The sequence below is a fragment of the Ostrinia nubilalis genome, chromosome 15 (assembly GCF_963855985.1).
Source record: "Ostrinia nubilalis chromosome 15, ilOstNubi1.1, whole genome shotgun sequence".
In the NCBI taxonomy this organism is placed as follows: domain Eukaryota; kingdom Metazoa; phylum Arthropoda; class Insecta; order Lepidoptera; family Crambidae; genus Ostrinia; species Ostrinia nubilalis.
The window spans coordinates 6,135,112-6,652,819 of NC_087102.1; the positions used below are offsets into that span (position 1 = coordinate 6,135,112).

The 517,708-nt window shown below is 36.4% G+C and overlaps 5 protein-coding genes and 1 long non-coding RNA gene across 7 annotated transcripts; 3 read left to right on the plus strand and 3 right to left on the minus strand.

Moving 5' to 3' along the window:
- The first annotated feature begins 133,233 nt into the window (after positions 1-133,233).
- On the plus strand, positions 133,234-379,943 carry LOC135078847 (dual 3',5'-cyclic-AMP and -GMP phosphodiesterase 11-like). The gene is made up of 19 exons (XM_063973411.1): positions 133,234-133,603; positions 153,438-153,733; positions 216,583-216,724; positions 231,993-232,109; positions 241,607-241,781; positions 277,364-277,506; positions 303,798-303,948; positions 333,041-333,148; positions 334,898-335,146; positions 358,511-358,669; positions 361,893-362,027; positions 368,374-368,523; positions 370,038-370,088; positions 371,472-371,726; positions 372,457-372,566; positions 373,271-373,459; positions 374,128-374,356; positions 376,585-376,668; positions 376,756-379,943. The coding sequence occupies exons 2-19, from the start codon at positions 153,604-153,606 to the stop codon at positions 377,104-377,106; spliced, it is 2,928 nt and encodes a 975-aa protein (XP_063829481.1). The 5' UTR covers positions 133,234-133,603; positions 153,438-153,603; the 3' UTR covers positions 377,107-379,943.
- Positions 360,421-361,197, minus strand: LOC135078460 (uncharacterized). The gene is made up of 2 exons (XR_010258619.1): positions 360,926-361,197; positions 360,421-360,637 (listed from the first exon to the last, which is right to left on the minus strand). It is a non-coding gene; the product is annotated as an uncharacterized LOC135078460 (long non-coding RNA).
- A 31,186-nt stretch (positions 379,944-411,129) lies between the features above and the next one.
- On the plus strand, positions 411,130-456,696 carry LOC135078848 (long-chain-fatty-acid--CoA ligase 1). 2 transcript variants are annotated; one of them, XM_063973412.1, is made up of 15 exons: positions 411,130-411,314; positions 429,174-429,448; positions 431,957-432,111; positions 440,712-440,835; positions 441,347-441,490; positions 441,687-441,812; positions 442,084-442,283; positions 443,480-443,680; positions 446,962-447,179; positions 447,775-447,925; positions 449,675-449,785; positions 450,553-450,720; positions 452,106-452,249; positions 453,309-453,482; positions 454,167-456,696. In XM_063973412.1, the coding sequence occupies exons 2-15, from the start codon at positions 429,247-429,249 to the stop codon at positions 454,302-454,304; spliced, it is 2,256 nt and encodes a 751-aa protein (XP_063829482.1). In that variant the 5' UTR covers positions 411,130-411,314; positions 429,174-429,246; the 3' UTR covers positions 454,305-456,696. The 2 variants fall into 2 exon arrangements, with proteins under 2 accessions (XP_063829482.1, XP_063829483.1); XM_063973413.1 differs by lacking the exons at positions 411,130-411,314; positions 429,174-429,448; positions 431,957-432,111 and adding an exon at positions 433,947-434,253.
- Positions 456,697-462,774: 6,078 nt separating this feature from the next.
- Positions 462,775-464,457, minus strand: LOC135078461 (putative nuclease HARBI1). Its single transcript, XM_063973010.1, has 5 exons — positions 463,986-464,457; positions 463,634-463,915; positions 463,092-463,479; positions 462,878-463,011; positions 462,775-462,788 (listed from the first exon to the last, which is right to left on the minus strand). The coding sequence occupies exons 1-4, from the start codon at positions 464,238-464,240 to the stop codon at positions 462,881-462,883; spliced, it is 1,056 nt and encodes a 351-aa protein (XP_063829080.1). The 5' UTR covers positions 464,241-464,457; the 3' UTR covers positions 462,775-462,788; positions 462,878-462,880.
- A 4,299-nt stretch (positions 464,458-468,756) lies between these two features.
- On the plus strand, positions 468,757-470,481 carry LOC135078462 (putative nuclease HARBI1). Its single transcript, XM_063973011.1, has 5 exons — positions 468,757-469,270; positions 469,341-469,622; positions 469,777-470,164; positions 470,245-470,378; positions 470,468-470,481. Exons 1-4 carry the CDS (start codon positions 469,016-469,018, stop codon positions 470,373-470,375), a joined length of 1,056 nt encoding a protein of 351 aa, XP_063829081.1. The 5' UTR covers positions 468,757-469,015; the 3' UTR covers positions 470,376-470,378; positions 470,468-470,481.
- Positions 470,482-470,924: 443 nt separating this feature from the next.
- Positions 470,925-472,490, minus strand: LOC135078463 (uncharacterized). Its single transcript, XM_063973012.1, has 3 exons — positions 472,171-472,490; positions 471,973-472,082; positions 470,925-471,890 (listed from the first exon to the last, which is right to left on the minus strand). Exons 1-3 carry the CDS (start codon positions 472,237-472,239, stop codon positions 471,230-471,232), a joined length of 840 nt encoding a protein of 279 aa, XP_063829082.1. The 5' UTR covers positions 472,240-472,490; the 3' UTR covers positions 470,925-471,229.
- Between the last annotated feature and the right edge of the window lie 45,218 nt (positions 472,491-517,708).

Below are 517,708 nucleotides of genomic sequence, written 5' to 3' on the forward strand. Positions count from 1 at the left end.
GAAATCGTGTAAGCGTCATCTGAAATCTGCCGCCCCTAGGACGCTGACGCCCCTAGGCCGCGGCCTATTGACAGATCCAGGACTGCTTGCGCCCCGTTCCGCTCACCAGTCACCAGTTGGCGCTACTGACGCGAGTAAGGTAAGGTATTTAAAATAGGTGAAATTAAAGTAGGTACCAAAATATTTAAACCAAAACTATTTTATTATAAAATATTTATTATCAATAACATTAGGTTTTCTTAGTCGGGCACTCTTGTCAGAGTGGTCGTGGTTGCGCTGACGAGGTACATGGTGGGGTAATTTCATCTGCGAGGGTAGCTCTCCTGGCGATGTGTTTCCATTTCTGACGGTTAGAGGCGTCACGAGTACACTGGACCATGGTAGACTCAGTGGCCACTCAGTGACATTAGGTAGGTACCTACCTAATTTATCTAAATTTCTTTCATTCAGCTCACGTTTTCGCTCGTGGTCTCCTTTCCGCAAAGCTAGAGGAACTGACTCTCTTTCTTGACCTAAACCTAGAGTCTTCTTAGGTTTTACTTTATTTTTATCTAAATGTAGTAAATTATAGTAGGGTTCCCCATCACATCGTTTTAAATAAGTTTCGGTTTCCAGCTCCACCAAGGCTTAGCGGACGGACACTTTTTTTTTCTCTTTATCTACATATAGGTAATACCTATAGATAAAGAGATTTAGTAGGTATATACCTACTATAATATCTATACTAATACTATAAATGCGAAAGTAACTCTGTCTGTCTGTTTTGCTTTCACGCCTAAACCACTGAACCGATTTTGATGAAAGGACATTGTCAGAAACCGCCTTAGATTCCTGGGCACAGCAGTCAGTGGCGGGGCAACAATTAAATTTGATGTGGGCAAGACAGATTTCGCGAGGCCCTGTTCTATAGCGACCTGAAGACGGATTTTATAAAATAATAAAAACAAACAAAACAATTAACACTGCCAAGTTTTTATTCATAAAAATACAAATTAGATTAATAAGTATTAAATGAAAAATTACAAATCGTTAATATAAAGGTGGAGATATACGAGTACATTTCTTACTTACTGACGAATTACGAGAAAATCAAACATTTTCAATGTACATGCATATACAGGGTGGAAACGTTAAGTGATCTCACTCGATTATTTCTAAACTATACAAGATATCGAAAAACTGATTACTGATTCTGAAAGTGCTTTACGAGCTCTTTCAAACGATATTAGTAATAGGTTACAAAATTAACTGGATCTATCCGAAAATTCAATGTTTCCAGCCTTCATACATTTGGTAAAGTCACATTATTTTAAAAACTACACATGATATCATAAAACTGATTACTGATTCTAAATGTGCTTCACAAGATCTATCCAATGGTATCAATAATAGGTTACAGAATAAACTGGATCTATCCAAAAATTCAATGTTTCTTTCTTCCATACATTTAATACTACCACAGTCATGACACTCATCTCTTGACAATATTATAGCAAGTAAAGCCTAAAACCAATGTTTTCCATGAATAATTTTAAATAAGAATACAATTTACGAGTTTATTTTAAGAGTTTATTATTAAATAAAATAAATTACACTTCTAATATTGTGTGGCTGGCATACATTTAGTATGGAAGCTGGAAACATTGAATTTTTAGATAGATCCAGTTTATTCTGTACCCTATTATTGGTACCATTTGAAAGAGCTCATGAATCACTTTCAGGATCAGTTACCAGTTTTTAAATATCTTGTATAGTTTAGAAATAATCGAGTGAGATCACTTAACGTTTCCACCCTGTATGTAAGTACGAAGGACTCCCTATAATATTAATCGTATCGATACGCGCAGGTCATTTGCACACGCAGATATGTCGAAAACGGTAAGTGATACGGCAAAAATAATGGAATTTTGGGGACATTCTAGAGGAGAATGAATTCCGGCAGTACAAACGTTATGTATCAAAGAATTTGCGATATTCTGGAAAATCAACTGTAAACATCGTTTAGTCCCGATTAATCGGGAAGTTTTTGCGATTTGCCATTAGGCAAGATGCCACTAAACCAGAATCACATCCATAACAAATAATATACTTTGCAGAGTCACACCCATCCAGTCGCACCCATTACGGCTTATTTTTGTTTTATTCTCGCTTTAAACATTTTTGAGTCGCGAGGCCCCTTGTACCGCGAGGCCGTAGGCGGTGGCCCACATCGCCCACGCTTAACGCCGCCTCTGACAGCAGTAAAGTATCAAAATTAATCTCTTACTTTTTGAATACTTAAATATTAATTAGATTGTAACGGACACTTGAGGATTAAAAAATGAAATAATAAAAGTATTTTATATGTATTCCATAATACTATGACGACATCCGGACATTTTAGGGCGTGGCCTGCTCCATATCCTATGAAGTTCCATAATTTGTGTCGATAAAATCTATGTAAAATCGACACAAGGCAATGCCGTACTTCATTGTTAGGAATCCATGTAATAGTGATGTTGACTGCGGTCATCATAGACAATAAGATACCGATCTTGTAAATAAAATAAATCGTCCAAATTGCTACAGTATGACTAGATTTTAATTAAAAGTTAAAAATATATTGCACGATACTACAAGAAGCTATCTAATGTGTCCAACTGGTCGAAGGTCATGAATAAAATAAAAAGAATTGTGATCATAACACTGATATAGACAATGACAACAATATGGGATCATCTTTAATATATCTGTTACAGTTTCAAAATTCGATGAAAAATCCAATGCCGCTTAAAGTGAGAGAAATGTCTAAAGTTCTAATAGAATTGAAAGTTTTATTCGCTCAAAATGCTTATAACAATAATTGGTAATACATTTCAAATATTAAGTACCTTTATAATGTATCGATAGAACCAAAATGATATCCTCTCAGCTTGGAAAGGGAAAACCCAGGATTGGGGGAGCGCTCCAGGCAATTTTTAGAACATTTCATAGGTGGTAGTAAATAATATTTATTTTATTATTAAAATTGAATATTTTGATATTGATAAAATTGAATATATCTTTCGATTCAAATACCGAATATTTTTCAATCGATAATAATTATCGAGAATTGTTAATAATATTCAATTAAAAGTTGTTCAATCCCTAGTCATGCATAGACTAAGACGGTAACCATGGAGATAGTTAGTTTGGTAAGTCACGTGTTAAATGTCAAGAGTGGAAAGTAAACATAGAATTCATGTTATTTATTTACGTGCAAAATGTAAGTAAGTAAATCATAAAAGTGGAACGCCGAGCTATTTCCAAAACCCGTCCAATATTATAATACAATTTGGCTGCGACAACTACAATACAGAACATCTCCCAAATCGATGTGCATAAAATAATATAATACAATACTAGTAAGTAGAGGTTATGATAACAATATTGCTATCAATAAGTATAGAATTGGTCCGCCAGGAATAATTGTTCTTACATAAAGATTTGTGTCATTTAGAACCTAGAAAGTATTATTTCGGCACTGTTGATCTAACGGCGAACAATGTATGGAGAACGAACATTGTCCTTTGGCATAGAGATAGTTTGAGTCCCGGGAAAGGACAAAGGATAGGTTTTAATCCGGTTTTGAAACGGACGCGCGCGATAGTCTTTCTGTGACACTCAGACAAAATTCCACGCGGGCGTAACCGCGGGCGGAAAGCTAGAAAAGGTGTAAAAGAAACAGATAATAATATACTTACCTACTTAGGCTGAGTTGCACCAACTTTACCGTAACTTTACTGTAACGATAACAATAACCGGTGCATTTTGTATGGAGTTTGACACATTTCTGACGTTTACACATATTTAAGTAGGTAAGATGGTGCAACCCAGCCTAAAACTATCATGGATAATACTGCCACGGCCATGGTGACAAAAAAGTTACGCGCCTGTTTTTGTCACGAAACAAAACAACATAGGTACGTACCTACCATTATGTTATTATGTACCTACCTACTACGTACTACAGTAACATTACTTCAATAATACCTACTCGTAGGCATCGTAGTAGTGTAAGTAGGCATCCTACCAAACTTTTTAGGATTCGGCTTATTCCACTATTCCCCGTTGACAATCCGCCCCGATTGCTTTACACAATTCCACCTCTTGTTTGGTGTGCCAGAAGTGTGATGATTTTACTACATTCACATACTACCAATTTTTAAAGCAACTGTTGTCCCATACCTATAGCCTCGTAAGACCGAAGAGTAAATTTTGTCGACTTCTAAGTATCGCCGAATGTGCTTACAGAAGAACGAATAATTTGTAGATAGTAGTAAACGCCGAGCATTTCGAGTAAAGAAAAATCTATGTTAGAGATTTTCTTTTGCATTCATATTTTCAGGGGCCCTAGATAATAGTTAGAGCTTATTTTAGGTGAAAAATAATAAAAAAATGTTTTCTCTTAAAAGAACATTCGGTATTACAGACTTTAAAAAGAAAAAGTAAATAAATTGTATTTTATACTTTAAAGTAAAACATAAATGTAAACTTTTTAAAAATTAATACTACATAAAGATACAATAATGATATAAATAAATGTAACTGAAAAGGTACAAGTGTTTTAATTTTATTTAATGTTTCATAATTAGTACTTTTAAAAGTACTATCGGTTTTATAACATACAATAATGATAGGTTCGAATGTATAAGAAGTAAAGTGAATATTCATGTTAATTATAATATTTATTAAACTAAAAATCAGAACGTTCTCATGGTAAATTTTCTCAATCATATAATAATTTTAAAAGTCCAATACTCAATCCATCTCAATAGAAAAAAATGTACAAAAATAAAACTTTCACCATCAAGACCGAATGTTCCTTGCAAAGATCTATTATTTTCAAACGAAAAAAAATCTTACAAAACTTCTTCGAATTGGTAAAAATATTTTTTTGCTTGTTTAGCAGTATTTAAACTTAAATTATACTGGTTAGTTTTTCAATTAAACAACGCTTTCGTGAAGAAAAAAAATTAATCGTACATCACGTCCTCTCGGAAGAACCACCTTGTCAAAGAAAAATGATAATTTGACAGTGACATTTTGTTTTTTTTACATTAATAAGTTCGGATACCTGATTTTAAATACATTAAGCCAAAGACTATCACTCTTTTTGTTCGATAGGCGCGAATTTTTGAACTTAAAATTATCGCTAAAGTTTTAGTTCCTCTGAAGGCACATCCGGCGATACTTACAATTCACCTCCGAAAATGTCTCGGCGTTACTGACTACAAAGTTTTAGTTCCTTCTGAGGCACATCCGGGCTTACGAGGATAGGGCACTTGAAAATTAGTGATATTATCTGGTAGGTACCTAATCCTATCAAGCGAGTTAAAAAATGAACATGTCGAGGATAGGTAAGTACCTATTTATTTTACTCAGTATGGTAGTTTTTCTGAACCTACGAAGGCCGGAACAGAAATATCAATTTTATACACCTAGCAAGGCCAAGATTTGTCGGATGTAAGTAGGTAAGTACTTACACTTTATTTACTTGTGTAGGTAAAAAATACGAGTACCTACAGCACCTACCTAGGTAAGGTGTCCTAGTGACCCTAGGTAGAAAGAGGTTCTTCTTTCTATGTTCTGTGCTAGGTAGGTAGGTATACCACAGTAGGTATTTTATTTACTGTGTATCTACTATCTACCTACTTACCTACCTACAATGCGCTATGCAAAACTACAAAAAAAAGGGATCCTCAACTCACTATTCAACTACTTACTATCGTCACATGAGTTTCTTTACTCATGTGCTATCGTATCGCAGTTTTGTTATCATTCACAACAATAACAAGATCGCGTCGCACATTCTGATTTGACCGTTTCGCGGGCGCTACGCGTTTCAATTCATTTAGTAGCGGCGCTGATCTCGAGGCGAAGGGACGTACTCGCTGCTATCCGAACAAAAACATAACCTAACCCGTTATCGCGAAAACTTTTTTGCTTTTTAAAAACCATTTCGGGATTTTTGTGCCGATTTCAGTTCAATGTCGAGTTGTGCTCCGATTTTTTAATCGTGGTGTGCGTGTGTGAAAGTGTTGCAAAGTTGGTGGCATTGTTTGAATTTTGTGGATCGTGGTCGGTCTAACGTACGCTCGACGTGCTGACCGTGAACTTGTAGCTTGAACTGTTCTGTGCCTGCGGTAAGTTAAGATGCATTTCTGTTATTTTTATGACAGTAAAAAGTATGGTTTATAGATATAATGTGGGTAAAAGCTTGTTTTTTTCGCACTAACAGGTGAAGCTGAAGAGATAGATGGTTCCGCCATGTGAGCACAAAACGAAACGTGCGCGTGGTAAACAAACACGGAACTCTATCTATAAATTTCATTCAATATGTAGGTAGATACCTACTTACCTACTTGTTAACTACCTGTTAGAATTTTGTCTTGTGAAATAAATTTTACTTTATTATGTAGGTAGGTAGGACCTAGTGTAGACCCACTGGCAAACACTGTTCAGAACGGTGGGACAACGGGTAAAAAAAATTACCCGTGGACCCACCAGGGGGACATGTTGGGGGGACCACGCAGCGTTGCCAGACGTCCTGATTTTGGCGGGACGCACAGTGGTCCCGATTTAATAAAACATGGACATTGATGCTAGAGGCACGAATTTTTTTTTGTTGGTTACTGCTATGATAACTAATAAGGCAAAAAAATATTACAATCCTACGACGTCTATTTCGTAGTAAAAAAAAATATATACATATTTTTTGTATGGAAGAAATTACGTTTCTGTCAATTTTTCGAAATTCTTTAACGATGTCAAGATGCCGATCACACATGTTATAAAACAAGTGATTCTGAGTATTTCATGCGAAGATACTTGTCACTTATCTCTGCGTACTTTTGAGTTATCGAGGGTTGAAAAATCGATTTTTTTATATTAAATATTTCCACGAAAAATTGCCAGAATTACAATATGGTGTATAAGGGACACTTTTGATGACATATAACAACGACTCGCACTCGCGCGCGCTCGTATGCATCAACTTTTACTAAAATAAAAAAAAATTAAGGGAAATACTTAATACAACGTTGTATGTATAGGTCCACTGGCCGTCAAAAAGTAGCTTATACGAGAGGTTGCCCAATTTACAATATGTCCATCATTGATAACTCACACAAATATCGTCTCTGTCTGAAGGATAACAAGTTTTTTTGTTTCCAGAAGCTCTTGATAGGATGGAAGCCCATAAATACTCTCTGAAGCGAGAATGAATCTCAAATTGCGATATTGCCATTTTGACAAATTACATGTAACTAGCGCTAACGTTTATCTTCAGGTAGACACAGTTTTAAGTTAAAAGATTGTCTACTATTTGACACTGTTCTTCGTTTTGGAACAGTTCTTTGATTATGTAGTCGCTAATTTCGTTTTGTTAGACTCTTTCAGTTTAGCACATAAAGCGTAAACTAATTCCTTGTCAGAATGATCTAAAAGTGTTAGAGAACGCCTCTTCTTCTGCAGAAGAAGAATTTTGCATAAATCTTCAAAAGGTTTTTTATTTATACTAAAAGTCGATGGTTGCACATCTACTTCCGCAGTCTCATCAACTGGAGCGTCTTCCTCAGTATTAACGTTGTCTATGCGTTGTGTTAACTCGGTAAAAAACATTGTCTAAATCTTATTTTTACAATTCGGCCAGACAATTTCAGAGTCTAGCCAATGCGAATTCTGGTGCAAAAATGTCTTTTGGGCTCTGCTGGAAGCAGACCATAATTATCTTCTTTGATATATTTCTTGTAAAATTACGACTTAATGATTTGATAATTACTCAAATCTTCGGAAGACAATTCAATGCCAATACGTTCGTCATTTTAGTCTGAAATGGTCTGGCCGAAATGTAAAAATATAGATTTAAAAAATGTTTTTTACCGAGTTAACACAACGCATAGACAACGTTAACACCGAGGCAGATGCTTCAGTTGATGAGACTGCGGAAGTAGATGTGCAACCATCGACTTCTGGTATAAATAAAAAACCTTTTGAAGATTTATGCAAAATGCTTTTTCTGCAGAAGAAGAGGCGCTCTCTAACACTTTTAGATCATTCTGAGGAGGAATTAGTTTAATACGCTTTATGTGCTAAACTGAAAGAGTCTAACAAAACGAAATTAGCGACTACCTATAATCAAAGAACTGTTCCAAAACGAAAAACAGTGTGAAATAGTAGACAATCTTTTAACTTAAAACTGTGTCTACCTGAAGATAAACGTTAGCGCTAGTTACATCATGTAATTTGTCAAAATGGCAATATCGCAATTTGAGATTCATTCTCACTTCAGAGAGTATTTATGAGCTTCTATCCTATCAAAAGCTTCTGGAAACAAAAACTTGTTATCCTTCAGAGAGAGATGATATTTGTGTGAGTTATCAATGATGGACATATTGTAAATTGGGCAACCTCTCGTATAAGCTACTTTTTGACGGCCAGCGGACCTATACATACAACGTTGTATTAAGTATTTCCCTTAATTTTTTATTTTATTTTATTAAAAGCTGATGCATACGAGCGCGCGCGAGTGCGAGTCGTTGTTATGTGTCATCAAAGGTGTTCCTTATGCACCATATTGTAATTTTGGCAATTTTTCGTGGAAATATTTAATATAAAAAAATCGATTTTTCAACCCTCGATAACTCAAAAGTACGCAGAGATAAGTGACAAGTATCTTCGCATGAAATACTCAGAATCACTTGTTTTATAACATGTGTGATCGGCATCTTGACATCGTTAAAGAATTTCGAAAAATTGACAGAAACGTAATTTCTTCCATACAAAAAATATGTATATATTTTTTTTTACTACGAAATAGACGTCGTAGGATTGTAATATTTTTTTGCCTTATTAGTTATCATAGCAGTAACCATCAAAAAAAATTTCGTGCTTCTAGCATCAATGTCCATGTTTTATTAAATCGGGACCACCGTGGGACGTCCCGATTTTTAAATCAAATTTAAATGTCCCGCGCGGGACTGGCTCTGTCCCGCTTTTCGGAGAAAGACACTCACTTCACCAGACTATTGTTTGAAACGCCATATTATTCTAAAGAATAAAACTTTTTAAATTTTTTATTCTAAAGACGAATTAAACGATAGAGTAAATCTGATTTAAAATACTATTTTTTTGTTAAAATACATTTTCTATGGCTACTTTTGCTATCTATTGTCACGTAAACGTAATTTTAAGTCAAATAAAAAGATACATATTTGATTATATACGTTTTTTTTACTATGTCCCGCTTTTGACGGAAGAATCCCGCTATTTTCACTCAAAAAGTACCAAAGTCCCGACTTGGCGAAAAAAAAAACTGGCAACGCTGCACGGGTAAAAGCCGTCGGCTCGTTTACGAATCACAATCATTATTTTTTACAAATTCTCAACTGTTTCCAGGTCCAGTAAGGTTCTCTTGGCGATTGTTTTTTTTTGTGGGAAATTACCAAATTACACATTTTGAGTGCAAAAAAATTCATTTTAAATATTCATGAGAAACGGTGTTTTGTCTGTGACCTACCTATGAACTACTTATGTACCTGAGCATAAAATGCGAGATTCCAGGTCCCAGGTAGGTAGGTTATGTAACACGTAGGTATATGTATAAGTAAGTAGGTAGGTACCTAGCACATTATACATAAACGTTAAACAGGTGTATCACTGGTTGCCTTCAATCAGTTCGTTGCCATAGGAAGTCATCTAGGTAGGTAGGTACCCACCTACTTATAGTTACCAATCCAGCTACTTAATAGGTAGGTAGGTACCTACTTTGGTAAGTGCCTATATCGATGTTTCGCTAAATCACAAATCGATCGATTAAATGTGTTGAAATTTTTTCCGATAAAATGAATTAGAATACACATAGATTTAGATTTTATAACGATAACAGATAAGAGTAGGTTTATGTAAGTTGTTTGAATCCTTTGATAGGTACCTACAGCTAATTTGTAACTGTCACATGGTTAAAGAAGTGATGGAATAGGTAGGTATGTGAGCTCTTTTTTTTTTATCACAACGAGGAAGCTCTTGGCCTGTATCTCACCTGATGGTAAGTGACGATCAGGCCGAAGGTGGAATCGAGCTTCACCCGGAATCCTCAACCACGGAGGAACTGGCTATCTTACCTCTAACTGCCGGAACACAATAATGCTGTTAATCTATCGACTATTGATATGAAATAATTTCACCTATGAAACCAGTTACTTCGACCTATTTCTAGAAAACAATAGGCAGTTTCCGTTAGCATTTCATTTTACTTAAAAACTTCTAAGGAAGTTATTCTTATCTGAAAATAGATAAACGAACTGACGACCCACCAGAAAGAAGTGACAAGCGGCTTACTAATCGCTAATGTTTATTTGCAAATTACCTACACGCAGTCCTTCAGAAACTTCTCTTGAAGAACATCTTGTTTTATCATTCGACTGTTACATAACGTTCCTGAAAAAGAAGCTTTATTTATGACAGGAGTAATAAAATACTAGTACAGTCCGCGTCAATAGTTAGTGACACCCAAAGTAGCCAAAAAGTTTACATCACGTCTTCGTTATAATTGGAATAAGGTTGTGTTGTCATTTTTTTGGCTTTTGGTCGACACGAACTAATTGACGCTGACTATACAACGCTTTTCCGCACCCAATGTGTAATAAAATGGATGTGCGAGGGCAATTAATCATCGATGGTTTTAGCCAAGCCTTTATTTGTGGCGCTCGCGTCACATTCACGACCTATATCCGAACGTGTAAAGCATATTTTTGGATTGTCAACAAAACATTGGTGTTCTACTCTTATTTCGACATTGTTTCGAGAGCAAAAGCTCGTAAAGCTGTGAGTACAAACCTACACTTACTTTATTCTTCCGCCCAGTTAAGATTTATTATTTGAACCATTTGCTTTCACCGCAGGGCAAAATTCTCTTTCACTCCTATAAATCTATCTATAGAAAGGCATCCTGCGACTATAATCGTAGTGCACTCGGTATAGACAGTTAGCCTAGTTCCACTTTTACTGAGCTACTTTAATTTAGGAAGACCTCGCTAATAAGTGAAGATTTTCAGTTAAAAAGTTGATGTAGCACAGCATGTTAAAATTTAACCTTAAGGTGATAATATGACGTTAGTAATTGACATAAAAATTACTACAGCTTCGCTCTCTGACTACCAAAAATCGTGATACAAAATGTCAAGTTCATAATCACACTCGTCACAGTGTTACAAAAAATATTTGGTAGACTACGGTTTTAGTTTTTTATGCATGTCTACTCGCACATTAACCTTTAAACGTAATACAATCGGCTGAACCATTTAAGAACCTAGTAAGGGACACTTTTTCAGATTTTCGTTTTTTGTCATAAATCACCTTAGAATTAAGGTCTCCACAGGATGTGAAGACAGAAATCGCTCTATTACACTTAACACCGGAGAAACGCGTTGCTAAAAACCTAGTAAGTCCAATTCAAATCTGCAAAAACCATTATCAAAACCTAGCAAGTTACAATGACCATTTAAAACCTAGTAAGTGCATGGACTTACTAGGTTTCAAAATGGTCAATGTGACTTACTAGAGGTAAAATGCTACTGTAATTTAACCTTTAACTACCGACCTATACGTCTCTCAGACGTAATAAATTTTAATTATGAAATATTTCTAAAATCACGTCACCTTTGGCGTCGCCTCTCCCGCTACCTTCCTCCCTCCGCGTCGCAAGCCACCAGTCGACTTCGCGTCCGTGGCAAGTTCATATGTCTCTGTATCGAAGCGATCGACGTCTCACAGACGTAAGTACGGTGTTTATGTAACGAAATTTCGTACGCATAAACAAGGGCGAGATCAGTCGTAGCCGATTTTTATCCGCGCTAGTACGTGAATTAGTCATCCCAGAAATGAAACTACGCGTTTACAATGATATAATCCTATCGAGCGAGTTTTAGGACCCGCCGATATGCCCGAGCCTCTACCACCAAAAATTATCTAAATCCAGATCCAGGTGTTAGAAAGACGTGTGCAATCTGTCCCGTACGGTTGAAAAGGCGAACGAGTACTGTTGCTGCAAATTTAAGAAACTAATGTACCTTACTTGCTGCCTACAAATATGCAGTGACTGCAAACGTACGTAGTGAATGTACCAATTATTCAAGTGCTGTCATTTTTTTTAATATTATAACTAAGAAGTAAGATTTGTGTTTTATTTTGATAATTGTTTATAGAAGATAACATATTTTAAGTTCATTCTCTGTTTAATATTGAATTTTAGAGAAAAACAAGACTAAAGTAAGTCCTTAAAATTAGGTGCCAAATAATTGTGACCTCTCGAATAACTGTTGATTTTGCCTAAGAATTAACGTGTATTTTTTTGAAATCCTGTAGTTTACTTACCTCAAATAACAATCTTTTTAATGCATAAAATAGAAAAATGTAGCAGGCAAATACACTTGTAATTTCATTACTTAAATTTTTACGTCTCTCAGTCGTCACATCGGCGTAAGTGCTGCGTTTAGACCAGTACCTCTAGTAGGAAAAACTTTCGAGTTCGTTTCGTTGCGTATTCAAAGTGTCATCGAAAAATTTTGTATGAAAAATTAAACAGCGCCCCCTATATTATAGCCGCCCTAGGGGGCGCTGTTTAATTTTTCATACAAAATTTTTCGATGACACTTTGAATACGCAACGAAACGAACTCGAAAGTTTTTCCTACTAGAGGTACAGGTCGGCAGCTAAAGGTTAAATATTATTTCGAGTTCTGTTGGCTGACACTAGATAACCATATCAAAATCTGGGGACTACATGAGTACTGATTCATATTCGATTTTGATTTTGATTTTTACGAGGCACTTTTGTCAAAAAAATAATTTTTAGTGTTAGTAAAGAGCATAAAACTTGCAATTTTTAACTAAATATATTCTTTTATTCCATAAAGTATACTTTAGTAACTAATCTTTAATATAAACATCGGAAGTTATCCAAATCTTTAAGCATCTTAGCAGGGCAAATGAAAATGCGTTTTTTCGCTCTCCTGTAAAATTTGCTCCGCTGCACTTACTAGGTTCTTAAATGGTTCAGCCGCAATGTTTCTCTTGTTCAAAATTAACTAACATTCAGCTGAAGGCATATGAAATGTGAAGTAGCACCGTGTGTTCACAGAATAAATAATAGTGCCTTACCCGATCTAGATACATAACTTAGAGCAGTCGCTTAGTAATTGTATGGAATACATTAGAATAATCTTCGCGTAAAGATAGGGTTTTCTTTTTCTGATGGATCAGAGGATCAGAGCTTCTCAAACTTGTAGCCTGACAAATTACCCAATTTATATTAGATTTGCTTCATAAATTTTAGGTTTTATACGCGCATTTGGTTGGTAATGCCTAACCAAATGCGTGTCAAAAGCAGACAGTAAAATTAAACGTCTCCTGCTGAGCAGTAATGCGGATCGACAAGCGGCAATAAAAGATAATGGTTGAGAATGTTGAGATATTTGCGAACGTCGCATCTACTTGTGTACCTATTCGTTCGTCCGTTCGTTCGTTTCAGCCGAAAGACGTCCACTGCTGGACAAATGCCTACCTATTCTAGTGGATCACAGTTTTATTTTTAATACACTACCTGGTATAACCTACTTGAGGAAGTAATTTAGGGTTCATAGGATGTTATGGCCGTGTTTTAAAGCAGATTAAAAATTTGGTATATGATCAGAGGTAGGTATAAACAAAGTCTTTGGGTCATTTTTATCAATAATTCAAACACGCTATGGAAGACGGCACATCATGCTAAACGTGGCTAAACATTGTCATTTTATGTAGTTTTGTAACACTTACTTACTACTTAATTGTGCAACAAAAATACTCAGGTTTCTTTTGTTGTAAAACATGCGAGTAGGTATCGAATGAAAATGTAAATTGTGTATGAGTTGTAACGAAATATTCGGTTATTGTTTACGTCTGACGTTGAATAAACATCGAGATATTGGAGAAAAAATGCAGAAACGTATTTTTAGTTGCATGTGGATTTATTTATCTTTTTCATGGAAATTAATGTAAATATCGTTTTCAAGAACGCAAAGATCAATATTTAAGTGTTTTGTCTTTTAGTTTAAGAGCTGTTAACATTTACGTGTATAAAAACTTTTGAAAAGTTATTCCGTGTAGTTCACTAATAAAATATATGACTAAACAAATAGCTATTCTAATATCCGTCAACAAAGTGTACGTTGCTTAGGGTTGATAAGCGTCTGCGCATGATAGCGAACATTTCATAATGGCGATAACACGGAACTCTATGAACACATGAACTGGTATGATTTCATGGTTATGGTTATGGCCAGTTCGTGGGCTGGACTTCTTGGTAAGTTTTTACGTGCTACAATGAATCTTAAAAACAATGATGCATTCGTTTTATAGGTTTTTTACGACAGTTTTACTTTTGTGTTAGTCATGCTATTCACGAACACATTGTTACTTAGCATCACTATTCGGTGACTTAACGGAAACTAGATGCACCGACTAAAGTGCAAATGGCATTCATGAAAATTTATGAATGAAAGTAGAAGGTATTCAACTGATAATCATTTTACAATAGTGGTTGCTATTTGGCTGTTTATAGCTCGACGATAAACATTATTATTTATGTTATTAAAGTTAATAAATAACAGATATTTTGAAACACATTTGATTCTGGCACGAAATAATTTTAACATCGATAAAAAAAAATAGTAGCGTATCAATTGAATTTGCGCCGACCCGAGAAGGAAGGCTGATGACGTGACCTGCGTGCACGCAGCACCTTTAGTTTGCCAAAAGTAAACAATAAAATACAAATTCCTGCACAAATTCATGTTGGGTCAAGGACCTGGATAAAGGTCTTTGCACTACAAGTAGAGCCGCCTTATCAGTTGGTTTTGACACACTTTTGAATATCGACTTATCCGTTAACGAACAGTTACTGTACTTATAAGAAAACTAGAGTTACATTATTACGAGGAGTCCATAATGTGTTGTGGTTGTGTCTGCCTGTGTGCGTACTTATCAAAAAATCAGATCAAAGTAGGTAATCAAACACCTAGATAATATTAAAATTATTATAATTCACCGAAAATTGACTCTTTAATGAATATTTATTCGTTTGCCTCCTGTCACATAAAAAAAAATCATAAATCCATTCATTCATAATGTATTTTTTTACAAATAATAATGCGTGCTTGTCTCGACTCACTTTTGCCCCTAGTGGAATTTGAACCCGAAACTGCCGTTATAGCTCATTGAGATTATGATTATATTGATAATCATCAGTCAGTAATAGTCATCGGTCATCAATCGCAGTGATAAACTAAAGTATCTTGAACGATTCGATGTTTCTCTATTTTGTAATGTAATTAAATAACATAAAGAATCCTTTATCTTTGTGTGAATGAGATATTATATCAGCAAAACAAACCCATAGCAAGGTTATCACGTGCTCGTAAGTACTGCGTATGTAATAAAATCATTTTATCTGTCAATATTTTACATTTTTGCCTTGTCACAAGTTAATTGGTGTTTTCTTTCTAAACGTGTAAAAAAATCATGTCTTTTACACGACTTCCTATGCGAAAAGCGAATAAGTTTAGGTGGTTTAAAAATACTCGATTACTACGACACAACACAAAATTATGAGTAAAACTTTATGACTATAAAACAAACCGGCCAAGTGCGAGTCGGGCTCGCACACCGAGGGTTCCGCCGTACGTAAACGTAGCGGTTTACAATTTATGACGTATTAAATCAAATTACTTACTTGATTCCGTTGCGAGTAGTGGCGAATTTCAAAATATGCGGTATGATTATTTTTTATTTATTTATTTTTCCTATATAAATGCATTATAGGTAGGTACCTACCTCAGCGTTTTGAATTTTTGCGTTGATTTAGAATTTCTCACAGTTTAGAGGCAATTAATATGAATTTCAACTTTAATATCTCTACGCGTTCATGTGAAAAAGGGTAGGTAGTAAGTTTATAATTATTAAAAAAATATTTTATGTCATGTAAGCAAAAATAATATTTTAAATTTTATATAACTTCAAATTTATCATTTTCGCAATTTTTCCTTTATCTGTACTATATAACGTTGCTTCGTGCTGAATTTCAAGATTCTGAGTTCACAGGAAGTACCTTGTAGGTTTTGATTCCCTAGCGTGTGACGGAAATTCGTCTAAGGTGTCGGTATAAACTGCTGTATCTTTTGATCGCGTTAACTTAGAAGTTTGATTTTTTTACTTCTTAAAGGGACAATAGATCTAGGTATTTGGTATAAATTTCAATTTGATACCTTTATTCGTTCGTGAGAAATAAGGTAGTAAGTTTCATTTTATTAAAATATTTTTATTATATTATATAACTAAAAAAATTTAATTTTCGCAATTTTTCCTATATTTGCATTATATGACAATGCTTTATGCCAAATTTCAAGATTCTGAGTTTACGGGAAGTATCCTGTAGGTTTTGATTCCTTTGCGAGTGTCGAAAATTTGTTGAAAATATCGACATAATCGGCTGTATCTTTTGATTGGCTGGCTTAGAAGTTTCATATTTTCACAGCTTAAAGGGACAATAGACCTGAGTATTTCATGTGAATTTCAGCTTGATACGTTCACGCGTTCTTGAGATAAAGGGTCTTGACAGACGGACGGACAGACGGACAACAAAGTGATCCTATAAGGGTTCCGTTTTTTCCTTTTGAGGTACGGAACCCTAAAAATAGTTTTCTAAACACATTGTTGCGATTTCACACAATCTTATCTAATCTTGAAACTGTTTATGAAAAATGTGAAACGTGACACAAAGCTATAATACAATTCAGTCATTAATATGTGTTCCTAATTGTTATTTTCGTTCCCTCTCCCTCCTCGAGTTAATAGTATTGTTCCATTAAGGCACGAGTAAAAGTTTTATTGTCGTTTCAGGCGATGCCATTCTATCCAGCCAGTTTTAGGGATCCCATTCTCGTGGAGTAACTGGCCATCATCTCCAGACGTTAATGAGGTCATAAACAAGTGAATGTTATGCCTCGGATACCCCTCTTATGGACAATGTGGGGCTATATCAGCGAATATTACACATTTGGGTAACAGCCGTCGATGGAAATGATAATGAAAGAAAGCCTATAAGGAATAAAGTATTTTCTTATCCAATATCAGATGGTTAGATTAAGTTTTGAAGTTTGAACCTTCAAAAGGTTTCGAGCATTATGTTGATTTTCTGTCATTATTTAGACAGCAATTCAATTTATTGGGTCTCCACAAATCATTATTAATAAGGGTCGATTGATATACAATTTACTGCCGTTTAGCATTATACATGGTGCTATAGAATTAATGAACCGATAATGTGTAATTTACAAACTGGTTCTGACCAGTTGAAATGCTAATAAGTGATCCCTGCTTCTGCTATAACATCTCAACTTGTCTTGCTTCTTTAAGTCTTATGGAAAATAAGTAAAATGGTCGGTAAGTATAAATATGTAACGATTCTCGAAATCAATGGTCTAATTGAATTTAAATTACATGGAATAACAGAATTGTGACTTCCTATTGTCAACAAAATCATGTTTGAAGGTCAGCAAGGCCGAGTGAGCGTAAAAAGCGTGTTTACTTACCATCCAACAAGTGTAGGGTTGCCAGGCGGAAATAAATAAACCTTTTTCAGCGTATTTCTAGCCGACTACGGCGAAGTAAAAAAGAGCTGTTATTTGTACGCTTTACGAGTTTGTAGAATATAACTCTAGATTTCGTAATGCCGCTCTTGGAAGGCCCTTGAGCATAGTCATTTCAACTGTTCGGTTACCTTGAAGCAACTCAGACGATTTGGAGAATCTTTGCGATTAAACCCAGAAATCGCACTAATAATGTAGCACCGGAGTAACTATTATAGGTAATCTGTGCTAGTACTAAGATCACCAAGCGTTGCTGTTTGCTGTCCTGCCAGGTTTAAGGAGTTTTTTTATTTATTTTTTATTTATTTATTTGGTTTACCTACCAATAATTGTTAAAATCGAAGGCTTTTTTAAAACCGCTAATTTCAGTTCGTTAAAAAAATATTAAATCGGACAACTGAACACGGACGTGCATGCATATTTTCTGGTGTTTTTGGATGCATGTGTCAACCCTAAACAGTCGAAACACTTGTGCTGCGTTCGATGAGGTCACCCGAGCCACTGTAGTTGTCAAATGTATAGCAAATGTGGGTTCACGTTATTGTCATGAGTGCACTGTTTTCAAATTAAATACCATTCAGTTTATTCATTAGTTTTATTGTTAAGTGTTGACACGTATTGTTTATTGTATTTTACGCAATCAAGTGTTACAGATGTAATTGTAAAAGTCGGATTTTTTAATTTTAAGTGTTAATAAAGGCGGTCTAACCAAAGGTCCTCTTTAAAAACGGTATCATCTCAGATCTAGGTATCATACATGCTTGACTTGATGATTTTCGATGTTCAAAGTACCTATTGCAGCCTGCGAGCGCGATGAAGATCAATAAATATCAATAGAATCGCCGTCAGTAGAATCGTATGCAGGTTGCACGCGTTGGTTTGGTCGAACCTTTAGGGCGTTGAGTGAGAAATATTTAAACTTTATAGCAAAATGTGGCATTATCGTAGAATAGGTATCCTGTATATTTTAAAAAATGTTTGAAGTGAGCAACCCTGTAACGGTGAGAACTATTTAAGCAATGAAGTATTTAATTGTCGCGGTCGCCTCGTGTACGTTGTTTACAAATTAACACACATTAACGTTATTATGTTCAATAAGGTTCTCACTTAACGCTATGAAGCAAGCATACAACTATGTACAATAAGCAAGAAATTAACAAATGTTCGTGGTACTAATTAGGAACTAAAATAATTATTTTGAAGCATAAATAATAATTACTTACCTACGCAAGACTTGGAACGATAGCAAAAATGTGACTTAACTGTAGTAACTAAGTAACTAGGTAATATTAGCAGCATAAAATTAGCATTATTTTATCGATCTTTCGTGACTATAATATAATCAGTGCACTTAGCTTTTAATTAATCTTGTCGTTTTGACGTTGTTTTCATAAAAGCCTCCGATGCAAAACAGATAAGTAATATTAACATTGATAATCCTCAGTATCCACACCATAAGTGGCATGTGTCGGTCAAACTGATTGTAGGTTTAATGAGCTGATATGCAAGTACTGTGCTTAATTGAACTGTATAGTTTCTGTTCACTCAAAGGATTAACCGCTTGAGTCCCAGACGGCATTCATTAATATCATAACAATTGATTATCTATTGTGTCTAGATTCGGGGGCCTTGAAGGATTAAGTAAAAATTAACTTCATGCCTTCAGAGTAATTTTGGAATAGAATTGACAAAATTGTTATTTCAGGAGGGATAAAAAACTTTTTACTAATTAAGGCTGGGTTGCACTATCTTACTTTAAATTTAACAATTGTCAAAAATCTGTCAAATTACAAAAAAGCACCGGTTATCATCGTTAAAGTTAGGTGATGCAACTCAGCCTTAAAATCTGAACTGCTATCTACCTAATTGGTACATGCAAAATACTGCAAATACAGAAATTTCGTGCTAGCTTCTGATTTCGTGATAAGTTTGTATAAATAATTTTATTAAGTTTCTATAAAGAAAACAATTAGGACTTAAGCCACTTTCATGCGTGGAACTTTCACTTTTGCCTGTCATGTAATACAAAATTAAATACTCGTACTGTGGGTGTGACAAAGATAAAAAGCGACAAGACAAGTACTACTTTGAATATAATGTAAAAAATGGGTAAATACTGTAGGCGTGACAAAGAAAAAAAGTGACAAGTACTCTGAACAAAATGGGTATGTTAAAAAACAAAGCAACTCCCGAATCTCCAGACAGCCTTGAAGCCCCCGTGTTCTGGAAAATGTCTTGAAATTTCGTTGTGTCATAAAGGGTTTGGAAAAATGTCCTCACAGAAAGTAGCAATAAAAAATTCCTTCCAAAACGTCGCTGTTTGGAGAATTTTTCGGAGTGGGTTCTTATGTAGATGTCCTATTTTGCAACAAAAATATACATTTAGTCTATGAGCCGTTCACTACCCGTATTATACATAATATTATATTCAAAAACACAATACTCCCGCATGCGGTCGGGTCGCAGGAAAACTGACAAGGAGTCGACGAGCCTGTTATTAAACAAGTTGTGTCGGAGTCGCAGGCTGTATTGTTTTGTGACCTTTAATGATATGGGCTAACTAAATAGTACACGCTGGTACACATCGTTTTGGCTATTAAATATCGTGCTGAATGTACAATTATTGAATTGAGAATGTTACTAGGTATGCAAAATCACTTGAAACCTATGTTACAGTTAAGCTTTTACATTTACAAATACATTAGTTTTTATTTCATTCAAAAATACCCAGTAGTTATAATTTTATAGGCATTCAAAGTTCGCTTAAATATTGAGTCCCGCCGACGGTCACGTGACCCCGTGTGACGTACATTCACAGCGTCCGCTCACTAGAAAACGGATATAAACATACTTAATTTTTTTTTTTTTTGTAAATACAAACTTATTATACATATTAACACCCAGACCCATCACAGAAATTAAAATTGAACCAAACCCAAACTTGATGCGATTGTGTCGTTTTATTGCGAATTACCTTCCAGCTCCATCATTAGACCCCGATTACTATATAGAATTAAAATACTCATCAATACAAAACGAACGAGCCCAAACTCGATGCATTTAAGTCGTTTTATTATAGAGTTCCTATGGCCACCTTCCAGCTCCATCATCAGATCAGCTCCATGTCATCATAATATTGCATGGTCATCCAAATCACATGTGTTTGCGAAATTTCAGCTTAATCGGTTGCCTGGAAGTGGGTCTTAATTTAGTTTGCAAGATTCCACCCATACAAATATGAGCCAGTCGTTGTAATATGACGTCACGCGCATACAATGGCGGGCCGGCCGCCGCCCGCACTTTTAAAATTCAATATCTTGGAAACTAATTGACGTATCGAAATAATTCTTTCACGCGTATTTTTTATTTTTAACAGAGAATACAGAAAGCTAAAAAACAAAATTAGTGAACATTCTTCATTGGATCTTGGATCTTAGTAACTGAGCTAATAAATTGAATTACACTTTTGGAAAAAATCAATTAAAGCCACTTGAACCGTAGACAAGCACACAATCATTACGCCTAGGCGCAGACCACCGACTTTTAGTTGGCCGATAGTTGGGTCGGGCTGTTAATCAGTATGGAGATGTATGAATGTGCGCACATTACGCGTTTAGCGTCTCCGACGTAAACGAAGGATTTCAATGTTAACAGCATTGTTGTGTTCCGGCAGTTAGAGGTAAGATAGCCAGTTCCTCCGTGGTTGAGGATTCCGGGTGAAGCTCGCTTCCACCTTCGGCCTGATCGTCACTTACCACCAGGTGAGATACAGGACAAGAGCTTGCTCGTTGTGGATAAAAAAAAGCTCTCAACCTTGTACCGTACCATTTTAGATGGGAGGTATAAAAATTATAGAAATGAAAAAGTAATTTTAAATTTAACAAAAGGGTTTAATTACAACTCTTCAGGGAGTGGGTACATAATTGCAACGCGAGGAATCACCGGCCTTAAATTCAATCAAAACCACTGCCCTTTTATCTGTGGTGTAGCGTTGACACGAAGTAGGAGCCACGAAGTTGTGATATCGTAGGGTAGTCCGACGACAAAAAAATGCGGCAATCACCTCCGCCGTAAACCTGGCTGTGGAGAGTGAGCCGGAAGCAGCAATTGAAATCCAGTACTGGAACCCTGGAATTCCGGAAATCGGACACTTCTTAAAAAGTCTGATTTCATTTGTGTGACTGCCACATCAACCGGAAGCGAAGACAAGCGGATCAGATGGTAATGATTACGGCAATAAATAGTGGTTAATGATGTGGCAGTTATACACAATCATCCTTAAACTAGAACAATCTGATGTTTGTACTAAATAAAGAACATGACGTTATTAAATAGTCGCAAACATCTTATAAAAATACCACTAATGAAATACAATTCTAAGTGCATTACTATAGTAATATTACTATAATAAGCGTTAATCAAATCAAATATAACTATCGAAACATAATAGTTAACAACGACCATTGAAGGTCATGTAAGGTCATGTATGCATGACATTTACTTTTATATTTATCATATTAAAATAAAAACGACTATTATTTTATCATTAAACATTCTGCTTTCTAAAAACACTTAAGATATTTTTATGTACTTTTCAAATATTTAAATGTAGTGCATACATAGCAAGTACATTTAATAATTTTTTTGGCAGGTAGGTGATCGATAAATTTACTAAGCACTAAGTACTATTACCATGTATTAATGGCAATGCCAGATTTTGTATGGAAAGTGGCGTCTTTTTTTTTTCGCGCGGCCATTGACCAAACTTTGTTTTTTTATTACAAAATAGTGTAATAAACCAAACTAACTATGGCATGTATACCTCTAAACTCAGTCTGAACTGAGTTACGAGCATTAGAAGTTTGATGATTTTCATACAAGATTTGCTTTTTGTGCGCAAGTTTTGTAAGAAATTGCAACAAAATATTGCGCTATTTTTTTATTGCGCTGATTCTGCTCCATACTGATGTCTGGAGCTTTTAATGGATGGTATTGTTTGTTTACACATACAATCTCACTATTTTGTTGCAATTTCTTACAAAACTTTGCGTGCAAAAAGCAAATCTAGTATGAAAATCATCAAACTTCTAATGCTCGTAACTCAGTTCAGACTGAGTTTAGAGGTATACATGCCATAGTAAGTTTGGTTTATTACACTATTTTGTAATCAAAAAACAAAGTTTGGTCGATGGCCGCGCGAAAAAAAAAAGACGCCAATTTCCGGCATTGTCTTTTGCAACACTTACCCGTTATCGGGGTGACGCACACAGGCTTAATTAGATTTTGAGGTGTAAAAACTTCACGAGTTCGTAAACCTTATATTTAAAAAATCTGCAGCTAAAGTGGTACGTGTCTGCGTACGGATGTTTCGCGAGACACAGTGATGGATTCGCGATCGCTGCGAGCATTCGCCGCGCCTTGAATCATTCGGCGTTCGTTCGTTCGCTCCAAAGATTTAATAACATTGGTATCGCGCAGTTTGCTTACAAAAACAATTCTTTCAATTAATATTAAAATTTATTAAATGTTAGTTATTTTATTGATTTAATTGTATATTATTTCTTCTTTTTTTTTACTTATAAAATAGTTGTTTTTAATTATTTCGATTTTAGTTTTTAAGAATAGTGTAACGAAGCGTTACATACCCCCCTTTTTAGGTTAGGATTTTTCTTAGAAAATCCTGCTAACTACTAGGTCAACTTAAAATCTTTAACGTGCCAAGTCCCTATATTGTGACCTGTCATATCTTGAAGATCGTAGACTAATTTAGATTTTTTTGCTATTATACGACATTTAATAAATTTAGGAGCTAGTTTTTTTGAAAATTTATTGTCTTTATCGCTTTGATAAAACGTCCTTTTCCAAACAATGTCACCAACATTAAATTCTACATTTTTGCGGCGAAGATCGTAAGTAGTGCTATTTCGAGAATGTGCCTTAATTAGTGAGAGCTGCACTTTATCGAATAGTTTTTGCAGCACCCCTATGTTTTCCGCATAGCTATCACGGGGCGTGAAAACTATATGGTTCTCCAGGTCTGCGTCAACATAGTGGGAACCACAACTCACAAGTTCACGACCAAAAACTAAAAACGATGGTGTGAATCCAGTCACTTCGTTAACAGCCGAATTAAGAGCAAATTGAATTTTTGGAATGTTAGTGTCCCAAACCCTATGATCTGCATCAATAAAAGTAGATATTGCTGTTATGATGGTTTTATTGTAGCGTTCTACGGTATTTATTTGTGGAGTATAGAGGAGTATAAAAAACATTTGGTATGTTGTAGGTTTCAAATAGTTTTTTCATTGTAACGCTCACAAACTGTCGCCCGTTGTCCATCAGAATGGTACTAGGTATTCCGTGAATAAGGAAAACGTTTTCCTCGATTATTTTTGCGATAATTTCGGATGTCGCACGACGGATGGGGAATAACAGGCAATATTTAGAGAAGCAACAGTTAATCACTAACAAAAATGTGTTTTGCTTCCTAGACACCGGTAAGGGACCTACCAAGTCTATGCTCAACATTTGAAAAGGTCGATTACAGTCCTTAGGTCTACCCATTGTACCCAGTGTGGAGTGATTAGGGTGTTTGTGAGCGAGACAAGTATCACAATTAGACACGAAACTTACAACATCTTGATGCATATTAGGCCAAAAATATCTTAAGCTTAGTCGTTTGTGTGTTTTATAAATGCCAAAATGGCCAGAGGTAGGTTCAGAATGGTTTTTAGCTATTATGGTATTTCTATCCTCTAACGGAACAACTTCTTTCCACTCGAACTCTCGAGTGAGTGGATTAAGCGACTTAAAATATCGGAATAATTTTCCATTTTTAACTTGATAGTTTAAAAATGATGTTGGTGATGTCTTACAACCATTCAATATATTCAAAAACCAGGGATCACTTGTTTTATTGGTGTCACATACTGTGTCAATAGTTGTAATCGGAACTGCGCGTGACAGACTATCTAGAACTAGATTCTCTGTCCCTTTCCGGTGTTTTATATCGAAATTATAGGCTGATAGTCGTACTCCCCATCGAGCTAATCTTCCAGTTGGGTTATTAAGGTTGAGGAACCACTTAAGGGAAGAATGGTCTGTATAAACTGTGAATTTAAGACCATTTTCCAAATAGCAACGCCAATGTTCGATTGCAGTGAGTACGGCTAATGCTTCGCGTTCTGTTGCACTATAATTTCGTTCGGGTTGTGAAAGAGACTTACTCATGTAAGCAATTACCCTTTCCTTCCCATCCAGAGTTTGAGTGAGAACTGCTCCAATTCCGTAATCACTCGCATCAGTATGCACTTCAAAAGATTTTGTATAGTCTGGGCAAGAAAGAATTGGTGTAGTTGACAAACATTGTTTTAACTTGTTAAAAGCCAGGTCGGCTTCTGTAGACCAAATAAAAGGAGGGGCGTTTTTGCCTTGTGTCGTGAGTTTATTCAACGGGCTTGCCAAGGTACTGAAATTCGGAATAAACCTTCTGTACCAGGAGGCAGTACCTAAGAAACGCCTAACTTCTTTGCGGTTTGTGGGAGTAGGATAGTTAACTATCGACTCGACTTTATCAGGATCCGCCTGCAAGCCATTAGAGTCAACAATGTAGCCCAAGTATTTAAGTTGATTTCTAAAAAAATGGCTTTTTCGAAGGTTTATTGTGAGGTTAGCCATTTTAAGCTTTTCAAAAACACGAGTTAAGAGAGATATGTGTTGTTCAAAATTATTAGATACAACAATGACGTCATCGATAAATACGAATACCCTATGCTCAAATTCTGGCCCGTAGAATAGTTTGTCTACTAACCTTTGTTGGGTGGCTGGAGCGTTAGTGAGACCAAAAGCCATAGATTTGAATTGATAGGTACCGCGTGAAGGAATATAAAAAGCCGTCTTTTGTCTGTCTTCCTCTCGAATCAGAATCTGCCAAAAAGATTTTGAGAGGTCTAAGCTAGATAAATATTTTGCGTCGCGTAGGTTGTCAAGAATTTCTGCAATATAGGGTAGGCTATATGCATCTTTTTTAGTAATAGTATTTAATTTCCTACTGTCGAGGCAAAACCGCATTTCTCCATTTTTCTTCGGAGTCAATAGAACTGGGGATGACCACGGACTCTCACATGGTTCTACGACGTCATCTTTAAGCATTTCATCAAGTTGTTCGACCAAAATGCGTTGTTTTTCTGGTGACATCCTGTAATAGCGCTGGCGAATGGGGGCTGCATCCCCAGTGTCAATTGGATGTGTTATTAAAGTAGTACGGCCTAAGCCACGCTCTTCATATGATATCTCGCGGAAAAGTGATGTCATATAGTCTGCTGTAGATTTTTGTTCCGGTGTGAGGTGAACGTACGAACATAGGTTTTCAGGTTCAGACTGAAGTTCAGTAGTGAAGATACCGTCTGAGTCCTTGTAGTATACTATACTGTCGAGGTGTTTAGGAAAAAGACCAAACGTCCTCCAAAAGTCCATACCTAATATAAGTTGGTGTTTTAAGTTCGGAACTACATATATTTTCAGTATGTGTGTTTGCTCATAAAAGGTAATTGGGAGGTATAGAGTTCCTATTGAGTTCAATTTTTCGCCACCAGCTGCAATAAACTGAAAAGTATCAGATTCGTGTAGCTTAAAACCTGATTTTAAAAAGAATACATGGGCACCATTACCCAATATAGTGGTAGAGGACCCAGTGTCAAGTAGACCAATAACAGAATTGTTACCCATTGCAACAGAAACATAGGGTCGGGACATATTTTTTGCATTATTTACGTGGATTGACGAGACCGCGTTGTAAGTTGAAAACGAAGATACAAAATTCAACCATCGATTCCAGTCCCCTAGGTTGAAATTTTTGTTAGAGTAAGTGTGTCTAGAAACGCTGTCCATGCAATCCACGTCGTTTAGTTTTTTTGATTATCGACGGGATTACATTTAGGGCATTCGGGGGTACGATAGTCCTTCTCTCCACACTTAAAACAAAAGATTTTTCGCTCTTCTTTACAATTCTTTAGAGAGTGATCATTAGATTTACATCTGGGACAGAATATGTATTCAGAGGAAGATCTATCAACAGCGTTAACAAATTCTCCTTTATTTTGTTTGAACTCTTTTTGATTTATGTTTTGTTTACTGTTCTCTGTTTTATTTTTAAATTCACCCTTAAATTCACTTTTGTAATTATTATTTACATATAATTTATTCTTGTAAACAAAATCGGGAGCCAATGTGGTAGTAGATACTCTAGGTGGCTCGTGAAAGTGAGAGAATCTAGCTAAGACATGTTCATAGTTACGGCATGCTGACACCAGGGAGTCTATGCTCCTAATATTTGGTGTAGCAGCCAACGTACTAGCATAGCAGGGACGAATATTATGGAGAAGAATTTCTAACTTTTCCTCTTCCGAAAAAGGTTTGCTGAGTCTAGAAAATAGTCCATGCATGATTGAAATGTATATCGTGATATTTTCTTGTTCACCTTGAGTACGGGATCTTATTTCTGCAGCGAGTCTGTAATCATAATCACTTGCGCTAAAATCCTGTTTGAGTAGAATACAAAGATCTTGCCATGAATTTACTTTATCTTTATTGTAACGATACCAGTGTAGAGCGTCACCTGTAAAAATTTCATAAGCCAACGAGAGTATCTTTTCAAACGATATACCACGAGACTGGACAAATTCCTCAACCTTTAGTATGAACGAATGAACGCAACTGTTGCCTGAATATTTAAGTTTTCCGATATCGGCCGATAAGCTACGTTCACCGCAAGAAACAGAAATTGTAGTTTGTTCTGCAACAGTGTCAGAGCACGATGTGGTGGTAGCTTTAGTTTGTGAACTGGAAGCAGGTCTCAAATTATTTAGTTCTTTGTAATAAGAATTAAAATTAGTTACGCAAACTTTATAAATATCAGCTACTTCGGTTGTATTGTTTATCCTGTTTATACGATGATAAAGATGATTTAGTAAGGCTTCAGTTCTAGTAAACAAATTTTTTTCAAATTTAGATTTTAAGTTAAGCAAGAGGTTATGTGCTTTTAGCAGCGATTCCTTAACTTGTTTCAGATCATCACTTGGTTCTAAATATGATTCAGATATGTCCTCCGATGAATTTAATTGGGAAAACTTTACAATTTGTTTGCGTAACTCTTGAACTGAGCCAGATGAACCACCTCGAAGTTCCACCTCATACTCTAATTCAGTCTTTTGTAAAGAAAGGAATTTAATTGGGTACGACATCTTCCTTAAATAAGAAGGGTATGTGTTGCAAAATTATAAAAAGTAAATAATATCTAACTACTCTAAATAGTAATGATTTTTAAGCAAGGTACTAATTCGGTGAAAGTACCTGTCATACAATGTGTGGTTTTAATAATTAATTATAGAGGTTCTGAACCACTTACAATATACATTACTGTTTTTTTTTTTTTTTTTTTTTTTTTTTTTTAATTAATTTGACGTTTCATACAGAAAACCACACATAGATAACACATATTAATAGCATAATCAGTCTTATACTAGGTTTAAGCCAACACCAGAAAAAACCATTAATTGCTCAAAAAAAACAAGTGACACTTCGGTTGCAATTATACTCGTTATTGGGCGCCAATGTACCGTACCATTTTAGATGGGAGGTATAAAAATTATAGAAATGAAAAAGTAATTTTAAATTTAACAAAAGGGTTTAATTACAACTCTTCAGGGAGTGGGTACATAATTGCAACGCGAGGAATCACCGGCCTTAAATTCAATCAAAACCACTGCCCTTTTATCTGTGGTGTAGCGTTGACACGAAGTAGGAGCCACGAAGTTGTGATATCGTAGGGTAGTCCGACGACAAAAAAATGCGGCAATCACCTCCGCCGTAAACCTGGCTGTGGAGAGTGAGCCGGAAGCAGCAATTGAAATCCAGTACTGGAACCCTGGAATTCCGGAAATCGGACACTTCTTAAAAAGTCTGATTTCATTTGTGTGACTGCCACATCAACCGGAAGCGAAGACAAGCGGATCAGATGGTAATGATTACGGCAATAAATAGTGGTTAATGATGTGGCAGTTATACACAATCATCCTTAAACTAGAACAATCTGATGTTTGTACTAAATAAAGAACATGACGTTATTAAATAGTCGCAAACATCTTATAAAAATACCACTAATGAAATACAATTCTAAGTGCATTACTATAGTAATATTACTATAATAAGCGTTAATCAAATCAAATATAACTATCGAAACATAATAGTTAACAACGACCATTGAAGGTCATGTAAGGTCATGTATGCATGACATTTACTTTTATATTTATCATATTAAAATAAAAACGACTATTATTTTATCATTAAACATTCTGCTTTCTAAAAACACTTAAGATATTTTTATGTACTTTTCAAATATTTAAATGTAGTGCATACATAGCAAGTACATTTAATAATTTTTTTGGCAGGTAGGTGATCGATAAATTTACTAAGCACTAAGTACTATTACCATGTATTAATTTGCAACACTTACCCGTTATCGGGGTGACGCACACAGGCTTAATTAGATTTTGAGGTGTAAAAACTTCACGAGTTCGTAAACCTTATATTTAAAAAATCTGCAGCTAAAGTGGTACGTGTCTGCGTACGGATGTTTCGCGAGACACAGTGATGGATTCGCGATCGCTGCGAGCATTCGCCGCGCCTTGAATCATTCGGCGTTCGTTCGTTCGCTCCAAAGATTTAATAACATTGGTATCGCGCAGTTTGCTTACAAAAACAATTCTTTCAATTAATATTAAAATTTATTAAATGTTAGTTATTTTATTGATTTAATTGTATATTATTTCTTCTTTTTTTTTGTGGTTAAAGATATTTATTTTCTCAAAAAGATTACAATGCAATCACTTACAGAGAAACATTAATTTGTCTTAATAATAATAAACAATACAAAAACGATTTAGCGTAGCAGTTCTATTAACAGTGATTTTTTATTTTTATAAAGCAGGTAGGTGCAAATAAAATACAAGCCATCCAGTAAGTCACTGCGCGGCGCGGCGGCGGGCATGAATAGGTACAATGAGGATCAGTACTGTTGTAGAAAATTCAATAAAACTAGTATCTACGTTAATCTTTGAGACATAAGAAAGATATATCTTTTTGAATTATCCAAATCGGACCATTACTTACGAAGATATTAAGTAATAAACATAGGCCGTTTTTGCCGCTAAAAGTCAACGTACGCAAGGCCGCGTGACGTCATTATATCCGAATCGAGCGCAGCCGGCGTACTATTGGGATGGAAAATATTTTTTTCCAGCTAAACTATCAGTTTTAGAAAAAAACTTTTGATAACATTTATTCATCAAAATAAAGTAACCTATCAACCAGTAATTTTTAAAAATAAAAATTGTGAAAAATAAGTATCGCTATGTCCAAAAACCACATTTTCATAGGATTCGATGCAATGCGGAGACGCGGTTGGGGTGAGTGTAACTTAATGATTGTTTGTATTGAACATAATAATACATAATATGATGCTAATACAGTAAATCATACCCAACTTCTGGCCGAGGGGGAAGTCAGGCCCAGCTTATGACCTGGGGAGAGGAGGGGGGCGGGGGAGTCATACCCAGCTTCTAGGCTAAGATTAAATAGATTTCCAGGAGCTGTCCTTTCCTGCACAGCTGGCCCGCCCATGGGAACGGCGAATAGATAGGTAGGTACGTAGGTTTAACTCAGAAAAACTAAATAACAGGTAGGTATTGCGTGTACATCGAAATGATCTTCATAGCAATGTCTTGTACCCTAGGCAGAGTGTATCTGCCTCAGCTATACCTTATTGTTAGAAGTAAATAAATTAATACTTAAACATTTTTATATTTTACTTGGAAGAAGATATGACTCTAACAACACTTATGAACACTTTATTTGAATAAATCGCCAAATATACCACCGCGGAGACCCCAATCGCGTCTCTGCGTTCCATTGAATCGTATGAGCGTATGGATTTTTTGCGTTATTTTTCACAATTTCTATTTTTAAAAATTACCTATCGATAGCTTACTTTATTCTGATGAATAAATGTCATTACAAGTTTTTCTCTAAAACTGATAGTTTGGCTAGAAAAAAATATTTTCTATCCACGCAGTACGCCGGCAGCGTTCGGATCGGATATAATGACGTCATCGTCCCCGCGCCGGGCGGTCAGTGAACTTTTTTAGTAATTTGGCCATAACTTCGTCAATTTTTGTCGTAGAACAAAAATTTTTGGACTGTGTATTAAGGATTTCTTAGACCTATAAATCTGCATTCACAGCTAAAAATCGAAATGATCCTCATTTGAAAACATGTTTTGTACGGGATAGGACACATTTAACATTTGAGCGAGTGGCTTATAGGCTGTTTTCATAATAATTTGACAAATTTGATAAATGATAGTTAGTTTTTGACGTTATTTTTACTTATAAAATAGTTGTTTTTAATTATTTCGATTTTAGTTTTTAAGAATAGTGTAACGAAGCGTTACAACCTTTAGACTACGAAGATAAAAAATATAAACGTGCCATTAGTAGAAGGTAAGCAAATCACTCTTCATTCATCGAAACCGTGACAAATCGAAGCCTTGTCAATACAATGAACGGGACTGTGACGCAAATGTGAACAAAAGCCAAGCGTCTTGAATCTTAGGCCCGGTTTCCACCAAGGGCAAGGCCGACGGTGCGCGGAGACGAGAGATGTGCGACGAAGCTGGCAGGCTATTTCCAACAAAGCGGAGCGGAGAAGAGCGGATTGGTGCGGAGACGAGAGGAGATGTATGTGAGCTCTGCGCAGCTGTCAGCTGTCAGGCTATTGCTATCTATGAAACTCCGTACATCTCCGCAAAGAAAGACAAGTGCGCCCGACACTTCTCCGGTCTTCTCCGTTCGATCCATTTCCACCGAAGGCATCATCATCGGTTGCCTAACATCCTGATGCGTGCGCTTAATATTATTCTGTAGCTCGACTTTCTTCTGGCGCGGCAGCCACAGAAATAGCCTAACAAATCCGGACAGGCCGGACAAGACAATATTTGGCTGGACAAGACCGTGAAAACTGAAACCTGGCAACCCTAGCTCTGCACCGCTCCGCTTTGGTGGAAACCGGGCCTTAGAGGATTGTGGACGCCGTCCATGTCCGTCTGTGGAGCGATCCGACACGCGGTCATTATTGCGCGCGGCTCGTGTATGGAGAATTCAGTTTGTCAATGTCATCGAACTTGCAATTTTAGTGCAATGTTTATTTTGGAATGTAGCATAATTTTTCAATTAAAATATTTGAGAAAAAATCCTCAGAGAATATTTTATTGTCATTATGGAATTTCAAACTCCATAAACTCCATTGAAGTTTGAAGTAAATATAAGATAATAGCGACTGCGAGCCACTAGGTGGGCCGACAATCTGGTGAAGGTCGCGGGAAGTAACCTGGATACGGGCAGGACCGGTCGTTGTGAAAATCCTTGAGGGAGGCCTTTGCCTAGCAGTGGACATCATTTGGCTGAAACGAACGAACACTGGAATGAATAAATCTTTGCAATAACAAAACAAAAGTATGCTAATTCCGCCAATTAGATACCAATAAATGCCTGCAATTAGAAGTAAATGTATGGTATGAAATTCAAGAACTAGCAGTACTACCAGAAGTCGTCTCCTACCTATGATAAGCAGGAACTAACACAAATATGTGAATTACTTTTTACTTCGTTGCATAGTAGGAAAAAACTTAAAGCCTTGACCCACGGTGTGCGCAAACCGGTTGAAATGTCAGGTGAAAAAACATCGTCTGCATAGATTTCGTTAAAGAAGCCTTTTATAACCTACATATTTTATTAAGCGTAGCTTCATAATTTGGACTTTTGTTGCACGGTGGCATAATAATTTAAAGGCTCTTAGGCTGGGTTGCACCATCGTACTTTTTCTTTGACAAACGTCAATAGTCTGTCAAATTCAATACAAAAAACACTGGTTATCGTCAAAGTTACGGTCAAAGTTAGGTGGTGCAACTCAGCCTTAAAATTGTAAAATAGGTGCTTAATTGCAACAAAGTAACAATAGGGAAAATTTTGGTGGGTCATAGAGGATTTTTTTTAAATTCAAGTACATAGTCGCCTCACTGTCTCGGCATCGCACTTTGAATTACAATCAGCTTCCCGAATAGTCACAAGCCGGGTGCAGTGAATAAAAATTACAGCGGAAAGAATTAAAGATGCGGTTTCCTTCTTGGAACGTTTTAAGGCTTGGTATTTCTGCTAAAGTAGGTATTTCGCGCTGTCAAAATCTGCGCGCGCAATTCTTCGCCGAAGACAGCGCGCCAAAGAGCTCTCGCGGCTACACAGTATAGAAATACGCAGTTGGTTAGGTTAGGTTGACTTCCTTCCGTTCAAGCGTCACACTCACAGCACTTTCTAATACAAATCATATCCAAGTGATACAAATTAAAACAACTTTCAAAATTTTTGGGAATATATTTTAGAATCGAATAAATATAGAATATAACTGCCAAAGTAAACACGGTTCAAAGAGGCGTGGCGTCACCCGACCTTCCGGAAGTTCCGCGCCGGCTAAGAGAATTTCAAGATTACGTCACCCGACCTATCGGTAGATCCTCGGGAGCTTGAGCGATTGGAAAAACATTTTATGATCAGTTACTCGTAGTAGCGATTATTTAGAGCTTGGATAATAAATTATAGTTGTTGCAATTCACAAAGCTTTGCATGTGGTTAATTACATTATTCAGTACACGCATCAATTTTGTTCAGTCTTTTTGTTTATTAATAAATAAAAATATCATACTAAAATTGCATACATATTTGTTTGTATTGGTCTAGGTGTTTTCTTTCCATAATTTATGTATAACGTATGTACGGGGCTCTGTATCGAAAATCACTATGAGCAATAAGCATCACACACGGTTACCTGGAGTGCATTACCGCAGCAAAATTTTTATAAATGTTGTGCTTTAGAGAGTCGAGAGTATAGCAGATAATTAGTCCATCGTGAGCAGAAATTTGTCCACTAATATTACGACTTATGAAAGTTATCGAACTGCAAAAAAATATCAGGAATTCTTCTATAAGCCGACCAAATTATAAAGGTTACAAAAAAGCGACCGTTCCATACATAAGGCTTGCCATCTTAAATGAACGGTATAATATCGAGGTTTCGTCAGTACAGTTGCGAACAAAGGTGTTTGTGTAGTGTAGTTGAGTTGAGAGGTCAGATTATTGAAATAATAAAACGAACATTTTATTTTTTAAATAAATTTTAAAAATAATTTACATTACAGATAACAATGAGAGGATGACATTGCAAGGTGGTGCCAGTCCAGTCTTAAATCCGTTGATATCTGCTGCATCTGCCATGTTTTTGGCTATAAGATTCTTCTATCTTACGGCTTAGACCTTTAGCTACAGACCTTAGACAGTATTTTTGTGAAAATTCTTACGCATGGTGGAGGAAGGGACGCTCTAGACACTCAAGTCTACAAGGAGTCACATCAACTCCAGTTTTAAATCCGTTGACATCTGCTGCATCTGCCATCTTTTTGGTTAGAAGATTCTTCCATCTTGTAGCGTAGACCTTTAGCTACAGACCTTAGACAGTATTTTTGTGAAATTTCTTACGCATGGTGGAGGAAGGGACGCTCTAGACACTCAAGTCTACAGGGAGTCACATGAACTCCAGTTTTAAATCCGTTGACATCTGCTGCATCTGCCATCTTTTTGGCTAGAAAATTCTTCTATCTTGCAGCTTAGACCTTTAGCTACAGACCTTAGACAGTATTTTTGAAACATTCTTACGCATGGTGGAGGAAGGGACGCTCTAGAGACTCAAGTCTACAAGGAGTCATATGAACTCCAGTTTTAAATCCGTTGACATCTGCTGCATCTGCCATCTTTTTGGCTAGAAGATTCTTCTATCTTACAGCTTAGACCTTTAGCTACAGACCTTAGACAGTATTTTTTATTATTTATTTGTGTCAGTGTGCTCTTCTAAAGAGTGTAAGACGATTGTATGTATAGTCTGGTCCGTGAGCACGTAGAATTTTGTCCAATGACCCCAAGCTACCCATCCTTATCGCTCGCGCGTAATTATGTTGCTATCGCGCTCGCACACTCACTGCGGGTGCCAGTCGCACAGTCGCGACAGCAATATAATTACGCGCGAGCGATAAGGATGGGTAGCTAGGGGTCATTGGACAAAATTCTACGTGCTCACGCTGGTCCGTGAGCACGTAGAATTTTGTCCAATGACCCCTTTAGGTACTATTAAAATGTAATTTTAACTCATTGGTTTTGTCTCATATTTGAGGAATGTACTATGTATCATGAGTAGAGTGTTAAAAGGATGCGAACGATTTAAATTTCAATAGGTATACAAAATTGATAATTTTTAATTATCAAAAATTTAAGTTTTCTCCAGTAACACTGATATTATTATACTGTGACTCATCAAAGTCATCATTGTCAAAAATATTGACAAATCGCGAACTGTCACGGCCAAAAAACTGACACGCGTCCGTCCTCCGTAAGCGCCACCGCGCGACTGATTGAGATTGTCCAAGCCGTCATGGACGATTTTTTCCACATTTTTTAACATAGTAACTAAATAAGACGCAATATAAAAATTTCATCCGTTAAAAGCCCTCAAGTTATTTCTGAACTTTAGTTTAGTAAAAGATTTAGAATCTCAAATCGCTTATTTTAAAAATAAAACCATAAATAGAAAACGAATAGAGGTGACTTTGGGAATTTATTCTATCGAGTCAACTTCATCAAATCGTGTTTCCATCCGTTAATAGCCCTAGAAAATATCCTCAACTATGCCCAATAAAAATCTTAGCCTTTAATTTTACTGTTTAGTACCTCAAAAATGAAAAATGAAAACCTCATTTTCGCCATTTTCTCTGCTACCCGGCCTTAAGCAGTTTATGGCCTTGCTTATAAATAAAAATCGAAAGATTGTAATCTAAGGCCTGAACAAACGTCAGCACACAAAGCTAAACGCATTTGTATCTTATGCAGTTGTAGCAAGTGCTATATTGCAACAGAAATTGTACAGTCGGATCGGATGTGCTGTTGTCTGTATTAAATAAAATCGTAAGGTTCCAGTTGTAACCTTCTAAACTGTTAAATGATGTTAAACTAATGTCGATACTAAAATTCAATGCTATTATTCTCTTTCGGCGGAAAGATTATCTTATTCATGAATGGCATAATCAAAGACGACCCGTTAAGTCCAAAGTTTTTGAACTATTGAGGATTCAAAAACATTCGTATGTAATATTAATTACACACGTTAAGTAGTATGTGTCACAGAATAAATTATAGTAAGTACTCAACAATGTTGTCGTAAATATGGTGCACTTAAAATTCCAAATACGTTACTTGCATAAGAATGAAAAATAAAATATCTGTGAATAGTTATTTGAGTAAGCTATGTACAATGAAGACAAAGCAGTGAAGATGCGTGATACGAGTATTTTAGCGGTGCAGTGCAGTGGTGAGAGGCTCGTCCTAAAAATAACGTACAAAACTCAATTCAGTCCTGTGACTGATTGACTAAAATATAATTTATAATTAAATTCTTAAATCTAGTCTTCAAATTTTATCAAAATTTGAGCTTCGTTCTGCTATCACTGAGTATTTTCAATCCAAATTCGACGTAGGTAGAAGGCACCCCTGGAATAAAACAAAACAGAGTCGTAGGACCGCAAGGCTTGAGTCGTAACACACAAGGATACCCATTTGGTGCCTTGATGGCACTATTACTGGGTCAACTGGGCCGCCCTATCCCTGTACTTACTTATAGGCCTGCCTTGATTTGCTAAAACAAAATCTTTTCGTATTTGACGGAAAGCTTATTTTGCAGAAATGTTTGCGCTAGAAAAACGAGCTTACATGTTTTCTAAATTCACGTTTTTATCGCAGATAAGGCACTTCTGTGGCTTGCAACTTTAATAAAATGTGTTGTGCCAAATAAACATTTTTTTCTTTCTGTACATAAATAAAGTAAAGACAAGCTTACCTACTACGTCTCTTAATTTGATTTTATTCTGGCTACTATTTGAGTATCTAATCATCATTAATCTTGCCAGATCTTAATCAGCGTTGATTTTTATGTCACACGTTAAAGTAATTACTTAAAAAAATTTAATTTATTAGCGTCGTCGCGTCGTTTCTCAACCAATGTGCTGTGCCGAGAATGAGCTCCGAAAAATTTAATTGACCAATTTTTATGAACGAGTCTGTAAATGTGAAGAAGACTCAAGAGTAACTTTCTTTTTTCACTTACAGAATGTATTCGTATAGAGTATCTACTTATTTAGTAGTATATTTCAATTTCATATAGCGTTAGATCAGAATAAGGTACCAAAAATATGATTTCGGTCAAATCACACACACTATGGTTACCATCCGTCCGCAATAATCCGGACTTTTCTAATCCCGACTTTATAATAAAACCGATATGATAATAAAACTACTTTAAATATCAATCAGTCAAAGAAGTCAATCTACCATGCCTAATTAGTTGCCTATCGTACTACTCGCTCACTTTAAGAGTCACTAAGCGAGTACTTTTTCCATTTGTTTTGATAAGTTATTTGTATTTTTTTTTATTCTTGATGCGTACTGTAACCGAATTATACACACAACCCTGCGTTGCGTGCCCCTTGGAGAGACATCGAACTTTCACTAATTATAATTTACGGTTACATTATTTTAGACGGTGTCTTCTCCAAGGGTTGCGCAATAAGCAAGGGCGTCCGCGGAAGACCAGCTTCGTGACTTGCCCTTTTGAGCATGTCACGATAAATGCTGAGCCTGGGTGCCTATTATCACAGTTTTTTCTCACCACTTGTTTTTGATAGCCTACATATTTTGTGTTTTTGTTGTTTTTTTTGTATTGTGTCTTTTTTACTGTGTCAATAAACCTTTTCTATTCTATTCTATTCTATTCTATTTTGTGACTAAAAAATAAGTCCGGACTTTTAACGAAATGTCAGGGTTTTTGTCAGGACATTTCAAAAATCCTAAATGGTAACCCTACCATACAAAACACGCGTATCCCTTATCCTTAGCGGATTATACTTTGTTTGTACTGCACACATTCCGTGGGCGCCATTTCCCCGACTATGGGGAAAAGTTTCCGTTTCCGAGACCTTTCTCAAAATGGGTATTTATGTCGAATCTTTCTTTCAGTTACGTCGTTTAATAATGGAAATCCACAAGAATCACAATCCTATTTTCTATAGAGTATTTAGTTTTCTTGAGATATAAAACACCTCAAGTAGACTCCATCCATACGATATGGATATCTAAGATTAACCAAGGGACCATTTAGCTTAAGGACGAAGACTTACTCGTCCAATCGCCAATGTTGACGTCACTGCGATGACACTGTAATAGTGACGCCCACTCGTTTCAGCTGGAATATGATATTGTTATTACTTACTATCCATCCATAAAGACATGTGAAGCGATAAAATTGACTTAGCTTGTCGTAAAGCCGAGATTTCGCAGAAGACGAGCGTGGGTGTCCATGATACGGCTGTTGAAAAACAAACAGAAGGATTTTTAATTGTTTCCTTTTATAGGTGTGTGGGTGGACCAGGTTGATCCACTCAACCGTTTTACGTGTCCCATTGTTCCAAATCGCTGTCCCATAATCATTTGCTCTTGGTTACAAGGGTGAATGGGTGGTGAAGAGATCTCTAATAGGTTCCAATTTTAGATGTGTAGGCGTGTATCTAAGGCATAGAAAGACACGGTACCCTTTGTGTGTTTTAAGTGACACGCTGGCTGAGATGTATGAACTATATCGGTCACCTATGGCCAGTTTATAGTATCACGGCGCACGGGTTCTTACATTATTGCATTACACAAGTCACTCGAGTAGAAGATAAATCTCTGTAGCTATCATTTTATGATTTTGAAAATTATTTCATCACTATTTATTTCTAAATAAATTCAATATTCTTGAGTGACATGAGCTGGGCATAATATCTTTTTGTGTAGGCTGAAATTCATGCGGGCATAGCCGCGGCCGCGGGCAATGGCTAGTGCTCAATGATAGGACAATGTTTATCAGTTTGACTGATAGCTCTGATAGTATTGTAATCAAGATTTGATACAGATATTAACCTAAATCAGTTTAGACCCAATTTCTCAACAATTTAATTAAATCGACTCTCAACTAAATTGTTTGGTCAACCCAGATTGTTCCAGATACATAAGTTTAGATAAACAGTGTACAATATACTATACATATTATTATTAATCTATCACACCGATCAGTCAGCTGGATTTGGGTTAAGACCGACCGCAAGTATCAAACTGTATCAAACGTACTATAATTTACGCTTACATTAATGACACATGTAAGTATTGAATTTCACGTTGCAGTTGTGGTCAATGCTTATTGGTGTAGGGTTGCCGTATTTACGCGTAAATAAATACCTAGTGTTATTAAAATTGTATAGATTTCGAGATAGTAGAGCACATGGTATACGAAAAAGTCTTATTGTATTTAAATAAGTGTTATTTTGCAGCAAAAATATAGCGATAGATGTATTGTATGTACCTACCTACATTCGCACGTGTAGAAATACAATTAATTTTGAGGTGAAAATAGGTAAAGTAGTACAACTGAATATTAGAGGGTTACCGACCCTCGAATATCCAGTTGTGCTACCTTTTTTGTACTCATCATCTGCTGCTATTGTGGTGAACCTACTCAATACAAGTATAATTATATTATTATTTAGTTTAACTGAAGCAGTTAACCGGAATATTTACCTAATATTATTATGTGCAATACAAGAAAAAAATACAGTTAATCTAAAATAGACTCCAGATTTATATTCGGTCGTCAATAAATTACTATACATAATTTGATTACATTCGATTTATTACTACATTTTGGGTACTACGAAGACCATCAAGCTGGTTATAATAACGCGTAACGGTATATTTGGTTTAAAAAATGTGTCGTCTCTGTATTTTTATTACCCTATGTACAGCTGATGTCGACATATGAGCCACATTACCACACATAAATGCGTCTTATTGTTGCTTTAATAGGTGCGATTTTGCAAAATTATGTCTCATATTTTGGAGACTGTACTTTCTACTTGGGTAAGTTGCTGTTATTAATTTTGCTCATATTTGTTTTAGGTATGAATATTTACGTAGTAGGTAAATCATCTAAATGTTAGCTTTATGTTATGAATATTCAAAAGATGGTGCTCTATTGATGCCTTGTTTTAAAAACAAGTTGCTTTGTTTGTGCTAGGAGTACACATAAACATAACATTATTTAATATGCCTACCTACCTATACTTAATAATTTCTAAGCTCATCCTTTTGAGAATGCTAATCTGATTTTGCTATTCTGTTTCAAAAGTTTTTTATTGAGATGGTTAGGTTTATGTAGGTTACACAACGTCTAACACTAGAATAATGTAAAACGTATTTCATGAATTTTAGAGTGAAGATAGTTTTACACTGAGGGTAAATTGTCAATTTTCGCTTTTCCGACATTCTAACTAAGTGTGAAAAGATGTTGCGGGCACTATCACTAAACTCATTTGCCCAAGCGGAACGCCATTATAGAATTTCACTTACATTGCGCAATGGGGTGACCAGGCTTTTGTACAGTCGACAGGACAAAAAACTAAAAAGTACATTTTTATAGCAAAATAGCGCTTATAACTACACAGATGCCACGGTGTTTAGCTTAATGTGCTGCCGTCTGTACATGCAAATAGTCCTCGTGACTATCCCTGATATGCATGGAAAGTTGTTTTTTCTGTTCTGTACGAAGACACATCCAGATCAAGGTAATTGAAATTGCTTTTACCAAGTAAGTATTTGAGATACGCTGACGCAACAGCTGATGAATTTCGGCGCCAATCCAATACTTACATAGTTGCAGTCCTTAAATTTATGATTTATTAGATTTATTAAACCTTTTTTTCCTGTTACTGTATAGGTTTAGATCTGGATCTTGTACAAAGATCAAATGCTTAAAACTCAGTGAAATAGTATTCTGTCAGCACTTCAGCTGATCCTTACATAGTAGAATTGGCGTGTCCCTAAAATAAATGGTGAAATATTTAACGCGAATTCGTCTACCACACAAAGGAATGTAGAGATAATAGAAGATTTGATCACCTCTTATCGCTCAGTTAATTTACTTTTGTGAAGTTCAATGATTTAAGTAAAACTAGCATACATTTTCAGAATATCATCGGCATATAAACGTGTATTTAGTTCAATATCTGATTCATATATTTGCTAAATGTGGCGATTACCGCTTGATAACATTTGTAAGCGCAGCGTCATGGTTTCTATAAATATTGCCACATGACAAAATACTAATTTTGCAGTTCCATTATGCACTAGGTAAATGCTTCGACTATAAAGCAACAAAGTTGTTCTATTTCTCATAATCATTATACGTAAATACATCTACGTATTTCTTTAAACAACATTTCTAACATTGTGCGGTTGACATTACATGAAGCTAAACGCTATACACTACCTATAAGGGTGGATTCGACCAAACAAGAGTAAATATTAATCTCGGAATAAATCGTCAGTTATTTGACATTTCCATACTGAAACTGTCAATGTGCCAGTTCTACCAGGATTTATTCTCGGATAAAAGTTTGATCGAATCGGGCCTAAGTAATATACCGTGCTTTGTTATTCCATAAAATGATGTGCAAGCGACTCTGACCTGCATTTGTTGGGTGGTTTTAATGAGGCTTCCGGCGACTGGGACCGCAATTAACTGGGACCGCGGTCCCAGTCGCCGGATGCGTAAAAATTAAATAATTTTCTTCCGGCGACTGGGACCACTCATAGATAACTTTAAAGAAAATATTATTCAATCCAAAATCGGTACAGTACTAAAATCCATGAGTGGTCCCAGTCGCCGGAAGAAAATTATTTAATTTTTACGCATCCGGCGACTGGGACCGCGGTCCCAGTTAATTGCGGTCCCAGTTGACGGAATCCTCGTTTTAAGAGGCTTCCGGCGACTGGGACCGCAATTAACTGGGACCGCGGTCCCAGTCGCCGGATGCGTAAAAATTAAATAATTTTCTTCCGGCGACTGGGACCACTCATAGATAACTTTAAAGAAAATATTATTCAATCCAAAATCGGTACAGTACTAAAATCCATGAGTGGTCCCAGTCGCCGGAAGAAAATTATTTAATTTTTACGCATCCGGCGACTGGGACCGCGGTCCCAGTTAATTGCGGTCCCAGTTGACGGAATCCTCGTTTTAATTACCTACCTACGAGTATACTCTATCTTTAATTTCACGATAGTAATATCGTAATATCAGAGTAATCTGAGGACCTAATCGAAATACATGAAAGTCAAGGGAAACACATAAATATTGTTGTCTTCTGTTTTGGTTCACTCCAGAAAATGGGATAGCTTTGTAAAAATACGATAAACGTCTGTTTGCGTTGAACGTAATGAAGCGCGCTCAAGATGAATGGGTGCGTTGCCTTCGAATTCGCACATCGATCAATCAATTGACCATTCATTGGTTTTCTCGAATTCGCGTTGTTTTTCATCGGGCCCAACGAAATTTGCCGACGAATTAAGCAAATAAATTAACGTCAGAATAATTAACGCACCAAGGCGTACGTGCCTAACTTGTTTAACGAACCGAAATACATAGTTCGAAGATCAGACACATCAGTATTTACCGAAAATATTTTACACACCAAAAAGATAATTTTGCCTCTACTCACCTTTTATAGTCATACAAATTAACAAAACAAACGTAAACGTTTGTACAACAGACAGACAGTGTTTGCGTCTAATTCGAAGTACAAGCTCAGTTTCATTGCACCTGCAACCAATTTGCATGGCAAACGATTGCAGATTGGACTTGCTTTGATTAGGTTCACAGTTGTAGGTACTCCTTTGTGCCTCTTCAAACTAACCACAGGTAACGATGGGTCCTCTACAGAGAATAGATACGGCTATTAATGGTAAAGGCACAAAGGATTGTCCCGGGCAGATCCCGATCCCGAATTAATCAATTTCTATGGTTTCGATTTGATTTTCCAGAAAGGAAAAATCTTTGTGGACATTGCGTTGTGTGCGTATGACTATGTTGATATAAAGTATTATCTAAATTGTACCGAAAACATCGAATAAAAATTGTTTAATCTAATTAACGATTTTATAGGCACAATTTTGACAGATAATAGGTTTTTGTGCATAAGCATCTTATTGGTTTATACTATATTCTACTAACAATATTCTTCAAATGTATGGGCGGTACTGTGGACGATAGATGTTACGCACCGCCATTCTTCAGCATCAAATACTTCAGAAGAAAGTATTAGAAACCACAATTTATCCCATCAAAAACAATACTTGTCAAAAAAACCAAGTCTCGCAACTCAGTTGTTCTAAGTTAACTAACTCTTTACCGTAGAACAACTGAGTTGCGAGACTTGGTTTTTTTGACAAGTATTGTTTTTGATGGGATCTCATTTCTTTTTGTATTTTGTAGACAGCAGTTATGTATCTAGAAAACTGGACCGAAATTGAAAAATTTTACTCGACTTGGCGGTTGCACTACCGTGCCCCCAAATATTTTAGTTTTTCCTTGATTCATACACCAAACACTACTTATATTCCAAATTTGAAGCTTCTAGGTCTGCTAGAAGTGCCTTAGAATTTTGATGATCGGTGAGTCAGTCAGTCAGTGAGTGACAAAATTAAGTAACTTTGACCCGTTATAATTCTTAAACTACTGGTTCAAATTGTATGAAATTTGAAATATACCGTGTCTTTACAATGTCTGCATAGCTAATGAAAATTCAGCCTTCTAGTTTTATCCACAACGAAGTTACAGGCGGTCGAAAATGGCCTGAATTGCTTCGAGAAAAGGATGGTACGGCCGCACAGTGGTCCCGATTTAATAAAACATGGACATTGATGCTAGAGGCACGAAATTTTTTTTGATGGTTACTGCTATGATAACTAATAAGGCAAAAAAATATTACAATCCTACGACGTCTATTTCGTAGTAAAAAAAATATATACATATTTTTTGTATGGAAGAAATTACGTTTCTGTCAATTTTTCGAAATTCTTTAACGATGTCAAGATGCCGATCACACATGTTATAAAACAAGTGATTCTGAGTATTTCATGCGAAGATACTTGTCACTTATCTCTGCGTACTTTTGAGTTATCGAGGGTTGAAAAATCGATTTTTTTATATTAAATATTTCCACGAAAAATTGCCAGAATTACAATCCTAACTAATATTATAAATGCGAAAGTAACTCTGTCTGTCTGTCTGTCTGTCTGTCTGTCTGTCTGTCTGTCTGTCTGTCTGTCTGTCTGTCTGTTACGCTTTCCCGCTTAAACCTCGCAACCGATTTTGATGAAATTTGGCATAGAGATAGTTTGAGTCCCGAGAAAGAACATAGGATAGTTTTTATCCCGGTTTTTGAAACAGGGACGCGCGCGATAAAGTTTTTCTGTGACAGACAAAATTCCACGCGGGCGAAGCCGCGGGCGGAAAGCTAGTATGGTGTATAAGGGACACTTTTGATGACACATAACAACGACTCGAACTCGCGCGCGCTCGTATGCATCAACTTTTACTAAAATAAAAAACTATTAAGGGAAATACTAAATACAAAGTTGTATGTATAGGTCCGCTGGTCGTCAAAAAGTAGCTTATACGAGAGGTTGCTCAATTTACAATATGTCCATCATTGATAACTCACACAAATATCGTCTTTCTCTGAAGGATAACAAGTTTTTTTTGTTTCCAGAAGCTCTTGATAGGATGGAAGCCCATAAATACTCTCTGAAGCGAGAATGAATCTCAAATTGCGATATTGCCATTTTGACAAATTACATGATGTAACTAGCGCTAACGTTTATCTTCAGGTAGACACAGTTTTAAGTTAAAAGATTGTCTACTATTTCACACTGTTCTTCGTTTTGGAGCAGTTCTTTGATTATAGGTAGTCGCTAATTTCGTTTTGTTAGACTCTTTCAGTTTAGCACATAAAGCGTAAACTAATTCCTCCTCAGAATGATCTAAAAGTGTTAGAGAGCGCCTCTTCTTCTGCAGAAGAAGAATTTTGCATAAATCTTCAAAAGGTCTATGCAAAATTCTTCTTCTGCAAGGTCTTCAAGGGACCAAAAGTCGATGGTTGCACATCTACTTCCGCAGTCTCATCAACTGGAGCGTCTTCCTCAGTATTAACGTTGTCTATGCGTTGTGTTAACTCGGTAAAAAACATATTTTTACAATTCGGCCAGACAATTTCAGAGTCTAGCCAATGCGAATTCTGGTGCAAAAATGTCTTTTGGGCTCTGCTGGAAGCAGACCATATCTTCTTTGATATATTTCTTGTAAAATTACGACTTAATGATTTGATAATTACTCAAATCTTCGGAAGACAATTCAATGCCAATACGTTCCTCATTTTAGTCTGAAATGGTCTGGCCGAAATGTAAAAATTAGATTTAAAAAATGTTCTTTTACCGAGTTAACACAACGCATAGACAACGTTAACACCGAGGAAGACGCTCCAGTTGATGAGACTGCGGAAGTAGATGTGCAACCATCGACTTGTTATAAATAAAAAACCTTTTGAAGATTTATGCAAAATTCTTCTTCTGCAGAAGAAGAGGCGCTCTCTAACACTTTTAGATCATTCTGAGGAGGAATTAGTTTACGCTTTATTTGCTTAACCGAAAGAGTCTAACAAAACGAAATTAGCGACTACCTATAATCAAAGAACTGTTCCAAAACGAAAAACAGTGTGAAATAGTAGACAATCTTTTAACTTAAAACTGTGTCTACCTGAAGATAAACGTTAGCGCTAGTTACATCATGTAATTTGTCAAAATGGCAATATCGCAAATTGAGATTCATTCTCACTTCAGAGAGTATTTATGAGCTTCCATCCTATCAAAAGCTTCTGGAAACAAAAAAAACTTGTTATCCTTCAGAGAGAGATGATATTTGTGTGAGTTATCAATGATGGACATATTGTAAATTGGGCAACCTCTCGTATAAGCTACTTTTTGACGGCCAGCGGACCTATACATACAATGTTGTATTAAGTATTTCCCTTAATTTTTTATTTTATTTTATTAAAAGCTGATGCATACGAGCGCGCGCGAGTGTGAGTCGATGTTATGTGTCATCAAAGGTGTCCCTTATACACCATATTGTAATTTTGGCAATTTTTCGTGGAAATATTTAATATAAAAAAATCGATTTTTCAACCCTCGATAACTCAAAAGTACGCAGAGATAAGTGACAAGTATCTTCGCATGAAATACTCAGAATCACTTGTTTTATAACATGTGTGATCGGCATCTTGACATCGTTTAAGAATTTCGAAAAATTTACAGAAACGTAATTTCTTCCATACAAAAAATATCTACATATTTTTTTTTACTACGAAATAGACGTCGTAGGATTGTAATATTTTTTTGCCTTATTATTTATCATAGCAGTAACCATCAAAAAAAATTTCGTGCTTCTAGCATCAATGTCCATGTTTTATTAAATCGGGACCACCGTGGGCCGTGCCGCTTTTTTGCTCGACTTGGTGGGGGCACTGCCGTGCCCCCAGATTCGTAGTGCTAACTGTAACTATATAGAACTGTAAGTAGGTATTAATGACATTTACTTCAACTTCAACATAATGCAAGGGAAACTGAACTAAACCCAATAAAGCTAATTGCCAATCTGTGTAACTTCGGCCTCAATAGAAGTTGTTTTGACAAACGGCATCCGAATCAAAATTGCTAACGAGCTACGACTATCTGCGATTCCCGCTAGTACTAGTGTAGGTATATGAATGCTAAGTCAAACCACCGCAAACTGTGTTCGCAAATTGTGTCTAGGGTTGACACACCTAAGTATTCCCGTTCCCGTTTTTTAACACTTCATTTTCATCACCAGAGCTCGAGTTTATGTCCGAGGTTGACCCTTTTTTATTGTTTTTAAAACTACTGCCAGGAGCTTTTCTATATGGTCGTTTCATGTTGAATCTCGAAATGAAAAACATTTTGCTCATCCAACTCGAAAAACCCATAAATAGTAAAAAAAACTATCTCACTATGTTTGCTCAATTTATTATTGAATTGATACGATATCGTACGAAAGTGTTATTTTCGCACAAAGGTATTGCGTATTACTTACATCACACACAACAAAATAAATAATGAATTAATAAAACAACTCTGTCTATTCACATACACGCTGCATAAGACATACCTACTCATAATATTAATTAATATTGAAACTTCATGTGTTATGAACCTTTAATTTACCGATGTGCGATTTATCATATTTCAAAGGATATCTAGTAATGCTAGCTGTCTATTTATCAATCCATGATTAATGACTACTCAGATAAGATCAATCCTCAAGGTCTTGGTCATCTGGCAACCCTATTACGCTTGCATTCAATTTAAATGGCAAACGCCTCGCGAATTGGACTGCTTCCTCTACCTGGAATAAAGTTTTTTATCAAATAATTATAAAATAAAATGAAACAGAATGGAACATTGAAATTTTGAATAGTACAGACGACCACATCAGACTAAACTCTGTGACATCTTATTTCAATGCAATAGGTGTTATTTTGCAACAAAAATCTATAGTCTGATATTCTGTTGCTGTACATTTATTCACATGTATTTTGTATACCTTTTAATAATACTACTGTATCTCCTGTGTATTTCTGGACTGTGATTTTCAAAAGATTTATATTCCTTTTTCTTTCGTTGTATAACAGGATATCATGATACATAATCCTATTATTTTCTGTGAAATACGGAGAGGCAAGTATTAGTTTCGGCATATTCCTGTTTTGCCTTGAAACGGGATCCGTAGACTGTAATAATCAGGAGATATACAATTTCCAGAGCCATTTTACTGGTATTTATAGCTGGTCCTTCAATATTTGGGAACGAGATAAGGTAAAGATAATAAATACGGGCCTCGTGGACTGTAATTAGGACGGTAAACACCGAATTATTTGTTCTGGGATGCTTTAATTTAAAACAAGGCAATATTGGACTTGATTGTCTTGGGATTTCGTTTTATATTTATCAAATAAAATAATAATAATAGCTATGTTACCTAAGTCTGTCACCATAACAATATTGTTAACAGCATTGCTGTGTTCCGGCAGTTAGAGGTAAGATAGGCAGTTCCTATGTGATTGAGGATTTCAGGTGAATCTCGCTTCCATCTTCGGCCTGATCATCACTTTCCATCAGGTGAGATGCAGGCCAAAAGCTTCCTGGTTGTGGATAAAAAATATACTTAACTCTAGTTTTTAATAGATGCGTGGACAATACTGTTATTTTAATAAGTGTAGACAATTTCATAATAGAGTAGTCACAGTCACAGACCCACCGGAAAAGGTCAAGTTATCAAACTGACACTATCTATTTTATATGTATGTCATTGTCACTTTAATATTTGTGCCTCAAACGAAGACAAAACACACGTGCTTATATCAAAACTTCGTTATGACCCATTTCAGTTTAATATATTCATACTCGCGTCTTTTCCGACAACAACTCTTTGTTGCATTAGGAATTCTAGGATCGAGGATAGTGTTGTTATCGATACTATCGTTTAGTTAAGGCAAACATCGATAATACTGAGATTTGAGCATGAGAACACGAGGGGCACATCTGTGCCCCCGCCAAATCGAGCAAAAAGTGGCACGGCCGTAGCATCCTCATCTCGAGACAGTTTGCCATTTTCGACCCCCTATAGCTTCGTTGTGGATTAAACATAGAAGCCTGAATTTGAGTAACCAAGCATAATAGTTTCGGCCAATAGTAGTAAAAAAAACCTTAAATATACCTGTAATAGGTACGTCTTTGGAAAAAATGTGTAGTCTGATTTGACTATCCATACCTAGATCAAAACAACCAATAATATCGAATGTAATTAACATACAGCAATGCTACGATGCACTAATCGCTGTAGAAATAAAGTATCGATAACCAAACTATCGAAAAACACCACAACACTATGAAGGAGTGTGTCTTACAGTTCTCTGCGTCATTGTACGTACATGTACACACAATTCGCGATTACTCACACAGTCATGGGTTCCATTCACGTGATATTGACACCCTGCAGTCATTAACGTGTATGTACGAACTAGGCCGTTTCATACGAATGATTAAGATAAACTAATCCCAGTTTAGGCGTTGAACTGAATTCGTGAGGTTAACTTTTGAAGCGGTAAAATGAGAATAGAGCTACTCGTATTGAGGTTAGGAACTACTTTTTACTTGCTTTCATTTCTTGAACAAAATTGGCATCTTTATAACAGAGAAGAGTCATAATAAGAAAATGGTTGAGTACGTTTCGGTGCTTCCTAGTTGTATCAGATATACGGTGTAGTGAATAAAAAGTGTGAAATATCTTTTAGCATCATTAGATAAACTCATAAAACTCATTTATTTATGCAAGTAGGCTTTTAAAAAGCACTTTCTCACGTCCCAGTATTAACCCTGCCACTGCTTCAGGACAATAAATGGGCCAGTGCTGAGAAGAAGCAGCGCAAGAAACTCAGTCACTATTCGACTTCGAAGTTATTAGTGTCTCTATTAAAAGGGACTTGGTAAAAGTGTTTTATAAATCGCTTTCAAAGCTCGTTCTGTATTACGAATTATTAAAAACATTTACGTAATGTAACTCAAGTGTATTTCTATTTACGATAGACAAACCAAACCATTTATTGCGTACTTACCTATGCATAGATATGTTAGTTCTAGTTATTCGCGTGTATAAGATTTGGCTTGCAACAGTTAGCGCCGTGCCAAGAAAGCACTTGACGACAGCTTTGAAGAAAGTCTCAGTAGATTACATTTGCAATGGTTCAAAGTGCTGAATACGACATTTGTTAGTGTTTCTCAATTGATTTTCTATTGTTTATTGTTATTATTAATTTGGCACTTTCCTTTGACCTATGATGCGCAAAGAGGAAATGAGTCTGTTTTTTAACTGGCGATCTTCAAAATAGCCCAAATCAAGTGGCAATATAGCTCGCAGAGCTGATGATGGCCGCTGGGGGCCTGGGGCAGAAAAAATATCGAGTGACCACGGGCCGAAGCCGTTGTGTGGGCAGGCCCCCCACCAGTAGGACCGACGATCTGGTGAATGTCGCGGGAAGTACTTGGATGCGGGAAGCGCAGGACCGGTCGTTATGGAATTATTTTTTTAAAGGGACTCTTTAAAGGGAGTCCTTTGCCCAGGAATCTTCAAAATCATAATATTGGCTTCAAAATACTACTCTTTCTTTTTTCTTAATTTTAGGGTCCAATAGTGGACAACAAGTCAATTTTTACATCTGTCATGACTATCGCATACTTAGATATACGAGTATTATAACCATACGTGAACAGAACAAACACTATTCCGTGTCTCCTGAGTACTTCTGACACTTTACAGGCACAAAGCAAAGAGCTGCCTTTATTGGTCGTTCCAGAATTTCCTATTCAAATGAGACTATGTTTGTATTCAAGAAATGAACCAAGTCTTCGGGAGATTAAGGTTTCGGAAAATTTATTCGTAAGTGGAAACCATTTTGTCATAAAATTAAAGGATTTAATGTTTCGATTGGAATTCTGTGAAATTTTTGTACGTTTGTAACTTACCAATTTTTCCAATTAAAACCCGTTACTGGGCCATCGAAAGTACTAACTAAGATATTTCGGAACCGTAAGAAATATTCTGTTTTTTTTTTAGAACGACACTGCCTTTTCCAATTAATAAAGGCAGAGTAATTTGTTTGTTTTCAGTTTTTTCCCGTCTTTAATTAACTTTTGAAACAAGCGGTGCTATCACTTAATTAATGTTGCGGATTAGTGTGGCTTTCATTTGTTTCTTTGGGGAAAATTTTTGGTAATAAATGTGTTTGTGTAATCTTTATAAATTAATCAAATGTAATCAGAATGAGTTCCCATCTCCGCGAAGCAGCCGTGTTCAGCTGTATGAAATGCCCTTGTTCAAAGGAAGGGTTCAATTTATGTGTGTGGTTATGCCCAAATACGTATAGGTAACTCTTGCTTGCTCGACCGCGGTTTTAATCTTGGCTGATTTAGGGTTGTTTTCCTCCAAAGCGGAGAGGAGGTGTGATGTGCGTAGAGTCACCGGCCAAGTTCCATCAGCGGAGCGGACGGAGCTCCGCTCAACCGTGTCCACTGAAACTGAGTTGAGACTGAAAATTCGTTTGGTTGCTTTATAATACATGTCTGTGTCCAGCTGTGGACGTAATTTGGCTGAAACCAACTAATTAATAGGTACATGTCATGGTGTAAAATTAGTAAGTTCCTTAAGGTTTCACAATCACATTCTACGAGTTGTGGTATAGGGTGTGCGTGTGTGCCATTTGTATGAAAAATAGGTGGGGGCGTGAAAGAGCACTGTCCTTCTAGCAACGATAACATCTGATCCGTATCTTATCCCAATGTGAATATATTTTTAAGCACACTTCACGAGAGAGCTATACAGCAATGTGTGCATAGGAATAATGCAAGCACTACACTAAAGGTATTAAAACAAAACCTAAACTACATGTTATTACAAAGACTCACGAGCTCTAAACAAAGACTTAACGACCTCTACAGTCTAGTCTAGATATAAAGCGGGCGCTAATTTGCATGTACGTGACTTAAAGGGGGTAGAATGGGGGGTATAAGAATTTATGGTCTGCTCGGGCCGAAATGGTGTCTGAATCTGTGTTCTTTAGGTGTTTGTGCGTCAGTTACTTTTAAAGCCTTAGAATCTTACTTGGTGCGCGCTAGAACGCTAGCCTGATGGCGTGCTATAGCGTCGATTGTATTGGTAGAATGTAGAACCCGGCTTCAAAACGTTCTAACGCCGCGTGACAAGAGCGATGCGAACTGCTTGCGACGGCGTTGTGTTTGGCATGAAACAATTTACCAACACAATTCGGCGCTAGCTAGCTATTGCTTGACGTCGGGCTACAATTTAGCGCGCTCTAATCCGCGCTATGTTACGACGCGTTTTATTTGGCGAAAAGTCTTTATTGTAAAATATGTATGTAGGTACGCGTGGGATGGATGTTGCGCGTAAGTTATCTAGATATGGATTTACTAATAAACAGACTGATAATTTATATCGTAAATATTACGTTAATGAGGCACTAAATAGCGCTTGCTTGGTAGTCAACTCCACCACGGCATGACTAAAGCGTAATTTACGTATTTATTAACATATTCATTATCTGTGTAGGCTGTGGTGTAGCGTAAGTTCCTTGGTTGGTACGGCTTGATAACACTATCAACCACCCTAGACAAAGTTGTGATTCCGACTGGTGAGTCCTGAGGACTTTTTAAACCTTATTTTCTTTTGACTTCAGTCTGATTTTCAGCTCTTAACTTTCTGTCCATGTTTTCCTGTATTTTCAAAACTTGAGTACGCCGCACACGCGTATGAAGTTACTGCAGACTTGTTTCAGGAATTCAAAAGTTTTTAGCACAGTTCTCTCTCAAGTCTCTCGGCTTGAAAACTTTGGCTCTCTTTTATGGAGAGTCATAAACAATATGATTTTCGTTGAGATAAAGTTTCCTGAAGTAAGTCAAAAGTTGTGTATGACTTCGCATACGGTTATCATGTCTGCGTGGGTGGTGGGTACTTTATTTTATGAAAAGTAGTTGGTATTTACTTAGCAACTGAGTAAGTCTACCTTATTTTGTAACTTTTTGATCTCTGTCTAGTCTATACATAATATGTTACCTTTTGAAATTATTAATATGACCCAGTTTAAAATACATAATAGAATAGTTTTTCCCGGGTTTTGGAAAAATTTGGGGTTTGAGGTCAAGAGCACGAGTCTTTCTTTCTATGGCGGACTCCAAATTCACGCGGGCGAAGCCGGCGGGCAAAAGGTAGTGGTACTTTTATCACCCTGACAATACGTCTGCTTTGAGTAAAGAATTCAAAATACATTTGAAACGAATGTTCGTACTTTCAATATTCCCCGAAGGTACGAGTATCTGTCGTATTTGTTTGCATAATGTGATTTCCTCCTACGCAAGTTGGGAAGATATGAAATACCTCGACTACCCACAAGTAGCTGGTAGCCTCAGGGTATGCGTATTGGAGGACGCAACCTGAATATGAAGTGCCTGGTGACATAATTTTACATAGATTTCACTTCATCCCAAATAGGTACTTATAAGATTTCTTTGAACCGTTACTCGAAAAATAAGGGTGATAGTAGGTAAAATATTGTAACGTAAAATCATTTTTATCTTCTGTGTAATGATTTGAACCTCCAGCCATTTAACTGCTGAATAAGACATTAATCCGTTGAAGTAGTCTTTTCACTTCTTTTTTTTTAGTTTGCTGCAGTTTTATTGACGAGAGAAACTTGTTTAACTTGAATTTTGACTTTTTCACACATCACACTATTCTTTTTTCTTGCTAGACAACAATGGCCGCGGACTAGCCAGGGGCGAGTAACCTCATAATCCTATTAAAACAACATAAGCCGAAAATTTTTGATACAGGCCACTTAAAATATGAACGTTGAGTAACCCGATAATCGCCGGTTTTTGGAGGTAAGCCAATTTACATGCCATTTAAGAGTAAAAAGGTTTGCAATGCTGTCCGTCTCCCTGTTCCTTGCAAGTAGTTCAATGTCAACCAGTTTTTTAAATTCGATAAGTCGAGCCGATCGATCGGATTGTCGATGTAGGTATATACGAGTAATAGCGTTCCCCGAAACTTATCTTAAGTAATTAAACCGCGGCCACTAATTTCGCTTTCAATTAACGAATCAAAGCGTCTAAAACTCTAGATTCTAAGCTCAATCAACAGTAATTTCTTAACCTTTAAGTTATCTCGAAGGCTCTTAATCAGGTCGGCTGTCAAGTTGATGTTATCTTAATAACTTGGTGCCAGTGTAATTAACACCCCTCAGTAAATTAACATTTTGACGTGATAGGTTTCCTGTCATTAAAACCGAATTGATTTCGCCGGCAAATTAAAGGGGATCCTGGTAGCAACATCGGTAATGGGGTTCTTATTACTGCCCTTATACTGATAATAGACTTGTATTTTATGATACGACCTCACAAAGGTAGAAGGAAGGCACTGGATGCAGGCCGCTACCAACCGATCATTATGGAAATGGCCTATGTTCTGCAGTGTATGTCCTATAATGGCTGATGATGATGATGATTTGGATAGAGAATGAGATAGATGAAAGATTCAAAAAAGTTAATTCCAAGCTTACAATTAGCGCTAAATAGTACTAGCAAAGAAAACCGAATGTATTTCAATTGTCTCATCCAGAGAAATCAGAATTTTATTATGTTATCGAACATTAATTTTATATCGCCATAATTTCTTTATGAAAGATTGATTTGACTATATTAAGTTTAAAAAGTAAAGATGATTTTCGTGCCGCCATTGGCATTACAGTCAGGAATTATATTAAGTATCTTAGGCCCTCGTCAAAGAATAAAGTGACGGGCCATCAAAGTCTCAAGATAAATTGTACGACGGACGGACGACGGATATTGGTGTAGGCTTAACGATTAGACCCTCGGGGATCTGCGGGGGTATTCCGAAAATCTTTATCCGAAGTTTCAAATGTTGCCATCCCTCTCATGCGAAGCGAGATTTCAGCATGAGCGACGGTGACAGATTTATACCCGAAACTACGCGAACAGCGTTTCGGAGTAGCCCTCCTGTTACAGGCACGCCTCCTCAAACACTTCTAAATTAATTTGTCAATTCCCTGAATTATTTTTTCCATTTCCTGAATTTTGTTTACTGTTATAATCTGAAGTCTGAAACCCTCCATTATAAAAATTTCTTTACCGTACTTACAAACGTTTTAATTTCAGTGTGGCAATTTAAGGCGAGGCGTCACAATCTCGTTTCACACAAAAAATTCAGGGATGAAAAAGGATGAAAATTAAAGCTTAAAGCTACTGCATAGCTTGCCGCAGGATTTGGTAACTACGTGTAGCTGTGTAGTGTAGGTATTAATTGTGAAAAATTATGTTTACAACAAGTAATTATGTAAAATATTCAACATTTATTCAAACTGTTCGACCCGAAACTCGACAAAAACGTTCCCTAGAGGTATGTTAATTTGCCAATGTCCCGAAAATCCTGATGAAGATTTAGAGACGAATCCTAATTGAGCAAAAAGCCAGATTTCTCGCAGGCCGTTCAATATAAAAGGCATTCTGTGGTATTGTAATAAAGTCGTAAGTTGAGGTCTGCATGTTATTGCCCTAAAAGTACCCGAGAGTAGCCGGTTTAAATCAGCCCGGGTTTAGGACTTGCGGCTTTGTCTGAGAGCTTAGCTGAAGCCTCATACATAATACGTAACCCACAGGCTGCATGAGTTAAAATAAGCTTGTTGAGGATAAAAAGTTGATATTAGTTCGTAAAAAATACATAAGGCTTGAAGAAAATCCTCACAAGACATTTCTAAACAAATAGCAATATGACGTTATGTAACTGTGATTTAACAGTTAGAAAACAAATGACGTATGTCAAACAGCGAGCACAATCGTTGAAGGTTGTTCAAGTAAACACGCCTACTTTTGACGTATACCTAAACAAATGAATGCCGTTATATTTAGCTACATCGCCGTTTAGACATCAAAACAGTAATATCTCATCAGATTGCTGTATATTCATGCAAATCCTTTGAATGTGCGAGGGCTGTGCAAGAGTAAATTTGTTAGTACTCTAATTACGACTGTCAACAAGACAGAATTAATTATTATGAATGGAGAGAAACGAGGGCGGTTGAGTACTTTGAACGAGCCAACGTTTCTGGGAGATTTATCCGAGTAGAAATACTTTTAAGATTGATTTATGGCCTTTGATGTTTTTACTTTGAAAACACGAAAAAGCCTGGGATTGACAACATTTCTCGCACTTCACATAAAAGGTTCTAACTGAAAATGTAATATCCATGAAGCAAACCAGGCAATCAAAATCAGGCCGCTCGACTATTGTGGTGAGCCCACTCGTAACACAAGCTTATTTAGCTTAACACGAGGAGCTAATGGGACTATTAGTAATTTGGGCAATACAAATTGCTATTAATAATCTTTTTTTAACAGACAAAAAAAATCAATTTCTAGCAAACTGTGTTTTATGAATTGTTATAGCATAGTACCTCGAAATAAAATTAATGCCCGCCACTGAGTGGAAAAGAAGCCCGTTGAAAAGAGGCACGTTGTTCATTCATAATGTTTAAAAAATCGAAACTGTGCATGCAAAACAGATTCGTTTGACTTCTAATTTATTAACGTAATATTATTATTTATCAGACGCAAAATTTGCTATTTTTATGTAAAACGAGACTTTTATTAAAGCTGTTCCAAATATACCAGACGCTTTCAAACAAAAAATACCGTACTCTTTAGTCTTTGTATTCCTTGCGTGGCCTTTCGTTAAAATATTACAGCGCATAAATCTTTACTTCTTGACACAATAATTAGCCTTAAGTTCATAGGTTGACACAATAAAAGGTAAATGAAAAAAAGGTACGACAAATTGAAATTCAGATGAAAATAAATTTTAAGGCCCGGTTTCTAAATTAATAGCGTGCTCATCTTGTAATCAATGATGAACTTTTCATTTTAAATTCATCCTTAAGTAGAAATCTCTATTCAGAAATCGGGCCCTTTATAGGCTTAAGGATCTTCTACTCGAAAACTACAATATTGGAAAAAAATATGTTCTGTCGATTAGTAATGTAACTACGAAGATAGCATGACTAAACTACGACACGTGCTCCGATATAAATAAGGCCTCGTTTAACTGGAAAACAGTTTTCACGTTGTGTTCGCAGATAATACTTGTAAGTAAGTATATTATTCCATAACTGGAGGTTTGGATTGTAATAAAAAAACGCTAATTCTCCGGCTAAAGATGTTAATCAGTTTGATTAAATTATCTTGTGTTAGAAGAATTTAATTATTTATCTTCCTTAATACTTCTATCTTAATTACAACATACTTTTATCGCACTATAAACCCGACTTATTTATGATTGTTATCATTTAACGCATTAACATGGAAAGTTTAGTTCCTTGTATTTTGTACAAAAGATAATAGTTTTTTAAATCCATTACTTTAAAGTAAACAAACAACATTAACGGTAATTGGACCACAATTATTCTTGAATTTTGTGCCCTGCTATGTAAACTGAGTGTAAATAGTTTAAACTACTACAAGAAGCAGTTAAAGCAATCTGCATGTAATTATAAACCAGTTTAGAGTCTCCTATATCCTCGTCGTTTGTTCTTTAAATAGTGGCATTACTACTACATTGTTATTACTAACATGCATTTTAACTAGTTTTCGATAAATTGTAGCATGTATGCTACTTATTCCGATAGCATTGTATTCTACTTAACTAAGTAACTACATTTACCCTGGGTTCCACTATCTTACTTTAACTATAACAAACGTCAAGTCTGTCAAACTCCATACAAAACCACCGGTTACGTTAAGATGGTGCAACTCAGCCTTTAATATTTTCACAGTTTTTATTTTGGGGAAACAGCCAATAATATCGAGTTCATAACAGTAAACCTAGGTCGAGTTGCACCACCTTATTTTAACCGTAACAATAACCGGTGCTTTTTGTATGGAGTTTGACAGATTTTTGACGTTTGTCAAAGTTAAAGTAAGATCGTGCAACTCAGCTTAAATTGATCCAAAGTTAAAAATACTGTGAATGACACACCTCTATTGCATTAGGTTTGGTTATTTCAACATTGTTAATCCTATTGGCGCGTAACTATAGTTTCTAAGTGCAACCCAATTTCCTTAATCACCTTGACATTTTCACGGCCAAAATAATGTACAGAACAGCATGTCAGGCTAATTTACTTTTGTTGCAAATTCGCCACTATTACTATTCCATAAGATGCCACAATGTTAAGCTTGATGTGGCTTTATCTGTATACTCGAATGTAGGTTCTAATGGCGCAGTTGCACTATGCGGGATATTGATCGAGACATAGTGTAAGCATTCACTTCAGTTAGTTTCGCCGTGCGTCGCCTATACTTCGGTGTGCGTGCTCGCACTTCGTCTCGTTCAATTTCCCGTATAGTGTAACTGTGCCATAAGCTATTGATAAAGATATGAATGAATGGGTCTCTGGGCAATCTCGATTCATCACTATGACTGGCATTTGTACAGTTAGAATTTGATTGAGGTCAAGACCTGGCCCTTGTTCCAAACTAGACGCCCAAGATTTTCATATTCCCTTTCACTTGAAAAATAATCGTGATATCTGACGACTAGCTAGAGGCTTCAAAAGTCTGTCAAACTCCATACAACAACACCGGTTACTGTTAAAGTAAATAAGGTAGTGCAAGTCAGCCTAAGGCTAGATTTGATCTATGACAGACTGGACTGACTGGACAGAAGTGCCTGTTCGAGCATCTAATTTCCTTAATTTATTACCCGACTACGGCAAAGCAAAAGGAGGGTTATGATTTTGACAGGCTATGTATGTATGTATGTATGTATGTATGTATGTATGTATGTATGTTCATCTGTTCCCTCGTAACTTCTAAACTACTTATCAGAATTCGACAAATGACATATCATTAGAAGCGTCTTAATTGTCCGCTGGTTATAGGCTATATTTGGTTTCACAAAATCTAATGTGACGCCCTCTAGCGGACAAAACATACAGAGTAAAAAAATAAAGTTAAGATAAATATGCCGTGTTTGGTATCATTTGAAAGCGCTTTACTTGTACATTTTGAATATATATATATTACTAGCATTTGCTTGTGACTTTACCTGTATTCATAGGCTGATTGCATATAATTCACATTTTTTCGTTCATAGCTTCATTACTACTTACTTATTAGTTCATCAATTTAACTTTAGTTAATATTATGCGCCACAAATACACTTTAACACCAAAACAGTACAAATAAAAATAAAAAGTAAAAGAACTAAAACCCAACTACGACAAAAAAACGACGCTGAAAAAGTATAAAACAAGATTTTCAGCATACTGAACTGAACAAAGTTGCTAATGTAGTTGCATAGTAATTTTCATGTTTGGAAAGGCGTAGTCACACGTTACATCCTACCTACCTACCGTAGCACTTTGACAACGTGTGACTGCGGTTTTCCAAACATGAAAATTACTATGCAACTACATTAGCAACTTTGTTCAGTTCAGTATGCTGAAAATCTTGTTTTATACTTTTTCAGCGTCGTTTTTTTTACACCGTTCAGTTTTATTTTTAGTGGTCTTTATTTGCATTTTTATGCTGATTGCAATATTACACAGGCGAGACACGTTCTTGTCGGAACGTTTCTGAGAACTAAACAGATTAGTTAAAAAGAAGTCCATTACAAATTACAATCAACCACGTTTTTTAGATAAAAGAGAAATTTTTTTGACATTAAATTGAATGAACATAGTATTGTACAGACGACAGCACATCAGATTGTACATTTCAGTCGCAAAATAGATCTTATTACTCCTAAATAAGAGGCCACAAAAGTGGCCTGCTGTCGTCTGTCTGTAGGACTTAGGTGACATTTCATTCGAGAAAATCTGATCCGCGGATGAGTTGTCTCCCTTTGTTAGGTGTCGAATCATCCGCAAAATCCTAAATATTTATCTTCGGATGAAACGTTACTGTTTCTAACTTGGAAGATAGATCTAATTTAATTTAATTACATAATATACGTATTTCGGATGAGACGACACTTCTAAGTTAGAAACGGTGACGTTTCATGCGAAGATTTTGCTCATTTTGCGGATGATTCGACACCTAACTTTGAAAGGGAGACAACTCATCCGCGGATGAGATTTTTTCGGATGAAATGTCACCTAAGTATTCTGTAGTACGACTGTATGATAGTTTATTAACAAGGCTCTAGCGGCTGGAACGAGGCGTTTAAAACACGTGGAAAAAAAGATAAAAATTACGAGTTTATCGATTTTAATCGAACGTCATCGCTCGATTATACAATACGATAATGCCGGCACTATTTGGGTCATATTGTTCCGTGCTCTCTGTAAATCGACGAGCTGTCGGGCAGTTTTCAATTTGTAAAACTCGATTGTATTGGAATACAATACATAAATTGCTGTAATCTGCGAACAAAACTCTTTCATCTTTATTACCAGAGCATTATGGAATCAAAGGTCAATCGCAGGGTTTCCCAAACTTTCTTTACTCTGACGCCCTTGGGACTTTACTATTAACTTTGCGATGTACCTACTGTTCTGAAAGCCTGTTCTATCAAATGTTTTTTTAGCCATGCTTCCTTACACTTAAGTATGCAAATATGTGGTAGGGACGGCAATACATCTTAAATTTTGAAGAGTCATGATGATTTCATTAATCTCGCAGATGTTATGACGTTACACATTTACGAGACTAAAATGTTAATTAAAAATTCGATACGTCTAACGATACGGTAGTGGCAATTTACGTCGCCGTCGTAAAGGAAATGTGCTTCCCTCAAATACAGCATTCTCCAGAAATGTAGGTTGAAAGAATGCAGGATTCGAATTTGAGGTTTACGACAAAGCAATAACCCAAAATGGGATCTTGCACTGAGGCACCTGAATACAAAACAAAAGCACAGATTTAGCTTTTGTTTAGCTTCAGTCTTCTGAGTCCTGCATTGAGTGTGTTCAGTCGTCAGAATTTCACACGGTAAAGCCGGATTTATATTTGTCTGGCGTGATGTATCGTGACGCATGAACGGAATCATATTAAAAATTTCATACATTTAATCAAACTCAAAAAGAATTTTCCCGAGTGTTTTTGGGAAAACTACGTCTACATTTGGGACGTGTATGCGTGTTTTGAAAAGGGCTCATATATACTCGTAATCATTATTCAGCCGATGGCAGTTCACTGCTGGACGTTAATCTCGCACACACGCCACAAAGCACGATCTCCCGCTTTTTTATCCAACCGCTGCCAATCCTCTTGCTGAGGACCTGCATATTAATAAAGGTTTTGTTTTCAAATACTAATTCATAAATTCAAATTAAGTCGTCGTCCTTTGAAAACAGCCCGGGATATTGAACATTTTCTTACCAAATCTTACAAAAATAATCCGTTTATGCCCGTTTTCACCATCAATCCCTAATTTTTAAGTGATCCCTATGAAAGCAAAATTCTTGTTATATGTTACCATATGGGTCACTTAAAAATTGGGATTGATGGTGAAAATGGGCATTTAGAGTCTCATTTTATTGACCACAGTCCATAACCGTCATCCGATCGCTTTAGAACCGTGCTGACGTACGACATTACGATGTCGCAGACGACGTCATTACGTCACTAAGAAAAGCGCCTTACCATCCCCCGGGAGCTCTCGTGCAAAAGACGCGATCCATTCTCGATTTGCACGTGGGAGAACAAACACACTTAAAAGTCCGTTCTATTAGCTAGGACTGCTTTTATTCTTTCTTTATCATTTCAATTGAAGTTAGAATTAAAAGAACTTCAAATTAAGTCACTTCAAAAGCCTTCTTTACAATTTTTAGATTATTTTTTAGCATGACAATAAGCAATATTCCATTTTTATCATGCCCCACCATTGCGCTTGTTTTGAAGTTACTTTTATAGGTCAATTCAGTGTTTAGCATTCCTTGGCAGGTAAATGATAAGTGAATTTGATAAGATGACATGATTTTGTGTGTTTTAATTTTTACGTAAAGTAGACACGGCAAGGGAATCGTAGAAACGTTTGTTACATTTGAAGTTGATGTTTTAAAGAGTTTTGAAACCACTGATTGCCCTCAGTAATACTTCGTTTGGCAGGTAGATCTGGGTCTCTGTTTCTATCTATCTATACTAGTGATAATAACTGCAATTGCAACAAAAATCAAGTTGTGCTATGACCTTAATGGAAATCTCTTACGTCAAAAGAACCCTTTGCTTTTGACTTACAAAGCTTTTATCTTACGCTTTGGCTTGGAATGGGTTTCTTTGTTTGCCGCTAAAAGAAAAAATCCAAACGTAAGTTTCGTATCAAAGAAACAATGCGTTACGAGAAATGTTAGGATATTTTTATTTTATACCTAGATAAAATCAGTTCGGCCATTTTTATTGGCTGTCATAATATTTTATCTCCGTTTTGGGAAATATGCCAGCAATAAAAATGCCAATGATACAATAGGCGTTCTTAAGGCATACAAATCTTCTAGGTAGTCTATCCATATGAAAGTTTGAAGACCTAAATAGACTGCTGAAGATGCTGGCTGAAAAAATATTTCCTTTATTTTCTTTTCCAAGAAATACGCTAATTTGTTTTACTCAGTGGCGCGAAAAAGTGATGTTCCAGTAATAGCGTAGTATGTACTTATTATTATTCTGTGGTTATTATAAGTAATTGAGTTGACGCATCCATCTTCGATGCATGTGATCTGATACTAATTTAATTATGGCCAGAGACAAAAGGTGTTAATTTTATTATTGTTTACATTTTCTTTTCACTTGTTTTATTTAGTTAATATCTATTTACTTTTTAAAAATCGGTAAAAAACTAGCGGGGTAGCTGGACCTGCACGCCTAAATAAAATTGAGACCTGGTACATACCTGGACAGACTGCATATACATACTTTTGTATGTATATGCAGTCCTGTATGTAAGCTTTGACCTCCTTATTGTGATAATTAGAATGTCACCCTAAATCTTACAACATTATTGGTATGTTTGTTTAATTAAACAGTCATCTATCGCTTTATTCAACAGTTAGGTAAAAAAGCTAGATATTAGATTCCTTTGTTGACAATAAACCCTCCCTTGCTCTCCTTAGCTTATATCGCAAGTTCATTCGATGATCCGCGGGTGTCGTAAGAGGCGACATAGGGACTACACATCAAACAGAGAATGGGCAGCAGCGCTCTCTGAAAAACATCAATCTTTTAAACTGCGATCTCCAACCCGCCTGCCTAGCGTGGAGATTATGGCAAAACCCTCCACTATAGTGGAGGAGGCTCATAGTCCAGCAGTGGACTGTAAAGGGCTGTTGATGATGATGATGATGATTCGATGAACTCATAGCTTTGTATAGTGAATCTTACTGCGTTGATATAAGACAGAGTTTACAAAACTAGTTGCGAAAGTTTTAAGAGTTTCAACCCCGTACGAAGGGATTGAATTACGTGCATGGTGCCTTACTTATTACGTCATAGGGGCTTCGCTATATTAGCTATTAACTAACACACGTTTAAGGCCTGAAATTACGTGACGTAGCTGTAGGAATTGAAATTCAGGGTGTATTTCTTTGTATTTTCTCCAGGATAAACCCACAAAAAATAGGAAAGTCTTAACCGTCTTAATACAAATCGTCTTGTCTTTGAAATCACGTCTTTCTTACTTCCTCACTCATTCGTTCCCTCTCACTCACGATGTTGTTTTGGGTACGATAAAAAATGTAGTCACATTGTAAAGATATAGATAATATTGGATATAGAACAATTTATGAGCATCGTGCTCAACATTGCCAGATGGTGCGAAACGTGACGTAACACAACATGTTGATCCTTGCAAATGCGCAGTAGACTGTAAGGTATCATCGTAAAAACTTGTGTTCCATTCAATGTTTAGCCTAGGCGCAGACCACCGATTTTTTATCGGCCGATAGCTATCGGCCAACTCAAAATCGGTGGTCTGCGCCTAGGCTAAATGTCAATTTGTCTGTTCTTTCCAACTTGTATAGGTACAAATTGATTTACCAAATTCATCATCTTCATACAATATACACCTTTTGGCGCCCAAAACTAAAAGGACTGCCAAATACGATGCATAAAGCAGTTTCAACCGTTTATTGCTTTCTAAAAGTAGACAAATGGTACCTGAACGTTTTACAGTTCACGTGGTGCTCTCAATGCGCCCAGTTTCACGGCTGGCTCGGCATATTGTGCCTCCATCTGCCCCATCCACCCGTGGCTCTAGCTTTACTCTGTCAATAGCACTGCAGTGGTTCTCAAACTGTTTTATTCAAGAGTCCAACCACTTATTCTTGAATTTTTAATCACTTATTTAGAAATGACGGCCGATGGGGCACTAAGGTCCTGGAGTGGAGGCCGCGTTCCGGAAAATGCAGCGTGGGACGTGCACCCACAGGGTGGACCGACGACATCATAAAGGTAGCAGGAAACCAACCGGGCAACATGGAAAGCATTGAGGGAGGCCCAAGTTCAGCAGTGGACGTCCTATGGCTGATGATAATGATGTGGAATTTATATTAATTTACTTTTTACTTTTTGGTTCTGTTGACAATCGAGTTGCTATCTACGTGTCGGATAATTACTAGGACTCGGATGAAAAGACTATGGGTCAGTCAAAGAAATCTGTGCGCAGAGTTGCTTTCATACAATACATGGAGCTGGTTTCTACGTCACGTCCAAACATGAGAGCTCATATGGACTTTTTTCTCCTTTATTGGAGTCATAGACCATAGGTTGTGTGGTCTATGATTGGAGTCCTTCTTATACTTTTTGGCAACAATTTTTCATTACGTTCCCAACTATTTTGACAAAATCAGAGATTGACTCAGTTCCCCATAGCGTAAAAGAGTAAGGCTATGATGACCACACTATGACAACAAAATTAAGATGTTGGGAACCACTGTCGATAACCAAACCGTTCAGGCGCCCCGCATTCAATGTTCTGCAATGGAAGCTTATCAATAAACGTGTCAACCTCAGATAGGTATTGTTGATGAATGTTTGGTTACAAGTATAACTTACCTTATGGGCTTTTATCCTATAATGAACGCCTACAAGTCTACTGTAAATAGTTAATTTAGCTGAGAAACATTTTCACGGACAAGACAAAAGATTTAATTAAAACGGTTAATCTAGATTGGGTTACACTGCTTCAGTATTTATAGACAAGAGGGCTATTGACTATTTTAGGTAACATTTAAAACATTGTTTTCGTAGTTTATGCTTAATTAATACCGCAATTAAGGCAATATTGGTTCGATGAGCAGAAGTACGAGTATAAGTATATCTGGCTCGTGTGTATTTAATTAAGTAAGTACTCATTATATTAATTATCTATTCTCACATGCCAAACTTTGTTGTTTGAAGCTACTAAATTGGGGTTGGAAATAGTAATTTACGTGAAGCAGAATGTAACAACAACAAAATAAGCGCCCGTATTGAGCTCGTTCTACCATTCTGAACTTTGAACATACAATATGCAGTTAGCCGACTGTTGATACAGAGAGGTACGAAACAAACAATTTGCTAAAGCTGAAATTTACAAGCGGTTGTTTTGTTAAGTATTCAGGTTTACAAACTTTTCGATGTTTATGATTTGTGAGTAGGTGGTACATAATAAGGTTTTCTGTTCGTTGAACACATTGCTGTTAACATTATGGTTGGTTAGGTGCCCTGCACTGCCCGCATCTAGGAACTTCCCGCGACTTTCACCAGATCGTCGGTCCACCTAGTGGGGGCCTGCCCACACTACGTCTTACTTTTATTTTTTATTTTTTACTGGAACTATATTCAATGTGATGGGTTATATAACGTTAGTTCCTTATTAATTTGTTGTAGGTCGCGAAGGAATGTAGATTGTTATTGTTCTCGTGCAGTCATGCAAACATCAGTTCAGTCTTCGTTAATTCCGCGACGCCTATCCTTGTTAACTGAACCATAAGCCAATTTGTGGTAAGTGCCTTGGTTAATGGTGAAGACGTTCTCATGTATTATCAACATACGAGTAATAAGCTTAACTATGAATGACGTGTACCTACCGCTGGTCGAAATCGTCCCTCAATAAGCGTCAAAGAACTCAAAGAACACCCCCGCATTTTTTGCCACTGTCTGCTCTATCTTCTTGGGGTTTCACAGCATATTGTCTGATCAAGTGCCCGTTTGGTTTTGTCATACCATTTTTTTATTTGTTAAAGGGAATGAATTATACAACCTAGTAGGTACATACCTGCGCCCTGCGGCAATGGGGACTTAAAAAGGTAAAAAGTACGACTCTTTTAAAAAGAGTCTAATGCCCGTTTTCACCATCAATCCCCAATTTTTAAGTGACCCCTATGAAAACAAAATTCCTGTTAAGTGTTATCATAGGGGTCACTTAAAAATTAGGTATCGATGGTGAAAACGGGCATTAGTCTCGTATAGAGGTAGACGTAACGCGTTGACCGCTAAATATACCCTAACTTTTCTTAAGCTAAAGTAAAGACATCTTGGCCGTTCAGCTCAGCACCAACTTAGACTAACTTAGCCTTCACCGGTGAAGGACAAGTTAGTCCGGAGAAAACGTGGTTAAACTAACTTTAAATTGATTCTTGACATCGAGCGCGTTAACGACTGTAGTTAACTCTATTTTAAAACTAAGGAATTTTACCTGGCCAAGGCAACTTAGAGTGATGTCCTATACCGTTAATTTAGTTTGGTAGGTCATGAGTTTGTTACAACAAACTTAACAAAAGGTCACATCTATCTAAGGGAATGTCGTGAAGTACTCCATACTACATTACTCTGTTTACATTTTAAGTAATCGCATCGTGGATGCAATGGTCTAGCATTCAACCCATATCACGTATCGTACGTGTGAGGACTAGCCAGGTTTCTCTAGTTTCAGATTCAAGTTTTGATCCTAAAGTGCATTCTAGAAAAGTCTTAGCCTTACATAGCTGCAAGATGGTCACTGTTCAATTAGCTAAATGCATCTTACGCTGCAGTTTGCCGTAGCCCTTCAATTTAACATTGTTTCTAGCAGATTACTTAATTGCTACTACAATTACAACTAAGAAACAAATGGGGGCTATAATGTACACTGATCTCAGCTCAGATAAATTAACCATACAATACTGTAATGACGACTGTTAATGCAGAAAAACGTTCTTTACAATACAAAGTGGTTTTTAATGGTTTTCCGAACAAAACCAAACCAATACTGAATGAACTGTCCACATTGAATTGAATTTTCCCGTTGTTCCTTTGATACACAAGTGATTTATGAACAATAGTACACACAGCCACAGTTTATTATTTTATTGTGTCTTTGAAATCGTTGCCGGTTTCGTTCTAATCGATTCGAAGTGTTTCTAAGTATTCGTTTGTATTCCGCCGGCCGCGACGCAATAAGCATTTTATGGTCCACACTTTATTGTCTTCCGACATTAAAACATCGGCACTAAAGTCTTCGCTTCAGTAACTCGCACGAATGTAAAATACATTTCTTGTAGAAAATGTGTTTTTGTAAGTACATTTTGGCAGCAGGTTGATAAAATGTAGGAAACGCAGACATATGTAGAAGACACTATCTTTATTTATTCTCCTAATATTTTCACCCACTTTATTTATGTCCATATTAATTCATACCCCAGGCACAACCCCAGGCATGTACTTCAATAATATTAGGTGGTATACTTTTGTCTTTTCTTCAATGAAATACTGGTTTCCAGGCCGTCACTGCTGGAAAGCAAGCCATTACACAGATCTAAGACAATTTCGCTCAACTTCTGAAGGGATTTCTGAATAACATCGGGCTTTTCTTAGGATCACACACATCAGAATATACATTTTTCGTTGCAAAACAGAACCTTGTTACAACTAAATATTATTAATGGTGCAGCAGATTTATTTATACCATGTATTAAAATCTGTCAAAGCCCAGAAACCAAATTTACCCCTAAAGCTTTTTGGAACGCAGAATTATCGAAATCAGTTGCTGTACGTAGACGCGCCCTTGCAATGTTTAGACGCAACCCGACACCTGATAATCACACATTGTTATTAGAGAAAGTCCATGAATCTCAACGGCTCATACGAATAGCTGAAAGAAAAAATTGGCATCAATTTTGTAACTCAATTAGTGAACAATCTTCTTCAAGTGAAACTTGGGCTAAAATGAAATGGTTTAAGGGTAGATATTCAGCACAAGTTCAAGTAGATGATGACAAGGCTTGTAAACTTCTAAGAAAGTTATGTCCCGATTATGTAACACCTCCTACTCAAACTTTTGATTCCAATAATATGATAATTGAGACGCCTATAGCTTTACATGAGCTAGAAGGATGTGTAAAATCAAAGGATACTGCCCCTGGTCACGATAACATTTCTTTCTCAATGATTAAAAATATGCCTCGAAATGGAAAACTGCATTTATTAAATTTGTATAATTTGTTTTTAAACACAGGTTTTGTTCCATCACAGTGGCGAGACATAAAGATAGTTCCAATTCCAAAACCAGGTCGGAACCCTAACTCCATTTCATCGCTGCGCCCAATTTCTCTTATATCTTGTGTATGTAAAATCTTTCACTCTATAATCAATAAAAGAATAGAATGGTATCTGGAAAAAAAATTTGCATTCTCAGAATTCACTTATGGGTTTAGGAAAACAAAATCATCTTTAGACAATCTCACTCAATTAATAACTGACATACAAATAGGGTTTGCAAACAACCAAGCCACACTAGGATGTTTTATAGATATTGACAACGCTTACAATAACGTTGATCTCACAGCATTAATGAATATATTAAATAGTCTCAATGTAGGATCCAAAATATGCAAATATATCTGGAATTTTTTGCAGGAAAGACATATAAATATCCAAATAGATAATACAAATGTAACTAGATATTGTGGTAGTGGCCTAGCTCAGGGTGACCCGCTATCCCCGTTACTTTTTAACATAGCTACTATAGATATTTGCAAACAAATCAAAAACGTAAGAATTACACAATATGCAGACGACTTCGTTTTATATGTATCAAGTAAAATGATAAGTCAGGGTTTAGTTGAACTGCAATCTGCATTAAATTTATTTTCAAGTTTAGTATTAAAGTTAGGCCTAGAGGTTTCATCAGCGAAAAGTAAACTCTGCATTTTTAAAAAAGGACCTTTTAGAGGATGCGTGGATCTTAAAATTAATAATACTTCAATAGAAATAGTTCAACAGGTTAAATACTTGGGCCTCTGGTTAGATCGTGCCCTTAGATGGGGCAAACATTTAAATGAATTAAAAGAGAAATGTTTAAAATTCCTGAATATTTTTAAAGTTTTAGCAGGATCTGGGTGGGGTATACATCAGAAACATTTAAGAAATATCTATATAGCTACTGTCCGCAGCCGAATGGACTATGGCTGTTTCTTGTATGATGATTCCTCCAAAGCTCACTTAAATAAATTGATTTCAGTGCAAAACACAGCAATGAGAATCGTAGGTGGTTTTATTAAAAGTACGCCAATCCATGTTATGGAGAGCGAATTATCACTACAACCATTGCACGTTCGTAGAAGATATCTCGGCTATAAATATTACTTAAAAAATAGATCTCTGACTGCTAATCCAATTATTCACTCCATTGAGAGACTTGCCAACCTCTGTCGAAGTAACAAATGGAAAAGAACTAAAACTCCTCTTTTGGTGACAGTCAGTGATTCTTTCCAAGAGTTAGCAGTACATAATACCTCACTTTTAGATATGTTTACATTGGATGTATGGGTTAGTTATATTAATATGGCGCACATTGTAAGACCTTATATTGCTAATGTTGATAAACCAAAACGACTTTGCAACTCAGAGCAACTAAAATCAACTGTTTATGATTTATTTAATACAGAATATAATGACTACTACTATGTATTTACAGATGGCTCCAAAGACTTAGGTGATTCAGGTGCTGCTATATACGACCCTCAGTTAAATATTAATGCTAAATTCAAAATTACTTCAAAATTATCTATTATGCACATTGAACTAATTGCCATTGCCGAAGCACTGTCTTACATCTTATCTATTAACGACAGAGTTCAGTTTGTACTGTTTACTGATTCAAGAAGCGCTTTGCAACATTTGGCTCGGTGCACCTCGACTTTTCGAGGCATCCCGATTGCCTATGTTATCCTGAAACTCATTGTAGAAATACAAAACCAGTCAAAGAAAATACTTCTTCAGTGGATTCCATCCCATTGTGGTATCTCCCACAATGAAACAGTAGACAGATTGGCAAGGGAAGCTTCTACAGATGGATGTCTTATACCGACACTTCCATTCTTCACTGAATGTTTACATTTGGCTAAGAGACAGTGTTACGAATTGTGGAAGGAACATTTTGATAAGAGATCGAGAGATGCTGGTATTTGGTATAGAACAATACAACCAGAACCATTAAGTATTCCTTGGATTGACAACTGCTTAAGTAGAGAAGAATTAGTAATAGCATTAAGAATTCGTTCCGGACACATTCCGCTAAATAAATTCGCTTATATGATGAGAAAGTCCGAGACGCCTAATTGTAGTGAGTGTAATGTAATTGAAGATGTTTATCATATCTTGATGGAATGTGTCCGCAACGAGCAATTTAGAATTAATTTACAGTTCTCTTGTGAAATTTTGTGGAATGTCGGGGGATGTAATAGTGTTATGGCTTTTCCTCTATCAAAGGAAGCCAGAGCACTATACAAATTAGTCAGAGTGGGTTTGAAACGGAGGTAACTCTGCTCAAACTCATTCATGTAACTAAAATGTGGCTGTACGGAGCGACATGGTCGCCTAATGTTGATCAAGCTCCTTAAATAAAGATTGAAAAAAAAAAAAAAAAAACTAAATAGATTCCCCGGTGTTAACCTCGACATGCCATCTTCTGTACTTAAACAAATGCGGGTGCGGTCCAGAAGCACCCGATAATTAAGAATCAAACGAACTTACCTGTGATGTTTGATATCTAATTATACGAGTGTCTTGACCGAAGATGATTATGTTTTACATGCAGCAGTACCTGGGATGATGCCATCCTTATCACACTTTTAGAGAATATTTATTTAAAAATATAAGTTTTAAATATAATAAAGTACGTGTTTTGACTCCTCAGCACCGTAGTACATTCCGCGGTCCGCCATATTTCTTGTCATTATTTTAGAGCAAATTTTTTCGATCGGTTAAGGGTAATTATTCTCGGGTGAGGTGGGACTGTAATCATCTTCGGTCAAGACACTCGTATAATTAGATATCAAACATCACAGGTAAGTTCGTTTGATTCTTAATTATACTTCGTATCTCTCCCGAAGATGATTATGTTTTACATGCAGATGTTTAGAGCATCGAAAAAATTACAACCGTAGAAACTATTAACTTGTTCAAGGTATTTTAGTAAATAAACAAAACATTGTTTACTTTCGTAATAATTAATGATGGTTTTGAAACGAACAGTTAACAAAATCACAATCACACAAAAAGTTAAATTAAGTAAGTTTCTAGTCTAATATTTAAGAAATGCCTACTTGACAAGATTCGGTCCACCAGCTTGCAAGCCTTACGAATGACTTACAAATGTTAAATTATTATTAATAAATTAACGCCAGCCCGATGGACGCAGACGTAGCCCGTATGGCGGGTATTATGAGCGCTATTAAAATCGATATTATCAAATTTGAAGTTCCACTGAGTTACCACTTTTTAAGTGGTTTTTCGTAACTGACAAAAAGATTATCATCTGTGCGTATACCAATAGTCCTGTCAATGTAAGATTTAAGTGTTGAGGCTGGGCATAGTACAAGGTTGTCCATAATGTACGGTAATATATAGGTACAATAATAAATGGTTGATAAAATTAATCGAGTCCGGTTTTAATGTTTTCATCAATTTCATCTACCTACTTTAATTTATATTTAGTCTGGATACAATAAAATATTATTAGTAACATTATTAGATAAACTCGGAGTATTTATTATCTGTGCAGAAACCAGAACTAGAAGAGGTAACTGTAAATTTTTTCAGGGAAATGATAATTTAATACCAAGTAGTGTCATATTTAGGCGGTCTGAGGCGAAACACGCTTTTGAGAAAACGTTTAATACAGTCATTAGTAGTAATATCCTGATATAACAGTATAGATAAAGTCAAACGGTAACCATTGAGAGTACTGTACTGTAACTAACACGAATAATTTAATTTGTCCGTTGAGTATTCCAATAAATGAGCTGAATTGGAATTACAACCATGATTTTAGACCTGAAATATATTGTATAATATTAGTATGTACTATGTGAGAAAGATGTCATTAACATATCCAGAGAATTAGTAGGTGCGCCTCGCCTCAACTGCGATTGCCTGATAAGTTGCCGACCATCAGGGTTAAATCCGCATGGAGAGGATGATCAACTCTGAAGGGCGAACACAACAGATTTTTGTTAGGTTCGAAACGTATGACTTTTGAAACCGAGGAGCTTTGACCACAATAGGTACCACGGTAGTAGGTCAGAATGGTACTACTACTATGCCCTTAGCGCCATTCTTTTTTTTTTTTTTTTTTTTTGTATAAAACTTTAGAAAGTTACATTAAATGTGAAAGTATCAATAACTTCGGAAATATGGTCTAACTCCCAAGATGCATTCGTAGAACATTGGTGATTTTGAATAGTAAATGTACTTGCAAATAAGACGAATTCTGGAATACCAAAAGGTAATGTAATTTCCGTAAATGCGTAGTCTGCTAAATTCATAGTACGTGTCTATATTTGATTGACGAGATTCGAAATCTGTGACCGCGTTTTCACACCCAACCACACCAATTCCATAACTCTCGAACATTATTTAAAGTGTGCTGTATACTAACTACCCCTTTTTTATTAGGCAATAACCGTTGTATTGTCTATTCTTAATAAGTAGGTGAGATGCAAATGTTTCAAGATCATAGAGTGCAGCGAGCAATTCCAGGGTATTTAAATGTAAAAGTAACTGTAACTGGGACCAATTTCCGATGGCTGTTACACGATGCGCGATTGCGGTTGAGGTTGACCAGTGGTTGAGGCATCGAAACAAATCATTTGATTGCAGGGTACATGATGTGCTGTGTCAATGTAATCTCTCCAGTCTCCACTATGCTAAATTATGTTTTAAATACTTGGCAGATGCATTATAATATTTATTGTAGAGTTGCCGCGAATAGTGGTTATAGCGAATAGTCGAATACCGATTATTCGCCATTCACTTTGGCGAATAGTCGAATAACTCGACATTACTATTCGACATAAAAAAATTAAAATTATTTCTAATTTCTTCTAAGGTTGTGAGAAAAGAAAACAATAAAGTTAAAGAAATCTGTTTACTTATGAAATTGTTACGCTCCCTTTTTTGCATTGAGCATACTCATTTTCTTTCATCAGAATATTGTGGTAAATTGAAAACCGATGATTAAAATAAATGTAATTCCAGTTTTTAATTTCATCATCATCATCATCATTTCAGCCATAGGACGTCCACTGCTGAACATAGGCCTTCCCCAATGCTTTCCATGTTGATAGATTGGTAGCGGCCTGCGTCCAGCGCTTCCCTGCTACCTTTACGATGTCGTCGTTTCTAATTTACTTTTAAATTATAAGTACATTAATATCTTGTACTTATTTAAATAAAAACGGTTGTCATAATTAGAGGCACTAATTATAAATTATACATAAGAAACTGATTCCTAAATTACAAGAACAACGGAAATTGTGTCTTTTTGTTTTTTTATGATAAAAATGTTAAAATACATATTTTCAGCTCAGATATTTTCTTAAACCTAATAATCATACGTAAATAATCAATATTAAATTCCACCTAAAACAAAATTCTATGAAATTTTTTTCACTTTGTTTATTAGGGTATGTCATACCCCCACCTGGTACGGGACGTAACTTTTAGTCACCTGGTACACGGAGGGTTAATTTCATGAATATGATAGGCACAGGTACATAACTATGACAAATAATGATTGATATTGTGTATTGTTTTATTAGGGAAAATAATAAAAATTTGATTATTTTTTAACTCATTACTTTTTTTGTTCACTAAAAGTTTATTTTAAACGACTATTCGCCGAATGCCGAATAATACTAGCTATTATTCGGTATTCGACGAATATCAAAAAAATGTCGAGTAATGCCGAATACCGAATAATAGCGAGTATTCGCGGCAACTGTAATTTATTGTAGTTATTTGAGTAATTGAGTGCCAAGATGTTTTTCCCGGTAACTTCGTGTACATCCAGCCGTAATTTTAACGGCGGGGCACGCTGAGGTCAATAGCCCCAAGAATGAAGCAAATTACTGGAATGATATTTTTCGTAGTTTTTAGCATTACCAGTGTCTTGCACTTTTGTTAAGTTAAATTAATTTCTATCGTATTAAATGTAAATTTTAGAAATGTAGGTAACATTATTATTTTGATTAGATAAAAAATCTTTTGTCCTCCTACCCTAGTTGCTCTTATAAATCTCCCGTTGTTTGAATATTATTCCAGCATTCTGACCGTTCCAATACATAAAAATTGGTACAGGTATTGGTACAGATAGATGGCCGAGTGATTGCAAAAAGTGTAAAACTGCTTTTAATAATTTTGTAAAGACAAAAGGCACCGTGCGGATGTAAGACAAAAACGATCGATCACGAAGAAATTCAAACAACTGAATATTAAAGTGCTTGGAGTTCCATGACAAACGAAGCCAAATTCATCCATTTTCAGCAATTGGTAATAAAAGATAGGAGTCTTTCAAATCTAAGGTTTTCACATAATAAAATGTATTGTTATATATTATGTAAAGTCAGTGGTAGTATTGCATTTTAAAATAGTTCATATTAATGAATTTATTTAATTCCTTTAAATTTAGAATAAATCTATGTCTACAATTTGGCTTTTGTACAGTTGTCGAATATACCTACTACTCCCCTCAGGTGTAGTATGTGACCTACATTGGGGTACTCCAACTTGGCATGGTTAAGTTTAAAATGGAATTTTATAACCCTGATCCAGGACAAAATAGTAGTATCATTTAATTTTGTTATGTAAGGTAAGCCATTTATTTTAGTAGTATTTAAGTCTACCAGTTACTAGCACCTTGGTGCCTATCTGCTGAATAAAATTATCATCTCCGATTCGGTTGATGATAGTTGGGTCTCGGGTTAACCGGAGACGGCCCCGCGGCGCAGGCGGCGGCGTCGGAGCCGGCGGCTGCTGGGCTGGCCGGGGTTCACTCACTGCTCAGCGGCTGCCGCTCACAATGCCACAATGCCCCCCTTGCGTTTAAAGTCTGATGAGGTGTAGACGTGCTGGGCTGGTATTACTGAATTATATTAGTCATAGATGATTTCGAGTGGTCTGATAAATCTGAACCAAACAAGAGATTCGTTTTGATAAATCTTTTATATCTCTTTTTTTTTTTTTTTTTTTTTTTTTTTTTTTTTTTTTTTTTTTTTTTTTTTTGCTTGCTAATGGAATTTGTGATAGCGTATCTTCTTGACAGTGATTCTCTAATGAGTGTCACAAAGTAACCGCCAGCATCGCTCAAGGTTTTCATAATTCCTTACGGAATATTATTCCATTTGTGACATAGCTAGGTCATCAAATCATATTGAAGGCTCGGTGAAATCAGTTGCAATAAGGATGCGTACAGCAAACAGAAGCAGAATCAGATGTTCAGTTGTGTTGCTGCCTTTGTTGAAGTAATTATTATGCGCAATTTTTAGCAAGTAAATAATGTTTCATCAAGTCTTTTTTATTTGTAGGTAGGTAATCCATTAATCAATATTTTCCAACCTGTTGCTAGATCCTTGTGAAAGTCTTTGAAAGGCTTTGTCTTGAAAAATACCCGGTATTTTCGTCTGATGTAGGTAATTATTGTATGCTATTTTAGTAATACTTCACAATAAAGATTTTTGTATTTGATAGGGTAACAAATTATAAATACCCCATGTATATTGTATATTATTATATTTATAATTATGTTATACTATTTTACGACGTGTTGATACGTCTACCCACGTTATATGATAATACGTTAGGAAAATAATCAAAGCAAAATGCAATCAGTTTAAAAATATCTTATCCACACACGATATATGCCGGGATAATTAATACGCTCAAAGGCAATAAAGCATCCACACACGATATACGTCGGGATGTTTATGTATTTTGTATAACACGATTTTTGTACGTGTAGTTTAGTATCCACACACGATATACGCCGGGATAAGCAATAAATCATCCACACACGATTTACGTCGGGATGTTTATGTATTTTGTATAACACGATTTTTGTACGTGTAGTTTAGTATCCACACACGATATACGCCGGGATAAGCAATAAATCATCCACACACGATTTACGTCGGGATGTTTATGTATTTTTTTATAACACGATTTTTGTACGTGTAGTTTAGTATCCACACACGATATACGCCGGGATAAGCAATAAATCATCCACACACGATTTACGTCGGGATGTTTATGTATTTTGTATAACACGATTTTTGTACGTGTAGTTTAGTATCCACACACGATTAAGTCGGGACACAAAGTATTACCACGGAGGGTAGTTGAAAATATTCATTTTTAATACAAAAAATAGAAATTATTCACATTATTTCATAACAATTTCAAAATACACGATTCACAACTTACCAGAATGTTTTAAATATGTATGTTTGTATGTATGTCTGCAAATCTGCAGTGACTGCACGATGGAGACAACGATGTTTTTTCTGGTTCATCATCATCAGATAAAACTATAATTTGTCGTTGTCTATGTACATACGAGGTTTCTTAACAAACTTTTCACCATATCACTATTATCACCATTACTTGATCGTTTCCTTTTACCCATTTTTACGCTAAGTTATTTTTATTGAAAAAGTACGTGTGAGTCGGACGAACACCAACACAAGTAATGACAAGAAATATGGCGGACCGCGGAATGTACTACGGTGCTGAGGAGTCAAAACACGTACTTTATTATATTTAAAACTTATATTTTTAAATAAATATTCTCTAAAAGTGTGATAAGGATGGCATCATCCCAGGTACTGCTGCATGTAAAACATAATCATCTTCGGGAGAGATACGAAGTATAACTACTTTATAAAGATTGAATCCATTCCATTCCATCCGCCCGGGATATCGTATCTTATTACAGTATCAAAACACATCCAACCCTACTACCTATTTCGTTATACGGAAAGTTTTCCGAAGGGGGTAGGTATGTATGTATGTCCCTTACTCCGCAAAACTATTGCAATGTATCACGGAAAAATGTTAGTGTGTTTATTCGTTATCTAGTAGCCAAAGTGCAGACGATAGCATATTAGGCAGTGTACCTACTCACCTGCCATGTAGCACGTAACGTAGCATGTAACGTAACCGTAACCTTCAAGTGAGTAGGTACGGCTCGTCCACGGTCATCGCGTATCTGGCTGCGAGCTCCTGGATCCTACCTGTGAGCCGCCTTTGTGCTCGCAGTGATACCGCCACTCGGCGCGGGTCGCTACGATCTCCCTGCGAGCAGCGAGCAGCGGGCTCGTGTCTATGTACACACTCGATACAGTTATATCTGATACATTACATGCTACACGGCTAGATGAATACCCTGCTTTAGGCTAAATACTAGCATCTTAATGTAGGTTTACAACAACACATTTAGTGTTCTATTTTGGAAAGAACATTTTTTTATTTGTTGTAGACTGAAAATCTCTGCTTAGTTTCCTTCTTTTGGTAGGCAGATTGGTATGGTAAAAGACTTATTATTAGAATTATCTATTTTCATTCCATCTCTTTACCCTAGTAAATATTAAAACGGGACAAAGACGGAGCAAAATTGCTTTGTGGAAGTAAGTAGTTTTATCCGGGGTAGGAGAAAGTATATTGGACGTGAAGCCAGTCCCAGCGTACCTACTTAGCAACCATTGAAATCCGAGTTTCGTTTGCGAACAATAAGAATGAAATTTTTCGATTCTAAACAAATTCCTGTTTCGAAATTAGCAACTTACCAAGTTTTATTAACAAATAAGGCTAGACCAATGCAGATTTATAGGTAGGTACAATGAGCGCTAAGTTTGTGTGCGTTTCAGTTAGACTGCCGAACGTAGGAACTTATCATATTTTACCTGCACCTGTGGTTTCAAATAGTGATTTTAAATCTTTTCTTTATTTAAAACATTGCATGCAATGCAATGCAACTGCATCCAGTAACTGCTGCGGAAACCTGTAAAAGTTTCAAGTTACTCTACGTGTGTTTGTTGCCTTACTTACGATCGCATCACGTCATCACGTGCATTCGACACGCGAGTGGTTCAACAAATTGCAGCAGTGTTGTTTACCTATCAGCTCGTGGATCGAAGATCGTAAGTGACTGTATCCGGACTGCAATAGATCTTTATTTATTTATTTATTTTATTAATTAGGACAACCAACAAGACAAACACGCATACATGGAATTACTATAACTAAAAGTGCTGCTTAAAAATTAAGAGTGTAAACATGTTGAAGGTTCAATCTTTTCCAAATTTTTGTTTTAATTTACCCAGTTTAGACACTCTGTATCTACGAGTAAATAAAATAAGTTTTCAATGACGCGTAAACATGTTTAGATTTTCTGAGAAATTAATCAAAAAAATACACTAGCAATTATTTGGCTAACTTTGAAGACCCCATAAATGAATTCAGATCTCATACACAGTAATTCTTCATTTCAGACTGTAACATTTACTCTGCTGTAATGTAACCCTAGTTGTTACAACTAGCGTTGCCAGAAACATTTCTTAGAAATCAGGATATTAAATGTGATTAAGAAAATAATCCTCTAACTCCTCTAGGTATTATTATTGTTATGACTGGAAGAGAGTGACAAAGATATGACATTGATAAACATGCAGATGCAGACCTTGTGGTATCTATCTCAGATGTCAGCAGAACGCATCCTGGTAGATAAAAAACGGGTCTTCCCTCAAAAGCAGGACATGTGGGAACATTACTACACCCACGCGATAGAATTCGCACTATCTCATATTTTATTTCGCACGTCACAAATGTAGTTTCGCAAGTCCGAACTCCGAACATTACTGGGGATCGATGACGCGTTCGGCCATTCACCCGCGAACTTTGCTCGAATGTAGCCCGAATATTTTTACTTCCAAAAACTTACGATACGGTCAGCTTCCACCTGATAGTTGATGTGTACGAACAAAATCGGTCTTTGATCAAAAGTAATAAGGTTATATTTAGAGCAAACTTGTTTGAGCCGCTTAATCGCCACTTAATATCTTCAGCTTATTTAAGCGTATCGCCCTTTGGGTTGCCCCGGAAAAGTTAAAAGTAAGTGGGTTACTACTCTAGCGATGTAGTATGGTTTAAGTGCAAAGTTCTTTATTGGATTTTCTTGTATTAACCGCAGTACATGAAGGCATTAAAAATTCCTACTTGTCTTTTTTATGGATATTTGATTTTAAGGCGAATGTCTCTTTTGTAGACTAGTTTTGGCTTTGAATAGATACGTATGAGCCAAGACTATTCTGCCACTGGTCATAGCAAGGTATTCATCAACCACACACAACACAACTTCGTCATTTGCATCGGTACCGTCACTAGTGCCCATTTCCACCCGATTTAGGACTCGACATGACGTCATGATAGTTTGTGATAGACGGAGAAATTTTAAAAGTAGGTACGAAATTCGCCGCACACTTAAAATATTCATTTAGAAAAGCTCTAGATAAATCTGATACCACGCTTGAAATATCATTACTTATTTTTATGTAACTACATCAAGCGAATCTACTTGCTTTTTGTTTCGAACGAACAATGAAAGATACTAAAGTACAACTTCTATCACGATTTTCGATGTCCTACTTTGTACTAGAACCACTTCTAATTACCTCATATACCTACCTACCTTTAAACCCAGACCTGCGACTAACAAAAGCGGCAGATTTATTTCTTTCATCAGAAACAGCCTACGCGTAACTTGAAAGAGAGCTTTATTAGGTAGGTAAGTTTTTTCACAGGTCCTCAGACAATTTCAATTAGGTCGACATTGTCTAGACTAGGGATGTCCAAACTTTTGGCACACAATTTATTGAAATTCAAAGTTTTAGAGAAGTTTCGCAAAGCTGTAAACCTTTTAGTATACGAGTACAGCACATGTGAAAGTAGTTTTATGGTTACCAACCGTTCAAAATCTGATAATATTTATCAAGTTTTTGGGAATTCTTAATTAACAATTGGCTTTCCAATTAATACCCAATTACAAAGATAAGACAACAATCTTACAAGACTAATTGAATTATTATTATATGTATATTAATTACTTCCAGTTATAATTTCTAAGAAAATTACATTATTATGTCATTACTTACTTGTTTTTTACGGTTTTCTTAGTTGCTTACCTACACCTTTAAATCTATTATTTTTATGCATATCAAGGCAGGTATTTGACCGCAATCGCACCTGATCTAATCGTCTAATATTTGATTCGACTATCTTGAAAGTGTTTACTATTTTGTATTGACTCAAATACTTTTCCAAATCAGAAATGAAAAAAGAATCTCTAATCCGGGCCTTGAAGAGTAAAGGTGAGTGTGAATAGGTATGATGTACCATCCTAAACTGTATTTCAGATGATAGGTACTTCAGGTGTGATTGCGGTCAAATACCTGCATCCTGCATAAAAAATTGTGTCAATCTTTTGGACAACCCTGGTCCAGACTGAGTTAGTATCGAATTACCGACGGATATTCAATATTCGGGCTACGTGCGCGTATTGTTTAGGAGGCCATATTGAGATTCTGATAACGAATGGCAGCCCGTCTGCGTCCCAAGATGACAGACTCGTTATACCTGAAGGTGTAAGAATTGAGTCAAAGACAAAGGTTTTTGCGAAGTTAAAAGTACATATTACGAATTTCTGTATGTTAGTGTCTCAAGGCTGATTTATTGGAGTGAATGAGAAAATATGAGGCTTTGACTGCAACTGAACGTTTGCAATTTGTTCTAAACAAATTACTAATGTCCCTTTAACCATTTACGCCTTTCCCTTCAAGTAATCTATATTGTGTTTGTGTTAGGGATTGATTTAACGTAATAGTCCAACGCTCCAGATGTCGACGATTCCTAAGTATATTTTGGTAGCACAAAATGGGACACCTGATGCCTTTGTATTTTGTATTATCTCGTTTTAATGCTGATGTCGATCGTAAACCGATGCATGGGCTTTATTTACCGGCGGCGCGTCTTTCCATTCTATACATAGCCAGAACGCAAGGGTGTGAAACTAATCGAGTATAGTTTGGATATGACTTTTTTTACTAAGCTCCTCCAAACTATACACGACCAGTACGCATACGCTGCGTACTGCTCGCGTATACTTTGTAGTGACTTAGGTCAATTATCTTCCTCCAAAATATACATCGCCAGTACGCATACGGACTAATCATGTATGTATTGTAATAAGTGCGTGATTACAATTTATACGCGAGTAGTTGCATGCTAGTCATTTTGACTTATTGACCTCTCTTTCTATTACATACTAGCTTTCCGCCCACGGCTTCGCTCGCGTGGAATTTTGTCTGTTACAGAAAAACAATATCGCGCGCGATTTGTTCACCGTTTAGACTAGAGATGAAACGGATAGTTGTTTGGCCGGATACCGGATACCGGATATCCGGCCAGCTGCTAGGCCGGATAGCCGGATATCCGGCGGCCGGATAGTTGGCCCATTGTCTCGTTGCATGTCGTGACGAGTTTAGCGCCGCACAGGTGCTTCGAACGCGATCAGTGGGTCTATTAGTAGACTAGTCACACTTTTCGAAAATCGAATCAGTCCGAATAGAATGTCAGATTTTGCAACTTGTCTAGGGGGCAGATCAATTCGGGCGATTTCGGTTGCCATCGTGAGTGTGTGATTGAATAGCAAAAATTAAATTAGATTACTTGCTGCGTAATCTGACTGAACTGCATCATGACATCAGACTATCAGTGAAAAAAAGATTGCCTATTTTATTTGGCAATATTTGGACTTAACAGATATTTACTACTATCCGTTCGCTTTAACTTTGCCGCTGGCGATATGACGTCACTCGAATCGTCCGGGAATCGTCTATAACTGTATCAAACTAGGTTGCGTTTTTTTTAAATATTTTTTATTTATTATTATTGATAAAAATTGTGTTTTTGCGTAAAATAATACACATCAATTGCGTTACTCACCAACTAATTGCGATTAATCGCGGTTAGGGGAGGGGACGCGCATTCCACGGACCGGCAAACTTAGCGCGAACGGGTAGTATTTATGTATTCGTCATTAGAGTGAACAGCCCAGAAAAAGAAATTAGATTTTTTAAAGGCCTTAATATGGCTTTTTGTAACTTTTGGACTTTAAATAAAAGCCGTATAAGCCATTATATTGATGTTTACCTCAAAGATTAATGTATTTCATTTTATTAATAGGAAATTATTGTAGTTTTTTAATATCCGGCCGGATAGTGAGTTACTATCCGGTATCCGGCCGGATAGTAAATTTAGGCCGGATATCCGGCCTACCGGATAATTACCGGATATCCGTTTCATCTCTAGTTTAGACCTACCCTGGACTACGACAAACATTTTAAAACCAAAATCAGCTCAATCGGCCCAGCCGTTCTCGAGTTTTAATCAGACTAACGAACATCAATTCATTTTTATTTATATAGATAGATTAATTCATATCTGCGTGTCTACTTTAAACATTGAATCATCTTACGACACGTGTCATTGTTTTGATAAAGGATTTTTTGGTGTTTCTTATTCTGCTATAGAAAAGATATTTGTTTTGGGGCTGATATTTCACCAATTGTAGGTATGGAAATATGTCAAAATGATTTTGTTCTTGAGATAAAAGTTAATAAATAAAATAAATAATAAATAAATATCCTTAGACATTTTACACTGCGCTTCTAGTCCCAAACTAAGCAAAGCTTGTACTATGGGTACTAGACAACGGATATAAACATAATTAAATACTTTTTTTTTTGTAAATACATACTGATTATACATAGAAAACACCCAGTCCAATACAAACAAATATGTTCATGCACACAAATGTTTGTACTGTGCGGGAATCGAACCCGCTACCACTTCGAACCACTAGGGTCAGGGAGGCAACAGTGACTCACTTTTTTTTCGAAGCTTAATAAAAATAGATATCGCTTTAATATTGGCCTAAAAAGACAATGCCGGAAATTGGCGTCTTTTTTTTTTCGCGCGGCCATCGACCAAACCTTGTTTTTTGATTACAAAATAGTGTAATAAACCAAACTTACTATGACATGTATACCTCTAAACTCAGTCTGAACTGAGTTACGAGCATTAGAAGTTTGATGATTTTCATACTAGATTTGCTTTTTGCGCGCAAGTTTTGTAAGAAATTGCAACAAAATAGTGACATTGTATGTGTAAACAAACAATACCATCCATTAAAGGCTCCAGACATCAGTATGCAGCAGAATTAGCGCAATAAAAAAATAGCGCAATAATTTGTTGCAATTTCTTACAAAACTTGCGCGCAAAAAGCAAATCTAGTATGAAAATCATCAAACTTCTAATGCTCGTAACTCAGTTCAGACTGAGTTTAGAGGTATACATGCCATAATAAGTTTGGTTTATTACACTATTTTGTAATCAAAAAATAAAGTTTGGTCGATGGCCGCGCGAAAAAAAAAAGACGCCACCTTCCATACAAAATCTGGCATTGCCATTTGCTCACATTTTAGATACACTATTGAACTGTAACTGAGCACTCATGATTCTACATTATTTACTACTTATGTCAAAGTAGGAACCTAAAACAAAAAAATGATAATTGAGCCACTGTGGACTACTAGGTGTACACACTGACTCACTACCGTGGTACACAGTATTAACGTGGTACGGCAGTATTTATATGAAAAAAAAATGCCCATTCCGCGTAGTTTTTTATTAGAAATAATAATAAAACTGCACAAGCTATTCTTATTATAATCAACAATTCAACACGACTCTTAGTACTTTTATTGCTACCTATAAGATCTTAAGTCATCTCAATCTCTTCGTTATTTATTTCTTCCCTATTTTCCTGTCGGTTTTTTTCCGTGGCATTCTGTAAATAAAAAACAAAATTCGATTTAAAGTTATAAAAATATTGAATTCATATAAAGTATTAAAATTGAGTCACTGTGTACTTCTACGCCATTTTGTAAATATTTGATCAAAAAAACCAAGATGTAAAACAAATTAGTCAAAATTCGGATTAAAGACAATTGATACAAGACCTACTATCCGATAAATATAACGGCTATTACCTATAGCAACAAACAAAGATATGAAAACAATCGAAACTCACCTTAGAATGTAATTTAGTGGGCGCGAAAACAAAAAACATTCCCTCACCCTTCCGCACGGCACTTGACCGGCGAGCAAACTGGTTTAAACGTGTTCGGGTACCAAGACCTTTGAATCGGTAAAAGAGACAAATATATATTCCTATGCCTTCAGGTCGAAACATGACTGAGCCACTGTAGCCGACCGAGTCACTGTTGCCTCCTTGACCCTACACCAAACGGCCGACAATACAAACCTAGCATTTAAAGTCTCGCATAATATTGTATTTAATGCGCGTTGAACTTTCTTCTCTCACTCTCTCTCATATTAATTAAATTGTTATTTAATTTGAAATCTACCTAATCAATTTAATTTCAAAAACCACTTACAATAGTTTTAAAAATCTAGATTTATTATAGATTCAGTAAAATAATAATATTTTATGTAATAATATCAAATAAATGTAATTTTAAATATAGTTCCATATTTTACTGAATTTTACTAAATCAATATCAACTAAACACACTCTAGTCAAGTGTAAGTGGTGTAGTAGAAACTAATCGAGTATAGTTTGGAGATGACTTTTTTTACTAAGCTCCTCCAAACTATACACGATCAGTACGCAAAATTCGTGTATAGTTTGGAGTCACAGATTTACAAACAGGCACTCCGAAATATACACGAGCAGTTTCCTATGGGTGCGTTCTGGCCATGTATAGAACGGAAAGACGCACCGGCGGCCACGTAACGGCTTTGTGGTTTGTGCACATAAATCAATCAAGCGGTCGATGCGTCTTGGGTCTTGATCTTGACCATGCGGTAATTGAGGCGTGTATCCATAGCAGATAGGTAGCAGTGTGTACTCCAGTGATTCTCAACCTTTTTCGCTGCGCTTCCCTATAACGTCATGTTATATTCCATTAAAAAAACAACATTACAAGGCTACTTGGCTACTCGTTTGGGTGTTGTGACTCGTTGGCAACAAGCCGGTTTAAGCAATTCTACGAAACAATAAATTTGTTGTTTACTTACACAGAATAAGAAGCTTAGAAGCTTTGTCAATATACTTTAGCCAAAAAGTAATACTATTTGAACAATGGACGGTGTGCCCAAAGCCCGAAACTGCGTGGGCCTTCAAATCGGTCAATAGAGGATCACAATTCACAACTTCACAAGTTTTGCTTCTCTTAGGCGTGGGAGAAATTGTTCACAAAAGTCGTCCAAAGACAGGTGTGCACAAAATCTTACTAAAGATTTATACATTTCCTGTCGGATTCATCTTTTAAAAGACTTCAAAAAGAAGGATGTCTTTATTTTTTGGTGTAACACATACATAAAGAATCGATTTCAATTATTTTTTACTTTGCTCAGTAAATAGGAGTGTTATACAATGAGTAACACCGAAACTTTACAGACATAAAGTTTCTAGACTTCACATTTAATTTTATAATCGAACCTTGGCTGGGTATAATTTTAATTATGAAAACTGTTTTACAAATTGCCTTTTGTTAAATTCTAACCCTAACTTAATGAATTTTCAACAACTGCCTATTAGTTGAAAATGAAATATTTCTATTTAGTACATTCTGTAATTCGTAAATTTTATCAAAGGCAACAAAAATGAATGCGAAATTCAAACTCGTAATGAAAACAGAACATTTTAACATAGAAATAGTAACAAAGAAAATAGACTGAAGAATCTTTTAGAAGAAATAAAAGCATTAAGCAAATGACTAAAATAACCCAGACTTCCATCTTGTGTTGCCTCTTGCCTCTAAATTGAAATAAGACGATAACAAAGTTTGTAAGAATTGTTCCATTACAACAGAATAAAGATTTGATGGACCTGGAGAACGTTATTTAGTTTGCTATCTAAATTTACTTTTCTCTGACAAAGGTATCAAAACAACGGATATTAAACTTTACATAGTTATAATTACTTCTAGCTCGTGGAGCCCTAAGCGGCTGCATGAGACCACGGTAACACAATTGATCTCTTTTGAGTCCTCGATTTGCTGGTACTTGAAGGGCTTGGCACTATCACTCTTTACTATGCCTGGCTCATACGCCAAGCTAAACTAGGTAAAAGCACAACTTTCTGATCTTGGCTTCATGAAACTATTGAGTTTAAACTACAGTTAGACGAATCAGGATGCGATGCGATCAATAAAACGAACCCCCGATTTCTTACAAAACTAATAAAGTACCTGACATTATCTCATTGGTTAGCCGATTGACGAAGGCAAAGTACTGTAGACTGTAGTACAGCAGCTTATAACATACTGTTGTCACGTCACATTTTTTAAAAGCTAAGCTAGTCCTCTTTGATCAGTGGTTCTTAACCGGTGGTCCGCGGACCACTGGTGGTCCCTGGAGCATTCCAAGTGGTCCACGAAGACATCGTAATAAACAAGTGACGTGACGTGATGAGTCGAGTCAACACAACGCAAACGGCGCACAGTGGACGAGAAATCGACCTCCCCTTTCATAGGACTTTGAAAAAAATATGTGGTCCCTGACAAGACAGAAATTTGGTAAATTGGTCCCTCGTGACTTAAAGGTTATGAAACACTGTCTTTGATAATGCGACAAATCTCAACATTGAACGATTTACAATTCCATCAATTCAAACTACACAAACGTTGAAATATCGCTTTTTACGCAACGATAATCGATAAATTCAAACATTCCCGAACGATTAGTAGTGTAATGAACCAGTTATAAATAACCATTGATATTAAAACAGTTCTCAGAACGTTCCGCGGGAGGAATACGTGTGCAATGCATATTGTGTTGTGTTTCCATATTTGTATAATGGCATGTGCCTACCAGTATAATTTTCCGTAATAAACAACCATTAACGTATGTAATTAGTAATGCGTAGAAAGAATTAATGCCATTCTTGCTAATTTTATTCAAGTCTTGCCTACTACTTTTTTTTTCAATAATTGATTAACATGTAATTTCGTCACAACAGCGTGTCTATTTTATCTCTGACTAATTTGATGACCGTTTAGAATATTCTAAACTAGCTTGGGTTTTTCCACAATACCAAAAATCAAATTGCCTTGTGTTGCGTAAATGACTGATAGTATTGTGTAATTTTGATGTATTATGTGGAATAAAAAATCTTTATCTGTGTATGTAATAACAACCTGTCACTAATTGTTCAATAAACGACCTACCTACAGTCATTTTTTGCAAAATAACACGTATTTACAACTGCATAAGGTTCGAAAGTGTTTATCTGTTATTGCTTATATCTCTATCTATCAGATTCCCTGAAATCCTCAGGTGGGTACCTGAAAACAAAAAAACAACGAAGCGGGACTCTTTCTAATTGATTGATCGGTGGAAATTTTTTGTTTTAATGAAATATTTGATCGAATCGGGCAAAAGTTTCAACGAGCTTATCAAAATTCCGTTTCTTCCATCACCGGGCCTTTTCACGCAGATGGCCGAAGTAAAACTAATTTCATCAAGTGTACACCTTGCTGAGTGATATCTGGGATTCTATTTTAGCTGTGTACAGTCACGTGCAAAAATACGTAACATTTTCATTGGAATTTAAACCTCACTATAGCTAGGTCTAGCGCATTGGTTCCCAAACTTATTTGAGGCGCGCCCCCTTTTGACCATACAAAAAATGGCGCCCCCCCTCCTCCAGTCAAGATTATTTATTGGTCGTATCGAGCAGTCTGGAATGCATTCTCAAAGCGGCCGCTGGTTTTTATACAAAAGTACACAGATGGCCTATTTTACTTTACCTACTTTAACGGACGACTATTTTAATTGAAATGGAACGCGAATTTAAAAACGCCATATTATATCAATGTCACCCTTCCCGTGCCACTCCCATACCTCAGGCAGACTGAGTTAAGCGCTAGACCAAATGATCGGAATAAATAGTGTAGCGTATACATTTTATTGCCTTGACTGTACAGATAGCGACTGTAGTCCAGTCATTTAAGCTTAAATTAGGTAAGAATCTCGGAATTAGAGATACCCAGCTGTAAGTCTGTAAATACTTGTATATTGACACCCTAAAAGTTGTCTCAAAACCTACATATGGTAGGGTGTAAGCAACTATTAAATTTTAAGGTCAAAGGTCACAAAAATCGTTTTTTTGCGCTTTTTTTGGAAATATCTCATTTCCTATGGGTTTTTTGCTATTTGTATTTATTATCAATATTGTAGAATACTAAATTCTCTACAAATTTTGTTTAAAAAATTTTTTTATACGGTGAACCGTTTTCGAGATAGAGGGCGGAGAGCGCGCGGTCACTGCATCACTTCAGGTCTACTTAAGCGGTTTAGATTTTTCATACAAAAGGATTTTCCCGCTAATTCCCGTGGGAATTTCGGTAATTACTTGTTGTAAATAAGCTTTAAGTTTACTAAGGTACCTACATGCCAAATTTCAAGCGTCTAACTTCCGTTAAGCGTTTAGATTTTTCATACAAAAGGATTTTCCCGCTAATTCCTGTTCCCGTGGGAATTCCTAAGTAAACTATAACCTGCCCAGGTGTATGAAGAATAATTGTACCAAGTTTCGTTAAAATCCGTCGAGTAGTTTTTGTTTCTATAAGGAACATACTCGAATTCCGAGGTGAACTTACTATAATGACTGGACTACTGGTTTAAATCAGTCCCTGGGCCGACTGTTTAATTAAAGCTACACAGGGTATTGGTGAACGTATTCGTGGAAAACTGAAATTGTAGTTCAGAGCTTCTATTGATGCCTTCAAACTAATCAAAGTCTATTATTATAACGAACTTCGGTTTTCGGGTAAATATTATTAACTTAATTAATACTTACATCACTTTTGCTGACAATTTTCAACAACTTAGGATGGATGGTCATGAGAAGCTGCTTTCCAGCTTAGAATACAGATCTTTAAAATTTTACGATACATTATATTCACGCCTTCTAGCCAATATGGAAAGAAGATTTAGATTAATAATGTATAAAAAACTGAATGCAAAAAGCGGCTTAGTAAAAAAATATTTCAGGACTGCCATGCCAATCCCTAGAACAAAACAATGTCTACCTACGAGTCTATTTAAAGCAATCAGACCCTCTGTAGATGGAAACCACAGATCTGGTTGCACGATCCTGCGGTCTATTGTAATTAGAGAACATCACCTCTAGGCAATTTGCGGCTAACTTTATTACGCAATTCGCTTTCAGTTCAAAAAGCTAAGATACTCCTAACTACGCAGTTTACCTTTCCAGAGAACTTGATACTTATTAGATCAACTGAGTCTAGGCGCAGACCACCGACTTTTAGTTGGGCCCGATTTCAATTTGTATGAAGAATCGGCCGATACCAAATCGCACTAAGCCTAGGCGTAGACCACCAACTTTTTGTCGGCCGATAGTTTAGTCGGGAATGGGCATGTATGGAAGTGCTCACATTACACCGATTTGATTTTCATACAAATTAAAATCGGGCCCAACTATCGGCCGATTAAAAGTCTTTGGTCTGCGCCTAGGCTAAAGTTTCATACATCTCCATACTGATTAACAGCCCGACCCAACTATCGGCCAACTAAAAATCGGTGATCTGCGCCTAGGCTAAGGATTAGGTAACCGTGACAAAAACTGACATTTAATATGTCAGTTTTTGTTAAGAGATCTCGGGTCACGTAATCTAATGAAAAAAGTTAAAGGTCATGTCATCAGATGCGTTACGATGAAGAAACTTGGGAGTTTGGGACAGAGGGTGATTGCGACGCAATATGGGCGAGGCCTGACGTTTTTAATTCCAAGGGTCCAAGACAAAGTTAATTTCGTGACAATTTTAATTTCGAGTTAGGTCTACGGATCAAAGTAAAACATACAAAAGGCGAGTAAGATTCATTTTTCTGTTCAATTAGATTTTTAGTCACTTTGAAATCAATAAATTCGTCGATTGAGTTTCAAGCGTTCTGGTGCCGTTATAATATCCTCTTCTATATTCGTTATAATCTATGTTACAGTTCCATTTTGACAGCTCCTATTGTGTTTTTTAAAGCGTAAGTATGCGTAAGTAACATAAAGTTACAATAACTTTTGGCACATTCTGTGTGTCCGAGTTTTTATTCTCCTTCTTTGAAAGTTTTGAATCTGATAGCAGGAAATGTTTTAAGACTTCGTTCGTCCGAACAAAATGAAGCTCTTTCAGTTTTGATATTAAAACGAAATTGCTTGTTTCCATCTAAATGAGAAAACTGTAGTTTTTAAAGTCTTGTGCAACAGTTTCATTTTCTTTGACATAATATCTTTGAAGTTTATCCACTATCGTGGGTTTATTTCGTACTTTAGTTCAGAAGTTAGCTCTCTTTATGACGAGCGGAAGTCTGAGCTTAAAGCTTACCGTAATGGCTGAGTTTAAGACATTTTGGGGTCAAGCTTTCAGGCATTATATCATTTTTATTGCCTCATCTGTTAAGACGAGACAAACAACCTTTGTTCTGAAAGATTTATTTTAGCAGAAATTCTTATGGAAATAAAGTATTTTGAAAATGCTCCTGCTGAAGCATTTGTCTTAACAACACCTATTCTTTTATTATTTTCTTTAGTCTGAATACATTGTTTTACTACAAAAATATGATACTTGTATGTGAGACTGTAAATGCAAATGTCCATAATACCTACCTTAAAATATTTTTCGTGATCTTCCTTATCCTTTAACAGTGAAAATAAATATTTTCATGACGCCTTTTCCGGGCCGTTGTGTCGCATTCGAAATATATCGCCCCATTAAGTACACAATTTACGAGTGCTGTATTCTATTGGCAGTGAAATTGTTAATTAAGAACGTTTAGGTGGATTATTTTCAACATCCGTCTGACCTCGTGAAGCGAAGGAAGTTAAGTCCGTTTTCTTGCCAATTTGAACCATACTTCAATAAAAATACAGTAGACTCACCTCCCTCAATTTGGTCAAGCGCTTTTCTGTTTTCTCTCTTCTTTCTTCTCGCTACATGTAATCTAAGGCAAGCGGAAGACACATCATGACTAAGTAGTTATTTGTGTTTAGTTGTCTTCGATATTGTAACAAGATGTAGGTACCTAAATATTTGCCTGATCCGTCCATTCAACCCACAAGTAGCTCGCGGCTATTTACCTACTCCATACAAGAAAGGACATTCTATTAAGACAGGAAGGAGCTGTATGCAGGCTGACGCCAACCTGAGAAGGCGGCCTTATGTTCGTCAGTGGACGTCCTTAGCTTTGGCCTCATGTGCCTAAATCCCCACGTGTAGTGTTGCAAACGCACCTTCTGTATACACCCGAACTGTGTACGTCGTATTTGTACGTGTTCCGTGTAATTTCCCGCCGAGTGCCGCTCCCGGAGGATTGCTAGGAGCTAAATAAGCTACGTCGGCGACCGTAAAGAGACGCCTGCACTGGTGACCACTTTTGCTAACTTATTTGCTGCTGCCTTCCCGCCAGCAAGAGGATTTGTCCAATCCCCAAGTATTACAAGTTATATGGACAGTGGACACGCTGTAATCTTCTTAAAGTTTCTGAAGCTTTTCCAGCGATGTCTTTTCAGACACGTGTTTGTTTCAATTATGGCATATTATTATCGTCTACCTAAATAATTAATTACCCTTCAAGAATATTTGATTGTTGTCATAATTGCTCTTCAAAAAGGTTTTAAGATGTGGAATGCTCGTAAAGGTAGCAGGGAAGCGCTGGATGCAGGCCGCTACCAATCGATCAACGTGGAAAGCATTAGGGGAGGCCTATGTTCAGCAGTGGACGCCCTATGGCTGAAATGATGATGATGTGGAATGCTAACATTAGTGACAGAGTGAGTCTTTTTTAAAGTTAAATGGCCGTTATATCACAGCTTTAGTTGCTATGGCTACCAAATGCTGTTTAATTAACGACATCTCGAACCTCATAATTCAATGAGTATAGCAAACGTTACTGTTGTTTCTTAGGTCATTATTTAACTTACTTATCTCCCAATTACTTAAGTTTGAGCAACCCTCCACGGTCAGACCTAAGTAAACAAAGTTGCTCAGTCATTTGTAGGTGTTCACTTCTAAGTAATGCTGTAATTAAGTTTGTTGTTTGAGCTATTGTTTTAGACGTGACAGGAATTGCTTTGATAGTAAGCTCTTAAGCATTTACTTGTCTGAACTTGACGTCTTATCTTGCTTGATAGAAGAATTATTAGAACAAGAAAATAAAAACAATGGTTTTGATGATAACTGAAGTCACATTTTAATGTCAGACTCAGACTTAACGAGCCTTCTTACCTGGCTCAATCAGGCCTAAGGTTAACAAAGAAATTGTGAGCTTAATTCTATTTAGGTCATAAATTAATTTAACGCACAAAATAAATCAGTAAGAAAAATTTTGAGCCACGTCCATTAGAATAATTGATTTCAGTTCGAAGTTCATAACGAGAAATCCATAATAACAACTGTACTTTTCGGGGAAGCGAAAACCTAATTGAAGTGCCATGAAAAGCGAGGGCAATTATGTCATCGCTCGCAATATTAAAATGGTCAATTTTCATTCGTAACGATTTAATGCTATTATGGCTTTCTAGCTGATTACAGAGCTTAATTGCCAAGAGATGATTGGCCCGCATTGGCAATAATTGCAGGAGCTTCTGGTATTAATTGTTTGTGTCAAGCCTTTCACTTAAATTAATTGAATAATATTGTAATAACAACCGTATTAAGTGGTACGGTATCCGTATCGGTAATAACATCGAAATTAAAGTATGGGAGACGACAAATTAACGTAGACTAAGAATAAAAACATTAATGCCCGTTTTCACCATCAATTTCTGTTAAGTGTTACCATAGGGGTCACTTCAAAATTAGGGATTGATGGTGAAAGCGGGCATAAGTCCCTTTATATTATAGTAAAGGTGTGCCACAGGCACTTTACCTATCTTAGACCCATCTTAAGCTTCAACCACACCAATCCATCCAAAAATGACAGGTCGCGTGACCCATGACAGTCCACGCGACCTGTCATTGGAATATGATCGCGCCGGTGCAGTGGCGATCTGCACGCGTTGGAGTGGTTGAAGCATTATACCATAAATAGAATAACCGCCCTTGTAAAACTTTCAGTTGGTGAAATCTACAAATAAGTAAAAGTACCTACTACTTACTTAATGTTTGGCATTTACAAAATGTAACTAGTAACTTTAGACTTCGAGTAAGTAGGTAACTTTACACGAAGATTCCATAACTGTTGAAAAGTTAGGCAATTTATCACGAGGGCTTAAAATCGGTGAATACCAGTGTACAAAACATAAAGAACAGTCTCCTTACCCTGCTAGAAAATGCTTGCCACTAGAAACTGACAACTTTGAAAATTATGATAAAGATCTACTAAATCAGAGATTTAACTGTATCCACGTTAAATCACTTTTTGTCTTTATGTTATCAAGAGTTCATTGTCTATTTTGTTCAGCAATTTTTGTTAGTTCTATGATTTCCAGTTTCTACTTTTTATTAATTTAAGAATTATACTGGCGACTACAGAATTGTTTGAACAAAGTTCCCGCACGTGGATCAGAATAAGCTGTCTTTTTAATTTAAGTCTGTATTTGCCCAAGCTGAAGTTATGCTAACAAAATCCAAATTTTACAACTTACCTACTTTGGCGGTGTACAAAAACAATAAGGAGTATTCAGGATGATCTTGCTGAAACTTCTAAATGTTTAACTTGCCCGTGAATGGAGGGCGAAGGCTGTGGTGGAGGAGGTGCTTGTTATTGCAAAACTTCTGAAATAAGTCTTATAAATTAAATATGCTCAGAGCTAACTTATAAATAGTATTGATGATACTTAATGAATAAAGCGATAGATGATTTCCTAGTTAGGGATGAATGAGCGTACAGGTAACAGCACCTAAATGAGAATACGAGTATACGATATGGAAATAAGTTTAAAAGTACAAAAAGTTACAATAATAAAACCAATTTTCGCGCCATTTACGATCTAGCTGAACTTTTTCCGCCAGCATAACTTCAGTCAAACTCAAAGTCTTGTGATTCTATTTTTGAAACTCATTTCGAAGTTTAATTTATTCAAGTTTTTTTGTATTCCAAATGGTTTTGTATGGCCAGTTTCTCGTAAAACTTTTTTTTTTCATATTTTGAAAACGTGACGCAAGAGAAAATGTTTTGTTTTATATTTCAAATGTTCTAGGTTAGGTCAGGAACTCGGAAAAGGGAAAAATACTTACTGGAAAAAAAAAGGCTTATAGCATTTTAGGTGTATAGCATTAGAATTCTAATTGGTATAGGAATGCCTTCACGATTTTGTATTCAAAAATTCGCCTCCAGTCCAGGTCACTACAATTGATTAAAAAAACGTGATAATCGGAACGACATTTCTGTTGTCCAATGTCCTTGCTTAAAAATTAAGAATTAAAATTGCTCATGAGTCGTATTGTGTGACATTTCTTGTTCCTACTGTTAATCACGTGACACGGACTTGATTTCAGATTCTGAAATGTTAGGGTTCAAGTATGAGTAAAAGCACATAAAACCTATGCATAGTGTGAAAAACTAACTTGCCTACTTAAATAATTACATACAACACACTAACATAAAAGTACTACATTTCTTAACATCTGCCTTCGTTGTGTAGCTTCATTGAATGTTGGGTGGATGGATAACCATTACCATTTTACCATGCAATATCAGAATTTGGGTGTTATTTGAAATTCAAATTGTCCCCCTTGTTTACTGTTTATGAAGTTATTAAAAGCGTTTCAGTGTATGGCAACATTATGTCCCCATATTGTTTTGTGGCCTTTTATGTCCCAAACATTAAAACATTCATAACATGTTATAATTTTGAGGGTTGAAATGGAATGGAAATCTGTAACTTTCCTTTTCATTAAGGAGGCAAAAGTAGGTAGGTACTTTAACCTAATTTTATAAAAGCAAGGAAAAGTGTGTACAGTTGCTAACTAATAAAATAATCATTTGTACAGTAATAAATTACGATTTTTGAGCCGTCCAGTCATATAAATAAACACAATACCACTCCTTTGCGTCGCGCAGTCGGGTAAAAAGGTGAATTGGGAAAAATACTTGGTTGTGACTAGTCGCGCCATCTAGCGTAACCCGCGTATTACTAAAACGCGAACGCTGGCAAGCCTTGCTGGATATTTTCCTGGTTCTAGCTCTGATTTTCCTGCGTGATTCGCAAGCGTGATCGTTTTTCGTGTCGCCGCTAGATGTCGCTACGATTATTTTTAGAGGAAAAACTGAGGAAATTCTACAAGTTGATAATTATAATTTTTGCTACGAGCTAAAATCACAAAGTCTAATAACATTTCATATTTTTAATGGTAAAAAAAATAAATTGTTTTAGTACAGTATCTCTATGCCAAGCATTAATAAAAGGTGACTTATGGTGCTAATAGTAGTTTTTCTTTAGTTTCAGGAGACGGCCTCAAGCTGGCTTCGTCGGGCCCGGGAAGCCCGGCGCCGCCGCCGGTGCAGTGGCGGATGCGCAGGAAACCAGGTAGGTACTTAGTGGATTTGGTTATGGTTAATGATAATGTGTGCGTGTGTACTTAAAATAATTTAGAGACTTTCTTCTGTTCCGAAGTGGGAGGCAGATAATTGAAATAGTATTGAACCTTATAAGAATGAGATAAACTTACACCACACAAACAAATGTGATTATGTATTACAGGCTCAAACTTCCTTCTTACGAATCTTTATCGAAACTGGATGCTTTGGTATTTTGCTTTTAAGGCAACAAAGGCACGAAAGCGTAATTTAAGTTTATTTTGCCTGTTAATTGCATGAGACAGAAGCTAAACTTATACAAGTACATACTCGTATAACACTTAGATTACCATATTGCATTGATTTTCCCATTATAACAGGTTTCCAAATCCATAACAGGTTTCAGCACTTTCAGCCTGAACTCTTACAATGTGTTATTTTTTATTTTCGTCATCAAAGATATTGGTGTTAAACGTTTTTTCCTTTCCACCCTGTATCGATTGTCCTCCTGTCTCTCCGACCACCTCCGACAACGCGACGTGTAATCCTCCCGAGACGAAAATGTTGCTTCGTTCCTTTGCCACTTATAAGATAAGTGAGAGATGAAAAAACCTTTTTGTTTTGCACCAGTAGCAGCTTATTCTTTTTATTTTTCATAATACTCACTCCTTGTGTTCACCTCTTTTGGGAAAAGTAAGTGCTTGCTACAAGATTCGGCTGATATGAGTTTATATTTTAGGGATAATTTTTCACAATGTGAAAGCCTGCTTCTACGAAGATAACGATAAACGAATTTATACAATAAGTAATAGTGACAATAGGTAGGTATATCAAGTTATACGATAGGAGTACCTATATTTTCTAAAATTGACACGATAGGTACCTTTATCTATTCTTTTGATCCTATTTGACTCTCCTCATAAAATACGTCTAAAATGTAGGTATTCTACGAATATTTTAATTTCAACGGACATTAAACGATAAATACTTATAGCCGTAAATAGCTTTCGAGAGAAATATGTTTTCATGAGTCATAAAATCCTTATATTATCTTCAAGATTATGCGATTCCAGGTTAGCAGAGATGCATTTCCTCTGAAGATCATAAACTTTACGATGCTGTTCAAAAATGATTTACTCCACATTCGCTTGGACGCTATGAATAGAATCGTTATGTTCAAGCCGTTTGGGACCAGTTGAGACTTGGAAAGTGCGTTTCTGCAAATATGCTATTAATTTTCTGTTTGAAATAGACGAGATATTTCCTTCATATTTACGGATTTTACTGATTAATCATCATCATTCTATTCTAGTAGCAAAAACTAGAAAGCTAACTAAACTTGATGAGCTAGGTACCTACTTTTGTGTGATCAATCAAATACATACTTGTCTATTGCCATAAAAAATATAAACAAGCCATAGTAACTATTCACTGTGCCTGGGAAAAAAATTAAACACTTGAATAACTAGCTCATTCAATTCATGAATTAAAACGTTTAAGATAAATTGCCAGACAAATTGGAAGTGACGCCTTCCCATCGTGAAATTATTTCAACAAACTCCTTCATTTGTTTGCCAAGAACTGCTGACCTATCGCTCTTCCCATCTCACTCGAAAATCATGTCGATTGTCACGTTAGCAAACATTTATGTAGATTGAGCAATTTCCAACTCGTTAAATTAATTTCCGAATTAAAACGTCATAAGTAAACTGTCGGGCAAATTGGACGACTAAACGAAGGCATTGTGGAACACGTTATATTAAATTAGTGACGTTATTACCCCACCGCTCTAATTCCCGAGTAGTGTTCCATTTGATAGATAACATCTTGGTGATTATTCTTGCAGGAATCTCCCCAGGGCTATTACGTGTTTGTGGCAATCGCCATCGCGTGTTGGCAATTCTCTTTTTACGTCACCAGTTTTCCTTGAAATTGTTTTCGATATTCCTAATTTGCGCGACACTTCCCGCGATGTTGATGGTGCTTTTAACAAAATTTGTTTGTGAGCAACTTAATGGAGCAAGGCGATGGCTTTGCAGCCATTGAAATGTCCTCGTGTTAATTGTATTTCATGTTACGTGGTGGTTTATTGTTTTTACTGTGAATAGGCTGTTTGCGTTGATGGTTGTGAAGTGAACTTTATGGGTTTGAGTGGAGTACAATAACGTTGGTGTGTGTATTGTCAACTGAAATTAGACGCCTACAAGCCACAATTTAATGGGCTTCTTGCTAAGCTTGTTTTGTAAACAAACATCTAGTATATTATCAAATGTATACGAGTAATTGAAATACGTATTTTATAGGAACTAGTTCAATTTGTTAATTTGAGAAGGTGACTTGTTAGCTGTGTCCCTTGTTATGTTATTGTGTTAGCTACATTATGTGATAGTTCAGATAATATAAATTCTTCATGAAAATTAAATCCAATTTTGTAAATGCTCATATTATCTAAGATCATTCATGTTTAATTACGCCTTATAAAATTTATGCATATTAAGTTCCACTGGTACGACCAATATAAAACATGGTCAATCTTTCGAGTAATCACATGTCAGTTTTATATTACGAAGTCAATTTAACGATAAGGAAATTCCATGTCACAGCTTCCAGCTAAAATATTATTTAGACAATCGTTTCCAGGATTAATTGTGATTGAACTGTTTTCTTGGGGTTTTTATGATGATTGTATGTTTTAAGAATTGTGTTCCCTTGTCTGTCAAATGAATTCCAGTAAAAATTATGGTGCCTAACTTTGGTTAACTTTGGTAGTTTTGATAGTGCTGCAAAAAGTTCTTTAATGTCTCTTGTTTTCTAGAAGAGTAATAAAATTCGTTCTTTACATAGAACAAAATGCGGGAAATTAGCAAAATTACCTCTTATCTTTAGTCAATTACAACTTTGGTAATTAGGCTCAACATGTAAAGGGCTTCTTCGAATACTTGCTGAAATTCGGTCTACTTTTAATTTAAGGCACCTAATTCAAGGAGACAGTAGAGGGTTCCTTAATTCTCTCAGACTGTACAGTCACTCTCAATAAAAATGCACACTTTTCAACAGAAGTTTAAAAAAGTATGCCACAGACAGATACATAGAAGAATGTAAGTATATTCTGTGTAATAGGTATCCCCGTTTAAAAAAGCCTAATAAGCCATACCTACCCAAAAAGATTGAAGAATGGTCTGGTGCCCCCTTCAGGATGTTGAGCTTACTGATTTGAAAATGATTGTTGATAGTACTACTAACTCACGAGCATGCATTTACTTACCAGGTGGGTAGGTACGTCCACTGATTTGTCCTGTGCATTACTAGACCTACATTATTGTTCTAATTCTGTAGTGATAGAGTTAATACTGTTATTGTTAAGCTCTTTAAAACCCTAATTTTTAAAATAGAACCGGCTTACTTATACTGTTTGAATACCAGATATTTTTGTACATCTGCAGAGTCCCTTCGAAGGCGAGCTCTGAGTTTAATTTGGAAAGGCATCCTCTTTAATTGTTTCTGTGCTGAGTTACAGTCCTCCTAAATCCTCGGAGGTCGCCAGGCGTCCTGAGCGTGTGTTACGGACTAAGGTATTAAACGTTCATAATTTATAGTACAAGGCCGCAGACTAAATTGTCCTACCCTCGGATTGCTGCGACTCAACCTAAAGGTTCTTTGTGTAGTACATGGCTATTCGTTTGGTTGCAAAATAGCTCCTATTGCAACTAGATAGATGCCATATTATTGAGCTGGATATGCCGTTTTCTGCACGGCAAGTATCATGAGCAATTGGGTTTTGTAGGTTGTAGGGGAGGTACTAATGTACTATCCCTAAAAAATTGTGCGCTTTATTTTTTTAAATATTTTTTAGGGATAGTACATTAGTAGAGCTACCTCCCCTAGCAGTTTGATTCACCCATTCTGGGACACCTTGTATATCGTTTAATGGTGTTTTGATAACTAATGTGTTAGGTATTAATAATAGCGTGACCCAAGTAACTTGCATTTACCCATACTTTTGGATGGCTACTGTAATTAATTTCTGCGGTTATGATGAATGACTGTCTAATTTCTCTGAAGGCTCTTCGATAAATTACTCGAATCTCACGCAATGAAATGTTTTGTTTTCCGACGAATCCTCGCTGGTGCACAATATAAAGTAATAAAGAAGGTAAACTTTTCAAGTTTCTGAATTTCTGCCAATTAATTCTGTGATTGAGATGGAAGCGTTTACTTTAGTATGACATCATATCGGTAGGACTATCTTAAATTTTTCTCATATTTTTTATATTGTAAAGAACAACTTTCTTGTAGTAATAATAAGTCAGGGTAAAGTTTTTTAATATCTTAACTGCTCTTAAATCGAACCTAGGACTCCTGGGCAGACATCTTGCTTCTACGCCTTCGAGTCTTCAATTCTCCCACAATCTTACGGTCGATTGCCGTCATTACGTACCGAGAAACAGGCCATGTGTCTGATGTGTCACTGCAAAGAGGCTCTTATTTGTTCTACCTTTAGGACAGTCCCAACGCTGCCACAGTTACGCCTGACGAGCTTAACCAAAGGGATTTCTGAGCCATCCCCTCTTGTGCCGGCTGGTAATCCCCGTTAATTCATCATCCTAGACTTCCCCGACTTTCTTTCGGCTCAAGGTTTTTGCGGGAAGATACCCTGTTGTTATTAATGGTGGGCATTAAGACAAAGCACCTTCGTGCCGCTAACGTGATTAACGAATTTTAAATCGTGTTTTTTAACGTTTTGAGGTATTTCGGTGGTGTAAGATTATTCTGTTAATTAGGTACAAAGATTAGAGCTAAGAATCTCTCTCTACGGCAGTAGAATATAATTAAAACGGTTAGTCACTAAATTAAATCAAAATTTGTTGTGTTAACTAGAGACCTGGAGAGACTAATCATGTAGTAAACGAAATTTATACTCGCATATGCTAACTGGGAGAGGCCTATAGGAGTCTGATGATGGTGATCACTAACGTGTGTCTTTTTGTTCCCATGATAGCATATTATGAAGAGTCATGCGATGCGATTGACAGCACGCGTCGAAACCAAATGTAACGCGTGCGTTTACTTCAAAGTATGATTACACACAGTTCAAAGTGTCTACTACGTGTGATACTGCCCTTACATAATCAGAAGGCATCGGTTGAACACAGCCAAAAACCGCATTTACTTCGCCTGTATTGTATTTATTACTCGTACCAGCAAAATTTGAATTAAACTTCAATAGTTTCTCTTTCCACTCGCCTGAATCTCAAAGTGCCATATCTAAGGTAGGTCAGAAACTCAGATCATAGAAAGAGAATAGATATGAAGTCGCGCGTAACTACAACGAGAACCAGTGTCCCCACATTTCCCCCACCACAGCTCCCACACACACATTCAACTGTGTAAAAACAAAGCGACTGAGAGTCTACGACAACATGTGCAACCGGCTTAAAAGTGCTGTGATTGGCCAGAAGGCATGTCTTATGGCCAATCAATGGCCGCGTGACGTGACGCACACTTTGAAAACGCTAGTGAGAGAACAAAGATAAAATGGAGTCGACAAGATATCGATACTTTAAATCGCTAGGGGCAAGGCTCGAAACTGATTTCACAAAATGCTTATGTATGAAAACCTTTTTATTATTATACGTTATTATTAACTACTATCACGCATTTACTTTTTAATTATGGCGATCTGCGTACCGCATATTATGTTTATCAAAAATAATGCCTATATTAGGCTTTCAACTAGCTCTTATAATAATTACATAGTTGACAGTTACTAATTACTAGTAAAATCTTATAATCGCAAGTAACACATCATTTTTTTATTTAAAATTACAAAATAGAAAATTATAATTTACTTCTATTTATCGATAATAGGAAACCGCATTAGAACACGAGCACGGCACTATGTTACGACCGGCACATGCGGCCGTACTGTGTATTTTCACACGACAGTGGATATCGGAAGAAATTAAATACATTGCGCAGTAGTTGAGCATGACATAAAGTGGTTGCTAACTAAATTGTCAATGTACAAGTGTGTTAGAATTTTTATCACCACTGATTTCGATATCGCAGTAACTGTTACGGCACTGAATTCGTTCGTAAAAATGTTTAGTTCTTTTTATTTATAAGCAAAATACCAATGGATTTGCAATACTTACATGTAGTAAATGACTCCATTGTTCCTGTAGTTCTGCGTTTCACTTGTTTTATTGCACGTAACGACGCATTATCCAAAATATCGGAGAACATTTCCTTAGTACGACTGAATCGCGACTAACCTAGCTACGCGGCCGATGTTCGTTTCTGGGCATATCGCGGAGACACGCGCCACGCCCCCGTTTCACATCTATTCCCTTCTATGATCTGAGGTCAGAAATGTTCACTGACTGCGAACATAGGACGGTAACAGCCCAGAGCCAATTTACACCCTGTCTAGTGCCCAGATGCGATTCCAGCCCGCTGGTTTCTTGAAATGAATGCAAAATTAATATGACGGGTAATAGAGCTGGTATAACCTGCAAAAACTTTTGTCTGCTATTTCGTGTTTAAATTTAGTCCAGATTTTTTGCTTCCACAGCAGCTTCAGTTGGAGGACGTCGTGTGAAATACCTACCTATTAGACTAGACTATTATTTTTATCTTTATTTAAGGAGATTGATCAACATTACGGCGACCAATGACCATGTCGCTCCGTACTTCCGTACAGTCACATTTTAGCTAAATGAATGATTTTGAGCCGAGTTATCTACGCAGACTATATTATGGTTTATGATCATAGCCTTGTTAAACGAAAAAAAAAACCTACATTTGTATTTTTAAAATCATGTGTGAATTAGTATCTTTATCTCCTTATACGCAGGGTTGTCTTACATGCATTTTACTTGCATTCACTTTACTGCATCTTGTTCCATTTTACAGCAGAACAAATCAGTGTTGGCAAAGGTTGCACGTGCTGCAGATATGAAGTTACAGTGGTTACAGCTAGGCAGAAAGCCGGTGATATGCTACAAATATTCGGGGAAACGGAATGTAGCGCCAGCTGGATGACCGCGTTCATTTGGTGAGAAATAGCTTTTAGTAACATTTAGGCCCAGAATGCAGTTTCGTTGCAGTTGCGTTTCACCATCTGTTCTGGGCCTTAGAAACGACACATAGCAAATCTGTGAGATCTTTTAGTAGTTAGATGAACTATAAATGTGAAAATTAAATAATATTTGGTAAAGTTTATCTTTCTTTCAACGTGTGAGCATAGACGAAATTGCTCTATGATTGATCTCAGCACCCTACCTGCTAAATGGATATCACAGGTAGTTACGTTATCAGAAAATTAACTGCGTTAATAACTGCTTTATTTAATTATATGCAAAAATGCAGTAAGACAGTGGTTCTAACATGTATATGTAAAATGAATAAAATGTTCAACTTTAAACGATTACGTTACAGTAAATAAACATGTCCTTCGAGTCAAGGTCAATGTAAATCCAAAGTTTCTTCCAGAACTTCCCCCGTTTGTCCCAAACCCGATCAAATCAAAACTTAATTATCTTAATAATAAATTGCAAGTTCATAAATTACTTGCCAATTACAGGAGACCCAGTAACATTCCCATTAACAAGGGTTCTTCCGGCACAGGTCGGACTGCTATCCATAAATGATTTATTTGTTTGTGATACGGGACTTTAATGGCTTGTTTAATTATTGAGGAGATAATGGAGTGGATACGAAATAATGAGATGTAGCTATGGCGTATTAGAAGTTAGAACGCGCCCACATTAAATGATTCTTACACCCGTATTCACAAACATTACTATGAGGTCTCACAGTGCGCGTGGGCGCACAGGGTGACACACGAACCAATCACAGAGCTCTATTCAACGCTGTGCGATCGATTTGCTGCTTCACTTAAGCAAGCATCGTTTGTGAATACGGGCGTAAGTCTTACACCTGTATTCATAAACATTACTATGAGGTCTCACAGTGAGCGCGGACGCACAGGGTCCCAAAATCTATTCTTAGACACTTGAGTGGCGGAGTGACACACACGAACCAATCACAGAGCTCTATTTAGCGCTGTGCGTTCAACTTCGCATAACGTTGTGCTTCACTTAAGCAAGTATCGTTTGTGAATACGGGTGTAACATTAAAGTTTTGCAACAAAGCTAATTGAGGTGATAAGTATCTTGCGTAAAATTTAATGTGTCTGATTAAGTACGAGTAAATCTTACGCGTGGGTTGTGTAAGTAACTATTTGTAGGGCAAAGGTCTGAATATTACAATTTAAATCATAACAAGCTTGATTCCATGTCTTGTACAATTGCCCAAAATATCAAAAATTTGCTTAACTGTCACAAACATTTTCATTTTATAGGCAGTTACTTTAAAAATATAGCTTGCAAATTATACATTTAATTTTCGTACTCCCCCCTGGTAACTTTCTGAGCTAAGTTATGGACAATTGGACATAGAAAAACCAAAAGGGTTCCCTTAATGGAACCCCAAAACGATAGTTCGGCATCTTAACACTGGCTAGTACGTTTAGCTTTTAACATAGACAGAACTTTTCCATTCTTGTTTGGTCGAATCCACCCTTAGGTCTATTTTGATGCCTCGAACAATAGACTTTAAGTCTAAATTGAGTTTCTCGTATAATAGTTCCCACTATAATAGCCGTAACTTTTCAAGTTAATTGAGGCGGTTAGGCTAACATATTTTATAGAAACCATTTGTTCCCTAATTAATGTATAGTATACGCATACATAGTTTCTGACTAGTACTGCGTTAACTTGATTAGGTATAAATCATGAAACTTGTACGTTGTCTGTATATTATATCAGACATGAATTAAGTGGCGGTTAAAGTTTACAGCTCAATTTAACTGTTTTAGCGATATTATGTGAATATGTTCAAGAATCCTGCTAATATTAAGGAGTAAGGATAGCTGAAATTTGGCATAGAGATAGTTGGAGACCCAGGAAAAAATAGGATTGTTTTTATCTCAGTTTTTGGAGAATTGACATTGACAGACCGAATATCACGCGGGTGAAGCCGCGGGCTAATATTTTCTTAGACCATTAAAAATCCCTTCTACATAAGACAAATTTTTGGTGTCTGCCAATATTGTACCTCCAAAGTGACACTGATTTGACAGCGGTTAGCCCCATTTCAATATCGTGACACTGTTTATATTGTAAGCTAGTATTTTTATATGAGAAAGTGTAACCTACCTAGTTACATAGATCTCAAAAAATCTAATAAAACTTTGCTGACTACAGAGGAGCTTATAATACTCAAAACGGAGAGGTACACTTTACTAGATCAAAACGTCATTACAATGATAATAATGAAACTAAAGAAACCTAAAGCTTTCAAATTAACAGTTTGCTTTGGACCCGATGGTATTTTGTAACTTGCTTGCTTATTAGAGGAACCCATAAAGTAACAATAGAACTAAAACCTATTGTAGAAATATCAATTTTTTACTAGACTTTGGCAGAAAGAAACCCCTTTAAGAGGTTTTTGATTGACACTAAACAAAAAAAAAGTCTAAAGCCTCACAAGAAATTTCTATCGCTTTTGCACTGAGACGTGTTTGAAGGTTGCCGTTTTATTATGAGCCTGAATTCAATGGGAAATGCTTATGATTTTCTCATAACATAGTAAAAGTAAAGTAAAAAAGTAAAAAAGTATTTATTACTAAAAGATGTCACATTGTACAAATTATTCTGGCGGTCTCTGCACTAAGCAGGAAAGCTTGTATCGCAGCGGCCAATACGAACAATTACCTTAAAAATAATGACATCGGTCTTAATAGGACGGACATGTTTATACTAGTTAATTAGGCTTAACATTTATAATGTGTTAAAATATATAAAACTGTTCTAAACAAATATTAATGACATGACATAGCTTTGGTTTGGAAAAACTAATAACAATAACATAAAAATTGTATTATTTAAAATTATATAATCCAACATGGTAGTGAGAACTAACGATTATGTGTGTGTGTGTGTGTGTGTGTGTGTGTGTGTGTGTGTGTGTGTGTGTGTGTGTGTGTGTGTGTGTGTGTGTGTGTGTGTGTGTGTGTGTTTGTGTGTGGTGTGTGGTGTGTGTGTGTGTGTTTTAGAATAGTTAGCTAGTATGACGCGTTTATGATTTCTTCTGTTTGGTCGTAGTCAAGTTCTAAAAGCCAGGATTCTATTAACCGTTTGGCTTTGCTAGTAATTGTGTTTCTGATATCTACTTGGTGGCAAATGGTGTTATAGATGTGGGGATAGAGGAACAATGGTTGGCGTCTTACAAAAGAAGTGTGAATGATTGGGGTTGGAACTTTGAATACGCGTTGTTTGTTTAAGAGTTCATATTTGTCAGAGTTCAAAGTGGTGCTGTGCATGGATATTGCGGTGCGCAGAATATAAAGTTGACGGATTCGAAGAACTTTACACTCTTTGTACAGCTGGTCTGTTCGGTATCTAAAAGGCTTGCGCAGCATCACTCTTAATACCGCACGTTGGGCTCTTTCGAGTTCAATTATGACAGTTTTAGATGCTCCTCCCCAGGCTCTAATACAATAAATCATCAGCGATTGGCATAGTGATTTGTAGACAAGAAATATAATCCTTTTTGGCGCTGAGTGACGGAGAATTTTCATTATGTGTATGCACTTTCGTATTCGGGTTGACAGGTTTGCAATATGTTTTTTGTATGATAAGTTTTCATCAAGTATGACACCAAGATATTTCATGCTATCGGACCTTTTTATTAATTGACATTTACAAACTGTTGATTCTACTTGTGAAGCTATGTTACAGGTGTGCAATTTTAGTACTATGGATTGTGGAGGTTGCGATGCTATTGTCTTAAAAAATGCTATATAATTAGTTTTGGTAACGTTAAGAGTCAGTAAATTTTTACAAAGCCAGTCGGCAACCACCGTCATACCTTCCTCTGCTGTTTTGTATACTTCTGTCCAGGACGAACCCTGGAAGAGGATGACTGTGTCGTCAGCGTAACATATAATGTCAGCTCTGTCTAAAGGAAGGTCCAAGAGGTCGCTCATGTAAATTATAAATAACGTCGGACCTAAGATGCTTCCTTGAGGAACTCCGAATTCTACCGGGAGGTAATCACTGAAGTCCATGCCAACCCGAATGCACTGCGAACGCTCCGAAAGATAACTACAAAACCAGTCATAAGGTATTCCCCTGATGCCTAAGCAGTTCAGCTTTTGTAAAAGAATTGGTATGGACACGGTGTCGAAGGCCTTGGCGAGGTCCAGGAACACACCAAGGCATGACCTGTTCTCATCCAAAGCCGCAGACACCGTGTTGCTTAATAACAGTACAGCGTCTTCTGTAGATTTTCCTCGTCTAAAACCGAACTGTCTTTCAGGAATGAAATTATTGTCTTCTAAGTAATTGACAATTCGTTTGTTTACTAGCTTTTCCAATAATTTGGAGAATATAGACAGAAGAGAAATTGGCCTATAGTTACATGGCTCGGTCTTATCACCAGCTTTGTGTATGGGAGTGATCAGGGCTACTTTCCATTTCCTAGGAAATGAACCTGTTGAGAGACTTAGGTTGTATATATGAGTCAGTGGTTTTAAAATACTTTGTTTTATCACCTTTATGAGCGGTGGAGAACATTTATCTATGCCAGGGGAGCTATCTAACTTAAGGTCCAATATAAGATTATTTACTTCATCTTCATCGGTTGGGTTCATAAAAAAGGATTCGGGTGTTTGCTTATTTAATCTTGTTTTAGCTGCTAAAGATTCTTGTGTTTCCGAGAGATTGTATAATGTTTTACTAGCAAGGTTTTTCCCAATGTTTGCAAAATAGTTATTAGCGTGATTTAAAGATTCAGTAGGGCTGGATTTGCTGTTAGTTAAGGCATTGGCATGGTTGTAAGACTTGTTAAGATGACATATGTCTTTAATCGACTTCCAAAGTAGTTTGTGATTGCCCACATTAGCCGAGAGCAATTGGCTTTCATAGTTGGTTTTCAGTTTGTATAGAATTTTGTTTAGGTAGTTTCTGTATCTTTTATATGTAATTTGAGCTATTGTATTTAGTGGATTAAGACGAGCTTGCAGGTGAAGTCGATCTCTCTGTCTTTGACATTTAATTAGTCCCGGCGTAATCCAAGGTTTAAGGATGTGTCTAGAACGGCTAGTTTTTACTTCTTTGGTATTGTTTTGGATTGCCATGTCAATAATTTGGCTAAATTCTGTGACAGCATCGTCGACAGAGTCAGTGTTCATAATGGTGGACCAGTCTACTAGAGATAGCTCTTTTGCAGTTCCATCAAAGTCTACTTTGATATTGGGTCGCTTCGGTATGGTCTTGCTCTTGCCTATATCCGTGCCTAGAAGACATATACAGTGATCCGTTAAATCTGCCGAGCAGACTATACCGAGAGCCCCTGTCGGATTTTTGATGTAAAAATGATCAAGGCATGCTTTTTCTCTAGTAGGTATCGTTATTGCTGGCAATAACTGATGTTCAGTTAACAAAGTAATATACTCTATGCATTGTTCATTCAGAGGAACTGAACAGATGTCAAGATTTATGTCTCCAGTTAAAATTATGTTCATTTTATTACTAAAGGATTTTAGGATGGCGTTTAGTGAATTAAGAAACGGGTTGATATTCAGAAATGAAGGAGACCGGTATATACCTAAGATTAGCATGTTCATATCCAATTTAATTTCCAGGCAATTACAGTCCTCACATACCGACTCTTCTACACTGACATTCAATGTGTCTTTAATATAAGCAGTTACACCACCACATTTATTTATGTATTTAACTGTGCGAAATGAATTGTAACCTGGTAGCTTTGGGATTAAGGAAGTCTCATTTAGCCAGCATTCCGTTAAAATGATTATATCTAAGTCTACATTTAATCGCTTCAGCGTCACAAGAAACGCATCGAAATTTTGTTGTAAGCTTCTGATATTTAGAGTCAGTACTTTAAGATTTTTTTGCGACATTAAACTAGCACAGTCTTCTACGCTGTTGATTGAGTAGCAGTCCACGGAAAGGGTTTTATCGAAATCATTACATAAATTAGCCATTATCAAACTTGATTTTATTGAAAATTATATGCAAAATATTCAGAGGCGACATTATTCGACTACTACTACGTGTCTCAACAGCGAAGTGACAACTAGAGTATAAGATTTGTGTGTATTTTGTGTATGAGTGTGATTTTGTGTGTGTAAGTGTGTGAAATGTTTGATATGTCCTTAGTATATTAGAAATTAATGCAATCGTAACAAAAATAAAAATAATTAAATTTAGTAACCAGGGGAAGATAGGGAAAATTATTGGTTTATCGATGAGAGTTCGGTACCTTTGTGGTATTTTCGTCGGCAGTTTTTGGTATACCAACTTTTTCGTCCAGCTCGGAGATTGTGGTGATGCGAATAGCAGGTTTGCCGTCTCCTTTCCTGACGTAGATGTTTCCGTTTCGCACCCAGCAATAGCGAAATCCATGCTCATTGGATCGTAATCTTGCTTCTCGAAATAGATGCCTGTTTTCTTTAGTGAGCCTTTCATTGAAGTATACTTTCGCTGGCTGACCGGCTACTATATTTTCGGAAGTGATGTTGCGCCTGGCCTTCGCTGCTTTGAGTATTTCGTCACGTTTATGTTTCCTCAGTAGTTTTACGACGATTGGGCGCGATGTTTTGTTTTCAGTGGTGGTGGTCTTTGCTGCAGGTCCTGCAGGCTTCTTCGATCCGACTCGCTGGATATCCTCAATGTCGGACTCGCCTAGATCAATCCCAATCTTCTGTGAAGCAACCTTGATAACGTGGTACAAGTTTTCGTTGTTGTGTTCCACAATTCCAGTAATTTCGATGTGATTTTTCATGTGGTCTTGCTCGCGCGTTGCCAGCTGTAGCTGCAGGTCTCCCACTGTGGACTTAAGGTTTGCAATCTCGAGCTCTGCACTTTGTAGTTTTCTGGAGTGATCGTTTACAGTCTCTTTCAGCGTGTCTGATAAAAAAGACATCTGATTTTTTATTTCAGAGTTTTGCTTTTTAACCTCTGTTATTTCTAGTCTGAGTTGTTGTAGTTCTTCAATGACAGAAGAAAAATCCGTACATTGCGATACATTTCTTTCAGCGACTTTAGCTTTCGCTCCTTGCAATCTCGTTCCGTGCGATGACATTGTGTATAGTTTGAATACGGAACAACCCGGTGTGACTGACTGAATATGGAACAACCCGCGGGGGATGAAGGCGGGGGGTGGTGAAGCGTGCGAGCGAGCGACGCGACGCGACGAACGGGCAGTTTCAATGGCCGCTAAAAATGTTTTTGCTTGTAGTTTCCTTTAATTGTAGTTTTGTAACAAGATAATCACGTCACTGGTTAGATTAGTTCTTCTGCTTTGTATTAATGTCACTTGATTTAGGATTCACACACTTTTTCCTACAGATATGAATTTTTATACCGGGAGCTGTCAAAAACGCGTCCGTCCCGGCCGATGACTTCGAGATTTTGAACATGAAACCGTAGTTATGCTAGTGAAACGTTTTTGTAGGGCTGCCACACCTTTGCCTAATTTTTAAGTACCCCTTTTTTATTTGTTATTTAACTGCGTTTTAGTTCTTGTACTTGTAAGCTTGTAATTGAAATCAGCCTTTTTATGCTGAATCAAAAATTATGATAAACGTTCAGTTTTAGGCTTTAAATTATGAAACTGAAAGTAGGAGAACAATAAATAAAGCTGATTCACCCATTCATTATTTTTTAACATATTAGGTAATTTATTCACTGCAAGCATAAATATTAAAATAATGCTGCCTGTCTGAAAATGGCAGAATCATCTCGCAAAATCTCTGTTGTTCCATCCAAATTGTATACAGGAAAAAAGCTTCATGAAATGGTTTCTTCGTTCCATTAATATCGCGTAAATAAAATATCAGGCTGTAGACAACCCTATCAGAGCTTGTGATTGCAGGGCACGTGTATCAGAGGTGTGGCGAATTTTCGCAAATGGCGATTTGGATATTAACTTTACATGATATTACTATTCGCATTGAAAACGCATCTATATTATGCTGACACGTTACAAAATGGACGGCAGTAACGCCCGTATTCACAAACGAGTGAAGCAGCAAATCGAACGCACAGCGTTGAATACAGCTCTGTGATTGGTTACTGTGTCATCCTGTGCGTCCACGTGCACTGTGAGACCTCATAGTAATGTTTGTGAACACGGAGCATGCAAAATTGTGATTATGATAGCGATAAGAATTGTTTAAATTATAAATGCAATGAGGATCAGTACTGTTGTAGAAAATTCAATAAAACTAGTATCTACGTTAATCTTTAAGACATAAGAAAGATATATCTTTTTGAATTATCCAAATCGGACCATTACTTACGAAGATATTAAGTAATAAACATAGGCCGTTTTTGCCGCTAAAAGTCAACGTACGCAGGGCCGCGTGACGTCACTATATCCGAATCGAGCGCAGCCGGCGTACTATTGGGATGGAAAATATTTTTTTCCAGCTAAACTATCACTTTTAGAAAAAAACTTTTAATAACATTTATTCATCAAAATAAAGTAACATATCGACCAGTAATTTTTAAAAATAAAAATTGTGAAAAATAAGTATCGCTATGTCCAAAAACCACATTTTCATAGGATTCGATGCAATGCGGAGACGCGGTTGGGGTGAGTGTAACTTAACGATTGTTTGTATTGAACATAATAATACATAATATATGATGCTAATACCCAGTTTCTGGCCTTGGTGGGAGGGGGGGAGAGGCAAGTCATACCCAGTTTCTGGCATTTCTGGCATGGGGGGGGGGGGGGTCATACCCAGCTTATGCTTATGGGCTGGGGGGAGGGGCTAGCCTCGCCCAGCTTCTGGCCTGGGGGGAGGGGAGGGGGGTCAAGTCATACCCAGTTTCTGGCATTTCTGGCATGGGGGGGGGGGGGTTAAACCCAGCTTCTGGCCGAAGGGGAGTCATATCCAGCTTATGCTTATGGCCTGGGGGGAGGGGCAAGCCTTACCCAGCTTCTGGCCTGAGGGGAGGGGTAGGGGTCAAGTCATACCCAGTTTCGGGCCTGGGGGGGGGGGGGGGGGGGGGTAAATCATACCCAACTTCTGGCCGAGGGGGAAGTCATGCCCAGCTTATGACCTGGGGAGAAGAGGGGGGCGGGGGAGTCATACCCAGCTTCGCTTCCAGAGCAGCCAATTAATACTTATACATTTTTATATTTTACTTGGAAGAAGATATGACTCTAACAACACTTATGAACACTTTATTTGAATAAATCGCCAAATATACCACCGCGGAGATCCCAATCGCGTCTCTGCGTTCCATTGAATCGTATGAGCGTATGGATTTTTTGCGTTATTTTTCATAATTTCTATTTTTAAAAATTACCAATCGATAGCTTACTTTATTCTGATTAATAAATGTCATTACAAGTTTTTCTCTAAAACTGATAGTTTGGCTAGAAAAAAATATTTTCTATCCACGCAGTACGCCGGCAGCGTTCGGATCGGATATAGTGACGTCATCGTCCTCGCGCCGGGCGGTCAGTGAACTTTTTTAGTAATTTGGCCATAACTTCGTCAATTTTTGTCGTAGAACAAAAATTTTTGGACTGTGTATTAAGGATTTCTTAGCCCTATAAATCTGCATTCACAGCTAAAAATCGAAATGATCCTCATTTGATAATCTTGTTTGTTTTATGTGCTCACTCCTACTCCGCCTATTTCAGTGTATGACGTTTACGACATGACGTGTGGTGTGACGAAAAAAAATGGCTTCGATTTTCTAAAATGCACAAAACAACTTTATATAAAGTTCAAAACCTTTATAAAAAGTAGATATAGCTGGTTCCTATGACCGTTAAATTGTGTAATGAAATCTGCCTAATTTTAGCCACTAAGTATATTTCGATATCATGAGACAATGCATTTTAGTCGATTTTTACCATATAAAAAAAAATCTTTACCAAAAACTACCTACTATTAGGTTTTTTAATCATGGAATATCTGAAGAAAGCAAAATCCTACCCCAATGTTTATTATTGGATCAAAATAGAAAGCCCTTTCTCGAGAACTAGAGTAGTGTTTCACCCCTTTCATAGAATTTCGTGCGTTCGCGGAATTATCCCATGTGTACACTACCCTGAACGGCCGACGTACGGGATACGTTATTGCAAAATAGGACTTATTATAAACACATAAAATCCACATTGAGGTAAGTCCCAAGTTACCTCAATGTGCCGTCCGTACTGTGGTACAAGGTCAATGTTTACCTCGTAGCTTTACCCAAAAGTCGGAAGGAGTCACCTTTTTATTTTTGCTAATAACAAAATTGTTCTTAGAAATCATTTTCGATATTTTACTCGAATGCGGAAAAGCGAGTTATTTCTCCGAAAATACCCTGACCAATACAAATATTTTGCATTGTGCGGGGATCGAACCCAAGCGCCCGTATTCACAAACATTGCTATGAGGTCTCACAGTGCGCGTGGTCTCTAGCATTTTATTTCGGTTCGCGAACCACAAGTCTAGGCGGCCGTTTATGTAAATCAAAAATTAAATATTTCCAAAGTAAACAAACTTGTGGTTTACGGTCAAAGGAGTACCAACTAGCCTTTGATTGCCGCAACTATGACCGATATAAGATTGTTTTTGTTTGTTTGGAAAATTCCATGGGACGTCATCCCGGTGGCCATTCCAAGGCAATCTGGCAAAGTTCTAGAAACATTGACGGGGGACTAACGTGTTTCGATTATAAGTGTGCGGGGAAAAATATATCATTAATAGTAAACTGATTTTTATTTCTTTGGGAAATTGTGACGGAGTAATATCTAAGTGGCTATGGTGTGGTGTTGTTACGAATAACTTTGTGAATATTTTTTGTGAAGTGATGTTGATTTACATTATGCAGATGCGTAAGTATCTTTTTGATGTTATTTTATTATCAAAGTTCGCATATTGTTTGAATTTCGCTTTAAATTTAATGTAAACTCATTCGGACTGTGTCAGGTATGAAATGATGTAATTTGGCTTTGGGTTTCGCTTTAAAGGACAATGTTCGTTCTCCATACATTGTTCGCCGTTAGATCAACAGTGCCGAAATAATACTTTCTAGGTTCTAAATGACACAAATCTTTATGTAAGAACAATTATTCCTGGCGGACCAATTCTATAAACTTATTGATAGCAATATTGTTATCATAACCTCTTACTTACTAGTATTGTATTATATTATTTTATGCACATCGATTTGGGAGATGTTCTGTATTGTAGTTGTCGCAGCCAAATTGTATTATAATATTGGACGGGTTTTGGAAATAGCTCGGCGTTCCACTTTTATGATTTACTTACTTACATTTTGCACGTAAATAAATAACATGAATCCTATGTTTACTTTCCACTCTTGACATTTAACACGTGACTTACCAAACTAACTATCTCCATGGTTACCGTCTTAGTCTATGCATGACTAGGGATTGAACAACTTTTAATTGAATATTAATATCAATTCTCGATAATTATTATCAATTGAAAAATATTCGGTATTTGAATCGAAAGATATATTCAATTTTATCAATATCAAAATATTCAATTTTAATAATAAAATAAATATTATTTACTACCACCTATGAAATGTTCTAAAAATTGCCTGGAGCGCTCCCCCAATCCTGGGTTTTCCCTTTCCAAGCTGAGAGGATATCATTTTGGTTCTATCGATACATTATAAAGGTACTTAATATTTGAAATGTATTACCAATTATTGTTATAAGCATTTTGAGCGAATAAAACTTTCAATTCTATTAGAACTTTAGACATTTCTCTCACTTTAAGCGGCATTGGATTTTTCATCGAATTTTGAAACTGTAACAGATATATTAAAGATGATCCCATATTGTTGTCATTGTCTATATCAGTGTTATGATCACAATTCTTTTTATTTTATTCATGACCTTCGACCAGTTGGACACATAAGATAGCTTCTTGTAGTATCGTGCAATATATTTTTAACTTTTAATTAAAATCTAGTCATACTGTAGCAATTTGGACGATTTATTTTATTTACAAGATCGGTATCTTATTGTCTATGATGACCGCAGTCAACATCACTATTACATGGATTCCTAACAATGAAGTACGGCATTGCCTTGTGCCGATTTTACATAGATTTTATCGACACAAATTATGGAACTTCATAGGATATGGAGCAGGCCACGCCCTAAAATGTCCGGATGTCGTCATAGTATTATGGAATACATATAAAATACTTTTAGTATTTCATTTTTTAATCCTCAAGTGTCCGTTACAATCTAATTAATATTTAAGTATTCAAAAAGTATGAGATTAATTTTGATACTTTACTGCTGTGCCCAGGAATCTAAGGCGGTTTCTGACAATGTCCTTTAATGTAAACTCATTCGGACTGTGTCAGGTATGAAATGATGTAATTTGGCTTTGGGTTTTTCCGAGAACATCTAAAACCTATTTCAAAATTGTAAATGAAACTATGAAATTACTTTAGGTGATAAAGATCCGATCTATTTTGGACGGGCCTCTATTCTAGGCACTATTCCCTAGTTTACAATGGACTTGTTGAGCTAATATTACCTCCTACACTAGGAACTTTATCGTATCGCGTTCACACATTAGTTCTATCTGAAGCAAGATATTGTTTTGGAGGTAATACAAGTCTACAATATAAGTCTTAGGCTGAGTTGCACCACCTAACTTTGACTGTAACTAGGTATAACGATAACCAGTGTATTTTGTATGGAGTTTGACAGATTTTTGACGTTTGTCAAAGTTAAAATAAAATGGTGCAACTCAGCCTTAAACTTGATTGGTCGTACTTTCGGCCAAGCTTAGACCTCACAAATTAAATATCCTTGGACATTAATTTTACACTGCGTCTCTAGTCCCAAACTAAGAAAAGCTTTTGTAGGTACTATGGGTACTAGACAACAGATATAAACATACAATTTTTTTTTGTTAATAGAATTACTTATGTGTGGACGCAGCATTAGTTTAAACTTCAAATTGAGTAGACTGCTGGTTGGGGGTTTCTATTTGGATCTATAAGGGGGAGCGGCTCCGAAAGCAATTTGTGTTGATTTAGTTATTAATTGAGCGTTCAGGAAAGACATTGGCAAAATAAAATGATGATTAAAATTCCGCATATACATAAAACTTCTCAACTTTATATCTCATCTACTTTAAATCAAGCAAACGTATTCTTTCGCTGATATTCTGTTTGTCTACTCTACCCCGCCCGTTATAACGAATATTTTCAGGACACGGACTGTGAAATGTCATGAGGTATTAATGCTAGCATAATAATGCGACGAAGACTCGAGTCAAGTTGTTAAAACTGGATTAAAATCGGGGTATAATGAGATTTATTTTTCTCCGGTGACTAAAGCTGTTTGTAATGTATGAATTCATGCGCTTTTGATTTGTCGACCGACCGTGTTATGCATACTCTGTCGTACATTCAAATGGAAAATTGTATGATTATTATTAAGTGCACATTATCATTTTAGTGACGTAAGAGTATCAACGATTTATCAAAGATTTTGAAATGAAAATCTGAGCTTCACTCTATTTTATTTTGAGTGTTTATATGAGAACCTATCGTTTTCAAATACAAGATTTAAGCCCGGTCTCAGAATTACGACTTTCAACTTGAACGTGCTCATTTTCGAATGAAGTATGTTTTCATATTAAATTCATCCTTAAGCACGCTCAAGTAAAAAATCTCAACCAAGACACCCTTACAAAACCACGCTGATAAGTACATTCAATCTCAGTAGATTCTGTGTATTTTCTTAATATTCAAATTCAACCAATCAAAACCTCTACTCTAGAAATTGAACCTATTTTTCAGCTTCGCTTAGCAATAGGTACGGTTCTCAGTATCCATTTGGATTTAGTGATTGATCCGTACAGAACCGGGCACGGAAACTAGAGTCGGAAAACTTTCTTTAAAGTTCATCCGAAAGGCTGAGCAATAGTGCAGAAGCTTTGAAAACTTTTGTAAGTATTTAATGAAACATTACAGATGGGGGTAGTATGTAGTTCGTCTCGCTTAGCAACCTTATAGTTGGCTTAATGCAGTCTACATACCAAACCCGCAAACCGAAAATTTTGGACTTGTCCGTTATAGGCTTAAAATATACTTTGTATGAAACCTGAAAATGGTAAATTAGGAATACCGGCGTATTTGCTTCTGAAGTTAAAAACCTGATAAAGTAGGTATTTGTTATTCGTAGATCTAAAGACTCATTTATAAAGACTTTCATCATTTACTTTCTTTCAAAACAAAATACCTATTACATAAGCTGTTATTTCACGTACTTAATTACCACTTAAACAACAATGTAACTAATATAGTTTGAGGTTATGGTTGCTTCCAGCGAAATACATTTAGAAATAAATGTAATCCTTGTGTAACGAGTTTGTATGAATTTAAACAGAGCTGTCTGCGAAGAAAATGGAACTGAAATTGTAATATTAAAGTTTTACATTTCGATTAAGGCTTATGAACTAAAGACTTTCACGTTAAGGTAATTTTAGGTAAATTTTACTACATTAACGTTTGAAAGTCAAGTTTTAATGCCATTGTTTCAACATAGACCGGGTACATTATAATATCATAGGTATAAGGATTATTGAGTCCTTTGAAAATGAAAATGAGAATTGATGCCGTTAATTCAAGCAAATATTGTATTGTAGGTATTTCGTTAAATTAACAATGTAATTTTATAAAAGGAATTAAGTTCTGATAAGTCGTTAAGTGTGAAGATTATCTAAATTATCTTACTTTGAAAGTGTTATTAATTCCGAAGCAAAAGTTTATAACGATAATATACATTAAAAGATCTATTTAAAGCCTAGATTAAGTAAAATAAATTACTACTCGTAATCTAAGCGTGAAACGTGAAATATTTGGTCTGTGCCAGAGGGTATACAGTCAACAGAAAATAACACATGTTGTTGCAATATCACCCCTATCTTAACTACATAAGATAACCCAGTTTAGCTAAATGTGCTGATAATTGTACTAAACTGGCGCCCAACGTGGTGCGTGGTTTTCGGAACACGCGGCACACCAGTATTAGTCGAGGCTTGTTCCACAATTAAAGAACAACCCTCTACAATACTAGCTGTGCCCACGACTTCGAACGCGGGAAAATATTCCCCGTTTCTGCAACATTTTGCTCTGCTGCCGTAGGGTGATGTTATAACCTAAAGCCTTCCTCGATAAATGGGTTATCTAACACAAATTATTTTTTTAAATTGGACCAGTAGTTCCTGAGAATAGCGCGTTCCACCAAACAAACAAACTCTTCCGCTTTAATAATGATATCCACCCTATTATTACTGACAAATTAATAATATTTAAACAGCAGGAACTTCATCTATTCGTTTTATATGGCAACGGAATAGAAATCTATCATAATTCGAGAGGTTTTTTAATGCTCCGATAACCAAATGATACTCTCAATTTGTGCCAGAGCTTGTATATGCATGCACGTTACCATTTCTAGACTACAGATCTACCCCAATATATTTACTTTTTTTAAATAACTTACACGCTGCGTTATTGCAGGATTTCAATCATTCAATGTATTACAGCAAAATACAAAACAAAATACTTGAAAGCTTGCAAGAAAGTACAGTTTGTAAACAACTCATTTAATATAGCGAGTGAGGGGAAACCTAGTTTTCTATATTATCGTCTTTTGTTTAGCTTTCGCTTCGTTCCGCTGTCTGGCTGGTCTTTTTGTACTCTGTTGCCACATAACAGAAACAAAAACCCAGTAAGTTTAATCGCCTCTTTATCTTATGACTAATCGGGACTTTTCCTATCCCTCGGTCCCACCACTGCAGCTCTTGTGTAGCCATCTGCAGCTTGACCGCCAATAAAAACCCAACCAGTGAAGGTCAAGTTTGTCCCGGAGGAAAGTTAAACTGTCATTGGACCGGCAACGAAATTAATCAAAGGAACGTAGGAGGACAAGGAGTAAATGAAAATGCTATACGAGTAGTCGTTTTGCTATTTTAATTGAATTAAGTTCGTCTCTTTGATGTACCTACTGATATTAACGACTCACAACTTTTACAAGCCATTTTATCACGAAATAGAAAATACTATAAGCTTTTGTTAATTTTTTTATTTATTAAAAAAAAAGATTATTAGCAATTTGTATTGCCCTTACTAATACTCCCGTTAGCCCCTTGTACTAAGCTAAATATGCCTGTGTCACAAGTGAGCTCACCACAATAGTCGAGCGGCGGCAGGGACCGAATCCGCGTTCCCCGGATTACGAGTTCGCCAGTCCGACCCCTTCACAGAGCTGAGGGAACCTACTGCATCAGATATCATTATGTACGGTCGTTAATAAGTAAGCAAATGTGCAATGCAGCATTACTTCACTGTATTAGTTGCCATAGTGGCAAACAGTCTGAAATGCAATTTGCTGGCGCTGGCTAGACAAATTGGATGTGTATTGACTAATGAGTCGTACAGACACCATGAGTTATGGCGAGCACTATAAAGATGAGTATAGACTAGCTAGCAGGGGTTCCCAAAGTGGGGGGTGCGCCCCCCAGGGGAGACGCTAAGACTTTTAAGGGGGAGCGCGGGCCATCTGTGAAGTTAAGTATTAAAAAACCTGCGACCGCTTAAAGAATGCCTGCTCAATACGATCAATAACCTCTGGACTGGAGGATGGGGGGCGCGGGTTTTTTTATGGTCGAAAGGGGGCGCATCTCAAATAAGTTAGGGAACCCCTGAGCTAGAGCATTTGCTTATAACAGAACGTGCCGATCTATTAAATGTTCTAGTGTTCACCCTTTCACGAAAACGTCGTACATTTTACTTACATGTATTATAGGCTATTGTCAAGAACGTTACCTACATTACATAGAAATGCTCTAGTCTAGGGTTTCTTAACCTTTTTGGCCCTAACCCTTTAGGAAATCAATCAAGCACAAAAAGACCCCCTTGAAAAAAAATCTGCAATATATACGAGACTTTTGGTGGCATTTCTATACGTAAGGTTGCGGACCCCCAAACATATGCTCGCGGACTCCCAGGAGTTCGTGGGCCACTGCTTTAGTCTATTCTCACCTTAAGGTGAGAATGCACGAGCACGTACGTTTTAGCTAAATTAGATTGTCACTCGATGGGAATACGTGTTGAATTTTTAATTCTTCACAGGTTAAGTATTAAGTATAGGTATTGTTTACATTTTTAGTGCGCATTATGCTAAATAAATAACTGTAGGTTACCTGAACGTTCCGAGAAATAAATGTAGGTTACTCATTATTAACACAACTGCTCTATGACTTTTGATGTTTACTGTCTGGATTTCAAAAATTTTCCTTGTATGTCTACCGATTACAAGTGATTAAAGATAGACTAAAAAACCAAGGATAAAGAATGAATTTTTCACTGTTATTATAAGTAAAAAAACTAGGTTTTCGATTGTTGTTTATAATCGCCATCTTAAACAAAATAATGTTCGCTCAGTATGTTTTGATGTACCGTTTATTGTAATCATTATCATAAATAAGTTACGTAGAGCTACTTACGTATTTAGCTAACGTATTAGAATAATATTGTGTTGTAATATTCATAACATTCAATGTGTGCAATGCGGTATTGTTACCGCGTTACGTAACGATTTTATTGGCCATTATGTACGAGTACGCATGCACGCGCTATAACTTCAAGTATAAAATGCTTCAGTGCTTGTGTCGGTTATTTCAGGAAAACACATCTTTCTGTGATTCGACAATATATCATACAAGTTTTACGACACGAACACTGCAACAACAGGCGTCGTGTCAACGATCTGCCGCCATAAAACTACTGGCACTGCCACCACCAACCGTTGCATATGAAACTGAACTTTAAGCGAACTACAATAAGAATCCCGCGAGCGTAAACGATTGCGGTTCGATTTCATCACAGTAGCGATATCGATCAGCTGTTTGTTTGTATTGCCACACGGGGGTCGGTAACCCAGTCTTACAAGTTGATGGCACCATTACAGAACGGTGTGGGCCAAAAATACGTGAATGAAATGTACCCGCCGCAACGGGTAATCCTGGAGAGGCCGTGGAAAATTTCACATCCGGCATACTATCGGAAAACTTGCGCTTACGTCATACCAAAGTAATCTCTGAAATCATACAGCAAGAATCTAAAGTCGTGTGCAGACGTCTGGCCATGATTTTTGTGAACACACGTGAGATTGGATATGCGACATGGTGTGGAAATTGAACAACGAGGCACTACAGAGAAATACTGTTCAAGTCCTGGGCTGAATGGAATTTATTCATGTTTTTTCATCTAAGAATTTATTGAGAGGATTCTAGGTAAAACGTCTCTAGGTGCAAATTACATTACAGAGCCTGAAGCTGAAAGATAGACATCCGAAAAAAGGTTGTACTAGTTTAAAAAGAGCGCTTGAATATTTCGTTTAACGCTTATTTACATTTCTACTAACGTGCCTACTTTTGATGATGGTTTCAGCAAATACCATTAAGTAAATAAATATAGACACATTTACTAACTACTCGATTTATTTGTAATTGCTGTACAAACTTATTTAACTGTATCGTATAAAGTGTAAATTGTAATTTGTGAGGTGATAATGAAGTTTTCGGTAACATTTCATTTCACTTAACGCACAAATGACGTATGTTGTTGCCCTCACCCTGAATTTCAGTCCATGCAACATTTCAGTTTAATAACTGCCACTCGCTCTAAGCTTTGTTTTCGTATTATTAAACTAACTCGTTTTACCAAACGCAATGTGCGACCCGTATTACGAAACGACATTCAACATTAAATACAAAGCCTCTCATTGGTTGAGTTTCAATAGTTACTCCAATGACAGGATTTAATATATTCGTAGTATACCTACGTACGTACCTACAGTCAGTGTAAAATAGTTAGTGACACCCAAAGTGGCCAAAAAGTTGACAAAATACAACCCTATTACAATTTTAACAAAGACTATTGGCTACTTTGTTCGTTCGTTCGTTTCAGCCAGAAGACGTCCACTGCTGGACAAAGGCCTCTCCCAAGGATTTCCACAAAGTCCGGTCCTGTGCCGCTCGCATCCAGGCACCTCCCGCGACCTTCACCAGATCGTCGGTCCACCTACTTTGGGTGTCACGAACTATTTCACGCTGACTGTACAAGTTTACATACAGTTAACAGTACCTAAACTATACACGCACATTTCTGTTGAAAAATAGCACTTATTACGACTATTTCAGAACCAGTGTTCAGCCTAATGTGCCGTTGTCGTACATTCGTTCCTAAGCTCAATTTCATAATACAGGCCGTAGAGTCATGACACGCAACGAAGATAGGGGAACGGTTTTGCAAATGTCTGTCACTTAGTCGCAGTTGCCACCCAAATTGCCCAGATACAGCCGGTGCTAGAACCACAATTAGAAGACCGCAGTAGGTTCATTCCTTTCCAAAATTCCAATTGAGATGTTTTTTTACACTGCTTTTTTGAAATGTTAACAGGTCAGCTATCATGTTCGTGTTGAAAATGTTATTCGCACGTTTTCTCTATGGTCTTTTAGAATTTGTATTTTTATGGTTAATTTTCATGCAGTCACATTGCAATTGGTAATAAATCATCAATAGGACGTCCACTGCTGAACATTAGAGGCCTCCCCCAATGATTTCCTTAATGATCGGCTGGTAGCGGCCTGGATCTAGCGCTTTCCTGCTACCTTTATTTTATGAGATCGTTGGTCTATTGTGGTAAAAAAAAATTCATTCATATACAATAATATACATACAACCTGTATTACCACAAAAAAAATCACTTTCAAAAGTAACTAATAAAAATGTAGAGCAGGTAATATTTACTCTATTTCTACTCCAATTTAAAGGTAGATTGCAGATTGCCAGTCTGCTGTATTGACTTCCATTATACTGTACTCACTTGTAACATCTTGCTGACACCTCGCCTCGTGGGAACGGAAAATGGTGCATATGAATATTGGTGCTTCACTAGCTTTACGATGGCGATATGAAGATACTTTACAGATATACATCATTGCTTAGGCTGAGTTGCACCATCTGATTTTGACTTTAACAAACGTCAAAAATCTGTCTAACTCCATACTAAAAGCACCGGTAATTGTTAAAGTTACGGTCAAAGTAAGTTGGTGCAACTCAGCCTTATTGTTGTTTGTTCGACAGTGAAATAATATCGAGCTATTGCAATGTAGATTTCGGTAATTATTACATTGCCCTGTAATAAACTGATTTAGCATAGTAACTTAGGCCTGACTCGACCAAACTTTTATCCGAGAATAACTTCTGGTATAACTGGCACATTGACAGATTCAGTATGGAAAATATGTCAAAATGACGATTTATTCCGAGATTAATATTAAGGGTGGGTTGCACCATCTTACTAAAAGCTTTGACAAACGTCAAAAATCTGTCAAACTCCATACAAAATGCACCGGTTATCGTCATAGTTACCGTTAAAGTTAGGTGGTGCAACTCAGCCTTACTCTTGGATGGTCAAATCCACCGTTAAAAGATTAGACTAGAATAACCTACATAATTCCAATGAGTGATTGATCCGAGTTAAAGTAAACTTATATCAATACAAGTGATATTAACGATTGTAATTTATAAAAAAAAATTAATACAAATATGGATTCTAGTCTATCTATACTTATAATAAATCTGTAGAGAGGTCAATTCTGTACATGAAATATATTTTCAAAATAACTATCAGGGGGTGATTAGTGATCGATACTGATGCCAAAAATGCAATCAGTAAAATTTTTGTCTGTCTGTCTGTCTGTCTGTCTGTCTGTCTGTCTGTCTGTATGTTCCTTATAGAAACAAAAACTACTCGACGGATTTTAACTAAACTTGGTACAATTATTCTTCATACTCCTGGGCAGGTTATAGGATACTTAGGAATTCCCACGGGAACGGGCATTAGCGGGAAAATCCTTTTGTATGAAAAATCTAAACCGCGTAAGTTAGACGCTTAAAATTTGGCAGGCAGGTACCTTAGTAAACTTAAAGCATAGTTGCAACAGGATATTGCAAAATTCCCACGGGAACTGGAATTAGCGGGAAATTCCTTTTGTATGACTGACTCACTGACATACCCACGCACAGCCTAAACGGCTAAACGTAGGCACTTGAAATTTATAAGGGACGTAGCTTAGGTACCGTAGAGGTGCACTAAGAAAGGAATTCCCGAAATTCCCACAGGAACAGGAATTACCGGGAAAATCCTTTTGTATGAAAAATCTAAACCGCTTAAGTTAGACGCTTGAAATTTGGCATGCAGGTCCCTTAGTAAACTTAAAGCTTAGTTACAACAGGATATTGCAAAATTCCAACGGGAACGGGAGTTAGCGGGAAAAAACATTTGTATGAAAAAATCTAAACCGCGTAAGATAGATGAAGGGGGTAAAACGGGATCAACGCGTACGAAGTCGCGGGCGGCCGCTAGTCTAAAATAAAGTATTTTTAGGCAGTTCACTGCTGGTAGTAAACCTGGTACAATAAAAACGCTTAAAATTAAAAAGATTTCAGTCCTTATAAAGCTTATCCCACTTGTTATACTTAAAAGCATTGAGCAAAAACGGTGTTGAAAAGTTAAATCAGAATTTATATGCAATCGCATGGTAGAATTCACACCGCTGCACCGCAGTGACGCGAGCTGCATTAGGATTAGTAGCTCTTCAACATTTTAAGTGGAATTAACTTAAAATTATGAAGCTGCACACGAAACACGTAGCTTTATATCTGCAACGTTACTGACCTATCTCAAGCAAGAATGTTAGGTATATGTATTTTATTAAGCACTCACAGTACGGATACAAGTGATAATCAGTAGGATTAAGTTATATTAATGTAAAAGTTTTTGAGAATAGATGGATAGATTGTTCACTCTTTCACGCAAAATCTACTGAAAGAATTTTGATGAAACTTTACAATATTATTGTTTATACATCAGAATAACAATATAGGCTATAATTTATAACGGCATTAAGTTAATTGCTATTACAACGCTAAGTGTTAACTAAGTTGATTTTTCTGTGACAAACTGATTTTCACGTGGGTGAAGATGCGGGTAGAAGCTTTAAATATATCCAGCGTTACTGACCTATCTCAAGCAAAAACGATTTTACTCACAACACAACTAGAAAACTCATATTATTATACGATCGAGCAGAAAAATGTTAATTCTGTGCCACAACTTAAATAAATAAAATACATAGGTAGTTGAAGCACTTTAGTGTTTGGCTCACTGCCACTAAGATCGTTTCCTTCAATTTTGAATGTAGAGTGTAGATTATTCCATTTCTAGTAGGTGAGATCAGTGACAACGTGCAAAATATTGTTTCATTTTTCAGTAAATATAGCAACAAAATAGGTACAGTTAACTTCGCTAAACTTAAAAGTTCAAGGATTCGGAATTATTTCAATGTTTTTGAAACTGACGAAAACAAAAACAGGTGGGTTAGAAAGCTAAGAAAAAGTTACCAAGCCTGTGTTTACTGAGATAGATCTGACGTAAAGCACTTAAAATATGTATTAAGGCCCGATTCGACCAAACTTTTATCCGAGAATAACTCCTGGTATAACTGGCACATTGACAGTTTCAGTATGGGAATTATGTCAAAACTGACGATTTTTCTGAGATATATTTACTCTGTTTTGGTCAAATCTACCCTAAGCTAGTTTCCTAACCCAAAGATTAATCCAACTTCATATCGTGTAACGCTAATTGACATTCAATGCCCTAATAAATTCCGAGTGCCAGTAGAAAGATTTAACAAGGGTCCGAAATGAGTAATGGTCGGTCGTCTTACAAGAGGCTGAAAAAGACGCCTTGCAAATAATATCGCCTAAACAAATTAGGCTTATTTATCTCCCGGCGCGGCGGTCCCCGTTGTGATATAGATTAGGGTTTTCTTTGGAAATGAACCGCATTTTGAGAATCAATGAAAGCATGGATATTTATGTATGGCTGACAAAGATGACTGAGTTTCTTCCGCCACTTCTTTTCAGGCGATATGCTGTCCCGGATTGGTGATGTGATCCCGGACGTGTATAAGTGCCCTGAACACCGAGAAAGGCCTACATAGTAATCATTGGATTCTTTTAACTAGATATGTAACAAAAATGGGCGCATACTTTGAAGAAGGTTGGCGCCTTCGTAGTCAAGTGCAAAGAGAGCGAGGATCTCCACTTGGAAGTTTTTGGTTCGATTTCCAGGAACAACACTTAATGTAAAATCTCATTTTTTACTTAGGACTTGTTCCCAGTTTGCTAACATTGCAAGAATGTTAGTCTGAAAAAGAAATAATATTCCATGCTTCCTTCGGAGGGCATATGAAGGTCCGATTGAGTAATGTCGGACATATGGCGGTTTATTAGCTAGACACCAGAGCTGGGACTTTAGTTTATTGTTACAAGCCACGCGATAGAAGAAAAAGATTAGACAGAACTACTCGTTACTTAAAATATTTTTTTGAAACGAAACAATGTGTGTAGTTGTTAATAAGAGAGTTTATTTTCAGCCTCTGCGGAAAGGCTTCTTTTCTCTTCTACTTCTGTTAAAACTTAAAAATCATAGCATTCGAAGATGTAGCGCAATCCGTCTGTAAGCACTTAGCTTTAGCGAACTGAGAGACATTATTCATAATAATATCTTCCACAGATTTCAAAAGCACAGACACTACCGTTGTTCCCGAAGAGTTCTCTATGAATAAATTTCCTTTCCACCTTTATTTTTATTCAAGTCCGAATGTATCTCATACACTTTAGATACAGATCGGTACCGAGCGCTCTGACTCTGGGGGCGCATGATAAATGATGCTAACCAATGCCAACAATGAAACTGGAGGGTCTAGACAAAGTTTCAATCGATAAACGAATTGTTAGTAGAAAACTTCTTTGGGTGAGTGAAATAAGCCACTCGATCAAGTTTGGAGATGTATAGTAGTAGTACATAATATAATATTTCGGGTCTAACAAAATGTTATTCAAATCCCCGTCCTTTGTCGAAAGCTGTCTGATTGTTCTAAAATGAAAAAGGACTATTATGAAGTAATTAGATAAATTGTTTAAAATGAATATTGAAATTTCTCATTTACCAGTCCATATGATAATGTTGTGAAAAGAGGTGGTGGACCATAGTGACTAGGTTTTTTTGTGCTGCTTCTTCTCAGCACTGGCTCACATTATTGTCCCGAAGTAGTGGCAGGGTTAATGCAAAGAAGAATATACAATTGGAAAATGTAAAAGTGCTTTAAAAGCCTACTTACAGAAAAGAGAAGTTTGGCTGAGCGTTACAGTCGCTGCTAAAGTCTGTAGAAATGGAATCGCTTCAGACAAGCGATAATGCATTGTCTACAGGCCGTTTGTTTCTCATGCAGCTTTCTTGGCAGATCGGCACTGCAGTTGAACTGTAAAAACACTATGACCTACATTCCTAACTCGATAAAGCCTGATTGTGGAGTCGGTTTCTTGCCAGGAGTTAAACCTATGCCACTTAGCTTGTAGCACGTTGTTTTCTTCCCCGGCTTAGCCTTTTCACTTGACCTTATTAGATCAATAGGGGAGACCGAGGAGAGTTGTGACTTTGTCGATTTTTTGGAACTTATTAACTACTAGCGAGCTCGTAACAGAGTACATTTTTTAGTTCAAGTCTCGAGGTAACAAATGCGCGCTGTTGCGAGCTGATAGTTCTTCTTCTTCTTATGTTGATGGCGATGGACTTGTGCTTTTTCGCCACTGAGAGCACACTTCGCTGATGGTTAATAGATCGCCAATAATCGACAATGTCACAACTCTCCTCAGTCTCCCCTACCATTAGAATCTTTTACTTTTTGGTACGAGTAAATTGAGAATTGGCATAGGTTGCTATGCGGCTGTGGATTTGGAATTGGAAGTTACACTAAAGTTTAATGCAGCAAGCTGGTATGGACTCTGCTCGTAATACATAGGTACAGTAGGAAAAAGACTTTGTCCACTCCACAATCATACCACTCGTGGCTAATAGAAGGAGATTTAGACCATACAATATAGCTCTTACTATAAAGAAAATATTAGGAGTGAACTTCATATCCAAGGTGAATTGAACAAGAACATATTATTATTGTTTTGACTCAACTATGAACGAAATATTCAAGGAATAACTGCATAAGTTTGCTCAACTAATAACTGTTAGGAGCTCCATTTTGGCCACTTATTAAAACATATTTTTTGTATTTAATCATATTCCTGTAGTCTTATGAAAATCTTTTGCATTGTGCTTTAGTTCAATGACTTTGTTCGCTCGTTTTAATGGAAATATTTGTTGAAAAAATCACTGTGAACTAAAATAAAGGCTTTGGTCTCAACCATTCGCGCCTTTGAATGCTTTGTCTTGGGACACGCTTTTGTTACGTACAATCTGATGAGAATCATTTAAAAATTTTCCGCTGTAGATTATTTCTTTGATACTAAAATGTGTGTTTATTTAAAATCGTGTTCAAAAATCAGTTTAAGAGACGAACTATATTATCCGGTGGGAAATAAAAGACCAGTAGAGTTTCAATTTAAAATATCTCTTTTATTTATGTAATAAGTATAGATTGGAATTGATGTGGTTAAGGACAATGACCAAAAATGTATGGAGTGTGGTCCAAATGTCCACCACTAACGAGACCTATGTAGTAAAATAGTCTACTAAATACTGATTCATTATAACCAAACCGCAGTCAAAAATATGCTGTCAGTAAAAAGTTATGACTGAATGAAAAGTCTGTTTTTTACCTTTTCATCCGAAAAATGTTCTTGATATCATTCTATCCATTGCACATTTTGGACTAATCTACGCATGTTATGTCATGTCGCATGTGGCGCGGGGTTATAGATGAATTTTATTAAATATTATACTAGCTGTGCCTACGACTTTGTATGCGTGAAAATAGTTTGAATAATATTTCCCATTTTTACAACATTTGTCTTTACTTTGTAAGTTGTAGGGTGATGTTATTAAAACCATCCTTGATAAAATATGGGCTATCCATAACAAAAATAATTTTTCAAATCGGACCAGTAGTAGTTCCTGAGATTAGCGCGTAAACTACTACAATTTTTCAAACAGTCATAACTTTTTACTGACAGCTTATTTTTTTTTCGTCCCATACTGAAATTGAATCTCTATTTAATGGACTATAAGCCAATATAGGTCTCATTAGTGGTGAACATTTGGACCACTTTTGGTCATTGTCCTTTATGTATGCGCCTGATTTCGAAAAATATTCGATGTTTTTTCTGCAAAATTAAACTTTTCGTGTATTGGAAAAAAACTAGTAAAGAAATGGTTAGCAAAGTTTTTATTAGAAGTTATTCACAGTTCAAAGCAAAATAAAATAGTTAACCAATCCTATTTCTTTCAATTCCAGAAGTCTAGGTTCCCTAGTCGTAAATTCGTTAGGATTCTCCTAACCCTATTGTATTGAATAGGTATTCGTACCTAGCTGCTACTGAGGTAAAGAAAGAAAAAAGTTTCAACAAAAACATCGGTTTTGTTGTTCCATAGTAGACGTTTACGTTTACGTAGAACTATCTATCACATTAGCCAACATATTTTTTTAAGACATTTACTAGTCTTTATTATAGTAAACAGCAAGCATAGAACGATATTCGGATCTGTATCTTATGTAATTCTAATAGATGCTATTTTGTAACAAATGTGTAGAGTCTGATCATAGTGCAGTAATGAATGAGTAGCTGCTTCGACTGTTATTTCGAAAAGATATTTGACCACTTTGCTGATAAGTTTACATGCAAGGTGGTACATGATAATAATATGAAATATGTAAGTATTTATTAATCTTGCTTCAAGAAACGTCGGGTCACATCGTTTTGGAAAGACTTCAGGTTAATTTAAACATGTCAACTCCAAACAGGTGTTGCTCCATGATTTGATCAATGTGTTAGTTTTCCGACCGCGTACATTTGGCTGCTCCAAATGTTTCGCGTTAAAATTACACTTCGTGAATGTCAAATAGTCGTCAATATAAGACTTAAAGCACAATGAAGAATGATGAAGTGGGACCGTATCTTTTGTTATGCGGGAGACATAATCTGGAGTAAATGACAGGGGTTCAACAGTGGTTTTTCCATTGACCACCACTGATCGCAAGCTTAGCAAACAAGCACCACTGATGAAAAATCTGGAATGAGAGAAAGAAAAATTGTTTATTAAGTCCAAAATAATCAGAAAAACAGATGTTTACTTATGCTTGTTTTTAATTTTGAACCAGAAGGGCAATCACCCAGCATGTGTCATGCGCTAGGTTAGAATCTATAACTAGAACGCTGGTATTCTGTAGAAAGGTTAAATGAATGAATACATAATTTGATACCTAACCAAATCTAATTCCTGACATGGTTGGCCTAAATATTGAAGGTCAACCAATCAAAAGCCTCAATCAGTGCTGGAGCTTGAATCCGATCGAGTTTTCAGCTTCGTTCTGTAATGTGTAACATTGATTATTTGGAAGCAAACACAATAAAATGTATCAAATTACACCCTTTTTGTACAATGGTAGAGCGATCCTACCGTTTACATTTTTATATTGTCCTTATTCCTAATGTAGTCGTAGCTAGAATCATTATGAATCGATAATGGTTCTAGCTACCGTGCTCTACAGAGAATCGAGGCGGAAGCGATCCTGAATGAATACATTTGCTTTGACATCTGGCCCAACTTGATATGTAGCAGGTACAAAGAATTTGGAACCCACTTCTTTCAAATACACCCTTTTTGTGTATAATCAGATTTGAGATGTCTGGAAGAGCAAGAATACATTTTATAATGACATTCTCCAGCTATGATAGACCTCTACGAAATTGCCCAATCACGGATTGAAAACAGTTTGTTCACTGTCCGTAGAAAGAGGCATAATTTTGTGTTTAAGTATCGGTAGTTCTTTCTAAGTGATGAAAGCAATAGTTATCAAGATAATGCAGCTCAGCAGTGCGATACGTCCCAAATTCCCAATGATGGTATTGTTAAATTTACGTACCTACTTTATATCAGCCACTAAGTTGTTTTTACCGTTGGTGACTACCATCAGACAGGTCAAATTATATGCCTGAAACTTGGCCACCATCATCGCCAGGGAATAGCGGGTACATATAAATTTTCTACACTTCCAAGTTCATCTTTGCTGAGCCATACCTGCCAGCTAATGAAAAAACGCCCACGTTATCGCCATGCAATGCGAATTTTCTCTCTGTTGACTAGCCTTAAAAGCAAGAGCTATTTTGCTTGAGGCTCTATACACCACTTATAAATAGCATAAGTATTTGAAACATTAATTTTAATGTAAGGTTAATTGCATGTCAATGAGAAAGCTAGTCAAATATTAGGCTTAAAATTTTTCGAGGCAGAATAGTTGGTCAGCATTAACATTACTTGGAGTAAATAATGATGGAAGTAAGTAAATGAACACTCAAAGTTTAGAAGTTGGTTCAAAAGGTTTTTGGTTTGGTTCTCAGGAGGGACAGGCGATGCAGTAAAAGTTACAAACTTTGGTGGTTTTCACTCTGGATAGGGCGTTGCAGACTTGACTCAACTTGACTGTCTGAAGTTGACACGCCAGCCATGTCAACTGGCTCGTAAAGTCTGACACCAGCAATGTAACGCCCACATCCTACACGATTAGTGTTCGTTTTGAGAGTTCTATGAAAAGGGCCATGTGAGTTTCGCGGATTCTAAAAATAGGGGCCCGCCAAATGCCTTTTTCTTTTTGTTGGAACGTGTGTAGGAGTATAAGTTTGATCGAAGGTTATTGTATCCTCCTGCTTGGGACACGGTAAATGGATGTCCAGACAAATCTTTTCATAGCTGGAATGGATGTAAATATTTGAATGTTGATGACAATAGTCTATTTCAATATAGTATGCTGTATAAAATATTATCGTTTATTTTACTAAAATATCGTTTATACTGCACGTGTTGAAATAAGTGTCAGATAACTTTACGTTTTTGAATGTGCACTCTTTGAACCCTGTCATTTAAAAATAATTTGAAGACAGTATACATGGGGTTTTAGAAAATGAAAATTTTGGTTATTTCGCACAAACAATAGAAACGTTTGTAGCACACAGACGTACGTTTGTATTGTTCTGCATGTTTCTATGTGGTATGATATCGGATTACCCGATAGTTATAGTACAAGCTTAGCTTAGACACTGGATGGCGCTTCCGAAGATTTTCAAGGATCACGTTTTGACTATTTACAACACTCTTGAATTTATTAAAACTTTATTGCACAATGAAAATTTAGTACTTACCATTGGCGGAGTTAATGCTTTACCTAATAGATCAGTAGGCAGGTTTCCAAAGTATGATAGGAATATAAATTTACTGTTTTACATATCTTTGAAAATCAGAATAGACCAACATAAACAAAACAAATATTAAGTAAGTCAAAGGATAGTGACTCGTATTTAATAGAGAAAGAATAAAAGCGAAATAAAATTACAAAAACACAAAAGTCTGTTTGTTAGTATCCTAGCAGGAGTCGTCAGAATTCCCAAGGGCTCAATAAACCTTTCTTCAACATTTTATTTGAAAGCTGTGGAAAGTTTCACGAATAAACTGGACGAATGCATGTCAGGGATCAGTGACGTCACTACAAACAAATGACTATCCAAGATCTAAGGAATTCTCCCAAAACTTTGAAGTGTACTGTGATTCTGTTATTGTTTATGAAACAATAAAAACTGCGAGTGAAAAATGAACGCTAAATTATCATGTTTGGTTTCAGGTAATTTCCACACGACTCGAAAAAATAAACGGTTTCACATATGTGAGTATTTTAAGATTAGACGGTAAATATTCATCCTGGTGTCTACACGAAAAGTAATCAGAAGACAAAGCAACAGTTGTTGATACTTTAGTTTCTATGGTCAAAGTTCGACCGTCACATGGACTTTTATTCATTACGAAATATCAACATCACTCTACCTAGTTATAATGATCGAATCACAACTATATTATCACACGTAGGCAATCACAATTGTGTAACTGCGAAATCAGTTCCTTATCATTTCATTAGGGCTTTTGTAATAAAACCAACTGCTCTTAATCATTATCGAACAACGTTGCTCTTGTGTGAGTGACTTCTATTTGTGCGCTGTTGTTTTGTTGGCTTCTGTAAGTTCATTCATTACTTGTGTCCGTCTCCTATCGCGTCTGCTGTTGATAAAATTATTGTATTCCTGTCTGTGTCATAATATGGTTTCACACTACGTGGGTGTGTAGCGTCTGCGTTTTCTAACTCTACAAACGCTACCATTCCATTTCTCGCATGTATTCTAGATGTTTATGTTCGCTCTTGCTCATGACTGGAAGTGTTTTGATAAGACGCGTTTGAAACTGCGAACTAAAGGATCGCCCGAAGCGCGAAACAGATTAAAAGGCAATTTGCAACTGCTCGCCCATTATCTAGATTCCTGCAGTATGTGTCAAGTCGAGTTCTTCTGAATCGTGTGCGAGTTCCGTAATCACCCGTTTCTGCTTCTGTATCTAATGCAACAGGAAAACGATGTGTGCAGTCGCGGGGTGTTGTGTTTTTATGCTGTTTATCAGTTAGCGAGGGTGTTGGTGTGCGTGGTGGGCTCGCGAGCGCGAGTTCGCGGCGCGCGTGTGTGGGTGTTCCTGTCGCGAGGCGCGGCGCGCGGCGCGGCGCCACGGGCCGCCAGCCGCCAGTCGTGTTCCGAGCGCTGCGAGGCTGCCGCGTCCCTGTCGCGCCGAGCCCCGACTCGCGATCCCAACTTTGTGCACTGGAAACTTTTCAACTCAATTTCGGGCGGATTCGATTGTCGCGCGTCACTCTCGCTTCGAATTTCGAGCCGTATCGTGGAGTACACCGTGCCATCGTTTGTACGTGCACTGTCGCGCGTTTATACGACTCTGTCGGTCTATTTTTGAATATTCTCTAAACGCTTCACCGCGAAGTTTTCGAAACGCAGCCCGCCGGAGCCGGGTTAACGGCCTCAGTGTATGCACGCCTGCATCACGTCTCTTGTGTTTTTGTTGACGGATAACATTTTGTGCAGTTAACTTCGACCGTTGAATCCGAGAAACGTTATCTGTAAGTATGACCCCGGTTGATTTACGATACTCGCTGTCCGTTTTTCCACTTGTTCTGTCATTTCTTTGATGTAAACTTTAAAAGGCGTGTTGATTGTCCAGTAGAGGATACCACGAGAGGTATCACGCTGTGTTTGAGACGTAAAACTTGAAGAATTGTAAAAATACAAACAAACTTTGACGTGGTCTTATTGACGGCCGCGCGTGTGTGTATTGCGCATACGTCGTATGTGCGCGATACACATACAAGCAGTGTACATAGCTACCGACGATCTGTGTTCTGTTGTGTGTATGTTAAAGCATTTATAACGCGAACCTTTATGCCTATTGTATGGTCTGAGTTTACTCTTCTCCCTAGCTAGGTACGTGTCGCATAACGTAATATTTAGATTCTTGGCATGTGCAGCAACCCATCTCATACTAATATTATTAAATTTCCATCTCGACAGATTAACGTGTAATATATTTTTTGTCATAAAAATGTAATCTTTTCGCGTAATAACCGAAAAGGTTGGCAACCCGAGCATTGAGTAAAGCAATCTCATAACAAGATAATAACATAATGTCATTAACATTGTATGCTTTAAAAGCGTATTATCGATCATTTGAAGTCGATCAGTAATGTAAACAGTCAATATTGTTCAGTAGAAAGAAATACCTACTCGTTCAATGTAGTGTACTTGACAACAAACGTGGTAACATAAACATTCCTCACGTTACCTAACCATTGTATTTTAGTGCATATGCACTGACCAAAGCATTATGAGAAAAAAGGTATCATCACACTCGTAAAATCGCATCAAAAATCAGGCAATTTGAAATCCAGACTTCTTAAAAAACGGTCAATTACACTAATTGTAGCTTAATTATCATTATCGCCTCGCAGTAGTGCACAGCTGAACACTTTGAAGGTCTCTAGAACGCTCTTCGGACTGATAAAATTACAATTATCAAGACGTTTTACACGTTTTGCTATTGTTGAAATTCCAAAATTTTGTATTTTTTTATGATAGCAAAATTTTTTGTGTCTCTTTCTAATTGAATGTCTCATTTCGTATGAATTTGTATAAATTTTTTTTTTTTTTTTTATAACTATAATATTTAAATCGGCTGTTTGCTTATTAAAATCTATGAACGAGAGGTGAAAATAAATCAGATTTTTCAATCCATTATTTATTATTGTTGAGGTAGAGCGTTGATATCAATTTAAAGATGAAAAACTAATTTGAATATTGTTTGTGTCTAATACAAAACAAAGGTTTGTACCTCAATGGGGAAAAATTTGGATCAATAAAAGTACTGGGTTTAGGTTTTCCACCATCCCTACCATTAGCAATATTTAAATCGGCCGTTTGCTTATTAAAATCTAATTCTTTTGTTTTAAGAGTGATAGGTGAAAATAAAACAGATTTGTCAATCTATTATTTATTATTGTTGAGGTAGAGCGTTGATTTGAATTTAAATATGAAAAACTTCGCTTTTTCAAGTGTTTTGAAGACTACTATGCATTGCATAATCACTAATTTAAATATTGTTTGTTTCTAATCCAAAACCAACATTTGGATCTATTTCTAAAAATTTGGTCCCAAAAGTCCTGATTGGAATGTAAAATTTTTAAATACAAACAATAAAAATCCCAATGTGATTCCCCCCAGTTTGAATTGGAGTAATTTATTTACATAGAGTTCACTAATGAGCTAAATTATCGATTATACAATTGTTTATATTATAAAATTGTTAATGCAATCGTATCACAAGCAAAATGGGTTTTTCCAAACCTAGATAAATGTTTCAAAACGACGCATTTACCTTAACTCCATAGTCCTTATTAATCCTACAAAATCAATCAGTCGATTATCATACGACATTATAAATATTATAATTCCGTTATAAACATTGATACAGTGGTAGTTAATGAGTTGAACAAGTATCATGTCTAGTCGCTTTGAAGATGTTTAATAGAGCGGAAAAATAACTAGCCAGATACAGGTAAAAGTGAATACCCAAGTGAAATCTCATTTCTTATACAGTTTTGAATACTTGTTACGTGTTTTGCTCTTTTAAGTTTGCAACTAAGGCTGAGTTGCACCATCTTACTTTGACTTTAACAAACGTCAAAAATCTGTCAAACTCCATACAAAATACATCGGTTATAGTTACGGTCAAAGTTAGGTGGTGCAACTCAGCCTAAATAAATTTGCTGTCAGGGAAAAGGGTTTTTGCTATTTGCTCATGTTTTATTCAAAATATGTATTCCCTTAATAGTTTTAGTAATTAGCTGACCCGGGGAAGTCTGTGACGCCTATATTCGTCAGATATACTGTAGGAAGGATTTTAATGGTGAAAGACTTTTTGAAATCAGTCCAGCACCAGCAGTTTCCTATTTTAATAAAAAATCTTTCCTCTTTATTATAATATTAGTGTATGTACTTAGATAAAATAATTATTTACTAACTAATAATAATAACTAATTAGAAGTTAAATTTTTCAACTTTAACACTCTTTACCCGACTGCACCAGAAGAAAGGTTATGCTTTTGTTGATGATGTATGAGACGATTGATTTGGCGTTTTAGTGTATTACAAAGGTATTCTTTTTTAAATCCAACAACTAGAACTGTTCACGTGTTAAATAATAAAATTTTAACTATTAACCTTAAAATTGATGCTTTAGCTATAAGAAGATGAATGAGTAGTATACCCTCAAAACTTATGGAAACTTCCCGGCAGCTGGTATATTGCTAAATTAGAGTCTGCGGGTTCGAATTCCGCAAGGGTCAAGGCAATTCGATGAACACCAAGTTACAGATGCTTTGAAATGTAATTAATTGTGTTTATTCATTATCTAGCGTTGAGTACGGTCTTTGTTAGTACGGAATAGGAATAGTAAATAATTATTTAGTTAGATAGTGAAGCAAAATTATACCGTCATCTAGAATAAATGCAACAAACAGAAAGATTATTACATATTATTTTTATTGCATTTGTTGTATTATTCTTCAAAATAACGTAGTGGTCGCAAAAATGCGGCAAATAATGTCGTCATTTTACAGAAATTCACGCATCAAAATTGTTTAGTCGAATTAAAGTTTAAGTATTCGATGAGTACAGTATTTGTAAACATCCTGTACATCGTGAAACAAATAAAACACAATGCAAACATATACTGCGCAGTTCTACAAGGAATCACAACAGTAGGAGCATAACATCATTAAGGTCTAAACAGTATAAGTAGGTGGTATAAGAAAACAGAATGATTATCGTAATAGATATTCGTTTCTTCGTATCAGATCATAACAATTAGATTGCAAGAACAAAGACTGTGCGTGCTAAAAAGACAAACAATACATCAATAGATGGAATAATACAAAGATTATCAAGGGTAACCCCCTTTGTAACCACTACTATTTTTGGCCACTTAAAGTTGATTTACTTACCATTAAAATTACTGTAAAATTAAAATTATTTCATAAATAGTTGCAACAGGAGATTAATATAAAGATACACTATGAAAATACAAAAGTTTTGTAATTTCATAATGCTTTAAAGTTAGTTAAAAATTTTAAATGACCAAAAACGGTGCAAAGAATATAAACCGGTACGTCTGCTCAATATCAAGAGATTTAAGTCTAAAGAATTATAATAAAGGCTGATGAAACCCCTGATTGAATAAATGCAAAAGAGCAGCCGGATATTAAATAAAGATAGCAAGCTAACTCAGTATTAATCACTATCACTTTCAATTGATGAAATGAATGCCTCATTAGTTATCTTGTATTCAATGAAGACAAATCACTGGTCACGTTGAATAATTCATGGGAATAGGGTAAGGAAAGTAGAGGTAACCATTTTCATATCAATACCAACTGATCAGGGGACCAGGGATACCCGTGATTAGTATTTCATAGGACCATGACGGAAATTCATGGAAATAAGTTTTGTATCCATACGAAAATATACTAAAATGATAGGGCAATTTCACAGGTTGATATTATGGGAGAACGATTCTGTATCCATGCCGATAATAAGTAAACGAGCTGTATTTGTATTCGTAAATAAAATGAAATGTTCTATGATAAGTAGCGATGTAAAAAGAACAGTAAAAGAAAGAACTGTCTTAGCTTGTGCTACTAAAACCTACTAAGTATATTTTTTGTTACGTTTTTATTCCTCTTGAGTTACTACATATTTGTTACTCTTATATTGGACGTAACAGTTGAGAATTATTTAGTATTTTCTTTTTTAACTGTCGCGTATTCTTGTTTCTTCACTTTGATGGCTCTCTTTCCCTCCAGATCAACTTTTCACCTCAACTTTTAATAGCTTTACACAAACTTCAGCTCTTTGTTAACATCGGTATTGTATTACAGGTTGACAAAGGGCCGGGGAAACTTAGCTGACGAGCGATATTTACTCCGGTTTTAAATCAACTTTGATGTAAAATGTGAATTAATATTGCTAAAGAGAAAAGTTTAAGCTAGACTTAGCTAAATGAGCCTAGTACCAAACTTGCACTTAATCCAATGTCTGGAATATGGGTTGCCACTGTTATTCTCTAGAGTCAATTGTTTTCCAACGTCTATCTGCTTTTTACAACATGTTATGTTACTTTCAGTTCATTACAATCACAATATTTATAATCTTATTTTATTAATCACTATTCGTTTAGGAAAAAAAATTACTTTCCAAATTAGCGATTTTCCTACTCGTATGTCTATGTACGAGTACGTTAGTAGTTTTACGGACGGTCTTTTAGAAGTTTATTTAAGTATTTGTAACACTGAGAAACAATATTTAAAACGTAATAAAGAATATCTAAGACAGTAAATATTCTTGTCCAGTTTTGATATAAGAAGGTGTCCAATTTGGCTTGAGTCTAAAGAGCAATTACTGAGAGTGATGGGACGTAGGCAAACGGCATACACTTCACGTTCAAGGCAATGTTATTAATTATAATTGTCAATTTGGTCCCCATCTCCTAATTGACGGAGCGATTAAGTTTCATTACTACAATTTTCACTGCAAATATTGATACGCATAGCTGCTCGAATGATTCCATTAGCTACTGTTGATGATGATTCTATAAGTTAAGCGGTTTTTGATGGCACCCATAATGCAAGTTTAAACGTTCTGAGGCGGTTATGTTTTGCTTAATTGTAGTTTGTTTCTACATTAATACCGGCATAAAGAGAGCATTATCTTCCACTGTTGTTTTTGGTAACATGCTTAATAAGTATTAAGTGGAATGCGGACTTTTTCAGCATTTTACCATTGTGCGCTTTAGAGAAAAATATCCTTGAAATTTTTCAGAAAAGAAATTTGAATCACTACAAAAAGTCTGTTGTACTTTATACACTTACGTAATCACCGATTTTCTAATGAATACACGGTCTACCGGCAATTGTTACTTGTTACATAGACAATGAAGAGTGTATTGCGCATAGACAATCGGCAGTGAGTGGCCTAACCGGCGAACAATGAAGCAATGGCTTCGTGACCATAACGAATCGGGATTCGTTATAAAACAGTAGCGTTATCTTATCATTATTTACGCTTTAGTTTGTAAACTTTCCCGTGTTTACATGAGCATGCGCCGACATTTTCTATTTAATAACATAGAAAAACGTTTTGATGATATGGCAGTGTGTTGTAATAAATGTGTGGCGGCACGCAACGCTTGTAGACCGGGCGACGGAGCCGTGTTTTCAAATGATTCTAAACGAGATCCCTATGAGATGCGCAATGACACGAACAAGATTGCATTTAATAGTTAAATTTAAAAACTTTATATGATAACCAGTTCTTGCGGTGTGTGCTATTATATACTTATAACTTGAGATATTTTACGATTATTTATTAGACAAAAAGTTAACATACTTTATCTATCTAGGTATCTTTCTGAGTATTTCAGGTTAACCTACTCGGTCAGGTTTTATTCGATCGATAAATTATTATTCAAGTTAATAATCGTTTACAATCAGGACAATCATGATTGGCTTTATCTTGATGTGTCATTGTTCAAGTGTTCCTTGTTTTATAGTCTCCGCCGCCTGGTCTAACAGTACAACAATACTCGTAGTAAATTTTCCACTAGAAAATTGTTTGCTTGCTCGTGAAACGGCAGTTATCTCAGAAGAGCACTCTGGCTAATGAATTTACTTGAAGTGCCGCTCTTCATTTGATTTGTATTTTTTCAAATTATACTTTGAGAGCGCCGTTTAATTTGAAATATGATTAAATTATTTCTGTATATTAAAAGTGAGAATGCTTTTTATTTTCCCGCTTTTTGAATATATATTTGATTATGATTATCTGTATCATTAATACCTAAAACAATTTTTCCTCGTAGTTTTAATTGCAATGGCTTCGCTTTTCACATCAAATAATCCAATATCAAACCTCTGCATTGTGACAGTTGCTTTCGCAGAAAGTGTTACACCGTCTGCTCGTTTGCCTCCTATCACATAAAAAAAAAAAAAAAACCGGGATCCCATCGGAACTGTGTCGAGGTGTGTCTGGCGGCCTCTATACCCTCTCAAGTCTGCCGCTATCTCATCCATGGCGTATATCTGGCGCCTCTTAATTGCTACAGACTAATAATTATTATCAGTTCTCGTGCCTCCCCGCCCTCCTCGCAACGCAACACAAACACAACTGTACGCACACATTCTCGCGCAGCACGTGCTATGCAAGACCCTCGGCGTCGGTCACGCGGTGAATATTATCAACTTGACATGGGATTAGGGGATTCGAAACACATTTACCCTTCCCAACGTTGATTGACACGCAAATTGCACTAATTGAGAGCGAATTGAAATGCTCAATATGATAAATCTGAAGGTGCTTTGGATCAATGACTTGATAGCGCGATGTGTTTTTGCTTATAATCTTCAGAGGTCAATTGCGGTGACACTAGGAAATGTACTTGTGTAATGTCGTTGGAATTTAAAACCATTTTCCATCTAGAAAGTCTTGAATAAGCACCATTATTTCTACGACGACGCTTTGTCGGGTTGAAGAAAATATTTTAATATTGTTTACGTCGTATCGGAGAAGCAAGATTAAGTGCTAGGGCATTAGTGAGTTCTGCCATTAATTCTTCGATGGGTGAACAACCTCCATTTCTCGAACTTGTCTGGAATAGCAATTATTGTTGGGTTCGAAACTTCGCCATGTTACCTTAACGTTAACGTCCACAAATGTACCTACCGCAAACTGCGGAAGGCTGGGAAATGAATGTGATTATATTCGCTCTTTAACACATTCCCGTCGAGTTGGCGAAGCAACAGAAAATTTCATTCAAAGTTATGGTAATTGCCCGTATCCTGTTTTCTTATAATAATTAATATAATATTTCAATGTGAAATACGATGATCATCATCCTTTTGTTCATTCATGCGTTCTCGAATAAATATTACTTGCATGACTGAGATTGAACAAATTCGTGTCGAGAAATTTCGGTGTGGAATATTTAACGGAATGAATGTAAAACATAACATTGGAACAGAATGATGATGGCATGTCGAGTTGAACAATGTGGCATCGTATGTAGGTGGAATAGGGGCGAATTTGCAACGAAAGTGTATGATCTGATGTGCTGTGGATTGTACAATCAAACACGTCATTGTGCTCAGATAAGAGATGGCTTGTCGGCGAAGCGATGACGGCGGGGGCTTGCCACGATAACGGGGTCAAACATCAGCAAACACAATAACTACTGTATTCATTAATATGATTTCCCTACTTTAATTTCAAGATATGGCTTAATCATCTTCACGATCAACCTTGGAGGCTGAATGGCGCTTTATGCCTTAGCTCTTGCTGTGTTTTAAAATATTGTTATTAGGATAACAGTTACGTTATACCTACTATCTTATTAGTACTACTGTGTCTCTCATAAAAACATTTACTTATAGTTTTCTTCGTCATTTTACAGACGATGTAGAAACAGCTAAAGGCCTTTTTTTAGTTTTTAAACATTGAAACTGTTGATTTAAACGATGAATTGTGTTTATAATCTTGCCAAACCTATCATCGTCCTTCAAAAGGATCTCTATAAAAATCTCCATTGACCTCGCCTCAAATATTTCCTGACTCCCAATTCAGGGCACAAAGTAATCATAACGGGTTTATGATGTACAAAAAACAAAGGCAGCGAAACGACGTGGCCATATAATCTTTGGGACATAAAACTGAATGGCCCACGCGTTGCTCAGCCCTATTTACCTGGGCCACTAAATCTCCTAGGATTACTTGGGACGCCCGGCCTATCAACGTTTTGTCAGGCCAAATCCGACTCGTTCTGCCGGTAATATGTTTGCCTGCTTTGATTGTTTACTCAAAAATGTTCAAAAACTTTTCGCTTAATCCGGTAGGCTTGGAAATGTATGCGTTATTCATTTTGCAAACTTTGTTCGGGTTTTGAATATGTGGTTTAAAAAAGTTAACGTATTTTGACACATTAACGCGCCTATCTCTGTTAAAGCCGTGCGAGTGTCGATGAAGTTGGATAAAAAGAGTACCTATAATTTAAAACTTTTATGAACTGACTATTTAATTGAGGAATGTAGATTGGAAACTATAAAAAAGACTATTTTTAACCCATTGCGCGATTCTATTGTCAACCATTTGTGCACTCATGTGTTCGGCAATCGTTCAACGGGTTAATGAAATGATAGAAGATATTTTTTCTTGTCATGTTTAGTGAAATTAATTTCAGTTTTGAAACAAAACGGTCTTTTTATTTGTTTAAGACGCAGATAATTTGCAATGGTAAATACATTCTTATACAATAGATATTTATTGTGTTGACAAATTACACCGGTCAACAAAAAAAATTTTTTTTTTTGCGCATGGATTTTACTTATTATATTCTGATTATATAAGCAAATTTATATAAAAAAGTGCGATTACAAATCGAAAATATTTGCTTTTTAAAGAGTTATAGCGATTTGATTTTTCCGTCTTCATAGTAGAATGTCTCTAAAGATGCACGTCACATTCTCATTGGGATATATTTATAGATAATTATGGGGGCTTATTCGCAAGAACAAGAGGCACGCTTTCATCAAAATATAGTGGGATTTAAGAGACGACGTTACCAAGGCCAGTAAACTGTAAGCATGATAGGGTTAGATTTTTATGAGAAAAATCTTCTATGGAACATGACAGGAAATTAGAACTTTTCATTTTTAATAAATATTTGGACTCTATTTTAAATTTTCTCTTGTGAGAATGAATCTTAAATGGATGTTTGGTATGTTTTAATAATTAGAAAGAATGAAAGAAAGAAAGAAAAAAAAATATTTGGCAACAAATTAAATCATCTCTATGTTCATGTTTCATACATTCATTGATATGAATTTTTCTATATTTTACACATAAAAGCAAATTCAGAATTTTTTTTTGTTGTTATTCTTATTTCTAGGTATTAAAGCAATAAAAATAAGCTATGCATATCCCGTGCGCAAAAATGCTGTAGACAGTTGTTATCGAAGAAACATTTTCGCCCAAGGCCTCGCGCTCGTGACACATCACATCCGAAAATCGCTCCATAAACTGTAACAAAAGGCGCTGCTATTGTTCTTAAATCATAAAATAGGCCATAAAACGTCCTTAAACCGATAACCGGTCGATTTGCAGTCGTACCTACGATCCGGACCACACGTGAGCCCACATCTCATTAATTCAGCCAACAGCCCACTAAAGCGTTATGTTGCTAACTCCACTACTTTATTGCTGGAGGACTGCTTGAATGCAGATGGTTCATTTCCAGTCAACAGTACATCAGACTATACATTTTTGATGTAAAATCACCTCTATTACTAAGGACATAGGATACCACCGTGTAAAGCTGGAGGTATCGCGGCTGTACATACATGTGCCAAACGAAATGCTTTTTGATTGATGCAGGCGCCTATGTTTTGTTGCAAACAGCCTACGTAATTGACCTAACTAACAAGTTAACAACGCCCTGCCTTACTGCGCGATCTGATAATGATTAAATCGATACAATAAGATAAACTCGATAAGATTATATCGTGCTGTTCATGCTAGCCTGGATGAAATGTTTTTCTCTTCAAATTATGGGCGTAGTTACTAGAGCACCAAAACTTAACTTTGAACTGAGCTGTAATTTGATTGAAGACTGAAAGTTTGTTTTTATACCTGGCTGGATTTGTATCTAGTTACTACCTCGATGGAAAACGAATGTCTACAAGTTACGAGTACAACTAATTCGAATGGTGCAAGTGCAACTCTAGGAAATTATTAGATCTATTTGTATTGTCTTGCTCTAATTTGTGATTAGTTGTTGAGCTATGCATCCCGTTTACAAACCGATTCGATTGATTCTTTGTAATTAAGTTCTTTATTTAATTACTAGCTTTTCGCCCGCGGCTTCGCTCGCGTGGAATTTTGTCTGTCACAGAAACACTTTATCGCGCGCGTCCCTGTTTCAAAAACCGGGATAAAAACTCAAACTATCTCTATGCCAAATTTTATCAAAATCGGTTCAGTGGTTTAGGCGTGAAAGTGAGACAGACAGACAGACAGACAGTTACTTTCGCATTTATAATATTAGTATAGATTATAGATTTTTTAGATATTTTTTGAAGTTTCCAAAGCGAGCTCTAGGACTCACAAAACTTTTTTCACTGTCGCTTTCATGTTTTGTTTGCATTTTTGCTGTTAACGTTGAAAGTTTTCCGATTGGTACAGACAGTAGCATATCAAGCTAAACTGTGGGGTCTTATGTAGTTGTAATAGGATCTATTTTGCAATGAAAATAGTCTGATTTGCTGTTGTGTAGGTTGAATAGAGAGCATTCTTTGTCAGCGATCCGTCGCATTCCACTCCAGTAGCATTCGTTTGCTTTCCATATTTAGAAACGTATTTTTGAACGGTTCCCGCAGAATGTAGAGGTTTTCATACGATTTGTGCTATTTCAGGCAGTTTTGTATGGGAATCAGAATTCTAGTAGTTTGTAAATATCGATTCTAAAAAGTTGTATATTGTAAATGTATAGAATCTAACATCTTTTATGCTGGCAAAAAAGGAATTTAAATAATGTTTGTCATTGTTTTAAAAGTACGGATGACGCTACATCAAGTCTAACTCTCTGGCTATAGAAATATGCTGTTGTGACATACCATTTTATAACAAAAACTAGTAAAAAAATAAGGGCAACAAGTAGTTATTTTACTTATTTTAATTATTCTTTTTTTGTTATGTATGTTAGTCAGCATCTTTCAGAAACAGTTAAGTGCACATACTACGAAGCATAGTTCCTACATCAATCAAAATAAATAATAAATAGTTATGTGTTATGTATAAACGTTAGTGTTGAACAACTTCTTGCGTTCTTTCCATTAATATTTGAAGAAAGATCTTGACTCAAAATACATTTCAACAATATATTTTTTTAAATTCACAAAGAATTCTTCGTGACTTTTATAAGTGCGTACATTTAAAAACGGTTGACCTTCGAAGGGTGTAAAAAATGGCGAAAATTACTTTCGCCAAAGTCGACGCAAGATGTAGAATTGCAGAATTGTCCAGCTGTTCACTCAGTCGTGGCATTTGAAAACTTACTCTCTTAGTTTAATGGTGGCCATACACGTTAGGGTTTGCATGATGGTTTTGACCGTACATGCTTAACCGACATGCAAATCCTAGCGTGTATGTTATAAAACTGTACAGTTATTGGTGCGTGTACATGCAACCTAACGAATATCAAAAAAGATATTTTTGCCGCTCGGTTATGTTTGCGCACATGCATAACCGAGCGTGTGTGCGCCCGCTCATGCTTGCATGCACAGTTTTCTCTCAGTCTCCTATAGTCTGTGGCAGTGAATGGTGGTGAATATTTAAGACACATGTGTTCTCCCTGTTGCAAGAAATCTTAATGTTACTGCTAGGTTTGGACTGTGCGTATATAGATCACTGTCAGTCAGTCAGTCACTTTTGAGTTAAATAAATTTATATTGTACATGCAAACCCTAACGTGTATGCGTTGTAGATAACTCGGTTATACCTGTCGGTTAAGCATGTACGGTCGTAACCATCATGCAAACCCTAACGTGTATGGCCACCATTGCATATTACAGTGCAGTATTGGGACAGGTGTAGCGAATGGACGCTTAGCCGTGTTGTGTGTGCAAATATTTTATTTTAAAACGAAATGTAATTTGGCCACGGTGCAGCTGACTCGGGGTGGCTGGCAGAATGTTTTTCTAATATTGGAATATAATATTAAATGAAACCGATAGTTTTGCTGGCCATCTGCTTAAGTAATTGTCTGAGTAGACATTAACTTGGCCACTCGGCCAGACACAGAAGAAGATGAGAGTTGCAAGTTGTTTATATTTTTCGGTAAAAGTTCTTGCTTAATCAATCAAAATGAATTGTAAATAAATACTCGATTTAATGAGTTGTCTTGCTTAATCAATCAAACTGATTTGTGATTTGTGAAGACTCGATTTAATGAGTTATAAAAGAAAAAGAAAATTATTAGACTTTAGACCAATCACCTATTCTTATACTTAATGTATGAGAAGAGCTTGTTATAAGACGGTTATAAGAAGACTAGATAAACAGTTCAAATACATTAATTTTTACACTGACATTGGTACATTGGACATCGGTACTGATCGCTGGATTTGAATACGAAGCTGCTAAGGCTATAGATCGGTTGCATGTAGAACTCAGCATTAACAAAACTTTTGAATTAACGTTTCGCTTGTGGTTTCGCTATCTAAAATGTTACGTCATCCAAGAAATTATCATATTTCGCTTCGAAACTTGACGGTAGTCGTAAAGTCGGCGTTGAGTAGATTAAAACATTAAAAAGGCGTGATACCTACTACGTCCAGTGTTCTGCCGTTCGCGAGGGCACGACCCCGCGTGACGTCACGCCTCGGATGAATGAACATCCCCCCTTGGTAGGGATGAGGGTAGTGCATATCGATTTACGTGATTAAAATTCGATACGTGTGACTAATCTATGAAAGAAACAAATTAAGCCAGTAGCGATCGCCTATTCCATAAGACTACTTGAAAGTATTCAGCAATTAGGTGCTCATTAAAAATATATTTAAAAACATATTAGAATTATTTATTTATAGTAATAAAAGAGCTACTTTAAATGTTAATTAGGTATTACTTTATTATTATACAACGTTTCTGTCTATTAATAATAACGATTTTACGAAGTAATTAAAATATTTGGAACACTAATAAAATTTCTCTTGTTTAATTAATATTACAATAAAATTGACTATTTTAAAATACTCAATAGTACTAAAAGTATAATATTTAAAAAAATGTAAGTAATGTACTTAATATTTAAATCGTTTTGAATTCGATATCTATATGATATAATGTTTTAAACTTTCATGGTCACTTACATAATTAATTATCATTACTGACGGCATTGCTGCCATTTACCTTAATTTTGAGTTTCTGTTGTTGATGACTCCGTGACCATGGCCCTTGCAACAGTGCCGTGCAGTAGCAATCCCGTCAGTAATAATAATTATATTCGTGATTCTTTTCAACACCTGCTTAACTGATCAGATAATCTGTCAAATCGATCAAACCTCGATGTTTCTCGGTATCGATTGTCCCTGCCCTACCTAACCCCCGCCGCCCACTGGTCAGTCTCACGAGCGATGATCTCCAATATCAGACCACAACATCTGCTGTCCCAGTCGAATCAACTTTTGCCGTCGCCCCGAGCATCACAATGTTTTCTTACCCCAGCAAATATTGCGAAGAAAACGAAATGATACCTATCGTGTTTCATAAAAGACGTCTATTTATCATTCCCTTGGATTGTTAGTTATTCTTTTATGTATGAACGCTGGCATGCTATATTGGGCTTTTATAATGGCGGATTACAGGGTTTTGTATCCGCTTTTTGTATGACAATGACGGTCCTTTATTAAGAGACATGTGTGAATCAATAGTAAATCTATTCAGAAACGTTTTTTCATTTCTTTTATACGGTTCTTTAATTCAATCGGTGAAAGAAAAAGGGTGTCTCTATTTTCTAAGTTTGCTTTATGTCTACAATGTTAGATTATATTAGAATAATCCCATCCGCTTGAATCAACAATCCCACTGAATACTTAATTTTCAGATAATGCTCAATTACAAATACAAAAATTATATTTTAAAAAATCCAGCCTGCTCGTAGCAGTACAAATCCTCTCCCTGCAGCAATTTTATAGTATGTACGGGTATTCCCGTAAACGAATCGAGTTTCTAAATCTAAATGTAAATCCCCATTGCTATGTTAATCTCACTGTATCAATTAACACAGTAAAATTACAGTGTCCACAGAACATAAATCTGAATATTCTCTAAAATTTTCATTTGAATATTAATTTTCTGCTCTTTGATTTAGTTGGTAAATCAATTTGGCAAGTTCGTGAGAAAATAAGGATTAAATATTCGATTGCTAAATATTTGTCAAAAGTTTTGTGAACATTAATTGATATTAGGTACTAGGCGGGTTTGGTATTATGTCTCAGGCATTTGAGCATTACAAAGGTTGATCATTCGATAGCAACTCTTTATTATAATTAAGCTTTGGTCTAGTTACAACGTAACACATTTCAAAAAGTTGCGTTCGAACTCTCCCGACCCTCTCTGATATCCATTGCAAGGTGTCGTGTTGAACGCAATTAATTTCTTATGCCCCTATTACCTGTTCCCGGTGGCTTATCTAAATAATTATTGGAATTAATTATTACGGTCACTCCAAGTCCGGCTTCGTTTCTCGGTGGAGCTGAAGAGGTCTTGGGACTGGTCCTTATTTAGTCTCGACAAGTTGTGAGTCATCGAGCGTAGGGTATAGCCACGGCAGGGTATAGACGCCCTAGTAAGTTCTTTATATGGTGTTGGTGTAATGCTCGAACTCCATTGAAAGCTTGTTAAGAGCGATATCTTTAAATGTAGAGTCCTTGAGGAAACAGTATAAACTTTAGCTTTCATTGAATATAGTTGACGATATTGGTCACTTTAAAGTAAGGACTATACGGATGTTCAAATCAAAAAAACAAATCTAAATATTGAAACTCTGGCTGAACGAATATGGTAATAGTCCTGATCAACAATGAACACCTGATACGTATTCTATTTGGTCAACACATCAACATTTTTTTAAATGTTTTCACACGTGGTTGCGATTTGCTATTACATACATTATTTGTGACATCGATCGTATTCAACGTGAAATGTCACTAAAACCGATAGTGATCGTGATCGATTGGTGCTAATTACATATTATAATGAACTTGATATGCGTATATCGAAGGTAGGGTCAGGTATATTGTTCCGATATTGCGCAATTGTAATTAACGTCAATACATTATATCACCCACAAAAGCAAATAAGCCTGATAACGATTAAGAAGAGTATTGAACGATCTTGCTCTATATTGTCTGAGTTAAGACCAATATTGTGGACGTAATATTGTGTGTTGGATCTAGACTGTTTAGATTTATATTCACTTGGGTAACAGGTCTTTAGGCAATTGATCATTAAATTTTAATAAATATTTAAATTATTATTAGTTTTATTTAGATAATTAGCAAATTTATATTTTTCGCTATATTTTTAATTAATATCAATAAATTATTAGTTTTTGTTAATTTGGAATACTGCTATAAATATAATATGCCAGTAAAAGTTATTTTATACGGGCATTTGTTTTTTTTTCCTTTTGTCAATATTGTTTTAGTGAAGCACCAGCACGATATATCTTTGCTGTACTGGAAATAGGGCTTAGTTGTTGCCATATAGGGTTAGTTTAAGGAGAAACAATCGATATGGCTGACAAGGGGGAAAATACAGTTTGATAGATGAATGTGCGTGTACCCCCAGTATTGTTTTAGAAATATTTTTACCGTACCGTGTATTGTTGTGCAAACAATAATATTTGAGTATAGTGTACAAGCACTGTGACGCTTGCAAGATAAATGAACTTTAGAATGCGCGTCATTTGTTTTTATAAAATAAATCATTCATAGCAAGAAAAAAATCACACGTAATTATAATATGGAATGTTAGAAACTATGAACTCTGTTTAATAATTTTGAATAAAATAGTCGCACACCTAGTTAAAGAGTGGTACAACTCATAATATTATTTTTTACTGGAACAGCAAGCAGTTTGTGACGCAGATTGCGATAGTCAAAATAACTAGAATTTGGATTATTTTGAGTTGTGCCACTCTTTATCTAGTTATGTGTAGGTAAATATAGTGTTTTAATTAAAGAAAACCGTTCATGAATGTTTTTCTTATTTTTAAATCGTGAAAAAATTAAGAGTGACTGTAAAAACTATACTATATATTACTTTTAATTTTGCTCGTATGTCTACTTCATCTTAACACGCTTACTAATTATGACTAACTACACCATTATCGAGCCAAAGTAGGAAGATGATCTTGATTGCAAAACCACACAGGTTTTTGCTGAAGAATCTTCAATAGATTTACATTAAAAGTGCTTCGCTTTTTGCTACTTTAGAAAAATAAAAATTGAAACTCAACCAAACTCTAGACTTACATCCTCATGCAGTGTTATTATAACTAGGACTAAGATACTATGAAAAAACCTGTCACAATTTCTACACTATTTGTTTTTTCAAATAAATCAACGAGTCCAAATAAAGCATCAATTTCGATTGCAAGTCAGCGTCTTATCAAGAACCGGTAGTAAGATAGGAGGTACTCTACATTTATAAAAAACTAGCTTTCCGCCCGCGGCTTCGCCCGCATGGAATTTTGTCTGTCACAGAAAAACTTTATCGCGCGCGTCCCTGTTTCAAAAACCGGGATAAAAACTATCCTATGTTCTTTCCCGGGACTCAAACTATCTCTATGCCAAATTTCATCAAAATCGGTTGCGAGGTTTAAGCGGGAAAGCGTAACAGACAGACAGACAGACAGAGTTACTTTCGCATTTATAATATTAGTTGGGATTAGTTGGGATAGATTAACAACTAAAAAGAATTACTTACACAGTCAAAAAACGTTATTTAGCATTGTTTATCAGCGTAAAAAACTAAGTTGAGTGCAATGACGTGTATAAAAACTATCTATCGGGTTTAATTAAACGAGCAATAACCATGAATAAAACTTCCGAGATGGAATTTTCCAAAGCTTTAGTTGGAAGGTGACTTTGGTTGGAATGTCTTGTGTCAATTCGAACACCACATAGTTTTATGTTATAATGGTGTATATCTTACTAAATAAATGTGAAAGTGATGGTATGTTTTAACTTTTAAAACTTTGAACCAAGTTTGCTGCATTTGGAAAGTATAGAGATTTTTTGGAATTGGGAAAAAGGCAAACGCTTTTTTTTTACAAGAGTTAGGACCTAGTCTTAACCATGGACTCATGTTATGGGTAGTAGAACAATAAAGGCAGATCTTAAACGACGCGATTGAAGTCGCATTCAGTTATTTTTACTAATTCATTTTTAATTAATCCTTAGGAAGTATTTAAAATAAAGAATCGGATAGTGCTACTAAATAATTAAGCCCGATTTTAACCTCCAGATTATCTCTAACTCTACAAAAATTCTTCAAAAATGGTTCAGTGGTTTAGTGAAAAGTTATCAATCAGACAGAGTTACTTTTCCATTATAATATCAGTATAAAGTTTGAAGAAGTCAGTTCATTAAACTTTAAATTACATTCTACTTAATCTGCTTGTTTTACCTTAACTTTATCTATCTAAAAGTACATTATAAACACCCAAACTATAAGTGAAAAGTTCTAATAATAACCCTTATTTTGAGCGGAGCTATTATTGAGCGGTAACGTAATCCTCGGAGAAATAACGTGGTAATCCTATCACTGTGATTTAGCCTCCGAACTGTGACGTATTAAGTGACAGTATAGTGACCCTAATTTCAGGATAATAGTTTTACGCGCAAGTGATTTTAGGCGGGAAACGTCGAGTAAAAATCCTACCATGTTATGATGAAATAAGTAACAACCGAATGTTACTCTGAAACAGTTGAATAACATACCTATTTGTATTTTAATAATTTATGTGCAGCAATGAAGTCAGCCACTTTTAAAGTTTGCACTGTTCATGTTGTTAGCCATGGCCAATACAAAAGAATGTAAAAAGAAGACGTATTTTTAAATATCTACGTAATAAATTTTAAATCACATTATGAAATTAGACAAATTACATATGATTTGTGTAAATTGCAATACAAATCAAATGCATTAACGGTTTTTAAGTTTCATCGTATTTAATCACTTATACTTTTCAAAGGCATTTACAAATAAAAACAGTCGCTACGTAACAAGTATTGCAAGACGTACGAGTTAAAAAACTGATCATCAATTTATATGAATGTTTTTAGCAACTGCTTGTCGAACCTAAATTAGAAATGTTAACGCACAAATTAATTAATTATACAAATCTAAACTATACTAATAGATATTGCATTATTTGCATTATCTAAGTGCTTATTTAACAAGCTGAGAAAAACTATAACTGGACTTGTGACGTCATTCGATTGTCTCATTAAACTTCTAGAGCAGCAAAACTTGATATTTGAGTCTGCATTATTTAACTGCTCATTAATTGTTTGCAAACAGGAAAGTAGCTTGCAGGCTTTGCTTTCAGAAATATTTACTTAATTATAAAGTTAAGATCATCATAAATTAGGGACATATTTAAACAATACACCAGTAAAGCCAAAACAAAACAAAACAGTAAAAGTAGTGTCACATGTAATTGAAAAAGATTCTGGCCATACACAAAACTTAAAAAAAAAAGAAAAAAGTAGTGTCACTGTTTTTTTAATAAAGATTCAGGCCGTAAAATTTATTAGAGTGGGTGAAAAAAGAAAAAAAAAGTAAGCCTAAAAAACAAAAAAAGCAAGGATTAGATTGATCAAATTCCTGGGAATGGAACGGAATGAACAGCAGCGTATTTGTTGTTTACACAAGTGTCGTATCTTGACCTTCCGCAGGCGGTCTGTGACCGCACGCTATACAACACGGTGGCACACATTAATTGGTCGTGGTTTTTAATGTCACGTTGACTTGATCGTGAATTCATGACGTCAGGTTACGTTCTGTTTTCGAAATAGCGGATTAGCTATGCTGACTTTCCGTATGTTATTGACCTTTGTAGGTATTATGCCAGTTGTAATTTAACAACCGTTTTGTACATATAAGTAGCTAAGTACCTATTTACGTAACTCAGAATATCCAAAAGGAGAAGGACGATGCACAATGCCGTACGCTTCTGCAATTTAACACAAATGACAAAATAATTTCTGTTGCCTAACACTATGACACGGAAAGTTAAAAAGTTTTGCATAATACTCGCGTAACATCCCCGACCAAGTTATTCTCATGCCATTATTTAGCTTTTCCAGTCCCTTACCTGAGTGATAGCTGACTCACACATCTGCATTTTAAATTGCTATAAACTTTTATTTAGTCGCTTTACGTGCATTCAAAATCGAGAACTAGTCTCGCTTGGAACCGGTCTCGTAAACGTCCTCAATCTTGATTTGAGTCTTGACATTATAACCGTCCAATTTATTGACTCGATTATACTGATCATAATCGATTTCGTCAATGTCGCCGCGCGAACTCGCCATTTTTACCTTTCTCGGTAATGCGCAGATCGAATTAGAATTATTTTTGCACGCCTCTTCGGGAGCGTAGATTGTGGAGCACTCAGCAAGAACTACCCAATATGTCTGGCCCCGTTCCTAATTTTCCGTTCGCATTATTTATGTTTGTCACGGCCCGGGTGAGAGAACTACATTTTTCTTTTTTTTTTCTTTTCAGTTGCGTATGTGCGGGTCTCTATAGTGTCGGCCGGTGATGGCTACGGATGACGTAGTGTGTTGTATCTGTGGATCGTGTCAGTGAGTGGCGAGGTTGTTGCCTGCCAGTGTTTCTGTGCCAGTGGTGCCAGTGATGTGACAGTCTATGGAAGCGTCAGGGTCTCGGAATGTTCACGAAGCACGGCAAGGCCGCTGAGCGGTGCCTGCACTCTCATAGGGGCCGCAAGAAGAAAAAGCCTGCGCCGCACACGCCCTGGAAATACTTGATGAATTGCCCACTCGTTAGGAAATGTTTTGGTACAGTATTCTTTTGATTTGCTTTTGTTTATTTTTTGTGTTTTTATTTAGTGACGTGTGTGTTCATTTGTGACAGATTTTTTTCAAACTTTACACCGATAAATTACTAACTTTTAGATTAATGATATAATTCATGGGCGATGACAGAAGCCGTAAAGCTTCATACTTTTGATATTACTTAAACTTTTAACTGCTTCTGATCGCGCAAAAATATAAGAAAAGATGAGATAAAACTGTCAAAAGTTAACGAGGTTATCAACTCATCAATTGGCAATTTCCATTCTAAAACGGAGTTCTCTTCGAAAGTAATTGTTATATCAAAACTGATAGAAGTTTCAGTTTTAATAGAACCAAGTTCGCTCCTAAGACAGATGGATTAAGCCGTTTATAGGAACTTCGATTGATTGCAATCTCCAAAGTGATTACAAATTCCAAGTCCAACAAAGGATTAACGGTTTTTTTGTGATCGTTTAAGGTTTCCATTTAATTTGTTAAAGCAAGATTGTGATTTACGTAAGAGCCGCTGTGTATTTTTGTTTTAAACGAAGTGGTATTAACACAGTTTTAATATTGCAATTTTGTTTTTTTTTTAAGCAATAGATTTAAATTTTAAACATGATTTCCGTGTAGAAAAATCTACTTTCTTATTAGTACCTACTCCTCAAGAAATATACTGATTATGAATTTGCATTTTCAAATAAATTTCAAAAACTAAAAACATTCAAACAGCTCAAGGAAAAACCCTTTAGTACCAAAACTAACGCAAATAAAACAAGTTACATTTTCTTATCCAACTTGTTTTGACGCTTGTTCAAACTTGAATGAAATTTATTTTAATTTTATACGATCTGGGTCGTCCTGGTCCTATGTGATTTATGGGACATTTCAAAAGTTTGCCGTTTACGATAGTAATTGTGGTTTTTGCTAGAATAGGTATTACATTTTGTTTTCAAACGTGTGGATGATGATACACACTCATGTACTACAACAGCGCTTGTTTTTGTTTTGTGACACGTGACAAATAACAGGCAGAAGCCTCAACCATACCTCACTATTATGATTACCTAAGTGAAATTACAATAGTTAAACAGTATATTTTGAGGGAATCTAAATCTATACTATAATAATAAGCGCAACAAACAGCTTATGAAAAATGTTTGTAAACCTTTACGCCCGAGACGGATTTTGATGATATACTTTACGCCAACTACTAAACTACTTGTCGGATTGTGAGGACACATGCTATGTTAAATTGTTATGTATCAAAATAGGCAATAATTAATTAGCCTTATGCCCTTTTTCACCATCAATCCCTAATTTTTAAGTGACCCCTATGAAAACAAAACTCCTGTTATGTGTTACCACAGGGGTCACTTAAAAAGTAGGGATCGATGGTGAAAATGGACATTAGTTTCTTTAAGTCGTACTCTAAGCTGTCGAAATCGCGGACAAAATATAGTATTAATTAGATAGATAGTATTAACTGAAAAAGTCTGGAAAAAACTGCATGTAACGAATGTTGATGTAAGAATATTTATTTTGTGCGTCAGAGTGCGACTGTGTTTAACAGCTGTGTCCACCGAATTCCGGCAGCACATTTGTATACAAACTCGAAACATATCAACAAGACGGCGCGCAGCGAACACCTGTACGCGGCCGCGAATCACGTTTCCGTTTGTGACATTTGTGACGTGAGCTGTCATTGTGAAATGTTGTTTTAGGCTGGGTTGCACCATCTCACTTTAACTTTGACAAACGTCAAAAATTTGTCAAACTCCATACAAAAAGCACCGGTTATCGTTGTAGTTACCGTTAAAGTTAGGTGGTGCAACTCAGCCTTAGAGAGAAATGAAATGAGAACTATGAATGGGTGTTTGACACTCCGTTTCTATCCAATGAGGGTTTTCGCGATTGAAAAATCCACCAGATGGCAATACGTAGACGGGAGGTCCAAATGCTGCATGATTGGTGGATTTTGACATATCTGTCAATGTCATGTCAAAAATAACCAATCATGCAGCATTTGGACCTCGCGTCTACGTATTGCCATCTGGCGGATTTTTCATTAGCGAAAACCCTCAGGATTTCCACAACGACCGGTCCTGTGCTGTTTGCATCCAGTGCTTCTTTTCAATGATTTGACACATTTACCAGTAATTCGGAAAACCAAATTTTTGAGAGAATTATGTTAGAGGTACTAACTTTTGGTGGTGGAACATGGAATTAAAGTAGGCTGCTAAGATTTATGCTTCTAGAAAAACTCACGACTTTCGAGAGTATGATAGAGTGCCATAGAAGATTAGAAGGGGCTATGGTCATTGGTCACCTAATCAACTGAGTTATCTATCTTATTGAAATTAAACCTGTAGCGTAATCAAGCAGATCTAAGAAGGGAATCTGCGCTTTATCGTGACTATAGAGTTACACCTGGATTGACAGAATAAGACGAAAAAATAACTCTCAGTTCGGTCAGTCGATAAAGTAGACGGAACTTATTAAGCTATTGTGAATTAACGGTTTAAGAACTTTATTTCTCATAAGAATTAACAATAATTCACTTCCTGAGAAACATTTCAATTTAAATTATTTAAACATAATGAGTGTACAGCTAATTACAAACAAAATCAAGGCAACTATCAACATTAACCAAAAATAAAAATAATGTGACGGTACACAACAAAAAACTTCGAGCCAAAGCATAACGAGTCGCCACACGCCAGTCAACCACGGATGTAATGCGCACTGAGCGAACTTTGTAAATTGGATGCGGCATATTAAATGGATTGTAAAAATAATATGGTTGTATGCAATAAATGTAATTTTAATTGTGTATAGAGAATTTGACGTATTTATATTAGATTAATTAATAAAATTTAATTGTTATAGATGTTTAATTTATTGTTAATAGTATATAATTAAAAATACAGATGTCTGTGATGAATTAAGTAAATAAATACATCGTTTACGATTAAATATCTAGTCAAATCCAGTCCCCCAGTCAGTGATGATCTTTATTGCCTCGTGTATCTGCCTGCAAATCTCGGCTCATCTCGGCCGATGAACGTACTCGACCTTGCAGCGGCATTCCAGCCTGGTCGCCCGGTCGGTCGATCAGTCGGCGGACTGGTCGCGGATCTGTTGCGACTTTTCTTTATATGGCTGTTGTAGTGCGTTTCGGACGAGTTGTGACTTGTGAGGCTGAGTCATGATGATAGGTCCAGTGAGGTGAGACTAAAAAAAATATGACTATCGTCAACTGAGACTGAGTTGTGTTCGATCAAATAATAGTTCCAGGACCATAGAGTCGGCTCTATGCTTCGTTTTGAGAATTGCTAACGAACGGACCTATGTAGCCCTTTTATGGTAAATCATAATTTAATTTTTAGCTACACAGATGAATAATTAAATAAAAACTTACCACTTATGCAGGAAATATGTTTCTTTCGACATAAAATTTCGAAATCATAATGAATCAATAAATCAAAATTTTATTAATATTGAATTAAACCCTTATCACCTCGTCGTAATAACGATAAGACAAGTCTACAGATTTACGCTGAGCAAAACAAGTCTTGATAAGAACGTTTAACAGGTGTTAATGGAAAAAATCTAAGCGATAATAGCTACGATAATAATTATGATTATGTAATGACATTTTGTTGTTTTAAGCGTAAACACTAACAAGATATTACGTATTTTTATGTTTTTATCTTAGAGAGGAATTGTGTTAAGTTATTGCTTGATCTTATTTCTATCAACTAAAGCTGAGTTGCGCACCATCTTACTTTAACTTTAACAATCGTCAAAAATCGTTACAGTAACCGTTAAAGTTAAAGTTAGGTGGTGCAACTCAGCCTAAGTTTCGATCATGATATTTAAAAAATAAGCTTGAAAATAGTTTTCGAAATATTTAGATTAGTTTTTGATACAATTCCCTTACCTTACCCGTTTATGAGAACCAATGAACATATTCTTTATCATTGAGTTACCTCATTGAAATTATTTCATAATATTTCACGAATATTGTTAACTAACAATCGGACGTTGAAGTGAATGCTCTCAAAAGTGCACTTTCAAATGTTTTATTGGTATTGTGTCATCTTTAATTGTCTTTTGTTTTCCTAAGCATTAATACTTGTAAACTTGTGTTTGAGTATAGGTAAATTAATATTACAAGAATTGTTTCGTAAGAATATTAAAAATTGGTAAATAATTTCATTTGACACAAAAGACAACTCAGAATGATGAGGCACTTTTTTTTCTAGGCTCGCGTTGGCCTTGGCAAATCAAATAAATTTATTTTATGGTTCAACGAAATCGTATTTCTTCAAATGTTCATAGCAATTCCACATCACTTCTTACTGATTTTTTTAAAAATAAAACCAATCAAAGCTCGTACACTGAGGACGTGAAAACTAAAACTCATAATACTTAGTAGAGTCGAAGGATAAAGCAGCTTCCTAAGATATAATAATAGATACAAACATGATAGTCAAAGCGCAACAATAACGCAATCCTTGCATTTGGTAACTTAATACTAAGTTTGAGCATGCGCAGCTGACCGCAGACATGTAAACAAGAATCGAAACTTGAATCTACCGCCGAATGACTCACAGCTAAAGCTTCGGCCAAACCAACGCGTGCAGATCGCGTCGGCGATGGCGATGGCGATCACTGCGCGTGCATTGATGACCAATGACAGGACGCGTTGATGTGAACTCATAGCTACGAATTCACACACGACGTCTGATCGCCATCGCGCACGCAGGCTGCAGCCTGCACGCGTTGGTTTCGCCGAACCTTAGGTTTTTAGCATTCTGCAAGTGATCTGGGAAACCGGTCTTCATTTACTTTTTGTTTTATTTGGAGGAAGTGTCACGAATGTTCTAGATACCAGTTTTGAATTTGTTCTTTTTAGCTGTGTTTTTCCTTAATTTACTAATCTATAGTTTTTTAATTTAATTTCCTCAGTACCTTTAATTTACCATATTCGGATTTATTTTTTAGAAAAAACAACTAACTTATTTCATTAGCGCGCACTACTGACCACTTAGGCTGGGTTGCACCATCTTACTTTAACTTTTACAAACGTCAAAAATCTGTCAAACTCCATACAAAAAACACCGGTTATTGTTAAAGTTATGGTCAAAGTTAAGTGGTGAAACTCAGCCTTACATTATACTAGCTCTAGATTTTATCGCTAATTATTTGCCCATTCCAGATAAAAAGTTAGTTTGTAAATCAGGAATAGTTACACCTTTACCTTTAAAATCGTGCTCGACAGTCGACCACACTCCCGACCAGTCGCCCGATCAGTTGAGTGAACACACTTGTTGCAGTTTGGCTGCCTAGGATGTTTTGCTCGTTATAACCGCAAAACTCCTGTTTGACTGTTTTGCTCTATCAGTCATTAGTTTACAACTTTTTACAGTAACCTACAACAAGTAAATAAAAATTAATAAAAAAAGAAAATAAAATAATTGACAGTAAAAATGGCGGGAAAAATTTCGCTCACCAGATGTCGCTGTCGGGCTGCCTTTTTTATTCATAGACAAGAAACAGGCAAAGGTCATAAAATGATGCTGCCTAATTTTCCTCACTAAGCACTCTGTCTGGCCAGGTTATAACCATAAAAAGAAAAAAATAAAACAAGCCTTCGCTTGATGATGATTAACAAAATTATAAAGCAATATTTTGTTTGAAATTGGTATGATATTATAATAAGTTGTCCAACGATTTCATAATAGTATTGACACAATTATCTACGTGTTTATTTACTATACAATATTGTTGTTCCTATTTTAGTATTGGAAGCATGCCATCTTTAGTGTATAAATTGTTCCTATACTATCAACTTCATGCTAAACATAATCCAGTGATTGTATTGAAATGCATCTGTTATTGAAGTGCATTTACATAAAACGATTCTTAGATGAAGTAGTTAGGTAGGACCTACCAAACACTTCTTCGATAGACTTTGAACTTTAGTACCAAGATTTAAAGTTCATTAATTGCGGTAGGTAGTCTGGCTATACATACATTTATCATACGTAGTATGAGTGAGTAATACCCAACTGATGCAACGAAATCTGAGAATGGCCTTGCGAAACGCAAAATTAACTGCAACGTGCCTGTGAGAAGTTGAAACCACGTGTATTGTGTCAATTTTCAGCCAATAAACATAAATAATCTTGGTTTAATAATTATTATTATATTACATTTAATGCGTTAAATATTAAGTTTGATATAACATCCAAGCCAAGGTTAAGGTTTAAGGTAATTAATTTTTTGCCTTAAAATTTTGTCCGTGTGAATTTAGGTCTGTCTGTCACAGAAATTCTTTTATCGCCCCTCCAAAAACCGGGATAAAAGCTATCCAACTTTTCTCTGGATTTCCTAGGGATATTACATTAATTTAATCTAAGCAAACATCCATCTTACAAACTTTCACATCCCTACTAATATAAATGCGAATGTAACTCTTTCTGTCACGCTTGCACGCCTTAAACCACTGAACCGATTTTGATGAAATTTGGCATAGAGTTTGAGTCCCGGGAAAGGACATAAGATAGTTTTTATCCCGGTTTTTGAAATAGCGACGCGCGCGATTAAGTTTTTATGTGAAAGACAAAATCACGCGGGCGAAGCCGCGGGCTAAAGCTAATTTATAATATTACTAGGATAACCCACGCTTTTGCACTGATTTAACCGCTCCGAGTCCATTAGCTATGCTTGCAAAGTTGCCAATACTGTAAGCACTTAACGAGATTTTAATGGTTCACCTTAATGTACTACTAATCTGAATGTATTGTACAAGCTGTTTTCATCTCAACTCAATCGCGAAAGATGTAGAATTTAGATTTGAGTCATGACTCGCGTATTTCAGAGGCATTTAGGTGGTAAAAATTGCAAAAATAGATAGAGCGATATTCGTGCGTTTTCACCATCAATCCCTAATTTTTAAGTGACCCTTTGAAAAAAAAATCTTACTTAAAAATTAGGGGTTGGTGGTGAAAACGGACATTAGACATTTTAAGATTTTAAACTTTCGCGTTCCATTTTAACTAAATATTTTTTATTTTTTTATTAAACATTTTTATGACAAAAATGTAAATTTAAAAAAAAAATGAGATAATCGATCTTTAGTTGTGGATCGATCAGGTTGATCCGTTTCAGTTATTTAAAATTGAGATTAGATTTTTAGACAAACAAAGTGCTAATATAATTAAAAATTGCTTTAAATTCTTTTTGATGCTGAATTGATCAATTTTTGACCTCGATTCTTAATTCCGATGTTAGAAATAACCCTCCTTCTGGAGCAGTCGGGTAAAAAAAAGGAACTTTTTAGGAAGAATTTCTTTTTTCTTATTCGCCTAAGGCTTAAGGCAAGACTTGCCTATACCTACATTACTATTTAACGAGATTTTAATGGCAACATTTATTATCACTGGCGCCTTACGGATTTACGGCTGTACATAATTTTCCAAATCGCGGGTTTTCCGGTTAATTAGCCTCTTTCAGATTTATTTCTTTAAACTTGTGAAGTTTTATGTTGACGCTCTTTATTTATGTGCGAATTATTGGCAGAGGAGATAATATTAAATGAACAGTGAACAAAAAACAACAGTGACAATGACTTACTTTACTGACTCACTAGTCCACTAGTTTTGCTCTCTTAATTTCAGAGGAAACAATTCTTCTTGCCATCAGGAGACAGATAGCAAAATTGTGTAGGTGGACAGAGGTTGAAAACGGCCATTTAGTTCCGTTTCTCTAGCTCTTTCTATGGATTCAAAGAGATTTGGTGTTTGAAGTACTAGCTAAAACTATTTTTTATAATATTATGTTTTTCCATCATGAAAATACCGACCAGGTTTTTTGGCAGATTTGAAATTAATACACTCAATTTCAACAACTATTCAAGAACTTCGGCTCAACTTCGGGCTAGAAAATTTCTAGCGGAAATAATCACCCACCAACTATCAAACACTCTTTGTCTACTTATATTAACCGTTAATAACCGCGGTCTGTCAGAATTTCCTCTGTTAATGTCGGCGGAGGTCGCCGTGACCCATTTGTAACTTGAATCAGTTCGCGCCACAAGGAAATTGGTTTCCACACGTGACTCCATTACGCGGCGGTATTGACACGCCATTGTGTTTCTTTTAATCGCCATTCTTGGGGCTCTTTCCCATGGCGATATCCCGTTTTTTTGCAGGATTCCGTTTACTTAGTACGGGATACGTTTTTTAGTTAGGGCTCTTTTTCACTTAGATATCCCGAATACATTTTTGATCCCGGTCTAGCAGTACCTATATGTCTTTAATACTAACTAAACATTTACACGAACATCCCGTTTGTAGTGTCCCGCAAAAAACCGATCCGTTCGGATTTCAAATTAAATTGGACCAGTAAAAATCAGGATCTAGTTTAATTACAAGTATTGTTTTATACGTGTTCTAGTAGCAACTTCCTGCATACTATTTTTGCAAACACCCGTATCGCAAAAACCAACCTACAAAAAACAAGATACTGCCGTGTGAACACACTCCAGTTTTGCGGGATCTGCATTTCTGGACCGTGTGAAAAGGCCCTTACGCATCAGTATTGACAGGCCTGTGTTGCTTTTCTTCTAATCGCCATCCCAACTAATATTATAAATGCGAAAGTAACTCTGTCTGTCTGTCTGTCTGTTACGCTTTCCCGCTTAAACCTCGCAACCGATTTTGATGAAATTTGGCATAGAGATAGTTTGAGTCCCGGGAAAGAACATAGGATAGTTTTTATCCCGGTTTTTGAAACAGGGACGCGCGCGATAAAGTTTTTCTGTGACAGACAAAATTCCACGCGGGCGAAGCCGCGGGCGGAAAGCTAGTTCTTAATAACACTTTCTTTGATGTGACGTCATACGCTTCCTTGACACGGGTTTATTAGTTGGATCGGATTATCTGTAAGGTTGAACGTGTATTGTTGTGATATTGGCTGTCTTCGCTTGGGTTGACTGTCAAAGAATATTTGGGATCTAATTGGAAATATTCTTATTCTTCGATACAAAGGAAAGAAAGAAAGAAAAATTATTTGATACAAGCATAAAGAGAGATTTAAGTAGGTATCGATTTGTGAGGTTTGTAGTTGTATGAGTGTCTGGTTAAAATGTACCTTAATGATTTGATTTTGTGATGCAGTACTCTAAACATTTTGATCACAGACAAATATAGAAATGTTTTTGTTGTTAAAAACAAAATTACAACTTAAGGACTAACAAATCTAGCTTGCTTAAACATTCTTGATAATGTATTATTAATTGCGAGTGTAGAATTCGTTTCAATAATAGTTCTTTTCATTCAGCAAATAAAACATCGCGTTGATGGACGAGCTGGCTGTTAAATTGTTAATTTGTAGACAGTAAAACATAAATTTAAACGTCTACTCCCATGGGACGTACCCGCACCGCTTTGCAAGAATTTTCATTTCGCAAAGCGTTCCATGACTTTTTCAGGAATTCAATCCAAAAAACGCCGAGTGAATTATAATAGAACCCAGGGTAGGGTTGCCAGGTCCAAAAACACAGAAGGCGGACTTGGCGCTTATTTGCCCGGAGATTTTATCCTAAAAGCTGGACATATCTTTTTTAAATAGATAATCATAGCCCTAAAATTTTCTATAAGTCGAAAAATATTTTTACAACAAACATCGCGTAATGGCTTTACTGGCGCCGCCACATAAAACGTCTAACAAAAGACGGACAAGCCGGACGATACAATATTTAGCCGGACACGTCCGTTCAAAGCCAAACAAGCTTTAGCCGGACACCTGAAGGGCTAGCCTAGCGCGCCGTGATAATACTTTATCGACGTCAAATGTATGGGCAAAATTCATAAAATGGCGTGATAACCGCCTATCGCGGCGCGCATCCTAGGCCTACTGGCAACCCTAATCGCGGGCGTTGCGTGAAAAGGAACTAGGTACAGCAAGGAATGTGGCATATAATCATATTATTGTTCACATTACATTCGGACCGCGTGTACCTAGGTGAGTTGTGATTTTCCCGGATGAATATATTACAGCGCTTAGTATTCAGACTGAGGTGGTCAGATTGCGTTGCCCTGTCGCTTGAGGGGCACTGCATTTTGCAGCTACGAAATTTCTTCTACGCTCTATAAAAGGTCTCATTTTCCCAATTTTCACGTAAATAGTTTGTGCGGTCGGATTTGTGCGGTCGGAAAATTTCAAGTAGGTAGAAACTTTTCGAATGAGATGCTTTAGGTAATAAGGAACATAATAGCTGGATATTTCGCACAGAATTAAAAGTAAAGTGAAAACCTTGGTTACTTCAATTGTAGAGATATTTTGCTGTGTTGTTAATATTTATTAGTAAACACCTATAAAAACAGTTAAAAATTCAGTTACTAACCGTAAAGAACACTTCCGTGAAGTTGAACTTTGAGTTGTGCAATCAGCATAGGCATTGTTCAGCCATGATTTGAATTTGACCATGAATTATGTAAGAAAACTGTGGGATGCGGCTCTTTAGGCTTAAAACTTTCTGCATCTTCCTTGAGGCTTGTTCTCATTTCTCTTCATGACTTGTAGTTCTGTTTGTTTCACAGTTTGTCTAGGTGATGCTTTTTTACTCGCGCGTTTTCAAATCGCGCGATCGTGAGTTAGTTACTAGAGCAGGACTTCCCAACCGGGGGGCGTAGAAAAATGCCAGGGGGGCGTAATAGGTACGTTTGCATTTTCTAAAAAAAACAATTAAGGGGGCATGAAAAATTTTTTTTTTTTGGTGCGGGAAGGCTCGATGAAATAATAGTTGGGAAACATAATACTGAGGTTCATACATTCAGTCCAACCAATCGTGTTATGATTACAATAAAATCCTAGCATTTCTCAGAATTTTAAGAAAATGTTGACGCAAAACTCACCTTTCTGTTGATTGCTTATTTATTTACATACTAATTCATGTCATCACATTCTTAGCTGTTATTTTTAGCTACTATTGATGAGTACGTGTCTAAATTTTGTCTAATAAATAAACAATAATGTCGTTTGCCTCCTGCCACATAAAAAAAAAATTAAACCTTCAAAAACTTTAAATTTAAACAAATTATGGAATAAAATTATGTTTTTACAATAGTTAAAAAATACAATTGTTGTAGCTGACTCTTAGGCCTCCATGTGTTAATTTTTTAAAGGACGAAGGTATCAATTGTCTTGCCTTATTAACAAAACGCCTCTACCCCACTGGACTATTATTATAATCCTAAACCCAGCTAAAGACCGTAGTCTCATAAAGGTCACGATTATTAAACCCAACGACACAAGCGCGAGTATAACGTTCGTCTAACTCTACTAATTAAATGACACAAATTTAATCTCGTGTATCCTTAATGAAGTAACGGATCACATAATTTAATCACTTTCTAATTTTCACGTTAAATATTTAATTGACACATTTCGCGAATGACAAAGCGCCCCGCCGACTGCTAACATGTGAGGTAGAAAGCGGCTTTTCTAGCAACAAAGTAAGAATCCTGTTTTAGTTTATTGTTGCCAACCTAAATACAATTTAATATGAGTGCTGGCTGAAAATAATGAAATAAAAAAGTTATTCTAAAATTATTTATTCATAAAAACAAAAGACAGGCGATAGGTATAACAGTAGGCTGGGTTGCTGCACCATCTTATTTTAACTTTGACAAACGTCAAAAATCTGTCGAATTCCATACAAGAAACATCGGTTATCGTTATAGTTACGGTTAAAGTAAGATGATGCAACCCAGCCTAATCGTTTAGCGAATCGATATTTTTAAACAATGTTGTGTCATTATTGTCAATTTCTATAAATATAACTTTAATTCTGATGATATCGTCCTAAATTCAGGACGTTTGGCATGACTACCCTCAATCCAAGTCCACTGATAGGTGTTTTGGACGCGGCAATTATGTTAATACCCGTCGTTACTACTGAGATGGCTTCGTCAGGTGGAATAGCTGACAATTTGGGCTAATTGTGTCCGGAGTAATGCTTAGACCGAGCATTTGGTTTGGATAGGTTAGGCTCTAAATACCAAAACATTCTAAAATACAGTATCATAACCTCAAGTAAAATATAGCAGAGTCGAGATTTTACAGGAAAAAAATAGATTTATGCCCGTTTTCACCATCAATCCCTAATTTTTAAGTGATCCCTATGAAAACAAAATTCCTGTTGTGTGTTACCATAGGGGTCACTTAAAAATTAGGGTTTGATGGTGAAAACGGGCATTAAACTCGCAAATGCAACTGATTGAAAAAATATAGATTTTTTGTAAAACCTCGACTATTAAGTATCTGTAATATAAAATATGTGAAAATACACAAACATAAAAGCGACATCAAATTCTGAAAACAATGCCGTGATTGGATTTCATATTTACGAATTTGAAGATGAATTTGGTTTAATAAAACATCTAGGAAATATCAGACGTAACATCGCTATTGTTTCGAAAGAACTTTGGTATGAAATGATGTAACAAATTAAGATTTTTTTGACAAAGCCTATGTTTATGTTGTTTCATTTACTCTTACGGATTATTATTATTACATTAATTAATAGCGAGAAATCATAATTTGTTGGTAACATTAGGGTTTGATAGCAAAATAATAATTATGACGTTGATGAATGCTACACAGATCATCTAGCTTAAGACTAAGGGTTTGTTCACGCTAGCGACTATGAAGTATGAAGAAGAGTTATTTTTGCTCGAAAAAGACGCCTGCCGCCATAACGAAAAGAGGTGAAAAACTGCTACTTAAAGAGCTGAAACATTTTTTTAAATAAAAAAATATTACAACATTTAGGCAAGTCTGATAGATAGACTAAACATTGATGTTCACTTAATTTTGAGCTACCACAAAGTAAAATAAGACCAAATTACTACGAATGTGTGAAAGAGCGCACTGAAGTAGGTATAACAGAGAAACTCTTAGACGATCTTTGAAGATGGTTTCATTGAAACGGTGCGCTCGTGTGGAATTGGTCTAAGTTTGTATTTCTAGTAATTTTCCATTAACATTCCCAGGATTCCATTTGCACAGACAGTCTATGGACATCAATATATGCCTTAGCTATATAAACTATTGTTCGGCCGTTTGATAAATGGTTGATATTGTACGAGAACGAAATATTTTCAACAATGTTAGTGCATTTATCTATGACATTTTGTATTCGTAATATATTTAGGATTGTATGCTGAAAGAAGATATTTATTACGTTAATATAATTTAGCGGTCATTGTTCGCGTTCGCCATGTGCATTGTGAAAAGTCCTCGAGACATTAAATGACAAAAAAGTTAAGGCAAAAGTTTTTTTTCTTGATTTCACACAACTAATTTTATCCTTCTCCGAAAGGACTTGTAGAATCCTCCTCCATTTACCTTGATAGAAGTTACTTATCATCATCATCATCTCAGCCATAGGACGTCCACTGCTGAACACAGGCCTCCCTCAATGCTTTCCACGTTGATCGATTGGTAGCGGCCTGCGTCCAGCGCTTCCCTGCTACCTTTACGATGTCGTCGGTCCACCTTGAAGGTGGACATCCCACGCTGCGTTTTCCGGTACGCGGCCTCCATTCCAGAACCTTGCTGCCCCATCGGCCGTCAGTTCTGCGTACTATGTGCCCTGCCCAAAAGAAGTTACTTAACTACTCTTTAAATAGTCTTTTCTTCTTGCCATTAATATAGTCTACAACAAGTAAATATATTATATGTTTATGTAATTACTGAGGCTATTCGAAGGGTTTGAAGCTCTCAAGTATCTGAACATCAGTTTATTTTTATATTTACTGCATTCAGCACCATAAGTAGAAGAGGTCTAGGTCGATTAGGTAATTGTAACTGAGGTCGGCATACAAAGTGTATTTTAATTGCGGACTACACTTCACTGCAGTGGTTTGTCTTTTTTATGTGTTAGTAGAGTTACTATTTGTAGAGTTAAGTGCAGAAAACGATAATTAATTTATACGAGAGGATAGTAAAAGCCCTGCCACTAAGTTGCACAAACTCATTTAGTACTTATTTTTATGTTGTTTGTGAAACCACAAATGATAGATGAGAAGGTTGTTAGTATCGTTCAGAGTACATAGATTTTAAGTTACTTTTCCTTTCTAATATCTTTAGTAATATCCATATGCATTAGAGTTCGGCGATGTGGAAATAATCCACTATCCATACTTTGTAAGATTTTGACGCTTACACCACTGAACCACTTTTGATGATTTGTATTGCCTTGAGATAGATGTGAACTCAGAGAATACAGTTTGTATCATCATTCATAAGCCATAGTAACTCAAAAACTGTCTTATCGCGAGTATTTTGAATCGCATTCGCGAATAAAAATACACGTTCGCATTCGCATTTGCGAATTAAAAATACACGTTCAATAGGTTTTTCTTCCGCGAGTAAAGAGGTCGAGAGGGTCACCCTCCACTGCACCAAACACAAGTCACGGGAGGTCTGTAATTAAATTTGTGCCGTAAGCTATCGTGGTCAATCGATAATTCCGCTCTAGTGCGCAACCGTCCTAATTACTAGAGATTGTGTGAAAGTTACGCGAAAACTATCTGTTTGTTCACTGAAAGTGACAATCGAAGGTTAGACCTTTTTTGTCTGGCCTTTTCGGACGGAAACTAAGGCTGGGTTGAACCATCATACTTTGACTTTAACAAACGTCAAACCCTATAAAAAAACACCGGTTATGGTTAAAGCACGTTAAAATAAGTTGGTGCAACTCATCCTTAGATCCGTTACAAAACAACTGTGAAAATTTTAATTTCTGCCCTGTGATTGGTCTGAATTTTGAAACATTATCAGTTAAAAACCTCAGTCTGTTTGAAATTGAATCGAGTTTTGAGCTTTGAATTGAAATACGCACCAATTTTTTTTAAACAATGGTGTTATCGAATAGTTGGCTGGATCAGTGCATGATGAAGATTTTTGACACTCACGTGTAGATTAAGTAACCCATTTTTCTTTTGGAGTTTGGTGATTCGGGTAGCCCTAGTGATGCTCTACCTTTGGGCTTCGGCTTGACACTATTTTTTGGGACACCCTGTATCTATCGAATAGAAACACTTAGAACTTCATCATTGAATGTTTCACACACTCTTAATATTAATAAACATGGTCGCTGTGGAAAATCAAAAGAAACATTTTATTCAGAAACTGAAAACAAATTATCATTTCACGTGCCGAATGTTTGACGTAGAAAATATCCTTGAACTTATTATCATAATTGAATGAGTATTACTTATAATACATTTTACATAATCAAGTCACTAAAAACAGTACTTACCTAATCTAAGATTCGTATAATGTTAAAAGACTATAAAGGCTCAAGTAGACTACAACCGTGTCTCTAAGCTCTAAAAGATAATTTAGAGAATAAATTAATTATGTAATCAGTTCTTACAACTTTATAGTATTTTAGACGTAGAAGAGAGATTTAAGTCTCCGGCCTTAGAGTTAGAACACACATACAGGGTGGTACTTTCTAGATCTGTAACCAGTTTTTAGATATATTGTATAGTTAAGAAATAATTGAGTGAGATCACTTATCGTTTCCACCCTGTATAGGCTATATGTTTTTTTTTTTGTATTGTTTGAAAAAGTACGCTGAAGGTGCAGTGCAATAGGGCTTTAAAATAACGAAAAGAATATGTTAACCTTTAGGATGTCACTGATTGGAACTTCTTGCCTAAACTTTGTTATGAAGTATAACAAATGATTGTATGTGATTAGTATAGTTCACTGACTGACGCGTTTGGCAGGGGTTTGGAGGGGCGTGGCATGGCGCGGGGGGACAATGATTTACAGTCGTTTACTACACACATACACGAACTAGGAACACACAGAGAGCTCATTCATTGTTAGGCCCATTTAGATATGAATGTAGTCGATATTATCTGTGTCTGAAAGTCAATGTCATGACATGCTAAATTGTCATGATGTTGACGTAGTTGACCTTCGCACAATATTTAAGTGAAAACAAATCTATGGGTTACCGATGAGCCTAATCAGCTTACATTCCAAAGGCCCGGTTTCTGAATTGAGATTCTTATGCTCGAGCAAAATCATTTGCTACTTAAGTATCAATAATGTCCGTAAACCTTTTGATCATCTCTACACTGTGGTCCCTACTACCTTCATTCAAGAATGACACTCGATTCAGCGTGCACCTCGATCAATCAATGACTTATCGCCAGCATCGCGCTGCTTGCTATCGTCATTTGTATTGCACTCCCACAGTCATTTGTTTGCGTTCCACTTTCTTGGTGCAGTCAGCTGACTCTGTTAATGCAACTCGAACCTTTTGCTTCTCTCTACCCTGTGGCCCCAACTACCTTCATTCAATAATGCCACTCGATTCAGCACGCACCTCACTCGATCAATCAATGACTTATCGCCGGCATCACGCTGCTTGCTATCGTCATTTGTTATGCACTTCTACAGTCATTTGTTTGCGTTCCACTTTCTTGGTGCAGTCAGCTGACGCTGTATTCCACGCGAACCCTCTACTCCGCTCTACACGGTGTCTATTACCTTCATTCAAGAATGACACTCGATTCAGCGTGCACCTCACTCGATCAATCAATGACTTATCGCCGGCATCGCGCTGCTTGCTATCGTCATTTGTTATGCACTTCCACAGTCATTTGTTCGCGTTCCACCTTCTAGGTTCAGTCAGCTGACTCTGTTAATTCAACGCTCCTTTTTCCACTGTGGCTCCAACTACCTTCTTTCAAGAATGACACTCGATTCAGCGTGCACCTCACTCGATCAATCAATGACTTATCGCCGGCATCGCGCTGCTTGCTATCGTCATTTGTTATGCACTTCCACAGTCATTTGTTCGCGTTCCACCTTCTAGGTTCAGTCAGCTGACTCTGTTAATTCAACGCTCCTTTTTCCACTGTGGCTCCAACTACCTTCTTTCAAGAATGACACTCGATTCAGCGTGCACCTCACTCGATCAATCAATGACTTATCGCCGGCATCGCGCTGCTTGCTATCGTCATTTGTTATGCACTTCCACAGTCATTTGTTCGCGTTCCACCTTCTAGGTTCAGTCAGCTGACTCTGTTAATTCAACGCTCCTTTTTCCACTGTGGCTCCAACTACCTTCTTTCAAGAATGACACTCGATTCAGCGTGCACCTCACTCGATCAATCAATGACTTATCGCCGGCATCGCGCTGCTTGCTATCGTCATTTGTTATGCACTTCCACAGTCATTTGTTCGCGTTCCACCTTCTAGGTGCAGTCAGCTGACTCTGTTAATTCAACGCTCCTTTTTCCACTGTGGCTCCAACTACCTTCATTCAAGAATGACACTTGATTCAGCGTGCACCTCACTCGATCAATCAATGACTTATCGCCGGCATCGCGCCGTTTGCTATCCTCATTTAGGGTTCTTACACACGAACAGCATTTTGCTGTCGACGCATGTAACTGCAGTCGACGTCAGAAGGCGACGGCTAGCTGTCGACATGCTGCCGACGTGCTGTTGACGCGTTCGCGGCTGCCGCCGGCAGGTGGCGACAGCTAGCCGCCTCCGCCATTTTGAAGGTCAACTGTCAGTAGTCCAGGAGCTTACACGCACACCTAATGAGTTCCGAACAAATTGATTCGGAATTGCTAAAAAATTAGTGCTGTCAAAAACAATGAAATAATATGGAACTCGAATTTAGAAGGCTACCATAATAAAACATTAAAAAATAGAGCATGGGCGTCGGTGTGTGTAGTCTCGTTCTCTATTCAATAACATTTCTTAAACCCACAATGACCGGTTCTTTCTCTTTCGTCGACGACGACGGGTAAATGCAACAACAGTGTTTCTTCAATGAAATCCATTTTCAACTGGCTGGCTCCTGTACAAAGACGTACGCCGACACGGTCGTCGCAGCAAGCTGTCGACTCGTCGACGGCAGACGTCGACGTGTCGACAGCTTGCTGCGGGCACGTCGACGGCTAGCTGCCGACAAGTAACGGCGACTGCGGTCGCCTTTGCTGTCGTCAATGTGCTGCTCGTGTGTAAGAGCTCTTATTATGCACTTCCACATTCATTTGTTTGTGTTCCACTTTCTTGGTACAGTTGTACAAGTATAAATTTCATACGCATGGATCCATGAATTCCTTGTCTGGACTGGTCTTATAAAGATATATAAAGAGAGTACAACTAGACATTTTCGGTTAGTTAAACCGATCAGTTGAACAGTTATAATATCCAAAAAACTGACGTGTACACTGTACAATGAATATCCACTGAAGATTTCACACTCACGGTCAGTTTTTTGATATACGTCAGTTCAACTAATCAGTTTAACAGATCGTGAATGTCTAGCTTTACCTATATCTTTTGAAGACCAGTGATGATCAAGATACATGCTGACATTTTCTATTCAATATTTTCTTTTTCAGTTCTAACTTATTAATTAAGAACGAATTCATTAGTATCATGATTTGTCACTTTCCTTTGTTATTTGTTTAAAAAGAAACCTTTAGCCACAGTTATCTTTCGGCTGTTTGTTTGCGTTAATATCTAAGGGCTCCTTTCTTAAAATACCCTTAAACTCCCACTTTTATCTTTATCGTCTTCATCCTCTCCTTGAACTTTTATGACGCACATTAATTTAAGCCTAAATCTTGGAGCGATTTGTTCCGATAAGTATTACTAAATCATCCGAAATTGTATCGGTAATGCCACGTGCGTGTAATACGGTGTTCGGATTATAATAAATTGCTGTTGTTGGCGATATATTGGGGGTTTAAGCAGCGATTTGGAATGGGTTTCGGATCCCGGCAAATGTTTTACAAATTGTATAAGTTCGGGAACGAGTCCGAATGAGCAAAGTAGCATTTTAATAGATGTTTAACATGAGCACAGCTAAAAGAAAAGAAACAACTTCTTATCATAGCGTTAAAAGTCGCTAAGGGATATTTCTTGGTCACGGAGTTTGACTAGTGTTCTTTTTATATGGAGTTCTGGTGAACTGTCATATTTTTTTATCTTTTCTCCTGAATGATCCATTTCGCTGTAACTACTCAGTTTAAATTCTCAGTAAGCTTCCCCTAGTCGTCTTATTCTATTTTTCTCCATTAGACCTAGCTATTCTTCAAAAATACTTCAGCTTCTTTAAGCTGAAGTATTTTTGAAGAATAGCTTGTTCTATTTTGGCTACAACTCAAGCTAACGTTTAACTATGAGACAATACGTTAAATCTTACCTCGCTGTTGCTTTTAAGATGATTAAAATCTGCATAAGGGCTGGGTTTTGTATGGCGCACCGAATCGCGATTGTCTCTAAGATGTGTGACATTTTTAAGTACACGTCTAAGGGGGGAATGTAAACGTAATTGCAATATTTGTGTTTATCTATTTTGTGAGGAAATCTTGCACTATCAGATAAAATTGATGTAATAGAAACTCCCTAGACTGCTTTTTATTTCTCTCGAGATATCAAATCTCACAGTCTGATGTTTCATCTAATAATACCTACGAAATACGAGAGATATGAATGTTTTTATCTGCCTTTCATTCAGCCGCTTTATGTTATCCATATTATTATTCTATTCCGTATTCCATGTAGGAAATTATTCCATTAGGAAGAATATCTAAACCAAAACAAGTAATTATCTGCTGCAGTGGAAACTTACATAATAAATGTATCTTGTCATGACTGTCATAATCCCTAACATTACTGTTAATATCGCGTATAATGACTCTAACTATACACTTTATGCTCATTCCCTACAATATGTGATTTGATTCATGCAGTTAATTAATCGCCTGATTGGAAATCGGGCAATTAGCAACACAATGATCAGTTTCAATGCGCAATTTACTGGGCAATCAACACGTTCGGAAAATTCAATTCATCATTGGGACAAATAGCAAAATATGTAACACGAGCAGCACATGTACTCGTAGTGTGTTAATGTTTAATAATAGATGTTTGTAAACCTAGATGGGTTAGAATGGGTTAGAATTTTTGGCGTAATTGCTGCGAAATACGATTTGTTTTAATAATTTAGATGTTAAAATTCCAATATTTCACCAGTGTTTGTTATGGAAGGATTTGGCTCGTGAATTTTCATTTTATATTCCAACTTAAATCAACGCTACCTATTTTTAAACTGGGAAAATTATTCATATAAACAACACTATTCCACTATTTTATTCATAGTCGCATTAAGTCGGCGAGTATCGATATCAACCGGAGTTGTTTATAGTGTGAATGAAAGATGTAAAGTGCGATTACGCGGCCAGTGAAGTGCAAGCACAGTGTCGATAAAGTATCGAGATGTAGACAGTGGCGCCGCCTGTGGCGCGGATGGCGACTAGGGCGAGGTAGCGCCCGCATGGGGCAGACGGCGAGTATGTGTCGCCTCCACGGATCATGTCTCCACCACAAGAAAAGTAAGTTTGTTTTTGTAAGATCTATCTGTAGATTTATAAGACAATGTTAGTTCATAAATTACAAATAAAATAAATTTGCTACACGAAGCGCGTGGCTCGATATAAGTAGTGTTACTGCTATTGTTTATTGAGATTTGTACAAGAAATACTTATCGATTTTAGATACTAATTCAATGTTTAGGCCCATTTTTATATGCCTTTAAAGTTCCACCAGTTTTTGAATTTTCTTATTTACTTCTGAGATTGTTGATGTTGATTCACTGACTTAACTCAAAAAATCACTTATGAAGTGTGTGGCATGAGTGCGTGACCTTTCTTAGATACCTACTTAAACTGGTTCGCCTGCTAATCAGTTTAGGTACCTAACTAATGTCTTGGATATTGTTTTGAACTCGATTTTATTTTGGAAACTCCTCAAATACGTTCGGCGATAAGATTGAAATGTTTTTATAAGTTTGAATCGTGATTCAATTTTATCGGAATCCAAACGGGTTATTCCGTATTCGACCCACGACAACTCAACCCACTCATTATTTTTTCCTTACTCAACCCAATTTTGTTCCTTACTCTACCCACAACCAATTTTTAATTTTATATTCCTTATTCACCCCAAAAACATTCCTAGCTCAACCCATTTTAAAACCACTTAAAAAATATAAGATTTTTATCCTACGGTCAGAATAAAAATATATTTTTTAGAAATTAAAGCTCGGTTAATTTTTGTGTTAAGATTTTTCTATTAAATAAAACTGCAGGAGTTCTGATACAATAATAATATTTGAAAAACGTTTTTCTATTCTATTCTATTCTATTCATTTTTTTTAAATCTTATAATAAAAATCACAGATTAAAGAGGAACCATTAACTTACATAAATCCACTTTAAATCTTAATAAAAGTATTCATGTGGACGGACAACTAATCCCGCGGTATAAGTTTTGAGCGGTATGATATTTTGACCATAGCCTCTTAATTACCTTAAAATAAAATAAAATCTTCGATATAATATTTAAGTTAATCAACATTTTTAAACATTTTCTAACAGAACAAAATATAGGCACATTTTAAAAATCTTATAATAAAAATCACAGATTAAAAAATAAAAATAAATGTACTAGTTAGAACGTATTTATCATTATAAAATTTCTGGAAAAATAGTAAACGTTGTTTTGCTATCCATACTTGTTTTTGGTATATTTACTTTGGGTTGAGTGAGGAATGCATTTGGGTAGAATAACGAAATTATGTAATGGGTAGAGCTAGGAATACTAATTTGGGATGAGTGAAGAAATGGGTTGAGTTGTCATGGGTCGAATACGGAATAACCCATCCAAACCAATATAGAATTTATACCAATAACTCATCCAAACAGAGGCCCATGATGTAATCAAACTTGAAAGATTTATTGGGTTCACGGTCTTCGGGGATCAGAGTTATTTAAAACAAACATATTGGACAGACGGGAATTTCGACGAGTCCATTATTCAGGCCATTGTCGAAGGATTATAATATTCGCAAAATAAAGGAAAGCGGATTTTGGGTTGTGCAAACTTTTGATTATTTGATCAGCAGATGAACATTTGAAATTGTATTTGAGACATTCGTCGGATTATTGAGAACAATGATTCGTAGAATCTTGTAATGAGTTACATCCCTTATGTTCTTACTGTTAATAATATAGGATCTAGATTGAGTGAATGATTTGTAATGTTTAGTATTTTATTGAGCCATCAGTTCGTGTATTGATTGATAGTCATTTTAGTTTTATTTTTGCCACTTCAGTGTCGATGTATTTTACATAATTTATGTTGAAAACTGTATTTATTGCTGGTAGATCATTCGACCAAGCATTGTTTTTTATCAGTAAGCTTATTTTTGCTAATTTCCCTGAAGTATTCTGACTTACCGTACATATTGGTCTGCAAATTGAGTCATTGATTAAATGGCCACTGTTAGTGGATGATTAAACGTAGAGAAAAAGTAACTTTATCTCATGTTAGGTAATACGCTACCATTAATCATAACAACAAAATATTATTAAAGTCTAAGAAAAGTAGCTGTATTGTGAGATATTACTTTCTCTTTGTTCATTTTCGTCTCCGGAGATAAGTTTTTTCGCTTGTAACTAACGATTACTTAATTTATCTTCAAGTTGTAAAGGTCAGCGATACAATTATTAGGTACTTTGATAACTTTAAAAATCGGCTTTCACTTTTTTGCATGAGTTTCGATTTTGTTTATTTAGATAAAAAATATTATGGTATCTATAAATGCAAAGGCAGGCAGGAAGGCGCTGAATGCTTGCTACCAAGCGGGCAAATGTGGAAATCATTGCGGAAGGCCTATGTTCGTTCAGCAGTGGACGTCCTGTGGCTGAAATTATGATGATCTGTAAATAAAACAGATGCAAATAGAACAGTATGATTTACCTGTACATATCATAATTAACTATACCTTGCTGCAGGTTTATATCCCGCATATAATTGGTTTGGCACTGTTTTCGGGGATTTCTCTATTTCCCAAGGTAACTTTTAAACCTCTTTATTCGGGGATTGTTCCATTCGAAATAAGTTGAAGCCGTAGATCCGGGGCTTTCCGCACAAAGCAATCGGAATATTTAGACGTGGAATTGAGATCTACATAAATTTAGCAAGTAAAGGAATAGGGACGTGGCCTAAAATATTTGGCTCTAAGGTGTTTATTTGTGAAAAGATTTTTAATAATCAAATCTCTTAATAATCATTTTGGTATCGCGCGCACGGGTGACTTTTTTCTTAAAGAGAAAGATATACTTGTCACGGTGACAAAAGTCACCCGTGCGCGCGAGCCCTTACTCGAATAAAATTTTATTACCAATGTAATTAATATCTTTTTAAGTTGTGAATTGGAGAATAAATGGTAGACAAAGTTCAACCTAAATGTTAGCGTCCCAATGCTTTTCTGAATTTAATTAATTAGGCTTTCTTATTATGAATGTAAAATATTTATTTAGTCAAATTAATGTAAAGGTTAAAAGTGAGACCAAACGTGGGAACTGAAATAACGAAAATGACAAAACAGAACTCAGAGACATCTCTAAAGTTCGCGCCAATAGAAACTGATACTTTTGTAAATGCATTGTAAAAAATCTATTTTATTTACTATTTTATTAAACTTTACATTGATCCACGTTGAATTCACATTTATTGCAAAATAGCACCAATAATAACTACATAATGTCACACTGTCTGTACATAAGCAGCTTCATGTCATGTAATTCTGCGACATTTGTTACAAAAAATTTCAGTTTCTCTTGGCGCGGTATAGTGAGCGAGTCATTACTCAGCGCGCAAACTTTATTTTGCAACCAGGTATTTCGATTCCGCTTTTTCGGAAGCATTAGTCGTTCCGCTTTTTCGTTCCGTTTCGCTTGTTATTGAAACGATTGTGTTTTGTTTGTAAGCATTGACACAATCAGTGTTGGAGAAAATAAACAAATGAACGTTGATTAATATTTGTATTTGTTATCTTCTCATTACGTTTGCTTGAAGTACAGTCAGCGTCAAATAGTTCGTGACACCCAAAGTAGCTAAAAAGTTCGCAACGCGTCTTTGTTACAATTATCAACTTTTTGTTCCCTATGGGTGTGGTGACGACCACGATGTACCTGTTTGACACTGACTGTAGTCTCACTCAACCCTCAACCGGTGTTGTGTCATTAGCTTATGAGCGAATTAATATCTTAACTCAGCCCTAAATCCATATCAAGTTGAAACAAAACAACAACACTTTGAACTCTTAACTTCTGGGCTGTCAAGATTATAGAAACTAAGTATTTTCTAGCCTAAAAATAGAATTTAAGCTCCTCAAGGTTCCCACAAAGCATTAGGGTTCTGGCGCAGAACGCCGACAGCGAAGACTGATGGTCTGGAAGCCTGGAGTATTATTCCCGAAACTCCCTGCTCGCTTGAAACGCTAAAATAGTGCTAATGTACATTTGCGACAGACGTTGAATAACAATATCCGTTTTGCAAAACCAATTTCAAGTTCTTTTCGACGATGTAAGAACAAGTGTACTTTGGGGCTACGTTGTTCGTACATACGTTAGTATTTCAAGCTAAACCATGTGAGTTCTTATGCAGTTGAAATAGGGTTGAGTTTGCTTCAAAAATGTATAGTCTGATGTGCTGTCGCTGTACTATTCGATGCAGTAATAAAAGGTTTTTTTACCTACACCTTCCGTAGTAACAATTTCGTATGTATGTAGGTGTACCCGAATTTATTTATAATTAAGTAACTTGTGAAAATCGAACTGCCTAAGGCGGGAATCGAACCCACGACCTTTCGCTTGCCGGGCGCCTGTTCTTCCATCTTTCCCGCCTAAGGCAGTTCGCAAGTTATTTATAATTTCGATTGAGTAGCAACTCATTTAAACAACTACCGAATTTATTTACTAGGAAATCGGATTCCATCTGAGATTACATCATTATAAGTTACTTTCAGTGGGCTGAGTGAGTTTACATTAAACTTTAGTTTTTGAACGTTTTCCGCTAGGGGCGCTGTATAAACCGTCATACATTTAATGTTATTTTTTGACGCGCTCACTAGTGAGCGCGTTTGATGAAAACTCACACTAGGCCCTCGTGAGATTGACGCAGATTCGGTTACTTATGAACATTTTGTAGTTGATTATGGGTTATGCTTCTAAGAAATATAATAATCATGTAAAATATAGTACAGCAAAGATATTTATATTCCTTCAATATATCAATTCTATTTCCGATTGAATTGAGTGAAGCTACATAATACTGTCATGCATTAACCATAACTTTGAAAGTAAAATATCGCCGACAGTATCACAAGAGTTGCGATCATTTTCATGAAAATACAACACAATAAAATGTACTACATTACTTACTTTATATTTTACTAGCTTTCCGCCCGCGGCTTCGCCCGCCTGGAATTTTGTCTGTCACAGAAAAACTTTATCGCGCGCTTCCCTGTTTCAAAAACCGGGATAAAAACTATCCAAGGTATGTCCTTTCCTGGGATGAGTCCCGGGAAAGGACACTTTAACTATCTCTATGCCAAATTTCATCAAAATCGGTTCAGTGGTTTAGACATGAAAGCAAGACAGACAGACAGACAGAGTTACCTTTCGCATTTATAATATTAGTATAGATTTATAAATACTTTTGAACGTGGGACAGATCCGATATATCTTTCGGTTTGTAGCCCGGGTCTGTTTAATTAAATGCATCGAAATTACTTCTTTAGTTAGAACTAGACTAGATTTTTATAGTTTCTTGTACGTTATATATTCCTAATTCCCATAGCAAGCTATAATTAGTATTCCAGGATGTGAGAAACACGCAATAAAAGCAACCTCCTTTTCCTCATAGAGGTGCAGAAATCATTTAGACTTCAATAAGTAAAATGTAATTTCTACAAATGAAGGAAAGCGGTTATATTATGATGTGATCAGTTTCTCTGGCGTGGGGTTATACGTGGGTTGGGCTGGTTTATAGCTCTAGCACAACCTAGTCAGTGCCGTATGGAAACGGCACAAGAGGGTGTTTTTGTGACGGTCGAACGTCTATGAGACTTCAGATCTTCAGATTTGGCATGCTGGGTTAGTAGTAGTTTCGCACGATTTTCCTTCGCACGAATGTGCGAAACGTCCACTTTAAAAAACATTTTTTTAGTAGGCGTTTCGCCCGGATTTATCAAAAGTATTAAAAATGGGTGCGAACCGACCCCTTTGAGAACTAGTAATCGCATACTAATAGTTCAAAAAAGAGTCGATTCGCACGCGAAAACATCCGGGCGAAACGCCTACTAAAAAAAATATTTTTGAAAGGACACGTTTCGCACATTCGTGCGAAACTACTACTAACCCGGCATGCTCTGACACGTCATATGTCAATGTCACCCCTCTCTCGTGCTCTCAGGCACTGATTCAGTTATGCACTATACCTAAGTACGAGTATACCTCTAGTTGTTAAACATGATCGATAATATGCGATTTTATGCCTGCCATATTTTATATTTGAAGTCGCAGCTCATTTCCCTTGGGCTCTATTATGAGTTTGATGGCCAATACAGTTCCATGTGTTCATAAAATACTTTCACAACGGCTACTAGTTATTCAGTTATAATCGATATTCCGATACTGCAATAGCATGCACATGTAATAAACTGTAAAATTTAAACTTGTCTTGATTCTATTATTACAAAGAGGTCTAAAAATGTGCGGTATCTGTTGATTTCTTTCTTGCATCTGTCATTATTATGTCAACAAAATCTACAAAAATAGAATTTGTAGATAGATCCATTTATTGCTGGTACAACTACGATAATCGGCACGTTTTCATTCATTCATTGAAGCTTTCGCAAAGGAAACCGGAATCAAATAAAAAATTTGTATATTATTCTCACATTATTATTTGTTCAGTTGGAATTTATGAGTCTTGTGAGTTGTTGTTTTGTTTTGTTTTTGATGATGATGATGAACTGGTTTATACCAGATTTAACTCACTTTGTATGGACCTACCACGATATTGTGAGACCTATCTAATATTTAAACGTCCATAACGAAACAGAGCTATTTTCCTTATAAGGCTATACTAATCAAAAAGTAATATTCAGTAATTATTTCCTTTTCACATCATAATATTGTTACAGTGTAAGAAGTCCCAATTTCTTCCGTACAATTTGTTATCAATTTAAAAGGAATCATTATTACTTATTACGCTGAAAGCTCTCAAATCAATTACTTTGCAGGCTTATTGGCAATACGTTTGTGATTTTCCGATTGACAACGTTTCTCGTCGGCTGTTTTTTTTAACGAAAGCTGTATTTTTCATTTTCTTTTGATTGCTTTTTGGTATGTATGGCACAGAATCGCTAAAATCAAGTGGCAGTGGGCGGGGCACATAGCTCGTAGAGCTGATGGCCACTGGGGCAGGAAAGTTTTTGAGTGGCGACCACGAGCCGGAAAACGTAGCGTGGGCAGGCCTCCCATCCACTAGGTGGACCGACGATCTGGCGAAGGTCGCGGGAGGTGCCTGGATGCGAGCGGCGCAAGACCGGTCTTCGTGGAAATCCTTGTGGGAGGCCTTTGACCAGCAGTGGACGTCTTTTGGCTGAAACGAACAAACGATATATGGCACAGCCGTATCTACTATACATAGAAGTAACAATCTTGAGGATGGACGAACATAAACTAGGTAGTCCTTGCAACCAGATAGTTGTCGGTACTATATGCTCGTATTGTAAGATTAGGCCCAAGGCTAGACACAAACTCAGTCTAGTTTACATGTCTATATCATTATTACACAAGTTTGATGTTTCTATTCTAAATACAGTGCTGTGCCAACATTATGTTCAAATAGTAAGAACTGATTTGTTCTGTAACATCGTCTAGATACAAGCAGGTACTTTTAAAATCTCAATCAAACCAAAGCAAAAATCCCGATTCCAAACCACTGAACACCAAAGATTAACTTTTTCTAAACGTCTATTTTTAACATCAACAGTCTATAAAAGACTATTTAGGAATATAACAGTATAAGAAGTGAAGGAGCGCAAATAGATTGGGAAGCCAAAGTCGTGCCAGATTGGTAATTTAATTACTTTACTTGGGTAATTTTCCCAGCCATTGTCTCCGCTATTTGACCTATTACCGCGACAAACGGCTCAACTTCCATATTGATTGGAACTGTGGCAGTTAAAATTGTTTGCGTTATCTAGAATATCTCATTAGTACCGGTCGATAGGGTTGCCAGACTTGGGTCCGCAACAAAAAAAAAATAACCCTGCACAGGCAAGAAAATTTTAGGACATGGGCTTAATAAAAAAACAAAATAAAAAATGTTTCTCTCTTTTTAAATCGTAACACAAGTTCATCATGCTGCTTTATAGCAAAAAATCTAGTTCTATGAATTTTTTAAATTGCTGGAAACGGGACAATGTAACTGGCTGACAACCCTGGGTCGATGGGATCAGCCATCGGATCACAGACGCTTGTTTTTTCAACGCACAATTTGGTTAGCGTGTGTTTAAATTTATAGCGAGCTATTCGAGCTTAACTAATCGTTTGCATAATTGCTTGTACTCGTATATCCTATTCGAGCACTGTTTCCGATGTTTATACCGGTTATTGGGAAAAACCATTCCATAGGTGAGGTGACCATTATCACAGTAAACCAATATTTCATATGCGATACCTACTGGCAAATGGGGGGAACAAAATTGGACATAATTTGGAACAGTTTTTTTTAATGTGTTTAGTCTGTTAAGAGGAAACTTGTGTATTTGACTTTCATTTAATTATCATATATGTACATTTCACCAACCTACAATGTGAACTGTTCCATCATCACAAAATGTCTGAAAGTACATACAGTTTTCCGTTTTCGCTCTGTAAAATAAAGTCCAAAATTAGATCTTGCTATTCAATCTATGAACTTCACATAATTAATATCGGTCGTCGGTACCCCATAATGGAGGGAGTCAACCCCAACCTGCTTCGTCCGGCCACAACGCAATTTAAACTTGAGGACAAATCGTCAGCGTTGCGGTCGCTGGTGTTAACTATTCTTGCTTTAAATTGCCTTTATGGAGTTTTAATAGGTCTTTTTAATCTATTATTTAGCGATTGTATTTATGCTTTCTCCTATTTGTGAGTAATTTATATAGATTTTTTCATAATGCTGACAATAACGCGTTTTCTTCATCAATCAACTTCATCCTTGAAAGGTTCTTTCATTATTTCAAAAGGTGAATTTTAAGTGTTTACTTATTTATATTAGGTAGCTATCGACATTATCCTAAGACTTTATAAGGGTGGAATTCACCATTTGCATATTTACATGAATTTAATTAAACCTAGTTCAAAAGAAATCATTGGCATGATTGGACTAACAGTCTCGTTTAAATTATATTCCGATTGCATGATTGTAAGTCGGTATGCCTATGATTTTCGCCATATTATTTTTTATGTTGACAGAATTTTAGCTGCCATTTTTAGCCCTGTATTTTATACCTGTTTTATGCGACTTCGTGGAAGTCGTCGGTCGTTTGAGTCGATCTTAAGAATGCCCAATATTTATTCTCAATATTAATTCCATACAAAGCTGGTTCTCAGAAACTTTTAAGCTTTAAGTATGTGGGAGCTTATCTCGTCTACAACAAAATGCGATTTTTGGAAAAATAACTCAAGTAAGCATAGTAGGTAGGTTTAGTGAACTGAAGTGTCAAATTGACGAAGAAAAAATGCTTGTGCTTAAAAGCGGAAATTATTACATAAAATATTGTAATTCGAAATTGAAATACAATGGGCACATTGTATTTGGCAGATACATAAACTGCAGTTGAAAAAATAATACTACATCCTACGTATTCTTTTCTTTGTTCAAACAAAAACACAACAAGTACCTACGAAACATTGTAAACGTTTAATCATATCTCCCCAAAGGAGCGAAACTTGGCGCATTCCGCCAGAAACTCACAAGTTGGGACATGACAAGTATTTAAACCCCTCAAACAAAACCCCTATGGAGCCACGAGATTCGAACGAATATGAGCCCTCGCCCGCACATTGTTGTCTGTCCATCGCAAGAAGTTTGCTCATCCCGAAATGGTGCCCGTGATAGTGATGTACTTTAGTATCGATAAAAAATATCGAATGGTAGTTTTATAGAAGTAAGAGAACGTCATGCGTCTAATTTCATCATAATTATTTTCTTAATTAAACAGCTAACTGTGATAAGGTTTGAATTTATAATCAGACCAGTAGTTAAATAGTAAAGATTTATCTTTCTCAATTTCGGTTAGGTAAATAACAAAATTTTAAGCCTACTAACAATCAAAATATTACTCAGTCGATCAGGCGTCATGTTGATTATATTTTATGTATCAACCTAATACGTAAATATACAACAAACTACTCATACAATTTTTAGCCAAAAGCATTTAAACCCTTACTTATCTACTGACGAAAAGAGTTGCTAATAACTTCAGTCAGTGCACTAAAGTGCCCTTTCAAAAATTATCTTTATTCCGAAACAAAACTGACACGAGCTTCTTCAAAGGGCTGCCAAAATTCCATCAGGTGAATCGCTGCTGCACGTCACTATTGCTCGAACAAACTAAATTTTCCAGCGCACTCACACGAAATTAAATTACTTAACTGAGATCCAGCTCCGAGTTACGTCAACGTGGAGTTCTGCTATAAAAAGATTTCGGGATGTGTTTAATGTCTTTTACTTTCGTTGGTCTCGCCCGTCGCTTTCAGTCTTCAATTTTATTAACGGATAAAAATAAAGACAGACAGCACTAAAATATTTGTGATTTTGAATGAAACTAAAAGTTAATGCTTACACGCAAAAGTGTCTTGCTAACTGGGTGGTGACCACAACAAAAATATAGGGCTTCAAGCTAATCGTTTTGTTGTAAAAATATCTTAATTTAATTAATAGCAAAGAGTGCAATTTCTTAACGTTTTCTGTCATGGATGTGATAATATTTTACGTATAAATTATAAAATACTGCACTTGTGGTGTATTTTAAAACAAAATAGTGGTTGAAACTTGAAACACAAACGTGAAACGCTATTAAAACCCACAACTTCGAAACAGATAAGTATGGTTTACCGGTTTGTGGGCAGCGTAATTACTTTTGTTTAAATATTTGTTCAGTGATTGTAATGTGCTCTGATATTTGTGTCCGTATGGGATAAGAGGTAAGTATTTTGCCGTCTAATTAATACTTAATTGATTTTATGTTTGTTGCGGAGCGCTCTGGTAGAGCCGAAAAGATAATGGACGAATTTTCCTTTTTTAATTGATATTTTTTATTAGCAGGATAATGTGTGTCGTGTCGTCTAAATGATAATTACTCTTAATATTGATTTTCACTATTTCGACATTTATACGCATACAGTCCTATCAACTTAAGCTGAGAATTGCATTTGTGTGAGTGATCGCCAGAAGTACCGTTAGTAAAACACACACAAATAAAATTAATGTTTTATTAAAAGGAAGTCTATAAAACACTTGCTACCTATTGGGCCGATGTAACGACTTGACTTGACTCTAACACTTGACACATCCTTTTAAATAAATAAATAAATAAAAACAGGTCCTCGCTCAGCATATGCCCAGGCACGAAGTACCTCGACGCTGATATTCTGCGAGCACCGTTTATAGAGAGGGCGTCCAGCCAGGCTTACAAAATACAACAAAAAGACAAACTTTATAAAATTACAAAATAAAAACAGACTAAAAACTTTTCGTTCACACCTTTAAAATACGTATTCAATTTGCATAAAATTTCTTTCACTTGGCTGCTTAATGGATTTCGTACAGGAAATTCACTTACAGTAGGAGCCATTTCACTAATATTTGGAACACAATTACATAAAATTACACGTATCTGCTACCAGTGCCGGGGGTGAAGTGAAGTATGTGAGCGGCAAGGAAGCGGTGCGTGGCGGTCGCGCCGCGCTTCAGGCCGCTTGCTATAAATAAACCGGTTTAAACCATGCGCGGGACGCGCCGCGCTTCAAGCCGATTGCCACTCTACACTATCGGTGTGCACTCACACAAATGCAATTCTCAGCTTAAGTTGAGAGGACTGTACGAACAAATTGATTGAAGATTCTCGTGTATGAAAAAAATATACGCAATCAATACTTCTAAAAATAACTACGGTTACGTTACGGTTAATCGATTATGCCACTGTTCCTAATAAGTTTCTTATTAAGTAATTTTGTCGCCTAATAAATAAACAACTTATTAGTTTACCGTACAAATAACTAATTGAACCGAAAATAAACTTGGAATCGATTAGTATCGGTCAATGTAACCGCCATGGAAAGTTACTTAATGAAAAAAGTTCCAACTTTCCTCGTAATTACTTTTGCCGAAGGTTCCATAAAAAGAAAATTCGATTAAGCCAAAATCATTCTCGCGATAACGCGACGAAAAATTAAAAATTAACACTGATCCGGGATAATATAAACAAAGTTTAGTCTTCAGTATAATCAGATCATCAAGCTGCAATGAAGTGCAATGATGACATTTAATTTCAAACTTAACACTCACGACTAGATTTAAAATTTTAAATCCATTGAGGAAAATCATTATTTCGTGATAGGCAGATCTGCTGACGGCCGCACTTACCTAAGTCGAAAAATTCCAACTTTTATCTAAACAGATAGCGGAGACATAGTATAGTGATCCTTTAGCATACTCTTATGGATCTCTAATACACTCATTTGTATGAGAAAGATGCTGTATTTACAGTTCCACAACACATTCATATCGAGTCGGGTCACATCTTAAGCCGATAGTGTTTTGTTTTCGCACGCAAACAAGTGCAATATTCTGCTGCCAAAGTAAGCCAAACTCTGTTGCATCTTAGGTTAGTTGCAATAAGTGCTATTTTTCAACAGTACAGTCTGATGTGCTGTGGACTGTACACTAAGGATCAAACTAGGTGCCAACTCCAAACGTGACTCGCACGAGACCTGTGTGAATATTGCACGCAGATGAGGCCAGGTGCCACGACACCTTATGTATTGAAAGTTGAACGTGTCACAGTGAAAGGGAATAGTATAACATCCTTACGGGCATACATTGACTATATTAGACGAACAGTTGAGTTGCACCACCTAACTTTGACCGTAACTATGACAATAACCAGTGCTTTTTTACAAAAAGCAACGGTTATTGTTATTGTTACGGTTAAAATAAGGCGGTGCGACTCAGCCTTAGTGCCTAGTGGCCAAAAGGTGTTGATAAAGAGAATAATGTGCCAAAGCTTTGAAACTTGTAAATGTGGTATCTTTTTCCCATCAGAGAAGAAGAAAAATTTTACCGTTCATCAAATTTTCTGTCAGGGTTTATTTACCTAAAATGTATGTTTAAACGAAAGTAAGAATCACCATCAAAGAGTCCAGGATATATTCTATGCTCTAGGGTGGGTTTTAATCCCTTATTCATATTTGTTTTTTAATTACGTAGACTCCTGAACTTAATACTTTCATTATCACCAGTTAGTGGTTGCAATCGTGCGATGTATGATTTAGTTCGAAGTTGTATTACTACTCCCTTTCGCTATGGCAACCTCTGCTCTGTTGCCTTTTCATTTTATTGCTAGTATTGTTTACATATCACTATTGTTAGTCAAGGCACAGATTCTTTAGTAGTAACTTTGTCAAGGTAAAAACAGATAAACGCTGGTAACAATGCTACTGCCAATTTTAATGCCGTATGTTCTTATCAATGTGAATAACTTACTATGAATTTAACATCGGAAAAAGTAGTAAAGGCAACAGAATTAGAAGTCTTGTTGCAAAATAGCACTTAATACACAAACCTAGAGTTTAGATTGATGTGCTGTCGTCTGTACGGTGACGAGCAGGTAGATCGTTTAAAACCAAAAATATTCCGCAATTAATAGTTTAGGAAAAATACAAAACTATTCCTGTAATAGCCGTAACCACTAAAATGTTCCATAAAGCATTCATTCACGCTTACTCGTATAAAGGTGAACTAATCGATTAATTGTGTGGATATCCAAAAATAGCTAAAATGCATTTGGTTTATTTTTGCCCGATGTTCACAAAGTAAACCACTTTATAATAAGTGAAACCTATTTTATATCGCTTACAATAATAGAAACGCATAGTCATAACTCATCGTACGCGGTGTACGAGTAGGTACTATTTGCAGCACTTATAGCACTAGATACGCTAAAGGTGAATATCTTAAAACATAATCTATTTATAAACTCCTCAAAATAACCCACTAAATCATCGATGCTATAAATTCAGTCCTCAACTAGCTCATGGCTTCACAAAACGCTTTTATGACGCCGTATTTTTCTGAGACTTTTCCCCGTTTAGAAATTCCCGTAGGAAATCTTGTTCAGTGTAATCTGTTTATGGTAAACTTAATTTCCTCTATTGAACATTTTATGGGGAATAAAACAGACTGGAGTTTACGAGGTCATATTTTGGCATAGAGTTATAAGAGTGCCATTCTTTGGGATAAGGTAAAGTGTATCTTTAAGTACCGATGCGACCGTAAGCAGTGCTTTTGGAGAGTTTTATACATCTGTTACGGGTGCTTAGTATCAGCGATAGCAGTTTTCAGATAGGAAGGGTATTGATTCTTTATTATTCGGTATTATGTATTAATTACAACTGTCTACAGTATTTTTGCGCACGGGTTATGCATAGCTTATTTTTATTGGTTTATAACCTAGAAACAAGAATAACAACAAAAAAAAATTCTGAATTTGCTTTTAGGTGTAAAAAATAGAAAAATTCATATCAATGAATGTATGAAACATGAACATAGAGATGATTTAATTTGTTGCCAAATATTTTTTTTTCTTTCTTTCATTCATTCTTTCTAATTATTAAAACATAACAAACATCCATTTAAGATTCATTCTCACAAGAGAAAAATTAAAATAGAGTCCAAATATTTATTAAAAATGAAAAGTTCTAATTTTTTGTCATGTTCCATAGAAGATTTTTTTCATAAAATTCTTACCCTATCATGCTTTCAGTATACTGGCCTTGGTAACGTCGTCCCTCAAATCCCACTATATTTTGATGAAAGCCTGCCCCTTGTTCTTGCGAATAAGCCCCCATAATTATTTATAAATATATCCCAATGAGAATGTGACGTGCATCTTTAGAGACATTCTACTATGAAGATGGAAAATTCAAATCGCTATAACTTCTTAAAAAGCAAATATTTTCGATTTGTAATCGCACTTTTTTATATAAATTTGCTTATACAGTGTGAGTCACGTTAAAGTGTACATATGGAAATAGATGAAACTAGACCTATTTTTATCGACAAAAAAGAGGTCAAAATTTTTTTGAGATTTTTTTTAAATTTTTAATCGAATTTTTTTTCTTCCAATTACTTATTGTAAAGAAAACGTAATAACATTTAAACTAAGCGGTATATCCTGATAAAATAAAAACAGTAATAATGCTAAATAACAGGCAAAACTAAAAAATACATAAAATACACAAAAAAAGGCCAAAAAATAATAAAAAATGATACTTTTTGAAAAAAATCTGCTAAAAAAATTGTGTTTTTTTGGTTACTTGATAAATTTCTCCAAAAAATGCCCCTATAACCGATGGTTTTTATTACTTTTTATTATTTTGTATCGTATTACCTTCGTAAAACCAAAAATCGCATGTCTCTATCCCTACCACAACGTTTGCAATGATTGTTTGAACTAAGCCTCTCCGGGCACGCCATTCAACGCTTCGTTGACAACGAAACTGAAAATGGCTCTAGATTTGTAATTTTGATAAAAACAAGTTAGATTTCAAATAAAAACAAAAGATTTCGAAGTAAAATAAGCATTTTAGTTAAAATTAAAATTGTCTCTACCTGTAGCGGAGAATAATGTTGTGGCAGGCCTTTGTTCAAACGATCATAGCAAATGTTGTGATAGGGATAGAGACATGCGATTTTTCGTTTTACAAAGATAATACGATAGAGAATAATACAAAGTAATAAAAACCACCTATTATAGGGGCATTTTTTTGAAAAATTTATCAAATAACCAAAAAAATACGAATTTTTAAGCAGATTTTTTTCAAAAAGTCTCATTTTTTATTATTTGTTGGCATTTTCTGGGTATTTTATGTATTTTTTCAGTATTGCCTGTTATTTAGCATTATTACTGTTTTTATTTTATCAGGATATACCTCTTAGTTTAAAAGTTATTACGTTATCTTTACAATAAGTAATTGGAAGAAAAAAAAATCGATAAAAAATTAAAAAAAAAATCTCAAAAAAATTTTGACCTCTTTTTTGTCGATAAAAATATGTATAGTTTTATCTATTTTCATATGTACACTTTAACGTGACTCACACTGTATAATCAGAATATAATAAGTAAAATTCATGCTCAAAAAAAAAATTTTTTTTGTTGACCGGTGTTATTTAATCCTTATTTTTACATCGGCGGGGTCAATGGGTTTTAAGTTTTCCAAACTGATTTTCGTCAATAAATCACTTTTTATTTGCTTGTACATGTAGTGCATGTACTACTTATGGATTTATCTTACTGATCGTTCCAGTTAAGAGGCGGATATTCTGACATACTTAGTTCTTTAACTTTAAGTGTACCTATGCTTAGTGAAAATGCAATAAGGAAGTTTAAATTCTTATATTGTCGGTAAACACCATGGAATCTTATGTAAATATAATAAAAGCTGTAAACAAAACTATAGCCATCTAATTGAAAGTCGCAGGCGAAACCGTTTGGAGAGTGGAGTACCTACCACTCGTAAGAACCAGTCGTAACCTTAAGTATCGTTTTAATATTCGGAAAATAATATTGTACCTGCTCAGTAAGTAATAAAGATTAAAAGAAATTCGCGCCAGCAAATCTTAAGTGTATCTAGAATATCTTAGGCTTTCATTGCGAAATTTCTTTTAACCTTCGAAGGTTAAGTGCTCACACACCGACAGTCTCCTAAGGGTTTTTACGAATCTACGTCGAAATATGACATTAAATTGAAAAGGTGTCTGGTGCGAAATAAATGGGTAAAATGAACATGCCCGTATATTTGGGCATTGGTGCTACAGTTGTTAGGTAAAATACGTCAAAGCACGTATCCGTACTCCAGAAAGGTTTGGTAAACATCAAAGTCTACATGTTATATGATCTGTAATGAATTATTACGTGTAAAAAAAGTACTTTTACTGTAAAGATGTTTTTGATGTTTGAACCTACGCAAGTTAGAAGATATATGAGAGATGCTGTACTATAGATAGTGTATGATTTAACGTTCGCCGGTTGGTAAGCGGACGGGATCCACGCGTCATCGCATAGACTCGTAAAGAGTATTTATGTCAAGTCCATGATTACGTGTACTACACACATAACGCCAACATATCCGCGTGACGTCACACCTCGGACGCTGAAAAAATATGACCAATACCTAAATACGTAACCCAACGCACGTTTTACGATTGCCAAGAGCTACACTTATAATATTTTTACTAACTTTACGACTTACGCCTGTCTATAATATTTTAGGGAGCCAAAAAGTTTATGTCTTAGGATTATGATATTCAAATTAAAATATCTGAAATTCAATTTTCACGAAGACAATATTAATAAAGAACTTAGGATGGTACGAAATATTTCCCTAGAGGAAAACCGGCTGGTGAAAAGTAAATTAATTACTCTTGAAAAAAATTTGAGACCGGCCTGTAAAGGTTATTATTATGACAAAGATAACAACTTTATTTCGTATGCGAAATCACACAATCGAATGCGCAATCCGATAACGATGTTACGAATACAATTTGTGCAAATAAAAGATGTGAATGCGAAAAATAAATCTAATAAAAATGCCCTGTGAAATGTTCCTGTTTTCTAAATTGCTAAACAAACATTCGTTTCATTACTGTAATTAATCTTACATTTTAATATCTCTGTGTGTGAGCATTAGTTTGTCTTACATTGGCAAGAATCTAAGTTCTCTACAAGATAATTTAAAAATTAAAATATTATTATGGTTTTGCTTCACTGAAGTTTTTTAACGTTGGAATAGAATAAAGTTTCACTAAAAATTGGCAATATTATCAATTTTCTTAAGACCTCTCAAGAAATTTCACAGTAAAAGAATCACAATATTTACATTGTGCGGAAGGCAAGATGTTTGCTAAATATAACCGGACCACTTCGCCAGAGGTCTTAGAATAACTTTCTTAAGTGTTTTAAAAGAAAATGGAAAATTAGTCTGAGTGTTCTAGAACAATGTTGATAATGGGGAGTGTTCTAGGAAATACTGTCTTCGGCTTGAAAAATAGCATTTTTATTGTAACAATTAATTTTATTGTAGCGAAGAGATCACGTAATCGACCGACTATCGTTTAACGAGTATCTAAAACTTCGAAAGTTATATTACAGACAAGAAACATTGTACTGACTGCGATGTATATTATAAATATTTATATCATATATGAGATGGCGAAATGTCTTGTATTTCAATAGCAAAAGTAGATAAGGATTACAAGTTTCCACTTTGTTTTCCGAATGCATACAAATGGCAGAGGTCAACAAGTTCAACTCCCGGCTAGGTCGTTACACTGCACTCCATGCAAACTGAATTAAAATGCAACTTACGCGAAATGTTTTGAGTGCGCTTACAGAAACCTCATCAACTTCGTTGGGATTAGATCGTACAGTGAACCCCGTCGTGCGCTCAATTTTGGTGCTTACTCCGTTGTTTTATGAACAAAAACTGCACAATCTCTTTGATGGACTGTAACTTTTGTGATAGTTGCATCACTCCAGTCAAGAAAGGGTTGCTTTGGAATGGGTATTTTGTATTCTTACACTTATTACGAAATATACTAAAGTTGAAGCGAGTTAGGGTAAATTGAATAAACAGATTGCAATTTGTAGAGTTTGTGCTGAAATACTATTCGGCAGGGGATTAGAAATATTTCATTAAATGTTGATGTATAGAAAGTTACCTACGTAATGAAGAACAGATTTTGCTGGCAATGGACAGTTTTGATTAGTGAAGGTAAGTTTGCCTCACAGTTTTATGATTTTTGTCAAATTTTGAGTTACCTAGGACACATATTTCATTCGTTTCTCGGTAAATAACATATCATGATATTAGCTACACATACTGTTGAACTTACGATCTTTGTATCGTTTTACATAACTCTACATTTGAGTTGCCCTTTATCACCCAACATGTTTTTATTAGCCTCTAAAAACATAACTACAGCTAATAAATAACAAGTACTAACTTATTGTTTCCAAAGAAAAACCATTTTAGTGTTATTAAGCATAAATCTCCAATCGCTTGAATATAACTTACAATAACTTTCTTCCCAGTAATCGTAAATCTAGATGGTTTCGCTGTGTTTTCTTAAATATTGTGGCGTTGAGGGAATCTAGTGGTATTAGGACCATAGCAGACATGCTACCTAAACTTTTACTATATTTTTTTGTTTTTATATTTTAAAATTTGACAGTTAACAATCCAAATCCGTCCAATTTGGATTAGGATTGAATATAGAAATCCAGCATTAGAGACTGTTGTCGCAGCGTCGAGCTTCCTAAAAGTGACTCTATCGCCGCGTTTTTCGTTTTTAAGTGTGCGGTGTGGAATGGGTGGTTGCCGATCACCGATGGTAAGAGTAGCATGACTGTGTGCGTTGACTCTTAGTTCCTTTGTTTGGTTGAGATCTGGATCCCATCCAAGGCTCAAAGGCTTGTTGCTATACCCATTTCCGATTGCGAAGTGGTGCGTTGAATCGCCTTTCCGCCAAGTTCTACTTTATTTTTTTCCACGCGTATACTCTATCGAATTGCTTTAACATGTTTTAGTGTTGAGTTTGTACGTATTCTGAATTAAGTTTATATTAAGACATTTGTAATATTAACTTCTTTGTGCTATTTTAACTTGTATAATGCCTTAACAGCTGGATTTGTTTGTTGACTTATCTGGAAATTAAGTAGTTTTCATAGTGTTCATGAGTAGGTACAACCTAAGTTCCTATATTTTTACTTCAGTAGGTAATGTTTTCCAGAAAAAACATCTGTGTATAAATACAATATCGCTAAGCCAATTTCCCACATTTTAACTTTCGTGTGAAAACAAGGAAAATAAGTGATGTATAAACAAAGTTATGATGGATCGCATACTAAAAGTATACGCAACCTTAGCCTCTTACGTATTCTTCTAAATTGTGTAACAAATTGTTTTCATTTAAACTCGAAAATACACTCTTTGTTTGTAAAATACGATCTCCAGAACGTTTAAATTCGAATAAACAAAAAAGTTATTATGTAACACAATCATTTCAGGACGTGTATTTTTAAAAAATTCAATCTCTTCAAGCAATCTAAATCAGAATGCTGAATGAGTTTACGTAATATGTAGACAGAATATGGATTACTAATGTTTATCCAAAAAACGTTTCCCAAATTATCACATCGCAAACAACGTTTCGCAAATTTTCATTTGGCAAATTCTCATTTGGCAAAACAACTTATTGCAAACTTTTAATTCGCAAATGTCGTTTTTGGCATATTATTGTTTAGCAAATTATTGTTTGGCAAAGTATGTTTTGCCAAATGTTTCATTTGGCAAAAATATTTCACGATAAACTATTTACAAAATAATTTGATTGGTGCATAGAATTGAATACAAATTTTGCTTGTGGTTATTATTTTGTTTAGTGGGTAGTTAATATTAAATGTGTTCCTTCCAAATGATTCATTAACCATAGAGGTGATTCTAGCGCTCGGCGGCCGCTGCCGCGGCACGCTTCGCTCGCCTTCGCGCATTAAGGGTCACTGTTCTAACCTAACCTAACCTACTATTTTCTGCAATACCTACTTTTTGCAACCATACTATTTTCTGCAATCTCTTTGTTTTACATAAAATTCTTGTGAAAATCATGATCATGTGCCTTATCCTTTGATTTGGGGTAACGGTGGGTAAGTATGTGAAGTGTCAATTTGACCAAACAAATTATTTGGGATATAATATTTGGCAAAATAAAACATTTGCTATACAGGGTGTTTGGTAAATGGGTATATGAGCCGACACTAGCCCATGCTAACATATGCATATAAATGGTATGGTGAAGTCAGAAAATTGATATCATCATTTTAATTATTTTAATTTTCATATAAATCTGATTTTATAAATTTTATTTTGTATGAACATTTAAAAAATTAAAATGATGATATCAAATTTCTGACTTCACCATACCATTTATATGCATATGTTAACATGGGCTAGTGTCGGCTCATATACCCATTTACCTAACACCCTGTATAAACATTTGCCAAGTGAAATTTTGCCAAATGATAATTTGACCAAATGAATTAGTTGCGAAAAGTACAGTTGCTAAAAGTTCATTTGGGAAATGAAACTTTGGCGATAAGTTGTTTGCGAAGTGAAATTTGGCGAAAAGTAATTTGGCCAAACGGAAGGATACCCAGAAATATCGATAGTGAAATACATACAAATACCTCCTGTCGTATCAATAACTTCATAATACAATTTCCTTTGTTGTTTTTACGTAAAGGAGGTATATCTCCTTCATCGTGTAAATTGTAGACCTGTGTCAGCTGAGCTTGATTATTTTGGTAAAAGCCAAGTTATTTACTGCTTTCTATATTACGAAGATATACTCGGCAGCCTTTTTGAAGGATAGTATGTACCTACGTATTTATGTTTTAGAAGACACATAATTCGTAGAGCTGGTGACCGTTGGGGCAGAAAAGTTCTCGAGTGGCGACCACAGGTCGGAAAACGTAGTGTGGGTAGGCCTCCCACTAGGTGGACCGACGATCTGGTGAATGTCGGAGTACCTGGACGCGGGCAGCGCAGGACCGATCGTTGTGGAAATCCTTTGTTCAACTGTGGGCGTGATTTGGCTAAAACGAAATAGAATAATAATAAGATAAAGAATATTTTATTTCAGTAAATAACGAATCATAAAATAAAAAATAAATAAAATAAAATATTTTTATTTACTTTTACAAGCAGGTACTTACATTAATCTGAGGCTGGGGCCTACCTAGTAAGTATATGGATATACCTGTGGCAGGAGGCCCCGCTCTTCTTACACTGGTTACGATAATTTAAGTACATAGGTAATCTTTAACACTAGTATGCAAAATAAAATTATCTTTTTAGATTTCAGTAGAAGTTTTTTACAGAAGCAAATTCTTACAGTTTTTAAATATTTAAGATTCTCACTGTTTGTAAGTGTACGTGCGTGCACGTGTGTGTGTGTGTGTGTGTCACGTCTTTAGTTAAGCAAGTTAGAGTTTATAGTTTAATGCAAAACTCTATTCCATTATCACAGTACTCAAGCAGCTATAAATGCATATCTCGGCAGTGCAGCCAACTTGATGAGCCATCGGCAGTGTCGTGACTCGTCGGATGTCGCAACACTTGTGCTATGCAAATGTAACCAAATCGAGTGTGGTTAATCGATTCTCATTGATGAGCTTGTTAGTGTTACTACTCGATTCGATTAATGTACAGTCAGACTATACATCGTTGTTGCACAGTAGCATCTATTACGACCTCGCAAGATCCTGCTGTGTTTAGTTTGATGTGCTGTGGTCTGTACTTACGATTCATTCATGTTATAGTGGTGGTAACAAATCTCATTATGTTTTTTTTTTAATTATTAGTATTTTGTTATTGCACAAATTACTAATAGTCCCTCGTATTAAGCTAAATATGCTTGTGTCACGTCACAATAGTCGAGCGGCGGCGCGGCGGGGACCGAACCCGCGTTCCCGGGATCATGAGTCAGCCAGTCCGACCCATTCACCGTTCGTTTTAATTAGTTAAGACGTAATCTTGAATCGACTTGATTGTCCCACTTAGGATAGCTTATGATGAAACACCCGAGCAGCTACTTTTCCTTATTTTCTCGTCTATTCATCCCTCTTACTCGTAGTGAGATGCTGGCTAGAGCAACAGAGACAGATGAACCTAAAAAGCTGCAACCAGTAGATTTGTAGCCAAGAGGATAAAAGAAAAACATTCTTCATACAAGTGATTCGTTAACGAAGGTTACAAAACATTGTCCCCAACTCGTTTGTAGGATAAAAGCCTTTATAATGACATCCCCAGCGACCTTTTAGCAGCTTCATGAATAAACCAATTGTGCATCCTACATTGCATACGTAAACAGTTCTTATAGATGATGCTATGTTTAGGTTGTTCAACTTCTACATACGTTGATTGTACTTACTACAGTTACCTACACGATGTATAAGAAAGAAAACTATACAATGGGTCTGAAAGGCGTAAGAACTGACTGAAAGTTTTCTAACTAGAAACTTGGAAATGGGGTTTCCCTAAGGTAAATTTGCAAAACGAATAAGTGTGCTTAGGACGGGAGGTAAATGTGATAAAGATTATTTTATGAAACATGCATGAAAACTGCGAAAACAAATGATGGCTAACTTTTGAAAGCTATTAATGATTTCCTCATTCTATTGAGCCTTTATCATTAAGTTTTTGTTTTAAACGTGTCTGGATAAGCTACGATTAAAGAAAATTTTTTATTTTTTTATTTTATTTTTCTTTATTAAGGAAACAAACAGCATGAGTTTATACATGTGAACTTAAAAATTTATGCAGCCATTGACTCTTTTTCTATACGATGAGAGGAATAGAGCAATTTCCACAATTCAAAATGGTTATCTTTTTACTTCAATGATATTGGCAATACATGACGACCTTGACCTACTCATAGGTTTATTCATGTCGAGCCTTTTATGTGCCTATTTTTCGTTCGTTCGTTTCAGCCATTTTTTTTTTAAAGATTATTATTAATTTGTTATTACACAAATTACTAATACTCCCGTTAGCCCCTCGTACTAAGATAAATATGCTTGTGTCACGAGTGAGCTCACCACAATAGTCGAGCGGCGGCGGGGACCGAACCCGCGTTCCCCGGATCACGAGTCGGCCAGTCCGACCCCTTCACCGTTCGGCTATCGTGGCTTTTTAAATATGACGTCCACTGCTGGACAAAGGTCTCCCCAAAGGACTTCCATGACGACCGGTCTTGCGCTGCACGCATCCAGGTATATCCCGCGACCTTCACCAGATCGTCGGTCCACCTAGTGGGAGGTTTGCCCGCACTGTATAATATTAAATTATCGTAAAAGTGAACACTTTAGGTATTTTTATACAAAGATGCTGTTACACAGAAGATAACAGGAGCATTTTCAACCGACTTCAAAAAAGGAGGAGGTTCTCAATTCGACCCGTATGTTTTTTTTTTTTTTTTTTTCTATGTTTGTTACGCGATAACTCCGCCAATTATGAACCGATTTGAACAACTCTTTTTTCGGCGTATAGGTAATACCTCAAGGGTGGTCCCATTTAAATTTAATAATAAAAAAATCAACCCCCAAGGGTGGAAAATTGGGGATGAACTTTTTTATACGCAATATCTCCGCCGATTATAAACCAATTTGAACGATTATTTTTTTGTTGAATAGGTATTATCAAAAGGGTGGTTTCATGCGAATTTGAAGAAAATATTTCACCCCCAAGGGTGGAAAATTGGGGATGAACTTTTTTATACGCAATATCTCCGCCGATTATGAACCAATTTTTTTTGGTCTCAGTGTACTGCCTACCTTCAGTGGTAACATCAAGGTAATAATTAGTTAACTAAAAAGCAAGAAATAAGTAAAATTTTATAAAAAAAAATAAAACCGACTCCAAAAAACCTACACTAAAACGTAGAAAAATAATTACTAATTACCTACTTATTTATTAGGACGAATTATTAATATTTATGTAGGTATACCATGATTGATACTTTTGGAGTCGGTGCAGGCAAACTTTACATGTTTCATAATCTTGGCACCGACTCCAGAAGTATCAATCATGGTATACCTACATAAATATTAATAATTCGTCCTAATAAATAAGTAGGTAATTAGTAATTATTTTTCTACGTTTTAGTGTAGGTTTTTTGGAGTCGGTTTTATTTTTTTTTTATAAAATTTTATAGTATATCTTCTGAGAACTAAGATGGCTTTTTGCGACGCATTCCTGAAGATAAGTGCAAGTAAACATAATAACTGTGGCAAGGTCAGCTAATACCTTATCTCTGACTCATTCAATTACTAAACGGAAAGTGGTATATCGCTTATCGAATACTTTCATGTGAATATGTGAAGTTGCATGAAATTATCACTCATTAATTGTATTTATTTAATTAACACATTTAACTGCTATTACGGGAAATTCCAAATGCGTCAGTAAATGGTACAAAAAGTTGAATCCTCACGTTTCATGCTATTTTACGTCTTATTTTTTTATTCAAAATCAAAAACCAAAATAGTTTTGAGATTATTTATGCTAAGGTGACGTATTTCTTTACAAACTTAGTTACAGACAAAATGTAATCATTGTTATCAAAGTAAAAACATAATGAATGATGATAAAAAACCTGCAGCTAGTACAGTCTGGACTTCAACGAAACAAACCTGTAGACTACCTAATTTGTCGATTTGTGATCGCGATCGCTACCTAACGAATCAAAATCTATATCGAATAAAATTGTCTAGACTTGGCTAACGAAATTCAAGATTCATGTATCAAATTAACGCTCGTCATGCCCCCTGAGACCAATTTAACTAACGATCCTGTTACTACGTTGAATTTCCATTTCCAATATTTTTTATTTGTCTGCCAAATTGCATATCCCTTTGTTAGTCGTTTCATTTAATTAAACACAGAAGCGAGACCAAATCAATGGCTGCTGTAACCCAAGAGTGGCGTAACTTTTTGGATCAATGTGCCATTTTTCTTAAAAAAAAATAAAGAAGCCATACTTATAATTATGTCGTCAAACAATACTAACGAGTAATAAAAAATAAATAATCTGAAAACACTATAAATATTATTATTGCTACATAAAAAATCATTTGTTTCTAATATTTTATTCCATAGCGAACTTTGTGATCGGATGTGTGCCATCATTGGCACGCGTGCCATTGGTTCTCTATCCCTGCTGTAACCAATGATGCACGTAATTGGTTTCATGCCACTTTTATTAACTTTTAAAAAGTGACATTAAAAATGCAAATGTTATGTAGATCGGGAGCATCGAAAATAGTATGAAAGGAAATTGGATGCGCTTGTATTCTCGGAGGAGCCATTTTTATTATGACGTCGCTTATTTCATTTTTAACTAGCTCCGACCGCCACTTTGTATGTGTGGAATTAGTTCGCTTGTGGTCCTGTTATAAAGCCTTTGTTTTATATTAGGCTGTAATTAGTAGTGGTCAGGATTGTATTTCTGGGGGCACGGCAGTGCCCCCGCCAAGTCGAGCGCGAAGCAAACACTGCCGTACCATCCTTTACTGGAACCATTTCGCCGCATTTTCAGGCCCCTATTTGAGAACCTCTGGATAAGACCAGAACGCAGAAATTTTCGTCATCTAGTAAGCTATAATCACATAGTTAAAATCCAAAATTTCAAGTCTGTAGGTCATTTAGTTCCGAAGTTAAGCGAAAGCAAAGTTTCGCATTTATGACACTCACTCACTGATAATCATCAAAATAGAACTAGTACTTCCCATTAACTCAGAGAGCTGAAATTTGGTACAGAGTTAGGGTTTAATAGCCACATAAAGGGAAAACTATAAAAACTAGGAAAATCGAAGATCTGGAGTAACACCACATTCATAATCAATACTACTAGCGCCACACCGGCACCGTGGAGTTCGCCTGTACCGCTCACCGCTAGATGGCGCTAGCACTTTGAGCGTTGATTTTCTGCACCGCGGTGTCCAGATTTTTTTTCCTTTCTAGACCCCCCCGTCGATTAAGTTGAATGTTGTGTAATTTGAATTTGGTTAATTTCTTTTATTATATCGTGAGGTTCGCTAAGGTTAAGTAAGTTATTATTAAAAAAATTCTGATTCGTTGTCCATTTTAAAGGCCGTGTGTTTAATAATATCGTAAAAAAAATGTCGATAATATTAAAGGACGACGACGTTAAATAATTATGCCACAGCCACATTCTACAAAAAGAAGTGAAATCCCGCCAAAAACATTCTGTAAAAAACTAGCCAAGTCTCGATGGAGCTGCTTGTTTATCTCTAAAAAGTAATGAAATCTAGACAAAGTCGTGCCAAGTCTATGGATCTTTACTGCGATTTCTTTATTATTATAGTTAATGTTGTGTGACTTGGCCGTTGAACAATCTTTATTAAGATAATCAATAATCATGCATAAGTATTATTGAAATACGCAGCTTTATTAAGCCTACAATTGACTGGTTATTAAATCAACGTTTTCCAAGTGGCAATATTCCATCGTCAATGGGTAGCGTTTCTGGCAACAGATTGGTGCAATGGTGTCATGGAGCACCTGGTTTTGTACCCTTAAACGGTTAACGGTAGGTAGGTACACTATTAAGGCGCGGCGGGGACCGAACCCGCGTTCCCGGGATCATGAGTCAGCCAGTCCGACCCATTCACCGTTCGTTTTAATTAGTTAAGACGTAATCTTGAATCGACTTGATTGTCCCACTTAGGATAGCTTATGATGAAACACCCGAGCAGCTACTTTTCCTTATTTTCTCGTCTATTCATCCCTCTTACTCGTAGTGAGATGCTGGCTAGAGCAACAGAGACAGATGAACCTAAAAAGCTGCAACCAGTAGATTTGTAGCCAAGAGGATAAAAGAAAAACATTCTTCATACAAGTGATTCGTTAACGAAGGTTACAAAACATTGTCCCCAACTCGTTTGTAGGATAAAAGCCTTTATAATGACATCCCCAGCGACCTTTTAGCAGCTTCATGAATAAACCAATTGTGCATCCTACATTGCATACGTAAACAGTTCTTATAGATGATGCTATGTTTAGGTTGTTCAACTTCTACATACGTTGATTGTACTTACTACAGTTACCTACACGATGTATAAGAAAGAAAACTATACAATGGGTCTGAAAGGCGTAAGAACTGACTGAAAGTTTTCTAACTAGAAACTTGGAAATGGGGTTTCCCTAAGGTAAATTTGCAAAACGAATAAGTGTGCTTAGGACGGGAGGTAAATGTGATAAAGATTATTTTATGAAACATGCATGAAAACTGCGAAAACAAATGATGGCTAACTTTTGAAAGCTATTAATGATTTCCTCATTCTATTGAGCCTTTATCATTAAGTTTTTGTTTTAAACGTGTCTGGATAAGCTACGATTAAAGAAAATTTTTTATTTTTTTATTTTATTTTTCTTTATTAAGGAAACAAACAGCATGAGTTTATACATGTGAACTTAAAAATTTATGCAGCCATTGACTCTTTTTCTATACGATGAGAGGAATAGAGCAATTTCCACAATTCAAAATGGTTATCTTTTTACTTCAATGATATTGGCAATACATGACGACCTTGACCTACTCATAGGTTTATTCATGTCGAGCCTTTTATGTGCCTATTTTTCGTTCGTTCGTTTCAGCCATTTTTTTTTTAAAGATTATTATTAATTTGTTATTACACAAATTACTAATACTCCCGTTAGCCCCTCGTACTAAGATAAATATGCTTGTGTCACGAGTGAGCTCACCACAATAGTCGAGCGGCGGCGGGGACCGAACCCGCGTTCCCCGGATCACGAGTCGGCCAGTCCGACCCCTTCACCGTTCGGCTATCGTGGCTTTTTAAATATGACGTCCACTGCTGGACAAAGGTCTCCCCAAAGGACTTCCATGACGACCGGTCTTGCGCTGCACGCATCCAGGTATATCCCGCGACCTTCACCAGATCGTCGGTCCACCTAGTGGGAGGTTTGCCCGCACTGTATAATATTAAATTATCGTAAAAGTGAACACTTTAGGTATTTTTATACAAAGATGCTGTTACACAGAAGATAACAGGAGCATTTTCAACCGACTTCAAAAAAGGAGGAGGTTCTCAATTCGACCCGTATGTTTTTTTTTTTTTTTTTTTCTATGTTTGTTACGCGATAACTCCGCCAATTATGAACCGATTTGAACAACTCTTTTTTCGGCGTATAGGTAATACCTCAAGGGTGGTCCCATTTAAATTTAATAATAAAAAAATCAACCCCCAAGGGTGGAAAATTGGGGATGAACTTTTTTATACGCAATATCTCCGCCGATTATAAACCAATTTGAACGATTATTTTTTTGTTGAATAGGTATTATCAAAAGGGTGGTTTCATGCGAATTTGAAGAAAATATTTCACCCCCAAGGGTGGAAAATTGGGGATGAACTTTTTTATACGCAATATCTCCGCCGATTATGAACCAATTTTTTTTGGTCTCAGTGTACTGCCTACCTTCAGTGGTAACATCAAGGTAATAATTAGTTAACTAAAAAGCAAGAAATAAGTAAAATTTTATAAAAAAAAATAAAACCGACTCCAAAAAACCTACACTAAAACGTAGAAAAATAATTACTAATTACCTACTTATTTATTAGGACGAATTATTAATATTTATGTAGGTATACCATGATTGATACTTTTGGAGTCGGTGCAGGCAAACTTTACATGTTTCATAATCTTGGCACCGACTCCAGAAGTATCAATCATGGTATACCTACATAAATATTAATAATTCGTCCTAATAAATAAGTAGGTAATTAGTAATTATTTTTCTACGTTTTAGTGTAGGTTTTTTGGAGTCGGTTTTATTTTTTTTTATAAAATTTTATAGTATATCTTCTGAGAACTAAGATGGCTTTTTGCGACGCATTCCTGAAGATAAGTGCAAGTAAACATAATAACTGTGGCAAGGTCAGCTAATACCTTATCTCTGACTCATTCAATTACTAAACGGAAAGTGGTATATCGCTTATCGAATACTTTCATGTGAATATGTGAAGTTGCATGAAATTATCACTCATTAATTGTATTTATTTAATTAACACATTTAACTGCTATTACGGGAAATTCCAAATGCGTCAGTAAATGGTACAAAAAGTTGAATCCTCACGTTTCATGCTATTTTACGTCTTATTTTTTTATTCAAAATCAAAAACCAAAATAGTTTTGAGATTATTTATGCTAAGGTGACGTATTTCTTTACAAACTTAGTTACAGACAAAATGTAATCATTGTTATCAAAGTAAAAACATAATGAATGATGATAAAAAACCTGCAGCTAGTACAGTCTGGACTTCAACGAAACAAACCTGTAGACTACCTAATTTGTCGATTTGTGATCGCGATCGCTACCTAACGAATCAAAATCTATATCGAATAAAATTGTCTAGACTTGGCTAACGAAATTCAAGATTCATGTATCAAATTAACGCTCGTCATGCCCCCTGAGACCAATTTAACTAACGATCCTGTTACTACGTTGAATTTCCATTTCCAATATTTTTTATTTGTCTGCCAAATTGCATATCCCTTTGTTAGTCGTTTCATTTAATTAAACACAGAAGCGAGACCAAATCAATGGCTGCTGTAACCCAAGAGTGGCGTAACTTTTTGGATCAATGTGCCATTTTTCTTAAAAAAAAATAAAGAAGCCATACTTATAATTATGTCGTCAAACAATACTAACGAGTAATAAAAAATAAATAATCTGAAAACACTATAAATATTATTATTGCTACATAAAAAATCATTTGTTTCTAATATTTTATTCCATAGCGAACTTTGTGATCGGATGTGTGCCATCATTGGCACGCGTGCCATTGGTTCTCTATCCCTGCTGTAACCAATGATGCACGTAATTGGTTTCATGCCACTTTTATTAACTTTTAAAAAGTGACATTAAAAATGCAAATGTTATGTAGATCGGGAGCATCGAAAATAGTATGAAAGGAAATTGGATGCGCTTGTATTCTCGGAGGAGCCATTTTTATTATGACGTCGCTTATTTCATTTTTAACTAGCTCCGACCGCCACTTTGTATGTGTGGAATTAGTTCGCTTGTGGTCCTGTTATAAAGCCTTTGTTTTATATTAGGCTGTAATTAGTAGTGGTCAGGATTGTATTTCTGGGGGCACGGCAGTGCCCCCGCCAAGTCGAGCGCGAAGCAAACACTGCCGTACCATCCTTTACTGGAACCATTTCGCCGCATTTTCAGGCCCCTATTTGAGAACCTCTGGATAAGACCAGAACGCAGAAATTTTCGTCATCTAGTAAGCTATAATCACATAGTTAAAATCCAAAATTTCAAGTCTGTAGGTCATTTAGTTCCGAAGTTAAGCGAAAGCAAAGTTTCGCATTTATGACACTCACTCACTGATAATCATCAAAATAGAACTAGTACTTCCCATTAACTCAGAGAGCTGAAATTTGGTACAGAGTTAGGGTTTAATAGCCACATAAAGGGAAAACTATAAAAACTAGGAAAATCGAAGATCTGGAGTAACACCACATTCATAATCAATACTACTAGCGCCACACCGGCACCGTGGAGTTCGCCTGTACCGCTCACCGCTAGATGGCGCTAGCACTTTGAGCGTTGATTTTCTGCACCGCGGTGTCCAGATTTTTTTTCCTTTCTAGACCCCCCCGTCGATTAAGTTGAATGTTGTGTAATTTGAATTTGGTTAATTTCTTTTATTATATCGTGAGGTTCGCTAAGGTTAAGTAAGTTATTATTAAAAAAATTCTGATTCGTTGTCCATTTTAAAGGCCGTGTGTTTAATAATATCGTAAAAAAAATGTCGATAATATTAAAGGACGACGACGTTAAATAATTATGCCACAGCCACATTCTACAAAAAGAAGTGAAATCCCGCCAAAAACATTCTGTAAAAAACTAGCCAAGTCTCGATGGAGCTGCTTGTTTATCTCTAAAAAGTAATGAAATCTAGACAAAGTCGTGCCAAGTCTATGGATCTTTACTGCGATTTCTTTATTATTATAGTTAATGTTGTGTGACTTGGCCGTTGAACAATCTTTATTAAGATAATCAATAATCATGCATAAGTATTATTGAAATACGCAGCTTTATTAAGCCTACAATTGACTGGTTATTAAATCAACGTTTTCCAAGTGGCAATATTCCATCGTCAATGGGTAGCGTTTCTGGCAACAGATTGGTGCAATGGTGTCATGGAGCACCTGGTTTTGTACCCTTAAACGGTTAACGGTAGGTAGGTACACTATTAAGGCGCGGCGGGGACCGAACCCGCGTTCCCGGGATCATGAGTCAGCCAGTCCGACCCATTCACCGTTCGTTTTAATTAGTTAAGACGTAATCTTGAATCGACTTGATTGTCCCACTTAGGATAGCTTATGATGAAACACCCGAGCAGCTACTTTTCCTTATTTTCTCGTCTATTCATCCCTCTTACTCGTAGTGAGATGCTGGCTAGAGCAACAGAGACAGATGAACCTAAAAAGCTGCAACCAGTAGATTTGTAGCCAAGAGGATAAAAGAAAAACATTCTTCATACAAGTGATTCGTTAACGAAGGTTACAAAACATTGTCCCCAACTCGTTTGTAGGATAAAAGCCTTTATAATGACATCCCCAGCGACCTTTTAGCAGCTTCATGAATAAACCAATTGTGCATCCTACATTGCATACGTAAACAGTTCTTATAGATGATGCTATGTTTAGGTTGTTCAACTTCTACATACGTTGATTGTACTTACTACAGTTACCTACACGATGTATAAGAAAGAAAACTATACAATGGGTCTGAAAGGCGTAAGAACTGACTGAAAGTTTTCTAACTAGAAACTTGGAAATGGGGTTTCCCTAAGGTAAATTTGCAAAACGAATAAGTGTGCTTAGGACGGGAGGTAAATGTGATAAAGATTATTTTATGAAACATGCATGAAAACTGCGAAAACAAATGATGGCTAACTTTTGAAAGCTATTAATGATTTCCTCATTCTATTGAGCCTTTATCATTAAGTTTTTGTTTTAAACGTGTCTGGATAAGCTACGATTAAAGAAAATTTTTTATTTTTTTATTTTATTTTTCTTTATTAAGGAAACAAACAGCATGAGTTTATACATGTGAACTTAAAAATTTATGCAGCCATTGACTCTTTTTCTATACGATGAGAGGAATAGAGCAATTTCCACAATTCAAAATGGTTATCTTTTTACTTCAATGATATTGGCAATACATGACGACCTTGACCTACTCATAGGTTTATTCATGTCGAGCCTTTTATGTGCCTATTTTTCGTTCGTTCGTTTCAGCCATTTTTTTTTTAAAGATTATTATTAATTTGTTATTACACAAATTACTAATACTCCCGTTAGCCCCTCGTACTAAGATAAATATGCTTGTGTCACGAGTGAGCTCACCACAATAGTCGAGCGGCGGCGGGGACCGAACCCGCGTTCCCCGGATCACGAGTCGGCCAGTCCGACCCCTTCACCGTTCGGCTATCGTGGCTTTTTAAATATGACGTCCACTGCTGGACAAAGGTCTCCCCAAAGGACTTCCATGACGACCGGTCTTGCGCTGCACGCATCCAGGTATATCCCGCGACCTTCACCAGATCGTCGGTCCACCTAGTGGGAGGTTTGCCCGCACTGTATAATATTAAATTATCGTAAAAGTGAACACTTTAGGTATTTTTATACAAAGATGCTGTTACACAGAAGATAACAGGAGCATTTTCAACCGACTTCAAAAAAGGAGGAGGTTCTCAATTCGACCCGTATGTTTTTTTTTTTTTTTTTTTCTATGTTTGTTACGCGATAACTCCGCCAATTATGAACCGATTTGAACAACTCTTTTTTCGGCGTATAGGTAATACCTCAAGGGTGGTCCCATTTAAATTTAATAATAAAAAAATCAACCCCCAAGGGTGGAAAATTGGGGATGAACTTTTTTATACGCAATATCTCCGCCGATTATAAACCAATTTGAACGATTATTTTTTTGTTGAATAGGTATTATCAAAAGGGTGGTTTCATGCGAATTTGAAGAAAATATTTCACCCCCAAGGGTGGAAAATTGGGGATGAACTTTTTTATACGCAATATCTCCGCCGATTATGAACCAATTTTTTTTGGTCTCAGTGTACTGCCTACCTTCAGTGGTAACATCAAGGTAATAATTAGTTAACTAAAAAGCAAGAAATAAGTAAAATTTTATAAAAAAAAATAAAACCGACTCCAAAAAACCTACACTAAAACGTAGAAAAATAATTACTAATTACCTACTTATTTATTAGGACGAATTATTAATATTTATGTAGGTATACCATGATTGATACTTTTGGAGTCGGTGCAGGCAAACTTTACATGTTTCATAATCTTGGCACCGACTCCAGAAGTATCAATCATGGTATACCTACATAAATATTAATAATTCGTCCTAATAAATAAGTAGGTAATTAGTAATTATTTTTCTACGTTTTAGTGTAGGTTTTTTGGAGTCGGTTTTATTTTTTTTTATAAAATTTTATAGTATATCTTCTGAGAACTAAGATGGCTTTTTGCGACGCATTCCTGAAGATAAGTGCAAGTAAACATAATAACTGTGGCAAGGTCAGCTAATACCTTATCTCTGACTCATTCAATTACTAAACGGAAAGTGGTATATCGCTTATCGAATACTTTCATGTGAATATGTGAAGTTGCATGAAATTATCACTCATTAATTGTATTTATTTAATTAACACATTTAACTGCTATTACGGGAAATTCCAAATGCGTCAGTAAATGGTACAAAAAGTTGAATCCTCACGTTTCATGCTATTTTACGTCTTATTTTTTTATTCAAAATCAAAAACCAAAATAGTTTTGAGATTATTTATGCTAAGGTGACGTATTTCTTTACAAACTTAGTTACAGACAAAATGTAATCATTGTTATCAAAGTAAAAACATAATGAATGATGATAAAAAACCTGCAGCTAGTACAGTCTGGACTTCAACGAAACAAACCTGTAGACTACCTAATTTGTCGATTTGTGATCGCGATCGCTACCTAACGAATCAAAATCTATATCGAATAAAATTGTCTAGACTTGGCTAACGAAATTCAAGATTCATGTATCAAATTAACGCTCGTCATGCCCCCTGAGACCAATTTAACTAACGATCCTGTTACTACGTTGAATTTCCATTTCCAATATTTTTTATTTGTCTGCCAAATTGCATATCCCTTTGTTAGTCGTTTCATTTAATTAAACACAGAAGCGAGACCAAATCAATGGCTGCTGTAACCCAAGAGTGGCGTAACTTTTTGGATCAATGTGCCATTTTTCTTAAAAAAAAATAAAGAAGCCATACTTATAATTATGTCGTCAAACAATACTAACGAGTAATAAAAAATAAATAATCTGAAAACACTATAAATATTATTATTGCTACATAAAAAATCATTTGTTTCTAATATTTTATTCCATAGCGAACTTTGTGATCGGATGTGTGCCATCATTGGCACGCGTGCCATTGGTTCTCTATCCCTGCTGTAACCAATGATGCACGTAATTGGTTTCATGCCACTTTTATTAACTTTTAAAAAGTGACATTAAAAATGCAAATGTTATGTAGATCGGGAGCATCGAAAATAGTATGAAAGGAAATTGGATGCGCTTGTATTCTCGGAGGAGCCATTTTTATTATGACGTCGCTTATTTCATTTTTAACTAGCTCCGACCGCCACTTTGTATGTGTGGAATTAGTTCGCTTGTGGTCCTGTTATAAAGCCTTTGTTTTATATTAGGCTGTAATTAGTAGTGGTCAGGATTGTATTTCTGGGGGCACGGCAGTGCCCCCGCCAAGTCGAGCGCGAAGCAAACACTGCCGTACCATCCTTTACTGGAACCATTTCGCCGCATTTTCAGGCCCCTATTTGAGAACCTCTGGATAAGACCAGAACGCAGAAATTTTCGTCATCTAGTAAGCTATAATCACATAGTTAAAATCCAAAATTTCAAGTCTGTAGGTCATTTAGTTCCGAAGTTAAGCGAAAGCAAAGTTTCGCATTTATGACACTCACTCACTGATAATCATCAAAATAGAACTAGTACTTCCCATTAACTCAGAGAGCTGAAATTTGGTACAGAGTTAGGGTTTAATAGCCACATAAAGGGAAAACTATAAAAACTAGGAAAATCGAAGATCTGGAGTAACACCACATTCATAATCAATACTACTAGCGCCACACCGGCACCGTGGAGTTCGCCTGTACCGCTCACCGCTAGATGGCGCTAGCACTTTGAGCGTTGATTTTCTGCACCGCGGTGTCCAGATTTTTTTTCCTTTCTAGACCCCCCCCGTCGATTAAGTTGAATGTTGTGTAATTTGAATTTGGTTAATTTCTTTTATTATATCGTGAGGTTCGCTAAGGTTAAGTAAGTTATTATTAAAAAAATTCTGATTCGTTGTCCATTTTAAAGGCCGTGTGTTTAATAATATCGTAAAAAAAATGTCGATAATATTAAAGGACGACGACGTTAAATAATTATGCCACAGCCACATTCTACAAAAAGAAGTGAAATCCCGCCAAAAACATTCTGTAAAAAACTAGCCAAGTCTCGATGGAGCTGCTTGTTTATCTCTAAAAAGTAATGAAATCTAGACAAAGTCGTGCCAAGTCTATGGATCTTTACTGCGATTTCTTTATTATTATAGTTAATGTTGTGTGACTTGGCCGTTGAACAATCTTTATTAAGATAATCAATAATCATGCATAAGTATTATTGAAATACGCAGCTTTATTAAGCCTACAATTGACTGGTTATTAAATCAACGTTTTCCAAGTGGCAATATTCCATCGTCAATGGGTAGCGTTTCTGGCAACAGATTGGTGCAATGGTGTCATGGAGCACCTGGTTTTGTACCCTTAAACGGCCAAGTCACACAACATTAACTAACTATAATAATAAAGAAATCGCAGTAAAGATCCATAGACTTGGCACGACTTTGTCTAGATTTCATTACTTTTTAGAGATAAACAAGCAGCTCCATCGAGACTTGGCTAGTTTTTTACAGAATGTTTTTGGCGGGATTAAATATAAATGTTGTCTATCTCTGATTTCAAATTAGCTCAAAATTTTATATTCATCCTTTGAGAATAGGATGAATATAAAATTTTGTATTTTTTATGATTTTTTTTCAGTATTTTCTTCAGTTTTCGAAATAATACGAATTTAAATCCTACCTTTTTTCCTTCATACAGAATTTCGGCTTTCAGAGTTGATGGAAGGGCCTTTTAGGGCTCGGGAAAGGTTAAATTTCTGTTTGAAACAAATGACTTTATTACGTCTAAAATTATACCCAATTATTTTAGATCGTTAACTTAATTACCTAAGGCGGGTTATGAATTTAATTATGAAGTGTTAAATGCGTATTATCTCAAGAATACGTAATTTATTTTAAAATTAAGCTACAATAATTAATTAAACGAAATTCTACCAATTAGTTCCATTAAATACTTACTTAACGATGTTATGACTAAGTAGGTAGGTACTAGTTTTAATTGTGAACCGATATCAGATGAACATTTTAAGGCTTTCATAAAATCAAATATTGAACTTGAGGATTGAGGTTTACCTGCTAAAATCCTAGTCCTAACAGTTAACACACACCTAGTAAACTGCTACAAGACGTCACTGCGTAGTATTTGTATGTCTGTAGTAGTTTTATCAAGGTAGTATGGACTTTACCTGGCGCTATAGTAGTGTTAACGGTAGGTAGGTACACTATTAAGTACTTGTTGTACCATTACACAGGACTGACGCGCGTAATTTCCCGATAACCGTGTCCTATCTAAAAAGCCTAATCCTGCTTTTATCGCGATCGATATAAAGCTGAAAGTGGCTTAGCTGTCACACGTTCCGTTTTCTAATTATATTCAAGTGCATACATTTGCATCATAATGCTGTGAGTAAGCCTTGTCATGTTGAGTGAATTTATACATTGGACGACTAACGCGGGATAACCGTATCTTTAGTGGGGTTTATTTTATCAATAATCTATACTAATATTATAAAGCTGAGTAGTTTTTTTCTGGCGGCTCGCGGTGTTGTCCGTTCGGGCGGGCTTGAAAATTTTCTTGTGACTATGGCTGCAGCATCGCATAGTTGAAATGGGACGCGAAAGTTTAAAATCTTATATTGTTCAAACTTTTTTCACGCGTACGAAGTCGCGGGCACAGCTAGTCATTAAATATACACACAGACTAGCCGAGTTTGTAAAAATTGTGCGATCCAGTAAGTTCCAAAAACACAATGCAAACATTATTGCTGTACAGACTTAGGTAATCTACCTCCATGTTACCGCTGTATCAACCTATCACGGTTGGTAGTCTATTTGCTATAACACCGATATACCGCTTGTTAATAAACTCGCTCAGCCACGCTTATACAGCCAATGTACGCCTGAGGCATGTGTCAATTTCAATTAACCGAAAGCAAACGTACTCGTTTAATTAGTAGCACGCAATGTAGTACGCGAATTGATACTCAGATGAGGCGATAAGGAACGGGCGTGCTTCAGGCAATTGACGGGACTGTTTTATGGCGTAAGGTCTATTGGTACAAGCAAATGGGCTCGTATTCAATTATGGGAAGAATATGCTGCGTTTTGTTATGACTATTACTGAATCGCACGTAACCGCTGAACGATATATTGAGTTCATTACGATATTGTTTGTGTTATTTTCTGGGAAGCAACTGAAGGAAAGGAAATTAGTGATCTAATTTATTAGCAATTGTTACAATCGTATGGAGTTCTATTCAATTTTGTGTGCTTAGTGGACTTCTAATGGGGTCGTTTTCGGGGGTGAGTAGGTAGGCATATAACACTTTGGTAAGCATTTTTGGGCTCTACTGTGTTTGATTGTACAAGTTATTATGCATACCTAAGTAGTCTTATACATTACTGACCTTATACGTAGATCTATCAAATACGAAGATTCGTCGATGATTTGATCGAATTTGATTTGGTTTGAAAGATTCTATCTCTTCGTTAAACATTTTCGGAGAGTCCTTTTACGGCGTTGTAACTACGTAATTTGACCTATATTTATCTCGCCCAAATGCTCAAATAAAAAGTAATGATCAAACAATATCTCTGTGAAGTAGGTTACAGACTGTTCTATAACGTCAAAGGTTCTCATTTCCTTTTGTAGGTTTCATCAAATTTATTTTTCGTCGTGCCTTTAATTAAGGTTATCCGAGACACCTTTAAAATGTGAAACCGAATTTCTTACATTTCTACGGCTTAATGTTATTAATTACGTCGATTTATGTTCATTGCTGGGAACGAAGACGAATTTCGAGAAGCGTTCGGCACTTGTTATACAGTCGATATGCAGCTTTAAATCTTTATTACCTAAGGTGTAAAGGTAAATTTCGGTTTGTCAATTTGGCGGTCGGTTGTGTTTCCAAGTATAATTCAATCACGATTAGTGTCGGGTTGCTTCGTAAACTGATCATGTGGTAGTACTCAGAAACAACTGACTGAGCATGTAGACATTTGAATGGAGAGATGTCTCGGTTTCGTATCAAACAGCTGCTTAATTACTAATTGTGTACTGGTTAATTAATCACCGTAAAAGGTTTTCACGAGTAGATATCATAGGATGTGTGTCAATAATATAATATAATTTAAATAGTTGCAGAAAAAATTATGTTTAAACATTGATATCTGAAATTAGTGCGAATTTTAGATTAAATTAAATTAAGCTCTTCTTCAAGTATTCTGAATTCTGATTCGCAATATTACCTGTGATAAATTACACCCTATAATAATGCTCAATTAAGTCAGAAACCTCCAATAAGCGAAAGGTTTCAGGAAAATCGACGATCATCGAAAATCGCGTAGAGCAAAATTTATTTCAGTATTTCTTCTAACTTCTCCTTAACGATTAATCAAATTGCAACTTTTTTGAGTTTTCAATTGATATTGAATGATGCAAAATATTATTCCTAGTTCAATGATCAATTACTTGGTCCATTTTATTTAGGTGATTACTCCAATTTAGATTTATTCAAAAATATTTTTGATTCTTTCGAATGGAGAAAAAATTAGCTCTATTTTTTACTAATTTTTCATCATATGCAGAAAGAATTCACGATGCTTGCCTAAGTGCAGCAGCAAATCGAACGCACTGTGATTGGTTCGTGTGTCACCCTGTGCGTCCACGTGAGACCTCATAGTAATGTTCGTGGATATGGGCGTCAATCGTCTTATGTTAGTACCTAATAGTTGATTGTGCAACAACAATGTATGTTATAGTATGATATGACGTCGACTGTACGTTCTAATATTGTCTTTCGCAACTCCCAATTATCGTTCCGATTAACACTAATGTCTTCCCGTTGCCCAAAACATAACGACGTTAATGTAACCAGTGGCCATTTAAATTCAGACGGCGCTTTCCCAAATAAAGGAACAAAGGTTGCAACTGTTCGAGTCAACAGGTGATCGGAGTTTAGGACAGATGGTAGTGTAAGAAGTTTGCAGTAACTGATGTTCGTAGAAATTGTATTTGAGACGTGAAAGGGAGAAATAATAAAATATTTTTTGGGATCGGTTTAAAAGTTGAATCAATGATGCCATCAAAGTACATAATAAGAAAGTTTTTGGTTTAGAATAACAAAAACTTCCATTATTAATCGGTGGACCGATGATCTGGTGAAGGTCGCGGGAAGCACCTAGATGCTGGCAGCGCAGGACAGATCATTGTGGAAATCCTTGGGGGAGGAGTTCCAGCGATGGATCTTGTTATAACAAAAGCCTGAAAAATTACATAGATTTTCAAATTATACGCATATTCGAAGCTCACCTGTATATTAGTAAGGTGACTCGAGGTCAAATGGAGCTTGCATGTGCAATAATTGCTCTACAGCTTAATGCATTTTCCTATAGCGGTTGGATTGTCTGAAATGAATTTTACTTTCAATCCGAAGTATGTACCATTTAGGCTAATCCTAGATTTTAGAAAGCAGTGGATTGTAAATGTATCCTTTGACCTTTCGTTCATGTTAAAACTAGCTACTGTTTACATTTTCACTGTGACTAACTCATAGAAAAGGTCGGCCACCTAGACACGTACTAATAACATGTGACTCACGTCTGCCGTTACTTAGTGACACGACGGCGAAATGAAAAGGTCGCGTTTAACTTGGCAAGGAATCTTCGCAATAGGTTGGTGTTGAATGCGAGATTGGTGCCTCATTCGTCTGAAGTTTCTCTGTTAGAGGATTGTTAATGACGAGTCAAGAGTCCTTGTATTTTGAAATGAACCCATGGTTTTTTTTGTACACTGCTAACTTTCCGCCCGCGGCTTCATCTACGTGAAGTTTTGTCCGTCAAAAACCGGGATAAAAACTATCTTATGTCCTTTCCCGAGATTCTAAATTTCATCAAACTCGGTTCAGTGTTTAGGTGTGAAAGTGACACAGACAGACAGAGTTACTTTCGCATTTATAATATTAGTAAAAAAGTAGGGACTATTATTAAGCTAAAGTGGCAGTGGGCTTCCGAAAGGTGGAATAAATTCGTTTTAGAAGACTGCTGTCTTTGGCTGAACCTTAGATAACATATTCACGTTGCTTTGAGCCATTTGAAGCTATTAATAGTAAAGATATTCGGGATGTCCCTTGAATATTCTGTTTCTAAAAGCTATCTCTATTTTATACCTTTTTCCCGATAAGGTTTATAGGGTTCTGGTACACATACCTACTAAAGTGCATAAAGATTAGGTACCTAACTATTTCTTCCGTGGCGATATTGACACAAGTGCTTGTTTCAGATTGGAATCAAGTGTATTGTAGAACGATGACTTGATTACAATGATAGGCTGATTGATTGATTACATTGAATCGATCAGTTATTCTATTCGAAGTATTGATCACAATCAATGAATATGATACAATGAGGATAATGTACATTATAACAAGTAGCGTTGTGTAACAGGTGATTTTGTTTCAGAAGTTACTCACTGGAAATATTACACGTTGTTTACAGAGACCTGTATATTGAAACAATGTCCAAAACTTACTTATACATGAGTAAAGATTCGAACTCGTGAGAAGTTGATTTTTTAATCTACAACGAGGAAACTCTCTTTGCCTGCATCTCTCCTGATGGAAAGTGATGATCAGGCCGAAGGTGAAAGCGAGCTTCACCCGGAGTCCTCAACCACTGAGTTCCATCTAAATGGAGTTTAGACCAATAGTTGCACGATAACATTACTTAAATTATTTAATTATTATATTTTACTTTCATGCAAAGTGATTACAGAAATGCTATCACATTGTAACTTATCGTTAATAAAGACTATTTAAACAAATCTGTCACATTTGTTTTTAATTTCCATGACATTGACACAACGTGAACGAGGTGTTTTGTGACAGTTCCGTGATATTGTTTGCTTTCACAAATTAAGTAGTTTTGCACACGTGTGTTTATAGAGTGAAACAAATATTTGCATTGCGTTTGTAGGAGTTAAATGGCTTTTAAATTTTGCGGTTGTTGCAATTGGTGGGACAAAGTACCAGGTAAAATTATTGAGTGAGGGAAATTGGTATTCAGGACGAAGGTGAACGTGAGCTTCTCTTGGTGTCTACAATCTTAAAGGAACTGGCTTTATACCTCCAACTTATGAACATACCTTATGTTGTTATTCTTAGTTCATCATACCTACATATGGGTGTCCACCTCAGAATCGAAAAAAATGCTCAAAATATTCAGATTCATGTTTAAACTTTTCAGGTGAACTAAGAGATAACGAAGGTTCTTGATATTATATGATATGCCAATGATATTTACAAAGTTGCAGATCAAGATTCTAAACTGCCTCTCTTTTCCATGTTTCCTAGGAAAGATTGGTGTCAAAATACCCAATTTACGTTTCCAAAGCTGTAGATCATCATACTAAACTGCCTCTCCCTTGTTACAGGTCTACAGTTGCGGAGCATAGAGGAGCCGGCGGGCGGCGCGGGCGGCGGCATGCCCGTGCCCGCCTGCTACGACGCCGAGTGTGCCCGCACTGAAGCCTGGCTGGACGAGAACCAAGAGTTTGTGCACGACTATTTCCTAAGGTAATACTATTACATAATAATACAGGGTGGAAACGATAAGTGATCTCATTCGATTATTTCTAAACTATACAAGATGTCGATACTACTTCATACTAAATGTATGCCAGCCAAACTATATTAAAAGTATTTCTTTTTTAATTAAATAATAAACACTTAAAATGAACTCGTAAATTGCATTCTTTTTAAAATTATTCTTGGAATCCTAAAGATTTACTTGCTATAATATTATCAAGACAAGAGTGCCATGACTGTAGCTGTACTAAATGTATGGAAGCTGGAAACATTGAATTTTCGGATGGATCCAGTTTGTTTTGTAACATATTATTGGTATCGTTGGATAGAACTCGTGAAGCACTTTCAGGGTCAGTAACCAGTTTTAGAATATCTTGTATAGTTTTTAATATTATGTGGTTTTACTAAATGTATGGAAGCTGGAAACATTGCATTTTCGGATAGATCCAGTTTATTCTGAAACCTATTGTTGGTACTGTTTGAAAGAGCTTGTTGTGAAGTACTTTCAGAATCAGTAATCAGTTTTTCCATATCTTGTATGGTTTAGAAATAATCGAGTGAGATCACTTAACATTTCCACCCTGTATATCCTTATCTATCCAATAATAGATCCTTATTTACCTTTCGTTTCATTCTAAGTACCACAGACTTCCACGGCTGGACCAACCATAAATATTTCCACAATGACTGATCCTGCTCTGCCCGCATCCATGTGCCTCTTGCGACCTACACCGGATTGTCCATAATTACGTTTTTCTAGTCCTTGGTCGCCAATTTTCCTGCCCATAAACAAAATGTTTGACTGTTGTCCAGTCATGGAAGTTTCATTTACATTGCATATTTGGTCTGAAAAGTATCTACCTGTACGAAGCTAAATAGTGAAGTTTGCAGATTATTTACAATTTTACATTCGATTTCTTATTCGAGTGAGCTTGCGTGCATATGGAGCATTACTTCAAGTAAGAGCCCATTTCAGGGGTTATTAATATTCACTATTGACATCAGATACTATTGTACTGGACAAGAGAAGCATAAACGCTAATGTTACGAAATATAGTATATCAGTCTACAATTCGACATGATACGGCGTCGAATATATCTTCGCGAAGTCTTCTATATGCAGACAACTTAACATAATTACTTACTAATACAAGGCGCATAATAATACGTATAAATTATACCTTTGAAATTTAAATCTAAGTCGTTAAGCTTACCAGTGCTTTTACTGAATTAACAGAAGCGAAGACTGCAAATACATGCCTTTTGTTACAAGATCAGTTTACAAAGACTTGCTTGTTTTGCATATTGCCTTGTTTTCAGTGGGTTCAGTAAATGAACGCTATGTAAAAGAGACGGGGAAAGAAAGAGATGGAATGAAGGGGGAGGTAGATACAGAGCCTGTGAGTATGCTGCTTACGTAGCGATTTGGTGTAGTATGTAATGAAAAGCACTAAGATTTTTATTCTGAACGACTCACATGTTTGTTTCAAAATTAAGGTTTAAGCCTATTAGAATTGGCCTAATTTCTAATCAATTTTTTTTGTAAGAGAACTATATTATACTTACTACTTCTATGATTTATACAAGATATTTGACGTCATAGTTCAACAATTAATTTTGATTAATAATGTTTTTATTTCAACGCAAACGTTAACTATTTATATTACTCGTTATTTTAAGATTTTAAATGGTTTTAGTTAAAAATAGGCTTCATTCAGCAATTCTTGGAACTATATTTTAAATATAACGTAAACTACCCACGGCTGCTCTTAATATCAGTGACATTTAATTAGAATAACAAGTCTAGATTGAAAATTATTTGCCTTAATATGTCAACCCCGCAGCTACTCCCACGTTGGTTTTTCTTAATCTCAGTCTTTAAGGAAATTATATTTATAAGGAAAATAAAATAAATAGCTATATTACTGGTTACTAGAGCTTAGTATTAACGCTAATTATGATGACAAGATTAAGACGATAAGTCTTTATCTTCATCAACATTTTGTTTGTCACATTTGTGTATAACTCGCAATCTTACCAAAAGTGATGTGTGAGTGACTTAAAAGTAGCCCTTCCCCCAACAAAACCGAATAGACAATTTTGTCCCTAAGGGAATCAAACTCGGGACCTGTGATCCTCAGGAACCACAAGGCCAAGTGGTCGCCATTAGTTATCACAGTCAATACTGAATATAAAACTTATTTATTCATCGCATTTCCATTCCAATGGATGACAAAATGCCGGGCTAGTAATATAAACAGTTGTGCACACAAACTCTATTGGCTTTCCCAATCGCAACTATTCGTAACGAGCTCGTTCGGCCTACGGAATTATTTAAATTCGTCGTTAATTATTAAATGACCGGCACGGCTTTTATACACGTGGGAATAACGATCGCAAAATGTGTTTACAGCGGGCATTTGTCGGTTTGCCACAGTGTACACTCGTCACAAATGTAAGCATGTGTAAAGTCACACTTTTGTATATTTTTCGTGACAAATTGATGCTTACTTATTGTCTTACTTTCAATGATGACCTTCACTAGTTGGATTTTTACTGGCGGTTAATGTAGATCCTGACTACACAGGAGTTGCAGCGGTGGCAACTAGAAGTGGGAATAGTCCCGTTTTAATTATGAACTTACTAAAATTACAAGGAAGACCCCGAATTATATGGATGTCCGTAGTAAATAAGGACCATATAGAGCCCCAGGTCAACAGTGAGACGACAAGACTGAGCCGCCTGGAGACGTATGATACAGAGGGGCGACCCCAAATAAAAAGGGAATGGGCCAGGCAAAGAAGAAGATGAACTTACTAAAATGTGACGAATAGACTCGTGAACTGATTTGTTCAAATTAAAATCAATTATTTATTACACCACCTTATTCTCTCTACTCGACCTGTGGTTGACTGGCAGATAATGCCACCTGGCATTAAGTCCGCCACTGTACAGTTGTGTGTGCAAAAGTGTAAATAAAAATATCCTTATTAGTAATCGTCACAAGGTTACTAGAGAATAATGCAGTGTTTTATCACAATCACACACGCAGTCTATTACCTGCTCAGTATATGCCTATTCATTCTCACCTTGAATAGGTTACGACTGTTTTAGCTAAGAATAAGTATGTCATTAAGCCCAAAAATTCATCATCTGCTTGTCCTGTATGTCGCACTATGCAAAATTGTCGAACCAATTTAACGTCACAGAATGATCAAAGGATTTAGCCTGGTTTATGTGTGCCCATTCCTCTAATCTCATCAGTAGGTAGGCTCGTGATTTGCAAATTTGAATTTTGATTTGTGCGACGGTCCTGTAATAATTCACGTCCGTTAACCTTAACACATTCAATGCCACCTACGAGATAAGAGCTACAGCAGTCAACACACATGCTACTTTTAGCATTGACTATTGGCGATTTAGCCGCTTTTTTGAAGCTGAATGCAACGACCACTCATTCTTCACCGCCCACTTAAAAACGCCAAGCGCGGCGATTGAGTCGCTTTTCGGAGGCTCGACGCAGCGACAGCGTGTCGCTAAAACGACCGATTCCAATACCGCGTCCGAACGCATGAAGTCGCGACGCTGCATCGATACAGTCGCAAAATCGCCCATTCTAAAAGTAAGCATGTGTGCTGAGGCTATAATTCGAATGTGAATACCGAAGTCGTCTCTTTAAAACGTTGGACATTCAGCGAGTTAATGACACCTTTATTTATCAGATGACTTTGCAACGCTCTGTTTTGATGATAATATTTTTTCTGTTTACTTTGGTTTAAATTGTATACTCGTATATTTGATGTAGGATTAAAAATTCAGTTTGCTATGTCTTATTTGTTATACTTTATGGCATAATATGTTTTAGTATGATGCAACATTTGTTAATACTGTGATTGTTGGTACAGACGGACAACGACATAAAGTAAACACTGTAGCATCTTATGTAGTAGTATTAGGTGGTATTTTGTAGCTCCTGGGACTTTAAGCAGCTTTGCCCCAGTTTTTCAGTTTAGTGATCGGTTGTATGTAAATACTACGATGTCTAGTCGTACGATTTGAAAACGCGCGTCAAAATTTTGCCATCTGAACATAGCGTTACAAAACATTATAGTTCAACTGAAATTTTATTTTCCCATCAATAGAGAACTGATTGGGTTTTAACTGTTTTAAGAGCTAAAATGAAGTGCTTCTTTACATAATTTGTGCTTTGGGATTATTAGTTTACTTGTCAACTATCCAATTTGTTATCCAATTAGCTAAAGCGTTAACCTTAATTGAAGTAGACTTTAGTAAGTTACATCTTGTAGTGTTCTTGCAAATTTTCATTCAGTAAAAAGGTCGGGATGCCCCAATCGGAAACGTAATCCAAAATGTGTTTATTGCCTATCATGAAATCATTTAATATAATCAGTGTTCAAGTGTGTGTCTTCAAGTGGACGTGGCGGCCGTCTCGGACAATGAGAACAAGTTCATAAATTGTACAATCTCTGTTATCTTAGTTAGCAATAACTTCTGCCTACGTTTTCTCACTAAGATTTTACCAGTTCCATCCAGACATACCCGATCAATTTGCGATTATTCCAGTGTGCAATTTCAAACGAATTAGAACCGTTTTAACTCTTCGAATTCATTGTTACTTCCGTGTATTCGCTTTGCGAGAGAATTCTGTTTACTCGGAATGTAGATGCCGGTAATCGTGATTCACCGTTGATTTCCAGATAGCAATTGGATGATCGAAAATTGCATTACTAATCCTACGCCTGGTGTTTTTCGGAATTCGAGGCCAGTCGTACGTAATAATATACGCTAAATTCTGGATAATATCCGTTCCACGTGTTGATTTAAATGATTTTTCCTATTAACTCGTATTGTTGATTTCGCAGTAAAATTGCCTAAAACAAACGGAAGCAAATGGTGCGTATTACAGAACGACCTTGAAAAGTATTGAATTCGAAGTTTAGATTTAGTAATTTGAGTTCATTATTTAGACCAATCAAGAGATCTTTAAGCGTTATTTTGTAACAGGGTCCTGAGTAAAGTATCTTCAATACAAAATGGATAACACAACAGCGTCTGAAAAACGTTTTCTTTCATTCTCGCGTATCGTAAATTATTTGTCAAAATGGCTGTTGAACGCGTTTCCGGCACATCAAAGTCGACAATCGGAGACGAGGAAGACACGACACGCATCCCGCTGATGGGTGTCGTTAGAGCTAAAGCACACGATCCGTTGCGACGGCGATGCGACGCCGGAGCGGTCTTGCTGCGTCTTACATAGAAATATCTGTGGCGGGCACACGGGTGGTGCGGTGCCGCAGCGACGCGCGTTACGCCGAAATTTTTGCGGTGCGGCGCCGCAACGCATCGTGTGCTTTAGTTCAATGTCCGAGGGTGTCGCAAATCGGGCTCTGATAAAGACGAACAATGATGTCTTTTGTTTTTTGTCCACAAATTCGAGAACATTTGCCATTTTGGCCGCGATAAGACTTACGAGGGGCGGCTGAAAAGTTTTGAGCCTAGGGTATTAAAAATGCCGATAGAAAAGTATAAAAAATATATTTTCCTATTTAATCTCCCTCTACTACAACGGACTTCTTACATTTGTGTAAAAGAGCTTTTAACCCATTAAAAAAAATTCGCAATCTTTGCGTTCGAAATGAGCCTTTAACGCCGCCTCCATTTCTTTGTCACTCAAAAATCTTCGTTCCTGAAGGTCTTTTTTCCAATTTGAGAATTAGACAAAATAGTTAGGGATTCGGACTAAACTGTGTGGTGGGTGATTAATTTCCTGAAAACCAGTTTTACCCGAGGCAAGCCATGCAACATGTGCGATGTGCGCGGGCGAATTGTCTTGCAATAACAGATTTCCTTTCGCCAGTTTGCCTCTCAATATTTCAACAACCACTTGACGCACGCTTATCAACAGTACGGCATAATAATCTCCGTTTATTGTAGTTTTTTTTAAATATGTAGTCAATGAATAAAATTCCTCCACAATCCCAAAAATAGTGGCTATGAGCTTGGGTGTCGATCGCTCCACTTTGAATTTCCGCGGCGGCGTTTTCCCTTTTAAATCCATTGCATTGACTCTTATTTTGACTCTACATCGTACTGCCGGATCTATTACTTATCAATAGTGGCAATGTGAGAAAAAAAATTGTTAGGATTATGGCCAAAGATGTCCTAAAACTTCTGCGAAGTTCTGACTCGACGCTGGTTGTCGAGCGGCGTGAGCATTTTTGGCACCCATCGCGCGCACCCCTAGTTCATGTGCAAATGAGTATGAAAAATATCGCCAATACGTTCCTTGCTAATGCCTATGGCCTCAGCTATCTGTCACAGCTTAATTCGCTGATCTCTAAAGCAAGATTCATTAAATTTTCATTATTTTATTCGTTAATGGCGAAATCCGGCCGCCCTGACTTGCGGTCATCTTTTAGCGACTCCCTGCCATGCTTGAACTATCGGATCCAATCTTTCATGATGGCAAATGAAGGCCCAGACTCCCTATAAACTGTAAACATCTCATCAAATGTTACCGTCAGCGTTTTCTTCCTCTTTTTGAGGAATTTTATGACAACTGTGTACTTCAATTTCGTACATTGCGCGGATGACTGAGACATGATGATGTTTACGGATTAATTACTAAAAGCGTGATGACGCTAATGAAATGAAACTTTGTACATATACTAAGGAGGTTATTGGCAAATTAATTAAATTTAGCCCGAGTCAATAATAATACTTGAAGATACTTAGGCTCAAAACTTTTCAGCCGCCCCTCGTATGATGCTCTTACAAAGGCAATTTTTTGATCTGTGATTTCTCGTTAGCTGAATTTTTGCAATTATAATAAGTTAGTATTGACAATGCCGTAGGTATGTGCTTACTAGTGGCGCCATCAGCAAGTATTGCTCTCCTAATTACGTTGGAGCTATTCAATTGCCCGTAAAAGACTCAAATGTTGAAAAACAATCTGAATGCGTATTGTATAGGTACCTATAATGGACATGGCGCACAATTTTTGTTGAAGATGCCAAAAAAAACTCCAAGAAATTAGAATGAATACTGTATTTTTACTTTTTTGATATCATTAAAAATGACTGAAATATTCAAGCTCAAAGTGCGCTCTTCCGCTCGGAGCGATTTTCCGCGCGGATTTTGAAAATGTGACGTAGTAACATGAAAAGCAGCATGCAAGATATTATCTGTGTACAATGGTTAGAATGGTTAGTAGGGGAGCCGAAGCAGGGATTTCGGGACTTGGCAGACTAACATACAAGGAAATACTTTGTACCTGGTTGAGTAGGATGAATTTTTGACATAAAACGGCATTAGTTCTTATGCCTCTCACCCAAAAATCTACCTCAATTACCTCAATTAAGCCCAAATTTGAGACATGCAGTCAAACCTTGAGTGACGACGGAAACTAGCCTAGATGGAGGACATATGAAATTGAACTTCTGCTTCTTCATTGATAAAGACTTATCATTTACCATACCTTATCATTTTGTATTTCATTTTCAAGTCACTTTTTAAACAAAACGTGGGATTTTTTAAATCTCAGGTCTTTTGAACGCACATCTGAACGATGTCTGGTTTTAATTTCACCCTGTTTCTGCTGTAGACTACCTCCAGGGTAAACAGTTATAAAGCATGGGATTCTTTGGATTCTCGCCTTCACTGCTTTTAACGCTACTACTACTAGGTCTCCCTATCCGTGAGATGGCAACTACTTTTATTTTTAATTTTTTACACTTAAAACTTCATTGTACCTATTGTTCACGCAGAACTAATTAAAGAAATAAATTATTTAGTTTTGAGAATTTATTGTACTTTAGACAATAATAGTACAAGTTTTACAAAACAATAAAACTTGTATTATTGGGCAGAGACGATGCACAGCATCTGGTGAGAGATGCGTCTACTTCCGGTGTAGTTTTTTAGCATTTTATACCTTAAATGACGTCATTTCCGCAATTATTTAATAGGAATTGATTTGACTTACTTCCGTTTGCCGCCATTTTAGTCACCTGGGGGCGAGCTTGCTCGGAGTTCTTCATAGAGAGCTCACCAGGAGGCCTTCTTGGGATGCTGTGCATCGTCTCTGCCCAATAATACAAGTTTTATTGTTTTGTAAAACTTGTACTATTATTCGGCATGTGACGATGCACAGCATCTGGTGAGAGACTTGTTTATTAGCTCCTGGTGACTACTTACCAATGGCGCTATGTGATGAAAGTTTTCGAGTTTCTGTAACAGAACTAGATTAGAACATGATTAATTTCAGGGTATTAACATGTTTTGTTCTAAATGCACAGTGAGAGCAGCACTAATATCACAAAGTAGGAGGGTTTGTACTTTTGTATGTTTGAAATGAATAAACTGGAAAGCTACTGAACTGAATTCAGAAATTCATTCCCCATTAAAATGCAGATTGAGTGTGTATTGATATAATTTGCCCGTATGGCAGTAAGATTCATGCGAGTCATCAACATAAGTTTATAATACAGCCGTACGATGTGATTGAAGAGTATCCAACATGCATGCTTTAGATCTGTTGATTGAAAGTTATTAATTAAATAATATGTTATTTGGTGTATCGGTCGTAGATCAGTTAATAAAAGTGTCTGCCTTATAATATTGCTATTATTGTTCTGCCTACACCAATATCTCATCAAATAATTTCATCTATATGGCTAAATATCACCCAAATTAAAGATGCCAGAACGAAGTCAACAATGCCAGGAGAGGTTTTAAATCCAACATCCTTTATACTGTTTTTATCCATGTAGATTCCTAGCATTACTTGGTGTTGAAAAAATAAATAAATAATGTGTTATTATATTCCGCTGTTCGCCTCTGCTCGCCTGATTCCAGTAACTTACGCAACCGTAACAAGGGCATACCTATGTTGTTTTTTGGGATTTGCTGTCATTTTTCCCAGTTGTTTGTATGATGCCGTAACGGTGCCGAACTTACTCGTAGGTCAAGGTTTATTAACTTAATCTTGAAATTATTCAGGTGAGACTATGTTTTGTCATGTCAGCAGCTAATGTAGATGGTAGGAGAAAAATATACATATTAAGCTAGTCTACGAGAAGCCTCGTAAAGGTCACATTTTAGATACCTACTGTTGGGTTTAAGGCCTTTATCAGGAAGTGAAATTGGTTAAGCTTTTATGCTTAGTAAGAAAATTAAAGTTATCTTTAATATAGTTTTAGATTAGTAATACCAGCCCCCCTAGACAAGTAGCACTTTTTGATCGAATCGAAAATTGGATACGTTATAACTTCATATAGAAAAAAAAGAAGGCTAATCGACCATCCTTCGACTGGTTTGCGATTTTAAAGTAAATTTTGTCTAGACCCACAGGGCATAAAGGTAGTCTTCTACAGGGAGTAGAAAAGGGAGTAGATAAACGATTTAGTCTAGCAAATAAATCTTGCTGTCGAGCTTCAAGAGGTAAGTATATAGCTACGACTGTTTTCCTTAGGCCATTAGTTTAACCACCAAGGCCAGGTTATTTTATAAGTTTTTAAAGTGGATTTTTGCCAGGTATGTTTTAGGAACGATACCTTATTACCCCCAACTCAACATACTAAAAAATTACATGTTACCTGATCCTGACGTGGAGGTCACCATGTGGTAAGAACATGGTGGAGATTCTGTATTTTGAGGGTCGGCCTCGAACCCTAAGAAAAGAGCTGAGAAAAGCCAGAAAGGTCACTTCGAGGTGCTAAGCAGGTACCTTTTGCTGTGGTGAGAAACGGGACAGCAAAGATTTAGCCTAGTTTACCACCATAGCCACCCTGGTTGAAGTCGTTGCAAAGGCTGCTGGTGAATCTCTGTGGGGTCTCTGGATATCCAGTTTCCCGAACTTTTGGAATATTTACCTTTGGATTTGAACCCAGGAGATGCCACTAAGTAGGTTGTTTTCCCCGTAAATCGACCTAGATCGTCAGATAAATTTGATTGAATCGACCTGGGAGATAATATTTTGCGCTGTCAGAGCTATTTTTACCCGACTGAACCGAAAGGAGGTGATGTTTTTCAAGTTGAAAAGTTAGAGAGACAGTTCCAATAGAGGCTCTGAATGTGCCCCTTCCTCCCTTAGTTTCGAGTATAGGCTATGCTTTGATTGTCCGATAGCAAAATTAGTGAACGCACATGAAATGAATGAAAGAATGAGAAATCCCCCATCGCTGATTATGATTTCTGATATTTTGTAGACATCCAGATTGTTGTTAAGAGATGCTGAGCTGGAGTCTTGTGTATTGGATCGGTTGTGTGGGGTCGAGTTGTGATGAGCCCTCACTGGAGATCAAGCTTACCATTATAGGCACTTGTTGAGTCGTATAGATTTCGTATTTACCGACTAAATCCTTAGAGATGACGACTTGTTGAACCTGAGTTCACGTAATTGACAAGGTTTAAAGTGTTCCAGAAGATAAAATGTTACACACTAACCTTCCGTTCTAGTAGTTGCTGTCTCGTCTGGTTTGTCAAAGGTGACGAGGTTTAGTAAGTAGTTTGTGATTGTATTAATGTTTTTCGGTATGCAGTAGAGAACGAGAGATTGACAACATGCGGAGAGGCCCGCGGTGTCTCTGTGATCGGTATCTGCATCCAGATTTAGAATTTAGCATTCAACTACTTCAGATCAGATCAATACTTACATAATTGTATCTACTGATTAGGACGTTTAATAGAATAGGTTGTTTGGTCTGTCCTTCTTGCGAAGGAATATTGTGAGGAGCAGGCTCATGCTGAGCGGTGCCTTATCTGGTAATTTCAGCACCTGTTTTAACAGGATTTCGGTTTATTTGGTCAGCGTTAGACAGTCAAGAGTGTTAAAACGCTGAATAAAGCACGGCGTTGAAGGGACAAGCACCGGCTTGGAGGTGAATGGCAGACGCATCCCTGGAACCATTGTCAGATAACAGGTTGACCTCCGCAGTCTGATGACGCCTGCCACTGCCTAAGATACGCTCAAAGGCAGCCTCCGTAGAATTTGCTGAGTGGAAAGTCATTTGACTTTGCTATTCTTATTTGGTCAGCGCTAGACAGTCAAGAGTGTTGAGACGCTGAATAAAGCACGGCGTTGCAGGTGCAGGGGCAAGCACCGGCTTGGAGGTGAATAGCAGACGCATCCCTGGAACCATTGTCAGGTAGCAGGTTGACCTCCGCAGTCTGATGACGCCTACCACTGCCTAAGATACGCTCAAAGGCAGCCTCCGTAGAATTTGCTGAGTGGAAAGTCACTTGACTTTGCTATTCTTATTTGGTCAGCGCTAGACAGTCAAGAGTGTTAAGACGCTGAATAAAGCACGGCGTTGCAGGGGCAAGCATCGGCTTGGAGGTGAATGGCAGACGCATCCCTGGAACCGTTGTCAGGTAAAAGGTTGACCTCCGCAGAATGATGACGCCTGCCAATGCCCAAGATAGGCCGGTATCATTTGACTTATTGGTCGTCAAGGGGACCTGAAGGGACTGATTTGGAATCCTTGGCTTTTTGTTCTAAATCAAAGGGAGTTATTTTGAGGCTTATGTATTTGCTTTAAAGATAAAAAGATGTGTAGGTAAAGGTTACTTACTTATTAGTATTTGACGATTTGTAAGAGCTAATTTAATCAGTCTAAGCAAATAAAGATATTATTATGTTTTGATTTTGCTTGAAGTGACTGGCTAGAGAACCAAGGTCGGATTATTTTTTAGATAGGTATCACCAGTACGAGCACAGGGTGATTTTGCCGAACAAAAATCCAGCACTGGGAGGGTGCTCCTCGCACAATGCTTATTAGGAATTTTAGCCAGGATACGCTCGTGACATGTTCAAATTCAAATTCAAAAACGTTTATTGCATGTCACATTACAATTTATATGTTGTTGCAAAATAAAAGTATACATGTTCGATGCACTTAGCACATTTTTTCATACTTATTAAGCTTCTTGATTTGCAAAAAACATTAGAATTTAATAATTCAAGCTGTAAGCTGGCTCAGTGTTGGGGGTGGCCACCCAGTATACTAATAGTTGTGATTGGGGCTGACGGGGCTGCCGTTAAAATTGTATAAGATGGTTGTGGGTACGTTATTAAATCTATTTATACAATATAGAGATTCGCGAGAATGCTCATTTGATCGAAAAGAGTGTTAAAGCTATCAGAATCCCACGTACCTCGTTTCATCCGTTTTGAATCTCGCCGGGGTCCGAGTTTCTCCGGTATCCGACGCTCTGGGTCCACCTGCTCGTCGTCCGGAAGACACTCGTCCCCTTTGGCGCCGACCACCATCACGTACATGTCGTTCGCGGTCACACACGCGCGGTCAATTGCACTTTTTAATTTTAAACTTAGTATTAGAACGTTGAGAAATAAATTATTTCAGTAAAAATCTGAGCAGAGTTTCTGCTTACGATGTTGCTAGTTTGGAAGTTAAAGACGCTATGAAGAACTCCGAGCAAGCTCGCCCCCAGGTGACTAAAATGGCGGCAAACGGAAGTAAGTCAAATCAATTCCTATTAAATAATTGCGGAAATGACGTCATTTAAGGTATAAAATGCTAAAAAACTACACCGGAAGTAGACGCATCTCTCACCAGATGCTGTGCATCGTCACATGCCGAATAATATTACATTGAAATTGGAGTTAACGTGCCGGCCGGCACTTCGGTCGGCGGCGGTTCGGTGGCTGATAGGCGAGAGGGGGATACAGTGAATGGAAGAGTGAACGCGCGCGCGGACCGAATGAGATCGACCGATAGTGATGTTTAGCTGTCTGTCATAGACAATTTTTCAGCGCGACTAAAATATGCTTTGGCGCGTAGCCACACCAATGCAGCGTGACAAACAACTGCAGTTCGGACTTCATTATGTGTCCACTACACATACAATAAAATTTAAACTATCGCACATTTTTTCTTTCTAATTCTAATTCAGTAAAAAATGTTTTTGAGACTTTCATTCAAAATTCAAAAGTTATTATCATATGACAGAACTTATGACCAGACTATGTAGATTGAATAAAATATTTTTCTTTTTATCATCCAGCTTAGCAACCTAATGTTACTATGAGACTCGAGTTAATCCACATTCAGCACCATAGCCTCCCCTTCTACAAGCCCCTCTACAAATGTCTAAATGTCACTTAACCCTTTTAGCACCAGTTTTTATTGTTTTTGAGAAGATGTAGGTACCTACCCAAATTTTTATTTCAATTATATTATAGTCCAGTCGTTTGGTACAAATTAACGTGGTTACCTGGAAAGTGTCCCGGTAGTTTTGAAAATTGGTGTTTAAATAGATTTCGCTATGCTCTCTGTTAGTCTGTTAGTTAAGTGTGATTGCCGCGCTCGTTACGAAATTGGAAAAATGCTGCATTAGAGAAGGTTTTGATAATTACATTCTTTCCTATTTCGTCTTTACAGCCAAATGACGTCCACTGCTGGACAAAAGCGAGAGGCCTTTGGGTTTGCCATAGGTTTTTCATAATGAACAGGCCTGCGCTGCCCGCATTCAGGTTCTTCCCGCGACCTTTACCAGATCGTCGGTCCACCTAGTATGAGGCCTACCCACGCTACGTCTTCCAGCCCGTGGTCGCCACTCAAGAAATTTTCTGCCCCAATGGCCATCGTCTCTACGAGCTATGTGTCCCACCCACTGCCACTTGATTTTAGCAATTCTGCACTTTGGTTCTCCTGCGGATCACTTCATTTCTGATTCGATCACGCAGGGAAACCCCGAGCATAGCCCGCTCCAACACCCTTTGGGTGACCTTGAGCCTTCCTATGAGGCCCATAGTAAGCGACCACGTTTCAGATCCTTAAACTTTCCTATTTATTTCACGACTAGCTTTTGCCTGCGGCTTCACCCGCGTGAAATTCAGTGTCACAGATCGGCATAAATTATAGCCTATAATAATATGGTAATCTGGGTTACAAACAATAATATTGTACATTTTCAACAAAATCCGTTGAGTACTTTTTGCGTGAAAGAGTAACAAACCTGAGACACAGGAATCTTCCTAGTTCAGGTATCAACCCACCAACGTCCAACATTGTTATTTTTTGTTTTTCCTGATTGTTTGTTATTATAATATTATCTGTTATGTTGGTGAGGAGAAATAAACATGACTTTACTTTACTTTAAACATCCAGACATCCAAACTTTCGCATCCACGACTTCGTACGCGTGGACCTCGTTTTACTCCATTAGGGGTGGAGTTTCGTAAAATCCGCTCTTAGCATCTATAGCGCATAAATAAATGTACAAATGGCTTAATAGTGCACAAAATTGGCAAAAGGTGGCATAATAATGGTTACTTTCGGGTTTGAAATGTGATTGAACGATGACAACTAACAACAGTTGTCAGTTAGGTAAAATTTTATTTTAGTTGGAAAAAGACAAGAAGTGGTAAATGGGTTAACGTGCGGGGGCTGAAAAATCATGTTGTGACGTCACGCGCGAATATTGGAAATTTTTAAAAATTTGAAAAAGTCCGTAAACTTCTCGAGGCTCTATCTTCGGTAATGCGGGATGGATTGAGGTGAAATAAAAACTAGTGTAATGTATGTGATCTAAACTTTAAATTAAGTCATAATTTAACTTAATATTACAACTTATGCGTGTTGTCCATTATTTACTCAGAGACAACTTTAGTTACACATACATTAAAGATTGATGACTGATTAAGATCTGACATAGTAGATTGCATTTTATTTATCAACGTGATTCTTCACAGTCGATAAAGGCTCAAGGCATGCTCAGAGTTTTTAAAATTGCTTCATCAAACTCCTGAATCCAGGTTAATTGGAAAACACGAATATTTTCTATTCGAACTTTAAAATTTTTCATCGCGAATTGTTCTGTTTTTGTTCAAAAAGCCGCACGAATGGCTGTCAGTTTGCCAATAACGGCATTTTTAGGCTTTTTTAAGGGCTTGTATAGTACAAAATAACTGGAGTTTTCGAACAAGTTTAATAGCGGGAAATTCAATTTTTAGTTAACTGCATTCTTTTATTATTTGTGTAGTTTACTCATTAATAAAAGCGAATTTCACACTGATGTATCCAGCTAGATGATTAGCTAAGTATTCTCTGGCAGAAGCTGGACGAGATTGATTGGGCGAGACCTGTTTTGCAGAGGACTTCTCTGGCTCTGGATAATGAATAAGATTCAAAATTTCATAGACATCCCACAGCTTCATGAAGTATAGGAATTCTGTGTTATAAACAAAACTAATACAATTATTTTTCGACAGGAAAGCGACGCGGCAGGTGGTGGACGCATGGCTGGTGTCTCACGCGACGCCGCCGAGCGCGGAGCTAGCGTCGCCATCGCGCGCCGGCTCCGGCTCCGGCGCTACCACGCCTGTCAGGTAAATACTTATTTTGTACTCTGGGTAGAGGATAAGAAGGTTTGATTTCGATAAGCAGTGGCGCCGAAAAAATTAAATAAGATCATTTTTTTAAAGACATAATTAAGAAACCTCGTTATAAATACTGGCATAAAATTAAGGAATTCTATTTTTTAATCATTGACAATATGTAAACATTGAATGTTTGTATGAGAAAAAAATTTTCAGCAGTGTTGCTGGTAAGACTAAGTAAGTGGACATAAGGCTGAGGCAGTGTTGCTTTTGATGGCAACGTAGCGTAGTTGTGGCGTTTTAACTATACCCTAGGAAACGACGTTTCTTAATTATGTCGGTTAAAAATGAAACGCAGTAGGGTGTTTCTCTGCTATTTGGAAAATCGTCCATACAAGACTGTCCTGAAGTAATTTTATTAATTGTTGAGATATTTTGCTAATGAAATTCAGGGCAATAGTAATTTAAATACATATCTAAAAAAGCCCACACATTTTCCCCTTAGTTTTTGAGTTATTGGCGATTTTTCGCAAAACTGCGACAGGGGACTGTTGCAACCACCCAGGGGAATGTTTTATGGACAAAAACAATTAGTATTTTTCTTTAAGTAAACAAACTCTTTATTTTTCTTTGCCATTATAAAAATATGTAAGTTTTTGAAACAAAAAATGTTATTATTAAAACAAATATTACTAATTTATAATGACTTTTCTTAAGCATAATAACAGTAGCATTAAACTTAACGAACAATTAAGTTTTAAGACTTAAATTGTATGACACTAAAGTCAGTCTTTATAATAATCAAAAATGTAGTATCCTGCCTTTTAAAACAGAACCAAAAAAATACAAAAAGTAATAAACAAAAAACATTATTACTGCTAATTTTTGTTTTTTGACCCCGTTTCTGGTGAATGTAATATTGAAACGCTATTCTTGTTATTTCGTGTTGGGTCAGATGATCTTAAAGGCGCCTGATGTTCTTCTGCGAAATCTTCTGAATCAGATGTAGGTATTTTCTCTTCCGAAATTATTTGTTCATTATCATCATCATCATTTCAGCCATAGGACGTCCACTGCTGAACATAGGCATCCCTCAAAGACTTCCATGTTGATCGATTCGTAGCGGCCTACGTCCAGCGCCTTCCTACTACCTTTATAATGTCGTCGGTCCACCTTGTGTACCGTAAAACGCTTTGTGGGACGTCCACGCGGCCTCTACTACAGAACCTTGCTGCCGATGGGCCATCAGTTCTGCGTACTATGTGCCTTCCTATTGCCACTTCAGCTTGCTAATCCGTCGGGCTATGTCACCAACTTTAGTTCGTTTACGGATCTCCTCATTTCTGATTCGATCTCGTAAAGAAACACAAATTATTTGTTATGTCTTCATGACTTTCTTTTTTGCACGAAACTTAGCACAGTGCTCCCTCTAAACCTTTTTTACAGCCTTATGCTCACGACAACTCATATCTTTAACTGATTTTAATTAAAGTTTTTCTTTTTTCTTCTTTTTTTCAATTTTTCTTTTAGGGTAATGTTTCAAGTCGATGATATCATAATTGCACAGCTATACGTTTTTGTTCTAGAAATTCTTCTCATGTTTCGCGTAGCTTCTTTTTCGGTGAAATTTTGAGATAATACCTACTAAAAAGACGTTATTTTAGTGGTCAAAACCTAGGAAAACAGTAGTATAAGCAGTCCCCTGTGGTATGAACAGTACCCTGTGCTATGAAATGACAGGGGAATGTTCGCCAGGGGAATGTTATTTTTACGTGAATACTTCATAAAACAATATCATTTAAAAACATTAAAATAAACGCAACTTATGTGGCTACATACTAGAAGATTAATTAATTTAAACAAATTGTGGTTATTAAAACTCTTAAAATAGTAAAAAAAAAGGCTCACCAGGGGAATGTTTTCACTGACGGCCGAGACGCGTGGTTCACCAGATGACGCAGTAGTAGCATTAAACAAAATAGCGGCTGCCCACTAGCTACACAACTGAACAACCTTAACACCTATTGCGTTCCGTTTCGCGATCTAAGTGCTTTGCGCCAAAACTAAATATGACTTTAAACCGGTTTTAAAATTTTAACAGGGGAATGTTTTAATAATTTGAGGACAGCATTCTCAGAAGGATATTTTGATTAAAATTATATTGTAAACATTGTTTGTGATGTATTAAGATGCTAACTGTTATTGTTAATGTATTTGGATATTTTTTATTCAAATATCAACAGCAATATAATAAACATTTGTAACAATATGTGTAATTCTGGAAAAGGGACGTACCAGGGGACTGTGATTTTAGACGTTTGAGGTTATTTATTCGAATATTCCATGATTAAATTACTAAATATGCTATGTCATGCTAAGAATACCTAATTCTGTGTTGGTATTGATACAAAAACCTGAGAAATTTTAAGGTTTACTACATAAATTTAGCTTGGGACAGCGATTTTCCATTTAGTGGAGAAATGCCCAGTAACTAACGGCAAACCCCCCCTCTTTCGAAAATTCAACGATACAGTCTGATGTCCTGGCGACTATAGGGCAAGTTCTTAATTTTTAGATTGAACTCTGTGCTATTGTTTCCCTCTAGCTAGCCATATAAAAAGGCTCAGAAACGAAAACCCTTCAGGCTATATAGGACAAGATGTCGAGTGACTGTGATACGATTTTCATACGCTCATAAAACTTCCGCACACAATCCCATACGGTGAAATTGGATCTGTGCAAAGCCTATATTCATACAAATGACGTTTGCTTCTGTCGCAAAACAGCTGTGCCTGACTAAACTAGTCGCTCCTAGTTTAGGAAAATGCGAGATTTATACTGTGGGCTGAGTGTGAGTTTAAAAAATGTATGAAAATTTAAGTTTTTGAAAGTTTCGCTGTACAATCCGTCATACATTTAATGTCATTTTTTGACGCGCTTTGAAAAAAACTCACACACAGCCCTCTGTACAAAGGTGTAGGTAATCAAAAAAATTGCCCGGTTCAGGATAAATCTAATTGAAACGTCACGAAAATATGACTATTATACAGAGCAATATTGCTTGTAAAAGATGATATCGGACAATTTTTGCTCAAAAGTTTGCCAATATTGTCCAGATACTCTGTCTTAGGTCCGTATCCCAAACAAAGCTCAAACCCCGTTCGAAGGGGGCAGATGGGAATATAAACGCCACCTATTTAGTGCCAATCATTAGCCCCGTGGCAAGCTCGAAGAGGGTAGATGGGAATAAAGGGATTCAATCAATTATGGATACTGGATTCTGTCCTGTGATTGATCTAAATATTAATATTCAACTGATAAAAGCCTTAAGCTACACTTGAAATTGAATCTCAATTTTTATTGGTCTCTAAATAGTTCTTTCTACAAAGATTTCGAATAGAAATCCTCATGTTTTACGGCACAGCGATCAGTCGCTCTGGGACTTCCCTAAACGAAGCAAATCGAAGTTCTACAACGAGTGGCGTGTCAAAATATAGCGCCGAACTAGTGGCGCCCCCTGGGAAATGTTCTGGCGTGACAACAGTTCTGCCTTCATAACGCGAAGTACTAACAACATTTTGTTTAAACTGGAGAAAATTGAGACTGAATATTTTTCGTATTAAAGTTTTGATGTTATGTGTTTTTTATGCCATATAAATACGACCGTACGGGATAAGAAATCCCATTTTTTTGGGAAGAAATAGACTGCTTCTTTAGGCGGCAGGGCTTAGATTAATAAAACCTAGATAGATAGTCAGTGCACGAAAAGTGAGGCAGATTTTAGTAAGCCAGAATGGCTCACCCGTAAACGTCACATGAACTGTCAAAGTGAAAAATTGGTAAACACGTCCGACGACTTTTAATTAATTAAGACGGTTTGTGCTGTGAAAGGGTGTCTAAATACATCAGAAAAACGAAAGAAGAAGTGACCAGTGTTATATTTCATAAGTAAGTACTACGATTCGACGCGTATTTTGCTTGAATTTGGCTTTCAAAAATTAAATACGGGAATGATACCAGTAACAAGAAAATTTATTTCCCAATTGTTCGCCGTACAAATACATTTCCTTTTTTTATGAAATCGAGACTTTTAAGTCGATTTATCTTATTGTAATTAGGTAGGTACTTTGAATTCAATAAATAAGTAAGTACATGATGCGTTTTGTTTTTGTTAATTATAAAATAATTAAAAACGTATTAAAAATTTCCCTACTTTCGGGAAAATCGCCTTCACTGTCTACACTCCCCAACAAAATTGACACTAATGACATAAGATTTTTGCCTCACTCTTGACGAAGCGTTTGTATGAAGACTATCTATCTAGGTTTTATTAATCTAAGCGGCAGGGTAACCTTTTTCAAATATCCTCTGCTTGGGTTGGAAAGGTCGCTTTCTAGCTCTTAAACTGACTAAATTATGTTGCTCTTACTGGTTTTACTTGCCGTTATTATTTACTTTAGTTGTGTACAATAAAAAGTATCTTTCATTCTTTATCTGCTAGTGTCAGAACTCTAAAGGCTGCCTTAAAACTCTGGACGTCTCTAGCAAACAATATTTGATTGAACAAACCTGTAGGTAGAGAACTGAAATTAAATAGTTATTTAATATTAAAATCCATGGTTTATTGGATTTAAACTATGCATTTCAACGAGGAGTAAGGGATTTATATCAGCGACATCGGCGTTAGCGATGAAGGGTATTGATCCCGTCTGTAAAGTCCATGGATTTAGATGTTCCAGGTCTTCGGGGATTACCCGGGCCAGCCTTATCGGGGCACGTCTGTTACGTTCTAAGACGATACTTGTATCTTTAAGCTGGGTATCAAACTAAAGTTAATTCATTTTAGTCCAAAAGTGTCCCTTGGGTTACAACACAACGTTGTCACTCCAGTGTACAGTCGACGCTAGATCAGACTATACATTGTTGGTGCAAAATAGCACTAATTTTACAAATACAGTCAAATAGTGTTCAAAGTCAAAGTCAAAATTTCTTTATTTGTTTAGACTAATAAATAGTACTTACAAATCGTCAAATATTTTGCTCTTAAGGAGCCTTTACTTACATGTCTCATAATCTTTTTACCCTCCCAGTGCTTCGAGACCAACATTTGGTAAGTGTTGATTTGGAAACTCAGTCACCACTGTCTGCCGGTTAATATAAATAAATAGAAATAGCAGTAGTAGGTACATTTGATTCAGGCGCAGTTCACTGAATTTACCACGCATTTTTGTATGGTGTATGTTATAAGAATGGATATACAAATGGGTGTTTCGCTTGATGTGCCATCGATTTTTTTTTTTTTTTTTTTTTTTTTTTTTTTTTTAATGAGTGCTATTGATATGCACCTGCAATTGGAGCTAGTGGAGTACTCCAATTGCAGTGCGGTGATTTAGTTTGTGATTTTTATTGTTGTAATGTGTTGGCTGCTTATGTTTGGTTGAATTCTTTTAAATGATCGACTATATTGGTAATCTAGGCTTTAAAACTTTTTGCTGTATCTTCTTTTCTGATTATTTCTGAGAGATTGTATGGATCGATGTTTAACAAACGGGATATCATTTCATGATTATATCGGGCTGAAGCAAATCTAGGGCACTGTGTTAAAAGGTGTTTCCAAGTCTGTGGAGTCTGGTCATCGCAGGGACAGCGGTCATCTGCGACGATATGGAAACGATGTAGGTATTCCTTATGATAACCGTGGTTGGTTAAGACCTGGGTGGTGGCAAAGTCCGGCCGAACGATCTTTATGAACTCCTGCAAGGTGTTGTATGTTGGCAGGAGAGATCTTGTATGGACGCAGGTGTTCGGGTCCATATACAAAGTTTTGGCCGATTCTTTGCATTTTTGCCTATTTTGATGTTTAACGAGGCTGATGGGTACTCTTTGGAAGTCTGGTATTCTGCGCATTCTTGCAGCAGCCTTTGCTGCCAAGTCTGCTTCTTCGTTGCCATCGAATCCAGCGTGGGCCTTAATCCACGCGAATTCGATGGTATAGCCAGATGATCGGGCTTGGTGTAAGAGTTTATGGATGTTGACGGCGAAGCGGTTGTAGCTGCTGCCGTTTCGCAGCTCTGTAAGGCCAGACTTGCTGTCAGAGAGTATGAGTACATCCGTGAGGTGGTGGTCAATGATGTGTTTGCAAGCCATTGAACATGCCTCTGCTCCTATGCAGCCTCAGATTTGTAAAGTAATTTACAAAAATAACGTAGGTACATACATACCTATATCTTCAGTATACGAAGATAAAATAAAATATCTGCCTGATTTCCAAACAAATGTTCCTTTCTTTTAAAATCCACTAAATGTTTATCAAGGACAGACGGCATACATTATTCAAGACTCAATTCTGTGTAGCCACGGAACCCATTGCGTACGGAACCCCGATCAATCTTCCGCCAACCCCACTGTTCGGCTACTTTGTAACGGTGTAACCATACATGTGGATTACCCGGGAGAGCGTCCTTTTAGGTATATTTGGAAACAATATCAAGACTGGCAATTGACAAAAGATTTTGTACTATAAGCTAAGAATAGGGAATAGAGATAGGAGACTTTCCCAAATAAATTCCTTGAAGTAACTTATAAAAACAATCATGAAAACGATATTCTGTGAGTTGATTTCAAAAAACAGATTCTACGGCAAACGTGGGTGTAGAAAACAGCCTTTTGACAGTTCATCAAAAGTGAAAAAACTTCATGGTAGTTTTACATCCCCTATCATAGCAGGTTTTTTTTATCCACAACGAGGAACCTCTTGGCCTGCTTCTCATCTGATGGAAAGTGATGATCAGGCCGAAGGTGGAAGCGAGCTTCACTTGTAATCCTCAACCACAGAGCTCGAAAAAAGCAAAATTTTATAAAGATTAAAGGTTTCAAAAAGCTGAGAGATAAAATCAGATGGCTTGTAGAATATGCTGATAAAAGCGACACCGCTAAATCCAGCACTTTTTCGTGTCAACGTCATAATCCTGAGCTCTTTTACATTTCAATCTTGGCAAATGAGTCATGTAACCAGGCGAAACCTTAAAAATGTTTTGATGAGCCTATTCTGTCGCGGAATACTTTACGCTTTCATTTCTGATGAGTATTCATTAATCTGAGAAGTTATTATGTATTATTCTACAAGGTTATAGGTACCTACGTATTGTACTGAATATAGATTGTTCTTGTTGAATGAAGTTGTTAAAAGAGGCAATCCTGCGTAAAAGTGTAAAATGACATGTCATCAAAAGTATCAATATTTTTAATAAATATTTCAATTCCTAATACCTAAAATAAGAATAAGAAAAACTTTATTTGACCCAAAAGAAAATCATAACCTTTTTAAGTACCCAGATAAACTACTTATTCAAAACACGACGTCGCGCTGCAAACGCTATCGCCAAAATCACTAGCCTCAAAAAATACTTGCAAATTGTTGAAACGTGGCGTATTAAGTAGGCACCGCACTTCTCGAAGTATCTTTTTTGACTTCGTAACAAACTGATACGGCATAAAAATTCGACAGGAAAGGTAAAACTCAGAGCCCCTTTGCCTTCGTTATCTAAGAAAGTTCGCCGTCAGTTTCAAAAGTTTTCTCACGAGGCCCAATTGTTCGATAAGAATAAAATTTGTGTTTGCCAATACAATGACTAGTAGACCTTTGTGAAGTTGATAAGGCACGTAGCAAGGTGCTTTGAAACTAGGTTACTTGTGCTGAAGGCGCTTGTACACTTTGCCGGTCAATGCGCCTAATGCAACTAAAACTTCCCTCGGGCACACATGCATAGATTATAATGGACTCGATACAACTACAGCCTTACGGTAACGTGTTTACTTAACGATGCATTAATTTTGTGACCAGAATACTCACATCGGGTATAATAGCTTCTGTTGTAGTGAAATTTCGAGGATAGACCATTAGAATAGTCAGAAAAAGTATACTACGCGGGGCAACGTTTTATTTCTTGCAGTAAGGTCGACCTGAAATGTAAACTTAGTTTGACCCCTCTAATGAACGTACCACAAGAATCTTTCTCCTGGTCCGGATTTACAGTGTGAACTGGAAAATTATATTAACGCACATTAGTTTGCAAGTAATATTATGTTGGTTACAGGCTGCTAGTCATCCAGTAGTGAAGTCTTACGCGCGTAGGACTCACAGGGCGCGTGCACGTGACACATAAACCAATCACAGAGTTCTATTCAACGCTGTGCATTCGATTTAGCAAGCATCGGTTGTGAATACGGGCGTTAGTTTTACCCAGTAACTATTAAATATTATGTGGCTTTACATTGCAGTCCCAGTTTCGGATAGCCTTACTTGGCTCGTGCCTCAGCCATTATCTTTTCTTCAGTAGCGATTTGTTGAGTCGATAACTTGAGAGTTGCTAGTATTTCGATTTAAACAAAGAATAGTCGAATGTTAGCCAACTGGGTGACTTGTTCTAGAAATTTGGCAGAACGCCCGTGTATGACAAATCATGCACTAATTTTGCAATAAACGCATATTACTCTTGTGCAGTTATGTTTAATTTTTCGTATGAAACGAGCATAATTTAATGCAATTAGGGATTTGTAAAAATGTGATGCAAATATATGCGTCTATAGTTTTTCCACATTTCTTGTCTACAGACAGAAGAGAGCATGTCCGTCCATAGAGCTACATTTCTCGCATCTTTTACAGCTGATTGAGAATAAGAAAGGTCTTTGCAAAGATGTACCCTTTTGCCCAAAACGTCAACCACAATGCCTTTTTAAGCCCTTTTTATGTTCAACAATTGCCATTCCTCCCTCCATCCAGATCCACCACCAAAAGGTAACTATACTCAACATCAAATAAACCGCACCTTCCGCGACGCGAACTTTAAAGATTTTCTTCTGACACAATCATGGTACCCCAACAATATTGGTGTTATTTGAAAGCCCAATAAATATCCTTAAAGAAAAATACATGTCCTTTCTAAATAAATGATTAACATATACCATGAATGTGACTTGAAAATAGACCTCACTTTGGGCTCACCTCTGGGATCAATTAGACCAATTTTTATGGTTATAAAACCAAATAAAGATCTCACGTGTCCTCTTTAACAGATGGATAGCGATTAATCCCAACTTAACAGTTTTATAGTCATAAAAAATGGCTATAGCGTAACTACCTATTTTTTGAAGAAGTGACTCTGGATCCTTCTAAAGACACGTTTTTGGGGTAAAAACCTTTCCTTTAATGAAATGAAGGTAAGAACTAGGCTTTTAAATGGTGCCAATATCGGTGGGAAGTGGGGAAGCATACGTTTGAAAATGCTTGTCGCGGGAGGTGCGATTTATTTGATGCCGAGTGTAGATAATGATCTTTGCAGGATGGCTTTCTATTCGTTTCAACCAAAAAACGTTCAGATAAGGCCTACCTCAAAGTTTGCCAGTCCTGCTCTGCCCGCATCCAGGTGCTTCCCTCTGCCTTCACCAGACTATTTACTTTGCTTTTCAACTATTAATTAATACTCATACATAATTAAATTCTCCAGGAAGATCTCAGCGCACGAGTTCGAGCGAGGCGGCCTCCTGAAGCCGCTGGTGACGACAGTGGACGGAACGCCCACGTTCCTCGGCGACCAACCGCACGCGACGCCGTCGCGGCCGCAGCGGCGGTCGCGGCACGAGCTGCGGCAGTTGGACGAGAAGGAGCTTATATTTGAATTAGTGAGTACATTTTGTTGTTATTAATAGTGGTTTAGGGCATCTGCTTAAACTCGCGCGGGTGCACTGAGCGGGTGCCTGCAATGCATGGAAATACACCCGCGTAAGCTGCTCGTACTAATTTTCGATACAGAAACGCGAATGAGCGCCCACGCGAGTTTTAGAGGGACCTACTTACTTTAGGGTAGAGAAGATAAAAGTAGACCATCGGGCAAAACCTTGACTATATCCATGTCGCAGTCAGATTGTATAATCCGCCGTTTTACATTACAGCTAGGCATTTTGCATTACAGCTCTGTTTTGTAGTACGGCGGATTAACGTTTAGCCGGATTGAATACGGCTGAATGAAAATCCGCCGGAATGTATTCGGCGCCAAACGTTCTTCAATACGGCTAGCCGTAATGTAAAACAGCGTGTCATTACCCGCCGCTTTGACAGTTTTTAGTTCCTATTTTCAATACCGTGGCGCTGCCGGACAAAGTGGCTATGGATTCTGGTCTTCGGCGGAATCCTACACAATATTATTAGTGTAAAAATATGAAATCATGGCTGTGGCCGGTGAAGATAATTTTATCTTAAAGAAAAATAACCCAGAAAAAATGACTAAAACTTTATTGTTTTGAGTTACCTGTTCCCTTTGATCATTTTTAATGTCTAAAAAAGACTAAAGCCAAATATCTAATTAATTTTTAAAATGTTTAGAAAAGTCTAATTGTTTTGAGTTACTTTTTTTTAGATGGCTATACCTTGTGATTTATAAATAAGTAAAAAAAAATACTGAAGCCAAATATATTATTTATACAGTAACGAAGGTAATAATTCTTAAAATCTGTCTTATTAAAATTTATTTTCATTTAACATTGTTTTATTTTGTAAGTATGGTCACCCTACAATCTATAGTAGTACGATGCGGCTTAACGTGGGCCGCCGTATTGAAGAACGTATCGCAATGACAATCCGCCTAAACGTTGAACCGCCGTATTACAAAACAGAGCTGTAATGTAAAATGCCTAGTGGTAATGTAAAACGGCGGATTATACAATCCGACTGCGACATCCATGTTCCATCGTCCAGTCTGTTGGGGTCTCATCCTCTCTAAAGATTGCATTTACTCCTGCAGAGAATAAATATAGGCAAGGATAGATCTTGAATATAACGCCGTTTGGTGAATTCATAAAGAAATATCAAAACATTTTTCAATCGAGAATATTTATTTGATTAGTGTCCTGATTTGCTCAAAAACAACTCACAACAACTAGTGTGAACTGTGAATCGTATGCTATGGCTATGAATAGTTTATTTACAGTACTTACAATTTAAATCACGTGTAAATCTTCTACTGAAGCCAAAGGTGTAGAAACCTTATAATAACAGTGTCAACTGAAATACCTTAGTGTAAGATTTGTGTAAGTACTTAACACATATAAAATATGTCATGAACATAATGGTCCCTAAGTAGAAAAAGTATCTTATTATTGTGCTGACCTAGCCAGTTTCACACGCAGTTCTGAAATTTTGCCAAATAATATTCCAAATTCTGGTTATCCTCCAATTTTACACGATTTGGGCAAGTTTATTTTCGTTTGTGAAATAGGGGCCATCCATAAAGTACGTCACACGAATTTCATGATTTTTTGACCCCCCCTCCGTCCTTGTCACAGGTGGTCACATTTCTGAGACCCCCCCTCCCTAGTGTGACGTCACATGTTTTGCAATTTCACATCGAAAAATTATTAAATTAACAGTAATTCCGAAATTACTTTTAATTCCATTTAAATTAAATACTTTTTTTTTATGAAATCAACATTATATCAAATATTTGAAATGTGACGTCACGAAACTTAGGACCCTCCCACCCCTTGTCACACTATGTCACACTTTGTCAACCCCCTCCCCCCCTCTTTACGTGTGACGTACTTTATGGATGACCCCATACGAACGCGAAATATTACAGTAACATTACTTCTATCGTCGGGTTTCCAATTATTTTTAATTATGAGGCTGTATATTTTTAGCCATCGAAATAAATTAAGTGGATACTTAATTGGGATCTGGACTCATTTCGGCTTAATTTTTAACAAGCACTTAGAGCAACGCGAAAGGTAAATGTTCAAAGGAGACTTTTGGTTGGGCAGAGATAATTATTTAAATATTTTTTTGTGCTTGGAAGTAAATTATTGTGAACTTCCGTGTTATTAGAATTTCGCCAAGATTGTTTTTAACTTTTGATAGAAATTGCATAAGAAAAGCCGTGATAACGTAACAGACACATACAATGTTCCTTGATCTTTTACAGAAATATTATAACTATATTTTACATCTATGCTTATGTCAGTACTGTTATGGACGTGTGCTTTAAATTGCCTTGTTATACTCTAAATCGTAATCATACAAACAGCATTATTTAACCATAATAGTTCGAAAGACAATGACGCTATACAATGTCGGCAACAATGGCCGCTAACCTTGGGCACGATTTCATTCATACAAAATAGGGCTTACGTCAAAATCATGAACGTAGTTACCTACTTACTAAAATCGTTATGTATAAAACATGAGGATAACCAATTTCAAAGAGGATTTGAGTAAGTATATCACTTATATTGCAACATGCTGGACGCAGACCGCTACCAACCGGGCAACATGGAAAGTATTGGGGGAGGCCTATGTTCAGCAGTGGACGTCCTGTGGCTGAGATGATGATGATGATGATGATTGCAACATGGAGGATTGGTGGCGCATTCACGTGAATTTCTATGAGACCGCAAAAGACCCGGGCATTTAGTGTAATAAAAATCCTGAAAACTATTAATTTAATGAAACGAATGTGTGGACCAGTGAGAGTCAAATATATTTATTATTATTTACGGGATTGCTATGTTATTGCTATGCCATGTACATACCTTAATTTTGAGTTGGTAGCAATCCCGTTAATAATAATTATTATGTTAGTGACCATGAAAGTTTAAAACAATATACATAGAACGTCAACTACTTTGTAAAAACACAACCTTATTCCATTTGCAACAAAGACATGCTGCGAACGTATTGGCTACTTTGGGTGTCACGTACTATATTTTTACGCTGACTGTACAAACACTTCGCTATGGCTAAACTTTCCCTAATATTGATCAAGGCAGACTTATTCTTATTATACCACCAGACACTGTAATACAATTACTGAACACTGTGGCATCTTATTGTGATTGTAATACGTGCTAGTTTTCAACAGAAATGTGTACACTAGTGTACAGACTGATGTGTACCTACTTATTTTCAGATTCGGTTGCAAAACTTTAATAGCCAACCCTTTGAATCTTCCGTTGACCGTGCTAACGACATGTCTAGACCCAACCAAATAACGAAGGTACTCCGTTGCGTTGAGGGCAACTTTTAATTAATTCAGATGCCCTCCCACAGGACTACAGCCCGTATAGTCCAGCCAGCACAGTTATAAGTTTGACAGTAGAGAAGTTTGTTAGAATACCTTTGGTTTGGACGCGAGGACAGCAATTTCTAGCGAAAATGAAATATGAGAACTAGATTTTCCTTTCATTATTATTTCAGAGTTGGATCAGTTAACTCAGCTTGTAACTTGTCTTATCACTGTTTTGGCTTTTGGGAATCTACAAATTAACTTATTTCAGCCAATTCAGTATTTTAGTATTATTTTTAAACACTGGATGTTATAGAATACTACGTTCTTCAAACTAATTTGCAAACAATTTATAAGCGATAGCTGACCAGCCGCACTTCGTAAGTTGCCTATGTTCATCAGAAATAATGTAGAATTCTAAAGGTGAAAGATTTTTTCAAATCGGTTGAGTATTTTCGGAGCCAATTAAATACAATCGTTTCTCTTTACAATGTGTAGATAACTTATCTTTAACTCACTTAAATAAAATGCCGTTGTAAATGAATCAAGCTGGCTGTTGTAAAAAATACTGTGACTTGGAGTGTGCTGGTTTGTTTACATGCAATCATTATCAGCCGGCAGCGTTTATCGGCAATGACCTCTGCGCTTGAGTGCCTCCGGACGGGGCCTAATTTAGGTCCCTGTGGACCCGCACTCAACACTCAGTGAAGACTTGAGTAAGGGCGGTTACGCACTGCACGAGAAAAGGTGACTTGAGTTTTTTCCGATAATTCTCTACTTGACACTTGATCCGTGGTAGTATATTTTATCGTATACTAGCTGTGTCCTCACTTTCGTACGCAAGAAAAGCCTTTGAATATTTTTTTTTCTCGTTTTTGCAACTTTTTGTATTGATACTCTGCTTCTATTGGTCGTAGTGTAAGGAAAGGCCTATAGTCTTCCTCAATACATGGGTTGTCCAACCCAAAAATAATTTAAGCACGTTCAACGAAAATGTTTAATATTAGTATGTCGATAAGTTTTTGAAGAGTTATATGGTGAGGTTAACGAGAATTGGCATTGCCCTTAAACTGCAGACGAGGTGAGTTACGTATATTCAAGTTGCTAAGAAGCGTCTGAGAGAAATTACATGTTTAAAGAAAGAAAGAAACCAAATTTCGTAAAGTAGACAAATATGATGTAGAACGTTATTCTGCAAGGTTCAGACCCTCTTAACTAGTACATAATCACTTTACACCTCTAACTAAGTCCTAGTATGTCAGTCCATTCGAGAGAAAATTTCTCGAATTCGGATCATAAGCAGTGCGTAATCTCCCTAACGGTTAGAATATGGATTTATAAGGGCTATTTTGAGTATGATTAAGGACGAAGGTCCAGCATTGTGTGTCGAACGCGAACCTTAACGAAAATTCGTCCTAAATTCGTGTAAACAAAATTTTTTGCGCCCACTCAAATGTCTGGGAGCATTTACATTACATGATTTGATTTCGAACTTTCAAATTAGTCTTTTTCCAAAAGTCAACCGTTTTTTTCTATAAATTAGTTATATCATGAATAATGTAGCGAAGAAATAACCCACCGGGTATGCTGAAAATGTTGATACTAATAAGTAAAGTTTAAAGAAACTTATAATTAATTTTAATAAGCTTATAATCTTGTTAGTAACTTTATTTTTAGTCCAGCCTTTATGTAGTTACTATAATATTTCGAGGCACAATCCACAATGTAAAGTTATCCTTGATTTGTATAACAAGGCGCGAAGTTAAAAGTCTTGCAAGGTTATTGAGCATTTGGAGACGAATAAGTTAAGGTATGTTCACATCAAAGGTAAAGTGCGAACCTCGGTCGGTGCCTGCGGCATGGAAGCGGCACGGGAGTGGTAACATTGACGTATTATTATTATGACGTAACAGATAAAGTATAGAAATTTTAAAGTCTCACTAACGTTTGACGTTACAAAAACCTACGTATTCTATGTCGATATTTCGTAATGTAGGTTCCTAATATGGTACGGCACACCATTACTCTTTATAATAAACCCATTTGTAAATTGCGTCTAGCGCCCATACCTATTTCAGCTCCGTACACTTTCATAGATGTCACTCGAGAAAAACGAATGTTATAAATTCATCTTCATCACTTTTATTGAATTTAAAAATAGATGTGGAATTGCGTCACGAAGCGAAAGAAGGTGGTAATAAAACTTTTTTGGTAACAAAAATTTACATTGCAAGTAATTTAGAGAAGTTTTAAATAAATAAAGCACGAAATAATCCAATTCTGCAAATCATCCCACGTTACTTTTATGATCTATGAAAATTGTAACCTTATCAAAGATGAATTTATATGAGTACGGGACTATACCCACCACTCGTTACCACCGCTGCAACTCCTGTGTAGCCAGGATCTACAGCAGTCTTTCCCAAAGTGGGCGATAGCGCCCCCTTGTGGGCGCTGCAGGCTTAAAGGGGGGCGGTAAGAGACCCAGAAAAAAAATCGGGACGTTGTGTAGAGGCTTGGGAGGCGTCATCTACTAGGAGGACTCTTAGACACCGACTGAGCACTCGACACTCGACTACAAATGGGGGCGCTAAAAAGAATTTATTCTCAAAGTGGGCAGTAGACAAAATAAGTTTGGGAACCGCTGATCTACAGCTTGACCGCCAATAAAAACCCAACCAATGAAGGTCAAGTTTGTCCCGGGGAAAAGTTAAACTGTCATTGGACCCGCAACGAAATTAATCAGTAGAACATAGGAGTTCGAAGTTAAGGTTCGACTTACAACAATTTATATGAGTAGACAAGATTTAAAATATGTTTTTATGTATTCTGGTCTATTTTAAAAAAAATGTCATACGTCCAGGTTATTTGTTTCACCGGCTTCAACACGCCCAGCCAGTCGTATCTCACTCAGCAAGCAATTGCTCAGACATCTCGTTTGGCAATCGTCGGCGCGCGCGCCGGTGCACGCGCACTGGATCAAAGGGCCTAACATTGGCATTCTACTGTGTGATACACGCGACTGAACGGCCCAAATTCTTTAGTCGCCACGAGCATGTTTTATTTCAAAATTATACTTATTACCTACATTGTAAATAAGATGTTTACCTTGTGGCGTCATACTCTTCTTTCGTACGACTTTTTAAGTCCAAGATTGTAGTAAAATTAACAAAGTACCACTTTATAAATTATAAAGATTATGTTTTGATCTCACTAAACTAATGCATACCATCGTTTACTGACATCTTTGACATTACCTACTGGGCTATTAAGACATTCAATTAGGTAAGCAGATAAAACAGAATTTATAGAAAAAATATGGACTCTATCTTAGACCACCGATCTATAGTAACTTGTAGTAGGTACCGTAAATTAGAACAAAATATTTGATTAATAATTGGCCAGAATAACTATAAGCTCCTATAACTATAAGTAAGTAACTGCTCCGTGTCACTAAGAATAGTTTTATGGAATCACGCGCGCGATAATTATTGAATGAAAGTTTATATGGCAAAGATCCAAGTGAATCGCGGGAATATGTTTCTTTAGCTTTGATTTGATACACAAAGAACTGTGGTCGTGTGCGTCGGTTGAAGTTTAAATATATTTTGTAGTAAAATAGTTGGAATGAGGGAAAGGTCACTGAGCACGTGGAACGAATTGATCAGTTTATCAGAATATCTATAATGAATAGACGAATAACCGCTAGATGCAAAAGTACCTTACAAACTAGTAATACGGACGGTTCCCTGAATAGAGAGTATTTTTGTGTGTCTGGAATTGATTTATTCAAATTCACGCTATTGAATAAGGGCGTCCTAAATGGGTTTGTTTCGCTCAATATAACGCATTGCGAGATCTGTAAAAATATGACGTCAGCTGGCGATTCCCACTGGTCCTATGACCATCCGTGTAAAGATCTAAATTAATATGACACTTTTTCAGGGAAATCTCAATTTAGTTTCGTTGGTACTCGTCCTTCAAAAACGTCATCCGACCTCGTCCAGACTAATTTGAAAATGACTCTTGAAATACCTAAACAATAAAGGACACAATTTTCTGTTTGACTAGTTCTTTTATTCCTTTAATATTTTCGTCTGTTACCACACACTGCAAAACCTACTTAGGTACCCTTTCCCAAATAATGGTCGTGTTCTCCTTTAAGACCAACTGTCTGTGTAATCCGAATGGTACAGTTTTAGGGATTTTACTGCCTAGTCAGGAATACTTAAACTCCCTAAATGGGTCTGGAATTGTGTCTGGTGCAATTATAACGCATTACGAGAACTATAACCTCCTTCTAGGTCAGGGATGGCGAACCAATGGTACGTGTGCCATTGATGGCACGTGCCACAATATTTAGGGTACGCTTTCAATCACAAAATTAATTATGTAATAAATAGTAAATCATGTGTTTTGAATACAAGCTACCGTATTTGCCCTCATCAGTTGGAGCCGCTGTAGAGTAAGGTCCGTCACTCGCTAGTGGCGCCTCTTGTACGATCCCCTCATTGGTGTTATTTGATGGCACGTCTATGATTACATCATTTTTTTTATAATAGTGGCGCGTTAATATAAAGGTTCGCCATCCCTGTTCTAGGTTAAGCCGCGCCGGCCGGCCGCGCCGGCCGGCCGCACTCGTGCCATTACTCAATTGTGGCCCATTTGCTACCGACGATGTTAAGTACATTTGTGTCAATTCACGGAATGAGTTAAAAAGTTTGTTGTTGACGCGGGTTTGTGCGTTACGTGCGCGCAGAGACAATAATGGAACCTGGAATTGAATTGTCTTAGAACTTTACTTATTTAGTTAAATCATGATTATTCATGAATAAATCATTGTAAATGAAAACAGAGAACTTGTGACAAATGAAATGCGCAGAATCCGATGCTCAACTGTCGGTGAACTTTGACTGGCCGTCACAAATTACAATAATTTGTATTTGCGCTTGTTAGTCCAAAAACGGTTAACACTAAAATAGCTTTCGAAATAACGGTGCTGGGTCATACAATTTAGATCAATCCATGTCCGTGACACGGCTTCTAATGATTAATTACATTTTGTAGTAGTTTTTGCTGACGCGTAGTTTTCAGACACAAAAAACAATGGCGGTTTACTCGTGAACTAAAACACATTAGTCCCAGTGGCAGAATTTTACTTTTTACGATCGTGTTGAATTGCGGAGCTCGAAGTATTACGTATTTGTTTACTATTTGATAAGTACCTACTTCATTGTTCGAAATGAATTGACTACCTTTGAATTGATTGTCATCGTAAGGTCATTCGCTAGCGTACGATTGTGAACGAACAGAGTGATTCACTATTGTACAGTCAACAACACATCAGACTATACATTTTTGCTGCAAAATCGATCTTATTCCGACTGCATAAGATGCCAGTGTTAACGTTGATGTGCTGTCGTCTGTACTGCCGATTCATTGACTCGACTGTCGCCTTGTTGCTATCGCGTTTGGTGTAAACTGGCTAGTTTTTTGTTTACGATTTAGAAAGAAAACGCAAGTTAACTTCTCGTTACATTTTGTTTGATGGTGTCTTTGAGTCGATTCAACCTTTATCTAAACTTCCTAACAATTCAGGTTTCGTTAGTTCATCCGTCTCGGCCAAATGCCGTCCACTACTGGACAAAGACCTCCCTCATGGATTTCCAAAAATCTCTGGATTTTCATGTCCGAAGTAAAAATAATACATTTGATCTGAAAAAAAAAACACAAGTAATAAAAGAAGGATATTTAGCCTAGATTAGCTATGATAATTACAGATATATCATTGAAGTAACTTGAATAATAAACGCAGAAATGACAAGACAAAAATAAATTAAAGGAAAACATTTCGTAACATTTAAGACGTTGGAGTTTCTGAAAATTATTCCACGCAGTTATGATTTAAGGTTTTCCTAATTACTGAAAATAATCCATTGCCGTTCCCCTTGCCCGGCGTTTGGGAAAAACAAAAAACGTTTGTTCGTGTTGTGCATACTGAATGTGGGAAGATTTATCGTTCTTGTGCCATGGAAAAACTGGAATCCATGTTTATAATGGGATGTAAATTGTTGTGCGAGATGTATTGGTTAATGTAATTTTGGAAAAACTGGCAGTTACGTTCTATTTCGAATGGTTGAATCCCTCTTTCAGTTTTCCATCTAATTAATTCCTTCTAAGTTGTGATTGTGGAGGAATAAATTAGTATTTTCGATCCCAATAGACTTAGTAACATAAAAATTCAGTGTGTACTTTTGAAGTCTATACGTAATGATAACAAATGATGTACTAAATGCAGAGAATAATTCTAAAAACAATGTTTTTTTTGGTCTTGTTAAAAACCTAGACATGGTTTTATCTTTTTTCTAATGACTGTGATGACGCAAGTGGGAATTTTACAAGCATTCCTACTTTTCATGATATGAAGCATATCAAGCATCACTGAATGACGAGTTGAAATAAACACGCTCTAAGAACAACTGACGATCAGTGTCAGTCATCATTAGTGCCACTGTGTTGCTACACTGAACGATAGTGGGACAAGAGTTTGTATACCTACTTTGTATATTTTTTGTTGTTTTGCTTTAAAATTCATTAAGAACTATCATGCAACATAAGTATGCTAATATTATAAATGACTCATTTACTCTTTAAAATTAGTTAGGCTTCTTCTTCGCAAAAACATTTTTTTTTACGTGACAGGAGGCAAACTTAAATTATTTATTTATTTTATTTAATTATACTTTAATGCCAAAATTTTAACATTAGGCGAACTTAATGCCATAATTATGATGTAGGTATGTATAGAGAGAGAGAGAGAGAACAGAAAACAGAGAGGATTTTTTCTAAATAAATCTGATATGTACATACTTAGTAGTAAGGGTGAGGGTAAAGGCTATGCGATGTTTTTATGTAGAACCTTTTACTTGTCATGTTATAAACAGTACTTATGTAAAAAGACATGTATATTTTTCGATTTTGATTGGAAAGACTAGAAGAACACCACGCTAGGGATACCGCTGGATAAAGCTAGTAAATAATGTCATAAAGGAAATATGCTTGGCATATAAAGTAGCTCATATTCTAGAACATGGTTAGATGCCAAATTTCTGTCGCAGCCGCTGACGCAAACACACTTTGCATTAAATATTATTTCTTAGTTTAAACAATTAAATATGCATGTTTATACGAATGTAAAAATCTTGAATAGAATATAACTAGTTAGCGGTTGCAAGGAACCGAAAAGTTGGTATTCAAATTCGGTTTCGAAGTGGCACATGAAAGTTTCGAACACACGCGAAGTGATGTCGGTTTATTTTTCATCTGAATTTAGTTTACAACTCGGCGGCGAACGTTTGCAGTTTGGAACTGCCAATTCATGTCCCTTTTGAGGCACGCTGTACTGGTGCTTGCACATTTATTAGGTTACGTTCGATCAGGCGATGATCGTAGTAAATGAGTAGGTTACGGACAATCGACGTCATATTTTTTAAAGATCGCCACTATTAAATCATTTTATTGATCAATAATCTAAAAGTAATTCAGTACTTTCGTACGGGAACTATCCAAAAATTCTCAAAAACAGATTTGAACTTCTCTTGGTGAAAATTGTTGCATTTTAACAGTAGAATAAATTAATCATTTTTGTTTATCACCCACCCATAAAACGTATACAGAGTGACCCTGAAAGTTGAATCCTGAATTTTTTTTACATCCACAAAAATTACCGAGTTGAGAACCTCTTTTTAGGTACATACTTATTCTATATTGAGTGCTAATAACGATAGCAAATACCAAGTGAATGTGTAGACGTCTTAAAAATATCGTACATTCTAAGCTCGCGTTGGATGTCTGCGGCAAAAACGCGTAGTTTCCACCGTCGAATGGTCCCATCTCTTTAGAGTTAGAAAATACGCGTGCGTTTGACGAACTTTCGCGTTCATCGTTGACATTTCCAGATCTAACTTTTGGGAGCTGGAAAATTTTCAGTCGCTATGAAAAAGTAATATTATGCGAGTTGAAAAGTCAAGGGTCATGATTTTAATGCTCTGTAGGACATCAGAGACTTTTTAAAGAATTATTTATGTACCAAATGAAGGCTTTTATTTTTATTGGTACAAAAAATATAATTCCCATTTCCATCCAAATCAGCGATGTGAAGTGACATTTTAGTATTAATTAGGTACTATCTCGCGATTGATACAGCAACACTATCAGTTGTTTATAGCGTGACCACAACGCCTTGATATGTTAGCTAATTACCATGATTAGTGGCGTCTCAATTGGCCATTTAAGCTGGAGCGTCGTTGGCAATAGATTTCACTGTCTAGGACGCAAGTGTAACAGTGGAGTAATGAATACCACAGTTTCCAGAGATCTACGGCTGAACAAATAACTAAGCAGGGTTGCCAAGTTTAGCCATAGAATTTGTCTTTGAACTTTTAAGCCTTGTTTGTCTTAGTGATGTAAGTAATAAGATAGGCATGAACATATTAAAATGGATTGTATCGTATGAAGACGAGCTACCTTTCCTTCCTCTAGATGAAAATACTACTTCCTCTGGACTTTAATTTTCTAAAGTAGGTACAATCGACAGCAGTTCCAGCTACTATTTCCGTTTTTGCGTTCGTTCTCATCAAATGGCGATTCTTTGCGATAGAACGTGACGACTTGACTGGAAATGGGTAGCTAGAAGTGTGGCCCATAAGTACAATGGGATAGTTATTGATCACCCACCCGGGAGGTGCACAAGATACCTACCAGTTTAGGTATCTTCTTTAAGTAAGGGGAGAGCGACGCCTTGAATGCCTTAGGACTGTATGAGATCAGGAACACTGGCTGGCAAGGAATTTCACTCCCAGCAGCGCGTATAAAAGACAATAACATAGTAAAAATAGGCCTCTAACGGGTGGCAACCCTAGCCACATGAGTACTACACGACCGTGAATACATATTCATAGCACATCCATTCAAAGCGCTTGCTCAGGAGTTGATCTGACCACAGAGATGGCATCGCCACTTCGTCCTAATTTAGTAGTGCGAGTGACCAGTTGGCTTGTTGGTGACGACCATGCATCACATAATTAATAAGTAAATGGTAAGAGATAATAGTAATCACTTACCATCAGGTGATCCGTGTGCTCGTTTGCCTCCTGTTACATAAAAAAAAAAGATAAATCTCTAAAAGTGATCATTGATTATGAACTCTCGTTTGCTCCAAAACATCGCATAGAAAAATATTGCAACTCATCTTTCGTTTCATATTTGACATTTATGGTCTTGCAACACACGAAGGCGAGTGAACTTTATTTGTGTATGTATGTGTGTGCATGTGCACATAACATGACATGACGACAAAACCTTTGAAAAAAAAACGAACAGTAGCGAGCCTCCACACATGTAACTTGGTACTATTACTTATTCTGTGATTTAAACTCACTCGCCTTCGTGAATTGCAACAGCTCTAACAATAGCTGCTTTTTTAATATAAAGAAAATACATAATGTTTTGTAATAAAGACTTTATTAGACTCTTTCCCAAGCTGAACACAAAGAGACTCACTTCTCTATGGAAAGTAAAGTAATAATAATTTGAATAAAGCTAACGAAATATGAAATTTGTTCAAACTTGCAAATTCTCTTTGAATTTTTAAGCATACTTGAAAGTTTCAAAAGGAGTACATGGAATATCAATTGTCTGGACTTGTCTCGCCAGGAACTTCTTATACATAATCCAGGATAAGCTTAATGGGAAAATTATACATCCAGCCATCAGCACTTTCTGCCACTTTAAAGTACAGTTTTTACTAGATGTATTTTTAAGGCCATCGATATTGAAAAGCTACGAGCTGTGTGTCTTACCGACGATATTGAGGAAAGTGATTTTAACAGCTTCCTTCAAGCCATTTTAATTTTTACCATTAAAAGGTTTTCGTTCTTCTCAACTTGGTATAGTACCTACTTTACAACGGTTTACGAAAGATAGGAAAATAAGGTTGTTGAAATTGATAGAGGGGAAAGATATTTATTTCGAATCTCAAGCTCTCTTAACCTTGTCATTAGTTAGATTTTCCTCGGTCTTCAGATTTTTATTTTTACGCCCCAATCATCAGAACCCCAGTTATTCTCGCTGTTTATTTGTTTACACATTTATAATGTTAATGTTTCTCATTTTATACAGAGCAAAACATTCAAATAAACATCCAACAGAATTATTCTAAAGCATTTTGCAGCAGCAATTAAGCTTATAAGTGGTAATAAACAACTAAGTAGACTCCGAGACTGATTCCCACCATTGTATGAGAGAATTATTGCTGCATGATACAAATTAGACCCTTATCTAGATGCTCGTACATTTTAAAGCAGTTGAATGCGAATCTTTAGTTGATTCCGTGCTTGTTTCGAAGTAAAGGTAAGACATAGTACATAAACAATGTGGTTATGATCAAACGACTCCATTATATTTAAAAATAAAAATATTTATTTCAGCGATAATTTAATTTGTATGCGAAAATAAATTCAAATGCTTAAAAAAATAGGGGGACTTTTTCATTATCTGCTAGCTACTGACGCCTGGCGGTCGCTTCTCTGGCTCTTCATTAACTAGCTGGTACAGTCAGCGTCAAATCGGCCAAAGTGGCTAATAAGTTTGATAACATTATTCAAATTGTGACAAAGACGTGTTGCGAACTTAGTGGCTATTTTGGGTGTCACGAACTATTTGACGCAGACTGTACACTGCCCACATTTAATCATTCTAGACTAAATTACAGACTTCAGGGTTCCCACTTAATTGTTATTCTCTATGCCTCTTCCGACCACTGCCCCTTCAAATTCGTAGTTGAGTTGCGGCCACTAAATCAGCCCTGTCAAGGAAGACTCGAAGTCCGCCTACGCGCAAGTTCGATGTTGCGACCACTAAACTTGGAGTTCCAACTAATTTCAGAGGACAGCTGTATGGTGAGGTGAGTAGGTCGCAGCAGAAGGCAATGAAACGCAGGAATCTTGAATATTTGATGTAATGCGGGTTTACAATGAAAGTAGGTATTTGATAGGTATAATAGACACAAAATCGACGCGCCCGCGTCGCGCTCTGAGACCCGAATGGGGGGCAGGCAGCGCCGCGCCGCTCTGCAGCTTGGGCTCCTCGAACCGGTCGCGGCGATGCGTCTGTGTGCGTGCGCGCTGACACAGACGCCTTAACATACTGCCGCCCTTGGAACGTCTGGTTCCAATGTTGGTAAAGGGCAGAGCCTGTTGTAGGCTCTCCTCATTGTTCCTGATGAAGTGTAGACGTCGGCCACACGGTTGACACCATCGGCGCCGGGGAAGACAGCAGTGACTCGACCCAGCAGCCATCGGTTGGGGGGCAGGCGGTCATCTTTGATCAGAACCATCTCTCCTATTTGTGGTTGACCGCCATCTTTGCGCCATTTACTTCGCTTCTGTAATTCTGAAATATACTCCATATAATAGCGGTTCCAAAAGTGGTGCTTCAGCGATTGTGTTCTTGCATATCTTGAGAGAGTGTTGATGTGAGCATCTTGTACCTGGGGAGCAGGCAACATCGTTACTGTTCGTCCAATCAAAAAATGCGCCGGAGTTAAAGGGATTAGATCTGAAGGATCATTAGAGAGAGGAGTGAGAGGCCTTGAATTTAATATTGCTTCAATTTCTACCAATACTGAGTTGAGTTCTTCATAATCAAGATGAGTTAGTGACAATACTCTCTTTAAGTGATATTTTATTGATTTTACTGATCCCTCGGCTAAGCCATTGAAGTGGGGACTATATGCTGGGCAAAACTTGAAAATAATTCCCTTCTCAGCTGAATATGTAATTATACTACTAGAACTATTTTTAAAAAATTTAGAAATTTCGTTATAAGCGCCTACGAAGTTTGTGCCATTGTCTGAAAATATTACAGCGGGCCTGCCTCTGCGGGCTATGAATCTGTTGAGTGCTGACAGAAAGCCTTGTGTACTCAGGTCGGTGACAAGCTCGATGTGAACTGCACGAACTGCCAAACAGACAAATACACATATGTATGCTTTTTTAAGTTTACAACCTCTGCCCTTTCTGTCGGCTATAAGAACTGGCCCCGCATAGTCCACAGCTGTGTTACTAAATGGATAGTCTGAATGCAGTCTCTCTGCAGGCAGGCTACTCATGATTGGTTGGTAAGTTTTACCTGAAAATCTGCAACATTTTAAACAATCACGTGTTATTTTTCTCGTTAGATTACGTCCGTTAATAATCCAAAATTTATGTCTTAAGTTTGCTAATAACAACTGTGGACCTGCATGTAATAAAAGTGTGTGATAGTGTTGAACAAGTAACCTTGTAACATTGTGAGAAGCGTGTAATAAAATTGGATGTTTTGTATTTGTGTCATAATTTGAATTATTTAATCTTCCGCCAACTCTTATGAGGTCTGCCTCATCGATAAATGGATTTAAACTTAGTAGTTTATCTTTGGCAGGAAGTGGTTTATTGTTTTTAAGAAATGAATATTGTTTACAGAACATGTCTTGCTGCACTATTCGACAAAGTATGTGTGTGGCGTGTTCAAGTTCAAATGTCATTAATGGGCCCGTGATTTTATTATTTGGATGTTTACAATTATTTATAAACCGTTGTATCAGAGCTGTAATACGTTGTAATTTTCTGTAATTTGAAAAACTACTCGTGAAAGTATTTTCGTGGCTTTCACTGGCACATAAATGACATTGAAACTTTGTTTCTTGTGAGTTCTCGATGTGTATTTCTTGTGGTTGTGTAGGTGTGATAAACTTCACTTCCTGAAGGAACTGTGGACCTCCCCACCACAAAGTCGAAGTTTTGAGCTGAGCTGCATTTAATCCCCTGGAGCCTATGTCTGCAGGGTTGAGACTTGTAGGAATGTAGTGCCAGGAGGAGGGTTCTGAGTTTTCTGTAATTTGAGTAATTCTGTTAGAAACAAACAACTTGAGTTTATCTTTATTACATGTCTTAATCCAACCTAGCACAATGGTTGAATCACACCAAAAATATTTGGAATCTAAAGTTAAATTCAGGGAACTTTCAGTCTTTTTTGCTAAGTGAGTAGCTAGAAGAGCACCACAAAGTTCCAGTCTAGGCATTGTTAGTTTCTGTTTGAGTGGGGCCACTCTACTCTTAGCTAACAATAAATGAATTGCGACAACACCATTGTTTGAAATTGAGCGTATGTATACGCAAGCAGAGTATGCCTTAATTGAAGCATCTGAAAAGATATGTAATTCAATTCTAATAGGTTTATCGCTCAAAACATTGCGTGGTATTTCAATTTTATTTAATTCAGGTAGGTGTTGTATAAAGCAGTTCCACTGAGATTGAATTTCTTGAGACAATGGTTCGTCCCATGAAATATTCTTGGCCCAAAGATTTTGTAATATAAGTTTAGCCTGTAGCATACAGGGGTTAATTAGACCTAATGGGTCAAAAATTTGAGCGATTGATGATAAAATTGTGCGTTTGTTTATTTTTGTTTTGTGCACATCTGTTAGTGATAGTGGAAATAACAACGAGTCGCTACTGGTAGCCCACTGTAAGCCTAATGTTTTTGTGTACTCGTTTTTGCTCAGATTTACTAAGTCTTCGTTGCTGTCTTTGCCTACAATTTCTTTATGTACCAGCTGACTGTTTGTATGCCACTTGCGTAAGTTAAATTGAGCGCCATTTAATTCGTTAATTATTCCTTTGCATATTTGAACTAATGATGATTCATCAGAATGACCAGTGACTAAATCGTCTACATAGAAGTCTGATAAGATTGTTTTGCTTATAGTTTGATCTATGCAGTCACGGCCAAGTTGCACTAAACATCTGCATGCCAAATATGGTGCAGAAGCTGTACCGTAGGTAACGGTATTTAATTTGTATTGTTTAACCTCTTGTGACTGATCTGAGCGCCAAAAGATCTGTTGTAAGCAGCGTTGGCTTTCAGAAACTAAAATTTGTCTGTACATTTTTTCTATGTCTGCAGTTACAACAAACTTATGCTGGCGGAATCGAATTAGTATGCTAACTAAATCCTCTTGTATAGTAGGACCTATATGCTGAATGTCATTAAATGACTTGCCAGTACTTGTAACTGCAGAGGCATCAAAAACAGTCCTCAGTTTTGTTGTTGTGCTTTCCTCTCGCAAAACCCCATGATGTGGTAAAAAATATGAAACTTCAGTGTTGTTTGGATTTGTGTTTTCTGACATGTGACCTAGAGAAATGTATTCATTCATGAAAGCTACGTAATTTTGTTTGAATGTGGGATTTCGTTTGAATTTGTGTTCTAATGCATGAAATCTGGAAAGAGCTTGCTCGGCTGAGTCTCCTAGACAGTTAGGAGATTCCTTTAATGGTATGGTAACCATGAACCTGCCGTCTGGTTGACGGACAGTGGTTTTGGTGAAAATTGATTCACATTGACTCTCACCCACAGAAGGGGATTGTTGAGTAGTGCCAACTGACTCTAATGCAAAAAAATTGTTAAGCTTTGTTTCGAGCTCAGTGTCTTGAATGAAATTGCAATTGACTGTGTTTTGAAAGCGTTTGCCTCTGACTTGGCCAGAGACTATCCACCCAAGCATTGTTTCAGCTATGGTTGGCATGTTTTTACCTAATGGTATTCGATTGTTTGACAAAACCTGCCAAAACAGGTCTGCGCCCAGCAACATCTGCACCTCAGACGGAGTGTTGAATTGAGGGTCCGCGAGGTGGATGTGAGGGGGAATATTGAAATGATCTATGTTGATGAATTTAGAAGGAGTTAATTGTGTTATTTGCGGCACAACAAAGCAATTTACATTTGCTGTGTAACCGCTGTTTGTGAGGGACGAAATATTTACGTCGCATCTCTTAGTAATTTTGGAACATTGACTATTTAATCCTTGAACGGATATTGAAGTTGAATAGCATGGAATGTTGAGTTGTCTTTGTAAGTTTTCTGTGATGAAATTAGACGTGCTGCCATTATCTAAAAGGGCACGAATTTTGTGTAAATTGCCAAATTTATCTGTGATATGAATTTGGACTGTGGATAATAAAACCTGACCTGAATGGATTGTTGAAAGTGTAATATTATTTGTGTCTAATTGATTGTTTTGTGAAAATGATTCGGTCTCCCTTTGTTTTTGCATTGCAGGAAGTACTACACATTCTGTTTGTGAATGTGGCTGAGAGATTGTGGCCTGTTTGTTATCTATGTGTAACATAGTGTTGTGTCTACGTGAACACCTTTTGCATGTCCCATATTTGCATCGTTTCTCATCATGCCCTGAACGCAAGCAATTTGTGCAAAGTTTTAATTGTTTAACCTTTTCTATGCGTCTTTCAATTGGTAATAATTTGAATTTCATACAGCGATAAATTGAATGAGAACCTTTGCAAATAGGGCATGGAGTTTGTGTTTGGTTTGTAGTGTCTTGATTCGCTATGAATGTTTTTGGCCTAACATGTGTGACGTCACTGTGTCGTCGTAACGGTTGTGAGTGTGAGTGTTTTTCGTCCATAGTCTCCAACAAGTCAGCCCGATTTTTTAAGAAATTGTTAAAATCAGACAAAGTTGGTAATTCCTTTATTGTATTTCTATGAACTTCCCAATCGCGTACTGTTGCTGGGTCTAACTTGTTAGATACAATGTGTATGACTAGAATGTCCCAATGCTCTGTAGGTACCTTTAATGTTTTTAGGGATTGTAGATTCTTGTTTACGATATCTATGATGTTACGTAAGGCCCTTGCAGATTCCTTAGTAACAAAGTCAATATTGAACAGAGCTTGAACATGATTATTAATTAAAATGCGATTGTTATTGTAACGGTCGCACAAGAGATCCCAAGCAACATTATAATTTTCTGATGAAAAATCCAAAGATTGAATAATAAGAGCAGCATTATCCCTTAAAGATGCTCGTAAATAATGAAACTTGTGTATGTTAGGTATTGATGAGTTTGTGTGGATTAGTGATGTGTATGTTTCGTGAAATTCTAACCAGTCCTGATAGCGTCCAGTGAAAATAGGTAAGTTAATTGTTGGTAACTTAATGTTTGGTACAGCACTTGCCACCTCCGAGCCTGGCACCGACGCGAAGTCAGCCCCAGAAGCAGGCCCGACCGTCGCGTGTCTGCTCAGCAGCTCCTGAGCCGCTGCGATGGCACCAAAGTAAGCTCGTTCGAAGGTCTCGCGTTCGGCAAACTCGTCACCTGGAATTTCGAGTGCATTTTCTATTTGAGTTTGAATGCTATCGAACTCATCGTATAATGCTTGGATTTTCGCTAAGCGAATGTTTGTTTCGTGAATTTGTAAGGCATTTAAGTCTTTGCAAGCAAGAAGTGGTTCAAGATATGATTTGAAAATAGTTAACTTTGATTTCTGAGATGCTCTAGTGCGTTTTAATGATTTTAAATCTTCCATTATGTAAATAATAAAGGCAACTGTGCAAATGAAGAAAGGTTAGAAGAAAATTTTACCAATGTTTCGCCAGCTAGTGAAGAAAAAAAATTATTTCCTTTATAAAAAGGCGTGAAGAAAAAACAAATAAAGAGAGAAGCCTTTGGAATGATACTTAAAATGAAAATGAAGTGAAAGAAGCGTGTAGAAGCTATGCGAAGCGTGCACGGCACGCGCCACGTGCTTGAGCCACCGCGAGCGCGGCTGTGACCTTTGGACTGCCGAGCGCCGGCAGCCACGCCAGCATGCGCGGGCTCGAGCGTTCCGCCACGCTCGGGACAATATAACTGTAATGTACACAAAATTCACTTGATTACAATGCAAAAAACAACAATCTCGATTTGGTGCTTGGTAGAAATGGAAGCAAATCAAATGTTTAAATGCCTCTGAAAGTTTGGAGTGCAATACCTACATGTAATTTACTAAATACGTGGGCACTATTCTGTTTAGAATTTTAAAGGAACGTTACTTTGTGAAAATATTACGATAAAATGTCAGAAGTAGGAAATTAACTTTAAAAATATTGAAATAATAATTGTTAGAATAATACTTGGACAGGTAAAATAATCACTTCACTGATTTAGAAAGTAAAAGTGAGAAGAGGAAATGCGCTTGTGATTGGAACGAACTCACGAATATGAACTGCAGGCCCCTTTTCAGGGTTTTGATGAAATAATCCGGTACTGGCGCCACGGATTGTCTTGAATAATCGCCACTGTAGACGTCACCGTTGTTGAAGTTTGAAATATTCCCGTTTCGAATTGCCACGGAACGCTGCCACGTTCGCTGTCTGCTACGCCCTTGATTTCACCTAGGGCATGCATTATTCGTTCGATATTGGTATTCGAATATTTCGAATACTAAAATTTATGGTATTCGAATACTTCGAATAAAACGATTTTTTCGAATACTGCTATTTACAATATATGTAAATTGAAAGAAACACTTTTTTGTCTATAATCATTTTTATATGGATTAATTTGCTTAATACAATCATCTAACTTCAATAACTTTTTGAAAAAAAAAAACGCTGCTATCGAAGATAGAAAAAATACTGTTCAAACGAATGAAGCCCCACATCGGTGATCTGATACCTGAACACCAATTTGGTTTCCGGGAAAGACTCCACAACTGAACAGGTCCACAGAACCATAAACATCATCTCAGAAGCACTAGAAAAGAAACAATACTGCTCAGCTGCGTTCTTGGACATAAGTCAAGCCTTCGACAAGGTCTGGCATAAAGGGCTCTTGTACAAACTGAAAAAGAACCTCCCATGTCCGTTCTACGAAATACTTAGGTCGTATTTGAAAGACAGATGCTTTGCCCTATGCAACATAACGTCCGGTATACCCCAGGTTAGTGTCTTGGGGCCTGTGCTTTTTTACCTATTGTTTACCGCAGACCTGCCAACAACTGCAAATACATTCACAGGAACTTTTGCTGACGACCATGTAACAATGGCAACACACGACGATCCAGTGAAAAATCTGTGCATGTTTATGTAACCTTCACTCTCAGAAGAGACTCCTGCCCACCGGTTAAACTTAACGGTATCCAAATACCTCAAGCTGAGCCGCTGAGGACGTTAGGTATCTAGGCTTGCACTTGGACCGCAGGCTAACCTGGACCAGGCTTTCTCCAAGCATATATGGATGGACAAAGAGGAAGCACCTAGATGCCAAACTAAGAAACATGATGTGGCTTGTCGTAGTCCAATCACAGCTAAATACTAGTAGCAATATGATGGTCTACAAAACTATCCTTAAACCTATCTGGACCTACGGGATACAGCTGTGAGGAACAGCTGCCAACTCCAATCTCGACATAATCGAGCGCTTACAGACAAAAGCCATACGTTTGATTTACCAAATCCCGTGGTATATTAGCAACAGGCTCATCTATCAGGACTTGCCATTGCCCACAGTCAGAGAGGAAATAAAGAGCCACACACTCCGCTACAGGGATTAACTTATCATCCAAACTCATCAGTCCAACAACTCATGACCATTAAAGGCTTCTTCTTCTTAGAAAACTGCAAAGAGCTAGTGTCAGGACTTCAGGAGTCTCCTTAGTAGATTCCATCCAGGACAGTTGAAAAACCATGACCACTGAGGGCAACTGAGTCACTGGACCCCTGCTGATTTACTACGAACTAAATATCTCATTACAACAGGAGATAACTACACCATAACTCTAACACCATATATGCCTGGCACTTGAACCTTTTTCGCGAATATTGGTTGGCACTTGAACGGATATCTGCGATTGCGCGCACTTGTCCATTCATCTAACCTTACCGCTAACTTCTTGTTTGCAGTTTTAATAGTTATAAGTTTTATTAAGTAGTTTGCGGTCAGATATTTTTACAAGTTTTTAATAGGAAAGGCGTATTCGTATTGTTCGAAAAGACCGAATAATTATATAGATGCTATTCGAATAATAAATGTGGCGAATATCCGAATAATATGGATATCCGGATATCCGAATTGCATGCCCTAATTTCACCTCGCCGCTGCGTGTTCTGCTCGTGCTCGCCAAGCGGAATTTTATTCCGCTCGAAATTCGTAATCCGGCTCGAAGTTGTATGGTGAGGTGAGTAGGTCGCAGCAGAAGGCAATGAAACGCAGGAATCTTGAATATTTGATGTAATGCGGGTTTACAATGAAAGTAGGTATTTGATAGGTATAATAGACACAAAATCGACGCGCCCGCGTCGCGCTCTGAGACCCGAATGGGGGGCAGGCAGCGCCGCGCCGCTCTGCAGCTTGGGCTCCTCGAACCGGTCGCGGCGATGCGTCTGTGTGCGTGCGCGCTGACACAGACGCCTTAACACAGCACAGTCAGGGAACTTCATGGTGGCCATATGAATCCGTAAAACTAGTGGACTAAGTAGATGATTTTCTCTTGGGTTTCTCGGAAAATTTGGGAGTTTCTTAAAAAGAACATTCTTTGGCCAGATTGGAACTAGCATATTGGTCAAACCAGTTCCAAAAATGCTTATTAATTGCGGCTATCTGAGTATCTATACATAGACGCGATGTGGTGAGCAAATTACAAAAGGGTTGTGTGACAACATGAATGATGATGCCAATGAAACGCGAGATATAGTTCAAAGTATTGTCCTCAAAATAATTTCGAACGCTCCTAATCCAGGGTCGGCATCAATGTCGGGTATTTATTTAATTTGCCATAGCAATTTATCCACGTCCCGTCCGATACCCACACGAAATGATTAATTATCAGCGATTTGGGTCGAACGTGACGCCCCAGTAATCAGGGGTGCCTTAAGCAAACATCGGGTCTGTATCCTCGCTTAAGAATCTAGCAGGGGTTCCCAAACTGCGCGTCCCTTTATTCGATATTATATCTGCTCCTATATTCTTCTGATTAAATTCGTTGCGGGTTCCAAGACAGTTAGCTATCCCTGGGACTACTCAACTTTCACTGGTTTGGTTTTTTGGAGGCCAAGCTGTAGATCGTGGCTATACAAGAGTTGCAGTGGCGGGAAAGTGTGGTGGGATAAGTCCCGATTTAAACTAAAAAAAAGAAAGAGATGAGAGTGGCAATTTCCAAACTTCCCGCTTTTGAGAAGCTATGCTCAGAAAAGCAAGCACATCCTTCTCTTTAGTAGCCTATCAACAAAGTAAAATAAATATTAAATATCAATTTTCATTATGTTTTGTTTTTGTTCTTATTTTCTCATTAAAATATCATGGGGTCGCATAAAAATAGCAAATTCCCAAGGGCGTCGCAGTAAGAAAAAGTTTGGGAAGCCCTCTAATCAATGCTATTCATACAAAAGTATTGTTCTCATTTCCATTCGTGGTTCCGTTAGTTGTTCCAACTTGTTAATAGGCTAGTGGTGAACTTAATAGCCTCTCATTTAGTTCTGATTAATTTTCTTGTTCAAGGCTGTTTATTTGATTTTGTGTCGGTCATGTCCCAAATTGGTTAAAGGAGTTTATTTATATCGAGTTTTTCTACGCACGGATAAACGGAACGAGGAATAGTATGTAATACTTTAATAGATAAGCAGACAAAGTTGCACTACCCACGACTCATTCAATTTATTATTTACTACCTATATTGTATCCACTGCGGGGATGCGATTAGCATCATAGCTCATGAGTTAGTACATACTACCATCTTCAAATCAGTCGCCCAAAATCCTCACCATACCATTCCTAGGGGCTATAATACACGCATGCTTCTGCTTGTATCAAAATATTACGTGTAGCTTTATTTTTATTTCCATAACTTTTTGTTACGTTTTCACGTCTAAACCGCATAATCCATTTTCACACATTTTCACATAGGAAGTTATGTGACTTTTGTTGCTTTAAAACTCGAATGGGTGAACTGAGGAATGAAGCTTGGTTCTAACATTCGGAAAGTTTGTAAACTTTTTTGATTTTGGTTAGAACTTAAGGTAAGAAATAAAGTTCATTGCCAGAACAACCCACGTGCGCTAAAAATAGAACAGAACCTTTAATTTTATTACATATTCCCAAATATTAAAAGGTATCCAATAATAACAAGTAATGGAGTAAATTGGCGCACCATTTTCTATTATTAGCACAGTATTGCAATTTTGGACCAATACACAAATGTTTAAATCAAACACCCATTTAGCGAGGCTATAAACGTGCTCTATTTTTAGAAGAATCTGAACGAATGTCATTTGTAACAATTAACACATGTATGGTATAAATTTGTTGTTTGAAACGTTCATTAATACCTTGTTGCCATGAACGTCATTTTCCGAATTTGGTGATGCGAAGTTTTATCGAAATAGAGAGTGGAATAAACTTATTGAAAATGCTAATATTTCCATGAATCCTTCAGGTCGGTGATACTACATTATACTATACTACTTTTGTTAAGATCGAGTATGCTATACTATTTGTGCCAGGAGGCATTGTGGCTCCATTAGGTACAATAGTCCAGCATTCGATGCTTTTGAAGATCTCTCAAATAGGTAGTTTAGTCCCTTAGCCATTGAGCTATTGTCGCCTGAAAAATTACAAATAAATACAGATATTGTACTTTTTATATTTATAGTGCTTCTTTAAGTAAATAATAAGTAGTTACGACTGAAACTTACTGAAAGTAGGAAATAATATCCTCAATGTTCCTACAAGTAAAATCACTAAGTAAGCTTTTGGTTACTTATCTCAAAAAATATAACCCTTTCCAAATCAACCGTACAAAGAGAAAACTAATAAGAAAAATAACACGTCCATAATACGTTAGTGTTATTTTCCTTTAGATAATCGCAAGAACATAATTACAGATTTAGAACAATGGCGGAGCGCAATTATTTTCATAATTAAGCCCCGGGCCTCCTAATTGTGTCATTTCTTTGTCCACCCTGATACAATTACAGTGGGAACTGACCATTTATTAGCTCTTGGAGTTTTCTTTTGTTTTCTTATGATTAGTCCAGAAAATCTCTCGTTCACAAAGACGTCTTGCCTGAGAAATGTTTTCAAACAACGCAATAGAAAGAAGGAACGACAATATTTATTTGATACAAGTACAGGGTGTACAAAATAAAAAATATGAACTAAAATTAATCAACATGGTACAGGCACACTTATTGATAATTGAAAAGTGATTAAAATAGTAAGACACGGGTCTTAACGCGACGTTTAGCTGAAATGGAACGCGAAAGTTTAAAATGAAAAGTGATTCTTTTAATCTTAATTATGAAAGCTCTATACTCCTCAAAAAAAGTACTTCATTTTACTGTGACCATTATTTTTCTGCTATTTGCACCCCTATCAAGTTTCATCTAATTTAGATACATAGTCGTAACTTCGTAAGTTGTATTCCATTCAAGTACCTACTAGCAGATGTTGAAATTAGAATTCCTAAATTCCTTCAAATGGAACGGCACTCAATTAGAAACTAAGTTATTTAATACGAGAGAGCTCAGGAGGTATTTCCGATACCTACCTGAGTGCGGAAGTTTTGTCAATTAACTGAGATTAATATCAATCCTCGACTAAGCTGCAAGTGAAACGGGTACAGTGAGCTCACTTGAGTGGGAGAATCGCTGCAGTGATTCCTTATGCTATTATATATATATCCTTATGCTATTGTATAGGCATTTTTAATGCGCATTTTACCTTTTTTGGTTTGAATATTTTGCTTTATAAACTACTTAGTTCTATAGACGTATGGTCCCGGCTGAATATTACGGGGCCACCCCCACTCTTCCCGTGGATGTCGTAAGAGGCTAGCGACCAACCCGTCTTGGTCAGTGGAGAGGTCGTCCTTTGCAGTGAAGACTAAGGCCCAGAACACACAGTGAAACGCAACTGCAACGAAACTGCAACTTCTATTTACTTTTGAGTTTTGGGCCTTACTGACCTGAATATGACTAAAGTACATTTCACTTCCACTCTTAGGTTATCGCTAACTATAGTTCTTTTTCCTTTGCTTATTTAATGGGTGTACTATGTGCAACTTTTGTGTAACCGAGTTAAGCATTCGAATACTGCAAGTGGGGACAGTATTGAATGCGTAATTGCATCGTTTCGAGAATATTGTATGGGAATTTAAATACTCTGTATGGTGAGGTGAGTAGGTCGCAGCAGAAGGCAATGAAACGCAGGAATCTTGAATATTTGATGTAATGCGGGTTTACAATGAAAGTAGGTATTTGATAGGTATAATAGACACAAAATCGATGCGCCCGCGTCGCGCTCTGAGACCCGAATGGGGGGCGGGCAGCGCCGCGCCGCTCTGCAGCTTGGGCTCCTCGAACCGGTCGCGGCGATGCGTCTGTGTGCGTGCGCGCTGACACAGACGCCTTAACATACTGCCGCCCTTGGAACGTCTGGTTCCAATGTTGGTAAAGGGCAGAGCCTGTTGTAGGCTCTCCTCATTGTTCCTGATGAAGTGTAGACGTCGGCCACACGGTTGACACCGTCGGCGCCGGGGAAGACAGCAGTGACTCGACCCAGCAGCCATCGGTTGGGGGGCAGGCGGTCATCTTTGATCAGAACCATCTCTCCTATTTGTGGTTGACCGCCATCTCTGCGCCATTTACTTCGCTTCTGTAATTCTGAAATATACTCCATATAATAGCGGTTCCAAAAGTGGTGCTTCAGCGATTGTGTTCTTGCATATCTTGAGAGAGTGTTGATGTGAGCATCTTGTACCTGGGGAGCAGGCAACATCGTTACTGTTCGTCCAATCAAAAAATGCGCAGGAGTTAAAGGGATTAGATCTGAAGGATCATTGGAGAGAGGAGTGAGAGGCCTTGAATTTAATATTGCTTCAATTTCTACCAATACTGAGTTGAGTTCTTCATAATCAAGATGAGTTAGTGACAATACTCTCTTTAAGTGATATTTTATTGATTTTACTGATCCCTCGGCTAAGCCATTGAAGTGGGGACTATATGCTGGGCAAAACTTGAAAATAATTCCCTTCTCAGCTGAATATGTAACTATACTACTAGAACTATTTTTTAAAAATTTAGAAATTTCGTTATAAGCGCCTACGAAGTTTGTGCCATTGTCTGAAAATATTGCAGCGGGCCTGCCTCTGCGGGCTATGAATCTGTTGAGTGCTGACAGAAAGCCTTGTGTACTCAAGTCGGTGACAAGCTCGATGTGAACTGCACGAACTGCCAAACAGACAAATACACATATGTATGCTTTTTTAAGTTTAGAACCTCTGCCCTTTCTGTCGGCTATAAGAACTGGCCCCGCATAGTCCACAGCTGTGTTACTAAATGGATAGTCTGAATGCAGTCTCTCTGCAGGCAGGCTACTCATGATTGGTTGGTAAGTTTTACCTGAAAATCTGCAACATTTTAAACAATCACGTGTTATTTTTCTCGTTAGATTACGTCCGTTAATAATCCAAAATTTATGTCTTAAGTTTGCCAATAACAACTGTGGACCTGCATGTAATAAAAGTGTGTGATAGTGTTGAACTAGTAACTTTGTAACATTGTGAGAAGCGTGTAATAAAATTGGATGTTTTGTATTTGTGTCATAATTTGAATTGTTTAATCTTCCGCCAACTCTTATGAGGTCTGCCTCATCGATAAATGGATTTAAACTTAGTAGTTTATCTTTGGCAGGAAGTGGTTTATTGTTTTTAAGAAATGAATATTGTTTACAGAACATGTCTTGCTGCACTATTCGACAAAGTATGTGTGTGGCGTGTTCAAGTTCAAATGTCATTAATGGGCCCGTGATTTTATTATTTGGATGTTTACAATTATTTATAAACCGTTGTATCAGAGCTGTAATACGTTGTAATTTTCTGTAATTTGAAAAACTACTCGTGAAAGTATTTTCGTGGCTTTCACTGGCACATAAATGACATTGAAACTTTGTTTCTTGTGAGTTCTCGATGTGTCTTTCTTGTGGTTGTGTAGGTGTGATAAACTTCACTTCCTGAAGGAACTGTGGACCTCCCCACCACAAAGTCGAAGTTTTGAGCTGAGCTGCATTTAATCCCCTGGAGCCTATGTCTGCAGGGTTGAGACTTGTGGGAATGTAGTGCCAGGAGGAGGGTTCTGAGTTTTCTGTAATTTGAGTAATTCTGTTATAAACAAACAACTTCAGTTTATCTTTAGTACATGTCTTAATCCAACCTAGCACAATGGTTGAATCACACCAAAAATATTTGGAATCTAAAGTTAAATTCAGGGAACTTTCAGTCTTTTTTGCTAAGTGAGTAGCTAGAAGAGCCCCACAAAGTTCCAGTCTAGGCATTGTTAGTTTCTGTTTGAGTGGAGCCACTCTGCTCTTAGCTAACAATAAATGAATTGCGACAACACCATTGTTTGAAATTGAGCGTATGTATACGCAAGCAGAGTATGCCTTAATTGAAGCATCTGAAAAGATATGTAATTCAATTCTAATAGGTTTATCGCTCAAAACATTGCGTGGTATTTCAATATTATTTAATTCAGGTAGGTGTTGTATAAAGCAGTTCCACTGAGATTGAATTTCTTGAGACAATGGTTCGTCCCATGAAATATTCTTGGCCCAAAGATTTTGTAATATTAGTTTAGCCTGCAGCATACAGGGGTTAATTAGACCCAATGGGTCAAAAATTTGAGCGATTGATGATAAAATTGTGCGTTTGTTTATTTTTGTTTTGTGTACATCTGTTAGTGATAGTGGAAATAACAACGAGTCGCTACTGGTAGCCCACTGTAAGCCTAATGTTTTTGTGTATTCGTTTTTGCTCAGATTTACTAAGTCTTCGTTGCTGTCTTTGCCTACAATTTCTTTATGTACCAGCTGACTGTTTGTATGCCACTTGCGTAAGTTAAATTGAGCGCCATTTAATTCGTTAATTATTCCTTTGCATATTTGAACTAATGATGATTCATCAGAATGACCAGTGACTAAATCGTCTACATAGAAGTCTGATAAGATTGTTTTGCTTATAGTTTGATCTATGCAGTCACGGCCAAGTTGCACTAAACATCTGCATGCCAAATATGGTGCAGAAGCTGTACCGTAGGTAACGGTATTTAATTTGTATTGTTTAACCTCTTGTGACTGATCTGAGCGCCAAAAGATCTGTTGTAAGCAGCGTTGGCTTTCAGAAACTAAAATTTGTCTGTACATTTTTTCTATGTCTGCAGTTACAACAAACTTATGCTGGCGGAATCGAATTAGTATGCTAACTAAATCCTCTTGTATAGTAGGACCTATATGCTGAATGTCATTAAATGACTTGCCAGTACTTGTAACTGCAGAGGCATCAAAAACAGTCCTCAGTTTTGTTGTTGTGCTTTCCTCTCGCAAAACCCCATGATGTGGTAAAAAATATGAAACTTCAGTGTTGTTTGGATTTGTGTTTTCTGACATGTGACCTAGAGAAATGTATTCATTCATGAAAGCTACGTAATTTTGTTTGAATGTGGGATTTCGTTTGAATTTGTGTTCTAATGCATGAAATCTGGAAAGAGCTTGCTCGGCGGAGTCTCCTAGACAGTTAGGAGATTCCTTTAATGGTATGGTAACCATGAACCTGCCGTCTGGTTGACGGACAGTAGTTTCGGTGAAAATTGATTCACATTGACTCTCACCCACAGAAGGGGATTGTTGAGTAGTGCCAACTGACTCTAATGCAAAAAAATTGTTAAGCTTTGTTTCGAGCTCAGTGTCTTGAATGAAATTGCAATTGACTGCGTTTTGAAAGCGTTTGCCTCTGACTTGGCCAGAGACTATCCACCCAAGCATTGTTTCAGCTATGGTTGGCATGTTTTTACCTAATGGTATTCGATTGTTTGACAAAACCTGCCAAAACAGGTCTGCGCCCAGCAACATCTGCACCTCAGACGGAGTGTTGAATTGAGGGTCCGCGAGGTGGATGTGAGGGGGAATATTGAAATGATCTATGTTGATGAATTTAGAAGGAGTTAATTGCGTTATTTGCGGCACAACAAAGCAATTTACATTTGCTGTGTAACCGCTGTTTGTGAGGGACGAAATGTTTACGTCGCATCTCTTAGTAATTTTAGAACATTGACTATTTAATCCTTGAACAGATATTGAAGTTGAATAGCATGGAATGTTGAGTTGTCTTTGTAAGTTTTCTGTGATGAAATTAGACGTGCTGCCATTATCTAAAAGGGCACGAATTTTGTGTAAATTGCCAAATTTATCTGTGATATGAATTTGGACTGTGGATAATAAAACCTGACCTGAATGCATTGTTGAAAGTGTAATATTATTTGTGTCTAATTGATTGTTTTGTGAAAATGATTCGGTCTCCCTTTGCTTTTGCATTGCAGGAAGTACTACACATTCTGTTTGTGAATGTGGCTGAGAGATTGTGGCCTGTTTGTTATCTATGTGTAACATAGTGTTGTGTCTACGCGAACACCTTTTACATGTCCCATATTTGCATCGTTTCTCATCATGCCCTGAACGCAAGCAATTTGTGCAAAGTTTTAATTGTTTAATCTTTTCTATGCGTCTTTCAATTGGTAATAATTTGAATTTCATACAGTGATAAATTGAATGAGAACCTTTGCAAATAGGGCATGGAATTTGTGTTTGTTTTGTAGTGTCTTGATTCGCTATGAATGTTTTTGGCCTAACATGTGTGACGTCACTGTGTCGTCGTAACGGTTGTGAGTGTGAGTGTTTTTCGTCCATAGTCTCCAACAAGTCAGCCCGATTTTTTAAGAAATTGTTAAAATCAGACAAAGTTGGTAACTCTTTTATTGTATTACGATGAACTTCCCAATCGCGTACTGTTGCTGGGTCTAACTTGTTAGATACAATGTGTATGACTAGAATGTCCCAATGCTCTGTAGGTACTTTTAATGTTTTTAGGGATCGTAGATTCTTGTTTACGATATCTATGATGTTACGTAAGGCCCTTGCAGATTCTTTAGTAACAAAGTCAATGTTGAACAGAGCTTGAACATGATTATTAATTAAAATGCGATTGTTATTGTAACGGTCGCACAAGAGATCCCAAGCAACATTATAATTTTCTGATGAAAAATCTAAAGATTGAATAATAAGAGCAGCATTATCCCTTAAAGATGCTCGTAAATAATGAAATTTGTGTATGTTAGGTATTGATGAGTTTGTGTGGATTAGTGATGTGTATGTTTCGTGAAATTCTAACCAGTCCTGATAGCGTCCAGTGAAAATAGGTAAGTTAATTGTTGGTAACTTAATGTTTGGTACAGCACTTGCCACCTCCGAGCCTGGCACCGACGCGAAGTCAGCCCCAGAAACAGGCCCGGCCGCCGCGTGTCTGCTCAGCAGCTCCTGAGCCGCTGCGATGGCACCAAAGTAAGCTCGTTCGAAGGTCTCGCGTTCGGCAAACTCGTCACCTGGAATTTCGAGTGCATTTTCTATTTGAGTTTGAATGCTATCGAACTCATCGTATAATGCTTGGATTTTCGCTAAGCGAATGTTTGTTTCGTGAATTTGTAAGGCATTTAAGTCTTTGCAAGCAAGAAGTGGTTCAAGATATGATTTGAAAATAGTTAACTTTGATTTCTGAGATGCTCTAGTGCGTTTTAATGATTTTAAATCTTCCATTATGTAAATAATAAAGGCAACTGTGCAAATTAAGAAAGGTTAGAAGAAAATTTTACCAATGTTTCGCCAGCTAGTGAAGAAAAAAAATTATTTCCTTTATAAAAAGGCATGAAGAAAAAACAAATAAAGAGAGAAGCCTTTGGAATGATACTTAAAATGAAAATGAAGTGAAAGAAGCGTGTAGAAGCTATGCGAAGCGTGCACGGCACGCGCCACGTGCTTGAGCCACCGCGAGCGCGGCTGTGACCTTTGGACTGCCGAGCGCCGGCAGCCACGCCAGCATGCGCGGGCTCGAGCGTTCCGCCACGCTCGGGCAATATAACTGTAATGTACACAAAATTCACTTGATTATAATGCAAAAACAACAAATTCGATTTGGTGCTTGGTAGAAATGGAAGCAAATCAAATGTTTAAATGCCTCTGAAAGTTTGGAATGCAATACCTACATGTAATTTACTAAATACGTGGGCACTATTTTGTTTAGAAAATTATAGGAAAATTATAGGAATGTTAATTTGTGAAAATATTTACGATAAAATTTCAGAAGTAGGTAAATTAACTTTAAAAATATTGAATTGATAATTGTTAGAATAATACTTGGACAGATAAAATAATCACTGCACTGATTTAGAAAGTGAAAGTGAGGAGAGGAAATGCGCTTGTGATTGGAACGAACTCACGAATATGAACTGCAGGCCCCTTTTCAGGGTTTTGATGAAATAATCCGGTACTGGCGCCACGGATTGTCTTGAATAATCGCCACTGTAGACGTCACCGTTGTTGAAGTTTGAAATATTTCCGTTTCGAATTGCCACGGATCGCTGCCACGTTCGCTGTCTGCTACGCCCTTGATTTCACCTCGCCGCTGCGTGTTCTGCTCGTGCTCGCCAAGCGGAATTTTATTCCGCTCGAAATTCGTAATCCGGCTCGAAGTTGTATGGTGAGGTGAGTAGGTCGCAGCAGAAGGCAATGAAACGCAGGAATCTTGAATATTTGATGTAATGCGGGTTTACAATGAAAGTAGGTATTTGATAGGTATAATAGACACAAAATCGATGCGCCCGCGTCGCGCTCTGAGACCCGAATGGGGGGCGGGCAGCGCCGCGCCGCTCTGCAGCTTGGGCTCCTCGAACCGGTCGCGGCGATGCGTCTGTGTGCGTGCGCGCTGACACAGACGCCTTAACATACTCATACGCCGTGCGCGCATCGAATATAAAACATATCGAATGAATCGAATAAATCGTAATTATTCAATAAGAAAACAATGCTCGTACACGAATATTGGTTTTGGAATCGGAATGTTTATTCTTCATTGTATCAATCGATTGTTATGTGTAAAATGTGTGCAGCCAGTACAAATCCTTCATCAAAATGTTTGTCGGAGTATGAATTCCAGCATTTCCAGCTGACCTGAATATTCTGTCTCGTATTTAGTTGTTAGGGATGCGCCGCGCGTTTATTGTGAATGAAAATTATTTGAATTTTATGCACATCCGTCCACGCTTCACTAATGCGGAGTGCATTTTCTTCTGTTCTTATTTTGCTTATTACATGAATTGTTCCGCTACTCATTCATACTTTTTTGCAGCATACTTATACTTACACTTTACTTGAATGGCAATTTTTGAAGCCTACGAATACATAATTCTCAAGATTACGCTACATTTTGTCGAAAACCGGCGCACGCGCACATAAAACACGCTTTTCTCAAACCAAAAGCGCTGTTAAGGATTTTTTTCTACCAAACAACTGGTTGACACCGATGTTCGTGTGAATGAAACGTAAACTGTGTGTTCTAGTGTAGTTTTTGTGACATGTGTGCCGTGACCGAGTGGCCGCGTTATGAACTTGCGCCTACGTCGGTCTAGCGCCGAGTGAGTCACGCCTTCAGTATGTCAGCTAGTTTGGCACAATAGTTGATTAGACAGAATCCTGAGACGAACACAAGTATAGATAGGTCATATGTAATGATGTAGAGAGGAACAGAGACAGAACTGTCACTAGACAAGGTAAACTTCTTGGATTCGTACATATCTCACCGTTCATGATTAAAGTTAGATTTCTTAACAAATCAAAGGACGATTTTACTGTTAAACAGGCTACAAGTTTTCAGGGGAAGTATCGTGTAAAAATAACACGAAATAATTTTAAGTAATTATTATTTCATGTCAGGTCATGTCAAGAAATTTTAAACCATTTAGATGAGTAAGAAGTGGGTATAAGGTCCTAATGCAGAATGAATCGAACTTTGAGTGAATGAATATAAAAGTTTTTATAAGACCTAACAATCTAGGTCTTATAAACACTTTTGAATATTTATATTCACCAAAGTGAATAAGTAGACTTTAAGCTTTATATCGAGACTAAAAGGCTTTGATTTGATTAATTGAGAATCACGATAATCTATTTGCGTCTGTAAGAAAAGTATAATCTAGTTAATTGGTCTCATTATTTGGTGAAAGCGTGATGCGCTGCCTATTATTACAATAATCTATTAGATGAGCTATAAGGGCTTCTGTTGTCCCTTTGTAAATATCATCTGTTCCCTTTGTGTCTGAAATGGAGCAAAAATAATGCTAACCTAATACTTATTGAAGCAAGATTACCCAGAAAGTGCCAGTCACTTAGTGTAAGACTAGGTTTATTTCAGGACCCTAACATAATAAGCACAGAAACCATGTCTGTATGTTGAAACCATGTCTGAGTGACACATATGAAAACAAAATTCCTGTTATGTGTTACCATATAGGGGTCACTTAAAAATAGGGATTGATGGTGAAAACGGGCATAAGTCCTTTTATGTGTAAAAGGACTTCATGTAGAAATTTCCTGTAATCCTATAGATAGTAAGTACACAGTGTATCAATAAAGAGTCCCCGTTTGTAAAGCACAACTGTATCAAAATTACAACTTTCATACGGGCTCTATCAGTGCGGATGTGTGTAAATGTAAACTGGTACATTTGTGAGTACTTTCGAATATTACTCATCATACAGTTAGTGTGTCACCTTATTTCGTTGCGTACTTTTTATGTATCTTTTTTACAATAACGCCCGTATTCACAAACATTACTCGGGCCTCACTCACAGTGCGCGTGAACGCACAGGGTGACATACGAACCAGTCACAGGGCTCTATTCAACTCTGTGCGTTCGATTTGCTGATTCACTTAAGCAAGCATCGTTTGTCAATACGGGCGTCAATGTAGGTAACGCCTAGAGCCTAAGTAATTGCTAAGTGTCGGTGAAACTTGCAAATCGATGGTTGTTATTGCCCCTAAACTGATCGATTCTAGATAAGACTACGGATAATATCGATATTAGTTTTATAGCAATAGATAGATTATAATTATCTGGGTAACCAATCGATTCAATCAATATTTGAATCAAAACGATACTATCGATAACATCGATTATACATTTCAGAGATTATTAAATGATTGTGAATATCCGACTACACTATTCTTAGACTTTTTTTATGCATAACAAGCTAGGTATTTGACCACAATCGCACCTGGTGTTAAGTGGGATGCAGTCTGGGGTGGTACATATCTGCCTGTAAGTGCCTATTCACTCTCGCCTTGAAAAGACCCGGATTATAGTCTTCGGGAAAGACAGCAGCAGGTAGCGAGTTCCAGTCCCTAGCTCTATATCTTTGTCATGGTTTAAAAGATCCCTTTTCATTGTTGTAGGTGAAAGACATTTGCAACGAGCTGGAAGTGAGGGTCCTGTGCCACAAGATCCTCCAGAACGTGTCAATCCTCCTGGACGCGGACCGGGGGTCTTTATTCCTGGTGCAGGGAGAACGAGCGGCGTCTCCGCAACCACAAAACAGGTCAGTTCGAATACAAATTTTAATATAAATACTGTTTTAGCATATACTGCATCTGTGTATTCTGGTGAAGTAAAGACACACTGGTCTTAACGCGTCATTTTTATAAGAGTTACATAAGTGTAGGCGCACACTAGGCGACACGCGACAGCGACAGCTTGGCGACTTGGACGCCTTAATACAAGCCTGACAAGAATACTTGTCAATTTCATATAGGTATTAACTTATTGACGCCAAGTGTGCGAAGCTTTGAACAAAATATATGAAACTAGTTTTCCGCCCGCGGCTTCGCCCGCGTGGAATCTTGTCTATCACAGAAAAACTTTATCGCGCGCATCCCTGTTTCAAAAACCGGGATGAAAACTATCCTATGTCCTTTCCCGGAACTCAAACTATCTCTATGCAATTTTTCATCAAAATCGGTAGTTTAGGCGTGAAATTTTAATAGCAACAGCAAGACAGACAGACAGACAGAGTTACTTTCGCATTTATAATGTTAGTATAAATTGTCAGCAGTAGCTTGTCGTTGCGTCCAGCTAGTCGCCGCGTCTGTCGCCTGATGTCCACCTACACTTAATACTTACAGCTAGACATTTCGGCTATGTTGCTACAACCGTGGTTCAGCTGAGTTGGAACGCGAAAGTTTATAATCTTGGATCTGGTGAAGGTCGCGGGAAGCACCTGAGAGGCATATGCGGGCAGCGCAGGGTCGGTCACTGTACAAATCCTTGAGGAAGGCACTTTGTATAATATTGGCATTTGGTTGAAACTAACGATTAGCATATAGGTCCTTTTCGGGACTGTTTGTCCCGAAATCCGTTACTTTTGACAGCCATTTCTACAGCAGCTTTTAGACATAATGATGATGACTAGAAGTATTATAAGAGACAGTCAATATTGTCACTCAGCCAAAAAGTATTTACGATACAAACTCTATGATATAATGAAATATGTGGATGATTTTTTGCTATTTATTTCGCTCTATGTTCTTAGACAAATGAGGCTTCATAGTCTCATCTTATTTTTCAACTTCAGTTCGGAAAACTACTAGGAATCGTTTCCGTTATAATTACATTATTTTTCAATATAACAGTATCATTGGCCTTGCGAGATTCTTTTACGACTTGATCACGTCGAAGTAATTACAAACACACTTAATGATGTTTACTTGACGATGTTAGAAACTTCTCGAAAATTGTGTTACTCAATTTTCGTCATAATTATGGACTGCTGAAGTAATACGTGTTTTATGATCGTGCATAAATTAGTTAGCCTATCGTTAATTGGTATACAAACAAATTCAAAAAGGTTACAGAATTTTAATCGTGGATTCCGTCAATTTGTGCCTATTTTGGCTTTAGACAAGGAAGACTTTTAGGGAAGTTTTTTTTCTGAGTCTGTTTAGTTTTTTTTATGTTTTTAATTCAATCAACATTTCAATTTGTTCTTGATGAAAGAAACAAATGTTTGTACGTAACAGGTTTATAAGGACCCCGGGCACTGTCTTACTGATTTAAATGAGAAACCTACCGATCAGGCGCTGAAATGAGAGTCTGGCGTAGTGATGTGTAACATCGTACTTACTCGAGTTACAAGTTTGTATTTACTATTGTAAAGTGGGACTCAAAAGTGAGTTAATTTACTATCTATACTTAACTAGTTCACGGTATTAGTCAAATCTACTTTTATGAGCTAATGCTGTTCCGTTTATCAGATGTACTTACCTATTTCAATAATTGTGTCATTTTTGTGAGTTACTTTTTTTTGTTTATTTCGTTTTGAGGTAAATCTGGCAACAGACTTTTACCTGGTGCTGGTTATCATGATGTAATTTTTTAAGGTACTCGTACTCTACATTTTTTATCCAGCCGACCTAAGATGAGCGGCGTGATAACATTTTATCGATGATTTTCGACGGGAAATGTATGGGCCTATCGCGTAAAGTCGATAAAATGGTGCGATAACTTTATCGCGGCGCGCATCCTAGGCCTACTAAGTAATCAAGTAAGCGTCTAAGACAAAAAATACCTACGTCTTTCTGGAAAACGATAGGTACATCGTGGCACATCACTACGTAATTGCAACTCTAGCTATAATCAGGATCTATTGCGGCTAGATCTGGTTCGTTTTTACGGTCATCTCGACTCGGATCGGCACGTGTTTTCATCTGGATGATGTCAGCGAACGCATTGATGATTACGATCATGGGTATTCATGATTGGTGTGATTAAATGAAACGCATGTCTAGAATAATGCGATTTTATACGCAGGATTTGATGGGGTCAATTGTCAGTAGTTAATGGGCAATAAAGTTTTAAGTGTGGTGCCACACGTGATCTAGGTCTCGATATAGGTACATAAACCTATTTTATATTAGTGTTATTTACCCTTATAAAGTCTGCTACCATAAAAGAAGAACAGCGCGCAAGAGACAGTTTTTGACATTGAGTTCGGTTGATAGAATGTGGATTTTTCCCCCCACATTTTTTAATAATCTTCCCAACACTGTCACAACCTCAGATCATAGAAGGGAATAGATGTGAAACGGGGGCGTGGCGCGTGTCTCCGCGATATGCCCAGAAACGAACATCGGCCGCGTAGCTAGGTTAGTCGCGATTCAGTCGTACTAAGGAAATGTTCTCCGATATTTTGGATAATGCGTCGTTACGTGCAATAAAACAAGTGAAACGAAGAACTACAGGAACAATGGAGTCATTTACTACATGTAAGTATTGCAAATCCATTGGTATTTTGCTTATAAATAAAAAAAACTAAACATTTTTACGAACGAATTCAGTGCCGTAACAGTTACTGCGATATCGAAATCAGTGGCGATAAAAATTCTAACACACTTGTACATTGACGATTTAGTTAGCAACCACTTTATGCCATGCTCAACTACTGCGCAATGTATTTAATTTCTTCCGATATCCACTGTCGTGTGAAAATACACAGTACGGCCGCATGTGCCGGTCGTAACATAGTGCCGTGCTCGTGTTCTAATGCGGTTTCCTATTATCGATAAATAGAAGTAAATTATAATTTTCTATTTTGTAATTTTAAATAAAAAAATTATGTGTTACTTGCGATTATAAGATTTTACAAAAAAAATAATAACAGTAGAAGTAATTAGTAACTGTCAACTATGTAATTATTATAAGAGCTAGTTAAAAGCCTAATATAGGCATTATTTTTGATAAACATATGCGGTACGCAGATCGCCATAATTAAAAAGTAAATGCGTAATAGTAGTTAATAATAACGTATAATAATAAAAAGGTTTTCATACATAAGCATTTTGTGAAACCAGTTTCGAGCCTTGCCCTTAGCGATTTAAAGTATCGATATCTTGTCGACTGCATTTTATCTTTGTTCTCTCACTAGCGTTTTCAAAGTGTGCGTCACGTCACGCGGCCATTGATTGGCCATAAGGCACGCCTTCTGGCCAATCACAGCACTTTTAAGCCGGTTGCACATGTTGTCGTAGACTCTCAGTCGCTTTGTTTTTACACAGTTGAATGTGTGTGTGGGAGCTGTGGTGGGGGAAATGTGGGGACACTGGTTCTCGTTGTAGTTACGCACGACTTCATATCTATTCTCTTTCTATGATCTGAGGTCACAACATTGAGAGAAGTAATTAAATGAAAAAAAAGCTCGTTTTTCGTGTTAATTTTCCGGAAAAAAGACATGCCGTCTGATCTTCTGAATTCTACTTTAATAATATATGTAATTATAAACATTGTGATATTAAGTTTAGGTGCCTTGTCTCGGTCACTGGACCGGACTCAACGCGGAAGGAACTTCCTTTATTGACATAGTTATAACCTACCTGACCTTAGGTCTTCTTCCGCAGAATAATATTAATAAGATTTGTATATTTCTTTAAAAAAAATATGGCTAAGATATCATTTATTGATTTTGAATTGACTTCAAAGAATGACGTCAAATCGTTGTATGACCGTTTATACTTATGCCATAGAGAAAAATCGTTTTGACAGGCCATAAAAAGCGCGTCAGTTGATCGGCAGAGACATTATGCCTAAATTGGCACTCACAATTTTATTCTAGGATCCTGAAACGAGCCCATTTAGGTAATAAAAAAGTTTGAAGTTCAGATCGCGACCTCTCAATAGCAGAAGTCAATGAACTTATTTAATTTTTATCTTTATGTGTTTCTCGAGTTCACTAAGAATTCCTTACACATGTTTTTAATTACTTAACTTTACAATAGGAACAATCGCTCAACTGTAAACGGATAAAACTGCGACTGCAGATCTTGGAATGAAGCCATTACTCAGTGAAGTTAAAATAGTAAAGCCACATCAATAAATTCGAGTAAAACACTACTCCCACGTAGTTAACAAACATTAAATAAAAAAAAATTGCATAAAAGGGTATCAGGAAGACGCTGGATGCAGGCCGCTACCAACCGGGGTATTTGGAAAGTTCAGCAGTGCACAGTCTTTTATTTTCCCTTAGAAGCGGACATCCCTGTTTTATTAATTCAATCGTTAGATATTACTATTATGTATAAAATTGATGAAGGAACTAGTAGTTGTATTTGTTTAGTTTCGAAGAAATATTCGATTTTGTGATTTTATAAAAAAAACAGTTTTAGAAGCATATTTTCTAAAAAAATTACATTAAGTCAGAATTTTGTAAATAAATTTACCTATCACTATAACGTCTACCTTTATGCAAAAATAAATGGTTATTGCTGCAGTAATTTAGGAATTATTTAATAATTTATGATTTTCAGAAAACATTTTTTTCTCCGTTGTCCTAGAAAATTGGCAGCTATATTTACTTTATATTGATGCATGATATAATTATCTATAATACCTGAAAATATTACTTGCCTATCCCGTGGGAGTTCGAAGATATTTTAATTTCTATGAGTTTAGAAAGGACATTGTCAGAAACGGCCTCAGATTCCTGGGCACAGCAGTAAAGTATCAAAATTGATCTCTTACTTTTTGAATACATAAATATTAATTAGATTGTAATGGACACTTGAGGATTAGAAAATGAAATAATAAAAGTCTTTTATATGTATTCCATAATACTATGACGACATCCGGACATTTTAGGGCGTGGCCTGCTCCATATCCTATGAAGTTCCATAATTTGTGTCGATAAAATCTATGTAAAATCGGCACAAGGCAATGCCGTACTTCATTGTTAGGAATCCACGTAATAGTGATGTTGATTGCGGTCATCATAGACAATAAGATACCGATCTTGTAAATAAAATAAATCGTCCAAATTGCTACAGTATGACTAGATTTTAATTAAAAGTTAAAAATATATGTGTCCAACTGGTCTAAAAGGTCATGAATAAAATAAAAAGAATTGTGATCATAATACTGATATTGACAATGACATAAGTATGGGATCATCTTTAATATATCTGTAACAGTTTCAAAATCCGATGAAAAATCCAATGCCGCTTAAAGTGAGAGAAATGTCTAAAGTTCTAATAGAATTGAAAGTTTTATTCACTCAAAATGCTTATAACAATAATTGGTAATACATTTCAAATATTAAGTACCTTTATAATGTATCGATAGAACCAAAATGATGTCCTCTCAGCTTGGAAAGGGAAAACCCAGGATTGGGGGAGCGCTCCAGGCAATTTTCAGAACATTTCATAGGTGGTAGTAAATAATATTTATTTTATTATTAAAATTGAATATAATGATATTGATAGAATTGAATATACCTTACGATTCAAATACCGAATATTTTTCAATCGATTAAAATTATCGAGAATTGTTAATAATATTCAATTAAAAGTTGTTCAATCCCTAGTCATGCATAGACTAAGACGGTAACCATGGAGATAGTTAGTTTGGTAAGTCACGTGTTAAATGTCAAGAGTGGAAAGTAAACATAGGATTCATGTTATTTATTTACGTGCAAAATGTAAGTAAGTAAATCATAAAAGTGGAACGCCGAGCTATTTCCAAAACCCGTCCAATATTATAATACAATTTGGCTGCGACAACTACAATACAGAACATCTCCCAAATCGATGTGCATACAATATTATAATACAATACTAGTAAGTAAGAGGTTATGATAACAATATTGCTATCAATAAGTTTATAGAATTGGTCCGCCAGGAATAATTGTTCTTACATAAAGATTTGTGTCATTTAGAACCTAGAAAGTATTTTTTCGGCACTGTTGATCTAACGGCGAACAATGTATGGAGAAAGAACATTGTCCTTTATATGTAAATAGGGTTGTCATCTGAATATTTTTTAGTTTTTTAAATGCCGTCCGTAACAATACGGTTTTAATGCCTTTGTTAGATAACTATTGAAATTCATTGCTTTTACCATTATTAATTTGTCTGGTCGAGTTTGATAATTATAGAGTTGGCCCTCTGGCGGCTTATTGGAAATCCTATCGTTTTCGAAACATCTATATATATGTTGCAGTCAAAACTCATAATCTATCAAAACCACTTTTGACTGCAAATTTCAGTTAATAGTGGTTTTGACCGATGGCCTTAGTCAATATTACTTTTGACAAATTTTTCTAGTCGTATCATCGAACTTCCACGGGATAGGCAAGTAATATTTTCAGGTATTATAGATAATTATATCATGCATTAATATAAAGTAAATATAGCTGCCAATTTTCTAGTGTAACGGAGAAAAAAATGTTTTCTGAAAATCATAAATTATTAAATAATTCCTAAATTACTGCAGCAATAACCATTTATTTCTGCATAAAGGTAGACGTTATAGTGATAGTAAATTTATTTACAAAATTCTGCCTTAATGTAATTTTTTTAGAAAATATGCTTCTAAAACTGTTTTTTTTATAAAATCACAATATCGAATATTTCTTCGAAACTAAGCAAATACAACTACTAGTTCCTTCATCAATTTTATACATAATAGTAATATCTAACGATTGAATTAATAAAACAGGGATGTCCGCTTCTAAGGGAAAATAAAAGACTGTGCAGTGGAGTCTGATGGAGTCCTGTGGCTGAAATGATGAATTATGATGATGAACTACATTACTAATTTGAGAAGGCGGTGATGATAATGATGGATAAGTTACTCGTACCTACGTGTACTACGTATAGAATTTAGACCCGACGATCTGGTGAAGGTCGCGAAAGCGCCCTGATGCGGGTAACGCAGGACTGGTCACTGTGAAAATTCCTAGTGAAATTTTCAAAAAGTAAACGTCTTCTGGCTTAGAAGACACAGGAACAGTTGGAATCTAAATCCATGAAAAGATAAGATAAGATAATCATTTATTGTCTTTTCTGTGTAAGTACATTGGTTGTTAAACATAATACATGCATGTCAAGGTATCAACAGAATTGTCCATTTTGGACGTACAATATTTGGTAGTATAAATTATTGCATTAATTGGATTTAATATCATTTACATGTCAATTTACAGTTGTTTACTTGTTATTTAAATTATTAATTGATTTCGGACGTATAATATTATAGTAGTCATAAATTATTACATTAATTGGATTTCATTTCATTTACATGTCAATTTTACAGTAGTTTACTTGTCATTAAAATATTCATTGAGGTCATAAAAACATTTGACTAGTAGCCAGTCAAAAATAACAATGTAAAATGGTATGTCTGACAACTCCGGGCTATGGCGGGTGCTAGCTTCATTTCCCATTAATCTCAGTAAATCAAAGCCCCCATAAAACACAACTGCACTGGTTTGAGTGCTTAGGAATAATCCCTTCTTGACCATTAGCGCATAGACGTAATAATTCTGGGAAAATTTAATTAAAAATTAATTTTACTATTGTTCGATTTATTTACACTTATTTCGCCGTTAAAGCCTGTAATGAAAACAACCAGCTCAGCAAGCACAATTAATGAATTTGCTGGAATATAATCGTTAATTAAATTCGTATTAAATTACTTCGGTTCCTCTTAATGATGGATGTTGCTGTACAAATATTTTGTTGTTTTTGTAGAAATGAATAATTTATAACGTAACCAAATATTATTTGACTGCACTTAATAAGTGTAGGTAGATTTCTCCGTAACGATGATGTCTGTTCTAATGTTCTATCCACGGCGGCTAGCTAAGTCTGACACCAGTTATGACGTCAGTTATCACAATCAAAGCTTCCACAAACGTTTTTGCTAAGGTTTGTTTGGGAAACAAAAGTTAACCCTCCAATTCCACCGAATGGGATCTACCACTAATGTAATGTTTAATACCCTACTAGCAGACGTCTACCTAATTACGTATACGAGCCATAAGACAATGAGCATTTATATGCAAATATCAAAATGTAAATCTTCTAGAAATACCACAGTATTCTCAAACTCTCGAAATCGCATGAATATTGCATGGTGTTTCAATATAAATTATTATTCGTTAAATTTTTGGCATGTCAAAGGGGATTTAAACGCAAAAACTTGATTTATATTTTGTGCTCAATCGTGACATGTTAAGCCGCGTTTTACATAATGACAAGTGACATGATAAATAATTTGGATCGCGTGTTTGTTTTAATTTCTTTTACAGTTCGGTTAACACAACGTTAATTGTAGTTGGCACAATTTTCACAAAACACCTTTTTATTTGCAGAATTAGTTCACAAAACGTAAAAGTACTCTAGGAGTTTACAGGTCTCTTTTTGCCACTCAATCAGCAGAGCTTAAACTTTGTAGCAACATGTGCGTGTTTTATTCATCTTAGACGTTTTAAAATGTGAGGCTGAGTTGCACCACCAAACTTTGACCGTAACGATAACCGGTGATTTTTGTATGGAGTTTGACAGATTTTTAGCATTTGTAAGTAAAGTAAGATGGTGCAACCCAGCGTTAGAAATCTGAAAATACTTGTGCTTGTGTTAGGGCCCTCGCCCACGTCGACTTTTTGTCACAAAGGCGCGCATAGCAGCTACTAACGCGCGTTAGTCGCATTTGTAACGCACTACAGAAGTGATGCCAACGCGCTACTAACGCATTACAGCAGCGCGACTAAATCTTTACAAAAAGTCACCGTGTGGGCGAGGGCCCTTAGCCCCTTAGGTGTTAGGCGAATCGGCAGTCCGATGCGACATCGTTGGACTGGACTATTGTCCCCAAAAATAGGCAAGCACTAGAGTATCTTCGTGTTTCCGACTTTGTTTGTTTTTGTCTATTTGCTTCATTTGTAATAAACAAAAACAAAGAAATTAATGTATGTGTCAAAATATAAACTACATTCGTGTTGGCTAGATAACGGTGGAGATAATGAATCGGTCACGAGCTCTGTGTTTAACATTGGTTTTAATTAAACAATATAAGACCACGCCCTTTCCTACTCTCATGTTGCGTGATTTCGCTGTTATCTTGCTGATAAGATAGATAACATTGCACTACGATGTGTTATTGTGTTTATACTTTAGGTATATTTGAAGTATAATAGATAGAAGCAAGTAAGTGCCACTTGTGGTCTAAACTGAATAAATATTTTTTGATTTAGATTTTTGATTTTGAAATGTTTCTTTTTTCAGTTTAGATATTTTTAAAAGTCTGTAGAATCTTCGTTTATACATATTATGCTCCATTATTTTTGTATCATGTTCGTGATGGCATCTTTATGTCTTTACCTTTTTCGAATCGAAATCTTTGTCGAATGCCATTTTGTCTAGAAAACATAATAGTATTTAGCACACATAGAATTTAAAACTCTGAATATCGTTTTGTGCAATCAGGAAGAAGAAAAACATATTGCACATATTTCATCGCTTTATTCAGATTATATTATGTATTTCCCACCCTTTTTATAATATTTACAGTCATGGCCTCCGCTTATCGTAGCCGCAACGTTTTCATTTCGCACATTTTATGTTGACATCCAACAGATTTTATGAATCGCTACAGTAATAATTTAAAATATTGTACAAAAAACATGTCAACAGGTGCAAATATAAATAATAACATCATGATGTTATTAAACCAATACTATTTTAATAGGCATGTTGACCTCACTGTAGAATAAGACATAGGTACTTTTTATGATCTTTCTAAACAATCATCATCATCATTTCAGCCACAGGACGTCCACTGCTGAACATAGGCCTCCCCTAATAACTTGCCCGGTTGGTAGCGCCCTGCAACCAGCGCAATGTCCAAACAATGTTTTCCCAATAATCAAATCACATTTTTAATTACAACTGACCTTTTAAAATCCATTTTTAAGAAATAAGTAAACCATTTTGGACATTTTAAAAATATTTCCTTTCGATAATACTATCGTGTTGATTGTAATTATACGTAAACATGTGTGTAGAATTGAAATTTGTCCAATGCAGGTGTTGTATGAGATCATAGGATCATTAATAATCCTGACATGCAAATCCTATAAAGCTAGTTTATACCCGCATTTGTCACTATAAACTCATATATTAAACGTGAAACGCATGAATATATTAAAACGGAACCTTAACGGTCCAGTAAAGCGAAACGAACAGTGAAAATAGTTGAAATATTTCATCGTAGAAACTTTCCAAAAAATCCGAAGCGTCGCAACAACCCTTTGAGGTATAAAAAGAATTTTAATTTTTTTGATGGCCGTAGCTCTTGTTATTTTTTATTCAAAAATTAAAGCACACAATAAAAGTAAAATATCGAAGTTCGTGTTTATTTTTTTAACCTTCTCTTTTTTGGGTCACCGATGTTCTCACTATTTTTTTATTCAAAAATTAAAGCATATAATAAAAGTAACAAACGGTAACTCCGTTTAAGAGTGAATAGCATAATTTTCAGTATCTGAATGTGACCATAAAAATGTTGTTACTGCAGTTTTGTAGCATAAAAACTTTAAGAAACTTTTGCGCTGTGTTCGCAATGTCTTAATTTTAGACTCTATTTAATTGTTTTTGTATGATAATGCAGCGTCTAAGTGCTTTACGGGGTAGGTAGTACATTAATATTTTTAGAGATGCTAAATATAAGAAAAGTTGAAATTCTCGGGAAAGATACTGAGTTTTGTGCCTGATTTAAAACGAACGAATAGTCGATCCAGACAGGACTCTTACCAGGTTAGCTATTTTTATGTACTATAACACGCATATTTGGTAAATTCGGCATGTAGATAATATAAAATATTTTATGCGCATGTCTGAAAATATCCACTACAAGTTTTATAGGTATGGCAATTTACGAGATACCTACGTTCAGAACAGACGTCGACGCACTATAACAAGGTTATTGGGAAATAAATAGTGCCAGGAAACGGAGGCACGTCACGGAACCGTCTGTCCGTAAGGAAAAAACAAATTCCTCTTTCGGCACTCGAGTGCGGAACGCTATTTATAGGATCTCAAACTTTTGGGCAACAACCCACTTGATCAATTCGATTAGACCCCCAAATAAGTTTGGGACCCGCATAACAAATGAGCGAATCGAGAATGGTTTGTGAAGGTGCTAATATCTAAAGAAACTTTGTGCAGAGTGGTGACATTTAATGTGACAGATCGGTTGTATTATACGCGTAGGAATTCTGAGGCTAACTACTATTTATTACAGAATGAGAAAAAGATTGCTTGTTCTTTAAAACTGGCTAACAACAAAAGCTAGGAAAAATAGACAGCTCGTATGGCTCGACAAAAGTTCAGTGTTTCAGGTCTTAAGTTCAGCAGTGGACAGGAGCATAAATGATGAATTATGCTGGTCGATTTCCCATTGTCCATTGTTGATGTTTTGTGGATTTTTGTCATTACATTTTATTTTTATTTTTTAAGAACTACAATCTGCAGACTAGGTCCGCACTTTTTTAGTTTAGAAATTTTTGAAAGTTATTTTGAAATAAAAGTTAGGTATTTGTCATTACATTAGACCCCAACGATTCTTCATATATTGAGAACCAAAGCCAGACGAAAGGTCTTACTAGACCGTGACATAGAAAACCGGCATTCGGAAGTCCAGTTTCCTACATAGCCAGATAAACAGATTTGCCCAAATAAATGGGCGAACATTTACAAGTATATTTTTTGATACAACCTTTTTACTTGGGTCTGTTATTGCTCTTTTATCTCAACTTTCAGAAACATTTTTGCCGAGCTTTTGTAGGATAAATTGCTGAAAATTTACACAGATATTGGTAGCACAATTCAATTAGATACCAGACTTTCTCTTTGAAATGAGTTTAAAAGTTTCGATTTTTTCAGAGCTGTTACGAAAGTTTCAAATATCAAATCCATTAGCTGTAATAGGTAATCCTAATGGTTTTCCGTAAAAATAAAGTAATCGATCAAACGTTATTTACGTGCGCATTTTGTTTACATGAAACAATTTTCAGTGTGAATGAACAACAGTCTAGTAAGTAGTAGGTACCCGTAGTTATAGTTTAAAGTCTTGCTCTGTTGGATATCTCAGATTAGTAATACCAAAATTATGGGAGTTATCCACAAATACATAAGTTCGCAAAGAAAAAGGGTCGGTTAGAATATCTTCCATATCTTCAAAAGTATTTAGCTTTATGAAAGAAAACATACCACGCATTTTTATTTAGTTTAGTCTTAATTTCATAAAGCTAGGTCAGGTATTATTTTTTTATCCACAATGAGGAAGCTCTTGGCCTGTATCTCACCTGATGGTAAGTGATGATCAGGCCGAAGATTATTCTTTTCGGTCCAGTGTAAGCAGTAGGTATTCTAAAAACTAAACTGAATAATATTTCAGCAATAGTTATCTACTAGAGCAGTGGTTTAACACATTTTTCCCAAGGCACAGTGCCGTATGAAATATCGCCGTCGCTGGACGTTAATGCGTCCTCAATACACGATTTAGTGGAGTGCGATAGAAGTGCTCGCCATTTAATATTTATATTTCTTCCTCCGCTATTTCTCATAGTGCGGGTTTATTACCCTGAAGTTTCAGGATTCTTGGTTTTAGAAAAAATTTGTTGCATACGTGATTATGAAGTTTCATATTTATTTGCTTTTGTTTAATATTAAACAATCTATACTTCTATACTAAAATTATAAATGCGAAAGTAACTCTGTCTGTCTGTCTGTATGTCTTGCTTTCACACCTAAACCACTGAACCAATTTTGATGAAATTTGGCATAGAGTTTGAGTCCCAGGAAAGGACATAGGATAGTTTTTATCCCGGTTTTTGAAATAGGAACGCGCGCGATAAAGTTTTTCTTTGACAGACAAAATACCACGCGGGCGAAGCCGCGCGGGCGGAAAGCTAGTACTTTAAATTAAAATATCAATATGATAATATTATTTATCCCGTACATAGTTAACTCATTGTCAAATTCAAATTCAAATTGTATTTTTTTCATTTTACATTTTCCTTTGCTCTTAGTTTACGAGTATCCAATCTTTATTTTTATGAAACTTTATCGCCTAGAGTACTCTTACAATACTTGTTTACTTCATCCAAAACTCAGCCTCCTTATTTAGCATCTTGATTTTATGGGCTTTGCTCTTAAGTGGTCTGTCTTTAAACTTACTTTACAATGCGAAGTTTTACACAAGTTATAATTAAACAATGCGGTTTTCATTAGTTTTACAACGTTCGTGCTTCGCTATAAAGGAATATTACTCAACCACTAGCTATACTATAACTTTAACCATAGAATAAGAAAGCACAGAAAGTCCACGATTTTTACCTTCCAAATGTGAGTCAGCGTCAAATAGTACGTGACACCCAAAGTAGCCAAAAAGTTCGCAACACGTTTTTGTTACGATTTGAATAAGCTTGTGCTTTTTCCTTTATGCGCAAATTGTCAAATTCGCAAAATGTCAAATGCGCAAATTGTCTTTGGGCGTCACGAACTATTTGACGTTGAATAACACACCCTTGGGACTGCAGACTTTTCAATCAAGCGGATCTTCTGATTCCGTACCTATTATGTGGCTTAATCTTTATTAACCTATAGGAATATAGTACCGACCATATTTTGAACCATATTGTCTTGTGTTCTGTCAAATACAACGGAACAATTTGAACTTTTTAAACCTTATGGGCTGATTTTTGAATCGTCAGAAACTTTTGACTGAATAATAAGTTGGCACATTTCAGTTTCAGTATGGGAATTAATGCCAAATGATAAATTATTCTTCAGTTAAAAGACTGAAGATTAAAAACTCTGACCTAAGGCTGAGTTGCATCATCTAACTTTGACCGTAAATATAACGATATAAACCGGCGTTTTTTGTATGGAGTTTGACAGATTTTTGACGTTTGTCAAAGTTAAAGTAAGATGGTGCAACCCAGCCTAAGTGTTGAAAAACCAGGGTTAGATAGTTTTCTACTACGTAAACTGGGGATACGAGTAAAAACTTTTAATATGACCATCTAAACCACACATAACTCTATCTAAAATACCTTTTGTAAACTTCTGTTCCTATTTTTACTTTGTTTCACTTTCCTTTGTCAGGCTAGTAGCAACTTATTACTGGTAGAATTCTTAATTAAAGTACATGACCCGGGTATTTCTAATTAAAACACTACGTGTTTGTAATTTTGAAAGTATTTGCTTGTGAAGGATTAAAATCTTAGCAAATTGAACCTTTGTTATTAGCTATGGATAAAGTAATTACATACCTTAATTTCATTATTTTTTTGCCTCAGTGGTTTGAAACAAAGAATCTAATATACATTTTCATTTCATTACATTATTAACATTATTATGTTGATATTAATCTAATGTTGAAGGCGTTAAAAGTAACCAAGAGTAAAATAAATATTTTTTCTTTCTTTCTTTCTTTCTTTCTTTCTTTCTTTCTTTCTTTAAAAAATATTTTCTGTACTTAGAAAATAATTAGGTATTTAGAAAATAACAAGTGACTTTTGTCACAACGACTTAGAAATTGGGTAATAAATTATTTTAGTATGGTTTCATAAGCAGTTTTAGGCATCTGAATCTCATATTATAAGCGGTTATTTATTACAACACGAACCAAATACCGAAGTTATGAATCTTAAATACTGCATCAAACTGGGACCACCATAAAGTAATTTCTATAGTCCTTTGTGTGCTTCTGGATTAGAGAGAGGCCACGGATATGTAAGGAAATAACACTAAAACCAAATAGTCTGCCACGCATACATAGTAGTGTAACATAAGGCTGCGTTTACACTAAGATGGAACGGAAACGAGATGTACCTATTTTAGGCAGTGATTGGTTAATTTTTGCATAATTATTTCTCCCGGTTCGATTCAGTGGGAATGCAGCCTTAGGAAAACCAAAAAACAATGATAGCGAAAAAGAGAAGAAAATCAAAATACCCAGAATTAAGAGCAGACCAATCTCGGGTACTGCTTCGTTGAAAATAGTCCTCGGTCAATAAATTAGCAATGTCAATGCAAACGCATTGTTTATCTCCACAGCTCATCTCCGTTCCGTCCGCTCCGCTCTGTTTCAGTGTAAACGCATCCTTAAAGGCCGACTCACACATATCAGTGAAGTCACAGTTCAGGCTCCGTACCGGCACAGTGCGAAATATTATTTCATACAGTTTCTATGAACGCATCCCCACTTGTCAGTGTCAGTGACGACACAGTGCTCTCAGTGTCAGTGTCGACACCGGCAATCACGGACGTATTCGTTGACGACGATATTTTGTGTCGGATCACGGACGCCGCCGCGGCATCAAAAACAAAATAACTTACTTCATAGTTTCTGAACAAGAATATTGAAACAGCTCTCTGACATTTTACAATATTCAAAATATTTCACTGACGCAACACTGTAGCACTGATACTGAACTGAGCGGACAGCACTGTGACGGAACTCTAGCTTCACTGATATGTGTGAATCGAGCTTTACTCCCGATGAAAAAACCGCAGCAATTACGTACCTTTCCCGTGTTATTTTCAATTATCTCGGATTTTGCTCGCAGCTAAGGAATGTTATTTTTAGAGCACAATTATCAAAGGAAATTGGAAGGAAGGTTTCATTACAGTGGAGGTGTGGACAGTGGCCATGGGCCACGGTATATGGGGCCGATAGGAAATCCGGGGATTCCCGGATTGAGTCCAAGATTCCCGCAATCTTAAATTAAAAAAAAGCAAAGAGTAAGATGGTGCGAGATTGCCCGATGACTTTGGCTCTTCCAAAAATTCATAAAAGCTATTTTTGATTCAAGAGGAAGGTTTATCTATACTTAGCACCCGTGCGAAGCCGGGGCGGGTCACTAGTTGTGACATACAAAGCAGACAATGTGAACTGTACATTTTTACAGTAGGTACCGACTGACAGTAGGTACAGATTCTGTGCCTTCTTAGAATACTTCTATTGTCGTTTTAGTACCCAAAATTAGACACGTGCCTTAATATTTGCTGTTCTTAATAAAATACACAAATCTCTTTCGTTCTACTAAATTTCTTCGCGTCCTTTGAAAAGATATATTTACTTAATTTAATATTTCGTGTAATTAATTGATATTACAGTACATAATTTCATGTACTAGACAATTTGTATCGCTTTGATTTAACGCTTGAGAATTTTTATTCGAACCTTGATATAATGAACGTCGCTTATTAAACGCCTCTGTATCAATACACTAAACGTCCTGCCTCTTTCTTTACTGAAAACCAATCGAAATATAAATGTTACAGTCAAAACTCATAATCGGTCAAAACCACTTTTGACTGCAAAAATCAATACTTATCACTTTTGATGCCCTTGGTCAATATCACTTTTGACTGATTTTCCCAGTCAAAAGTGGTTTTGACCAAGGGCGTCAATCAAAATCACTTTTGAGTGCAAAAAATCAATGAAAAGCGATTTCGCCTGATTTAAAATTTTAACGATCAGTCAAAATTCAAACAAAGATTAGTGAAAATTATTCGGAAATCATAAAAATGTGTTCAAAAACGCACTTAATATAATATAGGTCACTTAAGATAATGACGGCAAAATGTTCCTTCGTTTCAGCCAAACAACGTCCACTACTAGACAAAGGCCTCCCCCTAAATATGGTACGCGTGAATTTAACTATTAGTTGTGTACTACCTACGTGTGAAACAAGTCTAATGGACGTCCACCTTTATACTTTATACATTTCTCTGACCTAATTTGTGCGTCTTAAAAGCTTCAACATCAATCAAATTGGCCATGGCCGCATTTTTTCGTTTACAGAACTTATAATATCAATAAACTGGTAACCTGATTGTGAGCGTTCAGAATTTATGAATTCGGGTGCTTTATCATAAAAACGCTCTTTGTATGATCTGTTGAGATGACATAGGTTGGTCATTTTCAATGGCTTTTTGTATATATTCTAAAGCCGAGGACACAGGGGGATATTGCTAAGGGTGAATCATAATAATATAGTGGCTGTATTTATTTGTATATATTTTTTCACTGCTTTATGTTGAGACTGAACTTTACCGTTTAATTTTGCGATTTTTATTAGTATAGTAGAGGTTGTAGTATAGAAAATAAGTGACGTGTTTGCGAGAGTAGTTTAACACTTTTAATATAGCTATCTAATACTTATTTTTTATCTAATTCTCACCGTTAACTGCTAGTTGAAGAGTTTCTGCAGAATTTTATCTAAAGAAGTCCATACAATCTTTGATATTATTTGTGTCTACATTTTTAGTAAAACGCACCAAACAATGTCACGAGACATGTTCTATATGATTTCCCGAATACCAACTAATTCGGCTTAATTTTATTAGTTTGGCCATAATCCAAAGCCAATAAGATATTCTGAATGCGATACATACTCGTACTTCTTTTAGCGGACGATGCCTTTCTTCTATTTGTCTCGAGGCTACACTCGATAAATGCCACAAAATTATTTGTAACGTTATCGCGAAAAGCGCTTGACTCTTTGCTGAGCGCTTTTCGGTGTACTGATTATTACGCTTTACATTCCCGCGAAATGGGGAGCTTTTTCTCGGCAAGCGAATCGGTTTTTTGAACAGTTATAAGATCTGCCATTTTAATACAAAGTATTTATTCACTAACTTCAGATCGTGGCTTCGGTTGTGTGAATAGTGCCCTATCTCAGAAAGACATTTTTACGCGTTCAGCAATGGTCAAAACACAATTTCTAAACGAAAGCATTAATGTGTTAAAAGTTCATATTCTTTGATAAATGATGTGTTCTTCATTCATACGTCTTCAATTAATCTGCGTCGGTGTTACTAACTTCCAAAAACAAAAGAATAATTAAGTACCTAAGTATTTTCAACCACTTTACCTTTATACAAAAACCAAATTACTACTTCTAGAAATGATTTCGATTCATTCTTGAAAACAAATTTCCATAAAAAATAACGGCATTCCAAAAGATGTGCTTTGCCGAATACCGCCGAGACTGAGTACTGACGCAAAATTTTCAAAGGCAAAAGATAAAAGTTCTTATATCGTATCCTTTGAAATCGACCGATTTCTGTATCCTATTGTTTGTTATTATTCAGAGAAACGACATCGGAATTCCATTCTGGATTGAACGAATCAGATGGGAGATTCTGTGACGAAAAATGGCGCGTGTTCAAGCCAACCGCAGATACGGATAGGGTCCTCGCACGTGTATGTTTACGATTGTAAGATGGCGCTCTTTAATTTATGCTTTATGATATCACGGATATCTCTTTTTGTTAAACAATTTAGGTAGTTGCAATATTTTTGATGACGCAAATGACGCGAAATCACCTAAAATACATATTTTACGTATAGTCTTAATCTCATGTTTTCAACTGTAGATTCGATTTCTCTTGATGCGAATACACAAACATATAAATTGTATGCAACGAAATTAATCCAAATACCTCAAACCTTCAAGTTTGCCAAACGTCATCATCATTAGATAAGCGGTATAATTGTACTTCATCGTTGAAATGACGCTGTCTTCACCCATACTGCGTCATAACCTTTAGACGTTGAACTTTCTCGATAGTAATAAAATTGAGAAGCACAATGTCTGCGTTTGGACCAAATATTAAATTTATTAATGTTGGAAATCTTTTCCGTAATGCTACTTTGGACTCCAGCTGGGAACAAAAAGTTAATGGGCCGGGGAAGTCCGTTATTGGAACTGGTATTTCGCCACTCAGACTCCGCTTCAGGGTCGTTTGGCGTTTTCATTGACTACAAATTCTGAATTACTCATAATATTATACCACTCGGATGACCTTTGACCTTTGTTTCTCTTGGCAAGTATTATGCTAAGTGCTTCCGTAAAATTTTTGTGTTCTTGTCTCATTGTTCATGATCTTAGAAAAACAAGCTTAAGCACCAACTTCAGATTTTTTTTTTGCATAAAGTACCGTAGGGTAGGTACCTATAAAGAAATATTAAAAAACAACATTCGTTTCAGCCAAATGGCGTCCACTGCTGGACAAAGGCCTCCCCCAAAGATTTCACACAAAGATCGGTCCTGCGCCGCCCGCATCCAGGCACCTCCCGCGACCTTCACCAGATCTTTAGTCCATACATGTCCACATCATGACGTAAACGTAACAAAAGTGTGTGTTGTTGGTAAACATAAGGTTTAACAATTTATTGTATACGAGTATAATATAATATTCCCATTTAATTTCGTATGCCCATGGAAAACTAGTCTGACATTGATCTTTTAACATAACCATCTCCACATAATTTGAATTCGTATTGCGTTCTAGCATTCCAAATCTCTTCTAATAGTGGCTCATGAATACGGATATCTCTTATATGGTCTAGTTGCAGCGAAAGAAACAGTCGTAGAAGTGTACAGTACTAATTTGGGCATCCTTCTGTTCATCTTGATCATACCGCACTATTGGCGATAAATAATCCAAAAGACACGTTCTAAAGTTCAATGTGTGAAGTCAAGTCAACCCGTTATTTGATTTATTACCGATTAACAGTCCCCCGCGCACTTAATCGGTATTTTTAGTTGGTCGATATTTTGATCGGCTTCTGATTTGTATGAGGAATCCACGATACCAAATCGGTGTAATTTGCATACTTCCATGCATGTTCGTACTGTTTAACAGCCCGAACTATCGGCCGTCAAAAAGTATAGTTAGTCTGTGGTGTGTCTAAGATGTGTAAAGTTATTAAATTTTTAGCGTTAAGAGTCGCATCATTATAATTTTCAAATTTGTAAAGTTGATGAAAATGTAAAGACCGTTCGAGTCTGAATATTATAATCTACTTTTTGTAATTGTTCACATAAATTTGACGAAGCTCAGAAACCAATTCATGCTAAAAGTAAGTAGTACGAAACTTTTCTGCATCTACGCTTTTGTCCGGCAGTTTGCTGTGTATTTACTCTCGCTGTATTCTCGCTATTATTTATGGGTGTTCCAACCTTTTGGGGCCATGTTAAATGTATACAATCTGCGAAATGTTACACAATGAGCTATACAAGCCTGAGCTATACTGCCAAGGCCAAGGATGCTCGGGATCAATATAGTAGATGTTATGCCAGTTATGTACATGATGGGAATAGAGTGTGTTTTTATGAGACTGCGTTCAGAGCTATCAGAGTATAATAAAACAACCCCGATGTAGTTAAAGTAATTGTGGATTTGACCGAGAAGGTCTTGTAAATATACGTAGATAGTAAATACAGACAGACGAGTTTGTTTCGAATTTTGGATTTTCTTATACGCAATATGGAGTAAGATAAAATAGTAGGTAATATTGCACTTATAACTTCGGTACCGTCAGCTTTAAATATAGTTCGTGGCATCCAAAGTAGCCAAAAATTTCGCAACACGTCTTGGTTATTTGGAATAAGGTTGTGTTCTCAACTTTTTGGCCACTTTGAGTGTCACTATTTGGCGCTAACTGTACTATAAACATAAAATACCTACTTTTAATTTAAAACATAAGACACTGGACGTGGTATTTTTGTAAAATTGTAGACTGAGGGAGGGTATTCTTGAAATAAGTGTACACGATGATATACAATTATTTTATTACGCAAAACGCAGGTGTTCTAGCTTTATTATCCCTGTAAAGTCCCAAAATTGTCGTGCACTCGGCGACGTGTAAACATAAACAACGTTGCGAGCGTTGCAAATGTTGCATAATGTCAAGGTAATGCAATATGCAACGCTACACGGAAGCCTTTGAGTTGGTGACGACTTAGAAATAAATGGTAATCTTGGATAACAACCTTGTGTTAGTAGTAATAACTGACAAGTGTCAACGAATTTTAAACGAATGGATTTCGTTAAAAAAATATGTTAGTTTTTGTCGCCAGCTACACAATAATAACAGTCACCACTTGGGTTAAAGCACAAATTGGGTGGGTTCAAAGTGTCAATTTTGGTTTAATAAAGGCTTAACTTTGGCACTTTCTTTTTACTATTATGGCTAATTTTATAAAAAAAAAAACAAAAAAAAACTACAGTTTAAAGATTACCTAATATTTATAAGGATTTAGGATTCTCATGAATATTCACTGACAATTACAACATAGGTCTTTCCTTAGAGTCTTTAATGTTGTTTACTCGTCATCTTTTGATAAAAGGAAACCCGACGGAAAATATCTGCGAAATAAAAGGATTACTTAGACTTAGTTTAGACTTTTAAAATGAAAGGATATGAACATGAAAGAACATGTTATAGTTTAGAATGAGTTTTGAGTGCTTGTTGCAGCTGCAGTTAATCGTGTTTGAAATGTTAATGCGAAAGCGTAAAATCGTGTCATACTCTGTGGCAAATGACGCAGGATGGGGTCACGGCTGGCGGGTAGGTACTATAAGGTCAGAATTAAAGGAAGTATCATGCAGTTTATAACTACTTTCAATTCTTATCTGTTCACCTATTTGATATTAACACCTTATAAACGTGTAAAAATTAGCATTAGAATAAGTGTGAAAAAGTGAATACTCAAGATAGTGGGAAGGTCACGGTCGTGAAGAAAAACTGTTTTGACAATAGCACAAAATATATCCTAGTACTACACTAGTATACTGACAGTCACGAGTCGAGTCGACGTCATAACAAATTAATGTAGTTTTAGACTACTGTATATTCACATGGTTTAATAGAAAATACAAGTTCTCGTTTTGCAGTTTATTTGGTCATTGCTTTGCATGTTAGGTTTTTTTTAAAGAATAATAGGCTTTTCTACAATTTTGGAAACGTGACGTCACGCTTTGGAATTAAAATAAAAACATTTTGATAGCTCGGAAATATTTTGCGAGTCGTTATTTTGAGATAAATGAAGCAAAACACAAACTGCTACGAATTCCACACACCCTCTGTAGCACTCGTAGCGCTATGGCGAGTCGTAGCGGTTAAGGTCACGGCCAGCGGGGAACCGTAGGGGAAAACTGGCAAATCATAATAAAATGAAAGGATCCCGCGGGGTGGGAAAGTTTGGATTGAGTTTGAGTGCCCATTGACAATGGCTGTTCGCGTCACGGACAATCATTAGCGTTCTTTGAGATGAGCGAATAATGATTTAGCAAGAACAGCGAAGTATATTGGAACTAGCTTGCGCTCGCGTCTTTGCCCGCGTAAATTTTGTTTGCAGAAAGAAAAAAAATGCGCGTGTCTCCTTTTCCTATCCTATGTTTTTCACTGGGTTCTACTATACCAATTTTCATTTAAATAAGTTCTAAGGTCTTAGCATGACGAAGTTAAAAGACAGCAGGACAGATTTTCGCGTTTACAATATTAGGATTTATATCATTCTACATTCAGCCATATCAATTCATCGTAGCACTTTTTTACGTTCACGAATTTCGCGATACATTTAACTCATAGACGGCCCAAGCTGTCGCATGGGACCGCGCTTGCAATAAAATTAATCTATTGTCTCTTTTTTTGGCACTTGAAGAATTATAGTTGAATGTATTTTGAAATTGTACTCATAATTCAATACAGTTTAGGTTCAAAATTAAGAGCTTAGGAATCACAACACTTAATTTTGATACTTGATTAAAGTATGCAATACTTTATGTAATACTTTAATCAGACGATTAGAGGTAAATAATTTATTTACTTAGGATTTCCTGATAATATAACTTGATTTTGAGGCCATCCAGTAATTTTTTATCCGTGTAAACGCCGGAATGATGTTACAACATGTGTAGTCGTCACTTAAGCCTCTCGCCTGAGGGATTTTATTGAGTTTCGGAGAGCTCTTAAAGGCAGAGACTCTTGTAGGGTTACCAAGGCAAAAATACATTTTGGGGCCATACCAGATAAAAAAATGTCATACACAATGCCGAACTGAGCTTGGTATTTTGAGCTAAAATGGATTGTGTTTCTTGTCACTTGTTCAGATCGTCATCATTACGAAGGCTGTTTGAGATTATTTACTTACTCTATATTGTTATTTCAATAAAATAATACACCCTTTAAGCATAAAAAGTTAAACAGTAGTTATATTAATTTGTTTGTGTACGTTCCATATCCGATCCTAAATATTATAAATGTCTCATCATATTCTCATATGAATTTACCCGAAATGATGCGCATAATATCTTAGTTTAAAAATGTCTATTTTAGTAGTTTCCTGCGAAGTAGGATACCACTTTAGGCTTTAATCTAGGTTATTGGATTAAGATGATAACCCTATATCTGCGAGGACTAAGTTATACATTATGCCATATCTATTTCTGTATGTATCACTCTGATCCTCAATGCATTTAGAGCTGTGTGTGCTGTGAGTATGTGCTTTTTGATAAATATATGCATGCATCTGAGACGATTTCATGAGTTTCATAAGTATTGGACCAAAAGGCATTCTTTAAAATTTATACAAATTTCAATGTGAAAAAAAAAATTATTCGATCCCAAGACAGACTAGTTTTTGATAAATTGTTATATTTATCGATTTTTTGATCAAAATGTCATTTACAACCTTGTAGCCTAAAAATAGGTAGTTCCTTTCTCACTCCAAATATAAGGGTCTCATTGAATAACTCACTAAGAGTGACACGTCCTTCTATTTACAAGGGCTAGGTCGTCCTGAAATTTGAATGCGGGCAAATCCGGGAGCGAACGTGATCTGGACCCTTTTTAGGATTCCGTAACTAAAGGGCAAAAACGGGAACTTATTACTAAGACATCGCTGTCTGTCTGTCACCAAGCTGTATCTCATGTACCGTGATAGCTAGACAGTTGAAATCATCACAGATGATGTATTTATGTTGCCGCTACAGAAATACAAATACTAAAAATAGAATAATGTAAATATTTAAGGGAGCCTTCCACTCCCACACAATAGACATGATTTTTTTTGCCGTTTTTTGCTTGATATTAATAGCGACAATAGGCAAACATTTGAAGTACACAACATAATGTTTAGTTGTATGTTCGCTTTAAGAATAAATATTTAAAATAAAATAAATATTAAAGGGGGGCTCCCATACAGCAACGAAATTGTCGTACGGAACCGATCGTGCGCGAGTCCGACTTGCTCTATGCCGGTTTTTACTATTTCGCCGGACCGCATCATAATATCGCGTAAGCTTGAAGAATAGCGTGACGTTTTGAGAGGAAACATAAATAAGGTTTACGTTGTTGCTATTTTTGGACGTAACGAGAGTTAGGTTTGTATTACAGTCTGGATGGCGGTTTTTTATATAAGAGAAATCCTCTTGAAATGAGCTCTGTGGCTGAAAGTTTGACATTTTGTCTAACATAAACGTAACGTTTAGGTTGAAATGGCTAGAAAAGGATTTTGGTGCTTTGGATCATAGCATAGTAGGTACAGGCGTTGCTTAGTTTGAAATAAGATAATATCAACGTAAAATGTCCAAAGGTATTGCAAATTAGAGAGAAAACAACTCTGGCTCCTAATAACCACCTCAATAACGCGTTAAACTAATTAATGAAGAATGTTCACTAATTTTGTTTTTTAGCTTTCTGTATTCTCTGTTAAAAATAAAAAATACACGTGAAAGAATTATTTCGATACGTCAATTAGTTTCCAAGATATTGAATTTTAAAAGTGCGGGCGGCGGCCGGCCCGCCATTTTATGCGCGTGACGTCATATTACAACGACTGGCTCATATTTGTATGGGTGGAATCTTGCAAACTGAATTAAGACCCACTTCCAGGCAACCGATTAAGCTGAAATTTCGCAAACACATGTGATTTGGATGACCATGCAATATTATGATGACATGGAGCTGATCTGATGATGGAGCTGGAAGGTGGCCATAGGAACTCTATAATAAAACGACTTAAATGCATCGAGTTTGGGCTCGTTCGTTTTGTATTGATGAGTATTTTAATTCTATATAGTAATCGGGGTCTAATGATGGAGCTGGAAGGTAATTCGCAATAAAACGACACAATCGCATCAAGTTTGGGTTTGGTTCAATTTTAATTTCTGTGATGGGTCTGGGTGTTAATATGTATAATAAGTTTGTATTTACAAAAAAAAAATATTTAAGTATGTTTATATCCGTTTTCTAGTGAGCGGACGCTGTGAATGTACGTCACACGGGGTCACGTGACCGTCGGCGGGACTCAATATTTAAGCGAACTTTGAATGCCTATAAAATCATAACTACTGGGTATTTTTGAATGAAATAAAAACTAATGTATTTGTAAATGTAAAAGCTTAACTGTAACATAGGTTTCAAGTGATTTTGCATACCTAGTAACATTCTCAATTGACAATGTATCTGCATACAACGTACCTGTATTTTTTTTTTACAAACCTGGTACTTAACGTCACGTATCCCGCCGGCCGCACGCGCCGAGTGGCTGGTTTTATTAAACGAATTCTTCCTACTTGCCGATTGGAAAATTCTCTGGCCGGCCAGCGGAATTCGATTATGCCTGTTCCGCGCCTGTCCTGTTTGCCGGCTACTGATAGCCATTGTAATTTACTTTTCCCTGAGATGGGCACGATCTGATTGGGATCGTGTTACGTAAAACGTATGGTATTGACACGTAACGAGCATGCGGTTCTGTGCAATGTTTTTTAATGTAATTTTTTCAAGCACAATGCATGTGCAAATCAATATTTTGCGCTTTTGACATTTTGCGCCTAAATCTTGACTCACAGCTAGCTTTATAATGTGACGATTGTGCGTCATAAATAACGTAACGATTGTGCGTCATAAAGAAGCGTGACGTGATAGGATTATTATTGCCGAATTATCGATAGTCTGGAGGGAAGTTTAACTTTTCCCCCGTGACAAACTTGACCTTTACTGGTTGGGTTTTTACTGGCAGCCAAGCTGTAGATCCTGGCTACACAGGAGTTGCAGCGGTGGGAACGACAGGTGGGAATAGTCCTAATTCTATCAATGTAGGTATAATCGACAACACATCAGACTATAATAATGTTATGACAATTACCAAAATATCATTAACAACCAAATTTCAACGCTTCTTGTCATTGTCCCCAGATGCTTGGTGTCAAAGCTGTTCGACGTGTGCTCGAAGTCGACGCCGGAGCAGATGGAACACCTCGAGGAGATCCGGATCCCGTGGGGCAGCGGTATCGTCGGCTACGTTGCCGAGAGCGGCGAGCCCGTCAACATACCCGACGCGTATAAGGTAAGAAACAACAGTGTAACTTTTTTTTCTTTTTTTGTCGCGGAGGAAATGCTTTGCGCACCTTCACCACTGCCGGGGGACAGGGTGGTGTGTGGGACTCCCGGCGCCCTGAAAAGGGCGCTGATCCGTCCTGAAAAGGACGGGGTATAGCCACTAAAACCTCCGCGGCGTTCCGTCATCGCCCGAGTGGGGTGTCGCGAGTATCCGGCAGTAACCAATTATAAGTTTGAATTGAATCTAAGGGCTCTTTCTTATTAAACGTTTTGAGTCGAACACCCAAAATAGCCAAAAAGTTCGCGACACGTCTTTCTTACAATTGGAATAAGGTAGTGTTGTCAACTTTTTGGCCACTTTGGGTGTCTTGAACTATTTGACGCAGACTGTACAAAGAAGTTGTCATATTTTTTTTTGTGTGCGATCCTGCAAAAGTGCAAACAGTAGTGCAAAATTACTCCGGTTTAGAACATTTTATTTGAAAGATTCCTAAGAATACCTTATCAAACAATTACAGGCTTGAATTGAATGTTTGCTTGAATTGAATGTTAGCTTGAATTGAAAGTGTTTTGAGCTTCGTTACACAATACGGGTGACACAGAAAGATGGTCTGTCGAAAAATAATAATATTTCGATAATAGAATGGCCATCTGTGAGTCACATCAATACTTCTGTCATTGACATCATATTCCTAAAATAAATATTTTACGAATATTCGAGCCTATTTTTAAACTTTCTTTGGATATTTACTTTCTGTAAAATGTTATCTTTACATAGACAGAAATTGTATCAAGTTTTCTTTTTATCGTCTTAATCCTTTATGAATAAACATCTTAGTACAGAAAATGTAATTTTAGATCGGAGACATAAATAAGTCAACTGTAAGTCAAATAAGATGAATGGTTCCAACAGAAATTCTACTTAAGTTACAGACGGGTTGATTTGGGACTCAGGATTGTCTATTTTAGTTCTCTGGACCGTTGGCGACTTGAAAGTGATCGACATTCCCATTCAAACGCTAACAATGGCCAATCAAAGAGATGGGCGAAGGGAAATTTGGGATACCTAAATTTATAAGGAGATTTTATTGAAATATCGAGCAATAAATAGATCACAGGACAAAATGACTCGAGGATCCTTTTGCGCTTAATTCCGCGCCCCTTCTTGAATAAACGGATATGAAATTTCAAAGGAATTGGCCAAAAAAGTGATTCTGCGGAATTCTGCGGCGTCTATTCTAGGAACACAAAGACAACGCGGGCATCTATCATAGCTACTGTTGTGAATATTCACGTTTCAGAGACGAAAGTTCTTTCATCTGCAAGCCTTTGCTCTGACGAACCAGAAATAAACACGAAATGCTAAAAGTCGTTTTAAAGCGGAATGCGCCACCGTCGTGTTCCTTACAATCTCTAAAACACCAGTAATAAAAATTCTCATTTATGAATAAGTGCTCACTGTCTGAAGTGCATTTCCACATGCATTTATGGGAGAATTCGCAAATGATCTAGAGGTGAAAGACGCGTCGTTTTATTCAATGGGATATTAAAGATTCATAACGTTATGCAATTCGACATCACTTCTTCAAATTCGTCACTAATTTCATTAATTTTGTCCGTGTCCTTCAACTTAATTTTTTGGTTTTTAAGATTTGCTTATTTCTCATTTACAACTTTGGACATTGACTTATGACCTAACTATGTGTACTGTCGGATACGTACAATTTACACAAAAGATCGTGTGTCATCGCCCTAATCCTATCTATTTGTTATCAGACTTAAAACCGTCGGCACTATGACACCTTTTAAATTAAATGGCATGCCGTCTAGCCGGGGGGTGATGAAAATTCCGTCTGCTCGAATCGTTTATTATTATAAACGATGGACGCCGCCAACTGGAGCTGGATCTAGATTGAAGTATTTGTTAATGGTATTCGATTATTGCAATGACATATTTTTTTCCTCTTAATGGCTACGACGGGGCAATGACATTTTAAGGCGATTAGAGTCCTCAATCCGCGCCAAATGGGCATTTTGTAAAGCCTACTCCTCTTTTACTGCTGGATAGAAATAGTTGAAAAAAATATATGTTATACAACAGTTCAAGGACTATATTTGTGACGTTTGAATTTTCGCTACGTCTCTTTGTTATGGATTAAAAAAATAAATACGGGACATCGATTTTTTACTTAAATTCCCTACTCCTCCAAAACGGCTATGTTAATTTAAAAGATTTTTGCACGAATAGATTAGGAATTCTTTAATCTTTAAATGACACGTTGCGTTTTTCAATCGAACATTACTTTCATTCATAAATTTTACTTTTGATAAATTCCGAACGTTTTGCTGTTGAGGGGGCCTTCGCGGGGTGCGGGCGGCAGTCGGCCGCTGGCCTTCAGACGGGGAGGTTGTGTCACTCGCTGCAAACTGACATTAGCGATCAAAATGAATTTTTTCTTTGGCTGAGTTGCACCACCTGACGTGACCTAACTTTGACCGTAGCTTTGGCGATAACCGGTGTTTTTTGTATGGAGTTAGACAGACTTTTGACGCTTGTCAAAGTTGAAGTAAGATGGTGCACCCCAGCTTTTGTTCGACAATAGATTTTATGTCAGAATTGTTCATAGAGTACGTGCAGTCAGATGATACAATTGAATTATGATGCGCTCAGACGCTATTTTCTACCTGAATAGAATCTATTAGTGTAAAAAAACTATAATTGACTCCAAAACAACTGCACTAGATAAATGCAAGTAGAAAAATTATTACGTTATTTATTTACTAGGCCTTTGCAATCAGTATCCAAATTAGGAGCTAGTCAGAATCTGTAACTTAATCGATTTACGTGAAGAAAACAATTTAAGTATATTTTCAATATGTTTCTTCGCGAAAATACCACAATTAAAAATAACACCTGTAACGCCCCTGGGTCTGCGGGTGTCTATGGGCGACGGTAATCATTTACCAACAGGTGATCCGTTTGTTCGTTTGCCTCCTGTCACATTAAAAAAAATTAAGATAAAGTGGTATTGAATTGTTCTATAGAGCTTATTAAAAAATTTGGATACTGATTACAAAATTAGCCATTTTCGGAGTCGGTGGCAGCCTACCTTTTGGTGAGTCGTTTTGGAGTTGGTTTTAATTTTTAGTGAAATTAATCTATTTCATGCCTTTAGTAGACTACTAGCTTTCCGCCCGCGGCTTCGCCCGCGTGGAATTTTTGTCTGTCACAGAAAAACTTTATCGCGCGCGTCCCTGTTTCAAAAACCGGGATAAAAACTATCCTATGTTCTTTCCCGGGACTCAAACTATCTCTATGCCAAATTTCATCAAAATCGGTTGCGAGGTTTAAGCGGGAAAGCGTAACAGACAGACAGACAGACAGAGTTACTTTCGCATTTATAATATTAGTTGGGATAGGTACTCAGTAGACCTTGTTGTTGCCACTGAAGGTGCATAGGTACACAGTACATTGATACCATAATTTTCATGTTAAGTGCAAATAAACTTCCCTAAATTACCAAACCATGAAACGTACCTATATTATTAAAAAGTTTCGCAGATAATAACTGAAATCTTGCTTGTTTTAAAAAAATATTTTTATTTATGATGGGGAATTTACTGCGGCGTAGTAGCAGAGATTTTCCGTTTGTAGATCGTAATAATTTCGAAGAATAGGGATGTTTCGTGGATAAAGCAAGAAAGTAGCAAGAGTTTGAATTAGTCCGTCGGTGAACTTACCAAAAACAAACTCTAAATGTATTTTTCACATTTTTAAACTTATGAAAATTTAAAGAGATGAAGCGCACCAAAGTTCAGAAGATGAGGCACATGACGTCAAGGCATGCTTAAAAATGTGGCGATTTGTGTCGTCACGCGGAATTTCATCGCATCATATCTTCGTAATTACTTGTTTAATTGACAAATAAAAATATCCTGTGTCCAATATTTTTTGATAATGTAAAATTGACGGACCAAAAGTCTTTTTTTAAGAAACTAGCCTATTCTTATGGCCACATTCCAGCTCCATCATCAGACCCTGCAGTTTACCTTAGAGAATTGAAGACTCATGATTTTCAAAGTAGCGTACTTACATAACATTAGATACTTGCTTATACAGGGTGTCCCAAAAACAATGGATAACCCTTCAACCATCGATAGGCCTCGCCATGGTCTCCCTAACGTCCAATTTTGACTCCAGTAAAAATATCACCGTTTTCAAGATTTTTAAGTTTTTGTGCATTTTTAGAAAATTGTAATGAAATTATTTAGGTATAATAATAAATAAATACAAATCAAACGACCCTAAACTCGATGGAATCGTTTAATCCCGGAGTTGCTATAGGGCCACTGGCATATTATTCCAGCTCTACCATCAGATCAGCTCCATGTCATCACAATATTGCATTGTTACCCGAATTACATGTATATCCGAAATTTTAACTCAATCAATTGATGAAGGATTTCTAATAAAAAGACAAATACATTTTCAGTTTATTCTTCATAAGTGACACAGAGAGAATGACAATAGACAAAAGCAGAAACATTTGCTTTTTTAGGCCATAGACAATACTTGGTACTAATGCGTTCCAATAGGGATGATGACTGGGTAATGAAATCGAAATTCTATTTAGTCCGTCAGACAGATAATTAGAAAATATTAGACTCATATTTTTTAATTTTTTCCATAATCGAATAATTACAGTATTATATTGAGTTGAAATCTCGCGTGACGTCACATTTGAGTAAAACTTCTACTCAAGCGTGGCGTATCGCGCCATTTCAACGTGATGTAGCACTGTTATTATTTAATTATGAAAGAAAATAAAAAATATGAGTCTAATATTTTCGAATTATCTGTCTGACGGACAAATAATTGAAATTTTGTCATCTAGCCTAGTTGTCGTCAGGAAGTTGGTCTAACTAATTCAGCTTGCAAGATTCCACCCGAACAAACATTTATGTAATTACCTACATACATCATAAATTGCAAGCTAAATAAAAGCTTGTAATAAAGTCGGGTTTGTTCAAATTTCGAGAACGACTGAACCGACAAAAGCATTAGAAAATTTACGAAAAATAAAATAAAATTTTATCCCGTACAAAATGTTCATGGATTTTGTTATTTTTATTAAATACCTTTACGCCTGAGTTAAATGACACCGACATCAAGGTTCATCAATTTAAGTTTAAAATAATAGGCAGTAATGTATGAAGAAAGAGCTTCTATTCTGTATCTACCTATGCCCGTGTATTTTTGATCGGTGTCAAATCGGAGTTTTTGGTGCGGGGTACGCGGGTGTTGCTCGCGGCGTGAAGGTCAAACGCCCAAGGTCATTGAGGACTCTAATCGCCTTAAAAGACATTATTATGATGCTGAAATAGTAGACGTGTCATGGAGTCATTTACAGTCAGCGTTATTTGACGTTTTAATAGTTCGTGACTCCCTGAGTGGCCAAAAAGTTCGCAACACGTCTTTGTTACAAATAGAATAAGATTGTGCTATCAACTTTTTGGTCTCTTAGGCCCAGAACACACAGTGAAACGCAATTGCAACGAAAATGCAACTTCTTGTTACTTTTGAGTTGCATCTAAGTTTCTGCCATAGATTCCGTTGAGAGACCACACATGACGCGACGCGACGCACGAGTTTCAAACCGGTTTCAAACTGGTCGCAGAAGTTGCAGTTTCGTTGCAATTGCGTTTCACCGTGTGTTCTGGGACTTTGGGTGTCACAAACTTTTTGACGCTGATTGTAATAAACACGTGATTTACCTGTCATTCTGTTATCATGATATAATATTTATTCTAATAACACTTCATCTTATGACAGATTTCACGATTTAAATGGATAGTGATGCTTAAAGTTCCAATAGCTAACCTTACCCTTACACTCGTATTCGTTTTCCCATAAGTTGAATTATTATTATTTTCACTTCTCGTGGGAAACACCGCAGGCTCTCTCTGTCATTTTGTTTTACTCAACTCTATGACCATTACTGTTTCTTAAATTATTAATATCTGATTTAGATAGTAGAAAAGATATATTAAAATACTGATGTTTAATTCATAATATTCATCAAAATAATGTCACATCTGTAAAGTTTTTGCATGAATAAATAATTCCAATCCATGTCTTAGAAATTATTTATAATTTCATTATGGTTATCTAAGCTTTGTTTTAAATTAATATTAATGACAGTTATTTGAACTTTTGTCATTTGAACAATAATGAATGTTTTCTCATTCATTTCTTCGGTCATTTCAAGGAAGAAAATATGAGCATATAAAATCCTTGATATCCTCTATAAAATAGCGATTTAACAGCAAAGTTACCACCGCCTCAGAAAGTTTATTACCCTTGTTTCCATTAACTCGCTAAGTTATCGCGTGTATGTCCTAGTAATTGCTTAATATATTCCCGTCTTGTCTAGTGTAACAAACATTATCTGGGGCCACATGGTAATTGATAATTTAATATGAGTTGCCTTTGATGCCTCGTGCGTGCCCTTTTCGTCAGTTTCCGAAACTCTTTTGTACAAAGAATAGCTTCAGTTTCTTTCAAGTATTAGGCTGGGTTGCACCATCTTACTTTAACTTCGACAAACGTCAAAAATCTGTCAAACTCCATACAAAAAGCACCGGTTATCGTCATAGTTACCGTTGAATTTAGATAGTACAACTCAGCCATAGTGTACCTTTTACTTACTAAATCTTAGGTACCTTTTACCTACCTATAATCCAAAAGAATAAGCGATAAACTTAGGTCTATCGATTTAGCCTGACTTTCTAGATCTCCTCGTACAGTCAGCGCCAAATAGTTCGTGACATCCATAGTAGCCAATCTTCTTCTTTTCGTGTCGACAACAAACCTACACAGTGTCAGCCCAAAACTCCGCCACAAGAGTGGCGTTGTCAGTAGCTCTCATCAAATCCTCCTGAGTGCAGTTGCTTGGGCACTCAGGTAGTAATGATAATAGTAATAATGATAGTAGCCAATAAGTTCGCAACACGTCTTTGTTACATTTGGAACAAGGTTGTTTTATCAACTTTTTAACCACTTTGGGTATCACTATTTGACGCTGATTGTAGGGTTAGGTTGTGTGTAGTCTTTCAATCGGTCACACACAAAGCAGATAATAATATGCAAAGGTGTAAAAGATTTGAATATTGTACTCGTAGTAGAGAAAGTCGTTTCCGTCGGCCAGTCTTTTAACTCAGGATCATACGTGCAATTTATTTACTACTGCATAGGAAGTTCTATAACCATTCATGAAATTGCTAGCACCAATCAAGTTTCCATTTAAATAAATTATACATAATTAGTGCTTATAAAATGGGCATACATAAAATTATTACCTATTTTATGGCTTGTAACTTGTCGTTCAGAAGTTATTGCCTTGCTTCTGGCGGTGTCTAGCCGTAGGCAGAATATGAAGCAAATAAAGCCGACTCATCTCATCTTGTTAGTTGATCTTTGCCCAAAGGCAAACGTTCTTTTTTCTATATTTTCTCTTGACACGTATGTAAGTAACGTCGTCTCCAATAAACGTGTGTGCAATTCACACAAGCCCGCAACTCGGTACGTGTTATCACATTGGTATTTATCCTTTATTTTTACACATTTTCCTCGCGATACGATGGCACCTAAAATATCTTGGGAATTTCACAGCGTTCTGTTTTTTTCCTTTTTACGTGTACAGTTTCAGACCTTTGATGGAATGTGGCGTTATTAAAAGCGAATTTCATCCTTTTATATTTGATATTAATGAATTTTGAACTTTATTAAAGTACTTTAGTATTTAGGGCAAGTATTTTTTCCAAAAAAGTCTGAAAGTGTGATCCATTTCTCTTTCAAAAGATAACCTTTCCAAAACTCGACCTTAATGACATCAAATTCAAAAGATGGATGCGAAAAACCCGACACGTTCAAGCAATAACGGCCTAGAATAGTGAGTACGTGAGTTTTAGAAAGCATAAGTGTACTGTATGTGAGGGGAAGCAAAAAATGAAACGATAATACTCCTTTACGAGATCCCATTAAGCAATGACAACGGCAGGCTTATGTCGGGCCATTACGGGGAATACGAACTGCTTTGACAGTAAGTATTCAAGATACTCGCAAAGGGATTGTATGTTCGTTGAAGATCGGTTACGGGAAAGAGAAAAGTCATTTAAATACTTAATGCTTAAATAAAAAAAAAAATGACTTCCATGTGGAAAATAATGTTTTTAATTAGGTACAAAATAAACTGTTGGTTAAAACTTCTCAAGAATGTGCAGCAAAAACGTAAAGGCAGGTTCTGAAAAGAATGCTCAACAGTAATTTCACTTTTTTTTTTACTGTTTACATCGTTTGCACTTTAGTTACCATTTTTTATCGTCCATACGTTTAATTTAAAACTAGTGATTAAATATTATTACTTTTAGTCAAATTAATTAGACTAAAAGTTATAATGAATTCGAATCACGTCGAGTTTTAATCAAATAGGTAATGAGTATTTCTAAAAAAAAATGTACATTTTGAAAAAAAAAAGTGTGCTTTGAAACAGTTCAAAAGTTTTATATTTATAAATCATCACACAAAAAAAACACACACACAATTTTGAAGGATGAATATTAATCTTTAAGATAACGAAGAATTATAGCTATAATCCTACTTATTACCAAATATTTAGATATTTTAAAAATAGTCCTTTTTTACCTTTCATACAAAAACCTGTTTGCCACCCTAGCTTTTTCATGTATTTTTGTTTCATAAAATGCGATACGTAACTAAATTATTGTAAATTTCTTTGTATTATCGTTCTACAGTAATAGCAGTTTCTGTATCAAATTGATTTTCTATGGGGTGTCATAATGAATTGGCAATTTAAAGCAAAAAAACAAAATGAGTCGCTCTCATTTACTATTTCGTTATTTACTCTTTAGTTACGATTTATTTCTACTTTCCCATGGTTTCTGAACAATTCCGTATTTATTTTACACGGACAACAATAGCTGCACTCTGAATGGCTGTTGGCCTGACGTCTCCGCCATAACATCTATCGCGAAAATTAGTGAAAACGTGTGTGTTTTGTGGGATTACTTTTTCGTAACAGGCAGTAAAATCAGCGATTTTATATAGAACGGTTAGTCTTCATTTAACCATTTTTTGTAATACATGTGGTACGAACATTTAGTAAGCTTTTATATTTGCTGTAACAAATTTTATCAAAAAAATACTTGTTTCTGATCTCATTTTGTCTAATATTTCGTTACGTTTTTTACGTATTTCGTTACGTTACGAAAAAGTACAACATAATGCTGAGTGTATACTGTTATTACCTGACTAAGCATAGTAATATTCACTACTTAATTTATTTCAAAAAATATAGAGCGTCAATAACAAAAGGATTGCATACTATCTGCTTTACAGAAGTGCCACCAGCAAAAAATTATCAAATCATTTAGATTACGTTTTTATGTGATTACTTCTTTTGTTTTTTTAGGAATGCCGCCAAAAACCAATGCCGAAAGGCAAAAAGCTTACAGAGAACGACTCAAAATGGATAAACATGATGGAACAAAAATAATTTTATTAAAATAGTATGAATGATTACTCCCTTATTTTATTTCTAACCCCTTAATATTACCCCGTATTTGGGTGCATACTTACAAATATTTCGAATTGAATAAATGAAGAGCATTCACAATATTTCGCCAATGTATAACAAGCCTTATGGCCTTACTATTTCGTTACTACCGTTTCGTTACGTACATTTTTTTTGAGAAATACTCTAATAATTTATTAATTGCATTTTTTTATATTTATTCACATTAAAAATAAGAAAGTTAACCAGAATCCTTGCTACAACCCTGCGTATAACCCATACAGTACATATACAGGTTCGACTGTACCGGCTTATGTTATTTTGATGGAGCCATCATGCTACACCGTCCTGAAATTACCGACCTATCTTCCTGCTGAGTTTGTAATGATGCGCATTTTTCAAGCAGATACGTACAGTCGGCCGCATAAAAAAGTACATTCATTAACCGTAATGTTTGAGATTTAAGCTGAAATTCAACTTTTATTTCCGGACATAAATACAATTATTAATATCGAGATCAGGATATTTTTGAATGTGAAATGTTATTACAACACTTTATGCATATTGGTCTATTGCTAAAATTGCTTATAAGGAACTTCTTATAAAAGTTCAAATCTTATACGAATCTAACTTTGTGCATTACAATCATAAGAGTATCAAACACAAAAATACCATACCTTTAAGCATTAATGTAGCTGAATTTGGATCGATCCGAGTAAATTCTGTTACAATTAAAATCATTGAAAGTGATTCTCAAACTTATAAATTCGTTTAATTATTGTAATTAGGTATACGGTTGGTGGATTTTTAAATACATATAATAATATGTTATTTCGTTGGTTGTTTATTTATTTATTTAAGGATAGTACACAGCACAATATCAATTTGTATAACAATGTTTTTAGTAAGATTTTGTAGGCCAATTAGGATTATCCAACATTAAACATTTCTACATACCTTCTCTTATCAAGTCCCAAATAAAAATGACCACTCATTCATCCACCTGACTGTACATCTGAGATAACGACGGCGATATTATCGGGCTAATGAATGGCCCTCCATGACTTTGCATAATAACGTCAGTTATCATCCAACTTCTTTCCAGATTAACGGGAAGGATCGAGTCTAAGGCCATGATAAAGAATGTTTTTCAGAAGGGATAATCATTATTTGACCAACGGTTTTAGTAGTTTGGGGGGACGAAGATCCTGGGTTCGCCTTCCATGTGGATCATTTTCTTGTAAAGAAATTTATGTTTTCATAGTTCAGTTAAAACCCCCTCGTGGTAATTTAAAATACCAGTGGCTTTACCAAATTAGTCCAGTGCAGCGACGGGGTTCGAACCTGCGTTCCTTGGATCTCGATTTGGCCAATCCGACACCGACTCTGTTGAGCTATTGAACTTTATGTACGAGTATATTTTCAGTTTGATTAAGACGGTCGGTCGAAGTCGGCTTGAATAAACTTGACTGTTCTAAAAATAATTTTCAGGCTCCTCTTTGAAAACACCAAACTCTTATGGCAACTCATAATGCAAACCGACGATTAACCATCTGATTTACAGTCTTTTAAAAGTGCAGACATAAATAGGCAGAACACCCTAAAGATAAATCTATCTAGCCTGAGGCTGTAACCAGGCCTGGCTCACTCCGCGCGGTACATCCGATAATTACCTACAGCGAAGCGCCCCGCCGGCGGGTATTATATCAGTCGAGTGTCACGCGCGCGCTCGTCAGGACGCTGGCGTGCGTTGTAGTATGATTATAATTCTATGATCGAAGTATTATTTAAAAATGGACATAAAGAGAAAGAAATATTGTGTGGCGTTCGGGTGTTTAAATTCGAAAAGTAATCTACCGAATTCATCTTTTTTTTCGCTTCCCAAAGATGCTGAAAGGTATGTTGGCCATGTAGGTAATCAATAATTCTTAGGATAGTATAGGAACCTAACCTACATGACTACTGCTCAGAATGCGTTCGTTCGTTTCAGCCAAATGACGTCCACTGCTGGACAAAGGCCTCTCCCAAGGTTTTCCATAATGAATGCATACTTACCTACATACGTACCTCATTACAGATAAGTAGATTAATTATTTTTTCACTAGACAGCAACCCTAACAGCGTAAGAAGAGTTCAGAGGCACGCGATAGAAAGAGACAAAACTTGTAGGTGAATAAAATTGTAGGTACGTAGTGCTGTGCGAGCTGAATTCCACTGTATCGCGTCGTAGCAAGACTCCCATTTATTTAAATCGTCTTGCGGAGTAATCCTTCTGTACCTGTACTATTACTTATTCTGTGCTGTAACATAATTGAACAATGAAATACAACTCAATGCTTAACCTGTAATTTTAAACACAATCATAGAGAATAGAATTCTTAAACAATCGACCTCCTCTCTTTAGTCTGAAGTTTATCAGCTATGGAAATCAATTAAATGGAATGTTAAATCGCGCGTACAGTCAGCGTCAAATAGTTCGTCGTGACACCCAAAGTGGCCAGTAAGTAAGTTGACAACACAATCTTAATCTAATTTGTAACAAAGATGTGTTGCGAACTTATTGATTACTTTGGGTGTCACGAACTATTTGACGCTGACTGTACCTATGTACTTCGAGTATAACTAACTATTGCTGTAAATAATACATTTATTTGAAACTAATTCTTTAACTATACTATCTGTACTAGAGATGAAACGGATAGTTGTTTGGCCGGATACCGGATATCCGGCCAGCTGCTAGGCCGGATAGCCGGATATCCGGCCGGAGGCCGGATAGTTGGCCCATTGTCTCGTTGCATGTCGAAAGCGATCGGTGGGTCTATTAGTAGACTAGACTAGTCACACTTTTCGAAAATCGAATCCGTCCGAATAGAATGTCAGATTTTGCCACTTGTCTACTAGGGGACAGATCAATTCGGGCGATTTCGGTTGCTATCGTGTGTGATTGAATAATTTTTGGACTTTAAATAAAAGCCGTCATTATTATTGATATTTACCTCAAAGATTAATGTATTTCATTTTATTAATAGGAAATTGTCGTAGTTTTTTAATATCCGGTATCCGGCCGAATAGTGAGTTACTATCCGGTATCCGGCCGGATAGTAAATTTAGGCCGGATAGTTACCGGATATCCGTTTCATCTCTAATCTGTACTTCTATACTAATATTATAAATGCGAAAGTAAGTCTGGCTGTCTGTCTGTCTGTCACGCTTAAACCACTGAACCGATTTTGATGAAATTTGGCATAGAGATAGTTTGAGACCCGGGAAAGGACATAGGATAGTTTTTATCCCGGTTTTTGAAACAGGGACGCGCGCGATAGTTTTTCTGTGACAGACCAAATTCCGCGCGGGCGAAGCCGCGGGCGGAAAGCTAGTTTACAATGAACAGATTTTTTTTAAACTAACTCTAAAGAGAGCGAAGAGCATTTCCTCGCTGGATAGCAAAACTAAGCCTTTGTGTAAGGAAAGAGCCAGCATTTAAATTTTCCGAAATTTTAATTAATTTATATCACAATTTATTTGAATGTATTTGTTTCAAGCACTTTATTAACTTAACCAAGGGCGTGCAGTGCACTCAGACAATTAGGTGGTTGTCATTTAGGTCATTTATTCTGTATGTACCTAAAATTATTTTTATGGTCGCTAAACTCGCTTTGGACCTTCTGTAAGCTTACAAATGTTTTGCAAATACCTACAATAACCTAGCTAATTTATTGAATAATTTATCGAAATTATTTATTTTTAAAATAATTAAGTGTTATAAAAATATTTTACTGAAGTTTTCGTCTTAAAGAACCCAACGACTTTCCTTCATGTTTATGGTTACTTTCCTTTTGCAATTATCCCTTTGTTCATTTTTCTTTCAAAGGTCTAAGAAAGAATGCAGCTCATTATCATAAATCTGTAACGTTATTTCGCCTCTGTAGTCGTATTATCAAGTAGAGATGCTCCACATAAGACATAGTAATCGTTAATATCGATAAACTAAAATTCTATTCGAATAATTCATTAAATTGAAATTCAAATACCTCGTTTGGTACTTTTTTATTGTACCAAGTAAATCTGGATAGAGTACATCTGGTTTATGTATTTTATTATTTTAGAAAAGTGCTTTTCGATTACAGTTTTCTGTATTCACTTTTGTAATTGCTCAAACTTATTTCAGTACCTAGTACCATTACAGGCGGGTCATAGTGACAAGAACTTTGCGATTATCGATACGAACGAAGATTCTGGACATCACTATTATGAATTTATGAATAAGAAGGCAATATTTTAGTATGAAAACAAGATTATGAGTGGGGGTTTATTCTCTTCGCGTCGCGCCGCATGATCTTTTGCTACATCCCGCTTTTATAGCACGAGTTATCGTAAAAAATTGAGGAAGCCTGTTCAAAGATTCCTCGGGTGCATATGAGAGCTGGCTTTTATGACATCCATTTGTAAACTTTGTGTGAGATTCAACGATCTACAGATATAAAAGAAAATAAAATGTATCCTTGTTTTGCTCGATGGAGAAGATTTTCTAAAAAGTCGTTCGTTTGTGACACTTGCCAAATGATTTTCTGAATAGTTTTTTTTTCTTATAATTTTCCTTAAAGTTACATTATTATACATATTTATAAACCTTGCTAATAGACTTTGACACCGAACTGGTTATTGATATAGCAATTTCCTTAAAAGAAAAAAATATAACGTAAAGCTTAACAGTAGTAGGTTGTATAGTAATCTACTACACAAAATTGCCGATGTCTATTTCCGCGGACTACACTTTGCATTATGTCCACTAAGTGCTATCACCATCTCCAGATAGCCGAACAGATTTGTGAAAGTTTATAGTACGGCCTGTGAGCACTCTTGGCATAACAAAACCACGCGTTCGCTCAGATAACCCCGCCTCCCCTTTTACCTGTGGGTATCTTTACATAAAAAGAATCACCCATAATGCTGCCATGTTGCCAAGGTCGGGAATCGTTAAGAACTCATTACGTTTTACGATTCCTTTGCTTTAAAAGAAACATCGAGGGATATCTGCATGGCTAAATATCAAGTGAAACGGTATGACATTATGCTAATCATACCCTTTCTTAGGAAATGTGATAATAATAATTATGGATAAGTAATATGTATTACTGTATGAATGTGTCTGTCGGTTAGGTTTCCCACCAAAACTTCTGAACTAATTTTATAATAGGATATTATAGGAAAAATTCTTACAAAAATTAATCTTATAAATGGTGAAATAGGAAACAATTTACATCTGTATTTTCTCATCTAGGCGTCATGATTATGGTAATCAATATTTATTAATATAGTAAAATTATCACTTCACGGGATTTTGCAACAAATTTTTATTTACCCTTTAATAATTAAATTAATAATTTAAGTAGTATAGTGTTTTTGTTCGTGAAGTGTGATAAAGATTATGACAGAAATGAAATCCACGTGGATGTAGACAGTAAAGTTCATAAATAAACGATATCTCAAGAATATAATTTTCTGGATAGTAATATTTTATTTTAATACATTCCTAGAGACACCAATGCCAAAAACTACGCGAGAAAAGTCATTCATGGTTCCGCTAGCTAAGTTTTTCATGAAAACTTTATTGTTGTTTGTCCCAATTTTTTGTAGACTGATATTATTTATGACAACCATCATTTGAATTTTAAAATAGTGCAAGAACAATAAAACTGAAGTGGGACAGTGCCAAATCGCGCTGCACTCGATGGCAGGCTATAAAATATAACTACAAGAAACGAAGTTGGCACAGTGAAAAGATCGTAAAAAATCTTCTAGCGTAACTGATACTTATTTCCATATTACATTTCCTTAGTAACTAAGTAACGCTTAAAATATCGTTTCCCGTTGTTAAATAGGCATTTATTTAAATGTAAACACATTTTAAGTAACATTTCCGCAAGTATAAAAGTACTTAGGTAAGGTATCCGTTTTGACATGTGTAGTGTAGCACGTGTAAAATTATTATTGCTGCTTATATAATAAAAATTAACGCCCATATTCACAAACATTACTATGAAGTCTACTACGCACGCACAAACTACGCACTGGGTGACACATAAACAATGGATTTTCGCCACTATTTATATAATTTGTCCCAATCAAAAGACACAGTTTCTTCCAGGAAATTGGCAGCCATACACGGTAGGAACTAAGAAGTGTTGTTTAAGAGGATTTCGTGTATCCGAACGCCCTCACTACTCGGAATGTAGTCCAATCGCTCAACGTCTGACACACTCTGGGGTCTTCTCTGGGCTCGGATAAAATTATACGAACGATTTGTTGTTCGCGCGAACGGGGAGAATGATAAGGGACCATCTCCTTCGAAGATACGGAGGAACGGCAGTGTTGTATGTTTTGCTGCTAAATTGCTCTAAAACTATAGTAATTAGCCGAATAAAATTTGTTTAGTTTTAAAGTTACATACATTGAATAGTCTGTGATGAAGCATTTTGAAAATAAATATCACATAGGAAGATTTCATTATGCATGCACCTTCGTCAAAACTTCGACCAATTTTTTGCATAATTTCTTTTGGTGCCACTTGTATTATTGTGAGAGTATTTTTTGTATTGCTATGATTTAAAGCCTTGTTCTAAAAATATGTTAATGTATAAAAATTGTTCAAGCAAAAGTAAACAAAATTATAACTGAAACGAACATAACATCTAAGATAATTAAAAAACAGTTTACATTTCATCCACTTTCATTACTGTAGTAGTCATTAGTGTTGTGTCAAGATACACAGTAAAATTATATCGATATTGAACTAACCTTGAGATTGCTAACGTCATACGCTGGATATTGTTTATCAACCGGGATTATTGGACTAGCCAGATAAACGGATAGTTATCGATCGTGTAACAATCCAACAACGTAAATACTACATAATATTGACAATGCTATCCATGATAACATGGTATGTTATTGTGTGTGATATTGTACGCCAACGTGAAATTATTATAAATGACACAATACATAAGTACTCTTAATAACAGAGTTGCTCTTCACTAATTGGATCTGTAGTTTTTTCATAATAAGACAGCAATTTTGTTTCAAAACTTATAGGTATGTAAATGTACCTACCTACCTACTTAAAATATTCCAACTGGTTATAACCACACACTAGGTGTCTCACCTACCAATGTGGTATGTACAGTATTAATAATTTGCAAGTTTCTAAATGTTCATTTACAGCCGTAATAAAGATAGCGCTTTGTGCTACCCATCCTCATGCCAATTACGCTTTTAGAGTGCAATCCTATTTCACACCAGTCCTGGATTTGTCAATAGGCCGTATAATATGTAGACCGCGGCCTAGGGGCGGCACTTTCAGAGGACGCTCACTCGATTTCAGAAGACAAAACTCAAACGAGATCCAACAACACCGGCAATTCTGTAAATCCGCCACTGTTTCACAATATCGATAATTTCACCCCACTAGTTTCCACATAGTTGTGCCGCTAACATGGCAACACATAGCACGGCGATATATCAAATCACGGTACATTGCCTGTTTTAATACAAAACGCGGGGCAATAAAAACTGTGCTGGCAGCGTATACGAGTAGGACAGAAACTTGCGAATGCTCGTTGTTCGATAAATTACTATGGGGCTGATTTATTGCTGTCGCATTTTGTGATGGTAGAACAGTGCCCTTTTGATATGGGTTTACATCGATTTAAGTGGTGGACCGTTTAAGTGATTGTGCGAATTATGTTTTTACACACCCCAATTGGCTCGTTCTCTGACGAAACAAACAAGATCTATTTAAGTTATTAACTTAACTTCTTTTTTATTGCGAGAAACTTGTATGAGTTACGTTGTTGGGAAGTATAGTGAAGATTAGAATTTGCAAATTTCATGTAATTGCCAATAAAAATATCTAGGATTATAATAAATCTAATGTAACTTCTTCTATGTGGGTTGTAAATAATAAGGCCAACGCCCAACAGTTGACTTGGTTCAGTCGACGATTCGTACTAAGAAATTGTGCTCATAGAATATTTTTCATCAGGCAATCAAGGCATCTACAATATTCTGCAATATTTCATTTGTCCCACCTGAGAATAGAGCCCACGACCTAGATCGAGAGATTTTCCTCCGTAAAATTGAAGCCTTAGCCTAATAAATCACACAATGGTTCACTCATGAATAATTCCTACTAACCTTACACTCGGACTTGACGGTATTCGTCCACGCGTCGATTTTTCACCCCGGAAGATCAATCGGGCGAACCATTCTTCAAGCGATAAGGAATCTCGGTTGGTACAGTCAGCTTCAAATAGTTCGTGATACCCAAAGCAGCCAAAAAGTTCCTACATGTCTTTGTTACGGTTGGAATAAGGTTGTGTTGTCAACTTTTTGGCCACTTTAGTTGTCACGGACTTTTGACGCTAACTGTACGACGAGTACATTATTTGGCCATTTTCGTAAAGCAGTGAATAATGGTTTAAAAGTGGAAAATTTGGAGCAAATGTACAATATACTTACATAAAACGAAACGTCTAGATGGAAGTATAAGCATCGAATAAGTACTTATACTTTGGTATAAGTGCGTTATTATCATAACAATAGTAACCTAGAAAAAATATCACTCTAGGTATTTACTTAGCATTTGTTTAGTGGGTAATGCGATAATATTTTCTGGATTATTCCAACTTTTGACCATGCTTACATGCTTAGTACTTATTTTTGTATTACCTTGGTACACTTATCTAGTATTCAATCTTGCTTTCCTACTAAGGAAAGTCGGCTTTGTCGTATAACTCACTTTATGCTTTGTACTCTAAAAAGGCATTAAATAAGATCTCATCTATCTCGAAATACACCAGTATTATGTTGATTAAATATCAAAGAATAGTACATCTACTTTTGGATTAGCCTCCTGACAATTAACAAAACATTGCAAAGTAAAAAAATAAAAGTGTATACAACAAACAAAAAGTATTAATTCCGTAGCCCTCTTTAAAATTCCGGCTGCAAAAAGCAGCGGAAAATTTTCCAACTGTTAAATAATTTAATTCGACCTCAACGTAGGGAATTTTCTCGTGGTACCAAAGCATCGAGGTGTAGTACACACGAGCAGCTAAATGACTTGCCTTCTACACTTTAGGTGTGAATGCCTTCGTGTCGGCTTTTTAGTTTCTGCAGACTCATTTAGTTTAAAGGTTTTATGATGTTTTTTCCGTGTGCCCTCAGCGTTATAGCTGCGTTTACTGATATTTAGGAAGGAATAAGAAATAAAAATAAAATATCTTAGAACCTACATTTTGGGTGCTTCTAATATTAATGTAATTTTTAACCTTTTTCTCTACACAGTTCAGTCAAAAAGCAACAAAATCAGCCTTTTATTAGATGTTTATACAATTTGAAAAGGTTGTTAAAGAAAAACACGATTAATAATTTAAAACTAAATACAACGTTGCTAATTCTAAATTTTTTGTCCGAAATATAGAAAATTTTAAGTTCATCTCAAGCTCTCAATTTTAGCTCATCTATACAAAAAAGCGGTTAAGATAAAAATTGGAGCTTTGAATTTTTATTCGGTTTACTTTATTTAAGCCTCTCCTCCTCAGCCTCCTTGTCTGAGAGTCTTAACTAAAATGTTCGTCTTCATTTCGGAGGAAAAAGGTAAAACATAAAATAAAAGAAAAGGTTCATCCGTGTGCTCTATCCCCTGTGCTTAGTCGTGATTCGTCAGTACAGTTCAAGGTAAATTATTTCCCACCACTCAACCAGGAGATGTGGCTAAAAATGTTATTCCCGTTTAGCCACCTCATGATGCTGATACTGCCCTGATTTATTGGCTAACTAGGGTTCCAATTTTTACTGCCCATTTGGAAATGTAGCCCCGATTCCCATAGATTATGGTTTTACTGAGTAAAATGTTTGGTGCTCGATGAGACTTTAAGAAAGTAAATACTTAAGCCATTTTAGTGACACAATCGATGTTATTTATAACAAAACAGGTAGTATAGCCCGACCAGGAACATAAAAACCCTGGCATAGAGGCGCGTCAATTGCATTTGATAGTGCAACACTGAGTACAGTCGTACCCGTGTTAAAAAATTATAGGCTAACTTTATGTATCAGGATTCAGGATTACGGGCTAATTTGATATTTTCATAAATTAAGGAAAAATATTATATTATGGGTAACTTGGTTTAAATAAATTAAATGAAACCATCAATCGAGCTAGTAGGATTTATTTTATTATTCATCAATAATCAAATTCAGAACTTGAATATTCAACTACAATGTCTGCTCAAAGTGACAAAAAACTTTAAAACAGGTAGTTGAAACAAACCACAGCTAATTTTCATAGTGGACTGTACTATACGATAAACGTGTCAGTCAATTTGACAACCTTTGTCGGAAACATTATTCAATGAAAATATTGTCCGAACCCTTAGTATTTCTCTTCGACAAATACTTTAACACATTGTGAACCACTTTTCTTTCACGACTATAAAAAGTTATTAGTAATTTAATACACAAAATCAATTGCACACATTTAAAATAAAGTTTGTTTACACTTTGACAGCAATAGACAGTTTAATTATTGACATGCAAGGTGACATATCAATGAAGTTTTCAGTTACTGTTGCCATTAAAATAAATTAGTAGGTACCATTAGTTTTCCGCAACATGGCGAGGGTTTTTATGTTCCTGGTCAGGCTATAGATATTAACTTAACAAAAACTTTCAGGGTTCTATACTTAGATTTAAGAAACCCCAAGAGCTCACACGTGTCTGTCTTTCTCTATATTATAATTTCATGAAATGATAAAGACATTATCGCTTACTTACATAATATCATGCTAAAACTTAACATAGATTGTTCTAAAAATATATTTATTCACGTAATCCAATTAAGCCTGGAACTCTATTGGCGTGTCTGCTCAAAATTTCAGCCAATTACAATAATGTGTCCAAAGGCTTTTAGCGGAATATTCTTAGAATAGCATTACAGGCGTTAGGAATTCTAAAGAACTGTGTCGTTAAAAGAGATAGTATTGTGTAACGAATGAATAAATTTAAATGTTGGTAATTTTCAACTGAGAAGAATAGTTTTAATGTGAAAGAGAAATTTATAAATAAAAGGGTATTAACAGAAAAATAGACTGAATTCTTTTATGATAGGTTTAAATATTAGAATTAGCAAACTTTATTGTAAGCGTCATTGCGTTATTGTCTTTTGTATTCTGCTATCATTTTGTAAATTAATTAACCGCAAATGTAACTTTAATTGGACTTAGCAACTCTACAAATTAGTGGAATTGTCCTTCTTATGTAGGCCCTTAGTATCCACAGTTTAATCAGCAATCGAATCCGACCCGTAAACATGGGATGTTCCCAGAGGAAATTTAAACTGTTTTGTAACTGTTCAGGGTATAAAATCAATCAAAATTTACAATCGGGCAACGGTCAAGGTTACTGGGTCGTCGATCAAAGGCCAAAGCTAATCTCCCGATGGCGTGCGGGATGACTGTCGTGATGTTCTGGCTCGTCTCCAGGCCGACCTTGCCAAGATCCAAGATCAGTTGTGCGTACTCACGCTTGTGCGGTTATGAAAACGTTTTGCATAATGTAAGGGGAAGGCTCGCCATACACGGACAGCTTGAAGCAGCTAGTAACGAAACTACGGAAGCTGTTGGTTTTTGACTGCTATAAGTGACTACAGGTAAAGTAAAGATGTCAATACTACTGTATGGCTAGCCTAAAGGTGCGCTTTCGCTGGTTAATATTGTCATTTATCACAAAGCAAAAGAGTTATTCAAGGAAAGCTATTCTGTGAGTAAATGTAGCTGGCATCCCCTTTTTCTCCTCTCACGGAAACGGTTTTCTTGTAGAATAAATAGGTATCTTTATTTTAATAAAAAGAAACAACCTAACTACTTATTTACGAGTTTAGATAGAAATCGTGTTTTAATCGTGTTCATAAAATCATAAGTGTTTGACTTTATTTAAACTGCACAAAGCAAGTATTTCACTGCAATCTTCTATGGATGTGGACAGAAAATAGCTAGAAATTAACATTCAAAATATCGTAGTCTTCCGATATTGCAAAAAAAAAATGTTTTATTCTTAACCCGTTTCCGCCCAGATTTTAGACTTTATACACGAGGGTGTGATAACGGGACAGATCTCATTATACGTCAGCTGATGTCTTTGCACAAGTTTGTTTGTTCGATCCGTGGAGGGCCGTAACATCGCGCTGCGTCCACACGCGTCTGTGTACTCACTTCACTGGAAAATTGACATTTGCTTGTCAAACTTCGCCCCCGGCTATTTCACGCTCGATTTGTGAGTGCGATTGCCTTAACGACGAATTTTGGATTCATTTAGTAATTTGAGTCTAGAACCTTTTACGCTTTTTGTTTCTTTTTTCGCACTTAGAGCTCCAAAAAAATCCTGCCCACGGTCGGGTACAATGATGAAATGGAATAAAAAAAACAGCCAAAAGGACTATGTGAAACCCTTTGATGTAAATGAGTAATATTGCAATATTTTCTATAATAAACATTGCTGTTGTGGTGAATGCAAACAATTACCTTAATTTATGACTTTCGCAAACTATTTGCCATCGTTACCAATGTCGTAAAGTTGTGTTTATTATGCCGTTTATACGCCCGGTGATAATCGCACGTATCCTCGTTTTGCTAGGGTCGGTAAACGAAAAAAATACATACAATACACAAAGCGGGAATTTGCGCTCATATATTTTATCCTTGGTATATTTTTTTGTTTTGTAAATAGGTACTTACTATGATTTTGTAGCCCAAAGAGAATAACGTCATTGGCTGTATATCTGTGGCATTGTAGCTCATAAATGACTAGACCGATTTTGATGCGGTATTCTAAACATTAAAGCTTTAAAAAATTCAATTTATCATTATGAGTTCAATTTATCTGTTTTGTGATTTTCAAAACAGGTAGGTAGGCATAGCTATTAAAAAAGAAGCAGTCAAATCTAAGGAAGATTCTAAAAAGGCAGCCAAAATATTCGATGATGACGAGTCATTTGAATTTTCATAGCGTTGCCAAATGCCAATAACATAGTAGAGTTATTATCTCAATAAACGATTCTATGCTTTGTTCGTTTACCTACAGCATTTATTCAAGTAGGCATAACAACAAACTGTATTATCATAACAATATCGCTGCTCGAAGGCTGCAGGAAGATCTTTTCTTCGTAATACCATAATGTTTCAAGGAAAACGAACAAAAAGAGTAATTTTATTTTGATAATTAAATACGTAATAAACGTTATGTTATTTATTTTTATGACAATATTTATGTTTTTAAAGATATGGCATTATACTTTGTACTTTTGTTAAAAATGTGTAAGAAATAATTAACTGAGTTCAATTTGTATTTTGTCAGTTTTGTAATTTTTCAAATCAACAATTGGATCGTCAATTTTTATATTAACAATCAAGATGTTACCGCGGTAATATCAAACGAAACTTGATCAAAGTTCTTACATTTCGATTCCTAGTTTTGCGTTCTGCAAACTCTATCCAAGGCAACCTATACACGAGTTATAGGTCTAGGTCCTAACTCAGTGCCTGAGGCATGGAAGCGGCACGGGAGGGTGTTTTTGATGAGTCAAATGTCAGCGAGACTTCAGTACGGGTAGCACGAAAAACTTGCGAGTTCGAATCGTTTTAGTCCAGTCAATGAATGCTTTAACGACGGTGTAGATAGAAATCCGTGGAACACAATTACTGACCTCGGGACTTTATTAAGACTAGTTAGGAGGTGAACATAGCAAAAGTCCCCGCCCTTAGCCCTTGAGCCGGCGGGGAGAGGGGGGTTTAAAGGTACTACTTTTCGGTTTTTCGCTTAATCCTCGGAAAATATGCGTCCTAGTGACATGACTACTATGAACCAAAAAAAGCTTATTCAATTTACTACAGGTGAGACAGTCAAGTTTTTCTATATCTTTTATAGTTTTCACGGCATCTGCTCTAGAAGGTCTATAATGTTGGAAATTTTATTTTTGTCTTACATGTTCCCATCAGGAGAAAATCGACTAAATCAACATTAAGCAAACATTTTGGACATGCGGGAGCATGTTAAGCCTAGTTCCAGGGAGGGGACTGCATCGTGCGTATATTTAGACGACCCAATTGGAGCCACTTTTGACTCCTCATCACTCAAAAACTACCGTGCATTAACACTTCAAATTTGGCTCATGTGTTGAGACTTGCAAGATAAACATCAGTTTCAAATTTCATAAATATACCTCAAACGGTTATTTAGGTATTGACGTTCAAAAATCGACATTTAGAACACTTAAATCTATCTATCACCTGTGAAATGTTAAAATTTACTGGTTTTTTATTTGTTCCTTTGTATTTACACATCTACCTATCTGGATGCCAAATTTGAACCTTCAAGGTGATCTGGAAGTTGTTAGAATTTGGTCTATAGGTCAGATATGTAGATTTTTGGACGTCAATATCTAAAGAACCGTTTGAGGTATATTTATGAAATTTGAAGCTGATGTTTATCTTGCAAGTCTCAACACATGAGCCAAATTTGAAGTGTTAATGCACAGTAGTTTTTGAGTGATGAGGAGTCAAAAGTGGCTCCAATTGGGTCGTCTAAATATACGCACGGTGCAGTCCCCTCCCTCGAACTAGGCTTAACATGCTCCCGCATAGGGTTGCCAGGTCCAAAATCACAAAAGCCGGACTTTGTGTTTCATTTGTTTGGCCGGACATTTTGCCCTAAAAGCCGGACATGTGACCGGGGGGGGGGGGGGGGGGGTGCAATCAGTGTCAGCTCATGAGTTCGGTTCGGTTGCTAACCAACACCCTGATGCGTGCGCTTCATATGATTCTGTGGCTCGACTTTCGCCTGGCGCGGCAACCAAATAAAAAGCCTAACAAAAGCCGGACAGGCCGGACAAGGCAATATTTGGCCGGACAAGACCCTAAAAAGCCAAACATGTCCGGCTAAAGCCGGACGCCTGGCAACCCTACTCCCGCATGTCTAGAATGTTTGCTCAATGTTGATTTAGTCGATTTTCTCCTGATGGGAACATGTAAGACAAAAATAAAATTTCCAATATTACAGACCTTCTAGAGCAGATGCCGCGAAAACTATACAAAATATAGAAAAACTTGACTATCTCACCTGTAGCAAATTGAAAAAGCTTTTTTTGGTTCATAGTAGTCATGTCACTAGGACGCATAGTTTCCGAGGATTAAGCGAAAAACCGAAAAGTGGTACCTTTAAACCCCCCTCTCTCCGCCGGCTCAAGGGCTAAGGGCGGGGACTTTTGCTATGTTCACCTCCTAACTAGTCTAAATAAAGTCCCGAAGTCAGAAATTGTGTTCCACGGATTTCCATTTATAATGCTTTATTGACTGGACTATTTGCGTATTCGACAAAGTTCGATACTCAACCTTCGAATTAAACGATAATGTGACAATTTTGATTCTCAAAATAAGTTTCGTGCAACCATTTCTCATACTAAGTTCATTTTACGACACGCTCATAAGGGCGCTGTTGTAGTTTTCGTACTAAATCTTTTGATGGCGATTCGAATACGCAAGCGATTCGACCTCGAAAGTGTTTCGTTTGTATGCTCTGTCACTGTCACGTCAAAATCACCCCTCCCATGCCGCTCCCATACCTCAGGCACTGACTGAGCATTTCACGTAGCCCAAGAAATATAAAATCTCAAAGCCAGAAAAGTTGTAACTGAATCAAATTTCATACAGTGGTTACGGCTATTGACTTCTTGCAAAACTTTTTGTTTTAAACAGTTTGTCAAAGTATACGCTTATTGGAGTTCTGCGCGACTGAACTTCACGTTTCTGGTAGTAATATGGACTTGGTCCACCAGAAACGTTTCGCAAATTGGACTGGAAAGGATAAGTTAGTTTTATTGCTTTTGAGACTGATCAATCAATAGTAATCAAAACTTCTCTATTATGTAGATACGTTACATATATTTACACACTTGTTGAACCGGATTTTAGGTGCCCTTTTGGGCTTTATAGGCGTCTTATATGACTATCAACCGACGCCTATCTAAGTACGCTACGAAGCACGGAATCATTTATTGGAATCCCACCTTAAATAAACTGGAAACCATCACAAAAAGTGATGATTCATATCATGTATTCCAACTTGGAATTGAACCCATCTAGGAAACGTATCCAGGACCTCTGGATCAAGAGAGTTGAACTTCCTAATCATTAGACCAGTAGCGGCGTAAGGGGGGGGCGGTGGGGGCGGTCCGCCCCGGGTGCCAAGCATCAGGGGGTGACACAAGTCGCGCAGATTAGTACTCACTGGCACATCTGCATGGCAAATCTGCGGTCTGTCATGATACGGGGAGGAGGGAGGGGGGTTCGATTGTCTTTCAATCTTCGAATCGATAAGTTACCCCAAAATCCTGGGGGGGGTACTAGGGGGTGCCTTAAGACTTGTGACGGGGGGGAGGGGGTGATCGCCCCGGGTGCCAACCCATGCTACGCCGCCACTGCATTAGACCAATAAGTCTTGAGGTTCAAGAACAGAGACGATGTTTTAAACTTTCTACTTGTTTCTATGTTATTCTTACCATAAATGGCTTAAACGATCTTGATCATTCGATTGTGCGGTGTTCATCAAGTCAAGCATAATTTAATTTGCGAGTCGGACCCTGGTTGCAGTTTGCCCAATCTGCGAAGAACCAGTGAACGATTTAAAACCAATCCGGCCAGTTGTCAGTAGGATGTAATGAACGGTGCCCGCAGATACGGCGGTTTGGCTTACGGCCATATGTCTGGATGTGGTTTTCCACAACCATGCTCGTGCGCTGAACGTGTTAACCCTTACTCAGCTCTGGCGCATATATTCCCACTAAAATTTGAACCGTATTTTACTTATTGTAAAGTCGAAAACCAGTGAAAATTTTCAATGTGCTTTGCCATAAAGGTTTTAAGGGACGTATTGTGCCAGCCGCTTCTGTCGTAAATTCGGATACAGTGGATTGGTTAAATTGATTTCTTTGTCGAAACATTGGAATGTTGTTGTCAGAAGCTGTAGGTTCGAAGTTGCCGGGAATATTGTTTTGGAAATTGAACTGGAATCTGGAACCCAATTTGGGCTGGAGATTTATAGGCTCTCTGGCTAATAAGTCGTGGACAGGGCTGCTGTTAAAACTTCATTGGAAAGGAATGGTTTTCGAATTAAATTGAAAATTATCCCAGGGGATTGATTTACTAGGAATACTTACAGGACATAAATTTATTTACTGTGGCCTTCATCTGCCTATTGTAACTAAATAAGACAACTCATCTTCAGTTTCTTGACTTTTCAATCAAAGATAGGTTTTCTCATGTCTATAAATACGTAGAAATCTCTATAAATACGTAGAAATCTCGGTGTCCATGTTAAACGGCTTTATTTGTCACAAAATTTGCCTATTTCTCCTGGCGCGGACTATACCTAGACAAATAATTAATGATGTAGGTAAAATACCGGTAATTACTATACACCAGTACTGAGTTTACCTACTTCTTACATCCAACCAGTAGCACTTAAAGCGCTTAGTGTTGAAGAAGCAATTTAAATACGAGAGGCATTGAGACTGGAGGACAGTTGCGGTTTGCGGCCGGCGCGGACCAACTCTGATTACGCTCTTAGGCTGGCATTATGAAACTGTACTCAAAACTAGTTTCAATCTTAAGCTTAGAAGCAAGGCTGTGATTGTTTGAACTTACATTTTAAGCTCTTGCTATTCCCGAGTGTTGAATATTTGATTGGCATTTCACGGGCCTTGAGAAATTCTATTAGGTAATTTCAAGAAACAGAACATTAGCACAATTGATAAATGAAATGGTAATTGATAAATGAAATGGTTTAGGATCACCAAATTTTATTGGAGTGACGCCATTAAAGTTTTTTAGCTATTACGAGACTTGAATTAGATATGCCATTGGAAATGCCTTTAAAGTGTGTTGAATTTTTGGAAGACTACATTACCAGTTTATATTGATCCTGTAAGGTTCATCATAATAATTTCTGGCGACTACTACTGGGCCACAGCCCTCTCTAATTTAGCAAAGATAGGCCCACGCTGGTCAGATGATTTGGGAAAGCCAGATATTTGCAAAGGACATCATCCATTTTGGTCCAAAATCAAAAGTGCCGGCCAAAAAATAAAAGTGCTGTATTCTGATAGAATACGTCCGCCTTAGCATTTATTACTATGGCACCAAAGCTGTAGCACCACTGTGCATCGTAGTATTTGAGCTCTAAAAATATATGAAACGACTGACTTTGATCTCAAATACTACGATGCACAGTGGTGCTACAGCTTTGGTGTCATAGTAACAAATACTAAGGCGGACGTATTCTGTCAGAATACAGCACTTTTTTTTTATTGGCCGACATTTTTGATTTTGAACAAAAAATGTATGAATCGTCGATGAATTTTAGATCTCAAATACTCGACGCATAGTGGTGCTACAGCTTTGGTGCCATAGTAACAAATGCTAAGGCGGACGTATTCTGTCAGAACACAGCACTTTTTTTTTATTGGCCGACACTTTTGATTTTGAACAAAAAATGTATGAATAATCGATGACTTTTAGATCTCAAATACTCGACGCACAGTGGAGCTACGGCTTTGGTGCCATAGTAACAAATGCTAAGGCAGACGTATTCTGTCAGAATACAGCACTTTTTTTTTGTTGGCCGGCACTTTTGATTTTGGACCAAAAATATATGAAACGTGGATGATGTCCTTTGCCCCTTAACCGCCTCTTACGGCATCCACGAGAAGAGTGGAAGTGGCCTTATTCTTCTCTACAATGTTTATTATTAAAACTAACTAGTAGTAACTAAGTGACTAAGCTGGCGCAGCAACCCAAATTGAGTCTTTGCCGACAATAAGGGCTATATTTCACCGGGACACTATGGCGGCGCAACCAGTCGCCGCTACCAACAAAATGTATACAGCTTTGCGCAACCAAACGGACACCAGGTGAGTAACTCTCTATAGAGCTGTATACATTTTGTTGGTAGCCGGCAACTGATTGCGCCGCCATGGTGTCCCGGTGAAATATAGCCCTAAGGCCCCCCGCGCACTACGCAGCAGCCTAGCTGTGGTAGCCAGTCAATCCGGTATATGAACACTCTAGGCTGCCTAGTGTGTGGGCCCCCATATACCGTCATTATGTCGACTGGCTGCCGCAGCCACGCTGTCTGGTGCTCGGGGTCGCTAAGAGTCTCCATATCGGTTCTGCGCCATCTCTCGCCAGTTAAACGTGACTATTCCCATCTCTCGTTCATACCGCTGCAACTCCTGTGTAGCCAGGATCTACAGTTTGACCGCCAATAAAATCCCCGCCAATAAAGTCAAGGTCAAGTTTGTCCTAGGGGAAAGTTAGGAAGAACATAGGAGGAGTTCGAAGTTAAGGTTCGCCAGTTACCGACAGTTTATTAATTTATTATTCTCTTTTGTTGTAGGACGAGAGATTCAACCACGACATCGACCAGCAGACCGGCTACAAGACGCGGTCGCTGCTGTGCATGCCGATCAAAGACATCAACGGAGAGGTTATCGGGGTCGCACAGGTAAAATGCACTTTATTTATCATATTAAAAAGGATTATTATTCAATGAATTTTGAAGGGACCAAAATTCATGTTATGAATATGTGTAATGAGATTAGTTAACATTGCAATAATAATATCGAGGTTTAATACTCATGTCAGTATTTAGGTTTGAATGAGAGAAATTAAAATGAAATTAATACCTCGCTGAACTCATAAAGTAGGTATTTTTTACGGAATCAGGGAAAATTTAAAACTCATTGATTAAAGTATTAGTAGTACACATACATACATACATATTCCTTAAATACTTTTATTACATTTCAGTATTACGTAATGTAATTTTCTTTGTCGATTTTAAATAAAAAAATACATCAAACGCGATTTGTGTTACACAATATTATTAATTTCTATTATCAAGATTTGTTACCCCAAACAACAGGGGCTTATCGTCCGCCCAAGGAAAAGAAAAATTTCGCTTAACATCGGGGAGATATCAAAAAAGTTTCCTCCTTTTATCACGTGAAGTTATAAATATCCCGACGTGGAATTGAAATGTTAGCAAAACTCGGAATTATCTCACCATCTGCCGGTGAGCGAGGGCTCTTTAAGGCACAGACGGGATATAACGGCCAGTTCATCTAGAAAAGTATTGTATTATTTATTACTACTCCAAAAAAAAACATACTGTCATTACTTACGTTGGGTTTGCACCATCTTACTTTAACTTTCAAAAGTATGTCAACTTTGCCTTTTCCTCAAAGAAGAAAAAAACCAAACCAAAAAAAATTATGACTCAAAACTTTTAACCAAAATGCATGATCACGGTGTTTGATAATGTTGATCGGTGATCAACATCATCTATGAATGAATAAGAATAAGGATTTAATTATTGGCACGCAAAATATTTATTTACAACGATGCAAAAAGACGCAGTGTGTCAAATAGGTCCGCGACTGATACTGATTTTCAGCAAGGACCTTTATTTGGGGCATTTTTCAGCAAGGACGTGTGTACATAAAGTACGTACTCGTAGCTAAAGTTCAAGACAATTATCATCTATTTGACAATGAATTACCTACCTGTTCTCTTTTGGATATGCGAAAATTAATAAATACATAAATTTAATTATTATGTTCAGAGTTTAATCAGTTCAGTTGGTATATTCCATTGTTCCCTTTGTCAATTCATCGAAACTAATTAATATAAATTCCTCGTGACTTAAAGTTAATTCGTTTGTAATGATTCAGTCAATTCATTTAGCGAAAACCCCCTTTATTCTGTGGTTTACCAATTGAAATATCAAATGTTGAATTTCTCTACCATGCCACTTAGTACTGGTTATCTTGCTTTCTAAAAATATATTTGTTCTGAAATGTATAAATTGTACACATGACCCTGTGGTATCTTATGTTGTGTGTGTACTATGTTTTGTGCTGTGTAAATGAACTCATTTATAATTTGAAAATATCATACAATACAAAATCTCGCCACTTTTGTGGCGGAGTTTTGGACTGACACCGTGTAGGTTTGTTGTCGACACTACAAGGAGAAGATACAAAATAGCATCTATTAAAACGACATAATATTCCACAAAAAATTCTCTTTCGCGCCTTAAAAATACAGTCTTCAACACATCACTGTACATTTTTGTTGAAACAGTACATACTTATAAAATAAGATTGAAGTCCTTGTGACCCCCATAAAGTACAATTCTTTGATACTAAAATACTAATTCTCATCACAAATCTACATCAGCGCCCCTTTCCAGGTGATAAACAAACAGAACGACGGCCCGTTTACGGCGAACGACGAGAAAGTGTTCGCCTCCTACCTCCAGTTCTGCGGGATCGGGCTCCGGAACGCGCAGCTGTACGAGCGGTCCCAGCTGGAGGTGAAGCGGAACCAGGTGCTTCTGGATCTGGCGCGGATGGTGTTTGAGGAGCAGAGCACCATCGAACACATGGTGCTGAGGATACTGACGCACACTCAGAGCCTCATCCGCTGTCAGCGAGTACAGGTAATTAGCGTTTTAAGTAGAGCACGCCAAACTTGGCCGAGTTGCACCACCTTATTTTAGCCGTGACAATAACCATAACCAGTATTTTTGTATTTAGTTTGACAAACTTTTGACATCTGTTAAAATTACAGTAAGATGGTGCAACCCAGCCTTAAAGAGAAGGAAGTACTAGACAAAAAAGTCGAGCCTTTTTGGGACATATAAAATAAAAAGCCCGTTTTCCATCAAAGCAGTTTTCAGTGGAATCGGTTAGACAAGGCTTCACACTTTTCTTCGCTAATTTAGTGGAAATCGGCCTAAAGTGATGACAAGAGCGTAATATTTAAAGAAATTGTCTGGTAAATTGTGTGAAAAACGCTTACCTAGTTTTTTTTTAATTTTACTAGTTTATATTATTCCTAAATATCAAAATTAAGGCTTGAACCATAGAATAAATAAAAAAATACATAATATGTGAATTGACACGAGTTTGACACGTGGCGTATTAGGTACATTTTTTCATTGGAAATCCTATGATAACCCTTCGGCGGAAAATGCGTAATGGATACATTTTCTTTATCCTTATTCTTTTACTTGGAACACATCAAAAGCCCATGCGTTTAATGTCGAGTATACAATTTCTCAGAATCAATTTCTCAACCGTTCTGTCATGTAAATACGTTTTGCGCACATCGAATTCGACATGTGATAGAATTGTAACGACTACCCATTATCACTCCCATAAATTTAAACGGTGATAGCATTTCGTAGTAATTGATTCTGTGTTTAATCAACCGCGTACACGGAACAAAAGGTTTCAGCCAGTCGTATTAATCGGATATCCTTTTCAAATGTTCGCGCGTTGTGTATTATGAAAATTAATTCAATACAGATGAATTAGGCGGTTTTGTGTGCAAACACGGAGGCGGGGAAGGTGTTATTAATAATTTGAATACCGAAGCGAAATTTGTTTAACGGTTCATTTATTTAGGTTAGGATTTTGAAGAATTTGGACGGCAGATGAATTTGTTCTTTTAGCAATGTTCGGATATTGCCAATAAATTCCATACTCTCGGATATTTTATAAAAAGTATCGAATAATTTAAAATTGTCCACGGCTTTTCCTTGTGACGCTCTATAATTACATTATGGAAATATGTATACGCCAGGTACTATTTTTAGTTAGTTGTATTATTAGGTGTAGGTATTACATCTTGACATTTGAATATTGATACAGACATTAAGCAGGTCCTGTTATCTGTATCTAAATATATCATGACTAATTGGCATTCACACTGACATTGTTGTCGAGAGCCTGATACGAGTAACTTGCTAATTAGGTTTTCAAAAGCATCCCTTTGTTTTAGGTGCCGTCTTTATAATTATAAAACTTTACTTTGGAAGTTAGATAAAATTAGTCTGATGAGGTTAACAAATGGACTGAGAAATTAACTTATGAATAACTTATCTACTTCTTTTATGAATTTTTACTAATCATCAATGAGCAATGAACAATTTCTGGAATAGAAAATATGACCATACCCTATAGAGATTTAAAAGCAATTGTAGAAAATTAGTGAGTATTTATTTTTATTTTTTTTGATTTTAGTAATTTGTATTGCACAAATTACTAATAGTCCCGTTAGCCCCTCATACTAAGCTAAATATGCTTGTGTCACGAGTAGGCTCACCACAATAGTCGAGCGGCGGCGGGATTCGAACCCGCGTTCCCCGATCAATAGTCGGCCATTCCAACCCCTTCACCGCTCGGCTATCGGGGTTTCGTAATTATAAATTGTTTCGCACAAAATACCTAATACGGCCTTATTATTTTTTCATGATTTCGGCTTTCGCGATTTGTATTTATTTAGCATTTAATTATAACGAAGGCATTGCTAAATTACTAAGTGCTTCTAGAAACTCCATACGTATTTTGCTTTCAAATTGCTTGATTCATCCATCTTAGTTGGTGCCTCGGTACATCGGATTAATGATGATATAAATTACGTGTTATATCAATACGGCTGAGCATTTACAAGACGCGCCGTGAGTTATAAGGTGTCGATTAATGGTTCTAGTTTATAGGGTCCCTTAGTTCGCAGGAATAAATGTATAAATTAGTACTAGAAAAGAAATGGTTAACAAATGAGATTTTCATTGTAATTAAGAACCAGTCAAAAATACAGTGTGAGTCACGATAAAGTGTACATATGAAAATAGATGAAACTAGACCTATTTTTGTCGACAAAAAAGAGGTCAATTTTTATTTTATAGAATTTATTTTCTTCCGATTACTTATTGTAAATAACTTTTAAACTAAGAGGTATACCCTGATAAAATAAAAACAGTGATAATGCTAAATAACAGGCGATACTAAAAAAATACATAAAATACTCAGAAAATGCCAACAAATAGTAAAAAAAAAAATTATATAAAAAAGCTTTTAAATTCGTGTTTTTTTGGTTATTTGATAAATTTCTCCAAAAAAAAGCCCCTTTATCAGGTGGTTTTTATTACTTTGTATTATTCTCTATCGTATTACCTTTGTAAAACCAAAAATTGCATGTCTCTATCTCTAATACAACATTTGCTATGATCGTTTGAACAAAGGCCTGCCACCACATTCTTCTCAAAGATATGGTACAAATATGTGCGGAACTATACATTGCAGTCACCCTTTTCCTTCGGTAGCCTGACACTGTCGGCCGGTCGCCTATCTGACGCCGGCGATCTGAATTTAATCCACGCCATCTAGCCCCAGACTAATTAAGGGCAGAAGTGCAACGACATTGAGCTTGCAAACGCTAGACGTGTTTATAGCTACTTTACGGTTCATTGGTTTTAGTTGTCGGCTTGATAATTACACCAATTATTTTTGAGTTAGGTAAGGTTTCCAAAATTTATTAAATAGTCGTTACACATAATCTTGAGAAAATACGCTACCGGATGATTTTAAATATAACACAAACTTTTTTCTTTTTCACACTGTTTCACCTCATTTGAAACAATCAACTGTAGAGTACTCTTTGAATTTGATTAAAATAATGATGTATGCAAATAACGGATATTTGCATGTTATTCGACGCTCATTTGTAATTCATTTAGGTACCTAATTAACGTTAAAACTATTTAGCTACATGCATCAGTAACGCTTTCAATTGCAGCTGTAAATATGCCAGCTAAAGTTTGTTTTTGAATACATTTGAATGCATTTTAGAGGCGCCGTCATTATTTACCATTATGCCACAGAGATGCACACCGCAGTAGTTGATTTATAAGTGTCGCGTATGTACATTTTCAGATCTTTCATTTTAAAATTAATTAGCTATCGGTTCAGTCCTAAATTACTCTTAGTCTATGATCATTGATCATACTATTATTTAAACGTCGTCTGGCGGCGCCAGTAATTTGCTAATTAGTTAATTCTTTGTGTAATAAAATAAAGACAGGAGACTATTTTTTTATAACCTAATTAAAATTCCGAAGACTCCTGCAAAACGAGATCACTGTTATTGAAAAGTTTCGATTGTTTTTGTAAAAATACTGATAAACACGTTTTCATAAATTAAGGCATCGGACTGATGTGACTATGTATTTTAAAACATCAAGAATTTTTTGGTCAGTGGAAATTAATTCATGTAGAGCGTGTAGGAAGTCTCTCTTAGTGAAATTAAAACTTGTTAATGAAGGGTCAAATCCTTTTTTAATCCTTCGTCTATGACTTGCCACTTCTGTCTCTCTAATGTTAGTCTATGGCAATGCTATGATTGAAACGTCGGGCGGCGCCAGAGCCCTATCGCGGTCATCGGAGCCACCGGCAGAATGCTAATTGTAGTTCATCTGTCGGCTGCCATTCAGCCGCTCTGAATCCTAAATTAGGTGACAAGACAGTCGATAAGGAACATCTGTCTTTTGTGGTATCAATGACACGATGTTTTGTGTGTGTAGTCCTTGTAATTCGTTGGTGCTCTCAAGGATAGGGTGGGAAAAGAAGTTATCCGATAGCATAATTCATCGATAAATCAAAGGATAATAAGAAAACGTGATCTGTTAGCGTAGAACTGATCTGTAACTGTAAAATGAACTTGGATCTAGGCAATGTCAGCATCAGATGGAGCAGCTAGAAAACATAGTCCAGCGGTGGACTTTCACGTACTGAATATTGATAGAGTTATCGCTTATTTGACTACAAAAGCTTCTAACACTTCTTCTTCCGTGTGGGTTGTAATTGTAATATATCTGTCTCTAACACACCGTGTGACGGCTACTAAATATTAAATGTGGTCCTAGAACGCTGTAACGTTTGCCATTTCAATGGGTACTCACAATATTATCATCTCTCCTATTATAAAACATATTTTGAACTCTTCTCAAGCAATATTTTGTGTCATCTTGCTTCATCAATTACCCTTTTAGATTTGTACACTATTAATCCTAAATAGAAAGTAAGTATACCAAGCTCATAGAATCCAATATAAGTCTGTTACAAAACACTGAAATCACCCATTGTTTAAACAAACAAACGCTTATTCTTTAAAGTATTAGTATAACTATAACAAATGAGATTACCCATCTAGACGCCGTTTGCAATAATAAAAAGGACATTATACGGGATGGGCGCAGAAAAATGAGACTCTTTTGTGGGTGTACACTGGGAGGTAACGAAAATGTTTATTAGTAAATCCTTTTTGCACTTATCCTTGCGACTTTTGTCTGACGTCCATTTGGAAATGAGGGTCGCTGAACCAGAAAAATCAAGGGACACTGGGTTTTCTGTGTACCTAAACCTACTTTTTGTGTTCACTGAAGTCGTATCTCATCCAAATTAAAAAACACAAAGAAGAACATAGGCTAATTTTGCACGCGCAGTGGTCGCCACCGTGCACGCTATCGCGTACGCAGGCTGAACGCGTTGGTTCGGCCGAACCTTAAATGTGAGAGCCCTATGTCTTGCCTTTTTTGAATATTTTGAAATCTCGGGACTGGAGCCTCTCTTGCAAAAGAAAGTCAGATATTTTATATAGCAAAGATAGTAGAGCGACCGTATGTCTCCAACATTTAACCCTTAAGTAACATCGTTATTTTTGGTTACACATTGAACACCCTGGGGTAAAAAATAACCACAAGCGGAAATTGAAAAATTTTACGTAAATATTTAAAATCAATTCAATTTGTGATTTATATGTATTAGCGGGCTCACTAAATTATACGATTGCTTTAAAAAATCGTCCATCAAGCATAAATAAACATCTAAAATCAATCATAACAAGAAACAAAGAATTTTTCATTTGCAACTAATAGTCTCCACAATGGTCTTCTAGAAAAATCTTGGAAAGTTATTATGGGGACCAAAAACTAACACTAATCGGACATTGAATAGATGCTTTATACACATTTTAAACTCAAAGTCAAATAAAATGAAAATTTCTGGACTTATAACAAAGCAAAATAAAAAAACTTGTTTTTTATAAAATTATCAGAAATCATTTTTCATTTTAATTTATCCCAAATTATTGTTTTCAAAACACATCAAACACACTGAATTATTACGTAATAATCACTTTTGAGCTCTATTTCTGTGTCGAATTTATGAACGCTCTGTTCTGAGGGGATGTCTTCAAACTTCGAAAAGTATCATGTAAATCAGGCTCTATTTATCTCTCTGCATTCTCGAGACAACTGGCTACTTGATATTCATATAAATATTGACTCATTTTGTTTAAATATTATAAAAACCTATTAATAACATGTTAGGTGATGATAAATTAAAGCTTGCGTAACTAACACCCTGGGGTAAATTTCTACCCCACCTACCTGTAAAAGCCAAACGGATGATTTTTACACATTCCGCGTCTACGAGCTTAAAGCGCACGCTCTGCATTGAGAATACACAAAACGATATTACAGTAGATACGCTAGAAAAAAAGATATGTACATTTTTATGCGCCTGGGGTAAAAAATTACCCCACGGTGTTACTTAAGGGTTAAGTTCAAATCCTACTGTACCATAGATCTAAGAACGAATTGACTTTGCAAATCCTTTCAACCGCCTCTCAATCTACTTCATTTGAAACGATGAATGTAATCTAGACTTGATTAGTAAAATGTATTATCAAACGTATTCGAGCTTAACACAACAATGTATGTTATTTGATTGGCGACAAGCCAAAACATCCTTCTATTGTATAACCGCAACATTGTGCTCAACATGATACATAACTTATTTCAAGTATGACCTACAATGTACCGTCGCCAGCACATTATACTATACATTTCTGCTGGAAAATAGAACTTATAATAACTTACATAAGATGCTATCGTGCTTAGCTTGATGTCATCGTCCGTACTTTACGTAGTAAACAGTTTTGGCACTCGCATCCAACAAAGTAAGTGGTGCAGTGGTTTGATATAAAATTGCAAGCTTATGAATTTATGAATGAAAAGTTTTAAAATTTAAAACAATTTCTGAACTAGTGGCGACGGTCGGACTTTGAGTAAAAGCTGAGCTATAATGTGATGAATTTAATTGAGTATATCTCCATATTTTAAGAGCCCAAGATATCAAGATAATACTTTATGGAGATATGGCTTCATAGGAAAGCTGTTCAATTCAGATATCGTTGCCGAAGAATGTGTAAAAGTAAAAAGCGTTTAAGTATGTATAAGTCTTTATGTCGCATTATTCCTTTTTACGCGACTACAATTTACGACCCTCTTCGACGAGGGTAATAATATAAAATACGTCTAAATATTAATAAGTCTATGGTGCGAAATTGCAAGTGACAAAGCGATTTTATGCATAGCCATCAATTTTAATCTGGCAAATCCCCTCCGTTATCCAACCATTTGGATTTTCCAAGAGCTTTTATGAATTTAGTTTAAAAATTCCTTCGAATTTTTCCATTTAAAATGAAAGAGAGAACTGTTGTATTATAAAATTTCGCGCTGTATAGATTCATTTGAGGCGTTATCGTTTTATTTTATTAAAATATGTGAGATAACTTTTTATTTTGCATTTAATTTCAGTTCTAGCTAAAAATGACGCTTAAAATGGGTTAAGTTACTTTTAACCTTCATGCTATAAGAAGCCTTTTTTAGAAGATTTCTTTTTCATATTTTTTAGGGATAGTACATTAGTAGAGCTACCTCCCCTAGCAGTTTGATTCACCCATTCTGGGACATCCTGTAGAATGAGTGGGTCCAATTATTAATATTACATCAATAACTAAATGTCGGCCAAGATAATCGGATAACTCGATCCAAAGTATCGTATGTCTTGATCAATCGTGCCGTCGTGCCATCGCTCGAGTCGGACTTCGAAATACAAGTGGCGGAAAAAATATGATTACGATTTATCATCTGACGAAAATGGCCGTACAATTTGATACTTTTCCGAGATGATGGATCATTTTGATCGATGGATATCTATCGATATAAGTTGGCGAGATACATAGATAGATTGTGGGTACTTTAAGAGGGCTAATCATGTAATTACCGTAATCATTTTTGTTCGATGTCCAAAATATCATGTTGTTATCAGAAAAAGAAATGATTGATTATGTGATAATGATGGCGCATTCAAAAAGGATACTTGTATTTTTGATAGGTAAATGCATCAATAGATGTTTTAATTTCATTATCATTGTTATGTGGCATTTGATCGTTATCTTTATTACAAATCGTATTAAACTGAATTTCATACTTTTGATATAAACTTTAGTTAAAAAGAAGGCACAAAATAACGCTAGATTTTTATGTGGATTTTACACACGCTAAAAGTCATTACGTTGTATTTTTGTTTACATTTAGGTCGTAAATTGTTCGTACACAACCAGAGCTCGGTTAAAGAGCTAGATTAATATTAATAACCTTTTTTTTTTTTTTTTTTTATGTGATAGGAGGCAAACGAGCAGACGGATCACCTGATGGTAAGCAATTGCCGTCGCCCTAACCTAACCTAACCTAACCCACATTCGCGAACGGTTGCGTAACGTTGTTGACAAGACAAACAACGTATGATAATACACACTGTATAATAGCAATAAGTGTGGCTTTTATAAGGAACAAAGAAGAGTTTGCGGCTACCTTCGTCATTTTTATATCTTCTAATTAATCCCATCAAAAACAATACTTGTCAAAAAAACCGGTAAAAAGTTGTGAGATCCATGTAATACCAAGTCCAGGCCAGGAAATCTTTAACGTTTTACATACATTATTGACTTGGCCATCGCATGAAAACACGTGTAAATTAAATTATTTAGTGCGATGGCCAAGTCAATAATTTATGTAAAACGTTAAAGATTTCCTGGCCTGGACTTGGTATTACATGGATCTCACAACTTTTTACCGTAGAACAACTGAGTTGCGAGACTTGGTTTTTTGACAAGTATTGTTTTTGATGGGATCTCATTTCTTTTTGTATTTTGTAGACAGCAGTTATGTATCTAGAAAACTGGACCGAAATTGAAAAATTTTACTCGACTTGGCGGTTGCACTACCGTGCCCCCAAATATTTGAGTTTTTCCTTGATTCATACACCAAACACTACTTATATTCCAAATTTGAAGCTTCTAGGTCTGCTAGAAGTGCCTTAGAATTTTGATGATCGGTGAGTCAGTGAGTCAGTCAGTGAGTGACAAAATTCAGAAACTTTGACCCGTTATAATTCTTAAACTACTGGTTCAAATTGAATGAAATTTGAAATATACCGTGTCTTTACAATGCCTGCATAGCTAATGAAAATTCAGCCTTCTAGTTTTATCCACAACGAAGTTACAGGCGGTCGAAAATGGCCTGAATTGCTTCGAGAAAAGGATGGTACGGCCGTGCCGCTTTTTTGCTCGACTTGGTGGGGGCACTACCGTGCCCCCAGATTTCGTTGGGAGTCCAATGACAGTTTAACTTTTCCCCCGGGTCAAACTTGACCTTCACTGGTTGGGTTTTTAATAGCGGCCAAGCTGTAGATCCTGGCTACACAGGAGTTGCAGCGGTGGGAACGTGAGATGGGAATAGTCCCGTCTACCTTCGTCATTATTTTCAGCATACGTAAACAAGTCTGTTAGGCCAAAGGCCACGTGGTACGCTAATATTGCAACTAGCTTCCATTTCGGTTAAGAGCCATTTCACAAAAATATTCCGCGCGAATTTAGGTAAAAGCTGTCAACGCAACGTCAAAAGAGTAAAAAGAACGCTGAAATGGACAAAAAAATCTTGAGCCGTGACCGTATTAAGACTTGATTTAAGTTATTAATTTTAAGGTAGAATGAGGTATTCAAACTTGATAAATTAATTTTTAATAGAGTTTAATAAGTCTTTTATATTTCGATTCATAATGAAACACGAATAGGTATAATATGTAAAATATATATTAAGTACAAAATAAAGACAGTCACATAGTGAAAAAAAAATCTGCCCCTTTACATCTCCATCATCGGGCCCTGGATACGAAATATTCGTCAAGGCGAATCACACAAGCCCAAACTCCATAGGGTTCTATTGTTTTGTTACGGAGGTGGCCATTGCATCTCCTCCAGATCCATTATCAGACAGAGCTAAGAAATAAATAAATAAATATTATTATAAGTAAACAAATAACTAAAATAATTCATCTTACTATCTTACTTCTTACTAGTCTTACTAATATTATAAATACGAAAGTTTGTGTGGATGTCTGGATGTTTGTTACACTTTCACGCAAAAACTACTGAACAGATTTTGATGAAACTTTACAGTACAGTACAGCAGTACTAGGCAGTCTGTGTTCAACTATCACTCGAGTCGGAAGTTCCTATCGCAAGACCTTTGGTTCACTCAGTTCCGATACGACTCTAGTGCTGTGTGTAATTATTTTCGTGAATACACTGAATTTATTAATTTCTACGAGTGGATTTCATTTTGCCTGAGACCTACGCCATGAACCCTGAACCAGAAGACCCTGTCGCCAGCGACAGCGACGCTCATCCATCCCTGGCGTCGACCAGAATAACAATGTTAGGCTATAATTTATGACGATCTGTGACAAACTAAATTTTAAGCGGGTGAAGCCGCGGGCAATACTACATATTTCATACTAGCTTTTTGCCCGCGACTTCTTCTGCGATGAAGTGGAAAATGGTTCTAATAGAATTAAAATATTCTAAGAAAATTAATTTTGTTAAAATAAATGATTATATTTTTGATATAAAATCTACAAATTATTATGTTTAAATATTTGAATACTTACAAAATTATGAGATCTTTCTAAAACAAAATTAAAACACTACACTTGCCGCAGATTTCTCTGTAAACAATCTTTTTTTGTTTTTCCTTCAGGTGCTAAAATCACCAGGCTATTGTGTGCGCATACTCTGGAGTATGCCACATACAACTGGCCGTCGGAAAAGCATATATTTCCATTAAGTCTACTCCCGCTACCATATGGAACTCCGCTAAAACTCGTGAGGGCGCCAACACTTGCTTTTTATCGAAAATTAGTATGAGCAGCTGCGCACGCGGTTGCCCGTTGCAGGCTCTATGCAACCACACTATTTTAAACCGTGGTCCCTAAGCATGAGATGGGAAACTGCACTCTCTTGAATTTGATGGTGTTAGGGGAATCCTAGGAATGAATACAGACTTTCCAATGGGATCTCCTCATCAATATTGCGATATTGCAAGTTGCAATGCAATGTTACGTTTTCACTTGTTATTTTATTGTAATCTGACCTTGATTTTTCAAACACGTGTCAAAAAAAAAAAACTAAATCAAAAGTACTAAGGAATATTTCATTGATATCAACTTAGAAACAAGCACAGATCACAGAAACTAAAGGGAAATGTGACAAGGGACAAATTGGAACATATTGCTTGTGAAAGCAATGATGACAGTAGCGACGTCATTATGTAAACAGTTTATATTGCTTGCATAGTACTAAAGATTATTCGAACGTTGAATACTGATACCGCAGTGGATAATGAGCACATAATTTGATTTCTTTGTGTGTGTGAATTTCTAATACGACACTGAGTTTCGAACTCAGCGCATTACTTAGCATCTCTCTATATTTCTATGGAACCAAGTTATCTCCAAAATAACATTCCACGCCTTTTTAACATAGTCAGGTAATAATTTTAATAAAATACGAAGCACGTCGTCTATCAATAGGATATATGTATATTTTAGAAGTTAATAAATTATGCATAAAATATAAACACTAGAAGTTTAGTTAAATAGTAGAATTTCTGAAAAACAAGTACTAAAATCGTACTGAAAAAAAAGTATTAATATGTTATCTAATTTATTTATTAAACGTCGAATTTTATCAAAGATTTTGTACTATAATTTAGTTTTAGAAAATATTTTATAGCCTACATAGAAAAAAAATTAGGATTCTAAATCGTGAAAGAATTTTTTTTCGGAGCTATTGCCTCCAAACAAACAAACAAACAATCAAATCTTTCCTCTTTTATTACTATAGATTTAACAACAAAGCTTCCGGATCTCGAAACAAAACGCTTCTTTTTTTTCTTCACGAAACAAAACTCAAAGCGGATAAATAAATAAACAAATCTTTGAACAATTTCACAGCGCCATCTAGTCCAAAAGTAGGCAACCAATATGCTTGTGTTAAGGGTGCTAGCATAATGGATATACTTGTTTATAATTTATTTATTAAATTAAATACATGGTACCTACATATTATACATAGTTACACCCAGATCCGTCAAAGAAATTAAAATTCATCATTTCAATTTCTGCTCGGCCGGCCGACTCGAAACAGCCTCTCGGCATAGTATCAAATGTATTTGGTCGCCGTACAAATCACCGCTTTACGACACGAACGCACGTAAACGTCACGGCGGGAAAAATGACACAGGTCCTGCCTTGACGGGCGCTCGCGCCATACTAATCAATGTCGGCTTGCGCATTGTAATTTATACTGATATTCACATCAATATTTTGACAAAGTGGTTACTAATATTTAAACAATAACTGTGGAAATCAATTCTACAATGAATATTCTTTATTTTGGGATACTTTTATTGCAGTTATTGCTGTGTTTTTAAACCAAAAACCACGATCAAAATGTGACGTTAATCTTCAAATTTGCCAAATTATTTTTAGATTTTACTCAATAATGGCAATGAAATTCAAGAATCTATTTCATTAATGGACTACAAGAATATATGTCCGATGATTACTATATATTTTTAAGCTTATTATATGAGCATAAATAATAGATACAGGACTTTGAAAATGAGTCTGCGGCAATTTTTCCGTAAAATGGTTGTGGGAGATGGGGCACTGTGAATTAAGCAAAAGAATTTTAGTAAATCCGTTTCATTAATGGTCAACACCAAGGATTGACCTATCTTTCGCAGTTATTAAATAATCTCTGGGTGTTGCTTAAGATAGTAATTCATGCTTCCAAAATCTTAGAATTTCGCACGAAAATGTAAAATGGCTCTTAAGATGCTTAATAAGTCCGTGATTAAAAAATAGTTTATTAAGTAAATGTGTGTCATTAATGGGAATTGAACCCTGGACCGTTGGATCTAGAGCGTCTAATTACCTACTTAATAGACCACAGAGGCATTAGGAGTACCTTACTAAACACTAAACAATATGTCTACTTACTTACACTTTACATTATGTAAAGCTTATTTTTCATCTTCGTTAAAGACCTATAAAAAGCAATTTGACACCTCAATTTCACCAACGGCTTATCTAACATCTTCCTGCTCACCAAAACGAGAGAAACCCGAATAAGTTACCAGAAAGTATCCAATACACTTTTATAAAAGCTAAACGCTGCAGAATGGTAGTTGTAAACAGTGGTTAGCGAGTTAAAATATGTTTGGAATAGCGCGCAGTAAAAGGGTGGTTCCCCTAATGACGATGAGAACGGGCTCGGAAGCTGGGCCCTGGGGAAATCTCTAAAAGGCTTTACACTTGTCCAATAAGTTTTAGGGAATGCTTGTTTAGTGGTTAGTGCTAACAATGCCCCGGTTTTTAAGTTTCGAAATACGCGAGCTACAAGCTTTATAAACTACTTATTGCGAACCATTCACCGGCCAATTGGCTTAGCGACTGTTTTTGCCGACTTCTGTTTTCTTTTGCGGTATTGAAAATGCAATGTACACTTATTATAGTGTAGACTATAATAGCGTAGCAGCGAAACCTAGAATTAAATATGTTTAACTCATTGAAAAAGGGAATTTACAATCGTTTGCTACTAAGTAGAAAAAACAAGTCTTGTTTTTATAGATAGCAAAAACATTTCAAAAAACAGCCGCCTACTATTTAATACCTAATATTATAATGCAAAATAGTTCTTGCCAATAGAGGAGAAAATAGGTTCATTCAACCAAATAATTAAAAATTCATTGTATTTTTTGCTGCGGCAATACTTATGGTTTCCACGCAAACAGCGATACTGAATAAAGTATTTATAATACTTAAAAATATGAAATTGTTCAACCAATTTTATGATTTGAACAACAAATCAAATGCCCGCAAAATTGGTATCTCAGTTTGAAATATAGCCGATATAAAACTGTTTGTTTATTGGAGGGATCGTTATTTATTACTTTACGATTAATTACTATGCAAACACGCTACCAAAATTTACAATGGTCGATGCTTTAAAAATAGATTTTGTGATAAGAATAATCTGAATTTATAATTTGATAGAAATAAAAAGATGTACTGAATATTTAAGTATACAGGGTGACTGTTTAATAACCCTTTCCAAGATATTCCTACTTAGGTAAAGAGTGTAATCAAAAATACTCAAATAGTAATAAATCCTAAAAAAATAATAGATTTTGACTTACTTTGTTTTGTTTTGCAACAAAGATAATTCTAAATAAGTAATATTAATTGTTAAATCTTCGTAACTGTCATTATTTTATACAAAAACTGCTAAAGAAAAACATAAATAAGGACGGTAGGTAGATATCATAGTGATATCTGTCAGAATAACCCTAGACTACTTCCCTTTAACGGCTCCGCCACTAATTACCAGTCACCCTGTCTGTATAGTCCCAATATAATAATATTGGCTCAAATTACGTATTATTATTATGAGTAATCGTAGAACTGAATATCGCGATGTCGGATACAGATGACGTGTAATACCAATACATAAAGCCTGATGAAACGTAGTTTTTTTATTTATTTATTACATATAATATTTAACCGTTACATCTCTGATTAAATAGTGTCTTAAATCCTCTTGATGTTTGTCCAGACACTATTGTTCTCTATACAAATAAAATAAACATTTTAGTATTTATAAGCATCTACAACTTAGTCTAAACAAGCAAGTTACACAAGCATGTCAAGCCGAAAAAATAAGATGAAAGAACATTTACACAATTATTTGCTCAATTCTTGGCTCACTTTCATTTTCTATTAACAGTTTACAAAGTCTTGGTCGTTTAGACCTATCTCAACAAACAAAATGTTCGCAATAATTGCGCCTTTGTGAAAAGTATCAATCCATACAACTCCCCCAATGTTCACTTAACAATAGTTTATTGGACATCTTCCAAGAAAAATCGCAATTATTAAAGATCTCTCCGCAGATGCGTAGTATAGTCACAGTAAAAAATAATAGTAAGTCATATTGTACGAGTTTGTATGCGAACTTTTAGCGTTCACAAAAGCGCGCGATGGCAAACAAGCTTTAATTCCGTTTTCAAATAAATCACTAGTCAGCTTAACAGACGAGTGCTGTACGGAATAAAAACATCGGGAAAATAAATAGTTGTGATACGTGCGATTCCTTTTTCTGTACTTACAAAATGTATTGGTGTGTCGCGTTTTTGATGACTTATAAAATTGTGTAGTACGAGTACACGACTCGGCTTAAGCCTAGGCGCAGACCTTAGTTGGCCGATTGTTGCATCGAGCTGTTAATCAGTATGGAGATGTATGCAAGTACGCACATTACACCGATGTGGTATCAGACGATTCTTCATACAAATTAAAAATTGGGACCAACTATCGGCCAACTGAAAATCGGTGGTCTGCGCCTAGGCTTAGAGTTGACAGCTCTTTCTAGAAAAGGCTGTTAAGGTTCTACTATTTTTATTTTACTGTGGTATAACGCCCGTCGATGTCCTCTGACGGCACTTTAGTTACTTTACCCGATATTATCTTTCCTTTAATAACACTATTTGGTTGGAGTTGCGACTGATTTTCGCTTATAATGTTCCTTCGTGATGATGGCATTTTAGATATTTAATATTTTTTTATGAAAGTGTGTACGTACAATTTGACGGATATTAAGCTTTGCGTATTAAAATCTGTATCTAATGGTTTTATTTGCTTTCCAAACATTATCATGTGAATTTATAATTGTTTAGGCCAGACTTTGTCTAGTCTGAAGGTTATTTGTATAATTTATATGGACAATTTTATTCATTAAGTGGAAATTAAAGATATATTTAGAGAAAATTTACCGATTCGATTGAGAAAATTGATTGATTAAGTATGTCGTACTCATCCTCACTCCCAAACTGATTATTATCAAATAGGCTCTATAATATAAATATCGTGATCTGAAGCATGCTGGCTAGATTTTTGGTGGGTGGGTATATTAATATCCTTTAGTCTTAAAATATTTAACACGTTGGACGCCACGCAGCTCACCGGTGAGCCTCGAACAATTTCCGTTGTGTCTAGTGTCTCGACAGACAAAACTTGATAAAATGTCTACTTCAACGTTACTTGGTCAATCATTTTAACTGACGCTAACCCGAAATTCGTTCCTCTATTTGTTTATTACGGCCTCAGATCATAGAAGGGAATAGATGTGAAACGGGGGCGTGGCGCGTGTCTCCGCGATATGCCCAGAAACGAACATCGCCCGCGACGCCAGGTTAGTCGCGATTCAGTAGTCGTACTGAGGAAATGTTCTCCGATATTGTTGGATAATGCGTCGTAACGTGCAATAACATAAGTGAAACGAAGAACTACAGGAACAATGAAGTCATTTACCACATGTAAGTATTGCAAATCCATTGGTATTTTGCTTATAAATAAAAAAAACTAAACATTTTTACGAACGAATTCAGTGCCGTGACATTTACTGCGATATCGAAATTAGTGGTGATAAAAATTCAAACACGTTGTACATTGACGATTTAGTTAGCAACCACTTTATGTCATGCGTAACTACTGCGCAATGTATTTTATTTCTTCCGATATACACTGACGCGTGAAAATACACAGTACGGCCGCATGTGCCGGTCGTAACATAGTGCAGGGCTCGTGTTCTAATACGGTTTCCTATTATCGATAAATAGAAGTAAATTATTATTTTCTATTTTCTAATTTTGAATGAAAAAATCATGAGTTGCTTGCGATTTTTAAGTTTTTACAAAAACAATAACAATAGTAGAAGGGATTAGTAACTGTCAACTATGTAATTACTATAAGAGCTAGTTGAAAGCCTAATATAGGCATTATTTTTGATAAACATAGGCGGTACGATTTTCGCCATAATTAAAAAGTAAATGCGCGATAGTAGTTAATAATAATTACAGTAATCCTGTTATTATTATTAAAGTAAATAATAATATATTACCAATATTGTAAATACTGGTAAAAATCGCAAGTACCTACTTAACCCATGACTTTTCATACAAACTAATAACTTCTATACTCCATCGATAACGACATTGAGCTTTGGTTGGGGTAAATTAATATAAGGTAACTTCATTTAGTCCCAATAATTGATTCTGAGTTTTTCGTCCATACAAAATGGAACTGACTCCTTTATGCAAAAATCGTTAAAGAACATAATAATAACGTATAATAATAAAAAGGTTTTCATACAAGCATTTTTTAAACCAATTTCGAGGCTTGCCCCCAGGATTTAAAGTATCGATATCTTATCGACTCCATTTTATCTTTCTTCTCTCTAATTGCTTTTTTCAAAGTGTGCGTCACGTCACGCGGCCATTGATTGGCCATAAGGCACGCCTTCTGGCCAATCACAGCACTTTTAAGCCGGTTGCACATGTTGTCGTAGACTCTCAGTCGCTTTGTTTTTACACAGTTGAATGTGTGTGTGGGAGCTGTGGTGGGGGAAATGTGGGGCCACTGGTTCTCGTTGTAGTTACGCGCGACTTCATATCTATTCTCTTTCTATGATCTGAGATTACGGCCATAGTATTGTTTTGTAAACAAACCATAAAAACGAATTTAATAGAACATCGAAATTAAACTAATTCCACAACGGGACCGTTGTGAATCTCAACGGCTCCCATTTTGAACGTGGGACTTACAAAGATATTTTGGGATAATATTTACACTGTTAATTATTTCCCACGATACGATTTTACAATAAAATTTGCATTCAAATCGGCTCGGAAAATTAGATTAAATCGGTTGGTTGGCCAATGTAAACCTGGCCCAAAATGGAATTCCGCGGACTAAATTACCTTTGTTTGCTGGTGATATCGAAAACGAAGTATATTTTACTTTGGGCTACTTTCACAGAGCGTTTTACGTAGCTGCTAACTAAACCCTTCTCCACTTTTATACAGGATGTCCTAAAATTAACACGTCACACTGACACTGGAGGCAGCTGAGTCTAAGACGCATCGAACAAGCTTAAATATCCATAGAAAAGTTTAATAAGTTTTAAGATGACCAATTTTATTTTGTCCATAGAAAAGTTTGTTGAGTTTTGAATTATGACTCATATTAGTTATTTTTAAAAATGCACTAAATTACCTACTTATTAGATGCGTCTTAAGCTCATTTACCTCTGGTGTCAGTGTGACGTGCAAATTTTGGGACACCCTGTATGTATAAGGCCCGGTTTCCACCAATGCGGAGCGCAGAAGGGTTTTGAATAACCAATCAGACTTCATTATTGCCACTTCTCTGCTCAGCTTTGCGCCGCGCCGCCGCCATTGGCCACTGTCAAATTCTATAAAAAACATTGACGGCCCGACACTGGCACCATCTTGGTGGAAACCGGGCCTAGAAGTACTGGTATTAAGACAAGAACTAACTTAGGTACTTATCTTACATTTAATACCTACCTTAAATAGATAAATCAACACAATATACGAGGCAGCATATGTATTTTAAATGTCAAATTTTAACAGTTTACACGTAAATCTTGCTATTTTATGTGGGAGAGACCACTTATCTTGAACATTACGAGCTGTCTAAGTGTCTGAGACTATCGTAAAAGGGATCAAATCGTATTAATAGTCACTTTCAAAAGCAATATCCTCATAATGGCGCGTTTACAATAAAATGATCTTGGAGGATCAGCAGAAAAGTTTTGAGCTCTTTGTGTAGACACACTAGACATTTCCCTTGGCGATGCCTGGGTTGAATTAAAAAAGTAGCCTTTGAAAGATAACGGAATGAATGCTATTGAATGAAAAGTTCTATATTGACCACCATGCCGCATCGGCAGACTACCCACCAGATGAACCGATGATCTGATCTGATGAAAGTTAGGGAAAGCAGCTGGATGCGGCAGGCCTCTTTCTTCTTCATGTCATGCATGGCTGCTTGATCGGCGGCCTTTGAAAAACCACGAGAACTTTTGCGGCGGCGGCCTTTGAAAAATCCTGGAAACTTTATCGTGTTTTCGGAGCTATTCATCCCTCTTACTCTGAGACGCTAGTATGAGCGACAGAGGCAGATATATCTGAAAAATACAAAAAACGACATTTAGAATTAACCTCACAAATTAACCTAACAGGCACTAGCCTGTTACGTCCCTTCTACTGAACTCGACAGGATTTGCAGACTTACACATTGTTCTAAGTTAAACCTAAGTTACGCCCTAAAACCAAACAAACTATCCTCTTGTAAACACTTCGATCTTCGGAATAAATAAACTTCGGTCTGGGACTATTTGTTAGTCTTTCAGTGGCGGTTAAGATCAATAGACATCTGGTCTGGCGGCTAGAGACTAGGGTTACCACACAAATGTCAAAAAAGCCTAAAACATTTACGTATGTAGCAGTCACTACAGTAACGTTTCTAGTTTTTATAGATATGGGTGCACGAAATTGATTTTTCTTCTGCTTACAAATTACAGGACAGGTCAAAGTCTAGAAGGAAAACACGAAGTCTGGGCATGTCCCAACAAATCGTGATAGATAGTAACCCTACTAGAGAGGCCCTTCCATGTTTGCTTGGCGAATTAAGTCCAACTCCAACAAGAAAATCGGTTAGAAGCTAATCAAAATAAACTTACTCATCATAATATTCTGATAATAGTGTAGTAACCGCTTTTTAAATAAAATGTCATAATATTTGCCTTATAATTAATTTATTGAGATTTCTCTTAAAATGGTTTCCAAAGAAAACATTAATTTACGGGACGCAAAAGCATAAATATTGGGAGACAACAACTCCGTCTTTTGTACAAGAATAAATTACAAACCAAATGTAATCAAACATCTTTTTGTTTTATTTTCTTTCTACCATTTACTTGTTTCTTAGAAAAGACTTTCGATGTTTTGACGCCATGATTATTATAATGGTATAAATAGACTGTTTGATCTTTTTCAAAACCTAAACTTCTTGTAAGTGCCTATTTCGTGTGATGCGGATTTCGGTAAGAGTGCGGATCTGGTCTCTAATCTGTGGCAGATAATCGCGCTGCTAATTGCGAGTGTGTAGCCCGCGTAATTGTAAACAATAATAATCACAGGAACTACTGGTCCGATTTGTGTTGGATAGCCCATTTATCGAGGAAGGCTTTAGACTATTGCCTACTGCCGGCCGCCATTAGGGCCAGAACAATAAAGAAAAATGTTGCAAAACCGGTAAATATTATTTAAAAAAAAATTAACACGCGTAAGTAGCTACGAAGTCGCGAGAACAGCTAGTTTAAGAAATAAAAAAAATGCGAGCAGCCCGCATGCGGAGCAGATCCGCATGCGTTCCGAAATCCGCATCATACCTATGTATACAGGGTGGAAACGATAAGTGATCTCACTCGATTATTTCTAAACTATACAAGATATCGAAAAACTGATTACTGATCCTGAAAGTGCTTCACGAGCTCTTTCAAACGGTATCAGTAATAGTTTACAGAATTAACTGGATCTATCCGAAAATTCAATGTTTTCAGCCTCCATACTAAATGTATGGCGGCCACACAATATTAGAAGTGTTAAATATTTTTATTAAATAATAAACACTTAAAATCAACTCCTAATGCATTCTTATTTAAAATTATTCTTGGAAAACATTGGTTTTAGGCTTTATTCGCTATAATATTATCAAGACATGAGTGCCATGACTGGCACTACTGGCAGTACTAAATGTATGGAAGCTGGAAAGATTGAATTTTCAGATAGCTCCAGTTCATTTTGTAACTTATTATTGATACCGTTGGATAGAGTTCGTGAAGCACTTTCAGGATCAGTAACCAGTTTTTGGATATCTTGTATAATTTTTAATATTCTGTGGTTTTACTAAATGTATGGAAGCTGGAAACATTGAATTTTCGGATAGATCCAGTTTATTTTGTAACCTATTATTGGCACCGTTGGATAGAGCTCGTGAAGCACTTTCATGATCAGTAACCATTTTTTGGATATCTTGTATAGTTTAGAAATAATCGAGTGAGATCACTTATCGTTTCCACCCTGTATAGGAAAAGGGCACCAAACCCCTAATTTGCCGAGTTGTATTTATAGAGGTTACAATTTAACCACTTAGATTCCTTGTCACATTCCAGTTTTAAAGTTAAATTTATACTTTGGACTTTGAAATTATGTTTGAACTCAATTTCCATTTAAATGAATGAGCTTAGGCTACGGTACTGCATTTGATTTACATATTTTCTTCTAATTTACATTGTGTTTCCGTATCAATAACATCGTGTTTTTGATGAGAGTGTGCATTATTATGACCACGTTAGGCACTTCATAATAAACTGGACTCATTCCTGTTTTCACCATCAATCCCTAATTTTTAAGTGACCCCTATGGTAACACATAACAGGAATTTTGTTTTCTTGGTCACTTAAAAATAAGGGATTGATGGTGAAAACTGGAATTAGTCATATATTAATACGAGTAACTATTTTGTCTTTAGTTGGTCTCTGAAATCAGTAGTTATGATCATCAGATGGACTATTGGGGTGATTTCACTATAGTCCAGTCAAATTAGACATGAACCCTGCAATAATTCGCATACAGCTGAAAATTGGTACGAATGTTCGGAGCACCATTATGAATTAACTGTGAAAAATCCCCATCGATCCGACGTGTGCTAAAAAAAAAATTCAAGGTCAAACTTAAAAAATACGGGTTTTTGAGATTTTCAGCCAAACGGTAAGTTTTATCACAAAAATATGTAGGACAAGGTTTAAGACCATACAATTATCTATCAAAATTGTCTATACACTTTCTCCTAAGAGTCAGCGTTTCTGAGATTCGATGATCCAAAGAGTCAAAAAAGTGTTTTCTTCATAACGGTCTTACACATAAATCCAATGTGATATCGCCTCGTGCCACGACTCAGCATTGTATCATGATGTGTTGTCGACGTCGAATATAAAATAATCAACCTCAATGTCGTCTGTCATCTTTAATTATCGAAAAATGGGTGCAACTTTGACGAAGGACTGCACCGTAAGTTTCTAAGATACGAAGTTTTCGTGTCTATTATGTTTAAGAGCTCTTATATGCACACGTCACTACTCTACTTGTAACTCTATGGTCACTCTTTTAGCCCGACCAAGTTAGACAGTCCAGGTTATAATAATTCACATAGAGCTGAAAATTTGTGTGAATGTTAAGAACACCATCCTAAATGAAATGTCAAAAGTCCCCGACGATCCGTCATTTAAAAAAAAAGTTTTCGAAGTCCCAAGTTTTTTGCATTTTTTGGCCAAGTAGTAAATTTATCATAAATATAGATAAGAAAAAATAGTAGATCATGAAATTATCTATTAAAATTGTCTTCACCCCTTTTTCCTAAGAGTCACCGATTATGAGGTAGAACGATTCAAAAAGTTAGTTTTGATGTTCTCGTTATATGCACATGTTTCCACAACACCTATGAGGGTTATTTGGCGTATTTTTTTTACCAGGTTTCCCCAGTAGGCCTTTTTTAAGATGTATTTGTTATCCTGTTCAATTCAAAACTATTTTAATAGAGTTGAAGTTGTGGACTTTTGGAGTAGTTAACAGAATGCGAATTCTCCAACTTTTTGCATCGTTACCACATAAACGGTGACTCTTAGGAAAAAGAGGCAAAGACAATTTTAATAGATAATTTTATGATCTACTACTATTTCTTATCATTTCTTATGATAAGTTTACTGTTTGGCGGAAAAATGCAAAAAACTTGGACTTCGTAAATTTTTTTTTTTCAAATGACGGATCGCTGGGGACTTTTGACATTTCATTATGGATGGTGTTCTCAACAATCACACAAATTTTCAGCTCTATGCGAATTATTATAACCTGGATTTTCTGACTTGACCGGGCTAAAAGAGTGACCATAGAGTTACAAGTAGAGTAGTGACGTGTGCATATAAGAGCTCTTAAACATAATAGACACGAAAACTTCGTATCTTAGAAACTCACGGTGCAGTCCTTCGTCTAAGTTGCAAACATTTTTCGACAATTAAAGATGACAAATGACATTGAGGTTAATCATTTTATATTCGACGTCGACAACACATCATGATACAATGCTGAGTCTTGGCACGAGGCGATATCACATTGGATTTATGTGTAAGACTGTTATGAAGAAAACACTTTTTTGACTCTTCGGATCATCGAATCTCAGAAACGTTGACTCTTAGGAGAAAGTGTATAGACAATTTTGATAGATAATTGTATGGTCTTAAACCTTGTCCTACATATTTTTGTGATAAAACTTACCGTTTGGCTGAAAATCTCAAAAACCCGTATTTTTTAAGTTTGACCTTGAATTTTTTTTTTAGCACACGTCGGATCGATGGGGACTTTTCACAGTTAATTCATAATGGTGCTCCGAACATTCGTACCAATTTTCAGCTGTATGCGAATTATTGCAGGGTTCATGTCTAATTTGACTGGACTACTACTAACACCAGCATTTCTTGCATTCTTGGAGGCGACCATAAAAAAAAAGATGTTGTAAGAAACGATCACATTAAAAAATATCAGCATGTCTCCCCAAACTAGCCATGGGGAGTAAGAAAGAAAGAAAGAAAAATATTTGTATTTAGTCCAAGAGCCAATTTTTCTTTATTTGCTTCTTGTAGATTGGAGAGATGCGTTTTCCTGCAGTGGAGATTAAACGACCAGATGATGATAATGATAATTATGTATTCCCTTGTATGTGGCTATAGTAATATTGTTTTTTTTTCTATAATAAATATGAAATGATTATGGTATTTTCCCTTTCCCCAGGTGCTTCTAGTCCACGAGGCGTCCAAAGGCAGCTTCTCGCGGGTGTTCGACCTGGAGGCCGGCGATGAGGCGGAGCCCGGGACCCCTCGGACTTCGCCCTACGAGAGCCGGTTTCCCATCAACATCGGCATCACGGGCTACGTCGCTACTACTGGCGAGGTAAGATGATACGATGAAAGAAAAATAATATGAAATGCTTAAAAATGTACCTCGAGGCGACCCTATCTATGATGCAGCGAGCTTGACCAGAAGATTCATTCGTGGCTTGAAGGTTGATAGTATTTTTTGTAGCGTACCTACACTAAAGCTGGGTTGCACCATCTTACTTTAACTTTGACAAACGACAAAAATCTGTCTAACTCCATACAAAAACACCGGTTATCGTTATAGTTACGGTCAAAGTTAGGTGGTGCAACTCTGCGTAAGTTACCTATGCCATAGATACAGCAGACGGTATTCTACTTAAATTCAAAATTGTCGGATCTCTAAATGGCGAAGAAAACAAACAACGAGCCTCTTGATAAATATTTCTAAAGATAAGTTCCAGATTAGGTACTAACTACAAATCAAAAACTGTTTAGATTGTTTTATTAGATTGCCTCTTTAACTCATCTAGCCAGGGTGAGGAATTCTTCATTTTCTTCTGGTAAATTAGAGAGGGTCGGGCTCCTACAGTAGGAACTAACTGACCTGCAGGGCTAAGATGCGCGCCGTGATAAACTGCTATCGCGGCGTTATATCGATTTTGACGTCACTATATCGTTTTATCTACCGGCGCTAACATGGCACCCCGAAAATTATCATGTCATCTGTCAAAATGTGATAGTGATAGATTTGTTTTTTTTTTGTGATAAACCTGGCAGGCCCTAACATGAAGCGCTAACTATATCATATTTTGACATCACGATAGGATAGGATGTGGTGTTTTTATCGTCCTCGATCCTTGCCCACGATAGCAAGACGATAGGAGATTAACTTTTTTGCAAGCTACTTTAACTCTATTTATTTATCATTTACAATGGTAAATGACATTTTACGATTAATTTGAGGCTAGAAAAATTCAAAGAAAGGAATCTAGCACCTTTGTGATACTTTTACTTCTAGGTGGAGATTGAGTTTTAGTTCAAGAGTTTGTCAGAAGCAGCATTTTGTAATTATTGCAATGGATGTGAGGCGAATCTTGCGACAGTTTATAATCATTAACTGCAAAATCTAAGTGCTCCCACAGTCCCACCCACATTTAATTATTACATTACCTACCTTGTAAAATAACCATTACTTACTTACCTACTTAGGTAGGCAGTCAACAACAGTACATCAGACAAATATTAAGTTGCAAATGACGTGAGATACCCCATAGTGTTTAGCTTGATTTAAGTACCTACTGTCATCTGTACATAATCTTGTAAAAATTATTGAAAATGGGGCGGAATGTGGTGACCGAGCTTCTTATGTCTACATTATTTTCAAACAGTGGCAAGGTCATTGTCAGAAATTAGCATTGGGTGGGATATGTAATCAATAAAAAATTGCTATAATAACAATGAGAATAAATGAATTTTACTAATTTTATAACTTGACGGTGATACCAGACATACATTCCACATTACTATAAATCTAATTCCTCCGTTTGGACTTTTTTAAGGGCTTTAATGTGACAGGATGATAATCTTGTACAATTTACTCCATTATAATAAATTCATTCATCATCATCTCAGCCATAGGACGTCCACTGCTGTAATGCTTTCCATGTTGCCCGATGGGGCAGCAAGGTTCTGGAGTGGAGGCCGGGTACTGGAATACGCAGCGTGGCACGTCCACCCACAAGGTGGACCGACAACATCACGCAGGCCGCTACCAACCAGGCAATAAATTCATTATTGCAGTGTAATTTCAAAATAATTCAACCATTATTTACAAAATCTTTATTTGGAAAACTTTTGTTTTACAATAGCTATTGATAATTTCAAACACTAACAGAATTCCATGAATTGGTTAGCCTAGCCAGTATCCTTGAAGTTTTTTGCTGATTGTTATTGTGAATTTTCATGACAGTGAGCGAGACTTGCTTATGTCTGCTTTAGAATGAAATAATCACTCATAATCCCACACTTCTTCATCCACTGTCTGAAAAAAAAAAAAGAATATTATTTAAACACAATTATATTATTACAATTACATAAACAGTTCATAAATAGAAACATTTACTTAATCCTATTTGTATTTTAAGTTTACATACAAAATGTTGATCATCAATATTATTACACAGTGAAAGAACTATGTGAAATAAATATAGGAAAGAAGGTGAAAGCTTATTTGTAGGAATAAAGATATTTTTCCTTTTATCAGGTGTTATTACTTATGAAAATCAAGATGTGCGGAGTATAGCTAATATTTTAGACTTTAGGTACTTACTTTGCTACTTATGAGTGTAACTTTATTTCTCAAATCTCAATAAACTTTCTGACTGCTTCATGTACGTTGAATAATTACTGTAAACCTCGCACTAAGGGATAGGTAGTGGAGTTCGGACTTCGGTTATTCTGTTAATTTTGAAGACTTCTTTAATACTATCGGTATGATTAGGAATTCTTCATTGTTTTTCTTTAACTTGGTTATCTCTTCGTTTGATATTTTCCGTACTTTATAAATATTAAAAATAAGACTGGAAACATAAAAATAAAATTTTAAAAACACAAATACAATCAATACAATCAAGCAGTCATGTAATGTCAACAAATTTGACATAACTTTTTTTTAATGACGTTCTCACTGCTTTAAGATATGTGTTTTAGCCGAATTAATAGCAGAAATGAACGAGATTGAACGAATGAGCTAAAATATTTCAAGGTTGGCCAACATAATAACGCAAATTTTTCTTAATATGGCAACAATTGGGTTATCACGCGATAGCGGTCGATAGACTTTTCTATCGATGGTCCCATGTTAGGGAAAATGATAAAATTATCTACGTGATCGAAAATTGTCTTATCATATCATGTCATTGTCGATGCGCGCATCTTAGGCCTACTGATGATAAATAAAATGTTATATTATCTCCTTTGTTGCAAAGACCCTAACCTTTCATACTACATAAGTACTTATACCCTACATTTAATGTAAACTATCTTAAACACAGATGTTTAATTACTCCAACCAACCAAAATGATAAATCTTAGACCTTATCCCATTTTAGTCGTAAATTACGCCCTTAAGAGTGAATAATGATGTTCTAATTTGTAACGCAATCTTATAATCTCCAGGTTGTCTGGAAGAGATCGCTTTATAAGACCGTCTCTTTTGTACCTATATTTTTTTTCTTTTCTTGTTTTATGTGGTGTACAATAAAGTATTATAGTAACATATCTTTCTACCTTCGCAGACCGTGAACATCCCAGATGCATATTTGGACGCACGCTTCGACCCGTCTGTGGATGAAGGCACAGGGTTCAAACACAACACCATCCTCTGCATGGCCATCAAGAATTCCGAAGGAAGAATCATTGGAGTCATACAGGTATGATAATAACGCTTACCTTTTTTATCTTTTTCTTTTATAGTTTCGTGTGCCAGTGTCAAGGGATTCAAATAATTTAATTTATAGATCGCGCAGCAAGAGTTGAGGCAGTCAACACAAGCAAAGTTTTCTATGTGTGTACATTTGTCGCGCTGACGTTTTGCGTATTTTATTTGACTGATTTTTTGTTATGAATTCAAGTAGCTATTAGATCAATGTGAGTATGTGTTAGCCTTAACTTTCGTTGCGCGCGGTATACCTAAACGAGTTTGAATATATTTTTGTCGCCAAAATCTTTCTCACTTTCAAACTACAAAAATATTTTAATATTGAACCCCATTTGTAACCTTATTCCTGATCATGAGAAATTGCACTTTTCCGGTTGAGTTATAAAGGTCATTTATAATCTGCGAGCAAGTTTGGTGTTAGCAAACGATTTATCGTGAACCCACTATATTGCGATCAACTGTTTTCGTCATGATTTTCCGGGAGTACGGAAACTAAGAATTACATTTGACACTAAAATGGTCATTCCAGCTGTGTTTCGACTTTAAATTGTGAAAATATCTATTGCAAATTAATGAATGAATACTTTGGAACTTTGACTTGCAGTTTTCAGTTTCGCACGAAACCAAGCTCATAATATGTATGTTAGTTCTCGTATAAGAAACAGCAGCTTCATGCGTGGTATTGTGGCAGAGGTATTTCATTAGATTGTAAGCGTTGTGGTGTTGTACAGTCCACAATGAGGGCTATGTATGTACCTACTCATTTATGCTTGTTTTCAACGGAACATACCACCTAAAAATAAAATTAAAAGCATTAATTAAGACTTTATTTCAAACCTAATATTCAAGAGGCACGGTGTGGGGTAATTCCTAAAACTTCATTACATTTCTAAAAAAAGGTCTCGCTCCAAAATTACCAAAAAAAAAACTTCGCCGGTGACCTAAATGAGCTAGTTTATTATTATAACCGTTGTAAAATGTTGGAAGTCCCAATTTCCCAGCGGAGTCTAACATAAATATAACATAAAAAGTCTAATATAACGTATGAAGTCACTGGGAACGAGATCCCAAAGTATTCAAATGAATAATGAAATATTCACGCGTGTACGAGTGGCCAACAATAAAATTCTTAATAAAAATATAGCGCACTGCGGTCATATGCGACGACGGCAGTTACGCATAGCGCAAATTGCATATTTTATCAAGTGCTTAAATCTTAACTTGCAAACTTATACAGTCTTATAACTTTTTATAGACATGAAGATTTTGTTACTGAAAGTAAATTTACGTTAACGGTCGTTAAGAGCGACCTCTAAAAGCCTTTTAAATTATCCACACAGCACGCGACCTACTTTACGCACATAACCTAACACCCAGCCTACATTTAGCGTAAATCCAGAAAATATCGTGCTTCCTGAAAAGCGAGCCATAATGCCAACTTTAAAGCATTTGTCACACTGGATGTGGTCTGCGGTCAGGTATGAACAACATTGTTGGTCTCTATTCGGTTCTGTCGGCATCTTGTATTTGAGAAGTACCTAGCCCTAATGAGAAGTGGCCATAGTGAGAAGTAGTCCATTAGCGAGTCGGTTTCCATAATGAGAATTAGCCCTAATGCGCCTAAAAAGGGTACAATCTGATGGTGCAGGAGCAGGCACGAGCAAAGAACGCAAACCGCACCGTTATCGATTTTGCCCATACATTTTAACCTCGATAAAATATATCACGGCGCGCATCCTAGCCCGCCTGGATCGCTGACCGATTGTCCTGCCCAACAATGTTATACATACATGATGCGGGCTGCGTTCACTTTGACCTGACCGCAGACCGCATCCAGTGTGGCAAATCCTTAATGCAAACTTTAAACTACCGCTGAACTCGTCCCAATTATGAAATTTCATATAAAAGTCTCCACTCTCGGCTTAATTCGGATAAATTTAACTGTTTATTCGAAATTGTTGCGCAATGCGACACTACATTTTGGACTAACTCCGTTCGAAGTTAATTTATTTGCGAAATAAAACTGAAGTCCCATGCTTTCCGTTGTAGACTCATTCGATCTTAAAAGCTTTGAACAGGCTATTCGCACAGCATAATGCTAGTGACAATTTACGATTGAAAAAGACTAATTTATTTTGAGTTTATACTTTTTAGAATTCTAGTTGAACCATTCTTTCTTTTGGGGTGATACATTATTTTGTATTCCTATATTAAATTCACGAACTAATAATAATGCAAAAAACGCACATATGTTCGTAGGTACTACATGCACACGTAGTTGATGATGACGAACGATGTAATTTAACTATAGTTCATTCAACTTATGATGGTGATTTAGACAGATGAAACATTTCGTTTCATGAATCCAACTTCCTAAGAATAAAAATATTGAGGTGTAAAAATCAATCACTTTTTTGTGATTTTATCCTTCCAAAATACAATTATTAATCTTTCTCAATTAACCTAAACAAGAATTTCAAATACTTATTAGTTTATTATTTATTAAAATTTGTGAAAAAATATTACATGAAATGCATAATGCGTTAATCGGAACTTTTGCTCATAGGGATGGACAAGAACAATCGCAACCAATCAATAATCGGTATGGTGGTCATCTCACCATCGAATCAAAATTATTCTTTCAGGCAGGCTAAAGGTCAGTCAGTATGTGTGCGTTTGCCTTGTATGGCCGGTTGTGTTTTATGCGATTTCTCTAAGAGTTGTTTGTCATTGTTATTTGTTGTTTTTATAGAATAAAATGCATAATATTTAATTATTTGTGATTTATTATGTAATAACGTTTATTCCATATCCAGATAATTAAAATTCGTAGATATAATTTTGATTTTTCGTAGATAAAATTAAAAATCAAACAAAAAAAAGTCGATTAGATTTCTTAAGAAAATATTCTCGATTCTAAAAAATATCGATTAGGTTTAAAAGAAGCGCCTCACTAAATAGAAGTGTCATAATCACTTTCTTACGCTGAATAGACTATAATGTAACATTATGAATACTGAACAGATAAAACCCTTGAAATGTCTTTTGGGAGACCTTACAACTCCCAAAATATCCAACCGTTATGACCAAAAGCATTTTTATTTCTCACATAAGAGCGAAATATCATAGAATAGGCAAGCATTGGAAGTAATGGACCATGCACCATTAAACTTTTGCTATTCAAACGAGTTTGATTATGCAGAATTGCTTTTGCCTTATCTATCGGTCAAACGGAAAATATTACGTACAACGCTTTGAAACGTATTTTTGCGGTGAAATGAAAATGTGCGCGTAAAAGGCTCGTTAGGTTTGAATATTTGTATACGTACCGATGACCAAATCAAGAGTTATCAATGTTGCAATAAAAAAACTGAATTTTGTGTTAACTCTTCGTGCAAAAAATATTGAACGAATTTTGGTGTGACTTTACAATGTTTACAGCTTATTCATATTAATAAGGAAAAGTTAAAATTTATCAAAATCCACGGGAACGACAGAAGCTTAGTTATGGGAGACTGAGTTTGTTTAAACGTTTATAGTTTATTTATTTCTTATATTTTCCGTTACATCATTTCTTCTCAGTCATTACCAATGTTTGTCTCAAAGCGCTGGCAGGGCCCAAAAAATAAGAAGACAAGTTACCTTTATAAATACACACCTATATGATGACCATCATAAGTTCCAAATCTTTTATATTACTCCAGAATAAGATCTAGTAATTACACAGGAAACACCCAAGTGAATACAAACATTATGAGAAGTCAACTCAACCCATCAAAAACAATACTTGTCAAAAAAACCAAGTCTCGCAACTCAGTTGTTCTACGGTAAAAAGTTGTGAGATCCATGTAATACCAAGTCCAGGCCAGGAAATCTTTAACGTTTTACATAAATTATTGACTTGGCCATCGCACTAAATAATTTAATTTACACGTGTTTTCATGCGATGGCCAAGTCAATATATTTATGTAAAACGTTAAAGATTTCCTGGCCTGGACTTGGTATTACATGGATCTCACAACTTTTTACCGTAGAACAACTGAGTTGCGAGACTTGGTTTTTTTGACAAGTATTGTTTTTGATGGGATCTCATTTCTTTTTGTATTTTGTAGACAGCAGTTATGTATCTAGAAAACTGGACCGAAATTGAAAAATTTTACTCGACTTGGCGGTTGCGCTACCGTGCCCCCAAATATTTTAGTTTTTCCTTGATTCATACACCAAACACTACTTATATTCCAAATTTGAAGCTTCTAGGTCTGCTAGAAGTGCCTTAGAGTTTTGATGATCGGTGAGTCAGTGAGTCAGTGAGTGACAAAATTAAGTAACTTTGACCCGTTATAATTCTTAAACTACTGGTTCAAATTGAATGAAATTTTAAATATACCGTGTCTTTACAATGCCTGCATAGCTAATGAAAATTCAGCCTTCTAGTTTTATCCACAACGAAGTTACAGGCGGTCGAAAATGGCCTGAATTGCTTCGAGAAAAGGATGGTACGGCCGTGCCGCTTTTTTGCTCGACTTGGTGGGGGCACTGCCGTGCCCCCAGATAAACCACACTCATTTCGCTAACACACTCAAAGAGTATGACAATGGGCGCGTAAAGTAAGCTCAATGGCGGATTATGCCCGAGGGGTCGTCTTAGAGGACTTTGCAACTTGTTTTCTTAATTTCGTTATTATAACAGTTGCAGTGGTTCTCAACCTTTTTTGGACCAGGGACCACTATTTCTTTACTGTTCGCAGGACCATTTAAAAAATTGTAACTAAACTAAAACCAAATAGTATCTAAAATAAATATTATTTAAAAGGAAGCTTCTTCTCAGCACTTGCCATATGTTTGTCTCGAAGCGCTGGTAGGGCCCAAAAGATAAGAAGACAAGTTACCTTTATAAATACACACCTATATGATGACCATCATAAGTTCCAAATCTTTTATATTACTCCAGAATAAGATCTAGTAATTACACAGGAAACACAGTAAAGTGCCCCATAAGGGCTAACTTTTCTTTTTTATTATTTTCTATAATAATTTTGACGTTCATAAGTGCCACTTGTGGTCTAAACTGAATAAATACTTTTGATTTTGATTTTTTGATTTTGAAGACATCTTAATTTAGAAAGTACATTCATACTAATATGATTTTTGAGCGTGCATTCTTTTGTACAAGTTTTTTTTATTATTTATTTGGAAACTCAACAGCTTGGTCGACAATTTACATGTTACAGAGTAGTACATTATATAACTCTAGCCAATTACAGAGTCTCACAGCTAATTTAAGTGTGTAGGAACAACAGAATAAATAATGTAATTTGTTATTTTAGGTTACAAAAATAAACAATAATGCAAATAAAAAAAAGCAAAAATAAAACAAGATGTGCTGGCTGGCGCATGGCGAGGATAGAAAGCTCCTAGACAACAGGAAATACAAAGACGAAGGTGTGATGTTTGGATTTCAGAATAGGAAATACAAAGACGAAGGTGTGATGTTTGGATTTCAGAATAACGTAGTTTCGTAATTACTTATTACTTAAACCCTTTCATGACATGCGAAAGTCTATCGCTCGCGAAATTTAAAATACCACCGGGGGGCGATAGGTTATGTGGGGCTCGAATCCACTAAACACCTGGGGTTTTCCCTCTGCCGCATAGTGGTCGGAGCCTTGGGTACTAAATGACCAAGGAGCCTTACGGACCGTCACGCTCAATGGGGGTCCGACAGGATTAGCCGGGACCTCGTTCGCGGACCATATCTTAACTCCTGAGGACCACCGGTGGTCCGTGTACCACTGTTGGGAACCGTTACAACACTTTCTTGACGGGGAAAACTTCTGTGGACTTGCTACTTAACGCGGTGCGGGACGCATTATCAGTTATACCGGGGGCCGTTCTGGAAGTTGCCTGACGTAATTAAATCACGAAGGCGGAATTGTTACGCTTTGTATTGCGAAACACGTTAATGACACCAAACAAAACGTCACTTAAAAGGATTTTTCAGATAAACGAAACGATACGACAAATTTTCAGACAAAGTAATTCAGATTTGTGTAGTTTGGAATATGATTTGTAACTTGAAAATATTGTTTTAAAATACTTAGCACTAGTCCGTTTCAGTCTCGGTCTCGTATGCCTGTTTTCACCATCGATCCCTAATTTTTAAGTGATGGTAACACTTATCAGGAATTTTGTTGTCATAGCGGTCACTTAAAAATTAGGGATTGATAGTGAAAACGGGCATTATTTATTAATTATTTAAAATTCTTACACAGCCTAAGCCTGCGTTTACCAGTGCGCTCTACATTGACGACTTTATAACACCAGTAATTTACTTTCCAGCTGGTGAACAAATTCGACGAGCTGTTATTTACCAAAAACGACGAGAACTTCGTGGAGGCGTTCGCGATATTCTGCGGGATGGGCATCCACAACACGCATATGTACGAGAAGGCAATCACGGCCATGGCCAAGCAGAGCGTCACGCTTGATGTGAGTCATCATCATCATCATCATCATCATTTCAGCCACAGGACGTCCACTGCTGAATATAGGCCTCCCCCAATGACTTCCACATCGCACGGTTGGTAGCGGCCTGCATCCAGCGCCTTCCTGCTACCTTTATCAGGTCGTCGGTCCACCTTGTGGGTGTTGATGTGAGTAGCTTCTTCAAATCTAATTGAAATCCTTTTTTGGAGGTTTCCAGCGACTGGAACCGCAATTAACTAGAACCGTGGTCCCAATCGCCGGATCCGCAAAAATTTAATAATTTGCTGCCGGCAACTGGGACCACTCATAAATTTTAGTACTGTACTGAATTTGGCTCGTGGTCCCAATCGCCGGATCCGCAAAAATTTAATAATTTGCTGCCGGCAACTGGGACCACTCATAAATTTTAGTACTGTACTGAATTTGGCTTGAATAATAATCTTTTTTAAGTTATCTATGAGTGGTCCTAGTCGCTGAAGAAAACATGTTTTTATGGATCCAGCGACTGGGACCGCGGTCCCAGTTAATTGCGGTCCCAGTAGCCGGATTGCCCAAACAACTACACGCCGGAAGATTTAATGAAGGCTACTGACAACGCCACTCTTGTGGCGGAGTTTTGAGCTGACACTGTGAAGGTTTGTTGTCGACATGACAAGAAGAAGAATTATTTTTTTGCAAAGATTATAAATAATTTGTATTGCACAAATTAATAGTCCCTTTAATTAACTCCTCGTACTAAGCTAATATGCTTGTGTCACGAGGGGGTTCACCACAAATAGTCGTGCGGTGGCGGTGTTCGAACCAGCGTTCCTCAGATGTTGAGTCCGTCCGACCCCTTTTAACCGTTTGGCTAATATAGCTTGTCCTACTATACCACTTCTCTAAAATCTTACTAACTTAAACTTAAGCTTTTTTGTTAATTAGTGCTTTTCCGAGGGTTACGGTGCCTTTTTATATTGTTACTCTGAAGGCACCTGAATGGCACCTGCGGTATTCTAAGGTACCTGTATAAAAAATAAAGACCGTATCGGTGCCTACATAAAACTAGAAAATAAAATAAACATAGTGGCACTGCAGAGACATACATCTCAATAATAGCCAACGTGTAACGATGCAAGTTACAAGTTACTGTCGAGGCAATTTATTTTCGGCGGCTATCCTGCACAGCACATACATAGTAAATGTAACGACCTGCATAAGTGACAAGTTATTTATTTTTTTCCACCGCTTCTTTTAAATTTTCAACACTCCCTTTAATTATATTATTGGGAAATATAACTAATTTAGGACGTGTGACGTGTGTAAGCGTCCTGAAGTAGGCGTATACAAGTAATAAATATTTAGATTATTTCCGAAGGGCAAAATTAATGGACACATTTTTAGACCAATTAACATTATCCACAGCCTTTGATCATGACTCGTGACATTTCTGTGCCTTCATTAATGCAAGGATATTCCGATATTATCGATCACCTATCGGTTTCATTATTTTTAATGAGCGATTTGTGTAATTCCAGGTGTTAAGTTACCACGCGTCCGCTTCGTTAGACGACGCTCAACGGTTACGGGTAAGTTAATCTTGATTTTGATTATGAATAAATTGTCATTTCCCACGATTATTTATAATCGCTTTGATAATTATTATCGATACTCCAACATCGATACTTAAAATACTGGCGCAATAGACATGAAAAATAAAAAAGCTGTAACACATAGCGACAGTCATTTGTCTTTTTTCTTTCTAATGGAACAGTTTACATTTTGCGTGGGCTCTGCGCAAACGTATTTCTAGAACAAATTCGTATTTTAAATGTAGGAGATAAGAAATTGGCGCGCAAGCTAGTGACTCGCCATTTCCTTTCTCTGTCTGGAGCAGTTGAACAAAAAATCCAATATTTATCCGGTTTTCTCTCGAGCAAAAATTGTATTCACTGGAATTTATTGTAAATTACCTTTTCAAAGAGGAATTGGATATCACGTATGCCTAAACTATGTCTGAAGTGGTTGCTTCAGCCACTTTTGTGGACATTCGAGGAAATCTGTAACTTTAAATAACAATATTAGCTCTTAATTAATTTAATGATTTGCGTTTTGATCAGGTCTGTTGACAACAGTTATTTTAAGTATAGTTATTGGATCTTAGGTATCGATTTTCCGTTTTTCAATCAAGCCTTAAATGAATTTCCATCTGAACGGAGCAGCCTAGACAAAGTTACAAGCTTGATAATTTGTGATTCCGAATTCGCTTCGACCCGGCGTTCTTTGTGTAGATTGTAGGTATTCGCTCCGAGAAGCGATTTCCAAATTCTAACTGTCCCGAACGTTACTCTAGGGCTTGGTTGCACCTTCTTACCTACTTTAACAAACGTCAAAAGTCTGTCAAACTCCATACAAAAAACACCGGTTATTGATTGATATAGTTACCGTTAAAGTATGGTGGTGCAACTCAACCATACGCCCGTATTCACAAACGATGTTTGCTTAATGAGGGTTTTCGCGAATGAAAAATCCGCCAGATGACAATACATAGACGCGAGGTCCAAATGCTGCATGATTGGTTATTTTTGACATGACATTGACAGTTATGTCAAAATCCACCAATCACGCAGCAGTCAGACCCCACATCCACGTCCCGCCATCTAGCGGATCTTTCATTCGCGAAAACCCTCATTGAAGCAACAAATCGCGTTGAATAGAGATCTGTGATTGGTTCATCACCCTGAGCGAGCGTCCACGCGCACTGTGAGACCTCAAAGTAATGTTTGTGATTACGGGTGTTATGCCCGTTTTCACCATCAATCCTTAATTTTTAAGTGACCCCTATGGTAACAAATAACAGGAATTTTGTAGTCATAGGGGTCACTTAAAAATTAGAGATTGATGGTGATAATGGGCATTAGTCTTCCAGGCAGCTCTTATTAATAATTTCAAACTATATTCTCTCATTCCAGACCCTAAGGATACCATCATCAGTCCACTTCAGCCTCCACGAGCTGGATTTCGACGACATAGATCTCTCAGACGACGACACCCTCACAGCTTGTCTGCGAATGTTCCTAGATCTAGACTTCGTGGAACGCTTCCATATAGACTACAGCGTCCTCTGCCGGTGGTTATTGAGCGTCAAGAAGAACTACAGGAATGTCACGTACCATAACTGGAGACATGCGTTCAATGTTGCCCAAATGATGTTCGCTATACTGACGGTGAGTTTATGTTGATGACTTACTAATTATAGCTTAGAATTTAAAGGAGACTGTTAGAGGTGTTTTTCGGCACATAAACGCATCTTTTGTGCCTTATGTGCTATTTATACTATCTTAATAATTTGCAAGTTTACTTGGTTGATGAATGTTGTAGTTGATTTTTTGCATGTCTCTAATGAAAATATCTCTATGTAATCTCCCTAAAATTTTGGAAAAGACTGCCCTATGGTTAATGTCTATCACTATTACGGATGATCCGTTATTCAGTAACCATTTCTCCATAGTACAAATTTTGAGTTTAAGCATGGGTATGTTAGGTTCACGTTATAGATCGTTTCATTCATGAAGACGCGCCCCGCCATATGTTTGAGTGCTCATCGGTACACGCTAAATCATCCATAAGTGCACACGCACACTACAATAATGACGCTCGGATAAAACTCCCCGCACCCCGTGCTTCCCTCGACCAAAAATTGGTGGGGCGCGTCTTCGTGGATGAAACGATTATACCATTTTATTTTGAATATTATTTTTTTGCAAAATTTTATTTTCTAGAAACGCTTTTAGGTAGTGGGTATTTTTTTTATCATCCACTTCTTTCGACTCAAGCATAGCTTCTCATTAAGCACACTTCATTCAAGTCCTACATTCCCCAAACTATGTGTCGTGTCGTGTACAAAGCATGCTAATATAAAATAATTAATTTTTCACGCAGCGGTTTACATTGCAGGAGACGCAGTGGTGGAAGATATTCGGCGAGCTGGAGTGCCTGGCGCTGATCATCGGCTGCCTGTGCCACGACCTTGATCACCGGGGGACCAATAACTCTTTTCAGATCAAGTAAGTACATATTTTTTTACTAAGCTTCAACCAAACCAACGCGTACAGATCGCCATCGCCGGTGAGATCATAGGCAAATGACAGGACGCGCGACCAATGACAAGTTTAGTTGAAGCTTTAGGCCCACCATACACGGCCACTCGAGCAGTTAGCCAGTGGTCAACATACACGGACCGCTCTTGCAGTTATAGTCATTAAAAATGTCACCCTACTGCCAACCACCCGAAGCAATATGAGGGTAGAAAATTGTTGAAAATTTTCAAGCTCGCCCGAACGGCCTTATTAGCGATTACGTAAACCTAGTTCCAGCAGAGTAGAGGACCAATATAAGGAATGTAGGCTAATTTGATTTACATCTGGTAAATAATATAGAGTCATCCTCCTGCAGTGGAGGCCAAATTACCTGTTGATTATGATGAAATCTACCATTGAAGTTCGATTTGTGACAAAAACAGAACATGATGTAACAAGCAATACATCTGTCCAATATCAGACCTGTACTGCCCAAACATCCACTGCTGAACATAGGCCTCCCACAAAGATTTCTATATTGCCCGCTTGGTAGCGGCTTGCATCCAGCGCTTTCCTGCTACCTTTATGAAGTCGTCGGCGTACGGGTCAAACACAAAACTACATATCAAACAAAAACACGTTTGTCGATCTGTAATCTGTTTTTAAATTCACCCCATATTTTATTTTTCCAGGGCATCATCACCGCTCGCCCAGCTGTACTCAACTTCCACGATGGAGCACCACCACTTCGACCAGTGCCTGATGATCCTCAACTCGCCCGGGAACCAGATCCTGGCGAATCTGTCTTCGGACGACTACGAGAAGGTCGTCAAAGTGCTCGAAGACGCTATACTGTCCACCGATTTGGCTGTTTATTTCAGGTTGGTTAAAATTTGTTGGATTTCATTAAAGTACACTCATCATCATCATCATCATCATCATGTCAGCCATAGGACGTCCACTGCTGAACATAGGCCTCCCCTAATGCTTTCCACGTTGATCGATTGATAGCGGCCTGCGTCCAGCGCTTCCCTGTTACCTTTACGATGTCGTCGGTCCACCTTGTAGGTGGACGTCCTACGCTGCGCCTTCCGGTACGCGGCCTCCATTCCAGAACCTTGCTGCCCCATCGGCCGTCAGTTCTGCGCACTATGTGCCCTGCCCAAAGTACACTCAACAGCCCATAATAGTCCACTACTGGACATATTTTTCCCTCATTCTATCCTCTCTTCGATTTGTCATATCTAGCCCGCTGACGACATGCAAAAGTTCGCTGGGCTGGATCTTTCGCTCGTCGAGTTGTAATTACTGATTCATGTAGTCATTTACATTCAATTTTCACTTGACCTTCACTGGTTGGGTTTTTTATTGGCGGTCAAGCTGGCTACACAGGAGTTGCAGCGGTGGGAACGAAAAGTGGGAATAGTCCCGTATTGTCACGGGATTTTTTTCCTTAGTTCAGTCAGTAGGACTCTAAACCCGCTGAATTAATGAAAATGTGTGACTGTCGATAAACATTTTTTTAAATAAAATTTTTACTTGTTTCCAGCAAACGCAAGCCCTTCATCGAGCTGGTGAGCAGCGAGCGCTGCGTGACAGTCGCGTGGGGCGAGTGCGAGGACCGTCGCGGGCTCCTGCGGGCGATGCTGATGACGGCGTGCGACCTCGCCGCCATCACCAAGCCCTGGCCCGTCGAGCGCCGCGTGGCCGCGCTCGTGGCCGGCGAGTTCTTCCGCCAGGGCGACCTGGAGCGACACAACCTCAACCTGACGCCCATAGTGAGTGTCGCTTGTAGCGCGCCCGTAGTGTCGCTTGTAGCGCGCCCAGCGACCGCCGCCATCACCAAGCCCTGGCCCGTCGAGCGCCGCGTGGCCGCGCTCGTGGCCGGCGAGTTCTTCCGCCAGGGCGACCTGGAGCGACACAACCTCAACCTGACGCCCATAGTGAGTGTCGCTTGTAGCGCGCCCGTAGCGTCGCTTGTAGCGCGCCCAGCGACCGCCGCCATCACCAAGCCCTGGCCCGTCGAGCGCCGCGTGGCCGCGCTCGTGGCCGGCGAGTTCTTCCGCCAGGGCGACCTGGAGCGACACAACCTCAACCTGACGCCCATAGTGAGTGTCGCTTGTAGCGCGCCCAGCGACCGCCGCCATCACCAAGCCCTGGCCCGTCGAGCGCCGCGTGGCCGCGCTCGTGGCCGGCGAGTTCTTCCGCCAGGGCGACCTGGAGCGACACAACCTCAACCTGACGCCCATAGTGAGTGTCGCTTGTAGCGCGCCCGTAGTGTCGCTTGTAGCGCGCCCAGCGACCGCCGCCATCACCAAGCCCTGGCCCGTCGAGCGCCGCGTGGCCGCGCTCGTGGCCGGCGAGTTCTTCCGCCAGGGCGACCTGGAGCGACACAACCTCAACCTGACGCCCATAGTGAGTGTCGCTTGTAGCGCGCCCGTAGCGTCGCTTGTAGCGCGCCCAGCGACCGCCGCCATCACCAAGCCCTGGCCCGTCGAGCGCCGCGTGGCCGCGCTCGTGGCCGGCGAGTTCTTCCGCCAGGGCGACCTGGAGCGACACAACCTCAACCTGACGCCCATAGTGAGTGTCGCTTGTAGCGCGCCCAGCGACCGCCGCCATCACCAAGCCCTGGCCCGTCGAGCGCCGCGTGGCCGCGCTCGTGGCCGGCGAGTTCTTCCGCCAGGGCGACCTGGAGCGACACAACCTCAACCTGACGCCCATAGTGAGTGTCGCTTGTAGCGCGCCCGTAGTGGCGCTTGTAGCGCGCCCAGCGACCGCCGCCATCACCAAGCCCTGGCCCGTCGAGCGCCGCGTGGCCGCGCTCGTGGCCGGCGAGTTCTTCCGCCAGGGCGACCTGGAGCGACACAACCTCAACCTGACGCCCATAGTGAGTGTCGCTTGTAGCGCGCCCGTAGTGTCGCTTGTAGCGCGCCCAGCGACCGCCGCCATCACCAAGCCCTGGCCCGTCGAGCGCCGCGTGGCCGCGCTCGTGGCCGGCGAGTTCTTCCGCCAGGGCGACCTGGAGCGACACAACCTCAACCTGACGCCCATAGTGAGTGTCGCTTGTAGCGCCGGTAGTGTCGCTTGTAGCGCGCCCAGCGACCGCCGCCATCACCAAGCCCTGGCCCGTCGAGCGCCGCGTGGCCGCGCTCGTGGCCGGCGAGTTCTTCCGCCAGGGCGACCTGGAGCGACACAACCTTAACCTGACGCCCATAGTGAGTGTCGCTTGTAGCGCGCCCGTAGTGTCGCTTGTAGCGCGCCCAGCGACCGCCGCCATCACCAAGCCCTGGCCCGTCGAGCGCCGCGTGGCCGCGCTCGTGGCCGGCGAGTTCTTCCGCCAGGGCGACCTGGAGCGACACAACCTCAACCTGACGCCCATAGTGAGTGTCGCTTGTAGCGCGCCCGTAGTGTCGCTTGTAGCGCGCCCAGCGACCGCCGCCATCACCAAGCCCTGGCCCGTCGAGCGCCGCGTGGCCGCGCTCGTGGCCGGCGAGTTCTTCCGCCAGGGCGACCTGGAGCGACACAACCTCAACCTGACGCCCATAGTGAGTGTCGCTTGTAGCGCGCCCGTAGTGTCGCTTGTAGCGCGCCCAGCGACCGCCGCCATCACCAAGCCCTGGCCCGTCGAGCGCCGCGTGGCCGCGCTCGTGGCCGGCGAGTTCTTCCGCCAGGGCGACCTGGAGCGACACAACCTCAACCTGACGCCCATAGTGAGTGTCGCTTGTAGCGCGCCCGTAGTGTCGCTTGTAGCGCGCCCAGCGACCGCCGCCATCACCAAGCCCGGCCCGTTAAAAGGGCACCACTGACCTAACGCAAGTCGCTTGAATTATTTCTAACAATATCCCTACTGAATAGACTGGTAAAATTGTTAAAGGTCTATAGAATAATCGAGTGATTTTACAAATAATATTAAGATTATGTCAGTAATGTAGCAGGTTCTCTGATGTTACATAAATGTAATTAAAAACTACAAAAACAAATATTTACATTTGCTGTTTTGTTTCAGGATATAATGAACCGAGACAAAGAAGACGAACTCCCTGCTATGCAAGTCAAATTCATTGATACGATTTGCTTGCCTATTTACGAGGTAAATATCATGAACATTTAATTTTTACAATGCTAAGCTATTGATTTTAAAGATGTACTGGACTAAAAAAGCTATATTATTTTTCAGGCATTCGCAGTACTGTCGTCATCTTTACAACCAATGCTCGATAGAGTGAAGAGCAATCGGGCGCATTGGATCGACCTCGCGAACAACGACAAAAACAATGACAAAATCGAGTACGGCCTCGAGAAAAACCACATCAACGAGCGAAACGACAAATCTAGCATCAGCTCGCAAAACGTTGATGACACAGAGAACACTTACGAAGGCGATAGCAGCGGAGCCGTGAGTCTGTCTTCAGAGTCCAACTCCAAATATGAAAATATCGAAAACCCCGTTGTAGGACTCCTTTGCAACAACGTCCTAGCGATACCGCGGGATTCCAGCAAGTTCTCAAACATGAACGAGCTAAACTAAATACAAAATGAGACGGACATTTATGTGATATAGTGAAACGCGTCTTATTTGCGGATAGCGTCCAAACCTCATTTCAAAGGCCAATAGCGAAGCCAAATCGTCCGACGTTAAGTTTTTAGTGTAAAGATACATTTTAGTGTCTATTAGCACAATGTGTTACTCAATAACGATATAGTTTTGCATTTTAGATGTTTATCTTTTTATTTTATAAGTTACGGTTTTGTAACTGATTGGGTTTTATTGAGCTTACGATTCCGTATGTTTTGCCGCCATATTTTTTCATGTTCCTATTGGCTTGAAATCGAGGTCCTTTACGAGAGTGAACGGTACTTGCGTTACAAACAACGTTGTGTGATATTCGTGTAGTTAGATGATGATTTAGTTGAATTCGAGATGATTCACCTAACGCAAGGCGTTTGTCGATAAGTTATCAGGATTCTCGCACTATTTTTGTACACTTCATTTAGCTTTACATGAATAATTTTAAGAAATTTATAATGTATGTACCTAAATGTTTTGATTTACCTCATTCGTCTATTCCTACGTATTACATGAAGTCATTCGTGTGTCGATAGTTTTCGTATCATTTAAGATACTTGTAATGAACATTTAATATTATATTGATGAATTATTTGAAACTAATGAACAGGGCCTATACGTCATGTCTAACGTAGTTTTTATCAAATATATGACCAAAATACCAAAAATTTTGAATAGTGCTAAATTGTTTTTGTTCATAAAACATATAATAAGACATTCAAGCTTTGAGTATTAAAATGTATATTTATAGAGTTTGGCATTATTATGTTCGTGTAAAATTTGACTTGTGCGTGAAATATATCCATCAGATACATAGAATCATGACCTACATATCGGGAAATGAATGTGTAACCATATAATGTGTATGTGACAAGGGTATAGTGAATAATATGTGACTATAATGTACACGTGTTGTAAAATATCTGAGAAATAAGCTTTTTATTTCTTTAATTTGTATTAACATTTGTTTTCAAGTTGTAAAATAACAGAATAAACACGTGCATATTGTAATCTCTTAAAATTTTAATCGCACAACATTATGTAAATAGGACCTTAAATTATTAACGAAGCGTAATTTTTGGTAAGTAATGTACTTATTATGAAATCGGGTTCTGATTTAAATAATATTCAGTTTTGTAGTCGCTCTGTACGGAACGCCCGCCTCGCAATAGTTTTACGCCTGACAGTTAAACCACAATCAGTGCTAGCACATCAAGCTTTACAATTGTATTGCAAAATGGTACGTATTGAAACTGCGTAAGATTCCATGGTGCTTGATGTGCCCGATATTTGGTGGCTTGTGGATTTTTGGGAGACTAAACTCTGACCAATAGATGCTGTAAAGGCGCGCGCGCACGGTTCACTTTTGTCACCGTAACAGTATGTCTCTCCATAGATAAGTTTAAATACTACGTTATATCTCTTTCTCTTTTTGAAAGTGTAAAAGAGAAAGATGTTGTCAGTGTGCGCATAGCCTAAGATAATGTCATCGTTGGTTGCAATCTATTGGTGATTTTAGTTTCTCTTTCCGTCACAGGCTACTAAGTATTGGCAGCACTGTAAAGGGAACTAGAAGTTCGCTCGGTTTTGCTTTGCATACTTTAGTAATAGCATTATCTATGTCTATAGATATTTCTTACGTTTTCTGTAACTGTTTTTCATCTGTTTCTTTTTTCTGAAATGTATTAATTGTTTTTTCGAACAACCCTTTGTAACTATTTTTGATTTTTTTTTTCGTTCATTTACAAAATATTATTACATCCTTTTTGCAAGAAGGCAAAGGTAAATGAAAACTTTTTGAATATTTTCTTGATTTCTATATTTTTTGCAACATTAACCCATTTCGTGCATGCATATAATCGAGCGGGCCTTCCCCTTTTGTGGTTGTAGCAAGAACCATTCCAATTAATTGTTTTGTATCATATTACCTGCTGTTTGTGTCGTCCGTTAATAAAAACGCGTAATTAATAATTATTATGTCAATTAAAATATACAAAATGTATAATCAAATTTTTTTATGTAATGTATAGAAAAAATATGAATTATTGCTAAACTGCAGAATGTTCTATGTTTTAAATATCAATTTTATTTTTTGAAATTGATCCAAGAAGATGCAGTTTAATTGAAATATCTAATAATTATGTTTAATAGTTGAGACTATTTCTAATATAAATTGATAGATTTTCATTAAAAACGCTTTTAACGAGTGCAATTGAAATCAATGGTTGGGATAGCATTTTAATTTCATATACCGTTTGCTTAGCGGTATATTTCTAACGCTGTCTGTGTGTCTACCTTCTATGAGACTATTCTAATCAACTTTATCAAAATTCACTATATTTCTCCTATAAATGCTGTAAATAAAAAAGAAATATTATTTTTCCAAAAATGTCAGTTTTCCCAAAAACATCAATCGCTCTCTCAACCATCAAAATGGTACGTAGTGTTGAAAGGTTTGGATATATTTTCGTTCCCATACAAATTTTGTAACCAAACAAAACTTTTGACCAATTTCGCCATAAAAGAAAAATTGTATATTATAATATTTTCTAATTGGAATAATTCTCTCTATAAGCGTTAGATATTTACTTGAAAAAAAAAATCTCAAATTATTGTGGTAATAAAATATGTACAACCCTAATGTTAAGAATCGCTGTAAGTATTATTAGAAAGTAATTAGAGAATTAATAACTGTAATTCACTAAATGAAGAGTTGTATGGTGTGTGAATAAATATGGAGGTTGTTTTGTTCCAAACAAAAATGTTATTTATTTATGATTAAACAAATTTTGAAATAATTGTTTGTTTTTCATACCTTACTTATCCATCTTTTACACTTTAAATATGGTACAAAAGTAGGTGTGCAGCTGCCGACTAATGTTAATGTAGAGTGTGAAAATAATGTATTTAAGTGCGTGGAAGTGTGGTCTCTTGTAAAGGCACCGGCTAGCTACACATGAACAATTATACTATAGGATAGAACTATGTCCCTAGGTATCCTAATTCCCTAGTTCCCTAACCTACAGCATAAATGTAAGATAAATAAATATATAAATAAGTGAGGGATGTCTGCACCGTGAGACCTAAGGTAACAGACGGAATGTGGTGAGGAATAAGGTGAGGAGTGGGTTTTCTCACTGCCAGTCAAGCAGACTCACAAGACTGATCAGAATCTGATGGCTAAGGGTGTCTTGGCCACAGTGAGAGGAATATAGTTACCAGGTGGAACGATACGTGGTTGAAATGATGTAGTCCAAGTCCAAACGGTCAAAGAGGATTTATTAACAATCTTACAATATTTATACTAACGCTATTTACACACACATACAAGTACATTACTTAAATCTATAATAGTGTACGCCCGTGTAATGTGCAACGATTGCACTATGATGTAGGCCAAATTTGTTGCTGATCAGAGATCAATGTTCGTCTGAACAGTAGGTAATAATTAAAATTATGGTATTCTCTCCCAGTCAACCTTGGCGGAGCAGGAAAGTCAAAAAAAATCACAGTCCAATATCTAAAACAGAAAACGTGACAGTTGTAGGTAATAGAAAATCTTTCGAAGCGACCAAAACCACGCCAAAGTTGATGAGCGAAGAAATTTCGAAATTATAGCCTGACCAGTAGGTCTAGACAAAGTGCAAATTATAATCGCAAACCAGTCGAAAAGTGGTCGAAAAGCCCCTTTTTTGTATGGAGTTTTGACGGATTCGATTTTCGATTCGATCAAAAAGTGCGTTTTGTCTAGGGGGGCAGGAACATAAAGACCCTGGCATAGAAGCAAGGATCACTCAATCCACATGCACATGCGCGTCAATTGCATTTGATAGTGCAACACTGAGTACAGTCGTACCTGTGTTAAATTAATAGGCTAACTTTATGTATCAGGATTCAGGATTACGGGCTAATTTGATATTTTCATAAATTAACGAAAAAATATTATTATAGGTAACCTGGTTTAAATAAATTAAATGAAACCATCTATCGAGCTAGTAGGATTTATTTTATTATTGATCAATAATCAAATTCAGAATTTGAATATTCAACTGCAATGTCTGCTCATGAACGCTTCAAACTCGGTACTTCTTTCCCAATTCCATAAAATTCAACACTTAGAAAGTGACAAAAAACTTTAAAATAGGTAGTTGAAACAAACCACAGCTAATTTTCATAGTGGACTGTACTATACGATAAACATGTCAGTCAATTTGACAACCTTTGTTGGAAACAATCAATGAAAATATTGTCCGAACCCTTGGTATTTCTCTTCGACAAATACTTTAACACATTGAGAACCACTTTTCTTTCACGACTATAAAAAGATTTTAGCAATTTCATTCACAAAATCAATTGCGCACATTTAAAATAAAGTTTGTTTACACTTTGACAGCAACAGACTGACATGCAAGGTGACATGTCAATGAAGTTTTCAGTTATAGTTCCAAAATACTGGACTGTCCTGTCGATGACATTGACAGTGGGGCGCCACCGTCAATACCGGATCGCTGGTTCAGATTTTTGCCATGTTGGAAACCATATAGTTGAACGATGGTAGCGCCCCCCTGTCATTGAGTTTGGCGGGACAGTTCAGCGTGGGTCATCTATACTGTTGCCATTAAAAGAAATTAGTACCATTAGTTTTCCGCAACATGGCGAGGGTTTTTATGTAGATGTCAGGCTATACAAGTGTCACGTTAATCTAAGCCACTGGAATATTGTCTTTGGCCTTTAGGCATTATAAAAAAAGAATTTTTGACAGTTTGTCAACATTGAATTTTGTTACAAACTGAACTGTTTTTTAATAATTTACCAAAATGCCTCTCCTAGACATCACCAACCCGGCAGTTATCATCTTTCTAAAAGAGAACTATGAAAAGGAGAATCGATTGCGACTCAACTGGATCCACAAACATAAAGCCTCTATCCAACAGGCGGCTACTTTGACCAGGGAACCCACTAACTACTTCGAAAGCGATGTGACTGCCCACAACATGGTTGAAGGCATGGCTACCATCACTAGAGACCACATAGTGGCTGGTTACAACAGACGAAAAGTTCCCATAAGAGATGGGACTTTTATCCCTGGAGTAGCGAACCTCCGCCATGGGCATTCCGTCGTTGACATCGGTCTAGGCGACCCCAAAGTAGACCCAAGATTAGTTCGCCCCGATACTGACTTAAACACAGATCCGATCATGCGACCGGTCGATCCAAAGATCACCGAGATCTTTTATAAATCAAAACCGGATTACGGAAGGATGGAGTATTTGAACAAACGCGGCAAAGTTTTGCCAGAAAGGAGGTTTTACTTCGCCGAGTGTAGCAACTGGGAGTATGGTTGGAGGATGGGCGACAGTGTGCTACGTCAAAAGCCAATGTTTGGGCGATGCTGGCGGCTGACCAAGACCTTGAAGAGTCGAGTAGGTCCTCAACCAGATCCACCCCATTACAAATCTTCAGATCCTCCTGGCCCATCAAAGTGTATTTCTATGTAGGTAGTTTCTTTTATAAATCAAAACCAGATTACGGTAGGATGGAGTATTTAAATAAACGCGGCAAAGTTTTGCCAGAAAGGAGGTTTTACTTCGCCGAGTGTAGCAACTGGGAGTATGGTTGGAGGATGGGCGACAGTGTGCTACGTCAACGGCCAATGTTTGGGCGATGCTGGCGGCTGATCAAGCCCTTGAAGAGTCGAGTAGGTCCTCAACCAGACCCACCCCATTACAAATCTTCAGATCCTCCTGGCCCGTCAAAGTGTATTTCTATGTAGTTTTCAAATATTTTAATAAGGTTCTTTTAGCTTTTAGTTAACTATACTTAATTTGTTGATTAATATTATAATTGTTTTGTTTAGGGGCACTGTTTGTTTTTAGAGTTTAGTATTAATTTATAAACTTAATATTATTATATTAATTAATGGTAAATCATCTTTCATTTCTCACGTCCTACAATAGAATAATAAAGTTACGTTTTTTAATTTTTCGTAGACTAACTACAATTTTTTTGTCAAGTAGTTTTTTTTAGAATAATCAATAATATTCCTTCAAAATTATATACATCTACTATTGCACACATAATATCTTTTCATATTTTACTTAGGTCTTAAAAAAGTAAAATCAAATTACCTACCTAGCTAGAAGTTATCAGGCAACGTAGCCGATTTCACACAAATCTTTACTTCTTAAATATTTAACGAGTTCCGCGACTTGTGGCGACACGGAGTGATTTATTGATTTAGGTTCGACCCTGGCATATGAGATACCTATCTACAAGCCCTAACAATCAACTAGGTAAGTACTGTATTACTGTATTCATTCCGTCTGCCGCTCTAATATTCATGGTCAAGGGGAGGAAGTAACCACAACACGAATTTTACAATACATCGATCGTTTTAGTTTACTCATTAACATCGCGTCAAACAAAACGCAGCAATGGAACTAGCCATACTTGCCGCAATGTGTTCCGTGCCCGCCGTTCCCGCCACACACCCATCAATAACACTGCGCATGTCCTTCTGGATAGCATCCGTCTCTTTCCTTCAATAATGCACAACAAGGGAGAAAGCATAACCTCAAAATGTTCGCACATGCGCAAAACGCGGCAATCCGCTCCACCACCTACTTTGCAGTGCTATTGCTGCGAATGATTATTATCGAAACGCATGCAGTAACTATAAATAAAACCCTAGAATAACCAAATTGTAAAAATATGTGAATAGTTCTACTTATAATGTAGCTCTCATCTGTAAATAGCACTAATCAATTTGTAAATGAAGTGATTCTAGTTGTGTAGTTTTGTAAATCGATTTTAACATAATTTTGTAAAACATTAGTTACTAATACTAAAAGTGATGTGTAATTAAAAGAAATACCCACGTAACCACTCAACAAATTACGAAAAAGTAAGTCCATTTTCATTTGTAGTCTTTGAATTTTAGTATTGCCACACTCTTCAGCTCCAATGCTCTAAAATAATTTATACCTAAATTGTACATAACCATCATTTACTTAACCATAACTTATTTTGTAAAGAATAGCTTCGTTTTAAATATTTGCCTTAAAATTGATTCATGAAAATAAATCTGAATTAATTACACTAACCGATTTTACTAACCGCTTTACCTGTATATTTACGGCAAAAACACACTTTAGATCTAAATTGATAAACAGGTTACCGGTTACTGAGCTTAATATTTTTTTCTGAATCATGCTTTATTTTCATTTGGCTCCATTAACTTGCACGTGGTCATCTCTATAATGAATGTTTATAACTTTGAGAAACATCTGCTGGATGCATTTTGCTTATAGGATACCTGCTTATGTAGTTCCAACTTTGATGTGTATCGGGACATAATACATAGTATACACGTCTTGAGAGAAAAGGAGATCCCGAGGGATTCGCGTGACGCGATTTCGGAAGCAAATTCAGTTTGTCACGAATCGAAACATACTGTACTATAATAATATGTACGCGAATATACAGAATGTTTTGAATTACTTTTGTATAGATTCAACTGATACATAGTAAGGTACCTTAGCATTTAGCCAGCCTGTATACAGGTAATACCTACATTTCCTCAAAACTTACCAATACGGTAAGTACACGTGGCCCTAAGTTCAGTGGCAAATGTTGGCCATCTGTCATCATAACTTAATTTTGTACACATTGAGTTGGTTTTATTATAAGCAGAATATACTTACATACATTATCATTATTATAACTGCATTATAATAATCTCTAGATTAGACTGTTTGTATTTACTAAATAGAACTAATACTCCTATAGTAGGTACAATGCTTTATTTTACGATACCATGTAGGTGTACGAGAGTACCTATGCTACGGTAAACAAATAAAAATGGATTCCAGAATCGTGTTTCTATCCACATTGGATTTACTAACACCGTTTCAATGAACTTTCATGTTGCGTCCAGCATAAATGTACCTTTAATGAAGTTAAAAGGAGTGACTAATTGAAGTTTCCGTGATATTTACACGAACTTGTTTGAACTCGCATCAAAGACATCAATTTGTGGGGCTCTCCCAGTTTGGTCTGGATTTTGCGGGCTAAAATTAGACTCTAGTTTTTATTGCTATGTGTTTCGAAGTTCGGAGTGATTCAACCGTCATAAAGTCTAGCTGTGTACTTGTTATTTAATTAGTCTGTGGATAGGGTTTATTAAAGCACCGCAGTCTGTTAACTTTGGCCGAATGGTATACCGAGCTGTTGCACTACACAATATAAGTAGATACTGTTTGAACCATCAGTATTTATGGCTGGGGATCCCCAATCCTGCATTACACAAGTTACCGATAAGCTATGGCTTTTTAATCAATACTTTACTCCATCACCTGCAAGAAATGGCTCAAACAATCAATGCGTTGCTCTATCGTCTGCAAGGCACACTTAAGATCGCACTAAAAGCAACCCTTAATAGGGTTAACTAAGTTTTACACACTAAAATATATTTATTCACACCAAACAGATGGGCGACTGAATCCAATTGGGGTGACTGAAACCTCTAAAGTGACCCATCTGAGACCCTACCTCTTCCCTGTTTCACATATTCAGTTTTGGCTCATTTATATGGAATACTTATGGTTTTGGTGTACCTATTTCTATTCGGGAATTGAAGTTAGATGAAGCTGTATTCATAAGATTTTGTCTGAAATGTAACTCTCAGATATTATCTGGAAGATTGATCTCTCATTTTCCCTCATATGGCTTGCGAAAGGAAGGATAACTCTTTAGTGCCATCTAAAAAAGTCATCATCATCATCCTCCCATTTCATAAATTCAAAACTTTAAATACAAACCTCTTTTTTGTAAAGAAAAAATAATGCAAACTTTTTTTTAACGAAAAAGACCACAGATTACATGACGTTGTCAAACAGTATTTTCAAAATGTCTAAATTGTTACAGTAAAGTATCAAAATGCTAAACTGTGTTACTGTTGGTAAATGCCCTGAGGGATAAGTAATGGATTCTATCAGTCAAAGGTAATTTGTGTAATTTAGCTTGTAGATAACGAGTAGGTAAAATAAGGCTCTTGCTAAATTTATGTTCAACTTTACGTTATAAAATTATGGTCATCATGGCATGTTATTAAAACGCTATGGCATCGAAATAATTTAGTCAAGACCATGGAGCATCTTAAAATACACCCCATTCAAAAGAAACACGGATTCTTTGAGCAATTTCCCATTAGCACTTTAAGCACCTGAAGCTTTTCAGGTGAGAAAAAACGAAAATGAAAAATCTTTTCAGTATTTTATTATGGGTAACTTTATAAATGGCTGAGGCTTCCTTTTAAGCGGAGTACATTTGTCTAGAGGCCTTCCTCGCTTTTTTCAGATTATTAATAAACTAGCGATCCGAAATCTTAATAAACCTTCCTCTTGAATCAATTGCTGAAAACTGTAATAAAACCCGTTGCGTAGTTAACAAGGTCTTAGCGTAGGTACAGCAGCGGGAGTGACTGTTTTATTACTAGGTAAAGAAGATAACATAAATTAGGTACAGTAAAATTAAATAGACATTTTAGCATTGTTTCAGAATACAAGTTTGAAATTTTTAAGGACACTTTAATTAATTGGGCACGAAATCGACTGGAAAAGCTTTGCGTTGCTCAGGCTTATCGGAAATTGTCAGGCACTAGATTCGAACCTACGATTGGCTATCAAACGTGGCATGGGGCCAAATCGATCGCTTGACCTACATTCTGAACTTTATTGTCATTGTCTTAATGATGAATATCGTAGTAGTTTATTTCGAATTGTTCTTGTCAACATTTGCATCACAACAGTATACTTCTTCATATTCGTTTCGCTCTTGGAGATGTGGTCACGTTGAGGCGTTGTTCACATCGGTTGTAGAGGCGGATACAGCTCTCCGCACGATCTCTCACAACAGTTTATATTCAAATAAACCTAATTATTCCAATATCAGTGACTTATCTTTCATCATAATTTAAATTTAATAGACCGTCCGTAATTACAGGTTCGTATCATTTCATAGCTCAGCGGCTTTCGGTTAGTATAAAATTGAAAGTAATACAAAGCACTGTACATTTTTTGTTCACGCGGTAAATATTGATTTTTTAATTTATATTCACCCATCATGATAATTGCATTAAGTTAAGCGATACTTTTATTATTGACGCGCGAAATACATCACATTTGTTTAAACCAAGGCCGACCACCAGCTTATCTGAATTTCAAGCAAAACCGTGTGATTATTTGTCATAAGGCTTGCGGCGCTAAATCAAGTTAGTAGGATTGATTTTAGAAAAAAACAACACTAGTTTAATTTCATACATCTATTCAGTATTTGACCTAATAAGCAAACTATTGTTGCAACATTTTTGCGTGATAAAATTTAATACAGCTAAATGCTCTTATCACAAACGAACGCAACGCAATCCTTAGCGGACGTCTACACTCAATTTAAAAATAAACTGCTTACAGTTATTTTGGAACCGGTGAAAAAGTTGCGAATAACGGTGTTAAGTTCTTTTTGTGTTTTCTTAAAGGTACTGAAGTTGTGGTGATTGTATCCGGCTGGGCGAGATGTCGAAATGTGAGTATATTACGTTATCTATCTGTAGATACATGATGTTCCACTAACCAATGTAAACACGATGACGTGTATGTAAAGTGTTCGTTCATCACAAATGTTTTTGTGCTAAAGTGGAGCCAATATTGATCGTGAACCTATCTGTTAGTTTGTTCTGCTAGCCGCTGGGAATTTTTTATTTTACTTACCTACCTGTGAGGGATAATTTAAGTAACAATTTTTAAAACGATAGGCGTGACTTAAACTGTACATTGTACATCCCATCAAAAACAATACTTGTCAAAAAAACCAAGTCTCGCAACTCAGTTGTTCTACGGTAAAAAGTTGTGAGATCCATGTAATACCAAGTCCAGGCCAGGAAATCTTTAACGTTTTACATAAATTATTGACTTGGCCATCGCACTAAATATTTTTATTTACACGTGTTTTCATGCGAAAAGCTAGAAAACTGGACCGAAATTGAAAAATTTTACTCGTCTTACTTATATTCCAAATTTGAAGCTTCTAGGTCTGCTAGAAGTGCCTTAGAATTTTGATGATCGGTGAGTCAGTCAGTCAGTGAGTCAGTGAGTGACAAAATTAAGTAACTTTGACCCGTTATAATTCTTAAACTACTGGTTCAAATTGAATGAAATTTTAAATATACCGTGTCTTTACAATGCCTGCATAGCTAATGAAAATTCAGCCTGCTAGTTTTATTCACAACGAAGTTACAGGCGGTCGAAAATGGCCTGAATTGCTTCGAGAAAAGGATGGTACGGCCGTGCCGCTTTTTTGCTCGACTTGGTGGGGGCACTGCCGTGCCCCCAGATAGGCTAGTTTACACACTTACTAAAGTTTAATAGATAGTAGGAACACGGTAAATATTCTAACTATGGAGCAGCTGCATCAGTTCCTTAAGTTAACTCAAAATTGCGCTATGGTCCAATAAAATTAAACTACATTTACTGACACTTACACGTAACTTCGTATCCTAATTTATTTGTCGTCCTATAAAATTCCCCTCGGGCTCTGTGCGTAAACAAAAACATTTTGATTGAATAAGTGAGAATCGAGATTCGTGTACTGAGTTACCGTAAATAAGTGACGCCGGCGCAGTCCATCTAAATTAAATAATGCTCATACAGGTGGCATTTATTGATAAAAATCTGTGATTCAAAACCTCTAAAATCCTAATGCCCTCTGGCCGTGACCAGACAACAGCTCGTTTGACAGCTATGCTAATAAACAAAACATTGATCACGTGTTAACAAAATCCGGTTTTTGACAAAGACGCAAATATTGTAACATAACATTAATAGTCAAGTCATTAACCCTGTTAACGATCTTTGCAACACATTCACTCATCTGTACTGCGTTTATCGTTATCAATTAACCGCTCTACATAAGACGAGTTATTAACTCACCTCTAGAAAACAAAGCAAGTGGCCATTCGAGCAGAAAAATATTGTTTTTGCTCTTGAGCTACAATCTTGCTTGCGGCTACAAGTTTCTTCCATTTATTGAGTTAAATTAATGTGAAAATAATCGTGATTCCGCTTTATAAGGTCGCGTTCGACGTTTACTATGTTATTAGTTAATTACTCTTGTTCTCTGAATTAAATATCGCAGTAAGCAGTCTATAATTATAATATACTTGATATTCATGCTGGTACCGGTAGTGATTCTGCCAATAATCGTGACGGGACTCGACAAAAATGATATCTTACATTAGTGACAAAAGTATTTTTTTATATCTTTTTTGTGCATTGTCTTGTCATATCATTTGGATATTATTCCTGAGATAAAGTTAGTATGATGTTTGGGTCTTTTTGGCACAAACAAATTTAAGAATACGAGTAAGTATTTCTATTTTTAATCATTATTTTTGTCTTTAATTAACAAATACAGCCATTGTGTTTGAATGTTAGACAGTAAACGCTGAGTCATTGTTTTCACCCCTGTACCTTATTGCTTAGGGGAGACAAAACAAGCCGACGTAATCAAACCCTATAATAAAATGAATTATTTGCGGAAATCGTGTTGAATCATACTACTAATGAAATATACGTAGAACCTAATCTCTCATGAATTCAGCAATTCAAAGTTATTCTATTAATAGTAGGTACAATGTTGCTCCCGGAAATGTCACAAATTCCTAAAGGATGACTTTGCTTTCTGTGAATCGAAAGACTTTGAAATTTCGCTTTCTGTGTTGAATCGAAAGACTTCGAACTCTATCAGAGCTACGCTAAAAGGCTACAAATTAAATAATAATATTTAGTAGGACATCTAAATTATTAAGTCAGTAAAACCATTATTTGTTCAAGACCTGGATGATGCTTATTTAGAAACTAACGATGAAATTGAAAAGTCGTAATACTATCAATAAAGTGTGTAATTTATGTAAATTAATTTAGTTTGTCTCTAACGTGTTTCCGAATTCGTTACAACTATTATGTGGTGGTGGCAAATCATCAACGCCTGCGATACATGTGCTAATAGGTTTCTCCACTCCACAATGTCGTGGTCAAGACCAAGTAATGTTTAAATAACCTGTAATGTCACAACATTCTAATGACATAGGTATCTATAGGAAAACTCGTAAAAGCTTCTTCGCTATTAAAAACATGCGTGCCATACCGCCGTTCCCTGCAATATTCTTCGTACCAAACGGAGCCCAATCGATTACGCCACTTAAATTAAAAGGTAAATTGCGAGAATTCACCCCACTTACGCCACTTATGCCACTTAATGTGAATGAGATTGAAGTGTCAATGAAATAATTCGCTTCCTACGAGCGCAATTTCTCCGCGCGATTGTTTCCCGATCTTCGAGATAGGCGGTCGTTGCACTCCGGTAATTACACTGGGTTGCCATTATTACGGGACACGGATTCCAGCTTTTTGTGTATTTTGACAATTTTTCGAGCTTACGGTGAAATTACCGTACGCGTACAGATCAACAGTTACTCGCTGATTTTGCGCCAGGTTGTCTTTACAACTTATTTTTTATATAATTTACTAACATTTATGTTAGTTTTGTTTCATGTTATAGTGATAACGACAATTTTAATTATTAATATATACTAATTAATCCATATCGCATTGGGGAAACCTGTAATATTAGAGGTACGATTGTGTTTTTTTTAATTTTTAAACACATTACGTAACTGGTTTATTAATTGATACGTAGGTACCTAATTGTTTTGAAATGGAATATTATGCAATCGTTTTATGTACAAGATAACAAATACCTTTCCACGTGAACAAGTGTTTTTGTACAGAAGACTACCACCACAATGTTAACAGAACACTATGCACTGATTACAACCACTGAACTCCGTCAGTTTATAATATAACGCGTGAGATTGTAAACTAACAGTGGGTTAGGTTAGGTTAGATTGTAATCTAACTACGTCAGATTATTATCTGACGAAATTCACAATGTTACGGTGACATATAGAAAAGGTAGAGATAAGGGTTCTTTTTGTTTAGGGGTGAATTCTACCAAACAAGTGTAAATATTAATCTCAGAATAAATCGCCAGTTTTGACATGTTTCCAATACTGTAATTGTCAATGTCAATGTTATACCAGGAGTTATTCTCGGATAAAAGTTTGGTCGAATCGGGCCTAAATGACTTTCAATAATTTTAACTTAGAAAACGATTTTATTTCATTTTCCTTTACTATTTTATTTTGTGCTGTTTTATAAAATGCATCTGGCAACACTAGCATGATTGAAAATGCAACGGTAGTCGGTCAGCGCGTTCGCAAGGTTTCTGTGTCACCGGACTTGCATCTCACCTACCTACATGACTGAATCGTGGGAAAATGTGTACTACGATGATCTAGTTAAGGTCTATTTTGCAAGGAAACTTAGTCGGTAGCCGCTAGGTAGAGCCGTTTCCCGGCAGCTGAAAGGTCGCGGGTACATGTCCCACCTGAGGCAGTAAATTTTTAATAATGTTCTGGATATATTAGCATTATAAGTGCAATATAATCCGTTTACCGCCTCTCTCACTCGTGGTAGCAATTATTGAGTGACACAGATTCCAAGGGTAGTCTAAGAGATAGACGCCCGTATTCACAAACATTACTATGTGGTCTCACAGTGCGCGTGGACGCACAGGGTGACACATGAACTAATAACAGAGCTCTATTCAATGCTGTGCGTTCGATTTGCTGCTTCACTTAAAGCAGGCATCGTTTGTGAATATAGGCGAGAGCCTCACGAATCTGAGTTGTGCTGTGTCCAATAACGTCAAAAATTTATTCCGTGGTTGCGGGGTTCGATTCCCGCTGGGGTACATTTTTGAACAAGCACCAAAATTGATACTCAAAACCATGTCCATTTTTATTTTATGTCAGTTTGTTAGTCCATTATCTAGTCAAAATAATACAAGCCTAACTTAGTTTGGGACTGGGTAGTTAATTTGTGTGGTTGTTGGAACAATTTACATTAACGAATGGCGCTAATTCCACTGGGAAATCGTGCAGTAGGTAAACAACTTAATTAGTTTTGCATTTGTTAAACTTCAGTTGTTGTTTTTTGCTAGTTTACTTATATTTACTAATCAGTACGTGCACGTTGAACAATTAAGTCATGTAAGTAATAAATTTAAAGGTATAGTTAAAGATCACATGCTTAAAAAAGCCTATTATACAACTCGAGATTTTCTTAATGATAAGTCATCCTGGGAGTAGGATTATGGTGCTCTCATGCTCGCACTAAAAAGAATTAGAATCGTGCTATGAAAAGTAATGTATAAACTAATCTAATTTTCTAAAATGTTATAGTGTCATGCTTCTCAATCTGGACTGTTACTTAGCTTTATTATTAGTTTTTTTTTTTCTCTAAGAGATAACTTGGTATTGTCATTCTCACTAAAATGTCTCTGGGGTGGTGGCGTAGTGAGGCGGGTTGTTACATTCCCTCTAATATGGTCGAGTGAAGCGATGGCTGGTTCACTCGTCATGTCTGTGAACAGGCGCTGCTTTCGGGGACTGGTCAATCCAAGTTATTCCAATTTATGTATGCGAGTAATTTCTACTAGTATTTAAGTATGTAATCTGTAAGTCTAGATATTAGCACGTCACTACCTTGTTTAATATACCACGCAATTTTGTATACCCATTCTTATAAGATACACTATACAAGAATGCATGGTAAATTCAGTGAACTGCTCCTGAATCGAATGTACCTACTACTACTACTGCTATTTATATTTATTTATATTAACCGGCAGACAGTGGTGACTGAGTTTGTTGCGGCGCTTCTTCTCAGCACTTGCCAAATGTTGGTCTCGAAGCGCTGGTAGGGTAAAAAGATTATGAGACATGTAGAGGCTCCTTAAGAGCAAAATGACGATTTGTAAGAACTATTTATTAGTCTAAAGAAATAAAGAAATTTTGACTTTGACTTTAAGATTAAGATTATATTCTGAAACGCAAACCAATTGTTCAAACTGGACTAAAACTCAAACATAATTTCCAAACTTCTAATTGAGTTTCAATCAATATTTAGAATTTAAGTCAAAACTTGCTTAAGTCTAGGGCACATCATAGCCTTGATAAATCTCTATTAGGTACCACCATAATTTTCTCCTTATTTATTCACTTGATCTTTCTAGAACCAATGTCAATTTTCAACATGTTGTGTCTCTATCAGACCAGACACTCGGTTTTTTAAAGTTTTTACGTCTATTCAGAATAACTGATAACAGTATTAATTATTCTAACCACTAAATCAAAATATAGGATCATAGGTGAGTCACCTACAATAACAGACTGATACGTAAGCAAATGTTATAGCTTTGAAATTAATCAATTCATAAACTTTATTACTATAATATCCTAATAAACAACAGTTAGGACGATGACGGATGGATGATAGAAGTTTCCAGTTTGATTCCATCATCAGATCATCCAAAATGGAGGCCGACGCCCTCTAGAGTTCATAGATGCAATTATCTGCACACCACATTGAATTGATGATGATTATGTTAATTAATTTTAAATCCTATATCTGGACATGAAGGTTCAAGTTGATATCAAGGTTTTTTAATTTTTAAGGTTAATTTATTTATGTAGTTCACTATGATTTGTTTTTATTGTTTCAACTGTTACGTTAAAACGTACAGTTGAAACAAACAAAACTATATTTTTGTTTGTTGTTTTTCTTACCAGAATGACATATGAAAACTTTAAACACGGCCATTTAGAGCTCATAAAAATGATGCCTTAATCAAATTCATCCACTTTTTCTAGTATCTACTAAAACCCCAAAGAAAGCTTTTCGTACACACGCTAATCAACAATGGTTTAGGCTAAGTTACTCTTAATTGGGATGTTGATGTGGGTCTCTTAAGACAAGTGATTGTATTTGAGTAGGAAAATCTACTCTTTTCCTTTTTGATCGACACTCACATAGGTATACCCTGTATGTGACCTGAAACCACAATCTAAAACTACAAGTTTAGTAGTAATGTCAACTGATAAGATAAATTACACGTACATAGTACATACCCATTATTTCACAGTTTATAAAGATTTATCGCCCAAGACCGGGACTTTACATAACACCAAACTCAACGCCTTCGCCACTTCATCAATTAAAAAAAAACACCTTACATATCCGGTTCCCAGTACGGAACTTTTCAACATTTTTCTGCCAAACCGTTTGCCTTTTGACATTTAATTTCGCATAACAGTAAAGAACAATTATACTGATTGCCACTCCGAAAAGATTCTAGTTCCAAAAAAGACTAGTCGATTGTACGAGAATACGAGATGCGGGCGTTCACCCCGGTCCTACCGCAAAAATATGTTTCGATAAATAACTGTACTGATATTTTTTATTGGCGCCAAAACTAGGTTATGCGTTTGATTCGTGATACAAGAGTTTTTTTTCCACCATGACGTAGATTATAAGGTTGGTGCAGACATGCGAGACAATGTAATTGCGGATGACGTAGAGGTCACACCATCGAGTCGTATTCAACTCTACTTAGTCAAAATTATTCGGTTAAGTTTTCATTACCTACACTTCGTTAGGGACTAGCTTTTCAACGTCAGGCTTTAGAATAAACTGATGTTTAAACCAAGTTTGCAAATCTCTATCAAGCTCTGAGCACTATTCATTTACTCTCAAATGTTATTTGAGCATAATGCAACACTTGAGGTCTTTTAACTGTCGGATATTGTACGGCAACCCTATATCGTCACCGTCGTGGCAGAATTAAATAACTGACACTTTTGGCAAAAACCACTTTTTCCACTTTTTGTATAGTAGAAAGTGTTACCTATATTTTGGTATTACTCTCGTGGCAATATCAATGATATTTCCAAAGATATCTTCAGTTGAGTGAAACTGTTGACCATAAATTACAACTCTATTTGTTGTAGAATTTACGTGGCAAAACTGAATAAGTGACTTTATTTAATTCTGCCACAACTCACTGCGAAACATTGCTTCAAAATACTTGTACTAAGAAAGTAAATAAGTGACTTTATTTAATTCTGCCACAACTCGATCCGAAAAATTTCTTCAAAATACTCGTAAAATTGTGTTTTTGATTTATTTCATTTTTGTAACATTACTTTAAATGTTACTTTTAATTTCAATGTTCATTACTCAGATGTTGAATCTGGATAGTTACCTTCATCATCATCATCATTTCAGCCTTATAGGACGTCCACTGCCGAACATAGGCCTCCCCCAATGATTTCCAATATGACCGGCTGGTAGCGGTCTGCATCCAGTGCTTTCCTGCTATAAGCCCGACCAGGAACATAAAAACCCTCGCCATGTTGCGGCAAACTAATGGTACTAATTTCTTTTAATGGCAACAGTAACTGAAAACTTCATTGACATGTCACCTTGCATGTCAGTCTATTGCTGTCAAAGTGTAAACAAACTTTATTTTAAATGTGCGCAATCGATTTTGTGAATTATATTGCTAAAATCTTTTTATAGTCGTGAAAGAAAAGTGGTTCACAATGTGTTAAAGTATTTGTCGAAGAGAAATACTAAGGGTTCGGACAATATTTTCATTGAATAATGTTTTCGACAAAGGTTGTCAAATTGACTGACATGTTTATCGAATAGTACAGTCCACTATGAAAATTAGCTGTGGTTTGTTTCAACTACCTATTTTAAAGTTTTTTGTCACTTTCTAAGTGTTGAATTTTATGGAATTGGGAAAGAAGTACCGAGTTTGAAGTGTTCATGAGCAGACATTGCAGTTGAATATTCAAGTTCTGAATTTGATTATTAATGAATAATAAAATAAATCCTACTAGCTCGATTGATGGTTTCATTTTATTTATTTAAACCAGGGTCGTTCGTTTCAGCCAAATGACGTCCACTGCTGGATAAAGGCCTCCCCCAAGGTTTTCCACAATGAACGGTCCTGCGCTGCCCGCATCCAGGCTCTTCCCGCGACCTTTACCAGATCGTCGGTCCACCTAGTAGGAGGCCTGCCCAAACCAGGTTACCTATAATAATATTTTTTCGTTAATTTATGAAAATATCAAATTAGCCCGTAATCCTGAATCCTGATACATAAAGTTAGCCTATTAATTTAACACAGGTACGACTGTACTCAGTGTTGCACTATCAAATGCAATTGACGCGCCTCTATGCCAGGGTTTTTATGTTCCTGGTCAGGCTATACCTTTATGAAGTCCACGTTGTGCTTTCCGGTACGTGCCCTCCTCTCCAGAACCTTCTATTTCTCAGTTCTGTCTATTATTTGCCCTGTCTCTTGTACAGAAAAACCGAGCATAACCCTCTTCAAAGCACGCTGTGCAACTTTGAGCTTATTTATAAGGCCTATAGTAAGAAAGTCGCGTTCTCGAGCCGTATATCATCAGTGGTAAAACACATACAGATTGTAGATTTTCGTCTTTAGGCACTGAGATATTTTGGACGAAAGGATGTTGTGTAGTTTCCAGAACGCTGCCCAGCCAAATTGGATTCGACCTCTTTCTCTACCTAGCTGAAACGTTTGTACGAGGTAGACATACTTGTCAACAATCTCGATATTCGAGCTCCTAACCGAAACTGGGTAGGGCGCAACATAGACATTCGACAAAAGCTTCGTTTTTCCATATTGTTCACCCGAAGGTCTACCTTTTGGGAGATTAAGGTCATCGTGCATTGTGCCGAGGTCTCCCACTGATTTTGCCATGACCACACAATATCGTCGGCAAACCGAAGGTGAGTGATGTACTCGTCGTTGATGTTTATGCCGGATCTTTTCTAATCAAGGAGTTTGAAAGCGTCTTCCAATGCAGCGGTGAATAGTTTCGAAGATCCGGAGATATAACATCTCCCTCATGCCTCGCTGCAGAGGAATCGCCCTCGTACTCCACTCCTGTACTCGGACCAACATGGTGGCGTTTCTGTACAAGCACTTCAGTACCTCGATATGTACCGATACTTTTCAGAAACCGGCTTGTTCGGAAGGCTGGAAGTCATCGAACCTACGCGCGAGATCATTCGTGACAACTTTCGAAAACAGCTTGTAGACATGACTCAGAAGCGAGATGGGTCAGTAATTCTTCAGCAAGGTTTTATCCCCTTTCTTGAAGAAGAGTACCACCACGCTTCTGTTCCGTGCCTCTGGCGTTGTTTCCTGGAGTAAGACGAAGTTAAATAGTCTCTGAAGGACTTGACTTCAATGTCGATGTTCCACCCGCGTTCAGAAGCTCCGGGGTTATTCCGTCATCACCGGTACCTTGTTGTTCTTTAGGTGTTTGCGAGCCATCCTAATCTCGTATAGGCTGATAATGCTGATATCCACAATATCTTCGTCGAGGTATATCGCTGTCCATAAAACTTTTCAATCTCACCCAGAACCTCGGCTTTTGTTGACGTTACACTATCTTCCGCAGTCTTCAGCTTCGTCAGCTAGCTTCGACCAATAGAGTTGTCTCTTGCGAACACTTTCGAGCCTTGGTTCCGCTCTATCGCCTCTTTAATACTATTTGTATTAAAGTTGCGAACATCATGTCGCAAGGACTTCCATATCTGTCTATTGAGCTGCCGATGTGCTTTAGCGTCAACGGAGATCTGCAGTGACATTGAACGTCGTTCTGCTATGACGTTGAGGGTTAGGGATCCCTATGGATCCCTAGGGAGAGATCCCTATTACAGTTTTATTGTTTTTGGATTATTTTAATTTTGATATTCATTTCGATGTTGGTTCTTTCAATTTAATTTCAATGTTATAGGAATCTGATGTTGATGGTTACCATACCAATTTGTTAAACATTTATAGGTATTAAATAAGTAGGTATGTTCTAGTATTATTTAACAATTTTACAGATTTTGACTAAAATCGCAATAACAAAACAAATAAAATAAAATGAATAAATTAACATTTAGGTCAATAAAAGTGTGGCAAAATTAAACAAGTGTACTTATTCAATAGAAATATTCGTTTTTGTAATACCTTGGTTGTGGTAAAACTAAATAAGTGACATACAAAAACTAAATAACTGCAACTTTGTTGTAAAATACGGTTGTGGCAAAACTAAATAATTACATTTTTATTTTTTTTATTTAAAATAATACAAAGTAACACCATCGAAGAATATTGAATTAATAAAGGTAAATTGCTGTATAAAATATCAAAAGACCGACAGTAAAAAAAATTTACTCTTAAAAGTTATCGCCATTTTTAACGAAAAAAAACACAAAAACGTGAATATCTCGCAACTTTGGTTTTGTCAGTTATTTAATTCTGCCACGACGGTGACGATATGTAGTCTAATGAAATTCAAGATTTTCAGAATACCAATAGTTCTGAAACTTGACACATATTAGTAGTTTTTCCAGAGACTTCTAGTGTTATTTTGCATCCTATCTTCCTGCACCCAGCTTTACTTCCTAACTGTTCTCAATCAGATGACGTGTCTGCCAAACTCGAGGCAGAATGCTGTAATAGACGCATAAGTAGTAGCTGCGATACTGTTGTTAGTTTTTATCACATTGGAAGAGCACCAAGAAATTTGTACCGAATTTTCTGCACTTAAATAAATTGACTCTACATTTTTATTATCTCACTGCTTCCCAAATTATATTCTTGTTGTCTTGTATAACGTTATGCAACTTTTGCTTTGTCAGGGTGATATTTTTTTAGCTAAATCGATGCATTTAAAGAATGAAGAATAAGTGTAGACCGTTTGCCTCTGGTAAATTGGAAAAGGTCGTGCTTCTACAATGGAGACTAACTAAATGACCTGATGACGATGAAGATAGTATGAACGGGAGCTTAGTGTGTAGTTCTCTCAAGCATCATAGATTGCCATATTAGTAGTAACATAGAATTCCATAATATATGCATGTGTAGTAGTAGGTATAGTTGTTGGCAAAAGCATTTTAGAGGAACGGGATCAGTAACATTTAGTAGTTCACCTCCACCGAATAGACGTAGGCCGATTGTCAGAGAAAGAACTAAACAATACTTTATTCTGTCCCCACCTAAAAGCCCACATCATTGTCCAACTATAAGAATGTTCAAACGCAATTTTTTGTTTGTATTCGCGAACCGTAGTGTAATTACGATCAGCTATTACGAATATTACAATTGCTCGCGAACAATGGTCAGCGAAATGTTTTTTGTGTGATCACCATGGATGTGGGTCAGAGGCGTCGCATAACTCGTGGGCATGACACGAGCGAGCAAGTTCAACACGCATGAGCCAGTGATTAATATAACAGATGGCGCATTAGGTAATAAATGACAATAAATCAATACCTTAACATTAAAGGACCAAAAACTACCGAAAACATCAAAGAACCGATCTAGTATCCAAAGAAAGATCAAAAAGATAAAGCGTGATGAATATCAACAAACGTGATAAGTTTCTCTTACAAAATTAAAGGTGGACAATAGTATAAGTAAAGCATCGCTTATAGCTTAACCCCCTTACTAATAAAACTTACACGCTCGTTGAACAGTGTTTTAAAGTGACGTTTAGTATGGAAATGTCATTTTAAAACAGTGTTCAACAACTGTGTAACTTTTTATTAGTATAACTATAATCACCGCGTTCTAAGTAGTTTTCTTCAACTCCACATAAAACCTTCAGCAACAAAAGTACAACTTACTAATAAAAACGGGCCAAGGTGATGTCAGGTCAGAGTTTTGCTAAGTTTTGGCACGATATCCTATAGAACACACCATGACCTACCTAACTCTGGCATCGCTAGTTTGGTTGCACATTATAATAAAGTAAGTATTGTTTCCTTCGCCCAATTTTCTATTCTTCTAACTTCTATTTCAAATGAAAATGTTTCAAGTATTGTATCAAAACAAACCCAAACAAATTAAGTAAGTCAGCAAATCTACCGGTTAATTAGAATCTTAGTCACGTGCAGCACGTGGTACTCCTTATACGAACGTTATAGTTATGTAATAACTAACATTGCAATTTCTTTTTGAACTGACATCATTGCCCATTTCAGTGCTCAAGATCTGTGTGTAATAATTGGCTAAACCTGACGACAAGGGCATAAAGAGTATTTAAAGCTTTTCAATTTACAGTCGTCATCATCAGTATCATCATCATTTCAGCCATAGGACGTTCACTGCTGAACATAGGCCTTAGGGTTTTCCACGTTGATCAATTGGTAGCGGCCTGGGTCCAGTTATTAATTTACAGTAGGCATTTACTCATAATTTTGCGTCATTTCAATTATAATTGAGCATCTGAAAGTGCATAGTCTATGCCGGCGAGTAGGCGCGTGGCTCCATCTGCTGCAGTGCCGTTACTCGACACAGTAACCGCGAAGCGGGAGATTAATGTAACCAGTCTGCGTCCGCGCATAGAGGGCGGCTCGGGAGCGAATATTATAGGCTGAAGTATCGAGTGTCGCATAACCACTTACTAAAACTCTTTTATAACTATCAGCGTTAGGAACTCTCTGATGATGTCATGATGTGATATGCATGATGACTTTTTAATCTTTGCCTTTCTTTGAACTCCTTTTGAGGCATACTTAGGTTAAGAACTCACGGCGCGATATTCACCCGCGCCCGCGGCGGTTGTGGAATTGCGGTTTTATTTCAAAACTCACGGGAGCGGTTATTTACGCGGTTATTCTAAGAACTCACGGCGCAATTTTCACCCGCGCTCGCCGCGGCTGCGGGTGAAAATCGCGCCGCGCGCTAAGACACTGGTACAAATTGGTCGCCCACCGATCGAGCCGCCGAGTTACCATACATTATCTGCATTCTACAGAAGCTGCGGGCCCGCAACCGCCGCGGGCGCGGGTAAAAATCGCACCATGAGTTCTTAGCCTTAGTATTCCCCGCTGTGCTTTAGTTTCATTGTGGCTACAAGCGCCAATACTGTGTTGTGTTTTGTGAACCTAGTTCCATGTTGCTCTAAAATAAGCTGGTACTAAAGGCGAACTAATGGCCATAAATGGTTTTCCTCCGAGAGTCACTTCTGAGTCTGTTGTATCGATGAGAACTATAAGTACGTAACGAAATAAAAAAATTCCTTCATCCGACAAGGCATTGGTAATATCAAATTGTAAACAATAAACCTAGTAGGACAAAGAAAGGTGCTATCGATGCTCGACAAACAACTTCCTGTTTAGTTTGTTTATCGGTTAGAATTTAAATGCAAGTGTGCACTATCCATGCATAGTGCATGCAGCTGCAAACATTATTCGCTGTGGAACTGCATCGGTACAGTAATACGATACATAGAAAACGGGGACATTCTATCTATTCCTGAAATGGTAAACAAAGAAATTTTGCAATGTTTATAATAGTACAGTCACGGAATGAAAAGGTTCGTCAGTTTTCAAATTGATTCCTTCAACGAATCGCGAGCACATAATTATTACCTTTTGAAACTATGTTACAGAATAATCTCGAGTTAGAGAAAATAATCTTTAACTGTTCGTCAGTAAAGTTCAAAATTATTCAGATCAAACTTGTTTGACGATTTAACTTGTCAAGAAGATTATCATGATTGATAAACTAAAACCTTCTTGTTGGTTCAATCTGCCATTATCTATTAAATAAATAAAAACTACATTTTGTAACATTGCACTGATGGGATAGAAAATTAAACAAGCAAAACCTTTTTCGTTAGCAAACGTCATATTTATTTAAATGTTAGCAGCACTGTTTCTTGCACGGTTATGTTGGCAGGTTTGACTCTTACAGTACCTAGTGCAAGCGAAAACCGACATTAAGGTGACGAACCTTTTCATTCCGCGACTGTACATAGATAAACGCGAAAGTTTGTGATAACATTACTACCAAAGCTTTGCGTGATTTGGGACTAGATGGCAGTATTGGCATGATATTAAACTTACCAGTACCTACTTCACTCAAAAACCATAGTATGGATTTTAATGACAGTACAATGTAGTTTAAAATACATAGTAAAACCTTGTAACAAAGGTAATTGGTTATTGATTTAGTGACATATTGCAACCGTGTCACGGTCTTTTCGAGTTCCCAGAATAGTTACTAGCTATTGCACTAAATTAGTACTTTACTCGTCATTATTGACACATAATAATATGCCCGTATCGATATTTTACCTAAAGGTCGTAAAAGGTTTTTAGTAGGACTTGCTCCAAAATTATGTAGGAACGCAGAAACTTTTCGAAAACAGCTTCATATTTCTTTAATACGTTCATTGTTCAGAAGTTTTTCAGGAAGAACCTTTAGTTCAAATAAGTAACTGATTGACTAAGTACTATCAGGATAGCCAGATGGTCGGGATTTATCGGGATACTGCCGAATTTTCGTATGTTCTCCCAACTCTCGAAAAACAACTTCATTTTAGTGACTGCTCATTACATACGTTCACTGTCGTCTCTACTCGCTAACGTTGCCATTTCACCCCACCGTCCTAGGTTACCGAGTGCATCGTAGTTATTCCGACGCTGTCACAAGCTGAGACATGGCATTGTCTTCGCTCGTGACTCTTACTATTCATGAGATGCGAGTAGAAATGGCGATAACCATTTTGAATAATGCTTACTTTGCTACGACCTTTCAACTCTAATTCCATCTAGAGACGATGTTCAGATACTGTTCTGTTAAGTTTATCTGCCTGGAATGTAGGTACGTAAGTTAAATATTTTAACAAAATTAACTAAGCAATGACGAGTACAGTTTCCAAGGTAATGTTCTTGGTTATTTAGATACCGTAGCTTTAGAATTGATGAAAATTATGGACACCTGCAAGCATAAAAGTTGTATAGGAAGGTCAACCTTTGTCCAGAATATGAATTCATAGCACAACACGTGTTCGGCTCTTAGAACAGCTGTAGACAGGCTGCTTATTCTACCTACAGTAAGTTTCTTTATTTCTTTCCAAGTCATAATTTCGAAAAAAAAAACGAAGCACGACTTTGCAAAAAATCCTATTTAGGTTAACTAGGTAATCCTATAGTCGAAAAATGTACCTTTTCTAAAAAGAAAGACTCTTCTAAGTTTCTGAAACAGAAGCTATCAAAACTATTGCAATAACCCTGTACTTATGAGTAAAGTCTTGCCGACAAAGACTTAGTTAGATATGCAATAATAACTTAGAGGTACGACAATAAAATTGCCAGCATAAATAATATCTGCTATCTGGTAGTAGTCAGTAGGACAAACCAAAGCTCAGGCAGTGAAGCTGATTAGCGTCACGTAGGCGCCTGTGCTTGCTTAGGTTGTAATGAAACTTAGGCACGTAATCTGTTTAGTAGTCATAAATATGACATTTGACTTTGAAATTGGCTCCTTGACTTGAATGACGTATGTATGAATTGTAGAGATATGAGTGACGCTCATCTCTCTATCGTCTCTTCATCCAGCCCTATATTCATTTGAATACTGTTTTTAACCGACTTCAACAAAAGGAGGAGGTGCTCGATTCGGTTGGTTTCTTTATTTTTTTAAATATTATGTAGGTACACCGAATACGCCGAGATTTTTTAACCGATTCACGAAATTATTTTTTTGATCGATGCAAAATAACTACCAGTTGGTCCCATAAAAATGTAATTTACTTTGATTGAGTAGTTTTTTCTACTGTTTAGACATGTTTCATGTTTTGAACCTTATCAAAATTGATGTCTATAATATTGTTTTTTTCTACTTCAGTCCACTGTGAAACATACTAAGGCCCGATGCGATGCTTTCAGCTTTTTTGCTGACCAATTTTTCGGAGGTTGTCAGTCTTACTGAAGGGAAGTCTACTGAGCGAAATAATACAACATGTAGTATAAAGGCACTAAGTACGAATTCTGAATTCATCACTACTTTCAAAAAATTAATCCGAGACTGCTTTGTGAAATTCATCAATTTATAACAGAAAAATTAATAATTCAAAACGCTCAAGGGCTCATTTGTCAGCACAATTTAATACTTTCACGAATTTACATTTTGCAGAAATTGAAATGTCTCGCTTTCCTGTTTGCTGTCGTTCCCAAGGCTCGCATCCACTTCCTCAATGGGGTTTCTTAAGTCGCCGAGACTTGGCACAGAACAGCGTGTATTTCTATTACCATAAATTTGCTAACCCACTGCAATTAAAATTACCTACGTGCATTTTGTAAGCTATGGTACACATGGACTGACGAAATCATGCTTTGAGTAATCACCGTAATTATCTTTTATCAAATCTCATTGTTTATTTGCTCTAATATAATGATGCGATGTAGTAATGTTTATTGTTGTGCAAACCGTTCATATGCTTTGAAATAATTGATTTAGATCGTGCTAAGATTAGTCTTTCTGTAACATAAAATACAAGTGAGAACAAAAGCTTCTTCAGATTACCAGTGGAAAAGACTCATATTCGCAAACAGTTTTTTTTTTGCCATAATGGTTTCTACATCAGGCATCCTCAAACTGTCTGCCTAGTGTAGGGATTTTAAAAGAAGAAGTCCTCTACTTGCTCTTTTAAAATTGGGTCGTGTTCCTGTAGGGCTGAGAATGTCCTGATGACCTTTTAACTGTGTTCAAATAATGTGATAGTGCATTCCATGTGTACCAAGCTTAGTGTTGCCGGTTGCTCTTTGCCCTATGCCTTTCACAAAGCTGCCTTACCTCCGTGTTTCGCAGTTATCATGATAAATATGCATTCGAGATTGCTGCTCAATGTTGCAATTAATAAAAATACGAGATAAAACACACGGTAAACCACACGGAAATCGGTTAAAGCCAATTTTAAATGTTTAATTAAAGCTCTTCCTCGGTTGGAGAGTATAAAAACATAGAGTTAAGCCTCGTTAAATTATTAAGCTCTTTGGCAGCTTAATCATTTAAAAGCTCTGTTAACTTTGCCGCTTTCATTCCGTGGCTAAACCGCTTTTTTAATATTTTCGATTCTCAACGACGTCAAGCTATATTTTTGCAAAAGCTCTAATAGTTTGTCACGTAAAATTTGTCCCCAGAGGATTTCGAACCCTCAACTTTCGAATACCCAGAGCAATTCGTGTTCGTAAAATTTTTGTAACAATTTTTAACATTATTATTCGTACCTTCATGTAATATTGCAGACAAGACTAAAACCGATTGCATAAACAGATGCAAGTTTAAAAATACCTCAGATACGTACTTTTCCATGTGAACACAGTCTAACGAGCGTGATTCATCAGCACGTAACAAACAATCACGTAAAAAAGGAAGTACAAACCGCGATACGTTTTACAGTGGCGTGTCTAAGAAAAGTGGGCCAAGTTTGGCTTTACGCCGCTCAAAGCTCGCGACCGGTTGTGGGGTCAACGACCCCGCAACCTACTGGCAGCCTACCCCGGCAATTCGCGAGTAATACAACACATCAAGCTTTACACTAACGTCTCTTATTCCGTTGCAATAGATGCTATTTTTAAACAAAAATGTATAATCTAATGTGCGGCACCAACCACCTAGCAACGTTGCCGAGCTAGAATATAAAGCTATTAAGCCATAATTCAATTTGATTTCGGAAATAATAAGTGTTATTTTTATAATGGGATCGTTAAATAACTGTCGGGAGCTCTTTTATTGAATCTGATCTTTTGGAGTTTGGACTTGGAACTTGAATTAAAGTTGTTCAGCCATAGATGGAAGGTCTGCTTTTTGGAAGAACATAATAAATTGTAGGCACCTACTAATTTGATGGGATTGTTCCTCAATCTCACCCAAAGAGTCCTACTTACCTAACTAATTAAAATTTCATTACTTAAGTAGGTAGGTAATTTAATTTCTATTAGATAGGGCTATATGTATAGTTAGGTTAAGACCTAAGTTAAGTTTTTATGACTTAGTTTGAATTATTTGAGTCGTCGAAATATTTTCATAGGGAAACCAAGCTTACAATTGAAAAGTTACATTTCTCTTTCCATTTTCTCACTCATGACTCTACATAACTTCTAATATTGATATTGTTGTAGAAGTACTCGAAATTCTAAATAAAAATATGTGCGCCGTAGCAATTTTTATGGATTTGTCCAAAGCTTATGACAGGGTCCTTCACAGTGTACTCTTACAAAAGTTACAATCCGTCGGAATTCGTGGGGTAGCAAAAGAATGGCTCGCCTCATATTTAAGCAAAAGAAAGCAACTTGTTGAAGTGCAACATTATCACGAAACAACGCGCGTTATTAGTCAGGTTCGCTCTCCTGCAGAGCTAGTATCAGGGTCTATACCACAAGGAAGCGTGCTCGGATGTTTACTTTTCTTAATTTACATCAATAACCTTCCCTCTGCGGTACGCCACAAAGTGGTCCTATTTGCAGACGATGCAACACTCTTGGTCTCTTGCAGTTACGATAATTTGAGCAGTCTGAATAACACATTAACAGAAGCACTTCATGAAATTAAATCACATTTAAAAGATTAGGCTTAACACTAAATATTGAGAAAACCAAATTGATGCAGTTCCGGCCATATCAAAGATCGGGAATATCCTTTAATTTAACTCACGATGGACAAAACATCGAGGAAGTCAAAGACTTTAAGCTGCTGGGTATCTCTATAGACGCGACTCTAAGTTGGAAGAATCATGTTGATACTTTAGTGGGTAAACTGAGTCGATTCTCATATGCGCTGCGCGAACTCAGAAAGGGTACAAACGTAGAGTGTGCACTTACCGCGTATCATAGTCATGCCGCAGCCTGGATAAGGTACGGAGTGGTACTGTGGGGCAACGCTACTAACGTACAACAAACCGTACTAATCCTGCAGAAACGCTGCCTTAGGATCATAACACACACAGCTCCGAGACAATCATGCAGGCAGATATTTGTGCACTTAAAGGTTCTCACTGTGACGTGTATGTCATATCTTTGAGTTAGGGCGACTAGTGAAAAAATATCCCCACTATTTTAAAAAAATTGGTGACCTACCTGGAAAACAAAACTCTAGACAAGAAAATAATTTAGTACTGCCTCCATCCCGTTTGACACTGTACAACAATGGTCCACTATTTATGGCAATTAAAATTTATAACCACTTGCCCAACTCAATCAAAGCCCTCCAAGGTAAAAACTTCGAACAAATATTAAAAGAATTGTTATTAAGTAAGGCATATTATTGCTTAAAGGAGTATTATGACGACAAATTGTAACCATTGACTATTAGTGTAATACTATTTCTATTAATATTATTATTTTGAACTTATTATTAATTTTAACATGATTATTAGTATTGACATTAAATAATGAACTGGAATTTAAATGTTATGAATTGGATTATGAAATTGTTAAGCATGCATAATTTATTTTTAGTATTTCTTTTTAAATTTTAGTGATAATTTTATTAATAACCGAATATTGTAATACCCTGTTAGGGTTCATTTGAGGATGTATACGTATGTATTAGCTTAAGACCTTCTCACCAAATGAAGCAATAAAGTATTATGAATTATGAATTATGAATTAATACACGCTTTGATAAATCGAAGGTAACAAGAAGTATGGTCATTTGTGTTATAATTTACTTACTCAATGAAAATTGAATAAGTAAGCACAAATTATAGCACTTAAAACCTTAAGTGAGTACTTAGGTAATAAATATTTCCATTAAATATTCATTTTTGTTAGTCAGACTATAAAGCGCTTGAGTCTTCAGCGTTAATAAGTTTTGTCGTAACAAATGTTTTATTGACTGTGTTTATGATTTGTGGAGACAAAGGAGTTCATAGTCCGTCAAAATGTAGCGGGTTCAGTGCTCGTAGGGTCATGAATGAAGCACACAATTCCAATTGAACAAACGACGAATTGTTGTGGTCGGTATGTTAGTGTGGGTAGGAAAATATTACCAGAAAGGATTCATTCTTGTTTCTGTTATTGGAACTCTTCAAGGAAATACCAACTTTTAAAACATTTTTGTTATAACAGTTTTAAGAGGTAATAAATATTAGAAACTAGAGGAAAAATGTTTCATTACATACTACGTTTAGATAGTTCCAGAAGTATGTTTTAGTAATTACCGATATTTGTGGTTAAACTGTTGTATCATACTTCAATTGCGGCTCTACATATTCTTAAATAGGTTTAAAGGAGTGTTTACCTGCTTATTGTTCTTGAGATCATCAAAAAAAATTACAAATATTTGGATTACATATGTATTTTTATCATCATCATTTCAATAAACATCTCAATCGTATACTGTGATAACTCAGATTTTAAGCAACGCGCGAAAAATCCGGTCAACATCAACACGTCTGCCGGCGACCAACATGGCGCGCTTACTAGAAATGGCGCTCATTTCGCATTCAACGTCGCATAGAACTGCATGCAAGTTCAAGGCTGGTCATCCCCCGCTTCCCATTGCATGTGCATGTATTAATTCTGCTCACAAACACGACTACCACCATTGTCTATCACTCGGGAACCGAGGTCGGGGACCCCATAAAGGATTAATGACACTATTGTACGTAGCATGGAGTGCACTCTTGTCCCTTTTTTCGCAGCCACCTGCGCCTGCGTCGAGTGGTTTTACAGCGCGGTTATGTCAGCCCCAGTAGTTTATTTGATAAGGAAAATTGCAGCTCGGGCTGGCCTAGGAAGCTTTTAGTTTTATGATCGCGGGCTACTTAATTTGATGGAAAAATTGCACGTCCATTACGGAGCGCATTATCTTTTCGCGCGGACTTGTATTTTGAACTTGAAATGTGTAGTTTCGAAATTGCTACTTAGGAGAAATTGAATTTATTGTAAAATAAGTTAATACCTAGTTTCGTAACAGTCTAAACTAAACCTCAAAATGAAGTCTAATAACTTTACATTTTGCATCCAACTGTTTATTTATATTGACTTTATTTTACCCTCAGTAAAACTTAAATCCACATAGATCTGACACGCTTTATTGCATCAAGTGCCCACCTCAAATTTGCATAGTGCATTTGCAGAATTCTCGTTGTGGACCTGGGTAAACAGCGAAGACAAATCATGTCACTCCATTTTAGTCAATAACGATTTCTCAACTTGTTTACAAACGTAGTCATTTGACTAAGTTGACGGTGGACTTGCAAAATTTAGTATTATGAACCTTAGCTTTTCAATATTCCACAAATAGCAATGCAAACTTTTTCTAAAAATGTATCTACGATTAACTAAGTTTTTCTTCTAAGAAATGTCCACAAAATAACTCTACAATAACCGTAATGAGTAAGTAACTCTACAATTTTGATCTTTTAATTTGTGCAAATTTTTATCAATTTGTTACATTATTGGTCTAGGTCTAGTTCCCATCATGAAAAATACATTCCCCCTACTAACTAAGTGTGCTGACTTGCAAAATACAACTCATTAAGCAGCTCAAATGTACAGGAAATATAAAATACCTAATAGAACAAAAATTTACACTTTACATAACTTGAACAGATCGAGTTGCTTAAGGCGAGAATCGAACTTTCATCAACTTTCATATTCGATATTTTCTAATTATTTATAATAGTTTAAATGCGACTCTTATAGCAAGAAAATTTTAATAAAAAATCACATATTCCCTAAGTCCATTTCTGTGGATACTAAAATTTGTTCGGTCAACGCATTGGTCGATGCCCTTGCACAGAGTTAGTGCGCTCTACTGCGCTGGCGCGCGTAATGCATGCGCCAATACAATATGCAAAGACATTTCGTAAGATTGCGCGTTCATGGTAACATTGTAATACAAACAGTCATCAATAACCGCGATGACTGCGGTTGAATATAAACGAATAGGTGTCGGCGCAGCTTAGTATTACCTATTCGAAACATAGATTTGTGTTTTTATAGGCACAGAGCTCAAAATTGTAAGACTTTTTGATCCTTTTGGGGTGGTTTATAAATAAGACCAGTTTACAACACACTAATTATAGCGTTTTTTCGTCTTAAAAATAATTAGAAAACACTTCTGATCGACCTACTGAAATTAATTTTCTACTTTAAAACAGGTACTGCCCAAGGAATTTTAATTTAACACCGTTTTGGCACTGCTTCGACTTTTTTTATTTCACCGTCTGGATTAACCATAATTGGTATTTTTCCATTTAGAGAGACTCATAAAAAATATATGGCGGTACACGAACCATCTCTACAATTTTTATCAGTTAACCATTAATGGTTCAAATCTTAAACACTGCTGTGTGAAGATAATTTGCAATTAGTATAGTCTTCTATAAAGTCCCACGGAGTGCATTCTACTGTGTAATTTTGCACGCTTGCGCACGTTGCGTGCAATGAAAACCATATTATGCCGTGGATAAATTTATGGGAAATGTATGTAATTGGTAAGTATCTAATTAAAACAAAGGAGAAACTTTTTATCAAACTTGTACTTTGAAAATCACGACAATATAGGATTGATGCAGAGAAATCTGAATCATTCAGAGATCCGAATGAAAGCCATTATAACCTGATAATTTTTGTTGTAGAAAAAGTATCAATACCTATTCTGTTGGCAAAAAAAAGTTGGCAATATTGTGTTATTTTATCCAATACATTAATTTACTCTCTCATCAGTTCAATTAAGTGGAAATTGGATAGCCAATATCTTCGAATCGGTAGAGATGTTATAACGATGAGCACTGACTTTAAACAAATAAATTAAAACAGATTAATCCATGATATGTCTAAAATTGGAAAATGTTATTTATTTATTCATGATGCATTAACATTTTGAACAAAAACAATTTTATCAACAAGTTGGAAAAGGGGTTATATTTGGACAGGACAAGCAATAATGAGCGGAGGGAAGACTGATATTAATATTGGCTTTTAATTAGTATTACTTTTAACTAAAGACTGATTAGAGAAAATTGATAGCCACAGCAAACCCTTACGAGCGAAAAGTCCATTAAACCACCGGCAACTGGATCGCACGCATACATGCGCCGCGACCCGTATCCGCTCAAAAGAGAGAGGTGGCCCGGCACTCGGGCACCGGGGAGGCAGCACTCGCCAACATGGAGAGTGCCGCATTATCGCGACCGCCGCCGCATCGGCCGCGCGCACTAGATGAAACCTGCGCACGCGACGCGAACAATAGTGGCGATATCGCGACAACCGCGCGACTGTTTACCTCCGGGAGAAACGCCGCGGCATCTTTACTACGAAACAAGTGACGATTGTATTTTATTAAAAACTTGAAGGACCGAAAAACAAGTGAGCGTAGGTACTATTCGGTGATGGGGGTACGCGATTGTCGTAAAGATTTTCGATTGTGTTTTGTTTTGGTTATCTGCATTTATTGTTTAAAAGCGTTATAGCAGAAACGGTATTGCTTTTTATTGTTGTCAAAATGTATTATTGTGGTTACGTCGTTATGATCCGCGGCAAAGGTTACGATGCGCGAACGCATCCCGCATCGATCCGGCAATCACAAAATAAGGAATTGTTCTCTGACGCGGTTTTATTGCGCTCACAAGAGTTTGTTTTGATGGCGTAACATGAACACGATCAATGTAACACATTTTTATGTAATGCGGGGAAGGCTTATAAATGAGAATAAAACAGTGGGATATATTTAAAATTTAAATGTTCACGTTTTGAAAGAGCTTATCACTTAAACTGTCAATTTTAAATATTATCGTGTAAGTTTTTTTCTTATAAGTAGGTAGACCGATTTCATACTTATAAATAATGCGTGTTGTTGCATTTTCATTATGAATAATTGGTAAGAGTGTCCACTTTCAAATTATTGATGAGCTATTGTATCTTGATTGCAATATTTTTTGTAGAAAGTTCGTTAAACATGATCAATTCTTTCATTGTTCGCACGTGTGAAATGTGAATGCGAAAACATTTATTGGCCGGCAAATTCGTTTTATTTTCTTAATTTGTTGCTGTGAAATGTACGTTACTTTTGAAACGTCGTACGTAAACGATACCCTGTAACATTTTACAGCCAATTTGCATCTCACCGCAAGGTACCTTCACCAATTACAAGATCTGACGGTGCTATTTCGTTGTCGCCTCCAAGGCTTAAGTGTCTATTATTTTAACAAGTAGGCACAAAGCGGTCGTGAGCTAAGCTCCGAGTGGTCACGACTTGGCCATTGTCACAGTGCAAGAGATCGGCTTAGCTCGGCTTTTGATAGCATCTCTTCATCACTGCAAACATAATATCTTGTAACTTAAATTAGCTTCTCAAATGCATTAACTGCTACTGTCCAGTCGAATTTCTGCAGAGCTACCCCAAACATCAGCTAAAGACATCTTCGTCACCACAGTGGCTCCCGGTAAAGCTTTTTGTTTTATATCATCATACATTCTGTCTGAGAGAGCTTTTAAAAAAGCTCAAATTCTAGCTTACGTAGTTATACCATCAAACCCAGCAGGGAATTGGGAAGGATTTCACTTTATTATCCCCTCAATTCCAGAATATTTTTTTATTTGATTTTTCCGTCACTATTTGTCAATTGAGGGAAGCCTAAGTTCAGCAGTGGACGTCCTGTTGCTGAAATGATGATGATTATGATTTGTCAATTAATAATAACTTTGTAACTAAAACTTACTTTACTGTAGAACTTCCTAACTAAATTCGCCAGCCTCAAGTGTTAACGATGTGTGTGTTTGACTTAGTCCATGGTAGAAATTCGATAGCCATTGTGTGTTTTTAGGTCATCTTGATCTCAGTTCGCCGCTATTATAATAGTGATTCTTTGTTCTATTCAAAGTATGAATTAATAATGGCCGCCTAGAGACACAATTCCCAATGCCGGTTTGTTTATTTGCAACCGTACTTTAGTTTTGTTGTTAATACTAGAGTTACGATTGAATATTTAGATGAATTCCACTGTTTTTCTCTACAAAGGAAAATCAGCATGTCTGGTTGAAACGATGTTACCTAGTACTGTAACATCAATGTTTTCAATTAAACGTGCATGTTAATCGTTGAATGCGCTCGTTGGCAAGTTCACTGAATACAAATTTAGCCAAAACGCATTACGCAGAAGATGCATTCTGCTTCCTAGTGATTAGACCATCTGCTGCACTTTTGCCAATAACTTTAAATAACGTCTCACTTGAATTCAAATGGGACTTTTATTGTTCATTATTCATATTTCATTATTACTAGCAATTATTAATAAGTTTCCTTTGATTAGAAGTTAATATTATTTATTACACGTAAAAATTACGATCGCAATCAACGTCGCATTTAATTAAAAAGTAGAGTCGCTTAAATTGGACGAATTTATGATTTGAAATAATGATGTGTAATATGTTTACATAATTCTATTTAATATTTAGAAAGCGAATCAATCCGTCATTTTAATTTAAAATAATTAACCAGGGATATATTAATATTAAAGTAATCATCAGTAAATTCAAAGACATTGTACATTTTCATGATGACAAATGACTTGCAACAAAGACGGTAACGTTTTAATCATAACTGATTGAAGAGAACAACATCGTTGCTATTTCTGACCAACTATAGAAATTACTTCAGAGTCATCATGTCAATCAGTTAAACAAGATGAATGGTCATGCACTTGGACCATGCGAAGGTCTCGAGCGATCGTCACTGCATTACAATGCATGTGCATCGAGTGATTGCAAAAATTCCAGAAAGGTTGCCCATGACGTACAGTTTAAACTTTATCAGCTCAATCTGATAGACTTTATTTATGGCAGACTAGTAATCCTTTTTAAAACGGTTTATTATGATAATGTTGTACAGGACGTTGTTTTATCTTTATGCCTGTTGCTCTATTAAAGGGACCTATTCCACCTTCTATTCATACCCTGTTCAACATCATTGTAACCTACAATTAAAAGGTGCATGCAATTACAAACCAATTAATTCCCGAGTCAGTTATTCCACAATAATGGTCTACCTATCAGGACAATGTTCACAGTGCATATGACATGTTTCTTAGGCCTCGTATTCACTATTTAGTTCACTAGTATGTAACTTTAAATTACACCAGCAGCATCGGGCAACTTCTCTTGAGATAGCACGACACATCTGGAAATGATTGAATAAAAATACGTCAAGTATAAAGGTGTATTTTTCACGACATTTTCGGACTTAGCCAGACATGTTTTGCAACACGTGTCTAGAAACATTTGTACAGTGAATACAAAGCTTTAACATCACAACTGGCAACAATTTATGATTAAAACCCGGCCAACTAGGCGCGCTGGCGATTCGCTGAAGCAATACAATATTACCATAATAGGTTTCGCAAATACAATGTTGTGTGTAATGCTAAAATAAACGTCGACGAAACTTAAAAGACATCCTGTACACGTTTAATGTTGTCGTTTGGAGGGATAAAGTCGGCAGGATAAAGATCGTTATTGTATTATAGCAGTATAATGCGAATGCGCGTCCGAAAAGTATCCGTCTTGTATAGTTGGTCTAAGAAGAAACTTTTATACATTCTTTAACGCCATTTTTAGGTGGAATACGCGAAAATTTTCGAAGCCTTAGCGAGAAAAGGATTCTTCTTAATTTTTTTTAACGATATTGTCATGTAGTGCTGCCGAAATATCATGAGTAAAAAATGAACGAAAAATGAAGAAATCTCTAACTACAGAGGAGTTTTCTCATCTCGTTAATAATTTTACTGTCTTATTTTAAAATGTTAATGCGAATGCTAAATCGTTGAATTTATCGTTATTTTCTATTTCCAGTGACATTTTTCACTACCTACCTTGCGGTTACCTAAATGGATTTCATTTTCTCAAATTTTATACTAAGTCGGATACTTTCTAGACAAGGCTAGCACAATATTCATTAGTGCGAGTACACCGAGTAGTGCGCATGTGAATCACTCACGTGGGTGTCTCATTTAGTATGCGCGAGCGCAACGCCTAGGAAGTGCAGTCGTATACGTTATTTGACGATTAATGTCGTGCGCGAAATTACGATGCGATTTGTGATTTTTTTTTAAATAAAATCTCAGAAAAAAAATAGGGTCGGTTAAATTCTTACTCACACATTATAGTATAGTTAGTTCTATGTAGGTATATGAACACAATATTATTTCAAGAATAAATAAAACGCTATTTTTATCTGTGACTAAATTAAGTTGCAATTTAGATTGCAAATGTATCACTCTGCGTCAACAATAGTAATAATTTGGTTTATGGGTTATGCTTTATTCTTACATTTATTGTAAAATTATTTATGCGCATGACTGTACACTTGACACTATCGCGAATAGAATGGCAATAGAGCGATATGCATTAAAATAGTATAGATCGGAACATTCAGCTGCATTCCCGGTAATATAAATGGTAATCAGTTTAATTACGCGGTTAGGCACGCGGATGTTTGTTTTGGTTTGAACAAACGATTTACTAACTGTTGCCATGAATTAGTAAACAGGTTTAGTCCAAATCAGATTGAAGGGTTCCGTACCCTTTATTTAATTAAAAAAAAAATTTTATTGGTAATTGAGGACCCTATGTAAGTGACATTGCTGCATTGGCAAACGTGGAAACATAGACAATAATAGCCATAAGAAAGAAGAAGAAGTTCCTATGTAATTTTTAACTTTTTGAAAGGTTGCTGTTTTGTGTATTCAATTAAACATCTAACTTATTAGTTACGGTTCTTCGATGTCTTTTCATTGTTATTGCCCCATCATGAAGATGAACGAACAGTAAAGACGGAACCATAAAAGTGACTGACAATTTGAACGCAGCAAAAAGTGTTCAATCAGTCCGGTTTGTCATATCACTTTCCGTTAACGGTAAATTTTACTACAACTCCGTGACTATGAAGTAATTAAAACGGTTCGCAGTTGGTCGCGTAGCGCTTTCTTTAGAAAAAATTCGATGTCGAATTGGCGACCTTATCAAAACACGCTGCGCGCGAGTGCAATGACCCGGCGTTGTTGCCGGGTCTAGTACAGTCGCATGCAACTTTTATTTCATAGAACGTTAATGAACTTGACATTTATATGCTGTGTTAGGCTTTTTTATGACTTGTGAAATAATTTAGGTATTAAGTATGCTCTGTTAGGTTTTTTATGATAGTGAATAGTTTTTATGTGTGTGAGTAGTGCTTACGTATGTACCTGCTGATATAATGTTAGATAATGTATGATCATTACTTATCTTCGTATCGTATTATCTACGTAGTAGGTAATGTAGAGAATTTGTGTTATTAAATTGTTTTGGAGTCGTTTTTCCGATTGGAAAAAGACTACATCTGCTACTACACCTAACATCAGGTAAAAAAATCAGCCAAATAGGTACTTGCCTTTCGTTGAATCAGTATCGCCCGTATTCACAAACGATGCTTACTTAAGTGAAGCAGGAAATCGAACGCACAGCGTTGAATAGGTCTGTGATTGGTTCGTGTGTCACCCTGTGCATCCACGCGCACTGTGAGACCTCATAGTAATGTTTGTGAATACGGGCGTAAGTATAGTTTTTCTTCCAGCCTTGGTACCACATCAACGCAACCTTATGAAACGTCACGCACCATCATAAATCGTACAAGCTTTATGATTACTATTGTTGTGTCACAATAGAAGTGCAAATTGCAGCGCCCTTTAACGTCATGCGTTTGCGCAGTCGCCATCAAGGGGCATCCATCTTGTTTCACAATTTTGTGGAGATGATTTATGTGCGCGAGTGTATTTCCCGATGCACTTCTAGCGCATGGAAATGATAGAGCCATTTGTCAAAGGATGATGAGAAATGAGGTTTTTCTCGTTTAGATTAATGGAAAATGGGATTAATCTTGTAAGATACTTCCGTTTGGTCTCCTTTCATCTTTGGAAAAATTTACAAAATATTTTTAATCAGTTTAGCCGAAATATCAATATTAAGATTTGAGATTAAAACAGTACTTTTATGCGCATTTTCACCATCAACCCCTATTTTTTAAGTGACCCCTATGAAAACAAAATTCCTGTTATGTGTTACCATAGAGGTCACTTAAAAATTAGGGATTTATGGTGAAAACGGACATTAGGGTAGTACTGTTATAGACTTCTTTCTCGGCAAAAATCACATACCTGCATAGTATCCACTAATGAGTTCGCCGTATAATAATACCGCACCTATTAATTTACAGTTTTAACTACAAAGTCGTTGCTACCGCAGCTGCGCTGCAGAGGCTTTTAATCTAAGTTAGGGTTGCCAATTCTAGAATTCGTGAGCTTGTTTTGGTCGATTGCATGTAGATGGTTTAAAAGCACGTAGCCTTTGTCAAATACGTGCGTGGTATCGCGTTCAATTGATTTGTCAGCTATGAGTTTGTATAGAGCGAGGCGATGGCTTTTTTAGGTTTCTTAGTTTTGCCATATCTTATAGAAATAAACAAACTAAACAGCTTGTACATAAAATATGGAACATTGAAACGACTTCGAGGATAAATATCGTGTCTTTTACGCTACTCATTCTTGTATGATGGGATTCCAACCGGCAATTGCAACTGAAGATGGAGTCCGATTTATGCAAATCACCAGGTGCTGGTTCTAAAGTAGCTACATAAAAAGTTGATTAGAAGGTGGTCATCATAATTATGTCGATAGCTGAAGCTATCTAAAAAGTTGATTGGGACGGAGGTCGTCACAAATATTACGTCGATCGTTTAGAGGATATTAAAACATAATATCCTGCAGATTTCATAACGGATACATTACAATAAATACTTGTATGAAAAGGACACTAACAGGTGTCACGCATGCGGGGCAATACCGCGTGGTGCGTGATAAACTCGGCACAATATTAAGAGCCATTTCACAAAAAAGTTCCGCGCGAATTTAGGTACAAACTGTCAACGCAACGTAAAAAGAGTAAAAAGAACGCCGAAATGGACAAAAAAATCTTGAGCCGTGATTAAGACTTGATATAAGTTATTAATATTAAGGTAGAATAAGGTATTAAAACTTGATAAATTAATTTAAAATTTTAATAGAGTTTATGTAATCTTTCAAAAATTTTTATATTTCGATTAATAATAATGAAACACGAATAGGTATAATATGTAAAATATATATTAAGTACAAAATAAAGACAGTCACATAGTGAAAAAAAAATGCCCTCTTACAGCTCTATCATCGGACCCTGGATATCATTTAGGGACGAAGTATTCGTCAAGGCGAATCACACAAGCCCAAACTCCATGGGGTTCTATTGTTTTGTTACGGAGTTGCAATGGAGGTAGCCATTGCAACTCCGTAACATTCCGTAACACCGTAACACTCCAGATCCATTATCAGACAGAGCTAAGAAATAAATAAATAAATAATAATAATTATTATTAAACAAATAACTAAAATATTTCATCTAACTATCTTACTTCTTACTAGTCTTACTAATATGTAGTATAAATACGAAAGTTTGAATGGATGTCTGGATGTTTGTTACTCTTTCACGCAAAAACTACTGAACAGATTTTGATGAAACTTTACAGTACAGCACAGCAGTACTAGGCAGTCTGTGTTCAACTATCACTCGGGTCGGACGTTCCTATCGCAAAACCGTTGGTTCACTCAGTTCCGATACGACTCTAGTGCTGTGTGTAATTATTCTCGTGAATACACTGAGTTTATTAATTTCTACGAGTGGATTTCATTTTGCCTGAGACCTACGCCATGAACCCTGAACAAGAAGACCCTGTCGCCAGCGACAGCGACACTTATCCATCCCTAGCGTTGACCAGAATTGTGCGCATACTCTGGAGCATGCTACATACAACTGGCCGTCGGAGAAGCATAGATTTCCCTTAAGTCTACTCCCGCTACCATATGGCACTCCGCTAAAACTAGTATGTAATTTTCCTAGTACTAGTAGTACTAGGAAAATTAGTATGAGCAGCGCACGTGGTTGCCCGTTGTAGGCTCTATGCAACCACGCTATTTTAAACCGTGGCCCCTAAGCATGAGATGGGAAACTGCACTCTCTTGAATTCTCTTTAATTTGATGGTATTAGGGGAATCCTAGGAACGAATACAGAACTTTACAATGGAATCTCCTCATCAATGTTGAGACATTGCGAGTTGCAATGTTACGTTTTCTTGCAATCTGACCTTGATTTTTCAAACACGTGTCAAAATAAAAAAATAATTTAAATCAAAAGCTCTAAGGAATATTTAATTGACATCAATTTCAAAGCAAGCACAGATCACAGAAACTTAAGGGAGATGTGACAAGAGCCGCCCCCTTGAGCCTTGAGCCGGTGTCGCAACAATATGCCCAAAAACAGAACATATTGCTTGTGAAAGCAATGATGACAGCAGCGACGTCATAATGTAAACAGTTTACATTGCTTGCATAGTACTAAAGATTATTCGAACGTTAAATACTAATACCAGAGTGTATAATGAGCACATATTTTGATTTCTTTGTGTGTGTGAATTTCTACTGCGACACTGAGTTTCGAACTCAGCGCATTACTTAGCTAGCATCTCTCTCTATGGAAGCAAGTTATCTCCAAAATAACATTCTACACCTTTTTAACCTAGTCAGGTAATAATTTTATTAAAATACGAAGCACTTCATCTATTAATAGGATATAAAATATATTTTAGAAGTTAATAAATTAATTATGCATAAAATATAAATGTTACGGTAAATATGATAAATGTGAAAATTATGAATAATCGCCGGTTATTATGAATAATTACCTCATGATTTGGTAAATGTGATTAATATGAGATCATTTATGTGTGTATAAATCTAAAAAGGGCCACCCCCGCCGCTCCTTTCGGTTTTTTTTTCTCTAAGAGATAACTTGGTATTGTCATTCTCACTAAAATGTCTCTGGGGTGGTGGCGTAGTGAGGCGGGTCGTTACATTCCCTCTAATATCGTCGAGTGAAGCGATGGCTGGTTCACTCGTCATGTCTGTGAACAGGCGCTGCTTTCGGGGACTGGTCAATCCAAGTTATTCCAATTTATGTATGCGAGTCATTTCTATTAGTATTTAGGTATGTAATCTGTAAGTCTAGATATTAGCACGTCACTACCTTGTTTAATATACCACGCAATTTTGTATACCCATTATAAGATACACTATACAAGAATGCATGGTAAATTCAGTGAACTGCTCCTGAATCGAATGTACCTACTACTGCTATTTCTATTTATTTATATTAACCGGCAGACAGTGGTGACTGAGTTTGTTGCGGCGCTTCTTCTCAGCACTTGCCAAATGTTGGTCTCGAAGCGCTGGTAGGGTAAAAAGATTATGAGACATGTAGAGGCTCCTTAAGAGCAAAATGACGATTTGTAAGAACTATTTATTAGGTCTAAACAAATAAAGAAATTTTGACTTTGACTTTGACCTTAACTTGTTTTTCACTTTAAATCAAAACAATGTTTTAGGGTAGTATTTAAAGGAGTGACTGTAAATTTATGTTGTAAGTGTCAAAAATAATTAATGTGGGCTAAAGAATTACTAAGTGAGCGACTGAGTGCGAGTGACGAAAAACCAAAAGAACAGCAACTTACAAAAAAAAATTGAGTTCCTTAAAATACAAAATGAGAAGCTTCATAATATTTGAGCGACCTAATATTTGATTGAGTGTCAACGTTAGGTCCTGCATTTTTTTCAATATTTGGCAAATGCTTTTTTTATACTGAGCGGTATTTTTAACTTTAATGAAGTGTTTCGAATGCAAAAACTACTTTGAAAAATACTATTATGAGCAGCGTTATATGAGCCCACATTTAAATAAAAAATGATCTTATGAAATAAATATTTGACGGAACACTATTCTAGTAGCGAAAAAAATAAATCATTAAAATTTAAGGGTAGGTAATCAAATGAAACAATGTATTACGAAAAATGAAATAAATTTGTATTTTCTTAAATCGAATCAACAAAGAAAAAAAAACAAAATAAAATAAGTCGCTTCTGTCAACCCAAAAAAAAGTAATCTTATTCATAAGGTTCATTGATTGGTACACCTATGTATGAGGATTGAGGAGCTCAACCTACTCATCGTCACTGTATGATAGATAAGTGCTGGCTTGGACTTAGCGGGCCGGCCCCCGGCCACTTAACAGGCGGGATTTGAAACTTTTTAGGCATGAATTATTCCTTCCAAAATTGTCGACCCTAGACTCGTAAAAATTGTATTAAGACGTTTTATGTTTTTTCTCAAATATATCACGGAGTTTAAAGCTGATTTTATTAATACAATTAGATTAAATATCAGACTATATCTTGCAATTAAAAATGTTTGCATATATTAAGGTATAATTGAGAAAAAAAATAAAAACAAAAATCACTAAAATAATTTTTCCTAATTAACTGAATGCGTTTACGAAGCACTTAATACGCTTATTACGTGTAGTTTTAAGAGCTCTATGAAGTATTATAACGCTTCTGAATTGTTATTAGTTAACGAGTGAGAATATTTTTGCATAATTTTGAAGTAAAAAAATAGGTAACTGAATTTTTATACCGCGAAAACTACGTGGAATTTTCAAACGGGAGTTTTACTATCATGTTTGTATAACTGAGCTCTATACGTTTCATCAAATCAATGAGATTGTCCGTTTATACAGTCCCATAACACACTGTGCGCTGTAACAATCTGTAGTTTTCATTAATAAAGCGTATCAAAATAAAAAACATGAGACCTCAAATATAATAATCAGTAACCAATAATCATTAATAAAGCAGCTCACAAAACTTTGCTTAGAATTAACTTTTTTGTAGTTCGTTCAGTAAAACCTCAATTAGAAAAATCTAATGTATCTTCATTATTAAAGTTGCCCTCTCTGTATTTCTAGTCGCTCACTTAGTAATTTAGTCGCCCGGATAGTATTTTTATGTCTGAAATGTAATAATCAAAACCCACATTTTGTAAGCTCGTTCTGGATTTTATTATTGATCAATATTCGTCGTTAGTTTGGTTAATTTTTCGCTTACTCAAATTCATACCGCTCAAGGTATTAAAACAGTATGCCATCATCAGTCGCAAAGTTTTTTTTTAGTCGCTCGTTTTATAATTCCCCAATGTTTTATAGGCATTATGGGAAAGTAACGTAACGCAAAAAACAGTCCAAACTCACTATGCCAAATTATATTAATAAATGATATCAAAACGTTCAAAATGTGAGGCTGTACATGAGCGCTGTACACGAGCCGGTGTTCTCTTTTATGATATTTGTTAGTATTAAGATTACATGATAAAATAATCACTGATAAATGTGATTAATTTATCACTTTTACCTCGCCTGTCGGTAATTATTCATAATAACCAGCGATTATATTCATAATTTTCAATTTATCACATTACCCGTAACAGATAAGTATACCACTTACATACTTTTTTTAATAATTTATTTATTAAAATAAATACATACATAGTTACACCCAGACCCGTCAAAAAAATTCATCCTTTCACTTTCTGCTCGGCCGGGAATCGAACCCGGGAGCTCTCGGCATATTAGTCCGTTTCGAACCACTACACCAAACGGCCGACTTGAAACAGGGACCTCTCGGCATAGTATCAAATGTATTTGGTCGCCGTATAAATCACCGTTTCACGACACGAACGCACGTAAACGTCATGGCGGGAAAAGTGACACAGGTCCTGCCTTGACGGGCGCTCGCGCCATACTAATCGATGTCGGCTTGCGTATTGTAATTTATAATGATATTCACATCAATATTTTGACAAAGTGGTTACTAATATTTAAACAATAACTGTAGAAATCTATTCTACAATGCATATTCTTTATTTTGGGACACTTTTATTGCAGTTATTGCTGTGTTTTTAAACCAAAAACTACGATCAAAATGTGACGTTAATCTTCAAATTTGCCAAATTATTTTTAAATTTTACTCAATAATGGTATTGAAATTCAAGAATCCATTTCATTAATGGACAACAAGAATATATGTCCGATGATTACTATATATTTGTAAGCTTATTATATGAGCATAAATAATAGATACAGGACTTTGAAATTGAGTCTGCGGCAATTTTTCCGTAAAATGGTTGTGGGAGATGGGGCACTGAGAATTAAGCAAAAGAGTTTTAGTAAATCCGTTTCATTAATGGTCAACACTAAGGATTGACCTATCTTTCGCAGTTATTCAATAATATCTGGGTGTTGCTTAAGATAGTAATTCATGCTTCCAAAATCTTAGAAATTCGCACGAAAATGTAAAATGGCTCTTAAAAACATCCTAACCCTGCTCCAATCGGCCGTTATCGATTGACAACCTTACAAAAGGATGATGACACGCGAATAGTCCCACGGAACAAGTTTGGTGACATCCGCGCAATTTTATTGTTTCGTGAACCAGATCGAAATGTCAGAACCACCGTTAGGCGAGAACGGTCCGATAGCGGAAACAGACCGCTTTATTGGGCCCTCTCTGGTGTTGATAACCTGGTGTTAGGGTTGTAAAGTTTTGAGGAAAATTCTAAAACTAGATTGCGAATATAGCAAAAAGCTCGTGCCAACTGGAAATAAAATCGAACGATATTGACACGAAATAGTTTACGCTCTCAGTCTTTTTCAAAAACGTATCTTTAAAAGCGAAGTAAATAATGAGTCATGAGTAGAGGTTGCAATCGAATATTCGAATATTCGAATATTCGAATTTAGATTCCAAATTTAATATTCGAATAGTAAATTAACACGTATTCGAATATTCGAATATTACAAAAATTAACAGAAAAGATAGAACGAAGACAACTTAGTGTTTGCAAATGTGGTTGGAGGCATCAAATACATATCACCAACTAAAAGAACTAGTCATTGATGCTTCCGATTTCATTGGTGAACAATAAGTTGTCTTGCGAAACCAAGGTTCCAAATTACCTGAAAGAGACAACTTTATTGAGCAAAGTCAGCTAACGATGCTGAAGACGGCGGACGGTAATGTCAACAAAAGCCGAGGTTCTGGGTGAGATCGAAAAGATTTATGGACAGCTACATACCTCCAAACCTGTTAATAACTCAGAAACAGATGCAAGTGCTAGGTTAACGCGACACTATACCAAAGACATCCCGTATATCAGCCTATACGAGATTAGGGAGGCTCTCAAACAGCTAAAGAACAACAAGGCACCGGGTGATGACGGAATAACCTGGGAGCTTCTGAACGCGGGTGGAACACCGAAACTCGTCCCGTCTTACTCTAAAGAACAACGCCAGAGGTATGGGATAGAAGCGTGGTGATGCTTTTCTTGGACTATGAGAAGGCCTTTGATTCGATCGATACTTATGCAGTCCTGCAGTCTCTTCAGAGGTGCCGTATTGACTATCGGTATATCGAGATGCTGAAATGCCTGTACAAAAACGCTACCATGTCGAGCCGAGTACAGGAGCAGAGCACGAGAGCGATTCCTCTGCAGCGAGGCGTGAGGCAGAGAGATGTTATATCTCCGAAACCGTTGACCGCTGCATTAGCAGACGCTTTCAAGCTCCTTGAATGGAAAGGATTAGGCATAATTACCTTTCAATAGCGAATACATCACTCAGCTTCGGTTTGCTGACGATATTGTGATCATGGCAGAATCGCTTGAAGACCTTGGCACAATGCTCGAAGACCTTAATCGAGTCTCTCAACAGGCAGGCCTTCGGATGTACGTGGACAAAACGAAGCTTAGGTCCAACGTCCATGTTTCGGTTAGAGCTCGATTCTCGAGACTGTTGACAAGTATGTCTTCCTCTGACAAACGATTCGGCTAGGTAGATTAAATTTCGAGAAAAGGGTACATCGTCGAATCCAACTCGGCTGGGCAGCGTTCGGGAAACTATGCAACATCTTTTCGTCCAAAATACCTCAGTGCCTAAAGACGAAATTCTTCAATCAGTGTGTGTTACCTCTACCAGTGATGGTACACGGCTCGGAAACGTGGCCTCTTACAATAGGTCTTATAAATAAATTCAAAATTGCACAGTGTGCTATGGGGAGGGCTATGCTCAGGGTTTCTTTACGAGACAGAATCAGAAATGAGGAGATCCGTAAACGAACTAAAGTCTCTGACATAGCCCGACGGATTAGCAAGCTGAAATGGCAATGGGCAGATCACATAGTACGCTGAAATGATGGCCGATGGGACAGCAAGGTTCTGGAGTGGAGGCCACGTACCAAATAGCGCAGCGTGAGACGTCCACCCACAAAGGTGGACCGAATACCTCATATAGGTAGCGGGAAGGCGCTGGATACAGGCCGCTGCCAAGCAGTCATTGTGGAAGTCATTGGGAGAGGCCTATGTTCAGCAGTGGACGTTCTATGGCTGAAATTATGATGATGATGAGAATTTTATAACTGTTTTAAAAACTATATTGTTAAATAGTTAAAATATAGTTCCTAAAGCAATAAAACCAGCAATAAAACATTGATAATTTAAGTACTTTTTATTTTTTTTGAAAGTATTCGAATATTCGAATAATATTCGAATATCACTGAAAAAATATTCGAATATTCGAAATAGAAATCTATCGAATATTTGCAATCCCTAGTCATGAGACCGTCCATGACTTTTCATCACTCATCATCTCAGCCATATGACGTCCACTGCTGAACGTAGGCCTCCCCCAATGCTTTCCATGCTACCCGGTTGGTAGCGGACTGCGTCCAGCGCTAATCTATAACTTTTATTTTTGCAAATTTACATCATACCTACCTAACTTTATTGTCAAAGTTTGGTGGCACGAACTATACGCATAGACTTATTGTAGTTCCGAACTGAATTTCGGTAGTAAACGCATTCGAATTTAGGTTGCCGTCGTATCCAAACGATTGGGCACCAAATTCTTTTTTCCAAAACATTTGTCAAGTACAGCAAAGCAGTCGCACAAAATACGACGCCTATTTCGCAAGAATGGGCAGTGGTGATACATAACAGAGCTAAAGATACACGCTACGTTCAACAACATGGTGAATATAGTAAAATTGTACTTCATAAAACATTATGTTCTGTTGATAAAGATAGGTTTATTCAGTCTGACGGTGAAGTGATGGAACAGACAATTTCTACACACCACCAAAATCGGAGTAGCGGAAATTATTTTCATTCTACAGAGACAGGTACGAAATTTAAACAGAACACAAAAAAGACAAAGGCGTTAAAAGATTAATTAAGTACACCATAAATAAACCTTAAACCATTTTGGCTTATCACCATATTGTGTAATCTTAGCTTTAAAAGCGTTCCAGTCTCCCCTGTTTCTGGTAGCCTGTGATATATTGCTTTTGGCCGCACGTGAATCAGCCGGCGATTAACAAGCGAGCCGTTTGTTGCATTAAGGTTTATATTCGGTGTTCTTGTGTCCCATTTTGCAGATTTCCAAATCTAGAGAAGTTATTACTTAGAGCGTACTTGCGAATTGACTAAGCACCATTGGGATAAGTTGAGCTTGTGATGTGACGCTTTGAAACGATCCACTTTAGAAAAGAAACAAATATTAAATGATATATAAATAGGAACAGCTTTAACGTTGTCAAAGGACTTTAACAGGCATCCTACTGTACCTAGTCTCTACCACAATTTCTCAATTCAAATGATGTTATTTAAAATGAGCCAGTCATGGAATCATACTTCTTATAAATATACTTAAGTTGTTATTAACAGGATACGATTCATAAAGGTCCTAGCTATAACTGTTATAACCGAACAACATTATCCAAAGTACATGTCCCGCAATTCGTATTGCAGCTACAAAACTGCTCACTTCTGCGTAGGTCTAGTGTTAGGCATAAAATTCTATTTCAATATAATCTCTACTGCCATCGGAATACGGACGCTTTTCTGCAAAATTTCCATTACATGTATGTAGTTTTGAATTATTGGGTCAAAGCGCTTCACGCACTCGGCGAAAGGATTAGATGTAGAGATTCTAAAGATCGTTGCTTTGAACTAATTTAAAGTCGTAGGTCTAAGATTCGAGCTGTCTAATAAAACTGGAGGCGAGATTACAACAGATTTATTTTATTGAAACAGGAATTTTCTGGGTGTTATGAAGTCGTACAAATTCTGAAAATATGCAGGATCGTTAAAATTGCGTAGCGAAATAAGGTTCTGAATATGGAAAGGTTTATAACAGTCATTGTGGGTTTCCCAAACCGAACAAATAGCAGCAATTATAGAAAACATTTACAACTCATCAAATTATTTCGACAGTTACTGCGAACGCAATAAATATTTACACACCATAATAACAAGGTGCCATGGGCATAATTTAGGAGGGTAGAGAGGCGAAGTCCGCTTTTGTATTGTTATTTTTATTGACGCACTAGCTCCTACCAGTGCAGTGGCTTCGATCGACCGAATATTTTACCAAAACTATTGTTTTGTTTTGGAAATGTGTCTCTATTACAACAGTAATTTGGTAAAATTGCTGTGCCTTAACTAGGTCTATATTGTATAACTGCCCAAAATTGTATGAGGTATTCACATTAGGTCATACATTAATGAAGCGTTAATGAAGTAGAAAGTAATAAAATTATTGGGCTTATAACCATTCATATCAAAACTAATTCTAAAATAAACAAAGTTGCCATCATTACATCTGAATAAGATAAAACATCTGACAAAATAACATAAATCAGCATTACCTGTGTGTGACTTAACATGTACGTACTTACATAGATATTGACACTAAAACCTGAATGCAAGCATCGGATGCGACGTGTATCACCTGACTAGTTTAAAAGTCCGTAAATTTAAGCGCAATCTTGGAATATATCATTGGGTATTTCTCTTGGACGAAGTATTTCTCCATGTAATTGAACCGTCAACCATTAAAGTCCAAGCAGGCAGTCTTGTTTTATAGGGAGAATAGGGCTGGCGATACGAGAAAAAAAGAGGAAAAAAGAACTAATTGCTTTGCTCTGACTCGTGCTAATCCAAACATGAGACTATGAATGACCAGTAATCTAGAAGACTCCAATTTAGATTCAGTAGTATGAGTAGAATTTACTTCCAAATATTATAATAACAATGTGACGAAGTCGTTAGCAAGTTTCAAAATCTGAATTGGTTGAGGCTTCAAGTATTTTTAAAGTAAAAAAGATATCTAGAGACCATAATTCGCCATCCTTATAAACAACCAGCAACAGAATGACGTTTAATTATGTATGCGAGTAGTTTAATTTTTCCGCGTTAATAACAGCCGCATGGCCGCGTAAGTAATTTACGCTTACGATTTGTTTGGACTTGTGTTGGTTTACTTTATTTCTTTCGCTATCGGCTATTCCTTGATCTTTTTTTTAACCAGGCAATATTGTCAGTCTCTATACTCACCATTTGGGAAAAGACAAAGAGTTACGTGGAATTCGAAACACCAAAACCCTGGGTTGTTCCCACTACAGATGAATGGAAGAAAATATTATGACCAAGACCGTGTGCTCCGCGTTCATACCTCGACCTACAACAACGTATCGCAGGTTTTATAGCGAGATAAAATCTACGTTATTAAAACTGTTACTTCCGCGTGGGTGCGAATGAATTGGACGTTTAATGAGACATAATTTTGATTGGCAATCATGTCTAGTGCACGGAAAAGGCGGGTGGCACTGACAGTTGAAAAATTAATATATCTGCGTTTCTCGAACACGTTTATGGATTTTTTGATTACTTCTTTTATACTCCCGGGTACTACCTGACTTGAAATTTTAAATTATTCTCCAACTGATAAAGTCTTCAATCCTAACTTGACACTAAGATTCGCTCCAATGATGCAGAAAATATCTAAGCAATTTGCCGGTAAACTAGTAGAATACTTTTTGGCACTAAGTATTATTGTAAGGTATTCCTAACAAATTGAGTATTCTAAAAGATTAACTTTTCTAAGTGACAATTACATAAATGATTATTCATAATGTTTCGCAATCAGTTCAATGAACATAAATAGATAAGGTGCCCGATGGAATCAATCGCTAGATTACATTTCAGTTATCGACTGGTAGTGTTAATGAACCCCACAAGGCCAAAGCCTCCTCAAGATAACTCTATAAAACCTTTTAGTTTTATGGATTTCGATTCATTCCGCAACAAAATAATTCGATATCGAATATCTTTACGACAATCGAGTGGCAGCCGTGTTTATATATTTTAAAATAATGAGATAACTTTTATAGGCATAGAACGATACAGGCGACGCGTACACAAGCGCCTACAAAAATGGTAATTCAAGTCTAGTGTTTAAAGAATATGTGTAAAAATAACAAGATGGGAAGCGGAAAGTTCGGTTTCAACGCTAAGAAGGACAAAGTGGCAGTGAGTGGTGCAAAGACTGAGTTTAGTGTTAAGGAAAAATGTCACAAAATACAGAAGAAACTAAAGAAGACTGAAAAACAGAAGACTGATGTAGACGCGCCCGAAAAGAAGATTTGGTGGAACCAGTGCAGTAGTTGTGAGTAGCTATAAAAATACTTACATAGGTAACTTACGTAGGTACAGATTCTCATAAGCGATCAAACGTAATTGCTCGGCTCCATTTAAAATACATTTACCTCTAGATTACGTTTATTAACACTGAAATTATATGTAGCTAAAGTGTCTGTTATTAAAATGTTACCTTTAAAGGGTTTTTTTCTGCGTCCTGTATTAAACTGCATTTTAATCTTAACAGAAGCTTAATGGTCATTGTTTAACGATAAATTTTAAGAGAATAATGCTTTTAGTTTTTAAAGCGTAACCTTCAAGCAAATTGATGATGCAAAAAAAATAATCCGCAGTCGTACTTATTGTGCCTTGTCTCGCCCCCATTAAAGATTCCCATCGTCCCTATTGAAGGCTGAGTAGACTCTATTGAAAAGACAGAGGCCCTTCAAAGGCCGACAAGCTAGTTACGCCGTTTGAATTGACAATGAAGGGAAATTGGAGCACCACATCAAGGTTCCAACTTTTGAAATCGCAGGTACCTCTAGAATGGTCTAGGGAATCGGGGTCGGCCACGCCGTGACCTTAGACGTCACCTTCATTTTATATTTGAGCCCTTCTAATATGTACTTGTAATGCAGATTTCGACACTGACTTTTGCGATTAGTACTGCCCTTAATCACTTGACAGATTCGTTATGGCTCACGCACTCGGCACAAGAAAATTATCATAGCGTTGCGAAAATTGTTATTATTTTGATCAGTAGACGGAGTGTAAGATAATTCTTAACCTAAATCAAGTCCTTTTCACTCATCCGTTGAGAGTGTAGTTACAATAATTGCTCCATTAAAAAGCTAGAAACTTACTTTCAGTTAACTATTACTATTATTGTCATATATGTACATAAATATCTCCGTAAGTGTGTCAGTGGAAAGCGCGAGAGATTCCCGAGAAATCTATGCGCTAATGCGAGCGTCGCACGCGCCCCCCTGTTTCCACTTTCTAAACTGGCGAGACTGCGCGCGCGTTTTATAGTTCAGGAACTGATGCCATGAAAGTCGCTGCTCTGACATTTCCTTGTACGTCGACGTTCTCACGACGTTGATCTTTGATTAGAGCTCTTTCGAGTGGGCCATTCTTAACATGCAAAAGCAATTCGCTCTTTCTGCATTCGAGAATCGTCTCTTCAACCCCTTTATATTTAGTTTGTTCGACTCGTCAAAGAAAAGATGAAACTATTATTTTTATTTTTATCAGATGCATCGTAAAGACGAAAATAACGAGTTGTAACTTCATCGACATACTCCCCCGTAATCATGTCCTTCGGAAAATCATTATGGCCGTTTTAATGCTACAAGGAATCGAAGTTCCCAAAAGAATGCGTCAATCTTCATTAGCTGCGTTGAGATTGACAACGAAGGTCGTTTCAGGCCGGCCATTATCGAAAGTACGCGCCCTAAGGGTCTTTTGTTAACTTTTAATGGACACTGTCATTACTGCAACACCATCTTTGGGCATGACGATTTATTAATCAGGCTAGCAGACTGTTAATTTTAAATTTAACAATCCGAGATAATGTTTCGACGTATCGGTTAATGGATTCATTCATTTGGTAAACATTCGAATAAATTGGTATGACAATTAATAATACTAATGGGAAACAATTCAATTAGTAAAAGGGTGGTGGATAAGTTCTTGACGTAGGTTCGGTAATTAATAGGAAATGATTTAAACTTTTTGACATAAACCGTGCAGTTTCCTTGGTCCTCATTCTATGTCATTATAATCCCATAACAATTTGTCACGTCAGCTGTAAGTACCTATTACGTTATATCACACGCTTACCACTCTGTATTTCGCTCTCAGGTTTACGTAAACTTCTGTAGAGCCTCTAGATCTTTAATGGGTTATATTTTGTTGTCCACCTGTAGGTTTTACAGATTCTTACGGATTTCTTAAGTCAACTTTTTAAAATTTGTTATTTCTTATCAATACACGGCCTTTACAAGAGTCTATTTTAAACCTTAGAACAAAGACTTTAGTAGTAAAGTACAGATTTTATGGAATGAACCTTGAGCTATGCAAATCAGTCTTAGGTACTAACAGACTAACTTCAGACTTAATTGTTACACAGGTAGATTTGTTGCTTCAGTACTTACCTATCTATCCCTTTTACCCAGATACTAATGTATTATGAATGACACATTTTTACGTCCTGGACAACGTAGTGTAGGCAGGCCTCTTATTGATGGACCGACGATCTTGTGAAGGTCATGGGAAGTACCTGGATGCAGGCAGCACAAGATCAGTCATTGTAGAAATCCGGGGATCTATGCAGCAGTGGACGGAATTAGGTTGACACGAACGAACGCTTTTCGTAATTCGCGTTCGCCTGTGCCGGCTTGGATGCTGTTTTGAATTCCATTTGTGTCAGTAATACCCGCACCGCAACGCAGCTGACTCAGTAGTCAGACATGCGACCTACTAGGCAACTGTCATCCATAAAGCATTTCCGAAAACGTTGTATTTCTTGTTGCAGTGAGCGAAATAGACCAATACCTGTGGATGGTGGGGGGTTCGGCGGGTGCGCTCGCGCTGACAGGCGTCGCAGCCGCCTCCGCCTTCTACCTCAGCACGAGGCCGAAGCCAGAGAAGCCGTTGGTCACACTCCACGAGCAGAGCCTGCTTGAACCGGTAAGGGCTTAGAAAGATCTAGAACTATAAACAAAGGGACTACGCTGCAACTCCTGTGTAGCCAAGATCTACAGCTTGACTGCCAATTAAAACCCATCCAATACGGGTCAAGTTTGAACAGATAGAACTATGTCCAGATAAAATTCATAAAATTCATTGTTTCCTGTAAAGAAGCTTTTAAAGAGCACTTTTACACCTCCCAATATTATTTTTTGTATTAACCCTACTACTACCAACAGATGACGGCACATAAAAGTATTTTTTTTGCAAGAAAAAAATATAGGTCTGTAGTCTATTATGCTGTCGATTGTCCTAGATATTTGTTTGCTAGAACTAGAAATCGCTTCTCAGTTGTCCTAAGAGAAACTTTTGTCTGACTCAAACTAAAGCAGGCCCTGGACAAACGAGCTTTAGGTGGTACCGAAAGCTTTCTACAGGGAAAAAGTTTAACAAATAGTGTTTTAAGTTAAACATCACAACACGTCTTTAGGCGACCACAGCCTTTTGTCGTAGGTAAGTACGTTTAATTAGCAAGTTATACCGTACCGAATTTCATAATCATTTTTTATCAAATTCCCGTAGCGCTTTGTGCGATACTTCAAAAGTTGATTCTGGTTAGTATTATTACTGTTTTCTGACTTTGCAACATAATCTAAATGGCTATTTTACGTTGAATTGTATTAGGCTGTTTTTATTGCCACCTTTATAGCATACGCTTAGATCTCGAAACTATAAAGTTTTGTATACTGGTTATTTTCAGAGCAGTGACCTCTGCTATTTGAATTTGAATTTTGTTCTTTATTAAATTCAACTTTCCACTGTAACACTAGAATTACGCACGTGGCAGCCAACGTATTAAATTGCTTTTTAGAAAATGACTGTAATCGTTCATTGAAACAAGAACGATTTTCTTAAAGGTATCTATTATGTATTTATCCTCTTAACACGTGACATTGTTTACATCATTTTCCATTATGTACTACGATATTTTAATAGTACATAGTAGGTTACGTACGTTAGGTACGTTATTAGGAACTTGTTTTTGTACGAGAAGACTGGCAGTAGCAAAAACCACAATTAAAATACAAACATAAAACCTTATTGCAGAATGTACAGACCAAGTGAATTAAAATGTGAGGCGTGCATCGTATCTAACGATTAGACTGGCCAAAGATAAAGAAGATACTACAGTCTGATTCTGCTAAAACCATAGTTCACAACCGATAATGCCTTTGTTGTGTTGTAAATACAGGTGAATGACCGACAATGCGAATAGCAGGTGATTATTTAAATCTAATACCTGAGAGATACAAATAGATATCTAAATGGGAAACAGCACGAGCGACAAGCGCAATATTTTGATAATATAGCTCAATAAATTAGCACATTTAATACAGATATTCGTTTGTATCATCAAATAAAATATAGCATGAGTAAATTTATTGAAATTAGATGTTGACACTATATTTATAGGCATAGGAATAGAAAAATAAAAAATACTTCGAAATTAAAAATAGAGCAATCAAGTTGATTTAGCGGCTTTAGATTATCAGGTGTAAATAAAACAGAAAATATTTTTCGCATAATTTTATTTTATTAGTAGGTAAGATGTTTCAACTATGTTACAAATATTTGCATGTTACATGTCACAAGAAATCAATTAAGTCCTAATTATTTTATCAACACCTACGTGATTGAAAAATAGATGTCCGATTGTGACGAAAGGGAACCCCTATACCGCGGTATCAAAGTTGAAGTTGCCCTAATCCGAACAGGCGGTCGAGAGTTGGCAAAGCGCATCCCAGAGCGATATTTTTAACTCATTGTACCACGGGCAGCCCTGGACGATACTCTGCTGTCAGAATACAGAAGTCAGCGAAAGTGATGGAACGCTGAACTTTGGCAAACGCGAATATCACCGGAATCAGGAACCCTAAAAGTGAAAAGTGTATCAAGTGAAAAAAATTAAAAATTGACAACCATGGTTGCGCAATATATCGAAGCATAATTCGAATAAACGGTGCATTTGTGGTGTGATAATAAGTTCAGAAGTTTGCAACGATGGCATGCTGCGATTGCTGCGTCGGAGTCCCTCCGATCCGACCTCCGATAAACCTTAGCGAGCAGTCGGACTCGCTCAAAGTGAGTCAATTAACAAAGCAAGTTACATTTTGATGAATGGCCACCTCAAGGTTGTGGGATCCCGTGATTATTCATCTGAAACTTTTATGGGGCTTTGATGAATTGATCTCACTTAATCACGCTCTTAGAATCACTTGCATTGGCCGCGGATGACATAATATTTTTATTGCAGTTTTGAAAACGATTTTAATTGGCGACAAAGTTTAATGGTTTAATAAAATGATAGAGGTCAGAACATTGTTAGATGTTACTCATGCCCGATAGTTGGCAGAGCTCCGTAGCATTTAGAACCGGCAAATGTAGGCCCACTATCGAAGACATGAACAGATTACAAATAGAAAGAAATAACAAGTTCTAGACTATTCTATTCTATTATTATCAAAACATTAAATTAGTTGGTCAGTATAAAATAAACAAGCATGATGAAAATAAAATTGCAACAAAAACTGAGTTGCGACTTTATTTAACGACGTGAAAATTTTAAATAAGTACTTCCATGACACTTTATTATCTGGCTTCTCAATACACAATGAAACTATTAAGGTACATTGTATTTTACGACCTTAATTTTGTGGCCAATAAATGATCAGTTTTATATTTTTGCTGAGGTAATTTATTGACGTTGAATAAGAATAAGTTGATGTTTTATTTAAACAGCATTCTCTTTGCCTCCTTAACTTTCAACGTAAGGGGTTAAGGTTAAGTTGCTACACCAATTTGTATTAATTGAGAAATATTTTTTCATGACACATTTTTGTACCGTTAGCGTTATTTTTCTTACAAACCTCATAATCATTATGAATGTAGTTATTAAATTCTGAAGTAAAGTAAGAATTAAGTCTATAGGGTTATTTATATTCCTGAAATTTTTGAGCCACAAGTTTTTACGAACTATTAGAACATCGTTTTGTATATTTATAGCAAAACATCATTACAATTTTACAGCTTATACCTACTTGGATTGATATCGAGCAAATAGCATAATATTTTTTTAAATATTACTTTTAGATCAAGACAGCATAAATTATTATTTCCGCTGGATTTTACTGCAATATGATTAAAGTGCCAGCGTATGTATTTATAAACATCATCGACCTAAATTTAATATTTTCTTTACGAGTGTTTACTCGATGTTGTGACTGGTCTACAAACGAAGTCTAATAGCCGAGAAATCGATGATTGTAATGGCGCATAAACTTGTGAAATTGTAACGATTCGTATTTTGTGGTCACTGTGACACGGAACAGACGACCTTACAGTTGGAACACGTTTGCAAATGTCCCAAATAAAATACCTCGTAAATCGAGATTAAGCGTTGACAGAACGTTATGGCTTCAAAACAAACAACACAGAAATATAATAAATCGCAAGCTAAATAGATCATGTGATGTTATATGTGTTTAGCCCTTTTCGATTCGGTCTGAAGATCACAAACACGCTGTTTACGCAGTCAAGTGGGCAGAGCATTAAGAATTATTTTGTTTTACTTCATAATGCGTTGCGGTTATTTTTATTTTTGATATTGTCACTTCTTGTGATGCTAAGCGTTAAATAAAAATAATATTTGCAATATCAAAGTTATAGCTTCAAATTGTAACACTATTCTATCAAATCGTATGGTTTTTGTGAGTAACATGCATTTTTGATGCATGATTGTATCCGGTCCAGCACCGAATCGGGTAGAAACCGGCTCGTTAACACACGCCCTTAATATGATTAAGATTAAGATTTGAGTTAGTACGTCTGTATTACGCACCTAATGACTTTTTTAGAGAGAACGTATAAAATATTGTGTAGGGCTAGTAGTACAATGCGTCACCAACAATAGCACAATGATTCAAAATTTCAGACTGAACTCAAAGATCATTTGGCACCAGAAACACAAAACTACGGCAATTTGTGAAAACACCATTATTTCTTATCTTATTTTAGATGCGAGATATTTGTAGATTGATATTATCTTCCGAAAAAAATTAAAAACACTTAATGTCAAATAAATCAATTCGAACAAGGCTTGATAAATAGCTCGATGAAATCTACGATTGTGTTAATGTTGTTGCCTTGGAAAATAAAATAACTTTAATCACGTAATAATTTTCATTAAATGTTTATTTAAATGTCCTTGTTAAATTAATCGGATCGTATTTTAATATCTAACAATAAGTACCTATAACGTAGAATTCGTGATACAATATTCATGTCCCTAAGTTTGATACTTCACCGTACCAATTATGAGAGATCAATATTACGTAGGCGTGATATGATTGCCATATAACTTGAGTCCTTCTAAAATAGAAACTGAATAAACATTACCCGACTGCAGTAGGTATAGTATGAATAATGCAGTTACGTCACTTTTCAATGAAAAGGATTTTCATCTGAAGCTACTTCAACAACTGAAAATAATTGACTGATTGACTTTGAGGCTCATAATAAGAAACAAAGCATAAATTTCGATACAAAACCAAGTATATGTAGATAGCCTGTGTTTTTTAACTATAGTTTTGGGACCAATCACGAGTGTTAAATATATTTTGGAGTAGAGCATCAATATAGCCCAAGAAATATTCCAACACGTGGAAAAATCTATGCTAGTTTGGGAAGGGTGATATTGCCAATGGCAATGTCAACGACAACCGTCACTCACCTATCTCGAGTAACGTCGGCTTGACGACCCAATTTTGGTGACTGATCTGTAACTGTAGTATTTTCTTCATTTCATAACCTTCGATTAGATATTTTGTCTTTTTTGTAACTATAATAATCATGACCCTTTCTTAGAGTTTTACTCTGCTTTCTATCTGGTTTATATCCATTTTTGCTTAATTAAGTATTGTACTACTTTCTTATGCTAGCTTGGCTGCTTCAGCGTATCTGATCTTTGATACTAGAAAATTCTCTCTGAATTCCTTCTTCTCTTGTATGCAATGATCCTAATCAAAACCAATATCTATAAATTGGCAGTACACCCACATTGCTTATTAACCAATGTTCAGGCTTAACATTCCACCTCGCGGAATATCTAATGGATGAAGTAATCGAATATCTCGGATTACTTATCATTCCGTGGTTTGATGTGCCTTAATTCTCGTGAAAATAACTGCTTGAAATACTCAGACATAAAATGGTTTATTTTTGATCCGATCTCGTGATTCATTGTGATTTGAAGTTTATTTTATGATATTTATATTGGCTGTAAATTCTGCTCGTCGTGTCGCTGGACGGAAGCCGATCTCCACTAATCCGATATTTTACAATTCGATAAAGAATTTATTCCGATATGGTGATTTATGTTGGCGATACTCTTTTTATGTATTTGGTGAGCCCAAATTTTGGTGGTTTAGAAATATTTTTATGGTAGGATTGATAAAAATATTAATAAAAAATCTGTTGTTTGCTTTTAATTTTCCGTTACAAAATCTGATTTATTTTTTTATTATTTTCAATAAAGAATGTCATATAAATTCCCTTACCCACACTCTCCAATATTCAGATCAAATGATAAGTAACAATACCCGTATAGTTGTAAAAATAAGATACGCCTTTGTAATCATTGTAGGATGATGAATGGCCACGTAGAATAGGAGTAGACTGTAGAATCCCGTGACATGCTTGATCGGGTGCCAATATCTACGCCGCTGACAGCACAAACGATTGACGTATGTCATTTATCAGCAAATTAAAATTAAAATACCTAGTGCTATGCTGTAATTATTCAACGCATTTATTATACATGAGATACATTTCTCATTACATAATTTCTTTTCAATAATAATCACACATTATTCTAGGGTAGGGTAATAACCCGAGGCGCAGACCTCCGACTTTTAGTTGGCCGATAGTTGACCTGAATCGGCCGATACCAAATTAGTGTACCTAATGTGCGCACTTTCATACATGTCCATACTCATCAACAGCCCGACTCAACTATCAGCCAACTAAAAGTCGGTGGTCTGCGCCTTGGCTTACGATGCCGTCACAATTTCTTAATGTTTTTGTGTTATGCTATTTTTTACTGTCAAGGTCCTAGACTAGACCCATTACGATTTCCAAATGGGATAAACAAAATCATCTGTGGTGGTGATACGCAGTTTAGTATTAGCTGGGACACTGTAGCCTTGATTCTGTGAATACTCCAAAAAGAAGTCAGATATTATGTCAAATAATAAACAATTCAATCCCATCGGAATCCTGTTGTGCCCCATATATTCTTATCAATAAACATGATATCATTGTATATTCCTTGGTCTTCATATGTCACTAACGTAAGTTAAGTTCGTTAAGCAAAATCAATTTTAACTTACGTTAGCTAATAAGACTAGGTTATCAACAGAAATTACTTTGTTGTTGATTTGGTCGTTTCCAGTATACGAGCTTTTATAAAATATTTTGCTTTCGCTGCTTACTAACAACTACAAGAATCTAATATTAGTATTGATAGATTCAAAATTATCATTTCAATTTCAATGAAAACCCATAACAACAAAGTGGTAAGCCGTTTACAACAGCTGTGTTTTCTCAAATAAGTATGTATGCGGAAACGGCTGGCTAGTCGTCGCTACAATGTCAACTATTTCGGAGACACCTCGCCTCGGTGCCAAGCGCTGCATCACCGAACGCGCCCTTCACTGGGGTTTCCTACTCGTACTATAAGAAACGTATGTGAATTTCATAAAAAGCCAATCTGAATGTGACATGTTGTGAGAGCTAAAGAGTTTTATAAATCTTCAATAAAATTCCCATTTCTCCTCGTTGACAGAATTTTCTAGAATCGTAGAAGTGCTATGTAATGGAAAAGTCGTAAAACTGAATGAGATCTTTAGCTGAGTTCTCTATGTGAACTAAAATAGAGAAACACGGGCCTCAACGCCACATTTTTTAAATAAGTCATTTTTGATTATGTACTAATAACGGCTTTAAGTTTCTGAAAAACATTCTCCATGTGAACTCGAAAAGTTATATCAAATTCTCATTTACTCCCCGATGACAAAATTTTCCAGAACAGATCTACGTAATTTCGAGATAAACGACGAATGAAATGATTATGGATAATACTATACAATTTAGAAAAATCTTTTCAAGATTCCAAGGCGCTTGGAAAAAACACTGAATGAAATCCAAAAACTTTATTAAATCTCTAAGAATCTAGAAGTAAATACTCTCGATTATAACTCGCGTAACAGTCTACGTCGGGAGACACAAATAGCGTGACACTGTCGGCATGTCACACAGTTTTTATAAATACTCGGTCAGAAACGCCACATTTTTCACTTGGCGTCGTGTGACCAATTTCCTCCCGACCTTGTATACTTTATTCAAGATCAAGTTCTTCGGTGCTTACCACTTATTCTGTTTCTTCATTACTTGTGCCTTTTGAAATTACATAATTTTCCACATTATAAACGTTAATTCTTAAAGCTTAAATGCATGCACTGATGTAATTAGGATAATGTTATTATTCTCAAACATCTGCTTGGCAATTACTTGTTGATAATAGTCCTCTTAATCTTGCATCGTTAATATCTCTCAAGTGTTATCGGATAAAATCTTATTATTAGGGGTTTTATAGCACGTTAATGAGCTATTATAAGTATCGCGAGGATCTGAAAATGAGCTATAAATATGTATCGCTAAGAATAGAGAGAGCTTTTGTGGTTTCTTTGTATCAAGTTTTTACATTAGCAATTTAAACCATTGAACATTTCGTTCTAAAAATAAACATACGTAATACGTTATATGATTAAAATTAAAATAACATGTACATTTGTAGATAAGGTAACGAAGTGAGAAGCTTTGGCACATTCATCGCGAAAATCAGATCTCGATCTCGCGAGACTGTTGACCGTTTCATAGAAGCCACAACAACACAGTTGAACGCCCTCAAAACCCACAAAGTACTCTACGTTTGCACAGTTTATTACCATAATGACATAACAATTTATACAGCATCAATTTGCAGCCAAATGTTTTCGTCTTTCCCACCGGTGACTTTGACCCGTTCATCGTTCCATTTATCATTGTGCAAACTGTAATAATATACCGTAACGTGTATCTAAGAGTGCTCTATCCTCAAGTCGAGTTTCGGAGTTAGTGGGCCAAATATGTCATTAGGTTAACGGAGAGTTGTTTGAACATACTTTAGACACGGTACTGGTTCAAAACAACAATTTTAAGCATTCTATTTGGTCACGCAATCTAATGCACTGTTGTATTATTGTATTTTTCTTTATCTTTAGTTAAGTTTTAAAAGGGCATCCTAATAATATAAAAAATAGGACGAACCACACACAAGCCTTGTTAATTAGATTACAACTGATTAGTTTGCTGTTTTTACAAGGTTTCTGTGCAATGGCCTAAGTATTATGGATAAGTGTATTATCAAATCAAAACATGTCCGTAAACTATACTACCTACGTATTATATTTTATTTTACTTAAAGTTTTTTTCTATCTTTATAGGGACCTGAAATGGTACGCGTATCAAAATTCTACAAAGATGCTAAAAATGGTCGCTATCTCCGCTATCTACATGAAGACACACGCACACTATATGAAACTTTCCGAAGAGGCGTCAAAGAATCAAGTAAGAACTTCTGTTTTACTATTTATGAAACTTGTTCTAATAAATACTCCTACATCATTAGTCTTGAGGCGAACCAGACCTCTATCATTATGGTTCTTGGTAGATATCTCATTGCCTATAGCCGTGGCTGTAGTATTCACACACAATTGCAAAGCAGGGAGTGCCCCAAGGCACCATTCTAAGCCCACGTCATTTCCCTCCATTTCCGCTCGTTTGCGATAAATACGATAATACCCGTGTATTACAAAATATTGTTAACATCATTCACTAACTGGTTCGCGGGGTACAGTTAAACGTAATTTGTGCCACTAGAGTAGCCGAGACAGTTTCTTTTTGTAATTTTGTTTCTCAGCTCTGTAAGTTACTATAAAAATAAAGCAAACGCATACAGATACATTGTATCCTGTGGAATATTCCACTGCTGACTCGAGTTTCTCAAGACTATTTTACGAGATTGACTGAGCGATAAATGAGAACGTTTATTAAGGGCGTTTATTTGATTATCTTGCAGATAATGGCAATTGTCTGGGTTGGCGTGAGGGACCAAATAAGCCCTACGTGTGGCAAACATACAATGAAACCTTGCTGCGAGCGAAAAACTTCGGCTCTGGGCTTATATGCCAAGGGCTTGCTCCAGGGCAGAGTACTTTCGTGGGTAAGTGTTTAACAAGCTTGACTTAAAGTTTAATAATACATATTACCTACTTTGTATAAAGCTCATTTAATTTTAACATGATTTAAGATATTACATTCTTAAGTTTTATTTAAAAGTATTATGCAAAATTTTGTGGTTTTATTATGTTCTCATTTGTTCTTGTATGTGTTATAGCTCTTGGTTATTTTATTTACAGGTATTTATTCACAAAACTGCCCTGAATGGGTCATGACAGAACAAGCTGCCTACTGTTATTCAATGGTCATTGTGCCATTGTATGATACGTTAGGGGCTAACGCATGTGCCTTCATTGTTAATCAAAGTACGTATTATACCTTTGAATACTTTATTCAATGTTTATATTGTAATCCAGGAATTTCAATGTTATGCTGTCAGTGTGTTTTTCCTCCTGTTTTCATCATCATCATTTCAGCCATAGAATTTCCACTGCTGAACCTATGTTCTGGGAGGCCCATGCCTCCCCCAATGATTTCCATAATGACCGGTTGGTAGTGGCCTGCTTCCAGTGCATACTTGCTACCTTCCTGCTATCTTAACCTTGAGTTTTACTCAATTCAAAATTGTTTTTCCAGCTGAAATGACAGTAGTAATATGTGAAGACGACAAGAAAGCAAATCTGTTGCTGGACCAGTCGCCTCGCTGCCTGAGGAAGCTGATCACAATCAAAGAGGTGTCCCCATCAACACACCAACGAGCCAAGAGCCGTGGTGTGGAGATACTAAAGTTCAGTGATGTCGAAATACAGGGGGCGCAGAAAGACCATCCTTGTATCGTAAGTTTCCTTATATTTTATCTCTTATGATTATGTCAAATGAAAATGTCAATTTCCTTGACACTTGATTGATTGTTGATGAAGTCTTATCTTGAGACTTGATAATTTTATTTTCCTTCTCATAGTGACATCGATATCAGCTTTCAAAAAAAATTATTTCGATTCCGCTCTAATTTGAACTGCTCAAGATTCCCGTAAAAATGAATTCATATTATTTTAAGTACAGTTTTGTAGCAAATGCACACTAATCACCACGGCATAAGATACCACAGCTTAGCTTGCTGTGCCTTCGTCTGTACTATGCCTTGCAGATCAGATAAAATTAATAGGTTTTGAGTTACATAAAACAATGCTAGTTGAGTCATAGACAGGTAGCACGTAAGTGTTACGGTCGTGTTGAGCAACAATTACCGTGGTGTCCCATATCAGGCTTCCGTCGCTTCTTTGAATACGATACGACGAATTCCAAACGCAACGTGATAATGTAAACAAACATGAACTACTCTAGAAAGATCAAGTTCAGGCTATTGCGTGTCTGAATTATTAAAGGCATTGGAAAAACGCTTAGATCGCAACACAGTTCCATTTTGTTCGATTGCATTTATTTACTTTCAACAAATTCCAAAGCATAAAAGTGTGCAAAATTCATATGCAAATTAACATTTACGTCTATCTGTAGCGGAATGAACTTAAGTTCATACTGCCTATGAGAAATTTTAATAAATTGCATAAGGAAAACCCGTCTGGTAAGTGCATTTCTACGAAGCGATTACACGCGTCGGATCTACAGGGCAAAAATAAAAAGCGACGCGCGCGCATACGATGTAAAGGGAATAGCGCGGGCCTTATCAAACGGGCCCCGAGGGCTTAAGCTGTTTGAAGAAGCTTTGCGATGCTTTATTGCTTTGTGTTTATACAATTTGCGCTAATAATAGGCAGGTTTTTGCACCACAAAGCATCTAAAGACAGAAAAGATTATCTTTGTCAGAATACTTACTTTGTCAGGTACTCCTATTAGCTTTGATAACTAGCAAAATGTAGTTAAACATGCAGATATGAAAAAGTTGTTTATAAAACCTACCTATATTGATCTGATATCACGACAAGGCAAAATAAATACTTTATTCAAACCTTGAACACTGTATCGAATCGATTCATACACCATGCATATAATTATCAAATGTCTATTATTCCAGCCACCAAAACCGGATAGTATATGCACAATTTGCTACACATCGGGAACGACGGGCATGCCCAAGGGCGTGATGTTAACGCACGAGAATGTAGTCGCGTCGATGTGCAGCGTGATAATGCAGTTGGGCGAACACCGGCCGGCGAAGACCGATGTCATGATATCCTTCTTGCCCCTGGCGCATATGCTGGAGCGATGTTGCGAGGTAAATATAACGATACTGAATAGTAATATTGGGTGAATTTCAACAAGTGTATATTTTTGCCTAATTTTGGTGGAAATTGTTATTTGTGTACTTTTATTTTTTCATTATATATCAAATTTATTGGAAACGTATACTGTTTCTAAATTGATTAAGACATTAAATTTTGTCCAGCAGTTTTTTAGATTTTCCTTACACCAAAATTAAGAGAACACCAAAATTTATATTAAAGCACCAAAATTAGAAATGCTATCAATCGGTCATGTCAGTGCCAGCCTGCTCAGTGCCAAGCTCAAGAAATGTTTTAAATTAACCGGCACCGACTCCAAAAATATTAATCCTGGTATATTGTCCTAATAAATAAATAAATAAATAATTCTTTTCTACTTTTTAGTGATTTTTGGCGTCGGTTTTAATTAATTTGTTAAAATTAATTTTTTTCATGCTTTTTAGTTGATTAGTCCTTGTAATTGTCACTGAAGATGGACAGTACCTATGTTTAATTATTATATATTATATAATGTGATTAAGACTATAATTTTCCATTACAAAATCGAAAATTATAGTCTTAATCACAATCCAAGTGTAAATAATCTTCCTAACAAAATACAGGCTACCTACTTTAAATATCAGCAACTAAAAAGTATCATCTAACTCCTAACTTATGTAGTTTGACCTTTCATCATCAGCTCATCTTAAATACCTGAAATAATACAACTGTATGTACATACCTACCTAAAATATTTAAAGAATTATCCTCCAACTCCCAAACGTTAAGAAGTTTTACCTTCCATCATCACCTCATCAACAGATGATGACTACTTGAGTAACTTTAGAATAAATATGAAAAACGTATTGCATTCCTACAAAATTTGAGGTTTTCTCTCGATTTCCCTAGGATCCCATCATCAGATCCTGACTTGGTGACATTGGGACCACCACAGAAGTGTAACCTATCGATCAAAAAAATAATTTTGAAAATCGGTTCACAATTGACGGAGTTAAGTCGGTTAAAAATGCTTTGGTGCACCACCAAAAACACCAAAATTGACTCACCAAAATTAGATTCTCGTTGAAAAAGCTAAATTATATGAAATCTTTTTTAAATATAACAACAACATTTTAACATATGGCATGAAAACAGTTCCTTTACATTATACAAGGAATTCAACTAAAAAGAATAGCTTAGAAATCTTATACAAAAAGACACCAAAATTGCAGAATTGTTGTCCGTTTATAAAAAAATCAACACATTTACGTTTTTGGCGGGAAGACGCAGAGGTCTTGCACCCGTCTGCCGTCACTGTTCGCGGGGGCGGTACTAAACCTAACGAATGATGGGAGTGTTTAAATCCTGTTTGATCCATAAAGAAACTGACGAGCTATTTCATTATTGACACCAAAATTATAAATTTTTCGCGGACAAAACTTAAAGACGTGACTTAATCACAGTTATTTGGGAAACTTGCTTAATTTGGTAATTTTAGATAATAGATAGATTGTATAATTCAAAAATATACTTTTTCCCTAAGTTCTGTTTTGATCTTCAGCTAAAAACATACATATTGTAAGAAATTAAGGAAGTGGACACTGCACCAAAATTAGAAATGCTTAGTTCAATTATTTTTTGTCGAATTTGTAAAAGAAAATACTCATTAATAATGTTGTCCTCAAAATGGAACCTCTGTATATTTTCGTGTAAAAAAAATCAAAGTTCTATGTCATAAAAAAAAATGATTTTCAGCTACGCCGCTCAAAAAATGTGCTTGGGAAATTGACCCTATTGTAGACGTGATAGAATGTGTACCTACATTTCCACACTACATTTAGTTGGATGGGTAAATACTTTTGCCCCTGGCGCATAATATGCAGGAGCGATGTTGCGTGGTAAATATAACGATAACAAAGTGGAATAATGTAGGGGAGACAGAGAAGAGTTGTGACAAATACGTACTGTTGCAAGTTCGCTCTTAATAGGTTTCCAAAAATCGACAATGTCACAACTCTCCTCGGTTTCCCCTACCTAGATGTAAAAAGAATTTTGTGTGATAGAATGCACTCTGTGTAATGTATGATGTAGATTTTTTATTGGGTAAATACCGGAAAGCCTAGACCGATGTTATGATATCCTTCTTGCCCCTGGCGCATATGCTGGAGCGATGTTATGAGGTAAATATAACGATAACGAAGTGGAATAATGTAGATTTAAAAACGATTGTGCATGTGTGATAGAAATTGTACTGTGGAAATGTAGTTGGGTGGAAATACCGGACAGCGGAGACTGATGTCATGATATCTTTTATGCCCCTTTGCGCATTTATGCTTCGGAGATGTTTTGATCTTGATCAAGGTAAAAGATTTGACAGAACTAATTAATGTGTATGTAAGTAGGTAATAAATAAGGTTTGTATGTAGTTAATGTGCACCGTGAAATGCAGTTGGTTGGGTAAATACTGACCTGCAAAGATTGCCGTCATGATAACCTTTTTGACCCTGGCGCAGTTGCTTGAGCAATATTGTTTAGTATGTCAAAAGTAGACCGTAACTATCTAGTAGGTATACCTTACTAACATTCTAATCACAAAATGCGGTCAGTGTCTTAATGCAATTGGCCACAGGCCTGCCAAAACACATACTCGAGTAATATTGCCCATAACATAAACTAATCCAGACGAACTGTATTCATAATCTAGCAAAATTATTATATTAGTATAAACTAAACCTTAAACTAGGTACATTATTTCGGTTCACCTGCCTTGAAATGATGACATTATAATGTAGGAATGTCATAACATCAGGAATTGTGGCAATGCCAAGAACTACATGTGTACGGATTCCGTTTGTAATGCACCATGATCCAATGCGTTACCTACGGTGCATTTGTGTAGACATTGACAGATGAATTCATTTAGCTGAAAGGTATTGAGATTTCAGGAAAATTCCCGGTCTATTTATATTTGGTAAATGACTTTGAAGGCCAGAGGTATTTAGGAATCAAAATATTGAAAAGTCATCCAAAATCTGGTCTAAAAAGAGTAAGAAATAGCAATGTATTTTTCCCCCAGGCAAAGGGATATTAAAATGGTGGAACTGCTATTTTTGTATGCTGTGTTATATACAATTTATGTTACTGGAGGTTGAAACTGCCTTAAAGTATTTGGGAGGATGACTGACTTGAAGAATGTTTTTACGTGCTACAAAGTTGAGGGTATCAGATAATTCGAATGTAGTAGAGACCTAATGACCTAATGATGATGTTCTAATTCTTAAATACTTACTTCCAGAATGCTCTCTACATGGTAGGCGGCGCTGTCGGCTTCTACAGCGGCGACATCCGCCGACTAGCCGACGACCTGAGCGCACTAAAGCCTACAATGATGCCGGCCGTGCCCCGTCTCCTGAACAGATTATACGACAGAGCACAAGCTGAGATATCCAATTCGAGAATAAAGAAGTTACTGTTCAACATGGCGTTGTCAGCTAAGGAGTCTGAACTGAAGAGGTGAGTTTGTTCTTCTTAAATATTTTTATTACCGTGCTGCTTTAGTTCTTTAATGCTTTAGTCTCGCGTTACCGTAGTTCTGGAGTGGAGGTACCGGAAAACGCAGCGTAGGATGTCCACCCACAAGGTGGACCGACGCGACGACTTCTTATTTAGCAAGAAAGCGCTGGATACAGGGCGCTACCAACCAGTTTTTATGGAAATCGTGGGGGAGGCTTATGTTCAGCAGTAGACGTCCTATTGTTGAAATGATGATGATGTGCTGCTTTAAAAATGTATTCTTTCCTATTTTTCTTAAGTATCAGCACATGGGGTCTTGTTCTGTAAAAGACAAGATACGCTAATCCCAGTATTTTTCATGTTGAGATCATCTTTATCTTGCGTTCTATCAAGATATCCTAGTGCTTTTAAGTAACGTAGGCTTTCAAGAGTCTGCAAATTACGTCAACTTATTTCTGCAAATTGATAGTAGGCTGTCATATAACACGCATGATGTCTTAATAAAGAACGTTGTAGAATGTAAGAACGTTAGGTACTCTCAGAAGGTACTACTGTTTGTAGATTTGTAACTCAATGATGTTCTTAAAATTTGCAGAGGAATCATTCGAGGAGACTCGATATGGGACAAGCTGGTGTTCCGCAAGGTGCGCGAAGGGATGGGTGGCCGGCTTCGTATCATGGTGGTCGGTTCCGCGCCGCTTGCTGGAAACGTGCTGACCTTCGCGCGGTGTGCACTCGGCTGTCTGGTTAGTGACAAACTTTATTCTTTTACACAATTTTATTTCGTTTTCTCCTTCGCGCGGTGTGCACTCGGCTGTCTGGTTAGTGACAAACTTTATTATTTTACACAATTTTATTTCGTTTTCTTTATTTACACTAACAATCTATGTCCTTTGTGGGACATTCAGCAGTTGGTTGGTACTACAGCGGTCGGTATTATGGCCATCATATTCTCAAACATCGCGCTTTCTTGTGGTTGGCCATAAGTTTGCACAAATGACATTGGGAAATGTGCTAAAAATGTGACTGGATGAAAACAATAATTTAAAATGAATGAAAAGGTTTCATTTTTCGACACCAAACAAGCGCGAAATCGTTTACCATCACTATTTTGCTTTACCGAATACAAATCGATGTCAAAGAGCTCTTAAAAAGTAAGTTAACTAAGCTCACCCCATAACGTACTCAAAATTCATCTCAGGGCATTGCGAGGGGACGCTTTTGGGGACAAACCGGGTCGATATCAGACGCGATATTGATCGTCTTGCGCCCTCCCCTAATAGCAACGGCAACACTGATGCATTGAGTTGTTTTTGCGCAATGTTTAGTTAACCTTATAGTCGACTCTTAGCACAATATTCTAAGCGCACATAAATTATACCTAAATAGAAAAAAATGCGTTTAATTGCAGTAAAGCGATAATCGTTTGATTAAACTGTTAAAAATACTGCGCAGAACCATTCCGTGAGAATTATTAGTTTGTTTCCTGTATAAAACGTAGAACATAATATTGGCACTCCAAAATATTAATTTATTATGATTTATGATTTAATAAATCATTACCTATTAATGTCAAAACTTTTACGTAGTAAGTACTAATGATTGCAAATGAATAAATATTAATTCTAAAAACATCTGAAGGCAACAGTAATCAAATCAAAAATGAAAATATACGGTGTTTTCACACTTTGATCGTGACCACACAATAATTTTTATATCCTCCGTTCAAATAAACAAGCAATCAAAATATCCGTAATAAACTTCCGTTTATATTGGACTCATAAACTCATAAATACATCAAGTGTTACAGTATATCATCCGATGCGATATTATCCCACGGCGTGGGAAATAAACGCTGGCTCAGAGTCCAGACGCACTCCGCTTTCATAATAAACAATCGAGTGAATAATTTTAATAACACCTCGTGATTTCTGAAGGCCGCGGAATCTGCTGATATTTCTGCATTATGGAAAATCGATATCATAAATTACGTAGGTGTTTGTGTTACAAATATCATAGATGGATCGCATTCAGCAAGGAATGAATATTGCAACTGATGAAATGGTGTAAAACCTATGATGATAAACAAAGGTTATTATTAGGTCTGCATTTAGCTATCTGTAGTCCTTAATGAGCTTGCCAGGTATCAAAGAACCAAACTTGGTAAGATAACCATAACGTACGGGTACGGGTGCAGGCCGTTGTATTTTGCACAAAACATAGCGAGCCCTCAAGTGGACCTGGACGTCTCTTAGGTCCCCATAGAGCCCATTAGATGCCCATCATCTAATTTACATTGCACGTTAGGACACGAAGACATTATCAGATGGCATGATCTAAACCTGTCCTTAGCATTCTCCCAAAGCAAGTAGGCTACTGCGCAGTTGTCCCTTTTGGTACAATTTCTTTTTAAATGTTTAATTGTTTGGAAAATAAGCGCTAAATAAAATCGTTTCTTTCTATATTTCTTCTTTACATTGCTATTTTGCTTCCAGATCGTCGAAGGCTACGGACAGACGGAGTGCACGGCGCCCGTGACTCTGACCGTGCAGGGCGACCACGTGCCGGAACATGTAGGGCCTCCCGTCGCTTGTTGCAAAGTGAAAGTAAGTGTATCTGGATGACGTTCTAATTTTTGGCCATCATCAGCAACAGCATCCTATGTTGGTTTTTATTATTATAAAAGATAAAAAAATCATAACCTGTGTAGTTAGGACACTGCAAGCTTAGATCTGGTTATCTTATAACAAGGATAATTCCAGCATCTGACTATACTAGAGTTGTTACAGCATCATTGGTACCATCGCTGTACCAAAATAATCATATCTAATTCAGTTAGGACACTGCAAGCCTAGATCTGGTTATCCCATAACAAAGAATTCCAGCATCTGACACCAGAGTTGTTACTAACTAATGAATTCATTACTTGTTTTGTGAGTATCAATCTTCAATCTATCACTTCATTATTCCCGCCACTGTAGGCAGATCTACAGCTCGCCAGTATCGGTCGCCAGCCAGTAAAAATTCAACTAGAGAAGACCTCTTCATCTTTAGACTTGCAACTCAATTCTTCTTATCTTTATCTAGGTAAATTCAAATAATGGCTTGCTAGGTTTTCCTATACTCAGCCTTAATATTGGACTATTGTGAATGTAAATTCATCTATATATATAAAAATGAAACCCGTTTTCCGTTGTCACGACATAACATGAAAACGGCTTGACCGATTTGGCTGATTTTTTTTTTGTAGTTTTCTAATACTCTGTACAAGGTTTTTACGGAAAAAAATATAAAGAAAATCTCTACGCTAAGGCGGTACGAAGTTCGCCGGGTCAGCTAGTTTTTAATAAAATGTTTAATTACCCTTTCCCAGCTAGTGGACGTGCCCGAAATGGAATACTACGCGGCGCAAGGCCAGGGCGAGGTGTGCGTGCAGGGTGCCAATGTCTTCAAGGGCTACTTCAAGGAGCCGGAGAAGACGCGCGAGGTCATCGACCAGGACGGCTGGCATCACACCGGCGACGTGGGCAAGTGGCTGCCGGTTAGTAGATCCTCTTTTGTTTTGTGATGACGTCAGCCGGGCGCCAATGTCTTCAAGGAGCCGGAGAAGACGCGCGAGTTCATCGACCAGGACGGCTGGCATCACACCGGCGACGTGGGCAAGTGGCTGCCGGTTAGTAGATCCTCTTTTGTTTTGTGATGACGTCAGCCGGGCGCCAATGTCTTCAAGGAGCCGGAGAAGACGCGCGAGTTCATCGACCAGGACGGCTGGCATCACACCGGCGACGTGGGCAAGTGGCTGCCGGTGAGAAGATGTTCTTTTGTTTTATGATGACGTCAGCCGGGCGCCAATGTCTTCAAGGAGCCGGAGAAGACGCGCGAGGTCATCGACCAGGACGGCTGGCATCACACCGGCGACGTGGGCAAGTGGCTGCCGGTGAGTAGATGTTCTTTTGTTTTATGATGACGTCAGCCGGGCGCCAATGTCTTCAAGGAGCCGGAGAAGACGCGCGAGGTCATCGACCAGGACGGCTGGCATCACACCGGCGACGTGGGCAAGTGGCTGCCGGTGAGTAGATCCTCTTTTGTTTTGTGATGACGTCAGCCGGGCGCCAATGTGTTCAAGGGCTACTTCAAGAAGACGGAGAAGACGCGTGAGGTCATCGACCAGGACGGCTGGCATCACACCGGCGACGTGGGCAAGTGGCTGCCGGTGAGTAGATCCTCTTTTGTTTTGTGATGACGTCAGCCGGGCGCCAATGTGTTCAAGGGCTACTTCAAGAAGACGGAGAAGACGCGTGAGGTCATCGACCAGGACGGCTGGCATCACACCGGCGACGTGGGCAAGTGGCTGCCGGTGAGTAGATCCTCTTTTGTTTTGTGATGACGTCAGCCGGGCGCCAATGTGTTCAAGGGCTACTTCAAGAAGACGGAGAAGACGCGTGAGGTCATCGACCAGGACGGCTGGCATCACACCGGCGACGTGGGCAAGTGGCTGCCGGTGAGTAGATCCTCTTTTGTTTTGTGATGACGTCAGCCGGGCGCCAATGTGTTCAAGGGCTACTTCAAGAAGACGGAGAAGACGCGTGAGGTCATCGACCAGGACGGCTGGCATCACACCGGCGACGTGGGCAAGTGGCTGCCGGTGAGTAGATGTTCTTCTGTTTTATGATGACGTCAGTCTTCAAGGCTACTTCAAGGAGCCGGAGGAGAGAGTGTCAGTCAGCGATCCGGCTCGAAGGACCAAAAATTGTCTCTCTAAAAGTCATTTTGCTTAACACATTAACACTAAACTATTAAGTGTCAGCTTAAAATACCACCATTTTAAGCTGACACGTGTATCAACGTGTTGTACTTTTCTGTTTCCCCCTCTCTTTGGCCTGATGTAATTCCTAAATAATTACGTTTATATCTCTTTGTTTGCAGAACGGCACACTAAAAATAATTGACAGAAGAAAACACATCTTCAAGCTATCGCAAGGCGAGTACATAGTTCCTGAGAAAATTGAAAATATTTACATAAGAAGTCAATACGTCGAGCAGGTCTTCGTGCATGGCGAATCTTTGAAGGTAATTATCATTTATTTTTCACAAAATATACTTAAGTACTTATAAAGTGACACGTATTGCAAGAAGCTTAAGATTCATAATGAAGCTTGAGATATTCACAGAAATTATGTAATTATTTACATAATTTCGAGCAAAAAGTTATTATTATGCATGAAATATAATGTTTTTTGTGTCTTTGGGAAAATCATTAATTTTCGGAGACTTTTATGATAGGTTTGAATTTGATGATCTCATAATAGTGTACCTACTCGTATTGAAGGCATTAGGCAGTTAAAATGAGCACGTAACGTACCTAACTGAAAGAAACTGATTTCTGCGAACACTTGGCAACCGTTTGATAGCGATTAATTACTGTCCCGATGACCCGTATAATCGATAACAATTAGCATACGACAAACGCCAATGATTGAATTGAGTGTCGTTATGTAATAGAATAAATAAGTAGGTATTACATAACGATAGACGATACGGCTACTATAATTAATTACTAAAAGTACAGACTAGACCATTTACTTGTAACAGAACAACAAGCCGTTCTATTAAATGTTCTAGTGTATAGAGAGATGCCACTCAGTGACGCATTAGAAATTCACACACACAAAGTAATCAAAATATGTGCTCATTATCCACTGCGGTATCAGTACTCAACGTTCGAACAATCCTTAGTACTACGCAAGCAATGTAAACTGTTTACATAATGACGTCGCTGCTGTCATCATTGCTGTCACGAGCAATGTGTTCTGTTTTTGGGCATATTGCTGCGACACTGGCCCCGCCCCCTTGGCTCATCTCCCTTTAGTTTCTGCAGAGTAAATACAAATGAGTAGGTCATCTTCATAGAAACGCACCGAGCGCGGTTTCTGCGCAACACCCCGCTAATCCACGCTAAATTTTGTCAGTGTGTGCGTGCGCGCCGCATACGTATTGGCGCGCTCACATACAAACCGCGCTCGATGCGTTTCTATGAAGATGACATACTCATTTGTATTTACTCTGGTTTCTGTGATTTGTGGTTCTAGTGTTCACCCTTTCACGAACCAAATATCTCTTTTCCCCCAGTCATGCGTAGTAGCAGTCGTGGTGCCAGATGTAGACGTGGTGAAGTGCTGGGCGCTGGAAAACGGCATCAAAGGCACCTTCTCAACTCTGTGCGAGGATAAGCGAGTCAAGAAGGTCATCATGGACGACATGCAGCAGTGGGGCAAGACCGCCGGCCTGAAGACCTTTGAACAGGTGAATAATAATAAAAATTGCTTTATTAATCATCTGAGGGCCTAGTTTGAGTTTACATCAAACGCGCTCACTAGTGAGCGCGTCAAAAAAGGACATTAAATGTATGACAGATTGTACAGCGCCCCTAGCGGGAAATGTTCAAAAACAAAAATTTTCATACATTTTTTAAACGCGCTCACTAGTGAGCGCCTTTGATGTAAACTCACACTCGGCCCACAGATATTCACAGGGTTAACCAACAGTCAACATTCCCCCGGGACAAACTTGACCTTCATTGATTGGGTTTTTATTGGCGGTCAAGTTATAGATCCTGATCACAGGAGTTGCAGCGGTGGGAACGGGAGGTGGGAATAGTCCCGTAGACTTGAGCACGTAAATATAATAATAGTCAGACTTAGTACGTATTTCAGATGAAGATGTGATGACAATGACATCAAGGGCTGGCATCGACTAACAGAGCATTCGACAACATTACAAAACTTTGCTAAAACCATTTAGCCCTGAGAACCCTATTACTAAAATTCTACATAAATATGAAAACTATGCTCCAAAAAATAGGGTGGTAAATAAGTAACATCACAGGCGCCCTTTTGTTACCCGAAACCTATGGGGCGTTTCATCTCAAGAATATTTTACAAGCACTTACCTACTTTATTCTTACAAAGTATTGTTTCTCTCTTTCAGGTGAAAGACATTTATCTACATCCCGATCCATTCTCCGTGCAGAACGGCCTCCTCACCCCGACTCTGAAAGCGAAACGACCAGAGATCAGGAGCTACTTCAAACCTCAGATAGAGGACATGTACAAACAACTCGAATAACATCTACACACCGCCCCTAGCTTAGGGAAATGTAGCCTACACCTACACACAAACAGATCGCACTCCTGAGACTGTACTTGAGATTGAGACGAGCGTCTCAATGTTAAGCATTATGATTGTGATGGTTGCGAGGCAAGGATCGCTAACATTTTCCTACATTTAAATGTGCGGTTATCTAAGGTCTGCCTTAGGGGGAAACGTGATGATTTTCAAGTCAATTTACTTATTTTAACACATACAACGGCTATGACGGATGAGCATCTTTGAACATTGGCACGCATAATACGTAAAAATGTGTCCATTTAGCAGGTTTTTTATGTAAAATAGGAATTCAAGACCTCTACATAGTAACACTCGTTTGTCACCATGTCAAAGACAGACTTACAGATGTAATTTTTAAAGAAGTTTACAAAAAGGGTTAAACTGTGGATCGGTTCATCCATATGGGCCTAAAAGACCTTGACGTGAATAGTAGTAAGAGAGTACTTATGGTACTTTACTCGTAATTAACTGACAATATAAAACTTGTTTAACGTGCAAAGTGAGAGGAACTTAAAGACCTATTTAAGTTTCTTCGGTCCTTTTAAAACAGCTATGATTTTGTAATAAGCCTTAACAATATTGTTTTGACACTGCCTGTGAATAGGTAAGAAAATATTTCTAGAACTCTATCCCCTTTATTCATACAAATCAAAAAGTCCTTTAAAACAAATTTTAAAAAGGCGATACGAGTTGAATAAAACCATACTATAATTGATAGAGGCTAATAGACATGACAACACACTTTACACACATTAAGATTATGAAAAAGTAAAATGTAGTCAAAACTTTGAAGGAGTGAACGATGGAAAATCTTTATTATCATTCACTCGTTCAATATATTCCATTCACTCATACCAGCTTTTGAAAAAGTTTTCAAAATTTTGAGTCATTTTCACTTTCTTAAGTAGTACTAAAAAGAGCTAATAATGCGAGTGCAACTGACTGACGGAGTTTTTGGAAGTTTCTCGTGCAAAATTGTGAATTTTATTAAGTCCTATCCCTTGTATATTGTATTCTATTGAATAATCCTCAAATATTACCTACATTTTTGCAATGGCAATAAAAAGGAACGGTGTTTCTTGCTCAGTCAATTAATATTCTACTGTAATAAGCATTTGGCTCTTATCTCAAATATGTAATCGCATGGTACTTAGATCATTATCTTATTTGCCAGCTTTACATTTTAAATGAAACCTTAAGCTTAGTACACACTGCAGCTAATGTGAGCAAAAATGAGCAAACTTATTACTGTTTATTTTAATTAAAGTAATTTTAGAACATCCTTTGAATTTAAATAACACCCTTTCTACGCATTTCTCTTCTCAGTTGTAATTTTTAATGGCAGTGCTCATTTGGCTCATCTTGTTTTGTTCAATTAAGTGAGATAATGGAATTTCAAAATATTCTGTTACATACGATTCGTCGAGTTAGATGTATCCTCAAGGATTCTAACAATAAATAGTTTTTAGGCAAAATTGAGAGCAATATGTTTGAAGTAATTCACGAAACTGTAGGTCTTATGCTGTCCTGGTGAAAATAGCACGACTTATGTTTTTATTTTTTAACTTAGGCGTGTTTTAAAACGTTTGAAATTGAGATCATAGTTTGATCAGTAATATGGAGACTTATTTTCGAAGCATTAGAATTCCAAATCGCTTACTATTGTTCAATTAACGATTTTTGCGTATTCTTGAACGAATTGGAACTTAGGTGTTTTAAAAATACGTCTTATTGTATAGCAGAATTGAATGATTTCGGTGCATACTAATAGTCCCTAGCGTAAGTAGATGAAATACTCGTAAACACTTTATGCCGTGCCTTCTACCTAAATATTTTGTAATTCAAAAGTAATAGATTTAACGCAACATTTTTATTTGTAAGGTGCAAGAATCAGCTGTTTTTTTCTTTATTAATTACGATAAGTAGAATTTTGTAATTACTGTAATGTTTCTTTTTCACGTATAACTTTACTGTGTGAGATTGTGTTATGCTTTTGGCGGGGTTATGCGTTCTGGGAAATGTTTTGAGGCTCTAATTTTTTGTAGTATAGCTCAGCAGCGAACGTGCACACCCCGCTTTATTTTGAGGACGAATCTCGGTTTATGTTGTCTTGTTGCGGTTGCGTTGTGTGTTTTACACAAGAAAGGCATAAATTAATACAAATATAATCCTAGGACAAATATATAGCACCGTGTAGATTAAATAATTTTTGTATTCTCTACGCAAATATTAATAAGTTGATTCATGCTTTGAGCGAAAGTTGAGGTTTCATGTTGTTCAAACCAAAATTTTGTTGTTATTGGTGCAAGTTGTACGATAATTTATTTTTAAATAAAAACTTCAAAAAATATTACTTAGTTTTTCTTTTCATGTTTTAGAATTAGTATTTTAAATCCAAAATCCCTCACAAAGCTTACACACAACAGAATGTTGAAAAAAATTTTATTGACTTGGATCAAAACTAGGTAAGCTAAAAATTAATAAAATGAAACTACCTTCATTATGAATTTATAACTCAAATAGTTTGCAGTTACGAGATAAATAAATTACATAAGTGTACAATGGACTTCATCAAAGAACCTTGGTTTGGGCTCTGGGCTCTAGGATGAAACGCTTCAATGTAACTTTATTTTGGGAACGGTTTTGTTTACGCTGTTTTCCATCTTTATGAGATAGCAATTCGTCATACGTCAGCTTTTATTTTACCAAGCAATAGGTTCAGAGTTTTCATTTTTTTTAATGGTGGTACTGGGTGTGTAAAAGTGCCTTTTTAAAAGCCTACTTGCAAGAATAAAATAAGTTTTTGGAGAGTTTTATGTGGTGCTGCAGGTGATCTATTGATGCAATACTTAAAATGATATTTTTAACATTATAATAAAGTAGGCAGGATTGGTTGAGTGACCTTACTTTCTTGAAAATTAATGATAAAGTACAGTTACTTAATTGTTTTGTGTGGGTATTTAAACATTTAACTAAAAACAAAAATACGTAATTATTTAAACTTTTGACCGTTGGTTGGGATAGAAAACTTCTAAAGTGGTGGCGTATCAAAAGACGTAAGCAGACTACCTAGTACCTAGTAGGTACTAGGTAGGCTACCTACGTAGAACGATACCTTGGTGAAACGTCTGCGTGGACCGATGACTTGGTGAAGCGCCTGGTTGCGGGCAGAGAAATCCAGCAGTTATGGAAATCCTTGGTACTATTCATTGTCAAGCAGTGGGCGTCTTTCGGCTGAAAAGAAGAATTTTTACAATTTAAGCGTAAGTAGACATTATTAAATATTAATTTTTGATTTATAGTAGGTAAGTAAGGAATTGGTTAATTCCTTACTGGTACATTGATAATACCTAAGCAATGTTTTAGAAGTGGTATTCTATGTAGGTACTGTAACTAAATAAATGAACACCCCAACTCAACCCCGTTAATTCCGCAGGGTGAGTTGACGAAATACTTACCTACCTACTACCGTTTTTTCATGCTCAATCTTCATTCTGAAGTTCAGCTGTCCAAACTACACGGGATCGTTGGGATTCTCTCATTTTCAAAGTTGATAGAGGTAAAGTAAACCTTGATGATATAAATGACACATTCTCACAGGTTTTGCATTGGTTTACTGTTAACAACTTATTGTTAAATGCAAACAAAACTAAGTGCATTAAATTTACCTTACCTAATGTGAGGCAGGTTCCCACACAATTGATGGTGAAGAATGAACCATTAAATAGCATAAGTTCCACAACATTCTTGGGAATCACTTTAGACTCTAAACTTCAGTGGGGTCCTCATATTGAAACCTTGTCAGCAAGGCTCAGTTCAGCTGCTTTTGCAGTGAGAAAGATAAGGCAATTAACTGACATTGAAACGGCAAAGCTAGTTTATTTTAGCTATTTTCATAGAATAATGTCATACGGCATATTGTTGTGGGGCTCAGCTGCGGACATTGAAACTGTGTTCGTTCTGCAGAAGAGAGCAGTGCGGGCCATTTATAACCTTGGACCCCGATTTTCCTTGAGAGAATTCTTTAAGGAGATTAATATACTGTCAGTAGCTTCACAGTTCATTTATGAAAACCTTTTATATGTTCGCAAAAATATAGAGCAATTTACTAGAAAGAGTGATTTACACAAGTTCAATACAAGAAACAAAAATAAACTTGCCGTTCCAAATTTCAGACTGCACAAGATTGGTAATTCATTTATGGGGAAATGTATTAAACTTTTCAATAAATTACCACAAACTGTTGTAGAATTGCCCATTCATAAATTTAAAGCACATATCAAAAGCACCTTAATGAAAAAGGGCTACTATAAAGTTGATGATTATATAAAGGATAAAAATGTTTGGAATGTTTAACTACCTAGCTCGCATTAATACTTATGACTATAATTTGTATATTTTAAAGACTGTAAAACCTTGAAAAGGAGGCTGACAATAGTGACTGAGTTTCTTGCGCTGCTTCTTCTCAGCACTGGCCCATTTATTGTCCCGAAGCAGTGGTAGGGTTAATATTGGGACGTGTAAAAGCGCTTTTTTAAAGCCTATTTGCAAAAATAAATGAATTTTATGAATTTTATTTTAATTTTTATTGCTGACCAAACTACAGTTGTGGATTTAACAAATGGAATTAGCTATTCTGATGAATTATTTAGAGACGAGCGGTGGAAAGAAACGCCCAGTAGAACGAATCAAGGTAAAGGCCATTTTATTTACGGAAGTTTACTCTATGGGATTATGCCATCATTGTGTTTCGTTGATGTTCGACTAAAAATAAGCCACCAAATGTTCTCGTTCATTATTCTTTGATGTAAGAGCTGGAAAAATGCTTTTGAAGGTTTTTCATACACGAGTACGAAGATCGCAAGAGGAGAGTACACAGCGTTAGAATCTATTAATAGGTAGGCACGAAATCATTAAAAAATCAGTTTATTCAAGATTTATAACGGTAACTTCGATCTTCATTAAATTGGACAATTAACGAAAGTTGGTTGTCCTGTAAGGGCAAAGGTAGAGAAAGGAAAACATTTTTTTGCTGGATAATTTTCATCATCATTACAATACTACTTACTATGTTCAGCAGTGGACGTCCTATGGCTGAAAATGATGATGATGAAGATGAAATTATAGCCTACATGAATCTTGTGGCTCTACTTCCATCAACTCGTCTCGAGTTTAAATTCTTACCTATTATTAAACCACTTTGGTTGTTGCGCCTACGCGCCTTTTTAAACCGTGCGAATATCGCGCTCGTGTGTTCTTTAAATAGTTTTTGATATAAAATATAATTTATATCAAAAACTGTGGATACATTTAAAAGAAATGATCTTGGTAGGCACTGACAGGTAAAGTACATTATAGTTCGCGCCAATGGAAACTGGCGATTTTTCTGACAAACGTAAGAAAATAAGTAAAATCAGGCGCTTCTACAGGGTGACAGGGAAACTCGACCTACTTATTCCTTGAAAGGGGTTATACTAGAGGTCATAAATTCCTAAAAAATAGAAGAACCGTTACACTTGCAACTCCGTAACTTTTTTTTATGCATAACAAGGCAGATATTTGACCACAATCGCACCTGATGTTAAGTGGGATGTCAACTACACCTAGAGTTTGAACCCAGTTTGTTTCACTGGACTTAATTTTAACTGATACTAGAGGATCCCTACCACAGAAAGTAGCAAAGTAATACTAGGGGTTAGGGGGCGTCCATTAATTACGTGAGACAATTTTGGCAATTTTTTAAGCCCCCCGCCCCCCTTGGTGAGATTTCATGAGATTTTGCCAGACCCCCTCCCCCACACCCTAATCTCACGTGAGATTTTCCAAAATGCCTATTTGCAATGTAAATGAGATAATCCATGCTTCGAAAATATTAGATTTTATAAAAAAAAACCCGACCTGCGTAAAAAAAAATTACTGAAATGATAAAACAAAACAATTTAGGCCCAGTTTTTTTACTTTTTGTACAATTTTTAACTATTAGTTTACATTTTGTTAATTTAAGCATTGGTAGCAAACTGCGGATCTAAAAACGGGGCCTGTGTTCACAAATGCAGACGGAGGATTTACTCTGTTTGTTGTGGAAAAAAATTACGTGATATTTCTCGACACCCCCCCTCTCCCCCACGTGAGATTAAGTGAGGTTTTTCTGGATCCCCTCCCCTCCCTAAAAGTCTCACGTAAGTAATGGACGCCCCCTTATGCTATCGGTCTTATTCATAATAAAATGCTAATATAGGTTTAAAACCTACATTAGCTAAAACGTTTGATAGGCTTAAAACACTCTTATAAACCTCTGATAAAAAACGTTATTCATAATCGTTTATAAACCTTTGATAGCTAAAACAGAGTTTAATATTTTCTTTCCACAGACTATACAAAAAGAATGAACGAAAACAGCTTTTTTGGTGATTTAACTTGATGGACCATGTAAAATCATAGACAAATCGCAGAAAAAAAAAACAAAAAATTGGCAGCTGTGACGTTTTACTTACTGACATTGACATTTGGCACGAAAATTTAATAAAGTTTTCGGTTTTTTCGATCAACTCCCAAGTTTTATCAAACTTTTATAAAACTTGGGATTGTATGTTCTGGATTCTGTACCTCTTACCCTGTACTCTGCAATAAGCTCTTACGACGACCCGGCTAGTTACATCGGATACTAATTATGTCCATGACGAAGGAGAACAGACCGCCTAAAAGGCAACGATCAGAAAACTGGTTGGAGGAAGATAAGGTAGTACTTATTTTTAGCCTGATAAAGTGCCTACTAATTTTTGTAGCATGGTTTTATTTATGTTTGACGCCTAGTGTTTGCTTTTCAGTATTTGCTGAAAGAGTTGGTGAAAGAAAGAGTAAATGCAATCGAAAATAAAAATACAGACACTAACACGAATAAACGGAAGGTTGCGGCTTGGGCTGATTTACAAACAACGTTGGTACATCTTTTGATTTCTGCCTTCAATATAAAATTTTGCCTTTACCTGTAATTCAAAATCCTGTCATTTCTTTTTCAGGTTTAATTCAATGTGCGCTGGTATGAACCGCTCCATTACCCAGTTAAAATCGCAATGGAGCCTCATAAAAATCAGTGCGAAGAAAGACAAGACCATTGCTAGGCAGGCTCAAATTAAAACTGGCGGTGGTCCACCATTATCAGTGCCTGACGATAGGGCTGATGATATAGCATCTTGGTTGCCCAATGAATTTGTAGTCGATGTTAACAGATTTGACTCGGACTCAAATAAAAGTGAATTAATTAACATTCAAGAGGAGGAATCAACTCAAAATACGCAAGATCAGGAATTGATAAATAATGAAGAAATCCAATATGAATTGGTGGTACTTGATGAAGAAATAGAAGATACACATGCTTGTACTACTAGAGGCATATTGGAAGATAAAGAAAATAAAAAAGTAGAGGCAAAAGAAAATAAAGCAAAACCTAATTTTAAAGCACCAGCAATCAAAAAAAAAAGGAAACTGTTAAACAAAGAAGGCTTAATTGATTTAAGCAAAGTTAGGATTTCCGAAATTGCAGAAACAGAATCAAAATGCCGGATTGAACTGCATGAAGTTCAAATGGAAAACGAACGGAAGAAAGGGAGAAACTTGGATCTTGAGCATCAATTATTACAGGAAAAACTTAAATATTACACTCACATTAATAAAGAATAATAAGTCTTTTGATGTTAAAGTTTTTCAAGTACTAACAGATTCTAAATAATAAGTTAGTTCCTCCCTTACTTCTGTTTGTTTTTAATTTGTATTTTATGCAGTTCCAATCCGCATTTTGATTGTGTTTCTGCAATATATTTAGACGGCTATGAATATGTTTACTAGTCATAACTTAATAAGAGTTTGAGATTACTATTAACTAGCTGTTGCCCACGACTCCGCCTGCGTAGACTACTATTTCTGTAACCTACAGGATCTGTGCATTTTTCCAGGATAAAAAGAAGCCTATATGTTATTCGAGACTATATAATCTATCTGTTTTAGCAATTTATTTGTTTATAAGAATTGAACTGTGATTTTTAGTAAGTAAGTTTAATAATTGTACTTAAATTAGTGATATAAAGTAAATACACATATGCCTAGTCACAAACATTCGCCTTTATAATAATAGTGTAAATTATGGTTATTTTGTTTTAAATGTAGAAGGTTGATAACCTCCGAATAGAAACGTTTATACTTAAGCAATTTCTTTGTTTTAAAGAATTGAACTGTGATTTTTAATAAGTAAGTTTGTTGAAACTAATTGTACTTAAATTAGTGATATAAAGTAATTTGTTTTGAATTTTTGCAGAATAATTGCTTTTTTAAAGAGAACTACAGGTTTTGTTTTTGTGATAGTAACAAATTGGACTGAAAATTGAAATACAGGTATTTTTCAATCAAATATTCTTTTTATTTTCATTAAGATGCCAGGAACAGTATCTGAAAAATTAAAATACAACATTTTCATGAACTCAAATGACATTACATAAAAGTAAATCGTTGGAATTTATCAAAATGTATTTTAGTACCATTCAAAAATGTTGATTTATAAAATTTTGTAGTATCAACTGCGACCTACGCCTCAACAATGAAGGTCGGTTGTCGTGAACACTGTTCTCCGTCGAAAGTTGCGGAGTTACAGGGACCTGCTCCATATGTTGTTCTGAAAAATATTATGAATTTGTCAACATTTTGTCATAAAGATTTGTATTCCTTATGTACAGTCAAATTGATAACATTTACCTAACAATGTGTCATTCATATCAATGGCTATATTATGTAATACAGCCAATGCTATGATCACAGCTTTTCCATTTTGGAGGCTTACTGGTAAGCCATGGAGTAGGCATTGGAACCGCTGCTTCCACACCCCAAAACACCTTTCAACAGTGTTCCTAGTTGAGATGTGAGCATTATTGTATGCTTCTTCTTCTGGACGACTAGGCCTTAAAATAGGTGTAAATAGATATGGCAGAAGAGGGTAGCCCGAATCGCCAATAAGGCGTCCTCTAAACTGCCTATCCTCAAATCGTTGTTTTATATTGCTCTCCATAAAAATTCGACTGTCATGTGTACTGCCTCGCCATCTAGCCACTATATCCATTATTTTGAGGTCAGCATCACAGACAACCTAAAATAAAAAAAACAGTATCCTGTAGGTAATCCATCCAATAATATAGTGTTGAATGTTGCTAAAATTTAGATCATACAAAGTAAAAATTATAGACATTATTAAAACAAATCTTTCTCTGTTGTAAACTGTATAAAATCAAAATATATTTTACCTGAACATTCAGGGAATAATAGCCTTTTCTATTAATATAGTACTGGGCCATGTCACCTCCGGTTTTTTTAATTTTAATGTGGGTGCAATCTATGGCTCCTATCACCCCAGGAAAATTTTTAATTGCTCTAAATTTGGCACTAATTCTTTCCTGCTCTCCTATAGTGATAGGCATTTTGATGAAGGAATTTGCCTTATTCGCGATTGCATGCGCGACTCTGGCGCATATCCGGCTCACTGTCGGCTGACTTAGGCCATGGAGGTCACCAGCATCATCTTGTACCTGAAAATGTATGAAAATAATTATAGCAGCCACGACAAAGGGATAAAATAAAACACTTTTTTGTGCTTACCTCACGACGTCCCCAACATCTTATGGCCACTAAAACTTGCAGTTCAGGACACGTGCCACCACCTCTAGCGCTCTGAACCAGATCATCTTCCACCAAATCTATGATGGTGCGCACTGTGTCCTTATTGAACCTATATTTTATTTTAAAATTTAGGTCCCGCAAATCGAATGGGTTGCTTCGTTGGCGGTAGAGCTTTCTACGTCGCGCTGGGTCGGCATTATTGGCTAAATGCACAATTGCATTTATAGCATTCATTTTCACAAGCAAGGATCACAGCAAGGATATTTTGAATAAATAAACCAACGAAGTGACATTCATATGAAATGACATTTATAAAAGTTAGGTTAAAATAGGTTTATTAGAGCTTTAAACAAGGCCCGAGCTCTCGATAACTTATCACACAGTTATAAGAGGATTTTAGCGCTAAATGACGATTATGAATAACAATTTTTATCAAACGTTTTATAAACCTCTAATAAGCATTTGATAAAATGTGAAAAATGATTATGAATAAGACCGTACCTTTAACTTGCATAGAATATGCGAATTAATTATACGATATAGGTACCTTATTACCTACGTAGAAAAGTTCCAGACCAGTGAGAAAATTTAAAATAAATAAACATAGGTAGTTTTTGTTGAATGTAATTAATTAACTTAGGACAATACTAATTAACTTAGGACAATACTAATTAACTTCACCCTCCTCATAGCTTGAGTATTTCTACTCACCGCTAGATGGCGTTCTTCAGCTAAGCTAATAGGAGCGAGTTCTAATAAGGGTAAATTGTACTGTTTTGTGTAATGTAATGTCATGCTTATTATTTTAATTTTTTAAGCCAAAAAAAATCGTTGAGTACATTGCCTACCTATTTTGTTTGAAAACTTGAAGAAGGAACTTCTATTAGTCAACGCAATGTTTTAAAATGGTAAAAAAACAAAGAATAATGAAATGATGCAATCAATGGGTATTTATGTAAACTAAATAAAATAACTAATAGGTTAAATAGTCAGAAAACCATTTCAGACGACAAAAAACTGTTTGCATGAGCAATTAATAGTGTTATTACGCCAAAGTTTTGATTAAAGATACCACCTAATTGCAATCCGAGTGAGTAATGAAGACAGACTAATGACATACAGCTTCACCGTATTCATTCATATTCACAACGCGACGCTTTTTTATTTATACCTTATACCGCTTATCGGCGCATCGTGCCGGGGCATAGGTACACAGTACCTACAGAGTTGTTTAGTTGCTATACGGGCGTCATAGTAGCAGCTCGTATCGTCGCCCGCGCGCGTGCTGCCCTCTGTCGAGAGAGGCTGCCGGTTCTCCGAGTGACCTTGGCGCACCGACCGCGCCGTTCATTGGCCGCGAGGAGTCACGACGAGCCGCGCTCCTGAACACCGCTCCCTAAACTATGCCTGACAAAATCAACGCGACAGGAACGTTATAACGCGACCCGACATGCGCAGGTGGCAGTGACATCGCGCGTCACCTGTCAAAATGACGTGACGTGAACTTTACAAACACATCTCAGTGAAATAACACATTTTAGTGCTAAACACGGACATTGGAAAAATGTGGGAACCACTTCTACCCGATTACGGTGAGTGTTTGTTTTAGATTCGATGCGGATACATTTTGAGGTTATGTAGATAATGTATTGTTTTGATAAATAACCCTGCCGGCTCCGAGACACGAGCGTTTGATAGTCATTTACATTACAGCAGACAAAGACGTGATCTCTGTGCGGATTCTAAAAATAGAATACACAGTAATGGCGGTTAATCAGTAGTTTAATAGTGGGTTAAGTTTTAACACTTCTGCTATTTATTATTTTTAAACTGATCGTTTGTTGTTTTTACTGCGTTAACAATATTTCCTGTACATGGCTCTTATTACTGTTATTACACTTATTACGTACGAAACAACATTTCAGTAGGTATAAAAGCAAAACTACAACTTTAGTTGACACGAAACTCTAATTAGAATAAGAGAATACTACCTACTTTATGTAACAAGGAAAAAATACATCAAAATTATTAGTAACGGGGCCACATCAACACTCAGATATTCAGTTGATTCAGTTAAATCGTTGAACCATTTTAAGAGGAGAAATTAGAAGGAGAAAAGAATAAACAAAAATAGATAGAATATCTCTTTAATGCACACCCACACAAAACTAACAAATAAAAGCAATACCAAATTAGAAGCAGCAAAGGCAATCTTGACGCTAACTAGCAACCTCTTCCAGATAACTCAGGCAAGAAGGGGGCAGTGTACTGAGAAAAAAACAGTACCTATACAATGAAAGGGAAATTACCTAAATAATTAAAACTTTATGTTAAAGGAAAATAATGTAGGCATCTACTTAATAGTTTACTGAAATAAACATCGAGATAGGGTAAAAAACCCCCTTTGCGGCCACTGCATTTTTTGGCTACTTAAGTATGATTACCTACGGCCATAAAATTAAAATGTTTACTTTAGTTAAAACATAAAATATGGACAACACGGCTACTTCTGCCCTATCAAAAATAAAAACCCTGGCATCCAAACTAAATAGATGGGTAATAGAGCAAACCAAACTCACGGTAATAGTCATTATACAGTGTGAGTCACGTTAAAGTGTACATATGAAAATAGATGAAACTAGACCTATTTTTATCGACAAAAAAGAGGTCAAAAAATTTTTGAGATTTTTTTTTAATTTTTTATAGAATTTTTTTTCTTCCAATTACTTATTGTAAAGAAAACGTAATAACTTTTAAACTAAGCAGTATATCCTGATAAAATAAAAACAGTAATAATGCTAAATAACAGGCAATACTAAAAAAATACATAAAGTACACAAAAAATGCCAACAAATAATAATAAAAAAATACTTTTTGAAAAAAATCTGCTTTTAAATTCGTGTTTTTTTGGTTATTTGATAAATTTCTCCAAAAAATGCCCCTATAACAGGTGGTTTTTATTACTTTGTATTATTCTCTATCGTATTACCTTTGTAAAACCAAAAATCGCATGTCTCTATCCCTATCACAACATTTGCTATGATCGTTTGAACAAAGGCCTGCCACCACATTATTCTCCGCTACAGGTAGAGGCAATTTAAATTTTAACTAAAATACTTATTTTACTTCGAAATCTTTTGTTTTTATTTGAAATCTAACTTGTCTTTATCAAAATTACAAACTAGAGCCATTTTCAGTTTCGTTGTTAACGAAGCGTTGTATGGCACGCCCGAAGAGGCTTAGTTCAAACGATCATTGCAAACGTTGTGATAGGGATAGAGACATGCGATTTTTGGTTTTACGAAGGTAATACGATAGAGAGTAAAACAAAGTAATAAAACCCACCGGTTATAGGGGCATTTTTTGGAGAAATTTATCAAATAACCAAAAAAACACGAATTTAAAAGCAGATTTTTTTCAAAATGTATCATTTTTTATTATTTGTTGGCCTTTTTTGTGTATTTTATCTATTTTTTTAGTATCGCCTGTTATTTAGCATTATTACTGTTCTTATTTTATTAGGATATACCGCTTACTTTAAAAGTTATTACGTTTTCTTTACAATAAGTAATTGGAAGAAAAAAAATTCTATAAAAAATTAAATAAAAATCTCAAAAAAATTTTGACCTCTTTTTTGTCGATAAAAATAGGTCTAGTTTCATCTATTTTCATATGTACACTTTAACGTGACTCACACTGTATTTGTCATAATCATATGAAATAATGGTGTTTTCAGCATTTCATAGTGTAAATAATGTCATCATGACAAACGTGGTACGTGCTATGAACAATCGAAATGAAGTTAGGTAGGATGGTAGATAGTTATGCATGAACTGGATGGGTCACTATGAATGGGTGTAAAATAAATGAACAGGTATTAGTATTGCTATATTGTATTAATATTCATGATGACTCAAGGAAATGTAAGGCGTAATATTTGTTTAAAAGGTTTGCAATCGACATAATATAAGGTTCATAAGTGCATATCTGTAAATGTTGCAAATATAAACAGCAGCAAGTGTATTGCATCATCTGCCAAAATTAACAATAATATTCGTAAAGAGCACTCTTAAGGGCCGAATAAAACCTTGGTGGTACCTATCTTAATGTCGTAAAATCTTCTGTGGGTAGTACAAATATTAGGTTCTTCTTTTTTCGGTTCATATTTACAGAGTCTAGATGGATTTAAGCTGATGATTTCTACATCTGTAATCCAACTAATCACAGGCTTAGATTGACTGAATTTGAATCGAGTGTTGAGTTTCGTTTAATAATACCTCTGGCTATCCTGTGGTTTGTGTATGACAACTGAGGTCATACCCTAGTGTCAGTCCATTGTCTGTCAGACTTTAAGAGCCGCCACAGGCTAATCGAACGATCGGACTATGATTGATATTGTTTAAAAACCGTAACCCATTTAATTATTAGATAGGTAGGCTAAATATTTAATTTTGATTTAAATTCTAAACTTAGATTGATAAAAGGCTTTAAAACTTGTTTCGAGACGGCGTTTGGTTGAATTCTAATATTTAGACTAATCATAGTCTTGAAAACTAGTTCGTCTGGAATACCGGATTTAGTTTACACTTATCTAGACTTTTATTGGAACATAGGTACTGTATAAAATCTCTTTTTCTACTGGATGGCGGTTTTTGAAACGGATCCTGATCAAAATCTTAACACCTATGGTCAAGTGAGTAAAAAATAAAGAAGAAAGAAAACAAAAAGAAAATTAAAACATATAACGGTCTTATTCATAATCATTTTTCACATTTTATCAAATGCTTATTAGAGGTTTATAAAACGTTTGATAAAAATTGTTATTCATAATCGTCATTTAGCGCTAAAATCCTCTTATAACTGTGTGATAAGTTATCGAGAGCTCGGGCCTTGTTTAAAGCTCTAATAAACCTATTTTAACCTAACTTTTATAAATGTCATTTCATATGAATGTCACTTCGTTGGTTTATTTATTCAAAATATCCTTGCTGTGATCCTTGCTTGTGAAAATGAATGCTATAAATGCAATTGTGCATTTAGCCAATAATGCCGACCCAGCGCGACGTAGAAAGCTCTACCGCCAACGAAGCAACCCATTCGATTTGCGGGACCTAAATTTTAAAATAAAATATAGGTTCAATAAGGACACAGTGCGCACCATCATAGATTTGGTGGAAGATGATCTGGTTCAGAGCGCTAGAGGTGGTGGCACGTGTCCTGAACTGCAAGTTTTAGTGGCCATAAGATGTTGGGGACGTCGTGAGGTAAGCACAAAAAAGTGTTTTATTTTATCCCTTTGTCGTGGCTGCTATAATTATTTTCATACATTTTCAGGTACAAGATGATGCTGGTGACCTCCATGGCCTAAGTCAGCCGACAGTGAGCCGGATATGCGCCAGAGTCGCGCATGCAATCGCGAATAAGGCAAATTCCTTCATCAAAATGCCTATCACTATAGGAGAGCAGGAAAGAATTAGTGCCAAATTTAGAGCAATTAAAAATTTTCCTGGGGTGATAGGAGCCATAGATTGCACCCACATTAAAATTAAAAAAACCGGAGGTGACATGGCCCAGTACTATATTAATAGAAAAGGCTATTATTCCCTGAATGTTCAGGTAAAATATATTTTGATTTTATACAGTTTACAACAGAGAAAGATTTGTTTTAATAATGTCTATAATTTTTACTTTGTATGATCTAAATTTTAGCAACATTCAACACTATATTATTGGATGGATTACCTACAGGATACTGTTTTTTTTATTTTAGGTTGTCTGTGATGCTGACCTCAAAATAATGGATATAGTGGCTAGATGGCGAGGCAGTACACATGACAGTCGAATTTTTATGGAGAGCAATATAAAACAACGATTTGAGGATAGGCAGTTTAGAGGACGCCTTATTGGCGATTCGGGCTACCCTCTTCTGCCATATCTATTTACACCTATTTTAAGGCCTAGTCGTCCAGAAGAAGAAGCATACAATAATGCTCACATCTCAACTAGGAACACTGTTGAAAGGTGTTTTGGGGTGTGGAAGCAGCGGTTCCAATGCCTACTCCATGGCTTACCAGTAAGCCTCCAAAATGGAAAAGCTGTGATCATAGCATTGGCTGTATTACATAATATAGCCATTGATATGAATGACACATTGTTAGGTAAATGTTATCAATTTGACTGTACATAAGGAATACAAATCTTTATGACAAAATGTTGACAAATTCATAATATTTTTCAGAACAACATATGGAGCAGGTCCCTGTAACTCCGCAACTTTCGACGGAGAACAGTGTTCACGACAACCGACCTTCATTGTTGAGGCGTAGGTCGCAGTTGATACTACAAAATTTTATAAATCAACATTTTTGAATGGTACTAAAATACATTTTGATAAATTCCAACGATTTACTTTTATGTAATGTCATTTGAGTTCATGAAAATGTTGTATTTTAATTTTTCAGATACTGTTCCTGGCATCTTAATGAAAATAAAAAGAATATTTGATTGAAAAATACCTGTATTTCAATTTTCAGTCCAATTTGTTACTATCACAAAAACAAAACCTGTAGTTCTCTTTAAAAAAGCAATTATTCTGCAAAAATTCAAAACAAATTACTTTATATCACTAATTTAAGTACAATTAGTTTCAACAAACTTACTTATTAAAAATCACAGTTCAATTCTTTAAAACAAAGAAATTGCTTAAGTATAAACGTTTCTATTCGGAGGTTATCAACCTTCTACATTTAAAACAAAATAACCATAATTTACACTATTATTATAAAGGCGAATGTTTGTGACTAGGCATATGTGTATTTACTTTATATCACTAATTTAAGTACAATTATTAAACTTACTTACTAAAAATCACAGTTCAATTCTTATAAACAAATAAATTGCTAAAACAGATAGATTATATAGTCTCGAATAACATATAGGCTTCTTTTTATCCTGGAAAAATGCACAGATCCTGTAGGTTACAGAAATAGTAGTCTACGCAGGCGGAGTCGTGGGCAACAGCTAGTTAATAGTAATCTCAAACTCTTATTAAGTTATGACTAGTAAACATATTCATAGCCGTCTAAATATATTGCAGAAACACAATCAAAATGCGGATTGGAACTGCATAAAATACAAATTAAAAACAAACAGAAGTAAGGGAGGAACTAACTTATTATTTAGAATCTGTTAGTACTTGAAAAACTTTAACATCAAAAGACTTATTATTCTTTATTAATGTGAGTGTAATATTTAAGTTTTTCCTGTAATAATTGATGCTCAAGATCCAAGTTTCTCCCTTTCTTCCGTTCGTTTTCCATTTGAACTTCATGCAGTTCAATCCGGCATTTTGATTCTGTTTCTGCAATTTCGGAAATCCTAACTTTGCTTAAATCAATTAAGCCTTCTTTGTTTAACAGTTTCCTTTTTTTTTTGATTGCTGGTGCTTTAAAATTAGGTTTTGCTTTATTTTCTTTTGCCTCTACTTTTTTATTTTCTTTATCTTCCAATATGCCTCTAGTAGTACAAGCATGTGTATCTTCTATTTCTTCATCAAGTACCACCAATTCATATTGGATTTCTTCATTATTTATCAATTCCTGATCTTGCGTATTTTGAGTTGATTCCTCCTCTTGAATGTTAATTAATTCACTTTTATTTGAGTCCGAGTCAAATCTGTTAACATCGACTACAAATTCATTGGGCAACCAAGATGCTATATCATCAGCCCTATCGTCAGGCACTGATAATGGTGGACCACCGCCAGTTTTAATTTGAGCCTGCCTAGCAATGGTCTTGTCTTTCTTCGCACTGATTTTTATGAGGCTCCATTGCGATTTTAACTGGGTAATGGAGCGGTTCATACCAGCGCACATTGAATTAAACCTGAAAAAGAAATGACAGGATTTTGAATTACAGGTAAAGGCAAAATTTTATATTGAAGGCAGAAATCAAAAGATGTACCAACGTTGTTTGTAAATCAGCCCAAGCCGCAACCTTCCGTTTATTCGTGTTAGTGTCTGTATTTTTATTTTCGATTGCATTTACTCTTTCTTTCACCAACTCTTTCAGCAAATACTGAAAAGCAAACACTAGGCGTCAAACATAAATAAAACCATGCTACAAAAATTAGTAGGCACTTTATCAGGCTAAAAATAAGTACTACCTTATCTTCCTCCAACCAGTTTTCTGATCGTTGCCTTTTAGGCGGTCTGTTCTCCTTCGTCATGGACATAATTAGTATCCGATGTAACTAGCCGGGTCGTCGTAAGAGCTTATTGCAGAGTACAGGGTAAGAGGTACAGAATCCAGAACATACAATCCCAAGTTTTATAAAAGTTTGATAAAACTTGGGAGTTGATCGAAAAAACCGAAAACTTTATTAAATTTTCGTGCCAAATGTCAATGTCAGTAAGTAAAACGTCACAGCTGCCAATTTTTTGTTTTTTTTTTCTGCGATTTGTCTATGATTTTACATGGTCCATCAAGTTAAATCACCAAAAAAGCTGTTTTCGTTCATTCTTTTTGTATAGTCTGTGGAAAGAAAATATTAAACTCTGTTTTAGCATGTAAACATGTAAACCTTTGAAAAAGAGGCTGACAATAGTGACTGAGTTTCTTGCGCTGCTTCTTCTCAGCACTGGCCCATTTATTGTCCTGAAGCAGTGGTAGGGTTAATACTGGGACGTGTAAAAGTGCTTTTTTTAAGCCTATTTACAGAAATAAATGAGTTTTATTGAGTTTTATTGAGAGTTTTTTATAGCTATCAAAGGTTTATAAACGATTATGAATAACGTTTTTTATCAGAGGTTTATAAGAGTGTTTTAAGCCTATCAAACGTTTTAGCTAATGTAGGTTTTAAACCTATATTAGCATTTTATTATGAATAAGACCGTTATAAGTTAAAAAATCAATTAACTTGGGTGCAAGTATGTCTGAATTGCTGGATTTGGAATTGCTAAAAAGTAGACCCTCTTCTGACTTTACAAACAACATAGGTATAAGAGACAATTGCAAAGAAAAAATATGTTTTCAAGATCAAAGTCTTAATATTTTTTGTATTTTTTAAACATTTGCGTAAGAGCTTACTTCGTTTATCGTGTTTTGACATAATCTATAATCGCAAATGACTGCTGAGTCGAAAATAACTATTATCAGAGATTAAGCCTTCAAAACCATTGGGATATACACGATAATGTATATCAAGAATATTATAATCTTGGATTCGGTACTAGTCAGCGATAAAATGAATGCGCACACATTAGGTAATAATAATATTTAATATAATCAGTTAGATTGCAGATTTTTATAACGAAACTACGTACTATCAGTTAACACGGAGAGATCGATACTTTAGGCTTATCTTGACGTCATGAAAACGAAATTCGTGGCAATTGATATAGCAAAATAATAAAAATTCCAATATTCGGTCATTGACATAGTTAATACAACCTGCCTGTTGTACCTACCTTTATACAAAATCCAGATCCAGATCGAATTTGGAATCTAGATTAACAATAATAATTGAAAATCTAATCGGCTAATTCAACAATTTCTAGTCACTTGTCTTGGACCTGAAATAAAAGTAAGGTAAACGCTTTAGTGATTGTCTAGCATGCATAATTGGAAAGTGTAAGAAAAAACTCCTGCTTTTTTAACGACTTTTTTAACTTGGCGAAATTTAGCAAATCATAGAGTACGTCTTGCCAAGGATTTTCTAGTTCTGTTACTATCAATAACCTTTGGTCCTATAATGATAGAAACCTTCAAGAAACCAAATTGATGATAAAAATAATCTGATTACGTCCCCACTTTTAAAATACTTTTCACACCAACTTTTTGATAGACACATTTTAAAAGACATGTTGCCAAATGATCTGTATGTCACCAAGATAAGATATTACAAGCAGATAGCTATGACGACTTGATGATTTTGTAGAGATAAATATGTTATTTGTGATCAAATGGGTGGTTCCGCCGAAGAAAATAAAACAAATTGAATCGAAATATTTTTTAAAGCGATGAAAGATTTTTTTTATGAACATAATCTCTTGATTGGTACGAAAAAAAAACAAGTGCCAACAGGTAAGAAAATGAAGCAAAAATAGTGGAAATTTTTAGGGTATTATCCGTAGTTTTCAAGAAGTATCAAGGTTTCATCCATTTTTTGTTTGTTGACTTACATCTAAGGTCAAATGCTGCGTTTTTAGGCATCGACGTGACGGGAAATGATTTAAGGTTAAACCTAAGGGCGTAAACAAACGAATCGATCTCGATCATTTTTCTTGAGTTCGGTGGCGGTGAGGAGTGTGACCGGCTGAAATAAGCTATTCAAGTGTGGTTCGTTTATCCTTAGGCTAACATTGCACCTTTATCAAGCTCTGTTTTGCTAAGTGCTAGGTGAAGTATTTCCAACAATTCAATGTATTCTCTTAATACTTCTAATCATTATTCTCAGATTACAATTCAACAGATCAACATTGCTAAAATTATGCATTAAACAAAACTCTTGCGCGTTTCGTCAAACTAAAACATTTTTTCTTTCGAATAGTACAATAAGTCACCGTACTAAATGAATAATGCAGCTATGCAAAACACTCGTGGTGTGTTTCTCAGTGGGACACGTGAGCCGGGTGACTATCAGCCATTCGAGGTAATACCGTGGATAGAATGGCAAACAGTACGGTTATACGTAACTCAAATGCGTCTATTACGATATTTGAAACAATTGAAAAGAACTGTGCTTAGCATAAGTTTTAAAAAAACATGATTTTTTATGTTAGGTATTTGGGTAAAGACAAAAATACAAGTAGGTACAGTCTGACTGTTACTTGATTTGATGAAATAAGTTGGATATTGTATGAGAATCAATTTTTGTCTCACACATCTAGGTAGACTGATGTATCTCCTACAGACCTCGGAAATTTTCCATGAAAATCCGTTAATGAATATTTAAAAGCAACAAGCATTACAGCTCGCATAAAATTTTGCATGTTAGCAGCGTTGCAACGTTCAAATTCTCTAGTGTCATGCAATGTCAACATGCGATCCACGATCCGGATTATAACCAACACACGTCCGCATTTCTCAATAACACATAATCGGCATATGTCCTTTTGAATTACCTATTATGTAGTCTTAGACCGTCTCCTCATTATGGTGTTGCAGAATTTCGACCACGTCCACCATTGAAATTTCGCCTCGCAACTAAGTAGTCCGATTTGGCCAAAATTTACATTCAATTGAAGAATTTTAAAATCGTAATTCGAATCCAGCAGCTCTGGAAAAACCTTCATCAATATGAATGACCGCATGGCAGCTTTAAGACTAGTTTGTGAAGTAAGAAACGAGATTTTAGAACCTACCTGTCTACAGAACGCCTTTCTAAGCCCGTTCGTTTAGCACTGCTTAAGGATTGACCTAAACTATAAGATAATTGCAATAGAAATCGTGCAAGATTGTTTAGACGAAGAACAAACATAATTCGTTATACTTCGAAACGTTTACTGATTTCTACGTTTACAAATTGCACTTGAATACCATTGCGAATAAAATGCCACTTACAATAATGCTATGGTACCTACTTTAGTGGCAAATTATTGTACGAGTATGTCATGTTAAAGAAATTGTACGTCAAATAGAGTATTTTTCTTGTCTCAGATGGTACTTATCATTAAATATAACATTTGCCAAATGTAAATATTAAAAACGTATGTTATTTATTTATGAGCTATAAAACGGATTATACTAACATCCTGTATTTAAATCGCATGTAGATCTGAGTTACTTCCAAATCTTAGAGCAATCCAATTTTTATTAGTAGGAAAATTATCGTAATTTTATATCTTTCCCATAAGTGTACTCCTTTAGTATATGGCAAATCGCCAGTAATGCATGTACCAGATTATCTAGGCGTTACTTTGGCTTTGAACTCCAGCTCTCAATAGCATACTATCTAAACAAACATTGGAAATGATATTTCCAGTAATATGTTATTAAATTATCTTCTTAGATCTTTGTTTTATAGATATTCTTGAATAATATCTTAAAATGCATAGTTAGTCGTACTTACCTTAAACCTTGCTAAGCTAACAGCTATTATGAAACATGGAAAACTAATAAACTAAAGATTCACTTAGATCTCAGAGGAAAATGCTTTATGAGTAGGTCTCAGCAATAAGCCATGACCGAGATAGCTAAAATCTATTCGCGATACGCGCCATCTTGCGGAGTTATTGATTGATGGCAAATAGCGGTTTCTGTTAAAAATAATTATTACTGGTCACACCTAAGTAAGGAAAATTATTTGAGGAAAGTGACAGTATAATGCAACAAGGAAAGACTATGAACCGTAACTCAGTAAAGAGCATGTAAACCCACAACAATTTGAAAAGAAAAATAAGGTGAATTTACAGGTGCTAAGCCTATATTCAATAGTCAGTACATTTTACCCTAACTAGAAAAAGGGTTGTGTTAAGATTAAGAAAATAATAACGAAATTGTCATCATTATTCTCATAAAATTATATTTAGCAAATGTTACTCGCTAGCTTAGTTGCCGTGTTGCACCCACTCCTCTGAAGGTTGGAGACTCTACACTCGAAGTTGTTGACAATTATGTATACCTGGGACAAACAGTCCAGTTAGGTAGGTCCAACTTCGAGAAAGAGGTCAATCGTCGAATCCAACTCGGATGGGCAGCGTTCGGGAAGCTTCGCCATATACTCACGTCCGAAATACCGCAGTGTCTTAAGTCGAAAGTATTTGACCAATGCGTGTTGCCAGTGATGGTATACGGATCTGAGACGTGGTCGCTTACTATGGGCCTCATAAGAAGGCTCAAGGTCACCCAAAGGGCGATGGAGCGGGCTATGCTCGGAGTTTCCCTGCGTGATCGAATCAGAAATGAGGAGATCCGCAGGAGAACCAAAGTAACCGACATAGCTCGCAGAATTGCTAAAATCAAGTGGCAGTGGGCGGGGCACATAGCTCGTAGAGACGATGGCCGTTGGGGCAGGAAAGTTCTCGAGTGGCGACCACGGGCTGGAAGACGTAGCGTGGGCAGGCCTCCTACTAGGTGGACCGACGATCTGGTAAAGGTCGCGGGAAGAGCCTGGATGCGGGCAGCGCAGGACCGTTCATTGTGGAAAACCTTGGGGGAGGCCTTTGTCCAGCAGTGGACGTCATTTGGCTGAAAAGAAAGAAAGAAGCTTAGTTGCAAATAGCGCAAGAAAAAACATAATTTACGGCAGCGTTTGATCCTAAAATACCAACAAGTAAACATAAATGAGGTTATATTATTATGTCTATTTGTGTACGAAATCAGATATAAGGATCAATAATCAGCTGAGTTTATTTGCTCTCGCCGCTCAACTAGTTAAACTCGTATTGACGGAGATTGAAATAAACTTCATTACTACTACGTTTGCAAGCAAAATAAATAAGTGTGTATTTTTAATTGGATTGCTATAAAAATAATCCACAAAATAAAAATCAAACAATTGATATACTTAACTTTGTATCCAAGGATTTTTGTCTAAAATTATCTCCAATACCGAATAGTACTTTGAGTGACATAGATTTATTAAATTCAATTTCATCTCGGCTGTTTGAATGAAATTGATCGTTTATCAAACCTAGGCGTTTAATAACCTAATTGCATTTTAAGTATGATATCATACTCTTGTTAACTATGCTACCTATTTAATACTTTATTTTAATACAAAGCTATTATAACTGCTGCATTATGTTTTTTCCATACAATTTGAGACATGTGGCATCATAATAATATCATGTTGGGGCAACGTCACACCACGCTCACGTCGCGTCACACTCACGCCAGAAGCTAAAAATACACAAGGAAACTTACTGCACTTAACTCGGAATAGCATTTAACTCGTCATCGGTTAATGCACAAAACGCGTTGACATTTCCCGCCGAGTCATAAACGCCGTAACTAAAAGTCACTAACAAGTTACATACAAAACCGACCATTTGCGTGACCTTGATCGCTTCTTATTTGCATCGGCTGAGTATTGCCGTTAATGCACTCGAGTAAAACATACGGTGGATCCGATTATTCCGAGACGTTATATCTTACAGAACTTGCAAGCTATCTCTTGTATAATTAATTGCAAGAAAACTTGAGAATTTTCATTAATTTAGTAATTATGGGTGAGCTGTGTAACTACTTAGCTCTAACTCCCTTTTGTGTGCAAAAGTAAAACGCAAGACGTATCGTAAAACTCAAATTTTTCATAATCTAAAAGAAATATTCTGCAAAGGACTAAAAGGCCAGAAAAGGCAAAAGAAGAAAATGCTGGTTTAGTTTCTGGAAAGAGAGAAGAAAGAAGAAACTACAGATGATATATTTGAACAAAGTACATTACAATTTCATATGAAATTATGGTTTATCTCAACTAATCTCAATATATCTGAGATTTTGAGAGTACAGAAAAAGCCTATCCGATATCATTGGCGACGAAAAGGTGTTGAAACTCAAACCAATGCCAAGTTCAATAACATTTTCCGAACACTGAAGTTGGCAGGTGTTCGATGGAAATTCCGATTTGAAGGTTACGGCTTGTTATCATGGTAATCATATTAAATAGTATAAGACTGTACCTACAGTTAGTGCTTCTTTTTCAAACATTTGTAGTTTAACAGCGTACCATTTCATATTTACCTGTTTCGCGACATCCTACTGTTTCATTTTACGAACACGACTTAATTAATTAATACCCGTAATGCAGATAAGATTACTGCATAAATTTTATTCATATTTTCCGTTAGTACCAAGTAATGTATTTTAAATTGGAAACATACAGTTAGATTTTACTATGCCTTGACTGTAGGAAGTTGCCAATAATAATAATAAGTCAGGCATAATAATATAACAAATTCAAAAGAAAATAATATATTAACTACGAAAATACTTCTACAACACAAAATATTAACTCCCATGATACGTTACGAACGTCATCGCTGCTGTAAAACGGCTAATAATAAATGACAAAAGTGGTAATGAAAAAGTATTCAAGATAACTATTTAAATTTTGTCCTACATTAAGAGGAACGGCGATATTGAAGTGCAGACTGAAAATTATGAAGCGTAATACAATGTAGAAGGATGCGTATTTACATTGTCACAAATAGGTGCATTTCGTGCAATATATTCTTGATTAAAAAAGTACGAATTCACAGTATCGTAAAATGGACGTCAACAAGTTAATAAAACATTGTTTTTCTAGCTTCAGTCACCTGGTCTGACACTACTCGTGCCATATAGATAGGTTGGTGAAGACTGAAAATATTTACATTCTAAAACGATTCTATTATTCTGAAAAAAAAAAAACAGTCTACATCTAGACTACAATGTCGAACGCATAAAAACAGTGACTTTATAACAGTTCCAACACTTTCAACCAGTAGTATTATTAGATTGTAGCATTATTATTTCTGCCTGCGTCAGAGAACTACTTCATGATGTAAAGAACGCAATTTAGGTAGATGAATTTATCCAACACATACATCTAGAATGAACATTAAACACTCGAGAACATAATATTACAGTGTCATTCATATAAATCACCAAAAAATAAGTACCTAATTCAACTAAGGATTATCCTTATCACGGAAAACTGAACTTTATTAACATAATAAAAGACATAAGTAAGCAACCTCAACAATTTGCCCTTTGTTAATTACGACCCTAAGCTATATTCGTCCGCTATTTATATGACTAGTTTGGTGGGTTAGGCCAGTTATCTCTATGCCCATCCCGGGTCTGGGGAGTTATTTTTAGACCCGTTTAGTCATGTGTGACCGTTTACATAGAGATTGCATGCAATAAGTGCTCGGCTGGCCGGTTGAAATGAACGCGCACGGTGTTTCCTATTTTGAATTGAGTAGACTGCGGAGATAGGTATAATTTGTTTTTTAGACACATGGTCAATGGCATAAAAATTTGCGTGACTACTATGTGAATCCGTAACACGCAATAGTATTGCTGATCAATTTTAAAACACATATTTTTACACTTACCTACTACCTATGGTATTGTAACTTTCAGAAAAATTCTTAAACACGAATCCGTAACTTATTATTGGCCAATTTGCATGCAATTGTTTCTATTGTTGTTAATAGGTACAATTCAAGGTTTCTTTGTTTACTAAAAATAGGTCTCATCATTATTATCGCCCTATTTCTTCATCTTAACCTTTAACATTGTATCCCTGTGTAGCGTAATAATTTTATTATTTTTCATCATTCAAGTAATTTTGTTTGTTTTAAGATTTCAGTCAATTTGTTTTAAGAAGAAATAAATTCTAAATGTTATTTATTAGGTAATAACGGTATCCTTCCGTTTGGCCAAATTACTTTTCGCCAAATTTCACTTCGCAAACAACTTATCGCCAAAGTTTCATTTCCCAAATGAACTTTTAGCAACTGTACTTTTCGCAACTAATTCATTTGGTCAAATTATCATTTGGCAAAATTTTACTTGGCAAATGTTTATATAGCAAATGTTTTATTTTGCCAAATATTATATCCCAAATAATTTGTTTGGTCAAATCGACACTTCACATACTTACCCACCGTTACCAACAAATCAAAGCATAAAGCACATGATCATGGTTTTCACAAGAATTTTATGTAAAACAAAGAGATTGCAGAAAATAGTATGGTTGCAGAAAGTAGGTATTGCTGAAAATAGTAGGTTAGGTTAGGTTAGAACAGTGACCCTTAACGCGCGAAGGCGAGCGAAGCGTGCCGCGGCAGCGGCCGCCGAGCGCTAGAATCACCCCTATTGTTAATTAATCATTTGGAAATTTCGATAAAAAGAATGAAATATGAAAATTAATTTAGAACAAAAGACAATGCCGGAAATTGGCGTCTTTTTTTATTCGCGCGGCCATCGACCAAACTTTGTTTTTTGATTACAAAATAGTGTAATAAACCAAACTTACTATGACATGTATACCTCTAAACTCAGTCTGAACTGAGTTACGAGCATTAGAAGTTTGATGATTTTCATACTAGATTTGCTTTTTGCGCGCAAAGTTTTGTAAGAAATTGCAACAAAATAGTGAGATTGTATGTGTAAACAAACAATACCATCCATTAAAGGCTCCAGACATCAGTATGGAGCAGAATGAGCGCTATAAAAAATAGCGCAATATTTTGTTGCAATTTCTTACAAAACTTGCGCACAAAAAGCAAATGTTGTATGAAAATCATCAAACTTCTAATGCTCGTAACTCAGTTCAGACTGAGTTTAGAGGTATACATGCCATAGTAAGTTTGGTTTATTACACTATTTTGTAATCAAAAATCAAAGTTTGGTCGTTGGCCGCGCGAAAAAAAAAAGACGCCACTTTCCATACAAAATCTGGCATTGCCATTTTATATTAACTACCCACTAAACAAAATAATAACCACAAGCTATTTTGTATTCCATTCTATGCACCAATCAAATTATTTTGTAAATAGTTTATCGTGAAATATTTTTGCCAAATGAAACATTTGGCAAAGCATACTTTGCCAAACAATAATTTGCTAAACAATAATATGCCAAAACCGACATTTGCGAATTAAAAGTTTGCAATAAGTTGTTTTGCCAAATGAGAATTTGCCAAATGAAAATTTGCGAAACGTTGTCTGCGATGTGATAATTTGGGAAACGTTTTTTGGCCAAACATTAGTAATCCCCTTTCTGCCCCATCGGCCGTCAGTTCTGCGTACTATGTGCCCTGCCCATTGCCACTTCAGCTTGCTAATACGTCGGGCTATGTCAGCGACTTTGGTTCGTTTACGGATCTCCTCATTTCTGATTCGATCTCGCAAAGAAACACCAAGCATAGCCCTCTCCATAGCACGCTGTGCAACTTTGAGCTTCTGTATAAGGCCTATAGTGAGAGGCCACGTTTCCGAGCCATAAGTTATCACTGGTAACACACATTGGTTATACACTCTAGTCTTCAGGCATTGAGGTAATTTGGACGAAAAGATGTTGATTAATATAGGTACTTACTTACGATATTTGTGAATAGTTTCTATCTACATACATGTCAAAACAAAAATTACACACCACAGTCGACAGTTTCGACTTGCGCTAAGAGGCTGACTACTGGGTGTTTTACCCTACGTCTCAGAATGTTACTACAAAGAGTTTCCTGGGCTAAAATCAAACGTAGCGTAGTAGTTATCAGGATTGCGTCATTTAATTTATAAATAATAACCCGTGGAGACCTTTAATATTAATTAATTTAATAAGACCCAATCAGCATAATTATGTGCATTTTACTTATTAATATCGTATTTATAGTTAATCACCTTACACCTCGCCATGGGCATAGGGCTGCTTTTCTTTAGTACTTCATAGGTACAGACGAAAGCGCATCAAGCTAAACTCTGTGGCTCTTATGTCGTTGAAATAAGTTCTGTTTTGACAAAAAAATGTATAGGCTGATGTGCAGTGTCGACTGTACTTTTATCGGACCTTGTCAAGTTATCACATCACATAAACCTCGACCTAAAAGTACCTTGCGATTAACAGTTTGCTCTTCAAAAGTCAGAGACAGAGATTTTATTTTTGTATCTCAAGCAATTAACTGGAAACATGATGTAACATATTATGTACCATCTACCTAGGTTCTTCATCAGAAAAGGTCCTGAATTTAGTCTTGTTATTAATGACAAAAACGTGACACAGGTTCATCCAACTCACATCATCATCATCATTTCAGCCATCGGACATCCACTGTTGAACATAGGCCTCCCCCTCAGATCATAGGTAGATGATCTGAGGCCTCCTCCCCCATTGATTTCCATGTTGACTACCTTTATGATGTCGTCGGGCATCCAACTCTGCAATGATACCAAAGACTCCAAGTGATGTTTTAATAAGTAAGCCCTACCTGAGCATAGAACCTAGAACCTTTGAGTTCAGATATTTTAACCCTCTATAATAACCTCTGGTGAAGTGTCATAAAATGTGTGTGAGATTATCAGATCAGTGGATCTGACGATCTCACACACATTTTGTGTTCGTCTTAAAATGTTCTTAATATCTAAACTGAGATTTAAAAATCCAATGCAATGAATGCACCACTATAAACTTATCATGTAAATAAAGTGCATACCAACATTAATGCAATCTTAAACATACCGTATACTTAATTGTAAATACGGACGAGACGTGTGGTATTGTATTCTAAAATAGAATACGGTGTGTGTGTCATCCTTAACGATTGGACTTTGTCCAACAGTTCTGTGATTATACGGACCTAATGACCCAATTTCACTTAATCTTTTGATAACAGATAAATCGCATTTGCATCTGAATGGGACGAGCAAAACTAAAGGGCTATTCCGAAAAGATTATTAAAACGTTTTGGGTCTATCTGTCACCTTTGCTTACGCTGGTATCTAGCTTTGCGTGAGAGAGATGGCAGCATTCGAAACTCCTGATAACTTTCGGAGTAATTCCGCTGAAGCGTTTTCTCAAATGGATATAGGTAGGTGATATCATGATCGATCATAATTATGACGTATGCTGTAATACGCAAATGCGTAAGATCTTCAGTTTACTTCAAGGTTTAAGAAAAGATTTCCATGCCATTCGATTGACGTTTAACTTAATTACAACTGGAAGCTAGGTAAACTCTAATAAAGCTAGGGATATGATCATTATCTGAAGATAATATCATCCTCATCCTTAAGATAATAGTAAATAGGTTTGATACACTGCTGCAATCGTAACAAATGTAATAATTACACCGTGTACCAATTTAGAAAATTAAAATAATGTCAGCATTCTATTACACAGTTATCTGAAACAAACACGCGATTAAAAGGAGATAAAAACCACCGTCAACACTACGAAACATGTAAATAGGTCGTCACTACACAATTAACATAAAGTAGATAATGTATAGTAGACTCACTATAGACAGATAGCGTGTATCGATATTAACCGTGGTCTAAGTAATAGCCTTCTTTTTTTTTAGATCATTCATCAACTACCTTCTAATAAAAATGTTATAAAAGCTGAAATAATCAGTATTTCAATAATCACTTTCTATTCGTTAACCAAAGTTTTTCTCTTTTTATCTGTCACTATGACATTTCAATAATAAACTAGACCTCCGAGTCCTATCAACTTTAGCATTAGTTCTTTTCTTAGCGGGTATACGGTGACAGACCCGACTCCTGAGCTCATATCCGCTCGTTTCAGCCAAATGACGTCCACTGTTGGACAAATGCCTCTCCCAAAGACTTCCACAATGACCGGTCTTGCACTGCCTGCATTCAGCTACTTGCAACCTTCACCAGATCTCCGGTCCACTCAGTGGGAGGCCTGGCCCCACCACGTCTTCTGGCCCGTGGTCGCTACTTAGGTTTAGGAGCAATGTGCCCTGTCCACTGCCACTTGAGTTTAGCAATTCTGCGGGGTACCTTCATTTCAGTTTCTAAAGGAAAAAGAGGCACTGCTTCTTCTACCTCTATTATGGCAATATCTATATTTTATCCAATGGATGTCAACGACTCCATAAACTTCATATTTCGCTACGGGCACATTAACTATTAGGTGTAAAGTCAATTTTGCAATTTATTATACTTTTTATGCGGGTTTGCGCTCGTAAAATCGCCTTCATTTTGAAACAACTGAAAAACAAGTAGGGGAGAGGGGGGCAGCTTTGGACAGGGGCAGCTTAGAACAAATGAATTTAAAAATCACTGGTTTAGGCTACAATGGTATAAATCATAATTTATATTGCCAGCACTGATGCGCATAGCCGTCACATCTAATTTTTAATATCTAACTGTAGGTTAACCGGCAAAAGTGGTTTTTTGTTTTTGACTGCCAATTTCGCACTTTTTTATTTTGGTTCTAAGGTTTTTGTGGACGTAGTTTTATAAAATAGTGAGTGGTTTGTTTACTATATGGAAGTTTAAATAGTTTCAATGAAGATTTGATAAGAAATTGCGATATAAAAGTATGTTCCGTTATTAAATTTATGTTTTTTTCTGGAAATATACCCATGGGGCAGCTTTGAACGAAATGGTTGGGGCACCTTTGAACTTTATAATTTTTCTTTTTTAAGTGGTATTATGAAACCTTAAGTTTTCTAATACTTCGTAGAAGGTTTTTAGATAAAAAATAAGCAGATTGCTTTACTGTGACAGATAAAATTTCAAGCTGGGTGAAGTCCGGGCAAAAGCTAGTTTTAGTAGTTTTTTAAATTATGCAGTTTTGTCTATGATGTGTCATTAAACAGAAAGTTTATTATTATTTAGTTAATTGATATATTTTATATTTACTTTTTTTTAATAATATCCCTAAGTTTTGTGTTACTTTGTACAGAGTGATGTAAAATAAAATAAACATGTTAAATTGATCCCAAATGACACTGATCATTTAAAATTTTGTTTATTAATTATTTTAAAAATACACATTCATAAATATTCAGTTTTATTTCATTGAAAAAAAATACTAATTCAAAAGTGCCCCAGGCGTGTTCAAGGCTGCCCCGACTACGGGGCAGTGAAGAATGTTCACTAATTTTGTTTTTTAGCTTTCTGTATTCTCTGTTAAAAATAAAAAATACACGTGAAAGAATTATTTCGATACGTCAATTAGTTTCCAAGATATTGAATTTTAAAAGTGCGGGCGGCGGCCGGCCCGCCATTTTATGCGCGTGACGTCATATTACAATGACTGGCTCATATTTGTATGGGTGGAATCTTGCAAGCTGAATTAAGACCCACTTCCGGGCAACCGATTAAGCTGAAATTTCGCATACACATGTGATTTGGATGACCATGCAATATTACGATGACATGGAGCTGATCTGATGATGGAGCTGGAAGGTGGCCATAGGAACTCTATAATAAAACGACTTAAATCCATCGAGTTTGGGTTCGTTCGTTTTGTATTGACGAGTACTTTAATTCTATATAGTAATCAGGGTCTAATGATGGAGCTGGAAGGTAATTCGCAATAAAACGACACAATCGCATCAAGTTTGGGTTTGGTTCAATTTTAATTTCTGTGATGGGTCTGGGTGTTAATATGTATAATAAGTTTGTATTTACAAAAAAAAATGTATTTAAGTATGTTTATATCCGTTTTCTAGTGAGCGGATACTGTGAATGTACGTCACGCGGGGTCACGTGACTGTCGGCGGCACTCAATATTTAAGCGAACTTTGAATGCCTATAAAATCATAACTACTGGGTATTTTTGAATGAAATAAAAACTAATGTATTTGTAAATGTAAAAGCCTAACTGTAACATAGGTTTTAAGTGATTTTGCATACCTAGTAACATTCTCAGTTTTGAACGTTTACAGGTCTGTGCAAAAATCTAAATATCTTAATAAGCGTTCATGAATAATTAAGAAGAACATCATTATTTTGTTGTGTGATAACCATGACCTCTATCTAGGAAGAAAAAATTAATGAAATCGTTCAAGTTTGGAAGATATTTAATAAAGTATGAAAATTGTTCAAAGCTGCCCCCCTCTCCCCTAACTATTTGTCAGCTTGATAAATATAGTTTGTGAAAAATGACGTAATTGTTTTAGACAAATTCTACAGGAGTAGGTACTTAATGTGTTGAATAAAATTGGTCAAATTAAACATTTTAACCGAAAACTTAAACATTATCATATTGAGTGGTCTGTGTTAATAAAATTCTTAGTTCGTGTGGTGTGCAAAGTTATCTTCAAAGTTATCAAACTCTTTGCTAATTTTACGATAAAATGTGCAATAACTGCATTAATTATCTGGTCAGTATTACTCAGTATCAACAGTAATACTGCCGGTATCTTTCCAAAAAAGGTGTCAACGTTCATTAGCACTCACCGTTTGACTGGTTTGTGACGCGTCATTGGCATCCAGGAAAACCGGACGATGATTGATGACACCTTAACTTGCTTTTTATTGGTATGTAGGGCTGTGTCCTCCCTTTTTATTAAAAATACTAGGATTTACTGGATTTCGAAATACTGTGTACAGTTTTAAATGAGTTCCAGAATCCGCCTTTTCAAAGCAAGAAAATAGGCACTAACTCACAGTGCAGATTTTTTTTATGCAGGACAAGACAGGTATTGTTAAGTAAGATGCAGTCTAGGATGGTACATATCTGCCCTGTAAGTAGGTACCATATTAATTTATGTACCATCCTAGACAGCATCTCACACTCAAGAAAAATAAACTATTTAGTAAAATATAAATAATTATTTAGTGGCACTCTCAGTGTTATTAGGTACACACTGAGAGCGCCCCATTAAATACTGCATCTTATGATGATCTACGTACATATTTTATTAATAGCACAGTATTTTGTTGAAATCATCGTCATAGACACCAAGGTTAGCATAATAAATCTTTATAGCTTATTTTGACCGTCCCTTGTGATCCTAACCGGTTGGCGGTTGTATTCTGTATTCTTAAGAATACAAGTGGGATCTGTCAACTCGTCCAGTGTCAGAACACCGAAAGCCATGCGTTCACGTTATCATACTTGGAATGCGCGGGGACCGGTTCACTAGAGATCGTTGTGCCCGCGGTTATTAGGCGTTTCAGTATCTCTAGCACGAAACGTTGTTTGAATCGTTTGCGTATTCAAATCGCCATCAATGGATTTTGTATCGAACGTGACGTAAAGTGAGAGTATGAGAAATGGTAGCACAAAACTAATTTTGACAGTCGAGATCGTTACGTTATCATTGAATTCAAATGCAGAGTATCGAATTTTGTCGAAACGCAAGGATTTGAAGAAGACAGTTTTTCGTGCTAGAGGGACTGAAATAATTCGAGCTGCCAGCATCTCAGCTCCAACATTTGTACAAACAAGTTATTTTGGCTTCATATATTTTGGTAAAAGAGCACCAGTGTGACCGCCGCCGAGTGCGTCATAAAGATTATTAAGTCTACTTCAAGAAGTAGATTTATTAATATTTTTATTTGAAGGATAGAAAAACGGTTGTTAGTTCATTATCAGCCTTTGCAATAAACATTTTGAAATTATTTATTTATCTCAAAAATGTATGATATTACTAAAGACCAAGTTCCTAGGTAATAGAAAGGAAGGAAGGACCAATAATTTGATACAAATTACCTACTTAGAATCTCGAAATTACCTTCGTACCTATAGCTTGTTCATAAGCTTACTTTTTATTTATGGGACATATTTTTCAAATAAGGAAAATAAGCCTATATATGTAATTATCTTACATAAATTCCTTTATATTATTATTATGATCAATTTCTACGCTTGACTGTTGTTACAGGGCAAAATCTTAATTTTATTAATGTTGCAAATCACATAATAGGTAGGATAATATAAGTTATTCACATTGAAATTCGTAATATTATTATACAATATAATGTCCGCTTTATCTAAATTAATCACTTGATAATGGAAACTTATTAAATAAACTAAGATTTTATCGCAGATAAATTAGTTTTAAGCGTAGCTAAAACTATGTTCAAATTTATTAATGCTAACTGGTAAGACTGTTAATAATAAACATATTAATTATTTACTTGAAGCAGGGTTGCAGCACAAGCCTGGAATTAAATTAATTATTAGCCAATGTAGGTACACGCATTTTTTTTAAATTTGGTAGGTAGCTTTTTTTTTTATAATTTATTATTATCTGTGATCCTACAAATATGAATATTTATTAATCAGTATCAACTATGAAAAATTTACTTAGTAGGCAATGAATTACCAACGTAATATTTAAACTGCACAGTTTGTATTTTATCATAGTTATTATTTATGCATCATTGGTTCAAGTGGGCATCTACGCATCTAGATTTTGTACATAAGTTTACTTTATGCAAAAAGCGCCATCTAGTGTGCGTGGCAGTAAATACTGAGAAAAGTTCGACTACCAAACGCTAGGTGGCAGCAGTGACTAAAAATAATAAGTAGAATAACTTTGACGTTGTAACAGTTTTTCATCATTATTTTAAATCATAAATATTTTTTAAATTATTAGATTAGCTATAAATAAACCTGCGACTTAGGATAAATTTTATTTCTTGATTTACAATGCTTATCTGAGTAACCAAGGCATTAAATAATTTTATAGAGATGTAAATTATTTTAATAATGATTTCCATTATGCAAACATTAATTAAGCGTATGTAAGAAATATCAACTTAATTAGAATTTACTAAAAATAGCAAGTCATCTGATATTCCACCTGTAAGTAAACCAACGTTATTAGACTAGACAAGCAGGCAAGTCAGTGATTACATACTAGTTCTTCGAGATTATAGGTACGACGGGTTTACTACGATTATCTGTTTCAATATTGCAAATTTTCCATTCGTTTCTAACCCTTTGGAATATCGTTTGAAACTTAGAAATATTACGCGCGATTTTACCAACAATGGATGGGCCTAAAACTGCTAAAACTGAAAGCGCAGTTTTTTCGGGCAATTAGAATGATTCGAGCTTAGAATGTCTAGATCAAGGGCGATACTTGGGGACTCCACCTAGAAAGAATTTGTTTTTCTCCACACTTCAATCTAACTTTCATAAAATGGCTTCAGCGGTTTGATTTTTTTTTTCAGTAAGGTAGGTATATGTAGATAGACTTGTCAAACAAGGCAGTATAATATTTTACATTTGTGTTTACGTCGATAACTGAAGCACCCTATGACCAAGGCAGAGAAACCTTATTTGCTTATCGTTATACAGGGTGTTTGGGATGGGGCTAGCGATAATTTAAGGCGATGTTGTGAAATCAATTTTATCGACAAAAATGCCCCCATAAAATATGTGGGCCCATCTCCTCTTGGAAGGGGCTTAATTTTTTATGTGACTCTACATACTGTTTGAATTTCTTATGTGCCCGTCTTACAGATAAATAAAAAATTGCATTTGTACGCCAATAATGTGTCATTAAAAAAAACACATAAATGAAAAATAATGACAAAAAACTTAAAAAATATTAATGAATTTTAGTATTTGTCAAAAAATTTAGTTTTGACGGGCACATTAATTTTTGGAGGCATTTTTGTCGATAAAATTGACATAATAACATCGCCTTAAATTATCGCTAGCCCTATCCCAAACCAAACACACTGTAGATTTCCAAATTTTCAAGGAGTTAAGTTTGTGTTAACGCGTAATAACTAATAGTGTTATCTGTAACCGACTTTAAGGTAATCTGTATAGAGCTACCTATACATCAGTAGATTTTCTTATTTATCTATGACATAACGTAGTAGGTACATGCCTGTAGACCGCTTGCTTATGAGTTTATTAATTTCTCCTTTCAATAGTGTACTTACCGGTTGAATAGAGCCGAAGAAAATAGTTAGAATTTCTTTTCTTCTCATTCTTCTGGCTCTATTTCTTAACAACGAAACAAAATATTGATTTTAGATGAAAGGATACAAGATCTCTACAAAGTATTTTGCTTTGTGACTATTTTATTTGATAAATAAATTTCATTATAATTATCACATTCTTTACCAATACTTGAGTATCTAAAAACACAATATCTTTGTTTCATAATAACAGTAGCTCTCATGACTGCAAGTCTCAAGTGGCTGGGACTAGTAAATCTGTCGGTCTGCGCAGGCGACTCAATATGAATTTATTGTCCAACCGTGATCACGTGCGCTCGTCTCCGCTATCGTACTGATAAAATATCTCGAAAAAACACCCAGCTAAGCTACCAGTCTACCAACAGATCCGGCAAAGATCCTTGTGGAACGAAAATCTGTGATAAGGATAAAAGAGTTTAACGATATCGGTGTTTGTGTGAGTGAAGTGACAGTTCTCTTCTGGATTTTATCAACTGTAAGTAGCGAATTTCTTCCCTTGAAAAGACCTCGGCCTATTTCTGGAACGTCCTCTTCCGTGAGCGTAGCAGGAACGAATTCGGCAGTTACTGTCACGTCAATTTGATCTTGTTTTGTTAAAAATTTAACTTAAAGGCATGTCTTGTTATTCACATGAGTATCTGAATATAAATTTACTAGGTTTACCCATTAGACCTTTAAGTTGTCTGCAGCAAAAACGAGTAACTGTAGAATATTCTACACGACTCTATCCCGCGGCTTGCAATTGCATTAATTATTTAAGATGTTAAAAATAACACAAGCCATAAAAGCTAATTACGAGGAAACATGAAATACAGATAACATTAATGCTTTTACTATAGCTATATTCAGACTAATTTAAATAACGTCTTTATCTTTCAATGGAACTGTGAGGCTCACATCTTCCCACTTAGATCTTGGATTACCCTTTATCTTTTTAACCAAATTCAAAAAAAGGAGGAGGTTATCATTATTTGTACCGTCTTTAAGTTACTAAAGCTAAAGACTCTTCCTTCGTCAGCTTGTTGATACCTAACTTTACCAAAACTCGGTAAACTAGCCCATAATGATTTTATATTAGATTAATCTAAAAATATGGATAATTAATATTTGCTTTAACGTTTCAGACATTTTCACTGATAATAATGATAAGGATTACAAAAAATAAATTAATAAAGTTGTGCTTTAAGTTGAAATACCTGTACCTCATGTTGCAACAAATGTAGGTATACAGTGTAAAAGAGAATTAAAAAAAGCTTTGGTACATATATGTTATTTCATAATATTATTTACATAATAAGACTACGAATAAGTTAATATCCTACGTATTATAAAACGCCTAAGTTCTCCTTGCATTCGATTGTTCTAGAAAGGACGTAGGTCCATAGCAGGTTGGAATAATTTTATTAGTATTGATAAATAAATACATAGTTACTATAATTATACGCGATAAGCCGCTTGTTGATAAAAAGCATCGTATCTCTGACTTAAAGCACAAATAGATAGTGCTTTAAGCAAGCAACTTGAGGTCAATGACCATAATAAATTTTAGATAACGTTCAAACTTTTTAATTTTTAACTTTACGAAAATAAGGCTAAATGAATCTAATAGGTTCGTATGCTTATAAAAGATGGAAAGACATGATAAGTTAAGATTCGACTATATTGATGACGTAAATGTAAAAGCTTTGTAAGTCAATACATTCAGACATCATGTTCTTAGTTACAATGCATGATAAGAAATATAATATTCAGAGGATGATAGTACCTACAATAAGAATTTATCTAAGCAATGTAGCCGACCAAAATAAACACGGATAGTTATAATTTAATTATGATATACCTAGTGATAATGAGTCAATCACTAATTGACTAGCTCACAATGACGATCATGGCGGATTTAAACACGAAGAAGCCTGTTTTCAGTACCTACCTACAAAATTATATTAAAGAGTACCTAGTATTTTCTAATTAATTTTATTGAAGTGTTTTACTCAGGTGAAACATTATATTCACACGCTCATAATGATACCGGCTACAAAATTATTGGGGCTTTACACCCAAACAAACAATCGTCAGAATTGAAACTAAAGTTTCGTGATCTATTTACCCGTGAGATTTACTGTTTACCCGTGAGATTTTCGTTATTTATTTGTACTTGAGTTGCAGCCATTACTCAGTATTTATACAATGTTTACTATGTTTGTGTATAACGTGTAATATAATGTATCACGCGGTTCCAATTACCGTCCGCCCGCTAACTGGTCGCGCCGCCACGTCATCACGCGTTAGCACAAAAATTCCCGATAATGATTTGGTTAGATACAAGAAATTCAATTTAATAACACTTATATTATAAAGTGGCAAAATACTCATAATATTTATTTCATGCTTGTTGTTACGGGTCTTATGATCAACTGCTGTTACCAATTAGAACATTTTATTTGTAGAGATTTGTTGATTTATTATATTTTATTTTGGAACAAAAATTGTGAGTTGCTTGTCTTGATTAGAGCTCAATAGCTCCAATCATCCAATGATAAAGCCCTATATAAATACCTAGACTATACAAGAGGTTGATTTAATCTAACTCTCAATAACTTCTTCAAAATATACAGGCTTCCTGGAATATGGGCCTCGTGCATTAGCTTGTTCTAAAACCCAGGAAAATATAAAAAAGGACGTCATTCAGAAAATTTTGATACCTTTCGCAACATCACAAGTTACTCTTAACTTGTAGATTTGGACAGTATTAATGCAGTAGTACCGACTCTAAAAACTACAGATTAATAAGCTGTCAAAATATTACACCCATTATTTTGCATCATTGTACAACGTACGTTTCTTATTCTGACATCACCACGAATGAACTGTCAATCAAAGCAAGAACGACCTTTGGACCAACCTGCTTTTTAACCTCTTAAATTAAACGTTTTGCGAGGAAAAATCAGAAGAAATGTAAGTCTTAATACATTTAATTTGCTTTCTTGATTGCCGGGTAGGGAGGGAGTTGCTTGATGGTCAAAATCATTTTTAAGGAGTCTTGTCTCAATGTTGTGATATGTCGTAACTGTTCATCATTGTAAATTACAGACAAAAACACCGAATAAAATTAACCAAAAATATAGGATTTCATTTCATCCCTCAAAAAGAATCTAGAGAAACTAAAAAACCTATTCAAAATTATAAAATAAGTATTTCTTTTTTTCTCGATGATACAGTCTTGGACTACCGCGACCTGGATTCCAAATGTCGTTGCATACGAAACCTCTTCAATTACTTAATAACGGCGACTCCGGAAGACCCTTATTTTGCCGCAAACTATTCATAAATGGGACAAGAATGTGAGAACTAAATATGCAACTTTGTCGAAAGGACGGTGGTATGTTTGTGATGTTTTAAATACAATTTTATGCTCTTTTATTTGTCAAAAAAGTGTAATTCAAAAATGCCAATTGATTTTCAAAATAATCTTTCTTTTGAGAATCAATTGGCATTTTGAATTAAAATTTGATTCTCAAACATTCCAAAAAATACTATGTAGACGATTAAAGAACTATGATTGCCGTCAATTAATCCGCGTCTTTAGACTCCAAAGCAATATGCGTTCATACACATCTATCATTTGCTAAACACAAGGCGGATAATAACGAAACCACCAAACCGTCGTTAAACACTTTGTTTAATAACTCGAGCAATGAAGAACAATTATTCTCAATTTCAAACAAACACTACTTCTTCAAGACTCGCCGTCCATCCAGACGCTAGTTGCTGTAAATCAGATAATTGAACATGTGACAACCCTCGGCCATCTCGGAATTGAATTTAATTGACTGCAGCTAAAAATAGACTGGAATCAAAAGAGAATAGGGTTAATACTTAGTGGAGCAATAACTGAGACGAGTGGAGGAGTTATTTTAAATACGAATGCATTATTCTTTAAACATAAACGACTCTGTAATAATCTTGTGGTTCCAATTGAGCAGTAGACACCAACAATCATGAGACAAATTTTAAGAGCTGTCAAATTTTTTGTAGGAACACTGGTTCATTGAATTCCCAGATAAGACCAAAAAATATCAATTTTGTACTTTTCGGGATATTTTTGGTAAGTCCGCCGAAAACATGGAACACTTCTCTGATAGCAACATGAAAAATAAACGTCATTGGATAAATAAAGTTACTGATTGAAAGCAATTAGAAGGCGGCAGAGGTCCAATTAGTCTCTTCCAACACTACAGTTTGGAAGACTTGTTCCAGAGATTTCATCAATTTACCTGAATCCACAAAAATAGCCTGTCTTTATTTAATGGCTAACAGTCCGTTCATTAATTAACGATGACATATAAAAAGCTGTTATGGCACCAAACGACATTCAATTTAAGAATAAACAGCAATAATTATAAATTGTGTTGACACCCAAAAAATAATGAAAGTCATTATGTGACTTTGAAAAATTGGAAATAACTCCATCCATCCGTTAAGCCACTAATGGCCTGTAAAATTGTGTAACATCGGTTTTAATTTGGTACAATAATGTCAGGTGTGTTGCAACTTGTAACTATATACATTTCGCTATTTCTCGCCAAGAAAATAAACGCTACAGTATTTTAAGAACTTCAGACGAAGAAATAATATTGACTTATTTTTCTGTCTCTACGAAATTGTAGGTATATTGAATTAACATCCAACATTGTTGAACGACTTATACAGCTTTATTCAACATAAAAATAAAGTCGTTCTCATTTTGTCTCTAAATTACCGCTACAACCTGACCTCTCCTTATAAATTGACAGTGATTTTTCAAACCCTTTTAAATTGAATAGTCACATTTGCGGTAATTCATCAGAAGTTAACACCTGTTAAGCTTAATGCTTTTATACAGCCCACATCCAACCTTTTAGTGAAAAATTATAGCACCATATTGCAACTTTAATTGTATATGATATGAAATGATTTATAGTTAGACTTAAAAGTATAAAACCCGCAACTGGTATTTACGACAAGTTGAACACTGATCTTAATCTGGATATAGTAAGAGATTAAAAGGTACAAGATATTGTACTTTTTAAGCTGACAATAAATAATGTTATAGATGATGTTTTAACAAATTATAGGCTTAAGTGTATGTGAGTAATGCTCGTCCATTAAAGCTGTCAAAACAAGTTGGAATATGAATGTAACTAAATATTTTATTGTTCGAATACTCGTGCAGATGAGTTTGCAGTTCATGTTGTCAAAGAATAGTTCTTAACATAACGTCACTTCACAACTTGAAGTTACTGAATATATTGGTTAGAACCAATAAACTCTAAAACGCAACACTGTTCTTGAACCACCCAAATATAAAGCTCTCTGCAGTTTATTTATTCACAAATCGACGTTTTTATTGCTGGATGAAATAAAAATACTAAAGAAGTATTCGATTTTGGCATCCACTCCATATAAGTTTATTTCTGTATGCTCGTAATATTTTAAACCGGCCAAGAGGATACTGGCATTGTATTCTGCGTTCATAAAACTGTCGATTTCAGATCTGTTAAGGTGAGTAAGAGTCCACCGAAGGGCATTTACATCTCCTTAGATAATCTAGATTCAGGTTGCGGCCATGACTGATGTGGCATTAAGCCCTGCAGCGAGCGATTGTGTGCATATGAGCGCCCTATCACACGGCATTTTATGCACACCCACCGCGACTTCAAAATGCGGAACAAAAACACCTACCAACTGAAGTAGGGTAAGGTCGCATTAGATTACCATGTCATTAACTTCGAAAGCAACTCCTATCTTCAGTTCCTCCTCGAGAAATTCGCCGTGTTTAGACTATCTCAGATCAATTAACCTTGGATTGTTTATATTATTACGCCTTTGATACTGTGGAAATAGTAATTAGTATTGGCTCTTTGCCTTTCGTTTGTCTTATTTGATTTAGTTACTAGTCCTACATACCTAGCTACGTTCTATTTTTACCGTTGAATCATTGTTAGTTTAATTATTATAAGTAATCTGTTTAAATCACTTATTGTTTACTTGTTTCGCATGATTGTTAGTATTATTTATGTATTGTTGTTTTGCTTCGCCTCCACGTGGTATATAAATGATACGATCTTCAGTTTCTACATTATAATATTTCCGTCAAAACATCCTAGATTAAAATATCGTCAGAATTCAGAGATCAGAATTGTAAAGAATCTTCCAGAGATTTCGAATTTGAATTAATATTTATAAAAGCCAGGTGTATGGTATCCAGTCTGGCTGAGCGGAAAATTTGTCTCGTGACGCGTGTTATTGTAAGAGCGTTAGCATTGAAGCTAATAGCGGGACACTTTCAAACTCATTATCAAAGGGCTCGGGGTCTATTCCGAGAGGTTATTTCGATATTTCGAGCGATATGAGTGCTCTGAATTAATCTTTTTTTTGACTTACTTTCGGATGTTTTTAACAAAAAAATGCTTGAAAATGAAGTAGGTAAGTAGGTATTCAAAATAGGAAAGCAATGTTTGATTGAATGTGAAGTTTTAACCTCGGAATGTATCACTGAAATTGTATTGTACTTGTATCCCGCGATTCAGATAGTATTGTCAACTGTAACATCTTAGGCTGGGTTGCACTTCTTGCACCATCGTACTTTGACTTTAACAAACGTCAAAAATCTGTCAAACTCCATACAAAATATACCGGTTATCGTTATAGTCACGGTTAAAGTTAAGTGTTCAGTAGTTTTATAACATTTTTCATTATTTCTCCTTTCAAAGTTAACCAAGTCGGTTAGAGTGAGTTCGATACGGTTATTGTCACGACATAGCATTCCGTATCGGTTCAGAGTAGACCTCTTCGGCAATTAACGACATTGATATGCTGGGTCACTTAAATGTCGCCTACGCGTGCTTAGAAATATACCTACATTTTGTAAAGTCAACATAAATATTGAAGAATAAAAAAAAGTCCTATGTTCTTTTAAAAACTCATCCATGCCAGACTCCAGACCAGAAAGGACATTTTTGTACAAGAAATATTTTGTAACAAATTTATTTATATCCTAAGTAGGTACTTATATGAAACCAAATAAGCAGAAATGGTGCTCCTGAAATTCATGAATTACCAAATAAGGCATGATGGTGGCACGAGATTCCTAATTTCCTGAATTATTATGAAATTAAATTTAATATTTGTATTATATTATTCGTGACGTATATTTCATTATCTTTCAGGAAAACCAATGACAAATTAATTAATGACGGTGCTTTAAATCCCATTACGTGTGACACCATCACTCCATTACAAAAACAAGTAAAATTGAGATTTCGTCTTCTAGGAAAAGATTTACGATTCCAACTGTACTTTAGAAAACCTTTCAACGATCGACATGTTAATGCAGTATCTATCAATTATTTACTATTTACGTAAAACGAGTTCTTGAGAGAATTCTTTAAGGTTTACTAAACCCTCATGGTCATTTACATTCAAGATTAATTAATTGTGATTACTATATGAATATATACATTTATTTCAATGTATTCTAAATATAGTAAGTAAAGTAAACAATTTCAAATAATTTTACGACTGTCGTGAAACATGCTCATCATCGTGTCTATTGTCACGTAGGATTTAATAGTTCTTTATTTTTAAACACGATTATCTTGCTTCAATTTAGATTTGTGAAAGCTTTATAAGGAAATTCATTGGAATACCTTTCACAGAACCGTTGATATTCTAGAAGATTAAAGTATTCTCATTGAAACGATACAAATAAAACGCTCAAATATTATTAATATTGAAGTTCAATCAAATAACAGCCTGGTATTTTAGATTTTGAATCAAGATTTGAGCGACTTATACGATTAAGTGGACGTGGTGTCTCAAAAATACAATTATCAAGTGCATCAAAGTGTCATAATCAATCAAAAATCAAGTAAGAAATCAGTCGTGTAATCTTATGAGCATAATTTTTAAAATCTTTAAATTTTTTCATGTTCACATTCGAACGGCATTCACTCTATCTGCGACCAAAATCCAGTCCAAATAGACATAAAGATAATCTAGCTCGAAACTATAAATAGGTACGTTCCATGTTTCATGGTTACATGAACTTGGTCATATCAATCATATCTCGCCGGTTCGTCAAAGATTGACTGATTAGATAGATCAACGATCATGTGGTTAGTTACATGTAAGTCAGGTGACCATCGATATGTTTGTTTACCCTACACAATTTAGTCTCAGATTACCTATTGAAAATTTTTGGTAGTGTATATTATTTATTATCACTTGCTCAATAATCAGCGAAGAAATAAAAATTATTGCTTTATCGAAATTGCGAAGAAATAAAAATATTGCTTTATCGAAATTGAAATATTTGATGGACAGATTATTAAATCGTTTTAAAATCTTGGAAATGATATAAAGCAATTAATTAATTGGGATTATCAACAGCTCGTGTAAATAAAATAAATAAAGCTTATTATAACGCATCAGTTGGTTTAAAAATGCAATAATTTATGACGAGATTAATATAAGATACCAGGGTATTGATTGAATCAAAGCTGTATTAGATAAGCCAAGTAATTTTAAAATACACTTCAAAAGTATTGCGTCAAATCAACGATAATATAGAGTAGATATCTCTTAAAAACAATGTCAATGATTAAGGAATATTATAGCTCATGTATGTATGTATACAGTATAGGGGAGACCGGGGATGGTTGCCTATAGGGGTAGGTAGACTAACCGCCAAAAACTCACCAACGGTATGAGTATTGCGTCATCCCAGCGCAGCCGCACATCACTCTCCGCCCCCCGCTCAGGCGTCGGTAGCGCCGCGTCGCCGGCACACGCCGTTTTCGAGTAGTGACCCGTGATTTGTTTTCATATCATGTAAGTAATATTTTCGTGTTGCAAATTTTTTGATTTGGTACCTACACATTTTATGTTAACCGTTTGCCTATTAGTCAGAGTGTTTTATGAGTCCACATTGATATTATTTTTTGTGTTATTTCTTTATTAGGTGGCAGTGTGTAGGTTATCCATGCCATCGAAACTTAAAATGTCGTTTGGGGTTGGTAGACTAATTTCTTTCGGGGCTGGTTGAATAAACCAACCCCAATAACATTTTGAGTTTAAAATATCTTTAAAATTATCTATTTATTCGATTCTTAATACATACATTCTTTTTATTGCTACAGCACGATGAGGATCTATAAACGGACGACTGAACGATGAAGAAATAAGACCCTTTCCTAAAGCGGGCCACGTTTAGATAATAATAGAAGAAATACTCGGAAACGTAAAAGTACTATACATGGTGTCACAGAATGGGTGAATCAAACTGCTAGGGGAGGTAGCTCTACTAATATACTATCCCAAAAAAATATGAAAAAAAATAATTTCGAGTTCGGAATTTTTTTTTAAATAAAGTGCTCTAAACTCGAAATCTAGTCATTATTTTCAAAAGTATGTTTACAGATAAACGAAGCGATCATGTACAATTAATATTAGGCCTCAGCCTCGAACTTAGCGGGCAGCGGGGCGGCGGCGGCGGCGCGGGAGCGGCAGGATCTTATGCGTAAAATCAAATAGACCGGTTCTCGAAAACAGCGGCGCGGCAGCGGCGCCGGAGCGGGCAACGAGCGGGCAGCGGCGAGGGAGCGGGCAACGAGCGGGCAGCGCACTCCTTCTTTTGCCCACAATAAATCGAGCGTAAGGAATAAATTTGAATCGAAATAAAATTGTCGCTGTTGTTCAGACATTTCGTTCGCGAATAAAAACAAATATCTCGACAACACAACCCCGAACACAACACTTCGCCGCTGAAGCGCCGCGCGAGCTGCCCGCTGGTTTCGAGAACGGGTCTGCGTTGCCCGCCCCGCTCCCGCGCCGCCGCCGCCGCCGCCCCGCTGCCCGCTAAGTTCGAGGCTGAGGCCTTAGTAAGAAAAAAGTACAAATAAACTCCAAACGCAGCAATTATAGCCAGATACTTAGGCAAAGCTTATTTATTTTCACTTAAAAAAAATTGTGTCTTTGTGTGCTTTATTTTTTTTCATATTTTTTAGGGATAGTACATTAGTAGAACTACCTCCCCTATCAGTTTGATTCACGCATCTGGGACACCCTGTATACAAAGATTGATATGTGATTTAAAATGAGACTGAAGAAGATTTTAGTTTAAAATGTTTAAATACTAAGAGTTGATACTTTTTTTAAAGACTTATTAAAGATGTCTGTACCAGATTATAATTGTTTTTGAATAAAGAGTTCAATTAAATTGAAAATAGCGTTTTATTACTTGACTCTTCTCATAATTTCTTGCTTAATGATACGTAGGTCTACTTACCCCGGGCATATAGTCAATCTACCCCAGAACCGGGGTAGATTGACTAAGAGTTGATGTTCTATAAAATGCATTTAAATATGATGATGATATTTAATAATGAACTATGTTTTGTTGTTTTTTATTAGTTTAATAGTTCTTCTATCCATTAATGCGATTTATTTGTCTGTATGGATAAAAACACAAAAAATATGTATGATTTAGTAAAAAATTAGTCAACTATCCCCGGTCTCCCCTACACTGATTCTTTTGTAGGTTATCGGCGCTGCTCTACATTCGTTTTAATATCTGATAGATAGACTGTTTTATTCGGAGAATAATACAATGTAAATTATTGATTCAATATAGATAAATGTATTTTATGTGTATTTTCCTATTTTGAAATGAGTTTCTAACAGATCATAATTTGCAGGGTGTCGCCGAGGCACGCGGGGCTGACGGCACAGCGACCGGCGCACGCGCACTGTATCGCCCGTCCGCGACCGCGCCGCACGACTCGCACGCAACGACCCACACACATCCTGCGTTTCCCCACTAAACTGTACCCACGGACCGTTACGAACTGTGCAAGTGGACTCTAAACGTTAACTTTACCCCAAGTGAAACCCGGATCCCTAGTGGTTCTGTGCAGTGCTCGGTAGCCGAGTGAATGCGCGTGTGCTTCGACACCCTCTGCTTTGGATCGTCACAGCGCGTAGCTGGTGACGATGAGCCGAGGGCCGTAGTGAATTCAGGTGGAGGAGCGCTAACCGTGGCGCCCACAGTCAACGGCGATAGACGCGCGTTAGACGAAACGTATAGAGAAGCAGAACTCAATGGTATAATGGGGACTCCGAGCGCAATGAATACCGATTCGGAGAATTGTGTTGCTAACGCAACGATAACAAACGATATGCAGCCGCTGATCGAGAGGATTAGGGAGCTGGAAACGCTGCTGAAGCAGCGCGACCAGGAGATGTTGGAACTGCGCTCGCAACTGGACAAGTTGCAGAGCGTGTTCCCCTACCAGCAGTATGGCCGAGCGTCCAGAGCTCCAAGGAAGCAGCGAGCTCAGGGTATCTCTGCTGAGCCTCAAACGAGCTCGTCCCTGCAGGACTTAGCACACCAGACATTCCCGACATACGACAAGAGTGAAACGTAAGTACCCTTCCTATTGTTATTGTTAGGACAACCGATAAAGATATTGATAACGAGTGATGAGTCGCCAAACATAACATTTGCCGATCACATATTTTTATTCCACATTTGTGCAAACATTGGAATAAATCCCATAGGCTACAAGCAGAATAAGATGTTTTCTGCCTTTCCATATACGTAAAAGACGTGAGTGCGGAATGACTACGGCAAAAAGTTTAATGACGTCATTAAAAGCGACATATTGATTTAAACTCATCAACGGATCCTTAATATAGAGGATATTATCCATCAGCCTCCCATATCTGGTTTGTTTATCTTGGACTTTCACTGTGATTTATGCGTCAGAGTCTTATTTGTTTGACCCAACTTTTGTGTTATCTTTCGTTCAAATTCAAAATTTTATAAAATTGATACAGTGAACTCTTGATACAGTTGCATTTGTTGCCGAGCGGAAAGTGTGTGACAATCGTCTGTGATAGCTAGAATTAACTCACACCTGTTAAATGCCAGCTGTCATTAATATCTCGGACTCGGACGACATCATGCATTACATGCAATGATATTATATAAAAACAAAAGCAGATATGTTATAAGCGCTCGCGCTGTGAATACTCAAATACGTCCCAATTGGGACGTCTTGTGTTTAGTCTTCGTGTGGCCTGCGTCGTGCGCAATCGTGTGCGTACCACACCGTAAGTTCCTGTGTTCTTACCAAAATAAATAAAAAATGCCATCGTGTGTTTCGAAAGTGTACCAACTATGACTCTAAAGTAAACAAAATACAAGGGATCTCTTACCACATGTGATTATGCAAAATTATTTAGTATTTATATTTTCAATTATTTATGCAAACAATCAAGACGCCATGCGCCATGTTCAAGTTAAGAAAGAGAAAGCGATCTTGTTTTGACGTTAGAGCGATAAGGATGCGTGCGATGCGGACATAGATTAGTTAGTGCAGAATCGTTAAAACTATAGCTATCTCTTTCATTTGCGTGCTATTTCGTATCTTTTGTTTCACTTATCAGTTACATTTGTCAATGTGTGCAATTTGGAATAGCTCGGCACGGATTAAAATCGTAATTTCTATGGACGTAACATATCTATAGTTCTATAATATCATTGATTACATGACTTATTACACCATTTGACATAATTATAAATGTATCATTGTACGATGAGTGAGATCTTCCTCAATTTCATAGACGTGTTTACACTGTCCTGAATGCATACTCGTAAACCATACAGTGATTGTACCTAGTGTTATTTTACTTTTGTCACGATTGTCTAGATAACTTTTATTGATCCATTAACATTCTGTACGTTTAATGAAGTTTAAAAGTCTCTTAGTTTCTACAATTTAATGAAGAACTCACTAATGAACGTCTAGTCACAAAATCAACATGATTTTATTATTTGCCTGATGCCTGAATATCACACCATTCAAACGAAAAGTACCAAATACTCGTACATTAAATTGAAGCATTATTATAATAATGGACATGCCGGAAAATCCTACTACTCGTGTAGAAGCCCACTAACAAAAATTTCGTGACTGCCAAATAAATGATAAGCAATATTGAGTTTACAGTTTATATGTTTAGACGTCTGAGCAAACAAACTTTATTTATTTAATATTTTTAACTGAATATTAAAGTATTTTCTATTTTGTATCTGAAATAGGAGAATATTAGTATGTGGATGAATAATAATATACAGTAATCATAACGTGTAACAAGGCTCTACCATCAATTGCACCGTATGATTATAGTTTTTATGTCAACCAACAGCGACATTTTTTACGTTGGCATGCTTACATAAACATTTAATTCTTCTTCTATTGTATGAGTTGAAAAACCAGGTCTCAGTCAATTTTGGTGTCATTTTATGACCCATCAGTAGAGTATGACGTAGTTTAATCTGACATCCATAAATATCACTATCCTTACTAATCAAACCGCACCTAATAAGTTACATTTAAAAGTATTAAATAATGATAGTTAGTCAAACTTTAATAATCACTAGCCCATTATTAAAAATAAATAATATTGTTCCCGTTTTCACCAATTAATGAAATTCTTTTCCTAACTATTTCGTAATACCAAAAGTGGATCAAATTAATTATTCAGTTACTTTGTACTTTCCATAATACAAAGATTTATCATTATTTATTAATAAGTTAAAATATTAATTTCAGTGATTCAAGAACGCGTTTTGGTTATAATTAAAACATGAATAATTATGTATCTTGTTTACTATCACCAATTAAGGGGCGTGTTTTTTGCCACCTTTGCGGTATTATAGTTTAATTAAACTGTACTTTATGATCACGCAAGAAAAGTTTACCTTAAAGTTCTGATTACATCAAAGTGTAGAGACTGGTCGGTTATTAAATTGTTGTTTTGTGTAGCCGGCTTGTCTGTTACGTTATTATACAGTATTTCATTTACTATGTTAGGTTTGACAGTTCTTATTACAGTAGCACTCTCCCTAACTGCCTTCTGTAATCTAGAATCTAGACATTGCTTCCGATCTGTCTTATTTATTATCAGTTTCTAGCCAGGAGCTTCTAGCAAACTCCGGTTAATGACATGACTGTGCGTTCACACTATAAGTACGCAATATTGGCAATCTCAATATTATTAGTTGACGCGTTATTATGTCGATGGTTTACCCTCTATCGTGCATCTAACTACTATTTTAGTATCCTTGCCAATAATATTGAACTAATTTATTTATCCTTTATATTTATCCTCGACTTATTTGTTTAGAATATGGCATCGATTTAGAAAATTTACTGCTAACAGTTGAAGCTTTCCTGTTTGAAAACTTTGAAGTTATTGCTATCGCCGCAATGGCTACAGTATCAGTATAACAATGGAGTTTAACGACACTGATTCCGCTAGATGAGGGTTTTAAAAGCTATCCTACACCTTTCAATGTAGGTAAACAATCAACTATTTTACTGACGATATTCCTGAACTCGTGAGTATAATGCATTTCCTGACGAAAAGAGACGACTAGAAGACTACTATCCGAATTTAGTATCGTTTGTATTTCTATCTATATCACAACAAAATTCAAAGCAAACGCAAAGGGTATTTGTAAATGAAAATCTGCTGGTTGAACTTTGTATATTATTATTGACCTTTCTCGAATTGAAACGAATGCCCACCACTGCTTACATTGCACTGTGATTACCTTAAAAAAGATTGTGTTAAGCGTGAATGACTGGTTGAAATCAGACCTCCCATTCGCCACACCTTCCGAAGGCAATGGGGCAGGACTGCTGGAAATACTGAATATGCATTAAGAATAATTTTAGCTGCTTTATATTCGGCTAGTTACCTTCAGTAGGTACTGAGCATTTCCATTTGATACTTGCACCTGTACTTCCAACGTTATTATTTTTCTCGTTATGTTGATGACCTCTCGGAATTTTATTGACCTGTAATTTAACACGCAGCCTATACGTATTACTTTTTTATATTCAAAGAAACATTTTCAGTGTTCTGAGATACCTTCCCCTTACTATCCAAAATTTAATTAATTTAAGTCATTGAACGCTGAGACGCTAGACACAATGGAAATTGTATTGTTTGAGGCTCACCGGTGAGCCGCGTGGCGTCCAACGAGATTGATTGATAAATGGTTGATTGAGGAATATAAGGGATTTGATAGAGATATTAAGAGACCGTCATAGATTATGGAAAAATAGACGCTATTCATCTCCGATTAGTAGCTTTAGTTACCTTCTCCATTTTTTTCTCGTATCCCTTGAATTAGTTCCTCTACAAAGCTGAGCATTTCGTACAACATCAGTATTCCATCCATTGCCGTTATTTACTGTGATTACCTTAAAACGAGCCGTAATAGCGTGGATGACGGACGGAATCCCAACTCCCACATTAGTATTCCAGACGACGGCATGCGGGAAGGACATTATCTCTGCCCTTCGAACAATGCTTTATTGTTGCTATTTTCGTAAACAAGCTATCAAAACGTGACTATTTTGAGTATAGTTACATTATATTATTATACATACCTACGTAAATAACTAATAGTAGGTTACTAATGCAGGAAATTTAGAGTTCTCTAAATAACGGGAAATAAAATATCATACTTTCAAATTCAAATAGTTTATTTAGTACATAGGCCCTTTGAAAATATATGTTTATTTTCAATTAAAAAATAAGACCACACTTCTTTCTAACTCGTAGAACAATAATATTATTATGTTAGAATTTTTATGTTTTCTTCCCGAGTTTGTTATTATTTTGTTATCGACTCAAAACGTGCAACCCTCTAGACGCCGAAGAAGTAGATTCCTTCTTATGGTTTTATTTTGATATTTGTTTTCAACATATGTTTCTACAATAGCTATCTTACTGCCCTGTATTGACAATTTTATTTGCTCCTATGTGAAAAGGTACAGGCAGACAGACGACAGCATTAGATTACACATTTTCATTGCAAAATCGCATCTATCACAACTGCATAAGATACCTTAGTGTTTAGCTTGATATGATGGTACACATAGTATCAGTCCGAAACATCCAAAAGTGGCGGTTCAAGGTGATTAGATAACCTTTCTGATTGTCCCTATCGCCCGCCATCGCACGTACGAGCTATTCCGCACTAAAACGCGTTCAAACAATGTCATCAATGTAATTACGTTTTTTGTCTGTTTACCCTCGTTTTCCATTGCCCTTTTTGGGCAAACTCGGGCAGTGAAAACGTCGGTTTTTCAAGGATCATGTGCATCACGTGATGATGTGACCTATAAATTGTTTGAAGTGACAGCTTTATCGAATTCGTTGCTTCTAGAATCACTTTTATGGGTTTTGATTAGAAGCAATGCGGGTAGTGCGTTGGTTCCTAAAACTGAGCATCTTTTGCTTCATGTTCTATTTATCGCCAATAGTTACGTAATTGCAGTAAACTAACACTATAATAAAAGCACCTGCCTATGAAATAAGCATCGCCCGCATTTCCTCGTAAAAATAACTATTTATAGTCATCATGCATGCTTAGTAAGATGGCTTCGCAAATGCTACTTATTTTAAAATGAATGTAAATGGAATTACTTTGCGTACTAGCTTCACAAGTATTTCTCATACTACTGTTTGTAAACTGTTATTGAAGTTTATCACAGAGAATTTCTCGATTAAAAAGTAATAAACTCATTGATTTATGCTTTTATTATCATTGTGTGATTGTCTTATCTACTACTATTATCACGATAATCATCTATAAATAAGTTTTTACGTATTGGATAGACGTTTATTTCATAATGTGTATGCATTTTGCTTTTCCAAATGTAACACAATGTGTGAAGTAGGTACTCGTGCTGTTTAATCAACATTTGAATTATGTCCGGAATTGAGACTTTCTTTAACTTTGCATTACTTTGAAATTCGTTTCCATTTTGAAGTTTTACCCAATCGCTTACTTTATTTCCTACTTTCCTCAAGTTACAAGTCATTACCGTCACCAAAATAACTAAAATTACATCGACTTACTTCAAAGGTGATGATAATGACGGAATTTTAATCTCGCTTCGTATAATCTCTCGTAAAACATCACGTGTTATGCAATTTGCGATAGCTATCTTTAACAAAAGTTTACAAACTTGTTTATTTGTAATTTTAGTATAATTATAAATGAGGCTTTTGATCCAGATGATCGACGGCTTTAAATGTTTGATGCTAACTAATTTATTTAAAGATTACTTTTGAAGTTTGTCCCAAATATTTCCAATAACGGTTTTTCTCTTGTAAAAAATTTAGAGCTCATCACCAATGTTGAGAAACTAGATTAATTCAAAATATTTAGAACTAGCTTATAAGGATATTCTTCTCATAAGTTTTTCGGATCTAATAATTAACGTATTACTCAACTTACACTCGATAGAGTTTAGGAAAAGTCAGGCCACTGGCTTGTATTATGCTTGAATATTTATATCTGCGAGTTACCCAACTCATGTACCGTAAAACTATCTTATCAATATCGTCATCAAGTGCAACAACACTTTACAATGCAGATTGTATTTCATTTACTATGTTTTGAAACTCGCCATAAACGATCATACGTTTATTAGCTGTTCTTACAACATTCGGCTCATTTTCACCTTTTCGTTGAGTCGTAACATCGACTCCGGAGTTAGTTGTCGAGAAAGCGGGAAGAGCATAGCAAATAAACGCATACTGTGGAAACTGATCGAGCTACTGGCGCCAAACATGGCAGGAGAAATCTTTATTCATAACCACGCATTTTTATATAATCTTAGACGATAGAAGTCAAAATCTTTTAGGTTATTACTGCAACGCTGAATGCCAAACTAACCATTTAATTTTACTAATCCGAATTTGGATCTTTGTTTACGGTTTCATGTAGAATCAAGAGTGTATGATTTAAATTGGTTAAAGCATGCTGTGCTAATATATCAAATATTGTATCAGTCATTAATAGTAATTAATGCGATAATTAGGTTAGAACTATTTGGTTAGTGAGTGATGTTCTCACTGATCATACTTATTCTTAGTGTAACTTAAACATTACTTTATCTTAATAACATAATCAGCATGCCACTAGTAAGTTAACACTTGAATTATGTTGTTCCGTAACCGGTTCCACGGTGCTTCATGATAATTTGTCAATTAATGTATACGGCATTGCATTTGCTTCTAAAATGGAACGTGTAACTATTAATTGGTTGGCGGTGAAATTACATTCAATTAGTAACTATACGATTGATATCGCCCAACTCTTCCGACTGTTTGCTTCTACGTCCTGCATTGCTGCCAATTGGCGTATCAATAAAATAATACACTAGAACTATATTATTACAAATAGAATTTGACATGGATACTTCATCTATCGCAAAATTTAGGTACTAGATTCATCAAAACCCTAACCTGAAATTTTCCACCACTTCAAACTAGCTGGAAGAGTTTCTTCACTAAGTATGTCAAGTGGCAAAGATGTTGATTTTATTGCCCAAGTGCCAACTCGGAGTGCAAGGAAGGACACCAGGGCTTTAACTTTTAATGAAACTGTAAGGATATCTGCCGTATTACCAGTTTTATTGCTGATGATAATTTTATTGTTGTCGAATTGGGTCGCTATAGGTTTGCATGCTAATTCTATTTAATGTCTCATTATTAGCCAATTAACTATAGATAAAATAGTAATAAACTTACAAAGGTCGGATTAGAAAAGGATGATATCACAAATAGGTAAATCTGGAAATATCATGTGTGCATTTACTTACGTGATCAAGTCAACAGTGTCAAAATATGTAGGTATTTTGATTTATCTGTTCAAAATCATAATGCAAGTTTATAATTGTATTATTATCTGTTCTTGATTTAGTTCGTGTCTAACACCGACCTTTTCAGTTATCACCGCATATTATATCTACATATGTCCAACCAATCCACACATGCATATAAATTAAAAAATAATCATACATAGCACAATACTACTATCACTATCGTCATCTAAAGACAGGACAAGGTCTTTCTGTTGCTATAATAGAGCTTGGGTTGCCACTGGTTCGGGCTGGACTTCACTTGCTACAATTTTATTTACCACATCACATCTAGGATTCTTTATTTCATTTGAAACAAAGGCGATATTTGCGCGAGAAGGTCCAGTAATAGGATTGTGGGACAAGAAAGGAACCCACAGCTGTATTTTTAGAGCGGTCAGAGTCATTACGTCATGTCGATGACCCTCACTTACCTTTGCCCGATGACAATGTAACCGAATTCCACTTTTATGCTCGTTTGCAACATTCGAAGATCTTGAAATGACAGGCTGGCCAATTGATATGTACCCGTAAAGATATGGCCATATCCATAAAATTGAGAATTTATAATCAGTTGATCATTTTTGGAGATTTCGTAAGGATTTTGTGTTTATTTTTGGTTCTATCGGAATGGAATCCACAAACATGATTGCAATTTAAATCAAATCTCTTTGCAATGATATTATGAAAGAATGGAAGAACAGGTTCACTAATTTTATGTATCGAAAAATGCAGCCTAATTATTGAAATTAAGAATGCTAATAATTTAAGACGTATTAATTGCTTTAAGACCTGATAAGTAGCCGAAAGCTAATTAATACCGATAGTTAGTTTTATTAATTCGAGCTGGTTCTGGTTGAGACCTGTTGACAGTACTTAGTACTGTGTTGCTGTCAAAGTTGACATCTGATGCCTTTCAATTAGGTACATTGAATAGCATTGAACCTTAATTGGTCGAGATTCAATGAGACTTGTTCAGGCGCAATGATTTGCCATCAGTATGTATTGTATAATGTATGTGAGAGCTTTTTAAATACTACATGCATTATTGAAAATCTGTAACCAGGACCAAAAATATCAAGGTCTCAGAGATACGGAGGATTAACATTGAGGCCCAAAAAATTAATCCATAAACCGTGGCTTAAAATTTTAGTCCCTGCTCCGCTGCACTTTTTTCTTATGATACTGGAGAGAATGAGAGTGTATCCTAATACGTAATATGTACCATTTTTTATGGCTTAATATATTTTACTTCGATAATACATAAGGCAGCTCTTAAAATTCTTATAATTAGGATGCCCTTGCGGCGAATTTTGATGCTGAACACACGTCTGGATATAGTATACTCGTAAATAAGGATAAGAGAAAATGTATTCTTAATTTTACCAACGTGATCCATTAATATTTTGATTCATTTGATTGACATGGATCAGTTGTAGCCAGATAGATAACTGATCGCCGTGCTGTAAACAGACACTGTACAGAGCACATCAAGCTAAATACTGTGGTATCTTAAGTCTTAGTATTAAGTGCTATTTTGCAGCACAAATATATGGTCTGATCTGCTGTAGACTTTACCACTATCAGTTACTTCAACTTGTAATCTAGCGTCATGACTTTGAAATTTTAATTGAACACAGCTCTTGTATTCTCTAGTGATATGCTTAGATAATGTATGGTCCATTTAATGACATTTTAATCCCTACTGTGACGTAATCGGAATTTGAAGTGGACTTACCACTTACTGTCTATTGTTTTAGTTTTAACTCAAGATGCAATTGCAGGCAATGGATGATTAATTGTTTTGCTGCGTAAAATTGCAGCAGAAAGTGTTTTCTTCTTGTTTATTCTACATTGGTGTTAATCAAGCTAATACCCAACTTACTGAATAACAAGTTATTTTTATTGCAAGAGACACAAAATAAACAAACAGAAATGTCAGTCTGCTATCGTTCATTAATATCATTGTATTTTTATACATCTGTCTGTGCTTAAAATAATTGTTCTAGCTGGCAAGATTTATATTATATTCGATTTCGATTTCTTAATCTTAATTCTTAATATTTTATGATCTAACTTTAATTTTTGTTTTATCTTTTTAACCAATTCGTATTTAGTTTAGTATTACGATGCTCTCTCTATCTTCTATAAAGTTAAGTCGTTTAGAGAGGTCTAAATATACTTTACTAACTTCAAGTACTCCCATTAACCCCGTTAAATTAATTATAAGATAATTCGAATGACTATTAGGTACATTTAATTTTGTACTAAATAGTACAAAAGTGAGACTAATTCTTATCAGACTCGTAATGAATGAGGAAACTCTGGTATTTATTCCTGATAACAAATACATACATCCTATAATGTACCTTTCTAATTGATCTACAAATACGGGAGAACCTAAAGTAAAAATACAGTGCAAATTAAATCATGTTATTCGGTTCCGTTTAAACCACCTAATCATTGGAATGAATATCCAGTAAAATTCGGTTCATCATCATCATCATCATTTCAGCCATAGGAGCCAATGTTCGCGCCTTGCAGACGCGATGGAATTTTATAAATAAAACTCGGAAACTGCTTATTTCGTTGTATTCTTGAGACGTTACAATTTTGATGTTGTTCTATCGGAATCCAAAAGAGAAGTCCTATGATAGGACGTCCACTGCTGAACACAGGCCTCCCCCAATGCTTTCCACGTTGATCGATTGGTAGCGGCCTGCTTCCAGCGCTGCCCTGCTACCTTTACGATGTCGTCGGTCCACCTTGTAGGTGGACGTCCCACCCATGCTGCGTTTTCAGGTTTGATTTAAATTCGGTTAATCTAAATCATTTACTGAATGTTCAATTGACATTATAGTCGAAACCAAATTTCTGTACCACTTTCTATTTTTCTTCTCTCTAAAGCTAAATAAATACACTGGACCGCAAAGAAAAGTTTTTATGGTATGAATTTTCCATTATGTTTTGTTTCATAAAGCTAGATCAGGCACTTAATATTATGACGATATTGAAGATTTTCTAACCGACCCTTTTTCTTTGCGGTTCAGTGTATCTTCATGCTTTTGGATATCAACATTAAGAACGACAACTTGATGTTCCTTTACTTTTTTTTATAAATTTTATTCGGTCGAGTTCTCGATTCTTTTACTTTACTGTAGGTACCAAATTATCTCAAATTCGAATTAGAGACTGACATGACGGATGGATCGGCGGAAACATCCGCCCGATCGAGCCACTGGTATCCGTCTTCCATTCATTATGTCCGAAGCCGAACGCAGGCGCAACAGACTTGTGTTTGTACGAGTTCATTCATGCAGTACGATAACACTATTGTGTCGCATAATGGCTAAGTCAACACAATTTGCTCTGTTCTCACCAATTATACGAAGAAATTTTGACTTTTGTTTACCACGTCATGTTCATACCACTATAGTTCACATCAATTACTTTTTGGAGATTCACCAAGACGGCTATTATCACTTTTCTGGTTCAGTTTGCCTTTTGCTTAGATACCTATTCTGGATTTTTGTAAAAATGGCACTCAAGTCTTGAAGTCAATTTGCTCAATTTTGTTTCCCCAGATTCTTTAGTTAGGGCATTGGAGGCTAAAAAGAACTTGAGTGAAACGATTTTATTTTAGCTATATCGTTTTCCGGAAGTAACGTTAGGCATCATTAATTTTGATTGAATTTTGAGTCAATGTCTGACTATGGATACTAAGCCCAGGGATATGAATCCATTAAGTTTGAAATAAAAAAAAATATCCTATAACGGAAGACGTTATCCGAATTCTCGTGAATTAAGGAACAAATAATGCTGTATACTGACGCTATAACAGTAACAGTTGTTGCATTTCCGTTCTTTACTGCCTTTGTAATAGCTGATGTGTAGAAACTTTTTATGAAACTCACATGTAACATATTGTAAAATTGTGCGAAGATTACTAATTAAAATTTCTTACAATGTAACAGAAATAGTAAAAGAGAAATAGAGTTAAAATGTGTTAAATTTAAAGTTGTTAACGAAGCTTCCTGCATCCAATTTGTTTATTGTAATGCGGGTGTTCATCGATCGAATTATACGATCGTTTGGACACAGTGCATGTAACTAATTACATACCAATTCGAATATGTATGTGCACGCAGTTTATCTGCTAACTGCCTGGTATGTCTCTACATGGTAGGAATATATTTAGGTCTACTGAATGGCCGGGTCTCACTAAATAGCTCAATGATGATTAGTCATCTTTATTATTAGCTATAAAATGTCACCTCTTTCCACAGTGACATCAAAATCTAACTTTAATAGATAAAGCCATGTTCTCTCACTAAAATCTATTACGACTTTAAATTCTTATTGTATTATGAAGTAATGTTGAATGTCTATGACAATTTGAGCTATTAGTACCTAGACTACTAAAGATCCCTGTTCTAGATAGAATACCAAGAAAATCTAAAGGACATTTCAATAAATTATATTACGCGCAATAAATCCGTTGCCGTTCTGCGGTTTGCAATAACTTGATAAGCTGGGTATAGTCAACATGAATACAGTGTCAGTGAACTCTGTAATGGTTTTCTAATATCTTTCCTGGAATCATCCGAGCAACGGAGAGGATGCGAACAACTGCATTATTATGAACTTAGGACTTTTTACGTTTACGAAACTGGATTTGCAAAGAGAAAATAAAGCAACAAACTTTAGTAAGTACATAAAGTGGTCAGACCAGAGACATCAGACGACTTAATATTCTCAACAATTTACAAATTTGGCCGCCATCAATCTTCTCCACAATCTTAAATCTGAATGTGTTAATTTGTTATAAACTGTTTCATAATTTATCAGTTCAAAAATATTTTATACTTCCACCGAAGTAGGCGCAGTAGGTAAGAATGCACTCTCCAGCCATACCATTATGTTTCAATTTCACTTTTTCAACTATAATTTAAACGATCGTACGTGCGTTAAATAAATCAATTTCCGTCAAAACGTGTACAACTTTATAAAATGAGATAAATATCTTTATACTTATTCATGAAATTGTCGAGCCAAAAGTTTAATGGCAAACAAATAACACCGCGTAAAATTATAAATCGATCAAGCTATTTTAGTGGAAAACGACATTAAAATTACCGACCACCGAATAAACTTGCCGCAGTACAATTACCCGGCAACATAAATAAAATTACGGGCAATTACCCAAAAAAGTGTCCAAGAAAAAATGGCCTGAGAGCCGAGTGAAAAACCTTAACTGGCTTATTGAATTCCTTAATTATGTGAGACTCCCAAAAGTGGGGCGTTTATTACATTGATATTTCATACAAAAACCGACGCAGGCATTTTAAAAGGTTACCCTCATGCCGGTAATTTGATAATAACCACCCAAATTTCTTTTAATGGCAACTCTATTTACGTTCCAAGACCAATGATACTGCGTTTCATAAGTTTCACAGGATTGTTGATATCATATACCTACGTGCCTACATTCGTAATGATTTCCGTATTAATGTATCATTTTTGGCGAATGTTACCGAACGCACCCGTTTTTTCAGAGAATCGGAATTATCTGCGGTCCCTTTCCGTTAATGTTTCGACGAATTTGCTCAGGGATCTCAAAAGTGTAATTTGTGATAAGCAATAAATCGAGTTCACTACAATCAGTCTTCCAGCTAAATCGAATCAGAGTCAGACACCTTTCGATTCCACTGAGAATCTAAAATAATTGTTCTTTTTTGTGTCAGGCTTCATCTGTTTTTTGTTCACGGTCCACTTCTTTGATGCCATTGGGTCTATCGGAATCTTCATCAATTGATGAAGGTTTCAATATATGCACCTGATTGACAATGTCACCAATAGAAAAGACTACTTGACGGTCTGTTTTGGCTATACACTCTCTAGCTTGCCCACCAGGCGATAATAAACTACGTATCGTATTTTCATTGTAAGAATCTTTGCCGAAACGATGACTTGGGATAAGTTGGGATTTGTAAATTATAACAAGGGTTAATGATAATATAAACAGTAAAAATTTAAGTAAACTAAGAGTTAAATTGCCCATCACCAGTTGCCTATTTATTGTTAATCGTGTTATTGACTTTAAGCTTATTTAACTAACCTTACATAATATTGCCCAAAATCTCTATTGTCTAGCTCTATAAAGATAGAGCTTTTTGAAATGACTTCGATAAAATCATTTATATTAAAATCATCCACGTGTCGACAGAAATAGAATAAATAATCAATTAATCTTATATCTTACGACTATGTGTCCAGTAGGTACTTACAGTTAATGGTGCAGATAATAAACTATAAGTTAATGCGTAAGACAAACTAAAATTAGTTGATCAACTCATAACGACTGTTCCAATTAATTTATCATATCATTAAGTATAATTGCCTGCTGATCTGTCATAGTCAGCTGACATGTTAATAATGATAGAAGTCATGTAGTCATCATTAATATCATTTACATAATATGACACCGTTTAGCTTATAAAAGTAGCTAGTTCTATGATATGGGCATAATGAGGATTATAAATAGGTAGTAGCTATTAATTCCACTAGTTAAACTTTACCTATTCATATAACTTGGTTAATTTGTGAATTTGCAGCGCTATTATTTTATTATAGCAGGTCATGATAATGCTAATCATGAATTCATGATTATTTTTATTGGTTTAAGAAATAATTTAGGGTCCAAATAAGTATTCTGATACTTACGTCATGCAGGCACTGTCCTGAATAAAAAAAAATACAATATCTTGATTGATTCAGGAATAATAAATAGAGAGACTTATTATTTATCGGTCTGTAATATAATACTATAGCCTAAGGAATATGGCTAAGAAATTATAAAAAAGTTGTCGACTCCAGCAAAAAGTTCTGCGGCACGTGCCAATAAATTTGTAAAAAATTTAAATAATTGTTTATCAATCACAGCCGACCAAAAATAACAGAACACCCATTACGTTTGCGGCTTTAGCCTCTTTTTAAGCTATCACCTTTTGTGTAATGTCGACAGTACATCAAGTGAAACTTATTACACTGCAAAAGTCGTACTTATTTTTTGTATAATAAGAGCTTTTTAGGTGTGTGATAATGAACTGTTGGTTGGTGTAACGTATTTGTGAAAGCGTTTATCATAAAAGGTTATTTATCTTATGGATGCGTGAATTGTCAAGATTTTATGGTTTAATTGAATCAAAGAAGTTCATTTCGCTGGTATTTTTGGTGGGTTTATTATTGATACGATATTTTACGAGATTTCGAAACAACAAATTTTATGACTGACTGTGACTCATGATTCACTTTCAGTTTTAACTAACTGCTTGGTTAATCAAGTTTCAAATTGTAGCCCGAAATAAACTAAAAACTATAGAAAAAACTTTTCGTTGCAGTAGATTAACTAGTCTTAAGGATCAGAGGTGAGAGTGCTTTTTAAAAGTAATGTACGGCACCAGCAGATATCGATTTATTACATAACCGAAACCAATAATTCCACAAATCAAATTAATGTAACAAAGAAATATGCCTATGCCAGAAATAATGATCTAGGTCACAAATATCACAGTCCCTGAACCGAGGGAACGTCCGTCACAGCCAAGCGCTCCAGCAAAGTGTCGCGGTGCGCGGGGCGGCCGGTTTCTCGTGCCTTCCCTCTCTAAGACAGAGACAACAGGATCGAACGATATGACGTCACGCTGACGTAGCGGGTGTTATTTCTAAGACGGCCGTTCCTGATCGTGCGGCGTCCTCGACCGCTGCCTGCTCCCCATCAGCCACGGCTTCTTCCGCGCGCAGCATAACCTCCCCGACGTTTGAAAACTGATCTGCGCAGCTCGGACCCGCCAAAGGCTGGTCATCGCAGCCCTGGTCCGCAGGAAGCTGATGCTCGGAGCCCTGAGGTGCAGCTTGAGGCTGACCCTCACCAGGTTGGTTCATCCATGTTCGGTTCCATTGTTATCATCTGGAATGTCAGTGGTATATGTTCAATGTATGACAGTTACAAGGAACCAAAGTGAAACCGTCGTTTCTTGAAGTTAAAATTCACAAATGTTAGTCGGTTCCATGGTAATCATCTGGAATGTCAGTGGTGTATGTTCAATGTATGACAGTTACAAGGAACCAAAGTGAAACCGTCGTTTCTTGAAGTTAAAATTCACAAATGTTAGAAAGATCACAGCCTTTTAGCACAATCCCATGCGTGCACTCATGTGATTGCGATAAGAGACCCAAACTGACGTTCAAATTAACTAAACTCAGATAGTGAATAATAAAATAAAAACAATTAGTGAAAGAAAATTACTAGTCCTACGAATAATAGCTCCGGAATGCTATTATCCGTAGATTAGTTAGAACAGTAAGCACAAAAGAGGCCCAAAGTTTGCATAATGTGCTTACTAACCCGTCGCCGTCAGCAGAGGCCATATTTGCATGCCAACACTACACCTTGGGTATTAAAAACCCGCGGCGTCTGCCTGGACAGAGCCAGAAACTGACAGAGGCCGTCTTTGCATGTCAAAATCAAAACTACGCATCTGGTATTAAAAACCATCAACGTCTGCCTGGA

Bases quoted from the DNA above. Each gene is read 5' to 3' on its own strand.
- LOC135078461 (XM_063973010.1), bottom strand. From the start codon at position 464,240: ATGAATGCTATAAATGCAATTGTGCATTTAGCCAATAATGCCGACCCA. The intron at 463,916-463,985 runs GTAAGCACAAAA...ATACATTTTCAG, and splicing joins GATGTTGGGGACGTCGTGAG to GTACAAGATGATGCTGGTGA. The intron at 463,012-463,091 runs GTAAATGTTATC...AATATTTTTCAG, and splicing joins TATGAATGACACATTGTTAG to AACAACATATGGAGCAGGTC.
- LOC135078848 (XM_063973412.1), top strand. From the start codon at position 429,247: ATGTGTAAAAATAACAAGATGGGAAGCGGAAAGTTCGGTTTCAACGCT. The intron at 449,786-450,552 runs GTAAGTGTATCT...ACCCTTTCCCAG, and splicing joins TCGCTTGTTGCAAAGTGAAA to CTAGTGGACGTGCCCGAAAT. The intron at 452,250-453,308 runs GTAATTATCATT...CTTTTCCCCCAG, and splicing joins TGCATGGCGAATCTTTGAAG to TCATGCGTAGTAGCAGTCGT.
- LOC135078463 (XM_063973012.1), bottom strand. From the start codon at position 472,239: ATGTCCATGACGAAGGAGAACAGACCGCCTAAAAGGCAACGATCAGAA. The intron at 472,083-472,170 runs GTAGTACTTATT...TTTGCTTTTCAG, and splicing joins ACTGGTTGGAGGAAGATAAG to TATTTGCTGAAAGAGTTGGT. The intron at 471,891-471,972 runs GTTGGTACATCT...TTTCTTTTTCAG, and splicing joins TGGGCTGATTTACAAACAAC to GTTTAATTCAATGTGCGCTG.
- LOC135078847 (XM_063973411.1), top strand. From the start codon at position 153,604: ATGTTCACGAAGCACGGCAAGGCCGCTGAGCGGTGCCTGCACTCTCAT. The intron at 373,460-374,127 runs GTTGGTTAAAAT...ACTTGTTTCCAG, and splicing joins GATTTGGCTGTTTATTTCAG to CAAACGCAAGCCCTTCATCG. The intron at 374,357-376,584 runs GTGAGTGTCGCT...GTTTTGTTTCAG, and splicing joins ACCTCAACCTGACGCCCATA to GATATAATGAACCGAGACAA.
- LOC135078462 (XM_063973011.1), top strand. From the start codon at position 469,016: ATGAATGCTATAAATGCAATTGTGCATTTAGCCAATAATGCCGACCCA. The intron at 469,271-469,340 runs GTAAGCACAAAA...ATACATTTTCAG, and splicing joins GATGTTGGGGACGTCGTGAG to GTACAAGATGATGCTGGTGA. The intron at 469,623-469,776 runs GTAAAATATATT...TTTTTATTTTAG, and splicing joins ATTATTCCCTGAATGTTCAG to GTTGTCTGTGATGCTGACCT.